The sequence below is a fragment of the Pelophylax lessonae genome (genome assembly GCF_965119305.1).
Source record: "Pelophylax lessonae genome assembly, chromosome: 7".
Classification (NCBI taxonomy): domain Eukaryota; kingdom Metazoa; phylum Chordata; class Amphibia; order Anura; family Ranidae; genus Pelophylax; species Pelophylax lessonae.
Window position 1 is genome coordinate 174734788 of NC_138774.1, and position 576716 is coordinate 175311503.

The 576716-nt window shown below is 44.1% G+C and overlaps 6 protein-coding genes and 1 long non-coding RNA gene across 9 annotated transcripts; 4 read left to right on the top strand and 3 right to left on the bottom strand.

Moving 5' to 3' along the window:
* Positions 1-15352: 15352 nt before the first annotated feature.
* LOC309559886 (sulfotransferase 1C1-like) lies at positions 15353-247242 on the top strand. 2 transcript variants are annotated; one of them, XM_082263320.1, is made up of 7 exons: positions 15353-15556; positions 32337-32459; positions 33976-34073; positions 34153-34279; positions 36024-36118; positions 36639-36843; positions 247231-247242. In XM_082263320.1, exons 1-6 carry the CDS (start codon positions 15430-15432, stop codon positions 36834-36836), a joined length of 768 nt encoding a protein of 255 aa, XP_082119446.1. In that variant the 5' UTR covers positions 15353-15429; the 3' UTR covers positions 36837-36843; positions 247231-247242. The 2 variants fall into 2 exon arrangements, with proteins under 2 accessions (XP_082119446.1, XP_082119445.1); XM_082263319.1 differs by lacking the exon at positions 247231-247242 and adding an exon at positions 37695-37943 and having other exon boundaries at positions 36639-36819.
* SURF1 (SURF1 cytochrome c oxidase assembly factor) lies at positions 43159-77027 on the bottom strand (the record flags this gene model as incomplete). Its single annotated transcript, XM_082262929.1, has 9 exons — positions 43159-43473; positions 48669-48750; positions 61912-62074; positions 62693-62765; positions 65778-65969; positions 66561-66643; positions 67438-67562; positions 71287-71368; positions 76977-77027. The coding sequence occupies 9 exons, from the start codon at positions 77025-77027 to the stop codon at positions 43407-43409; spliced, it is 918 nt and encodes a 305-aa protein (XP_082119055.1). The 3' UTR covers positions 43159-43406.
* Positions 77115-85195, top strand: SURF2 (surfeit 2). The gene is made up of 6 exons (XM_082263783.1): positions 77115-77239; positions 78775-78923; positions 82109-82212; positions 82892-83065; positions 84866-84999; positions 85082-85195. The coding sequence occupies exons 1-6, from the start codon at positions 77165-77167 to the stop codon at positions 85160-85162; spliced, it is 717 nt and encodes a 238-aa protein (XP_082119909.1). The 5' UTR covers positions 77115-77164; the 3' UTR covers positions 85163-85195.
* Positions 106898-143878, bottom strand: FBXW2 (F-box and WD repeat domain containing 2). Of its 2 annotated transcripts, none has more exons than XM_082264553.1 (8): positions 143808-143878; positions 129733-129794; positions 125816-126325; positions 119446-119640; positions 118723-118856; positions 116380-116466; positions 110015-110184; positions 106898-107718 (listed from the first exon to the last, which is right to left on the bottom strand). In XM_082264553.1, exons 3-8 carry the CDS (start codon positions 126303-126305, stop codon positions 107430-107432), a joined length of 1365 nt encoding a protein of 454 aa, XP_082120679.1. In that variant the 5' UTR covers positions 126306-126325; positions 129733-129794; positions 143808-143878; the 3' UTR covers positions 106898-107429. The 2 variants fall into 2 exon arrangements, with proteins under 2 accessions (XP_082120679.1, XP_082120678.1); XM_082264552.1 differs by having other exon boundaries at positions 119446-119655.
* On the top strand, positions 144462-182610 carry SLC2A8 (solute carrier family 2 member 8). Its single transcript, XM_082264691.1, has 10 exons — positions 144462-144545; positions 147978-148140; positions 149684-149890; positions 164289-164388; positions 164469-164680; positions 164765-164914; positions 165002-165110; positions 173672-173836; positions 180963-181108; positions 182320-182610. The coding sequence occupies exons 1-10, from the start codon at positions 144463-144465 to the stop codon at positions 182497-182499; spliced, it is 1515 nt and encodes a 504-aa protein (XP_082120817.1). The 5' UTR covers position 144462; the 3' UTR covers positions 182500-182610.
* LOC309560085 lies at positions 208077-208945 on the top strand. The gene is made up of 3 exons (XR_014225491.1): positions 208077-208106; positions 208141-208649; positions 208685-208945. It is a non-coding gene; the product is annotated as an uncharacterized lncRNA (long non-coding RNA).
* GARNL3 (GTPase activating Rap/RanGAP domain like 3) lies at positions 210324-475015 on the bottom strand. The gene is made up of 30 exons (XM_082263321.1): positions 474876-475015; positions 445125-445195; positions 397668-397737; positions 318429-318503; positions 307275-307374; positions 305541-305659; positions 301456-301520; positions 301290-301353; positions 296994-297020; positions 292142-292217; positions 290596-290694; positions 290175-290278; positions 286314-286422; positions 285687-285732; positions 283970-284076; positions 283587-283702; positions 282865-282969; positions 282586-282660; positions 280766-280877; positions 279905-280003; positions 257736-257852; positions 257372-257523; positions 235621-235779; positions 234769-234835; positions 233362-233469; positions 232649-232767; positions 228263-228398; positions 226332-226547; positions 217355-217466; positions 210324-211119 (listed from the first exon to the last, which is right to left on the bottom strand). Exons 1-30 carry the CDS (start codon positions 474930-474932, stop codon positions 210957-210959), a joined length of 3045 nt encoding a protein of 1014 aa, XP_082119447.1. The 5' UTR covers positions 474933-475015; the 3' UTR covers positions 210324-210956.
* Positions 475016-576716: the final 101701 nt, after the last annotated feature.

Sequence of the window (576716 nt, forward strand, 5' to 3'; positions counted from 1 at the left end):
TGTGCTGGAGCATTTTGTCTCAGCCTTTATCTTCTTTTTGATTTTATTTTAGTTTTTTTCTCTCTCTTTACTTAGCTGTTACTTTTGTCAGCATTAGTTAGTTCTTCTGATGAAGAGGATCGTGCGGGCTGGGTCTCGGGTTGGCCCCCCTGGTCGCAGGTTGTGGGCCAGTGGCTTTCCAGCCTGCCATCGAGCGTTCAGTCAGGTATTTTTCCTGGCATATGTGAACGACCCATCCCTGTTCGCTGCAGGGATGCTGTGGTGAGGTGGCTACCTCACAGGACGCCATGCGGTTTCGCATCGCAGTTCTACTGCGTCCTGGCTGCGACTCTCCCTGTCCCATGTGCAGTGGCTTGATCGCTTGTGTGGGTTCCCCACGCCATTCAGAAGGTAAGTGTACTCTGTGTGGGGACCTGTCTGTTTAGTGGGTGTCAGTCTGGGACTGTGTAACCCTGCATGTCTGTTCACACTATTGGGCTCCCTGTCTGGTTTGATGCTGCTGTGGGCTGCAAGGAGGGGGGGGCTGTTATACACTGTTCTGTGTTACAAACTGTGTGATTCTCTGTGTGACATGCTGTATGTTGTAGGGCATGCTGTGGATCATGTTTTGTGCAACATGCGGCGGCCGCTGCTGCGGTCCGCCATTTTATTAATAGCTGCAGGCATATGAGGGCCATTTCTGTGTGCTGGGAGCGGCGTTTTTGGCGCCAAGCGCCGCCATTTTGGTGGCGATCGCTCGGGCCACATGTCAGCGCTGCATGCTCTGCCTTTGCAAGTCCCTCACCGGCGGCCATGTTTGTGGAGCCTTCCATATGCTTTATAGGAGCGGTCTGTGTTACATCGCTTCCTTTCCCTGAGAACAGCGATCGGTGCAGCAGCTTGAGTGGTCTCTCCAGGTTTTATCTTCCTTATTCTTGTATTCCTTGCCTATGTTTTTGTGATTCTCCCTGTGGGGGTCGGTGTGTGCGGTGGGCTCTGCTCGCCGCGATCTTAAGGAGGGAGTACTCCTTTTTTTCCTACACACTTTTGGGGGCATGGATTCTCAGAAAAGCAAATTTCCCCCCACTTTAGTGGGGGGCCAAGGGACTGCTGCTGCTCCCCCCGCGGGGGGTGATTTGGCTACTGTCGTGGCTTACTTAGCTGCTCAGGTGCAGATGCTTGTGGCTGCTCAATCCACAAAACGGCCCAGAGTTTCAATTTCCTCTGATTCAGAGGGCGATGGTGATGGGGCTGCTATGGCTGGGGTCACCTTATCGGGGTCCCGCTCGTCCCTGGCCTTGTGGGGTCTGAAGGGGAGGCAGAAGTTGAAGGGGTTGATAATTCCCCCCCTGGCTCGTCTGAAGAGCTTGCACTCATGGATGAATTGGTTGCTTCTATCAAACAAACACTGCATTTGCAGGATGAACCATGTCCTCCTGCCGTCCTGGCCTCTTATGGGACGCAGCGGAGACGCAAATCATCGCAGGTTTTTCCTTGCACTGAGGATTTTCAGCGCGCTGTTAGGGAACAATGGCGCAATATACGGAAGCTTTTTGCTGTGCCAAGTAGGTTCAAGCTACGTTATCCTTTCACACCCGCTACTGATGAACGTTGGTGTGTGCCACCTCCGGTGGATCACGCGGTGGCAGTTTTGAATAAATCTACTGCGATTCCGGCGGAGGATACCCCGGTGTTCCGGGATGCCACGGACAGGAGGCTGGAGTCTCTTGCACGCCATACTTACTCGGTTACCGGTTCCATGCTGAAAGCTATTTTTGCTTCACTTATGGCAGCTCAGGCTGTCGCGGATTGGACGCAGGTGCTCAGGCGCGTCCTGGTGGCTGACTCTGCCCCTCCGGCGACGTTGGCTATGGTGGATCAAATCCATCAGGGTGTCATGTATTTGTGTGATGCGGACTTAGATATAGTCCCTTTGGCTGCACGTGTGCACAGCATGGCGGTGTTGACACGCCGCCTGATTTGGCTGAAATGTTGGTCTGTGGACCAAGCTTCTCGCAGAACTTTAGCTAATCTACCCTATACGGGATCTCGCCTTTTTGGCGAACCCTAGAATGCGCTGATGAAGGGGATCACGGGGGGTAAGAGCACGCTCTTGCCCCAATCCCACAAGGCTAAGGTTGCTCATGGTACGAAGCATGCTTCTTTAGACCCTCTCAGGGATCCTTTTGTGCCTTTCGGTCACACTATAAGGGCAGACCCTTCAAAGGTCAAGGCTCCCTAAGGAAGCCGTGGACAGGTAAGCAGAGATCGGGTTTCTCTCCCGGCCGGCGTGCAGATTTTTTTCCCTCAAATCTTCGACTGTCTCCGGAGCGTTTGCGGGATCTGCACCTGGCGGTGCGGGACCTGCGGGCTCAGGGAGTGGTGGTTCCGGTGCCTCATCGGGACATATTTCGGGGGTTCTATTCAGATCTGTTCAATGTGCCCGGGAAAGAGGGCAAGGTACGTCCAATTCTGGACTTAAAAGCTCTGGACCGCTTTGTGCGGGTTCGCAAGTTCCGCATGGAATCCCTGCGGTCGGTGGTGGCTGCCCTGGTTCCGGGGGAATTTATGGCCTCCATCGATTTGAAGGATGCGTACCTTCACATCCCCATTTTCGAGGGTCACCAGAGGTACCTTCGCTTTGCCATTGCGAAGGATCATTGCCAGTTCGTGGCGTTACCCTTTGGTCTCGCTTCGGCTCCGCGGGTGTTCACCAAGGTGCTTGCAACGGTTCTGGCTTTGTTGAGAGCCCAGGGCATCTCTGTCCTGGGGTATCTGGACGACATTCTGGTTCGGTCTGCGACCAGTCAGGGTCTGGTGAAGGACCTGTCCGTCACGATGCAAACTCTACAGGAGTTTGGTTGGACGATAAACCTTCCAAAATCGACGCTGTGCCTGTCGGTTCGTCTTCCCTACCTGGGAATGATCCTGGACTCGGTCCAGGCGAAGGTCTTCCTACCGTACGATAAGCTCAGGACACTTCAGGAAGAAGTCATGTCCCTCAGGGACAATCAGTGCTCATCCTTCCGGACGTGTATGAGGGGTTTGGAATTGATGGTCTCGGCTTTCGAGGCGATTCCCTTCGCCCAATTTCACACGCAGGGTCTCCAAGCGGAGATCCTGTCCAGGTGGGACGGGCGACTGCAATCTCTGGATCTCCAGATTTTGTTGAGTCATCGTACCAGAAGGGATCTTCTGTGGTGGCTACAGTCCCCGGCGGTGTCGGGGGGCAAGTCTTTTCGTCCTTTCTCATGGACGGTGATCACCACGGATGCCAGCCTGTCGGGCTGGGGTGGTGTTCTGGGCGTTCTGTCCGCCCAGGGAACATGGTCGGAGGAGGAATCCTCCCTTCCGATCAACATTCTGGAATTGCGAGCGATAAATCTCTGCCTTCGACGTTGGACGGTCAGGCTGCAGGGCCGTCCGGTTCGGGTGCAGACGGACAATGTCACGGCGGTGGCATACATCGACCACCACGGGGGCACCAGGAGTGCCCGAGCGGCTCGGGTGGTGGCCGACATTCTGTCTTGGGCCGAGACGCACGTCCCGGCGATAACGGCGGTTCACATTCCGGGGGTGGAGAACTGGCAGGCGGATTATCTGAGTCGCCAGACCTTGGACCAGGGAGAATGGTCCCTCCACCCGGATGTCTTCCAGATGTTGTGCGCGCAGTGGGGTCTTCCGGAGGTAGACCTGTTCGCGTCTCGTCTGAACAACAAGGTGGAAAGGTTCGTGGCATGGACGCGCGATCCTTGGGCAGACGCGTCAGACGCGTTGGTAACTCCGTGGCATCAGTGTCGGCTGATGTATGCATTTCCACCGTTTCAACTGCTGTCCAGGTTCCTTCGCAGGTTGACCTCGGAACCGCACACGGTGATTCTAGTGGCACTGGACTGGCCTCGCCGGTCTTGGTATGCAGACCTCGTGAATCTGGCGATCGACGCTCCATGGCGTCTGCCTCTTCGAGAAGATCTTCTGTCTCAAGGACCGATTTTTCATCCTGCTTTACAGTCGCTGGCTTTGACGGCCTGGCTGTTGAAACCGAGGTCCTGAAGGATAGGGGTCTATCCCCTGAGGTCATTCACACTTTGATCAACGCGAGGAAGTCTTCCTCGGGGAAAGTCTACTACCGTACTTGGAAGGTCTATTTTGCCTGGTGTGAGTCCAGGGGGTATCCCCCTCGCTCATACTCGGTGTCTAGGGTGTTGCCTTTCCTTCAAACGGGTGTGGACCAGTGTTTGGCGTTGGCTACAATCAAGGGCCAGGTTTCTGCGCTGGCTGTTCTTTTTCTACGCCCTGTGGCGTCTAACCCCTTGGTTAGCATTTTTGTTCAAGGGGTGCGACACCTGGTCCCTCCTAGGGGGGAACCTTTGCCTCCATGGGACTTGCCCCTTGTTCTGTCCGTATTGCAACACGCTCCTTTTGAACAGATCAAGAAGATCTCGTTGTCTATGTTGTCCAAGAAGGTTGCGTTTTTGGTGGCGATCACTTCGGCTCGCAGGGTGTCGGAGCTGGCTGCTTTGTCCTGCAGATCTCCGTATTTGGTCATTCACTTGGATGAGGTGGTCTTGCGACCTAACCCTTCTTTTCTTCCAAAGAGGTTCTCGGAATTTCACCTCAATGAGGACATTGTCTTGCCTTCGCTCTGCGCGAAGCCTAAACATCCGAAGGCGGTGGATTTGCACTCCTTGGATGTTGTTCGGGCGATCAGGGTTTACCTGAAATCGACGGAATCTTTTCGCAAGTCGGATTCTTTATTTGTCCTTCCAGAGGGACCTCGGAAGGGCATGGCGGCGTCGACTTCTACCATCGCTGAATGGATCAGACAGACCATTGAACAGGCCTATGCTCTGAAGGGGAAAGTTCCCCCCATGCCTGTGAAGGCGCACTCTACCAGATCTCAGAGTACGTCTTGGGCCTGTCATCATCGGGCATCTGTGGCCCAGGTGTGTAAGACGGCGACTTGGTCGTCCGTTCGCACCTTCTCGAAGTTCTACAAGGTGGATGTTCAGGCATCGGCAGATGCTTCCTTTTGGCCGCAAGGTTCTTAGTACCTTAGGGTCCCTTGTTTTTGGGCCCTTGGCTGTTTGGGATGTCGTTTATCCCTAGGTTATTTGTTTTTTCCTGGGTTGTTGCTCCTGTTGAGCAAGTTTTTTTCATGCTACCCAGCTGGTTTCCTTCCTTTGGTAAGGTTCCTTTGTTTCTGCTGTGGAGACTGCGTTGCCTTAGGCGCGGGTGCATTTCCCACCCCTCATGTTTGTACTGCTTTGGGACGTCCCCATTGTGACGAATATGAAGAGGCGGCGACTGTCGGAGGACGTAAGAGAAAACTGAATTTTTGTAAAATCTTACCTGTAAAATTCCTTTCTCTGAGTCCTCCGACAGTCGCCGCCCCTGCCCCTCTTTTGGGGTTTGGTTATATACTCTACTGCTATTCTACTGAAACTGAGGTATGGTTACAGGAAGTAGGAGGGTATTGACTGAGGGGACCACCCCCTGGGGGTGGGATATGCTAAAAGCTTTGATATTGACATATTCTGTTGCCTAGCTACTCCTACTGAGCAAAGGTCAATTACCCCATTGTGACGAATATGAAGAGGCGGCGACTGTCGGAGGACTCAGAGAAAGGAATTTTACAGGTAAGATTTTACAAAAATTCCGTTTTTTTAACGTTGGCCACAAGTTGTGGCTTGTCACATTGGCCATGCTTCAGGCCAGAATAAGAAGGTTTTAACACACACCAAAACATACTCATAGTTTCACAAGCTGGAAAATAATTTATCTGGAGCCCTTAAAAAGAGGAACCTAGAAGAGTGTCAAAAAGAGCCAGTCACCGTTTTTCCTGAATTGCATCAAACACAGGTCAAACAAGATGCACAAAATCAGGCAGCAGAGGTAGCAATCCTTGGGGCTATCCACAGCTTACCTATGCAGGTGGTCATTACAACCTCGGAAAGATGTCCTGGTCCATGCACCGTTTGCACTGCCCTGGGAAACAGAGCTCTAAGGAAGACACCCTTGTGTCTCACAGATCCACAGGCCCTCCTCCGCGGTTCCTTTTCCTTACAGGTGTCTCAATCTGCAACAGATTAAGGTGTTCTCATTCCAAAACTTCACAGACCTGTAACTCTGGCTGTACCACTGCCGAGGCCAACGTGAACTAAAGAGGTTGCCTCGTCCATTAATATGTTCACTTCTGCCTTTCTTGTACCTGCTGTGGTGTAAGTTTCAAAATGGCTATTGCAGGGGGCTTATGGAAAGCTTTGAAATATACCTAAGCATTAAAATTGATATAAACAAATGTTCAATAATTCGAAATCTTGCAACTACCTGATGATTTTACTCCCATATTTCCACAGTGACCGATTTAGCACCACCCACATTTCTACAGCGTAGACAGAAAGATTAGCTACACACCATACCATTTATTGCAGCACCCCAAAGTGACACACACAGGACAATGACTTGTCACAGATGGTTGACGCTGTTTTACACGGGACTTGACAGTATTAGCACAGTAAGTGATGGGTGGTAATACAGAGTGGCAGGACAATCTTACCAAAAAGGAATGGCTGGCCCCAAAAAATTTGGAAGATGAAAAAGCTATCATCATCCACAATTCAGTCAAAGGAGGCCTAATTGTTGTTATGAATGCCAATATTTATAGGTATGAGGCCAACCAACAATTGTAGAATGACTGTACCTATATCAAACTTAGACAGAACCCGGCTAAAAAGTATAAGACCATTGTGACTGGGTTGATAGATATGGGGGGTTAGGTTGGGAGTGTTTAATCAAAAAGAAGCAAACGCATTGATTCCAGATTACCCCACCCTCCTGACTTTCTACCGTCTACCTAAGACCCACAAGGGGTTACACCCCCTGTATGGGAGGCCCATCGTATCATGGATTTGCGAGAATGAGAATGAGAGGCTGGGTCAGTGGCTAGACAAGCAACTGCAGCCTCTGGTGGAGCAATTACCGAATACCAAGGTCCATAAAGACATAAATTAGTGAGTTTGGGGTGGAGGAACTTGACTGGCCTGCACAGAGTCCTGACCTCAACCCAATAGAACACCTTTGGGATGAATTAGAGTGCAGACTGTGAGCCAGGCTTTCTTGCTCAACATCAGTGCCTGACCTCACAAATGACCTAATGGAAGAATGGTCAAACATTCACATAGACACACTCCTAAACCTTGTGGATGGCCTTCCCAGTAGAGTTAAAATTGTTATAGCTGCAAAGGGTGGGCCAACTAAATATTGAACCCTAGATTAAAGTTAAATTAAAGTTCATGTGTGTGTAAAGGCAGGTGTCCCAATACTTTTGAAAAATAGTGTGTGTGTGTGTGGTGTGTGTGTGTGTGTGTGTATATATATATATATATATATATATATATACATACATACATACATAAACAGTGCCTTGCGAAAGTATTCGGCCCCCTTGAACTTTGCAACCTTTTGCCACATTTCAGGCTTCAAACATAAAGATATAAAACTGTAATTTTTTGGGAAGAATCAACAACAAGTGGGACACAATCATGAAGTGGAACAAAATTTATTGGATATTTCAAACTTTGTTAACAAATAAAAAACTGAAAAATTGGGCGTGCAAAATTATTCAGCCCCTTTCCTTTCAGTGCAGCAAACTCTCTCCAGAAGTTCAGTGAGCATCTCTGAATAATCCAATGTTGACCTAAATGACTAATGATGATAAATAGAATCCACCTGTGTGTTATCAAGTCTCCGTATAAATGCACCTGCACTGTGATAGTCTCAGAGGTCAGTTTAAAGCGCAGAGAGCATCATGAAGAACAAGGAACACACCAGGCAGGTCCGAGATACTGTTGTGGAGAAGTTTAAAGCTGGATTTGGATACAAAAAGATTTCCCAAGCTTTAAACATCCCAAGGAGCACTGTGCAAGCGATAATATTGAAATGGAAGGAGTATCAGACCACTGCAAATCTACGAAGACCTGGCCGTCCCTATAAACTTTCAGCTTATACAAGAAGACTGATCAGAGATGCATGCAAGAGGCCCATGATCACTCTGGATGAACTGCAGAGATCTACAGCTGAGGTGGGAGACTCTGTCCATAGGACAACAATCAGTCGTATACTGCACAAATCTGGCCTTTATGGAAGAGTGGCAAGAAGAAAGCTATTTCTTAAAGATATCCATAAAAAGTGTCGTTTAAAGTTTGCCACAAGCCACCTGGGAGACACACCAAACATGTGGAAGAAGGTGCTCTGGTCAGATGAAACCAAAATCGAACTTTTTGGCAACAATGCAAAACGTTATGTTTGGCGTAAAAGCAACACAGCTCATCACCCTGAACACACCATCCCCACTGTCAAACATGGTGGTGGCAGCATCATGGTTTGGGCCTGCTTTTCTTCAGCAGGGACAGGGAAGATGGTTAAAATTGATGGGAAGATGGATGGAGCCAAATACAGGACCATTCTGGAAGAAAACCTGATGGAGTCTGCAAAAGGCGAGCATATGCAGTGTTTGACTCCTACCACCATGACCACTTCAAATCACTGAAGTGGCTGAAGTGGTCATGGTGGTTAGAGTGTTCCTTTATTGTCTCTCAGAAGAAGAAGTAAACCTCTGTATACTGATTCCATTTAATTTGATCATCCTCTAGTTGTGTTAAATTAGTGTGGGGGGCGCGGCGGCATTTTATTACATGCCTTAACTATAGTCTATATTTTATATGCGGCCCAAGAAAATTTCTCTACACTCAATGTGGCCCAGAGAGGCCAAAAGATTGGACACCCATGATTTAGAATTTTTACATGTCCATTATTTTTACATGGATTTAAATGATTCACAAAGGCAGGGCATACCTATCCACTTTTATTTACTTTGGACTTTAATAATAATTTGTTCACAATATATTAGGTAATTTATATGGTATATTATCACTTTTGAATTTTAATAATTGTTATTCACAATTATTTATTGATGTTGAATAATGTGTATTGTGGGGATCAGAATTGGTGCAGCTTTTTGTTTTAATACTTTTTTATAATGTCAAATATCTCAGTATGCTTGCAGCTTTTTCCCTTTCTCACATTGACCTAAGTGCGGTTTTCATTCCTTATAGTCACATTTCCAATAGTGACAAGTCCTTTCTACATCTCCAACAGTGACAGGCCCTGTCCACATGTTCAATAGTGACAGGCCCCGCACACAATTTCAATAGTGACAGGTAAATTAGGAAAAAATTAACTGCGCTAACTAATGCGATCCAGCAGCAACTTAAATTGTGACAAACAATCAAAACATATAGGCTAGGTAAGTCGCGCTAATGAGTGATGTTGGCAAATATTCGCATAAATGTCAAATCATAAATAAATGTCCAATAAACGTCCAATGGTCAAAGGATGTCCCAAGTAACAGGAGTAATCCAAAATCCTCAATAGGAAATGTTAACCATCAGATAAGTGATCTCCTTACCAGACAAGGAAAGGGAATTCGCCCTAAGAAACCAGGTGAAGTAGGTCCAGCAGTCTCAAATTCGGAGATTAATGTAGTCTCTCCCAATGTTATATCAGATACATGTGAAGAAAAATTATATATCCATAGCGTAATACTGTATGTTTATATCACAAACACCCGGATAGTGAGCCTCCACCAAATATGATGAAAGGAACGGCCACCACACCAGTATAGATACTACAGGATGGTAAATAATGAGTGAATGGGGCAGCCAGATAGCCACCAAAGGAATAGGAAACCACCACCAATATCACTGCCTCTTACCAGAATCTAATCTCAACAGGCAAAAACGGTCTCAGAAATGACTTCTGTGTGTGCCATAACTCAAAGAAGTAAGTGCAGCCGTGTGGAGAGACAGCCAAGGTCAGATGGAGCCCAACACCAAAATCACTGCCGCTTACCAGATTAAATTAAGTGACAAGCCAAACGGTCTCTGTGAGTCCTCTGGATGTCCCAATGTCGATTGCTCCAAGTTCAGCCAAACCAAAGAGGAGACAGAAGGCAATCGATAGTGTAAAACTCAACAAAATTTATTCAAATAAAGGAGAGCAACTCACAGAAAAATGCAGGTAGGGAGCGTAGATAGGATGCGAGCCGCCGGCCGGTCGGCTCCTTCGCCCGTCCTCAAACACAGAGCAGTGACGTCAGCACGCCGCGACCGACGCACGTTTCGTCAGATATGACGTTATCAAGGTACCAATATAGTGACAGGGCCTACCCACATTTCAAACAGTTACAAGCCCCACCCACATTTCCAATAGTGGCAGGACCCGTCCACATTTCCAAAAGTGACAGGACCCGTCCACATTTCCAAAAGTGACAGGACCCGTCCACATTTCCAAAAGTGACAGGACCCGCCCACATTTCCAATAGTGACAGGGCCTGCCCACATTTCCAATAATGACAGGCCCGCCCACATTTCCAATAGTGGCAGGCCCGCCCACATTTCCAATAGTGGCAGGCCCCACCCACATTTCCAATAATTACAAGCTCTGCTCCCACATTTTCAAGCCCTGCCCATATTACCAATAGTGACAGGCTCCGTCCACATTTTTAATAGCGACAGGCAATGCCCACATTTCCAATAGTGACAAACCCCCTCCCACATTTCTAATACTGACAGGTTCTGTCCACATTTCTAATAGTGACAGGCCCCACCCATATTCTATTAGTGACATACCATGCCTGTATTTCCAATAGTGACAAGCCCTGCCAACATTTCAAACAGTAACAGACCCCACCCATATTTTCAATAGTGACATGCCCCATCTACATTTTCAACAGTGACAGGCCCCACGCACATTTAGAAAAGTGCCAAGCCCGCCCACATTTCCAATAGTAATTAGCCCTACCCACATTTTTCAAACAGTAACAGGTTCCACCCACATTTCCAATAGTGACAAGCCCCGTTCATATTTTCAATAGTGACAATCCCCGCCTACATTTCCAATAGTGACAAGCCCATTCAACATTTCCAATAGTGACAAGCGTTTGTTTGGTCCTCTCTTGGATGAATTCAAAAAGTAACTGTGGATAAGAGTACCTAACTACCACTCAAGAAGAAGATGGTAAAGTCTGTGGTGCAGAAGCCTACCCCCAAGAAGCATTCCTTTAGTTTGTCATAGGCCTCCAGCTCTAAGCCTAAGCCCAATACCCAATTTCTCATGAAGCCATGGACCTCCAAACCCTCGAAGCTGGAAGACAAGTCCAATGATGGGGCGCCTCCACTCACGATTGCTAGCTTCTGCAGACGTTTAGGTCAGCAGCATAGTCTCATGGTTACAAGCAGGAAATTTTGAGCCTTCCATGTTTTATGTTCTCAAATGTTGAAGACATTTTAAGTTCATAGCTCTGTCATTTTGCCTCTCCACTGCCTCCAGGATGCTAACAAAAGTGTTGGGTCTGAGCATGGGTCTCCTGCATTTCCAGTGTTTTTCCATTGATGGTTACCTGGATGACCACCTGCTCTGGTATCAATATGCTTTGCTTCTGGAATCCAATGTACACCAGATGGTATTCGCTATAGAAAGGTTTGGGTGGATTCTGAACTTCCAAAAATCAGCGTTTGTCTCAACTCAGTAAATGGAATACTTGAACATGGATCAGTGTAAAGTGATCCTACGCCTGGAACAATGTTTGTCACTGCAATCTCAGGCAGAGTCGTTTCAGGCTTTGCATCAATTCTCTACTTTTCTGCATGAGGGTCCTAGAGAAGATGAGCTGCTTTCTTTGAAAGAGTGCTATTTGCCCGGTTCCATTCCAGGCCCCTTTCACTGAATATTTTGTCAGAGTGGAACAGGAAGACAGAGTGACTGGATTCTCCGATCTGTCTGCACCCTAAAGACAAAATTGTCACTGGTGGATGTCTATACCAATGCTGGAGGCCAGAAGGTTGTTCCTTCCACTGTCTTGGAAAGTTCTGACAACAGATGCCAGTCTGAACTATCCTGAAATTAAAGGCTCTTTTGTATTGGCCAATACTCCTGAGAAGTCTCCCAGTGAGAATCCAGTCAGACAATGGCATGATGATGACATACATCTAGCACCGGGAAGGTACCAGAAGTCATGCTGTCCAGAAGGAAGCGCATCTGATTTTGGCTTGGGCTAAAAGTCACCTTCCCAGTTTGGAAGTTTGTCAGGTAGACTTCCTCAGCAGATGACTATTCTAAGGGAGTGGGCCTTTCGCCAAAAGGTGTGCGAGTGTAGCCTGGTCACAAGGCTAGTGTGTTCAGACTGTTGTTCTGTTATTAAAGTTTGCAGGAGGATTGACTCTTGAATTATGGGAGATGTAGTTCCGGGAGGAGCCAGGGCCATAGCATGCTTATGAAATGGGACTCTTCTCCCAGGGAGCCATGTGACTCGACGAGCCTGCTGGGAGTGTCTTTATAAAGGGGGGCGGGATCAACTTTCGCTCTCTTGCCTCGAGGACAGCGTGCTGTGAGGAAGGGGAAGAGCTGCTGCAGATTGCGGAGGAGTAGGCTGGAGGCCTGGTGGTGAACACAGGAGTTGGAGCAAGCGCTGCTAGCGGAAGAATCTCGGTAGTGTGACTGAGCGGAAGGATGCCCTGAGAGGCCGCGAGGGTCGCTAAGCAGAGCGGGACCTGGTTGGAGAGCAGAACAGAGTTTGTGGTATTGGGTGAGAGAAATCCAGTATTGACATTATCTTACACTTAGACTGAGCCAGGGCCGGACTGCTTAACTGTTAAAGCAGTGGGCCAAACAGAATTCAACAGACACCACAGGACACTGTAGTTAAACATAGTGCGTGGTGGACAAAAAGGCCTCAGGCCCCTCTTACAGAACTAGGCTTCTGCCTCTTGTGAAGCATCAACATATATTCTTGCATTTATCTGTTGGATTACAAGTATTAACTACCTTGGGGAATACAGTTATCAATCACCTTTACCGTGGATTACAATTACTTTCTTTAGATTGGCTGAGGATTTCTTGCCGGTGAAGACTAGTGAGGCATCACTCATCCAGGAGACTCTTGCAATCTAGCTGTAAAGGGAGCCCCCGTTAGCATACAGAGTGCACTCTGTTATTTAGTTGGTGCAGAGATACTATATTATATTGCTAAGTAGTTAGTAATGATACAATTATTCTTTGGGTACTGTCAGTATTAATTTGTGGTCACTCTATATTCACTTGAAATACAGTGTATTTACAGTATTATAGGGTATTAATCCCCTAGCATATATAGGTATACATATATGTATATATGTGGGGATTGTACCTTTGATCCTGAGTGCTGAACCCTGCATAAGTCACAGGTTGGGAATTCAGGATCTATACTGCCTTTGATGTTCTTATGTTATTGGTCATTGACCCTGTTTATGCATTTCTATAAACGCAAATCAAAGATCAGTAAATTGGATCCTTTATTGCAACCCTTTTCTTGTGGTCTTGATTATTCATAATGACAGAACCAATAGTGTCAGTTGGGTTGGAGGTGGTTCAGGGCAACCGAAGTGAAGAGGATATACTAGCATTAAGCCACTCCCCTGGGAGCAGGGCTAAACGAGGAAATCTTAAGTAGATGGGGGATGCCAGATGTGTATCTTCTAGAGTCCAGGTTAAATGCAAAACTGATAGATCTGTGTCTAGGATTGTGGACTTTCAAGCATTCACAATGAATGCCCTGATGATACCACTGGACCAGTTTTCCCCAATTTCTGCTTTCCTACCACTACAGTTTCTGCCCCAGCTTCTTTACAGGATAGAGCTGGAAGGGAATCCAGTGATACTGGTCCTTCTAGCCTGGCCTAAGACTATGCGATACTCCAACAGTGTAAACTAATCTGTGGACTCTTCGGGATTGACACAGCCTCCTGTTGCAGGGCCCAATATTCCATCCTGCTTTGCAGTCACTGGCTTTAAAGGTTTGGCTGTTGAAGTCAGTATCATGAAAGACAGGGGTGTCTCAGATTCTGTTATCCCTGTACTTCTCAGGGCTGGAAAGACTTCCCGGAAGTCTAACACATAAACTTCAACTTCACAAGTACGTTGTGGGACATATTTTGGCCTTTCTCCAAACAGGAGTGGACAAACATTTTGCCCTGACTACCATTAAGGGTCAGATTTTAGCCTATGGCAGTTCTAATACAGACTCTCATTGCTTCTCATTCCTTAATACGTGCCTTTGTACAGGATGCTATGAGCATTGTTCCATTAGTCTGGACTCTGTTGACTTTGTGGGACCTCAACTTAGTATTTCCTGTGCTGCAGAAGTCTCCATTTTGAGCCCATCAGGTTACAGTATTCCCTGAGTGGTTATGACCAGGAAGGTTGTCTTTTTGGTTGTTATTACTCAGAGTTGGCAGCTCTTAACTGTAAGGAACCCTTCCTGGTCATTCAAGATAAGATGGTATTACACCCTCATTCGTCCTTTTGTGCTTCTTCATTCCATCTCATAAAAAGATATTGAGTTGCCTTCCTTCTATTTTGAACCTCTGACAATGGAGGACAAGGCTTTCCATACTTTGGATGTGGTTTCTGCATGAAAGGTTTACTTACAGTTCACAGAGTTGATTCAACAATCTGATTCTCTTTTTGTCCTTCATGAAAGACTGAGGAAGGGTCCTCAACTTCAAAAGTTGCTATTTAATTCTTCCAGGAGTGTTGGTGTCTCTTGGGCTATTCAAAATTAAGCTTTGGTAGCTCAAGTTAGTGAATGTGTGAATTGAAGGCCAGGTAGCAGCCTTACAAAGTTCTACCAGGTGGAAATTCAGGCCTCTGTGGATGCAACCTTCAAGCTAAGGGTCTTGCAAGCAGCTGAGGTTCTAACCTGTCTTTAGTTTTTGGGACCTGTTGCCTTCCCCTCCTATTTATTGCTTTGAGACATGCCTATTGTAATGGAGATGAAGATGCCCTGTGTCCTGACATATACGATAAAGAAAGTTGGATTTTTGGTTTACCTGTAAAATCCTTCACATCACAGGACACAGGGATCCCACCCATCTTCCTGTGCATGGCTTTGCTACAAAACTGAGGCTGTGTCTGGAAGGTTATACCTGAGAGGGGATTACAGCCTTTTTTTTTTTTTGCCAGTGTCCAACCACCAGATGGTGGCAGCATAACCCTATCATAATGGATATGAAGATGCCCTGTGTCCTCTGATGTACTCCAAGAAAACAGTAGACAGAATATCCAATTTTTTCACAGACTTTCTTTGGTGACTGTTTTCCACTAAATCTGACCTTTTCTAGTTGTTTGTGTTCTCCCTCTGAGTCTAAACTGGGGTGCCTGTGCCAAGTTTCAGGATCAGCTTAATGTTTGAGAGAAATGCTTGCCTAATGTGTGTTTTTGCTTCACAATACTGAAGCTGCCACTCCCTCCTATCTTGGGATATAAAGTTCCCTGGAACTTGTGTTCAGTCCAATGTAAAGCACGACCGAGGCTGAGTTTTCACTTGTGTCTACTAGTTGACGTGGTATCCCCATGGCGGGCAAACTAACTGTTGTAGAGGGCATGGCTCTGGCTGAAGTTATTGCTGCAAACTGGGAGCAAATCTACAATTTTCAAGCAAGGCCTGGGGACATCTTGATAGACACTTACCCAAAATCTGGTAAGTACATAGTAAACTCAACTTTTATTTCACAATTTAATCTAGAAGATATCCATTTAGGTTTATACTTGATACAGTATAGAGAAGACTTAGAGTTAATGTACATTCAACAGTTATATGTTAACATAGTTATCAGCAGCTTCTCCCAGGACTGGTCTTGTAATGGGTGAAGCCTTTAATCTTCTGTAATATAAATATTTTGTAAATAGAAGGTACCAACTTCATAAAAATACAAGGAGAAATTACACTATACAAGCCTTGCTGGTCCCCCTGCAGGTTGGGTGCTTGTGCTGCCTAAAGCTTGCTATAATTCCTACACCCAATGTACAGTACGCAAAAGAAACAGCATGTGTGATATGTACAACATTTGGTAAATTGATCTTTTACTTGTTGGATTCACTAGAGTGCAGCCATTTCTTCTATGAACATCATGAAAAACATTTACATTTCAAATTTCTCAACAGTTTTGTCTAAAATGTGTATTTGTTTCAGCTAATGCTCATAATGGTATTTTACCATACCAGAATGAATTTTGCTGTTGGTTTTTAAAGGACCAGTCCACCAAAAACTGTTCCTAACAGTGGCGGCCTGTCCTATCCATGCATCCTCCTAATCTACATGCAGGGCGCTGGACGCATGGATTCCAATGGGTTTTTTTTTTTTTTTAAGCATGTGATTAGAGCCAGAGGCTCTAATAGGCTTCAAAAAAGGGTGGGCTTGGGGCGCAAAGCACTGCACCCTGAACTCACCCAGTTGTGTGACAATAGCGAATGAATATTCATTATTGCCACACTGATTCTCCTCCTGGCCAATCAGGAAGCAGGTCCTGAGACCTGTTTCCCGATTGGTCGAAAAGAGAGGCCATGCTATTGGCCAAGGAGGAGAAAGAGGGAGGAGACACAGGGGAAGCCCACGGAGGAGAATGAGGGGGAAGCCGTCGCCGCCTGCCCAGGGTGAGTGAGCTGGCGACCAGGGGGGTTAGGTGTGCGGGCTGGAGCTAGTGTGGTCCGGGGGGGTATGGTGTGGTCTGTGTTGGCGTTAACCGCTCCAAGCGGTAGACTTGTGGACTCGACCCGGTTGGGCTCTGGACTCTACAGGCCTGGAGGCCACTCTGATAAAACTCAATACACAGGCAGCATAGGTTAGTTCAGAATGACCTGATATCTGTTTATTTCGTACAAACTTATATACTAGTATTGAAAGACAAAACACGCCCAGTGTCCCTCAGACTAAGTATTTCGATTATACATGACATGTCATAGAACTTTTTGCGGTTAACAGAAGACAGGTGAAACTGTATCAGAGTTTTGGACTCATGAGGCTGAGATTAAGAGTCACTTTCACTTTTAATAGCTCTAAGTAGCTTTTTTTCTATTCTATTGTACCAATACGGGGCATAGGCAGGGCCGGTCTTAGGTGTTCAGGCGCCCTGTGCAAGCTAATCCTGTGGCGCCCCCCTTTTTTATAATCTGTGTATACCAAACTAAAACCCGCGCTTATGGTGGAAATATTCGTGAAAAAATTGAGTAAACCAATCAAATAGACAATACCAAACTAAAACCCGCGCTTATGGTGGAAATATTCGTGAAAAAATTGAGTAAACCAATCAAATAGACAAAATAAACATATATATATGACAATGTAGAAATGACAAAGTGAAAAATTATATAAGTATGAAAAGGTAAGAATAAATTTGGTGCAGCTGCTGTATCTCTAAGTAAATCTTAGACAAGAATGTAGTAAACGAATTTAAAACAGCGCTAGCAATCCATGTGTGAATTAATAAAATGGGTAATTAGTTAAAAAATATTAAATAAGTAATTGACAATAAATATTTAAAATGTGATAAACCAATCCTTGTAGTGATAGATCCAATAAAGTGCTCAAGTGCAGAAATAGTTATCCAAACAGTGCTCAGGTGAATGGCAAACCCTCTAGGTTCCCTACTCACCACAATGACGAGTCTCTAATGCCTGTAGAATCCGTTGGACTATTACACTTTGGCTATCGATGGGGGTGATCCAAGATCGGGATGTCTTGCAGGGGATCGCTCCAGAAAAAGACCTCCGTAAGCCCCAAAAATGAAATAGAAGGACCGCAGATAGTGTAGTATGTTCGAATAATTTATTGGCCCCAAAGCAATAAAAACATACTTACAAGCAAAAGAAGTAAAAACCGCAGCGTCCACCAACACTTATACACTGCGGTTTTTACTTCTTTTGCTTGTAAGTATGTTTTTATTGCTTTGGGGCCAATACCCCCCTACAACACCCCCCTTTTGTGATGTTTTGGATCATGATTGGTCCAGACTCCAGCCTGGACCAATCATGATTCATGACATCCATGCTGACCTCGTTGGGGGTGGTGCCGGTGCGTGCATCAGTCACTTCCCGTCACCGCCCGGTCACCTTCCCGCCGCCGAAGAGGAGTCTCCAGAGAAGAAGCCGGCGCCGCTCACCTTCCCGCCGCCCGCCGCCTGCCGCAGAAGAGGAGAGGCCAAAAGGGAGAAGCGCCGCTCACCTTCCCACCGCCCGCCGCCGAATGAAGAAGAGGAGAGGGAGAAGCCGCTCACCTTCCCGCCGGTTCCCGCAGAACGAAGAGGACGGAGTCGGAGGAGAAGCCGCCGTGACTCACAAGGCTCCAGCCTCCAGGTAAGTGCACTGCTCTCAGTCGGGCACGCACGCTAAACTCTGCATTGGGGATATGATGATTGTACACTGTTCAATGCATTGAAGGGGGCACGCGCGCTAAACTCTGCATTGGGGACATGATTGTACACTGTTCAATGCATTGAAGGGGGCACGCACGCTAAACTCTGCATTGGGGACATGATTGTACACTGTTCAATGCATTGAAGGGGGCACGCACGCTAAACTCTGCATTGGGGACATGTACACTGTTCAATGCATTGAAGGGGGCACGCACGCTGGTCACTGCATTGGGGACATGTACGCTGGTCACTGCATTGGGGGCATGTACGCTGCTCACTGCATTGGGGGCATGGTATGCTGGTCACTGCATTGGGGGCATGGTATGCTGGTCACTGCATTGGGGGCATGTACGCTGGTCACTGCATTGGGGGCATGTACGCTGGTCACTGCATTGGGGGCATGTACGCTGGTCACTGCATTGAAGGGGGCATGTACGCTGGTCACTGCATTGGGGGGCATGTACGCTGGTCACTACAATAAAAGGGGCATGTATACTGGTCACTACATTGAAAGGGGCATGTATGCTGGTCACTACATTGAAAGGGGTCATGTATGCTGGTCACTACATTGAAAGGGGCATGTGCACTGGTCACTACATTGAAAGGGGCATTTATACTGCTCACTACATTGAAAGGGGGCATTTATACTGCTCACTACATTGAAAGGGGGCATTTATACTGCTCATTACATTGAAAGGGGGCATGTATGCTGGTCACTACATTGAAAGGGGCATGTATACTGGTCACTACATTGAAAGGGGGCATGTATACTGGTCACTACATTGAAAGGGGGCATGTACGCTGGTCCCTGCATTGAAAGGGGGCATGTACGCTTGTCACTGCATTGAAAGGGGGCCTGTACTGTGGGGTTTGTGCTAGGGGGCCTGTACTGTGGGATTAGTGCTAGGGGGCCTGTACTGTGGGATTAGTGCTAGGGGGCCTGTACTGTGGGATTAGTGCTAGGGGGCCTGCACTGTTGGATTAGTGCTAGGGGGCCTGTACTGTGGGGTTTGTGCTAGGGGGCCTGTACTGTGGGGTTTGTGCTAGGGGGCCTGTACTGTGGGGTTTGTGCTAGGGGGTCTGTACTGTGGGGTTTGTGCTAGGGGGCCTGTACTGTGGGATTAGTGCTAGGGGGGCCTGTACTGTGGGGTTTGTCCTAGGAGGCCTGTACTGTTGGATTAGTGCTAGGGGGCCTGTACTGTGGGGTTTGTGCTAGGGGGCCTGTACTGTGGGGTTTGTGCTAGGGGGTCTGTACTGTGGGGTTTGTGCCACTCTCAGTCGTCAGTGTATCCCATAATAGGGTGTCTCTCACAGTATATCCCATAATAGGGCCCCTGCTCCCTATTATAGGATATACTAGTACTGAGAGACCCCTTAATATGTGATATATTGGGAGAATTTGTTCACGCAAGCAAAATACAGGTGACAAAATGGGTGGAGTCTATACGGGGTGGGGCTTCTGAGAAATGGGAGGGGTCAAATAGAAGGGCGGGGTCTTGCACCCCCCCATCTTAAAACTTCACCAGCCGCCACTGTCTGCGAGCTGTGAAGGCCGCACGGCGCCCTTGTTGCCCATGGTGCCCTGTGTGGCCGCACAGCTCGCACACCCCAAAGGCCGGCCCTGGGCATAGGTAAGCCAGTTCTCCCCGCCCTTTTCATGTACTTCAACTTTATATAACCTTTACATAATTTACTTCCAGGAATACTACTCACCAAATATTCCTGGCCATTTCTATAACAAAACAATAAACCAAATTGACAATCGGCACACTTACAAGACATAAATAAATCCCAATATTCTCTCACTTAATGAAAATATGTCTCTAGGATTTACACATTCAAGGGATTTAGGACAAATCACAAAATTATTGTTACTCAAATGTACCTGGGTCCCGAGACCATTTCAGGGGCGGATCCAGAGTCTAGTCTCGGGAGGGGCACTGCCCAAAAAGTTATCTTCGCAATCGTTGGAGCGAGAGCAATCATTTGAGCCCTCAACCTCCTCTGTAACCCTAAACTGGTAACCTGTAGAACTTTATAAAGTGTCGCCTATGGGGATTTTTAAGTACCAATGTTTGTCGCTATTCCACTAGTGTTCATAGTTTTGAAGCATAACATGTTTGATATCAGTTTACTTGGCCTGACATTATCTTTCACATTAGAGAAAAAAATTGGGCTAACTTTACTGTTTTCTTATTCAAATAACTGTATTTTTTTTAAAAAATATTGCGTTTGTAAGATCGCTGCGCAAATACAGTGTGACATAAAATATTACAAGAATCTCCATTTTATTCTCTAGGGCCTCTGCTATAAAAAAAATATATATAATGTTTTGGAGGTTCTAAGTAATTTTCAAGCAAAGAATACTGATTTTAACTTGTAAAAAACAAGTGTCAGAAATAGGCCTGGTCCAGAAGTAGTTAATGATCAAGTCCAGCTTCACAGAATAGCAGGTAGACAAATAATAAATTGCAACTGTGTTTTCTACATATGATTTTCAGAAGTACTTTTTTTCATAAATATGGGAACCATACCTGACTGTATTGTGTGATTTTAGACAATAGAATGTATTAATTGTACTCACTTTTACAGGTAGGTAGGAGCGCCCATGGAAGAGCAATTGAGACTCTAAGGAAGCAGCCAGGCTGAGCCAGCATTGTACATCTGCTTCAGTGCTGGTGCAAGGATTTTTGACACCCTAGGCGAAACCTCATTTTGAGGTTCCTTGAAATCCTTTGAAATTTCCCTGTCCCATTTTTGAAATTGTGGCCCGCATGGAAGCCGCAAGTGCAGTGCGGCTCCAAGAGCAGGAAGCGGCTGCTGCAGTTTCAACTGTGAGCCAGTGCCATTAGGATTAATGGCATCCGCATGCATCTCCTAAATGACAGCCCCGTTTTTCTGTGTGGATGGTTGCGGGTGTGGGAGCAGGTGCTGTACTGCAGCAGCAATCACCCGCACAGGTATGAACCTAGCCTTAACCCTCGTTCACATTGAATGCGGCTTTAAAATTGTGCGAGTTCATCTGAACTCACACGATTTCAAAGCCGCATTTCAGTCCGACTTCAGACTTGAGAGACATCTGTGCGGGTTTATGCACAGATGTCTATTGAAAATCGCCCCTCGAAGTCGCCAAAAGTAGTGCAGGAACTACCGATTGGGATGCTCCAATTGCCTGCAATAGGCTGCGATTTGACATGCAATTTGACCTGTCAAATCACATGTCAAATTGCGCCGATGTGAACGGGGGCTCACTAAGGATGCTTGTTGTTACAAAGTGACAAGTAGTGGTGGACATGTTAAGGATGCATGTGTGTGATCCCTGACCATGGATCCATTTCCATGTGATGCTGATCAGATTGGATGTCTTGTAGACTGAATAGGGGGATCACTAGGAAGAGGGCATCCCCATGCATTGAGACAGTTGCTTACTGTGTGGTGGAGGAAGGGAATAACGTTTGCCCTGTCAGAACTGCTACCTGTCTGTCATCAGAAATCCATGTCAGTGTGTGAAGATAAAAGACAAGCTCCAGCAGCCAGCAGGAACAATGCAATCAGCAGCATCCAGACCAGGGAGCAGCCATGTGTTCCTCAGTGCAACTCTGCCTGTCTGACGATCCTCCAATCACCACTCCCCTACTGCTCTGCCCCGCCCTGCCCTCTCCAGGGCTGTTTGCCCAACTCCAGTCATCTCTGCTTTCATCTCTCACCTTGCTGGCCTGGAGCCTGGAGAAGCTGGAGGGAGGAGGTGGGTGGAGCCAACACTACACGCGCTGCAGAGGAGAAGGAGGCTCCGCTCTGAATGCTGGGGCTTCGCTCTCCTCCTCCTCAGGTGATAGCAACCAGTGCACTGCAGAGAACATATAGGCCAGCAGTGCGGCGGTAAAACAACAGAGGATCTTGGCACTACCGCCGCCGCTGCTGGCCTGGGAGAGACACTGTTAGTATGGACTTGGGACTAGAGTGGGTAATATTTTCGGGGGGGGGGGGGCAATTGACCCATTCCCCCCCCCCCCCCCCCGGATCCGCCACTGGACCATTTATGGTTAAACCCTCCTGAAAAGCCACTAGTGTATGTAAATTAAAAAAACCCTTACCAAGACTTGGCTGATAGCTCCCAGGTATAGTGGCTATCAAGAAGGTTTTCCTCATGTCTGTCAAGTACTGTAAAGAAAAATATTGACCGTGCAATTCATGACAGCAGGACAATTTTCCTAAACAGTATGGAAGATCAGTTGGCTTGGCAAGATAGAGGTGCAGCTGAGGCCCAGGTGCAGATAGGAAGGGCAGATGTGTGTGTGTCGGTGAACACAGTCTGCCATGCAGTGGCATTCATGCTGGCTGGGCAGAGTTGTGACAGCAGCGGAGAGGTTGTTGCACCGCGCGGAAAAGCACGCACTGAAGAGATCTGCCTAGCAGGAGGAGCCACCGCTACAGAGTCAGCTGTCTGGAGTTGTGGGCAGGGTTTGCACCCACAGACTGAAAATCCGAGTGGAGGAAGAGAGCTGAGACATTACTTCCGCCTTCGGGTGTAGCTGAGAAGGAGACATGTGTGTGGAAGAGCAAGATGGCGGATGCCGGAGTGAGCCAGAGCGCAGGGGCTATCCCACGTGTTGGCGGAGTACCTGAGAAGTTGATGGAATCACCGGAGTCGGTCCTGTGGGACACCGGAGTTCGGTTGGTAACCAACGAAAGACTGGCACTGTGCAGTGGAGGAGGCAAAGAGAATATTGGGCTGGTATGTAGCCAATGCTTGAATGTGTCTATACGACTGCAGGCCTGGAGTCAGTTTAGACACTGCGGTGATTTACTTGTGCAGGCGTTGCAGAATGAATGTCGGCCCAGGAAGAGGGCCATCTATACCTGCACAAGCAAAATCTACAGCTTCTATCAAGGCAAATGGGAATCAATGGGCTTCTGGAGAGCGGCTTCCAGTGTGTCGAGTGAAGGGGAGGCCGGAGCCATTGCTGTAGGGTCAGCATCGGTTTGGATCCTTGGAAGAAGGAATAGATGTATGGAAGTCTGAGGAAGAGACAGAGTGGGACTGGGAGGCAGATGAAAGGAGCGGCTCTGCAAGTCCCAGTTTACCTGATGAGCAGACAAGGGATTCTGTGGTATGCATGCGGTGTGCCAGGAATTTGTGTTTCTGTGAGGCCTATGCTATGAGGGTCCTAGATTTGTCCCCACCTCGTAAATACACCCAGGCTGGGGATCAGAATGAGGCCTACTCTAAGCTCACCAGGAGAAAAGAGACCCTATACTCCCCACCTGGAAGAGGAAATCGACAGACATTCCCAGGTTCTCAAGATGTCAACGTTTCATTCAGAGGAAGGTGGCCCTGGAGTATGGGTACGATTACCTCTAAGCTCCTCGGGAGATTATGTTGGAGATAGAGGCCAGAAGAGAAGAGTGGTGCAATGATGCGATTTTGGAGTTCCTTTACATCCCCAAGCCGTATCAGAACAAAGAAAGGCCTGAGCTATGGGACACCTTCTGCTCTGTAAAGACAAACTGGAACCTAGGGCGGGCCATCTACATAGACCGTGTGAAGGTCCGCCGCCCTAATGGAACAGGCCAGGCTTGGTCTGTTTGTGTCCAAGATTCTAAAGGGGAAGACTGTTTGGATCCCTCATCCTAACCATTATTGCTGAGAATGTAGGATCCCACCCCTATTGAGATATTGTCATCCCAAGGCTGGCTAGCCTGGAAGTTGTTGAAAGTAAAGGGGCTGGTGAGCCAGAAGTTCAAGTACAAAGTCAAGTACAAGTTCAAGTTGTTGTTGCTAGGACCAAAGTCCTATTCCCATATCCCCCTTTCCCTTCTATCCTTGAAAAAGGGATCGGGAAATCAGGAGAACTGCTACCACTGTGTAGTACCATCAAAAGAGGGCTGACCCTCTAACCCACAACAGACTTTCTGTTCAGAGGACCTAAGTAGTCATTCAGTGTCATGTTTCAGTTACTATCAGAAGCCAGCTTTACCAAATGTTCTAACAAGATTCTTTTGTCCATCTGGCCAGGATCACTCATTGGAACAAGTTCAAGGACACTTTGCGTAGAAACTTGGGCCAAGGGAAAGACTACAGAAGAAGAGGATTCCTTACAAAGATACTTTGCTCAAAGGACACTTTGTGAAGATCCTGTTGGGCCAGTGGGCCAGTTGAGAAAACTTTGTGTGAGTTGCTACCTTGAAAGAGGACGTAGAGGCTCATTGTCTCTTTAGAGGAGGGGATGTCAGAGTGAGGGACCCCTCAAAGAGATATACAAAACTCACAAGGTGGACAATCTTGCTCAGGCTCCAGCAATATAGCTTGTCGCAGAAGAAGACATGTTGCCTTGGTGTTACAGAATGAAAAAACTCTGTGAACACCAGAAGGGTGGACTCAGTGCCCTAGTGTTGAGAAGGGACTGTGCCTATTATCTAGTCACCAAAAATGGTTCGCAGAGATGAGATAGATAGTTAGCTTAGCAAGGTCTAATTGTTATTTGTTTCAGGAGTAACAATGGAACGTCGAGTCAAGTGTGCCCTGAGGGGGCAGGAACTGAAGAGGATCTCTGCAAGAATGTGCAGATAATGTGGTGAGAAGGTCGCCTCTGAGGAGAGGGCAGTCTCACTGATGTAAGTAGCTATGCATTCATTCATGCTTAATCTAAATTCCTTTACTTTGGATTTCCGAGTCTGGCTAGGCCCTCCACTACTTCATGCAGATTCTTATGCAATGTATATATTGTATCTAGTTAGCTAGACAGGGTAATGTCTTTTCACCTGTCCAAGCAGATTTTTGTTTGATTTAAATGCACCTGCTATGTGTACATAACCATGTGAATATTTGTGCAGCAGAGTTATATATATTTTCTCACGTAATTTATTGTATCTACTGGCCATATATTGTTAGACTTTCAGTACGAAATAGAAATACATTTTTCCTATTACAGGTCAAGAATTGTGAACTTTGAGGCCTCAAATTAACTAGTTACTGATTCTGTCAAAACACCTTCAGTTTGAAGCACACATTGCGTCCATTGTTGAAATTGTTTTATTTACATGAACTTTGAGATAAGAAGCTATGTCATCTGCCCCCAAAAGGAAATTGTGTTTGGTAAAACTTTGAATATAATGCTCTGGGAAGGCAGGCAACTAAATTGCTTATTCCAGGTGGAACGGCCTTTGGGGGGGAAGGTTTACATACAACGGAGCTCAAAGGATAAAAAGACATTCTTCCCCTGGTCATGAAACTAGGGAAACCAGAGGGATCATAAAACATTATGTTCTGGCCATGAGACGTTTTATCACACAATGGCCAAAACTCAAATTCAGGATAACACCTGTGTTCACCCATCCACTAGCAGATAAACTATTGTTTCAACCATGAGAAGACAAACAAACGGAAAACTGCCTGGACAAAGACTAGAATTTGTAATTCATTTACCTACACACACACGGGGGTAAAGATTGTGTCATACAGGCAATTGTCCATTGAAAACTAAATGGTATCAAAGAAACATTGTCACAGACTGATGAGAACTGCATCCTCAAATGAATTTCATATAATCATAAACTTATACAACATCCTTTTCCCATCATATACAAAAGGGGGTTGTGGAACTTATGATGTTATGACAATCTTCTATTGAGAAGTACATTATATCTATTATATAGTAGTGTCGAAATGGTCCAAATTTCTCCCATATTTTATAATCCAGTCCCAAATCATGGCTGTATTGTTGTTAACATAATAATCCCTTAATGGATAATATTCTGATTGGAAATAACCCATGTGTAGAAGAGTTTACATATACAAGTTGTTGTGTAGCAATATATATTTAACTGTCCATTTATCTATATCATTCTTACTGCTACTAAATGTAAAGTATATGGGTAAATCAGTAATTTCCAATCTATATATATATTGTATTAGTAATATTCTTAATTCAATGGTGTTATCAGGCCCAGTTACCAGGTCCAATCTTTACTTAGATACATGGTGGATATTAGATGGACATGTATAGAGGATGAGAGTATGGATAATTTATTATGTTGTTTTTATGATATTCTTAAATATAAAGAAATTATCATATAGTTTTAATATCCAATATACCGAATGACTAGTAGAGGTGTCGCCCAATGACCTCAGCAGTTAATGGTTAAGTAATCCCAACCAATAGGGGATAATGTTCCTCCCACTGGGTTTGGCTTATGGTAATTTTTACTGCCCTTTTGTTCAACACAATATAAAAAAGAACTCCAGATGTAATAGGACACAAGACATCAGACACATCACGACACACACACATTGCCCTTCATACATTACACATAAAACACACACGCTACTACAGCAATGCATAGACTCATCTATACAGACTGCATCTTGCTCCATAATGTACCTGAAACTTGGAGGGACGCCAAACAAAACTCCTCCCTAACTGGCCACCATCTTGGAAAGGCCGCCATCTTAAGGACTCTAGTAACGACCATTCTAAGCTAGCAGCCATCTTAAGTATGGTAAATATACCTTGCTAATTATTTGATTATTATTTACTATCATTTCTTTTATTCCTTACATGTTTATATTTCATATTCAAGGGTAACAAGATTACAATCCCAGCCGTATGTAGATTTTTCTCTAAGAGATGATTTTTGCTTTTTATAACATTTTTATTAATATCAGATTTAGCGCATATTGGCGTATTAGTCTCACGTTTTGCATGGCCTATTCTCGCTTCATCGGCAGTGGAGTGATTGTTGGACTTCGCAATTCGCAGACAATTGTGGTCTGATTATATAGCACGCTGAAATATGGTTTATGCCACAACATCTGGGAAAAACGTAATCTTGCTTTATTTTTACTTTCATCATTAAGCTAAATATCACATTGCATTTATCGTTTTAAGTTTGTATGTTATGTAAGGTTATTTCTTTGTGTCACTCAAGTCTGATCATTTATGGTGAAAACATGTCTTGTGAATAAATATTCTTATATATTCCCTACTGTAGACTGTTTCACTAAGATTGGTATATGCTTTTAAAAAGGAATTAATCGATCAAAAAGAACTCGTTATACTCGTTCAGAATAATATTCTCGAACGTGTAAAATGCACAACAATATGGGGTATTAACCATGACCCTGTACATGTGTTACTTCCCTTTTCCCCCTTTCCAGGTTTGTGGGATACTCTGTGGAGATTTTTGGTAAAAAATATTTTGTAAGGGTGGCTGCCCAGAGCCAGAGAGGACATGGCTCGTTTTGGGGGGGGGGGGGGGGTGAGGGTAGCACCCTCCTAGGTAGGTGCTAGTGAGAGAGTATAGTTTTGGCTCTGTCTGCCTATCAGAGGAGCAGCAGGCAAATCTATATTGCTTTCTGTCTACCAGAGAGCAGGATCTGTGAGTTAGGTCTGCTCAGTATGTGATTCATTGGGTCTAGAGTGTGTTTCCCACTGGTCCAATAGGGATGCATGTTGGACAGTGGGAGGAAACCCGACCAATGAATACATAGGCTTTGATACAGTCCTGGTGATTGGTAGAGACAGGCTGTCTCGGTGCATTCTGGGATACTGTATAAAAGCCAGGAGCACATGTGCTGTGGGGTCTTTGATTGGTGAGCAGAATCCTGGAGGGAGGGTGGCGTCTGCCTCCTCCTCTGTAGTGGTGGCACGTGGTTGCAAGCAGTCGGCCTGGGGACCAGAGGAACGGAAACTGAACCCAGAGGTCCAGGAGAGCTGACTAAAGGGGGGAGAGACACTAGAGACCTTCGAAAAACAGTATCGTGAGTACAGGGGATTGTGTCTAGGGGCCTGACTTGAGGTGGGCCACCCCGGTGTAGGATAGTCAGAGGACGGGTGTCAGTGTGTCAAGTGAAAGGGAATACAAGGAGAGTATCCTGAAGATAATCTAGTCCATCAAGTCATCTGGATAGAGACTTAATCCAAATTCACCTAGTGGCAGGGTGAAACAGCAGTCTGGCTGCATCATCAGAAGTAGGAGTCCTCCACATTGTGAATAGTTAATTTGGAGTATCCCACTATTCCCTTCTCCCATCCCTAATTTAAATAAAACACAAAAACAACTACATACCTCTGGACTGATCATTGATTGAGCCAAGAAGTAAAGTGTTAATCTGTGCATACTGAAATTGCTAATGGTAACCCAGGGGGACCAGAAGGTGTGGAATCCAGCACATCTCAAGGGAGCAGTGCTACACTTGCGTAAAATTTTAAAGCAGCCTAAAAGCACATTAACGCACCTATATCATTAATGAGCATTTAGGATGTGTTTTACACAATTTATGTTGTAGGCAACCCTTCTCAAACGCCCAATGTTTTTTTTTTTTTTTTTTTTTTTTTTTACAAGGCTAAAATGGGAAATGATCACTTTTGACGCTTTGCAACTGCACTGTAAACGCCATAGGCGCTTTTACAGTGCGTTTAAGTTGCGCTTCAAGATAAGTGAATGGAGGCAGTTGCAAGCGCCAAACTGCTGACAGCGTTATTTTTTCCTTGCAGCAACGCTAAACACTGCATGTTCAACACATGCAATGTGAACACCTCCATCTGCTCCCTACTGTAACAATTCTGTGTGGCATTGATAGGCATTCAGGAAGCAATAAAAACGCAACCCAACCGCCTATTTTCAATGCATGTGTGAAAGAACCCTAAGACATGTATCTGGTGTGAGAAAGCTCTTTCTCTGCATTGGTCACCTTGACAGAGGCCTGCACAGCCTTATATATCAGCCCATGGAATCAACCAATCCTCTGCCTCTCTTGCCAGCTATCCCTGCTGAACTAACTAGAATAGAAAATACACTGCTCAAAAAAAATAAAGGAATACTTTTTATTCAGAGAATAGCATCAAATCAGGTAAACTCCTGTGATATTAATCTGGTCAGTTAAGTCGCAGAAGGGGTTGTTAATCAGTTTCAGCTGCTTTGGTGTTAATGAAATTAAAAACAGGTGCACTAGATGGGCAACAATGAGACAACCTCCAAAACAGGAATGGTTTTACAGGTAGAGGCCACTGTCATTTTTCCCCTACTCATCTTTTCTGACTGATTTTCACTAGTTTTGCATTTGGCTAGGGTCAGTGTCACTACTGGTGGCATGAGGCGATATCTGGACCCTATAGAGGTTGCACAGGCAGTTCAACTTCTCCAGGATGGCACATAAATTAGTGCCATTGCCAGAAGGCTTGTTGTGTCTCCCAGCACAGTCTCAAGAGCATGGAGGAGATTCCAGGAGACAGGCGGTTACTCTAGGAGAGCTGGACAGGGCCATAGAAGGTCCTTAATCAATCAACAGGACCGGTATCTGCTCCTTTTTGCAAGGAGGAACAGGATGAGCACTGCCAGAGCTCTACAAAATGACCTCCAGCAGGCCACTGGTATGAATGTCTCTGACCAAACAATGAGAAACAGACTTCATGAGGGTGGCCTGAGGACCCGACGTCCTCTAGTGGGCCCTGTGCTCACTGCCTGGCACCATGGAGCTTGATTGGCATTGAACACCAGAATTGACAGGTCCGCCACTGCCGCCCTATGCTTTTCACAGATGAGAGCAGGTTCACCCTGAGCACATGTGACAGATATGAAAGGGTCTGGAGAAGCCATGGAGAAATGTTATGCTGCCTGTAACGTAGTTCAGCATGACCAGTTTGGTGGAGGGTCAGTGATGGTCTGGGGAGGCATATCCATGGAGGGACACACAGACCTCTATAGGCTAAACAATGGCACCCTGACTGCCATTAGGTATCAGGATGAAATCTTTGGACCCTTTGTCAGACCCTACGCTGATGCAGTGGGTTCTGGGTTCCTCCTGGTGCACGACAATGCTAGGCCTCATGGGGTGAGAGAATGCAGCCAGTTCCTGGAAGATGACGGAATTGATACCATTGAATGGTCTCCACGTTCACCTGACTTAAATCCAATAGAAAACCTCTGGGACATTATGTTTCAGTCTGTCCGACACTGTCAGGTTGAATCTCAGTCTGTTTAGGAGGTGAGTGTTGCCCTGGTCCAGATCTGGGAGGAAATACCTCAGGACACCACCTGTCATCTCACTAGGAGCATGCCTCGATGTTGTCAGGCATGCATACAAGCACACGGTGGCCATACAAATTACTGAGTACCATTTTGAGTTGCTGCAATTAAATTTCAGCAAAATAGACTAGCCTGCTGCATAATTTTTTCTTTTTTTGGGATGTCTTTGAATTTAACCCTCTTTAGGTTGATAATTTAAATTTCCGTCAAACGATATGACATCCTTTCATTCCTAACACATTACCCAGTCCATGTAAGTATCCAGCATGATATTTTTCCCCATTGAGATCTGATGTGTTTTCAAAGTATTCCTTTAATTTTTTGAGCAGTGTATATTGTTTCCCTAATAAACATGTCCTTTTGGTGCTCTCTACCTCTCCTGAATGGATACGGTCTCAAAAATACATGTGGGGAAAACGGACCGCATACATGGTGGACATCAAGCCCTCCCATATTTTAGCACTGTTGCCGGTTCATGTTAATGATATGCTTCTTGTAGAGTCACACCCATTTTAAATAAATACCCATATGCTCAGCCTAAAATGTCTTTCTGGACACACAGAAAAAAGGGTGTCCCTGAAATTTTTTTTGAAATGTTGACAACTATGCTGATGACACTGGGGAAAGGTGGGAGGGACATTGCTGCGACAGGAGAGAGGAACAGAGTGGCACAAACGAGGGGGACACAGCTGATACAGGAAAGGAGCAGAGCTTGCACAGATGATACAGGAAAGAAGCAAAGCTGGCACATAAGTGGGAGACACAGATGATACAGGAAAGAAGCAAAGCTGGCACATAAGTGGGGGACACAGATGATACAGGAAAGGAGCAGAGCTGGCACATAAATGGGGGACACAGATGATACAGGAAAGGAGCAGAGCTGGCACAGGAGGGGGGAGGGCACAGATGATACAGGAAAGGAGCAGAGCTGGCACAGGAGGGGGGAGGGCACAGATGATACAGGAAAGGAGCAGAGCTGGCACAGTAGGAGGGGGGGGGGGAGGCACAGATGATACAGGAAAGGAGCAGAGCTGGCCAAGAAGTGGGAGATACAGATGATACAGGAAAGGAGCAGAGCGGGCACAGAGGAAGGGGGGGGCACAGATGATACAGGAAAGGAGTAGAGCTGGCACAGAAGAGGGGGGGGCACAGATGATACAGGAAAGGAGTAGAGCTGGCACAGAAGAGGGGGACACAGATGATACAGGAAAGGAGCAGAGCTGGCACAGAAGAGGGGGGCACAGATGATACAGGAAAGGAGTAGAGCTGGCACAGAAGAGGGGAACACAGATGATACAGGAAAGGAGCAGAGATGACACAGAAGAGGGGGGGCACAGTAGATACAGGAAAGGAGCAGAGCTGGTACAGAAGAGAGGGGGGACACATATAATACAGGAAAGGAGCAGAGCTGGCACAGAAGAGGGGGGGCACAGTAGATACAGGAAAGGAGCAGAGCTGGCACAGAAGAGGGACACAGATGATACAGGAAAGGAGCAGAGATGGCACAGAAGGGGGGGGGCACAGATGATACAGGAAAGGAGTAGAGCTGGCACAGAAGAGGGGAACACAGATGATACAGGAAAGGAAAAAATGAATGGGCTCAAATCGCACCTCGCCAAACCACATGTAAATTGAACAGAAAAGCAGTGCAGTTCCTGTGCAATTTGCGTGGTTCATAGTGTGAACCACACCTTAAAGGAGAGATGAGAACGGGGAGAAGATTATTAAGGAGGGGAATGAAGATGGAGAAAACTACAGAGGTTAACATATGGAAAATCCCCTCATCTTCCCTGATAGAGACAGAAGGTTTCCTTTTTCTCTGTGTATTAGACATGGTCCAAAATTTGAGAAACCATGGTATTACTCTCCAACATCTACAGAATGTATACATTTGGGTGGAGTAGCCCTTTATGCTATTCTGCTGTCCATTGTTATGGCAAACCTCTGCAAAGATAACTATTGCATAGTGTAGATTAATCTCTTTGTATATATAGTGATGCTTGATATGTCTGGGTCTTTGATGAGAGAACATGTGAATTTCAGGGACCACTTGGATGCAGGAGATGGTGGATCTGATCCTACATGATGGCGATGAGAAGATATGCATGAGAGCACCAGTATATGAGAGAATGCCTTTCATTGAACTCCTTCATATGATGAAGCCAGGTCAGGAGACTTTGTGAGAATTTACTGATAAATGTATGTACACACACATACTCAGTGTGCCACCATAGCAATGTTGGACACTGAGAAACTATAAAGGACGGTTGACCATTCACAGACCAAAAACTAGTAGAGGTATGTTTTTGGAGATAAGTAAAGGGAAAGTGGTCTGTGAAGAGCAATTTATTATATGCTGAGCCCAGTACTCAAGTAGGGGGTTGAAATGTTGTTAGTGATAACATGAAAACCAGATGCTGTAGCTGTTGGAACCTTTATCGACTATTAAAAAGTTCAAGGGGATTAAAATAAAAATGTGTGTATGAATATTTGGAACAGGCTGTAGCAAAAAAGAAATTTCATGGTTTGTCTGCCCAGAGTTGGAAAGTTTCCAGGCATTTTGAGGACATGGCACAGGTTATTTCAGGTTGGCATCAAGCAGTAATCTTGTTAATTATTTACTTTGTAGGCTTGTGAGATGGCCTGAGACCAGATGCAGAAAACATATTAAGAGAACGAATTTAAACAACACTGGACATTAGATCATACACTTACTCAAAAAGACAATCTACAGTGGTTACCATGAGCAACATCATAATTTCCCTTCCTGATATGTAATAAAGAAAAGCCCAGAGATTTAGGAAAGACCAGAATTATTAAAGCATGTCTGAGCTGTCAGAAAAAGGAGATGCAGAGCTGAAATAACACAGTGAAGAGCTCAGTGAGGCGAGCTCTGAGAGCTGATTGGAGGGAAAGGAAGGAAAAGGAAGGGAACCCGCACACACAACCACACAGGAACAGAGCTGATGCTGTCAATCAGCTTGAGCTCCTTTTCCTGTTACCTTTATTTCTCTTGGTGTCAGAAAAAAATGTCAGAAAGGACTCATGCTGATAGCAGAGGAACAGAGCAGTAGCCAGAAATGACACTTGATGCTCTTAAGTTAGACAAGTACAAACTATAGAAGGAAATGCCTTATTCATATTTCATGTCTGTGGTTTACAACCACTTTAAGTCTTCTGTGAGGGGTCAGTACTTGACCCTTCAGGCCCTGCATATGACAATCTGATCCTTGCAGATTGATGTCACTCGGGCATCTGTCCTGGCCACAAATTGCCAGTGGCAGGGTCATTCCACTTACACTTACCTATGGGGAAATCACACTCTTACTACACACACTCTTACTAGCCCTGGATGCTGCAGAATCTCTCTATTAACAAGGGAAGAACATCTAGATGGTCTGGCTAGCGAGAGGGCAGTTCCATATAGACTAGTAAACAGTCTCTTAGCGATCTGTTCACTAGCAAAGTGGCACCAGCATCACCCATGTAACATCAGACAAACAAGGAATAGATGGCTGCTTGTAGCCATGTGATGATCCTCATAAATTGATAAGCAGTTGGAGGTTGCCATATTTTGCTCTCTATGTGAAATATTCTCCTGCTTCCCCCATCAGATAGATACATTTTGAAAAGGCAAAAAAATCAGGCAATAAAGCATCTATCTCTGATGTCTACATTACAGGGATTGAAGAGGTGAATGCCAGGCCCTCACCACGAGTGCTGAAGAGCCATTTGCCCTACCAGCTGGTTCCACCATCATTCTGGAAACACAACTGCAAGGTAGTTGCACCGAGCAATGTTGTTTAGTCATACACTACAGAAGTGACATTGACTGGAAGTGACAGTCTTTTCTTCACAGGTCATCTATGTGGCACGCAATGCCAAAGATACTTTGACTTCCTTCTACCACTTTGACCATCTTGTGCAGTTCCACCCAGACCCAGGGCTGTTTGAGGACTACGTGCAGAGGTTTATGAAGGGAGACGGTGAGGGGGAAAGATTGCGTTGAGTTTCTATAAGGGTTCAATCTGTAGGCACAAGGCAGCAGGTGACATTTAGAGTTGTGAGAAAATGACCCTTTTTATGATGGCTCATGGGGTGTGATCACATCTCCATAATAAAGGCAGTCTTGTTTAAAGCTGACCTAGCTAGAACTTTTGACAACATACAAAACAAAAAGTTTTTTGCAGAGAAGAAAGAAAAAACAAGAAAAAAAACAGGCAGGCGAAATAATTACTTCAGTCTCTCCTCCTCTAGAAATCGAAATTTACATGATTGTATCATCTATGGCAGGCATCTCTATCCAGGTAGTAGATCGTAACCCTGGATAGAACCTAAACAAAGATGAAGCTATCCTTAGCGAAAGGAAGATGAAGGTTTTGTAAGAGGAAGTAATGTGATCTCTGTGAGATATAAAATACTATACCAAGAATGAAAGAACTTACAACAAAGAACTGCAGCTAGGTATATTAAAGCAGAGCATGAACAACATTAATCAGCAGTCATTGATTCAAAAAGTATGTGAACCCTATCTGGTAACTACAGGGAAATATTTTGTGTTTGATAAATGAAAATATCTTAATGTATTAACTGATTTCAGATTCCCATTTGTAACCTTTTTTCAACACCTGTAGATGAAATGGTGCATATATGAAGTAACTAAAAGCAAAAAGCTCCAAGGGGCTTGGGCCTGTTTGGCAAGATTTTCCAGTGAGGTTACGGTTTAGTGTGTGGCTGTATCAAAGCCGACAATACATAAGATTACCATAATCCCTCAGTGAATATCATGTGCAGCCATTCTGTAAATCCTGAGACATTTCTGAGAAAACCTGCAAGGGTCACCTTTGGAAACCAAAAGGAAGACTTTAGTGTGAACAGGTAGAATTGTGTCCTAAGGAAATGAGCCCTTAGTAGAAGGACAGCTAAGATTGGATCCTGTAGTGGAAACTGTCATGTCAATTGTGTACTGAGGAATTGGGCTTTGTAGTAGGACAGGTAAGAATTAGGGATCGACCAATTATCGGCAAAGCCGATATATCGAGAACCGATATGCACTTTTCCCGATATATCGGAATCGGCACCAGAGGTTACCGATATTTCGGGAAAGTGCTTGTACCGGAGTGATGCCTGTTGCTAAGCTAAAGGCATTACCCCGGTACCGGCGTCCATAGCCGACGGTCGGCTGTGTTGTAATGACAACTAATGCGGCTGAGAAGCCGCTCGGCTATCATTAAAAGGAACGGGAGGGGACGTCCCCCCCCCCTCCCGCGGCTCGCCCGGATCTCCCGTCCCAACGGGAGACCAGGGCAACCAGCCTGCACAGCCGCCGAAGACCTGATCAAAGCGCCTTCGGCTATGACCGGGTCTCCATGCAAAAACCCAGAAGTCCCCCAGATCCCTCCACAAAAGTATCTGTCAAAAAAAAAAAAAAAACTTTTTTTTTTAAATGTGCAAAAATATCGGCCAATATCGTCCAATACCGATATGCATTGGCCAAAATATCGGTATTGGCAACAAAAAAACGAGATCAGTCGATCACTAGTAAGGATAGCTCCTGCAGTGAAGACTGTAGTGTACTGTAGATAGGCGAGATTGTGTCCTGAGGAATTGGGCTGTGTTATTGGACAGGTAAGACTAGATCCCACAGTGAAGACTGTAGTGTAGATGGGTGATATGATATTGCTTATCTGTACTCTTGTGTTTGTTACCTGTTGTTTTCTATCTGCGCAGTGGGCTGGGGCTCCTGGTATGATCACGTGAAAGGTTTTTGGGCAGCAAGAGATAAGCACAACATTTTATATACATTTTTTGAAGATCTAAAAAAGGTGAGCACATACATAGACATATATTTCAATAATGAAACGAAAAACCTGATTTTATATTGGAGGAAACTCAGTATAAAAATGTTTCCTTTTCTCATGTTACTCTGTTTGCATAGTAAAGAGAACGGAATCAATGTCTTATAGGTTCAAACTTACACAAATTTCAGCCGTTTAGGTGCTGGGCCTGGCTAAACAAACCTCCAAAGCAATAGAGGACAGTTTGGACAGAATGGAATAAATAACCCTTACTGATCCTACAAAGGCTTTTGGATCAATGCTGTGGCTCAGAATATTCCCACATCATTCTTGATAACTGGTTAGCCTTCATTGTAAGAAAATCATGCAACATTTTTTAACCCTATTGATTTGGGCATTACAACCCACAACTTAAAGGCTTATTCAAGGAACCTTTTACATACTGATAGAAAAATCCTCCCAATTCAAGATAATACTGATATCATCTTGTCCTTTGTACAGCATTGTAGTTATTTTCTTCATATATTCCGATTACTCTCGCCCTCAGAACCCCTCACAGGAGATTAAGAAAGTGGCGAAGTTTCTCGGTAAAGAACTGTCAGAAGATTTAGTAACCAAAATTGTGAAACTCAGCTCCTTTGAACATATGAAGAATAACCCCATGGCCAATTATTCGGAATTCCCTGAGGAGCTTCTTGACCAATCGCAGAAAGGTTTCATGAGAAAAGGTTGGCTGTGGCTTTGATAAATGGGTGCTAAGTATCAGGGTTTTTGTTTCCATAAAAAAAAAAAAAAAATCTGTTTAGTGAAGTCCTGCCCTAAATACACATCAGCACTTTATATTTACAGCAAAAATGTCTACAGAAAGGGAAGTAGTGTGGAATATAGTTCAATTCAGTCAATGGGTAGTAGGTAAGAATTCTAGAAGGGGATGCTGTGGGTTTTATTTGCAGCTGCTTCATGTATGGCTTAATGCTGTGGGTGGAGTAAGAAAATCTTCCGCAAACACTGTGTAATTTATGGGTTGCTGGATGCAACTACTACATAAATGATGAACAGAAGCTGTGGTGTAGGTGGATTGCTCCCTTTGCATCACATGAACATACTTCCATGTTCTAAAGGAGTGTTAAAGAATAAGTTCACTTTTTGGAAAAAAATATTAAATGTAAAGCACTGATCGCTGATGCTATGCAGGTTTCCAGCATCTGCTCCCCATACATCCCGTATGGGTAAGCATTTAGTTTAACAGGAAGCATGAATGAACTACCACAGCGCTGTGGTAGTTCATTGAAAACTACATGCCGACAGCTGTAAAGGCTGCCGAACCTTGTCACACAGCCCTGTCACTCAGTGGGTGGAGCCTTGCTCTGCCATGTTTTTTTCAAATTGGGACAGCTAGCACGGAGGGAGAAGAACCCCGATTGCTGTCATAGCAGGGATGAGGGAGCAGCAAGGGCCAATCCGTTTGTAACATATTACACCCTGAATATGGGTGTAATAAGTTATGTAAGGTGAAATTATCCTTTATAATTGGGAGGGGGGGGGGGTGGAAAAAAAAACTGTTACTAATTTTTTCTGAATTCCTTTCTTTCTGTTCTGGCAGGTAAAGTTGGAGACTGGAAGACGTTGTTCACCGCTGAGCAATACAAGATCTTTCAATTAGATTATGAACGCCAGATGAGTGACACCACTCTGAAATTCCCAGATCTGAAGTGAAGAATGGATATGGAAGCTGCTAGCAATTAAGAGGAGCCCCTATTTTGGGCTTGCCTATCGGTTATGTTTAATGCACCCCTCCCTCCTCTTCAGTTTAGTAAATAAAGTCCTATGTTCTTACATATTTTACACCATGGTAATAGGACATAGGTATGATTTTAAAAATGTGTCCAACTCTGGTCTTATTAAAGCGAATTCTATTCTCATACACGCAGGAATTGCAGTCACTAAATACATTTATACATTGGGGTTGATTTACTAAAGGCAAATTGTCTGTGCATTGCAAGTGTTGTTGCTCAAGATCTTGAATATGCAAGGAAACATGATTGGATTATAGAAATCAGCAGAGCTTTCCTTTATTTCAGAGCTTCCTCTCAGATCTAGTGCAAATGCCCTTGCAGTACACAGACTATTTGCCTTTAGTAAAACAACCCCAATGTGTTTCCCTACTTTCCACACAAGGACAAAGAGGGAGAATAATTGCATTCTGCACATGACACCCTTACAAACTATAATATTATATAACTATTATATTAACTATGATATAATATATATTACAAACTTTTCTCTCAGATTCAATTCTTTTGCCGGTTCAAAGTTGCTTAGCTGTCACATGCTGTGAAGGAGGATGACACAACAAACAGTGACCTTATGTGACCATTGTACACAATGCTGCCAAGCTATTCTGTAACCTTGGATCACTTAGGGTCCTAGCCAAAATAGAAAACTGTGGAGAGGCTCCAGAGTATTCACATAATCTGTAAACAACATTTTCTGTCCCTTCTTTATGGTTTCCTGGTACTAGGCGATAATATGCAAATTTGCAGCTCTGACGTCTGACTTTGGCCTCCCTGTTACATGCTACATTAGGCATAAACAACATAATCTACCGCTAAAGATTTTCAGGAGTCTGGAAGTGTTAAATTAGAACTATAGGCAAAAAATAATAGCATATGATAAAGCCGGGCTGTAGCGTTAAAGAGTAACTCCACTATTGTTGAGTAAAAAGCATTCCCCCCTGAGTGATCTGTGTACATTGCAGGGATTTTAACAAACTTTGTTGCAGATTCCTACCTTTTGTTATTCTGAAGAAATCCCTGTTTTGTCCTCTGTGCTGAGTGGGTCAAATGGGAGTGATTTCATGATTATCTATCAGCTGTGGCAGCTGCAGGGCTCTAATGAGGAAAGCTGCTGAGCCTGTATCCCCCCTTTGGACATGTTCCTATTGGGAGTATCTCACCAAAAATGACATTTTTGTTGCAGGGGATGCCAGAAATCTGACTTGTATCTTAGGCAGACTGGAGAAGTCGGTGAGCCAATCACACAAGCAGGAAATTATGTTTCTGGGGTGTGGTTAGTACACATTCTGTGTACAGAACAGCCCCAGGTAGCCATATTGCATTGGATTTTCAGAAAATTGCAACAGCTAAAGATTAAAAAGGAAAGGTGAATTTTAATAACATTCAATTACAATATGATTTGTGTCATATTGTAATTGAATTGTATACGCTAAATTGTATATGCTATATTGTTTTTTCTTTGTTTTCCACATGAACGTGGAGTTACCTTTTAAGAAAGCAGTTCTGGTTTTGCTCCCAGTATGACCTGTTGATCCTATTAGTACATCTGTTACTTTTCCTGGGGATTAACAGGGTGGCAGCTAAATAAATTTAAGGTACAGTCTGAGCATGCAAGAGAGGGTGGTTACGTTCCTGAAAACAGTGGCACCATGGAGAACAAAAGGTAGCCAGCCTCTAACAGAAATCAGGTCACAGCAGCAAAAAAAAAGCAGAGTTTAGTTTCACATTACGTTAGAGAATAACAAATTAAAGCCAGTTTTTACACAATAAAGGATCACACCACATGATTACAAGCAGACTGTTGAAAGTAGGGATAGACCAATTAATCGGCAAGGCCGATATACACTTTCCCCGATATATCGGTTTCGGCCCCGGAACTGGCCGATATTTTTGTGACGTCATTCTGCCTTCTTAGGCAGCCTCCCCCGCCTTGAACAGCCACGTCTGGAGTCGGGACTAATCTTGCGGGAGTGTATCACAGCCATACACCCACCCACAGCAGCTCGGTGCCAGCCAGCCACCCACATCCACAGGCGGCCCTGTTCCAGCCAGCCACAGGCACTGTACCAGCGAGCCAGCCAGCCACCCACAGGCCCTGTACCAGCCAGCCACCCACAGGCCCTGTACCTGCCAGCCACCCACAGCTCTTGTGCCAGCTAGCCACCCACCACAGGGTGCCAGACAGCCACCCACAGACAGGGTGCCAGACAGCCAGCCACTCACAGGCCCTGTACCAGCCAGTCACAGGCACTGTACCAGCCAGCCGCCCACCCACAGCCCCTGTGACAGCCACCCACCTATCACAGGGTGCCAGACAGCCAGCCACCCACCACAGGGTGCCAGAAAGCCAGCCGACCAACCCACCCACCAAAGGGTGCTAGCCAGCCACCCACCTATCACAGGGTGCCAGACAGCCAGCCACCCACCACAGGGTGCCAGAAAGCCAGCCGACCAACCCACCCACCAAAGGGTGCTAGCCAGCCAGCCACCCACCACAGGGTGCCAGCCAGCCAGCCACCCACCACAGGGTGCCAGCCAGCCAGCCACCCACCACAGGGTGCCAGCCAGCCACCCACCACAGGGTGCCAGCCAGCCAACCATCCACCACAGGGTGCCAGCAAGCCAGTCACCCACCACAGGGTGCCAGCAAGCCAGCCACCCACCCACCACAGGGTGCCAGACAGCCAGCCAGCCACCCATCACAGGGTGCCAGCAAGCCAGCCATTAAGAATTAAACAAAAATGAACATGTTTAGTACCAGATTTGTGTCAAAAATTGTCTTTTTCAAAACTTTAAATGTACAAAATATCGTCAGATACCGATACGTTGTGACCAAAATATCGCTATCAGCCCTGAAAAAAACATATCGGTCTATCCCCAGTTGAAAGTACCCGTCTGTGTTATATGGTTAGCGTAAGCCTCCCTTACTGTAATTTCTGCCTGACAGCATGGCCTGTTAAAGGAAATGGAAAAATAATGGATATACCGACAAAATGAACAGGTATTATAATAATCCTTGTGTAACAGGGGAAATTATTTTAAAGATAATGCCAAAAATGTGATGAGAAAAAGGAGGAGGGGGAAACCATACAGAAAAATTGATAAATAGTGTAGTATTTAAACTTAGACTCATAGACTATTGGTGTAGAGTGTGGAGTATTACTCACATTAGGCTGGGCATACACTAATGGATTTTCAAACATTTTTATGAAAAATACATTCCATGACTAGATAAATGTCGTTGGAAAGTAGCTAAAATTTTTGTTTTTAACATTTTGGAGCAAATGGACTTTCCTGAACAAAAACTACATTAACTGGTAAAAATTCATTTGTTTGAGAAAAATGTTCCATCCTGCTCCTTCAAATTGTCACGCTGTAAGTGAATGTTGATATGACCCTACTAATGATTAGAAAATCAAATAATTGTTCTTAAAACAAAACATTTAGAGCTAAATTCTAATAGTGCTGCTTAATCTTTACTTAGAAAAGCAACCTGTGTTTGTGCAGGTGAAAAACATTGTCATGTATAAAAATAAGCACATTCCATGGAATCTGTAGATTTCTTCAACATATTTGAACAGGCAAGCATTGGATTTTTATTCAAGCCATTCCTACAAATAAATGTGACATACCAAAACAAAAACAATAGAAAACAATCCTTATCATTTATTCAACTAGAAAGCTTCTTCCTGGCACACCTCCCATGTAGGTTTTATTGGTGCGCCCTTTGATTGTGGACGCATTCACTTTCATATTATCTGCAGACCCTGCTACAGTAAATTCTGGGGTTCTTCTGAGAGTTTGTTTAGATTTAAAACAGCAATCTCTTGGGTTGAATTTGCTGTACCAGCTAGCCATGGACCAGTTAGTCATTTGAAATATATGCCACCAAATATTTTTTTTCTATATTGTAATGAATAATTTCAAAACTGCTCTGCAGTGTTAATTTTGGCAGCAAATATCGATTTAGTTTTAGTTATAGTCCTTTGACTAAAACGCTATTTTAGTTTTAGTCGTATTTTAGTCTTTTGACTAAAATGCCATTTTAGTTTTTGTCGTATTTTAGTCATCTGAATTGTTTTAGTTTTAGTCATATTTTAGTCGACTAAAATCTCCAGTACATTTTAGTCGACTAAAATCTCATACATTTTAGTCAACTACAAATCGAATAGGTTAAGGTAAATTATAATGCATTATTTAAACATTTCTCTAGAAGTTCCAAACAAATTATATACTACTTGAGTAAAAATCTAATAATAGGTTATTATTATGGGTATTAACTACAAACACAGATTTAGCCGTTGTGATGAATAACATCTTTATAAATAAAACCGAGTTTCCTAAACAAGAAAAATATAGCTTTTTGGCAAACAGAAGTGAAACTTTAAAATACAAAAAAAAAAAAAAAAAAAACTGTAAACTCTATTGGCTGTAATGTCATTGCACATATTACCTGAAAATATTACCAACATTAAATATTAAGAAAAAATACCAGATAAGCCATTTTCCTATTTTCTTCTCTTTTAGCAGCTCAGTAGATGCCCCTTACCTATGCTTATGTGGTGGTGTAATAAATGTTTAAACTTGAATGTGCGATTATTACAGGCTCTGGATGGAATTGTGTTGCCCATTTAGAAATGGCCAGCAGAGTAGTATTCATTTTGATGTCAATTTTTAATTTAGTTTTAGTTATAGTCTTATGACTAAAATGCCATTTTAGTTTTAGTCGTATTTTAGTCTTATGACTAAAACAACATTTTATTTTTAGTTGTATTTTAGTCCTCTAAATAGTTTTAGTCATATTTTAGTAGACTCAAATTGTGTTTAGTCGACGAAAACATTTTAGTCGACGAAATTAACACTGCTGCTCTGTTAATGCTAGTTAAAGTATTTGTCCATAATTAGATTTTATCTATTAGAATGTATTAAACAAACAGAACAGCAAATTATAGAGACATTTGAACTCATCCCATCACGCCTATGCACACACTGACAGTCTCTCACCCCTCTGCCCTGTTTTCTACTACCATCATCTTTTTGCCATAAGTACAGACTGTTGGTTTCTGCCACTATCAGTTTCCCACTGCCACATGTACAGATGGGCAAGCGCTGCCCCCACCACCCCTCTGCCATGTTTACACACTATCCCCTTACCCATTTGCCAGTCTCTACCACCAAAAACTTTTTGAACTTTACACCTTTTCATGGGAAACAGTGAAAACACTTTATTAAGAATTGTGCACACTCATTTCTCACACTGCAAAAATATTGTACCTTACCCATGTTTATACATACATCTGTTTAAAGTTTTATAAAACCCAAAATGATCCTAATTCAGTTAGGTCTAAATAATAACGTAATATATAATTCACAACATACAGAAATTGTACATAGTGGTAATTCTCTTCCACCTTCCAATAATCAGTTCTTGTCCATTCTAACCACACATCAGAGATCTATGTCAGTTCTCAGCCACATACTGTCTTGTACTTAGAATTGTTTTTTAGAATATTCATCAGCTAGAGCGGAACCTTCTGTATGAATTTCTTGAACCACATGTATGTAGTGGCAGCGCAGAGACCATACCTGTAAAAGAAAATGATCATCCCACAATTAATAATTTTGGCTGGGCCCAAATTGATAAATAAGGCCTTCCACTAATATCAAGCTACAGATGAAAAAGCCTTTCTATTCTGATACAATGGACAGATTTTAAAAACGGGGGGGGGGGGGGGGGGAGACAGGGGGACGCTTTTCCAATTATCACTAGTACACAAGCTGCACTTGCTGGATGCCAGGGTTCTGCACCAGTACGGTAGTTCTTAAGAAACAACTGCTTTATCAGTTCTTTAGAAAAGATATACTGCTGGTGGTCAGTGCTTTTACAGATTTATATCCGACACCTGCCTATTTTAAAGCTACTTCTGATGTTGCCAATGAAAGCATCCTTCTTTAAGGCTAGTACAATGGGGTGACGGACTATGAATTCTGCACTTATTTTTCCTTGCTTCTTTAAAGTTTTTGTTACCCCAACACTTCATATTCCTGATATCTGCTATACCATGTACTTCTTTGAGAAAGTATCCTGTTCTCTTTGTATTGCTTCCTTTATGTGAAATACCTGGAGGTTCCTGCCAGTCCCTCTGCTTTCCGATTAAAAACTGACCACACTAAGCAGGCGAGCACACCATTTTCAGTTCTTTAGCTATGCTGGGAACTCAGCCTGCTCTCCTCCAATGATCAGACCTGTCCTGACATGCCCCCCTGTACAGCCATTCACTGGGTAGATCAGTGTACTGCTGCTACTCCTCCCCCTGGCTCTTATGCAACTGAGAACAGAGGGAAAGTGATCACTTATAAAAAAGGGAAAAAAAGGTATTGATGCTTTTTAGATCTATACAAAAATGTTTTGCCTCTCATTTCTATTTTAACCACTTCCAGCCCAAGGACAACATATGACGTCCTGGACTTTGAGTAGAGATATATGAATGATGTCTGCAGCTACAGGCATCATTCAGATTTCCTCTTTTGCAGCCGGCAATTCCCTGCACCATAAGAACAATCATAGCAGCAGTTCAGCTGCTTGATCGTTCCTACAGGCAGTGGGAGGGGACACCCCCCCCCCATGTGATTGGTGAGCTGGAGATAGAATCCGTCTGCGGTGGAAGTTCATCATAGAGAATACAGAGGACCAGATGGTTCCCGCCAGTCTCTTTGACTCTCGGAGGCCCGGGCGTGGCGTTATGATGTTATGTCGGGCCTGGCAGTTGCAAATACTGCCATAGACGTGGCTGGAAAGGCTGAGATCCTTTTTTTTCCCCCAATCCCAGTCTTTCCTGCCTAGAGGAGAAATGTGAGGTATTATAGACCCCACATCTCTCCATAAAGAGAACCTGTCATGCCCTATTCCTATTACAAGGGATGTTTACATTCCTTGTAATAAGAATAAAAGTGATTAAAAAAAAATTTTTAATGGAAAAAAGTGTAAAAATATAAAAATAAAATAAGCAATAAAATAAAAAATGTTAAAGTGCCCCTGTCCCTGCGTGCTCGCATGCAGAATCGAATGCCTACAGTATCTCACAAAAGTGAGTACACCCCTCACATTTTTCTAAATAGTTTTTGATATCTTTTCATGTGACAACACTGAAGAAATTACACTTTGCTACAATGTAAAGTAGTGAATGTACAGCTTGTATAACAGTGTAAATTTGCTGTCCCCTCAAAATAACTCAACACACAGCCAATAATGTATAAATAGCTGGCAACCAAAGTGAGTACACCCCTAAGTGAAAATGTCTAAATTGGGCCCAATTAGCCATTTTCTCTCTCCGGTGTCATGCGACTAATTAGTATTACAAGGTCTTAGGTGTGAATAGGGAGCAGGTGTGTTAAATTTGGCGTTATCGCTCTCTCTCTCTCATACTGGTCACTGGAAGTTCAGCATGGCACCTCATGGCAAAGAACTGTCCGAGGATCTGGAAAAAAAATGGTTGCTCTACATGAAGTTGGCTTAGGCTATAAGAAGACTGCCAAGAAACTGAGCTGCAGCACAGTGGCCAAGACCATACAGTGGTTTAACAGGACAGGTTCCACTCAGAACAGGCCACGCCATGGTCGACCAAAGCAGTTGAGTGCACGTGCTCGGCGTCATATCCAGAGGTTGTCTTTGGGAAATAGACGTATGAGTGCTGCCACTATTGCTGCAGAGGTTGAAGCGGTGGGTGGGGGGGTTCAGCCTGTCAGTGCTCAGACCATATGCCGCACCCTGCATCAAATTGGTCTGCATGGCTATCAACCCAGAAGGAAGCCTCTTCTAAGATGATGCACAAGAAAGCCCGCAAACAGTTTGCTGAAGACAAGCAGACTAAGGACATGGATTACTGGAACCATGTACTGTTGTCTGATGAGACCAAGATAAACTTATTTGGTTCAGATGGTGTGGCGGCAACCAGGTGAGGAGTACAAAGACAAGTGTGTCTTGCCTACAGCCAAACATGGTGGTGGGAGTGTCTTGGTCTGCATGAGTGCTGCCAACACTGGGGAGCTACAGTTCATTGAGGGAGCCATGAATGCCAACATGTACTGTGACATTCTGAAGCAGAGCATAATCCTCTTCCATTTCAGGGACTGGGCAGTATTCCAACATAACGACCCCAAATACACCTCCAAGATGACCACTGCCTTGCTAAAGAAGCTAAGGGTAAAGGTGATGGACTGGTCAAGCATGTCTTCAGACCTAAAACCCTACTGAGCATCTGTGGGACATCCTCAAACGGAAGGTGGAGGAGCGCAAGGTCTCTAACATCCACCAGCTCTGTGATGTCGTCATGGAGGCGTGGAAGAGGACTCCAGTGGCAACCTGTGAAGTTCTGGTGAACTCTATGACCAAGAGGGTGAGGGCAGTGTTGGAAAATAATGGTGGCCACACAAAGTATTGACACTTTGGGCCCGATTTGGAAATTTTAACTTAGGGGTGTACTCACTTTAGTTGCCAGCAGTTTAGACATTAATGACTGTGTGTTGAGTTATTTTGAGGGGACAGCAAATTTACACTGTTACATGCTGTACACTCACTACTTTACATTGTAGCAAAGTGTAATTTCTTCAGTGTTGTTACATGAAAAGATATAAAAATATTTACAAAAATGTGAGGGGTGTACTCACTTTTGTGAGATACTGTACATATGTTGCACCCACATATGTAAATGGAATTCAAACCACACATGAGGTATCACCGCGAAAGTTAGAGCGAGAGCAACAATTCTAGCCTAGGACCTCCTCTTTAACTCTAAACTGGTAACCTGTAAATATTTTTAAACCATCCAAAAAGTTACTCTCCTGCGCTCAGGTGTTACGATTTTAAGAGAAGGAAGTGTTATCTTATACCTCATTCATAGCGCCTACAGTCTTGCTGCCCTCTCAGGACCATGGATGTCCACAAGAACTAGAAATATAACAAAAATAACAAGAGAAGGGCGCACTGACCTAGTGCAATTCCGTTAAACATTTATTGAAAGATAAAACAAACGGTGTCATACATCATGCTCACAAATGCATGTAATCAATACGCATGTCAAAGCATTGTAAGGATAGATCCTCTTCAGGACATGGACTGTTCCAATGCTGCAAGGAGTTTAGATGGCATCTATATAGGCTGGCTGACGCGTTTCAAGGGATAACCCTAAGGAAGGGCTCAGAGGAAGAGGGATCTCCCTTGAAACGTGTCAGCCAACCTATATGGATGCCATTTGACCTCCTTGCAGCATTGGAACAGTCCATGTCCTGGAGGAGATCTATCCATACAATGTTTTAACAAGCGTATAGATTACATGCGTTTGTGAGTATGATGTGGGACACTAATTGTTTTATCTTTCAATAAATGTTTAATGAAATTGCACTAGGTCGGTGCGCCCTTCTCTTGTTTTTGTTATTTTTAAACCATCACCTATGGAGATTTTTAAGTACCGAAGTTTGGCTCCATTCCACGAGTGTGCGCAATTTAAAAGGGTGACATTCACATGGCTTAACATCATATTTCACATTATACAAAAAAATTGGGCTAACTTTAGGGTTTTGTTTTTAATTTATAAAAGTTTTTTTCCCCAAAAAACGCATTTAAAAATTTGCTGCGCAAATACCGTGTGACATAAATTGCAATGAACGCCATTTTATTCCCTAGTCTCTGCTACAAAAACATTTATAATATTTGGGGGTTCCGAGTAGTTTTCTAGCAAAAATATTATGATTTTTAAATGTAGGCGAGGAGTGCCAGAAAAGGCCTGGTATGGAACTGGTTAAACTGAATGGGTTGTTTTACAAGGTGATCGTTGACAATCACTTTAACCACTTGCCGACCATATAACTTGCATATACAGTGGCAAGGTGGCTCTTCTGTGCTGGATCATGTATCTAGTGATCCAACACTTTTGGGTGGGGGGGGGCGCACACGTGCGCCACTGGTGGCCCCCATAATACACAGCGGGATCTGATTGGCGGGTACCGCGGACTTGATATTTGCCGGCACCCACTGATCGTTAGGTAGAAAGCCAGGTGGGAGGGCATGGATCCTGTGTCTCTGCAAAGCAGGGACTAGGGTCCATGTCTAGTAAAAGCACCTCCCACAGTACCCTAAAACACCGTCTAGGAACGCAGTTAACCCTTTGATCGCCTCTGTTTAACCCCTTCCCTGCCAGTGTCATTAGTACAATGACAGTGCATTTTTTTTTTAGCACTGATAACTGTATTAGTGTCACTGGTTCCCAAAAAGAGTCAGTATCTGACTGTCCACTGCACAATCGCAAACCCGCTTTAAGTCACTGATCGCCGCCATCACTAGTATAAAAAAAAACAAACAATAAAAAAAAAAATAAAAAAAGACATAGTTTGTATGGTAACGCGATAACTTTGGCGCAAATCAATCAATATAGGCTTATTAGGAATTTTTTTACCAAAAATATGTAGCAGAATACATACTGGCCTAAAAGTATAAAGAAATTAGATTTAAAAAATAAAATGTTTTTTTGGATGTGTTTTAGAGCAGAAAGTAAAAAATATTGTTTTTTCTTTTTGAAAATTGTCAGTCATTTTTTGTTTATGGCGCAAAAAAAAAACAAAAAACACAGAGGTGATCAAATATCACCAAAAGAAAGCTCTAGTTGTGGGAAAAGAAGGACATAAATTTTATTTGGGTACAGCGTTACAGTACTGTATCGTAAAAAATGGAATGGGGGTAAATCTTCTGGCGGTCAAGTGGTTAATAAAAAGGGAGATATAGTTACCATGTAATAATGTACTGCATGTGCTCATTCCTCAATGTTACCCTGGTCTGTCCTCCAATGGGTCCACCAGGAACTGTGCTGGCTGTGATAAGATGCAAACAGAAGTTAATTGCACAGTTTATCCTTTGCATTATACACAAATAGAATATTGTTAGGCCTATTCAAATCGGTGAGCTGTGGTCTGGGTGCAATGCAATTGTATGTGCCTTTTACACATGTTTTAGGTGGATCCCATTGACTACTATTACATTGTGTGTTTTCTGAAAGTGCATCAATGATGCAGGACTGTGATGTGCTTTCATGAAAAAGCTTGGTTAAATAGAAGTCAATAGCTCATACAATTGCGCTGCGCTCAAACTGCACTGCATCAGCGTTAACCCGGCCTTATTGAAGGAGAAAATACTTTCTTGTACCCACCATCAAATATTTTATTCCAATAGGTCATTGCTATGGGTATAGCTGCTGACTCAAGGAGGTTGTACAGTATGCAAATCAAAAGAGGCAGAGCTCCACCTAGTGCCTACAGCCCTGCACAGGCATAGCGTCCAACCTTTAAAAGGCAGCAGCTTTACACATACAAGTAAGGCCTCTTGCACACTGCAGCTTAAAAATGCTCAGTACAGTTTTTTTTTTTCTGAGCTAAAATAGAGCCCATTCATTCTTAATGTGCCTATGCACACAGCCGCGTAAATGAGCGCCGCATTTTCTTCAGTAAGAACAAAATAGAAAAATCTGCATTTTTGGTCAGTAATTTGCACCTGATGCGCGCAAATACGCGCAAATGCGCTCAAATGACCCAAAATGCCAACTGAATATCAAGAATGCTAGAATAAATTTACGCGCATTTGCGCGAGCGTATAAGCGTGAAAATGCGCGCATTACAATTACGCCAGAAAACGTAGATGCTCTAACAGGAGTATCCTGTGTAAGCGGCCTTACTCTGCATTCCTATGTCTTTGCACAGAGCATTCATGGTTATAAATTGGCTTGAACGTTAAATAAAAATTCTGACACTTTTTTCTATTTTACCTATTTATTGAAAAATGAAGCCGTTTATCTTTTGCAACCTTGATTTTCTTATTTTTACTAACACTTCATTATCACAGCCACATCAATCAGGTGAAATTAAAGTGGATAATTGTAAATATAAAACACGCACAGTCCCCACAAAAAATACAAAAATGCAATAGATCGTGGTATTAAAAAAAAAAAAAAAAAAAAAAAAAAAAGGATCTGCAGCAAATCCTGGCTATTTACCGATTTCCAAGTGGGTCTGGAGAGAATGACATCATGAAGCCAATCTGTCTGGCTAATTCCAACATTATAGGAAATAATCTTTCATAGCGCTGATAGTCAATAAGTCAGAATATTGGTGTTGCATCATTTTTAAAAGATGCATCTGCGAGGTATGCCTGTGACAGTGTCATTTATCCAGGACACATCATAGCTAGCAGTAGTCCGTCACATTCAACTGGACTTGTTCTGTAGAGCTGATGACGTTCCACCACTTATCCATGCAGTTTCCTCACCTCTAATTAATTTGGGGAACATACCCCAGCATTCATAAGCACACAAGTAACTCAGTCATCTTAATCCAATCACCACGGTGTCATTAAATGTGAGGGCAGATTTTTGTGTAGTGAATAGTTCTGAAAACACATTTTTCAAATGAACATAATCCAATTATTAGAATACCACCTACAGGTATGTGACTCAGCAATGAATACATGGCCCAGATCCAATCACCAGGATAATTGGATTTTGGTAATATATAAAGAAGGATTGTTGTATAACAATCCTTTCCTTCAAGTGGAGACGGATTAGGACCTCTGTCAGATATTATTGCAGTCTTTGTCATTGGTTGGGAAGTTTTTCTCTTACCTATTGTTCTAAGGACACAACAGAAAGACCTAGGACATTTCCTCAAATTAAGGGGAAATCCCATCCTCTCGCCTCCTACTATAGTGTCCACTGAAAAAAATTCCTTTCATTTTCTGTTCCAGGCACAACAGTCACCAGAACAGATCAAAGAAATTTCTTAAAGAGGCAGCACGCAATAAAAAAAAAAAAAAAACAAGAGACATATGTCCTAACACTTCTACATAAAAACAAAACAATAGTTTCTTATCAGAGATCAAGTGATTGTAAAGTCTCATTTTTTTTTTTTTCTTTAAATAACAAACATGTTATGCTACATGTTATACCTACCTCTTCTGTGCAGGTGGTTTTGCACAGGGCAACCCGGATTCTCCTCTTCTCTGGTCCCTCTTCGCTGCTCCTTAGCCCCTCCCTCCTGTTTGCTATGGGGCACCCAAGTCAAGCTGCAGCTCCTACAGTCCATTCAGACACGGCCTTGTGGTTCAGCCCCGCCCGCTCTCTCTCTTGATTGGCTAACTGACTTTAACTACAACATGAAGGAAAGTAAAGTACACACTGTGGTTGATTTACTAAATTTGGAGAATGTAAAATCTGGTGCATCGCTGCGTAAAAATCAGCTTCCAATTTTTTTGTCAATGTTTAACCACTTAAGCCCCGGAAGATTTTTACCCCCTTCCTGACCAGGGGGTATTTTGTGATTCGGCACTGCGTGACTTTAACGGACAATTGCGCGGTCGTGCGACGCTATACCTAAATGAATTTGACGTCCTTTTTTTCCCACAAACAGAGCTTTCTTTTGGTGGTATTTGATCACCTGTGCAATTTTTTGATCATGCGCTATAAACAAAAAAAGAGCGTAAATTTAGCAACAATAACAATATTTTTCACATTTTTTTTTATATGAAATTCCCCAAAAAAAAAGTAAAAATCAAAATTTTTTAACATTTTCGGCCAATTTGTTTTATGCTACATATGTTTGGTAAAAAAAAAAAAAACAAAAAAAAACAAAAAAAACCCTGCAAAAAGCGTATTTTGATTGGTTTGCGCAAAAGTTATCGCGTTTACTAACAAAGGGAAAGATTTTTGTCATTTTTTTTTTAACGCGTAATGCCGGCGATCTGCGATTTTTTTTTTGCGGTACTGCGACATTGCGGCGGACAGATCGGACCCTTGACTGACATTTTTGACACTTTTGGGGTTACCAGTGACATTTCTACAGTAATCTGTGCTATACATATGCACTGTTACTGTAAAATTACACTGGCAGTGAAGGGGTTAACTTTATTTGAGAGGGAGGGGTGGTGTGTGTCCCTAGGGGCGTGATTCTAACTGTGTTTGGCTGTGGCTTGAGCTGTAGAAACAGTGATCAACAGTCCTACATAGTAGGAGAATGACAGGCGGCTTGTTTACACTAGCCGCCTGACTTTCTCCCTCTCCACCGACGATCGCCGGTCACACGTGCGGGGGGGGGGGGGGGGGGTCCGTGACCGTGCGGGAGCGCGCCTCCGGCGGCACTCGCTCGCTCCGGCGGCGCGCGCTCGCTCCCCAGAGCCTCACAGGCTAGTGACGTATATATACGTCACTTTTAGTGTTGAGCGAACACGGACTGTATTATTCGTGTTCGTACCGAATAATTGGATTTTTTGTACCCGAACACGGACACGGACACTTTACTGTATGTTCGGGTAAAAATCCGTGTTCGGTCGTTTTATTTCCGGGTTTTGCATGCTTTGGCGCTCTTTTCATGGCGGGCTTTCAACAGCCAATCAACAATCGTTTAACTGGTGTGCCTTAAGCCATCCCAGCCATGCCTGCAAATGTCTCAGTAGCTGTGATTGGCCGTCTGAAGCATGTGACCAAGTCTTTATAAGTTCGAGGCAGCCGCAGCGGCGTCATTATGCTGCTTAGATTCAGGGACAGAGCACACATCAACGTGCTGGCTGCTGATTAGGGAAAGATAGGCAGGAAAAAACCATTTGTGTCCGGATAGAATTGAGGGACAGGTCGGAGTGTTTAGGCAGGGCGAGTTGTAGGCATTTTAGGGATAGAGTCTGCTGAATTATAGGGTCAGTGTCTTCTACAAACTACAATCGATATTGCTGTGTGGGGGGTGGGGTCTGCACTCAATCCTGATCTACGATCTCTTCTCAATCCTGTTAGGGACAGAGTCTGCTGAATTTTAGGGAAACTGTGTTCTACAAACTACAATCGATATTGCTGTGTGGTGTGGGATTGGAGATAGGCAGGTGTCAGTGATCCACATCCATTTTTCTGTGTGTGAGCTGCAGTGAACACAATCTTTTTGGGCTGCAGTGAACACAATCTTTTTGGGCTGCAGTGAACACAATCTTTTTGGGCTGCAGTGAACACAATCTTTTTGGGCTGCAGTGAACACAATCTTTTTGGGGTGCAGTGAACAAAATCTTTTTGGGGTGCAGTGAACACAATCCTTTTTGGTGTGCAGTGAACACAATCTTTGTGGGGTGCAGTGAACAAAATCCTTTGTGGGGTGCAGTGAACACAATCTTTTTGGGGTGCAGTGAACAAAATCCTTTTTGGGGTGCAGTGAACAACATCCTTTTTGGGGTGCAGTGAACACAATCTTTTTGGGGTGCAGTGAACAAAATCCTTTGTGGGGTGCAGTGAACACAATCTTTTTGGGGTGCAGTGAACACAATCTTTTTGGGGTGGAGTGAACAACATCCTTTTTGGGGTGCAGTGAACAAAATCCTTTTTGGGGTGCAGTGAACAAAATCATTTTTGGGGTGCAGTGAACACAATCTTTTTGGGGTGCAGTGAACACAATCTTTGTGGGGTGCAGTGAACACAATCTTTTTGGGGTGGAGTGAACAACATCCTTTTTGGGGTGCAGTGAACAACATCCTTTTTGGGGTGCAGTGAACACAATCTTTTTGGGGTGCAGTGAACACAATCTTTGTGGGGTACAGTGAACAGAATCTTTGTGGGGTGCAGTGAACACAATCTTTGGGGGGTACAGTGAACACAATCTTTGTGAGGTGCAGTGAACACAATCTTTGTGGGGTGCAGTGAACACAATCATTGTGGGGTGCAGTGAACTCAATCTTTGTGGGGTACAGTGAACACAATCTCATACTTCTGAAGGTTTGAGGGTGCTGCCTGTTCCATACTCCCCCTACTCCTCATCTAGCCTTTTAGGGGTACAAACAATAGTAATTGGGGCCTAGTGTGGTTGTGTACGTGTGATATACATACACTTTTTTGGGATCATATTTTCTATTCCGCTATTTAATCAAAAACCTTTGGGGATCAGTTAAATTGGGGGATAGTCTGTGTTGGTACGTGTGAGAGAGATCCACCTTTCCAAGTTGTTGGGGTTCATCTCATACTTCTGAAGGTTTGAGGGTGCTGCCTGTTCCATACTCCCCCTACTCCTAGCCTTTTAGGGGTACAAACAATAGTAATTGGGGCCTAGTGTGGTTGTGTACGTGTGATATACATACACTTTTTTGGGATCATATTTTCTATTCCGCTATTTAATCAAAAACCTTTGGGGATCAGTTAAATTGGGGGATAGTCTGTGTTGGTACGTGTGAGAGAGATCCACCTTTCCAAGTTGTTGGGGTTCATCTCATACTTCTGAAGGTTTGAGGGTGCTGCCTGTTCCATACTCCCCCTACTCCTAGCCTTTTAGGGGTACAAACAATAGTAATTGGGGCCTAGTGTGGTTGTGTACGTGTGATATACATACACTTTTTTGGGATCATATTTTCTATTCCGCTATTTAATCAAAAACCTTTGGGGATCAGTTAAATTGGGGGATAGTCTGTGTTGGTACGTGTGAGAGAGATCCACCTTTCCAAGTTGTTGGGGTTCATCTCATACTTTTGAAGGTTTGAGGGTGCTGCCTGTTCCATACTCCCCCTACTCCTAGCCTTTTAGGGGTACAAACAATAGTAATTGGGGCCTAGTGTGGTTGTGTACGTGTGATATACATACACTTTTTTGGGATCATATTTTCTATTCCGCTATTTAATCAAAAACCTTTGGGGATCAGTTAAATTGGGGGATAGTCTGTGTTGGTACGTGTGAGAGAGATCCACCTTTCCAAGTTGTTGGGGTTCATCTCATACTTCTGAAGGTTTGAGGGTGCTGCCTGTTCCATACTCCCCCTACTCCTAGCCTTTTAGGGGTACAAACAATAGTAATTGGGGCCTAGTGTGGTTGTGTACGTGTGATATACATACACTTTTTTGGGATCATATTTTCTATTCCGCTATTTAATCAAAAACCTTTGGGGATCAGTTAAATTGGGGGATAGTCTGTGTTGGTACGTGTGAGAGAGATCCACCTTTCCAAGTTGTTGGGGTTCATCTCATACTTCTGAAGGTTTGAGGGTGCTGCCTGTTCCATACTCCCCCTACTCCTAGCCTTTTAGGGGTACAAACAATAGTAATTGGGGCCTAGTGTGGTTGTGTACGTGTGATATACATACACTTTTTTGGGATCATATTTTCTATTCCGCTATTTAATCAAAAACCTTTGGGGATCAGTTAAATTGGGGGATAGTCTGTGTTGGTACGTGTGAGAGAGATCCACCTTTCCAAGTTGTTGGGGTTCATCTCATACTTCTGAAGGTTTGAGGGTGCTGCCTGTTCCATACTCCCCCTACTCCTAGCCTTTTAGGGGTACAAACAATAGTAATTGGGGCCTAGTGTGGTTGTGTACGTGTGATATACATACACTTTTTTGGGATCATATTTTCTATTCCGCTATTTAATCAAAAACCTTTGGGGATCAGTTAAATTGGGAGATAGTCTGTGTTGGTACGTGTGAGAGAGATCCACCTTTCCAAGTTGTTGGGGTTCATCTCATACTTCTGAAGGTTTGAGGGTGCTGCCTGTTCCATACTCCCCCTACTCCTAGCCTTTTAGGGGTACAAACAATAGTAATTGGGGCCTAGTGTGGTTGTGTACGTGTGATATACATACACTTTTTTGGGATCATATTTTCTATTCCGCTATTTAATCAAAAACCTTTGGGGATCAGTTAAATTGGGGGATAGTCTGTGTTGGTACGTGTGAGAGAGATCCACCTTTCCAAGTTGTTGGGGTTCATCTCATACTTCTGAAGGTTTGAGGGTGCTGCCTGTTCCATACTCCCCCTACTCCTAGCCTTTTAGGGGTACAAACAATAGTAATTGGGGCCTAGTGTGGTTGTGTACGTGTGATATACATACACTTTTTTGGGATCATATTTTCTATTCCGCTATTTAATCAAAAACCTTTGGGGATCAGTTAAATTGGGGGATAGTCTGTGTTGGTACGTGTGAGAGAGATCCACCTTTCCAAGTTGTTGGGGTTCATCTCATACTTCTGAAGGTTTGAGGGTGCTGCCTGTTCCATACTCCCCCTACTCCTAGCCTTTTAGGGGTACAAACAATAGTAATTGGGGCCTAGTGTGGTTGTGTACGTGTGATATACATACACTTTTTTGGGATCATATTTTCTATTCCGCTATTTAATCAAAAACCTTTGGGGATCAGTTAAATTGGGGGATAGTCTGTGTTGGTACGTGTGAGAGAGATCCACCTTTCCAAGTTGTTGGGGTTCATCTCATACTTCTGAAGGTTTGAGGGTGCTGCCTGTTCCATACTCCCCCTACTCCTAGCCTTTTAGGGGTACAAACAATAGTAATTGGGGCCTAGTGTGGTTGTGTACGTGTGATATACATACACTTTTTTGGGATCATATTTTCTATTCCGCTATTTAATCAAAAACCTTTGGGGATCAGTTAAATTGGGGGATAGTCTGTGTTGGTACGTGTGAGAGAGATCCACCTTTCCAAGTTGTTGGGGTTCATCTCATACTTCTGAAGGTTTGAGGGTGCTGCCTGTTCCATACCCCCCCTACTCCTCATCTAGCCTTTTAGGGGTACAAACAATAGTAATTGGGGCCTAGTGTGGTTGTGTACGTGCGAGATACATACACTTTTTTTGATCATATTTCCTATTCCGCTATTCAATAAAAACCTTTGAGGATCAATTGAATTGCGGGATAGTCTGTGTCGGTACGTGTGAGAGAGATCCACCTTTCCAAGTTGTTGGGGTTCATCTCATACTTCTGAAGGTTTGAGGGTGCTGCCTGTTCCATACCCCCCCTACTCCTCATCTAGCCTTTTAGGGGTACAAACAATAGTAATTGGGGCCTAGTGTGGTTGTGTACGTGCGAGATACATACACTTTTTTTGATCATATTTCCTATTCCGCTATTCAATAAAAACCTTTGAGGATCAATTGAATTGCGGGATAGTCTGTGTCGGTACGTGTGAGAGAGATCCACCTTTCCAAGTTGTTGGGGTTCATCTCATACTTCTGAAGGTTTGAGGGTGCTGCCTGTTCCATACTCCCCCTACTCCTCATCTAGCCTTTTAGGGGTACAAACAATAGTAATTGGGGCCTAGTGTGGTTGTGTACGTGTGATATACATACACTTTTTTTGGATCATATTTTCTATTCCGCTATTCAATAAAAACCTTTCTAGGGCAAGATCTTAAATTACAGAAATATGAGGAGACCGTCAAATAAGGGCCGTGGCCTGGGTCGTGGTGCTGCTGGTAGAGCTCCTGTTGCAAGGAGAGGACATGGTCGATCTGTGCCAGCTACACGCACAAGTGAAACACCTTCCTCAAGTGTGAGTAGGCGACAGAACCTGCATCAGTATTTGGTAGGGCATCAAACGCCCCTAGAAGTGATGAGGCCAGAACAAGTTGAGGCGATAGTAGATTGGTTTGCTGCTGACAGTGCCTCCAGTTCCTTCACATTGTCTCCCACCCAGTCTACTGCAGAAAGGTCAGAGTTGGCACCTGCAGCCAATGTCCAACCGTCTTTCACCTCACCCCCTTGCAAATCAGGCCAGCAGTCTGAGCCCCAAGCCATACAGCAGTCTCTTATTCTTTTTGAGGACTCTGTCAGCAGGGTTTCCCAGGGCCATCCACCTAGCCCTGCCCCAGAAGTGGAAGAGATTGAGTGCAGCGATGCCCAACCACTTATTTCTCAAGATGAGTACATGCAAGGATCATCGCAGCACGTCTCCGATGATGACGAAACGCAGGTGCCAACTGCTGCGGCGTTCAGCATTGTGGAGACCGACAAGGAGGGCAGGGGTGAAGACTGGGTGGAAGATGATGTGGAGGACGATGAGGTCCTCGACCCCACATGGAATGAACGTCATGCAGGTGACCTGAGTAGTTTGGAGGAAGAGGCGGTGGTCGCACAGAGCCACCAGCACAGCAGAAGAGGGAGCAGGGTGCAGAAGCGGAGCGGCCGTGCCCTAGACACTACGCCCGCTACTGCCCAACGCAGCAAGGGAACGAGCGCACCAAAGTCAGCTCAAAGGAGTTCTCTAGCGTGGAAGTTCTTTAGAAAATGTGCTGATGACAGGACACGAGTGGTTTGCACCCTGTGCAATCAGAGCTTGAAGCGAGGCATGAACCTTCTCAACCTGAGCACAACCTGCATGATCAGGCATCTAAGTGCAAAGCACGAGCTGCAGTGGAGTACACACCTTCAAAACCAAGAAACGTCTCTGGCTCATCCTGCTTCCTCTTCTGCTGCAGTCTCGGCCGCTCCAGCCACATCTGTAGTGATACCGGCACCTGCCACCCCGCAAACAGACGATCTGTCAGCAACACCACCACCTGGGTCACCAACAACCATCTCCACAATGTCCCGTGGAAGCGTTCAGCTTTCCATCTCCCAAACACTTGAGAGGAAGAGGAAGTACCCCCCTACCCACCCGCGATCCCTGGCCCTGAATGCCAGCATTTCAAAATTATTGGCCTTTGAAATGCTGTCATTCCGTCTGGTGGAGACGCACAGTTTTAAAAACCTTATGTCGGTGGCTGTCCCACAGTACGTCGTGCCCAGCCGCCACTACTTTTCCAGGCAAGCCATCCCTTCCCTGCACAACCAAGTGGGGGAAAATATCAGGTGTGCACTGCGCAACGCCATCTGTGCCAAGGTCCACCTAACTACGGATACGTGGACCAGTAAGCACGGTCAGGGGCGTTATATCTCCCTAACGGCACACTGGGTAAATGCAGTGGCGGATGGGCCTGAGGCGGATAGCAATTTGGCGCATGTCCTTCCACCACCGAGGATTGCAGGGCGCTTCAGTTTGCCTCCTGTTCGTAACTCCTCCTACTCCGCTTCCTCATCCTCTACCGCCTCCTCATCCGGACAGCGTAACACCTTCACCACCAACTTCAGCACGGCCAGGGGTAAACGACAGCAGGCAGTTTTACAACTTGCCTGTTTGGGGGACAAACCACACACCGCGCAGGAGTTGTGGAGGAGCATGGAACAGCAGACAAATGAGTGGTTGCTGCCAGCGAGCCTCAAGCCCGGCCTGGTGGTGTGTGATAACGGGCGAAATCTCATAGCAGCTCTGGGCCTAGCCGGTTTGACGCACATCCCTTGCCTGGCGCATGTGCTGAATTTGGTGGTGCAGAGGTTCCTTAAAAACTACCCCGATATGTCAGAGCTGCTGCAGAAAGTGCGGGCCGTTTGTGCGCACTTTCGGCGTTCTCACCCTGCTGCTGCTCGCCTGGCAGCGCTGCAGCGTAACTTCGGCCTTCCCGCTCACCGCCTCATATGTGACGTGCCCACAAGGTGGAACTCCACCTTGCACATGCTGGAAAGACTGTGCGAGCAGCAGCAGGCCATAGTGGAGTTTCAGCTGCAGCACGCACGCGTGAGTCGCTCTGCGGAACAGCACCACTTCACCACCAATAACTGGGCCTCCATGCGAGACCTGTGTGCCTTGTTGCGCTGTTTTGAGTACTCCACCAACATGGCCAGTGGCAATGACGCCGTTCTCAGCTTAACTATCCCACTTCTATGCCTCCTTGAAAAAACAATTCGGGCGATGATGGAAGAGGATGTGGCACAGGATGAGGTGGAGGAGGAGGATGAAGAGGTAACATTTCCAAGGCTTTCAGGGCAGTCATTCGCAAGGGGCTCCGAGGGTGGGTTCCTGCACACGCAAACGCCAGGGACGCAATTGTCCAGCAGGGGCACAGTTCTGGAGGATGAGGAGGATGAGGAGGAGGAGGAGGAGGAGGAGCTGGAGGAGGAGATGGAACCATGTTCACAGCAGGGTGGCACCCAGGCCAGCTCATGGCCATCACTGGTGCGTGGCTGGGGGGATACAGAGGACACGGACGATACACCTCCCACAGAGGACAGCCTTTCGTCGCCTCTGGGCAGCCTGGCACACATGAGCGATTACATGCTGCAGTGTCTCCACAACGACCGCCGAGTTGCCCACATTCTAACTTGTGCTGATTACTGGGTGGCCACGCTGCTGGATCCCCGTTACAAGGACAACGTACCGTCCTTAATTCACTCACTGGAGCGCGATCGCAAGATGCGCGAGTACAAGCGCACGCTGGTAGACGCCATGCTGCTGGCATTCCCATCTGACAGCGGGGCCACAGTGGAAGCACAAGGCAGAGGAGGAGGAGGAGGAGGTCGCCAACGCAACCAGGGCACCGCCAGCACCTCAGAAGGCAGGGTTAGCATGGCCGAAATGTGGAAAAGCTTTGTCAGCACGCCACAACAAACAGCAGCACCAGCAGCTCAGATGGAACGTCTTAGCAGGAGGCAGCATTTTACCAACATGGTGGAGCAGTATGTGTGCACACGCCTACATGTAGTGAATGACGGGTCTGCCCCCTTCAACTTCTGGGTCTCCAAATTGGGCACATGGCCTGAGCTTGCCCTTTACGCCTTGGAGGTGCTGGCGTGCCCTGCAGCCAGTGTATTATCTGAACGGGTATTTAGCACGGCTGGGGGCGTTATAACAGACAAGCGCAGCCGCCTGTCCAGAGACAATGTGGACAAGCTCACGTTCATTAAAATGAACCAGGCATGGATCCCACGGGACTTTTCCGTACCTTATGCAGAATAGCAATGGATACCGACCTTACCCACCCATTGTTCCATTTTTGCTCTTTCTCACTCTTTTGGGGTGTACCCTCATTTAAAATTTTTGAAAAGAAGCAGTGTTGGCTACCTCGTCCTCCTCCTCAGGGCCAGATTAATGTAGGGGCTATTGGAGCTGCAGCTCCAGGCCCCTACCTTTTATATAGGCCCCGGGTTGGCCATATTCACTGTTACCGCTCTTCTGTCACTTGTAAACACAGAAGTCTGGCTTCTATGCTCGCTTCCCCAGGCAGCACCCTCAGAACCTCCCCACACAGCGTGAAGGCCGGACAAGGAGGGACAGTTGGCGATGCATGGATGTGTTTATGGGCTTCAGAGACAGCATCCCATGTTGAATTAGGCATGCATGGCTGCACCCTTCCTCCTCTGGGTGCATGGCAAGGCACGGCCCTTAAGGCCCTTCAAAATCCTCAGCACCAAGCCCATGATGCTGTTAATCCGGCCCTGGTCCTCCTCCACCGCCGCTTCCACCTAAACCGCCCATAGGTGTGCGCAGCCTATTGCATTAAGGTGTGCACCCCAAAGTTGAAATACACATGCATGTGTTTGCCAGCAGGGAGAGTAATGTATCGGGGCCATGTACCTGTAGGCAAGGAGAAATAGAGCAGAGCAGGTCCCAGGGAGATCTTTCCCATCTCCTCACTGGCAATGCTATGTGCCCTAGGTGATTAGGGTGTGCCCAGGCACACCCAGCACACCCTGTGCGCACGCCTATGTCACCGCCACATCCACCACCACCTCAACCTCCCTCCTACTCCATATGGGCCTCGTCCTTCAGAGATGAAGAAGAACATTGTTTTATTTTTCTGTTTTTTTTTTGTTGTTTTAAGTTATTTCCCTATCCACATTTGTTTGCAGAGCACTTGCCATGCTCTTAATTACGTTTTGCTGCCATTTGCAGCACTCTAGCCCTTTCCTTTGGTGTTTTAGAGCCATTTTAGTGCCTTAAAGTTCGGGTCCCCATTGACTTCAATGGGGTTCGGTGTCCGGGAAAAGTTCGGTAAAAGTCCGGGACACGGACCCGGACTTTTTTTTAAAGTTCGGCCGAACCCGTCGAACACGGACATCTAGGTGTTCGCTCAACCCTAGTCACTTTGCCTGTGAGGGGCTGACCGCCGCAGTATATGTACTTGCGGCGGTCGGCAAGTGGTTAATTGAACAAACTGGAGTTAAAAGCTGATTGCCTACCATACACAGCTGTACCAGATTTTGCACTAATCTACCCCATTGTGATCTGCGTGTTTCTCTTAACACCACAATGGTTTAAAAATAGTGATCAGTGTACAATGTCCCCACTTCCAGCATGGGGGGGGGGGGGGTCATTCCCTGTAATAAAACAACACAGATTAATTGCCATACGTCAAATCTTGTCAGTCTTACCAAGACTGGCATCAACAAGTATCGGCTCAGCCCCAGTCAGTTTTGCCATGGCTTCCAAATCCCGGTAATGCCATCTGTTTCTCTCAGGATCATTTTTTGGAACAAATGGCTGGCGCTTCTCTGAATGTCTCACAATACCAACCAAATCCACTTCTCCTTCTACCTACAAGAAAAAAGACAGAGGACAGGATCTTACTCTCGTCCTGCATTGGATACAGTAATCCCCCGCTACATCGCGGTTCAGTTTTTGCGGTCCCGGTAATTTGCGTTTTTTTTTGTAATGTTATTTTACTATATAAATCATTAAAAATGAAAGATTTTTGTGTTTTTCATAGCTCTTGCTCTGTCTCTAAGTATCTTTTATGTGTTTAAATGAGTTTCTATTGTTTTAAAAGTGTGTTTAAAGACCTTAAAATGCTTCTACACGTACAGTGACAGTAAAAAAATCATGCCTACAATGCATTTTAATAGGGTTTTTCTATTTTGCGGAATTTCACTTTTCGCGGCTGGGTCCGGAACGTAACCCCCGCAATGGAGGGGGGTTTACTGTATACAATAAACACTTTCTTGTATAAGACACTTCTTCCTTCCTCCTTCATTGTATAGTGTAAAGTTCACCAGTACCCTCTTCCTGCATTGTATAATGTACTCATACTGTAAGCTCCCCCTGTCCTTTCCAACTTCAATGCATACTGTACACCACTCCTGTCACTTCCCCCTGCAAACTATACTGTACTCCTCACTTGTCCTTTCCTATTGCATTTTAGATTGTTTTCCTCACCTGCCCCTTTATCCGTGTCTCAGGATTAATCTTCTTTCTGGGGACAAAACCCCGGTTAACGAGGATTGTAACTCTGGAGAAAGAGAAGGAGAAACGTACTTAGAGCTCTAGACTCCTAATTCAATGTATCAGAGGTTAACTATTATACAATTATGTAGCTGTAATAATATAATGCATGTGGCTGTGTAGCACACCTACCTATGCTAAAAACAAATTATGTATAATATTAGTTTGGGTCCCCTACCCCTTGTAAAAAAAAAAAACACAACGTTGTTCATCTGCTCCAAGCATCGGTCCTCTTCAGGGTTGAAAGACGCCCAGCATCATTCAACCCATTTCCTGTGAGCCTTGGGTGTCAGGGAAACACCCCCTTGGTTTACATCACCAAAACACCTTAAGAGAAAAGCTACAGAAAACATCAGGAAAAGATTTAACCTGTCATTTGATATGTTTTTATTTAACCAAATATTAAAAACTTGTAATACATACCTTGCTGCACAGAGTTAATTTGTGGCTGCATGGAGAAATTTAAAGAGTGCAAACATGGCCTGAATGTTGAAATATGGGAGAGCCATTCATAATCTGTGCCTCTCCAGAACTTTAACAATTCAAATATTATAACCAAAACCCCAGTGCTGAACCCCACCCTATATTATATAGCCAACTACCTAACACAATACTCCTAACCCATATATATATATATCCACATTTCCATTACTTCTTCCCTACTCCATATACAACCACTACTTTACTCCCTAAACTAACTTTTACCTAAAACCCATAACCATACCTTTTACAACATATAAAACTATATTTATATTACCATATGCCCACCCTTTATACAACCAAATCCCCATCATTGTACCCTCCCCAATAAATCCCTACTGCTAAACCCGTACTCCATATATAATCTGTCATTCTTATACCCAAACCCTATATACAAGCAAATTCAGAAAACAAATCCAAATTACTGTAACCTCCTATCCTACATAAGACCAAATCTACAATTCTATACTCTCTCAACACCATAAACTTACCACATCCCCATTGCTATACCTCCACCCTATATATAGCCAAATCCCATCCATCACATATACAACTGAATTCTCAGTACTATATACCCCACACCATATACCAACCTATTACTATACTCTTCCAGTATACAACCAAATCCAAATGACTGTACTCTCCTATATACAGCTGTATCCTCAGTAATACCAACCCCAACCCATAAATAACCAATATTCCAGTACTATGCCACCCATCCCATATATATTTAATCAAATCCTCCTTACTTTAACCACATCCCTATTAATATTTATAACCAAATTATACCCCACCACTTTTATAACCAAATCCCCCCAGTACCAAAACCTCCAAACTATATACAGTACACCAGGGATCCTCAAACTACGGCCCTCCAGCTGTTGCGGAACTACACATCCCATGAGGCATTGTAAAACTCTGACATTCACAGACATGACTAGGCATGATGGGAATTGTAGTTCCTGAACAACTGGAGGGCCATAGTTTGAGGACCCCTGCAGTACACCATCCAAATTCCCATTACTATACTCCAACTCGATATGATGACATTCCTATTACTATACCTCCCCACATATAATCAGATTCTGATTACTACACCTAGGGATGCACCGATCCAACTTTTTTGGTCCCGATCCCGATCTTTTGCTTTGTGAAATCGCCAATCCGGAAGTACTGTTTTGTAAGCTTATAACAAAATAATACTTCCGGATCGGTATCGGCAGATACCTTATAACAATTGTGTATTTAAGAGGTTAAGCTTCCCTCCTCCGGCAGACAACGAAAAGATACATTGTATTCATTGTGTTTACTTAACTGGGAGACAGGCATTTGCAGGAGGCTCTATTTTTTCCCTCTTTGACAGCTGTTCTCTGCTCCCTCACAGCAATGTAAAGAGCAAAACCGGATCGGCCCGTGGATCTGTTAATTTTACCGATCCCCCGATCCAGCTATTATGGCCATGTCGGCGCCGATATCTGATCCGAATATCGAATCGGTTCATCCCTAACTACACCCTCCACCCTGTATCAAACTAAATTCCCATTGCTATAATCCCCACCCCATATACTCCGATCAACCAAAACATTATGACCACTGACAGGTAAAGTAAAAAACATTGATTATCTTGTGACAATGGCATCTGAAAGTAGGTAGGATATATTAGGCAGGAGGTGAACATGTTGTCTTTTAAGTTGATGTGTTGAAAGCAGAAAAATAGGCAAGCATAAGGATATGGGCGACTTTGACGAGGGCCAAATTGTAATCGCTAGACAACTGGGTCAGAGAAACTCAAAAATTGCAGCTGTTGTGGGATGGTTCCCGGTCTGCAGTGGCCAGGACCTACCAAATGTGGTTTAAGGAAGGGAAACTGGCAAGACAGCAACTGGGTCATGGGCAGCCAAGGCTCGCTGATACATGCAGGGAGTGAACACTTGCCCACGTAGTCTGATCCAAAAAAATAGCTACTGTAACTCAAATTTCTGAAAAAGGTAATGTTGGTTCTGATAGAAAGGTGTCAGAACACACAGTGCATCACAGTTTGGTACATATGAGGCTGTGTATCTGCAGACCAGTCAGGGTGCCCATGCTGACCCAAGTCCACAGCCAAAAGCGCCTTCAATGGGCATGTGAGCATCAGAACTGGACCACGGCGCAATGGAAGAAGTTGTTTTCAAGGTGTTGACTTGTCCTCCAAGTTCTTCAGATCTCAATCAAATCGAGCATCTGTGGGATGTGGTGAAAAAACAAGTCCGATCCATGGAAGACCACCTCACAACTTACATGGTTTAAACAATCTGCTACTGATGGCTTGCTGCCAGATACCACAGCATACCTTCAGAGGTCTAGTGGTGTCCATACCTCCATGGGTCAGGGCTGTTTTGGTAGCAAAAGAGGGATCTACTCATGATTAGGTGGGTGGTCATAAAGTTATGGCCGAGCCATGTATATTCTAATTTTCTGTATTATCCCCCAGTATATACATCTATCATCTTCCCCTGGCATGTCAATCCCCCTTTGGTAGAGCTATAAGATGACATACCCTAGGTCAGTGCAGTAAAATGGAGTGACCACATGGGCCCCACTCTCAGTGTTTGATGTGATCTGCCCGGCCTCTCGAGCCTCCTTCGCCGGGTCCATCAGAGTGCGGGGCTGTATATACAGTTCCTTGGAGTGATCAAAGTAACCTCTCACCTTCACAGGACGATACTCCAATTTTTCCAATTCTGCTGGGCTAAAGACACATAAAAAATGAGGCAATAATAGTAGAGACAATACCTTAAGTCCTTCTTATTGTGTTGCTACCTGGAAGTTTGGAAGAAATTACCATTTGCTTTTTTCAGCTATGCTAGGACCTGGAAGTATAGTGAATATCATCTGTTATAAATTATCTCAGCCATGCTACTACTTGGAGGTTTGACTACATCCACTTTTACTGTTTGTTACAGTGGTCCTGCTATCTGGGAGTCTGAAGGACACCTCCTGCTACTAATTACCACAGTTTCGCAGCTAACTGGAGATCTGGAAAACATTATATGTTACTAATTATCTCAGTTGTGCCTCTACATGGATTTCTAGAGAATATCACCCCTTAATAGTTATCAGTGTTATCCTGCTATATGAAGATCATTCTCTGTTACTGATTATCTTAGTCATTTTGCTACCTGAAAGTCTGAAGAACCTCACCTGTGTTTGTTCCCTGTGGGCTACATTCTGGGAGACAATGGCCTAGATGAAGCTTGTAAAAGGAAAAGAAAGTAATCATCCTTTTAGCATCATCAGGCCAGTCATACTTAACGATGTATGCAAGGTCAGAAAGACTCACTCAGTCGGAAGGGAGATCGGTCTAGCGTTAACTTGAGACTCCATTTGGTCTAGGAGTTTCAGCTTCCACTTCCGTCGCTGAACCTGGAACAGAAAGAAAGGAGCAATGTGGTAACGTGCTACAGTAGCCAATCACCTTTTTTCCTTTCAATTTCCAAAACTGCAGTATAGGAAAACACTGCATCCATAAAATAGAACGTCTCAGTAAATGTTTTTAAAGCCCAACTCCAGGAAATCTAAAAGTCCTCACTTACAGTGGGATTGCACCCACAATGCAAAGGTTAACAGCTCTTTTTTGTCCAAGTGTGAGGAAAAGTGCTTTTACTTTTTACTTACCTGATCCTCCACTTCCCAGCACATATTGCTCCTCTATGCTCCAGCAGTGGACTGTACCTTGGCAACCTCATGTCTACTGCAGGGCAATGGTCCTTGCAGAAATCTTGACAACATGAGAGGCATCTGATTGCCAAAGGGTAGGGAATAGAAGGCTGCAGGGACTGGTCTAGCAGTGTGGAGATGCCTGTAGGAGCAGAAAATCAGGTAAGTAAAACTGCTGTACCTGGTCTCCTTAGACATAAACAGTTAACCCTTGCAGAGTGGGAGCAGCCCCACCACAAGGGAGGCCTTTTCGTTTCCCAGAGTTCAACTTTAAGGTGGAACTGTCTCAACAAGATAATAATAAATTTGATTATGACCGTTTACATATTTAGAAAAACACAATACACATATATCCACTATACATTTTATTAAATACATATAGTTATGTTTCTCTAAACCCTTATAGGCTGGTGTTTTCCGGGGCTTTCTTCTTAGGAATATTGGTGCTTTGGAGGGCGCTTGCTAGGAGTGTTGGTGTATTGTAAAGTCAGACACCTTACCTGCCAGGTACCCAGGCTAAAGGTGGCAACAGGTATAAGCAGCAGAAACCATTTCAAAAACTGGTCTTCACCGGAATCAGTTGATGCGGAGGAAGTGTGGAGTCTGTGCGATTGGGGCTCGGGACCTGTAGGACACACAGAAAATAAATGGCTCTGTCCCAAAAAGGATCTGTACCTACATTCACCAAACTAAAATCTTCAGCTGATGAGGTGATAATATTGCACACAAAATTAAATCACATCCCATGGTGAAAACGACATGGAAAATAGGTCAGAAGCCATTTCTATTACTAAACATATTGTCTTTACATTCTACACTCCTGGCAATTATCGAGAATCTGACATAGAAGTTTCTTCATCTACAAAGCCAAGACTTATATAACCCATTTTTATAAAGGATTAGAGGTTCATAAAAGTATACTGTCAGAACACAACCTTAAATTCATTCTCTACAATGCCAGCACCTTATTTCCCCTAACTTGTTCTTCCGGTCTTTTTATGGACTTTAAAACCACCTGAAGGAGAAAGGCCCTTTCACCCATTCTTACAGTGCATTGAAAAAAATATTTATACCCCTTGAAATGTTGCACATTTTGTCATGTTACAACCAAAAAAGTAAATGTATTTTTACTGGGATTTCATGTGATAGACCAACACAAAATGGCACAGAATTGTGAAGTGAAAGTAAAAATGATAAATGGTTTTCAAATTGGTTTACAAATAAATATCTAAAAAGTGTGGCGTCCATTTGTATTCAGCCCCCCTGAGTCAATACTCCACAATAACAGCTGCAAGTCTGTTTGGGTATGTCTCTACCAGCTTTGCTCATCTAGAGAGTGAACCTGTTGCCCGTTCTTCTTTTCAAAATAGCTCAAGTTCTGTCAGATTGGATGGAGAGCATTTATGAACAGCAATTTTCAAGCCTTGGCACAGTTTCTCCATTGGATTTAGGTCTGGACTTTGATTGGACAATTCTAACACATGAGTACGCTTTGACCTAAACCAATCCATTGTAGCTCAGGCTGTATGTTTAGGGTCGTTGTCCTGCTGGAAGGTAAACATCCGCCCCAGTCTCAAGTTTTTTGCAGACTCTAACAGGTTTCTTCTAAGATTGCCCTGTATTTGGCTCCATCCATCTTCCCATCAACTCTGACCAGCTTCCTTGTCCCTGCTGAAGAAAAGCATCCCCACAACATGATGCTTCCACCACCATGTTTCATGGAGGGGATGGTGTGTTCAGGGTGATGTGCAGTGTTTGTTTTCTGCGACACATAGCGTTTTGCTTTAAGGCCAGAAAGTTCAATTTTGGTCTTATCTGACCAGAGCAAAGTATACTTGCAAATAATGGCTCCTCCTGTGCTCACAGCTGTCCCTCATCCCTTCAGTCAATCTAACTCCTGCACATGTGCATGTCATGTCCCCCAGTTTAACTCTAGGCAACTTATAGATGCTAGAGTGGGCAGAAAGCAAACACTGTACTGTGAATACACCGCAGGTAGTGTACACTTGAAAAAAAAAAAACTGCCACCATAATTTCATTACCAAGAAAATTTAAAGAAACTGCCTGCACCTGCTTCCACACAGTCTAAAAACAACAATAATTGCCTGTGCTACAGATGTGGTTGTCCAGAATCATTGATTAAAAAAAAAAAATAATACTGAATAAACCTCAGCAGTCAAAGGAATGTCTGCTAATGATATGAGATGATATTATTTGACTGAATTTGTTATTACAGAAACATAAGAGTCCCAGAAGAAAAGAAAAAACAGAGTGGTTGATCAAGTCTGCCCCCTTGATTATTTTTTATTTTATTATTTTAAAGCAGGACTGAAGGTAACTGATATAAAACCGAGCTAATAAATGCACACTGAACTGCTCATGTGCAGCCCATTGTGCATTCCTTGCACTTTCCGGCTGTGCTGGAATGATGGAATCCTGTGCGCATGTGTGCGATAATGTCATTTTGCCACCGGCCAATCAAGAGGCTGAAAACCCGCCACCCAGAAAAAGACGGGGGGAAGATGACAGTGGGATTTAACCTTCACATCGCTGAAATAAGGTGAGGATTTCTTTTAGTTTATTTCTGCTTTAACAGTTTTGTTTGTTAACTGACATGCTGCCTTTGCTAGGAATCTCTTCCAAGCATCAACTACTCATTCAGTGAAATAAAACATTCTGAGGTTAGTTTTCCCTCCAAGTAGTTTGAACTCATGTCCCCTTGTTCTTGATCTTGGCTTCATATTGAAAATACTGCCCTCCTAATTGTAATTCATACCCTGAAAGCTGAACTCAGAATAAACAAAATAATGCCCTTGTCCCCCCCCCCCCCCCCCGCCGCTCTGCAAGATTTAAGTGCTTGGTAATACCAGGGCAGGGATCTCCAAACTACGGCCCTCCAGCTGTTGTGGAACTATACGTCCCATGAGGTATTTATAAAACTCTGACATTCACAGACATGACTATGCATGATGGGAATTGTAGTTCCTGAACAACTGGAGGGCCATAATTTGGGGACCCCTGTTCTAGGGGATACAGAAAAAGTATAATACTTAAAGTAGAACTAAAGGCAAAACCTATTTTTTTCATTTTGGAAAGAGTAAGGGACGGGTATAACGCGTCAGTTTCTTTTTGCCATCTGTGTCACATTGGGAAGATTTCCTTTCACTTCCTGTCTCATAGCCAAACATCCCTCCAGAGTGAGGAAATTCCTTGTTGTCCCCAGGGTCAACAGATCTAGAGTCCCCAATAGCAAATTTCCCCTCCAATGCTGTTCTAGTGGCATCCCACAATTTGGGATTTTCCTACATTTTCACTCCCAGTGATAATGATATAAAGAACAAACACAGAGAGCGATGCTCTCTAATGGGAGCACAGGCAGCAATAAAACCTGACAGGTGCTCCAAGTTTTACCTTTTCTTATACTTTAACTTAATCTGCGCTCTCTTGGCTGCTGGTCAGCTCTTCTATCCAACGTACTCACATACAAACGCAAGGCTTTTGGCCCTGCATTGTACTTGATGCGACTACCAGCTGGAGCACCTTAAAGAAGAGAGTTTGGAGCACAGGTTGTACAGGAGTGAATCTGCCGTATTAAGGAATAAGGGATATGTCTTACACCCTATTCCTCTATTCTTGGACCTAATCAACATTTAACTCTTGCAATGCGTTACCCACCTCTTATCCATATCTTTCCTTTTGTAAAGTGAGGTCTGCAGAACTAGATACAGTAAAAGCTCTAAAGAAGAAAGACAGGGCCCCCTTCTTTCTGCTGGTGAGCTCTCTAGTGAATGCAAATTCCTGTTGACTGAACTAATGTAACACTTTATGGGATAAAAACAATTATGAGAATTCTCATTGTTGAGGTATCTGTACTTTGATGAGGAAATGTTTAAGCCAGAATGTTTACCCCTTTTGTCCAGCTGGCCCAGGCATGAGGCTCACCCCCAACCTCATTTTTTCCTTCTGCACTTTCCTTATACCTTTTGATCTCTCTTCCTAGATTCTTTAGGATCATCTAATCTTATTATCCCACTATCCTGTTTCAAAATGTATTCCTTCTCTTCACAAGCAATTTACAATCAAGGAGAACAGGCATCCCATAATACCTGAGGTAACCCCCCCCCCCCTTTTTTTTTCTTTCCTTTGTGATAGAATGCTTCAAGGATCCTGTATTTCCTTGTGGGGCAACACAATGACTCTATTAATACTTCCTCAGTGATGCAAGATGAGGAGCAGGAGACCATTGTCTAACGAATCCTGTACTAAAATTAAGAAAGTTTTTTCCAGTTCCAATATGTGGGTTACATTGAGGTTGTGTCCCCCTCGTAGTTGAAGCATAGGTCACTTACCCCTTTTTAGATAAATTGGACCAGACCCAAGGCAGACACGGGGGGGAATCGCCCGGGAGATAGACAGGGCAGAGCTGAGGACCTGGAAGAAGGAACAGTGCAACAGATTAGAATTACATACAGACATGAGAGGGATGTTACTGATCTGACTGAGAGATGGGCAGAATACTGCAGCAGAGAGTCACAGCACCCCCATACAGAGTGGGGAAGATAGCTCCTCATCAGTGTTCAATTATTCTGCATTTCTGACTTTAGACAATCGCTGATTCGAGAGGTGTGGATGGCCATGTACACACTTGACCCGGTTGACTGCAGAGTTTTGCTCCATGGGTTCAGGGTGGTTTTTTTGTATTTATCACGTCTTTGAAAGCATCCAGAGAGCCAATGGTCACTGACATAAAGAGGAGCACCAACCAAAACTACTGAGAATTGTTAGATCCTGTGTCAAGCTTTTGTTGCTGTGTCCCCGTTGGTACATCTGAGTTTAGGTATACAATGGGGTTGATTTACTAAAGGCAAATAGTCTGTGAAATTCAAATGCAGTTGCTCTAGATAAGAGGGGGACATGCAAGGAAAATAAAAAAACAAAATTTTTGCTTGCACGATTGGATGATAGAAATCGGTAGAGCCTCATTTAAGAGCTTCCCCTCATATCTAGAGCAACTGCACTTGCGGGTGCAATTGCAGTGTACAGTATTTCTGCCTTTAGTAAATCAACCCCAATGTCCCACCAGGAGTCTTTATGTGTGTTACACAGGGCAAACCTCAGTGAATAAACCCCTGTTGACTGACCTATAATAACAGCAGGATGGAGCTCCCAATGGCAAAACATTTCTACAGCCATGACCGCTAGGGATCGGCCAATGATAGGTGGAGCCAATATTAACCTTTTTTGAAGTATTGGCCACAACCTTGCCGACACTGCTTCAAGTGGTTGTACCGGAGTGATGCCTGCAGCTAAAAACATCACCCCTGTACCGTTTTTAGAGCGGACTGTCAACTTTCTTGTAATAACAACCAATGCGGCAAAGCAGCCCCTCGGCTGCTATTACAAGCAGCAGGAGGGCCCCCCCCCTTCCCGCCACTATGCCTGGGTCTTCTGTCCCACTGGGAGGCCCGAGAGACCAGCCGTCACATACCCCAAATGGCCAAAGACCTGAACAAAGCCGAAATTGGCTTTAATCGGGTCTCCGATGTCCGATGTAGTAACCTGGAAGCGATGTCATGACATTACTTCCAGTTACAGGAGCCTTAGAGGTGCCAGATTTTAAAAAAACAACAGTATTCAAAACAGCCAAACTTGGCAGTTTGAATGCTTTTAAGTGCAGAGGAGGGGTTTGGGGTCTTAGACCCCAGATCCCTCCATAAAGAGTAACTGTCACTGCCTATTACTGTCACAAGGGATGTTTAAATTCCTTGTGACAACAATAAAAGTGATCAAAAAATAAAAATTTTTTAATATGCAGAATATTGGCTATCCGCCTGAAGGGTGGCCGGAAAACTGGTATCGGCCCTAACAAAAATATATTGGTCGATCCCTACTGACTGCAGTATGGAGAACCTAAGGGTCACTGTTCTAAAGGGGAACTCTTTAAGGGCTCGTTCACACCATGCATGCATGAAAACTGATGGAAATCCATGCAGATTTCACTTGCAGGGACATCTGGTTTCATGTGCGTTTCATTGAGTTTTTAAAGATGTTGACATCAGTTTTCATGCGTGCCAGTTATGTGCCCTGGCACAGTGTAGCTTTTTACCAGCCCACCTGGATCTTTAAGTTGTCCAAACCGCTTTATTGAAGTATAACCACATCACAAAACAGGAGAGTGCAATGTTTCGGAGTCACACAGAACCCCTTCGTCAGACATGCGACATAATGAAGGGGTCCTGTGTGACTCTGAATCATTGCACTCTCTTGTTTAGTAATCTGAAGATACTTCAATAAAGTGGTTTGGACAATTAAAGATCCATGGTGTGCTGGCAAATATCTACATTGTGTCATGTAAGAACCAGTCTCTAGCTGGTGATTGTTGCCGCACCCAGTACCCTAAAGGCTTTTCCAGGAACGTGTGCGATGGGAATATGAGGGGTTGTTAGTTATGTGCCCTGTTCACACCACAGTATCAGTCTCATTTTTTTTTTCTGCACAGAAAACTGCATACACATTGCAGATTCCTGCGCAGAAAAAAATCTGCACGTGATATCAGTGTTGTGGCGTGAAAACACATAGAAAACACTTTTTTTTTTTTTTGTGGCCATGCAGAATGTGTGCAGAAACTGATGACACGGTGTGAATGAAGCCTAAAAGGTAACTCCACTGTGGGGAAAAAATATAGCAGACAAAAAAATTCTTGAATATACAACTACTACACAAGCCATACTGTAATTGAATGTTATTAAAAATGACCTTTTCTTTTAATCTGCAGTGCTGTTATTGTCTGTAAGGGCTCATTCACACAGGCAGAAAAATGCTACATTTAAATGTGTATTTTCTGCATGAAAGAAAGACCCTGTGTAAATGATGTGGCTAAAGAACTTGTGTTGATATGTGTTTATCTGCAGATTTATTCACATTAAATCAGCTCCTATGTCCTACTTTTCCTTGTGCTTGGCTTAAGACCCCGTTCACACTGGGGCGAACCGACTTGCCCGGGCGACCTCACAGGTAGCGGCGCGCAGCTCGCACCGTGGCCTCGGAGCGGCCGGCACGGACTTCATAACATTGAAGTCAATGCAGGTCGCCCCAAAGAAGCTCCGGACCCTTTTTCTAAGTCGGAGCCACTTGTGTCGCTCTTATTAGAACGGGTCCACAGCTTCTCTATGGCAGGCGACCTATGGCGACCTGTCAGGCGACCAGGTCGCCCCAGTGTGAACGGGGTCTAACACTGTGCACATTTTTAAAAGTTGATGGTGCAGCTGTGTGTGACCTCATTGATTGTGTAATAGGGTTGATATCCCTAGAGGTGTCCGTAACATGATTTGGCATTGCTGGAAGATTAGTCAAAGCAGTGGAGAGGAGACTGCAGTTTAATGTTTCCAAATGTAAAATATTTGCACCTAGGGAAAAAGAATCCCCTGAGAGAGTACAACATTGGGGATACAGTGTTAGCCAGCATTACAGAGGAAAAAGATTTGGGGGTACTTATTTCAGATGATTGCAAAATGAGCAAACAGTGTGACCAGGCAGTGGGGAAAGCAAATAAAATTCTAGGATGCATCGCTAGAGGGATCTCCAGCAGAAGGAAGGAGGTTCAGATTCCTCAAAATAGAACCTTAGTGAGACCTCATTTAGAATACCGTGTCCAGTTCTGAAGAAAAGATACAGAAAGATATTGATAAAATAGAACAAGCCCAGAGACGGGTAACAAAAATGGTAAAAGGTGTGGGGGATAAAACATATCAGGAGCGACTTTAGGAACTTAATATGTACAGTCTGGAGCAAGGAAGGGAAAGGGGAGACATGATTAAAACCTTTAAATACATTAACCTCCCTGGCGGTATTCCCGAGTGTGGCTCGGGGTTCATTTTCAGTACCAAAAGCGGTAACCCCGAGCCACACTTGGGATTACCCCGTAATGTTACTCACCTTCCCTGCGACCCCCCGCTCTGTGCATGGCTGATTGCTGGCACTTGCCTTCTGATTCCCTCCCTGCGAGCGTTGCGACGCAGGGGAGTGGAACCGGTGGCAAATTCAAAAGTGTAAATACACTAAATGACATGATACAAAGCTGTGATCCAAACGGATTACACTGTATCATGCCATTTCACCACAGGATTGCACCTGGTGACTTTTCCAGTGCCCTGCCTGTGCTTTTCCAGTGCTTTGTGCCTGGAAAATTTTGAACAACCATGGCGTCCAAAAAGGGTTTTATTGCGCAAAAGCGCTTTTAGACGAACTGGAAAACAGCGACAGCGAAACGGAGTTACTTGAAGAACTGAGCGATAACGGTTCGTGGGAAAAGTCGTCATCAGGTACAGAAAGTGACGACAGCGACGATTCTGATGTCTCTTTTGGTGCACTTTTGGTGCAGTTTTGATGCATTTTACCACTTTCCAGTCCAGTTCAGAAAAAAATGCAGCATGTTCTTTTTTTTTCTGTAACTGGAACACACTGGAACCTACTGCACTGGTGTGAACTATGCCACTGAAAATCATATAACTATACTATCCATGCGTTATTGATGCATTAAAAAACGCACTGGACTGCATGTGGAGTGAACTGGTCCTCGGATAGATAAAGTTAGATATCAGGCATCCCCTGCAACAAGAATGTCAGTATAAAACACACCTAAAGGGTTAATCACATCCAAAGACTCTGCCATTTTCCTCATTAAAACACTGTAAGAGCATCGGATGATTAACCACTTGCCGACTGCCTAACGCCGATCTACGTCGGCAGTCAGCCCCTCACAGGCAAAGTGACGTAGGGCAACGTCACTAGCTTGTGAGGGTCTAGGGAGCGAGCGCGCGCCCCCGGAGGCGCGCTCCCGCGTGGTCACGGACCCCCCCGCGCGTGTGACCAGCGGACCCGATGTCCGCCGGTCACTCAGCGATCGGCGGGGGAGAGGGAGAAAGTCAGGCGGCTTGTGTAAACAAGCCACCTGTCATTCTCCTCGCTGTAAAGACACTGATAAAACGGATCTAGTATGTAGATTCGTTGATCAGTGTCCTTACAGCTCAAGCCACAGCCAATCACAGTAGAAAGCACGCCCCTAGGGATACACACAGCCCCTCCCTTCCAAATAAAGTTAACCCCTTCGCAACCAGTGTATTTTTACAGTAACAGTGCATATGTATAGCACTGATTACTGTAGAAATGTCACTGGTAACCCCAAAAGTGTCACAAATGTCAGTCAAGGGTCCGATCTGTCCGCCCCAATGTCGCAGTACCGCAAAAAAAATCGCAGATCGCCGCCATTACGCGTTAAAAAAAAAACAACAAAAATGACAAAAATCTTTCCCTTTGTTAGTAAACGCGATAACTTTTGCGCAAACCAATCAAAATACGCTTTTTGCGATTTTTTTTACCAAACATAGGTAGCATAAAACAAATTGGCCGAAAATTTTAAAAAATTTTGATTTTTACTTTTTTTTTGGGGGGAATTTCATATAAAAAAATGTGAAAAATATTGTTATTTTTGCAAAATTGACGCTCTTTTTTTGTTTATAGCGCGTGATCAAAAAATCGCACAGGTGATCAAATACCACCAAAAGAAAGCTCTGTTTGTGGGAAAAAAAGGACGTGAAATTCGTTTAGGTACAGCGTCGCACGACCGCGCAATTGTCCGTTAAAGTCACGCAGTGCCGAATCGCAAAATACCCCCTGGTCAGGAAGGGGGTAAAATCTTCCGGGGCTTAAGTGGTTAATAATAAAAAGTCACTCCGGCTGGGAATCAATCTACACTCAACAAACAGGCAGGAATCTGGAAGGACGTTTGGTAAAATCCTTGCAATGTAAATAGATCACCCAGAGAAGATTTTCTTTTATTCAACAGAAGTTTCTTGAAGCCAAGAGAGAGAGGAAGAGGAATAAAAGAACGGGGACAACACAGGTATACAGACATGGAATTCCACCATGAGGAAAGGTCCCTGTGACTGCTGAGATCATTCCCTTATCTAATGAAGTCTGTATGTGAGGTAAGAGTTGCATGTTTACTATGACAGCCACTCAGCCATTCCCTGACCCTCACCTTCCCTTCTCTCACTCCCCGCCGACACAGTAACAACCACACAGCGGCCATTCTTTCCTCCTTCCGCCACTTCCGGGTCACGTGCATAGGTCACCATGGAGGCGAGAAGCAGCACGGTGGCTGCCATCTTAGCGTAGCCCAGATGAGAGGTTTCTTCCTCTTGCGGACGGGGGACACGTGCTGCCAGCATGGAGGAGCTGGCGGAGGATTTACGGGGATTTCTGCTCCAACACCCCGAGCTGAAGCCAGTCCCGGGAAATAAGGTGACATTACCTGCTCATCCCTATACCATGGGACATGTATGATGTCATAGATTTGTGTCCTGTACCTAGGAGGAATCCTCCAGTAGGACTGGGTGAGGACATGAAGGGACATCAAATGGCTCTGATTTTCTCTCTTGTGGAAGCATTGCTTGCATCTCCAGGACACCATGGGGAGATTTACTAAGCCTGGTGCAGCTGTGAATGGCAGCCAATCAGCCTCCAACCTCAGCTTATTCAATAACCCTAAAGCCTCATACACACGCAACGATTATCGGCCGACCGATCGGCCGTCTTTTGTCCAGTGTTGTTGTGTTGGTTGGAATGTGCCTAGACTGCACACGAATTTTCTCAGCCAACAAAAATATACTTCAGAAGTGATGTCATGTGCTGGTTTACTTTCCGTGTGTTTTTTCTTCTCTGAGCATGCCCAGTCTTGCTCATCAGATTTTTGTCTGCCGAAATCTGTACTGACTGACGGAAAATCGGCCGTTGTGTTGACGGCCAACAAAAATTTTATAGCCTGCACACCAGATTTTTTTCGGCCAAAAAGTCGGAGTCGGTTGTCGGAAGCATCATACTAACAAGCCGAAAATCGGCCGATCGGACGTTGGCCAAAAATTCCCGGCCAATGATCGATGCGTGTGTACGAGGCATTAGTTCACATCTATGCGTTTTTAGTGCAGTTTGCAGAAACGCACTACAGTCCATTTATCATGGTTTCCTATAGTACGCGTTCACATCTATGCGTTTTTTAGTGGGGTTTGCAGAAACGCACTACAGTCCATTTATCATGGCTTCCTATAGTACACGGTCACATCTATGTTTTGCAGCTGGTGCATTTTTGGAAAGAGACTGGGGCTTTTTTCCCCCCACGCTTTGTAATAGACTTCAATGGAGTCGCACCAGAAATGCAAGTGTTGCATTTGTGCTGCAATTTTTCATGCATTTTGTGTATTTTTTTTTCCCCTTTAACCACTTCTGGACCGGAAGGATTTTCCCTCTTAATGACCAGGCCATTTTTTTGGATTTGGCACTGCGTTATTTTAACTGACAACTGCACGGTCGTGCGACTCTGTACCCAAATAAAATTGACGTCCTTTCTTTTGTTGGTATTTGATTACCTCTGCGGTTTTTTGATTATGCGCTATAAACAATAAAAAAGCGACAATTTTGAAAAAAAAAAAGGCAATATTTTTCACTTTTTTGCTATACATTCCCAATAAAAAAATAAATGTAATCAATTTTTTTTTATAATTTTTGGCCAATTTGTATCTTGCCACATATTTTTGGTAAAAAAATCCCAATAAGTGTATTTTGATTAGTTTTCTCAAAAGTTATCGTGTCTACAAACTAGGGTAAAGATTTGTCTTTTTTTTTTTTTAACTAGTAATGGCGGCGATCTGCGATTTTTAGTGGGACTGCGACATTGCAGCAGACATATTCCCCCCCATTGGTCTGCCTAGTAGGTGTTCATTATGGGGCTCCCTGCCATTTCCATTCTGTGTAGTTCACTAATCTGGTCTTCTCCTCCCCAGGTCCGTTTCACTCTGACTGGACATGACCTGCCATGTAGACTCCCTGACCTGCAGAACTTCACCGCTGGGAAGAAATACAAAAATCTGATGGAAGTATCATTTGATGGCAGCAAATATGAGCCCCACATTGTCCCCAGCACTAAGAACACGTATGTCAGCTGGCATTTTATTTTGTACTGAAGAGTTAACATTTTTATTGTTGCTACAGTTGCCACTGGGGGGATTTCACCCTTACTGTTCAGCAGTCATGGTGTCACTGGGACAGGTAGAGAATGAATCCCTCAAATAGGGTGACAGTGACATCCTGACATATCGGCCAGCTGAATAAACGTGTAGAGTCTTATGGTCTGTTAAATATTGCATCCCCGCTATTTCTTCTGACAAAAAACTGCAAATGCCCTCATTTTTCTAATGAATTTATACTCTCAAAGGTGACAGACACTACATGATTATATTTTGAGGATTTGTTATATTAGGCCCCTTTCACATGGCCGCTCAGTTTATTTTGTCCGCTGCGGCACTTTTTTTTTTTTTTTACGGACACGGATTAACTTGTGTCATCCGGTCTGTATGTCCGCATATCATCCCATCCGTTTGCGGATGATATACGGACATAATGTATGTTTATGTGATTGCGGATGTCAGCGGATGACACCGCTGACATCCGATTTTGCATCCGTTCCATTTTTTAAACGGAAGAAAAATAGGGTTCTGTTCTGTCTCAAAAAACGGAAAGGACGCAAATCGGATGGTCATCCGCTGACATCCGCAATCCCATTGACATGCATTATGTCCATATATCACCCGCAAAGGGATGGGGTGATATATGGACATACGGAACGCCCGTGTGAAAGGGGCCTTAGATAGTTTAACCACTTGAAGACCAGGACTTTTTTTGACATTTGTTGCTTACACGTTAAAATCGTTATTTTTTACTAGAAAATGACTTAAACCCTAGCAGAGACCCTAGAAAATAAAATGCTGGTCGTTGCAATATTTTATGTCACCCTGTATTTGCGCAGCAGTCTTGCAAATGCAACTTTTTTTTAAAAAAAAAAATACACTTTAACCTCCCTAGCGGTATTCCCGAGTGTGGCTCGGGGTTAACTTTCAGTACTAAAAGCGGTAACCCCGAGCCCCACTCGGGATTACCCCAGAATGTTACTCCCCTTCCCTGCGATCCCCCTCTGTCCTCCCCATCATCCTCACACACTCCCATCCCTGGTCGTTCTCAATTTTCCAGGTACAAAGAACTGGAAAAGCACAGGCAGGGCACTGGAAAAGTCACCAGGTGAAATTCTGTGCTGAAATGGCATGATGCAGTTTAATCGGTTAGGATCACAACTTTGTATCATGTCATTTAGTGTATTTACATTTTTTAAATTGCCGCTGGTTCCACTACCCTGCGTCGCAATGCTCGCAGGGAAGGGAACTGGAAGACAGGTGCCGGCATCGGCCGAGCACACAGCGGGAGGACTGAGGGAGATCGCAGGGGAAGGTGAGTTTTAAAATGTAAAACTGATTTCCATGAAAAACAATGTACCGCTTTTAGCACAGAAATCTGGACATAATCAGACCGCCAAGGAGGTTAATGAATTAAATAAAAAAAATCAGTAAAGTTAGCCAAATTTTCTCTAGTCGTCTGTCCAGGACAGCATAAGAGAGAAGGCTCCACCTCCAGAGGCAGGAAACAAATCTTAAATTCATAAAGGGAGGTCACTATCCTTCTTCCTCTGTCTTTTGTGTTTCCTCCACTGGAGAAGGAGACAGATGTGGAGCTCTAACCCCCACAGAACCTAGGATGCTGCCTGGGGGGAGGTCTGCATTTACTTGGGTGCAGAGGTCTTGGGGACCCCCCCCCTGGTCAGGCTGCAGGGGAAGCTGGAACCGGCGATTTCCTCCATGTTAGCCTAGGGAGGGCTGGACGCTCCACCCGGCGTGGAGAGGGAATCTCTGCTGGGCTGGATACCAGGGTATTCTGAGTGAGCACTGCGGGCGCTAGGCATCCAGTTTTCCAGCCTTTGGAATGCAGGAGGAGGGTGGGACTTCCGACACATCACTTACGGTTCTGGGTCCCGTGGGGGTCATGGATGCCGGGACGCTGGCAGTTTATTTGATGGCCAGCCACGAGTAGCTGGCAGTCCTGAATCCACTGACACAATCGCAGTGGCGCGATGCTGCAGGAGGTTGACAGACCCATGAAGGCTGCGGAGTACTGGAATCTTCATCATGGCGATGTCCAGGGGATAAAATACAATTCTTTATATTTAATTCAGTAACAAATTTGTAAGAGCAAGCTTGTAAAAATGTTAAAACCATATTAAAAACTAAACTCTGCAAAAATGCACAAAAATGAAACCAAATCATTCTACGTACATTTTACCCATTTATCTGCAGCCCTCTCTTCCCTACATCCTTTTTAAAAGTGCATCATTGTAAAAAAATCCTTAATCAGTCAGGAGCAGAGAGGAGGGGTTGGAGAGCTGCAGTTAGTGCTCCTTCACACTGTGAGAGCGCTGATTAAAGGAAAGGTACACCCCCCCCCCCTTCACGTAGAGTGTGCTGCGCTCCCTGCCCTGTCACAAATATATCTAATGTGTTGGGAAAACATCTCATAAGTGACTCATGCTGATAACTGAGGAACAAAGCCCCCAAAAAAAAGACGCTTGGAGCTTTGGAGATGGACAAGTAAACACTGCAGATGTACGTGCTTAGTTCAGATATTATGACCGGGGTTTACAACTACTTTAACAGATGGGAGGACAGTGCAGTGGCTTAATGGTTAGCACCGAATGCCTTGCAGCATTGGGTTCCTTGGCTCGAATCTTGGCCAGGACACCATCTGCATGTTCTTATGGTGTGCGTGAAGGTTTTCTCCTGATACTCCAGCTTCCTCCCACACTCCAAATACCTGCTGGTAATTTGCGTGTACGAATTGGCTATGCACACCTTATATGCTAAAAGCTGGTCCTAACCCTGAGCAATTGGAGGAGTTAAGGAAAGACCTGACAACTTACCTTTTAAAAAAAAAAAAAAAAAAATTGCCAGGAAAATTCTATGGAAAAGGTTTTTGAGGATGTCGGATATGGTGCCCATAAAATCTCATGAACACCGGAAGGAAGAAGCCATCTACAGATACAAATCCGATTTATACTTTTAATTTTTTTTATTTTTATCAACCTAGAAAGGTGATGGTGGAATTCAGTTGGTTGTTATGAGAAAAAAATAAAATCTTTAGGTATAACAGAAGCAGTTAGCAGCGGCAATCAGGCTTATTTTATCTGTCAGACTAATGGAAATAAATGTGATGAAATGATTGCTATTTTCCTTCCAGAGGGCAGATGTTCTGTAAGCTGACACTTCGTCACATCACAAAGCGCCTGGAAGATGTTGAGAGACACGTAAATGGAAAACGCTACCAGCGAGCGCTGCTTAAATGTGAGTTGCATGCAGATTCCTCACCAGCTCCAGTCATGAATCAATGAGCAATAGTGAAATTATGACGCTCTTTAACATTTGCATTGTCCACAGTCTTCTGCTTATAGGGACAGGCAGACGATGACTTACCAGTTGTGGTTTCTTGGAATATGGCCTCCTGCAGGGTTTTCTCTCTCTGCCCTGTGTGGAAGGCATATACAGAGCATTTCTTTTTTGGCTAGTGTTAATATCCCTCTGCTGTACACACTGACATTCTGGAATAGAGTAGTGAGCAATAGAGCAAGAATAGTGCTCAGCAGTCTGTCATGTAAAATCTTCATTCCCAATGTGCCCATGCCCTAGGAATGTTTTCTTTCTACACAAACTTTTCCAGTGATCTCTTGCAATATAGTCTATGCTTTCGCTAATTTCTTTTTGATATTTTTGATGTTTTATTAATAAAAAAAAAAAAAAAAAAAAAAACACCAACTCTGAATATAGGTGAATGGAAAATTACACCAGAGTGCTTAAAAGTATGCAGTGCTTTCCTCAAACCCAGAGATTTATTTGGTTGTATTGTATCCTAAACCAACCACACATTCTACAAGAAGCGTAAAATATGACTAGATTGAGGAAAGTTGCACAGAGCATAATGCGTGTAGCTAGCTTTTGATAAATTGGTCTCTGACTTTTCTTTCAGATGAGGAATGCCAGAAGCTGGGGGTGGAATATGTGCCTGCTTGTCTCCAGAACAAGACCAAGCAACGAAAATGTGGGGATGATCGAAAACCTGCAAAAAAAGAACCGTGGGAGCCAGATAATAGCAGTGGTGAAGACAGTGACTCCAATGACAGTATGAGCGACCTTTATCCAGGTATTGATAATCACATGCTGCTGCAGCCATCTGCTCCCAGTTTCTGTGCCCCAAGATCCAACAAAAAAGCTATAGTCTTCCATGTTTGTAGTACAGCTTGCATCAGATGTTAAGGTGGCTCCTTTTGTATGTTAGATAAGTTCAGCTTTGGGAACATGTTACGTTACATGCTCTTGCAGTGGCTCAGCGATCCGAGCTGTGTGTGAAAGCAGTATGGGGAGAAGTTTCCCATACCCACGTCACTTTTTGAACAGTCGCAAAGGATGTCGGTACTTGTAGTTCGTTCATTCACAGACGCTGTTTTCAAAAAGTGACAGCTAGTACAGGGGACTTCTTCTCGTACTGCTGTCACAGGGTGAGAGGTCAGCCGGAACATGTTACATGTTCCACACTAAAAAGGGTACATTTATCCTTTAACCCTTTCGCTGCCTGGCCCTGTGCTCCACTTTTAAACTCAGGCCAGACCATTTTTGCAATTTTTCCATTGCTTTTTTATTTTTCACGTACAGCTTTGAGTTTGTAAAAAAAAAAAAAAAAAACCCAAACCATATATTTTCTAAAAGCATATGATCAGACCAGTAGAATAAAAATAAGGTGCTACTGATTTTTAGACCACAATGATATTTGCAAAAATGTTTATCAAAACAATATTTTCACAAAAAATACAATAAAATAATTATTAGCAGAGAAAAAACAAAATTAGCATTATTAGCAGAGAAAACAGCAAATGTTTACTAAATTCCTTCTTAATATAAAAGCTAACCTGTATGGGGTTAATAACAAATACACATAGCCGCTGTTCCCAATCTGACATCCATGTGGGTGCAAGACTCCCAATCGCAGACAGTGTGAGCTCAGGGCCATGAACCCAGACCTACATGGATGTAAAATTGGAAGCAACAGTGCTGTTAGCAAAGTTGCTACATCCCAAATGACATCAATGGGACTGACTGCACAGGGATGCACTGAACAGGTGTGCATACATGTAAACACGACTGCAGGAGTGCATGCTGTGTATGCCCTGTGTGAACAAGGCCTTAGTAAGCCCCTTTCACACGAGCGGACCTGATCGGACCACCCATTGTACTTTATGGAGAGGCGGATGTAAATGGACGTGTCTGTTTGCACCTGCCTGCACTTGATCTGGTCTGCCAAACACATCCCCATCCGTCTAGCAGATCAGAAAGAAATGGACAGGCAGTCCGTTTCCATCTGACCACCCCTTACAGAACAGTAGGCTGTGCCTGTGTCAGCTCTGCATCAGCTCCATGTTAAAGGGACATAACTACATTTTTTTTGTACATATTTTTTATCATTTTGAACTTTTTTTTTTTCGTATTTGGTGAGATATTTGAAGTTTAAACAGACCCCTGATGTCCTTTTTTTATTTTATTTTTTGAGACTGAGAATAGGACTGAAGACATAATTCTTATTCCCAGATTGTCGTGTGCTTTTCTTTGCTGTCCTTTTTAAATTGCCTTTACTAGGTGGAACTTTACGAACACTCCATGCACACTGAGCTTAAAAAAAAATGCCAGTTCCCTTGGCAGAAAAGTGCTTTTTGTACACAGTTTAGGAGAGTTTTGCGTTCTCCGATCAGAAACGCAAACCAGAATGTGTCTCTAAACGTGGAGCTCAAAATATGCCTGTAATCATCCTAATGTGTATGGGTACATAAGATGACATTGAGCTGCTGCTACAGGCAAAACACAAAACTCCTGTAGTAGCAGTGATTTTTAAGCCAGAGTGCATGGAGCTTAATGCTGTTCTGTTTTTTTTTTTTTTTTTTTCTTCTTGCAGTTCACATGTTTACAAAGAAAACTATAGGTGATGGAGAAAATGGTGACGGTCAAAATGGTGACGTTCAATCAGACAGCGGTGAAGATATGGAAGTAGAGGAAAGTGTTAATAACAAGCCCAAAAAACGGACGCAGGTATTCATTTGATAGTTTGTAGAGCATTATATAATAAAGAATTAACTGTCAGTCTGATGTTTTTTTCTCTCTCTCTCCACAGAAGCAGGCAGGGCCTTCCCATAAGAAGTTGAAAAGTCACCATAAGAAACCTAAAAATGTTAAGAAGTCCGCAAAAAAATGAATTCCATCTCATATTTTCTAACCTCCCCCCCCCCAATTTATCATTTATATTAGTGGTGGCAGAATGCTGTGTTGCTTACGACAACCCTGAAAGCTTACACAAATTCCAGGAACAGATGAGAGTTGGCATTGATCTACAAATTCTTCTTCTAGATCTCCCCCAGAAATGTGTAAAGCCCTCTGTGCTGCTATCTTGTGAAATGAAGTACTGTGGCATAAAGTACATTTTTATAAGGAATGCGATGTCTCAAGTTTTTATGTATTACGATTCAATTTGGGATACATATGTACATGTCTATATTTTTCTTATGAATGACAGCAGGAAAGTGGCATTTCCAGCATCACGGAGAGGGTGAAGGGCTGTTCACACACTGGGCTCACTTTGTTGTGGTATGTAAAATAAAAGTGCATGTGCAGTTTGTGTTTTATTATGCTGTTCACATATTCTGTGCATCCATAATAGGGTTTCAGGTACACGGAGGCCCAACTCTTGACTGCAGCAACACCTATTGGCATATGAGGAGGAAAAGCTATTTTCTGCAGATATTACTATTCAGCGCTGCAACACAGAAGTGTAATCATGGAGGTGAATGGCAGTTCTTGTGTACTGGCTTCATTCACAGAGAAAATGAATCTGTATTTCCGAAAATACCAGTTGCCTGATTGTAATGCTGATTCATTGACTTTGTCTCTGAGCTGGAAAATGTTTTCATATAGGAGTCAAGAGTCTTTCTCTTCATAATTACAGGTCTGTGAGGCAAATATTGTAACCATTGTATCAGTATGACCAGGCAGCTAGCTTTTTCAGATCAGAACACCAATGGCTGCCTGCAATATGACAGGTTTCCTTACAGTTGGAGTCGAGGCAGATTTTTGCCCCGGTAGTAATACTTTTGTACCAAATAAGAAGTACTTACCTTGTGCGCCCCCCCCCCCCCCCCCCATCTCCTTTGAAAGCTGGTTACCATATCTTTGACCAAATTATGATGACAATGATGATTCCTGTGGCCTGCATTGGTGGAACTATACTGCACGCTAGTGAGGCTGCCTTGTGCAAGATGAATTTCTACATTGAGGTAGCATAAACCTATCACACAGTATCACATCCAAAACTAGCCAGCAAGGTTGCATAAACTGGTCTGAGAACTCCAATTTATAGTATTTGCTCTGTTTTTTTTTTTTTTTTTTTTAAAACCTCTTCTAAATCATATGTTTGGTGATGATCTGTTTTAAGCTGTGCTTGAATGTCTCTTTTAGTGATTTTACATAAGCCTAGTACACTTGGGCTGAATTCCGGGCGACATTTGGCCTGTGTATGTATGACAGCCGGTCTGACAGAAGCCGGCCATGCATGCTGGAAAACCGGCTCAAACACAATAGCTCAGCAAGGGGAGAGTGCTGTACTAACGTCAGATAGTTAGTACAGTGGCTTTGACCTGAGCTGCCAGTTTTCTTTCATTTTACCCAGCAAAAAAAAAAAAAAGATAGGGTGTACTAGGCTTTATCCAACAATTAAAATCTGTATGCATCGCAGTCGGTAGGTCAATATACTGCCAGAATTCCAATATTGGATATGTTCAGCGGGTAGTGCAAATTACACTGCTCAAAAAAAATGAAAGGAACACTTTTTAATCAGAGTATAGCATCAAGTCAATTAAACTTCTGGGATATTGATCTGGACAGTTAAGTAGCAGAGGGGGTTGTTAATCAGTTTCAGCTGCTTTGGTGTTAATGTAATTAACCGGTTGCTGACCGCCGCACGACTATTTACTGCAGCGGTCAGCCCCGGCCAGGCAAAGTGACGTAGATCTACGTCACTTGCCTGTCACTTCCTTGTGAGCCAATAGCGGGCGAGCGCGCGCCTGCCCGCCGCGGCTCATTCACAGGGAAGTCAGTGCGTGTGACCGGTGGACCTGATGTCCGCTGGTCACTCGCCAATCGTCGGTGCAGAGGGAGAAAGTCAGGCGGCTGATTTAAACAAGCCGCCTGTCATTCTCCCCTGTGTAGAAACAGTGATCATACGGTTCTACTATGTAGGACCGTTGATCACTGTTCCTACACTAGTAGCCACAGCCAATCACAGTAAAAACACGCCCCTAGGGACACACTTAACCCCTCCCTCCCCAATAAAGTTAACCCCTTCCCTGCCAGTGTCATTTTGCAGTAACAGTGCATATGTATAGCACTGATTACTGCAGTAATGTCACTGGTAACCCCAAAAGTGTCAAAAATGTCAGTCAAGGGTCCGATCCGTCCGCCGCAATGTCGCAGTACCGCAAAAAAAAAAATCGCAGATCGCCGCCATTACGCGTTAAAAAAAAAAACACCAAATATGAAAGAAATCTTTCCCTTTGTTAGTAAACATGATAACTTTTGCGCAAACCAATCAAAATACGCTTTTTGCTAATTTTTTTACCAAACATAGGTAGCAGAAAACAAATTGAGCAAAAATGTTAAATTTTGATTTCATATAAATACCCACGTGTACCATGACAGCTGGGTCTTCCCCAGCCCCACCCAATAATCTGTCCACCCGATCCGCGATGTGCCGAACCCGAGCGCCTGGCAAACAACAGAGTGTTCAGCGCACACGGTCTTTGTCACAGATTACACTGTCTGTCCTTCTAATAATTGAGTCCCCTACCACCAGCACCTGTCTTTCCTTTCCCTTTGTCCCGGCCTCACTGGAGGAGTTCTTCCCCTGGCAGTTAGGGGCGTCGCTCTGCTCCAGCACTGCTGGTCCCTGACTGGTTTCCCCAACATCACACAACGGGGCGTATCTGTTGGGGTGCTCCAGCCCAGGATCAGCCTCCTTGCCTTGTTCCCTTCTACCCCTCCTAACTGTCACCCCTCTACTCTGCTCTGATGCCTGCACCTCCGATACTCCGCCCACCTCTGTGCAGACCCCTGCCTGCACCTGACTGGTACGATCCTGGCTCTCCTCCGGTATGGACATTCGTCTCAGTGTTGTCAGCTGCTTCCCTAGATTCAGGACCTGAGCTTCCAGGGAAGCAACGTGCTTACATTTTGCGCATTTGTATTCGCCCTCGATCACATGTCCGAGGAACGCATACATATCACAAGATGTACACCGAGTCGCATCTCCACACCCGCCGGGCATTGTACCTACTAATCTAATGGGGATACAGTAATTTAAGTCTATCCTATGTGGCTATTTCCTGGCTTCCTAACTCTACCTTCTCACCCTCTGGTACTCCGCTACTCTCGCTTGACACTCAGTTGCACAACACTCACAATCTCACAGCCCGGTCAGTCGCACAACACTGCCAGTCACACCACCCGGATGGCAGGCTTTACAAAGTTGCAAAAAAGGAATCCTCCTTCCTGCTAGAAGCAGAGGCTGACAAACTATCAAAGACCAAACCACACCCAAAACCAATGGAGTGACATTTTCTTGGGATGAACTGGAGCCAGACAGTGGAACAGAAGAATGATGTCATGGTTAAGGTGAAAGGCAAAAACTACATTGGGTAAAAATCCAAGACCTGAACACCACCTTGCCCCTCTGCAAGATTAAAAAGAGTTCCTTCAAGATAAAGTTGCTGCCTCTATCCTGTACCATTGTAAAAACCCTGGGTGGCCTCAGCGTTCCCAAATCGATGGAAATATTACACGCTGCACAAATAGCACTATTGCTAAAGCTCCATGCTACCTCTGAACACCTATACCGATATTCAATCTAATATGGCTTCCCCCATCGCATCGACCCCCTATAGTCACTTGTTAAAGATTTGAGACTCTATTAAATTCTATGGTAATTTGATTCCCCTCCAGCTCCTTGGCATCCTACGCAAACCTATGTTCCTTTAGGCTTTAGAAAACCTTCAGGCCTTCTCTTGGTGGTCTAACAAAGGCCCTAAGTATATCCACAACCTTCTTCTACAGGTATCTGATGATCTCAAATAATTTGCTTGTCTACACTAACATGGGACGCTTCCCCAAATTGAGCGATTTAGACTTCTGCAAATAACTAATTTCATCCACATGCTACATAAAAACATTATGCTATAAACCCAGAAAAAAAAGTGTGCTTGGTGTTATTTGCAGATCGAGACTGCTACTCCCATTATATCCAAATACAAAAGAAAAAAATACTAAATAAAAAAAAAAAAAAGGGTGTGCTGTTCCTTGAAATAAAAAATATGCTTTAATTTTTCATAAAGTGCTGAGTCAATTATATATTATAATACGCCTTATTAAAGTGCTAACGTGCAAAAAAATTCATACCACAAAATCAATGAAATTGCAAACATCTCAAATACCCACTGAGCCACCAGAGCATCCAATGCTTCAGTGGGGATATGCAAACTGGTTCTCCACCTGTTGCAGAACTACACATCCCATGAGGCATAGCAAGACTCTGACAGTAGTTTTGTAAAAGCTGGAGGGCCACAGTTTGCATATCCAAGAGCTAGAGGATTCCTGCACCTGTAGACAAACATGTCCAGTTTGTTGATGAACCTGGAGGTCTGCATCCTGTGTCTCCACCTGTTACACAGGTCCTGGATTGCCTTCTGGTCTAGAAACCACTCTCCTGGGTCCAGACGCTGCTGGCTAATGAAGTCAGACTTCTAACTGTTCATGCCTTGGATGTAAACAGCCAAAAAGCCTGGAACATTAAGTTCTAACAAAGACAGTTTTTAAATGAACTTTTTTGCTGTGGTGAGACTACTTGTTCCTTACTGATGGTTGAGTAAGGATCACACGACCCTCCAGCAGAATAGTTTGATGCTGCAGAGAAAGCCAAACTCCAACAATGTCCAAGTTCGCTGCACCAACAGGGTACTCAGGGTGCCTCCCTAGCTCAACAGGCTAGAAACTGTTAACACAATCTTCCAGAAGATGAGAAGTAATGACTTTCCCAATCCAGAGTCAAATTCCTGAACCACCAAGCAGGGGACTATCTCGTCCTTGACAGAAATGAACTTGTCTGTTCAGGGAAAGGACTGATTTGTTCCAAGACATCAGAATGCTGCCTTGTAATTGTCTGGCATGAAAGTGTGTAGATAGGACTGCCCTGAAAAATGTTACCATCAGACCCAGGACTCCAATGCAAAAGCACAGGGTCAGACAACTGGACTGGAGAGTATGAACCAGAGTTTGGAGATTTTAATGTTATCCTGAAGGAGAAAAACTCTGGCCAAGGCTGGGTCAAGGACTAGACCCAGATACTTCCTTAATGGGGATGCAGTGAGAGCAACACATAGATAGTACTGGGGGCAGCACCTTGGTAGCCATTCAAGGTGCAGAGAAGAGACTGAAAGACAAGGCCAAAAACTGAAAAAGTGCAGGGTCTGACAGCAAAGTGTAGAAAATGCTGGTGTTTTAATTTTAGTTTTAGAACTGTGCACAGGTTGGAAACCATACTGGAACTGGGTCAATGACACCCTGACCTAGAAGCCCCTGGATGGCTACATGGAGTTCTGCTAATCTGTGCAGTGACGGGAAGGTGGGAGGCAAGAAAGCAAACAGGGGACTTGGAACTAAATCCTAGCTTGTAGTCCCTGGAAACCATCTCCGCACCCAGATGTCTGAAATGCTAGCAGTCAAAGTGTCTGCAAAAGCTAAAAGATGACTCCACACTTTGAAAAGTGTGAAGGCACCTTCATTCCAAAGAAGGTTTGTCAAAGGGTTTGGCAGATTTAGAGCCCCAGACCTTTACCACCTCGATATCAGCATGTTATATGTTCTTTCTTCGAGGCCAGCTTGCAGTTCTGGGATAGTTTGATTAACTTTTTGGAAAGTGGACATCCATCCCAAATTTGATCTTATTTTTTGCCACAATTTTTTTCAACAGTTGGTATTGAAGTTCGCTTAGCCTTTAAAAGTCATCTACCGAAGCCAAGTGCAAGTCTTCCATTATCAATAAAAGAACATTCTGTGCAGGATGATATTGTATTGTGCGCATTGGCTAGATGTCATGGATAAACTTCTAACAGTTTAACCCCTTAAAGACTTTTTCTGACACTTGTTGCTTACAAGTTAAAATCAGTATTTTTTGCTTGAAAATTACTTAGAACCCCCAAACATTATATATATATATATATATATATATATATATATATATATATATATTTTAGCAGAGGCCCCAAAGAATAAAATGTCCATCATTACAATATTTTATGTCACACTGTATTTACGCAGCGGTCCTTCAAACGCAACTTTTTTGGAAAAAATACATTTTCATGAATTAAGAAAAAAAAACTGTAAAGTTACCCCATTTTTTTGTATAATGTGAAAGATGATGTTAAGCCAAGTAAAAAGATACCCAACACATCATGCTTTAAAATTGCGCACATTCGTGGAATGGCGACAAACTATGGTACCCAAAAATCTCCATTGACAACGCTTTAAAAGTTTTTAATGGTTACCAATTTAGAGTTACAGAGGAGGTCTAGTTCTAGAATTATTGCTCTCGCTCTACCGATCATGGTGATACCTCACGTGTGGTTTGAACACTGTTTACATATGCGGGTGCGACTTACGTATGCGTTCGCTTCTGTTCGCGAGCACGGACGAATGGGATGCTTTAATTTTATTTTTTCACTGTCCCTATATATATATATATATATATATATATATATATATATATATAGTACAGACCAAAAGTTTGGACACACCTTCTCATTCAAAGAGTTTTCTTTATTTTCATAACTATGAAAATTGTACAGTCACACTTCAAGAGGTAGTCACCTGAAATGGTCTTCCAACAGTCTTGAAGGAGTTCCCAGAGATGCTTAGCACTTGTTGGCCCTTTTGCCTTCACTCTGCGGTCCAGCTCACCCCAAACCATCTCGATTGGGTTCAGGTCCGGTGACTGTGGAGGCCAGGTCATCTGGCGCAGCACCCCATCACTCTCCTTCTTGATCAAATAGCCCTTACACAGCCTGGAGGTGTGTTTGGGGTCATTGTCCTGTTGAAAAATAAATGATGGTCCAACTAAACGCAAACCGGATGGAATAGCATGCCGCTGCAAGATGCTGTGGTAGCCATGCTGGTTCAATATGCCTTCAATTTTGAATAAATCCACAACAGTGTCACCAGCAAAGCACCCCCACACCATCACACCTCCTCCTCTATGCTTCACGGTGGGAACCAGGCATGTAGAGTCCATCCGTTCACCTTTTCTGCGTCGCACAAAGACACAGTGGTTGGAACCAAAGATCTCAAATTTGGACTCATCAGACCAAAGCACAGATTTCCACTGGTCTAATGTCCATTCCTTGTGTTCTTTAGCCCAAACAAGTCTCTTCTGCATGTTGCCTTTCTTTAGCAGTGGTTTCCTGGCAGATATTCTACCATGAAGGCCTGATTCACACAAGTCTCCTCTTAACAGTTGTTCTAGAGATGTGTCTGCTGCTAGAACTCCATGTGCCATTGACCTGGTCTCTAATCCGAGCTGCTGTTAACCTGCGATTTCTGAGGCTTATCCTCCGCAGCAGAGGTGACTCTTGGTCTTCCTTTCCTGGGGCGGTCCGCATGTGAGCCAGTTTCTTTGTAGTGCTTGATGGTTTTTGTGACTGCACTTGGGCACACTTTCAAAGTTTTCCCAATTTTTCGGACTGACTGACCTTCATTTCTTAAAGTAATGATGGCCACTCGTTTTCCTGTACTTAGAATTTGTATTATGGCAAGAAAAAGCAGCTAACAGTCTATTCAGTAGGACTATCAGCTGTGTATCCACCTGACTTCTGCACAACACAACTGATGGTCCCAACCCCATTTATAAGGCAAGAAATCACACTTATTAAACCTGACAGGGCACACCTGTGAAGTGAAAACCATTTCAGGTGACTACCTCTTCAAGTGTGACTCTAAAATTTTCATAGTCATGAAAATAAAGAAAACTCTTTGAATGAGGTGTGTCCAAACTTTTGGTCTGTACTGTATATATACACATATATACAGTATCTCACAGAATTGAGTACACCCCTCACATTCATTGTAAATATTTTGTTATACCTTTTCATGTGACAACACTGAAGAAATTACACTTTGCTACAATGTAAAGCAGTGAGTGTACAGCTTGTATAACAGTGTAACTTTGCTGTCCCCTCAAAATAACTCAACACAGCTATTAATGTATATACCGCTGGCAAAAAAAGTGAGTACACCCCTAAGGGAAAATGTCCAAATTGGGCCCAATTAGCCATTTTCCCTCCCCGGTGTCATGTGACCCATTAGTGTTACAAGGTCTCAGGTGTGAATGGGGAGCAGATGTGTTATATTTGGTGTCAGGGCCGGCGCTACCTATAGGCAAGGTAGGCACCGGCCTAGAGCGCACACCAGTAGGGGGCGCTATGTGGAGAGCGGCGGGCATTGAGAGCAGAAGTGCGCTCTGCTCCCCAGATATCTACATGACAGGAGATACGCCTGCAGTCACTCCAGTCACAGGAGGAGTTTGCTCCGCCCCTTCTCCAAGTTCAGGACTGGATCTCCTCTGGCTACCAGGCTCTTGTGTGGGTGGGAATTGCGGCCAGCTTTTGAGATCCTACCCGCCTTATCTGACTGCCCGCCCGCCCGCATGTCTGAGACTGTCGCCCGCCCGCCCGCACTGACACCCGCCCGCCTGCATGTCTGAACCAACCGGCCGGCCGCCCGAACTGACACCCGCCCGCATGTTTGAACCACCCACCCGCCCGCCCGCACGTCTGAGCCGCCTGCCGGCCTCACCTAACACCCTGCTATCCCCCCTCACCTGACACCCTGCTACCCCCCCCCTCACCTGACACCCTGCTACCCCCCTCACCTGACACCCTGCTACCCCCCTCACCTGACACCTCCTGACACCCTGCTACCCCCCCCCCCTCACCTGACACCTCCAGACACCCTGCTACCCCCCCTCACCTGACACCCTGCTACCCCCCCTCACCTGACACCTCCTGACACCCTGCTACCCCCCCTCACCTGACACCTTCTGACACCCTGCTACCCCCCTCACCTGACACCCTGCTACCCCCCCTCACCTGACACCCTGCTACCCCCCCTCACCTGACACCTCCTGACACCCTGCTACCCCCCCCTCACCTGACACCTCCTGACACCCTGCTACCCCCCCCCTCACCTGACACCCTGCTACCCTCCCTCACTTGACACCCTGCTACCCCCCCCTCACCTGACACCTCCTGACACCCTGCTACCCCCCTCACCTGACACCCTGCTACCCCCTCCTCACCTGACACCCTGCTACCCCCCCTCACCTGACACCTCCTGACACCCTGCTACCCCCCCTCACCTGACACCTCCTGACACCCTGCTACCCCCCCTCACCTGACACCCTGCTACCCTCCCTCACCTGACACCCTGCTACCCCCCCCCTCACCTGACACCTCCTGACACCCTGCTACCCCCCCTCACCTGACACCCTGCTACCCCCCCTCACCTGACACCCTGCTACCCCCCCTCACCTGACACCCTGCTACCCCCCCTCACCTGACACCTCCTGACACCCTGCTACCCCCCCCTCACCTGACACCTCCTGACACCCTGCTACCCCCCCCTCACCTGACACCCTGCTACCCTCCCTCACCTGACACCCTGCTACCCCCCCTCACCTGACACCTCCTGACACCCTGCTACCCCCCTCACCTGACACCCTGCTACCCCCCCCTCACCTGACACCTCCTGACACCCTGCTACCCCCCCTCAACTGACACCCTGCTACCCCCCCCCTCACCTGACACCCTGCTACCCCCTCACCTGACACCTCCTGACACCCTGCTACCCCCCCTCACCTGACACCCTGCTACCCCCCCTCACCTGACACCCTGCTACCCCCTCACCTGAAACCCTGCTACCCCCCCACCTCACACCCCCTCACCTGACACCCTGCTACCCCCCCCACCTCACACCCCCTGACACCCTGCTACCCCCCCCTCACCTGACACCCTGCTACCCCCATCACCTGTCACCCGCCTACATGTCTGAGCCGCCTGCCAACTGTCTGAACCACCTGCCGCCAGTCCGCCTGCCTGCGCCGGCCACCCACTGCAACTCAGAGGGAGATGTTGATGACCAGGAGCTGAGGTAAGCTTAACTGACTGTACCTAACTGACAGAGTACTAAGAGAATGGGACTGGAGAGCAGGCTGAAAGTGAGGAGGGGAGGAGGTTGATATTGCCATGTCCACCGATGTAGGTGGGGGCTGGGGGGAGTAAGTGGCAGTGAAAGTTAACCCCCCCAGCCCCCACCTTGCATTGTCCTCATGGCATTGACATTTTACCCACCTCCCCTTCTGCATTTGTGGTAATGCAAGTATTAATAACCCCCTCCCCTGACATTGGTGGTCATGGGGGGTTACATTTCAATGCCACTTATCACCAATGTGGGGGAGGAGGTTAATAATGCTGACATCTGTGCTGGGAATTATTAGTGCGTTCACTGACCTCAGTTGGGGATTTTTAATTCATCCACTGATACCTGTGTTGGGGGTTAATATTGTGTCCACTGATACCTGTATTGGGGTTATTAATGCATCCACTGACATCAATGCTGGGAGTTATAATATGGTCTAATGACAGTTTATGCATTCAGGAAGGGGGGGCAAATTGGAATCTCTGCCACTGAGATCCATATCTCCCCTGTCCAGGCTGGCAGATGGTGGATCCAGCATCCCAGGTAATGGCAGCTGAGTGAAGGGTATAGGTAACAGCTGATGATCTGCCGCAGAGGATCCCCAGTGATGCATGTACAGGTACCAGCCTCCCCTACCCCCCACACACACACCTCCAAGCCCCAACCCCACATCGGCTGCAGGGGGAGCTTAACAGCTGGGAGTGTCTACATGAGACCCCCCCCAGTGGGGAGGGCTAGAACTGACACACATGGATAGTAGACCCCTGCCTGCATTGCAGCCTCTTGTCTTGGACTGATCCCTGTCTATATACTACCCTAGCCTGTCAGTATACCTGTGGACCATGGCTGGCATGAGGAAGTGAGCCGGTGCCGCTACTATTTGTGTTCAGGCCCGGTCCAGAGGCACAGGTGCAAGCCCGAGGATCACGGCTGAAGAAATAGGTGGAGAGGCGCCATAAAAATATCCACCCCGCCACCTCCACCATATACATAGGCAGGGGCAAATGGGGCGCAGTCAGGAGCGGAGTGGGGGGGGGCGGCAAAATGAGGTTTCGCCTAGGGTGTCAAAAATCCTTGCACCGGCCCTGTTTGGTGTTATCGCTCTCATACTGGTCACTGCAAGTTCAAAATGGCCCCTCATCGCAAGGAATTCTCTGAGGATATGAAAAAAAACGGAATTTTTGTAAAATCTTACCTGTAAAATTCCTTTCTCTGAGTCCTCCGACAGTCGCCGCCATCTTCATATTCGTCACAATGGGGTATTAGACTTTGCTCCGTAGGAGTAGCTAGGCAACAGAATATGTCAATATTAAAGCTTTTAACATATCCCCACCCCAGGGGGTGGTCCCCTCAGTCTATACCCTCCTGCTTCCTGTTTCCTACTTCAGTTTCAGTGGAATAGCAGTAGAGTACCTAAACCCCAAAAGAGGGGTGGGGGCGGCGACTGTCGGAGGACTCAGAGAAAGGAATTTTACAGGTAAGATTTTACAAAAATTCCGTTTTCTCTTACGTCCTCCGAAAGTCGCCGCCATCTTCATATTCATCACAATGGGGACGTCCCAAAGCAGTGCAAACATGAGGGGTGGGAAACGCAGCCGCGCCTAAAGGCAACACAGTCTCCACATCAAAGAAAGAAACCTTACCAAAGGAAGGAAACCAGCTGGGCAACATGAGAAAAAACTTGCTCAACGGGAGCAATAACCCAGGAAAAAAACAAATAACCCAGGGATAAAAAGAAATCCCAAACAGCCCAAAGGTCCAAAACAAGGGACCCTAAGGAACCGCCGCACTAAGAACCTTGCGGCCAAAGGAAGCATCTGCCGATGCTTGAAAACCCACTCCGTAGAATAGAGTGAAGGTGTGCACGGTCGACCAAATCGCCGCCTTACACACCCGGGCCACAGAAGCCCCATGACGACAGGCCCAAGACGTACTCAGAGACCTGGTAGAGTGCGCCTCCACAGGCATAGGGGAAACTTTTCCCTGCAAAGCATAGGCCTGTTCAATGGCCTGTCTGAACCAATTGGTGACGGCAGAAACCGACGCCGCTACGCCCTTCCGAGGACCCCCGGAAGGACAAACAAGAATCCGACTTGCGAAAAGATTCAGACGATTTTTGGTAAATCCTAATCGCCCGAACAACATCCAAGGAGTGCAACTCCACCCCCATCGGATGTTTAGACTTCGCGCAAGGCGAAGGCAAGCCAATGTCCTCACTGAGGTGAAATTCCGAAACCCTCTTCGGAAAAAAAAAAAAAAGAAGGGTTAGGTCGCAAGACCACCTTAACCAAGTGAGTGACCAGATACGGACATTTGCAGGACAAGCTGCCAGCTCCGACACTCTGCGAGCCGAAGTGATCGCCACCAAAAAAGGTGACCTTCTTGGACAACATAGACAACGAGATCTACCCGATCCGTTCAAAAGGACCATGTTGTAACACGGACAGAACAAGATTCCAGTCCCAAGGAGGCAGAGGCACCCTCCTAGGAGGGACCAGATGCCCCTGAACAAAAGTGCCAACCAAGGAGTTAGATGCCATAGGACGTTGAAAGAGAACGGCCATCGCAGACACCTGACCCTTGATCGTAGCCAGCGCCAAACGCTGACAACACCCTTTCGAAGGAAGGACAACACCCTAGACACCGAGTACGGGCGAGGTGAAAACCCCCTGGAAGGCAAAATAGGCCTTCCATGTACGGTAATAGACCTTCCCCGAGGAAAATTTCCTCGCGTCGATCAAAGTGTGAATGACCTCAGGGGAGAGACCCCTATCCCTCAGGACCTTGGTTTCAACAGCCAGGCCGTCAAAGCCAGCGACTGTAAAGCAGGATGGAATAACAGCCCTTGAGACCGGAGATCTTCTCGAAGAGGCAGACGCCACGGGGCGTCGACCGCCAGATTCACGAGGTCTGCGCACCAGGACCGGCGAGGCCAGTCCGGTGCCACAAGAAGCACTGTGTACTGGTTCCGAGTTCAACCTGCAAAGGAACCTGGACAGCCATTGAAACGGTGAAAACGCATACATCAGTCGGTACTGATGCCACGGAGCTACCAACGCATCTGACGTGTCTGCCCGAGGATCGCGCGGCCTTGCCACGAATCTTTTCACCTTGCTGTTCAGACGAGACGCGAACAGGTCAACCTCCGGAAGACCCCACTTCGCGCACCACATCTGGAAGACATCCGGGTAGAAGGACCATTCCCCCTGGTCCAGGGACTGGCGGCTGCAGATAATCCGCCTGCCAGTTCTCCACCCCCGGAACGTGAACCCCTGATATCGCCGGGACGTGTGTCTCGGCCCAAGACAGAATGTCGGCCACTACCCGAGCCGCTCGGGCTCTCTTGGTGCCCCCTTGGCGATTGACGTAAGCCACCGCCGTGGCATTGTCCGCCTGCACCCGAACCGGACAGCCCTGCAGCCCGTCCGGCCAACGTTGAAGGCAGAGATTCATCGCACGCAATTCCAGAATGTTGATCGGAAGGGAGGAGACCTCCCCCGACCAAGTTCCCAGGGCGGACAGAACGCCCAGAACACCACCCCAGCCCGACAGGCTGGCATCCGTGGTGACCACCGTCCATGAGAGAGGACGAAAAGACTCGCCCCCCGACACTGCCGGGGACTGGAGCCACCACAGAAGATCCCTTCTGGTGCGATGGCCCAACGAAATCTGGAAATCCAGAGATTGCGGTCGCCCGTCCCACCTGGACAGGATCTCCGCTTGGAGACCCCGCGTGTGAAACTGGGCGAAGGGAATCGCCTCGAAAGCCCAGACCATCAATCCCAGACATCTCATGCGCGTCCGGAGTGACGAGCACGGAACGTCCCTGAGGGACCTGACTCCTTCCTGAAGAGTCCTGAGTTTGTCGTCCGGTAGGAAGATCTTCGCCTGGACCGAGTCCAGAATCATTCCCAGGTAGGGAAGACGAATCGACGGACACAGCGTCGACTTTGGAAAATTTATCGTCCAACCAAACTCCTGTAGAGTCAGCATCGTGATGGACAGGTCCTCCTCCAGACCCTGGCTGGTCGCAGACCGAACCAGAACATCTTCCAGATACCCCAGGACAGAGATGCCCTGGGCTCTCAACAAAACCAGAAACCGGTGCAAGCACCTTGGCGAAAAACCGTGGAGCCGAAGCGAGACCAAAAGGTAACGCCACTAATAGGTAGAGATCCTCCGCAATGGCGAATCGAAGGTACCTCCGGTGACCCTCGAAAAACCGGATGTGAAGGCACGCATCCTTCAAGTCGATGGAAGCCATGAATTCCCCCGGAACCAGGGCAGCCACCACCGACCGCAGGGATTCCATGCGGAACTTGCGAACCCGCACAAAGCGGTCCAGAGCCTGTAAGTCCAGAATAGGACGCACCCTGCCCTCCTTCCAGGGCACAGTGAACAGATTGGAAGAGAACCCCCGAAATCTGTGAGATGAGGCACCGGAACCGCCTGAGGGAAAAAATCTGCTCTCCGGCCGAGAGAGAAAACTCGATCTTGTAGCCAGAACGAACGATTTCCTGAACCCACCTGTCCCGAACACGGGCCAACCAGGGTTGAAGAAAAAACCGAGCAAGCGTCCCCCCACCCCAGAACTGGGTGAGGGTGCCCCTTCAGGCCGCATTGTTATGGGCAGCGGATCTGGACTGGCCGGACTTATGCTTACCCGACCACGGCTTCTTTTGGGAGCCTTGGCCTTTGAATGGTTCTCCCCTATAGGGCGACCGAAAGGCACGAAAGGACCCCTGAGAGGGCCGAAAAGAAGCATGCTACTTACCATGAGCAGCCTTAGCCTGGTGGGATCGGGGCAGGAGCGTGCTCTCACCACCCGTGACCCCCTTCATCAGTGCATCCAAGGATTCGCCAAAAAGGCGAGATCCATCATAGGGCAGATTGGCTAAGGTCTTGCGCGAAGATTGGTCCACAGACCAACACTTCAACCAAACCAGGCGGCGAGACAATACCGCCACACTGTGTACACGTGCAGCCAACGGTACTATATCCAGGGCCGCATCACACAAATACACGACACCCTGATGGATTTTATCCACCATATCCAATGTCGCCGGTGAGGCTGAATCAGCCACCAGGACGCGCCTGAGTGCCTGCGTCCAATTCGCGACAGCCTGGGCTGCCCTAAGCGAAGCAAATAGAGCCTTTAGCATAGAACCCGTAATAGAGTAAGCATGACGGGCAAGAGACTCCAGCCTCCTGCCCGTAGCATCCCGGAACACCGGGGTGTCCTCTGCAGGAATCGCAGTGGACCTATTCATCAGTAGCGGGCGTGAAAGGATAACGCAGCCTGAACCTACTTGGTACAGCAAAAGGCTTGCTTATATTGCGCCATTGTACCTTAACAGCGCGCTGAAAATCATCAGTGCAGGGAAAGACCTGCGATGTCTTGCGTCTTTTCTGCGTCCCATAAGCTGCCAGGGCAGCAGGGGGACGTGGTTCAACCCGTAAACGCAGTGTTTGCTTGATAGAAGCAACCAATTCATCCATGAGTGCAAGCTCTTCAGGCGAGCCAGGGGGAGAATTATCCACCCCTTCTACCTCAGCCTCCACCTCAGACCCCACAAGACCCAGGGAGGAACGGGACCCCGATAAGGAGACCCCAGCTATAGCAGCCCCATCACCAGCACCCTCTGTCAGAGGAGATTGAAAACTCTGGGTTTGAACAGCCACAAGCATTAGCACCTGAGCAGCAAGATTAGCCACAACCGCAGCCAAAATCCCCCCTGGGGGGGAAAACAGCCCTTGGTCACCCACCAAGTGGTAGGAAATTTGTGTCCCTGAGAACCCATTGCCCCAATGATAAGCTGGAAAATAAAGGGTTAATTGCCCCTTAAACAAGCGCGGCGAGCGCTGCCCACCGCACACACACACTGGCACAATTTTTACCCCCACCGGGAGAAAAAGGCTCAACACAGGCAAGGATAAAGGGATAGGGAGGTAAAAACCTGTAGAGACCATCGCTGCTGCTGCCTCGATCGGTGCACCCAGGGAGGGGAAGCGATGCAACACAGGGCGCTCCATGAAAGCCTATGGAAGGCTACAAGAAAATGGCCACCCGCAGTGATACCATGCGGCCGGAGCGAGCGCTGCCAAAATGGCGCCGTTTGGCGCCGAAACCGCCGCTCCTCCACCCCAGCGAGGTGGACCAAACATAGCATAGCATGTAAAAACATGGCTATGCTATGCACAGCCCCCCTCCTTGCAGCCCACAGCATGCAACCAGAGAGATAGGGATTTCAATAGTGTGAAACACAGGCAGGGTTACACAGTCCCAGACTGACACCCCCCCAACAGACAGGTCCCCACATAGATACACTTACCTCCTAATGGCGTGGGGAACCCGCACAGGCGAACAAGCCGCTGCGCATGAGCCAGGAAGAGTCGCATCAGGACGCAAAAAATCGGGGTTAAGAAACCGCACAGCGTCCAGTGAGGTAGCCACCTCACCAAGCATCCCTGCACCGAACAAGGATGGGTCGTTCATTGTGCCAGGAGCGTTACCTGGCTGAACGCTCGAAGGCAGGCTGGGAAGCCACTGACCCACAACCTGCTAACAGGGGGATAAGCCCGAGACCCAGCCCGCACGAATCCTCTTCATCAGAAGAACTAACTAATGCTGACAAAAAGAACAGCTAAGTAAAGAGAGAGAAAAAACTCAAACAAAAAATCAAAAAAGAAGATAAAGACTGAGACAAAATGCCCCAGCATAGAGAGATCCAGCTACTCCTGACAAGCTAGACATTGAAACTGAAGTAGGAAACAGGAAGCAGGAGGGTATAGACTGAGGGGACCACCCCCTGGGGTGGGGATATGTTAAAAGCTTTAATATTGACATATTCTGTTGCCTAGCTACTCCTACGGAGCAAAGTCTAATACCCCATTGTGACGAATATGAAGATGGCGGCGACTGTCGGAGGACGTAAGAGAAAGAATTGTTGCTCTACATGGAGATGGCCAAGGCTATAAGAAGATAGCCAAGACCCTGAAACTGAGCTGCAGCACGGTGGCAAAGACCATACAGAGGTTTAACAGGACAGGTTTCACTCAGAACAGGCCTCGCCTTGGTCGACCAAAGAAGTTGAGTGCACGTGCTCAGCATCATATCCAGAGGTTTTCTTTGGGAAAAAGACATACGAGTCCTGCTAGCATTTCTGCAGAGGTTGAAGGGGTGGGGGTCAGCCTGTCAGTGCTCAGACCACACTGCATCAAATTGGTCTCCATGGCTGTCGTCCCAGAAGGAAGCCTCATCTAAAGATGATGCACAAGAAAGCCTGCAAACAGACTAAGGACATAGATTACTGGAACCATGTCCTGTGGTCTGATGAGACCAAGAAAAACGTATTTGGTTCAAATGGTGTCAAGCATGTGTGGTGGCAACCAGGTGAGGAGTACAAAGATAAGTGTGTCTTGCCTACAGTCAAGCATGGTGGTGAGAGTGTCATGGTCTGGGGCTGCCTTCACTGGGGAGCAACAGTTCATTGAGGGAACCATGAATGCCAACATGTACTGTGACATACTGAAGCAGAGCATGATCCCCTCCCTTCAGAGACTGGGCCACAGGGCAGTATTCCAACATGATAACGACCCCAAACACACCTCCAAGACGACCACTGCCTTGCTAAAAAAGCTGAAGGTAAAGGTGATGGACTGGCCAAGCATGTCTCCAGACCTACACCTTATTGAGCATCTGTGGTGAATCCTTAAACTGAAGGTGGAGAAGCGCAAGGTCTCTAACATCCACCAGCTCCATGATGTTGTCATGGAGGAGTGGAAGAGGACTCCAGTGGCAACCTGTGAAGCGCTGGTAAACTTCATGCCCAAGAGGGTTAAGGCAGTGCTGGAAAATGATGGCCACACAAAATATTGACACTTTGGGCCCAATTTGGACATTTTGACTTAGGGGTGTACTCACTTCTGTTGCCAGAGTTTAGACATTAATGGCTGTGTGTTGAGTTAATTTGAGGGGACAGCAAATTTACACTGTTATACAAGCTGTACACTCACTGCTTTACATTATAGCAAAGTGCCATTTCTTCAGTGCTGTCACATGAAAAGATATAATAAAATATTTACAGAAATGTGAGGGTTTGTACTCACTTTTGTGAGATACTGTGTGTGTATATATATATATATATATATATATATATATATATATATATATATATATATATATATATATATATATATATTGTGACAGGAAGTCAGGTAAATCTGTGGGAGTTGTCACAGACGGGAGATACATTTCTGCCTTGTGTAGACAATTCACCAATTACTATAGGGTGTCGGCTGCAGAGGTAGCCAGAAAGGTGTAAGGACGTTGAAAAAGCTTCAGCTATTCAGGATGAGGGAATTAAGGCCTCTATAAGTTATCCAGAGGATGACTACTGATGAATGCCTCCTGGAGCTGTGTGTGTTTAGGAGAGCAGTGAGTTGAATGCCTCCTGGAGCTGTGTGTGTTAAGGAGAGCAGTGAGTTGAATGCCTCCTGGAGCTGTGTGTGTTAAGGAGAGCAGTGAGTTGAATGCCTCCTGGAGCTGTGTGTGTTAAGGAGAGCAGTGAGTTGAATGCCTCCTGGAGCTGTGTGCGTTAAGGAGAGCCGTGTTTGAAGAAATTTGGAAGAATAAACCATAGACTGTTGTTTACAACCACTCCTCGGCTGTCTCTCTGTGTAACGAACCCCACTACCGAGCTAACCCCTCACAATATATATATTTTTTTATCACTTTTACTGCTGTCACAAGGAATGTAAACATACCATGTGACATGCAATAGTCACGTGTCAGGTGAGCTGTGGAAGGCGATAGGAGGGGGGGGGGGGTGAGGTCCCCTGTCGCTGCTTGTACTAACAGCCGAGCTGCTGATTAGCTGCATGGGTTATTACAAGAAAGCCGATCATCGGCTCTAAAAAATGTCTGCAGCTACAGGCATCACCCCGGTACAACCACTTGACGGAGAAGCCTGCATATTTGGGTTACATCGTTGTGAAGGTGTTATCCTTCCCATTTTTGGCGTTCAGTTGTAATTTATCCCTCCCCACTCTAAAAAACGATTCCACAATCATTGATGGTGGTCAGTGGTACTTTAAACCCCCCCCCCCCCCCTCATTCCACCATTCCTTAAAAAACAATCCCCCAACATTGGTAGTCAGTGGCATTTAAACCTTTCCCTCTCCATCTTGATTCACACCTTCCTCTCCTGCTGCCTTTCTCTTGGCATTTGATCAGGCAGTTTAGCCTATGGCTTGTGCTGTCTAATAGCGAAATTAGAAGCAATGTGAGCATACATATCGACAGTAAACAGAGGGACATTTTTTTAAATATCCACTCAGAATAACCATTCTTCCTAGCCACTGTTTTACTACAAGAGACAGATGCATTCTCCATAGCTATAGTGGTAATTTTGTTAAAAAAATTAACTGCCAGTTCTACAGTGGGGGCAGACCACTTCCTAAAGTGGTTGTAAATGTAAAAAAATAAACAAACAGGTTTATACTTACCTGCTCTGTTGCAATGGAATTTGCACAGAACAGCCCCAAACCTCTTCTTCTCAGGTCCCCCACCGGCATTCCTAGCCTCTCCCCTCCACTGACTGCCCCCATAGAAAGCTGCTTTTTATGGGGGCACTTGTGCAGGCTTGCTCCCAAGTTTCGCTGGCTGTGTCTATTGACACAGGCAGCGAGACTTGGCCCTGCCCCCCCCCCACTCTCTTGTCACTAGCTTTAATGGACAACAGCGGAAGCCATTGGCCCCCACTGTCTCAGCAAAGCCAGGCAGATCAGGAAGTGAGGGAAGGGAAGAGCTGTAGACATGCCCATAGCTGGATCAAATTAGGTAAGTATAGATGGGGTGAGGAGGGATACTAACACTTAAACATTCTTTACCCTAATGCAAGCAATGCAATATTGTAAAAAATGTTTAGGCTTAATAACCACTTTAACAAATCCTCTTCAAACAGTTACAAGGCTAATAACCTCTTGGGGAGGCAAACATGATTTGGCGATTCCAGTATCTTTAGGCAAGGACTTGGAAATATGGGTGTGGTCTTAAGGATTCTAAAGAACCCAAAATAGCAATGGTAGAGGCAACAAGATGATCCTCTAGTATCAAAGTTGTGCGTACCACATCAACAACAAGAACCAAAAGAGAAAGTAAAAGTAGAAGACTACAACTCCTGGAAAGCATGCTCCTCTGGTAAGGACTATAGAGACAGAGTCAGTCTTAATGGCTGATGGCTCAGAGGCTGCATGCAGATCATACACAGGTCCTGCGGGAGAAGGCATGGGAGTGTGTTTTTGACCTCTGTGGTCAGTCAGCAACTAACTGGGTGATTTGAGCCATAAAGTCATGCATGATTGTAGTAATGATCCCAGTCAAGAGAGAACACACTCAATGAGGCTTGGAAGACACCAAACCACTCTAGATTTCAGCCATGTCAGTGGTGGTCCTGTAAGCAGCACCAGAGTCATTAGCAGAATCTGAGCTTCGGATACCCAGTACAGCGGGACTATCCCCTTGGTGTCTAAAATCAGAACATGTTGTGACCAGTGGCAGTTAAACAACTTAAAGTTCAAGGTACAAGGCAATGCCTCAGGTACTCATGAAGCCCAAATAGCTAGTAGCAAATTAAGGTCTAAAGGCCAGAGGCGGCCATGATCATTGTAGGAGGGCAGCAGGAAAAGACCGAATATTGGAGTTCTACGTGGCTCTATGCAATGCAGAAGCAGCTGCAGGGAGAAACTTCCTAGACAATCAATAGCAAGAAAGAATTTGCGAAGCGGGTGCACAAACATCCACAAAAATAATTATACTATTAAATTCAATTGGAGTTTTCCCAGCAGCACTAAAAAAAAAAAAAATAGATGTCTATCCTCATAGGACAGCAGCAAAAATCTGAGGCATGCTGGTGGTAGAAGGAGTTATCCTAGGCTGTCCTACTGCTATCTTGTTTGCCAGTGCCCAATCCTCCTGTAGGCGGCAGTATAACCTGAAAGTAAAAGACTTTCTGTGCTACTCAATGGACGAGAAAGATGCATGTTATTAGAAAACCTCAATAAACGTTTAGTATAGGTACAAAGGCTTAGCTGTACTTCCCAAGCGTGTTAACCTGATTACCTTGGTCTGCTCTCTTCCCAGTGGAAAGGAGTAGAGGTAATATGCTTACTAATTATACAACCTCTACTGAGCCTTTGTTTATGGGTGTACATTTTTTCCTTAGTGTCCAACCTCCTAACATGCAGAACATAAACCTCATAGTTCTTATGTGACCCCCAATGAATGATTTTGAACTGGTTGGGCCTGAATCTTCTGTGACGTGGTTCTGTAAATTTAAAAAAAAAGAAAAAAAAGGAGGAGGAGAATAATCCCCAGACTTGACCGCTTTTCCCTAACTACGACGGAATCCTTTGGTTGTTGGGTTCTGAAAATATTGAACACTGAAGAAATCACCTTCTGGATTCTTTCCTGGCAGAGCTTAGATATTTTGGGACGGGAAATAATGAATACTGAGATCCTTATTTGGGTATGTGGAGCTTTATTGTGACAAGCAGAGAAAAAGGCTGTGGATTCTGCTCTGTCAATCAGCATACAGGTGACATTACACTATTTAACAGTTGGACACAATTGCTTGTGGCTGGAGAAACCCAGGCGCGACATCCACACACAGTCTCGTACGGGAAACTTGTCCAGGGTTCACGTGCTTTTATACAAAAGCTGGTGGTGATGTTGATGGGGAAATTTCTGTCATATGTCATTAATAAACTAGCAAATCATTTAGTCTATTTTGTAATAAAATAGATTACATGTATAAAGACTATTGAAGACTGAAATCTCTAGTACAAATGGGTGATGGACAAAATACATGGACAGCATTCTCTTCCTGTTTTCTTTAAAAGCAATCCAAAGGAAGGACTGTGGCTGGACATTAATCACGCACATAGTTCATGGGATGTATGTAAAAATAGGCTGTGAGATCCTTTGGGCATGCGAAATGCTATTGTGGCAATAAAAGGCTCTTTCCTTCCAAAACTAACAAAAAAAAAAAACCACTATGATTGTGCAGTGCATGATGGGAGACTTTGGTTCATGCAAGTTATGCTCTGAAAGTGGTTGCTGATACTTCAGTCTGAATGTCCCGATAAAAACACCTGATTCCCATTTGCTGCTCTCAGCCATTTTCTTTCCACAATACCAAATGGATACTGTGATCAGGCATACTTGTGGCAAAGACCAAGCCAACATCATTGACACCATCCAAGCCATTTAGCCATGCCATTTCTCCGGCCAAGAAGCTGGAGCCCCTTTTCGACTTCCTATACTCCGGCAGGGGCCAGCGGCTGATCACTTTCTCAGTCCGTAAGTCCATGATGTACAAGTGGTGGTTGTCAAACAACAGAGCAAATATGTCACCAAAGCCGAGAAGGGAGAGACTGGTGGAGTCTGGCATTTTTATAATTCTACAAGAAACAAACAATATTATAATATATAAACATTAAAGCAGGCAAACATTTTAGTGTTTGGTTGATGATGGACAGCCAAACGCCACAGTTTCTTACATCAATAAGGGCTCCATCGGTTAGACCTCTGCTTTGAGTTCCTGGGTCTTCACACCTAACACACTATTATGAGGGCTCCCAGCCTGCTTGGTGAGAATGCTACACAGAGTAGAATCCATTTCAGGAACTAAAGCACAGAAATCTCCCCGTTGGGGTTTCAAAGAAAGTAGCAAGCAGCAGCCCAACAGATTCCAGCTATAAGTGACTTAACACTGACCACCTAATAAATGTTAAGCCTACTATAATGAGGCTGTATGATTAGCATGAATTCACCATGGTGAGCCTGAAGATTGTTCTTCTTGGATTCCCCTGACAAATTTTAGATTTTGGGGTCTAAACATGGAATAGTGTAAGCTTGTACACATATTTTATAATTTGTGTTTATTTTTTATATACTGTAGTAGTAGTGAAATAACACATCTGATGTGTTCACACAAAATGCAACATTGGTTTATGGTTGTTATTGAATTGTTTACTTAGAGGTTGAGGAGTGGAGCAATAGCCTTTGGCTGCCAAAGCAGTATTAAACCCAAAACCAAAAATATAATACATTGCAGTTTACAATAATTAGATGTAGTGGCTGTGTTAGGTATATTTTTTAGGCTTTTCTCCTCTGTTTTTCCCTGGTGATCTGGCCACCACCTCCTGTATTAGAGTGCCCCTACACTGAATGAAGGAGCACAGGGCCCATATTTGGACAGCAGCATTGCCAGTCTGGAGAGAGGGGAGTGTTAGAAGCTGGCCTCCAGCTAATACTTTTTAATTGCAGCAATTCGTTTTTTTATTTTTGGGATAAAGATTTTACATAAGTAAATAAAAGCTGATCATTTCAAAGCAGTAGGAAACTGGAAAATAAATTAAAAATAATAATAACAACAAAAAACATTTCCCCTGCAAGAAAATGTTATAATGTGCTAGTATGGATCGCATACTGGCACGTTATGTGAAACATACCTTAAACAAAGCCCTCCAGCGGCACACTGTCACTGCTGACAGAGTTTTCATCTTCCCCAGGTCATCCTTTCGGGTTTGTGGGCTCTGGTGCTTTGAATGGCCGAGCTGCGAAGAAGTCACTCCAGTGCATGCGTGTATAAGTCACTGTTTACAGCACTGAGCTCTAAAGGAACGGCACGAGTATGCTGTTCCTTCAATGCGCATGCGCTGGTGACTTCACTGGCTGCTACACAAATAAATCTCTCCTAAACTGTGCATGTTTAGGAGATATTTACAGTACCTACCGGTAAGCCTTATTATAGGCTTACCTGTAAGTAAAACATTAACAAATTGACTTTACTACCACTTTAAGTACCCCAATCAGTGTTAAATGGTCAGTTTCATGTCTGTAACTGCAAGAGAGCTTTTCTGTTAAAAAAAAAAAAAACAGACTTACCTGCTGGATCAACAGATGAAACCAGACTAAAGAAAGCTTAAAAAGGAAAACTAATGCAGCTATCACATCCAAGAATTGGTAAGCTGAAATTTAATAAATGTTTTCTTTTGAGTTTAATACTGCTTGAAGTATGACTGCTGCTTGGTTGCTGCAATCTGCTCTTTCCCTTTAACAGGCTATTTCAGCAGGGACCTCGATTGTGTAGATGGAGAAAATGTATCTCAGGAAATAATAGTATTAAGGAAAGGCTGAAATTCTTCCAGAAGATCCTAGCCAGCAGGCATCTGCCTGTCCCATAGTTCTCAGATAATGCCCAATCTGGCTAAAAATAACAGGACCAGATAATGTCACCTCATTTCTATAGGCTGCTTTGGCAGGAAGTTGTATTTCCAAGAATTGATTGCCTACTGTCTGTACCACCCAGAACTGCTACTTGTCTGTCAGCAAAAATAAGCTCTGATGGCATTGAAAACACTTTACATCTTAGAGCTACCAATGATCAGCCCCATCCTTGCCCAGATGTTAAACAGGGCTGTCCAATAGAGCTGGCAATGGCCAGCCTATGTCCAATATAAAATGGTCTTTTAATGTGATGGATTAATCTGTAAATCCATCTATGATATCTAGTCAATTTAATGAGTTTTTATGGCTCCCGATATCTAACCTTCTATATGTTTATCAGTGAGTAAGGACTTGTGTTTGTCCTCTTTTGAGCTGTGTAACTAGTAGCAAGATGTCCTGTGACACCAAAGAAAATGTTTCTACGGTCTATCACATCTGAACAGAGATGAATAGACATCCATTTACCTTAAAATGTCATAGCTGGCAAAGTCCCATTGGTAAAGTCCTATTGCTGAGCTGCATACAATGTATTTGCCATCGAAGTGCAGGCGTGGCTGCAGTGAAATGCTTCGGTCATCTGACACATACAGTGTCTTCAAGCATTTGCAATTGATTTCTCTGCCAATAGGCCAAATCTGAAACACAAACAGAATATAAACCTGAACACAACCTCTACAGTCAGCATACAGAAAAAAACTAGAAGCTTTGTGACCAAATCACAGTCATACATTTCTGAAATATGCTGGGTAAGTGGATATTAGATTGTGTAGTTAATGGGACCTTCACACAGCATCAACAGCAAAGACAAGCATTTTACCCCCAAGTCACTTTGTGCGTGGAACCACTTTACAAAGGATGTGGCAGGTGAGCGGAGTTTTTGCCTTAAATATATGACATGGTTGGAATGAAACCACCCTATAAAATCATATGCTGGATAAAAAATGTATAATATGATTACATTTTTTTTTTCACAACAGTTTTTGTTATGGAAAATTTACAGTATAAAAAGTAAAAGTATAAAAAATTGTTCTGAGAAAAAAAACTAACTGAACTAACTACTTGTGCACTTGTTAAGGCATATAAATACTATAACATTAAAACCTAACTGTAGGTTAGGTTTTTATATTTCTTTGTGACATGGCAGGATATTTTACTTTATTTCCTATCTCTCTAACAGCAATAAAAATATTGTTAGAAGTTTTAAACCGTAACCTTTTCTACTATGTGTTTCAGCTTTGGTCTGTGTAAAAAGATGTGATAATAGCACTTGTTATGAGAGGAAATTATGTGATATCTTCCTTATAGGGGCACAAACTGCAAAATATAAAATAACGGACAGAGGCAGAAGACTTTTTTTTATCCTAATGCGTTCTATGCATTGGGATAAAAAAACCTTCTGTGTGTAGCAGCTCCCTTCAGCCCCCCTAATACTTACCTTTGCCCCCTCTCTATCCAGCAATGTCCACGAGTGCTTCAGCCATCTATCTCCTAATTGGCTAAAACACAGCATTGGCGCTATTGGCTTCCGCTGCTGTCAATCAAACTAAGTTAGCCAATAAGGAGACAGAAGGGGCATGGCCAAACAGCAGCTCTGTGTCTGAATGGATACATGGAGCTGCAGCTCGGCTCAGGTGCCCCCATAGCAAGCTGCTTGCTGTGGGGGCACTCAACAGGAGGGAAGGGCCAGGAGCACAGAAGAGGGACCTGAGAAGGAGGATCTGGGCTACCCTGAGCAAAACCACTGCACAGAGCAGGTTTATAACATGTTTTTTTTTTTTTTTTTCTATTAAAATCAACAACAAGATTTTACAATCACTTTAAGCTCTAAAAAGAATTCAGCACCATACAGGTACAAGCAATTTATGGATCACACAATAGACAAACAACTCCAGTGAGTGACACAAACAGAGGGGTATAGAGAAGGTAAGTGATTTTGCCCATAGTGATCAGATTGCTGTTGCCATTTCTCTAGTGCAGAATTGACACCGTCAGGAGACAGCTTTCTGGCTGGTATAAGCATTTATCAGAACTTATTTTCTGCTTCTCAATACAAGAAGGCATTTTATGAACTATAGAAATGCAGTCGGAATTTATAAAATACTGTGGGGTGTCATTTAATTTTAATTCCTACAGTGACTGTGGGTTGCCTGCAAACAGGAAAAGGGCCACATTTGCAGTGAGCCTGGCTAATTCTCTACAGCAATAAAGGAAACCATTCCTGTGTGAGAAATAGTGGCTGCCATTGCTACTTCTCTTTATGCAAATGCTGGTTTCTTGTGCTTACCTTTTAGCTTCAATTTTTTCTCTTCCCTATCCGAAAGGCCCCTTTCACACAAAAGCCTCTGTCTTGCAGATTCAGCCTGCTCAGTGGGGGATCGCTCTGCGGATCCCTGCTGAGCAGGTGGTTAACACACAGACACCTCTCTCCTCTATGGGGAATTTGGGTGGAAATGGATCGCCTGTCCATTTTAATCCGATCCCATCTGCCAGGTGGATGGAAAATGGGAGCAACATCCGTCTGGATTTTGCGGTCAGGTGAGTGAACCATGATTTAATGGTTGGACATAACCTGCCCTCCTGACACTTTCATAGAAGTAAATTACAGTGCACTTGTATTTGGTATCTGCTCATCTTAGTCCATTTAAAGTGATACTAAAGGTAATCTTTTGTGTTAAAATAAAAAAGATGTTATACATACCTGCTCTGTGCAACAATATGGCTCAGAGTGGTCCTCCGCACTGTCCACTCCAAGTTGTGTGCTATGGGGGCATCACTGTGGGCGTGCTTCTGATCCGGGCTGTGTGTGTCCATGGACACACACACACCGCTGGTAAGCCATGCCCCTGCTCCCTCCTTACAGGAGTTTGACTGACAGCAGCAGGAGCCTATGGCTCCCACTGCCTTCAGTGTCTCCTGTAAGACCAGAAAGAGGAGAGTGGTGCTGCAGCCAGGAAAGCGCTAAATCGGTGAGAGGAATCAGGTAAGTGTTTAGGAATGGGGGTAGGATAGGTAGTGGAGAGTTTTTTTACCCTAATGCAGAGAATGCATTAGGGAAAAACTATTTTGACTCTAGAATCATTTTAGGCAAAATCAGAATTCTTAAGCCCCGATAAAGGAGGAGTGTGTCTGGCCCCTGAAATTATTTAGATTTAGTCAGCTGTGAATTAATTTTATCATGAAAGTACCTTGGATGCCTGGACGTACATTAGGCACTCTCATTGGATTGTATGTTATATCCATTTGGTTAGAAAAATAGGCAGACGACTAGCGACTTCAGAAGGGAATTAGCAATGGCAGGCCTCATATACAGTGGGAAAAATAGTTATTTGATCCCCTGCAGATTTTGTAAGTTTGCACACTTACAAATAAACGAAGGATCTATAATTGTTATAATAGGTGTATTTTAAATGATAGAGACAGAATATCAAAAAAAATCCCGAAAACTCTCATGATACAAATGTTAGAAATTGAGTTGCAGTTCAGTAAAGTAAAATAAGAGTAAAATAAGTATTTGATCCCCTACCAACCAACAATAATTTTGGCCCCTACAGACTGGCTACAGTATGTGCTCATCTGGTACACAGATTAGTCCTGTCAATTTAAGAAGGTGATTCCAATGACAACTCATTATGTGTATAAAAGACATCGGTCCACAGAATCTCTTTCTTCCATTCAAACCTCAACATCATGGGCAACACTATCAAAGAGCTGTCAAAGGATGTCAGGAAATAGATTGTAGACCTGCACAAGGCTGAAATGGGCAACAAGACCATCAGCAAGAAGCTTGGGAGGAGACAACTGTTGGAATGATTATTCGCAAATGGAAGAAATACAAAATAATCGTCAATTGCCCTCAGTCTGGAGCTCCATGCAAGACTTCGCCTCACGGGGTAAGGATGACCAGAAGAAAAGCGAGGAATCAGCCCAGACCTACACAGGAGGAGCTTGTGAATAATCTCAAAGCAGTTGGGACCACAGTAACCAAACAAACCATTGGTGACACAATAAGCCACCATAGATTGAAATCCTGCAGCGCCCGCAAGGTCCCCCTCCTCAAGAAGGCACATGTACAGGCCCATCTGAAGTTTGCCAATGGACATCTAAATGATTCAGAGAAGGATTGGGAGAAAGTGCTGTGGTCAGATGAGACCAAAATTGAGCTTTTTGGCATTAACTTGACTCGTGTTTGAAGGATGAAAAATGCTGACTATGACCCTAAGAACACCATCCCTACAGTCAAGCACGGAGGTGGAAACATCATGCTTTGGGGCTGTTTCGCTGCTAAAGGTACAGGCTGACTTTGCTGAATGGAGTGGCCAATGAATGAAGCCATGTATCGTAAAATCTTGGATGAAAACCTTCTTCCCCAGCCTGAACACTGAAGATGGGTCATGGATAAGTCTTCCAGCATGACAATGACACAAAACATACCACCAGGGCAACAAATGAATGGCTCAAGAAGAAGCTCATTAAGGTCATGGAGTGGCCTAGCCAGTCTCAAGACCTTAAAGAGGAAGTAAACCCCCCTCTGCAAGTTGTACCTATAGGTAAGCCTATGATAAGGCTTTCCTATAGGTACTATAAATATCTCCTAAACATGTACTGTTTAGGAGATATTTACCTTAAATGCAGCCAGTGACATCACTGGTGCATGCGCTCTGAAGGAACGGCCGCTGGTGTCGTTCCTTCAGAGCCCCATGCCGTGACCGTCGGCTCCCACGCGCATGCGCGGGAGTGACGTAATCGCGGGTCCAGCCAATCAGATGGCCGGATGCCGCAAACCCGGAAGAAGGGTGACAGAACATGTCACCCATGGGAGAGGTTAGCGGTCGGCGCTTCGGGACTTCGTTCTAAGGTAAGTATATCATAATGAGCTAGTATGCGATGCATACTAGCTCATTATGTGTTTGTCTTTAAGGTTTACTTTTTTAAAAAAAAAAAAATTCTGAGGTTTACAACCTCTTTTATCCTATAGAAAATGCATGGAGGGAGCTGAAACTTCGAGTTGCAAAGTGACAGTCAATAAACCCTAAGGATTTAAAGAAGAGTGGACCAAAATCCCTCCTGAGATGTGTGCAAACCTGGTCACCAACTACAGGAAACGTCTTATCTCTGTCTTACCAACAAGGGTTTCTCCACCAAGTACTAAGTCATGTTACTGTTTTGCTTGGGGATGAAATACGTACTTCACTCACTGAGCTGCAACTCAATTTATAACATTTGGATCATGTGTTTCTTCTGGATTTTTAGTTGATATTCTGTCTCTATCATTTAAAATACACCTATGATAACAATTATAGACCCTTCATTTCTTTGTAAGTGGTCAAACTTACAAAATCTGCAGGGGATCAAATCATTTTTCCCCCCACTGTATCACACTCAGAAAAGGTTTGCTTTAGGGTCATTCCACATCAGCATCACTGTAGCTGCTACAAATCGCTCTGAATCTATTCTCTAGATCAGGGGTCTTCAAACTATGGCCCTCCAGTTGTTTAGGAACTACAATTCCCATCATGCCTAGTCATGGCTGTGAATGTCAGGGTTTTACAATACCTCATGGGATGTGTAGTTATGCAACAGCTGGAGGGTCATAGTTTGATGATCCTTGCTCTAGTTAAAGAGATCCTGCTGTATGTGGCCAAAATAAGTATTTGCACAGTTAGAAAACTGCTTAAAAAGACCCGGACACCAACTTAAAAACTGCAAATAAAAGAACAAAATAACAATGTTAAATGCTTACTTGCAGTGTTTTTACTATCCATAAATTCTTTTTTTATTCATTTGCAATGTGCTTTTGAGCTTGCTAGCAAAAAAGACTAATCAAATGCCTAGCACAGCCCCCTCCCTCCTTGCACATCATAGCCCTCTTCTCTTTCAGGGGTTTCCAATTACTTCCTGTGCTGGCCTAGCATCTCCACCCCTCCCTTCACCTCCTTATATAATCTTGTATGTAGGTACTGGGGAAGGATTGAAGGGGAATAAGAGTGTCATTTTAGGTGCAGGTCTGAGTGGGGTGGAAGGCTGACAACAAATCCAAGATGTTGGCACCAAGCAGCAGTCTTACTTAGGCTCGGTTCACACTACGTCGCTCCGACTTAGGGGGCGACCTGTGAGGTCGCGTGCAGCGCGACTTCGGCGCGACTTGCACGGACTTCATAAAATGAATGTCTATGCAAGTCGACTCCAGGTCACCCCGAAGTAGTACAGGACCCTTTTTCTAAGTCGGAGCGACTTGTGTCGCTCCTATTAGAACGGCTCCTGTACCGCACAATGGGAGCGTGACAGACCGCGACTTGTCAGGCTGACAAGTCGCGGTCCAAGTTGGACTAGTGTGAATGCGGTCTTAGGGTTTTTAGATGTCTACACAAGAGAGGCTTTTACAGGTAAATTAAATAAAAAGGTCTGGAACAAGAGTATCTACTTGACTATTTTGCAGTAAAGGGAATTCATCTCTTAGATAGTTGTCTCCAGGATAGGTGATACTATTGGAAGATTTCCCCTTTATTTCTAGTATGGTGAAAACATTTTGTAATTTTCTCCCAGTTTTAGCCTTGATGACAAATAGAGAGGAGGACAGAGACAGCAATAAAAATTCGGCCGGATTCCTACAGCTTCCCCATGCTGTCCAAAACTTCTAAATGTGTTTTAGCTATACATACACTTTAACATTCAGTAAAATGAATATCAGAAATTCAACATATCTTTATAAGATAAAAAATATAAAAAGTCTGAAAAGATGTAATTAGAAGGATCCAGACAACATAGGGTGTTAGCACAGGAAAGCTATCTAAAAACAGACACTGCATCAAATATACACACGGCATAAATACCTTAATTTCATATTTATCAGCACTTAGAAGGATGTAATCTCCAGGACTATGCATGACAGATTTCACCTGACATCTCTGCAAGACGACCTATGAGTACACACAATATTTGCATTAGCTAAGCATACGCATACAGTGGTTTATTCCTTTAAAGGATATGTTTACCTTTCATAACATGTTACACCCATATTCGGGGTGTAACATGTAACATGTTATGTATGCACCGGCCCCCACACATCCCCGATCCCTGCTGAGCCAGCTAGCGGGGGTTCTTGTCCACTCGCTAGTTTTCACATTTTTTTTAAAAACTGTGACTGTCCTGGGCTTCACCCACCCAGCCATGTAACTCTTTTACATCGCTCTGTGAATGGAAAACTACAAAATCCGGCAGCCTTTGTAGCTGTTGGCTTGTAGTTTTCAAAGAACTACCACGCAGTGCTGTAGTAGTTCATTCATTCTTCCTGTCAGCATGTATTGGCTTCCTCGTACGAGGTATGGAGAAGCAGATACACTAACAAGTCTGCAGGAGACCTGCATGGCATCAGCTATCTGCTCATCGCTGGTGCAATGCTTTACAGGCTTCTAAAACAAAAAATAATAAATGCACGATTTTTTTACCTGCAAAAAATGTACATTTATTATTTTTTCTGAAAAGGTGAACTTATCCTTTAAGGTATATGTAGACAGAGATCAGGTTTTCAGGGTAGCACACATATAACAAATACTGGAAGGGAAGTCTGGAGGTTGTCCCAAAGAACAGTGAATGGTAGGGTGAACACGTAGCAACCATTATGAATGTCAGTTGTGGAGGATGGCACAGTGCCAGCGGAGATCAGCACTCCTCATACAATAAGTACAAGTAACAGCTGTCAAAAACAAATACACATTTCCTACATGTTTTATCAGGAACAGGGCTGGATATATATTTCAGCTGAGGGGAGATCCTGGACATCTCTTTCAAACACTGAACACTGCAACTTTATTCCCGACTCCAATACTTTACACAGACTGGGGGAGATTTATTAAAATGGAGGCACTCAGAATCTGGTGCAGCTGTGCATGGTAGCCAATCGGCTTCTAACTTCAGCTTGTTCCATTAAGCATTGGAAATAAAACCTGGAAGCTGGTTTCTATGCAGAGTTGCACCAGATTTTGCTCTCTCCAGCTTTAGTAAATAACCCCCACTGTGAGAGGACTGCGCTCCCTTTGTTTTTTTTACATGCATAGTGGCTAAATGCTTAGATCTGTTGCAGCACTTGAGTCTTGTCTCAGATACCAACAAGGGTCCCTATTTGCATGGAATTTTATGATCTTCGAAAGCCCCTGAGACATAAAAATACTGATCACCTGTAAAGAGAATAGCAACCTTCTGTGTACTATCTTCAAAAACACAGAGTACCCCCAACCCACCTGTCTAAGTGCTTCTCTGAATGCCATTTACCTGCCCCTGTATGACCCGGAAGTGCTGAATTCTGGTCCCTGAGCTCCAGTCCCACCAGGCCACTGAGTTATCACAGAAAGATGCAGAAGGGCAAACTTAAGCAGGATTTAAAGCACCCATTATCCCTTCTTTCTAGATATGCATTTTAATTACCAACAGTTGATGTTCATATTCTATTACTTAAAGTGGAGTTCTGGCCTCAAAATCCACTTTGGGCCATCCGCTTGCTCAGTGTCACCTAAAAAAGAAATGGATAGTCACGTTTTTTTTTTCTTCAATTACTTACCTTGATATTGAAGAATTTACACTTACCTTTCTTCCACTTCCTCCCTCTGAGGCCGCGGCCTGCGCCGTCACTTCCTGCTTGCATTGATTCCTGGGAGATGAATGTCATCGCTCCCAGGAGTCAATGCGCCTGCACCGGCCCCGCTCGTCAGTTCCTTTGCAGGCGCGTGATTCCCTGCTAAACAGCTTCTGGGCATGCCCAGAAGCTGTGCAGGAAAGACACGCCTGCCCCGGCAGGGTCCGGTGCAGGGCATTGTGGGACCGAAGAGGACACGAAAGAGGACGCCGAAGAGGAAGCGCTGGCTTCAGCTGCCCACACCTGAGATGGCAGCACTGGACAAGACATTTTCAAGGTAAGTATTTCTTCTAAAAGGTAAGTGCGATCTGGGACAGATCAGAGTCTATCCATTGTGAAATGTACTAGCCCTGACTGTCCCGGGGGTATTTTTATTGTAAAATAGTTTCCGAGGCCAGAACTCCACTTTAATAGAATGAACACATTGAACCTAAACAGCAGAAAATGTTAACACACATTAGATGGGTCACACACAAATGTACTAATTATTCTATGAACTTCAGTACAAGCCGATACCAGTCCCTTAAAGTGAGCAAAAACCTGCCTTGGTGACCCACTCAGTGTGTCCAGTAAGCGTATTCAAGCATGATCCGGAAGATAAGGCCCAGATTTTCACAGTGTTATCTGCAGAACCACTGACCAAAACGTCCAGTTCATCATTATAGTCCACACTGAACACTGCAAAGAATGAAGAAAAGCACTTCTGTAAACCGCAACAAATCATCTGCTTCTTTTCATAGTCTAACCTACATCAGTGCACTAATCTGAATAATCGCTAAAGGCAATACAAACACTTTCCCTTCTATACACATCAACTACAAGCATGTATGTCCTACATGTTTTATATAGAACAATACTGAAGCTGTGGGTGAATTCTGGAAGCCTGGTTCATGCACTAGACACTTCACACTTTTTTACCGCACACACTAGAAGGGGATCCACTCCCCATGTTTATTTTACATCCACAGTAGATAAGTGCTTATATTTCTGGCCTTGTAGCACTTGTGTCTTGTAACAGATACCTATGATGGTCACTATCTGTATTTTTTTATGATCTTCTAGAGCCCCTGGGACATACAGGCAGCCAGTACCCACCTGTAAATAGAAGTGCAGATTTTTGACCGACTGAAAAACAGTAATTTTAGAGATTCTTTGTTTTTTTTCCAGCCAAACAATTTTGGTGTACCACCTACAGAATTCACCTCACTCACAAGTGACAAGAGTACCTCCACCCACGTGCCTAGACGTTTCTCTGTAGGCAACTCACCTGCCCCTGTATGACCACGGAAGTGCTGAATTCTTGTTCCTGAGCTCCAGTCCCAGCAGGCCACTGTGTTATCAAAGGAGCCAGTGATGAGTTTCTGTTCATCGAAGGTCACAGCAGCACATGTGTGTGTCTGGATCCCATATATACACTGACCAGTGCTGACGTCCCACAGTTTGGCGGATAAGTCATCTGAGCCTGTATGAGAGAGATCTATGTGTAGCTAACAGACAAGACATCCATGTGCGAGCAAGATCCATGTGTGACTGGAAATTTTGTACATACTGTAAAATCCATTTCTTGGGAGTTGAGTGACAAGAATTCAGAGACTGATGGGTTATACTGCCACCTACAGGAGAATTGGACACTGGCAAACAAATAAATAGTGACCAGATCGATGTAAACGCTCCTACTCCCAAATATGCCGTAGTTTGGAGGAAATCAATTACAAGAACATGCTAACAGACACAAAGAGGTGGATTTATGTCTCTCAAACTAAAAAAATAAAATAAAAATGAATTTTATGTCATGTATAAAAAATCTCACTTACTTTCTTGTTTTTTGAGGGACATAGGAAATCAGAGATTGCTGCAACATTCAAAAGCAGCTCAAGTAAAGGGGAAGCAAAAGCAACAAAATGCTACCAGGCTCACACACAAAAACCCAAAAAACTAGGGGTTGCCTGCAGATCAAAAAGCTATTTGAACAACCTTACACCCAAAGCGGGCATCAGATGAGGCCTGAACATCCACCTGGTAAAACTTGGAGACGTTTTAATAGGTGGATGGTAGAGAAGCCCTTAAGACCTACAGTATCTCACAAAAGTGAGTACACCCCTCACCTTTTTGTAAATATATATCTTTTTATGTGACAACACTGAAGAAATGACACTTTGCTACAATGTAAAGTAGTGAGTGTACAGCTTGTATAACAGTGTAAATTTGCTGTCCTCTCAAAATAACTCAACACACAGCCATTAATGTCTAAACCGCTGGCAACAAAAGTGAGTACACCCCTAAGTGACAATGTCCAAATTGGGCCCAAAGTGTCAATATTCTGTGTGGCCACCATTATTTTCAGGCACTGCCCTAACCCTCTTGGGCATGGAGTTCACCAGAGCTTCACAGGTTGCCACTGAAGTTCTCTTCCACTCCTCCATAATGACATCACAGAGCTGGTGGATGTTCGAGACCTTGCACTTCTCCACCTTCCGTTTGAGGATTCCCCACAGATGCTCAATAAGGTTTAGGTCTGGAGACATGCTTGGCAAGTCCATCATCTTTACCCTCAGCTTCTTTAGCAAGGCAGTGGTCATCTTGGATGTGTGTTTGGGGTCATTATCATGTTGGAATACTGCCCTGCGTCCCAGTCTCTGAAGGGAGGGGATCATGCTCTGCTTCAGTATGTCACAGTACATGTTAGCATTCATGGTTCTCTCAATGAACTGTAGCTCCCCACTGCTGGCAGTATTCATGCAGCCCCAGACCATGACACTGCCACCACCATGCATGACTGTAGGTAAGACACTCAAAAAGAAAAAAATGTGAATACTGCGCTGTCCAAAAAAAAGGAGCTGCTAGCACAAACAACTGACAGTAAAAGTTCACATGGTGAATGAGGGGGACCAATATTACCCACCAGGAAGGTGAAGTATATAGCTTATTTACAAGCTACATGGTGAATGAGGGATTTACCCTTCCTCCTCTCCATTGATTGTGGGCCTGTGGGAACATCCGATGGTAACATCCACTATAGAGGAATCCAGGATCTTATTTGTGAAGCTCGTTTGACCTGTATGCTATATGGCAGTATAGGTCTATGCGATTTGGTGAGCGCATAATTTATTATTTGTTCCATCTGGTGACGGAATCTGACTGCCACTCTGATCATCTTTACCATTGCTGGATTCCATACTTCACCTGTGGATTTAGTGTGTTCTATGCACACTCTTCTTGCTATTTGGGACTTTTTTCACCTATTTTTGTTAGGTCTTTATGATTCTTATTATACACCATCATATGTATTTATGGGACTTTTCTTCACTGGCATTTGACAAGGTGTTATGTTTATTAATGTGAAAGAAAATAGGGTGCGCTAACCATACAATTATGCGGCAGCACTGAAATGGGGAAAATAAATGTGAAAAAAGATATAGTGCACTCAACACAATCATAAATATTAAACATATGACATCTGGGATGACCCAAATATGATCTTCATACAGTGTGAAAAACCATATGTGAAAATTCTTTATGCAAAAACATATAATTTATAACAATCGTGAAAAAAAATATATATGAAGTCCTCCAATTGATCCAGGTAATCTCAAATAGCCAAAGATCAAGCTTCCATCATCAATAGTGGATCTTCAATCTTGCTAATCTTAGACCGATATGTGAGGGTGAAATAGAAGAATAGCCTCTTACCAGATAACACTAAAAAGTGAGCCTTATAGGTGAATAGGCACTTTCCACACGTGAACAAATGAAATCAAGTGAGGTGACACCTCGGTGGTAGTGCAAACTTCTTACCAGAAGTGTGTAGAGGGTAGGCATAAACCACTGTCGTTTATACGGATGCACCAGACAGAAGGTATCTAAGGGCGGCTTCAATGCGTGGGCTGAATGTTTCTCCACTTCACCATATCCAACTAACCGATGTGGCTGGCGATACTGTACTCTAATGTAGCTCCCCCATAACAAAAGATATAAAGTGCCAATAGTGCATTATCCTTTTAAAAAAAACCTTTATTAAAAAAGAAACACACTTACATGGCAAATGGAAGGAACTGGGCATAAACAATGGTTCCAAGTGTACCGAACGTGACCGCCTGCAGTGCGGAACACATGGTGTGGCATGACGGCATGGCTACTCCCCCCAACGCGTTTCTCCTTATCAGGCTTCAGCTGGGACCGGAGCACGGTTTATGTTATGTTTATTAAATATGCACAATTATTGTGAATATTCAAGGTTCACTAATCATTTCTAGCGCTGCACTTTTATCCATTTTGTAGGCAAGATACACTTGTCTTTGTACTCCTCATCTGGTTGCCGCCACACACGCTTGACACCATCTGAACCAAATAGATTTGTCTTGGTCTCATCAGAACACAGGACATGGTTCCAGTAATCCATGTCCTTAGTTTGTTTGTTTTCAGCAAACTGTTTGCAGGCTTTCTTGTGCATCATCTTTAGAAGAGGCTTCCTTCTGTGAAGACAGCCATGCAGATCAATTTGATGCAGTGTGCGGCATATGGTCTGAGCACTGACAGACTGACCCCCCACCCCTTCAACCTCTACAGCAATGCTGACAGCACTCATACGTCTATTTCCCAAAGACAACCTCTGGATAGGACGTTGAGCATGTGCACTAAACTTTTTTGGTCGACCATGGCGAGGCCTTTTCTGAGTAGAACCTGTCCTGTTAAACCGCTGTATGGTCTTGGCCATCGTGCTGCAGCTCAGTTTCAGGGTATTGGCAATCCTCTTATAGCCTAGGCCATCTTTATGTAGAGCAACAAATGTTTTTTTCAGATCCTCTGAGAGTTCTTGGCTATGAGGTACAATGTTGAACTTTTAGTAAGCAGTATGATCACATGATATCACATGATACCAGGAAAGGAAAATGGCTCATTGGGCCCAATTTGGACATGATCACTTAGGGGTGTACTCACTTCTGCTGCCAGCATTTTAGACATTAATGGCTGTGTTGAGTTATTTTGAGGGGACAGCAAATTTACACTTTTATACAAGCTGTACACTCACTGCTTTACATTGTTGGAAAGTGTAATTTCTTCAGTGTTGTCACATGAAAAGGTATAATAAAATATTCACAAAAATGTGAGGGGTGTACTCATTTTTGTGAGATAAAGTAGGCTTCAACAAGCCATGCTGTTAAAGCCAGCAATAATGAAGCAGTATAGTAAACCCATCCTCGAGACAGATCTGGATCAATATAACCCATAGAAATATTCCACCACTGTTACTGAGCTGATGGCCCCTTGGTTCAGAAGACCCGCAAAGGCTACATGGTCTGCGATGCCTTCTTTCCAGATCTTGCAAACAGATTCCTTCCCACTTTGGAAAGAGAGGACACCCTTCATGTTGAAGAGAGTTTACCTGCTAGTTTGCAGGACCTGGAAGCCCAATGTTTGCAGCTGAACTGGATTCCTGGCTGGAACTTGCTTTTTTAGTTTGAGGACTGGGAGTAATGAAGGGAACTCTTCTTGATCTCCAAGGAAGGATTGGGGGTGGGAGAGAATTAATTAAACTTCCCAGCTTGAGCTCTAGACTTCTTTTGCTGGGGCAGGTCAGTTTTCTTTCCTGTGATCCTCAATGACACAGCTCCGAAGATACAATGTCCCTTGGAGCAACCACTTTTGGCACGCCTGCTCCAAACTCCAACACTTAACTAAAAAGTCCTCCACGTGTTCACTAACATAAGTGAAATGAGTCAGGAGACATAATGCAATCCTTCGACAAAGTGGCATTGGGCTGCAAGCATAAGACCTAAATGCTACACAAGCAAGGGATTGGCTTGAAGACCAGATCCCTGCTTATGGTCTTAGTGCAGTTCACTATAGTTTGACAGACCAGCATCATGGCCAAGGTAGGTTGCAGGTCTAGACCTACCAGAGAAATCAAGATCTTGGAAAGATTATTTGTAATTTTCAAAATAATAAAAGATGGAATCCTAAAAACAGACATATCCTCCACGGGGATTGTCAATGTTTTGTTAGGATGGGTTACTGCTGGATCCCCATTGGGAACAGCCCACTTCTTAACAAAATGGATACATGGCTCTCAATCATTTGGGCATAGCCAGCGCACTGGGAAGGTCTTTGATGTCTCAGGGTCTCTACAGGAGCCTAAAGAGGTAACAGCACTGGTAGAAGCTGCAGGCTGATGCTCCAGTTCTAAAGTGGTGTAAACAGCATCATTAATTGCAGAGATGGCCTCTACAAGTCTGGGAGATGTAGCAGCAGCCTGAGACTCCTCAGGATTTTAGCGACTCAACATCAGACAGAGCTTCTGCAGCGAAAGGCTCAGAGGCTGTGGGCAGATCATATAAGGATTCTGCAGAGGAAGGCATGGAAATATCTCTATGGCTTCTACAGACACAGTTAGCAAAAAAACTAAAATCAGGCCCACAAAATCTTGCTTAAATGCAATAAAATCCTCCTGTGATAGAAGGCATCCATGCCTGATGAAGCTATTGAAGACTTTGAGGACGGCAGAGACTCAAGCAACATTCCAGTGTCACTCCCTTCAGTGGGTACAAAGACAAACTGAGGAAAATCCATGTGTCACTTGTGATCAGGAGCAGTGTCAGAAAGGCCCTTCATCAATGCTGAATAGCAAGTGAGTGCATGTGCCATTCCGCTTAGCAGATCAGTGCTCAATCCTTCAGTGGTAAACTGGCAGAAAGTTGGGGGTTATATTGGTGCCCGGTGGGCCTATTAATGAGGTAGCCCAATGTGCACAGCCTACTCACAAAGTGAGTCTTCAGAGACTGGATCAGACGAGAGTCTGTGCCATTGCCCTGGACCCAGAAAGCATTCTGTGGCTAAATAACAATACACACAGGGCTGGAAAGCATCACAATGCAGAGCTCAGTGCCCAAAGGTTACATTTCAGACAAGCCCCATGATTGTCTGATCAATGGGGTGCAGTTACGGTCTCTGCAACTAGTGCTGAGGATACATCAATCCAGATAGCTGCATATAGAGACAAGCTCAAACATCTTGAACAAAAATCCTAAAAATTAGGGAAAAAAACTTTTTTGATTGAGAAAAAACAAGAGGAGAAGCTAGCAAGAAAGTTAAGACTTTCATCAGCAGAGCAGAGAAAGGCATCTATCCAACTAGCAAAAGAACTAAAGCATGCTTGGTGTAAGAGGATTTATACTGTGCTGATCACTGTTTTTTGTTTACATTGTCCAGTTCTCCTGTAGGCAGAGGAATAACTCAACAGTCTCTGAATTCATTGTCCCTCGAACAAGAAACCCAAGAAAGGATTAATAAGTTTACATTTTTTACATCTAATGTCAGTTTTCTTTGCTTTTATATGTTGTGGAATTTGGTCAGTTGGGTACACAACTGACAAAGCAGTGCACTCTGGAACAGCTAAGGCTGGACAGTTTTGTTGCAAGACATGGTGGTGCGGGCCCATTGGAGTGAACTTTTGTTCATATACAATGAAGAGTCTTCAGTGAAATGCCCTTCATATGAAATACACTTCAAAGGGGCTGACAGTTCCAATACAAATGCCAGGAACTGCTAAGTATGGAGGGAAGAACACAATACATCTTCCAGTCAAAATATTTCTCTTCCTTCAACTCTATATGCAGGATGTTACTACAGCAGACACTCACCTGTACAGAGGAGGCCATCTTTATAATAAAGTGCATAAACTCTGGCACTGTGCCCAATCAGTGACGCAGTCTGGAATGCTTCATGATTGGCCAGTTGTTTCATCCGCAAGATGGCCTTCAGGTAAACATTCTTCCAGTGAAGAGTATCCTGCACGGTTTCATCAATCTGCCAGCCTAAACTCCGACATGCAGTCTGCCACACCTCTGTACAGGCACTTATCACCTTGTTCCATTGCTTAGAGACCAGGCAGCATGTGAGTAAGGTCTGCGGGTCCAGCCACTTTAGCAAGTAGAAGCTAAGCTCCAGTGGAAGAAGTTTCAGGAAATCTCTCTTTAGAAGTGTCTCTAGATTATTGGAGAGATGCCGCAGCTGCACGGCCCCGCTTAGGCTGATCAAGTGATCCAAAGTCTCATTTTTCTGCAGGTCAGTCAAGGTGAAGAAGGACACTGAAAGGTTTTCAAGCCATGTCTCAAAATCCTTCTTCTCCATAGGTTTCTGGTAACAGCAGGCTGGGGGAAAACAGATGAAAATCACCAAAATGTCATCCAGTAAACCAGGCAGCCCATTTTACACAAGGGCATATACTTTTAAGACAAAAGATTGGTATAGTTGATAAGGATTAGAAAAAACAAAAGTTCAACTTTTCACAACTTCTGCAGCTTTTGCCCAGAGGAAAGCAAATATCACCCCCCCCCCGCCTTCCCAGGGCAACTACTGCCAATTCTGCCACACAAAAGGAAAACCAAATTCCTTTCTGACCCTCCCAAAGTCAGTCCTTTGGATTAAATATTGCTCTTTTTAGTGATTGTAACTGGATATTTACAGTGGATATACAAAGTCCCCTGTTAAAATGTCAGGCTTCTGTGGTGTAAAAAAAATGAGACAAAAATAAATCATTTCAGAATTTTTTCCACCTTTAATGTGACCTATAAACTGTAAAACCCAATTGAAAAACAAACTGAAATCTTTTAGAGGGAGGGAGGAAGGGGGGAGTAAAATAAAAAACGAAAATAATGTGGTTGCATAAGTGTGCACACCCTCCAATAACTGGGGGTGAAGCTATGTTCAGAATTAAGCAATCACATTCAAACTCATGTTAAATAGGAGTCAGTACATACCTGCCATCATTTAAGTGCCTCTGATTAACCCCAAATTATTCAAACTGGAAAGTGCAAAATCTGCCGACAATTGGCTGCGATTTGACATGCGTTTTCACCTGTCAAATCGCGCTGATGTGAATGGGGGCTTATTGTCAAAGCTTAATTGAACAAGCTCAATTTAGAAGCTGAATGTCTACCATGCACAGCCCCATCAGATTCTGAGAGCTCCAGTTTTGGTAAACCTCCCCCTACATGTATACTCGTCTCCCTTTTATTTTAATTCCATGTCAAACTTGTAGTTTCTAGAGTAAAAACTGGTGAACAATAGCAAAAGAATAGAGCAACGAGCAGAAAAATTAACAGCAATTATATTGCTTATCTTTAAAAAAAAAAGAAAAAGAAAGAAAGGGTAGGTGGAAACTAGCAGCTAAAGCTTTTTATTCTAAATCTCAATACTACAGTTGGCTGCAGTCCACACCTCCACAAATTGGAAAAATGGCAGAAACAACTTGGATAGATGTGATTAAAGGCTCTTCCCTTAAAGCGGTGTTTCAGCCTCCCCCTCCAAAAAATAAAAGTCAGCAGCTACACATACTGTAGCTTCTGACTTTTTATATTAGGGCACTTACCTGTCCTGGAGTCCACCGATGTTTCCATCGGCTGTCGGGTGCTGTCGCCACCATTGCTGATAAGGGAACCCGGCAGTGAAGCCTTGCGGCTTCACGGGCGGGTCCCTACTGCGCATGCACGAAGCACGCTGTGCATTTTGCATTGGCTCGGCGGGGGAAGGAGGAGGAGGCCAAACTTCCGAGGGATGGCACAGTCTCCAAAAAAAGGGGAAGGGTACCTGTCAAAAACAGGTACCCGTTCCCCCCTCCCCCTTGAAAGGTGCCAAATGTGGCACCGGAGGGGGGGGGGGGGGAGGAAGCAAATGAGTGGAAGTTCCACTTTTGAGTGGAACTCCACTTTAAAGGAAATTTCTTCCTGGAAAGAGTTAAAAAAAAGTTAGAATCATCCTCCAGAACAGATTTACTGGATTTAAAGGGGAACTTAACCCACTGATTTAGGCTCGGTTTACACTGGGGCGGCACGACTCTGTACTACTTCGGGGGCGACTTGTGCATTCCCATGCACCACGACTTCGGAGCGACTTGCATGGACTTCACATAATGGAAGTCTATACAAGTCGCTCTGAGGTCGCCCCGAAGTAGTACAGGACCCTTTTTCTAAGTCGGAGCGACTTGTGTCGCTCCTATTACAACGGGTCCTGTAGCAGTCAATGGACCGCGAGGGAGCGCGACTTGTCAGGCTGACAAGTCGCGCTAGTGTGAATCGAGTCTTAAAGTGAAACGACATTAACTGATTTAACTGTTTCCCAAATTATTGTTTTTTTTTAAGCGGAACTAAACCCAGCGGAACTGGATTTAATGACTTAAAAAAACTGTTACTGTCCCAGCATGCTGGGAATGCTTACAGTTACATTGGCTGTGCTCTCAACCAAATTGTCAAACCATCAAATGGCTGGAGCCATAACTGATCACATGTGCAGCACCATGGCAGTTGAAGATCAAAACAGAGGCCAAGATGGCAGCTTCTTTGGCTGAAAAAAATAGGATGGTTTAGTTCTGCTTTAAAGGCATGCCGTGAATGATAACTGTCACATTTGCTTGTGCTCTCAATCGAATTGTCAAATCATCAGTTATGGCTGGTGCCATAACTGTTCATGTGTACAATACCATGCCAACTGCAGATCAAACAGAGCCCAAGATAGTAGCTTCCATGGCTGTAAAGGATAGGAGAGTTTAGTTCCGCTCGGTTTTGAAAAACGGATACATTAAAGGCATGACATGAATGATAAATGTCACATCTGCCTGTGCTCTCAACTGACCTGTCAAGCCATCAAATTACTTGTGTCATAGCTGATCACATGTGCAACACCATGGCAAATGCTGATCAATCAGAGGCGAAGATGGCAGCTTCCTTGGCTGTAAATGATAGAAGGGTTTAGTTCCGCTTTAACTATATTAAAATCTTGCATAACTGAACAGAGATTGCCAGAGCAGCTTCATAATGGAGGAGAGCTAGGCAAGTGATGAAAAGAGAAACGTTCCAATATTACAGTGACAACGGACTAAGGGGGTATTTCTCCCACTTTAGAAAGACCTCTTTCTACTACTTCTTGTTGCACCAATATGACAGAAAGTGAAGGAAAATCGCCCAAATGAGATACCGATAAAAAAAAAAGAATTGACAGGACAGGAGTTTTAAATGTTTCCAAAACTATCTAGAAAAAATAAAAAATTGCTTTAGATATATTTTAAACCCCAACGCAACCCTGGGCATGCCTGCAGGCACCAGGTATGACTGATCTGAAAAACCTAACCCCTAAACCCCATTTTTTAATTGTAATAGCAAAAGAAAAAAAAACAACCCTAAAGGCCTCATTGACAGAGGATCATATACCACACAGGCGCCTCTAAACTTTTTTGTTCTACCAGCCAAACACCAAAATCCAAAACTTTTTTGCCCGCAGATTCCCTGCACCAGACTGACTGCTAGTCAAAAGAAAGAATAATGAACATTATTATATTTTCACATTTTGGAACCTGTTTATTTTTATCATATGTGGTGGTCACTATATAACATGACATGCAACTCCTGGCTGACTAACAGCACTACAGATAAGTGATACCTGCATGACAGTAATATAAAGTTTATACAAGACTCATGCTCCTCGTCTCAGTAATATACAGTGTCGATTTAAAAAGAATTATACTATCAAAGTAACATATAGAGGACAGGGGAGCAATACGCACCATCACAGTAATGTCTCCTCTAATCGGCACACCACTGACTCAGCATACCCTATAGATGATGCCTGGACAGAATGACAAAAGGACATATTATAAACACACATACTTTTTTTTAAAGCTTCTCTGATACAGAGATTGAGGTACAGTGGTGATCGAAAGTTTGGGCACCCCAGGTAAAAATTTGTATTAACCACTCTACAACCGCTCACAGTAATACTACTGCGGCAGAGTGGCTCGTTATCGTCCAGCGACGTAGTATTAACGTCGTTGGACACTCCCCCTTCCGGGCGGCGCTTGCGCGCCGCCGGAGGCTCGCTCCCGCTGTTTTCATTCACAGCGGGAGTCGGGCCAGGGGAGGAGCAGCGGCGATCGCCGCTGTTCTTACCCGATCGTCGGGGATCGAGTCTGGAGATCCGCCCGCTGTGTGTAAACACAGCGGGCGGATCTCCATAGTGACAGGGAGTGACAGATCGGACTGTTCAGCATAGCTGGACATCCGATCTGTCCATGACTCACACAGTCACCTCCCCCCCTACACGTCAGTAAGCACCAGGCATACATTAACCCCTCCCTCTCCAATAAAATTAACCCCTTCCCTGCCAGTGTCATTTTTACAGTAACAGTGCATATTTATAGCACTGATTACTGCAGTAATGTCACTGGCACCCCCAAAAGTGTCAAAAATGTCAGTCAAGGGTCCGATCTGTCCGCCGCAATGTCGCAGTCCCGCAAAAAAAAAAAATCGCAGATCGCCGCCATTACGCGTTAAAAAAAAAACACCAAAAATGACAGAAATCTTTCCCTTTGTTAGTAAACGCAATAACTTTTGCGCAAACCAATCAAAATACGCTTATTGCGATTTTTTTTACCAAACATATGTAGCATAAAACAAATTGGCCAAAAATTTTAAAAAAAATTGGTTTTTACATCTTTTTTGGGGGGAATTTCATATAAAAAAATGTTAAAAATATTGTTATTTTTTCAAAATAAACGCTCTTTTTTTGTTTATAGCGCAAAAAGTAAAAATCGCACAGGTGATCAAATACCACCAAAAGAAAGCTCTGTTTGTGGGAAAAAAAGGACGTAAATTTTGTTTGGGTACGGCGTCGCACGACCGCGCAATTGTCAGTTGAAGTCGCACAGCGCCGAATCGCAAAAAGTGGCCTGGACGGAAGACAGCAAAATCCTCCGGTGGTAAAGTGGTTAATGTGCATAAAGAAGCCAAGGAAAGATGGAAAAATCTCCAAAATGCATCAAATTACAGATTGGACATTCTTATAATATGTCAACAAAAGTTAGATTTTATTTCCATCATTGACACTTTCAAAATTACAGAAAACAAAAAAATGGCGTCTGCAAAAGTTTGGGCACCCTACAGAGTTAATATCTTGTACTGCCCCCTTTGGCAAGTATCACAGCTTGTAAATGCTTTTTGTGGCCAGCCAAGAGTATTTCAATTCTTGTTTGAGGTACCTTTGCCCATTCTTCCTTACAAAAGTCTTCCAGTCCTTTGAGATTTCTGGGCTGTCTGTCACGCACTGCTCTTTTAAGGTCTATCAATAGATTTTCAATTATGTTGAGGTCAGGAGATTGTGAAGGCCATGGCAAATTCTTCAGTTTATGCCCCTTGATGTAATCCCCCATGGATTTTGAGGTGTGTTTTGGATCATTATCCATTTGTAGAAGCCATCCTCTCTTTAACTTCAGCTTTTTCACAGATGGCATCAAGTTACCATCCAAAATTTGCTGAAATTTTATTGAATCCATTTTTCCATCTACTTGTGAGATGTTCCCTGTGCCACTGGCTGCAATACAACCCCAAAGCATGATTGATCCACCCCTATGCTTAACAGTTGGACAGAGGTTCTTTTCATTAAATTCTGTGCCCCTTCTTCTCCAAACGTACCTTTGCTCATTTCGGCCAAAAAGTTTGATTTTAACCTCATCGGTCCACAGAACTTGTTTCCAAAATACATCAGGCTTGTCTATATGTTCATTTGCAAAGTTCAAACTCTGATTTTTGTGGTGAGGACGTAGAAGAGGTTTTCTTCTGATGACTCTTCCATGAAGACAATATTTGTATAAGTATCTCTTTATAGTGGAATAGTGTACCACAACTCCAGTGTCTGTCAGATCTTTCTGGAGAGATTGTGCAGTCAAACGTGGGCTTTGAATTGTTTTTCTCACAATCCTGCGAGCTGTTCTGTCTGATATTTTTCTTGGTCTTCCAGATCTTGCTTTAACTTCCACTGTTCCCGATGACTGCCATTTCTTAATTACATTCCGAACAGAGGATATTGACATCTGAAAACGCTTTGCTATCTTCTTATAGCCTTCTCCAGCTTTGTGAGCATCAACTATTTTCGGTTTCAGTTTTCTAGACAACTGCTTAGAAGATCCCATGGTGCTGATCGTTAGGGATAAAAATAAACAGCTGGCGCACAACGGGGAAAGGAAGTATCACCAGGGACTTCAACAGTGTTACTGAAAACACAACAACCAGAGTAAATGGTTGTCAATTAAAAGGACAATGCATAGGTTCATGTATAAAAAGGTCCATAAGAAGGTCCATAAAAAATCCCAAGGTGCACTCCTGAGGCAGCTCTAGTGACAAGTAGAATATTGCTTGGAGCCAACTAGAAGGAAACACAGGCGCCACTCTAAGTGCAGTAACTTGAAATTTATTAGATAAGACCACTGAAAAAGGGGGTACTCACAAAGGTGATAAATGCAAAGCTCATAAACAACACTCCGGTAAGGATCAGGATGGCTGGAGTGGTATCGGTAGACAGGCTGTGAACGGTAACTGGCAAACTTGAGCCCAAGGGCTTCGCCCAGCCCTTCAGTATCTGGAGGCCACCTAGAGACAACAGGGACGACTATAGGATAGGATCTGTCCTCCCCGGTGCAGCCATCCACAAAAATAGCTCCACCCAGCCACCTCCGACTATTCTAGAGACTGAATTTGAATCCTCTCTTGATCCGATATGTCAAAAACTCCTTGAGGAACTATATATCAGCGATGATGACGAAGATCTTACCCATTTCACCCAGCATCCTTCCACTTTCCCACCAATACAGCATTACAAACTTCCGGTCCAAGTCCTCATTTAATCCTGTACATTCGAAAGGTCCTTATGTACAGACTTTTTACCAGGTGGTGTTCTCTGAGATTAAAAAGATGTGTACTCAGAACAAGTCGGATAACAAATTCTTCCCTAAAAACTCCAATCTGGATCGTGGAGAGAGGCAGGCCCTTACCGAGTTATCTAAAAATTACGAGTTGATCATCAAAAATGCAGACAAAGGAGGGGGTATAGTCATCCAAGACAGAGTGGATTATCTTAGGGAAGCCCATCGCCTTTTGGCATATACTGCAACATACCGCAAACTCCCAACAGACCCCCAACCCAGTTATATTAGTGAGGCAACAGGGCTCCTAACACAGGCCAAGGAAGCAGGCATCATTAACAAATTAGAACACTCCTTTATTAGAGATTTCTTTTCTACAACTTATTTTTATCACATTCCTAAAGTGCATAAAAATTCAGAGAATCCACCAGGTAGACCGATAGTTGCAGCCATGGATAGTAGTACAAATCTTTTTTCACAGTACGTGGATCAATTTTTACAACCAATGGCCCAAAATCTGACATCCTATATCTGGGATGGAGTCCATCTCTTGGAATTACTATCACCATATGGTTGGGAACCCACGTATCTGTGGGCTTCCTTGGACGTAGAATCTCTATACACCTCCATCCCGCACTCCGTAGGCCTTGAAGCAGTGGCTCGGGCTCTTACGAACCATCCCACCATTAACCCTTCACAGGCCCAGTTTGTTGTGGAAGCAACCAGGTTTTGTCTCACCCACAATTACTTCCAATTTGATGGGGAGTACTACCTGTAAGTCAATGGCACAGCTATGGGGGAAAATTTTGCCCCCAGCTATGCCAATTTGACTATGGGCATGTCGGAGGACAATTATGTCTGGAACAACAATCCATATACCTCCCATATTGTCTTTTATGGGAGATATATAGACGACATAATTATAATCTGGGATGGCACGGACACTTTGCTTTCAGAATTTGTCAGCCACTGTAATTCTAACAACTACAGTTTATCATTCACTTCAGTTCATCATCCTGTTGAGTTTGCCTTTCAGGATCTCCTTCTTTACCATCGTGAGGGTAAAATAGAGGCAAATAATTACACCAAACCCACAGCGGACAATTCTTTTTTTGCACTTTAAGAGCTGCCACCACCCCAGGTGGATCAATATTATCCCTAAGAGCCAATTCTGCAGACTTCGCAGAAATTGTACTAATGATGGAGACTATGCTCATAGGCGTGTTCCAATGCCGCAAAGCATTATGTTTAACGTGTAAGCATGTAACCCATGGGCAAAATGGGAAATTTACAGATAAGGCCTTCCTAGAACCCTTGTTAAATCTTGCCCAGGATACGTACAAGACTGGTTATGTACAGAATGAGAATAAGACACCAAACACAGAGATCACTATACCGAGATTTATTACTCAATTCCACACCAAATTCAAAAAGATGGAACAAGTTTTGGTGAAACATTGGCCGATTCTACTGGAGGATCCCCATCTTAAGGATAATCTACCATCCAAACCCAGGGTTACCTATCGAAAGGCTAGAAACATTAAGGAGTATGGTGGCTCCTAGTAAATTGAAGAATTCACCCACACCCTTCCAAGCGAGACCGTGCCTTATCCCGCTCATAGGCGTGTTCCAATGCCGCAAAGCATTATGTTTAACGTGTAAGCATGTAACCCATGGGCAAAAAAGTTTTGAGGTCAAGGGCAAAACATACCCTATCACAAAATTCTATAACTGTTCCACAGACTAGGTCATCTATTGTTTGACATGTCCGTGTGGACAGTTCTATGTAGGAAGAACCATTCGTCCCTTGAGGAAAAGATTTGGGGAACATCGCAGATTTGTAGAAGCAGGGGAGGACAAGCACAGCGTTCCACTTCACTTTTTGCTGTTACATGATAAATCATCCCTTGGTTTGAGAGTATGGATCATAGAGTCCATACCAGCCACCTTCGCACCAGCTGAGCGTTTCAATCGGTTGTGCCAAAGGGAGGCGTACTGGATCTACATCCTAGACACACTAGTGCCGGGTGGCCTAAATGAGGAAATCGAAACGAATTTGCTTATATAGTCCTCCTTGAACAGGGTCTCTAGATTTCGTCTCCACCATTTTTATCATATCTAATCTTCTACCTTTTCTTGTTGACATACAATTTATGGAATACGAGTGCATATTTATCCTTTTAATGGGTTTTTGATATTTTAGATATTTTTGGATATCTTTAGACATTTTGGAAATATTTGAGACATTCTTAACACATTCCCTTCATTCTTAACATCGTAATATTTACCCATACATACGTATAAATTGATTTATAATATTTATTCACTTACCATTCATAGCTGTTATTTATGTGCATGAGGATCATAATGATGTCACGTGCATGTACATATACATAAAATTTATACTTTTAATCAATCTTTTTTTATATATATTTATTATATATTTAGTAAATCCATGGTATTGTTCTATTTATTATTATATATGTTTTATTCTTTATTATATTTTTTATCATATTTTATTTTTATTTTCCAATTTCTTATTGCTGATGATATCGCTAATTACATGCATATTTATATTATTTTTATTTAATTTAATTCAATTTATTTGATTTTTTGCCCATAAGCGGTTTTACTATTGTTTCCTGTGCGTTTTAAACCACTGCTTAATCTTTGTTTTGTATACTGCTGTCAAATATGCCAAAATCTTTTATCTATATGAGCTGGTTGCTGCTAAATGTATTAGAATAACACTTCCTGCTGATAATAAGGCGGGCTTTAGGACCGAGAAGATTCAGGCTCCCATTCTACTTAAGTCCCACATCCAAAACGGCACAATATCGGCCTGAGGAAGGAGCACATGCTCCGAGAACGCGTCGCCGGCGCCATGACGTAATCACGCTTCCGGAAGTGACGACAGATCGGCATGTGAGTGTCCCCGGGACTAGGAAGTGCGGCCAGTCACCGTTCACAGCCTGTCTTCCGTTACCGCTCCAGCCATCTTGATCCTTACAGGAGTGTTGTTTATGAGCTTTGCATTTATCACCTTTGTGAGTACCCCCTTTTTCAGTGGTCTTATCTAATAAATTTCAAGTTACTGCACTTAGAGTGGCGCCTGTGTTTCCTTCTTGCTGATTGTTAGGGCAAGGTCAGACCGCACCGGAAGTGACGAGAGGGGCCGGTGAAGACGCATTCTGGGAGAAGAAGACGCGGAAGAGGACGCAGAGGAGGATCACGCTGGCTTCAGCTGCCCACAACAGAGATGGCAGCGCTGGAGAAGAAATTTTAAAAGTGAGTATTTCTTCTTGCAGGTAAGTGCGAACCGGGACAGATCAGAGGCTATCCATTGTGGAATGTACTAGCCCTGACTGTCCCGGGGGTATGTTCATTGAAAAAACAATTCTGTGCCCGGAACTCCGCTTTAAAACCTTTGAGATTGACATCACCTGGTCTTCCCAGACGATGATTGAGAACAATCCATGACACTGGCAGGTCTCAACCTTGCAAAGGGGGCAGTGCATGCTATAAATTCTGCAGGGTGCCCAAACTTTTGCAGACACCATTTTTTTGTTTTCTGTAATTTTGAAAGTGTAAATGATGGAAATAAAATTAACTTTTGTTGACATATAAGAATGTCTAATCTGTAATTTGTTGCCTTTTGGAGATTTTTCCATCTTTCCTTGGCTTCTTTATGCACATTAATACAAAATTTTACCTGGGGTGCCCAAACTTTCGATCCCCACCGTATACACACAGTGATAAAGATGATGGGGGGTATATAGTGTGCTCAGTGATGTATATGATGGGGGATATATAGTGTGTACTCAGTGATCTATATGATTGGGGGGGGTATATAGTGTGTACTCAGTGATCTATATGATGGGGGGGTATATAGTGTGTACTCAGTCATCTTTTATGATGGGGGGGGGGTATATAGTGTGTACTCAGTGATCAATATGATGGGGGGGGGTATAGTGTGTACTCAGTGATCTATATGATAGGGGGGGTATATAGTGTGTACTCAGTGATCTATATGATGGGGGGGTATATAGTGTGTACTCAGTGATCTATATGATGGGGGGTATAGTGTGTACTCAGTGATCTATATGATAGGGGGGGTATATCGTGTGTACTCAGTGATCTATATGATGGGGGGGTATATAGTGTGTACTCAGTGATCTATATGATGGGGGGGTATATAGTGTGTACTCAGTGATATATATGAGGGGGGGTATATAGTGTGTACACAGTGATATATATGAGGGGGGTATATAGTGTGTACACAGTGATATATATGATGGGGGGTAAATAGTGTGTACACAGTGATATATATGATGGGGGGTATATAGTGTGTACACAGTGATATATATGATGGGGGGTATATAGTGTGTACACAGTGATATATATGAGGGGGGTATATAGTGTGTACACAGTGATATATATATGATTGGGGGGTATATAGTGTGTACACAGTGATATATATATGATTGGGGGGGGGTATATAGTGTGTACACAGTGATATATATATGATTGGGGGGGTATATAGTAGTGTGTACTAGAGCTGCACGATTAATCGTATGAAAATCGCGATCTAGATTCACCCCCCCTGACGATCTAAACCTGACATATGCTCGATTCTTTGCATAGCTGCATAGCTGTGAGGAAGCAGAGAGAACAGCTGTGAAAAAAAAAAAAGCCTCCTGGCAAACTCCTATCAGCATCTCCCAGTAACTATAAACAAAATAATTACATTGTATCTTTTCCTTCCCTCTGCCAGGGAGAAAGGAAGTTTAACCTCTTAAAGACTAGACCTTTTTCTGACACTTGTTGCTTGCAAGTTAAAATCAGTTTTTTTTTGCTAGAAAAGTACTTAGAACCCCCAAACATTTTATATATTTTTTTTAGCAGAGACCCTACAGAATAAAATGGCGATTGTTGTAATATTTTATGTCACACTGTATTTGCGCAGCAGTCTTTCAAACGCAATTAATAGACTTTAATGAATAAAAAAAAAAAAAACGTAACAATAAATGTTATCCCAATTTTTTTTTTGTTACACAGAGAATCGTGAGAGAATCGTGATCTTTATTCCAAGCTAAAAAATCGTGATTCTCATTTTGGCCAGAATCGTGCAGCTCTAGTGTGTACACAGTGATATATATGAGGGGGGTATATAGTGTTTACTCAGTGATATATATGAGGGGGGTATATAGTGTGTACACAGTGATATATATGAGGGGGGTATATAGTGTGTACACAGTGATATATATGAGGGGGGTATATAGTGTGTACTCAGTGATATATATGAGGGGGGTATATAGTGTGTACACAGTGATATATATGAGGGGGGTATATAGTGTGTATACAGTGATATATATGATGGGGGTATATAGTGTGTACTCAGTGATATATATGAGGGGGGTATATAGTGTGTACACAGTGATATATATATGATTGGGGGGGGGTATATAGTGTGTACACGGTGATATATATGATTGGGGGAGGTATATAGTGTGTATACAGTGATATATATATATGATTGGGGGGTATATAGTGTGTACACAGTGATATATATGAGGGGTGGTATATAGTGTGTACTCAGTGATATATATGAGGGGGGTATATAGTGTGTACACAGTGATCTATATGAGGGGGGTATATAGTGTGTACTCAGTGATATATATGATGGGGGAATATAGTGTGTACACAGTGATATATATGATTAGGGGGGTATATAGTGTGTACACAGTGATATATATGATTGGGGGGGGTATATAGTGTGTACACAGTGATATATATGATTGGGGGGGGGTATATAGTGTGTACACAGTGATATATATGAGGGGGTATATAGTGTGTACACAGTGATATATATGATGGGGAGGTATATAGTTACACAGAGAATCGTGAGAGAATCGTGATCTTTATTCCAAGCTAAAAAATCGTGATTCTCATTTTGGCCAGAATCGTGCAGCTCTAGTGTGTACACAGTGATATATATGAGGGGGGTATATAGTGTTTACTCAGTGATATATATGAGGGGGGTATATAGTGTGTACACAGTGATATATATGAGGGGGGTATATAGTGTGTACACAGTGATATATATGAGGGGGGTATATAGTGTGTACTCAGTGATATATATGAGGGGGGTATATAGTGTGTACACAGTGATATATATGAGGGGGGTATATAGTGTGTATACAGTGATATATATGATGGGGGTATATAGTGTGTACTCAGTGATATATATGAGGGGGGTATATAGTGTGTACACAGTGATATATATATGATTGGGGGGGTATATAGTGTGTACACGGTGATATATATGATTGGGGGAGGTATATAGTGTGTATACAGTGATATATATGATGGGGGTATATAGTGTGTACTCAGTGATATATATGAGGGGGGTATATAGTGTGTACACAGTGATATATATGATTGGGGGGGTATATAGTGTGTACACAGTGATATATATGATTGGGGGGGGTATATAGTGTGTACACAGTGATATATATGAGGGGGTATATAGTGTGTACACAGTGATATATATGATGGGGAGGTATATAGTTACACAGAGAATCGTGAGAGAATCGTGATCTTTATTCCAAGCTAAAAAATCGTGATTCTCATTTTGGCCAGAATCGTGCAGCTCTAGTGTGTACACAGTGATATATATGAGGGGGGTATATAGTGTTTACTCAGTGATATATATGAGGGGGGTATATAGTGTGTACACAGTGATATATATGAGGGGGGTATATAGTGTGTACACAGTGATATATATGAGGGGGGTATATAGTGTGTACTCAGTGATATATATGAGGGGGGTATATAGTGTGTACACAGTGATATATATGAGGGGGGTATATAGTGTGTATACAGTGATATATATGATGGGGGTATATAGTGTGTACTCAGTGATATATATGAGGGGGGTATATAGTGTGTACACAGTGATATATATATGATTGGGGGGGTATATAGTGTGTACACGGTGATATATATGATTGGGGGAGGTATATAGTGTGTATACAGTGATATATATATATGATTGGGGGGTATATAGTGTGTACACAGTGATATATATGAGGGGTGGTATATAGTGTGTACTCAGTGATATATATGAGGGGGGTATATAGTGTGTACACAGTGATCTATATGAGGGGGGTATATAGTGTGTACTCAGTGATATATATGATGGGGGAATATAGTGTGTACACAGTGATATATATGATTAGGGGGGTATATAGTGTGTACACAGTGATATATATGATTAGGGGGGTATATAGTGTGTACACAGTGATATATATGATTGGGGGGGTATATAGTGTGTACACAGTGATATATATGAGGGGGGTATATAGTGTGCACTCAGTGATATATATGGGGGGGTATATAGTGTGTACACAGTGATATATATGATTGGGGGGGTATATAGTGTGTACACAGTGATATATATGATTGGGGGGGGGTATATAGTGTGTACACAGTGATATATATGAGGGGGTATATAGTGTGTACACAGTGATATATATGATGGGGAGGTATATAGTGTGTACACAGTGATATATATGAGGGGGTATATAGTGTGTACACAGTGATATATATGATTGGGGAGGTATATAGTGTGTACACAGTGATATATATCATTAAGGGGTTTATAGTGTGTACATAGTGATCTATATAATGGGGGGGGTATATAGTATGTACACAGTGATATATGAGGGGGGGTATATAGTGTGTACTCAGTGATATATATGAGGGGGGTATATAGTGTGTACACAGTGATATATATGAGGGGGGTATATAGTGTGTACACAGTGATATATATGATTGGGGGGTATATAGTGTGTACACAGTGATATATATGATTGGGGGGGGTATATAGTGTGTACACAGTGATATATATGATTGGGGGGGTATATAGTGTGTACACAGTGATATATATGAGAGGGGTATATAGTGTGTACACAGTGATATATATGAGAGGGGTATATAGTGTGTACACAGTGATATATATGAGGGGGGTATATAGTGTGTACACAGTGATATATATGAGGGGGGGTATATAGTGTGCACTCAGTGATATATATGAGGGGGTATATAGTGTGTACTCAGTGATATATATGAGGGGGGGTATATAGTGTGCACTCAGTGATATATATGGGGGGGGTATATAGTGTGTACACAGTGATATATATGATTGGGGGGGGTATATAGTGTGTACACAGTGATATATATGAGGAGGTATATAGTGTGTACACAGTGATATATATGATGGGGAGGTATATAGTGTGTACACAGTGATATATATGAGGGGGTATATAGTGTGTACACAGTGATATATATGATGGGGGGGTATATAGTGTGTACACAGTGATATATATGATGGGGAGGTATATAGTGTGTACACAGTGATATATATGATGGGAGTATATAGTGTGTACACAGTGATATATATGATTGGGGAGGTATATAGTGTGTACACAGTGATATATATCATTGGGGGGTATATAGTGTGTACATAGTGATCTATATAATGGGTAGGGGGTATATAGTATGTACACAGTGATTTATATGAGGGGGGGTATATAGTGTGTACTCAGTGATATATATGAGGGGGGTATATAGTGTGTACACAGTGATATATATGAGGGGGGTATATAGTGTGTACACAGTGATATATATGATTGGGGGGTATATAGTGTGTACACAGTGATATATATGATTGGGGGGTATATAGTGTGTACACAGTGATATATATATATATATATATATATATATATGAGGGGGGTATATAGTGTGTACTCAGTGATATATATGAGGGGGGTATATAGTGTGTACTCAGTGATATATATGAGGGGGGTATATAGTGTGTACACAGTGATATATATGAGGGGGGTATATAGTGTGTATACAGTGATATATATGATGGGGGTATATAGTGTGTACTCAGTGATATATATGAGGGGGGTATATAGTGTGTACACAGTGATATATATATGATTGGGGGGGTATATAGTGTGTACACGGTGATATATATGATTGGGGGAGGTATATAGTGTGTATACAGTGATATATATATGATTGGGGGGTATATAGTGTGTACACAGTGATATATATGAGGGGGGTATATAGTGTGTACACAGTGATATATATGATGGGGGTATATAGTGTGTACACAGTGATATATATGATTAGGGGGGTATATAGTGTGTACACAGTGATATATATGATTGGGGGGGTATATAGTGTGTACACAGTGATATATATGAGGGGGGTATATAGTGTGCACTCAGTGATATATATGGGGGGGTATATAGTGTGTACACAGTGATATATATGATTGGGGGGGGGTATATAGTGTGTACACAGTGATATATATGAGGGGGTATATAGTGTGTACACAGTTATATATATATGATGGGGAGGTATATAGTGTGTACACAGTGATATATATGAGGGGGTATATAGTGTGTACACAGTGATATATATGATTGGGGAGGTATATAGTGTGTACACAGTGATATATATCATTGGGGGGTATATAGTGTGTACATAGTGATCTATATAATGGGGGGGGGTATATAGTATGTACACAGTGATATATGAGGGGGGGTATATAGTGTGTACTCAGTGATATATATGAGGGGGGTATATAGTGTGTACACAGTGATATATATGAGGGGGGTATATAGTGTGTACACAGTGATATATATGATTGGGGGGTATATAGTGTGTACACAGTGATATATATGATTGGGGGGGGGTATATAGTGTGTACACAGTGATATATATGATTGGGGGGGTATATAGTGTGTACACAGTGATATATATGAGAGGGGTATATAGTGTGTACACAGTGATATATATGAGAGGGGTATATAGTGTGTACACAGTGATATATATGAGGGGGGTATATAGTGTGTACACAGTGATATATATGAGGGGGGGTATATAGTGTGCACTCAGTGATATATATGAGGGGGTATATAGTGTGTACTCAGTGATATATATGAGGGGGGGTATATAGTGTGCACTCAGTGATATATATGGGGGGGTATATAGTGTGTACACAGTGATATATATGATTGGGGGGGGGTATATAGTGTGTACACAGTGATATATATGAGGGGGAGGTATATAGTGTGTACACAGTGATATATATGAGGGGGTATATAGTGTGTACACAGTGATATATATGATGGGGGGGTATATAGTGTGTACACAGTGATATATATGATGGGGAGGTATATAGTGTGTACACAGTGATATATATGATGGGAGTATATAGTGTGTACACAGTGATATATATCATTGGGGGGTATATAGTGTGTACATAGTGATCTATATAATGGGGGGGGGGGGTATATAGTATGTACACAGTGATATATATGAGGGGGGGTATATAGTGTGTACTCAGTGATATATATGAGGGGGGTATATAGTGTGTACACAGTGATATATATGATTGGGGGGGTATATAGTGTGTACACAGTGATATATATGATTGGGGGGGTATATAGTGTGTACACAGTGATATATATGATTGGGGGGGTATATAGTGTGTACACAGTGATATATATGAGGGGGGTATATAGTGTGTACACAGTGATATATATGAGGGGGGTATATAGTGTGTACACAGTGATATATATGATTGGGGGGTATATAGTGTGTACACAGTGATATATATGAGGGGGGTATATAGTGTGTACTCAGTGATCTACATAATGGGGGGGGGGTATACAGCGGGGTACAGATTGTGTATTATCATCCATTGCAGTCTCTAATTCCCCCGGGACGGAGAAGTGCGGTGCACAGGGCTGTGAGTTCTGTGGAAGGATTTGGTGAGGTGGAGGAGATGACAGGAAGTGGGCGGGGACTCCATTCAGCCTGTCACTGTGGTGTGGCCCTCACGGAGGGCCCCGGTGTCAGTGTACCTGGTTCCCCAAGGGTTCGTCCTCCTCATTGCCACCATCTTTCCCGGGAGGCGGAGACTCTGACTACCGCCTACCCCGCCCCCTGCCGCCGCTCCCCGCGCTCGTTGCTTCTGTTCAGGGCTGACTTAAAAGATATCGCGAGAATCTCTGTGTCCGCCATGATTGGTGTGGGCAGGACAGTAGACTAGATACGTAGTGGTATTCTGGTGGCTGTAGGCAGATGGGGCGGGTCTTGGTAGATTTGTTGTTCCTGCATTGAGTCTATCGGAAGGGTCATTCTATCGGCTACAACAATATGGCGCCTGCGATACGAGTTCCAGGGGAGGGCCAATCAGTGTCATGTGATGCTCTCAGCTGTCCAGTGAAAGGGATCATGTGATTGCTGTAGAGATACAAGTGAGAGGAGTGCGGTTACAGCAGTGATCTGCCATCGGGGTGACTGTATGATACATTATCTCTTTTCCGGGGGTGTTACATAGCGACATCACTCAGTGATTTATGAGACGAGCTGTGCTCTAACCTTTACCTTGAATACAGGTACCATTCACCCAAACTGTCCAATCAGGTGCCCTCTTATCACATCTGTGGTGAATACACTGAGGTATATGGGGGATGTGGTACATATACGGCTATAATGACACATTTCTCTTTCAGGATGATGGATGCCGAGGATTTCCAACCCCTGCTGGATCCCTCTCCTACTGAAGACAGACTGACAACGCAGGGCTCATATCTGAGGTACGGGGTGTGCCGGGGGCAGGAATCGCTGTGTACATACTGCGCTCATCAATGTACTAAGATGAAAGAGGTGTGACCAGTGCGCACGCCCTGACGCTCTCCTGTAACGGGAAGAGACTGGTCCAGTGCGCACGCCCTGACACTCTCCTGTAACTGGAAGAGACTGGTCCTGTGCGCACGCCCTGACGCTCTCCTGTAACTGGAAGAGACTGGTCCTGTGCGCACGCCCTGACGCTCTCCTGTAACTGGAAGAGACTGGTCCTGTGCGCACGCCCTGACGCTCTCCTGTAACTGGAAGAGACTGGTCCTGTGCGCACGCCCTGACGCTCTCCTGTAACGGGAAGAGACTGGTCCTGTGCGCATGCCCTGACGCTCTCCTGTAACTGGAAGAGACTGGTCCTGTGCGCACGCCCTGACGCTCTCCTGTAATGTGAAGAGACTGGTCCTGTGCGCATGCCCTGACACTCTCCTGTAACGGGAAGAGACTGGTCCTGTGCACATGCCCTGACACTCTCCTGTAACGGGAAGAGACTGGTCCTGTGCGCATGCCCTGACACTCTCCTGTAACGGGAAGAGATTGGTCCTGTGCGCATGCCCTGACACTCTCCTGTAACGGGAAGAGACTGGTCCTGTGCGCACGCCCTGACACTCTCCTGTACCGGGGAGAGACTGGTCCTGTGCACATGCCCTGACACTCTCCTGTAACGGGAAGAGATTGGTCCTGTGCGCATGCCCTGACACTCTCCTGTAACGGGAAGAGACTGGTCCTGTGCGCACGCCCTGACACTCTCCTGTAACGTGAAGAGATTGGTCCTGTGCGCACGCCCTGACACTCTCCTGTAACGTGAAGAGATTGGTCCTGTGCGCATGCCCTGACACTCTCCTGTAACGGGAAGAGACTGCTCCTGTGCGCATGCCCTGACACTCTCCTGTAACTGGAAGAGACTGGTCCTGTGCGCATGCCCTGACACTCTCCTGTAACGGGAAGAGACTGGTCCTGTGCGTACGCCCTGACGCTCTCCTGTAACTGGAAGAGACTGGTCCTGTGCTCACGCCCTGACGCTCTCCTGTAGCGGGAAGAGACTGGTCCTGTGCGCACGCCCTGACACTCTCCTGTAACTGGAAGAGACTGGTCCTGTGCGTACGCCCTGACACTCTCCTGTAACTGGAAGAGACTGGTCTTGTGCGCACGCCCTGACACTCTCCTGTAACGGGAAGAGACTGGTCCTGTGCGCACGCCCCTGACGCTCTTCTGTAGCGGGAAGAGACTGGTCCTGTGCGCACGCCCTGACACTCTCCTGTAACTGGAAGAGACTGGTCTTGTGCGCACGCCCTGACACTCTCCTGTAACGGGAAGAGACTGGTCCTGTGCGCACGCCCCTGACGCTCTTCTGTAGCGGGAAGAGACTGGTCCTGTGCGCACGCCCTGACACTCTCCTGTAACGAGAGAGAGCAGGATTTCTCGCCCCTTTTACCTTGGAGGAATCCTTGATAACAAGTTTGAGATCTCGGGGAAACCCCTAAAATAACAAAAACACCTGTGAAAACTTGTGTTTGGCACTGATTGTTTGCAGCCTTGTGCACAAGAATCTTGATTGATTCTTTTTTTCTGTTTAATGTGGGCTTGCGCTGATTATTTTTGATTTACATATAACCCCTAAAATAAGGTTCACATCTACAGCTCAGCGAACATTGGTGTGATCAGCGAGCTGTTGATATAACAAAATATAAATTTTGGAAATAGCATGAAATAATGGAAAAAAAACTTACCTATTTAATGTGAAACCTGTGCTTGCTTTTTTTTTTTTTTTTTGCACAGATGCTGAATTCTGGGTTGAGCTTGAGATAAGTAGTGTACAGGAGTTTAGCGGGGTGGGGTACTATGGTTCAGCAGATCACAGAGGGCCAGCAGGGCACATTACAGTAGCAGTTTTCTTTTACATGCAGAGTGGCACAGGGAAGCTGCTGCGATAGAGTCCAGTTCTACCATGCTGTTCCCTTCTGGCCCTCCTCCCTCGTTCATCCCATGTGATGTCACATACAAGCACATTGCATGGACAGGAGAGGAGGAGGGGGTCATCAGGTAACAGCGGAGATACTTGTTGCTTCCCTGTGCTGCTCTAACTGCAGGGGAAATGATAGGAGAGTGTTATGGGCCATACACACTATAAGATTTTCTGAAGACTTTTTCCTTCAGACTTACCAAAACCATATAATATGAGGTCAAACCTAAACACTTTCAATTTGTATGCAATCTGGCAGGCCCTTGCACTAGATAGAAAATCTGAAGGAAAAAGTCTTCAGGAAATCTTATAGTGTGTATGGCCCTTTAGTTAAGTGGGATTGCAATCTACCTGTCAGGTGCCTGCAATTGACAGGCAGATTGTGGTGGAAGCTCAGTTGAGATACCCTTAGCCTTACCCATAGAGAGTTGTCCAGTGCACACATCCTGACACTGTCATACGAGTTATAATGGAAGAGAATGGTCCAGTGTACTCACTCTGAAACTTGTCTATAACAGCAGATAACTACTAAGTGCAATTGTCTTATAACAGCAGAGAATGGTGTGCACAGTCTGATACTGATCTATAACATTAGGGAATTGTGAGTATGCTCTGACACCAGCTAATGTTATCATATGCTGTACTTTCAAAGGATGATGCAGTGAATACAATGCTATGCTGCCATATATATGAGGCTTCTTCAAAAAGTTTTTGACTTTATGCACTTTTTTTTATAAGTTTCGCAGCCATCTTCACCACAGCGTGACAACTTTTAAACTGCAAGGCTAGGCGGCTTGCCAGACTAGTCACATGACACTCTGAGACACCACCTATTACTACTCCTCCTGCCCTCACTGTTTCCAAGGAAAAAATAAAAGTGTGGAAGCTTAATGAAGACCCCTCATGTAAAGGAATGGCTTTGTGGACACAATCCGACACTTTGAAAACAAAAGAGAAATGACAATGAACTTTAACGCCAGAGAATTGCCAAATGCAGGCAACCTGCCATAGTCATATCACAGAAAGGACTGTCAAGTGTACATATACTAGACAGTCATAGAACACTATGGACACTGTCATAGAAGATGGCTCAGTAAACATGCTCTGATACTGTCATATGAAAAAAGAGCACTGTCTAGTGTGAACACTCTGACACTGACCTATAATGGCAGAGAATTATTCAGTGTGCATGCTCAGACACCAACTAATGCTGTTCTATAATGACAAAGAAGGGCTCGTTGCATACAATGTTATGTTGTCATGTAAAAGCAAGCAATGACCCAGTGCACACAATCTGACACTGTCAAAAAGCCACAAAGAATTGTCTAGTGTACAAGCTCTGATACTGTCTTATAATAGAAGAGAATGGCTCAGTGCACCTGCTCTGACACTATCTTATAACAAGCCTTTTCTCGTTTTCCTCCCACAGGAAGGTGCAGAACAGAAATCTGTATTTGGCCACTTTGGCTGCTGTATTGGGTCCTCTGAGCTTTGGTTTTGTCCTGGGTTTCAGCTCTCCAGCCATCTCTGATCTGAAGAATGCAGAAGATCCTCGTTTAATATTGGATAAGGGCACAGCATCATGGTTTGGAGTGAGTTTTCCTTTATTATGTACATTCGTGTTCTAAGGAATAGAAACAGCACAGTTCATAACTGTACTTGACATCAGTGAGAGGAGAGGGAGGATTGGGCAGACTAGTGAGAGGAGAGGGAGGAACTGACAGACCAGTGAGAGGAGAGGGAGGAACTGACAGACCAGTGAGAGGAGAGGGAGCATCGGACAGACCAGTGAGAGGAGAGGGAGGAACTGACAGACCAGTGAGAGGAGAGGGAGCATCGGACAGACCAGTGAGAGGAGAGGGAGCATCGGACAGACCAGTGAGAGGAGAGGGAGCATCGGACAGACCAGTGAGAGGAGAGGGAGCATCGGACAGATCCGTGAGATGGTATATGACGTGTCCATTAAAGGAGAGGGCGGATCTGATGTGTCATTTAGAAGGGAGAGAGGATCTAACAGATTGGTTAGAGAAGAGGGAGAGGTTGATGGATCACTGGGGATAGGAGGAATCAGAGGATCGGACAGGGCACTTTGGGTTGGATGAAGTAGCCGACTGTTTGCTGAGTAGTAGATTTGATGGAGATGCCAGTTTTCAATGTGTTCTGTCTTTTTTGGTCTCAAAGTCCTGTAGACTAAAATGACATTTGTTCCAGAGAATATTTTAGAGTCAGAGATTTTGTTCCTCGTCATCATATCTTTGGGGTGAAGAAAGAGGAAGTGCAGCTATCTGTCATTTTGCTGATGGTTTGTCATAAATTCGTGTGACGGTCACAAATAAGTGAGAAATCAGCACCTTACGCTCGGTCATTCATTATACAACTACCAACATTAGCAGTTACCAATTGCTGCTGGCCAATGTGGAATTGTGTCAACTGATCCATGAATTGTTTCTGCCATATCACTGAGTGTCTGTTGTGTCTTTTGTTGACTGATTGCTAAATCGCTGATAATGGCATGTCTTTATCACGTAGATTATCTGTCAGAGCCCAGCATGTAACCAAAATGAAACAAATCACCGCTCTGAAAACAATCCGCTGAGGCAGATGGATCCCGAGCAGCTGTGGCAGTCCTGTAGGAATGGGTGCTCACCAAGGTCCGTGACCTGAGGAATCCATGTAAATGAAGAAGAAAGTGGCACTTCCAGACACAGGAACTTGGAAACTTGAGTTTATTTCTTCAAATCATAGGTACAACATCAGACAAGACCACAAGACAGACTGGACAGCAAACGCGTTTCACACCTTGTGCTTATTCATTGAATAAGCACAAGGTGTGAAACGCGTTTGCTGTCCAGTCTGTCTTGTGGTCTTGTCTGATGTTGTACCTATGATTTGAAGAAATAAACTCAAGTTTCCAAGTTCCTGGGTCTGGAAGTGCCACTTTCTTCTTCATTTACATAGAGCCCAGCATGTGCCATTCTAGTAGTTCTCCATTATGCAATTTTAGTTAGTAGTATGGTGACTGCACAGACTCTACACTGCACTGATAACCTCCTCACTGCCTATAGCAAACTCAATTTTGATTGGCTACTGTCGGCTATTGGATAAGCACCATATTTTTTTTCTTTTTCTGGTCAGTCTATTGTCACCATTGGAGCTGCCGTTGGAGGACTGTTTGGAGGCTGGATGGTGGACCGGATAGGCCGAAAGGTCACCCTTATGATCTGCTCTATCCCATTTGTTCTGGGCTTCACCTTGATCATATCTGCACAGAATGTCTGGATGTTACTGGGGGGACGACTGGTTTCTGGGCTGGCCAGTGGCATCACTTCATTGGTAGTACCTGTAAGTTTCCTCTTTATATTATGTAAAGCAATAGAAACCCTTTCAAACATATATTTCAGGAGGCAGCCAGTCTAATTTTACGATTCAGGACAGCAATAGATTATGCTCTGAAAGGTCAGGTATCAGCTTCCTTTGGGATCTGTAAACTTTATTTTGTGTGTATGAGCATCCTAAGCTGACAGGAGAAAGTTGCCTTTAGCCTGAAGTATATTTAATACAATATTTCTCTAATTGTTTTCCAGGGCAGCATCTGAGAGATAGGCTCCTCCCACCGGTAACAGGAAATACAATTGTCCGCCATTATAAAATTAGCTGTCATACCTGCATGCCTCAGTTTTTTTGTGTTTCCTCCAGGAGCTGCACCAGTATTTATTTATTTTTTTTAAATCCCTGTGCTTGTTGCAGGGGACTCCCTGGCCAGCCTCCTATCTGGTCCTGTTGGGCTTGGGCAGCTGTCAGGTCAGGGGCAGCAACGGAGCCAGCCGCCTCATTTCGCCCAAGGTTTCATCCCTTTAGGGGAATGGCAATCATCCCCCCAGCTGATGGAGCATTGTGGTAATTTACTCCCCGGATGTCTGACAGGATGCCGGCAAGGCAGCGTGGAGTTGAGCAGCAAGATGGTGGCTGGGCCAGAAACACGCATTATTTCTGGCCTCCGCATCACTTCAACCGGATGACTTCCTGCCAGCAGCCATCTTGGTGAAGGCAAGAAGCCTCACCCAGCAGGTGACGTCACTTCCACTTTTGCCACATGACGAAATTCAAAATAGCAAAAGGAAAAAAGAAATATAAGAAGAATACCAACAAAGCTTAAGGAAGCTCTGCGGACACTGGGGGAATGGAATAAGAATGCAGGTATGTGTCAACCAACCTGCATGGGGTCAGCTTGGGGCAGGGCTGCAGCAGGGGCAGGAAGCAGATAAAAGGGCACTAGGCAGTGTCCCAGTGTGGCTGACCATGTCAGACGCTTTACCACCCTGCCCTGCAGATCCTGTGAACCAGGTAAGCTCCAAGGTGTAAGCCAGAGCACTCCAGGGTCACCTTTGTCTCAACCTCATCTCAAGCGTTACACTGCGTTTGGGTACAACAACCGCCTAATTTCACTTGGGTCCCCCTGTGCTTATTTGCAGGCAAAGGCCCCAGAAGAGAAAAGGGCAAGGACCAGCAGCAAGGCATGCGCCTCTTGCAGTCACAGGTTTCAAGCAGACTGGAAGAAACCGCTCTGCCAGAAATGCATTAACAAAATGGTTGTCAAGGAATCACAAGGCTTCCTTAAGAATATGCTTTATTCCTTCAAAAAGGAAATAAAACGCACCATTGGATCACTATGCTCGAGCCATAGAGAAGCTGGAAGTCCCAGCAAGTACTAGCCAGGCCAGTGGCCCGTCTACTAGCAGGGCATCCCTCCCTTCTTGTAGTGGGGAGGAGGTGGATCAAGCAGAGCAGGAAGCTGATTCAGATGACCCAGTCTCCAAGTCAAAAGATGCTCTATGCTCAGATTTCCACCCTCTTTCCTGCAGAGGACACTAGAAATCTACTACGGGCTAGTGCAGACACCCTGGGCCTTCCTAGCAGACGCTTCGGCGGAAGCGGTCAGAGTCTCATTGAGAACCACAGCCCTAATTAACTCGGCGAGGAGAGCCCCGTGGCTGAAGAAGTCATGGGGAGGGGATATTGCCTCAAAAAATAGATTATGCGGGATTCCATTCACAGGCAACTTATTGTTCAGGCCAGGCTTGGAATCGGTCAAGGACAGGACCGCAGCCAAGAATAAAGGTTTCCGGCAGGCCAATAAGAAACAGGGGAAGGCGCCCTTTTGTAAGCGGGAGCAAAAAAGGGCTGGACCCTGCAAAAAAGAAAAAGCAAGGAAGATTTCATTCTCAAGCCTTCTTTTACCAGAAACAGGAAACAATGACGGTCTCCAGATGGGGGGCCGACTGGCAGCCCTTGTGCATCAGTGGAGAAACGCCACGGAAAACAAATTTGTTCTCCGCACAGTTGCAGAAGGTTACTCAATGGAGTTTTCCGGCCACCCCCCAACCGAACACCTGATGACAACGCTTCCAAGAAACAAAGACCGTGCGGAGGCCTTTCCTATTCTCACTAGAAAGTTTACTGACTCAGAAAGTGATTTGCCCTGTCCCGCCAGGAGTGGAAAAAACAGGTTTTTCTTCGCACATAATTTTCTGATGGATTCTAAGACTCAAACTGAACCTCAAACTGCTCAACAAAAAGATAAAGTACTGTGTTGGATTCGGACCAGAACAGTCCTCAGATATATCTACTGCCTTCCCAATTGGTGAGATTAATGTGCGCACACTGAAATGACCAAACTCTGACAATCGTCAAAATAGTTCATTCTGATTTTATTACTTCCTCTTTATCTTTATAAAGACTGAGGAAAGTTATTTCCAGGAAATAGTCATATATAATACGTATAAGGTGGTGATTGGATGATTGCAGTATCTATGTGTCTAGGCTTTTCTTCCAGGACATGACGAGGTCCTATTTTGGGTGTAGTCTCCATGTTCAATCGCCATCTTGCTTCTCCGAAAGGAGGGGTGATCTAATTGCATTTTGAGTAAGGTAGTGAATCTCAGCAGTAACATATATACATAAGGTATGCACCATAAGGTGAAATAGGCATTTCACTAATATAACCAGTATTACATCCATTACAGTTTCCCCCCTTGAAATGTCTATTTCAATTTGTCCCTATTACTAATAGAGCGCCTATTCACCTGGCCCATACTCCACCGGAACTTTTTTGGAGGCTGTATATAGAGAAGAGCAGTAACTAGCTCACTACCCCCCTCGATACAGCTTGGAGAGGGCAGTCAGGTGCTATCTATCCCTATAACCCTATTGAACTGTGAAATAATGAATAGGGGTGACTACAGAGAGATGAAGGGTTTGTCCTCTTCCATCATATTAGTACTGTTACACCTACCTGGGCGAGCACCTTCTGCCACCCACTCATCCAGCTACAATACTGAGATCAAGGGTATGTAATACCTGAGTTCTTCTTCCACTTAAGAGACTCAAAACCACCTGATCCCTGGCTTTGAATTCATCGGGGACCCCCTTTGGGACCCCTATTCATGTACACATGAGGGTCAAAGCTTCCGGAGGGAGCTGTTTGCTTCCTCCTGCGGTTGGGTGCTAGGTCAGTTTATTTATCAGGAGTATTCTACTACAAAAATCAAAAAGTTAATGGAACTGCTTGTGTGCTGGATGAATTGTACAAAAATGTAATGATACCATTTGTCCTAGTGGTGGCCGCCTGTTGCGTACCTGGTTTGGTGATAATCACCTGCTGAGCTTTTTATCAGACTTTTAAAGAAAAGGATATATAGCACAATCATTGTGCTGCCGGCAGAATCTTGTCTTCTGTGGGTTCCCGGGTCTGTTTCTGTGTCTGGAATGGAGGAAAATACTCGAACTGATATTAGTTATTGCTTTAGACAAACGTGTACCATAACTAGTTAACACATCAGATTGTAACTGCAACTGCTGCGGGAAGTAACAGCTGAGTCTGGGGGCTGAACCAAACAAAATTTCATAAGGAGACGGGCATGTTTCCCCCTGGGGGATGTGTCTGACACTGAACAGGGCAATGGGCAAACTGTCTGGTCAACTCATCCCTGTTTCCTGGGACATTTTTAACATCCTAGACTTTATTGTACCATTCATCCTTTCTACCTTCCCACTACTTCGAGGGTGATATGGGGTGTGTAGAGCAAACTGAACTCCCAGTGATGCCCAAATCTCTTTTGTAAGGGTTGCTGTGAAAGCTAGGCCCTGATCGCTCTCTACCACCTCTGGGACCCCAAGTCTACATAATATCTCACTGAATAATTTCTTGGCTGTGGCATTGGTTGTCATGTTTGTAACGTTGTAGGCTTTTGGCCAACCGGAGGACATGTCTACCACCACTAGGGCTTTGTATATGGCATCTGTATATGATCAATTTGTATCCTCTGGAATGGATACAGGGGTTTCGCCAAATGTTTCTGCGGTGTCTCTTCTGTCCTCACCGGATTGCATTTTTCACATACTGCACATGAGGCACAGTAATTTCTGGTTAAGGTGGTTATTCCTGATCCTGGGGCCCAGTAATATCTGCTGATCAGTGAATTCATTAAGTTCTTAGAGAGATGTGCAGATCCATGCTCCCATTGGATGACTGCTGAATACATATATTTTGGTAAACGGGTTTTTCCTTTTATCTGTGTGAGCCGCCCCTTGCATAGAAGCTAGGTATAGCCTGTCAGATGGCATCTGCACTGCCAAAGGCATCTGCACTGGAAATTCACTCTCCTCTTCGGCCACTTCGGCCATTTTTCGTTGGTTTGTTGCTGCTTGCTTAGCCGCTATATCCACCAAGTGGTTCCCTATGGCTTCTTGAGAATTCAGTCTGCCATGTGCTTTAACCTTCAAGACAGCCACTTGTTCAGGCAGGAATAGTGCATCCATTAAATCCTTGATTACTGGGCCATGTTTCAATGGTGTTCCGGCCGCTGTCAGGAACCCTCTGGCCACCAGTATGGCACTTGCCTTCTTCGTCTGCATATCTGGAGTATTTATAGGGGTCTTCTTCACCTTCTTCATCTTATCCTTCTCCTTCTTGTCCTTCTCCTTCTCCTTCTTGTCCTTCTCCTTATTCTCCTTCTTGTCCCCCCTCGAAAAAACGGCAGAAGTGTGGCCGGGTTGAGAGTGACTCGCTGGAGGGACACATTGTCCGGGATGAGTAGAGCACACTTTGGGAAACAGCATTGTCTTGCGAAACCAGAACAAGCAGATGTGCTAAAACGAGGTCTGAAGTTTTTGTCCAGCAGAGTATGGACAGCAAAAACAGTTTAACCAGGAAGGGCCACTCCTAGCCACGGGGTCCAAGCGGCAAGAATAGTAGTCTTGTGGCATGTCCCTCTCTCTCGAGAATAGCTTGAAAGGCTTCTCATAGTTCCAAAGGTGGAGGGCGGGGACCACGGACAGAATGTCTTTCAGAAGTTCAAAGTTGGTGAGGGCTTTTGTTGATTGTAGGGAAGGATCGGTCTTCAGGGCATCATACAGGGGTCGCATCAGTAGGGATGCATCGGGAATGCAGGAACAGCAGTAGGAGATCAGTCCCAGCAAGGATGGAGGGATGGGATGGAGGGATCTCTGACCCATTGGCACTGGAATGGCCTTGATTGCTGCGACTTGTTCTTGGGTAAGATGTAGTGTGCCTTCTGAGATGCAGTGACCAAGAAAGACCACTGTGCCTTTGCACCACTGGTTCTTGTGTTTTGTGGCTTTGCAGTCTTGTTCGGCCAAGTAGCAAAGGGGGCTCTCAGAGCGAGTTGATGATGCCTCTTCTTGGGTGCCCGCACAAAGCAAGAGATCATCCACATACTGAAGGAGCACAACCTCTGGGTGGAGTTGGATCCATGTGTCTCAAATGGATGTCATTGCCTTAGCAAATCAGGATGGGGAATTTTAGGCTCCTTGAGGCATTACATTTAGAAGTACAGGGTATCAGAGCTTCATTAGACAAAGGGTCTCGACCTATGCTGAAATAGCTATGAATTGAGCTGGCTTCAAAGGGTATTGTGGTTTACTGGGTAGGAGTGCCTCAGGTTTCAGTTGCACCTTGACAGGTGGTACTCTTATGACTCTGACTGATGTCTTCGGGTCCTGTGGTATTGAACCTGGAGTTGTCCCTTCATGAAATGTCATCACGATTGGCAGAGAACACAAAGCAGATGAGTCTTCTAAGGATAGAGGAGTATGTAGCTGCAGTCCTCGTTCAGGCGTGAAAATGATCAAGGCCTGTAGTCTGGACAGCACATCAGCTCCTAGCAGATTCAATGTGCATGTAGAAGACACCACAAATCTGGCAAGTAAGGGTATGTTCCCAGTTAGAGTGGCTCAGTAACAGGACACAGGAAACATCTACAGTGGAAAGGAAAGTACTAGACCATTTCTCTGGTTTGGGGCTTGACGGGCCGTCTGATCATTGCCCTCTGCTGCGAATTCCTTATGACACAGAAAGAACTTCACCTCTTCTCTGTGTGGGCCCCACTTCTGCAAGTGATCACACATCAGGTGATCAAAGGGTCGCTCCAAATTTCTGCCAGATCTTCGCATGTTGTCTCTGGGGTTGTTGAGACTTCGGTTAATATTTTTTTTCATTGTTGCTTAGAAACACTGTTAATATTAGTACCATTTGAGCACACTGTCATAAGGGGTGACACGGATTTGCAAATTTCCTAGTGGGAGTTGGGGCATGGTGGTTGTTGTTGTTGTCCATCACGGGGATCCTTGTCTTAACTGGGACGTCTTGGAGCCCTGCGTTCTCTTCTTAAGTGTCCTTGTTTCCCACAGTTATAGCTGGTGATCCTTTCCTTGGTACTGGGTAGGGGTGGTGGTCGAGTGTAGATTCTGTCTTAGTTTGACATAGGCTGTTCAAGTCTTTCCTGGCAGTTGAATAAGTTTGTTGTATCCGACTTGTCATTAAGGTAGCTGCTTGTGACGGGGTAAAAGCGTCATACATATGTCGTCGTGCCCCTTCTGGTAACCGGGCTGGTAACCGGGACTGGAGTTGGGGCAAGAGCAATTTAAGTCCTCAGAACTATGAGTCTTGGATTAGGGGTTAAATCAGTGGGTGCCCTTGTCATCTGCAGTTAGTCGCCCCAGTTGGATGCTTCTCCATAACTAATATATTGGACCTGTAATCCGGGGAGGATGGGAGCGTGGTAGGAATCATCCATCCTGGTTTAGAACAAGGAGAACTGAATATAGGCAGAGGAGGGTATAGGCCTTTGTTAGGCCTTCCTGGTGTACCAAGATGGCCGTCAACAGGAAGTGTACTAGGTTGGGCTTTGCACATGAGGAAGTCAGATGCTGTCCCTATGAGAAAAACAATGACTTGTAGGGAAGGGCTGTAATGGGGGGTATAACTTTTCACTTTTCTTCTCTGACTTGTTCCTCTCCCCCCTCTGGGCTCAAATCCAAGGTCCCTCCCTCTTTCCTGTTCTTCTGCTGCTGTCCCGGCTAACGGCCAGAAGGGTCAGTACTGGCAACTAATGGGTTGATAATCCTCTCTTTCTGCTCTCTGCTCAATCTGCTCAAGGGGTAACCCAAACCCTCATTTCACTGGGTAATGTACATTCAATCTCACAACACGCAGTTCAGGAGTGCTGGGGAGCAGCGGCTTGTGGCCCAACTGAGCCTTCAAATAGCCACCTTCCTTGACTTTCACTAATCCCCAACCTCTTTGGTGATAGCAAACAAAAGACCACACACACAATCAGAACAAGACATCACAGCTGAGCTATCCAGGCAATCAATTTGTGAATGATTTTGTAATTCCTCCTGATTGATACTGATTTCCCTCTTTTTGCAAAGTGCCAAATTTTCAAAACTCTGACCAGAGGTTCCCCTTCTTCACTGGAGGGTGCCCTTAAAATATAATTTAAATTCTACAATCAGATGAAAAGTTAATCTACTTAAAAACTTTTGGCTCATTGCCAATAGGGTTCAATGGTCACGTTACTTGCTGTAACCCTTAATGTCCAAAAATTCGTTCTATAACTGTCATAGGACAAAGATATTTACACTTGAACCCCCCCTTGGCAAGTAGCCAATTCTCAGAACTTTTGCACCGAGTTTCCCTTGCGCAATGGGAGCTACGGGCAAACGTTTTTGATGATGAAACAGTGTTCTTATCCACTATTATTACACTCAATATCAATAAATGGCAAAACAATTGAACTTTACAGAAATAATTGCATATGTGTGTTAATGCTGGCATTGTTAGTTCCACTGTACGTCGCACTACACAGGAAAAAGAGGAAGTTAAAAGTACGTAGAGTGGAGGGGTTGATCGCTGCTGCTGGGGGGGATTCGAAACTCTTATGCAAGAAAGAGGAAGCAAGTACTGAAGATCTGTCTAGCTTAAATTCAATACGTCATTTCAGCTGCCATTTCTCAATCCCACTTGCACGCAGCAAAAGAAATGCTAATTTCTCTAAATAACAGAACACATTACACACATTACAGGGGCACCAAAACTGTCAGAATGAACCCCGTCACAGGGTCTCCACGCTGAGCGTGTTCCTTGGCATTTCCCCTCTCCTCCTTACCTCGCGCTTTACCGCACTGATGAGCGTGCTTTACCGCACTGACGAGGGGAGTCTGTGATCAATTGTAACCACTGCATCAAGACCAGCCAATTATTTCGCCTGTGATTATTTCCCTTCTGACATTCTCCTCACCCCACCACAAACACACATATAACAAAAATAGGCAGCAGATATAAATTATGCAGGTTCCTTGTTAATAGACTTTGGGCAAGTTATATTACCTGTCTTTGCTGACCGCAGGCAGCTGATATGGACACAAAGTTAATCAACACAGAGACGGTATACAGGTAAGGTTCAAAGTATGTCTTACCGTATTCAGAGGTGATCAGTCTCTGCCCTCGTCTGTGTTGACTCCTCTCGGTTTCCTCTCGATCAGCTACCTTTGGTTCAGAACCCAAAGTCCCATCTGGGGTGCCAAAATGTGTTGGATTCGGACCAGAACAGTCCTCAGATATATCTACTGCCTTCCCAATTGGTGAGATTAATGTGCGCACACTGAAATGACCAAACTCTGACAATCGTCAAAATAGTTCATTCTGATTTTATTACTTCCTCTTTATCTTTATAAAGACTGAGGAAAGTTATTTCCAGGAAATAGTCATATATAATACGTATAAGGTGGTGATTGGATGATTGGAGTATCTATGTGTCTAGGCTTTTCTTCCAGGACATGACGAGGTCCTATTTTGGGTGTAGTCTCCATGTTCAATCGCCATCTTGCTTCTCCGAAAGGAGGGGTGATCTAATTGCATTTTGAGTAAGGTAGTGAATCTCAGCAGTAACATATATACATAAGGTATGCACCATAAGGTGAAATAGGCATTTCACTAATATAACCAGTATTACATCCATTACAGTACAAGTGGTTCAGGATGGAATCCATCTATTCATCCATCTATTCATCTCTCTAGATCCTACGGACGGCAATCACGGATTAAACACATTCAGCCAAAGTTGGTCATACAGTCTGTGTTATGCATTCTCTCCCAATAACCCAAAAGTAATTAAAAAGATCGGGGAAGAAATATCAACTGAGGTCTTCATATTGGCCCCAGGGAGCACGATTTAGCCAACTGAAGAACCTTAGTGTCCAACCACACTTCACACTGCCAGATATATACCGGATCTCCTATCCCAGGGGCCAATCAACCACCTGAATTGCAAAGTCATGAAGCTTTTAGCCTGGTTACTGAGCGGGTGAGGTTACAGAGGAAGGGTTTGTCTGACAAAGTAATTGACACCATTTTGGGCATTAGAAAAGATGTCACCAGAGCCATTTATGAAAAAGTGAGGAAGAAGTTTGTCTCCTGGAACGAAAGCAAAGGAAGCCCGGACAGAGGACATTTTTCCCGGCAGTTTTAGGCTTCCTACAGGAGGTGGTGGACAAAAATATCTCCCATAATACAGTACTCTCAAAGTTCAAGTTAAGGTCTTTTTTTTTTTTCTTTCCTGGACATCAGACTTGCAGAAGACCCACTTATAAAAAGATTCCTTCTTGCGTTAGAAGCCAGGCCCGCAAAGCCCAGCCAAATCCCAGTTTGGGACCTCTTCATGGTCCTTTAAAGGGTTCCTCTCTCCTCCTTTCGAACCACTAGACAAATCGGACAAATACCTTACGTTCCAGTACTCTTAGTGGGCCTAGTGTCACATAGAAGCGAAATACAGGCACTATCCATGTTGGAACCCTACTGTTCCAGTTGGATAAAATAGTCCTTTCGCCAGACCCAGTCTTCATACCAAAGGTTTGTTCGACCTTTCACAGAACACAGAATATGATTATCCCCTCTCTCCTAGCTTCAATAAACAGCAAAAAAAGAGAGACTTACGCAAAATTAGACATCGGAAAAATACTTATAGCTTACCTCGAAAGGACCAAAGACTGGCTAAGATCTTCCAATCTATTCGTCCTCCATTCAGGGATTAACAAGGGGAAACAAGCCTTTAAAAACATGATAAACAGATGTATTAAGCTGGCTATACAGTTGGCTTTTCAAGCAAAAAGTCTTACCCCCCCCCTCCCCAAATGGGGTCAAAGCACACTTGACCAGAGCATGGGCCTCCTCAGTCGCAGAGAGGGCAGGGCAACACCAGAGCAGGTCTTCAGGGCAGCGACATGGTCGAGCTTCAGTACTTTCGTGAGGCATTATCGCAAATGCCACCTTTCCAGTCAGGACCAGACATTCGTTCGCAAAGTGCTGTAGGCTTTGTCCCCTCCCTAGTAAGTATTGCTTGCTACATCCTCCCAGATTTGCCCTGGAAGACGATTAGAGAAAATAGAGTTAGGTACCTGGTAACTCTTTTTCTGAGAAGTCTTCCAGGGCAGCACTAGTTCCCACCCTATGCGACAGTATAAAACATTTACTCAGATACAAAAGATTATTGGGAGTTCCTTTGGTGCTTTTTATTAATACTGAGGCAGCTAATTTTATAATGGTGGACAATTGTGTTTCCTGTTACAGGTGGAAGGAGCCTATCTCTCAGATGCTTCCCTGGAAGACTTCTTAGAAAGAGTTACCAGGTACCTAACTCTATTTTTTTGCTGCAGATTCAAATGCGTATGTTGTATGTGTTCATACATGCAGCAATTTTCAAAAGAATATTTCTCTATCGTTCATTGACGGACACAGCTCCTGATCTTCTTAACCGTTGGGTTATACTGCCCCCTACAGGAGTAGGACACTAGGCAGAAACAGAGCTTGTCTACGCTTACGGGCAGTCCCAGGGGGTATACTCCCACTCTTCGCTATAGGCTATACTTTTTCTGCTTAGTCAGAAGTAAGGACCTAGTTCCTTGCTGGGATCATCTTCGGTCCTGGCCAAATTTTTTTTCCTTTTTTTTAATGGATTTTTCCTGTTTGAATCTAAAATCAACTGCTAGACGGGGCGACGGGCTGGATCTTTTTTAAAATCCCAGTGGTCACCTCAGTCTGGCCAGTAAACATGCGCAGGTCTCAGTTCCACGCTAGGTCGGCCGCGACATAGCCCCCCTGGACGGGGCTGGCCTGTGAGTTAAATGTCACAGCGTTCCTCCTGGCCGACAGCCCCCCATTTTGATGGAGAGGAGGTTCTGTCTGGAGTGGTGCCCACCCTGTTCCTGGTATGGTAAGTAGCTGCCCCCCCCCCTCCCCTAGAGTGTTTTGAGGTGGATGTGGTTCCCTCTCTGGGACGGTTGGACCCCTGGGTTCTCCTCCTTCCCATGCAGCGTCCTCCCTCTCTCAGCGGTCCCTGCGGACACTTCACCCTCATCTGCCCCCCTCCCCTTCTCCATGGGGTGGCCATACCACCTTTTCAGGTGGGTCCAGGGTGCTGAGCTGGGGGTGGGGGGGCACGCTGCCGGTGACCAGAGGATCGGCTTTTGGGAAAGGGTTGATCCTTGTGGGGGTTCCTTGGAGACTTCCTCTCAGGGAAGATTTGCTGTCTCAGGGGCCAATCTTCCATCCTGCTTTACAGTTGCTGGCTTTAGCAGCTTGGCTGTTGAAATCCAGAAGCTGTAAGATAGTTTGTCTGATTCAGTGATTTCTACGCTGTTGAAAGCTAGAAAATCTACCTCTAGGAAGCTCTACCATTTTACATGGAAGTCGTACATTGCGTGGTGTGAGTCTCTTGGGGTTCAGCCTCGCTCCTTTTCGGTGGCTCGGATCTTGACCTTCTTCCACTGGGGGTTAGAGCAGCGCCTGGCCTTGAGTACTTACAAGGGCCATTTCTCGGCCTTGGCAGTCTTCTTTACACGACCATTGGCCACACTTTCCTTGGTGCATACTTTTATTCAGGGAGTTCGACACTTGGCTCCTCTGGTGCAGTCTCCATTGCTGTCTTGGGACCTCAATTTGGTGCTTTCAGTCCTCTAGAAACCTCCTTTTTAAAATCTTAGGGAGGTTCCTCTGCTTGCGTTATCCCAAAAGGTGGCCTTTTTGGTGGCAATCACTTCTGTGTGCAGGGTGTCGGAGCTGGCGGAGTTGTCTTGTCGTTCACCTTACTTGGTAGTTCAGAGATAAGGGGGTTCTTCACCCCTGTCCGTCGTTCCTTCCAAGGATTGTCTGTGATTTTAATTTGAATGAAAACATTGTGTTGCCTTCCCTGTGTCCCGGAATGCCTTGCATTCCTTGGATGTGGTTCAGGCAATTAGGGTGTACCTGGCAGCTACGGAGTCTTTTAGGAAGTCAGACTCAATATTTGTACTCGCGGAAGAACCTCGGAAGGGGTTGTCCGCTTCTGCTGTGACCATTTCCTGATGGATCAGACAGACGGTGTTTCAAGCCTATTCAATTAAGGATCAGGTTCCTCCTTTCCCTGTTACGGCTCTACTAGGGTGCTTAGTGCCTCCTGGGCCTTCTGTCTTCAGGCGTCAGTGATGCAGGTTTACAAGGCGGCTACCTGGTCGTACGTGCTTCCTTTGGCCACAAGGTTTTGCAGGCTGCTGTTTAGAGGACTTGGTCCTCTTTGAGGGTGTATTGTTTTTTTCAGGTGAGCTCCAGTTGTTCTTGGTTGAGCTCCATGTTACCTGCTTGGCTATGGTTTAGCTTTGGGGAATTTTTTTCCTGCTGTTCCCACCCCTCTTGTTTAACACTGCTTTGGGACGTCCCAACAGTTAAGAAGATCAGGAGCTGTGTCCGTCAGTGATCGATAGAGAAAATGGGATTTTCGTCCTACCTTAAAATCAATTTCTCTGATGTTCATTTACGGACCCAGCACCCACCTCTCTGTGGAGTTGGATTTCTTCTGACACTGCTTGTAACAAAACTGAGTGCCTATAGCTGAAGGTGGAAGTATACCCCCTGGGACTGCCCATAGGCGTAGTCAAGCTTTTGTTCTGCCTAGTGTCCTACTCCTGTAGGGGGCAGTATAACCCAATGGTGAAGAAGATCAGGAGCTGTGTCTGTCAATGAACATCAGAGCAATGGATTTTACAGTAAGACAAAAATTCCATTTTGCGCATCCACTTTGTGCAGAAAATTTGATAACAATTTAGTAACTTAGGTTACATTGATGAAAATAGGTCAGCATGCAAACTCACCCTTCACCCTTTAGTGAATTACACTGTTTATCTGTCAACTGCTGTACAGTCTGTAAAGAGGTCCTGGTTGGTTCACAGTAGGTAAAGCAGTTTCCATATCTGAACTCCAGCTTTGCCAACTGCGTAGCAGAGTGCAGTACAGGAGTTATAATATGTCATTGTGTGTAGATAAAGATACGATTTTAAAGGAATTTTTTCCTTTTTTATCAGCAGCAGCCCATTTTTGTATTTTATTATCAGGTGTTATCAGAGAAGTTATATTCTAAGCGCAGGTGAACCCCCCTTTTATATATGTCATTACTCTTACACATACAACTTTCACACTAAACGAATTAGACAAATGTAGGTCTATACTTAGAAAAAATCAAAACAAAAAACAAATGTTCCAATAAAGAAAAAAGCTGGAACATTTGGTATTTTTGTGCCATCACCCTTTATAGAACTCCATTGGAAACCTCAGTTGCCCAGGTGGTTCATATTTCTTGTATGATAAAACTGTTAACAAATGTCTTTATACTCTGAAATAGATATATCAGAAAATGTATCCTTGTACCTACTTTTTCTGCCAGTCCCTGATGTCCTGCAAAGATCTGCAGTAAGCACATCTGCAGGATATCTGGGGATACCATTTTTTTCCACAACTGCAGAAGGCTGGCTTCTCATTCCCTCAAGATATTCATCTGATTCGTTGCCAGCCATTCCCGCTTCTAACGAGAAGTTCCACTTTAGAAATGATTATTTTAGGACTGCAAACTACTGACAATGTTCAGCCAGAAGCTAAACTTAAAGCAGAGTTCCAGTCCCCCAATTAATTTTTTTTTAAAAAAAAGCTCCCCCGTTATTGTTACCACTTCTATTGTAACATTTGGATACTGTCACCTTTTTTTGTTCCTTTTTTTTTTTTTTTTTTTTTAATCATTAAAAACTAACCTGATCTTGGAAGCTGGCAGGGGTCCATTGCTCTTGTGGGCATCTGAAGCCTGCTTGTCTTTATTTCCGGGATTGAATGCAGCTGGCTACCCAGCATGCACCTCCCAATCATGCCACTGTACGCTGCTGTTTTTTCCGTCCTAACTCCGCCCGAAATCACGCAAGGTTTCAGTGTTAGGCGATTCCCAGGAGTCCATGGGAATTGCCTTGTGAATGACATCACCTAGGCGGCCAGATTTGAAGTGCCGCATTAATACATCTAAAATAAATATTTTGGGGAAAAAACCTGTGTTATTAGCCCTCTCTCATGCACCATTCTCTCTTGTAGGTATATATATCTGAGACTTCCCATTCTAGAGTTCGGGGGCTGCTGGGCTCTTGTGTGCAGTTGATGGTGGTCAGTGGGATTGTTGGATCTTACATAGCAGGTATGAGGTGGTGGTGGACTTAAGGAGGCATTGTTTGGTGTATCTCATTGTCTGAAGTAGTGTCTGATGGTTTCCTGCAGGAATGTTCCTGGATTGGCGCTGGCTTGCTGTGCTCTGCTCAGTGCCACCTGTCATTATGGCACTATTTATGATCTTCATGCCAGAGACACCACGGTACCTCATCAGCCAAAACCAGAGGGCCGAGGCCTTGTCTGCACTCAGGTTCCTGCGGGGGCCAAATGTGGACCATGAATGGGAGTACCGGCAGATTGAGTCCAGTGCAGACCAGAAGGTAGTTTTCTCTCTCTTTGTTATCCAAGAGAAGATTATTATTAATGATTGACCCATGTAATCATCCACTTTTGTGTCCATCCAGGAAGGTAGTCTGAAGGTGGCAGATCTGTGGAACCCATCCATTTATAAGCCGTTCCTCATTGGGATTTTCCTCATGTTCTTCCAGCAGTTCACTGGTATCAACGCTATTATGTTCTATGCTGACATGATCTTTGAAGAAGCCAATTTCAAGGTATGTGGTGCCTCCAGGTGTACAGTATTAAGGATTGACCACACTAAATAGCTCCATAACTGCACTGTGTCTCAAAATATTTTTCAGAACAGCAGCCTGGCCTCTGTCATTGTAGGGTTGATCCAGGTGGTGTTCACGGCTGTTGCAGCGCTCATCATGGACAAAGCAGGAAGGAAAATTCTATTAATTATTTCAGGTATATTCACTTTGTTGGTTAAATGGAATCATTTCATTACTATCCAGCCCTTGCGACCAGTAATGAATACACAGCACTGTGTAAGCAGTACTACTACATTTCCTTCGGGTGGACAGCAGATACTTCATTCACCTCTTCTCAGGTACACACAGCGTATGTGACTTTGCTTTTAATAACAATACTTTGCCCCTACTGATGGCTGCTGTGCAGATATATGTTTCATTTTTTACCAGTTGCAGTCAGCAGGTGCCACTCCTTGAAACTGCAGCTCCAGGTTTTCTGACATAAAGAGCAAGAGATCAAATTGCACATGCGCACCCCTTCCATCTCTTAGCAGATAGACCTGGGTTTTTAGATAACCTGTCCTGTTTGAAAACCAAGGGTAAAAAAGCACCCTGTGTAAATGTTTATTTGGGAAAAAAAAAAAAACTGTATTTTTGTACTTCTAAATCACAAGACAGTCGGCTTGTGGGATTTACACACAGTCCCAGTGGCTGCAGCTTCCAAGAGCGTGTGTAAACCCCCCCAGCTGCCACTGACACAGTTTCTATGCCAGTGGCAGTGAAAAGGGTTAAGAATAGCAAGTGTTGCAGCAGCAGGCAGTTGAAGACTGGAAGCTTTACAGATCAACGTACATATTTGCCAGCACACAATGGATCTTCACATAATACCCAAAGGTTTTATTCAAATTGATCACATCACAGCGGAAAAATGGTAATCTGTATACTCCCTTTTCCATAATTTTCTTTTCATGACAGCGCACACATTGGGTTGTGACTCCGCCCCCTCAACCTGATAAGATTGGTTAGCTATTAATCTGAGAGGGAGACACCCCGCAGCATTCTCTCCATACATCACCTAAGAAAGGGCGGGATTCTGTGTGCTGACATGAAGATGCGTCAGGAAAGGAAAATTATGGAAAGCGGAGTATACAATTTTCTGTTTTCCTTACACATCATGGAAGCACACACACAATGGGAAATAACTTACTAGTCGGGTGGGTGAAAGAAAATGATCATTTATTACCATGGCATAGAAGAATTAGCCTGGATAATAGTCTGACTAAATTTCACTGTTAGCTGAGACAAGTCCACTTTATAGTGGGACATAAAGGTGTTTTTGGATGACCAGGTTGCTGCTCTGCATATCGTTTCTGGAGACCCTCTGCAATATGCTGCCCAGGATGTTGCCACTGCTCTGGTAGAGTGAGCCTTCAGGCCCTCAGGAATCAGAAGTTGTTGAAGTGAATATACTTTCTTGATGGTCTTCCCTAGCCAAGACGCTATAGTGCGTGGTGAAGCTGCTTGACCTTTTCTAGGGCCATGAGGGATAACCAGTAGATTGTCTGTCTGCTTTTCTGAAGGAACTTGTGGCTGAAAAATATGTGCTTATAGCGCTTTTTACGTCTAGGGAATGAGGTTCGCCTTGATTGTCCAAGAACACTAGTAGACTTATGTCTTAATTAAAGTAAAAAGAAGTTGCTACTTTTGGTATAAAGCGATCTGAGAGTCTTAGAGTCACTCTGTCTGGATAAAAGTTTAGTTATGGTTCCTTGCTCATTAGTGCTTGCATTTTTGAGACTCTTCGCTGAGGTTACAGCGATCAGAAAAGTTATCTTTAACGTTAAATTCCATAAGGAAACTGAGTCAGCCGGGTGAAAAGGGGAACCTGAAAGAGCCTCTAAGACTATTAAAAAATCCCATGAAGGGATGTTCGTTTTTCTCAGGGGTTTAATTTTTAGACATGCCCTCATGAACTGGATAGCTCAAGGGGTGCAGGGCCCACTTTATACCTGTTTTGGCCGATAAGGCCGAAATCTGTACTTTTAAAGTACCTGAGCTTAACCCTTTAAACCAGCTTGGAGAAATTTAAAGGATTTGTGGAACTTCCAGGAATAATAGATTCCACCCATTCAGATGGGTGAATGAAGTAAACCTCTCCCACCATCTTCCATAAGTGGTGTTGGTGCTTTTCCTGGCTTTTAGTAATGTGGATACTACTTCAACCGAACATCCTTGACTTAGAAGTCTAATCCTCTCAACTTCCATGCCATCAAGTGCAATTTCTCTGGAGCCACTTGGAGGAACTGACCTTGAGATAGTAGAGTCGGTGTGACTGGAAGAAGCAGTGGGTCCTCTAGGCTAAGTTGTAGGTGGGTCGTGAACAATGGTCTGCTTGGCCAGAAAGGGATTACTGCTATCACTGTCAACTGCCTTAGTCTGGAGAAAAATCTTGCGATCGGCTGTTTTGGCAGAAAGATGTAGCCTAGCTGAAAATCCCAAGGATGGGGAAGGCCATCCACTCCCTCGGCCGAGGGGTAAAGTGTTCTCTACAGAAATCTCAGACATTTGGCATTCGTTGGTGTTGCTGCCAAGTCTGTGTCAGAAGCGAAAAAACCTGAGGGTTGAGCGACCATTCACTGTTTGATAAGAAGTCCCTGCTCTATCGGCCAACAGGTTTTTTGTTGCCGGGACATAAACTGCTTTCAAGTCTGCTAGGTGTATCTGGGCCCAGTCCAAGATAGGGCGAACCTCTGACATAAGGGTACAACTTTGGGTGCCCCCTTGTTTCTAGATATATACTACCGCTACCTTGCTGTTAATACGAAGGAGGACGCATTTCCCTGTTAGGGAAGGTCCAAAGGCTAGAAGGCTGCTCTGAGTTCCAGGATATTTGAGATCATCCCTTACGAATGGAATTGCCAGTGACCCTGATCCACTTGATACCAATAGTGGGCACCACATCCTTTTATAGCTGCATCCAATGTAATAATCTCTGGTTTCATAGGAACTATATGTCAATGTTTTTTGAGGTTGTGAGCTTGTGTCCACCACCATACTGCTTCAGTTCTGTGGATGAGGATTGGCTGAAGCATTGAGGCTCCATCCCACTGCCTTAGGAATGAATTCTTGTATGCCACTGGGCCCATTGGACCATTGGAAAGGTCGCCCTCATGGAACCCAAAATGCTCATAGCGTCTTTGGCTGGCAGGAAGGTTGCTGCCAATAAGTTCCACGATGTTCGACTTGGTATTCAGATCTGCCCCCAAAAAAAATCATCCTCTGAGTGGGTTGTAGGTTGCACTTTTTCCAATTTATTACCCAACCAAAGGTTTGGAGTGTTGAAATCAGCATCGTGTGATGATGGATCAGTGCTTCTTGACTGTCTGCTAGAAGGAGAATATCGTCCTAGCAATGGTGTATTCTTAGACCCTTCATTCTCAGGAATGCGATTACAGGTAGTAGGATCTTTGTGATGGTACTTGGGGCCGTAGAGGTCCCGAATGGCAAGCTCCAAAACTGAAAGTGCTTGTGGGTGTATAGTGACGTGCAAAAAAATGTCCGATAAATCAATGGATAGCATCCAATCTTGTAGGACTATTGCTAGTAGGATTGTTTGTAGGCTTTCAATTTTGAAGAATTCTAATTGATTTCTTTTTTCTTTTTTCTTTTGTTGAGATCATTTAGATCAAATACTGTTTTTTTTTCCTTTACCAGAAATAGAGGGGAGTCAAAACCTTTCCCTCTCTGAGATATAGGGACTGTTTGAAACTGCTTGCTTTTGGGATAGTTCTAGTACATACTTGAGTAGCAACATTCTTTTTCTGAAGATGAAGGGAGCCTGGTTGGCTGGAAGTGATTGCAAGGAACTTTTGCCTTTGAATCTCCATCTGTGGCTGAATTGTATAGTGGAGAGTGTCCAAGGATCCTTTATATGTTCTGTCCAAACCTGAACGAATTGGCTGAGTCTGGCTCCCACATCACAGGTTGGACGGCACACCCTCAAAAGGACTTCTGTGTTCTCCAGTCGAGGAAGGTTTTGATTTCTGCAGTCTAACAAAGGAAGTCTGAGTGCTTCTCCAGTTTCTTTTGAACTCTTTCCCAGGTCTTTAAGATTTTGCGTCCCTGTATCTCTCAGGAAGATTGCACTTCTAAGATGGGCCTTTCTGCGTTTTCGACCTTCTGCCAGAAGGTATCAGGCCCAATTTTCCACCTGTTACTTTGGAAATGGCCGCATCAAGTTTGGAGCCATATAGATTAGTACCGTCCATATGGAATTTTACACCAGTTATTCTTGAAGGCCGCGCCGGCTTTTCCAGGTTTCAGCCACAAGGCCCTTCTGGACAGCATTGCAGTGGCTGTAGATCTGATGATGTCTACTGAGGAATCTGCTTCCAATTCTCCTGCTAGCTTAAGTTCTTGAAGAGCTGTTATAATCCTTTTCCTGATGTGCTCCTTCACAAAGTGACTTCTCTATACTAGAGGTCCATGCTGGATTTGCTTTACCAACCGCCGCGGAAGCAATGGCTGGTCTGATTTAGATCAATCTTTTGATCAAGCACATCCCTTAAAGTCACCACATCTTCTATGGGTAGAGTCACGTACTTGGCTAGTCGCATCAAAGAGACATCCACTATTGGTGGGTTGATTAATGTACTCACATTGGGTTCCTTCAAGGGATATAATTTTGCCAGCCTAGTGTTCAGGCTTGTCTTCTTGTCTGGTTTCTGCCATTTATTCTTAATAAGGTCTTCTAATTCGTCTATTAAGTGGAAAGGTTCCTTTTTTAAGTTTGGGAAGTATTTTGGAACTTTATGTGGTACTTCCTTAGCTTCGTCCCAACCTATTGTTGCTTCTTTAACAGACTTTACAAATGGTTCAACCAGAGAGAAGTCAAATCCTGCTGAGACCTCTAGGTCTTGACTTTCAGATGAGCAATCTGTCCTCTGAGGAGGGTTCGGGGCCGCAGAGGACATACTCTGGGCTGCCCTGTCTGTGTCAGGAGCTGACACTTCTAAAATTCCTGCACAGATTCCCTGAGGTCTGTTACTTCTCTCGCGTCTGACTTTTGACTATTTTTTTTTTTCCTTCCCTGGTAGCCTCATTAAAGCATGTGCAACAGGCTAGTTTGTCTGGTAAAGCTGGTGCTCCGCACACAGAGCAAGCATTAGCAGCGGGACGGGTGTGATGACTTCCGGATGAATTCCGATGGTGAGATGATGGAGACTTTGTTCGGTGTGAGTGGCGGTGGTGAGAAGATCTGGACCGGCTTCTCCTCCGCCTGTGCCTAGATGTGCGTCCATGACTTGAATGTTCCGCATGCCTGGAATTTGTGGATCTCGACCTGGTAGGGCTGTTGCAAACACGTTATTGTTAGTGGCCATGCCCTCTTTTTCTAAAATCTTCACTACTTAGCAAAGATGGCAACCTCTTACCTTACAGGATGAGGGTGGTCTGCTTCAGCAGTGGCCTCCATGAGCAGTGAAACAAAGAGAAAGGAACCTCCACTTAAAAATACATTTCTAAGTACCCAGTGGCCTAGGAGTGGTATAGAATGGTGCAGGTTACCTAGAAGGAATAGGGGCAGGCAGGGAGCAGCAGGGAACAGCAGGATGTCCACACTGGCAGAATACAAGTACAGCATAAAAAGACAGGGAAAACGCTGTTTTTTAAATCTGCCGCCGCCATTGCGGCGGAAATGACGTTATCATGCATGTGCAGGAGCAATCCGGGGGCCCCGGCGCCATCTTGGAAAAGGGCATATTCAATTCCCGATGATCTCTCGTCCTTCCGCGCATGCCAAAAGAAAATAAATTAAAGCAGTGCTAGCAGAAAAAGAGAATTGGAGGCCACTGCAATATATAAAGTTTTTTTTTTAAAGCTTGTGCATACCAGACAGCATGGAAAAAAGAAAAGACCCCTTGAGACCACCAGACAGGGGCTTCCTCCATATAGCTCGTTTAGAGACTGTACAGGGGCGGACTATCATCCAGGAGATCCAGGAGAAAGCGGTAAGAGGTACTGCGCTATTCATCCAATCTTGTCAGGCAAGGATAAAAAAAAGAATGCTGCGGGGTGTCTCCCTCTCAGATTTAGAGTTAATCAATCCTATCAGGTTGTGGGGGCGGAGTCACAACCCAGTGTGTGTTGTCATGATGCGTCCGGAAAGCAACTTTTTCGGGGCTGCACAGGACTCTTTCTTTGGGCATGTGTTCATGTATAATATGCCTGACAAAGCCTGCATGGCCCCAACATGATGCACTCTTCCCCCTGTGATGTAATCATGTAAAGATCCATGTGTAAGGGCAAATATGTACATTGATCAACAACATTGAGAAGGAACATCCATTCAAGTCCTGAGATAGGACAGAGGAGCTGAAACTGAAGTTCTGGTAAGGGAAGGCTTGGTTCTCCTTAGCTAGAAAAGGCTCAGCTCACCCAACCCCTAGGTCCAAGAAGAGGTGGGGTGCATATCTTGGAAGAACTACCAGGATAGACATCCACCTCAAAAAAGCAAGGGCTGCCCAGGCAGTATTCTGAGAATGACTAATTCACCTCCAAGGTGTGACCAGTGGTCCCTTCGCCCTCTTAGATTTTGATTCCCCTGAAATCAGCATGACCATTAGGAAAAAGTATGGCTTCCAGGCAGGGGGATAACGGGTAGTTCCTTTCAGTAAATAATGAGAACTACAGATCCAATACACCTGGGAACCAAGCTTAAAAAAGGAGCCCCAGGCTTCTTCAGAAAAAATTAAGTCAGCAGCTACAAATACTTTAGCTGCTGACTTTTATTAGGACTCTTACCTGTCCACAAATCCAGTGGTGTCTTCACCTGAGCCGATCTTTTAATCAGCTCTCGGGTGCTGCCGCTGCTGCCATCTTGGCTAAAGGAAACTGGCAGGGAAGCCTTGCAGCTTCACAGCTGCATCCCTACTGCGCATGCATGAAGCATACTGCGCTTTGTGAATGGCCCAGCGGCGGGAGAAGGAGGAGAGAGGCTGAACTCCGTGGCAAAGTCAGCCGGAAGGTGGTGTGGTATCCGTCAAAACCAGGTACCCACTCCCCCCCCTGAAAAGTGCCAAATGTGGCAGCTTGGGGAGGAGGAAAACAAGCGGAGCTTCCAATTTGTGGTGGAGGTCCACTTTAACACCCACCGATCTATAGAAAAAGTTGCTCCTGGGGAAAATCCATTCCACCAACAGTTTAAGGTCATAGCTAGAATACAGTGAATAGTAGAACACAACAGCATGAACTGGGTTTAAAGAGGAATTCTGTGTGTGTGTGTGTGTGTGTGTGTATGTGTGTGTGTGTATATATATATATATATATATATATATATATATATATATATATATATATATATATATATATATATTATATATAAATATATATATTATATATAAATTTTACCAACAAGGAGTGCTTTATTAAAAGATAATACAGTACAAAATATCAACAACAAACGGAACAGTAAAGATGAGCATATGGTAAAGCAAAACTGTGACATATTACAATCCAAAATTCCACATCCAGAGCAGTAGATAACAATAATGCATGCCCCAAAGCGAGGTTACACGTGACATTTAGCAATAGAAAATCAAGCCTGAACAATCTCCATGAGAGGGGTAAGGAAAAAGGGGTGGGAGAGAACAAGGAAAAGAAAAGAGAAAAAAGAGGGGGGGGGGGTGGGAAGCACCTCGGCCCCCCTGGCTTACTCAGCAGTCCAGGGTGCCCAGACCTTGTCATACTTCCAGGGGCAGCCCCTACTCATGTATGTAATCTTGTACATAAGTAGGTCCAAATCCATTAGCTTCAGCCAAGCAGACAAAAGTTGGAGGGGAAGGAGAGGACCACTTAAGTAGAATCTCCTTTTTAGCGTACTAAAGTAGGTACGAGATCAGTATTTTAGAATGATGTGCTCGCTGGTCATCATCCTTGATGCCCAGCAGTGCCCTCAAAGTATATTTAGTTTTAGATATAGTGGAGAGGGATTAGAACACCTGTCAGTTTTCATTGCTTTCTGCGCCCTCGTTAAGGAAATTTACCCTCTCTATTTGTCCTGTTTACCTTTTTATCATTGAAAGTGAATGTAAAAGAAATTACCCAAATTTTGGGTTGTCCCCAGAAAAGTATTTGAGGGGAAATATTCCAGGAGCAGCACACCAGATAAACCTCTTGATTATTCCCAGAGGGGAACTGCTGATTTTGACCCACTCGTGAAACGGGTCAAAATATGAGGTGAGCTGCTAGAAACACTTTGGTGGAAGAGTGCACCTGCACCTTGGAAAGTGTTTTTTTTTTTTTTTGCAGAGTTTGGTGGAGCAGCACTTTTAGATTTATTTTAACTGGAACTTTGATTGCTATGTGGATTTTTTTTTTTTTTAATTAATTTGATCACTGTAATATAGGTTATATAATATTTTTTTGTGGGAGTTTATTAAGTACTGTGGATGTATTTTTTTTTTTTTTACTAGTGTCCCTGTGTTTCGCCCTCTTGTAAGAATGTTTCCTGTGTTACTGGCAGCACGGTTCAAAGCCACAGCACCCTGATTGGCTTAGAGTGCTGCCCTTCCCACTCTACAATTTTGGTTTGTGTATTTAGCTCACCTGGAGCTCAGCTTCACAATTCAAATTGATCAACAAGCAACATAGAGATGAGTTTTGATGTAGCTGTTCTGCCCTAGTAGGAGTCTTCTCTACTGACCTGTACTACAGTCCCCCCCCCCCCCCTCTCCCATGTGACTGGCTGTTTACCTAATACACTGTCTTCTCCCCTTTCAGGTACCATCATGGCTGTCAGTGCCACCTTGTTTGGGGTGTACTTTAAAATTATGGAGATACATGCGCATAATGCCTCCAGTGTCCTACCTGTGACAGCTATGCCGGATAGCACAGGAGAGCAACTGGCATGGCTGCCTCTGGCCAGCATGGCCCTCTTTATTTCTGGTGAGTATACGCCAATTGAGGCTTTATCTGTGCATGTGCTGGACGATTTACCAGTCTTGGGCAGCTGAAATCAGTAGATATGAGAGCATATTTGCTAAAAATGCTGCAGTTCTTTCAAGACTGACACGTGTTGCGAAGAATACATGAAGTGAAATGTCCTTTTTGGATTCCACTTAGCTTCATGTTGAAATGCAGATTTTATCTTCATAATTTCGGACGAGCATTAGATTATTTGGTTGGAGATAAATGTTTGTTTAAATAAGAAAAAAAAAAAAAAATATATATATATATATATATATATATATATATATATATATATATATATATATATATATATATATATATATATATATATATATATATATATATATATATATATATATATATATAGTTGTGTTCAAAATTATTCAACCCCCAGTGCTGTAAAGGGTTTTAGGGAATTTAGTGTACATTTGTAATTGTATTTAGAATGAAATCTTACAAGGACTTCTTAAAGAACTATATGCAACTAAAATGACATCAATTGGTTTTGTAATACAGTAGTAAATGTTTCTTTTGTGAATTCTTCATTGACACAATTATTCAACCCCTTAAAGACTACCACTCTGAAGAACAGGGGTTCATTGAAGTGTTTTCAATCAGGTATTGAAAACACCTGTGGATGTCAGGGAGCAGCAATAAAGCCTAATAAGCACCAATTAGACAGCTTTAAAATGACTGTAATACTCAGCTCCTTCTAGACATTTACTGGTGTGGTTACAAACATGGTGAAGTCAAGAGAATGGTCCAGGAAGACAAGCGAAGAGGTGATTACTCTTCACAGGAAGGGCAATGGCTATAAGAAGATTGCAAAGATGTTAAACATACCAAGAGACACCATAGGAAGCATCATTTGCAAATTCAAGGCAAAGGGCACTGTTGAAACGCTACCTGGTCGTGGCAGAAAGAAGATGCTGTCTTCGACTGCTGTGCACTACCTGAAGCGTAGAGTGGAGAAAAGTCCCCGTGTGACTGCTGAGGAACTGAGAAAAGATTTGACAGATGTGGGTACTGAAGTTTCTGCTCAGACAATACGGCGCACACTGCGTAATGAAGGCCTCCATGCCAGAACTCCCAGGCGCACCCCCTTGATGTCTCCAAAGAATAAGACGAGTCGACTGCAGTATGCCAAAAGACATGTGGACAAACCACAGAAGCTTTCTGTGGACTGATGAAACAAAATTGGAACTGTTGGGGCCCATGGATCAACGCTATGTTTGGAGGAGGAAGAACAAGGCCTATGAAGAAAAGAACACCTTGCCTACTGTGAAGCATGGCAGGGGTCAAACATGCTTTGGGGCTGTTTTTGCTTCTGCAGGTACAGGGAAACTTCAGCTTGTGCAAGGTACCATGAATTCTCTTCAGTACCAGGAGATATTGGATGACAATGTGATGCAGTCCATCACAAACCTGAGGCTTGGGAGACGTTGGACCTTTCAACAGGACAATGATCCCAAGCATACCTCCAAGTCCACTAGAGCATGGTTGCAGATTAAAGGCTGGAACATTTTGGAGTGGCCATCACAGTCACCGGACTTAAATCCGATTGAGAACCTCTGGTGGGTCTTCAAGAAAGCAGTTGCAGTGCACAAGCCTAAGAATGTGACTGAACTGGAGGCTTTTGCCCATGACAAATGGGCGAATATACCCGTAGATCGCTGCAAGACACTTGTGTCAAGCTACGCTTCACGTTTAAAAGCTGTTATAACTGTAAAAGGATGTTGTACTAAGAGTGCAATGTCACTTGGGGGTTGAATAAAACTGATAATGATGTGAGCACAGAAAAGACATTTTGTGGTTATTTCATTATAAATGTTATGTTATATTTGTCTGACCTACATGTGCCTCTTTGATTTAATTGTAAGCAGGATGACTGAATGATCAAAATCAATGTCAAACTGGCCAAAACAATCCATTTCAGTGGGGGTTGAATAATTTTCAACACAACTGTATCTCTATCTATCACGATTCCCAGCCGTTTTGCTGGATCTGGGTCACTGGGTGCAACAAAAGTACCTTTGTGCATGTTCCTCCAAGTGTGAGCACTGAGACAATGACCAGTCCAGTATGTGTTTTTTTTTTTTTTTTTTTGTATTTATTGAGATCTTGGATGGGAGAAGGGAATGAGTGTGATACTCCTTTGGCTCAACTATGCACAATTTGCTAGGGACAACTGAAAAATGCCGATTGGCGCTGACTTGACGCTGGCTAGATGATGGGTTCACGCTGGCTTGCTGTCTGTTTAACTCCAAACTGACTTTGGACTGCTTTCTTACATAAAGAAGTCCTCTTTGAGCTCCCTTAAGCACTCCTTGCTGAAGTAGCTACTTGTACTACTCCTGCGCTGCTAAACACTTCAGGACCCACACCAGTACCCTCTTCCTCTCACTTATCTTCAGGGCATATACACTGGCACCCCCTTTCTCTAAGCCTTTCTCTAAGCCTTTCTCCACAGGTTAGCTGGCTCCCGGATCCCTCTGACCTTCTGGAGTGGTCCCCTCTCTTAGGCAGACCCCTGGGCGGTTTTGAGTACTCACAACACTTTTTTTCCCCGAAACTGCTGCCCAGCAGCTCCACTCTGTCCACAGCACTCTGGATCCCTCGCTCTACAGCTCAGTTCAACCTTTATCCTGTAGGCCGACTGCCCAGGACACCTTCACTATCGCTGACAGGAGGAGAGACAGCCGTCACCCTCCTCCTGGGACTCTGCTTCCCACCAAAGACGCCCTGTCACATGCTCCCCTCAGACTTGGAACTCATCCCAGGGTGCATTGCGGCAAACTCCGCCCACTGAGATAGCCTGCTATTGACTAGGTTTTCTCCACTGTCCAATACGAGCCCTCATTGGAGACAGTGGGGAGACTCCCCAGGCACAACAGGTCACACCTGGAAGCATGTGACAGCCTAATTAATGATCAGGCCCCCCTGATATGCAGACAGGACCACCCATATGCTCTTTCCTAGCACCTACCTAGGAGCGTGCTATATATAATATTCCGTATAAGCTGACCCGAATATAAGCCGAGGCACCTAATTTTACCACAAAAAACTGGGAAAACTTATTGACATGAGTATAAGACTAGGGTGGGAAATGCAGCAGCTACTGGTAAATTTCAAAAATAAAAATAGATACGGCACAGGAGATGCAGGGGCTGCGGACACGGCACAGGAGATGCAGGGGCTGCAGACACGGCGCAGGGGCTGCGTTCATGGTACTGGAGATGAAGAAGCTGCGGGCATGGTGCAAGAGATGCAGAGGCTGTGGACATGGTGCAGGAGATGCAGAGGCTGTGGACATGGTGCAGGAGATGCAGAGACTCTGGACATGGTGCAGGAGATGCGGAGGCTGTGGACATGGTGCAGGAGATGCAGAGACTCTGGACATGGTGCAGGAGATGCAGAGACTCTGGACATGGTGCAGGAGATGCAGAGGCTGTGGACATGGTGCAGGAGATGCAGAGGCTGTGGACATGGTGCAGGAGATGCAGAGACTCTGGACATGGTGCAGGAGATGCAGAGACTCTGGACATGGTGCAGGAGATGCAGAGGCTGTGGACATGGTGCAGGAGATGCAGAGACTCTGGACATGGTGCAGGAGATGCAGAGACTCTGGACATGGTGCAGGAGATGCAGAGACTCTGGACATGGTGCAGGAGATGCAGAGGCTGCGGGCATGGTGCAGGGCTGAGGCCATGGGGCAGAAGATGCAGGGCTGAGGCCATGGTGCAGGAGAGGCAGGGCTGAGGCCATGGTGCAGGAGAGGCAGGGCTGAGGCCATGGTGCAGGAGAGGCAGGGCTGAGGCCATGGTGCAGGAGAGGCAGGGCTGAGGCCATGGTGCAGGAGAGGCAGGGCTGAGGCCATGGTGCAGGTGATGCCCGAGGCTGCGCAGTTGTCTTACTTACCCATCCCAGAGGCACCTTACATTTTAAATGGCGCCACACATCATTGCGCATGCACCATCTGCCTGAGAATTGCTGAGTGCGTACCGGCCTTCCCAAGCGGGGGCGGCACATGCGCAGTGTACATGTCCGTCAGCCCCAGGGCAGGGGGACTTGCCGGCCTACCGGGAAATTTCCCGGTATCCCGTAGGCCAGTCCGGCCCTGCAGACAACAGAGGCTGCCGGCGTGCAGGAGAAAAGAAGAGCGGTGATATCGGCATTCATCGGATCACCCATAGAGACTATAAAAAACAAAAATGTATCAGCGCACTATCAGATAGTCAATGGATAAAGCAGCTGAACACTCGGGTCAAAATACAAAACCAGTTAAGAAAATATCACAGCAATCAGTGCAGCGCTAAAAAAACATAATGCAAGTATAAAACAATATAAAATAGAAATAGATATAGTCCATGCATAGAAGCCAGTGATTCAGAAGTGTGTTGGATATGGACTCCTAAAATGAGGACATAAGTGCTCTCTGCGACAACCGTCACCACACAAATTGGCCTCTCACCTGAAGACAAAAGACACAAGCGTATATCTCCATCTAGATGCCTCAAAGCATAGGTGTGTGTTTCCAGCAGGTATCAATAATCCCACTCAGGAATCTGTAGCTAGCCCGACAGGATCCTTCCCTTGGGAACTATTAAAGTCTCCACAGTACCATACAAAACACAAGCGGGCAGACCATGGCATAATACGGATAATAAAAAAAGCACATAAAGAAAAGCCTCTTACTCTGCAGTAGAAATCAGTAGACAAAACAGCAGCCAGCCCAGACTTGGACACAGCTTATTCTGGATTACAGCGGGTGACGTCAGTGGCTCCTCCCTCCCTCCGCACACGTATCGTCCCTTATGGGCAGGGACTTTGTCAGCGGATACCGATATAGAGGTTGCATGGGCCGTCCAACTGCTCCAGGATGGAGCTCCAGAAGGTTTGCTGTGTCTCCCAGCACAGTCTCAAGAGCATGGAGGAGATTCCAGGAGACAGGCAGTTACTCTAGGAGAGCTGGACAGGGCCGTAAAAGGTCCTTAACCAATCAACAGGACTGGTATCTACTCCTTTGTGCAAGGAGGAAAAGGATGAGCACTGCCAGAGCCCTACATAATGACCTTCAGCAGGCCTCTGGTGTGAATGTTTCTGACAAAATAGACTTCATGAGGGTGGCCTGAGGGCCCAACGTCCTCTATTGGGCCCTGAGCTATCTGCCTTGCTCTGTGGAGCTCGATTGGTATTTGCCATTGAACACCGGAATTGGCAGGTCTGCCACTGACACCCTGTGCTTTTCACAGAGAGCAGGTTCATCCTAAGCACATGTGACAGATTTGAAAGTGTCTGGAGAAGCTGTGGAGAACGTTATGCTGCCTGTAACATTGTTCAGCATGACCGGTTTAGTGGTGGGTCAGTGATGGTCTTGGGAGGCATATCCATGGAGGGACACAGGCTAGACAATTGCACCCTGACTGCCATTAGGTATTGGGATGAAATTCTTGGACCCATTGTCAGACCCTACGCTGGTGCAGTGGGTCCTGGGTTCCTCCTGGTGCACAATGCCATGCCTCATGTGGTGAGAGTATGTAGCCAGCTCCTAGAGGATGAAGAAATTGATACCATTTAATGGCCCCCAGGTTCGCCTGACCTAAACCCAATAGAACACCTCTGGGACATTTTCATTCCATCCAACGCCACTAGGTTGCACCTCAGTCTGTTCAGGAGCTCAGTGATGCCCTGGTCCAGATTTGGGAGGAAATAATCCCAGGACACCATCCGTCGTCTCATTAGGAGCATGCCCCAACATTGTCAGGCATGCATACAAGCACGTGGGGGCCATACAAACGACTGTACCATTTGGAGTTGCTGCAATGAAATTTCAGCAAAACGGACTAGCCTGCTGCATAATTTTTTTCATTTTGATTTTTTTTGGGGTGCCTTTTGAATCCAGCCCTCTGATGGAAATTAAAATTATCAACCAACAAACAATGTGGCATCCTTTTTGTTTCTAACACATTACCCAGTTTATATCAGTATAGATATAGATATTCAGCATGACATTTTTCCCAATCGAGATCCGACGTGTTTTCAAAGTGTTCCTTTTTTAATTTTTTTTTTTTGAGCAAAATATATTATACAAATTTGAAAGTTAACTTCACCCCCTTGGAATTCTCGAAGATGGCCTTTAAAATCTGTGAAAATAAAATCTGGTAAAATGGTGGTTCCATGTTAAATATTAGCTGTTCAAGTAGTTTGAGAGACAAGGGTGCACTTCCAAAATTACTAGCAGTAATTATTCCTATGCCTGTCCTCTACCCACTCTCCCACCTTCCTGCTAATTTGGAATGAGTAGTAGGTGTTTTATTAAGCCTGCTTTGAGAGCAACCCCCCACCCCGTTCCCCCAAAACCCACCACCACTTTAAAGTCTTACACTTGCCACCCTGTCAGCACAACCACCACTACCTCTCTTGCACTTCCACTACTTATCTCTGTGGCAGCAATCAAACCGGATCACCCACTCTGCCAACACTACATCCCCCACCTGCTTTAACTACTCTGCAAGTACTACGGCCGCCACCTGTTCCCCCCTACTCTGATAGCAGCTAACTTCCGTTCTGTACAAACTCTTATTCTTGCTTTCAGCATTCTTCCACCTTGCTCCCAACACTCATCAGCACACCTGTACACTCCACTTGCACCATCGCACCTGCCTGCCGTCTCACCCTGACCACTATGCCTAACCCTTACCCCTTACGACCAGGCTTGCAGGGCCACCTCCACTGTCGCCACCACTCAGTTTGAGAAAGGTCAGTAACCCGTTGTTCAAAACTGTAAAAATCTTCTTTTTCATATTACATTAGGAGTAAAAAAGATTCACCATAAAGAGAAACTGATGCGTTTTAGCCCTTATGGGCTTTAGTCACCACCACACAAGCTGTCTCTTTCTCATCAAACCCCCTGCCCTAACCACCATCCAGGGGAAAGAATTGCAGAAATAATGGGTTAGGTGTGTTGTGTGTCCCCAGTGAGAGGAATCAGGGGAGATATCTTTCTGGCCGCCCACGTTGGGGAGGGGGGCGATTTAAAAAAAAAAAAAATTCTGCTTGTGATGCTTAGTGCCTGTTTTTTTATGTTTTGGGTTCTCTGCAGGTTTTGCAATTGGCTGGGGTCCCATTCCCTGGCTGGTCATGTCTGAGATCTTCCCTCTACGTGCAAGGGGTGTGGCCAGTGGAGTGTGTGTCATTACTAATTGGGGCTGCGCTTTTCTGGTGACGAAGGAGTTTCAGGACATGATGGTACGTTTGCTGCCTGGAAGATTCATTACAATGTCACATGTAGGAAAAGTTTTATTTCATTAAGGCCCCTTTCACACGGGCTTTCCGATCAGTTTTTCAGGCGGACCTGACCGGATGCTCCATTCACCCCTATGGGGCAGCGGATGTCAGCGTTGACATGTCCTTTGACACCCGCTGCTATCTGATCCGATCCGGTCTGGCGGATGAAAACGGACAGGCGGTCCATATGCATTCGATCTCCCCATAGAGGAGAGCGGGGCTCTAACCGGTCCATCTCAGCACAGTCAGCGGAGACGGACCTGTCATCCACCTGCTCAGCGGTGATCAGCGGATCTATCCCACGCCGAGCACAGCGGAGTACGCCCGTGTGAAAGGACCCTGACAGTCTCAGCATATTAGAACAGAGTGGCCATTGTTCAGTCAGATTAGACTTCTGCTAGTGGTACTGATGGAAAACTTGTGGTGCTACTCTTTATGTATTGTACACTGTAAATTACTTTATTACCTTTCATGTCGTTTATATTTTACTTTTTAGAACAAGGTATTAACACCTTTTCTAGAAGCTATTTTATCTTTTGTAATTGCGGGTAGTGGAGTGGGTTGAGGGGTAAAGTAATTTTTCATTCAAAAGCCAGAAAGGTGTAATAAACCATAGTGATTTTCAAATGGCCACCGTACATTAGTCTATATTGTTTGAGAATTTATGATTGCAAAAGGATGTTATTACAACATTTTACTGATGCTGAATTCCAAGCTTTGCTTTGAGAGAGATAGTGATGAAAAGTTAGATGTAATAGTAAATGACGTTTAGTTAAAAAAAAAAGTCCTGGTCAGGCAAGTCATGAGATGGGTTCAGATCCTAGTCCAGACCCACCTGAGCTATCCTGCCAGGAAATGGTTATTGCACAAAACCATTCCTTACCAGCCAGTGTATTCTCTTCCCTGCAGTGACCCCCTATACAAGGGGTGTATATTCGGCTTAGGGGTGGTGGGAAGTGTCTTGACTGCTTGTGATTGGGTTGGTGCAATAACCACTTCCTGGCAGAATAGCCATGGTGGGTTCAGACTGAACATGCCTGAGCTCATCCTCAGTAGTGCTTGGTGCTGATGTACAGCACCACCAGTTAATTAGCACTCTGGTTCTCATCTAACTCATCTGTGTATGTGGGATTTGGATGAAACGGTCTTCTAACAGTCCTCTCTTTTGGCAGGATTCTCTGACTTCCTATGGGACATTCTGGTTATTTGCAGCTTTCTGTGCTCTCAATGTTCTTTTTACAGTTCTTTACGTCCCAGAAACAAAGGGGAAAAGTCTGGAACAGATTGAATCTCAATTTCAATCTGGACGGGGCACAACAAGATTTGGATCATTCTCCAATACAATTCAGTAACTGGCTGTAAAATCGTTACCTGATAGAAGGTACTGTTACTTTACAAAGATTTATTTGTACTGAAAAGATCCGAAGGGATATCTAAGTTTGGGGCTGCCATTGGTCTTATTTGCCCAACTCGTCTGAAGTCAGCTGCACTGAACCCAAAGGATACCCTATGTTTGGATAAGGGTGGCTACCTGCTACTTTTCTGGAATAAATATCAAGATTACGCAGTGAAGGATATAATATTACTGATATATGTAGCATCAAGACTTCTGATGGGACCATAAATTCACTTTTATTCTTATGGCTGGAGTGGGGGAGGGCCATGCTATTTAAGCTCCTCCCACCATGAAGGAAAAGGTGTGACTTGAAGCTAGAGCTACTGATGGCGGCGCAAAGTTGGTGGTTGTTTATTGCTACATCTGTGCTGCTGGGTGCTTCTTTTTTCCACTTCTCAATTGGTTGTGGAGGGCTAGTTGCTTCAGCTCTTTAAGGCATGCTTGGACATGGGTCATTCTTGATCAGAAGAGTTCTGGGAGATGTATTACACTCCATGTCTAGAACATTCTTGTACACTAATGACACGATTGCTCTGTGCAAACCTAGAGCTCTCTGCTATATGGCATTATTGTGGTAGGATTGCTTCAATTGTTGTGTTTGGTTTAGTTATGGCTCGTTTCCACTGAGCTTTCTGGTACAGTTCGGTACGGTACGCTATTTATGCCGTTTCCATTATGAATGGTACCCTAATTCCGAACCGTACCGTACCACTTTTTGGTACCCTTTCGTTGGGGTACCAAGCACATTAGTACTGTACCAACAGGGTGGAGCTTCACTCTGCAGAACTTTGGTTGACAGAGAATCCTCTATCACAGCTTTCCTGCTACACCACGCCTATCATGAAAGGGTACTATTGGCAGTGGAAACGCAATGTGTACCGTTCCGAACCGTACCGTACCGTACCACTCAGTGGAAACGAGGCATTTATATGTACAGGAAATGTCTATTTGTCATTTACAATATGTGTTCTATGTTTTTGCAATTTTTTTTAAGTACAAAATTAAAGTGTTACTAAACCCAAGACCTTGCATTCACTATATCCAGTCTCCCAAAGAACATGGAAATGCAATTATTTTAGTAAAAATAAGCTGCTAAATACCGTTTATTATTAGCAGTATATAGCAGTCTTGTGACTTCTATCAGTTCCTGGTATAGCTTGTAGGAGGAATTTTCATACTGCACTGAGCTGTCCTATCAGAATCCAGGTCCCCTGACCCTCTGGACAGCACTGATTGGCTCTGTGCTAATCACATGCACACTCCCAAGAAAAAAAAAAAAAACTCTATAGCAATACACACTAAACTGACCATGTGCAACCTGACTCTAAAGGCTCTGTCTTCTCCGGACATGTTCTGGAGTCAGTGGAAGAAGAGGAGGATCTGTGCATACAGGATCAAACAGCCTTTTTACACAATGCAGAGGATTAATCCCTTAGGTTCCACAGTGGGTAGAACAAGCATGCTTTACTACATGTACAGACTGACTTTTACTTTTGTGGGTTTAGTAACACTTTAAATAAAACTCTACAGAAAAAGCATGCACATTATATATATATATATATATATATATATATATATATATATATATATATATATATATATATATATATATATATATATATATATATATATATATATATATATATATATATATATATATATATATATAATGTATGTATGTTCTAAGGATGATAAACATAACAGATATGTTATAGACCTTTCAGCAAACATTAAAAGCATATCCCAGGAGACTGGTATCAGTTTCACATCTGAGAGTTGATAGGTACAGTGGGTACGGAAAGTATTCAGACCCCCTTAAATTTTTCACTCTTTGTTATATTGCAGCAATTTGCTAAAATCATTTAAGTTCATTCTTCTTCCTCATGAATGTACACATAGCACCCCATACTGACAGAAAAACACAGAATTGTTGACATTGTTGCAGATTTATTAAAAAAGAAAAACTGAAATATCACATGGTCCTAAGTATTCAGACCCTTTGCTCAGTATTTAGTAGAAGCCCCCTTTTGATCTAATACAGCCAGGAGTCTTTTTGGGAAAGATGCAACAAGTCTTTCACACCTGGATTTGGGGATCCTCTGCCATTCCTCCTTGCAGATCCTCTCCAGTTCTGTCAGGTTGGATGGTAAACGTTGGTGGACAGCCATTTTTAGGTCTCTCCAGAGATGCTCAATTGGGTTTAAGTCAGGGCTCTGGCTGGGCCATTCAAGAACAGTCACGGAGTTGTTGTGAAGCCACTCCTTCGTTATTTTAGCTGTGTGCTAAGGGTCATTGTCTTGTTGGAAGGTAAACCTTCGGCCCAGTCTGAGGTCCAGAGCACTCTGGAGAAGGTTTTTGTCCAGGATATCCCTGTACTTGGCCGCATTCATCTTTCCCTCGATTGCAACCAGTCGTCCTGTCCCTGCAGCTGAAAAACACCCCCACAGCATGATGCTGCCACCACCATGCTTCACTGTTGGGACTGTATTGGACAGGTGATGAGCAGTGCCTGGTTTTCTCCACACATACCGCTTAGAATTAAGGCCAAAAAGTTCTATTTTGGTCTCATCAGACCAGAGAATCTTATTTCTCACCATCTTGGAGTCCTTCAGGTGTTTTTTAGCAAACTCCATGCGGGCTTTCATGTGTCTTACACTGAGGAGAGGCTTCCGTCGGGCCACTCTGCCATAAAGCCCCGACTGGTGGAGGGCTGCAGTGATGGTTGACTTTCTACAACTTTCTCCCATCTCCTGACTGCATCTCTGGAGCTCAGCCACAGTGATCTTTGGGTTCTTCTTTACCTCTCTCACCAAGGCTCTTCTCCCCTGATAGCTCAGTTTGGCCGGACGGCCATCTCTAGGAAGGGTTCTGGTCGTCCCAAACGTCTTCCATTTGAGGATTATGGAGGCCACTGTGCTCTTAGGAACCTTAAGTGCAGCAGAAATCTTTTTGTAACCTTGGCCAGATCTGTGCCTTGCCACAATTCTTCTGTCTCTGAGCTCTTCAGGCAGTTCCTTTGACCTCATGATTCTCATTTGCTCTGACATGCATTGTGATCTGGAAGGTCTTATATAGACAGGTGTGTGGCTTTCCTAATCAAGTCCAATCAGTATAATCAAACACAGCTGGACTCAAATGAAGGTGTAGAACCATCTCAAGGATGATCAGAAGAAATGGAAAGCACCTGAGTTATATATGAGTGTCACAGCAAAGGGTCTGAATACTTAGGACCATGTGATATTTCAGTTTTTCTTTTTTAATAAATCTGCAACAATGTCAACAATTCTGTGTTTTTCTGTCAGTATGGGGTGCTATGTGTACATTCATGAGGAAGAAGAATGAACTTAAATGATTTTAGCAAATTGCTGCAATATAACAAAGAGTGAAAAATTTAAGGGGGTCTGAATACTTTCCGTACCCACTGTATATTACCTACTATTATACTAACCAAACACTGGATTCAAGTTGGGGGTCCCAAATTGTCCTCTGCACCATTTTCCACTGACTTTTGCTACCCCCCCCCCCCCCCCCCGCTGCCTTTTTTTTTCTCTGAGACACTATCAATTCTTTAATGCAGATTTGTGCTAAACTATTAGAAGTAGATTTAAAATGTGAGCTTTCAAAAATCTCTCATCTGTGTTTACAGCTTAAGCAGTATTAAACACAAAGCCAAAATGTAATATATTGCAGCTTACCAATCATTAGATGTGGTGGCTGCATTCGTTTACTTTTCTTTACGATTTTTCCCCTCTGTTTTTCACCTGGTGATGTGGCCAGTAAAACACCTCCTGTATTCAAGTGCCCACACTCACACACAATTTGAAACCCAATATTCCCCACGCACTAGAGCTGCGCGATTCTGGATAAAATGAGAATCACAATTTTTTTACTTGGAATAAAGATCATGATTCTCTCAAGATTGAAAGAATCTCTCAAGTGTAACATCTTTCACATTCTACAAAAAAAATTAGGCTAACTTTACGGTTTATTTTTTTTCTTTAACCACTTGTCTACTGTGCACTTAAACCCCCTTCCCATCCAGACCAATTTTTAGCTTTCAGCGCTCTCACACTTTGACTGACAATTGTCGTGGCATACCTATCTCGCATTTTCTGGATACCTTATTGGCCTTTACAGGATGCCTTGACTGGCATTTAGAATGGTTATCTTAAACAAAATGTCTTTTGAGTTAATCTCATTTTACTTTGATTTCTTTACATGTGTCACTGAGCTTGCAAAGGCTAAGAATATATCAGATGACCGAAACAGTGGAAATTCCCTATCTCTCAGAATATCAACTCTGTCTGGACAGCTGACCACAAAGCCAATAATATCTTCTAAAAAGCCCCTTTGGAACTTTTATTGTGCGTCACCAAGAAATTTTCCCTGATGACCGAGAATCACGATCTAGATTGACATAATGCTTACTATAATTAGTTGATAACTTTGATTGGACAAAAGATGTTAATAACAACCCATTTCTTGTACGTCAGATTGTAATGACAAACCCATTTCTGAGTATATTTAAACTCCAGAAATGCTGTAATAAACCAGGTCACTATGATTCAGCCATCTTGAGTCTTGTCTGATCTCATATATATATATATATATATATATATATATATATATATATATATATATATATATATATATATATATATATATATATATATATATATATATATAGCTATATATTGTCTGATTTGGTATCACTGACTAACAGGTAACAGGTATTTTGTACCTGAGGAAAAATTCCACAACAATTTGGCGAGCTTGAGCCCAGGAGAGGTGACGTCATCTGCGGACGGAGTGAGACATCTGGACTGCATTGGATACACTGAAAATATCTGGCCAGGTAAGCCCATTGTCTGCTTACAATGTTTTTCAGTCCATCCAATGACGTCCAGGTAACTCTGTTTTATTTTTGACGTAATACCCTCTTAAAGAACCTAAATCCTTAGTCGGTGTATATATTGTTGCTACTAACATTTGTTGCGAAAGGTGAGGTTGGGTCAACCCTCACCACTGTGGGTGTCTTGGACACGCAGGAACGTGACCCCCAGTTGTGTTCTGGTAAAGCGGTCTCATTTCGGAGTGTCCATTTGAGACGTAGCAAGCATTGAATGTATATGACTGTTTTAGCCTGACATTTCATATACATGTAAAGGTTTCTATCTCTATGTTATAGTATATATGTAAACATATGCATATGGTAATAGGCTGATTTTAAGTTAGAAGTTATCCTGACATTGTGTATCGGCTGTGAGGGCCGAAGTCCAGGTCAGGGTACTTGGGAGTTATAGGTAGTTATTCTATTTTTTGGATAACAGTGAAATGGGAAACTGGGTTTCCGTAGATACCGACCAGGGGTCGATGGGAAAGGTCATTAGGACCATGGCCTTAGAGTGTATGGGTAACAGGGTTACCAGATAAATGGGGCAGACCAGGGAGTTTGCATTCGAAGATTAAGGCCCCATGCACACGGGGCGTTAGAAAAAACGTACGTCAAAGTTAGTTCTGACGCCGGAAAAAGCAGCTGTAAAAACGTGCTTTCAGTAGCTTTTTCCATTGGCGTTATTGCACGTTTTGCCACGTTGCTTTTAGCAGCGTTTTTTTTTCTTCCATTCAAAATCAATGGTTCCCTATGGGAGCCTATTGATTTGAATGGAGGTCGCACCGCAACACCGCAAGTCGGATCCGACTTGCGGGGCGACTTGCGCTGTGAGAATCTTGAGGGGGAACTCCACGCCAAAATGGGAAAAAAACGGCGTGGGGGTCCCCCCCAGGGTTCCAAACCAGGCCCTTCGGGTCTGTTATGGAATTTGAGGGTAGCCCCATGCCGAAAAAACGGCATGGGGTCCCCCCCAAAATCCATACCAAACCCTTATCCGAGCATGCAGCCCGGCAGGCCAGGAAAGGGGAGGGGACGAGCGAGCGGCCCCACCCCCCCTGGACCACACCAGGCCACATGCCCTCAACATGGGGGGGTGTTGGTGCTTTGGGGCAGGGGGAGCTCTGCACCCCCCACCTCAAAGCACCTTGCCCCCATGTTGATGAGGACAAGGGCCTCATCCCCACAACCCTGGCCGGTGGTTGTGGGGGTCTGCGGGCAGGGGGCTCATCGGAATCTGGAAGCCCCCTTTAACAAGGGGGCACCCCAGATCCCGGACCCCCTCCCTATGTGAATGGGTATGGGGTACACCGTACCCCTACCCATTCACCCCATAAAAGGCAGTGTATGGAAATAACGACAAGAGACGTTTTGGAAAGTTTATTAAAAATCTTCATCCGACTCTTCTTGTCTTCTCTCCGGGGTCTTCTCCGGGGTCTTCTGCTCTTTTGCTGTCCGCCCTTCTTGTCTTCTCCTCTCCGGGGTCTTCTCCGGGGTCTTCTGCTCTTTTGCTGTCCGCCCTTCTTGTCTTCTCCTCTCCGGGGTCTTCTCCGGGGTCTTCTGCTCTTTTGCTGTCCCCCTCTTCTTGTGTTCTTGTCTCCGGGGTCTTCTGCTGTCCCCTCTTCTGCTGTCCTCTCTTCTTTTCTTCTCCTCTCCGGTCTTCTGCTCTTTTGCTGTCGGCTGTCTTCTTCCTCCGGTCCTCCTCCGACGACGTCTCCGCTGATTATGCCTATCTCCGGTCTCTTCAGCTTATTATATAGCCATTAGGGGCGTGGCCCAGATGACGTCATCTGGAGACCCCGCCCCCTCATGTCACAGATGACGTCACTTGACCCAGTGATAAAAGCCCTGATGAGACCCTTTATGTAGATGGATCATGTTTATAAACAGAGGAGGGTAAGCCTGTAACTGGGTATGCAGTAGTAACAGCAATAAATAAACAAAAAGAATGCAGAGGCATTAAATCTAAAGTTCTAAGCACAAGCAGCTGATGGTTTTGGCAAAGGCCTGTGAATTTTAAAGTGTTAACATTCACATTGACATGATTTTGGTCATATTTTTGAAAGCTTGTAACTTTTTGACCTCAGCTGGTAAGCCAAGAAAAAGCATGCAGATATAATAGAGACTGTTCTTAGTCTTCCAGTGTTTCACCAAGGTGGCCATTTATAAAAAAAAAACCAAGGCACATGCAAGAGAGGACACAGAAGAAGCTGCAGGAAACGCAAGGGCCGACAGAGCAGCGAAGAAAGCTGCACTGGAACAGGTCCCTATCCGGGTACTGACACTCGTAGGAAAGCAACCAACTCCTGTAAGTATGGCAATCTTGATATCATTGCAGAAAAAGCCCCCTCACAGGAGCATGAGAAGTGGCGGAAGAACAGTGCAACATAGGATGTAACTGGTTGCTGGAGGATGGAGGAGCATTTCTGTCTGATCTCAGGCCCTATACCCGAGGGTGGCAGCCGCAGCTCACGGATCGTGTCATATCAAAGACTCTAATGACCACCTTGGTAATACAACACTGGTTAGCACCAGGTTTTCCTGGAGTAGCTGCAAAATATACTGCTTCTTGTCTTACCTGTGCTAGGTACAATGTTGGTAGAGCTATAAGCACCCCATAAAAGCACCGCCTAAGTCAGACTATCCTTTCCAAGGAGTTCAAATAGATTACATTGATTTCCCACAGTCTGGTCCCTATGCACATGTTTTAGTTTGTATAGACATTTTTCAGGATGGCCTAAGGCCTGGCCAGTCTCTAGGGGTACAGTACAAACCACAGGAAAAAGGCTTTTGCCCCAGGTAATGTGCAGGTATAGAATCCCAGAAACTATGGAAAGTGACAGGGGTATTCACTTTACAGGAAGGGTTCTATAAGAGATCCTATCCGCACTAAATATTGAGAAAGCCTTTCACACTCCATATCATTCACAGAGTAGCGGAAAGGTACAAAAGGTTGTATGGAAAAAAAAAAAAAAGTTGAGTAAAATAATAGCAGAAACAGGTAGATTGTTTTACGTTTTTTCCTTTGTCAGGAACACTCCCAAGAGAGGTGTGGGTACCTGAAGCAGGTCTCTATTTACCACAGCAATTGCAAGCCACACACTCAGATCTCACTAGATGTGTTGCAGCGCTTCAAAAGCAATTGACAAAAATGCATAATAGTGTGTTTTCATCCCTACCAGATCCAAATGAGGATACTAAAAGTCATAAAGTAAGGCTACCAAGAGTGCAATTGGTTACACCAACATCCCTCCAGGTAGAAGGGATACATGGATTCACGCCAGTCATTGCAAAAAGGTGGTACAATGATTTTCTTTAAATTTTTGATATGTATGGGAATGTTGGGTATAATGAAGGGGCAGGACAATAAAAGAGACAGACAACCTAAGGCCCAATGTACTGATAAGTTTAAATACCAGGTAGCCAGGAAGTCAGGATATTCAGGGTGCTAGATATGTCCACAATTACACCCAGAGTCCCAGACTATACCTGTGCTAGTAAACCCACTTGCATTAGAGGATCTAAATCAGACAGAGTTTTCAAAATCCTATAGAAACATTACCAGTGCACAAAAGGACATGTTAATTCCCCCAAAAGTCGCAGGTTTCAAGAATCCTACAGTGTGTATAGAGTTCTGTGGAAATAAAACTGATGTAGGGAGGGTGGACTGTTCACAAGCACTGATAAACATATCCTGCCTACAGCTGACTGTGAACAGCCCATGAAATGAAACTTGCATGCATTACAGAAATGAAACTGTTAAACATAAAATATGAGTCATATTAAATGACAATATAGACATTTCTCACCTAGGAGAAGCCCTCAGGTTTCTGTTGTTCAGACAGAAACTGGGGTATTATGCAGAAAAGTTATTAATACCCATTTTCACCCCAGGGTGGTCACATTCAGGGTTGGGAATCTATTGTGTCTGTGGCAATAAGGCCCATAGTTTACTTTCTCAGTGTGTCACAGTAACAGGTACTACAACCTCTTTATTTCCAATGGTGTCCGCCCATCCTAATGAACACAGTCTTTTGGAGGTTTTGCCTCATCTCCTAAAATAATGAAAGTGGTGTATTTATATTGATGTTTATGATAATTATGATCTCTAGTTATCTGTTGAATTAAAATAATCATGTGCTTGGTTGATAAGGTTACCAAGGCCAAGGAGACAACCTATTTCAACTCTATACGGAAATAAGAAGGGATTGATGATGCTGAGTATGCTGTAATGAGACATCTGTCACCTCAAACCCCCCATGTATGAAGTAATCTCCGCCTCAGAACCTTACCAAGACTCGGACACCCCCCACTGAGGTTTGCCCTCTGGGCCAGTGTTCCAAGCGTAAGGGGCTGCTCCCTTGGAGGAATCTGATAAGCGGAATAGGTAGTTAGTTAGCCTGATCAATACATTCTCAAGAGGGTGGGAGATGTCGTGCCATACCTATCTCGCATTTTCTGGATACCTTATTGGCGTTTACAGGATGCCTTGACTGGCATTTAGAATGGTTATCTTAAACAAAATGTCTTTTGAGTTAATCTCATTTTACTTTGATTTCTTTACATGTGTCACTGAGCTTGCAAAGGCTAAGAATATATCAGATGACCGAAACAGGACAGCTGACCACAAAGCCAATAATATCTTCTAAAAAGCCCCTTTGGAACTTTTATTGTGCGTCACCAAGAAATTTTCCCTGATGACAGAGAATCACGATCTAGATCAGTGCTTCTTAACCTTGTTGGAGGTACTGAACCCCACCAGTTTCATATGTGCATTCACCGAACCCTTCTTAATTGTAAAAATAATAAAATATGATTTTTTCAAATTCAAAACATAGGTATATATTTAGGTATATATTTATACATGGGTGCACAAAATGAACAAAACCATTAAAGAACAAAACCATTAAGAACATAGAACAAAACCATTAAAATATGATTTTCACACAAAAACATAATAATGAATATTTACTGCAAATTAGTGTGACTTCTGCTGTTGTCTTTCAGAGACCTGTTCAGAAATGACCTCCGCCGAACCCACGAGACTGACTCACCGAACCCCTGGGGTTCAATCGAACCCAGCTTAAGAACCACTGATCTAGATTGACATAATGCTTACTATAATTAGTTGTTAACTTTGATTGGACAAAAGATGTTAATAACAACCCATTTCTTGTACGTCAGATTGTAATGACAAACCCATTTCTGAGTATATTTAAACTCCAGAAATGCTGTAATAAACCAGGTCACTATGATTCAGCCATCTTGAGTCTTGTCTGATCTCATTATATATATATAGCTATATATTGTCTGATTTGGTATCACTGACTAACAGGTATTTTGTACCTGAGGGAAAAATTCCACAACACGCGGTCATGCTACACTGTACCCATATGAAATTTTTATCATTTTTTTTCACACAAATAGAGCTTTCTTTTGGTGGTATGTAATCACTTCTAGGTTTTTTATTTTTTACAAAAAAGAAAAAAGACAGAAAATTTTGAAAAAAAAAAAAAGTTTTTCTTATTTTCTGTGAGTAAATTTTGAAAATAAATTTTTCTCCTTCACTGATGTGCGCTGATGAGGCGGCACTGATGGGCACTGATAGGCTGCACTGATGAGGTGGCACTTATGGGCACTGATGAGGGGGTACTAATATGCCGCACTGATAGGCGGCACTGCTGGGCACTGAGAGGTGGCACTGAGAGGCGGCACTGACGGGCGGCACTGATGGGCACTGGCGGATGGCACTGATGGACACTGACGGGTGGCACTGATGAGCGGCACTGATGGGCAGCACCATCAGTGCCCATCAGTGCCTAGATGAGCAGGCACTGATGGGCACTGACTGACAGCACTATGGGCACTGATTGTGGGCATTGATGGGGGGCACTGATGGCGGGCACTGTGTGTATGTGTTTTGTACCTCTAGTAATCAGGGCACTGGTGATCGGTGCCCTGATTACATTGCTGTGTGTCCCTGGCGCTGTGCAGCTCTCCCTCCTTCCTCACACTGCAGGCTCCGTGTGAGGAAGGCGCGCTGGCGATGAGAGATGATCTCATATGTTTACATATGAAATCATCTCTCATTGGACAGTCCGATCACGTGGTGAATGGCCGCTGTGATTGGCCATTCACCACGATCTGTGATCGGCTGTGTCCAAGGGACACGGCCGACACAGATTTTCCCCAATGCGCGCTCGCGGGAGCGCGCGGGGAGTGGGTTTCTGGGAGGCCGTATAAAGGCGGCCTCCCGAAAATTCAAGTCCGCGCTGCAGCCGTATATAGGCTGTAGCGCGGATGGGAAGCGGTTAATTTAAAGTGCATTTTCTCCCAAAAAACTGTGTTTGAAAGACCGCTGCGCAAATGCAGTTTGACATAAAAGATTGCAACGATTGCCATATTATTCTCTAGGGTCTCTGCTAAAAAATATATAATGTTTGGGGGTTCTAAGTAATTTTCTAGCAAAAAATGCTGATTTCAACTTGTAAGGAACAAGTGTCAGAAAAAGGATTAGTCTTTAGGAGGTTAAATTGCTCTCACTTAGTGCCGGTTCACTTATATGCGATGCGGGAACCCTGCGAATCCACTGCGGGTTCCCACATCGCATTCAAATCGCAGGCAGTTCACATTTCCACATGCAAATTGCTGGGGATGTCAATACTAAGTTAACGACACCCCCAGATCAGTTCGCATATCGCAGTGCGAACTGTCAGTTCGGACATGAATCGGATCACATAGGTGTGAACACCCATGCTATCCAATTCTGGTGCGGACCCAAAAAAAGGTCCTGTGCGAGTTGTGTCCGAATCCAATGTGAATTCAACCATACAATCTGCATCGCATGTGATTTGCAGAGCAGTGTGCCGGAATTACATGCGATGTCTGGCATCGCATATATGTAAACCGACGCTCACAGACGGAAGTTCATTCCTTTGATCTAAGAGAACGAATAGATACATTGTAAAGCATTGTGTTTATAGTTCTCTCCCAGCACTTGGAGGCTTTTTTTTTTCTGACAGCTGTGAGTGAGCAGAGAACAGCTCTGCTCTGTATGAATCGAGGAAGTGCCATTTTAAGATCAATAGGGGGGGGGGGGGGGGGTGGTGTTGAATCAGGATCGCAGTTTTTTTTTTTAACGACTAATCGTGCAGCTCTACAACGCACACATTCAAGAAAACCGGCTGTTCAGTGATGCTGGGTGCGGTAATGACCATAGGCTGGAAACCATGGCTAATCAAAGTGAAGAAATGTCATCAGCACACCAATGATTCCTCGGAAGGGTCCGAGGCTTTATTACCTGCTCACATAATAAATATACAGCAACGTTTCGGAGCCTCATAGGGCCCTTTTATCAAGCAAGTCACTCACCTGACGAAGGGGCCCTGCGAGGCTCTGAAATGTTGCTGTATATTTATCATGTGATCACATAATAAAGCATCGGACCCTTCCGAGGAATTCTTGGTGTGCTCATGACATTTCTTCACTTTTACATTCCCACACGGGCAGGTTTGGATAACAGCATTGTTAATCTGGGGGGAGATGAGTGTTTGGCTCCATTCACACCTGAGCATATCGATTTTACTAGTGTTTTTTTTTTTAAGTGTATTACAAGCATTTTCCAACTTCAGGTGTTTTTGCTTAGCCAATAAAAGGCACTAGGGGGAGGAGAGGGAGAGGAAATTAGGGGTGGAGAGCTGCTATTTGAGCAGAAAATGCTTGTAAGGGCTCTTTCACACTATCCGTCCGTCGGACGGATTCCGTTTTCCTCAGCGGGGGGATCGAGCCACCGATCCCCTGCTGAGCAGGAGGATGACAGCTGTTTTCCGCGCTGTGTGCGGAGACACAGCTGTCAGTTCCCCATGCATCTCTATGGGAAAAATCAGATGGGAACGGACCGTTGGTCCGTTCTCATCCGATCCGCTGGACGGATGGAAAATAGGGTTTCCATCCATCCAGATTTGATGGATCGGATCGGGTGTCAACGGACATGTCTCCACTGACATCCGATCCCCTATAGAGATGCATGGGGGGACCGTTCAGATCCGCCAAAAAAACGGACAGGCGGATCTGAACGGTCTGCCAAAAAGAAGCTCATGTACTTTTTTGAGCTTCAGGCTTTTTCTTCAGGCGACAAAATACTCAGATGTGAACAGGGGCCTTTGGAATGAATAGGATTTGCCTTGATGAGCATTTTAGAACTACAAGCTTTAAGCAAAAAAAATCACTCAGGTGTACTTAATTTTTCAAAAAAGTAACTGCGCTTATGGAAATATTATAAATAATATGGTGAGCTGCTATATTTTCTACAGCAGATTACTACATATAATTAGTTTGCTGCACCACACCCAATTTAAATGTCATAAATAATAAAGAAATGTCCCCATAAAGTCCTTAAATAAAAATAGATACGCATTATATGAATCCAGTCTCTAAACACCACTCCAGTGCTTCCACCACCATACAAAGGCACTGGAAAATGCTTACCAGACACAAATGACTCTGAATAGGGGATAAAGCGTTACAAATATATGTACATTATTCAGCAAGGTCTCCAGAAATCTTCCTCTGCCTGAATCTCCTACTTCAAGGGGGTACCGTCCTCCAACTGTTTCTCCAGCTGCTTTTCCATGCGTACCGCTATGTACTGATAAAAGAACATACCAAAGCTCCTCCACATAGTGTGAGAACTGTATAGCTATTTAAATATACTAAATTACAAACAAATATAGCAAGACATTGCTGTATACAATCCTGGGATACTGTAAAAAACACTGCACTTCTGTGTCCCTTTCGTTGAATGTGATGATATCACAGCAGGCTCTTTCTGACGCTTTTCATCATAGATGACTTCTTCCAGGGCATGGAAGTGTTAGCTGTGTATTAGCAGATTCAGATACACTAACCGATGAAGATGAACTCCAGCTAACATTTCATAAGCGGTTACAACAAACTGTTTTTTTCCCTTCTAGTAATATGTCCTACATAAATAAAAGCTGATCATTGTAAGCAACCGTCAGTGTTAAAATGGTTTGTCTTAACCCGCTAACTGCTACGTCTGCAGTACAGCTTGTTCTGTTGAAAAGCACCAGGTAAAAATTAAAAGAAAGAAGGCCAAAAAAAAGAAAACGAACACAGCCTTTACATCTAAGAATTGGTAAGCTGCAATTTAATGTTTTATTTTGGGTTTAACCACTTGCCGACTGCCTAATGTCTATCTACGTCGGCAGTCAGCCCCTCACAGGCAAAGTGACGTAGATCTACGTCGCTAGCCTGTGAGGCTCTAGGGAGCGAGCGTGCGCCACCGGAGGCAAAGCCGCCTGTCAATCTCCCTTGTGTAACAGCAGAGATCATATGGTCCTGCTATGTAGGATCGTAGATCTCTGCTGTTACATGAAAAGCCACATCCAATCACAGTTCGAAGCACGCCCCTAGGGACACACTTAACCCCTCCTTCTCAAATAAAGTGAACCCCTTCCCTGCCAGTGTCATTTTTACAGTAACAGTGCATATTTATAGCACTGATTACTGTAGTAATGTCACTGGTACCCCCCAAAAGTGTCAGTCAAGGGTCCGATCTGTCAGCCGCAATGTTGCAGTCCCGCAAAAAAAATCGCAGATCGCCGCCATTACTCATTAAAAAAAAAATGGCAATCTTTCCCTTAGTAAACGCAATAACTTTTGCGCAAACCAATCAATATACGCTTTTTGCGATTTTTTTTTTTTTTTTTTTTTTTTTTACCAAACATATGTAGCAGAAAACAAATTGGCCTAAAATGTTAAAAAATTTTGATTTTTACATTTTTTTTTCATGTGCAATGTGTAATCACAACGTGTAACTATTGAGACACACTGGAACGGCAGCCAGTCAGAAAGATCTGATTATGATTCTGGACAATTTCAGAACTTTGCTTTTTGGCTGCAGCTTCAAAGTGTGCGGTTTATTACAAGTTGTGCTTTATACAATGCAATTGGGGAACTGCAGCTGCTTTATTCATTCCAGCTGTCATTTCCTGCAGCCAGGAAGTCATGGCCCAGCATTAGGAGGCTGCAGCCAGGCTGTTGGGAAGCACTGATCTATACCTGAATGATTGCTGACAACCACTTATGGAGTTCCAAGTCTTATCCATGTGACGAATGAACAGATGCTGGATGGCAGCACTCATAGGCCACTGACAAACTTGGGTACAATTTCTGTATTTAAAGAGACCCTGTCTCCAACTTTAAAACCAAGTATTTTTAATAATTATTTGAAGCATTTTACCTTTCTATTTTCTTTCTTTGGAAAGAGCAAGAGGAGAAAAGAGGGGGACTGCAATTCAGTTACTCCAATTCACAGAAAGGGGGAAAGGGGGATTTTTTAGGGTACTGTAAACCAGTTGTATACTGAGCATATCAAACAAGTTTATACAAAGAAGTCAATTTTGTAAAAATATATATACATTTTATTTCCATTAAAAAGAAGATAAAAAGGAAAAAACAGAGGACAAAATTACATAAAAACCGCTGCACATATTGTAGAGCAGAGTCTAAAATGTCCCCATACAGATAAAGGGACAAACCAGTCATAATTTTATGCACTTATGCTGTTCCATCATCTGAGTACTGGTATTTCTCGACATGTTTCGCAGAAAAGACTGCTTCCTCAGGAGAATATATAACAGTTACTCTAGAAAAATGTAAGATACAGTTTATTGCAAATCGACCATGAGATTGTAAAAGGTGAAGATCACATTAAAATACACTCACCACTTACACATTCGGTGGTAGGATGTGTGGATATATAGGTTAATCCCAAGGCATTATCAATCCCCACCCAGGCATACAAGGGGGTGAGATAGACATTTATTGTGTGTAGAGCCTATTTCAAATAATAAAATAATGATGAATTAGTCAACGTGTATCACCAATTCAACAAACTATCTCCTCCATGGTATGATAAAGTGTGTAAGTGGGTACATAGAATAATAATTACCTTTAACAAGTCACAGGCACTATATAACCGGAGGATTGCGGCATATACCGGGCATATGGTAGATCTTTTTTATATATGGGTTTTCCTTTTTATCTTCTTTTTGATGGAAATAAAGGTATATATATTTTTACAAAATTGACTTCTTTGTATACCTTGTCTGATATGCTCAGTATGCAACTGGTTTACAGTACCCTAAAAAAATACCCCTTTCCTGATGTGAATTGAGAGGAGTAACTGAATTGCAGTCCCCCCCCTTTTTTCCTCTTGCTCTTTCCAAATAATTGGGATGTAGGTACCCTTACTAATGTCACATATTGAGGGCTCGTTTTAACAATTGTATTTTCTTTCTTTACTTGTAATGTGCACCTGAGCTTGCAGATTTGACTACTTTAGAATATTTATTCCCTAAGCACAACCCCATTTTTTTGTATGTGGTTTCCCTCTATAATCTTTTGTGCAGCTGCTGGGAATGATTTTTTTTTTCTTTATTAGCAGTTTACATGTTTTTTTTTTTTCTTTTTTCATTAACCACCGCCCAGCCATTCTCGTCTAGACAAGAATGACGTGTCCTGGGATAATTACATCTCCCATCCCAGGAGGCTTCTGAAGTATGACAAACAGCTGAGCCAGCTGACTTAAACCGGGACAGGCAGCTGTCCTACGATCATGGAGGTGGAATTATATAGTAACATGGGACTCAAGCTGTGAGGCCTAAGCAGTGGAATGCAGCAGATCCACTAGATGGGAGTATGTGGATCAAAGACAATGCTGCATGAACGGGTAAGAGGAAGCAAAAAAAAAAAAAGATGGGGGTGGGGAGTGAAGTTCCAATTTAAAATGCAAGTTCACCTTTTCAGAAGAATATAAACTAACATCCCACAGTCTCCCAGACCCAGTCCCTAGTGTACTGACCTCCATAAGTGATGAGCTGTTAGTGCCTACAAAGCTGGTGCATCAACCCAGGGATTAGAAATCCCTACTCACCCTCCACTTCTTTCTGCAGTACCAATCAGAATCACTAAACTGTTCCAGGTGCGCTGCAGAAATAAGAGGAAGAAGAGCGGGAATTTCAAATAACCAGACCACTGTACCAGCTATATGGCCACTGACAGCTCATCACCCATGTAGGTAAGTATAGCAGGGACTAGGCGGTGGGGAATGTGTAAGGTTATAGTTCACTTTTTCCTGAAAAAGTGAACTTGCACTTTGGGTGGAATACTTTAGAACAGGGGTAGGCAACCTTAGAGAGGTAGAGATCTATCTGGCCAATATGAAAGAGATCAGAGATCATGGGGTGTGATGCACTACTAGCAAGGTCCGGATATATAAAAATGAAAGACATCATGAAGAAAGCTTAGAATAAAAAAGACAAAACAATGTCACTGTAAAAATCTAAATCTAGCCTACCCTAAAGGTTATCTTCACAGAGAAACGTAGCATTCACTCTTATCCACTATTTTTTTCATGTCTGTAGAGTAATTTGCTATCCTCAAAAGGCTGATTCAGGAGTCCATTATGAAGGCAGGATAACTGGTACTGCAGACTGACCTGATCAACTTGTTTCAGGCCTACTGGCCTTAATTTTGTCCTGCCTATGGACAGTGTAAGTAGTATGTAGGGCAGTGCACAGAGGTCAGTAGTATGTAGAACGTTGTACAGGGGTCATTGGTCATCATAATAGCCCTATGGTAGCATAGGCTATCCAAATGGTTTACCATATATTTCAAAAAAGCCATGTATTAGTTTTATGATACGGTTGGGCTATGTCTTTTGTTTAGCTATTGGAATGTCTGTGGACTTGCAGGAGCCGCAGCCAGAGCACTGACTTTTCATTCCAGCAGGATTAGGAGCTTTGGGTCAAGCGCAGTAAATCTACTATTAGGACTAGGGGTCATTAGGGCAGAGGACAGGTAGGTTCAGTAGGGCACAGTACTGGGGGCAGTAGTCTGGGGCAGAAGTGATTTCCTTGTGCAAAATAGTGCAGGGAAGCAGCTGTGATAAATCCTACCTGTTCTATGGCACTGATCCCCGCCAGCCCTCCACTCTCTTCCATCCCACATGATGTCAGCCACAAGCGGAGGGCTGGTGGAGATCCGTGCAGAACACTCAGGGGCAAGCTCAGCAATGTTCGGGCAAGAGCCTGAACCCACCTGAAAGCTGTCAAAGCTGACAGTATATCATAGGCAGCAGAGGCATTGCTTGCCCGGCATTAACACATAAGCAAGGGGTGTGCTGCTGGATGGGGAATAGCTCTGCCACCTAGAATTGACTACTTTGTGGCAGACTCCATCATCCCAATATATTACATATTGTATTACTGAATTTGGGATAAAACTATCATAAACATTGTAACATCCCAGAAACTACTCCTCAGACACTCAATTGGTTGGATGGCCTCTGTCAACACCCGTTTGATACCAGAAAAAAGGGGAATGCTAGGACAGTTTGAGAGCTCTTGTTAACATCAAACCAAAGAACACCCAACAGGACTTGAGAGCTACACTGTTCTCTGTTGCGTTATTGTCTCTTTATTTTTTTTTTTTGTAACAGTCATTTTCTGTAAAAATTTAATTTGCAACACTTAGACCCTTTTTCTTATTAAAACCATAATTTGAAAAGTGTGAAAATGTCTCTAAAGCTTTTAATGCAAACTAAAAGGATTCCTGTCTCTTGAAGAGCGCTACTGTTGTATAAATCTCTGAACATACCTGTCTGTGGAATGCCCCTGACGACATCAATTGTGTGACAAAACGCGTTGGGTGGGACCAGATGTGATGTCACCACGCCCCCTGGCCGGCTTTACAATCGAAACGCTGCAGCTTTTTCCTCTGTTTTCTTCGGTTTTGGATATATCGATTTGCTTGCTATCAACTTTTATCATGTGAGTGCACTATTTTTTAATAAATGGAGTTTGTTTTAAATGGTATTATGCTATGTACCCTTGTATTCCTTCTATGTATATTCGGTTCTTACGTGCTCATTTGGAAGTGTACCTGAGCGGAGGCTTATGATGACCATTACCTGGTGGGATTAAACCCCCTCAAGTGTTATTGGCTTTTCCATTAATTTGGTAACCACTAGAATTTGGTAAGCGGCCATTTGCTTGTATATGTTCCACTGGTGGCTTCTTTCTGTTTTGCCGTGAGAAGATTTTTACCTCCATCTGCATGCTGGAACTTGTGGTTTTCCTTTAACACAAGTTTTTCTCCATTGGATTCAATTTTTTTTTATCTACATATTTTGTACTTTGTATGGACTTTATGCACTTACTTATTCATCTATTTATTTATTATGATTCATCTATTTATTTATTATGATTTTGGGCACATATTTGTATGCATTTAATTATGTGCTATGAAACCAATCAGTATATAGTGCTACACGTTTTTTTAGTATTGTTTTTGGACTTTTGTGAGCTGCTTATATATACATAATACACATTTTTTTTTATTCATCCCACAATTTAATCAAACGCATGTAGCACAGAATTTCCCTGGTTTTTATACACCTGTCTGTGTTACAGACGTTTATTCTAAAATCATAGTTGTTATTGCTAAGATTGTGAGTTTCCCCCTTCTCAGTAAAAAGGGTGGTGGTGGCAGTTTAAAGGGTTAATTGCTTAAAGTGGAGTTCCACCCTCATTTTATACTTACCTCCATCTTCTCGCTCCGGGTCACCTGAAAAACAAATGGCTAATCGCATTTTTTTTTTTACTTCCCTCGTAGCGAAGAAAATATACTTACCTTACTTCCTTCTTCCTCCTTCCTCGGCCGCGGCCCGTCGTCACTTCCTGGCTCTGCAATGATTCCTGGTAGCTGAACTTCATCGCTCCCAGGAATCATTGCGCTCGTCATCCCCTTCTAAACAGCTTCTGGGCATGCCCAGAAGCTGTGGAGGGATGACGCGCGCGCCCCGGAAGTGACGGCGGGGCCAGCGCAGGGCATCGTGGGACCGAAGAAGGCGGAAGAGGACGCGCTGGCTTCAAGCTGCCCACATCTGAGATGGCAGCGCTGGACAAGACTTTTTCAAGGTAAGTATTTGTCCTAACAGGTAAGTGCAACCCGGGACAGATCAGAGGCTAGCCATTGTGGAATGCACTAGCCCTGACTGTCCCGGGGGTATTTTTTAAAAAAAAAAAAAATTCCAGGCTGGAACTCCGCTTTAATTAACGTAGCCCAGGGCAATCACTCTCAGGCTGCTGGCACCTAGATTGGGCCCCGCGAGCTAGAAAATCTATGTGCAGAGTGCAGCTGAGAGTGGCATTGTTACATAAGTGACAGCGCTGTGTAAGATCGACCAGTCCTTTGTCACGAGTTGGTGAGAAGGACAGGTGTCAGCTTTCGTCAGACTACACAAGTGTTTTTTTTTTTTTTTTTTTTATACAGGTAAATAACATGCATAAAATATATGAAATGCATGTATAATTGCATGGGAAGATTGTTGTTGAAACAAATAGTCTGGCAGCAGAGTCTCTTTTAAGCAAGCTGAGAAATGTACATGGCTGCTGGCAATAATCTCAACTTTTGATAATGCTGGTTACCTGCCTGTCATACTGATCCTCTGGCTATATACAGTGGACATAAAAAGTCTACACACCCCTGTTAAAATTTCTGTAATGTAAAAAAATGAGCAAAAGATAAATAATTTCAGAACTTTTTCCACCTTTTTATGTGACCTATAAACTGAACAACTCAGTTGAACAACAAACTGAAATCTTTTAGGGAAGGGAAGAATAAAAAACTAAAATATTATGGTTGCATAAGTGTGCACACCCTTTGTTAAAGCACCTTTTCATTTTATTACTGCACTCAGTCTTTTTGGGTATGAGTCTATCAGCATGAAACATCTTGACTTTGCAAAAACACTCAAAATCTGTCAGATTGAGAGGGCATCACCTGTACACAGCCCTCTTCAGATCACAACACAGATTTTCAATCGGATTCAGGTCTGGGCTCTGGCTGGGCCATTCCAAAACTTGAATCTTCTTCTGGTGAAGTAATTCCTTTGTTGATTTGGATGTATGCTTTGGGTTGTTGTCAATGCAAAGATGAAGTTCCTCTTCATGTTCAACTTTCTAGCAGAAGCCTGAAGGTTTTGTGCAAACATTGACTGACAGGTATTTGGAACTGTTCATCGATCCCTCTACCTTGACTAAGGCCCCTGTTCCAGCTGTAGAAAAACAGCCCCAAAGCAGGATGCTGCCACCACCATGCTTCATTGTGGGTATGGTGTTCTTTTAGTAATGTGCAGCGTTGTTTTTGCGCCAAACATATCTTTTGAAATTATTGCCAAAAGGTTCAACCTTGGTTTCATCAGAAACATAAGACATTGTTCCACATGCTTTTGGGAGACTTCTTCACTGTGTTCCATGGTATAGCTAATGTCTTATAAATTCCTTTGTACCCTTCTCTTCACTGATACCTTTTAACAATGAGATCACTTTGATGCTTTGGAAGCTCTCTGTGGACCATGGCATGGCTCTAGGAAAATGTTAGGAAAGACTTACTAGAACAGCTGAACTTAATTTGAGGTTAATCAGAGGCACTTTAAATGATGGCAGGTGTGTACTGACTCTTATTTTAACATGTGTTTAAATATGATTGCCTAATTCTGAACACAGCTTCACCCCCAGTTATACTAGGGTTTTCACACTTTTGCAACCACATTGTTTTTACTCTCCCCCCCCCCCCCCAAAAAAAAAAATAGATTTTAGTTTGTTTTTCAATTGAGGTGTACAATTTATAGGTCACAATAAAGGTGGAAAAAGTTCTGAAATGATTTATTCTTGTCTCGTTTTTTTTTACATTTTTTTATATTCACTGTATAACACCTTCCCTATCACTATATGATAGCCAGAAGACCAGAATAACAAGCAACCAGTATGATAGTGAGTTTGGGTATTCTTTGCCACTCATTCATATAGCATTAGAAGTCTCAGCACACACTAGCTTGAAGGGCATGCTGGGAATTGCAGTTACCAGCAGCTAAAGTATGTCAAGGTTTTAAGGCTCAGATGAAGTATTTACTAATATATATATCTAAAGTAACACTAAACTCTGGTTTTAATATAAATAAAATCAATATTATACTTAATCCGAACTCTCAAAGTAAATTTTGCCTCCTCCAAATTCCCGTTTTTATTGCTGTGATCTGACTTCCTGTTAAAATGTGGTTACATTCATTCTCCAAGTTTGGGATGATGTTATAAAGAGGCAAAGAAATTATATCATGAATTGTAGATTACAAGGCCAGTAAGTAGTGGATGTATGAATATAGGAAATGCTGCGTAATATGAAGTGCTTAAAAAACTTATGTGCAAATGTGATTTAAGTATGTGCAAAATCTATGCAATAAATAAATATCATAGACACTTTTGGCACTGGCAGGGAAGGGGTTAACTTTATTAGTGATCAATGGGTTAAGTGTGTCCCTAGGGGCGTGATTTTAACTGTAAAGGGGCGTGGCTTGTGATGTAACCACAGAGACATACGATCCTACATAGCAGGATCGTATAGTTTCTGCTGTTACACCAGGGAGAATGACAGGCGGCTTTGTTTACATCAGCCACCTGCCTTTCTCCCTCTCCAGCAGGAGATCGCAAGTGGCCGGCGGTCACTCGCATGGGGATGCCCGTGAACGAGCGTTTACACTTCAGAGAGAGTGCTGTGCTCACAGCAATTTTGAGAAATAAGTGCTAGACCGGTCTAGCTCGCAGGAATAGTCATTTAAGTAGTGGATGTGTATGGATTATTTTGGAGAATAAGTATATTGTTTAATGTCGCTTTAAATGACACTGCAACTTAGTCGTGAACACAAGAAAGAAAAAGAGACAACCCCATCCCCACTACCCCTCTTTTTTACTATACCTGTTATTTTTCCTGTACACCTTACAGTTTTAAAATTGAGTTTCGAACTTAGTATGACCGAAAGACAAGTTATAGGCTCTCCTTGCAGAAACTTATGGCAATTGAGAAATGTTGAACATTTTTCTTTTTGCAACATGTATGCCTTTGTTTGTTACATTTTTGATTACATCAAAAGAAAGTCCAATTGAACTAACTTTTCTTTCTCTGTAAACTGCGATTTTGTATTTTCAATAAAACATTTATGGAAAAAAAAAAAGCCAAGATTGTGGTGATGATTGTAGTGGGATGCTGTAAGGCCCCATTTACACTTGAGCATTTTGTAGCTCGAAGCTCAAAAACGCTTAAAGAGGAAGTAAACTCTGTCTTCCTTTTTGCGATTTTCATCTACTGTGATATGAAAATGCATTTACAACCAATGTACAGTATAATGTATGCACAATTGCTTCTTACTTACTATTTTTTAAAGAATGTAAAGAATGTTTCTTCCGGGATTAGGCTGCGCCATCTTCAGTACTGTTCTCTGTTTTTAGCTTCGGATGTCATTTCCGCCCTCCATTGTTTCCCCTGCTTAAATCTCGGGCATGTGTGACAGTGCATTATCCAAGCCTCTTTCTCAACCCGACATCACTATGGCAACCAAGCTCCGCTGTGTTATACCTCTTGTTTTGACGATGTAATTTGAGGCTATAAGCTGCAGATGATTGCGGCTGACAGAACACCGCTATAGGAGTCTCTATGAAGCCCTGGTTTACTCCCCGTGTGACAAGGGGAAAACCAGGAAGCTCTGCATGAATGCCCAGTCTCGCGAGTCTTCGACGCTGTGCCGAAGACAGCAGAACTTTTGTACACCGGCGCATGCGCTTTCCGTCCTGCAATCACGGCACGCTCTGTGTGCTGTCTCCCCATTAACAGCGTGCCGTGACTCGCAGGACGGAAAGCGCATGCGCCGGTGACGTAATCAAGCATTAGGGAGCAGATTTCAAGGCGATAAACTTTTAAAGGCAGCAATGAATATCTTTAATAACGAGGATTGCAATGTGCTGAAGTGTGTTTGGAGGGTTTACAACCTCTTTAAAAAACAAAAACCTTTTTTCAGTGGCCCCTGTTAACATCTAAGCGTTCTGTTGCATTTTTTTCAAGCGTTTTTCGAGTTTTCTGCTTAAACATAAGTTCTCTGTTCCTTTCTCAGCAGCACTCCACATCTTTTAGTTGAAAAATGCCTAACAAAAGCTGCAAAAACGTGCAATTCTGCTCCAAAAACAACGTTTGAAAACATGACGTGGAGGTGTGAATGTACTTAGGGAATGAAGGAAATAAAAAACATTTTACGGTCACACAATAACACTCCGAATTCTACTCCATCATTTTATTAACTGATAAAGTGCAATAAATCCTGAGACCAAATTTCATAAATATTTATTATATATCCGAACAAAATATCCACCTCCACAGCAGTGACCCCACAGCACTTTAAAATATTGTGGTAATAATTGTTATTTATCAATAATTCGGTATCTATACAGGCCACGTCTGAAACACCAAAACATTTACATTATCACTTGGCTTAAAAACAATGAAGTACAATATAGTTTAAGACACTTGGTGGTAATCTTTTTGTTTTTTTTTTTTTGTATCACAGAAGTTCAGCAACAGTCTAACAGTACAGAATCAGATACAAAACCACTGCAAAAAGTTCTGGGAGTGTAAGAAAACAAATAAAAGCTGACCCGACAGGGGGGAAAGGTAACAAAAATAAACAAAAAAAACTGTACAAACCTTGCCAATGTAACATGTTTCCATTCACCAAGTTAAACATTTAATAATAAATAAGTAAATCTGCAAAAAAATAATTTTTTTTTCTTTTTCAAATGTTCTCTTCAAGGCTCGTCATAGTGTTGGGAGTTCACATTGAGACAGGTGACAGGTAACAGGTGGGGAGGGGGGGGGGGGACATGCAGTTCACAAGGTAGGCCACAGAACAGACGTCACTGGCTTTTATCCAGAAAGTGTCACAACACTGGCTGCAGCGCTGATAGCCATCTGGCCACTTGCTCTGGGTCATTTGGCAACAGAATTTGGCAGCCCAGGAGGCCTCCAGTGGGTATTGTACTACCACCCCCAGCCTGCAGGGGGTGCAGAATTTCAAAAACCAGATGCTGAGTTGACCTTATGCCAGTTTTACAAAGTAAAAGCACAGCTGGATGTGACTAAGGAAATCCTGAGAAAGTGGCCTGCAAGGGAGTCCACGGTAAGGAGAATTGAGGTGCACAGATTTGTTGCTCTGTGCGTTCTTTTTAAAACCGTAACTAAATTTGACCACACAGGGCAGAGTTTATGGAGAATCGCACTCATGACTGACCAGTGGAAGGAGAGCTTAGTGATTACTTGCAAACTTCAGAACTCCCCATCATGGGAGTTTAGTCCCATGTGGTATCTTGTCTCTTTTAAATGCGGTCTATTATTTCTTGGTCTACCATTTCTACATCAGCAGAGTGGTGCAGCCCTTAGAAGATCACCCCTGTTTAGCAAAAAACAAATACTGTCACCTCTCTTCCCTCTGTATGCATGGGCAGGTAATCTCCCTGTTCTTCTTGTCCACCTGTATGTGAGTGCTTGTCATCACCCTGTTTTGGTTGTGTGTGTGTGTGTGTGTGTGTGTGTGTGTGTAAGCACGTTTCCTCTCTCTTCCCCTGTCCACATGTTCATGAAGGTCATCTTCTTCTGACCTTCTGTATGTAAGCACTGGATATTTCCTTGATCTAGCTGTACGTGTGTGTATAAGTGCAGTCTATCTCCAGTCATCTCCCTGTTCCATATGTGCATAAGCGCCAGTCATTTTCCTGCTCTGTCTGTCCATTAGGGTAGGATATCTGCCTTTTTTGTATCTGTGGACAAGTATAGTTAATCTCCCTGCTCTGTCTGTCCGTGTGCGGGGAAGCGCAGGTCATCTGCTGGTTCCAACTGTCCCTAACCATAGGCTACCTCCACTGTGTGCATAAACATTGATCATCTGCCTGTTTTCTTGTAAGCACATGTCATCTGCTTGTTTTATCTCTCTGTAAGCACAGGTCATCTATTTGTTCCGTCTGTCTGTAAGCGCAGGTCACCTGCTTGTTTTATCTCTCTGTAAGCACAGGTCATCTGCTTGTTTCATCTCTCTGTAAACACAGGTCATCTGATTGTTCCATTTGTCTGTAAGCACAGGTCATCTGATTGTTCCATTTGTCTGTAAGCACAGGTCATCTGATTGTTCCATTTGTCTGTAAGCACAGGTCATCTGATTGTTCCATTTGTCTGTAAGCACAGGTCATCTGCTTGTTTCATCTCTCTGTAAACACAGGTCATCTGATTGTTCCATGTGTCTGTAAGCACAGGTCAATCTGCTTGTTTTGTCTGTCTGTAAGTGCAGGTCATCTGCATGTTTCATCTCTCTGTAAGCGCAGGTCATCTGCTTGTTCCATTTGTCTGTAAGTGCAGGTCATCTGCAGGTTTCATCTCTCTGTAAGCACAGATCATCTGTTTGTTCCATTTCTCTGTAAGCACAGGTCATCTCATTGTTTTATCTGGCTTTCTGCGTGTACGTGCATACTATTCACCTGTTCCATCTGCCTGTTTTGTCTAACCATCTTTGTATAAAGTGGTTGCAAACCTCAGACGTGAAATATGAACAAAGCATTATCTCTCTACATTCTATACTCATCTCTCTCTCTATATATCTCATTAAGTGCTGTAAAGCCTATATTGTCATTTGCATTAAGGGTTCTTTTAAAGTCTGTAACGTTAATGCAAATTCCTACTGGTGATCTTACGATGGCTAATATGTATTTTTATGCTTACGATTGTAGTCCTATTCAAGTTGATGCTGTATGCTGCCTGCCTTGCGGTTTTGCACTCTGTTCACTCTTAAAAGATTCAAGCGAGGCCGACTGTAGGCCTTATTTTTTTATATGTTTCGGTCTACCTCTTTACCTTTGTAAAACACTTTCTATAAAAAAAACTATTGAAACAGAAAAGCACTAAGTGTCCTTTCTGTCTCCTGCGTGGTTCTTATATCAGCATGAATCCCTTCCGACAAGTTTTCCTGACACCAAGATAAAAATGGTGACAGGGGAGGAATCTCCATCACATTAACAGCCCCAGCTCTGTTCCTGTGTGCTGTGTGAAGGGGGGAGTTTCCCTTCCCTCCAATCAGCTCTCCTAACTGAGCTCTGCAGAGTGTAACTTCAGCTCTCCGACCCCCTTTTTTTTTTTTAACTCTCAGACAAGCTTAGAAATTCTGTATTTTGAACAGATGCTAAGAAGAGAAAACTGTAGATAAACAGATACAACTTATTATGTAGGAGGGTTTGTTTAATCTCGGCGTATCACCTGAGGATAGTTCCTTATTTGGGTATATTGTAAGGGTTACAACCACTTTAAGCCCATTTTAACTGTGTGAAAGTACAGGTCTTCCCTCTGTTCTTTCTGTCCAGCAAACTTTCATAGAACTATATTGGAGACTCGTGATCAGACAGATTATCTAAATATCTCCATAGAAACTTCCTTGAAGTGATCAGAATGCCCTGCATGGGGATAAATATGCCTATTTTAAAGTTGAACTCTAGGAAGATATAAAAGCACAAATGATTGCAGCTCTTTATTCACTGATAATTTTTTCCCAAGCACAGCTAGTGTACATACCCAAATTTTCTTTCATATCAACCTCCTGCAATCTCCATGTATAGCGGCCCCTAGACTGGGAGCAGGTAGCACTGGTAGCCAGTGAGGTATTTAGCATACAACTGTGCTGACTACAAAGATGTAGATAGGAGAAGAGAGCAGACTGGGAAGAAAGTTGACTCCAGTAGTCTGCTGCTTCTCCCACAGTATCCAGTCAGCAGTATAAGGTGCAGAGAAGATAGCATTGCATTTCTTCTACAGTTTATAACTGTTACAAAGAAAGTGGTGTCTTCTAACTGGATGTTCTTTGTGGCAGGCATGTGTAAATCTTAGGGATGGATGGACAGACATTTTTCTGGAGTTCAGTTTTAATGGTTTGTGGACCTTATTTGTATGCAGTGTCGTAGCTCATCACCACACAGGGAATAGAGGTGACAGCTGTGAAATTGGCAGAATAGCCAGGACGCTGTACGAGTGACATCTTCATATATGGCTCTTGTGGTTACGGTGCTAGGGTTCATAGACAGATGATGGAGTCAGGTTCAGATTGATTTCCAGTGTTCAGTGTACTGAGGTAAAATTTCTCATTAGAGTGTAAATAACAGGAAACAGCCATCTAGACATCTCCCACATCCCTTAATAACCAACTGATTTTCCATGACTTTAGGTGCTGAACTGACCATTTCACTTAGTGACCTGCCACCCTGCACAATAGTCGCTACAGGGAGAGAGGCTATAGCACGCCGTATTGTAAATGAGGGATGGTTATAGATCAGAAGATTCCATCTGTTTGTCTGTCAGCAATGGTAGTTCATAAACCTCAGTTAACAGACTTTGTATTCTGCAGCAAAGGATAGCAGAAAATGATGTGATGGTGTTTATGGCCGCATTGTTCGGTAGTTCTCTTGCACAGACTGTCATCTCCTTGCCTCAGGCACCCCATCACACACAGCTGTGTTGTGACATTCCAGTGACGTGTAAGGGAAGAGGGTGGATAAGGTGCAGGGTAACAAAGATTGTCGTCACTTCAGGTCGACAATGTCTTCATCAAAGGACTCTGCCATTTGGAAAGGACTACTGCTAAACGGGGGGCTCTCCTCCACACTGATGTTGGATTCTGGGTCAGAACTAGTAGAACAATGACGCTGACTTTCCGAGTTACTTTCAAATGAGCCCGAATTAATCCTGGTAAGAAAAGAGATTCCTTATGATTTCAGATCAACCAACTTTTTGATACGTGGCTTTTTCCACGTGGCATGCAAAATGTTCACACCAGTGCATTAAAACAGAGATCCCCAACCCCTGGGCTGCAGACTGGTACCGTTCCTGTTAGGAACCAGACCGCACACATTCACATGGGAATGGAGAACGCAGAGCTGCTGGAGCACTTAACACTCCGGCAGTGGTCTGTTCCCAGCAGCGGTATGGGCAGCATGAAGCGCGATTCACATGGCTTCCTTTTTTTTTTTTTTTTTTTTTTTTTTTCATTTTGTACAAACTTTTGGAAAAATTGTCTACCACAAAACAGGTCCCTGGTACCAAAAAGGTTGGGGATGGGTGCATTAAAGTGCACCTGTATTGTAAAACATTTCTAGTCATGCAAAATGCTGCAGGTGCCATATTATGCCAGGCTGTACCTGTCTTTTTTTGTAATAGCTGCCACCACCACTGGATTCTGCAAAAGTTCCTAAAAGTGCCACCACCCTCTGGCCTAAAAAAGATGCTCACACATTGTGCAAGGGACAGACATGGGACGTATCTACTCTCCCGATACTGCAGAAATCGGGGTGCTCTGCAGGTAAAGTCTGACACTTTGCATTCAGCACTTAGCTAAACTTGATCATTTTTTACATTTAAACAGTCTGAGGTTGATGGTCCATACAAACTCATGCAAAATCCCATCATTCTTTTTTCTGCATTTTTTATTATAAGCTTACTGAGGGACACTGTCATGGCAGTCATGGAGTAAATGGTATACCATTCACAACTACAACTTGATTATGCAGTTGATCATAAAGACTGGATTCCAGTCCTTGCTGTACATCAGAGCACATTGCATTAAGGTAACCTATTCATTTGAGTGAGCTGCCTAATGCACCAAACAAAAGGTGCATGTAAAATGCATAGGTATAAATTGGCCCTTAAAGTAAGATTACACCCTCAGAGTTTTTTAACCACCCTGAAACCGGTAACCTGTGTCAGCGGTGATTTCACCAGCTTAAAATAGAACATAAGCAAGGGAAAAAAAATAAAGCAGCTGCATATAGTAAGTGAATAAGACCCCTTTCACACTTGCGTGATTTTGCCGCAATTTTACTGCAAATTTGACTTGACTTGAAGCAATGCCTATGTCTATGGACTTCAAAATGCATCAAAGTTGGACCAAAGTAGTGTAGGGACTACTTTAAAGTCGTTGCATCTTGAAGTCGCACAGATATGTTCGGTACTCATTGGAAATCATGGAGTACGACTTATCATGCGACTTTGCAGCCCCAAATCGCAGGACAAGTCGCACAAGTGTGAAAGTGGCCTAAACTGGCTGCTAAAATTGTTAAAAAGACATGTTGAGGCAAAAATCCAGGACAAGGTGAGGCAGTACACTAAAATGTGGCAGCCCTATATTGACAAATTCTTGCCTCCTGATTTTGACCCCCTCCCTCTAGGAGCCCTAAGTCATTTTGCATCTTTCCCACAAGTTTGTCACTACTGGTCTGCCATCACTGTAACCCCCCTTTCTCCTTTTTAACCCCCCCCCCACCCTTTTTTTGCCTTCCTCTCCCTTTCTATTTTCTGACCTATAGTGCATACTCACCCAGCACTGTTTGGTTCCTCAAGCTATGGCTGAGGTGGACCAAACAAGAGTTGGCATCTCTTTTCTTCTTTCTTTTTCACCACATTTTAAAATGTTGTTGATGCCATCAACTTGCTGATTCTTATCGACCGTAATCTGCCTACAATTTTTACAGGGGGATTTTTATGATGTTACGCATTGTACATTATATACTCTCCTGAGACTTTACCTGTGTGGCAATTTTTGGTTTTCTGTGCTAATATGCATATACGGTATCTGAATGTGATGACATATTTTCTACCCAATAACATACTGAAACAAAAACAAAAAAAACTGGGGTTTTATAACACAATTGAACATAAAGATAAAAATCTGTGCTGGAGGTGGGATCCAGAACACCAGGGTAGGTCAGTGCTGACCCATATAAAGCATGCCCAGACGGACAATTTGGCCGGGAACCCTACGCAACCGGGCACATGATCAAAAACCTTTGAGGATGTAGAGAGGGAAAGGACCCTCCCTGGAAGGTTGCAAAAGAAGGGCTCACTGGGATATTAGTGCAAAAACATAGTCTTTATTAATGAAAAAAAAAAATATATGTAGGGAAGACTAAAAGAATCCTCCGGATACGAATAGGTGAACATCTTAAGTGCATTAGGCTTAAAGAGGCTTAAAGAGGAAACCCCCATTGCCCAGCATTTCCTTGAGGAACATGGAGGTGACCCAAGAGGGCTCAGGGTAAAAGGGTTCTGGACTCTAAATATCTCAGCACGTAGGGGCGACTTTGATAGGATACTCCTACGCGAAGAAAAAGCCTGGATATTTAGGCTAGGTACCCTAGCACCGCTAGGACTCAATAACGAACTCAGTCTTAAGGTATTCCTAGATCCCTGAATATACATCTATCTAAATAGCCCCCTCTCTTGACTATCCATTCTTCATCTTACCCCCCAAGCCACTTTGAATATACAGACGGCCTGATTAATAGGGCCTATCTGTGAGGGGTTGTAACAAATGAAAAACATCAATTACAGAGTGCGCTAAAAAATTATGGAACACAAATATTCACAAAAATGGTGATTGCTGATGTCCAGCTAAACACAAAGTCTATATTCTAAATGATGAGACTGTGCAAAAGTCTTGAAAATCCAAAGAATATAGTGAGGTTGGGGAGTGATGAAGGATAAGGGTAACCTCTTCCCAAACGGTGATCCAGACAGTGCTCAAATGTACACGTGATGCACCCAGTGTTAAGAAGGGACTCTTACCAGATGATGGAGAGATGCAAACATATAGTGTATAACCCTGGAGTCCGTTAGGTCAGCTTGTAGGAGAGAATTCACAATAGGAATAAAAGCGACCATCTGCTTCCAAAGTGTAGGGATCTAGAGGCTTCCACTCAAGGGGATATCGCCACCAAGAACATGCCCAAGGAAGAGAAGGGGACTATAGTGCATTACCTCACTTTATTGAACCAATAAGAAAGAGTAACACTTACATTGTCAGGAGAAAAAACAGCATATGTAAATTTTGGATCGAGGACCTCTGCAGTAGTCCGGGATCATAGGCAACACGGCTAGCTCCCCCCTACGCGTTTCCACTAACAAGTCGGCTTCTGGGACTGGAGCTATGATCAGCTATCATAGCTCCAGTCCCAGAAGCCGACTTGTTAGTGGAAACGCGTAGGGGGGAGCTAGCCGTGTTGCCTATGATCCCGGACTACTGCAGAGGTCCTCGATCCAAAATTTACATATGCTGTTTTTTCTCCTGACAATGTAAGTGTTACTCTTTCTTATTGGTTCAATAAAGTGAGGTAATGCACTATAGTCCCCTTCTCTTCCTTGGGCATGTTCTTGGTGGCGATATCCCCTTGAGTGGAAGCCTCTAGATCCCTACACTTTGGAAGCAGATGGTCGCTTTTATTCCTATTGTGAATTCTCTCCTACAAGCTGACCTAACGGACTCCAGGGTTATACACTATATGTTTGCATCTCTCCATCATCTGGTAAGAGTCCCTTCTTAACACTGGGTGCATCACGTGTACATTTGAGCACTGTCTGGATCACCGTTTGGGAAGAGGTTACCCTTATCCTTCATCACTCCCCAACCTCACTATATTCTTTGGATTTTCAAGACTTTTGCACAGTCTCATCATTTAGAATATAGACTTTGTGTTTAGCTGGACATCAGCAATCACCATTTTTGTGAATATTTGTGTTCCATAATTTTTTAGCGCACTCTGTAATTGATGTTTTTCATTTGTTACAACCCCTCACATATTTATAATTTTTCAGTGCTGTTTTTTTTCACTCCTTTTTCTCAATAAAGGTTCGCGCACCTATTTCTCTTTTCACAACAGGGCCTATCTGTCCCCCTCTATTTCCTTGATACCGCCTCCCCCTATTCACCACTAGAAGGAGGATTTCTGAATTAGACCAATATAATATATCAAAATAACGCCAGCGACAGGCTACACCTGACCATCCTAAATATACCAAACACATATAAGAAAACCTCCTATCTCTCCATATACAGCACCTTAAGTGGTAATACGTCTCCTGGTTGTTTCCTCTGCTCTATGAACGCTCTCCAGGGGTAGCACCGGAAATTTCTCTACCCAAGAATACTTCCTCCATCCACAGATCCTCCGCAATAACTCCTAGCGTCCTTTCCCCCTTGGGGCCCTGCTCATCATCTGTATACTGATAACATTATATCTAGCATCTACATAGCTATTCTTGTACCTTTTAAATTTGACAAGCTACAATGTCAGGATTTTTGCACAGAGAGATGTGTATATGTTTTTAACATATTTTTTTAAATCCTTCCTTTGCCATTGAGCAAATAACAAATGTGATACCCTTAGTTGACCACAAGATGGCGTTAGTCCAATCAATGGAACAGCTGGAATTAATTATCATTAAACTAAATGAACTGCTATATATACTGGACCACGAGACTACGCCACTATGTTCTGAAGAAGCGTGCGCGGGCATGCGAAACGCGTCAACGGTCGACGCCAGCACCTGACGGGCACTACTGGAAGCTAATCTGCCTCCCAGAGGACTAGCACGGCACAGTCACGTGGGGCGCCAGAGCAAGTGGCGCCGCGGAAGCTGCGGCTCCACGCACTCAGAGACAGCGCGCCGCCGAAGAGAATACACAGCCTGGACATCGAGAGGTTTTGAGCACCGGCCAAAGAAGCGGACTTCACCCCCTGGGAAGAGAAGGTACAGACCGCCTACCGTGAGTATTACTGCATCAAAGGTACGGGACTTCACCTTCCCACACCGGGACAGTCAGAGAGGTAAGGCTAGCGGTACGATCCCATGTGCCATACCCTTTGCTGGACTCACCCAGGATTTCCTCCCTTTCCCCGGATGGTTCACCGCCAGGTAGCCTTTTGCCTCTGACCAGGTGGGTTAGGATCCTGATCAGTACTAATCTCGCTAAGTAGGACAGGCGCACCCTGGATCCCTGTATGGTGAGGAACTATCTCTCCAGGCACCTGACCGGTCTGCTCCCTCCGTGTGTTGCCCCCTGGAATCCCCTCCACGTCTCTTCATCCCCCACACACTGTGGATTTTCAGTGGCACTATCACTGTGCCCCATATTTTCTACATGGTACCTTAAACCACCGCCTAACATTGCGGGACTGTCTTCTTTACATCACTGAAGTGATGATTGACTTTTGAACCACTACAGGGTACCAGCTGCTATTTTCTTGTCGGGTGGCCACCCCTTATACTGTATGCATATATGTGTTATTATGACAATACTTTGAGCAATTCTCGCTGCATTCAGCATATTTAACATCACCCAGACATTGCTAGTCCTCACACACTTAGAGCTGGTCATGTCCTCTGTCTGAGTATTTAGACTGAGAGTCACACAGACTCGTCCTACACATATTTCTATTCATTTCAGACCAGAAGACATACCAACACACAGGGTTGACATATCGTGACCCAAGTGATCTCATTCACATATCACTTTCTCTCCATCAAGCTCTGTGAGACAGAACCCCAGTAGTTGCCCCAGTGCTAGGCCTGGTTTGTGCATTCACATTCAGTGCACAACCCACACTGACCCCAGGGGTCGGCTCCTCACTACCTGGGTTAAATTTTTGTAACTAGGTAGTTTTTACCCACATTAACGTGTATACCTATGTATTTGTCCATTGTACTGCACCATTTTTTCATTAATAAAGATTATGTTTTTGCACTAATATCCCAGTGAGCCCTTCTTTTGCAACCTTCCAGGGAGGGTCCTTTCCCTCTCTACATCCTCAAAGGTTTTTTATAACACAATTGGTCTGTCCAAAAAGTCTACGAAGCAGAGCTAAACTCATTTGCGCTGACAAAGGAAGGCAACAGGAAAAGAACATTTTTGTAAGTATCTGTCAACTATTTTTTTTTTTGGCCCCAACTGATACCATCATGTCTTCTTTGAGGACCTCACACTGAACATTATGTCAGTGAATTTTTGCTGTGGAGTTGACAGGCAGTCTACCCATCTCAAACATCTGGAACAGCAGTCTGCGCCAGAAACTGCCGCAGCTAGAAAATCCCTCTCCACCAGCAGGGAGGGATGACTTTGCAGAATTGCATAGTATCAGGCTGTTATTACCTTTCAGTGCTGGTTGATCGAACAGCTTCTTCTTTAGTCTCCTCTTCCACTGCTTTTCTTGCAAATTTCTTCTGCCGCTGCGACCCTTCAGACCTTGTGTCGCCAGTAAGACCTGAATATGGGAAAGACCAGAAACAGAAAAAAGCACACATAAGCTCTACTCGCACCATGCCACATGAGGTCTGGGTTATGGGCATTCCACCCTGCTGATGTATAAGGGCCCATTTACACTGAGGAGTTTTTCAAGCTATTGAGTTAAAAAAAAAAAAGCACCTGAAAAGCTCAAGAAAAATCAATGAATGTGTTCACACTGGGGCGGTGCACTTCCGTTGTGGCAAAAACAAATCCTGCTTGCAGCATTTAAAAAAACTGCACCAAAAACACACCTTCAAATTGAAAGCAATAGAAAATGTGGCAAAACCACAGCAAAAAATGTGATGGGTTTTTAGTTTCGTTTTTGAGTCACATGTCCTTTAAAAACCAAACCGCAAACGTGGTAAAATCGCTGCAAAAACGATCAGTGTGAAAAAGCCCTAAGGAGTCGGGATGAGCTGAATTGCCATGGGTTTGGTTTGAGCAGGGTTCAGTGAACTTCAAAGAATGTTGAATGCCGAACCCAAATTATAATTAGGAGGAGGGAGAGCAGAATCTGTCAAATTAAAAAAAAAGCCCATTTTCTAGGCTAGTAGGCAAGCATTGCCAATAATATAGCATTTTTGGTGGGCACTTTCCTGGAGAACATGAACAATTGCACAAAAAAAAATGTAAAAAAAAAATCCATTTGGCTGGGAGAAGTGATTTATTTTTAAAGCACTGACATTTACAAAGGATAAAAGTTTTTAATTGCCAGCAGATGACATTTCCAACAGAGCCCAAAGGTCCCCCAAAATACATAACAGGCCCTTAGTTGAAAAAGCTAGGTATAAATTAGGATGATTGCTATTTTTGTGTAGCTTGCTTGCTGCAATTGTTCTGGGGACACATTGAATGCCTTCAGCTGCCACTGTGGTTTGCTGTACTTCTAGTCTCTTCAGCTTTAACCACTTCAATATCAGTTTTCAGCGCTGTCCCACTTTCAGTGACAATTGCGTGTTCATGCAACACTGTACCCTTATTACATTTTTATCATTTTTTCACACAAATAGAGCTATCTTTTGGAGGTATTTAACCACCTGCCGACTATATACGGCGGCGGTCAGCCCCTCACAGGCAAAGTGACGTACCGGTACATCACTAGCCTGTGAGCCAATAGGGGGCGAGCGCACGCCGCCGGAGGCGCGCTCCCACCCCCGTTCGTTCCCTACGCAGCCTGCGCGTGTGACCGGCGGACCCGATGTCTGCTGGTCACTCGCGATCGTCGGATACAGCGGGAGAAAGGCAGGTGGCTAATGTAAACAAAGCCGCCTGTCATTCTTCCCTGTGTAACAGCACAGATCATATGGTCCTGCTATGTAGGACCGTTGATCTCTGCTGTTACACACACAGCCACATCCAATCAGTTAGAAGCACGCCCCTAGGGACACACTTAACCCCTCCCTCTCCAATAAAGTTAACCCCTTCCCTGCCAGTGTCATTTTTACAGTAACAGTGCATATGTATAGCACTGATTACTGTAGTAATGTCACAGGTACCCCCAAAAGTGTCAAAAATGTCAGTCCGGGGTCCGATCTGTCCGCCGCAATGTCGCAGTCCCGCAAAAAAAAAAAAAAAAAAAAAATCGCAGATCGCTGCCATTACTCGTTAAAAAAAAAAAAAACAATAAAAATGACAAAAATCTTTCCCTTAGTTAGTAAACGCAATAACTTTTGCGCAAACCAATCAAAATACGCTTTTTGCGATTTTTTTTTTTTTTTTTTTTTTTTTTTTTTACCAAACATATGTAGCAGAAAACAAATTGGCCTAAAATGTTAAAAAATTTAGATTTTTACATTTTTTTGGGGGGGAATTTCATATAAAAAAATGTGAAAATATTATTTTTGCAAAATTGTTGCTCTTTTTTTGTTTATAGCACATGATCAAAAAATCGCACAGGTGATCAAATACCACCAAAAGAAAGCTCTGTTTGTGGGAAAAAAAGGACATCAATTTCATTTGGGTACAGCGTCGCACGACCGCACAATTGTCCGTTAAAATCACGCAGTGCCGAATCGCAAAATAGGCCCTGGTCAGGGAGGGGGTAAAATCTTCCGGGGCTTAAGTGGTTAATCACCACTGGGTTTTTTATTTTTTCCTAAATAAAAAAAAAAGACCAACATTTAAAAAAAAAAAAAATAATTTCTCTATCGTTCATCAACAGACGCAGCTCCTTATCTTCATGACTCATAGGGTTATGCTCCTCCTCCTAGGAATAGGCACTAGGCAGGAAAAAAACGTAATCACGCCTATGCAGGCTGCCCCTGCAGGCATAACCCCTCAGACTCTATCATCAAACAGTTTGTTCTGCCTAGTGTTAGGAATAGGACCTAGCTCCCTGCTGGGACTTCGGTCTTCGCTGTAACAGGGAAGGTTTGTGATTTTTTTAACTAGTTAGTTCCTGAGGACCAAGATCCATAGGAACTACAAGCAACAGTTGGCTGTACTTTCGCAATGGATAATCTAGATCCTTAAGGTCTCCCAGCCTGGCCAGCGAGCGTGAGCAGGTTATAGTCCACAACTAGGCTTCACCACGACAGTGCCCCGATGGATGGGGACGAGCCTGCGAGTGGACAGTCTCGCTGAGACGCATCGACCTGGAACACCCTGAGTCGCAGCTTCCCCTTGGCTGACAGCACCCCCATCCCGGGTGGGAGGTGATCTGTTTCAGAGTGGCGCCCACCTGGTTCCGTGGTATGGTGAGTAAAATTGTCCCCACAAACACCCTTGGCGGTCATGGAGCGGGCGTGGCCCCCTCCCTGTAATGGTCAGACCTTGGGGGCTCCCTCGGTTCCCTGGTACCCTGGAGGACTAATCTGGTGTACCCCTTGGCATTCCCCTACCCCTAGCAAGTTATACCTCCATCGGCAGGGCTTTCAGATTCTGAGACAGACATGGTCGCCACAGACGCAGACTACCTTGAGGGGTCGGTGTCTTCACATTCTGACAGTGAAGAGGACCTGTCCTCATCCGCCGCCGCACGGGAACGCGCATTGGTGGAAGCCCTGATAGTTTCTGTGCGGGAAACCCTTGGCTGATGAACCTACAGCATCAGATACACATGTGTCTTTTGGCTCCCGCAAATCGGGCAAGGTATTCGCTTGTCCAGAATTGTTTCATACTATTGTGGATGAACAATCGCAATGCATTAAGCACAAGTTAGTGGTGCCTAAGCGTTTTGCACCCAGTCATCATTTTGCGGAGGCGGTGTCCAATAGGTGGACTGTACCACCTAAAATGGATTCTCCGGTGACCAGGTTGAATAAAGCGACTCTGGTAAGAGTATCCAACCTTTCTGGATCCTGTGGATAGACGAGTGGAATCCTTGTCCCCCCCCCCCCCCCCCCATTTACATGTGTTAGGTCACATGTTAACGGCTACCTTTTGTGAATGTTTTAGTAGCGCAAACTGCTACTAAATGGGTGAAGTTACTGAAAAGTACCTTGGAATCATGTATCATGTGTGATACATCCCTGGACTCAGCTTTGTTGGTGGCCAGGCTGTCAGCAGTGGGGATTGCTATTAGGCGCATGGTATGGCTAAAATGCTGGTCGGCTGACCAGGTTTCTAAGAAGGCTGTGACTGATCTTCCTTTAACAGGGGAGAGGCTGTTTGGATCCTCCCTGGATGAGTTGATCAATGGTATCACGGGAGGTAAGAGCACTAATCTGCCCCAATCCTCTAAGGGCAAGGCACCACATACTAGGCAGGGGCCTTCTTATACTGCTCACAAACTTCTTTTTCGTGCCTCTGGGTCGCCAGGAAAAGGTAAACCGTTTAGGTGTTCTGGGGGTTCCAAGAAGCCATGGTAGGGAAAATCTAAGTCCAGCCAATCTGGACCTGCAGACAAGTCCTCGGCTGCATGAAGGGGCGCCCTCAACGGAGTCTGGGGTGGGGGGAAAGTTTTTGATTCTTTCAGGAACCCTGGATCTCCTTGATTCAGGACAAATGGGTTCACAAACTGCTCCAATTAGGATACAAAATCGAATTCCGGTCTCGTCTGTCGGACAGGTTCTTCCCATCCAATCTTCAATTATCCCCAGTCCAGTTAAGGGACTTGCAAGGGGCGGTACACGACTTGCTGTCGCAAGGAGTGATTGGGCTGGTTCCCGCTCAGGAACGTTTTCAGGGGATTTATTCAAACCTATTCACCGTGCCCAGAAAAGAAGGCAAGGTGTGTCCCATCTTTGATCTCAAGGCCCTGAACCACTTTGTGTGGGTACAGAGGTTTCGGTTGGAGTCTATCCGCACGGTAGTAGCGTCTCTGCATCAGGGAGATTTCTTAGCCTCCATAGATATCAAGGACGCATATCTACGCTGGACACCAGCGGTTTCTTCGCTTTGCGGTAGCAGAAGAGCATTATCAATTTGTGGCGTTACCCTTTGGTCTCGCCTCCACTCCTAGAGTGTTTACTAAGGTACTAGCACCAGTATTAGCACTGCTGCGCCAGCGGGGGATTGCGGTACTGGGGTACCTGGATGATCTCCTGTTCCGAGACTGGATTATCTGGGCTTGACTCTGGATTCAGCCTTGGCGAGGGTTTTTCTTCCCCCGGACAAGCTGCAAAAGTTACAGGGGGTGATTCAGTTGATGTTGGACAACAATCTGTCCTCTCTACGAGTTTGCATTCGAGCCTTGGGTCTGATGGTATTTGTAAGGGGAGATTCTTGTAAAATGGAACAAGGATCCAAAGTCCTTGGATTCTTTGATTCGGTTGAGCCACAACAAAATCTGCTCTGTTGTGGTGGATTCACTCTCCAGCACTGTGCCTTGGCAAGTCCTTCCTTCTGTGGTTTTGGGCGGTGGTAACCACAGACGCCAGCCTGTCGGGCTGGGGCGGGGTGCTGGGGAAGCTCTGTGCCCAGGGTACCTGGACTATGGAAGAGTCAAAACTTCTGATAAATGTTTTGGAGCTCAGAGCGATAAAGCTTTGTCTGAGTCATTGGAAGACTCGTCTGCAAGGCTGTCCGGTTCGGATTCAATCAGACAACGCCACGCCTGTGGCTTACATCAATCACTAGGGGGGCACCAAGAGTGTCTTGGCAGCCAAGGAGGTGGTCGAGATTCTGGCCTGGGCGGAAAGCTTTGTTCCAGCCCTCTGCTGTACACATTCCAGGTGTGGAAAACTGGCAGGCGGATTACCAGAGTCGTCAAGTGTTGGATCAAGGGGAGTGGTCCCTACACCCGGAGGTGTTCCACCTCATGTGTGTTCGGTGGGGGACTCCTGAGGTCGATCTATTTGCCTCAACAAGAAGGGAGATTCGTAGCCAGGTCTCGAGATCCTCTGGCCAACGTCAAAGACGCACTGGTGGCTCCTTGGGGTCGGTATCGGCTGATTTATGCATTTCCCCCATTGAAACTCCTGCCGAGGCTTCTGTGCAGGATAGAGGGGGAAAACATTCTGGTGGCTCCAGACTTGCCTCGCCGGTCTTGGTAAGCAGACCTAATAAGGCTGGTTGCTGATGCCCCTTGGAAACTTCCTCTCAGGGAAAATCTGCTGTCTTAAAGTCCGATCTTCCATCCTGCTTTAGAGTCGCTGGCTTTAATGCATGGCTGTTAAAAGTCAGATGTTGAGAGATAGGGGTCTTTCTGACTCTGTGATTCCTACACTCTTGAAGGCTAGGAAGTCAACTTCCAGGAAAATCTACCATCGTACGTGCAAATCGTGCATTTTATGGTGTGAATCGCTGAAGGTACACCCTCACTTGTTTTCGATCGCTAGGGTTTTGGCCTTTTTGCAGAAAGGGGTTGAACAGCGGTTGGCTTTGGGTACTAACAAAGGCCAAGTTTTGGCTTTGGCTATATATTTTCAACACCCGTTAGCCACGCATATCCTAACCCAGACTTTTATCCAGGGAGTGCGCCATATGGCTCCTCCGAGACGATCCCCATTACGTACGTGGGATCTAAATCTGGTGTTATCTGTTCTTCAAAAAGCCTCCTTTTAAAAAAAATTGGGAGATTTCTCTCCTTTTTTTTGTCTCAGAAGGTTGCCTTCTTGGTGGCAATCACTTCTGCCGGCAGGGTATCTGAATTGGAGGCATTGCCTTGCCGCTCACCATATCTGGTGGTACACAGGGATAAGGTGGTACTTCGACCTAATCAGTTGTTCCTTCCTAAGGTGGTTTCTGATTTTCATCTGAATGAAGACATTGTGTTGCCTTCACTTTACCCTAAACCTCAGCATCCTAAGAAGTATGCCTTGTATTCTTTGGATGTGGTTTGGGCGATCAGGGTTTATTTAGAGACCACTGAGTCCTATAGCAAATCAGACACTCTTTTTGTCCTTACTAATGGACCTTGTAAAGGGATTGGCTGAATCTGCTGCAACCATTTCCAGATGGATCAGGCAGACAGTGGTACAGGCCTATTCACTGAGGTGTCAGGTTCCTCCTTTCCCAGTGAAGGCTCATTCTACGAGAGCGCCGAGTGCCTCTTGGGCTTTTCGCCATTAGGTGTCGGTGCTACAAGTTTGCAAGGTGGCAACTTGGTCATCTGTGCATACGTTCACAAAATTCTACAAGGTAGATATGTTGGCATTTCTACAGGGTTCAATTTTTTCCGGGTGAGCTCCAGTTGTTCCTGGTTGAGCTCCATGTTTCCTGGTTGGCTAAGTTTAGCCATTGGGGACTTACAGTTTGTTTCTGCGTTGTTTCCCAACCTCTTATGATTATACTGCTTTGGGACATTCCTATGAGTCATAAGGAGCTGCGTCTGTCGATGAATAATAGAGAAAACTGGATTTGTATAAGAACTTACCGTAATATCCGTTTCTCTGAAGTTCATCGACAGAGGCAGCCCCCGCCCCACTACTTCTGAGGTATGGGGTTTTTTGTCTTCTAAACACTGCTTGCAACTAAACTGTTTGATGATAGCAGAGTCTGAGGGGTTATGCCTGCAGGGACAGCCCTCATAGGCGTGGTTATGTTTTTTTCCTGCCTAGTGCCTATTCCTAGAAGGAGGAGCATAACCCTATGTGTCATGAAGATAAGGAGCTGCGTCTGTCGATGAACTTCAGAGAAAAGGATTTCATGGTAAGTTCTTACAAAAATCCATTTTTTTTTCTTTGTTTCTGTTATAAAAAATTAATAAACAAATAAAAACCTTTTTTCATAAATTTAGGCCAAACTTATTCTGCTACATTTCTTTGTTGAAAAAAAGTAAGAGGCATGGCGAGTTTTGACGTAATATTTTGGCACAATTTTTTGGAAAATGAAGAAATGTAAAAGTACATCATTTTCATTTTTATTTATTTTGTTAAATTACGTTTTGTTTTTTTTTTTTTTTTTTTTTATGATTTTGTTTTTAACACACTGTGGCTAGAGCAATAAAGTATTACTTTAGTAACATTGTACTACTCTGGAGAAGTGATCAAGATTCTTTTTTTTTTTTGCACATTAGGATTTCTTATACCAGTGAATTTTACTGTTATAAGCAACCATTTTTACTGAATGAAATTGATTCATTCAGTGTTTACTGTTGTGGTTAGCTGTGATTAGCCACAGATAATCACGTGGTACAGATGGCCTGTGATTGACCTTGTTGAACCATGTGATCAGTCACAGCAAACACATGGTATCAGCAGCAGCGGGTACACTGATTGGTCAGATTGCACCACAGCTCGGCCCGTGGCACCTTCCGAGAGGACGTCATAGGACGTCCACCCGGAAAGGTGAATGTTCCATCCAACCGTCATTTGTCTAAAGACTGAGAGGGAACAGGATAATGAGTATTGAGCTGCTTCCAGGCATTTATTAATCAACTGCTATTTATGCTCCAGTTTGGAGACTCTGAAATATTAAAGTTAGGAATGTACTTTACAAAGGGGCCTTGAGGATTCAGTGCAGCTTCCACATATATTTGCAAATATTGTGCAAATTAATCATTTATTTTTAACACAAATTATTAAACTGTGTAATTTTTTTTTTTTTTTATGTTAATTATGCTGGGAAATATTGTTTGTGCTGCTCTAAGTCCTTACAAGTGAAAACTTCCTGTATAAACTTGTTATAAATTGAGGTGGTTGATATTTTTGTATATCATTTCTTTCCTTTGTAAATGTTACTTTTGCCGCAGCACGTCCTACAGCAAGAATGAAACAAAAAATAAAGAAAATTTGCACAAAGCCACACCAAAAATGACCACAAGACCCTTTTTAGGTCAAGTATGGATTTTAAGGGGGTACCTATTGCGAAAAAAAATAAATAAATTTGTGAAATCTCCCAGAAAATCCATATCCACACAATTAATCCGAGCATGCAGCCTGACCGGCCAGGAAAGGGAAAAGGAGGGTGGGGGGGGGGGGGGTAAGTATGTGCCTTCTATGCCTCCTGAACATTACCAGGCCACATGACCTCAACATGGAAAGGGAGGGGTACCTTGCCAACTCATGTTGATGAGGACAAGGGGTCTATGGGAGAGGGGCTTATCTGAATCTGGAAGTCAACTTTATTAATAAGGAGTCCCCCTGACACCATTCAGGTTTATAAGGGAAAGGACAAGAATAGTGGTGAGATAATCAACCAGATATGGCCAGCTCCTCTACAACATTGGAAGGCAGTGATGTCTGTTGCAGAAGCTATGGAGAAAGACTGAGGAATGATTATTGCATTTTTCTCATTTCCTAGAAAAAATACCTGGCCAAACAAGTCACGGGTCAGTGATAGTTGATTAGATCATCACTGTATTTTATTGGCATTTATAATCTGAAAAATCAAATTGCATGTTTATACTGATTGAAATCCTTCAAGTTCATCTGCTGTGGAGTCTGTACAGAATTTTCCAAAACATTTTGGAAACAATTTTATTGAAATAAAAGAGCTAAAAGTGTATTTTATAGATTACCCAGTAATTCCTTCCTTGTCCGGCACGCAATCTCCTTTATCTCCATGCGGGACAGTGACAAGGAGTGGGTGACAGGTATGCAAGCGATACCACTAGACGTTGGAGTCGTGATGACCTTATGGACCAATGCCATTGGGGACTTCAAAGGTCGCTCAATGCTTCTTCCGACTAAATTACTGAGTGGGATCTTGTAGATGTTTCTGTACTGGATGTCCCCTGAAACAAAGGGCAATATTTACTACTCTCGTCATGTGATGGTGAAATGCGTTCTATGCATATATCTGCACTTCAGGTTGTCTCTTTGATTTCCTACTCGTGCTACTCTACCTGTTCCACCATTCATGTCAACAGTCCCCTGGCAGGCAACAGCAAGGGGAGAAGCTTAGCAGAGTGAGTTTATGCTCACACTACCTTCTCTATATTCCCAAATAAATAAACCAGTGATTGGTTATTTTATTATTATAAATTAATATCTTAGCAACATCTGTCCTCATTTCCTTGTCTGGACATAGAATTTTCAAAATATCCCAGACACAGCAAAGATGTGGAGTGTGCAGATCAGAACCCCCAAACTATACACTTCTGTTGTGTATATATAGTACCCACTTTTAAATTGGAAGAAATTGTCTAGATACTGGACAGATTTGTACTAATAAATGGGAAATATTACAAAAGGCTATTGTTGTATAGAGAGCAGAGGACTCAAAAACAAAACAATTCCTGTGCATAAACTAATCTTTTTATCAGTGTCACTAAACTGTATCATGAATATACATTGGGTGGCCATGGGGTGATTTTTTTTTTTAATAATGTGGATGATGTTTATGATGACCCTGATGGTCTGCAGTGCAGAAAAAAGCAATTTCTTCAAATGAGAGCAGACAGGATTTTAATTCTTATGGACCCCTCCGCTGACCTGTGACATTTACTGACATAAGCAGGGAATATTTTTTGTGACTGGAGGCCGATAAGTAACATCTGATCGTTAATCGAGTCTTCTCTTAATGGTAATTGCTACCCAGACTGTAGATAATAAAATATATAATCTTAATTGTACAATACAGGACAATGGACTATAGTCAAAGACCATGGGTTATATGCAGGCTACCTTCAGGTTATTAGAAAAAGAAGGTACAACCCCCTAGTGGGACTTTAAAGGCCTATAGTATACTAACACATTATAATAGGGTATAAATAACCAAACAGGAGAAGTATATAAAAGTCTCAGGTATAAATTTTATTAACAAAATCATTAAAAATGCAGATAAAGGCTGGTGTAGAGTAAAGCCAACATAGTGCAAGTCACAACAATGGATACAGTTCTACAATTACAGAGGCTACCACGATGCAGACACCTGTGGCAGAGCATACATGGAAGATATCGGGCATTGAGATAAAAAAAAAAAAAATCTTCCATGATCAGCTCCCCCAGCAGTGGCTGCTCTAGCAAACTTTGCCAGTGTCCAGTCCCTTGAAGGTAGCCTGCATGTATAAAACCATGGCCTATGACTACAGGCCTGTGTCCTGTACTGTACTCCAACATAAACAATTGTACAGGAAAGCCCTTTTTTCACTTTTGGATAGTTTTTTTTTTAAAGGGTTTAAAGAACATTCATTGCATAAAGGATTATGTAGTCACAGTTAAAAAAAATCGGTTAACAAGATGTCATGGTGAGCATTATAGGGCAATATCCATGTACATAGCAAACACAGACATACAAGAAGTACTGCATCCAGGATGCATTTTTCAGAAGTGCTAAGGTTCTGGGTTGAGAGGTGTTAACATGAGTTGTATCATCCATGTTAAAGGAGGGCAGTTATTTTTGCTCAAAATTCTATTTTTTCTGGGGCAGATGCAAAATGTGATGGTAAGGTAACTAAAAATCTTTGTGTTCTTGACATATAAATAGTGTAGGAATACAATTGTTTACCTTCTGCAGGTAAAGAAGGGAAAACTGGCAGTTCGTAGCCGGTCGGGGTCTGTGGCGAGCTGTGCGAACTTGTGTCCTTTGAGCTGCTATTTGATGAGGTGCTCGCCGCTGCTGAGGCCTTAAAATAGATATCAGACTGGAGAGAAAAGACACAGACATAACTGTTACTTCTGATTCTAAAGGCCCGTACACACGTACCGATCGTCGGCATACAAACGTCGGTGGACGAAGGATCTGCCGATTGTACGCGTGTTAGTATGGTGCCTCCGACAGATGTCTGCGCACAATCCGCGGACAAAAGTCTTTCGTGCAAACATGAAAATATTTGTATGCCGACACCAGAACGGACGATTGTTCGCCTGTCAGTACACAATTCGGCCGACAGACCGCAGATTTGCAAGACTGGGCATGCTCAGAAAATAGAAAACACAGGGAAAGTTAACCATTACATGACATCACTTCTGCAGTCGGCGGACAAAATTCTTGTGCTGTCCTTGTGCTGTCTTTGCACTTTTCAGCAGACACCGACATCCCGGGGAGAAAAGAGGAACATTTGTAAGCCGACCATCGGTACGTGTGTACGGGGCTTAAAGAAAACATTTGGTAGAGGGACACTAGGATTCCTTAATACAATAATGCTGTGATATGCTGAGAACTATAGCAAACAAATAAAACAATGAAGAGGGCTTAGTTGCTACAAGTTACTGCCCTCCATGGTCTACAGCAGGGTTTCTCAACCAGGGTTGTGTGGAAACAAAAGACAAAGATTACTGCGCTAACCAATAATGATGAAAAAGCTGCTAGCACCAATCACTAGACAAAAAAAAGTGACCAAAAACGTAAAAAGCAGAGAAATGTGCAGCGCTAGTATCAATGAATGTGATAAAATAAATAACACATATAGATGAGTAAAATGTCCAATCATATAAACTAAATGGAAAATTAATAAAAGAAGTCCATCAGGAAAATGAAAGTCCCAAGTGAATAATGTGATGAAATGAATCCAACATAGGAAAATGTGATCACAATGTGCAGCAAATCCCAACACCGATAAAGATTGAGGTCGGTTTATCCAGCTGGGACATCAATCAAACATTCCAACAAGCTTTTATGACCCATGTGCTATATGGTATCTGGGTCCTATATATCTGGTGAGCGCAATCTACAAATCTTTATCGGTGTTGTGATCACATTTTCCTATGTTGGATTCATTTCATCACATTATTCACTTGGGACTTTCATTTTCCTGATTTACTTTTTTATTAATTTTCCATTTGGTTTATATGGTTGTGTGGAACCCTATGGTTCCTCCTGAGATTGCTAGGGGTTCCTTGAGCAATGGGCAATTTCTGCCTCTTATGCCCCGTACACACTATCAGATTATCTGAAGACTTTTGTCTTCAGATTTACCTTTTCTATGTAGTGCAAGGGCCTGCCGGATTGCATACAAATTGAAAGTGTTTAGGTTTGACCTCATATTATATGGTTTTGGTAAGTCTGCAGACAAAAGTCTTCAGATAATCTGATAGTGTGTACAGGGCATTAGATAAGTTTCCAATGACACAATTGTTCCTTTTAGCTATCTGTAAGGGGGCAATTCTTCCCAATGTTGACACTGACTGTCCCACTAAGGTGTCATGAGTTGTAGATTTTTCATTTTTAGCAGGGCTTCCCCGAGACCAGAAATTTATGTCAAGGGTTCCTCTGTGTTGAAAAGGTTGAGAAAGGCTGGTCTACAGAGTGATGACATGTCATGATTTTAGAGTACAAGTTCACTTCGGGAAAGTGGGGAGACTAGACATGGGAAGGCCTAGGAAAATAAAATAGAAAAATTGGGGAAAAAAAGTTTTTTCCAATTTTTTTTCAAAGCTAGTTTTTTGTTTGTTTTTTTGGGAAAAAATTGAAAAACGAAGTGAAGAATATGATCTTTTAACCACTTTACCACCGGAGGATTTTCCTGCTAAAAGACCAGGGGTTATTTTGCGATTTTTTACTGCGTGACTTTAACGGACAGTCGTGCGACGCTGTACCTAAACGAATTTCACGTCCTTTTTTTCCCACAAACAGAGCTTTCTTTTGGTGGTATTTGATCACCTGTGCGATTTTTTGATCACGCGCTATAAACAAAAAAAGAGCGTAATTTTTGCAAAAACAACAATATTTTTCACTTTTTTTTATATGAAATTCCCCCAAAAAAAAATGTAAAAATCAAAATTTTTTAAAATTTTCGGCCAATTTGTTTTACGCTACCTATGTTTGGTAAAAAAAATCCCAAAAAGCGTATTTTGATTGGTTTGCGCAAAAGTTATCGCGTTTACTAACAAAGGGAAAGATTTTTGTCATTTTTGGTGTTTTTTTTTTTTAACGAGTAATGGCGGCGATCTGCGATTTTTTTTGCGGTACTGCGACATTGCGGCGGACAGATCGGACCCTTGACTGACATTTTTGACACTTTTGGGGGTACCAGTGACATTACTGCAGTAATCAGTGCTATATATATGCACTGTTACTGCAAAAATGACACTGGCAGGGAAGGGGTTAACAGTATTGGACAGGGAGGGGTTAAGTGTGTCCTAGGGGCGTGATTCTAACTGTGTAGGGACAGGTCTACTAGTGTAAAAACAAAGATCAACAGTTCTACATAGTAGAACTGTTTGATCTTCACTTTTACACAGGGAGAACTGACAGGTGGCTTGTTTACACAAGCCGCTCTGTCTTTCTCCCGCTGTAGCGGCGATCGTAGTGTGACCGGCGGACATCGGGTCCGCCAGTCACACTCCCGCACTCCTCCGTGAACGAGCCGAGGCGGGCGCGCGCCTCGGCGGGCGCGCGCCCGCCCGCTATTGGCTCTGGAAGGAGTGACAGGCGAGCGACGTAGACCTACGTCACTCTGCCTGGCCGGGGCCGACTGCCGCAGTAAATATACTGTGCGCAGTCGGCAAGCGGTTAAGTAGCAAAAATGTGAAGTGCTAAAACATGTACAATATGTTATTTTACAATGATAAGTAATATAGCTATGAAATGGTATTCCAATTACATAACATGCAAGTAATATAGCTATGAAATTGTATTCCAATTACATAACATGCAAAGTCCTAAATTGTTGCGGGTTCTCTCAGCTGAAGACAAGCAAATCCTATAATACAGTTCAAGTAACACTGTACTTCTCATTACAGTTCTCAAACAAGACAAATATGCATTTCTGCCAGCTGCTGCTCTTCTTCTGATAATGCTAGCTGCCTAGCTGTCTCTGTTCTCAATACTTTCTGCAATCAGTCAACTTCCAAATCCTTCTCTTTATACTTGTCATAGCTCAGCTACTCAAAAGTATAGAAGCCTTTTATTTAGTATGATAGCCAGGCAACTAGCATTTAAAAAAAAAAAAGTTAACAGTGGAAAGTTCCCTGTTTTTCTTGGTACAGATTTTCATCAGCACTACAGTAAGCAAAGCAGAATTACCTGTGGATTCACTTATTTGAATAGTGCAGGCAATGAGGAAAGAAGCCAGTTTTTTTTTCACATTGGGGTATGAATAGTAACATTCAGAGGCAGCACATTTTCTACTTGTGTAAAGCATCAACCAAGACTTCCTGAACTCTTCAGACAACTTTTACACTAATGCCCTGTACACACATGCAGATTATCTGCAGACTTTTGTCTGCAGACTTACCTTTTCTATGTAGTGCAAGGGCCTGCCGGATTGCATACAAATTGAAAGTGTTTAGGTTTGACCTCATATTATATGGTTTTGGTAAGTCTGCACGTGTGTATGGGGCATAATCTTTTCCCTGAAAAGCCTTGCAATCTAATGTGGACCCTAACCAACATTAGATTCACAAAACCCATTGCAGAAAGTGTCCCTGGAGTATATTGAACATAGGGCCCCATTGGCTTTTTCATGAAACACATGTTTTTTTATGTGACCTCATAGTCATGGGATGCTTGCTTCAATTACATTTTCTTTCCTCAGTTACTTCTTTAATCTTATTATTTATGCATTAATAAATATTATTTATGCATTAATAAATATTATTGTTTATTAATGTAATAAATAAATTGCTGCAAAACATCTACACTTTTCTGTTACCAGTGTTACCCATACAGGGATTCCTTTTATCTATCTTCTAGAAGTACCAGTTATGCACACACCCACCAGCTTCTGGCCCCCATTTAACCAAAGCATCCCCCAAACATCAGTCCTTGTTTTTATAAATGCTCTACTTGCCACTGAACTATATTTTACCTTTGCATTCACCCGCCAGTGGTTCCTATTTTACTTACACACCCACCATCAGTCCTTGTTTTGCCCATGCACCCATCTGTCAGTAGTCTGTAATGTAACAACGCACCCATCCACCATCATCCATTTCCCCCAGTGCAGCTCACCCGGGACGCCACCAGCTGCAGCTCTGGAACCACGGCCGTGTGCACCAAGTTGCCATTCACAACGAGCCGGATCTCTATGGAGTCAGTAGTGAAGGCCAGAATGTAGGGGAAAGCGCATACTATTGGACAGACAGTAAAAAACAGATTATGTCTAAAGGTGCCTAGGTTACTCAGATCTTCACAGTTAACACAGAGATAATAACGAGACATTCATAAAAATAAAATATTATTCTGTCTACTATTTGTACTCCCCAACCTGTTCCACCACCTTTTCTCTCCTGACGTTATTCCTTACTCCACCCGTTTCCTCCTGAACCTTCCCCTAGCATCTATTCATACTCTTCTGATGCTTTCCCCATCACTTACCTTTACTCTCTTGACCCATAGCATTATAAGCCTACCTATACTGGTTTTATGCTTCCCTCTAAACTTAGCTATACTCTCCTGATTACTCTACTACCATAAAGCCATACTCTCCTGACCCCTTCCCCAACTGACTCCAATATCTTCTGCCAAATATTTCACCTGTGTGCTTTCAGAATCTGAGATTCACAGTGCCAAAACAAGTGCCAAGCAACAACACCACCTCTGGCTTTATATGAGGTCTCAGAAGCAGAGACAGGCCTCCAAACAATGGCTCTAAGTGACTGAAATGACCACCAAATCCACAGTTTTCTCTGTATTTTGCAGTAAATGTGAGAGTATAGCCTCACCAACAGCATTGGGGACCTGATTCCAGCTGAAATGGAAATCAGAAGCAGAGGGCTGGATAAGCGGAGTTCCTCCATTGAACGGAGTGACTTTCTTGTAGCAACAGATGTCTGAAATGAGAGAAGGTGACATTAGCATGTGAGACATTTCTCTATTGTATAAATATACATAATAGAATGTATACATGTGTATGTGAGGAATCATCTTTTCCTCTGCATACGTTCTGTTCAGTTACATCGCCAGAGAAGCAGCAGATGCTTTATTATTATTCTGTGGTGTCATCCCATCACTGCCTGAGTAGGATTATTGTGACATCTTGTGTTTTGGGTACTCACTGTTAATTACACACTGAGAATCTGCTTTAATATAAATACACATTTCTCATCCCACACAGAGATGACAAATTGTACTAGATGCCAGCTGAAGATGCAGGATTACTGCAATATGACCAATCTCTGTAATATCTCCAGAAGGGAGAAATAATGAATTTAAAATTGTTCTGACTATATAAACATCTGAAGGGTGTTTTTGAAAAGACATGGCGCTACAAACTCTATTGTAATGGGGAACTAAATAGTTAAAAAAGATAATGACAGTAGGACAAATTTTAATCATATCCTGTGGAGCTCTATTGTATATACCAAAGACTGGTGAGAAGCAGATAGTGGTGTACTATGTAAGCTGCATCAAACACGTGGGGTAAAAGAGGTACACTTATTGCACTGCAGTGAATTAGGGTGGGGTGTGGTTTTATAATGACAGCTCTGTAGGGGATTATAGTAATATGGTCCTCTCAGTACTAACATTTTTTTTGGCAAATGGTATGGACTACACTGGCAACAAACAAGCAATAGTTACAATATGCAGGCAACAATCTGCCTCCCCACCACCTATTGAGGATATGGCCAGAGGGAGATGCTGATGGACAGAGGACCCTTCTTCTCTTAGCTCTCCCTCTTCTTTAACCCTGACTTGCCACTCCAGCCCCTGTCTGACTGGAGACTCACTATTCCAATCATAAATTCAGTACTTCGGTTGCCCGAAGACCCAGTAATCTATTGGATTTGCCGGAGTATATGGCCAAAATCCAAAGAGTTCCTACTGATGCAAATAAAGGAATCATTTTTTGAGGCATTCCCACATATGACAATAGTAGGATGATAAGTTCATATGTAACATATTCTAATTTCAGCTCCACTCCAGCTCTAAAGATGTCTAAAAAATGTGATTTGCTCAGCTCCAGGCAGTGGATCCACCTTCAAGCACCGGATAAAATACTTAACAACCCTAACATAAACTTTTTCCAGTCACAGAACACCTCTATTAATGTCAAACACTTACAGCTGAGCTCTATATATTGCCCCTAATCACAGAGCACCTCTATCCCCCCCCCCCCCCCAATCACTCACAGTTGTAGCAGAGCAGTAATCCAGCTTCTCCATCTTCATAAACATCAATTGCTGCAACAAAATGAACCTGGAATGAAAATGTGGAAGAGTAGCTGGACATTTTGGATGGATTTTCCATATATCTTGCTTTGATGTATAGTACAAGAAGAAAAACTGACAAAGAACTTTAACAGATAGTGATCTAGCAATGAAATCTGTTTGGTTGCATTACCACACATCCATCCATGCCAGAGAAAATGTATCCATGTATTCAGTCATGTCATGACCTTCCTATCCACATAAGACAAAGGGTGGCTTCTCAGTGAGTGTCAAAAATTGATGGCAGACACTGTTATAGTAAATTTGGCTCTGTGTACCTGGTAGGGAATTAATTTCCATGTTACTATGCATCTGAGAAGCACTTCTTTTCCCCCACCCTTCATGTGTCCAAGAACCATATTCCCCCTCCATATATCCAAACTGCATATTGTATACCTCTCTGCACGTATCTAAGGACCACACCTCTCTTTCAACCCTCCGTGTATCTAAGCAGCTCTTTCCCCCACCCCCCCTCCACGTATGTAAGAGCATATGCCCCTCACCACTCTATGTATCTGAGGGGCACATCCTCCCCTCCCCTGTGTATAACTACGTGGTTAGTTAGAAATAACTCAGTAGGAGAACTTGATGTTTCAAAGCATAAACTAATAATGTTCTGTGACTTCTGGCTGAATAAAATCACCATGCATGTTGCCAGCTGTTTTGCCACTCTACATGACTGGTGGCATTTTTTTTTATTACAGCCTGTGCGCTTTCTTCAAGCCACATTCATTCTGCTTTTACCTACACAGTAACACAAGCTTGGTAGCTTACCCTACTCGCATCAACATGATGCAGTCGGCACGATTCCCCAGTACTTTCATTTACCAGATCAAACTGGTGTCGGTAGGCCACACAGATCATGTTGTCATTGTCACCAGTTGGACCATCAACCAAAGTCATCACTACAGGAGGGTCAGAGAGGCATATCTCCTGCAAGACAGACACCCAAACTGAACAGAGTAGACATGTAATGATGCTAGCACTGCGTAAAAAAATCAGAATCTTCACTTACCTGTAAATTCCATATCTTGCTGTATAGTACAGGACAAGGGGTAGAATTTTCAAATACCATAGGTTAAAGGAGTGTACCTTCAGGTGATTGGACACTGGCAAAGCTTTAGAGGACATTTTCCTTGGGTGCTTCCCCTATAACACGACTTCACTCTATGAGTCCTCAGTTTTTTAGCAAGCAATGAAGAGTAAAGCAAGGGATTTAAAGAAGGATGTTCTGTGTTATGTACTGTACTCCAAGATAAGGACTTTACAGGTAAGTAAAAATTCCTCTTATCCTAATCATAATTCCTCTAATCCTAATCGTGCAGTATGCAGGTGAGATACCCATACATCATTGGAAGTCTCAAGCAGTGAATAGGAAAGGTGGGCCACAATGAGGTAAACAGAAATGTGGCAACAACAAGGGTCAGAGAACTCAACCTCAGATAGCCTTTTTAACCACTTAAGCCCCGGAAGATTTTACCCCCATTCCGACCAGGGGGTATTTTGCGATTCGGCACTGCGTGAATTTAACGCACAATTGCGCGGTCGTGCGACGCTGTACCTAAACGAATTTGACGTCCTTTTTTTCCCACAAACAGAGCTTTCTTTTGGTGGTATTTGATCACCTGTGCGATTTTTTGATCACGCGCTATAAACAAAAAAAGAGCGTCAATTTTGCAAAAATAGCAATATTTTTCACATTTTTTTATATGAAATTCCCCCCAAAAAAAATGTAAAAATCAAAATTTTTAAAAATTTTCGGCCAATTTATTTTATGCTACCTATGTTTGGTAAAAAAAATCGCAAAAAGCGTATTTTGATTGGTTTGCGCAAAAGTTATCGCGTTTACTAACAAAGGGAAAGATTTTTGTCATTTTTGTTGTTTTTTTTTTTAACGCGTAATGGCGGCGATCTGCGATTTTTTTTGCGGTACTGCGACATTGCGGCGGACAGATCGGACCCTTGACTGACATTTTTGACACTTTTGGGGTTACCAGTGACATTTCTACAGTAATCAGTGCTATACATATGCACTGTTACTGTAAAAATACACTGGTAGTGAAGGGGTTAACTTTATTTGGAAGGGAGGGGCTGTGTGTGTCCCTAGGGGCGTGGTTTCTACTGTGATTGGCTGTGGCTCTAGCTGTAAGGACACTGATCAACGGATCTACATACCAGATCCGTTTTATCAGTGTCTTTGCAGCGAGGAGAATGACAGGCAGTTTGTTTACACAAGCTGCCTGACATTCTCCCTCTCCCCCGCCGATCGCCGAGTGACCGGCGGACATCGGGTCCGCTGGTCACACGCGCGGGGGGGTCCGTGACCACGCGGGAGCGCGCCCCGGGGGGCGCGCGCTCGCTCCCTAGACCCTCACAAGCAAGCAACGTAGCCCTACGTTAGTTTGCCTGTGAGGGGCTGACCGCCGACGTAGATAGTCGTGCGGCGGTCGGCAAGTGGTTAAGAACCTTGTGGCTGGAAGCTGCATCAGCAGAAGATTGGACGTCAACCTGGTAAAATTTTGTAAAGGGTATGATTTGAAGACCAGATGACAGCATTACAGAACTGGGCTACAAAGGCAGGTGACAAAGGAAACTCCCATTGATTTGGTAGAATGGTCATGTAAAAGCACAGTAGGAGAATGGAAGCTCATGCAATCAGATTTAGTATCCATTGTGTAATAGTGGAATTTGAAGCAGGGTGCCCCTTGCAAAGTCCATGGTCCAGACAACAGGACAAATAGAGAATTAAACTTTCTGATTAGAACAAAAGCTTTGATGTATACTGTAATGTTTGGGACTACATCCAGGCAATGTAGAGAGATTTCCTTTGGATGCTTAGAAGCAGGGCATAAGGATGGGAGGACAATATTTCCTCATTGATGTAGAATGCTGAGACAACCTTCAGGAGAAAGGAGGGTCTTGGACATAAGACAACCTTGTTATTGTGAAGTGTGAGGAAAGGCTCTTTACAGAAAAGGGCTACCAGTTTAGAAACATGTCTGGCAGATGTGCTGGTGACCAAAAAATATATTTTTTCCAGGGGGATATCTCTGATATTCTTTTAGGCAGAGGCAACCGAGTTGATATCCCATAGGAGCACAAGGTGCTGCAAGGGAGGCACAATAAGAGATACACCTTGAAGTAAGGTGTTTACAAGAAAGAGTGAATCTAGAAGCCTTTAAAAAAGAATGGACAATGCTAGGACCCAAATTTAAAACTTTTAAGAGCACTTAAAGGATAAGTTCACCTTTCAAAAAAATAGAAATAAATGCACATAATTGTGTAGGTAAAAAAGTGCATTTATTATTTTTTGCTTACTGGAGCCTGCAGAGCATTGCACCCACGATCAGCAGATTGTGGGTGCAATGTCAGGCTCCTGCACAGCCTTTCTCTAGCTTTGTGCCCATATTCCCGTATGGACTCTCAGTTACAAATCTAGAGGAAGAATAAATAAACTATGAGCGTGCTAAACAGCACGCTCGCAACCCATTTAAACTAGAAGTTCGTTTGCTGCAGTGGTATTTTTTCATTCACAAATCTTTGTGTTGGTTCTTCATTGTCCTAGTCCAATTGGCTGAAGTATGACATACTGAAAATACAGCAAGGTTGCAGGACTGGGTCCACAAGATTAAAGAGAGCTTTTAGGAACATCAAAAACTTTCTATTTGCAGAATCTTTGGTGAAGGAACATCTTCAATAGGAACTTTCATTAGTGACCCAGTTGTCACAAACTGCAGATTCTGTTCACGAACAGGGATGTTTTGCAGATTTTTGTGGGTCTCTGTATCCAAAGGGGCAGGGCAAGAAGGAGGCGAGTCGGCTTGCACAACAGCATTTGCAGACAGAGGCATGCAAGCTTTTCAACATTAGCAAGCATATTGGGTGAAGCTTCTTCTTCGATATACTGGCAAACTGGGAGAGAAAAACCTTCGGCAGTTTCCTTCAATACTGCTTTACTATCCTCTTCATTCTCTTCTGTGTTTCCATCCTATTGGACTGGCATATTGGGATCTGTCTCCAGCTGAAAAATGCGAGTAGCAGAAGAGGTGTGGCCTGGACAGAGAAGGCTGTTTCTGAGCAAATGTAAAATATATGCAGAGAATTTTTCTTTAGTCAAATAGGACACAGATTGTATGGGTTTGAGTGTTGTGTGGGTCTTCAGCAGAGGGAATGTTCACCTGTGATTTTGCACTGGTTCCATTTCACCAATAGGTATACTTGGGGGAGTTCTCCTTTGGGGTATACACAGAATAGGGTGCAGTAAAGGGTAAGCATGTCCGTAAGAAGTATGTGCTAGCCGAGGAGTAGACTGTCCTGCAACAAATTCTCATGGCTTAAGGGCTCTCAGTGAAATTAGCATTAAAGTAGGCAACCAATGGTGTGATGTATCGACTGGTCACCCATCTGAGACTGAGCTTTGAGTGGTTGAACATTAGCACCAAGTTTAAAAAGTTTACATTGAGAGGTGAATACAATTCAAACAAAGCTCCACTTTACAGTAACAGTCAGAGATACAGGGTGACACGGTCTTACCTGTCCACAATGCTGGACTATAGATAAAATAAATGCAGCCCACTCTCATCAACAGTTGTTTAAAGTACAGAGTTTAAAGCAGCATTTCATGGGGGGGGGGGGGGGGGGGTGGATCCCTTGGGATTCCCTGGTGTCGGGATTAACTGTGAGGAGTGCATCAAGCAGATAGAGATTGAAGAAGAAAGCAGACAGGAATCACAGTAGATGCTTTGGATTGGGGCAAGTACACACTATAGAAGGATATGCTTTGTTCATTTTTTAATTCAGGGGTTTACAATAGTGATCGACCGATATTGTTTTTTTAATGCCGATACCAATACCGATATTTTGGTCATCAGATATCGGTATCGGACAATATCTGCCGATATTTTCGGACATGTAAAAAAAAAATATTTTTTTTCCAAAAGGTACTGTTGTGGAGGGATCTGGGAGTCTAAAAGACCCCAAACCCCTCCTCGGCACTGAAAAGCATTCAAAATGCCACGTCTGCCTGTTTTGAATGCGGTCAGTTTTTTTGAATTTGGGGCCGAGTACCCTGGAGACCCGATCAGAGCTGAATGTGGCTTTGATTGGGTCTTCGGCGGCAGTGGAGGTAGGATGCCCTGGTCTCTTGGTGGGACGGGAGATCCGGGCGAGCCGTAGAAGGCGGCGGGATTGGGGGGGACATCCCCTCCCGCTCCTTGTAATGACAGACGAATGGCTTCTCAGCCGCATCGGTTGTCATTACAAGACAGCTGACCGTTGGCTATGGACGCCGGTACCGGGGTGATGCCTCTAGCTGCAGGCATCACTCCAGTACAAGCACTTTCCCTAAATATCGGCAATGTCGGTAAATCAAAAGGCCGATTCCGAAATATAATCGGGGAAAGTGCATATTGGCCCCGATAAATCGGTGTTGCCGATAATCGGTCAATCCCTAGTTTACAACCACTTTCAGATAGCTAGATGCCATTACACATAAGCACTTAGAATAACAGACAAAATTCAGGACACCAGCACTGAGAAGAATAGACAGATGTCATGACACATTAGCAGTAGGAGGAAGAGAGAGAAGACATGACACCAGCACTGAGGAGAACTGACAATGTCCAGAACACCATTAATGAGAACATAGGTTATGACATTAACCTCCCTGGTGGTAATCCCGAGCGTGACTCGGGGTTGATCAGGAGCGGTAACCCTGAGTCACGCTCGGGGTGGATGTGAAGAGAGCGCAGCGGTGTCTCTTACCTTGTCCTGGCGATCCAGCGATGATCTCTCATTGCTGTGACCGCCAGCCGAGAGTCCCGCCGCTCCTCCGTCCTCCGTCGGTGTGATGACTTCCTAGTTCCGTTCCCTGCAGCAGCAATGCTGCATGGGAGCGGAACTAGGGAGGGAAATTCAAAAAAACAAAAAAAAACGTTGCACAAAACACATAACACATTTTATATTATATATTATATATATATATATATATATATATATATACATACACCGGTATATATACATATGCATATATATATATATATATATATATATATGTATATATGTGTGTATATATATATATATATATATATATATATATATATATGCACACACACACACACACACACAATTAAAAGAGCAAAACTAAACCCTGGGTGGCTAAACTCCAACATAAAAATGTATATTAGAGCTAAAGAAAAGGCCTTCAAAAAATACAAGACTGAGGGGTCATTGGCAGCATTTAAGCACTACAAAGAGTGTAATAAGAAATGTAAAGACAAAATCAGGGCGGCTAAAATAGAACACGAGAGACATATAGCGGAGGAGAGTAAAAAGAACCCCAAGAAGTTCTTTAAGTATATAAACAGTAAGAAAGCGAGGCCAGAACACATTGGCCCCATAAAAGATGATAAAGGAAAAATGGCCACTGAGGACAGAGAAAAGGCGGAAGTGTTAAATAATTTCTTTTCTTCAGTCTTCACAAAGGAATCGGGGGGCTACACGAACCCCGCTTGTAAGGCCGAACTAAATAATACACCTCAGGAAGTGCCGCCATGGCTAACAGAGGATAGGCTTAGAGCTAAACTAGAGAAACTTAACATAAATAAATCCCCAGGACCGGATGGCTTGCACCCAAGGGTTCTTAATGAGCTCAGCCAGGTGATTGCCAGACCATTATTCTTGATCTTTAAGGATAGTTTACAGACAGGTATGGTGCCAGCTGATTGGAAAAAAGCCAACGTGGTACCAATATTTAAAAAGGGGCCGAGATATATCCCGGGTAACTATAGGCCAGTCAGCCTAACATCAGTAGTCTGCAAAATTTTGGAGGGGATGATAAGGGACCACATACAAGACTTTAGTAATGAAAACGGTATTATAAGTAGTAATCAGCATGGATTCATGAAAAATCGTTCATGCCAAACCAATCTATTAACCTTCTACGATGAAGTGAGCTGCCACTTAGATAAAGGTAAGCCTGTGGATGTGGTGTATCTGGACTTTGCAAAGGCCTTTGACACCGTTCCCCACAAACGCTTACTGTACAAACTAAGGAAGATAGGTATGGACCATAAGGTGAGTACCTGGATAGAGAACTGGCTCCAGGGGAGAGTCCAGAGGGTGGTGATTAATGGGGAGTACTCTGATTGGGCGGGTGTGGAAAGTGGGGTCCCCCAGGGTTCTGTCCTGGGACCAATCCTGTTTAATTTATTCATAAATGATCTAGAGGAGGGGATATCTAGTACAATCTCAGTATTTGCAGATGATACTAAATTAGGCATGCCAATATCTTCTATGCAGGATGTGGAAATCTTGCAAGCAGACCTGAACAAAATAACGGGGTGGGCAACTACATGGCAGATGAGATTTAATGTAGAAAAATGTAAAGTAATGCACTTGGGGGCCAGAAACCAGAAAGCAAGCTACTCACTAGGGGGGGGAACCTCTGGGTGAGTCTAGGATGGAAAGGGACCTGGGGGTACTGGTAGACAACAGGCTTGGAAGTGGCATGCAATGCCAAGCCGCTGCAAGCAAAGCCAACAGAATACTGGGTTGTATAAAAAAGGGGATTCACTCCAGAAATAAAGAGATTATTCTTCCACTCTACAAGACTCTGGTCCGGCCACATCTGGAGTATGCTGTTCAGTTCTGGGCACCGGTCCTCAGGAAGGATGTGCTGGAACTGGAGAAAGTCCAGAGAAGGGCAACAAAAATAATTAGGGGAATGGAGGACATCAGCTATGAGGAAAGACTACAAGCACTGAACCTATTCTCTCTGGAGAAGAGACGATTGAGGGGGGATATGATATCAATGTACAAATACTGTACTGGCGACCCTAGCATAAGGAACAAACTATTCAGAGAAAGGAGATACAATAAGACACGTGGCCACTCACTAAAACTTGAGGAAAGGCGGTTTAACCTTAAAGTGCGTAAGGGGTTCTTCACTGTAAGAGCGGTAAGGATGTGGAATTATCTTCCGCAAGCAGTCGTATCAGCGGGGAGCATTGATAGTTTCAAAAAACTATTGGATGGACACCTTAAAGACCACAACATACAGGGGTATACAATGTACGGTTAAAAGCAAACACACACACACACACATCATAGGTTGAACTGGATGGACTTGTGTCTTTTTTCAGCCTCACTAACTATGTAACTATGTAACAATTATATTATTGATTCAATTATAATTCATGCATTATATATTACATATATATATATATATATATATATATATATATATATATATATACACACACACACACACACACACACATATATATATATATATATATATATATATATAATATATAATGCATGAATTATAATCTAATCAATAATATAATTTTATTATATATATTATATATTAAATAATAAAATTATATTATTGATTTGATTATAATTCATGCGTTTGTGTTTCAAATTTATCACATCTGGGATGTCTACTAGAGTCTTGTTTTGGTCAGGTTTAAGTCAGTAATTACTAAGAATTGTAGGCCTATAATACATAACGCCAAATTTCCATGAAAAGAATTGTACCGCTTTTGGTATGTAATTCCTGACAGAATCATACCGCCAGGGAGGTTAAAGAGGAAATAAACTCAACCCCTATGAAGAAAAAAAAGGCAGTATGGCAATGTATTCCTACACATTCCACATTACAAATAACCCCCAATCATTTGTTTCTTACTATTTTGCAGCAGTTTTAAAAATCCTTCTTCCTGGGGTAAGCCAGCGCCATTTTAACTATTGACTTCTGAGTCTATTTTGCAATTTACTTCCGCCCTTTCTGGTAGTCCGATCTTTAATGTCACGCATGCGCATTAGGTTCTTAGCAAGCTTCATTCTAGTTCTGGGATCACTATGGAAACTGTGTCCTGTAGCTTATTCCGGCTGTAGTTAGCCACAATCTCCTGATGTTTACACCCCTCCCTGTAATGTGTAAGGTCACATAGGGTATATCCAGGGCCGGACTGGGGATAAAAACCAGCCCTGGAATAATTTCATACCAGCCTCTTAACATTAATATTCCAGCCCAACTGCATAACGTCACCTCCCCCTGTCTTCAGGCAATCATAGACTGAATTACATCCCCATCTATAAAAGAGATTGTCAGCGGGTCTGTGGAAGTGAGCCCTTGTAGATCCCCAGCTCAGGATTCCCCAGGGCACTGAGTCTAAGCACCAGCCTGCTTCTTCACCGGGGCCCCTGATGGTGGGGATGGGTTTGCAGTAGGCTGGAACCAGGTCGTGGCCCCCAGGTAGGCCCAGCTAAAGATGCGGAGACTGCTGGTGTGTGCAGAGTAAACAGCAGACAAAAGAATATCCACGAGACAAGCCTAGGTCAGGACAGGCAGCAAGTAAACACCAACGGGAAAACAAAGCCGAGGTCGTTACACAGTGAATCAGATTCAATAGCCTAGGGGTATACAGATGGGAGCTCAGAGAACAGTGAAGTTACTCAAGCAAGGAGCAGTGCACTGAGCATGTGTATATATAGGGAAGCAAACAGGGAGGTGACCTAGGAAGTAACAGACAGGAAAAGGATATAACCCACAGTGGAGCAGGCGATGTCCATAGGTGAACAGAGAAGCCAAACACCACATATAAAAAGAAGCAAGATTGAAGCACTGCAGCAAGGAGGTAAGAGTATACAAACAAAGCTACAGGCTAACTTGTGACAGTACCCCCTCTCTTACGGGGCCAGGCTTGAGAGGAAACTTCTGATGACAAAATTTCACCAAACGAGGGGCAGAAACTTCAGTAGAAGTAATCCAACATCTCTCCTCAGGACCATATTCCTTCCAGTCAACTAGATACAAGAGCCTCCCCCTGGAGAATTTAGAATCCAAGATTTGCTTGATTTCATACTGATCCAAAGTACTGGCTGTTGGAGAAGGATGACGAATAGGATGAGAAAACCTATTGATGATGTATGGTCTAAGGAGAGAAACATGGAAAACATTGGGGATTTTTAGATGTGACGGGAGACAGAGCTTAAAAGCGACAGGGTTAACCTGGCAAAGAATTGTAAAGGGACCAATGAAACAGGGAGTAAATTTCATAGAAAGTACTCGGAGACAGATATTCTTGGTAGAGAGCCAAACCTTATCACCAGGGAGAATGTTGGGGCTCACAAGGCAATGACGATCTGCCGCTACTTTGTACCTGGAAGCTGCCGGATGTAAATTCTTGGAAGCATCTGCCCAGATAGAATTGAGAGATTGATGCGGCCGCCGGCACCTCAGCAGAGATCGGAACAGAAAATGGTTCTGAAGGATGGCGGCCAAATACCATGAAAAAGGGAGACTTACCAGTGCTGGCGTTAGCTTGGTTATTGAGGGCAAATTCTGCCCAGGGTAAAAAGGTCTACCCAATCATCCTGATGGGCAGAAATAAAGGCACAAAGATACCGTTCAACATTCTGGTTAACCCTTTCCCTTTGTCCATTTGACTGCGGATGAAAAGCTGAGGAGAAGTCAAACTTTATTGGTGAATGATGTGGCCAGGGCTCTCCAGAAGCGGGCCGTAAACTGAACTCCTCTATCAGACTCAATGTGTGAGGGCATACCATGGAGACAAAAGATTTCCCCAATGAAGATGGAAGCCAAAGTGACAGCAGACGGTAGTCCTGTAAGTGGAGTTAAGTGACAAATTTTAGAAAACCTGTCCACCACCCAGATAACGGTGGAGCCCGCTGAGGAGGGTAGTTCAGAGATAAAATCCATAGAGATGCAGCGCCAAGGTACATCTGGAACAGGTAGAGGTAAAAGGAGACCTGCTGGAGCTGATGTAGAGGACTTAGACTGCACACAAATGGAGCAAGCTTGGACATATTCTTACAAATCCTTCCAGAGTGAGGGCCACCAGTAGAAACACTGCAGGAAGGCATAGGTGCGTAGCACACCAGGATGTCCAGAGAGTTTAGAGTCATGTGCCCATTTGAGAAGCTTGGGGCGAAGGGAGGGCACCACAAAGGTCTTACCGGGAGGGATACGTGGAGAATGAAGATGAGTGGAGGCCAGGAAACAGTTGGCAGAAATGATAGGTTCAGATTCAATATGACACTGAGTCAGCAACGTCAAATGATCTGGACATGGCATCAGTATGAGCATTCTTGGGAGCCCGGGCTGGAAGGTGATGTCAAAATTGAATGCAGACAGGAAGGCTGTCTTGAGCTTGTGGAAAGCCTCGACAGCTTCTGGAGGCAAGATTCTGGCATTAGCGCCCTTCCAGGTCAAAAAGGTAATGGGCTGTCACGGAACCATGAACCAGACGTACAACAACAGATAAGTGAAAATAAGACAGCTTTATTGAAAAACAAGCTATAAAGCAAAAGTCCAAACGGATGGCGAAACCGATGCAGAGTCTTTGCGAAGCCAGGGGTCAGGAACCAGCAGGGTAGTCAGACGAAGCCAGGATCAGGAACCAACAGGGTAGTCAGACGAAGCCAGGATCAGGAACCAACAGGGTAGTCAGACGAAGCCAGGAACAGGAACCAGAAGTAGCAGCAGTCTTAGTAGCATGTGAACACAGGAGGACCAAGCAGGGAACTGAAGCCACAGACCTCCATATATATATGAGCTAGGCATCCAGCTCCTCCCAGTGGGAAGGAGGAGCCGCAGGGTGGGAGGCTACAAGAAACCCAGAAACCAAGATGGCCACCAGCACATGTCAAACGAAGGAGAACAGCAAGAAGGTAAGACCATGACAGTACCTCCCCCTCAAGGGCCCCTCCTCCGCGGAGTAAAGAACGGTTTCTGAGGGAAGCGTGCGTGGAAGGCTCGGAGCAAGGCAGGAGCATGGACATCTGCGGAGGGAACCCAGGAACGCTCCTCTGGACCATAACCACGCCAATGAACCAAAAACTGCACCCGACCGCGGACCAGGCGTGAGTCCAGGATATTGCTCACCTCATACTCCTCACGATTGCCCACTCGGACCGGACGAGGCCGAGGAACCAAGGAAGTGAAACGATTACACATCAGTGGCTTCAACAGGGAGACATGAAACACGTTGGAGATCCGCATGCCAGGAGGAAGCGCAAGGGCATAGGCTACCGGGTTTACCCTGCGAAGCACTCGGAAGGGACCAACAAAGCGAGGCGCCAGCTTGGGAGTGGGCACTCGAAGGTTGAGGTTGCGGGTGGACAACCATACACGGTCTCCGGCCTGGTAGGAAGGAGCAGGCGCTCGTCTGCGATCAGCCTGGAGTCTCTGGCGCTGCGCAGAGACCTCAAGGGACTTCTGGATCTGTACCCAAGAAGCACGTAGGACGGAAAGGTGATCCTCCACAGCCGGAATATCCTGGGGAGAGAATACCTCCGGTAACACGGCAGGTTGGAACCCATAGTTGGCCATGAAGGGAGACGTCCCAGAGGAAGAGTTCACCGCCGTGTTCCTGGCAAACTCAGCCCAAGGCAGGAGGTCAACCCAATTGTCTTGGTGATCGGAGACATAGCAACGAAGGAATTGCTCCAAGGCCTGATTGGATCGTTCTGCGGCCCCATTGGACTGAGGGTGGTAGGCCGAGGAGAAGGAGAGATGAATCCCCAACTGGGAGCAAAAGGCGCGCCAGAACCTGGACACAAACTGACTCCCCCGATCCGACACAATCTCCTTGGGCAAACCGTGCAACCGGAAGACCTCCCTGGCAAAAATCGTGGCCAACTCCTGTGCAGAGGGTAACTTCTTGAGAGGAACACAGTGACACATTTTGGAAAACCGATCCACAATCATGAGAATGACCGTATGGCCTCGGGATGCAGGGAGGTCCACAATGAAATCCATCCCCAGGTGTGACCATGGGCGCTCCCCGGTGGCTAAGGGTTGCAGAAGGCCCAACGGAAGGTGCCGAGGGGACTTACTCTGGGCACAAACGGAGCATGCCGCTACATATGCGGCGATGTCGGAACGTAGGGAAGGCCACCAGAACAGACGTGAAACAGCCCAGGACAGCTGATTCTTTCCAGGATGCCCCGCGGTCTTGGAGTTATGGTAGGTTCGCAACAACCGAGTGCGCAACTCCTCAGGCACAAAACATCTGCCGTTGGGTCTCCCAGAGGGAGCACCAGATTGAGCCGCCAAAATCTGCTCACCCAGGGGAGAGGTCAGGCTGGTGCGAATGGCAGCCAGGATCTGATTCGGAGGTATGACCGAAGTCGGAATCGACTCCTCCCTGGACAGGTCGGAGTACTGCCGTGATAAGGCATCAGCCCTGATGTTCTTGGAACCGGGTAGGTAGGAGACCACGTAATTAAAACGTGACAAGAACAGAGCCCATCTGGCCTGACGTGGTGTCAATCTCTTGGCCTCAGAGAGGTAGGTCAGATTCTTGTGGTCCGTCAGGATGAGGACCGGAACCACCGAACCCTCGAGCAAGTGCCTCCATTCTTTAAGAGCCTGCACGATGGCCAATAACTCCCTGTCACCAATCTGGTAGTTGCACTCCGCGGAAGACAGTTTCCGGGAGTAAAACCCACAAGGAAGCAGAGGACCCTCTGGTGTTCTACGCTGAGACAGAAGGGCGCCTACTCCCGTCTCAGACGCGTCCACCTCGAGGACAAAGGGCAACCCAGGGTTGGGATGCGACAGAATCGGAGCCGACACAAAGGCGGACTTTAGAGCCTCAAAAGCTCGGATGGCCTCGGGCGGCCAGACCTGGGAATTACTGCCCTTCCTGGTCAGATCCGTGAGAGGCTTGGCTAGCATGGAAAAGTCCCTGATGAACTTCCGATAATAATTGGCGAAGCCCAAAAAGCGCTGCAGGGAGCGAAGACCACTGGGCTGGGGCCACTGTAAGACAGCCGAAACCTTCTCAGGATCCATGGAGAACCCCTCAGCGGAAATGATGTAACCTAAGAAGGTTACCTGGGATCGGTGAAATTCGCATTTCTCAAGCTTACCGAACAGCTTGTTCTCTCGTAACCGTTGCAACACTCGTTTGACATCCAGAATGTGGGTCTCCATGGACTCAGAATATACCAAGATGTCATCCAGGTAGACCACCACACACTGCTGCAACAGGTCACGGAAAACATCGTTGATGAATTCCTGAAAGACTGCGGGCGCATTGCACAGCCCAAAGGGCATAACCAAGGATTCATAATGACCGGTCCTGGTGTTAAACGCGGTCTTCCACTCATCGCCCGCCTTGATCCTTACGAGGTTATATGCCGCCCTCAGGTCGAGTTTGGTAAAGACCGTGGCCCCTTTAAGGCGATCGAACAGCTCGGAAATCAAGGGTATCGGGTAAGCGTTCTTGATCGTGATGCGATTGAGACCCCTGTAATCGATGCAAGGCCTCAACTCACCGCCCTTCTTTTTCACAAAGAAAAATCCAGCCCCTGCCGGGGACGAGGATTTGCGAATGTGGCCACGTGAAAGCGCCTCCCTCACGTACTCCTCCATGGCCTCATTCTCCGCTACCGACAGTGGATAGACTTTGCCACGAGGAGGAACGGCACCAGATTGTAACTCGATGGCACAATCGTATGGGCGGTGCGGAGGTAGGGCAACCGCGCGCACCTTATCGAATACATCCCGGTACTCCTCGTATTCAGGGGGCAACAGAGAGTCCGAGGAAGTACACAGCAACTTGACAGGCCCATGGATGCAACTAGTCCCACACTGCGGTGACCACGAGAGGATCTCGGCCGATCTCCAATCGAAAATCGGATTATGCTTCTGGAGCCAGGGGTACCCCAAGACCACCGAGTAGTGTGGAGACGAAATAACCTGGAAGCAGACCGACTCTCTGTGGACGGCACCAATGGCTAACCCCACTGGAAGGGTCTCATGAGTCACGTGTGGCGGCAGAAGGGGTCTGCCGTCTATCGCCTCAAGAGCCAGAGGAGAACCTCGAGCCTGCAGAGGAATGGAATTGGCGGCAGCGAACACACTATCAATGAACAAACCACCAGCACCAGAGTCCACCAACGCCTGGGTCGTCACCGAGCCCCCGACCCAGGAAAGGACAACAGTGATCAGTGGTTTGTCAACACGGGAAACCGGGGACGAGGAGACTCCACCCAAGATCTGCCCCCGACAGGATCTCAGGTGCGAGCGTTTCCCTGGACGGTTCGGACATGCCAACCGAAAATGCCCACCGAGACCACAGTACATGCATCGGCCCTCGCGTCTCCGGAGTACCCTCTCCCCCTCGGACAGGCGAGCAAACCCCAGCTGCATGGGTTCACCCCCAGACAAGTCATCCCCAGGAGGCGTGGGAGGAGAGGGAGGCACGGGTGGGACAACAAAGGTAGGCGCCAATCTGTTAGGAGGCCTCCGCAGACTCTCCTTAAAGGAAGGTCTCTCCCTGAGTCTGGTGTCAATCAAAATCAGGAAAGAAATAAGAGACTCGAGCTCCACTGGTAGGTCCTTAGCTGCAACCTCATCCTTCAAGGCATCCGAGAGACCATGAGAGAAAGCAGCGACCAGAGCCTCATTATTCCAGCCCACCTCTGCTGCCAGGGTACGAAACTCAATGGCGTATTCAGCTACGGATCGTGAACCCTGTCTGATGGACATAAGGAGCTTCGCAGCAGAGGCAGCACGAGCCGGCACATCGAATACCTTCCGAAGAGAAGCAACAAAACCGGAAAACTCGGCAACCACCGGATTGTTGTTCTCCCATAAAGGGCTGGCCCAGGCCAAGGCCTTGTCCGAGAGCAGCGAGATTAAGAAGCCCACCTTTGATCTCTCAGTAGGAAAGGCATGTGGCAGCAACTCGAAATAAATGCCCACCTGGTTAAGGAAACCTCGGCACTGAGTTGGCTCTCCCCCAAAGCGCTGTGGAAGGGGGGCAGAACCGGACATACCCCGAAACACCGCGGGCGCAACAACAGGTGTCGGGGTAGACTCTGGCGCAACAACCGGAGCGGCAGTAGGAGCGGACCCAGGAGCGACAACCGACCCATCGGCAACAGGAGCGAAATGAACCGTGCGTTCAAGCAGGGTTTGCAACGCCACGGCGAACTGACCCAACAGGTGATCCTGCTGATCAAGTCTGGCAACCAGCGTGGGTAGTGAGGATGGCCCTGTACCGTCAGAATTCATGGCTTGGTCCTAATGTCACGGAACCATGAACCAGACGTACAACAACAGATAAGTGAAAATAAGACAGCTTTATTGAAAAACAAGCTATAAAGCAAAAGTCCAAACGGATGGCGAAACCGATGCAGAGTCTTTGCGAAGCCAGGGGTCAGGAACCAGCAGGGTAGTCAGACGAAGCCAGGATCAGGAACCAACAGGGTAGTCAGACGAAGCCAGGATCAGGAACCAACAGGGTAGTCAGACGAAGCCAGGAACAGGAACCAGAAGTAGCAGCAGTCTTAGTAGCATGTGAACACAGGAGGACCAAGCAGGGAACTGAAGCCACAGACCTCCATATATATATGAGCTAGGCATCCAGCTCCTCCCAGTGGGAAGGAGGAGCCGCAGGGTGGGAGGCTACAAGAAACCCAGAAACCAAGATGGCCGCCAGCACATGTCAAACGAAGGAGAACAGCAAGAAGGTAAGACCATGACATGGGCGCCACCAGAGAGGAGTAATCAGGGATGAACTGGCGATAGGAATTGGTGAATCCCAAGAACCATTGCGTAGCCTTTAGACCAGAATACTGAGGCCAGTTGGAGATGGCCAGAAGTTTGGCAGGATCCATAACCAGCCCTTTATCCGTGACTATGTAGCCTAGGAAAGGAACTTGGGTTTGCTCGAAGAGGCACTTCTCCAACTTTGCATACAAGCGGTGGTCCCGAAGACGTAGAAGCACCGTACAAACATGCTGGCGATGAGTGTTCGAATCTGGAGAGAAGATGAGCATGTCATCCAGATACACAATGACACACACATATAGGAGATCAGAAAAAAATGTCATTAACAAAGTTCTGGAAGACAGCTGGGGCATTACACAAGCCAAAGGGCATTACGAGATATTCATAGTGCCCGTCTCTGTTGTTAAAATCGGTTTTCCATTCATCTCCCTCTCGTATCCTAATCAAATTGTATGCTCCACGGAGATCTAACTTGGTGAAAATTTAAGCATCTCGTAATCTGTCAAAAAGTTCAGAATTCAAGGGTAACGGGTACCGATTCTTAATGGTGATGGCATTATGACCTCTATACTCAATGCAGGGCCATCCTTTTTCTCCACAAAGAAAACAGCCCCAGCGGGAGAATTGGATTTACGTATAAATCCTTTCTGCAGATTTTCTTGGATGTACTTAGACATGACTTGAGTCTCAGGGATGAAAGATGGAACCTCGGGGTGGTGAAGTCTCGGGTTGGATGTCAATCGCACAGTCGTAGGATCGATGAGGAGGCAAACTGTCAGCAGCTTTTTTGCAAAAAACATCTTGGAAGGCCAGATAATGACGAGGGAGCATTGGAGAGGTAGTGACCTCAGCCACAGGTACACGGAGAGGTGGAGATACCTTAGGGAGACAAGTCTGATGGCATTGCGACCCCAAGATAACACTTGGCCAGAGTTCCAATCCAGATAGGGTGAGTGTTTCTTCAACCATGGAAGTCCAAAAATAATGGGACTAGAAGACTTGGGAAGTATCAGCAAGGAGACTTCCTCAGGATGAAGGACACAGACATGCATGGTGATGGAGGTTGTTCTAAACCATAGGGGTTCGAAGGCCAAGGTCGAGCCATCCAATGCCGATACAGATAGAGGCATAGCCAGGCGAGCTAGAGGAATGCCCAATTCAGTGGCCAAGGACTGCTCAATGAAATTCCCGGCTGCTCCAGAGTCCGCATATTCAGAAACTTGATAAGAGTTCATGGCCCAATAAATAGAGACTGGTATGACAAATCGAGGGTAAGTGGCGGAGTTCAGATTCTGGTCTAGATCGCCTCCCTCAAAGCGACCTAGACCCGAGAGTTTTCCCGGATAGACAGGGCTGGATTTGATTATATGACCACGAGCTCCACAGTAAAGACACAGGCTGAATCTCATGCGACGTGACCTCTCTTGTGGAGTAAGGCATGTCTGGTCTAATTGCATGGGTTCTTCGGAAGCCAACACAGCGGGAGAGATGGGTTGTTCAAGAATGTTCTGGACAACAGGAGTGAAGCGACCCACCGGGGGCTGACGTGGTGCAGTCCTTTCCAGATCTCGCTCTTGGAAGCGGACATCGATTTGGATGCTAAGGGCAATAAAGCCATCCAAGGTAGTGGGTATAGTTCTGCCAGCAAGGAGGTAAGAGTATACAAAACAGGCTAACTTGTGACAGAGATATGGAGCGCATAACGCTCGTCACTCAGATTCCCAATATACCGTCTGTATCCCCCTCCAGTAAATGACCATACCTCAAAAATGGTTGTCCCTGTATCCTGTGTCTGGGCAGCAGCATGGGCACAGTGTCAAAAATTGTCTTTATTTTTTAAAACTTTAAATGTACAAAATATTGGCCCAAACGATACGTTGTGACCAAAATATCGGTATCGGCCCTGAAAAAACCATATTGGTCTATCCCTAGTACAGAGGTCAGTAGTATGTAGGGCAGTGTAGAAAGGTCAGTAGTATGTTGGGCAGTGTACAATGGTCAGTAGTATGTTGGGCACTGTACAATGGTCAGTAGTATGTTGGGCAGTGTACAGAGGTCAGTAGTATGTAGGGCAGTGTACAGAGGTCAGTAGTATGTAGGGCAATGTACAAAAGTCAGTAGTATGTTGGGCAGTGTACAGAGGTCAGTGATATGTAGAGCAGTGTACAGAGGTCAGTAGTATGTTGGGCAGTGTACAAAGGTCAGTAGTATGTAGGGCAGCGTACATGGGTCAGTAGTATGTAGGGCAGCATACAGGGGTCAGTAGTATGTAGGGCAGCATACAGGGGTCTGTAGTATGTAGGGCAGCATACAGAGGTAGCATATAGGGCAGTGTACGGAGGTCATCAGTATGTAGGGCTGGGGTCAGGAGGGCAAGGTATAGAGGGGTCAGGGGGGTACAGTACTAGAGGATCAGAAGGGCACAGTGCAGGGGGGTCAGGAGGGCAGGGTATTTGGGGGTCAGGATGGCTGGAGTGTCAGGAGGGCATGGCGCTGGGGTTTCAGGAGGGCATGGTGCTGGGAGTCAGGAGGGCTGAGATGTTAGAAGAGCACAGATGTTTTTTAATGCCGAATGGGGCAGGGAAGGTGCAGTGGCAAACCCACATGTCCTGGCTTTGATCCCTGGCGACAATCCTGTGTCACCTTCCCACCTGGCATCACCCACAAGCCCCTTGGATGGGGGAGGGGGCCGGAGGAGATGAGCGTGGAGGAAAAACAGCTTGGGCATGTTCCAGAGGCTTTCCCCTCCCCGCAGCCGCACGTATGCAAGGGGTGGGGGCTGCCTCTGCTGTCAGGGTCAGTGTGCGCCTGCTCGCTCTGGAGCTCCCAGTGGAAGAACGGGTCGGTATGCAACACTTTTCCACTGCATGGTACGGATCGGTTTGGCTCGGTTTGGCGCTTTTCCACTGCATGGTACCGGTTAGAACGGTTCGGTACGGTTTGGTACAGCGGCACTTTTCCACAACATGGTACGGCGTCGGTACGGCTCACTTAAACAGTACCACCTCGGTTGGGGTTCCAAGCGGGCCGTACCGATACCATATCCCACAATCCTTTGCATGCAGCATTGATTGTTTGTCACTACTAGCCACTGATTGGTCAGAGAATCATTGTAATCCCACCCACTTAGTACTAAGTACTACAACAGTGGAAAAGCAAACCGAGCCGAGTAGAGCCTATACAGTGCTGAAAGGTGCCGACTCGTACCACACAGTGGAAAAGCAAACTGAGCCGAGCTGGGCCAAGCAGTGCCAAGTGGAGCCGAGCCGGTACTTGCAGTGGAAAAGTGCCTTATATTCACAAGCTACCCGTTACCTGTCAGCGGTCAATGGGTAGCCGACCCCCGCAGCCTCACAGCCACAGCTCAAAGCAGCCCCAGGGCAGGCGGCCTACCAGAAAATATTTCCCTCTCTCCCGGTAGGCCAGTCCGGCCCTTGGTGTATCAGGAGACTGTAGTATCCTGGTATACTAGTGCTGTGCAACACAGAGTGGATATGACAGACGCGGCATACACCTTTACAGACTGACGGCACTAAGAGCGTGCCGTGAATTGGATTAAAGATGCGCATGTGCTGGTGATGACAGCAAATGCACCAGTACAGATTACAAGAAAATGGAGCAAGTGAGATGACATTTGCATACAGCGATTTTAACTGTTTGTAGTGATGTTTAAAATGGGCATAACATATGGGGGAGAGTTTACTTCCTCTTTAATACTTATTAGAACAGTTAGTTGCCATGGTACAAGCACTGAGATTATGAGACAGAGGCCATGACAACAGCACTGAGAAGAAGAGACAGATGTGTTGACACCAGCACTGAGGAGAACTGATACTGGCCTGGCCCTAACACCAGCACTGAGGAGAACTGACACTGGCCCTGACTCCAGCACTGAGGAGAACTGGCACGGGCCTGGCCCTGACACCAGCACTGAGGCGCACTGACACTGGTCCTGACACCAGCACTGAGGAGAACTGACACTGGACCTGACACCAACACTGAGGAGAACTGACACTGGCCCTGACACCAGCATTCAGGAGAACTGATACTGGCCCTGACACCAGCACTGAGGAGAATTGACACTGGCCCTGACACCAGCACTGAGGAGAACTGACACTGGCCCTGACACCAGCATTGAGGAGAACTGGCACTGGCCCTGACACCAGCACTGAGCAGAAGAGACAGATGCATGACACATTAGCACTGAAAAAGACAGACACAATCCATGACACTATCACTAAGGAAAACAGATGTCATGACATTAGTACTGAGGAGAAAAGATACATGCGATTATGCCAGCACAGAGAACAGACAGACAACATGACACCAGCTCTAAGGGTCCATTCAGGCCAATGCGTTTTTTTCATGCTTTTTGCAGAAACGCAGGATATTATTTTTGCCATGGGTTCCTATGGAACATTTAAACATCAATGCATTTTTTCTGCCTCTGCATTTTTGGAAAGGGTCAGGGACTTTTTTAAATGCAAAACTGCTATTTCGCTTTTTTGGTTCAATAGACTTCAATTGGAAGGCTGAAGAAAAGCATGTAGTGTGTTTTTTCTATGATTGTGCCACGATTTGCATTTTGCATTTTTTAATATGCCCAACAACAAATTTGGCAAATAAAAAAAAGCATTACAAAAAAATGCAATTTGTGGCAAAATCGCACTTAAAACCCTGCAAAAAGCACTGCAGAAACACTCAAAAGCAAAATGTATAAGTGTGATTGGAGCCTTACAGACAGGCACTAGCACTGTGGAGAACAGAGGATCACCATGACATGAGCACAAATAAGAATTGAATAACACCGTGACCCCAGCTCTGATAGACAGATATCATGACATCAGCACTGATAAACACTGGCCTGATAAATAATTTGAAAGTAGATCTTTACTGCATCTAGGCACCAAAAACACTATTGAAATAATATTATTTAACGCAAACTCCCCCATCCATCCATGTCTTTATGATCTATTCTGCTTAGAAATCACTTTGAAAAAGAACCCCCTAGCATTTCTGGCCATGGCCATCTTGAGTAAGGGTAGATGATTCATGTAGCATTTACTTCCTAGAATCCATCTGCCCTTAGCTCAAGAATGCATACAGGAGAGTGTGGTTAGATCAGAAAACCCCTCCTTCTCCTCTCCTTCCTGATTCCTGAAGACTTTGGTTTACTTAAAAAGTAACCTAGTTGTTGACCCCCTAAAGACTCCTGAGATGTATTACATTATCTGCCTAAGCAAGAAACCAGGAAGTAAGAGAATAAATGTAAAAAAAAGCTTAAAACAAGTAAATATGATATACTGTACTTTCCTATCTATTTACTAATGCTAGCAGGATGAGGATTAAAAATAAAAGGGTTGTAAAGTCAGAAGGTTTTTTTATCTTAATGCATTCTATGCATTAAGATAAAAAGCCTTCTGTGTGCAGCAGCCCCCCTCAGCCTCCCTAATACTTACCTGAGGTCCCTCTCTGTCCAGTGATGTCCACAAGTGTCTCAGCCGTCAGAGATTCTCTCTCCTGATTTGCTGAGACACAGCAGCAGCACCATTGGCTGCAGCTGCTGTCAATCAAAGTCAGCTAGAATATCAGGAGAGAGAGGGGGTGGGGCAGGGTAGGGTCTGGGCTCTGTGTCTAAATTGACACAGGGAGCTGTGACTCGGCTCGGGTGCCCCCATAGCAAGCTGCTTGCTGTGGAGGCACTCAACAGGAGGGAGGGGCCAGGATCACAGAAGAAAGACCCGAGAAGAGGAGGATCTGGGCCACTCTGTGCAAAACAACTGCACAAAGCAGGTAAGTTTGTTATATTTATAGGTAAAAAACTAGACTTTACAATCACTTTAATCAATGTTGATTGGGAGAGTGAAGTTCCACGTTAAAGAGCAGGGGGTGGCTATAGTTAAATATCTACCCCAGTCTATTATGCCAAATACACTGGTAAATGACATTTATTATTTGTCATCTTCTTACCCGAATGTACTGGAATTCCTCCACTGGTGAATATCCTCCACTACTCCCAAACGGATTGTGTTTCCGGGTGATGAGCAGCAGTTTGTTCCTAATGGCCGCTACAATTCTGAGCTCCTGGCTGTGATGTGTGTTGATGGCATACAAATGGCATCCTGTGCAAGAATAGACTTGTATTAGATATGGCAATGGTAAGTAAAGTATGTCATTTATGTCATCACTGGATAAGTTACAACCAGCATCTGCCTATACTGTCATGCTCCTGCAGTTAAAAATGTGAGAAATTTCAGATCGTACACATACAAATCTTTCCATCTGGAGAATGTGAAGACTGTAGAGGAGAGAACACAGACCGCGGTTGATTTACCTTTTGTTTTCTCTAGTTTGTTTTCCCGGCATTCATACTTGTTTCTGGGGATTTGTTTGTCTTCCAGTCCTTTTCTAATGGCGCTAAGACGGAACACATAGAGACGTGCATCCTTTCCTAGTAGGAGAAGAAGACAGAGCAGAAATAATTGAAAATTTGTAAGAAGCAGATATGTATCCAAGTTTCAAACCATCACATAAGAACACCAAACCTCTAACAATATTAGCATTTCTGTACTCACCTTAAAATCAATTTCTTGGAGTCAATTGAGGGACACAGGAAGTCTTTCATCTTTGGATTATACAACTATCTATATAGGGGGATTGTATATAGGCAAACAAAAATTTGTAGGCCAGCCCAGGATAGCGCCTCTTACTACAAGCATGCCTCAGTTTTGTAGGGATGCAGTACAGAGAGCAGAATCATAAACACTGAGGGGTGATGAACTCCAAGAAAAAATCTATTTTATTTCTCACCCATTGAGGAACACTATGAAGGACACAAGAAGTCTTTCACCTTAGTGGTGTCTGAAAGCCTTATTGAGGAGCAGGCAACACAGCAAACAAATCGCTCAAAGACCCAAGAAAACAGCAGAGTACTTGGGGCGCAAAGAGCTGCCTGAATGGCTGATATAGTACTTGCAGACCTACTGCTAGGACTTACAGAACTCCAACTCTCACACTACCTGTCAGGACTTTAAATGGTACTTGCAGAATCTCTGCCAGGAATTCAGGGTTCCCTAAAAAAAACACTGGACTTATTCTCTGAAATTTTTTTGAATGGCTTGTGTTGTGTCTTATTGCCAGCTAAACCTTGTGTTGCTACCGGTTGAATAACTTGACTACTCTCTTGCCTGCTCCCTGACCACAACCTCTGCCTTGACCTGACTTCTTTTCTACTAAGTGTTTAGTGTACAGTCTCCACAGCATCCCCAATCTGTTCCAGCTAGCCCTTTGGTGGGGCAATTCTGACGGCCATGACCTGGAGACCGCTTGCAGCAAAGAAAATCATTTGGGTTTCCAGGCCAACCTCCACCGTCAGAAACTCTGCTAAAGACCATCTGTCACTTAAGCCTAATACACATCGGCATCAATAGAAACTAGCCCACATTCAGCCTGTGTGCATGGCAACTGGTCCAACAAAAGCCGGCTGCTGTCAAAGGGTTATGACTAAAAAAGGTCCCAATCAGCGCTCTCATCCAATGGCTCTGATCTGAGCTGCCAGAGGGTTGAAAAAAAAAACTAGTAGTGTGTATGAGGCTTTAGACTCCATGTCACTTACCAGGGTGTGCCTTAACAAGGAAATTTTGACTGAAGCTAACATGAGATGGGGTTGCAAAGACCACCTGGTAAAATTTTAAAAACCTGTGCCCCGGAGACAAAGTAGCAGCCTAGCAAATTTTTGGGAAACAGTTGCTTGATGCTGAAAAGCCCAAGAAGCAATCACAGATCCAGTAGAGTTCCCCTTGACAGACTGGAACCTTAACTATGAGACCATAAGCGTGGATGATGGTCTGCCTAAAACGAAGTGGAATGAAAGGTTGGTACACCCTTATGGGACCCTGTTTGTACTGAGGGATGTGTTGTGGAGGAGAGGGGGTGTCAGTATGTGCTGAGAGAAGTTTGTGCTGGGGGAGTTTCTCCTGTGATGTTTGTGTGGGGGGAAACTGCTAATTCTACTTCCTGTCCCATCTCCCAGTTTGCTGATATATATATATATATATATATATATATATATATATATATATATATATATATATTAATGATCGACGGATTATCGGCAAAGCCAATTTATCGAGGGCCGATATGAACTTTTCCCGATATATCGGAATCCGCCTTTTGATTTACCGATATTGTCGATATTTCGGGAAAGTACCCTGCAGCTAGAAGCATCACCCCGTTATCAGTGTCCATAGCCGACGGTCGGCTGTCTTGTAATGACAACCGATGCGTCTGAGAAGCCGCTCGGCTGTCATTCCAAGGAGTGGTAGGTGACGTCCCCCACCCCCTCCCGCCGCCTTCCACGGCTCGCCCGGGTCTCCTATCCCACCGGGAGACCCGGGCATCCTACCTTCACTGCCGCTGTCTGACTGGGTCTCCATCTGCACTGCCCCCGTCTGGCCGGGTCTCCATTTCATTGAATTTGGTGCCGCCGAGTACACGGTAGTGATGTCATGACATGACATCACTTCCGGGGACTGGGGCACCAAATTCAAAAAACTTACAGCATTCAAAACAGCCAAACTTGGCGTTTTGAATGCTTTTAAGTGCAGAGGAGGGGTTTGGGGTCTTTTAGACCCCCAGATCCCTCCACCACAGTACCTGTAGACATAAAAAAAAAAAAAAACATTGGGGATATTAGAGGAGAGCTGTACTGTGGGGGGTATGGGCTAGGAGGCTGATTTGTACTGGAAAGAGAGGGGGAATTTTGGTTGTACTCTATAAAGTAGCCTGTGCATTACACACTCCTGACCCCTGCACTCTCAAACCTAAGGGCTAGTGGTTGGAGGGGATGTAAAACCCCACAATTGAGCTGCGCTTTTACCACCCCCCAACCACAACTCCATTTAGTTGCACAGATAGCTTTGAGCTGAAGATAGAAGATGATTTGTTACCATGCACAACTGCTTCAGATTCTGTCTGCTCCAGTTTTGATAAATTCACCTCACTGTGTTTTACATTTCATACTCATGACCACTGCACTACTGCTGCTTGTAAAAAAAATATATGTAAAGGAACAGTTTCATTTTAAAAAAATGAGTGTGCTGAGCTTTGTGCATGTCTGTGGCACATGTGTTTGCTAATCATTGGGGAGTAGGCTTAGGTGTTATTTAACTATGATATTGAAAAATAAAAGATAAAATTGTAAATGTCCCAAAAGTGAATATCAGAAATGAAAGATAAAAAGAAGAAAGTCCATGAAGAAATGCAAGAAAAAAAGAATATTCGGTGGATCAACACCAATGAGAGAATGGCTGCTTACCAGAACAAGTTGGCCTCCAAATCAATGGAAGAGCCAAATAGACCTCAGGGATATATATTTCAAACAACCTTGCATGGATGCTGCAAGTCCCCACTTTCTTCTGGTTAGGCTGTCACTCTCGGGGGGCCCCTGAGGTCAAACGTATGACGAAACGCATTTGATGGTACCAGACATGATGTCACCATGCTCTACAGCCATTCCGTTTGTTTTGTTTTTGGATTTTATAATTACCGCTGCAGCTTCCATTGTGTCACTGAATGTGATTTGTTTTCAACTATATGGGTTGATTTTTTTTGACTAGCGCAGCACCTTTCACCTATGTATTATTGTGGTTTTGTCTATACGCCTGTGCTAGCAGCAGTCACATTTGTTTTGTATGTATTTAGTGCAGATTATTGCACTTCATTTTGTTACAGTTGTTGTTTGTTGATGCCCCATTAAGCTGCTCACACTGTTAATACATCTTGACCACAAACCGCAATTCATCATGGTGCGCTATGTGTACCACTTTATTTCTTCAAACCAGTTTTTTTTTGGGTAGTGGGGTGTCTGCCCTGGGTGGCAGATGTGCTAGGTATGCTACTTGTGCACACTGCATGGTTAAGAGCCAAAACGATCTCTTTTCATTTGGGAATGATAGTTATAGACTGCGATTTCCAAGCAAAAAGGTTATAGGTCAGAGATTAGATTGGAGCAATCCGGAATCAGATATCTTTGCAACCGATGGCTCTGGAGCCACCAAGACCAATTCTCTAAGTTAATGGGGTAGCTCCTGTTGCCCAGCCCCACCAGCCTACTCACTAAGTGAGTCTTCAGTGACAAGCGAAAATGCTGAGGCAATACTGCATGCGTGACCCTGCAGTCAGCAAATACCTGGGTAATTAGGGCCATAAGTCTTACATGACTGTAGTAAAAACCTCAGTCAAAAGAATATTGGAACCAGTCACACCTAATGAAGCTAAACAGGACTTTGTCTCAATGTGTTTATTAAAGTTTTATATTCAAAACAATAAAGTCGGGCAATCTTAAAACAGCAAAGTTGCATAGGAATCCCGCAACGCAGGTGGAAAATAAAGTCAAAACCAACAGACCAGGAAGATACAGATGGTATGTAACATAACCATCATAAGGGGAAGCACAAAAAAGTTCAATTAAAACCAACAATACGTACCCATTATTTACCTTGTCCGCTAGTGGGACATACCAATACTACAGCTAGGGCCCCCCTTTTTTCATAACAGCCACTCAAAATCACAATCTGTGATAAAGAAGGGGTTACCATGTCATCGCCTGACAAATTGAAAGAAGAAAAATAAAGGAAGAAAAAGAGAAAAGAAGACAGTAAAGGGGAAAAGTCAGGCTATCCTTGCCGTTGTTACACCCATCATATTGTTGAAGGTTCAAGGTAACAGATCCAGGGGTCCCAAGGCAGCATCTTTCAGAATACTGACCAACTTTTCATTGATCATTATCCATAAGAAGAGCCTCCTTGGCAATGTTAATCAAGGTAACCAAATAAATCAGTATCAATTATCAAATCAAGTACTCCAAAATGCCAGTCGTCCACCACGTATGATGCATTGTTCCCACCTGCCCACACCCCCAGAAACACAGCAGGGAATGGTACAGCTTGAGGAAGCATGAAGGAGCTAAACAGAACTGACAACACACAGTACTCTAGGAGCATAGGGCAACAGGATACTAGGCAGCAAACTTCAGCACCATCATTAGGCATGCTGCAAGCAGTCCCAGAGTAGGTTGTATAGTAAAAGCTGGGGTCAACTGATACGGCTGGACCGTCCTCCTTATTGCTAGGACATGTTGCTGCCAAGTGGCAGTACTCAATCAACCCAGGAGTGTCTAAAGTTACTGTAGAGACAGGCAGCTGGAATAGGTTGAAGGTCAGATTTCCGCGTGGTACTTTGCAAGCAGGGGCAGCAGTGGGATGATGCTTACTTAACACGCGTCGGCCAGAGGGTCTCGAGCCCTGGCCACAAACCTCTGTACCTTTTTGTTCAGACGAGACGCAAATAGATCCACCTCCGGAGTGCCCCATTGGACACACAGGAGATGAAAAACTTCAGGATGCAGGGACCATTCCCCCTAATCCAAAACCTGACGACTCAGGTAATCCGCCTGCCAATTCTCCACACCGGAAACGTGAACTAAAAGAGCCAGAACAGGTTCCTCGGCCCAAGTCAGAATCTGGGCCACCTCCCTGGCCGCCCGCACACTCTTGGTGCCCCCTTGAGGATTGATGTAAGCCACAGCCGTGGTATTGTCGGATTGTTGCAGCCGAGTCGCTCAATGGAGCAGGCAGAGCTTGATCGCCCTGAGCTCCAGGACATTTATCGTTAAGAGGATTCCTCCGTTGACCAGCTTTCCTGGGCACAGAGATTGTCCAGCACTCCACCCCAGCCCAACAGGCTGGCATCCGTGGTGACCATTGTCCACAACAGTGGCAGAAAAGACCTGCCCTGGCTCACAGCGGGCGACAGAAGCCACCATGAGAGCACTGACCTCGTGAAACGGCTTAGACATATTATTCTGTCTAAGGACTGCGAATCCTTGTTCCACTTAACAAGGATCTCTTTTTGCAGAGGTCTTGTGTGAAATTGAGCAAACGGGGCCTTCTTGAAGGTCGACATCATCAGCCCCAGAGACCTCACACAAGTCCGCAGGGAGGAGAGATTGGTGTACATCAGCAACCTGTTCTCGCACTGCAAAGTCTGAAGTTTTCCCCCGGGGAGAAAGACCCTCGCCAGAGAGGAGTTTAAGATCATACCCAGGTAATTCAAGCATACTGACGGGGTCAGCGTAGACTTCTTGAAGTTGATGGTCCACCCAAACTCCTGAAGGGTCTGAACCGTGATTGACAGGTTGCCCAAAGGGTTGGATGAGAACTTGTTCTCAACAGGAGATCGCCCAGATATCTGAGGATCGCAATCCCCTTTTTGTGGAGCAAAGCTAAGGGGCCAAAACCTTGGTGAAGGCTCTGAGAGCGGAGGCTAGACCAAAGGGTAATGCCACATATTGAAAGTACTCTTCTGCCACTGCGAAACGGAGACACCGCTGATGACCCCGTAGATAGGGATGTGCAGAAATGCATCTTTTATATCGATGGAGGCCAGAACGTCCCCTTGATTTAAAGATGCTACCACCAACCGAATGGATTCCATCCAAAACTTCTGTGCCCGCACAAAGCGGTGCAGTGATTTAAGATCCAGAATTGGACGCACCTTGCCCTCCTTTCTGGGCAATGTGAACAGGTTTGAATAAAAACCTTGAAACCTTTTCCGCTGAGGAACTGGCACAATCACTCCCTGTGCAAGGAGATCCTGCACAGCCTCCCCGAGATCCTTCAATTGATCCGGAGACAGATGGAGATTTGATGGAAACAATCTGCCTGCTGGACGAGACCGAAATTCAATCTTGTACCCTGCAGGGATTAGTTTGTGAACCCATTTGTCCTGATCAGACATCGAGGGTTTCTGAAAGTAACACAGATATCCCCCCACCCCAGAAATGGGTGAGGGCGCCCCTTCATGTAGAAGAGGATTTGTCTGCCGAACCTGACTGGCTAGTCTTGGGCTTACCTGACCAAGCCTTCTTGTTTCCTCCAGATGCTCTGAATGGTTTACCTTTTTCTTGCACCCTGAGGCATGAAAAAAAAAACGCCTGTGAGCCGTGAAAGAGGGTCCCCTCTTACTGCGAGGTGCCTTGCCTTTTGAGGATTGGGGTAGGAGAGTACTCTTACCCCCCCATTAGTCCCTTAAATTAACTCATCCAAGGAGTCCCCAAATAGGCGTTTACCCAAAAATGTGAGATCAGTTAAAGCCTTCTTAGAAGCCTGGTCCGCTGACCAGCTCTGCAGCCACACCATGCGGCGTATGGCAATCCCCACCGCTGACACTCTGGCAACCAGAGGAGCCACATCCAGAGCCACAGCACACAGGTACACCAGGGCCTGGGCCATCTGGTCCGTCAGCTCAATCAGAGTCAGGGGAACTGTCTCAGTGTTCAAGTTACCCCTAAGCACTTTAACCTATTCTGAGAAACCAGGATGGACGGGAATACAGGTTTAAGTATCGAGCCCGCCAGCAAATGTAGGTGGCGGGAAAGGGATTCCACACATCTGTCCACCGGGTCCGTAAACACCGGGGAGTCTTCCACAGGTACCACAGTAGATGTGTTCAACATGGAAACAGGGTGATCCACCTAAGGCGACATTGTTCAGCGATTTGAGTCAGCAAAGGGATAACGGCGTTTAAAGGGCTTTGGCACCAATAGCACGTGCTTAATGCGCCACCATTGCTCATTCACAATATCGTGAAAGTCTTGGGGACAAGGGAACACCTGACCCGACTTCTGGGCTTTGCGGGAGCCAAAAACTACCCGATGTCCTGACTGTGTAGGGTCATAATCCATTTGCAATGTTTCCCTTACTGAACGAATCAGTGCTTCCACCATAGCACGTTCCCACGCTGCAGCCGAGGAGGACATATCCTCCTGACTAGCTGACTGTGAACACAAGGATCCCTCAGGGATGGGATTGTCCGTGGCGACCAAATCAGGCTCTAAATCAGAGGACTGAGAAGGCAGTGGCCGTTTTTGGGTAGCGACTTGTTTCATCACAAAGTCCACCTTTGACGCCAGATTTTTCAAAGCTGCAGACAGAGACATGAAACACTGCGATCCAGATGGTCCGGCATGCGCACTAATAACGTCTGAGGGGGAGTTTTCCCCTTGGGACTCCATTTTGCAAGTCTTAGAAAAAAAGAGTGCACTTCCCCTTTAAATCGCGATTGCGGTCCGCACCGCTATACCGAGCTGCATCCGGAGTCCCCCTTAAAGGCTGGCAGGAGCAAAGTGTGCCCGAGGAATGCCCAAAGGAACAAAACCACCTCTGAGAATTAGCAGCTCTGTAGTGTAATCTCCAGCATGAAAAACGTCTGACAGGAAGTGACATATCATCACAAGAGGCTGTAGACTGCCTGTGTAGCCTCAGGCTACAAAAAAATGGTGCCAATAGTAAAGCATAGGAAGCTCATGGAAAATGGCCACTGTACCTTCACACAGGGAGCCGATGCCCACACTTAAAATGGCGGCCCGAAAATGCTGCCATGCGCTCAGAACCCAGACATGAGGCTAACGCAGAGATCCACCTAAAGGGACCCCTAGGACAAGTTAACATTATAAACCCCCCCCCCTAGGCGTCAGGCACCGACTATAGCGCCCCCAAGCGGGAGCAGGGAGGGCAGGGCCTGTCCTGATAGGCCTGGGGTTCTTTTAGAGAGAACACAGCCCTGTTATCCCCAGGAGTCGGCCCACATCTCCCCCTCAGAGGTCTGCCAGGGGCACGGGGGGGCTCAGTATCACTCACCATATCATGGACCGCGTGGGTTCCGCTCTGAACAGTTCGCCTCCCAACCTTAGTGGGGGTGCTGCCAGGCAAAAGTGGTATGCTGCGACTCAGGGCATTCCAGGTTGATGCGTCCCGGCAGGCATCCGCTCACAGGCACGTCCCTATCCACCGAGTCGCAGTCGTGGCGAGACATGGGCGGACCATAACCTGCTCCCGCTCGTTGACCAGGCTGGGAGACCGTAAGGATTTAGATTATCCAGTGCGAAACCGCAGCTGGCTGTCGCTTGTAGGCCACCAGGAGGATCCCCCTGACACTAGCTAGCGATAGTCAGTGCAGAAAAATAAACAAACATTCTTAACCACTTGCCTACAGGGCACTTAAACCCCTCTCCTGCCCAGGCCACTGATGCATTGATAAGGCGGCACTGATAAGGCAGCACTGATGGGTGGCAATGATGGGTGGCAATGATTGGCACTGGTAGGTGGCGCTGAAGGGAACTAATAGGCGGCACTCATGGGCACTGATTGGCAATAATAGGTGGCACTGAGGGGCAATGATAGGCACTGGTAGGGGACACATGATAGGGCACTGATAGGTGGTACTGGTGACACTGGTAGGTGGCATTAGTGGGCACCGCAGATGGCACTGGTGGGCACTGGTAGGTGGCGCTGGTGGGCACTAGTAGGTGGCACTGGTAGTTGGCACTGGTGGGTGACACTGGTGGGCACTAGTAGGTGGCACTGGGGGCACAAATTATACCTCTCCTCTTCGGACCGATGTCCCTCTGACAGCAGCCGGTGATCATTGTTTTTTTTTTCCTCACACTGACAGTGTGAGGAGAAAAAAACAGCTGATCGCCAGCTGCTGTTTACATGATCAGCTGTCATTGGCTGTCAGCTGATCACGTGGTAAGGGGGCAGGATCACCCTGGATCTCCGATCTGTGATCAGGAGAGTCTCATGGACTCGCCGATCACAGAGCAAGCCGGGCGCGCTCCGCAGGGAGCGCCCAGGCCGCTCATTGCCGAGAGGACATCATTGTACGCCCTCCTGGCAATTCAGGTCCGCAATGTAGCCATCATTCGGCTATAGCGTGGACATCAAGTAGTTAAAAGAATAAAAAAACTGAAGTCCCAGCAGGAAACCTAGGTCCTACTCCTACACTAGGCAGCAAGAAACTGATATGAGTGCACAGTGTGTCTGGGGTTATGTCGTGAGGGACAGCCCCTATAGGCGTGTCGAGTGAAAACTTTTCACTACCTAGTCTACTCCTGTAGATGGCGCATAACCCAGTAGTGAAGAAGCATAAGAGCTGCGTCTGTCAATGGACGATAGAGAAACATCTGCTGTGAACCAGCCCTCAGGGAGGGTTATATCCCCTGTCAGTTGTTGTTTTTTTTTTTTACCATGTGTGTCTCATTTGGGAGATTCCCTTTCACTTCTTGTCTCAAAGCCAACACAGCAAATGAGAGGAAATCCCTCCAAAGTGTCACAAGGGTTTACAAGAACTAGTGTCTACATTGGGAGATATCCCTTATTATCCTCTTCTGGTGACAACCAAAAATTTGGGATTTTCTTTCACTTTCATTTTTTATAATAACAATAAGCAAAAGAAATAGAGAGTGTGAATTTCCTTAATGGAGGCACAGACAACAATAAAAACCTGACAGGGCATTTAGTTATTCTTGCCTACAGCGGAATTGAACATGCACAGGATAACTCTAGGCAACGAGCAGGTCTCCGTTTTTTGCTAGTGTCCTCAGGAGAGTGGATATGTTTCCTTCAGCTCTGATGTTTTTCTGTTCATTTCAAAATGTTTTTCTATCAACAACTGCTAGCAGATTCATGCTGCATACTGAAAATCCTGGAGGTCTCTCCAGTCAGCCAACAAGCGCAGGTTTTCTCCATTTTTGAATGACTGGCGTTCTCTCTGCGATGGCAGATGGTGTCAGTGGGCGGGCTAGTGCCCCATTGTTGGTGTTGGGAACTATTTGCCACTGTTGCTGACAGTGGGGGCAAATAATGTCCCAAGGGCCTGATAAAAGCAGGCAAAGGGCCACAGTTTGGAGACCACTGGAATAGAGCCTTGGGGGCAAGCTACACATGCTCAGTTTGGTGTGTATTTCTAGATAGTTTTTTCTTTTTCTTGGGAGGGTGCACGTGGTCAGCATTAGGTCAAACAGCACTGTCCAGACAGAGGGTCAGGGTTCCTGTAGTCTCATAGGACAGTCATGACAGAATGAAAACTCCTCCTACAACTTTTACCAGTGCTCTGCTGGATACTGATAGAAGTCACAAGACTGCTCTAACTGCCGATGAGAAAAGGTATTTAGCAGTTTATAGTTACAAAAAATATTGCATTTCCATGTTCTGTGTAAAATGGGAGAACAGATATAGTGAATGCAGAGTGCTAGGTTTAGTAACACTTTAGGGCCTCATGCACACAGAGATAAAACACAGTTTTTAGGGGTGTCAGGCATTTTTCCGTTCTGCTGATAAATGCCCATCCAAGTTGGCCTACATTCAGGTCCATAAATATTGGGACATTGACACAATTCTAATCTTTTTGGCTCTATACACCACCACAATGGATTTGAAATGAAACAAACAAGATGTGCTTTAACTGCAGACTTTCAGCTTTAATTTGAGGGTATTTACATCCAAATCAGGTGAAAGGTGTAGGAATTACAACAGTTTGTATATGTGCCTCTCACTTTTTAAGGGACCAAAAAATAATGGAACAATTGGCTGCTCAGCCGTTCCATGGCCAGGTGTGTGTTATTCCCTCATTATCCCATTTACAAGGATCAGATAAAAGGTATAAGGTAAAGAGTTCATTTCATGTGTGTTATTTGCATTTGGAATCTGTTGCTGTCAACTCTCAATATGAGATCCAAAGAGCTGTCATTATCAGTGAAGGAAGCCATCATTAGGCTGAAAAAACAAAACAAACCCATCAGAGAGATAGCAAAAACATTAGGTGTGGCCAAATCAACTGTTTGGAACATCCTTAAAAAGATAGAACGCACCAGTGAGCTCAGCAACACCAAAAGACCCTGGTGAAAAACACACCCTTCATAACAGTTGGCCAGATCAAGAACACTCTCCAGGAGGTAGGTGTATGTGTTTTTTTTAAAGTCAACAATCAAGTGAAGACTTCACCAGAGTGAATACAGAGGGTTCACCACAAGATGTAAACCATTGGTGAGCCTCAAAAACAGGAAGGCCAGATTAGAGTTTGCCAAACAACATCTAAAAAAGCCTTCACAGTTCCGGAACAACATCCAATGGACAGATGAGACCAAGATCAACTTGTACCAGAGTATGGAAAAAGAAGAGTATGGAGAAGGAAAGGAACTACTCATGATCCAAAGCATACCACCTCATCAGTGAAGCATGGTGGTGGTAGTGTCATGGCATGGGCATGTATGGCTGCCAATGGAACTGGTTCTCTTGTATTTATTGATAATGTGACTGCTGACAAAAGCAGCAGGATGAATTCTGAAGTGTTTTGGACAATATTATTTGCTTATATTCAGCCAAATGCTTCAGAACTCATTGGACGGCGCTTCACAGTGCAGATGGACAATGACCCGAAGCATACTGCGAAAGCAGCCAAAGAGTTTTTGAAGGGAAAGAAGTGGCCATCTCCAAGCTCACCTGTTTCCATCCATCAGCATTCATGTACTTCCATGTTGGAGACACTCAGGTTGAGTAGTGTTAGGAAGTGTTAGGACTGCAGGCTACACAGGTGCCGTGGAGTGGCCTGCAGCTTATACATGCGTTTGCAAATGTGTGTTAACTAAACCCCTGTTTTTAACCTATTATGTTAGACAGGTTTATTTGGTTTGTCAGCAGACTGGTGAGTAAGTATAGCAAACTAAGGGCCGGTTGGTTTCCACACACACACACACCTACTTTAATCCCCTTTTTCTCTTCAGTTTTGTTATATACAGGGATGGAGACGCTGAGCAGTGCTCGCGTGTGTCTCATCTAAAGTCCCAAAACTGCCCAAATTTTCTGTGGAATGTTATGCAATGGCCAAGTCAATCACCTGACCTGAATCCCATTGAGCATGCATTTCACTTGCTGAAGACAAAACTGAAGGGAAAATGCCCCAAGAACAAGCAGGAACTGAAGACATTGCAGTAGAGGCCTGGCAGAGCATCACCAGGGATGAAACCCAGCGTCTGGTGATGTCATTGCGTTCCAGACTTCAGGCTGTAATTGACTGCAAAGGATTTGCAACCAAGTATTAAAAAGTGAAAGTTTGATTTATGATCGTTAATCTGTCCCATTACTTTTGGTCCCTTAAAAAGTGGGAGGCACATATACAAACTGATGCAATTCCTACACCGTTCACCTGATTTGGATGTAAATACCCTCAAATTAAAGCTGAAAGTCTGCAGTTAAAGCACATCTTGTTTGTTTCATTTCACACACATAGGGGTTTAGGGCCATTAAGCGGCAGGGACATTTTGAGGCAGAAAAAAACCTACTGCCAGCATGTCCAGGAGCAGCAGCGTTTTGGCAAAAAAAAACACTTGGCGAGTTTAAATGCATGTAGCACTTCAGAACTGATTAATTTCAATGATCAGAATAAATTATTATTCTGGCCAAGGAATTTAAGTAACGTCCCAGCGATTGATGTGCAAAAAGCATCAAGATGTGTTTACATGTGTCAAGCATTTTTTTGCCAAGATACTGCTCTCTGGAGGAAAGGCGTTTGTGAGTGCTAGGTAAACACCCTGTGTGCATGAGGCCTAATACTTCATACAGTCTGCAAGTTGACCACATGGGGGAGCCCTCATCTTTATTTTCTGCTAGAGGTTTTACAACAGTAATGATACCATTTTCTAATCCATACTCTTCTTCCCTAGCTCCACTACATGACGCAACTCTCAAGGGGAGGTAGAGAGTGTGAGTGTGGAGATGCCACCTCTTGCTGATTTGCGATGCTGCTTTGGATCTAATGTGTGAGTTTGTTCCCAATCAGAAGTAGCATCCCAGGTGTTGGCTGTGTCATTCTCAACACAGTTCTTCACCCTGCCATTTCCAAGAGATTAGCAGAATTCTTTAACTGCAATACCAGTAAGTATTTAAAAAGGGTACAGGACTAACCAGTACCATTGTTTGAAGCCTCTTTACTGCCTTTGGTACTATAATACATGTAGGCAGTTGGGAGATTTGTTTTTCTGTCCTAACCCTTTGTCTTGTTTTGTTTGGTCTTCACTACTCTCTCTGCTAAGCAAAAAGAAACATTTTTTTGATATGATAATTGAGGGACATTGTCTCTAGCGATCATTTTGAGATACGAATAATCTAGGATGCTACAGGCAGCAAAAGCACCATTTCCCTTAGGGGAAAAAGCTTATAGTACGGACTGTAACAATCATCTCATTCTAGAATTGTTAGGAAACCTTCCTTACATTCACTCCGTAACGATTTCGATGAGACCCTCTAGGCTTTGTGACCTGTCCACCCAGAAGCCTTTGCACTCTCCAGCTTTTCTCTGTATGGAGGTGTGCCCTCCCTTTTCAGTGCGAGGGGGCATTTATAAACGTTTTACGGTTGCTTGTAAATCTTGCAGCTACAGTGCCTTGCAAAAGTATTCACCCCTTTGACTTTTTACCTATTTTGTTACATTACAGCCTTAAGTTCAATGTTTTGTTAATCTGAATTTTATGTGATGGATCAGAACACAATAGTCTAAGTTGGTGAAGAGAAATTAGAAAAATATATACATAAAACTATTTTTTAGAAATAAAAAGAAGAAAATTGGCATGCACGTATGTATTCACCCCCTTTGTTATGAAGCCCATAAAAAGCTCTGGTGCAACCAATTTCCTTCAGAAGTCACAATTAGTGAAAAGATGTTCACCTGTGTGCAGTCTAAGTGTCACATGATCTGTCATTACATACACACCTTTTTTGAAAGGCTCCCAGAGGTTGCAACACCTAAGCAAGAGGCACCACTAACCAAACACTGCCATGAAGACCAAGGAACTCTCTAAAGAAGTAAGGGACAATGTTGTGGAGAAGTACAAGTCAGTGTTAGGTCATAAAAAAATATCCAAATCTTTGATGATCCCCAGGAGCACCATCAAATCTATCATAACCAAATGGAAAGAACATGGCACAACAGCAAACCTGCCAGGAGATGGCTGCCCACCAAAACTCACGGACCCGGCAAGGAGGGTATTAATCAGAGAGGCAGCACAGAGGCCTAAGGTAACCCTGAAAGGAGCTGCAGAGTTCCACAGCAGAGACTGGAGTATCTGTACATAGGATGACAATAAGCCGTACGCTCCATATAGGTGGGCTTTATGGCAGAGTGGCCAGAAGAAAGCCATTACTTTCAGCAAAAGACAAAATATCACGTTTTGAGTTTGTGAAAAGGCATGGGGGAGACTCCCAAAATGTAAGGAGGAAGGTGCTCTGGTCTGTTGAGAATAAAATTGAACTTTCCCACCATCAAAGAAAACGCTATGTCTAGCGCAAACCCAACACATCACCCAAAGAACACCACTGGTGGCATCATCATGCTGTGGGGATGTTTTTCAGCAGCTGGGACTGGGAAACTGGTCAGAGTTGAGGGAAAGATGGATGCTGCTAAATACAGGGATATTCTTGAGCAAAACCTGTACCACTCTGCGTGATTTGAGGCTAGGATGGAGGTTCACCTTCCAGCAGGACAATGACCCCAAACACACTGCTAAAGCAACACTTGAGTGGTTTAAGGGGAAAGATGTAAATGTGTTGGAATGGCCTAGTCAAAGCCCAGACCTCAATTTAAAAGAAAATCTGTGGCCAGACTTAAAGATTGCTTTCACAAGCGCAAACCATCCAACTTGAAGGAGCTGGAGCAGTTTTGCAAGGAGGAATGGGCAAGAAAATCCCAGTGGTAAGATGTGGCAAGCTCATAGAGACTTATCCAAAGCAACTTGGAACTGTGATTGCTGCAAAGGTGGCTCTTCAAAGTATTGACTTTAGGGGGGTCAATAGTTTTGCACATTGACTTTTTCTTTTATTTTTTCCTATTTGTTGTTTGCGTCACAATAAAAAAATTAAAAAAACATCTTAAAAGTTGTTGTTGTTCTTGGATTTCCCTCTGACTCTCTCCTCAACATGATCCCTGCTTTCTGTTTGACCTCACACCTGCTTGATCTCCTGTGCTTAACCAGGCACTTCTCCTACTTCTGCTCATCAGCATATGACCCTGGCCTGGCTCCTGGCTGCGTCTTCTCCAGTCACCTGTCCATGTATGATCTTGGCTCCAGCTTCCAGACTTCATCTTTCTGCCTGTTCCTTTGGAACCTGATTACCAGATCTGCCTTAAGGGGCCCTGACTGGCATTTCCACACATTCTGTGCATGGACTGTCTACCCCTGCTGATCATGATGCCTTACCTTGCATCAACCACCATCCCTACAGATCATCTCTACTGACCATTACCTGCCGTCCAGGTGCTGACACCCTTGCTACCCTGAACCTAGCATGCCTGTTCCCACATTCAGGTGTGTTTGGATCAGAGCTGCAAGGGAAGCCCTCTCACCACTTTGGCTTCCACCAAGGTACGCGACACTTCCTCAGCCAGGACCCAGGAGAGTGTTCCCAGATGGGGAATGCTGAATATGGCCCTCATAGCCTCCAGGTTCAACAACAAACTAGACAGGTTTGTTTGCTCTCCTGCCATTCTGCTACCTGGCCATATTCCTCATGTGTTAGCACCTGCATGCTGAAAACTCCAAGAGTTGTGCATTTGTTCCTCTTCTTCTTTGGATCAGCAGAAATCCCTGCTGTACCAATCTCAGGCTGTCTCCTTGCAGTCACAGTTTTTTTCAGAGCGCATTTGACAGGCAGTGAGGAGGTGTTAAATCACCTCCTTACCTCCTAGTTTAACTTCATAATGCCATACCACCACAATGCAATTGCATGCATTGCACGCAGTTGCAGCGCAACCCAAATGGATTAAATGGGCGAGTTTGACAAGCAGTGCCACTTGTCAAACTTTGCACACCAAGTTAAAAATGTCACAGCCGCGACATGTGAACAGCCTCGGGCCATTCTTATTTTACAGTTCTGGTGGGCGGTCTCAGCCAGCCGTTTTTACCACCCCTCCACCAATCAGTTGTACCTAATATTCCTAGCACACGTTGTTTGTTTTCTATATGTTTACGGAATAACAGCCCTTATTAGATCCAAAATTCATTTTTAGCAAAATTAGGTTAGGCCCTCCACAACAATTCCAGTTTCTCATGTGGCCCCTTGGAAAAGTGAATTGCCACCTGCTCTGGGGTAACAAGGTTGAGAAAAGCTGATCTACAGGATCGGATTCCACCCTTTCTTGTCAAGGTGCACTGTGAGTGTTTCTTGGTTTTTTAGCATCAATAAATTTTTTTTCCGATTTGCAAAGCTACAACCTGGTCTTTTGTTTTCTAAGTTCTACTAGATGGCTTCTTCAGACATAACCCCTTTAGACAGCTCTGAGCTGGAGGCAGTTCTCAATTCTCTGTTGTTTTCTTGGGCCAATTAGCAGCGGTTTGCAGTGTTGCTCACCCCTCAGTATGTCCTGAAGGTTAGAGACTTCATAATCAATGAGACCGAAAAACACGTTTTTTGCACTCACCATACAATCTATTTCTTGAAGTCCATTGAAAGCCATAGCTCCTACCCCTCTGAGTTTATGTTCTGGGTACATAAAACTGAGGCATATCCTGTGCTAACATTTATTTATTTATTTTTTGCCAGCCTCTATTTCTTTTGTAGGTAGCAGTGTAACTTTGCAGGTTAAACACTTCCTGTGTCCACAATGGACTCCAAAAAAAAAGGATTTTCTCTTTTGTTCATTGACGGATAAAGCTCCTGATTCTTCTTAAGCATTGGGTTATACTGCCCCCTACAGTAGGAAGAAAAAGCTACACTACGCCAAAGTGCAGTCCCAGGGGGTATACAACCACTCTCAGCTATAGGCACTCAGTTTTTTTATGCTGGGATCTCTGGTCCTGGCATTTTTTTTACCTTTTAAACTGATTTTTTTCTTATCTTTGTTATTTTGTTCCTGTGAGAATCTACAATCAACTGCTGGACTGGGCGATGGGCTGGATATTTTTTACAAGATCCAGAGTGTCCCCCCAGTCTGGCCAGCGAGCGTGCGCAGGCCTACACTCCACGCTAAGTCGGCCATGACATAGCCCTACTGGACGGGGGCTGGCCTGTGAGTTAAACGTCTCGCGAGAACACATACGACCTGGCCTCGGCCTGAGTCGCTGCGTTCCTCCTGGCCGACAGCCCCCCATTCCGATGGAGCGGTGGTCTGTCTGTTTCCTGGTATGGAAAGTAGCTGTCCCCCCTCTTCCCCTGGAGGGTTTTGGGGTGGACATGGGCCCCTCCCTGGGATGGTGGGACCCCTCCTTCCCCCCAGCCCCTCTCAAATTTTTGTGGTCAGCGTGGGTCTTCTGCCCCCCCCCCCCCCCCCCCCGGGTGAGGATATGAGCTGGCTTTTGCCACATGCTCTTAAGGGGGGCTTTTTGGAGTTGCTGCTGGCTGGGTTTTTCCTGGTACGCAACGGTGGGTTGAGTATGGTTCCCCGCCACTCTGAGGTTTGGTGACTAGGGCAGGGATGTCCTCTGGGCTCCCTGCTGCAGTTGTTGGGCTGGGGGGATGGATTATTTGGCATTGGCGGGTCTGCACCTCACTCGGCCGAATCCAACCAAAAACTTAGGCCACAGCTTTGGGGCCTACTGGTTGGGAGCTATGTGGGGCGGCCCCAGTGAGGGTGGCTGAAGGCTTCCACCCTCCCCTCTGCTGTACCTGGGTGGTTGAGCGTCCACAAAAAATTAGGCCGCGGCTTGCAACCTACTAGGCCATGTGGCTGAGTCGGACGCCTCCTTTGTGGGGGGGGGGGGGCGGCCCCAGTGAGGTTAGCTGAAGCCCCTGCTCTTACTTTGGGCATCTGCCTGGCTGGGATCAGTGCCCTAGCGGCTGGGGCTCCACAAAAATTTAGGCCACTGCTTGTGGCCTACTAGACTGTGCGGCCAGCTTGACGCCTCCCTTGGAAGGAGTGGTGCTGTGGGGGCGGTTTACTTTTTGATGGCAGCCATGGCGCCACTATTGTGGAGGGCACCTGCCCCATTTTTTTTAGCGCTGCGGGACCATCAGGGTACCCTGCCTGTGTGTCCACGTAAAGGCATGCGGCCCCCTTTTAAGGGGGGTATTTTCTATTATGCGGGCCTCTATGAAGGGCCTCGGAGGGCAACCCATTCTTTTTTTTTCCCGGGGTCCAATAGGTGGTCCATTTGTGGGCCCTTGGTCGGTGTCCCATTTGCAGGATCGCAGTCGGCAGCCCTCCCCTAATTGTTATGTTTTCCAGGTGAGCTTAGTATATAGGGTCCCCCGCCCTCCCCTGCCACATCTATCTCATCAGATCTTGAATCTGTTTCGGCCGCTGCAGACACGACTGGACAAGGCTTCTTCTGCATGAAGGGGGGCCCTCACCTGTATCTGGGGTAGGGGGATGCCTTTGCATGTTTACAGATCCGTGGACCTCCCTGGTTCCGTACAAGTGGGTCCACGAATTGCTCTGATGGATAACTTAGAGATTACTCTGCAAACTCTGAGGGAGTTTGGTTGGTTTCTGAAACTTCAGAAGTCTGCTCTGGTTCTGTCCGCAAAACTGGACTATCTGGGTCTGACTCTGGACTCGGCCTCAGCCAGAATGTTTCTTCCCCTGGGAAAACTTCAGAAATTGCAGGAAGCAATTCAGCTTTTGTTGTCCAGCAGACTGTCATCCCTATGGGCTTGCATGTGGATGCTGGGCCTGACAGTGTCTACCTTCGAGGTGGTTCCATTTGCACAGTTTTACCCAAGATCTCTGCAAAAAGAGATTCTGGTGAAATGGAACAATAATCCACAGTCTCTAGAGGTGGCCTTGTTCTCCGGCATTGACAGGGAAAACCCTTTCTTCCCCTGTACTGGACAGTTGTCACCAAGGATGCCAGCCAGTCCGGGTGGGGAGGAGTCCTCGGCACAGATTGTGCTCAGGGGGTCTGGACTCCGGAAGACTCTGCTCCTTGGAGACTTCCTCTCGGGGAAGATCTGCTTCCCAAGGGCCAATCTTCCATCCTGGTTTACAGTCTTTGGTTTTAATAAAGGCTAGAAAATCTACCTCTAGGAAGATCCACCATAGTACTTGGAAGACGTACGTTGCGTGGTGTGAGTCTCTTGGGGTTCCCCCTTGCTCCTTTTCAGGGGTTCAGATCTTGGCTTCCCGCCAATGGGGGGTTGAGCAGTGCCTTGAGTACCATCAAGGGCCAGGTTTCGGCCTTGGCGGTTTTTCTTTCAACGTTCATTGGCCACACATTTCTTGGTGTGTACCTTTATCCAGGGAGTTTGACACTTGGCTCCTCCAGTGTGGTCTTCATTGGGACATCAATTTGGTGTTGTCAATTCTTCAGAAACCTCCCTTTGAAAATAATCGGGAGGTTCCCCTGCTTACGTTGTGACAGAAGGTAGCCTTTTTGGTGGCTAATGCTTCTGCGTGTAGGGTGTCGGAGCTGGTGATGTCTTGTCGTTCACCTTACCTGGTGGTTCACGGAGATAAGGTGGTTCTTCGTCCCTGTCCATCGTTCCTTCCAAAGGTCGTCTCTGATTTCCATTTGAATGAAGACATTGTGTTGCCTTGCATTTCCTGGATGTGGTTCAGGCAATCAGGGTGTACCTAGCAGATACAGAGTCTTTTAGGAGGTCATACTCATTATTTGTACTCACGGATGGACCTCGGAAAGGGTTGGCCACTTCTGCTGCAACCATTTCCAGATGGTTCAGACAGACAGTGATTCAGGCCTATTCAATTAGGTTTCAGGTTCCTCTTCTTCCTGTTAGGGTGCACTCTACCTGAACACTTAGTGCTTCCTGGGCCTTCCCTCATCAGGCATCAGTGATGCAGGGTTGCTAGACGGCCACCTGGTTGTCTGTACACTTTCACAAAGTTTTATAAAGTGGATGTGTTGGCATCTGCGGATGCTCCTCTTGGCCGCAGGGTTTTGCAGGCTGCTGTTTAGAGGACCTGGTCTTCTTTGAGGGTGTATTGTTTTTTCAGGTGAGCTCCAGTTATTTATGGTTGAGCTCCATGTTACCTGGTTGGCTTTGGTTAGACTTGGGAATTTTTTTCTGCTGTTTTAGCACCCCTCCTCATGTTTAACACTGCTTGGGACATCCCAATGGTTAAGAAGAATCAGTAGCTGTGTCCGTCAATGAACAAAAGAGAAAATTGGATTTTTGACTTACCGTAAAATCCATTTCTCTGATGTTCATTGATGGACACAGCACCCACCCTTCTTTGAAGTTGGTTTTCTTCTGACAGTACTTGTAACCTATAGCTAAGAGTGGGTGTATACCCTCTGGGACTGCCCATAGGCGTAGTTAAGCTTTTTCCTGCCTAGTGTCCTAATCCTGTAGGGGGGCAGTATAACCCAATGGTTAAGAAGAATCAGGAGCTGTGTGCGTCAATGTACATCAGAGAAATTAATTTTATGGTAAGTCAATAATCCCATTTTATAGGGCCTACAACCATTTTATTTTTCGATTCTGGAAGGAGTGGGGAAGAGTTAAAAAACTGTTAGGATTCCATTTATATCTTTCATTGAAGAGGTTTCCCCTCACTGCCTACCCTGATAAAACAAAAATTAGGTAAGAGGATATCATCCCAATAGGAGGGGAAAATCTCATCGTTGATAAGGTGTACCTGGGGAGGAAGAAGTGATGAACAGCAACAATAGTCTGAGTTTCTATTCTAATATTTATTTTCCCCATTAGTCCTCAATCAATATCGGCTATAATACTAGTAGCATCCATATGACAAATAATGGCGGATTATCTCAAGGAAGAACAATATATTTTAAATTAATATATATACATTGGTTTATTTGCCAGGACTCTAATTCAAGTGCACCTCTTATTAAAGTATATATGTCACATTAATCAACAGGGCATATACTGCATCAGGGGTTAAATTAGAGACTACACAGTTTGTTAATTTTATTTGAAGAAACCCTATCTGGTAAGAGGTTCAGCAATACATGATGAGCGAGTGTGTAAGCAAGGTATCTAACACATTAACACACATTGATATAATTACAAAATTGATATATGAACTTTTTTCCTTGCTAAAGAACAAGTAATTCTGTTCAAACAGCCTTGTGATTTACACACATCTGCCACACTGTACAGCCAGACTGGTCCTAGTTTAGCAATTAAGCTTACTATATCACTACCCTGCCTCTGAGCAATAAAGCAGCAGTATAATGACTTTTGCAGCTGTGCAGTATGGCAGAGGTATGTAAATTACAATATTAGTTGAGCAGAATTACAAATCCTTTGGCAGGTAAAACATTATAAGGCCATATAGCTCTTTAAAGCTATAATAGTATATGAGCTCTTTAATACCTTGAAATGCCCCATCATCCCCACCATCACTCTATAGGCCCTACCTTTGGTGCCATTTTAGGTAAACAAAGACCAACTACTGTAACAAAGCCCCTCCTATTGGGTGACAGCTTCTCCTGTAAGGTGACAAATAGAGCCCTTCCTATAGGGTGAAAGACAGAGACCACCTACAGGGCACAAAGGTACAGCCCCTCTACAGGGTAACGGGTATAGCCTACTGGGTGCCAGGTAGAGCTTCCTCCTAAAGGTGACAGACAGAGCCCCTTCTGTTGGGTGATAAGTCGAGTCAGAGGCAGAGCCTCTCCTATAAGGTGACTATTAGAGCCCCTACTACAGTGTAAAGTCCCATGATTGACAAGATGACAAGTGGTCTCACCTTTGTCCACTCGGGTGAGGAGGAGATCCAGCATTTCCAGGACATGCATCTGTTTTATCTGCAGCGTTTTATCAAACACAGCGATTTCTGGCTGGCCATCTGTGAGAAAAGACAGAGCGAACATCGGTCATTTATCAGAACTGGGCACAACATACCATAGACTGCTGGAGTGCCAACCTTTGCCTAAAACCCCACCTTAAGAGAAACAGAACAGCCTCCTTCTGCATTCCTATTTACAGATAAACACAGAGTGGATAATGTTTACATAGTCCAGACTTCACACAAAAAAATGTATAAAAGAGGGAGATCCAAATCGCTCAGACATTAATCTCTGTTTTATCCGTCTCCAGCTGGGGAAACATTAACGTCTTGCTAATTTGTAGCCTTCAACAGCAAGAGCTAAAAATAGCCAGTAATTGGCAATGGCGCATTACATTAATAAAACAAGTGAAATAAATGAATCAATAAGGAACTGAACAGCTATAATGAGACTGCGAGCGGCAAGATCTTACTCGTTTATGCCTCAAAGCTGCAGCTCCACAATTGTTCCCCTGAGAGAGCCTTGTGGGTTTATTACACAAAATGCAGCGCTTTATACTGCAAGCTTACCGATTAGAGAGACCACCATCTATGCGACTGCTCCTCTTTACATTCACATCACATCCGCTATTGCAGAAGCCCCAATTAGTGAGGTCCAGTAACCCATAGCAACCAGCCTTCACCTTCTGAATTAACAGAAAGGAAACCTGTACTAAGAGCATATGGGGGCTACCATTCCTGATCTCTCCTTCTAAATGATCTAGCTGCCTTACTGTAATGTTGATCCAATGGCTTCAGAGGTGATAATGATAGGATTCTCACCATCTATTAGCAACACTCCGGCATCTGTGGACAGGAAGAGTGACGGGCCCCAGGAATCGCCATTGATGGCTTCATGGTTGAAGTTGTTGCAAAAACACTGAGACTCCCAGGGCTAAGAATTAAAGCAGAGGCATTATTAACTGATCACAATATTTTCTGTTTCTTTATACAGGATAAACATGTGGAAAAGGGTCAGGACCATACAATGCTGTATCCTAGTCAAGTAATATCAGGACTGGACAGGCTCAGTATAGCACTATGCTTTGACTAACCTAAATCCAAACAGTGATTTGAAATGTTCCCGAACTGACCTGACTGCCCTTCTCTGGTCCTCCTCCAGACCCTGCCCTTTCTGCTTCCTAGCTCTGCCCCCAGCTTCTTCCCGGCAGCAGCACAAGGACAGGAAGCATGTTATGTGCAGGATAACAAGGCCAAAATAAAGGCAAAAAAAAAAAAACTAAAGCAGCCACCACATTTAAGTAATGCTGATGTGGAATTAGGTGTGGCAAGCAGGCCAAACAATGCTGAGACCTACAGAATGAAGAAATATTCACATTGTCTTCCTCTGTCTCTCTATCGGGAGTAAAACCTGATTGTCAAAATAACAGAACAGTTCATGGGACCTATTAGTGTGCTCCCATTGGACACCAAAGAAAAGTTAAAGAAGTCTCCCATTTTGCTGCAAAGGAAAGAGGGTTGATGACTCCTGTCTTAAGGATATTCTATCATACTGCGCTCATGACTCTTCTAATAAATTTAATCTAGAGTCCATTTCCTCTGGTGGGTGGCCATCTCATATTGTATGGTGGGTGTTTTAGCTTTTTATACGATATTCACTATCAAGGTGTTTGAACACTCAATTCCTTACATTCGCCTTGGAATGACCTACCAGTTTCATGATTGGATTAGATCACTTCTATTGGACTGTATTATTTATGGGACTTCTTTCTTTCTTAGTCTTTTTAGCATGGCAATTTTCTGTTTATATATTCCTGAACTGACCTGCCAGCCCCAGAAGACTCCAGTGATCTTATTCTCTGGTATATCCATTGTTGTCACTTGTATACATATTACAGATGTAGAACTTTAGAATGCACAACCTACATTTTAAAGAGATTGTATTAACTTTCCCTCTGATTAGTGTCTACACATCTTTGCTATGCATTGGAAGAAGGAACTGGACATCTTTTGGATGTGGTGTATGTGCCCCTCACAGCAAGTAGACACAATGAGAAATAGCCTGCCATGAAGAACGGATAGGCTGCTGGTGACATTTGTGGAAGTTGCTTTGATAGCAGCTCCAGGGGTAGACAGGTGCATATACTGTATAAGGAACAATTTACTGCATATACTGTATAAGGAACAAAGGCCACCGCACTGGGAATTTGATAGGGCACCTGTAGTGTTGTGATTAAGTTGCATGTCTTCCAGGCATGTTCTCTATTGAGTAGTGTAATATTAGCGCTTTTGTCCCACCAGCCCACATACTGCATCAGGGTATTATACTGAGGTGGGGGGGGGATTCTATGTACTGAGGATAAATAGGTCCCTGTTCTGATGTAACTGTACCTCATATATTGTACTGACAACCATATTACATTTCCACTACAACCTGTGGGCAGCATCTAATTTAATTGATGGGTTGTAAAGTAACTTTTTTTTTTTCAGTAACTCATTTGAAAGGATATAGATCCTTTGATGCATATCTGTTTTTTTTGTGGTTTATGATACCATCTAGAATACAAATGAAAAAAACAATATCTATATATCAGTAGGACATTCCTGTAATTGTCCTAGATACCTGATGGTGGACATCTTACCTCCCTCCTGTACAGCCCTGTGGTGGCCAGACTAGTTGGTGCATCTCCCCTAACTATGGTCTTCAGCTTCAGCGCCTAAAAGAGAGGTTCATATAGTATCATCACACACACACACTATGACATCACAGAGAACAGACAGCAACATCAGAAGAGGCAGTCCAAGCCTGATGCAAGCCCACAGCACTAAATTACTCACCATCAGAGATTTGCCCAACAAAATGTTTGCTCTGCTGTCTCTTCTAATACATCTCACTCCAAAAAAAGATGCACAATACTAACCTGACCAATCCTAACAAACTCTGCTTGGCGTGCCTCTTCTTTTTTCCTTGCAGATTTTGGGGATTCCGGCAAAACATCACTAAAAGATCTTCTGTTTAGCATGTTCTAAAACAGCACAACAAACCTGGAATTAGTGTCTCCACATTCTGACCCACTATACTAAACGTCCGGCAACTGTGCCAGCATCCCTAAGTATTACTAAATTTAGCCCACAAGACAATACCCCTACTGTGCCACCTTTCCATTAACTACTTTTTCAATAATCACAATGTCTTTAGGGAAACATGCCCCCATTTATTGTCAAATGCCTCAAGAATGCCTCTGTTTACTAACTAAAACCCTGTTGTACATATTATAGGATAAACAGGAGAGATCAGCTGAAAGGATAATGCTGCTAGGATCAAGTAGAGGTATCAGTGGAAAGGATAAAGCTAGGTTCACACTACTGTGATCCGATTTTCCGATTACATAGTGCAACTTGGTTTCAACTTGATTGCATTTTGATTGCAGAGCCCAGTGCCTGTAGGTCAAATTCCAGGTTAAAACTGCAATATCCAGTCTAGGTTGGAGTATGGTCTCCAAAGTTAGATTTTGACTTCTGTTGAAGAACCCCTGGAGTCTAGAGTATTGGACAGCTGACAGAGAGCAGATGATGATGATTGAGGAGATTGCAATGTTGACTACACTGAGATGGGATATGTCACATATAAAATTAGGATTACCTTGTGTAAATCTGGCATAAGATCTTGATACAGCGACCGTATCAGCATGTCCAACGTCCTCTGTCGCTTCTGAGCAAAGGTTGGTGTTTCTAGAGTTGCCTTCTCACCATTTATTACTAAAAGAGGCAGAAAAGTGCACAAAACCTCAACAAAAGCAATAAAGAAAGGAAAGAAACAGCTCAAATCCTAAAATTAAACATATTTTAGTTACCATCTCAAATGTACACATACAAAGTCCTTCCACAGCCATCTCCCAGCATTTCTCTCCTCAGTACAAAGAGGAGTAGGGAAACATGAAGTCATGTCTTCTGGATGCATGACATAAATACTGAACAGCAGATTGACTTCTACAATATCTCCAATGAATAAGAAAGCAGACTTACATTTTACTAGAAGAAAATCCCTGAATTCTTGGTGGTCAGTGAAGACAGGAGGAGAGGGAAGTGGAGGCCCAAACAGTGGTACACTTTCTTCCGAAAATATTTTTAATCTGCCAGATATCAGAATGAAGAACCACAATTACGCCCCTGGAAGACTGTTATGCATCAAGCAAATATAGCAAGGTATGCAAGCTCCTTTCAGTGGTGTACTAAGGGGTGTGCAGTACACAACGGGTGTGGACCCGCTTGGGTTGATGAGGCTTCATGACATTTCTTTTTTGTGTTGCGCAGTTTTGCAGACCAGGACCATACCACAAATAAAAAGAGATGTCAGACAGCTGCAGTGTCTCCAGGGAGTCCTCTTCAGGTGCTTCAGTAACAGTGGGTGGAAGTCCCCTTCCCTCTCTGCTCATATTACAGAGCCAAGAGAAGGACTTCCTTTCATTTAGCACTCCCGCTGCATATGATGAGTTTAGTGAGAAGGAGATCTGTACTGAGGATTCTATACCTGGGGGGGGGGGGGGGGGGATAGGGAGAGTGTACTGAAGATTCTTTACTGGGGGAAAAGTTGTAAAGGGGTGTCTGTACTAATGTTTCTGTACTTGGTAAAGGGGGAGTCCATCTGTGCTGAAGGGTCTGTGTTGGGGGTGTCTGTCTGTACTGAGGGGGTCTGTGCTGTGGGGGGGGGGGGGTTTGTCTGTGTTGGGAAGCTGAGTCTGTACTTAGGGATTTGTGTTGGCTGGGGGTATGTACTGAGGGGTTTGTTCTGGGTGTCCACTGTCCTGAGAGGTCTGTGTTGGGGGGGGGGGGGCACCTGTACTTAGGTATCTGTGTTGGAGGGGATTCTGTACTGAGGAGTCTATATTGGGGTGGGGTCTGCACTGAGGGTGTAGGCTGGGAAACAGGGAGTTAGGGATGTTAGGGGAGATCTGGGGGTTTGGGCATGGTAGAAGGGGGATGGGTTGTACTTGGAAGAAGGGGTACATTTGATTGTTCTTGGTAAGTGGCTGTAAAGCCTATAGCTTCTATCTTCAAAGTTTAACTGAATACGCTGAAGATACTGATTAGTTGCCATGCACAGCTACTCAAGACTCTATCTGCTCTAGTTTTGATATATTCCACTCAAACTCTATGTTTTTAACTGGCCATACCCATTAAAATCAGATCGTACAGTCTCCGTACAGCCTCCTTTAGATTTTACAGAAATGTTATATGAGGACAATGCATTCAATATATACCAAATCAGGCAGGCCCTTGCACTACATAGTTGATGGTCTAAAGGAGATTGTAAAATCAGATTGTATAGCGTATGGCAAGTCTTACATATTATACTCCTGTCAACTGCACTCCATGTACATTACTCCTTCTTTAAGGTATGCATGTAAAAAAAGGATATATAATGAAACAGTTTCATTTTACTAAAATGGTTTGTACATATTTGTTACACTCTTGCTTGTGGAACTGTCACTAAAGCATATTTTGTGGGTAAAAGGACTGTGGCATGTGTGTTCTGAGTATAGGGGGGAGTAGGCTCAGGTTTTATTTAAATATGCCCCTTCAATCCCCTCCCACTGTTTGCACAATTTGCCTACACCCACAATGTGGCATGGCACACTTTGCCTGATTCAATATATCTTCATACATTTTTTTGGGGTGTATACAAAATGATCGGCCCTGGGCGCCAGATGTGCTAGGCATGCCACTGTCTCCCTGCACTCACCTGTAAGTGTCGTTCTGTTTGTTGTATCTCACTAAGGCAAATATATCTGTAATCTTTATTAAGGGAAAAACCTGGAGACCAAAAAAATCTTTGCTGCTGCCTACATTAACCTTAGTAACCTGAACCTCAGTAAAAATCGAATTAGAGTCCCTTGTCATGGTTAGGATTGCTGAGACCAGCTGAGCCAATGACTGGCCATACGCCGTGCAAATTTCTTTCTTGTAAACACAGGTTGCAGAAAAGAAATCTCCATGATTCCCCCATTAACACAGACAGAGCTGATAGGGGGTGTCTTCTCCCAGTGGGGGGGGGGGGAAGTAGGGGAAGCCGTCCTCACCAGGAGAAGACAGTGATTATCGCTAGCAGCTATAGCATCCGTTAGAGACAATGGCAAAAGAATCCCGCAAGCCTTTTGTACCCAAGTTGATCAATGAACTTGGTACCTTCAACCTGCCCATTAACGCTTTGAATCTCAACCAGCTCCGACCGAACTGGCCGAGATTTGAACCGTGTATGGCCGGCTCAAAGTGGGGCAATTTTGGCTCCAGCGATGATTATTATCATTTTTCTCCTCACACATCCACAAACTCTCCAAAGTTCCAGAAAGCAGCCATGATGAAAGGATACGAGTGAAGTGAGAGCGGATCATAGAGGGCTTAAATGATGGAGAAGACTCTTCACCTTCCTGAAAGACGATGGTGACGATATCATTACCGATGTGTCGTTTTCTTTCTACCTGGAAAACACAGACTATCACTTTGGTGGACTAATGCTTTACCCCCTACTATCACCATTATCATTATCGTTCATTCCATTATTTTAGCCGTGCACTGTAGACTTGTATCCTGATACTAGATCCCTGTCAGCTTTTCTTCCAAAAGCCTTAAGCAGGGTATACAAGGACTGAAAATTGGCCGGTTCAGCAGAAACTGGCCCACTTTCAGGCCATATGTACTGCTGCTTTTTTCAACAGAAGCTGATCTAATGACTGGCTTCTACTGAATGGTCATGCTGGAAAACCAGCATTCGATCAGCACTTGAAGTTAATGGCTGAAAGTGCTGATCTGTGTAATCTGCCATGATAGGGGGTTGTCCCCTTGTCAGAATCCAATAGTGCGACAGGGGGGATCCTTGCATCACACACCGTTTGTGTACATCCAGGGATATGTCCGTTTTTTTTCTGTTCAACCTGCTAGCTGAAAAAAAAAAAAAAAAACTGCATGTGTATACCCAGCTTTATTTAAACGTCCCAGCTAGCCAAAAGGTCACATGTAGCTGACACTGAACTAATAACACTCGACGGACATACAGTATCTCACAAAGGTGAGTACACCCCTTACATTTTTGTAAATATTTTATTATATCTTTTCATGTGACAACACTGAAGAAATTACACTTTGCTACAATGTAAAGTATCGAGTGTACAGCTTGTATAACAGTGTAAATTTGCTGTCCCCTCAAAAAAACTCAACACACAGCCATTAATGTCTAAATCGCTGGCAACAAAAGTACACCCCTAAGTGAACATGTCCAAATTGGGCCCAAAGTGTCAATATTCTGTGTGACTACAATTATTTTCCAGCACTGCCTTAACCCTCTTGGGCATGGAGTTCACCAGAGCTTTACAGGTTGCGACTGGTGTTCTCTTCCACTCCTCAATCATCACGAAGCTGGTGGATGTTAGAGACTTTGCGCTCCCCCACCTTCCCTTTGCGTATGCCCCACAGTTGCTCAATAGGGTTTAGGTCTGGAGACATGCTTGGCCAGTTGTCACCAGTGTGCTGTTTACCCTCAGCTTCTTTAGCAAGGCTGTGGTTGTCTTGGAGGTGTGTTTGGGGTTGTTATGTTGGAATACTGCCCTGCGGCCCAGTCTCTGAAGGGAGTGGATCATGTTCTGCTTCAGTATGTCACAGTACATGTTGGCATTCATGGTTCCCTCAATGAACTGTAGCTCCACAGTGCTGGCAGCACTCATACAACCCCAGGCCATGACACTCTCACCACCATGCTTGACTGTAGGCAAAACACACTTGTCTTTGTACTCCTCACCTGGTTGCCACCACACTTGCTTGACACTAGGGATCGACCGATTATAATCGGCGGCCGATATTCACTTTTTTGAAAGTATTGGTATCAGCCACAAACTTGGCCGATAAGACCGATGTTTTCTTAAGGTAGGGCTGCCTCCGGGGGGGAAGGGGGGGATGGGGATTAGAGCACCGCCTGATTACACAGAGCAGGGTTCTCCTGCTTACCCGGCGCGGACGCTTTCATAAGAAGTCCCGCCTCCTGGACCGGCTCCTACCTACGATAGACAGCACACTGGTGACGTCTATCATTGAAAGCCGGTCCAGGAGGCAGGACTTCATATGACAGCGCCTACGCCGGGTAAGCAGAAGAACCCTGCTCTTTATAATCAGGCGGCGCTCTAATCCCCATGCACTGATCACTCTGTATTGGATGGGGGCACTGGTCACTCTGCATGGGATGGGGGCACTGGTCACTCTGCATGGGATGGGGGCACTGGTCACTCTACATGGGATGGGGGCACTGGTCACTCTACATGGGATGGGGGCACTGGTCACTCTGCATTGGATGCGGGCACTGGTCACTCTGCATTGGATGCGGGCACTGGTCACTCTGCATTGGATGCGGGCACTGGTCACTCTGCATTGGATGCGGGCACTGGTCACTCTGCATTAGATGGGGGCACTGGTCACTCTGCATTAGATGGGGGCACTGGTCACTCTGCATTAGATGGGGGCACTGGTCACTCTGCATTAGATGGGGGCACTGGTCACTCTGCATTGGATGGGGGCACTGGTCACTCTGCATTGGATGGGGGCACTGGTCACTCTGCATTGGATGGGGGCACTGTTCACTCTGCATTGGATGTGTGATTGAATGTGCAGAATATTGGCCCATATCAGCCAATACCAATACGTTGTTACCAAAATATCAGTATCGGCCCTGGAAAAACCATATCAGTCTATCCCTACTTGATACCCATCTGAAGCAAATAAGTTGACCACAGGACATGGCTCCTTGTCCTTAGTCTGCTTGTCTTCAGCAAACTGTTTGCCGGCTTTCTTGTGCATCATCTTTAGAAGAGGCTTCCTTATGGGATGACAGCCATGCAGACCAATTTGATGCAGTGTGCAGCGTATGGTCTGAGTACTGATAGGCTGACCCCCCCCCCCCCCCACCCCTTCAACCTCTGCAGAAATGCTGGGAGCATTCATATGTCTATTTTCCAAAGACAACCTCTGGATATGACGCTGAGCACATGCACTCAATTTCTTTGGTCCGACCATGGCGAGGCCTGTTCTGATTGGAACCTGTCCTGTTAAACTGCTGTATGGTCTTGGCGGCCACCATGTTACAGCTCGGTTTTAAGGTCTTGGCAATCTTCTTATAGCCTAGGCCATCTTTATGTAGAGCAACAATTCTTTCTTCAGATTCTCAGAGAGTTCTTTGCCATGAGGTGCCATGTTGATCTTCCAGTGACCAGTATGAGAGAGTGAGAGCGATAACACCAAATTGAACAGACCTGCTCCCCATTCACACCTGAGACCTTGTAACTCTAACAAGCCACATGACACTTGGGAGGGAAAATGGTTAATTGGGCCCAATTTGGACATGTACACTTAGGGGTGTACTCACTTTTGTTGCCAGCGGTCTAGACATTAATGGCTGTGTGTGGAGTTGTTTTAAGGGGACAGCAATTTTACACTGTTATACAAGCTGTACACTCACTACTTTACATTGTAGCAAAGTGTAATTTCTTCAGTGTTGTCACATGAAAAGATATAATAAAATATTATAAATATGCAAAGTCCCTTGCAATATTAAAGGTTTTGTATAGACTTTATGCAAATTTACCCCCAAACCTCTGGATCATTTCCTAGAAATACATTTTTTCTTTACCTTGTTCATGTAGTGATAAACAGCTTTTTTAATCCCCTGTGACCTTATAACCAGGCTTGTAAAATTTTTACAGGGACTCACTATCTGTTAAAATAGGCACGCCTCCGGAACTACATTTCCAAAGAGCAATTACCCTACAGACAGTGCATGGGCAGGCTATTGTATGTCAAGGCAACAGCATTGGTATACTGGGAAAGAAACCAATATATGCACGAGAGAGACAGAGAGGAGTCGAGATTGGTGATGTTGTGTAGTCCAGCAGGCAGGGCTGACAACACTGCTTGGGATTTCAGAGCAAAAAAGACACTGTTTTGTCATCTCAAACAGGAAGTTAGGAGCACACTGGATTTCTGGCGAATAACAGTTATTTTCTGTACTTGCTGAAGACAGTTTTACAGGGATAAAACATGAAAGAATGTGCATGTATTGTAGAGAAGTAATGATTATGCTTTTTGGTATTTTGCCTTTGCTTTGCTGTCTCAGGATTGTGTCAGGCAGTTGTGCACAATTAAAAAAAAGCTTAAATTTCACTGACGCTGACTGAGGAAACATAAGACGTACCTGCTGTTTGTTCTCTTTTGAATATGGTAACATTGTGGAGACGTGAAACATGATTTCATGTCCTTGGTAAACAGTATAGACAGAATGCGTTCCCGTTGTATCATCTAAAAAGGAAAAAGGAAATAAAAGATCTGTCAAACAAATCTTTACCCTTTAGTTTTTTAAGCCTCCGACATATTCCACATTTATTGGCTATTCTTCCATGAGGACCAAAAAGCAAAATGTACAGTAGTGGGCCCCTGCACAGAGCCACAGAGCAGACAGTAGGCTTGTTTTTCCTTGGTAAGTATAGGATGAATACACTGCTCCCGTGCATATTTTCTAGGAAAAGAAATGAAAAGCTGAGGTCTGTGGGTACTTATTTCCCTGACGCCAACCCAGGTGAAGCTGTTTGTACCAGATGATATAAAGGGGTACTTACTTTTGGTGTCCAGTCCACCCCTGTAACCGATCCAGCTCTTTAGCGTGATGGTGTCTCCTAGCAAATTTAATAACTTCTGGAAACTTTCACTTCCTGCTTCTGTAGGAAAAAAATGAGAAATGTAGTATTCATCTCATATATTAAAAACATTTATGAAAAAGAAATGTCTGAACTACAGTTTTCTTAGGGCTCTTTCACACTGGTGGCTGAGGGGAGGTAAAAACAGGAAGCTGTAAAGTTTGACAGGCAGCGCTATATGTCAAATTTTTCTACTGAGAACAATAAGGGCCACGCTGCATCTGTAGGCCAAGCTCTCGGCTTGCAGTTGCGTTGCGATTCCATAATGTAAAATTGCAGACTCACAATTAAAAAAAAAAAAAGTGAAATAAAAGAAAAAAAAACAAAAACAGGTGTCCGTAGGTGTCAGTAATGCCTCCTGAAGCTTGCCAGCCACTGCTGTACCACCTTCTAAAAAGCATCTACCACAAATTGCTTTTCAAAAGGCAGTAAGCTTACCACCTGTCTGAAAGAGTCTTAACTAACAAAGCCACCAACCCAGTCAACAACCAGTCTTTGTGCTTGGAAGAGGCAGATGCCCAGAATCCCAGAAAGTGGGAATGCTATTATTGCCATTACAGTATCACTTTTACCTGCAAAAAGAGTTCCATTGTGAAGCAATATCTTCTGTAATGCAACCAGGGCTTTTTTCAGCAGGAGCATAGGGGAGCGCGGTGTCGGCACTTCCAGCAATGATGTATGTAATAGCAAGGTGTGCTGGGTTGTGCCTAGCTGCTGGAGGATCTATTAATGCTGGATAAGATATATTTTTGAGGGGGGTATTGTTACTGGGGAAGTCTATTGCTGCGGCTGGGGGATCTATTGTCTCTGAAAGTGATCTATTTTTGCAGGGGAGGTCTATTGTTGCTGGTGGGCAACTTATTGTTGCTGGGGTTGGTCTTATGTTGCTGGGGGGATCTACTATTGAGTGGGGAAGGCTATTGTACCTGGCTGCTAAAAGGTCTATTGATGTTGTCTGTAAGGAGATCTGATGTTGCTGCTGGTGTCTATTGTCCCTGGGGGGGGGGGGGGGGGGTGGAACTAAGGAACAGGCCAGAGACAAGGGGGAGTTTCTGCACCTATTCTCTAAGAAAAAAAGTCTGCATTTACAAAGAGTTAAAATGCTAATATCAGAAAAAAAATTAATATTGTGCTATAATATGAACTGTAAAAATTAAGGAAAAGGTTCATAAGTTGTTGAATAGTAACTCTTAGAACTACAAAGCATGGGGCTGAAGCCTTGAACACACACACCATTTTTATAGTCTGATTGTTAAACTATTCAGACAATGACAATACCAGAATATTCAGGGATTTAGCTAACAGGTCAGTAGGCCATAGAAGATAGAAGTCAGGATGTCTTATTTCTCCAGGGAAAGGAAACATTTTACTAGTAGCTGAACACAGCGTAGGTCTGCGATTTATATCAAAGATTGCACTTGCCCTAAAATTTATACAACATAGACAAACTGCCCAGGGGGGCACTTACCATTACTAAACATTTCATCATCTGTCAACTGGCCGTCTTTGGCATAAAGAACTCCAAATTTAAAATTCACAGAACCCTGGATGGAAGAGGAAAAGGGAGCAGAAGAGGAAGAGAGGAGGAAGATAGAGAGGAAAAGGAAGCAGACAGAAATGGAGAGGATTCAGCAGAGGAGAACAGAGGGAAGACAGACAGAAACAGGGTGGAAATAGAATGCGGACAATGAAGGAAAGAAGAGTGATACGCAGAGAGGAAAAGGCCAGGAAGAAGAAAGCAAGGCAGAGAGGAATGGGACAGGAAGAGTGGAAGAGAGGAAGTGGAAAAAAAGAAGAAAGGGAAGGGAAGAAAAATATAAGAGACAGGAAAATGATAGGTATAAGGAAGAGGAAAAAGAGAGAAAGGCAAAAGGAAAGAAGAGGGCAAGCAGAGAGAAATGGGACAGGAAGAGTGGAAGACAGGAGAAGCAGTAGAAGTGAGGAGAGGAAAGAATTAAAGAAGGGAAGGGAAGGGAAAAGAAAGAAAGGTAAGAATATAAGAGACAGGAAATGATATGTACAAAGAAGAAGAAAAAAAATAGAGAGGAAAGCATAGAAAAAGAAGAGAGGGAGGGAGTGAGGAAGAGGACAAGCAGTGGAAAGTAATAAAAAGAAGCAGCAGAAAAGGGAAGAGAAGATCAAAGTAGGAGTTTATAGGAGGAGTGTGTATGTACGTGTGTTTGTATATGAGGGATAGGGTGGATAAGAAGAGAGAAGAGATGAAGACAGGAAGCGCAGAGGAGAAAAGAAGAGATGAGAGTTAAAGGATAGGAAAAGGATAAGGGCAAAGAAGAGGGAGAGGATAAGGAAGAAGAAAAGAAAGAGATTGGAGGGGGAAAAGGAAGGAGACATCAGGGGAATTGAAGAAGAAAGAACATAGATGAACATCTTTCATTGTTTTAATGTCACACAGAGAGCGATTCATCAATAAAGTACCTCTTCCCATGAAATGACGTCAATCCCACGAGTGAGTGGTCCCCATTTAAAACTCATATTTCTTAAAATATCGTCTTAATAACTTATTTAACAATTCAATTTTCAGGAAAGTAACATTATTTATTCAAAACGAAAGTGTCGCCTAAGAGCCCAGGACTAGGCTGCCAACTTAATTTTTATGCTTGATGAACATTTTCTAAGAAACTTCTGACATGTAAAAAAATGTTGCAATCATGGTGCTAAAACATCAGTCTGACCAAATTATCAATTTTGCAACACTGATTAGTAACATTTTGTGATGATAAAATGTGATATATGTAAGAGAATAGCTAAGCAGCTGAGATCACAATGCAGAGTGCTGTCCAGCACACAACCAACATACAGCATGTGTACATGTAATATACATCCTGTGTTAGGGAGGTAAGCATAATATACCGTAAGCATCCCAACAGTACCCCAGTATGTAAATCACACATATTCAAATAAAGGAAAAACAAATTCATGCCTTTAACATTTGTTTTTTTTCAGGGCCTTTTGCAAATAATAATAATAAAGGAAACCTGCCGAGAGAAAAATAAGTACGCCGTCACTGCTGGCCTTTCCGGAAAAAAAATAGTTGCATGGCCGTCATTTTGTTCAGCTGGCTTCATAACGTTTGAAATGACTGATCCAGAAAAAATATGTGACTTGGGACCTTACTGGCTACATGCTTGCTACAGGTCTGTGACTAATGAAATATTGAAGTCAGAAAGCTAGGCAAATGCAGTCTGCATATTTCCTTAATAACAGGTTCCATTGAATTAAGCTGTTTTTTAATAGATTTTAACATTTTCGGTAAACTTGAGGCCAGCTTGGCACCCTGACTTGGTCAGTTCATACCTACAGTGGGTATAGAAAAAAATCATACCCCTTTAAAATAATCATATTTTGTTGCTTTGCAGCCTGAAATTAAGACAGACACAGTTTTTGTTTTATCCAGCTGTATTTACTAGTGCAACTTATAACATCCAAGTGAAAGACAGAACACCAACATGTCAGAAAAAAAAAAAAAATCAAACACAGTATCATTGAGTTGGAGAAAAGATTAACCCCTTGTATCAGTATTTTGTTGGACCACCTTTAATTACAGTCTTTAGTCTGTTGGGATATGTCTCTACTAACTTTGGCACATCTAGACTTTGCAATATTTGCCCACTCTTCTTTGTAGAACAACTCAAGTTCAGTCAAATTTGATTGTGACCATTTGTGGATTGCAGTCTTCAAGTTATTCCATAGATTTTCAAAGGGGTTTAAGTCTGGGCTCCGACTAGGCCATGCAAGGACATTTACCTTTTTCTAATTGAATTTTGGTCTCATCTGACCACCTTAAACACACCTTGATGATTCTGAGGCCACATGGAAAAGTTTTTATGGTCAGATGAGACTAAAATTGAATTATTTGGCCTCAACATTAAACAATGTACCTTGCTGAAATCCAATTCGGCTCACCATCCAAATACCACCATTTCTACAGTAAAGTATGGAGGTGGTAATATCCTGTTCTTGGGTGTTTTTCTGCATCAGGGACTGGAGAAATTGTCAGAATAGAAGAAAAATGGATGGGGCAAAATACCCTCAAATTCTTGAGGAAACTCTGCTGCCCTCTGCCAGAAAGTTGTCAATGGGCAACTGTCAAGCTGATACTTGTATGTGTATGTGATTTTGTGCTTAAGGGCTGCCCTGCCGCAGTACATGTACGTGGGACGGTCCTTAAGTGGTTAAAGCATGATCAGTAGCATAGTGCTGTTGCATTGTCATTTGTCCCTTTATTTTATCTAAAATATCTGATTGATCCTGCCAGTTCCTGAGTCCCCTTCTTTGTGCTGACCACAGTAATCATGGCTGCTGAGCCCTGACTACCGTGGTCAGCCTGCATGCCTCCATCATTCATAGTGTTCTGAGTGCCTCTTCCTCCTTGCCTATCAGCTCCTGTCTGTGTCTGCAGAGCCGATCCCCTCCGAGCCCCTGGCCTCTACTCCTGCCTCTATTCCAATGCATTACATAACACAATGCCTTGTATCTTCAATGTTTTAGCAAGATATTTAGTGCAGTATGTCAGCTTTTTAAAATGATAATCCTAAATACCTTTTTGTACAACTCCTCTGTCACATGATCTCCCTCTGCTGGCTGGCATCACTGTGGAATATCTGCCCCTCCCACTGCTGTTCTTAGATGAGGAAGCAGAGCAGAGGGAGATCATGTGACTGCACAGAGAAGCTGTGAAAAAAGGTATTTAGGATTATAATTTAAAAGAAACACACACACTGCACTTTATATCTTGCAAAAACAGAGATGATACAAGTAATTGTGTTATGTGACTTTATAACCTCATAAAACCCCATTGAAAATCTGTGGAATGACTTGAAGACTGCAGTCCACAAACGGTCACCATCAAATATGACAGAACTTGAGCAGTTCTTCAAAGAAGAGTGAGCAAATATTGCAAAGTCTAGATGTGCAAAGGACATATCCACACAGATTAACCGGTTGCCGACTGCTCACAGTATATTTACTGCGGCAGTCAGCCCCGGCCAGGCAGAGTGACGTAGGTCTACGTCGCTCGCCTGTGACTCCTTTTAGAGCCAATAGCGGGCGAGCGCGCGCCCGCTGAGGCGCGCGCCCGCCTCGGCTCGTTCACAGAGGAGTGCGGGACCCGATGTCCGCCGGTCACACTACGATCGCCGGTACAGCGGGAGAAAGACAGAGCGGCTTATGTAAATAAGCCGCTTGTCATTCTCCCCTGTGTAAAAATGAAGATCAGACGGTTCTACTATGTAGAACCGTTGATCTTTGTTTTTACACTAGGAGACCTGTCCCCCTACAGTTAGAATCACGCCCCTAGGACACACTTAACCCCTCCCTGTCCAATACAGTTAACCCCTTCCCTGCCAGTGTCATTTTTGCAGTAACAGTGCATATATATAGCACTGATTACTGCAGTAATGTCACTGGTACCCCCAAAAGTGTCAAAAATGTCAGTCAAGGGTCCGATCTGTCCGCCGCAATGTCGCAGTACCGCAAAAAAAATCGCAGATCGCCGCCATTACTCGTTAAAAAAAACCACCAAAAATGACAAAAATCTTTCCCTTTGTTAGTAAACGCGATAACTTTTGCGCAAACCAATCAAAATACACTTTTTGCGATTTTTTTTACCAAACATATGTAGCATAAAACAATTTGGCCGAAAATGTTAAAAAATTTTGATTTTTACATTTTTTTGGGGGGGAATTTCATATAAAAAAAAGTGAAAAATATTGTTATTTTTGCAAAAATTACGAACTTTTTTTGTTTATAGCGCATGATCAAAAAATCGCACAGGTGATCAAATACCACCAAAAGAAAGCTCTGTTTGTGGGAAAAAAAGGACGTGAAATTAGTTTAGGTCGCACGACCGCGCAATTGTCCGTCAAAGTCACGCAGTAAAAAATCGCAAAAAACCCCCTGGTCAGGAAGGGGGTAAAATCTTCCGGGGCTTAAGTGGTTAAAGGCTGTAATTAAAGCAAAAGGTGGTTCAACAAAATACTGAAATAAGGGGCACCTTTTTCCGCATTTTTTAATTTTGTTTCTGACACGTTGGTGTTCTATCAGTTGCAGTAGTAAATACAGCTGGATTATTCTTTCCTATATCCACTGTAAGTGTTATGGTGCTTTACAAAGAACCCTATTTTCTGCATATTTGGTTGCCAGTAGTATGCATGTTCAACAGGGACACAAATGCACCCAAAACGCAGAGGTGTGCATGTACTCTAATAATTATTTTGTACATGAACAAATGCTGTCAAACTTCCCATCAGCAAGATCACCCTTTAAAATCAGAAGACCAGACATGGCAAAGCAAAACGTACCTCCTGCTCTTCTAGAACCAGCAGATCCTGCAGAGAGATAACACAAGCATCAATAAGAGCAGATGTGCAAAGAGAGACAACACAAGCATCACTAAGGCCTGGTTCACACTAGTGCTATTTCAGATGCGACTTGGGTCGCACAGAATCATGTAACAATGGAAGTTACATTGATTTCAATGGTGCCTGTTCACATTAATGCAAAACAACTGCTATGCGGGTTTGAGGAAAGTACATGTGCCACTTCGGTGCGATGCAGTGCAATTTTGTGGCCCATAGACTTCAATGGAAATGCACCAAAAACACATGAAAAACGAATGTTGATGCAATTTTCAGTTTCAAGAGTTTTGTACAGTCTCCTTAAAAAAAAAAAAAATTAATCCATATGAAAAATGCATCAAAAACACACTACAAAATCACACTGAAAATTGGATTAAGTCACCACTGCACTGAACCTAGCCTAAGAGCAGGACTGCAAAGGTAGCTGTTATTGTGCAATGGTATGAATGATGACTAAAGACAATCTCCGGCATCCTTTAAACTCTATCTGAAGTTGAAAGTCGCATGCTTTTGTAATCCAATCAGCTGTGGGCCAGTTCATTCAATGCCCCACAGCACATGTAAAACAAATGAGAGGGATGCTGGTGATGTCAGTGTCCTTATATGGAAACATGCCCATATATAGTCAAACATGGACACTGACGTCATCAGCATCCCTCCCCTTCATGCTGCAAGGGTGGTGAATGACCCAGCCTGCAGCTATTTGGACTATAAAAGAATGAGACTTTCGGATCCAGACTGCAGTTGTGGGGGTGCAGTTAAAAATGTCAGTGGGGGGCCAAGGGTGCAAGGTCAGCAGAGCAGTGTATAGGCATAGGTAGGGCAGTGTACAGGGGATACGTAAGGCACAGAATAGGGTCAGCAGGTGTAGAGTAGGGTACAAAGGCCATTAGTTTGTAGGGCAATGTACAGCGGATTATCAGGTAAGGGCAGTATACAGCGGGCAGTAGGGAAAAGTACAGGGAGTCAGCAGTGCAGTGTGCAGGGGGTCAGCAGGGCAGAGGACAGGTAGTTAGCAGGGCAGTATACAGGGCGCAGTGGCGTAGCGTGGGGGGTGCAGGGGGGGCGGGCCGCACCGGGCGCAACATCTGGGGGGGCGCATCCGCAGTGTCACTCTGTCTGTCTGACTCTGACATACACAGTTCACATACTGTCTGCGGCTGCCTCCATCTTTAGGCTGGGAGATGTCCAGCGCAACCGCCCTATGGCTAAAAATGGCGGGTCGGGGCTGGACTGTGCCTCACCTGTCCATTGGTGTAGGGTGGGGTGGCGTTGCAAGCCAAGCCCCGCCTATACCGCCTCTCCTCACTGCTCAGTCAGTTTAGCAGCGAGTGAGTCAGCAGCCTGGCGCTGTCAGAGTGGGTTTTTTTTTAAATCACCTGATCAGAGCCAGAGGCTCTAATAGGCTTCAAAAAATGGTGGACCCAGGGCGCAGAGCAGTGCGCCCAAGCCCACCCATTGTGTGACAATAGCGAATGAAAACTCGCTATTGTCACACGGATCCTCCTCCTGGCCAATCAGGGAGCGGGTCCGAGACCCGCTTCCTGATTGGCCGAAAGGCAAACGCATGCCATTGGCCAAGGAGGAGGCGGGAGGACTCGAGGAAATGCGGGCAACAGAGGAGAAGCCGCCGCTGCAGGTAAGTCTCTCTGCATTTAAAGGGGACACGACGATCTCTTTGCATTGAAAGGGGACACGCTGGTCATTCTGCATGGAACAGGGGCACGTTGGTCTCTCTGCATTGAAAGGGGGCATGCTGGTCATTCTGCATTGAAAAGAGGCACGCTGGTCATTCTGCATTGAAAGGGGTCACGCTGGTCTCTGCAATGAAAGGGGACATGCTGGTCATTCTGCATTGAAAGGGGGCATGCTGGTCTCTCTGCATTAAAAGGGGGCACACTGGTCATTCTGCATTTAATAAGGGCACGCTGGTCTCTCTGCATTGAATGGGGGCACGCTGGTCATTCTGCATTAAAAGGGGGCAGGCTGGTCATTCTGCATTGAAAGGGGGCACACTGGTCATTCTGCATTGAAAGGGGGCACACTGGTCTCTCTGCATTGAAAGGGGTCACGCTGGTCTCTCTGCATTGAAAGGGGGCACGCTGGTCATTCTGCATTGAAAGGGGGCACGCTGGTCATTCTGCATTGAAAGGGGGCACAGCACGCTAGTCTCTCTGCATTGAAAGGGGGCACGTTGGTCATTCTGCATTGAAAGGGGGCACGCTGGTCATTCTGCATTGAAAGGGGGGCACGCTGGTCACTCTGCATTGAAAGGGGTCACGCTGGTCTCTCTGCATTGAAAGGGGGCACGCTGGTCATTCTGCATTGAAAGGGGGCACGCTGGTCATTCTGCATTGAAAGGGGGCACAGCACGCTAGTCTCTCTGCATTGAAAGGGGGCACGTTGGTCATTCTGCATTGAAAGGGGGCATGGCACGCTGGTCACTCTGCATTGAAAGGGGGCACGCTGGTCTCACTGCATTGAAAGGGGGCACGCTGGTCTCACTGCAATAAAAGGGGGCACGCTGGTCATTCAAACTTGTATTTAGATGCATTTTACTTTAATTACATCAGTATTTTCATAACAAACAATACATGTGCTTAAGGGGTAAGGGTTTCTTTAACTAATCTAGTGGAAGAGACTCGAGTGCTAAAATCCCGCGGGTTAGGGGGCGCAAATTACTTGCCTTGCCCCGGGTGCTGACAACCCACGCTACGCCACTGACAGGGCGTCAGCAGGGCAAAAGACATGGTCAGCTGGGTGGAGACTGGAGAGCAAGGGTTATCAGGGCAGAAGCCAGGGGTCAGTAGGACAGAGCACAGGGGGTCAGCAGCGCAGTGTACAGGGGTCACAAGGGCAGATGACAGGGATCAGCAAGGCAGAGAAGAATAGTCTGCTAGGCAATCTACAGAGGTTGGCAGAGCAGAGGACTGGGTTAGTATGGCAGGGAAGGGTTTGCAGGGCAGTGTATCGGGGCCAGCAGGACAGAGGACAGGGATAGGCAGGACATAGGACAGAAGTCAGCAGGGCAGAGGACAGGGGTCAGCAGGACAGGGGACAGGGATGAGGACAGGGGTCAGCAGGATGGAGAACAGGGGTCAGCAGGACAAATGACAGGGGTCAGCAAGCGGAGGACAGGGGTTTGCAGGGCAGTGTACAGGGGTCAAAAGAGCAGGGTACAGGGGGTCAAATCCCCCCATTCCCCATCTTAGCCAAAATCCCCCCACCCTTTTCTAGTAAAAATTCCCCCTCCTAGCACATATACCCCCCATTCCTCTTCCTAGCACAAATCCTCCCCCCTAATATACCCTTCTTAGCACAAATAGCCACCCCTCTCCCTTCCTCCACAAATTTGTCATTCCAAAGCACAAATGATTATTACCCCTCCTTTGCCCCCATTGTGTTATCAGTACAAGTCCCCCACCTGTAAGTTTCACCACCCCCCTACCCCCCAAAATTACAGGCCCCGGCAGGAAATCCAACAGGGGAGGTATGGGCTGTGCTGTGCATCTGTCATAACACACAGGATCACATGACACAGGATCGCTCTTACATGTTGGGCTGTTGGGTTTGATTACCTGCCCCCTTACTCCTCCAATGGCTGCTCATCTCCCAGCAGCAGGAAATGTGGGTACGGGGTGGGTAATCAAACTGTGTACATCCAATCTAGTTGTCCTGTATCCCATTCTGCATTGAGGAGGGTGAGAGCACATCACAACCCACACCACCTCCCAGCTATCTCCTGTCTGCCTCTGTCTCTTTTCAGCTGACTTTTTCACTTTAGTTCTCTGCAGCAGACTGCCCTCTCCTCCCCAGAATGTCCACAGAGTGGCTGACCTGGGGGGGCAACTAAAATCTGTGGGGGCGCAGCCCACCCCAGCAGCCCCTTAGATAGCCATGGTTAGGATGGAGGCGAGTTCTACCTTAGCTCATCTATAATTGGTGACATGCTCACAGTCCAGCAATGGGGAGGGAAGTCCTACAATCACGGAAAGAACACTAGTAGATATTTTATATATATATACAACATACATATACATATTTACACATACATACATACATACATACATACACACACACACACTTTTTTACTTACAGTCCCAACTTTTCTTTAGATTGGGCTGTACATACACCATATGATTGATATAAAGACACAATGATTGCGTTACATGTATAGAGATAAGATTGCAGACAGAGACGTGTAATACAAAGATCTGCCCAGGTAAAACACTTTCTTACCTTTTGAATCTCTGGATTAAGAATTTCACGAGGACTCTTCTCAAACCTGTCCAAATTCATGGCACTTTAACAGAAATATTAGTAAAATTAGCCCTACACATCTTGGCCAGAGTATACACCGTCACATATGTCACACACCGACCTGACACACTGCAACAATATTTACCTTAATATAGATTTCACCGATAATGTTTTTGTTGGGCTATATGGAAGGCAGATTTTCTGTGTACCCTGACAAACAAGAGAAAGCACTTTAATAAAGGGATTCATTAGCACATAATGGAGCTAGTATATAAAAAAAGTCTTATTCTTCGCTGTGCAAAATGTATCGAGTTTTCCTCCACTGTCACTTCACTGGGATTTTCACCCCCAAGTTTTATGTAAATCTGTCCAAACGCACTACAATATATATGCAGGACTTTTATTCTCAGAAAATAGGTGCAGGAAATCAACCACCGCATTAAATAGTGGGTGTAGTCAAATTTCAATAACAGTGGGAGGGTCTTAAAAGGGCCTTTAATACCAGGAGTGTGGGGGAGGGGAACTAACACAGAGTGCAGAGTTCTGGGTGCCTTAGGTACAGAGTTCAGGGGTGCGCTGTGTGAAGAGTGCAGCACACACATCATCTTCCACATGTCTTACTTTTCTTGCTATTTTAAACTGAAGCACCCAGCTAGCTCTAGTACTTTCCAGCACACTGTAGGTAGCTCTCTCACCTGCAGGGAGATCATCCAGTGGGGGTGTCAGCATCCGCACTGCACCCTAGGCACCTGCATCTCCCTTGTCCCCATCCTTCACTCAGTGAGAGCCGCTCAGGAGATCAGATCTATTGGAGCCACTGGGAGTCAAGCTGTCACTTGTAAACACAAAAGCTGGAATTTTGTGTTTACAAGTGATAGTAGTAAGCAGGGAGCCGGGGGCCTAAGCCAAAAGGTGGAGTTCTGCCAAGTTCAAGCTGAAAAAAAGCCCTGTATTTATGTACAATATTGTCTACAAATTCCAACATTAAAGCGGAGTTCCGGCCTCAAATACCTTTTTTAACTAAAGATACCCCTGTAATACTAATCCATTGCCCTTTACAGAACCGCTTTTCTCATACCTACAAGGTGTACAGTATTTGATTTTAGTCAAAATCTTACTTTTAAAAATGCTGTCTGAGCGTGGCCATCTTGGATGTGGGCATCTGAAGCCGCAGTGTAATCTGCTGTGTCCTTCTTCCTGATTTCAGGGAGTGTTCTGGGAGTTCTTCCTGATTCCAGCCTCCTGGGAGTGATGACAAACAGCTCCCAGGATGCAATGCAAAGGTGGAAGTGATTTCAGTGGCCGTGGCCACAGAGGGGGAAGAAGGAGGAAGTACAATCAAAGATGCCCTGAAAATAAGGTAAGGGGCCCCCGAAAAAAATTGAAAATGCCCAATTGTTGATCAGCATAGCGAGCACTCCAGGAATCACTAAAGTTGCAAAATAGGCCGGAACTCCGCTTTAAGGTCTAGTTTATACTTGTGGTTGGGGGCAGTTAAAACAGGAAGTTTAGCCCCTAAATTGTAAAGGCAGCTGTATGGAGTAGACACATGTGTGGGCTGCAAAACTTTGCCCATGCAGCAGAAATGACACAATAAACAAAAAAAATGCACAGGCACATGTATAGCAAAAATTACCCCCCCCCCCCCTGACATGTTCGTTGGCTTTTAGGGCTTAAAGTGGTTCTAAAGCCTAAATGTTTTTTACCTTTATGTACTCCCTGCATTAAGGTAAAAAAATGTTTAGGTAGCAGTAAGTCCCCTCAACCCCACTTATACACTGCTCAAAAAATTAAAGGAACACTTTTAAATCAGAGTATAGCATCAAGTCAGTTAAACTCCTGGGATATTGATTTGGTCAGTTAAGTAGCAAAGGAGGTTGTTAATCAGTTTCAGATGCTTTGGTGTTAATAAAATTAACAACAGGGGCACTAGATGAGAAACAATGAGACAACCTCAAAAACAGAATGGTTACAGGTGGTGGCCACTGGAATTTTTTCCCCTACTCGTCTTTTCTGACTGTTTTTCACTAGTTTTGCATTTGGCGAGGGTCAGTGTCACTACTGGTAGCATGAGGCAATACCTGGACCCTATAGAGGTTGCGCAAGCATTCCAACTCCTCCAGGATGGCACATCAATACGTGCCAATGCCAGAAAATTTGCTGTGTCACCCCCCACAGTCTCAAGAGCATGGAGGAAATTCCTAGAGACAGGCAGTTACTCTAGGAGAGCTGGACAGGGCCGGAGAAGGTCCTTAATCCATCAGCAGGACTGGTATCTGCTCCTTTGTGCCAGGTGGAACAGGATACTGCCAGAGCCCTAAAAGACGACCTCCAGCAGGCCACTGGTGTGAATGTCTCTGAACAAACAATCAGAAACAGACTTCAGGAAGGTGGTCTGAGGGCTCAAGGTCCTCAAGTGGGCCCTGTGCTCAATGCCTGGCCCCATGGAGCTCGATTGGCATTTGCCATTGAACACCAGAATTGGCAGTCCGCCACTGGCGCCCCGTGCTTTTCACAGATGAGAGTAGGTTCACCCTAAGCACATGTGACAGACTTGAAAGGGTCTGGAGTAGCCATAGAGAATAATATGCCGCCTGTAACATTGTTCAGCATGACCGGTTTGGTGGGTCAGTGATGGTCTGGGGAGGAATATCCATGGAGGGACGCACAGACCTATACTGGCACCCTGACTACCATTAGGTATTGGGATGAAATCCTTGGACCCATTGTCTGGCCCTACGCTGGTGCAGTGGGTCCTGGGATCCTCCTGGTGCATGACAATGCCGGCCTCAAGAGGCAAGAGTAGCCAGTTCCTGGAGCATGAAGTAATTGATACCATTAAATGGCCCCCACACTCGCCTGATCTAAATCCAATAGAACACCTCTGGGACATTATGTTTTGGTCCATCTGACACCACCAGGTTGCACCTCAGTCTGTTCAGGAACTCAGTGATGTCCTGGTCCAGATCTGGGAGGAAAAACCCCACGACATCATCCGTCCTCTCAAAAGGAGCATGCCCCAGCGTTGTCAGGCATGCATACAAGCACTTGGGGGCCATAAAAAACTAATGAGTACCTGAGTACTGAGTTTGAGTTGCTGCAATTCAATTTCAGCAAAATGGACTAGCCTGCTGCATAATTTTTCACTTTGATTTTCAGGGTTGTCTTTGAATTCAGTCCTCTCTGTAGGTCGATAATTTTCATTTCCATTAAACAATGTGCCGTGCTTTTGTTCCTTACACATTACCCAATCCATATCAGTATAGATATCCAGCATTCTTTTTTTTCCCCATTAAGATCTGGTATGTTCTCAAAGTGTTCCTTTAATTATTTTGAGCAGTGTACTTACCAGGGCCCTCACCTGATGCAGCGCTGTGCCTGTCTGTAGCAGCTGTCTCTGCTTTCACAGGCTTTGCTGAGGCTCTCACTGCTATCAGTCAAACTCAGTGGGGAGGGAGCATGGCCAAGCTGCGCTGTCTGTGTCTATCGATCAAGTCTGCAGGTGTGCCACCATAGGAAGCGGATTCCTATGGTGGCACACCAAGTAGAGAAACCAGGAGCACTGGTGGGGGACCCCAGCAGAGGAACATCAGGGCCGCTCTATGCAATTCTATTAAACATGGCGTGTAAGTATACCATTATTATTATAAATTAATATATAAATAAAAAATAAATGAACTTTACAATCACTTTAAATCAGGTGGTGAGCAGGCAACGAAAGGGAGGGGTATATAGAAGCGGCAATGTCCTCCCATTATGCAGCAGACTTTCCAACATACTAATGTCAGCTTTCCCAAGTAATAGTGGAAATTTGATGGATTAGCAAGGAGCTTTAAATTTCACTGATGCAAAGGCAGTCCGTCTCCTTCATTCCCTTGCCCCCACCTTAAATATCCCAGAGTGCCTCTACCAGCTGCACACTGAAGTTCCTTATCACACGAACAGCAGGAATACACACAGCATTCACCTACTGACACAAAAACAGAGGTCCAGCAACTCTTCAGCTGCACCATCTGTCTGAGGAGAAAGACAGAAGGCAGTACAGAGCCAAACACATACGGGGATAACAATCAGTCTGGGTAAACATCTCACATGGGCTGACAGTGGAGGCAAATGTCAGAGGACTTTTAACTTTTCTAGTAAATATTATTATACTCCGTCATCAATGGAAAGAAGAAGCTGACAGTCTGCCCTGTGTGTTAAGCATCAGTAATAATATATCCCACTTACTGTTTTCCGCCATAAGATTGCACGGTACTGTGGTATGCGCTGGTTATTTTGGTCGGAGAGGACCACAGATAGGAAAAATGGGTTTCGTTCCGCATCGGTTCCTATGTAGTTCTGGTGAACTGTTCAATGACATAAACGCATAACACAATTCACTAACATGAAAATTAAGATTTTAATCACTATCTCAATTAACACAAGAACAGTTTCTGAAATTTTGACAAAACTGAGTTTAATAGAACATTTGTTTAGCTCATTACATGAAAGTAAGGTTAATAGTATAACTTAGATTACAAAATCTTCAAATTTTACTCAAACTAGTTAATGCAAAAAGGAATACACCCTGCAACAAAAACTATTACATCTAGTATTTTGTATGAACTCCATGATTTGTAAGGACAGCACCAAGTCTTCTAGGCATGGAATGAACAAGTTGGTGACATATTGCAACATCTATCTTTTTTCTATTCTTCCAGAACAACCTCTGTTAGAGGCTTGATGCTGGATGAAGAGTGATGCTCAACTTGTCTCTTCAGAATTCCCCATAGATGTTCGATTGGGTTCAGATCATGAACTTGCATGGCGATTTTCTCCAACCCTTCTCATCAGAAGACCCTCGTGTCGTGGTGTTAACCTCCGTGGACGGCCTGGACATATCTGTGAAATGGTTGCAATTCCATCTTTATTAAACTTTTTATCACTTTTGCTACAGTATTCTGATAGATAAATAAAGCGTTGCTGATCTTCTTGTAGCCTTCACCTTTCTCGTGTAAAGAAATCATTTTCTTTCTCAGGCCTTGTGACATTTCTCTTCCATGTGGTGCCATTGCTGACAGCATGAAATGGAAAGGAGTTTTCTTTGTTAAGTAACACCTTTTTATAATCAACTGTGTGCTGAACACCTGTTTCATGAATAATTAGACTCACCTGTAGTTGAATTCTTGTTAGTTAGGATTTTGTTGTCTAAAATTTAGCTTTGCTCGTAAAGGCTCTTTCACACGGTCCGCATCCGTAGGCGAATCTGTGCTGCTCAGCAGGGGATCGTAAACACAGATCCCCGCTGACTTGGAAGGTGACAGCTCCCTCTCCGCTCTGTGTGCAGAGAGGGAGCTGTTAGAGCCCCATGTACCTCTATGGGGGAATCGGATGAGGAGGGGAGGCGGTCCGCTCTCATACGATCCCAGCTGATCCGATCCCCTGGACGGATGGAAAATAGGGTTTCCATCTGTCCGGATTTCACGGACAGGATCGGATGCGGATGGCAGCGGGTGTAAGAGGACATGTCTCGCTGACATCCGCTGCCCCATAGGGACAGCATTCAATCAGACCCGCCTAAAAAACTGACAGGCGGATCTGATCGGAGCGCTCCTGTGAAAGAGCCCTCAGACCTTCATTGGGGTGTATTCATTTTTGCAACATGGTCTTGAATAAGTCTGTTAGCAAAATAAGTTTTGTGTATGCAAATCAACAAATTGATTGCAATCAATGGCCCTTATTTGTGGGAGTATTTTGTAGTATACTGTCCCATAGAAAATGTTGATTCTGAAAGGAAAGTAAAGGTTTTCTGACAAATCTGTTGGGGTGCACTCGTTTATGCTGAGCACTTTATATACTGTATAAATATATATATATATATATATATATATATATATATATATATATATACTGTATGTGTGTGTGTTCTGTCTGTAATAGGGACAGTGCAGAAAAGTGAAAATTTGGCTGAAACATACACACCTTTCCCGAGGAAATATTTGAAGTACCATCGTGTGTGATACTCTGGGTTTTCCAGGTGTACGTCTGTTCTCCTCCATATACCCGGCGTGAATTCTGTATTCTGTAACACACAAAAGACATGGGTCAAAGCCAGAGATCTCATGACTCATAGTGTGGTCCTTGGCAATACACCTCTGTCTGTAACAGAAGCAATGTACATAATTATTGTATATAGATTATTAACAGAGCAATATGACCAATGATAGACACTCTGAACAGAACAATACAATTGATGAGGACTATAAACAGCAATATAAATTATATATGGTACTAGATTTAACAAAGACTAAGCAGCCTTCAAGGAGTAAAAATGTAGAAAAATACAATTAAAAACACACAATATATTACATAAATAAATACAAATAATACAAGTGCTTTGGGCTGGTATGTTTCTGTGATGTTTCAGGCACTAGGTGACTTTGAATGGCTGAAGGAAAGGAATCCTACAGAAGGAAGAGCGTCCCCCGGTGTATGGCAGTACATCTGCTTCCCTCTAATCCACTCTTACAAACATAAAAATGTCTCTTCACCCATTTCATTGCTCTAATGGATTTACATCACAAACAATAAAATTCTAGGATATCAAAGAGGAAGATGAAACAGGGCAAACAAGAAATGTATTGGTCTGTTTTATCTCTCTGAGATAGTTCTTCTCAGTGCAAAGAGCATCGCCTGACATCAGCACTCACATCAGTGAGATTACAGGGAGGGGTGCAATCTATAGCCCTCTCCTTACTGGCATAAAATGATCTCAAGACTGAATTATATGGTATTCTTGAACTTCAACTTTAAAAATGAATTCCAAACAAATACTCTTCAATGCCATAATGGTATATATTAAAAATACAGTGGGGGGGAAAGAATTATTTGATCTCCTGCAGATTTTGGAAGTTTGCTCACTTACAAAGAAATGAAGGGTCTATACTTTTTATCACAGGCATATTTTAAATGATAAAGACAGAATATTAACCAAAATCTAGAAAAAAAAAAAACATGATACAAATGTTATAGATTGAGATGTAGTTCAGTGAGTAAAAAAAGGATTTGATCCCCAAGCAACCAACAATAATTCTGGCTCCCACAGACTGGCTACAGTATGTGTTAACCACTTAAGCCCCGGAAGATTTTACCCCCTTCCTGACCAGGGGGTATTTTGCGATTCGGCACTGCGTGACTTTAACGGACAATTGCGCGGTCGTGCGATGCTGTACCTAAACGAATTTGACTTCCTTTTTTTCCCACAGAGCTTTCTTTTGGTGGTATTTGATCACCTGTGCGATTTTTTGATCATGTGCTATAAACAAAAAAAGCGTAAATTTTGCAAAAATAACAATATTTTTCAAATTTTTTATATGAAATTCCCCCCAAAGAAAATGTAAAAATCAAAATTTTTTAACATTTTCGGCCAATCTGTTTTATGCTACATAAGTTTGGTAAAAAAAAAAATCGCAAAAAGCGTATTTTGATTGGTTTATGCAAAAGTTATCACGTTTACTAACAAAGGGAAAGATTTTTGTCATTTTTGGTGTTTTTTTTTTTAACGAGTAATGGCGGCGATCTGCGATTTTTTTTGCGGGACTGCGACATTGCGGCGGACAGATCGGACCCTTGACTGACATTTTTGACACTTTTGGGGTTACCAGTGACATTACTGCAGTAATCAGTGCTATACATATGCACTGTTACTGCAAAAATGACACTGGCAGGGAAGGGGTTAACTGTATTGGAGAGGGAGGGGTTAAGTGTGTCCTAGGGGCGTGTTTCTAACTGTGAATGGACATGGCTACTACTGTAAAAACAGAGATCAACGGTCCTACATAGTAGAACCGTCTGATCTCCATTTTTACACAGGGGAGAATGACAGGCGGCTTGTTTACATTAGTCGCCTGCCTTTCTCCCTTCCCGGTGAACGATCGCGAGTGACCGGCGGACATCGGGTCCACTGGTCACACGCACTGACTTGTAAGGGATCGAGCCGGGGCGGGCGCGCGCTCGCCCGCTATTGGCTCACAAGCCAGTGACAGGCTAGTGACGTACCCATACGTCACTTTGCCTGGCCGGGGCTGATATGTACTTGCGGCGGTCGGCAAGTGGTTAAAGAAGGTGCTCCTAACGACAACTCGTTATGTGTATAAAAGACACCTGTTTACAGAATCTTTCTTCCATTCACATCGTCAGGAACAAGATTGTAAACCTGCACAAGGCTGGAATGGGCTACAAGACCCTCAGCAAGAAGCTTGGTGAGAAGGAGACAGTTGGTTGGAGGGATTAAGCTCTAATGAGCAGGGCCCTCTGATTCCTACTTTATTAAAGTGTATTGTACTTGTACTGTCTATATATATATAATATAATAATAATTATAAGCAAATAGAAGAAATACAAAATAACCATCATTTGCCCTCGGTCTTGAGCTCCATGCACGATTTTGCCTCATGGAGTAAGGATGATCATGGGAAAAGTGAGGGATCAGCCTAGAACTGTACGGGAGTAGCTTGTGAATGATCTCAAGAAAGTTGGGACTACAGTCACCAAACAAACCACCGATAACACAATACGTGGCCATGGATTGAAATCCTGCAGCGCCCGCAAGGTCCCCCTCCTCAAGAAGACACATGTACAGGGCCATCTGAAGTTTGCCAATGAACATCTAAATGATTCAGAGAAGGATTAGGAGAAAGTGCTGTGGTCAGATAAGACCAAAATTGAGCTCTTTGGCATTACCTCAACTCGCCGTGTTTGGAGAAAGAAAAATACTGGCTAAGAACACAATCCCTATATTCAAGCAGGGAGGTAAAAACATGCTTTGGGGCTGTTTCTCAGCTGAAGGTACAGGCCGACTTTGCTGCATTGAGGGGCCAATGGACGGGGCCATGTATTGTAAAATCGTGGATGAGAACCTTCTTCCCTCAGCCAGGACACTGAAGATGGGTCGTGGATGGGATTCCACCATGACAATGACCCAAAACATACCACCAAGGCAACAAAGGACTAGCTCAAGAAGAAGCACATCAAGGTCATGGAATGGCCTAGCCAGTCTCCAGACCTTAATTCTATAGAAAATTTATGGAGGGAGATGAAACTTCGAATTTGCCAAGCGACAGCGAAAAGAAGAGTGGACCAAAATCCCTTCTGAGATGTATGCAAATCTGGTAACCAACTACAACGTCTTACTGTGCTTTTCAACAAGGGTTTTTTCCACCAACTACCAAGTCATGTTTTGCTTGGGGATCAAATACTTATTTTACTCACTGAACATCAACTCAGTTTATAAAATTTGTATCATGTGTTTTTTCTGGATTTTTGGTTGATATTCTGTCTATCATGTAAAATATACCTATGATCACAATTATAGACCCTTCATTTCTTTGTAAGTGGGCAAACTTACAAAATCTGGAGGGGGTGAAATAATTATTTTCCCCACTGTATTAGGTAGTCTTTTTTATAAAACATTCATTGGATGAATGTCAGAAACATTAGTGCAAGCTAAATTAAAAGTCGCCGTCATTTTTGTAAGAGATTCGTTTCTGTATTATCAGCTTCATCCAGTGGCCTATTGATTTCTAATTGAGGTATTTCAGAAATCTATACTTCATTTTGGCCACTAAATGGAACTGATGATACAGGTATTAATCTCTTTCAGATATTAGTGACATTTGGTTCAGCTTACACAAATGCTTGGGACATTCATGCAAGAAGTTTTTTTTATAAATAAATGTATTTTAAACATACAGTGCATCCATAAAGTATTCACAGTGCTTCACTTTTCCCACATTTTATGTTACAGCCTTAATCCAAAATTGATTAAATTCATTATTTTCCTCAAAAAATTCTACAAACAATACCCCATAATGACAACATGAAATAATAAGTTTGTTGGAAATCTTTGCAGATGTACTAAAAATAAAAAAGGAAAAAATCATATGTACATAAGCATTCACAGCCTTTGCCATGACACTCAAAATTGAGCTCAGGTGAATCCTGTTTCCACTGATCATCCTTGAGAAGTTTCTACAACTTGATTGAAGTCCACCTGTGGTATATTCAGTTGACCGGATATGATTTGGAAAGGTACACAGCTGTCTATATAAGGTCCCACAGTTAACAGTGCATGTCAGAGCACAAACCAAGCCATGAAGTCCAAGGAAATGTGTGTACACCTGAGACAGGAGTGTATGGAGGCACAGATCTGGGGAAGGGAACATAAAAAAATTAATGCAGCATTGAAGGTCCCAATAAGCACAGTGGCTTCCATCATCCATAAATAGAAGAAGTTTGTAAAAAACAGAACTCTTCCTAGAGCGGGCTGCCTGGCCAAACTGAGCGGGGTAGAAGGGCCTTAGTCAGGGAGGTGACCAAGAACCTGCTGGTTATGCAAAAAAGAGCCTGAAGGACTCTCAGTCAATGAGAAACCAAATTCTCTGGTCTGATGAAACAAAAATTAAACACTTTGGCCTGAATGGCAAGCATCATGTCTATAGGAACCCAGGCACCACCCATCATCTGTCCAATACCGTCCCTACAGTGAAGCATGGTGGTGGCAGTATCATGCTGTGGGGACGTTTTTCAGTGGCAGGAGCTGGAGGACTAGTCAGGATTGAGGGAAAGATGAATGCAGCAATGTAAAGAGACATCCTTGATGAAAACTTGCTATAGAGCACTCTGGAGCTCAGATTGGGACGAAGGTTCACAGGGGCGTAACTACAGGGGTTGCAATTGCAACCGGGCCCCATGCTCCAGGGAGCCTATGCGGCTCCCCTGTACACCTGAGTAGGAGGGGTGGCGAGGGCAGCATGTAGAGAAATCACTCTCCTTCTTTTTCCTCCTGTAGCTGCAGGAGGAAAATTGAGGAGATTGGTTCCTCTGTATACTGCCCCCGCCTGGGATGTGTCACAATAGAGAACCAGGAAGGGGTCGGTAAATGTGTAATTTACCAGCTCCTTCCTTTTCTGAATGGACAGAGTCATAGTCAGTGACATTGTAAAAAAATAAACTAAAATGATAAAAAAATAATACAATTAAAATACCAAAAATGAAAAACTACTGACACCAGTAGGTGAACTTCCAGGATCGCAAAGGTCACACTTGTGACAGGGCCCTGGGATTCCACCACCATGGGGAGGCCCCAAGATGGCAGGAAGGGGGCCCACTGCAGAACTTGTAAAGGGGTTCCGCTGCAGGACCATAATATAGGGCCCCGCAACGAGAGTAAAGGGCCCCAGGATCAGCGGGAAGAGCCCCAGGCTTGAAGGGAAGGGCCCCAGCCAGGGGTCTGGGGGGCCCTTCATGGTTTCTTGTACCGGGGCCCTGAAGGTTCTATTACGCCTCTGAAGGTTCATCTTCCAACAGGACATCGATCCTAAGCACACAGCCAAGATAACAGAGGGGTTGCTACAGGACAACTCTGTGAATGTCCTTGAGTGGCCCAGGCAGAGCCCAGATTTGAACCCGATTGAACATCTCTAGAGAGATCTGAAAATGGCTGTTCACCGACGCTCCCTATCCAACATGATCAAGCTTGAGATGTCCGCAAAGATGAATGGGAGAAACTGCCCAAAAATAGGTGTGTCAAGCTTGTAGCATCATACTAAAAAAGATTTGAGGCTGTAATTGGTGCCAGAGGTGCTTCAACAAAGTATTGAGCAAAGGCTGTGAATAATTATGTACATGTGATTTTTCTTTTTGGAATTTTTAGAATTTTGAGGAAAAGAATGAATTTCATTCATTTTGGAATAAGGCTGTAGCACAGGGGTAGGTAACCTATGGCTTGTGAGCCAGACGTGGCTCTTTTGATGGCTGCATCTGGCTCGCAGACAAATAGGGTCTCCTGCTAAGAGTATATCATTATTAGCCCAGAGTCGAGTCCATGCCTGCGCGCTGCAGCCACACTGGTTGCTAGTATGCCGCTTGGCTTCTAGCAACCAGTGACGTCACGTGACGTCAGTGTCGTCACGTGACAGCGATAGAGCGAGGGCAATGGTCAAATTCCTCCTCCGCTCCTAAATTTACTCCACCCGCCACCAGCCACCTCCCTCTTCTCCAGGCGGCAGAGCGGGCTCAGCATAGAGCCGAGGGTGGTCCTGAAGGGACAGGTCAGTCAGTCAGACTCGTCAGTGTAAATATTTTGCTTTCTGTGTTTCCCCTGTCTCAAGTAATTGCAAATACTCTTTCAGAAAGAGTATTTGCAATTACTAAGTTAAGACAGGGAAGCACAGAAAGCAACAAATTATAGGCTAGCCTGCACCTTCTTTTTTATCTTTTATTCACAGTTTACAGAGGCTGGCAATAGACTCAATGAAGAAGTGCTGCAGGCCTGCAGCCGTATATTCAGTGGAATTTTTTAATAACATTTCCCCAGACATTGACATTTTGGCACATATGGGCAACACATCCACTTTCTGTTTGCGCTAAGGTTATTTCTCCTTTCCATTGTCGTGCCCTGCAAATCACACTAGTGTGAACAGGGGAAGTCAACTTTAATATTTCAGCTCCTTTAACCACTTGGAAGGTTTTACCCTCTTAATGACCAAGCCATTTTTTGCAATTCGTCAAAATATAGCTCTTTATAACCCCATGTACTGCAGCACACAGCCTGGGAGAAGGAGGGACAACATTTGAGGACATTCAGGTGCTCTGTATGCACATGTGTGCTGACAAGTAATACGTAGACAGGAACAGAACTTAGAGATAACCTCATATATCTTTTGCTGCTCCTTCATTGTCCAGCATGGGTGGGAAAAGAGGGGTGACCTAGCTGTGTTCCTAAAGAGGTTGTAAACCTCAGAAAAAAAAAATAAAAACCTGAAAGACAAAGGCATAATGAGCTAGTATGCATCGCATACTAGCTCATTATGAAATACTCACCTTAGAATGAAGCCTCTGAAGTGCAGCCTGTTCACCGGTAACACGGCAGACATGTTTGGCCATCCTGCTTCCTGGTTTGTGTCCTCCGGCCAACTGATTGGCTGGAAGCGCCATTACATCACTTCCGCGCATGCGTGCAGGAGCCGCCGGTCACAGCACAGGGTGGCCGTTCCTTCAGAGCGCATGCGCCAATGACGTCATTGGCTGTATGCAATGTAAATATCTCCTAAACGGTGCAAGTTTAGGAGATATTTACAGTACCTATAGGCACAGGTCATTAAGGTGGGTTTAACCTCTTTAAAGCAGAACTAAAGTTCTGATACTTACCTCTCCTTTAATAGTCCAATGTCCCTCACTGTAGCTAGTATCTCCTACCTGGGTTCTTCTGGGTGCTGTGCTGCGGCCGTTTTCTTTGGCTGGTGCAGGATGACATTGCTCCTGTGCATGCTCAGGAGTTCACTCACTCCGACACAAAGGTGCTATGCCAAAATGTAAACGGAGCTGTGCTTGTGCAGCTCAGTGTACATTCCACAGAACACTGTGAGCAGACAGGTAAGGTTATTTTATTGTAGAAGAAACATTGCATGTCTCTTCTGCATTAAAGAGCCTGCCTGCTTGTAGTCATTAAACCTAGGACTTTAGTTCTGCTTTATAGTGCTGCATTCCAAATGTACTAGGTGTTTGATCTGCTCCGGTGTCAATAAATTCCTAATGACAACCTAAAACAGTACGTTTGCCTGCACTGGATTGCATACCTTATCTCTGGTTGCAGTGCATTTTTAAAAGTAGTGGAAGCACAACTTTTGGTACCGTCCAGTGCGATTTCGCATGACACTGTTCCTGTGCGATTCCAGTGTGAACTGGCAACTTTGTGCAGCAGAGAAAAGTGAGGTTACCAGAATGGCTGCGCTGTCTGTTTGGACTGTACATCTCAGGACAGGTTTTTCATAAATCCAAATCGTTTGCCAGGTAAACAGCTCCCAGACAGACAGTATATGTATTTCTCTGCTGTGCTTTTGGCTTTTTGCCTGGAGTTCAGCTTTCCTCTCCCAGGTGCACTTCTCTCTGTATAGATGTTTGCACTGCCAGAGAACCTCAGTCTATAGTCTAAAAGTCTTATGTTCTTCACTGTAAAAACTACTAACCAGAACTCATTCTAGAAACACAGCACCAATCCAGAATGAATCAAGGCAGAAAGAAGGAATATACTAACAACACAGCACCCTGTTGAGTGGAGCGTTCATTGATGAGAACGTGTCATATGCACAGTACCTATGGCTGATCAGTTTCAAGCCCCGTACACACATACCGATTGTCGGCCGAAACTGTTCGGTCGCCGAACGATCGGCCGATTTTCGGCTTGTTAGTATGATGCTTCCGACAGCCGACAGCGCACTTTCGGCTGAACAGAATCTGTCGTGCAAGCATTAAAATTTTTGTATGCCGACACCAGAACGGCCGATTGTTCACCAGTCAGTACAGAATTCGGCCAACAGACAGCAGATTTGCAAGACTGGGCATGCTCAGAAAAGAAAAAAGACCAGGAAAGTTAACCATCACATGACATCACTTCTGCAGTCGGCGGACAAAATTCGTGTGCAGTCTTTTGCACTTTTCAGCGGACAGGACAGCCCTGGACAAAAGATGGCCGATCGGTCGGCCGACGATCGGTACGTGTGTACGGGGCTTTACTCAAATAAAGGAAAAAAAAAAAAAAAACACTGTGCTAGAGTAAAATAAGCTCCAAAATCAGTAAACGAGAAAATAGTGCAACGCTAAATTAAAAATGAACACAATATATGTATAATGAATAAATAAATTCATAAAATATACATAAAAATATATATAATTAATAAACTAGAAGAAAAATGTCCGTGAAGGCAAATAGATAACCAAGTCTAAATCATTGATCTATACGAGGAAAAACACCACCGGTGAATAGGGAGATGAGTAATATAGATAGAGGGTGACCAAGATGTTCCTACTTTACACCCACAGTGACTACCAAAATCTGCTTACCAGTATTCATTGACCACTAAGTTATAGGTGGTCTAATCAGGTACAGGGAAGTAGGTCTCCATCAGACCATATAAACTGGATCCACTCAGAGAACTCGGTCCACTCTCAAAAGACAAAAATCAAAAAGCACTTCCATAGTGTAGTATCCAACTAACACTTTATTTATAAAATAAATGATTGCACTTACAAGATCCAGTACTTGATATCATTATAAAAGCATAAACAAGTTTCACTGCCTAGCACTGTCTTGCATTGCTATGAAGGTGACTTTTTGCTAAAATGAGTAGTCAGGAGAAGGACAGAAAACAGAGGTGGACAAACAACATGTCAAATCAATGAAAACAGGATTCACAGAAGAAATACACATGGGCCTTATGTGCCAGAGACCAAGAGACACAAATACATACACTCACCGGACACTTTATTACTAGGTACACCTGTACCTATAGTAACACAAATTGCTAACCAGCCAATCAGATGGCAGCAACTCAGTGCATTTAGGCATCTAGATGTGGTGAAGACTACTTGATGAAGTTCAAACCAAGCATCAGAATGGGGAAGAAAGGGGATTTAAGTGACTTTGAACGTGGCATGGTTGTTGGTGCCAGATGGGCTGGTCCGATTATTTCAAAAACTGTTGATCTACTGGGATTTTCATGCGCACCCATCTCCAGGGTTTACAGAGAATGGTCCGAAAATGAGAAAATATCCAGTGAGTGGCAGTTGTGTTGAGGAAAATGCCTTGTTGATGACAGAGGTCAGAGGAGAATGGGCAGACTGGTTTGAGATGATAGAATGGCAACAGTAACTCAAATAACTACTCATTACAACAAAGGTATGCAGAATACCATCTCTGAATGCACAATAAATCCAACCCTAAAGCAGATAGCCTACCGCGAAGACCGCACCGGGTGCCACTCCTATCAGCTGAGAAAATTGTATAATAGAAGATTGGAAAAACGTTGTCTGGTCTGGTGAGTCTCGATTTTAGCTGCAACATTCAAATGGTAGGGTCAGAATTTGACGTAAAACAAAATGAAAGCATGGATCCATCCTCTCTTGTATCAGTGGTTCAGGCTGGTGGTGTAATGGTGTGGGGGATATTTTCTTGGCTCAGTTTGGGCCCCTTAGTACCAATTCAGTTTTGTTTAAATGCCACAGCCTACCTGAGTATTGTTGCTGATCATGTGCATCCCTTTATGACTACAGTGTACCCATCTTCTGATGGCTCCTTCCAGCAGGTTAATGCTGCCAGAGTACCAGGGAACCAGACCAAATGGGGATGCAGGTAAAATAAAGCAGTTTATTAGAGAAAACAACAATAAATGCACAGCAAGAGTGAGGAAGTGAGAGCAGGAACAAGCCAGGGTCAAATCCAGAAGCGGGTAGTCATCCAAGCCGGGGTCGAGTCCAGAAGTGGGTAGTCTGCCGATGCGGGGGTCATCTGCCTATGTGGGGTCAAGAGCCAGGAGAGTCGTCAGCTAAGCCGGGTCATACACAGAGGAACACCGAGAACAGAAGATTGCTAGCACAGATGCACCTTGAAGCACAAACGCAAGGGCAAGGACTGCAACACATCAGGTAATAGATATGGTCAGGTGTGCAGCATCATCACTGTGCAACGCCCAGGCAAGTGATGATGCAATCAGAGTTTATAAGAGGCAGCGGTCTGCACATGTCCAATATGGCTGCCAACTGGAGGGCAAGGTAAGACCTTGACAAATGCACCATGTCACAAAGCTCAAATCATCTCAAACTGGTTCCCTGAACATGACAATAAGTTCACTGTACTACAACGGCCTCCACGGTCACCAGATATCAATCCAATAGAGCACCTTTGGGATGTGGTAGAACGTGAGATTTGCATCATGGATGTGCAGCTGACAAATCTCTAGCAACTGTGTGATACTTTCATGTCAACATGAACCAAATTCTCTGAGGAATGAAGGCAAAATAGGGTCCAACCCGGTACTAGTAAGGTGTACCCAATAAAGTGTCCGGTGAGTGTAATTCAGCAATACAGATCTGACACATTTTTAAATATTAGATTATTCACCTTCATGAACACATACTTGATCTCTAAACCCCATCTGTAGTTGTCATGACTGCAGAAAGCCATCACTAAACAGGAAGTACAAATAATAGGCCACTTACCATACACCCCTGAGAGCTCTCCATCAACCTAATTGCAGATATAAAATGAAAGAAAAAGAATACTGTTTCTTGTCTCTTTACCTCGTCTGCTGATCCGTTCTCCACCCGAAATCGCCCCGCTCTCTGAATGGCTCCATCCGCATCACTGGAGATCAGCTGACAGGAATATCAAAGTAGAAAATAAATTTAAGGGATTGACAAGAGCAGCAGTTATCATGATGAACAGCAAGATCAAATATTCTGCATATAGACAGTACTTAAATGTATGGCAGTGGCAGTTTGCATGGCAGGTACAGTCTTGATTTAGACCATATACCGCCAAATGAGAGAATCATGCCATCTGAGACAGATCCGGCTATAAGTGGTAAATAGTTTCCTTAGTCTGTAGACTCCACCCACCACACTTATATAAAGAGGCTTATATTGGGGTAACAGAAGCAGCCAATCATGTTCTGGAATTTATTTTCCTAGTGCAGGTTGCAGAATATCACAAAATGCCTATTTGGCCGTGTTTTTCCTTCCAACAGGCATTGCAAACCTTCCTTGTTAGTTTTTTGCTTTTGCACATATGTGGCAGCAATAAGACTAGAAGTAGTGAGATTTTCAGAGGGGAGAAATTTACGCAGGTCACATTACCTCTGTGTCCAATTAGTGTCATGGTACAGTGAAGGCAACACCAGCATGCTAGGATAATTACTTATTGTCTTATTAATAGAATGTCAAAACATTTATGAGGTTTTTTTAAAAGGCTAAATGACAGCAAATTCCAGAGTAGGCACATCATTACGCTTTAGAGAACAGCATATGTGACATAATAAAAGCAACAGCATCCCTATTATCTTCCCTATATTTCCCAAGCTAGATCACTGATGAATAACAGGCAGAAAATAATAGTTATATCAAATATAGCCAGCAGAACAAACCAGATAATGCATGGGAGTCGATCGGTGCAGGTACAGAAAACTGCTGTAATTAATCAGAGGTTGGTCTTTTTTGTGGATGTGAAGGGGGAGGGGGTGAAAAAGTAAAAAAGATACATATTCCATGTGAGTTGGACTATCCTATCTTATGTACATTCATCAGTCTGAACCTAACATGGAAAATCAACGACTGCCCAGATGTTAATTATGACCATAGATGGTAATATTAATGGAGCAAAAAGGGACAAATGGAAGGGACCATATATCACATAGTGATAGGCTTCACCTCTGGCTCCAGGCTACAGGATTGTACTTGCCAATTCTTATCATATATAAAATGTACAAACAGAAAAGAATATATACAAACCTATAATTTAAATTTATATATAGGTCAGAATTTAGATAAAAAAGTACATCACATGTATATTATATATAGGTAAAAAATAAAGATTTACCAAGCCCTAAATTTGCAGAGGGTGTACCCACAGCATTTAAAGTTCTATGTGGAAGCCTATCACATGGGTTCCTGTTTGTGAACAGTGAAAAACGACTCAGTACTAGCTAGTTATGTACAAATTATCTTTTTTAAAGACTAAATAAGGTGTTTTTTTTTTTAATAAGGCTATATTTACAGGAAGATGCTTAATGGATCTTTGAACTGAAGGCCAATGTACCAATCCCAAAACCAATGTATCACCAGGCCTTAATAAACAGCCTAGTTTCCCCTTGTTCTTGTAACTTGTATTATGGAGGTCGCACAAAGTCTGAAGCTGCTGGCTGTTAACTGCCTGACCTCCTATGCTTCAAATATCAAAGCTGGAAGGCAGTTGATTACAAAGGACAGTTGGCAGACTTAGAGCCGGTTCACATTAGAGCGATCCGACTTGCCGGGGCGACCTCACAAGCGCACCGCGACCTCGGAGCGGCCGGCACGGACTTCATAACATTGAAGTCTATGCAGGTCGCTCCGGGTCGCCCCAAAGAAGCTCCGGGCCCTTTTTCTAAGTCGGAGCGACTTGTGTCGCTCCTATTAGAATGGGTCCACAGCTTCTCTATGGCAGGCGACCTACGGCGACCTGTCAGGCGACCAGGTCGCCTGACAGGTCACCCCAGTGTGAACCGGCTCTTAAGGTAGGCTTTAAAAAAGCAGAAAATCTTTCTAATCCATCTCTGCCTCTAATACTATCCTATAGGCCACTGAAATGGGAAGTTCCAGTATGATACCCAGGGTCGTAGATAAGGGGGCACCACCACGCCACCTGTACAGGGCCCGGGTCAGCAGGGGGGCCCAGGAAGAAAGGTGAATTCACTGTGGGCAGGGAGGGTGATTGGCATGGTGGGGGGGTAATTACTGAAACCGATCCTTGTATGACTCTCTCTGCAGCAGCTAAAAGCTGGCTTCTTTTCCTCTACCTCCTATTGGCTTTCAATTCCAGTAATTCTCCCCCCCCCCATGCCACACTGATCAAACTCTCAAACTCTACACTGGCAGTGCTTCCGGCTTCCCTTCTCTCCTTACCGTTGGCAGGTACAAGCACACAATAGGATTCTTCAGGATGGAGAGTGGGGGAAATGTCCAGGAAATATGTCATTTTTACCAACCCCTTCCTTTCCTGAATGAACACAATGAGTGATTGGTACCGATCACTCACTGAGCTCATTCATAACTGAAGCATAGCAAACTGTATTTATTTGGGGGCCCTGTCAGGTTGTCGTGGTTTCTTACAGCAGCCCTGATGACACCAAATATGTTTATGATTCAGACAGGAGATGCCATATGCCAAAAAGCTTCCACACTGAGGGGTTGACATGCATGTGGTGCCAGGAGGGGTGGGACTACACATGACATAATTATCCCCCAATTTCATTATATTCAAAGGAGTCTTTTCCAGTAGATGTGTCTGTCATTGTTGTACATGAAAGGCAACGTGACACCAATATGAGAAACCTTTAACACATAATGTGGGAGAGGGAGAAACCATAAACCTCCGTAACACTCCAGGAATCTTAGCATGTGTCATAAAAAAAGGTACAGAGCTTAAGAATTATTATCGCTGAATTTATGAATAGGGAAGGTGGGAAGTGGAGACAGCAATAATGTTTGTTAATTTTACAGTTGTCATGTTCAGGTACCATTTTGAATCCACAAGCAATGCTTGTGTTTACTGTAAAATGGCTGCTGCAGTATTTCAAGCTGAGGATACACAGAACAAAATTACACCAGTAAAACAATTATTTTATAATAAGCCACTAACATGCCTGGTAAACCTCATGAAATAAATATTTTTCCTTCGAAAATTCATCCAGGATGGAGGGAAAATTAAATTGTCTTTAATCAGGGTAATTACCCTAATAGAACATAATGTCAGCTGGATTATTATTGCACCCCCACCATGAACCTTCCGGAACACAGAAAACTTTATAATAGAATCTGCTGCATCTGGGATCTGTCACAGCAACGCCAACCAATTCCAAACCAACAGAGTGCAGTTACAGTATATCAAGCCAAACATTCTACATTTACATTGTACTTACCAGCTAGTATATTTGTATCCTATACCACCTACATGTTGTGTAAAATGCCTATATTTCATATAGAGGTAACAAAAACTATCATATCAAAACAGTACACCTACCACCTACACCAAATCCAAAGATCCTATACAGTGTCAAAAATAATCATTTGATCCCCTGCAGATTTTGTAAGTTTGCCCACTTACAAAGACATGAAGGGTCTATAATTGTTATCATAGGTGTATTTTAAATGATAGAGACAAAATATCAACTAAAAACCCAGAAAAAACACAATACAAATGTTATATATTCAGTTGCAGTTCAGTAAGTAAAGTGAGTATTTGATCCCGAAGCAAAACGTGACTTAGTACTTGGTGGAGAAACCATTGTTGGCAAGCACAGAGGAAAGACGTTTCTTGTAGTTGGTGACCAGATTTGCACACATCTCAGGAGGGATTTTGGTCCACTCTTCTTTACAGATCTTCTCAAAATCCTTAAGCTGTCGCTTGGCACATTAAAGTTTCAACTCCCTCCATAAATTTGCTATATGATTAGGGTCTGAAGACTGGCTAGGCCACTCCATGACCTTAATGTGCTTCTTCTTGAGCCACTCCTTTGTTGCCTTGGTGGTAAATTTTGGGTCATTGTTATGCTGAAAGACCCATCCACGACCCATCTTCAGTGTTCTAGCTAAGGGAAGAAGATTCTCATCCAATATTTTACAATACATGGCCCCATTAATTGGTCCCTTAATGCGGCAAAGTCAGACTGTACCTTTAGCAGAGAAAAAGCCCCAAAATATAATGTTTCCACCTCCGTGCTTGACTGTAGGGATGATGTTCTTAAGGTCATAGTCAGCATTTTTCTTCCTCCAAACATGACGAGTTGAGTTAATGCCAAAGAGCTCAACTTTGGTCCCATCTGACCACAGCACATTTTCCTGATCCTTTTCTGAATCATTTAGATGTCCATTGGCAAACTTCAGATGGGCCTGTACATGTGCCTTCTTAAGGAGGGGGACCTTGCGGGCGCTGCAGGATTTCAATCCATGGTGGCATATTGTGTTACCAATGGTTTGTTTGTTGACTGTGATGCCAACTGCCTTGAGATCCTTCACAAGCTCCTCCCATGTAGTTCTGGGCTAATCCCTCTTATTTCTCATGATCAGCCTTACCCCATGAGGCAAAATCTTGCATCTTCTAAGGCGAATAATGGTTATTTTGTATTTCTTCCATTTGCAAATAATTGCTCCAACAGTTGTCTCCTTCTCACCAAGCTTCTTGTTGATGTTCTTGTAGCCCATTCCAGCCTTGTGCAGGTCTACAGTTTTGTCCCTGATGTCCTTTGACACCTCCTTGGTTGCCCATGATGGTGAGATTTGAATGGAAGAAAGATACTGTAGAAAGGTGTTTTTTATACACATAACGAGTTGTCATTAGGAGCACCTTCTTAAATTGACACGACTAATCTGTGTACCGGATGAGCACATACTGTAGCCCATCTGTGGGAGCCAGAGTTATTGTTGATTAGTAGGGGATCAAATACTTATTTTACTCACAGAACTGCAACTCAATTTATAACATTTGTATCATATGTTTTTTTCTGGATTTTTGGTTGATATTCTGTCTCTATCATTTAAAAACACCTATTATAAAAATTATAAACCCTTCATTTCTTTGTAAAAAATCTGCAGGGGATCAATTAATGATTTTCCCCGCTGTATATACTGTATATACCAGCAACCATATCACCTATACATACTCTATATGCTACAGTAAGTAATACCAATCCAACATGTACATACAACAGCAGGATGCTCTGATGCTTAGCCCTATGACCTAGCAGCACTGGGTTTTTGGCCTTAGTTGCCACCATGGCATTATCTACATGGGAGTGTATATTTGCTTTGTTTGTTGCCCTAGAGTCTGAAAATTTGTCACTGATGAGGGAAAATTCATGCAACACTGCATACAGTTGAACAATGACCACTTTTCCTTTTTTCAGCCTCCATCCCTCTTCAATGAAATCACATGAAAATTAAATGAAAAATCTAACAGTAATGCAGCACTGGAGGCCCCATACTCGCTGGCTTATATGTGTAGCAAAATGCCTATTTACTCTTTAAACTCAGATGCAGGTGAAGGCCCTTTTAACTAAATTTCCCACATCACCCTTGGTTCCTGGACATGACCAGGGAAGATAGGTTTCTCATGTCTCCTCCCTCAAGAGCTCAGAGAGGCCATACCTGATGTAGCATAGGTAGCTGGTCAAGTGATCTAAAGCCAAGCGAGAGAACCTCCACGGTAGAGCTGCACGATTAATGGTTAAAAAATTGCAATCTCGATTCACCCCCCACCCCCAACGATCTTAATTCGGCATTTCCTCAATTCATACAGAGCTGTTCTTTGCTCACTCACAGCTGTCAAACAAATAAAAAAAAGAAGAGCCTCCAGCAAATGTTTATCAACATTGCCAAGGGCTGGGAGACAACTATAAACATGATTTACAATGTATCTTTTTGTAATTTTAGATCAAAGAATTGAACTTCCATCTGTAAAAAAAGGCAGTTTACCACTTAAAGACTAAGGCCCCTTTCACACATGGAGTCCGTTCAGATCCGCCTGTCCGTTTTTTTGGCGGATCTGAACGGACGCCCCATGCATCCCTATGGGGCATCGAATGTCAGCGGAGTCATGTCCGCTGACATCCGATCCGATCCGTCAAAACTGGACGGATGGAAACCCTATTTTCCATCCGTCTGGCAGATCAGATCGGATGTGAATGGACAGACGGTCCGTTCCCCTCTGATTCCCCCATAGAGATGAATGGGGACCTGACAACTCTGTCTCCGCACACAGCACAAGGAGACACAGCTGTCATCCGCCTGCTCAAGGGTCCTTTCACACTGTCTGCATCTGCCGGCGGACTCCGTTCTGCTCAGCGGGGATCTGTGTGCGGATCTGTTCGGATCGTTCGCGTGAAAGGACCCTAAGCCTTTTTCTGACACTTGTTAAAATCAGTATTTGTTGCTGGAAAATTACTTAGAACCCCCAAACATTATATATATATATATATATATATATATTTTTTAGCAGAGACTCTAGAGAATAAAATGTCGATCGTTGCAATATTTTTTGGCACACTGTATTTGCGCAGCAGTCTTTCAAATGCATTTTTTTGGAAAAAAATGCACTTTAATGAAATAAACAGAAAGTTAGCCCAATGTTTTTGTTTAACTACTTTAAGACAGGGCCTATTTTTGAGTTGGTGTTTACAAGCAGTTTTTTTTTTTGCTAGAAAACTACTTTGAACCCCCAAACATTACATATATTTTTTTAGCAGAGACCCTAGAGAATAAAATGGAGATCATTGCAATAATTTTTATCACACCATAGTCTTCCGAACGCAATTTTTTTGGAAAATTCACTTTTTTCATTAAAAAATAAGAAAACAGTAAAGTTAGCCCAATTTTTTTCCAAATGTGAAAAATAATGTTACGCCGAGTAAATAGATACCCAACATGTCATGCTTCAAAATTGTGCACGCTCGTGGAATGGCGACAAACTTTGGTACTTAAAAATCCCATAGGCTACATTTTAAAAAATTCTGCAGGTTACCAGCTTAGAGTTACAGAGAAGGTCTAGGGCTTAAATTATTGCTCTCATTTTCACGATCGCGGCGATACCTCACATGTGTGGTTTGAACACCATTTACATATGTGGGCGGGACTTCCGTATGCGTTCCCTTCTGCGCGCGAGCTAACGGGGACAGGGCACTTTAATTAAAAAAAAAAAAAAAATTGATCATTTTAATTCATATTACAAGGAATGTAAACATCCCTTGTAATAGAAATAGGCAAGACAGGTCCTCTTTATTGTGAGATCTGGGGTCAAAAAGACCTCAGACCTCACAACTACACTAATAAAGGTTGCTAGGCAACGGCGTTTGACGTCGGTCCGGTCCTCCGAGACCATAGAGTTGAATGAGGGCCATCTTTCCCTCATCTTTCCCTCACTTGACTTCCTGTCTCAGGGGATCCAGGACCGGATCGTTTTCCGGGCTGCCGGCGGGTCCGGTAAGCCGGGAAAACGGCCGGGATGCGGCGGGAGGGGGGGGGGCACCTCTTCCGCCGCACCATAAGGGTGATCCTGTGGTGAATCCTGTGGTAGCAGCTGCATTTAAACACCTAGAGGGGGAAGCAAGAAAGTGAATACTGTTCTTCCCTGAAGAACACCAGGATTGCCTTGACAAGATAGTTAACCGCTTAGAAGCAGTATATTACCAAGTGATGAAATTTGGGGGACTTTAGGGCCTATGTATTTGGCAGAAAGCAAAGAGTGGAAAGATCTATTCTACACTATGCCCTGGAACTGCAAGAGAGTTATGCTGTAGAGCTGAGTGAGATGGCCCCTCTGGGGTAACGTAGACGTATGACTGAAGAAACATTTTGTATATGGATTGTGGTCCAACAAGGTCAGAAAAACCCTAAAAGAGAAAGAAGCAACCTCAATTTAAAGTTCCATGAACCGTTAGAAGTGCCCATAGCATGTCAGGAGCAAAGACGTACAGGCTCGAATGCACCTATTGCAATCATAGGTGGGAAACCGACAAAACTGCCTGCAACCAAACAATTGGCACCTTGGGAGGTGGTAAACTGACAGAAAGGATGGTTCAGGTCCAGACACAGTTATCTGTGTTGAAGCACAGATTGCCTCGGAGAGGCAAAGCGGGGATACCCCTCATTGAGGAGGCGAACACTGCCTAAGAGGCAGCAAAGGTGTGCAAGATCATCATCCCCATCTTGGGGGTATCAAGTTGGGCCATCTCCAAAGAAACTTTCCTAACTATACACAGTGAAATCTATCAAACTAGAATACCCTACATATATGTAGATGAAGAAGCTGAGGAAATAGAGATTCCTGACTTGACTGTAGAAAAACATAATAATAGGCCTAATGTTTAATTGGGAAGAGAGAGAGAGAGAGGATCCAGTGATTGCCTCCCTAATAAAGGCAATACGGTTACAGCAGTGAACTGGTCCCGGGTTGAACATACTGTTAGCAACCAACAAACTACTGCGGAGGGGGTACTGTCTTGTCCTGAGGTATAGTATATTGTCTGTTCCAGTTGGTTGAACAAGTCTGCCAACACTGTGTGGTCTGTTCACTGTCGAAGAATGCTGAGGCCCAAATACCACCTCTGAGTTGGCACAATTCTGCCCTACTGGAGGTACCAACCAATTAATTTCTTGAGCTCAGCATGTCAGAAGGATATCGTCATAGTATAGTCATGGTGTTGTCATGGTGAACAACCTCACCAATTCTGCGGTAGCAGTACCCTCAAGACCTTCAAGACAACTGTCCAGGTGGTTTGGAAGCACTTACGCCTTACTTATGGCTGTTTGCAAAAGATACAATCAGACAAGAAACCCTGTTTCAAACGTGAGCTCTTCCAAGAATAGAGCCATTCACTAACCATTAGAATGTCGCACACTACCTCGCAGTACACATGAGGCAATGGGACATATGAGAGGTTTAATCAATCCCTGATACAACTGGTAAGGAATGAAGGAATTGTACCCATATTGGTCTGAAAATAAAACAATACAGTCAATGTCTTGACAGGCCGCTTACCCTACCATGGTATGTGAGGCCATGCACTATGGGGGCCCACAGATTTATGGGCCACAGCTCCCATAGATAAAACTTAGCACTCTGACTTCTTTGATTTGAACAAAGCATGCCTATCTGAAGCACAATGGTTCAATAAGGATCAGTAATGTGTATAGCAAGGAGAGTAAGAAGCATCAAACCTTCAACCTGGGGACAGAATGCTAGTCAAACATAAAAGTGCACACCAGTAAGGGAAGTTGCAAACACAATGGGAGAAAGTCCCTGAAATTGTCCTTTAACAGTCTATTTCAAGTGTGCCAGTCTGCGAAACATAGATAAAAGGAACCCAAGAAAAAAACAAGACAACTACACCGTAAACTCGAAACCCACTGTGGCCCACAGAGGGGCCCATATGGGAATTTTCAAAAAACATGTGCAAGTTTCTGGGCCACAATCGTCGCTGCCACCAGAGGTTTAATGGTGACTGCCTTCTGCTCTTCCACCATTATCCCAAGAGTCCCAGGAGAGGCCAATAGTCATTCAGCCCATGCTGCGGAGCTCAACTGACAGGCCTGAAGACAGTCTCTTGTACCCAAAAGATGGAATAGAGACTCCACCCCTGAGATGCATCAAGATATCCAACTTGAACAGCCAGTTCAAGTTGGAGGAGTGTAGCAAAGTGTCAGTTTCTCACTAGGCTTAGATGCAGGTACAGTCCCCTTTAATGCCATTTCCAATACCTTTCTGGATTCCTGGACATAACCAGGAAGGATCAGCTTCTCAGCTTCCTCTCTTTAGGATCTCAGAGAGGCCACTAGAAATACAAAATGAAAATTAAGGCGCAGCCATCTGTTTAGTAAACCTCAAGTTACAGTTGCTCACTGTTGGATCATTTAGCCAATTACCTATTTTGTTAAATACGTAGAGCTTGCTCTGACTGAACAGTCTATCATTCAGGAGCCTGCAGATAGGGGAAATGTTGTCACATGTTTACTGAGCCATAGAGCATTTCTTGGCTCTTCTAAGTAGACCATGAATGGCCTTGCTCTTCTGTTCTGCTTATAGCTTTACCCTTAAGTATCAGAAAAGGCAATTGATTAAAAAAAGGAAACATATGATAAATACCTAATTTTAGTGCCAACCCCTCCATTGAACATAATACTATACAGCAGAAACCATCCGTAAAATACACAGAAGAGTACTAGCAATTCATGTCATCCCCATTCTGAAAGGTTTACTCTTCAATTTTAAGCAAACCGTTCCCCTTTCACTAAAACCAAAGCAGCATACAGCTCTGCATGGTGATATGAAATCATCTTACAATCATTAGTTAACTAAATATTTGTTGCTTTTACTGACAATTACTGTTTCTCCACTTCTTGGTTGAGTGAGGCACTGGGTGATGTAACCTGGGCCTCACAGCTGCATCCTGGGAAGTGACTTGTAGTAACAGAACATGGAGTCACACATTCTAAATCAGCGCTGTACTGAAATGTACTAGTTGAGACTAAGCCCATAGGAGGGTGAAACACAATAGACAGGTGTGGCATTGGAGGGGAAAAGCTGAAGCCAGTCTAGTACATTTCAGTACGGTGCTGATCTAGAGTGTGCGGCTCCATGTCCTGTTACTGCAAGGGTTTAGCTTCAGGCTAGATGAACCCCTGGGACGCTTGCACCTTTAGTGGCTGGATTCTCCAGGAGGGTATGCATGGGAGCTTGGAGTGGCACAGTTTCTTTATATGGTCACTTGAAAGTTTTTGTCACATATTCCAAAAGGCAGAACCAGCGCTCTAGGCAGAGTTGAAGCAAGTAAAGGGATAAGGATTTATCTGCCCTTAGTAAAAATGGCCACTGTGAGAAGCATGCGGAGGAACAGAAAAAAAAGCTATGCAATGAACAAAAAGCCTGTGATTATCTGTAAATTGCAATTTCTAAACATATCTAAAAGTGCCTTTGTTATATGCTGTAATTTTTATGTTAAAGGTGAAGTTCCTCTAAGGACAGTTGAAGAAGTATTGCAATACATTTATATATGTCGCAGAGACGGAGACCACCTGTCCTTCCAGAACTGTTGGTATAGAACAAGCAGCCCTAGATTCATACATCCAGGAATACTTGTTTATAGCTGTGATACAGCCTAATTATAGAGCCATTTATCCAAGTGTCCATCCAGAACTGGTTTATAGCTGTGATACAGCCTATATGAAGAGGCACTTACAAATTGTCACAACATCATAGAGACACCGCTCCACCTTACATATTGCCCCTGTACTCATCCATAGAGGCTTCAATTCTTCTTCATGGGATTCCAGTAACAAGCAAAAACAAATGGCTACACAAACATGCTTAACCGGTTGCCGACCGCCGCACGACTATATACTGCGGCGGTCAGCCCCGGCCAGGCAGAGTGACGTATGGGTACATCACTCGCCTGTCACTGACTTGAGAGCCAATTGCGGGCGGGCGCGCGCCCGCTGCGGCTCGTTCACTGACAAGTCAATGCGTGTGACCGGCGGACCCGATGTCCGCCGGTCACACTACGATCGCCCCGGTGAAGGGAGAAAGGCGGAGCGGCTTATGTAAACAAGCCGCCCGTCATTCTCCCTGGTGTAAAAATGAAGATCAGACGGTTCTACTATGTAGGACCGTTGATCTTTGTTTTTACACCAATAGCCATGTCCCTATACAGTTACAATCACGCCCCTAGGACACACTTAACCCCTCCCTCTCCAATACAGTTAACCCCTTCCCTGCCAGTGTCATTTTTGCAGTAACGGTGCATATGTATAGCACTGATTACTGCAGTAATGTCACTGGTAACCCCAAAAGTGTCAAAAATGTCAGTCAAGGGTCCGATCTGTCCGCCGCAATGTCGCAGTACCGAAAAAAAAAGTCGCAGATCGCCGCCATTACGCGTTAAAAAAAAAACACCAAAAATGACAAAAATCTTTCCCTTTGTTAGTAAACGTGATAACTTTTGCGCAAACCAATCAAAATACGCTTTTTGCGATTTTTTTTTACCAAACATATGTAGCATAAAACAAATTGGCCGAAAATGTTAAAAAATTTAGATTTTTACATTTTTTTGGGGGAATTTCATATAAAAAAATGTGAAAAATATTGTTATTTTTGCAAAATTGACGCTCTTTTTTTGTTTATAGCGCATGATCAAAAAATCGCACAGGTGATCAAATACCACCAAAAGAAAGCTCTGCTTCTGGGAAAAAAAGGATGTCAAATTCGTTTAGGTACAGCGTCGCACGACCGCGCAATTGTCTGTTAAAGTCACGCAGTAAAAAAATCGCAAAAAACCCCCTGGTCTTTTAGCAGCCAAATCCTCCGGGGCATAAGTGGTTAAATAAAGTATAACTAAAGGCAAAAGTTAGATTTTTTTGGTTTTAGACAGAGTGGAGAGGGATTAGAACCCCTGTCTGTGCCCCCGTTAAGGTGATTTACCCTCTTTTTGTCCTGTTTACCATAATCATTGAAAGTGAAAGTAAAGTAAAATCCCAAATTTTGGGTTGTCCCCAGAAAAGCAAAAGAGGGGAAATCCTCCAATGGAGACACTGATTCTGGTGTCCTGGGGGTCCCAAGGGGATTCCCTTAATTTTCTGGGATTTCCTCTCACTTCCGGTTTGAACATGGGATAGGAAGTAAAGGAAAATCTCCAAAAGGGGACACCGATGGTAAAAAATTTGACAGGGGTTATAACCCTCCCTTGTTCTATCCAAAAAAAAAAAATGCTTATAATTCTCCTTTAAGGCCACCTGGGCTGAAATGTGTAAACCTATTGTTACTTTTTGGCCAAGATGTATTTGTAGTGAATTAGGCACTGTGTGCCACCATTTGTGTTTACATATACGCTGTCCACTCATACCTCCTAAATTTTGGACCATTTATCCAACTTAAAGTAGAATTATAAGTAGAAAAATGTTTTTCATTTGGATAGAGTAAGAGAAGGTTATAACCCCTGACAGTTTTTTTTTTTTTTTTGCCATCTGTGTCCCATTGCGGAGATTTCCATTCACTTCCTGTCCCATAGCCAAACAGTGAAGAAAGTAAGTGGAAATCCCTGCAAATTAAGGGGATTCCTTGGGGCCCCAAGGATCACCACAACTAGTGACCGCATTGGAAGATTTCCTCTCCACTACTTTTCTGGGGACAACCCAAAATTTGGGATTTTCATTTACTTTCACTTTCAATGTTATTAGTAAACAGGGCAAATGGAGAGGGTGAGAGCCGGTTCACACTGGGGCGACTTGTCAGGCGATCTGGTCGCCTGACAAGTCGCTGTGGGTCGCCTGCCATAGATTAGCACAGGACCCTTTCTAATAGGAGCAACACAAGTCACTCCGACTTAGAAAAAGGGTCCTGAGCTTCTTTGCATTGACTTCAATGATATGAAGTCCGTGCCGGCCGCTCCGAGGTCGCGGTGTGAGCTGCGCACCACGACCTCCCAGGTCGCCCCGGCAAGTCGGGTCGCTGCAATGTGAACCGGCTCTTAATCTCCCTAAAGGGGGCACAGACAGCAATAAAAAATAACAGCCATTCTAGCCCTTCTCCACTCTTTCCATAACTAGAAAAAGGTTTTGCCCTTAGTTATACTTTAGCTCTCAGAACTGCTGATATATAGGCCACATTCAGCCAAAATAAAGATCTACAGTATTTATCCAACTATCTATCTCGGGCCTCTGGTTTATGGCCAAGATAAAGCCTAAATATAAAGCTATTTATCCAAACTGTCCATTCAGTGCTGTTTTAAAACCCAGATACAACCTAAATATAGAGCCATTTATCCAATTGTCCATTAAGAACCACTTGTTAATTGCACAGATTCAGCCTAAATATAGAGCCATTTTTAGAAATGTCCATCCAATATTTCTTGTTATTAGCCCAGATACAACCTAAATAGAGAGCTATTTATCCAACTGTACATAGAAACATACAGTATCTCACAAAAGTGAGTACACCCCTCACATTTTTGTAAATATTTTATTATATCTTTTCATGTGACAACACTGAAGAAATGACACTTTGCTACAATGTAATGTAGTGAGTGTACAGCTTGTATAACAGTATAAATTTGCTGTCCCCTCAAAATAACTCAACACAGCCATTAATGTCTAAACCGCTGGTAACAAAAGTGAGTACACCCCTAAATGAAAATGTCCAATTTGGGCTCAAAGTGTCAATATTATGTGTGGCCACCATTATTTTCCAGCACTGTCTTAACCCTCTTGGGCATGGAGTCGACCAGAGCTTCACAGGTTGCCATTGGAATCCTCTTCCACTCCTCCATGACACATCACGGAGCTGGTGGATGTTAGAGACGTTGCACTCCTCCCCCTTCCGTTTGAGGATGCCCCACAGATGCTCAATAGGTATTAGGTCTGAGGTCTGGAGACATGCTTGGCCAGTCCATCACCTTTACCCTCAGCTTCTTTAGCAAGGCTGTGGTTATCTTGGAGGTGTTTGGGGTTGTTATGTTGGAATACTGCCCTGCGGCCCAGTCTCCGAAGGGAGGGGATCATTCGCTGCTTCAGTATGTCACAGTACATGCTGGCATTAATGGATTCCCTCAATGAACTGTAGCTCCCCAGTGCCGGCAGCACTCATGCAGCCCCAGACCATGACACTCCCACCACCATGCTTGACTGTAGGCAAGACACACTTGTCTTTGTACTCCTCACCTGGTTGCCGCCCCACACACTTGACACCATCTGAACCAAAAACGTTTATCTTGCTCTCATTAGACCACAGGCTATGGTTCCAGTAATCCATATCCTTAGTCTGCTTGCCTTCAGTAAACTGTTTGAGGGCTTTCCTGTGCATCATCTTTAGAAGAGGCTTCCTTCTGGGATGACAGACACGCAGACCACTTTGATGCAGTGTGTGGCGTATGGTCTGAGCACTGACAGGCTGACCTCCCACCCCTTCAACCTATGCAGCAATGCTAACAGCACTCATACTTCTATTTCCCAAAGACAACTTCTGGATATGATGCTGAGCACCTGCACTCATTTTCTTTGGTTGACCATGGCGAGGCCTGTTCTGAGTGGAACCTGTCCTGTTAAACCGCTGTAAGGTCCTGGCCACTGTGCTGCAGCTCAATTTCAGGGTCTTGGCAATCTTCTTATAGCCTAGGCCATCTTTATGTAGAGCAACAATTCTTTTTTTAAGATCCTCAGAGAGTTCTTTGCCATGAGGTGTCATGTTGAACTTCCAGTGACCAGTATGAGAGAGTGAGAGAAAACACCAAACTTAACACACCTGCTTCCCATTCACACCTGAAACCTTGTAACACTAATGAATCTCATATCACTCTGGGGAGGGAAAATGGCTAATTGGGTCCAATTTGGACATTTTCACTTAGGGGTGTACTCACTTTTGTTGCTAGCGGTTTAGACATTAATTGCTGTGTGTTGAGTTATTTTGAGGGGACAGCAAATTTACACTGTTATACAAGCCGTACACTCACTACTTTACATTGTAGTAAAGTGTCATTTCTTCAGTGTTGTCACATGAAAAGATATAATAAAATATTTACAAAAATGTGAGGGGAGTACTCACATTTGTGAAATACTGTACAATTAACACTGTACGTAAATGTATATACCTTGTGCTCTTTGCTTGTGAAAGCATCACTTTAGATCACATTATGTTAGCTGATGGCTCTTTAGTTTCTTTTGGGCCACAAGCCACAACTTGATGAGTTTTCATTCTTTTTTAAAATTACCCTCACACAGGGCACATGGTTGATGGAGAATGGTGCTGTGTGATACCATCTAATGCTAATAAAAATCCTAAAAGATTCTGCTGACATCTCATGAGACAGAGGAGATATTTGTGCTTTCACAGTGCTCACTGCCATCATAGGTTCGGGGACGCCATCGCCCGAGGACAGGCACATCTGTAGAGAATACAGATTTCTTTTGCTGACCAGGAAGGAGGACATGCTCACAGCTGTGTTTATTACAGCATCAGACAAGTCAAGTGGCTTTTACTCATTATTTGGCAGACTGCAGGCTGAGGGTTAGCCCGCTTAACCAATAAAATTCTGGATGCCATTTCCAGGCCTATACTGTGGGGAAAAAAAACATTGATACTTGTAAGAAATGAAAGTCATCATCGGCTTCTCTCCTACAGCCACTATGGGTAGTGTGGTGCATGATTGGTGATTACAGTCAGGTATGAGCAGCTCCAGGAGCCATTTGTCCACCACATAGCGACTTATTGTACTTTTACAGATCACCGATTGGTAACCAGTATGATTTGAGAAAAAGAGGGGGAGGGGCAGAAGGATGCAAGAAGGGAAAAGTCATAAAAATGAATTAAAGCGTAGTTCCGGCCTATTTTCCAACTTTAGTGATTCCTGGAGGGCTCGCTATGCTGATCAACAATTTGGCCTTTTTCAATTTTTTTCGGGGGTCCCTTACCTTATTTTAAGGGCATTTTTGATTGTACTTCCTCCTTCTCTCCCCTCTGTGGCCATGGCCGCCGACATCACTTCTGCCTTTGCATTGCATCCTGGGAGCTGTTTGTCATCACTCCCAGGAGGCTGAAATCAGGAAGAACTCCCAGAACACTCCCTGGAATCAGGAAGAAGGACACAGCAGATTACACTGCAGCTTTAGATGCCCACGTCTAAGATGGCAGCGCCCAGACAGCGTTTTTAAAAGTAAGATTTTGACTAAAATCCAATACTGTACACCTTGTAAGAATGAGAATAGTGGTTCTGTAAAGGATGATGGATAAGTATTATAGAGGTATTTATAGTTAAAAAGGTATTTGAGGCTGGAACTCCGTTTTAAGTGTGTAGCATACAACCTTCAGAAGCTACTGGGCCTCCCCCTCTTATTGATATAAATAACAACCCAAACATACCCTGTGACTTATCATGAGAAAAGGTCCTGGAAGATGAGAAGTTCTGTAGCAGAATCCCTCTATACCCATACTGTCCAGCAGTGGATGTAGACCACTTTACCTCTATTTCACATTATTCAATGAGCTCCCACAATCCCCTGGGTGGCCGCATTTTATAGAACTCCTCAGCATATCTAGAGGATATAAATTCCACTGTTTCCCAACCTCAGGTGCTCATAGGGACCATGCCTGATGGGACAGCAGAGACTTGGCACATTAGCTGTCACCAAGTTGGGGGCCTTTCCTCATTGTTCCCAGCATGCAGGCTGCCAGATGATAGCACAAGAGGACGCAGCTTCATATTAAAAGGAGTACTAAAGTCACTTTCATTACATTAGGTAGTAACAAAGAGTGTTAATCACTGACTCAAAACGCTGTATTAAAGAAATCATTTTCTTACTTTGAAAATGTCTATTCCTGCAGCTGCTAATTTTTTTTTTTTTTGCTATTTAAAAACAGACACTGGGCCCCAGTGTATACTGGTGGTCACTGCACTGGAGGCACGCACGCATAGCTCTGCATTGGGGACATGTACACTGGTGGTCACTGCACTGGAGGCGCGCACGCATAGCTCTGCATTTGGGACATGTACACTGGTGGTCACTGCACTGGAGGCACGCACGCATAGCTCTGCATTGGGGACATGTATACTGGTGGTCACTGCACTGGAGGCACGCACGCATAGCTCTGCATTGGGGACATCTATACTGGTGGTCACTGCACTGGAGGCACGCACGCATAGCTCTGCATTGGGGACATGTACATTGGTGGTCACTGCATTGGAGGCACGCACGCATAGCTCTGCATTGGGGACATGTACGCTGGTGGTCACTGCATTGGAGGCACGCAGGCATATCTCTGCATTGGGGACATGTACACTACTGGTCACTGCATTGGAGGCACGCACGCATAGCTCTGCATTGGGGACATGTATACTGGTCACTGCATTGGGGACATGTATGCTGGTCACTACATTGAAAGGGGGCATTTATACTGGTCACTATATTGAAGGGGGCCTGTACTGTGGGGTTTATGATCATATTTAAACTACGGACTTGACCATGGCCTCCAGGCTCTGAGGAAGAGGCATGGCCTAGAAACGCGTCAGCCCTCTGCTTCCAGTAAAGACGTTGATCCTCTGGCAGGAGGCAGGTGTATGGAATTGATGTGCCTGAATTTCACGATTGTTTGTGAGTAGCTGATTTTAAATTTTATCCAAATAAACTCGCTGAGGATAATGCGCTAGGCTGGTGCGCCCTTTTCTTTGCTTTGTATTTTCAGTGTTTGTTCGACCGCCCTGGTCGTAAGGGGCAGCAAAGCCTAGCCATCATGGATGCCTAATATCAGCACGAGTTCCGGGATTGAGGCAGCCTGAGGACCAGGTTCCGAGTGCAGGAAAAGGGGGTGCTGTATAGCACTTATCTTTTTTGGACTGTGGGGTTTATGCTAGAGGGCCTGTACTGTGGGGTTTGTGCTTGAGTTGTTTGTGCGGGGTTTGTGCTTGAGGGGTTTGTGATGGGGGGGTCTGTACTGTGGGGTTTGTGCCACTCTCAGTCCATGTATCCCATAATAGGATGTCTCTCACAGTATATCCCATAATAGGGCCCCTGTTCCCTATTATGGGATATACTAGTACTGATGGACCCCTTAATATGTGATATATTGGGAGAATTGGTTCACACAAGCAAAATACAGGGGACAAAATGGGTGGAGTCTATAAGGGTGGGGCTTCTGAGAAATGGAAGGGGTCAAAATGGAAGGGCGGGGTCTTTCACCCCCCATCTTAAAACTTCACCAGCCGCCACTGCACTGGGGATGGGGTTAAAACATCAGGTTTCTGCTGATTACAAAACTATATCTACAATGGTCACTTGCAGTGCCCCCAGTCACTAAACAGCTATTTTAACTGAGCCAGAGTGAAAGAATACATCCCAGGCATCCTTTAGAAATGTATGTTCAGGCGAGAGTGTTGGATGGTATAGATTTTAAATATGCAGGCTGCTCATCAGTTGATTGATTACCAGAAATGTGCTGGAATGCAGTAAACAGCATAACAAATGTAGCAAAAACGCACTGGACCCCAGTACAGAAAAAAAAGCATTTGGAATGCATTGGAAAATGCATCGAAAACGAGCATGCAGAAAAACACATCTGTAACGGATCTGGAGGCCGTTTTTGTGGTGTGAATGAGCATTTAAAGTAAAAGTGTCTGCAGCCACCTCTGTACACATTAATCTGTGAGCACAAAGATACCACAGCTGGGGAACCTACTTTTTCAGGAAGACCTGTGGGCATCACTGTAAATCCTCTGTGCCCTGAATATATGGAAACTCTTTCAGATCTAATTCAATTGAGCGCCTATAACAGAGACACTCATAGCAATGGTGGCAGTATGGGTACTTGTAGTGCTAGTCTCTTTATAGCATATTAAACAGTGCAGTAAGCTACCATGTTGTTTTGCTGTGACCAATTCCATAATATCAGAACTGTATCCCATCATATTCTATCAGTATAAAATAGGTGCCATGAAATCATCTGGTCTGACACACACTTCAGAAATATTGACAGCCGCTCCCATCACCATCATTAGTGGAATTCATCCGCTGAGGTTCGAGATAAAGAGGTAACCGGACTCCATACAACACAGGAATAATTGCTTTTTATTGAACGCTCGGGAGAAATTAATCCAATTAGCTTCATTCTGACCTCTGCACTGATTGCTGCAAATATGGAACAGGGGCAGATATATTCTATATGGTTGTGGACTTCAATGAAGTAGACGCATAGAGCCCACAGGTATATAGCTATGACATAAAGTAGATAGATAAATCCAGTCTCCACAATCTGAATGAAACAAGGCCAGATGTGACTACAGAAATATAATAAATGGGATACGCCATGCCAATCCCCACTACTCTTCATTCATCCTAGGAAGAGACAAGCTCATTGGTTTAGCTCTGCTCTACAGAAATTATGACATCATTTATTCTGTTTCAGCTATGTATTTATTTCTGAATTAACACATGAATGAGTGAAATGATAACTTGGGAAAAATAAAAGAAGAAATTCCATCACATTTTTTTCCAGACAGAAATGACACCAACTGCGACATAAACAGATTTGTTTTCAAAGAATGTGACCATAAACAAAAATCCTTTTGTAAATGTTTGATCTCAGTACAAAACCCTTGTCTAACACACACATTTGCTGGATCTTCTTTGGGTCAGCAATGCCAACAAGTTATCACAATGCAGGAGTCCTGTGTTGCCCACAATTTTGCAGGAGCTCCAGCATAGCTTTATTTCACTGTCAGAACCCAGAAACAGATCGTTTTAGAGCCAAGGGAAGCTACAGTATCCCAGGCTCCTCCATGGATTTGATGTATTACACTGCACCTAACTCTATACCAGGCAGTGCTATGCTTCTGAATTCTGGCAAATTTCCTTTTTTTTTTTGTTTTTCTGTTTTTTGCTTTTAGTGAGTTTAGGAGGATTTTTGTTTGGGGGAAAAGGAGATAAGGGGGAAGTTTTGCTTGGGAAAAGGATTTTTTTATGCTGAAAAATAGGACAATACGTCTACCATGGGTGGGAAGATTTTTTTTCCAAAAAGAGGACTTTTCCCCTTGAGATTATTGTACTGTTTTCAATCCTTATCAATAGCATTATTAAGAGCGGATTTGATGAATTTTCAATCTAAGCTTGTTTGTTTTGTGTGGCACGGTAAGACTCAGAGTTTCTAAGCAAGTCCTTTTTGCCCACAAATCGAAATGGGGTCTTGGCCTCCCCCATCTTATGTTGTACTATCAAGTGGCCCAAGTAGCTCAGCTATCAATACTATACTCCCGGGGAGAAAAATCTGAATGGGTGACTATGGAGAGAATGGCGACTAATAAGATTCCAATAGATTTGCTTTAGTGGCAACCAGGTAAAGATGGACAGCACATTTTGCTGTCCAAATCCTTGGCGGTATGGGTTAAAGTCCGACACAATTCTAATTTATTCTCCTCCTTTTCCCCACTGGCTCATATTTTCAATAACCCAGCCTTTTCCCCAGGGTGAGGTCCTGAAGCCTTTTCGCTGGTGGCTTAACAAAGGCCTATTTCGCATTGGTCACTTTCTTATCCCTCAAGGTCCTTTCACACTAGCACATTGTAAGCCAATGTTGAAGACGCCAACATTGGAAACCTTTTGATTCTTTCTGATTTCCCACTTCCTTCGGTTGTCAGCTGCAGAGATATGTCAGGACCCTAAAGTGACCCCTTATAAAAGTTGGTGTGCACAGGATACTGGACAGAGAGGAGAAATTCCTATTATCTGTTGGCTCCTGCTAGACTCTAATGTTAATATACCTTATATGTAAGTGTCAGACTTGGATCTTGCCTCTGAGAGAGAATTGGAAAAATAGCAGATTTTCTTCCTCTCTGCCTTTAAATGGATTTTAAATTTCTCTTTTGTGGAAGCGAGTATTAAGGTCATCACAAGGCTCGCATCACGAGGCTTTTTCCAACCTCCTCACCATTGTCATTTAGGGGATGTCAATCCCTAGGTATTAAGCTACACGTTTGGTGGGAATTCCCTAAACTAAGGGGCTTCTGAAACAAGGTTTTTGTGATAATACAGAAGGTGACAAACTCTGGTGCCACAACTGCATCATATAGCCCTTCTTAATGAAGGTTCCTGACAGCTCTTGTTCCACACAACGTTGAATCATTTTATGCTCTTTGCTCCCAAACTGGCCATCGCTCGCTCCTGGAAGCGCCCCGCTGTACAGTACACATTGCTATATTCAGGCGCAAAGACTCCTGGATTATGCTAAATGAGCACCTAGCAATCAAGCTTAATGATTCTGTGCCTCGATTCAGGAAGATATGGGATTCATGGGCCAGTTTCTTTTTACAGGTACTGTTCTTGGTTTGTACGGACCTGGTAGATGCTGCCACTGGGTTTCCTCCTCTAGCTTTCTTTTTTCTAATCCTCAGTCATTTCCCCTCTTTGGGGGCTATGGTCTAGGCTCCTGACTAGGCCCCTTTCTTAACCCACTATTTTCCCTAACCCCCCCCCCCCCCCCACCTTCCTTTTGTTTGATGTTTTAGATATTTTTGGGCTAGATACTCTAGGGAAGGGGCATCTCCCCAGCTTAAATGTTTGTTAGGCCCTAGGTCACATGTGGGGGATAGCCCAATCCCCACTTCTTTTGCTGTGGGTCACTCTGAGCATTCTGGGATATGTTACATTTAGTTAATCGTTAAGTGCCTGCACCCTGGCTGTATTTTGCATTACATTTGTGGTGACAATGGTATTGTATATTCCTTGCATTTTGATTTAGGGCTTCATCCTATGTAATCTCTTTGTATATTAAATACTTTGTACTCTAATTTTCTTCAATAATAAAAAAGATTAAAAGGAAAAATAGGAACTTTTTTTTTAAGTGGGAGGTAGAATTGTTGCTGTGGAATACATTTTTGCTTTTTGGGGAGCATAGGAGGAATTTTTGCTTAGGAGGTGGCTGAAGCGGTGCTGGGAGAGGACTCTTAAACTCTGTACTCAGGGTGTTAAAGTATAACTAAAGGCAAAACTTTTTTTTTCCTTTTAGTTTTAAATGAAGTGGAGAAGGATTAGAACTCTTGTCAGTTTTATGGTGTCCCCCGTTAAAGAGAATCCACCTCTCTATTTGTCCTGTTTACCACTATCATTGAAAGTAAAAGAAAATCACAAATTTTGGGTTGTCCCCAGAAAAGTAAGAGAGGAATAATCCTTCAATGGGGACACTTGTTCTGGTGACCTGGGGGTCCCCAAGGAACTCCCTTAATTTGCAGGGATTTCCTCCCATTTCTTGTTTGGCAATGGATCAGGAAGTGAAGGGAAATCTCCGCAATGGGACACAGATGGCAAAAAAAAATCTGACAGGGGTTCTAACCCTCCCTCCAAAATGAAATAATGGGATTTTTGATTTACCGTAAAATCCAGTTCTCTGATGTTTATTGACAGACACAGCTTCTGGTATTCATAACCATTGGACTATGCTGCCCCCTACAGGAGTCAGGAGTAGGACACTAGGCAGAAAAGAATTCTAGCTACACCCATGGGCAGCCCCAGGGGTTATACTCCCTCTCTCTGCTATAGCCACTCAGTTTTGTTACAAGCAGTATCAGGAGAATGATAACTCCACAAAGGGGTGGGTGCTGTGTCCGTCAATGAACATCAGAGAAATGGATTTTACAGTAAGTTAAAAATCCCATTTTCTCTTTCGTTCATTGACGAACACGTCTCTTGGTATTCATAACCATTGGGACGTCCCAAAGCAGTGTTACACATGAGGGGTGGGAACAACCAAAAAATTCCCAAGGCTAAACATTAGCCAATTAGGCAACAGGAGTCCAACCAAACAACTGGAGCCCACCTGAAAAAAAAACAATGCACCCTCAAAGAGGATCAGGTCCTCTTAAACAACAAAGAAAATGGCCTCTGCCCCCACCTATAACTGGCCTTCATAGCAAAGAACACATGGAAGGGCAACGCACATGAAACAAACAAAGATAAAATTCCCAGTTCAATTTGCCAACCAGTCTGCTTACCAACCAAATTGGCCTGTCTAACAGTTTGCGTCAATACAGGGGTATTGACGCAAACTGTTAGACAGGCCAATTTGGTTGGTAAGCAGACTGGTTGGCAAATTGAACTGGAAATTTTATCTTTGTTTGTTCCATGTTCGTTGCCCTTCCATGTGTTCTTTGCTATGAAGGCCAGTTATAGGTGGGGGCAGAGGCCATTTTCTTTGTTGTATATGTGTACTGGTGAGTGGACATACTGGGTGCCTTTGCTGTAATACTGTCAGCTGGGCTTCCATTATGCCCCCAATTACCTTTCAGGAGGGATGGGCCACCTCCAGGCTCACCTGCCCCCTATCTATCCATTAGCTTGCATGTGCTCCCACTGTGGAGACTCTTTAAAATTCATTAGAGTTAGGACTGCAGGTAACAGGGAGCCTTGACGTGGCCCTGCAGCTTTCACATGCGTTTGCAAATGTGTGCTAACTAAACCCCTGTATTGGCGCAAACTGTTAGACAGGCCAATTTGGTTGGTAAGCAGACTGGTTGGCAAATTGAACTGGGAATTTTATCTTTGTTTGTTCCTCTTAAACAGCAGCCTGCAAAACCTTGCGGCCAAAGGAAGCATCCGCAGATGACAATAAATGGAACCGCCTCAAAGATAGACACCTTCAGGCCTAGCACCTGCATGCAAGTCCGAATGGACGACCCTCTGTTGGACAGCAGGAGGCGATTTGCAGCCTGCAATTTCTGGTGTTTGTCCAGAGGAAGGAGCACTTTGGCTAAGGCAGAGTCCAGAGTCAGGCCCAGATAGTGCAGCTTCGTGGACAGAGCCAGAGCAGACTTTTGAAAATTCAGAATCCAGCTGAACTCCCACAGAGTTCGTATTGTGATCTCCAGGTTTTCCACCAGAGCAGAAGGAGACGCTGCTCGCAGAAGGAGATCCTCCAAGTAGCCCAGTACCGCGATCCCCCCGTTGGCGTAGCAAAGCTAGCAAAAAGTCTAACTTTTGCGAAGACCCGAGGAGCGGTGGCGAGACCAAAGGCTAACGCCACAAACTTATATTGCTTCTCTCTCACAGCAAAGCGGAGAAAATGCTGGTGACTGGCACATATTGGAATGTGAAGGTAGGCATCCTTGATATCGATAGAGGCGAGGAAATCTCCCTCTCGCTGGGATGTCACCACCTTTCGAATGGATTCAATTCTGAACTTCTGTACCCGCACAAAGCAGTTGAGCGCCTTGAGGTACAGGATTGGATGCACTTTGCCTTCCTTCATGGGGACTGTGAACAGGTTTGAATAAAAACCCTGATAACGTTTTGAAGTCGGAATCGGGACAATCACCCCTTGAAGGAACAGGTCTTATACCGCTCCAAACAGACCATGTAAGCGGTCTGGGGACAGGCGAAAGTTGGAAGGAAAAACCTTGCCTGGGGACAAGAGCGAAACTCGATCTTGTAGCCGGACTGAATGACTTTGTGGACCCACTCGTCCATGGGTCCAAGGGAAGTTCATGGACCTGGAAACCAGCGAAGATGTCCCCCCACCCCTGATACGGGTGAGGGCGCACCTTCATGCTGAAGAAGCCTTGTCCACGGGTCTGGAGAAGCCGGATCTTGGCTTGCCAGACCGGGTTGGTTTGGATCCTCCTGAAGAGGCCCTGAAAGGCTTCGAGCCCTTGTCAGTCGACCCTGAGGGATGAAAAATTTTTCTATGAGCTGAGAAGGAAGGCCCACGTCTACGACGAGATACATTGCCCTTAGTAGCCTGCGGAAGAAAAGTACTCTTCTACCCTGTTAGACCTTTAATGATGTCATCCAGGGTAGCTCCAAACAGGCGATCCCCTTGGAAAGGAAGATCAGTCAAGGCCTTTTTTGAAGTCTGATCTGCAGACCAGCACTTGAGCCAAAAGACTTGCCGGAGGACCACTGCCAAAACAGAGAGGCGAGCCATCAGGGGAGCTGCATCCGAAGAGACATCACAGATAAACTGCAGCCCCATGGACCAGCTGGTCCGCCAGCTCGGCAAAGGCAGGGGGAGCTGTTTCCCCCTCCAGATCACGGCGTAAAAGCTTAGCCCATTCGGTCAGAGTTTGCAACACTAGGGCAATGGTGAATACGGGCCTCATTGCCGAACCAGCCAGAGTGAACATTTTGCGGTCAGCGGGATCCTTAAAGGCCGAGGACTCAACCGGAATCATGGTTGCCTTGTTTAATCTGGAAAGGGTCTACCACTGGTAGCACAGTCCGCTTGTTAAGAACGGACTCCTCATAAGGGTAATGCCTAGTAAATCACTTAGGAACCCCACAGGGATGCTTTGCTCATCCCCACTCTTTAGCGACAATTCTGTCAAAATAGGCAGGGAAAGGAAACACCTTTGCCACTCTGGATGGTTTGTGAGTGTCAAAGGGTACCTGCGCCTTCTTCGCAGCTTCAGTTGCATCCTCCATCTTCAATACAATCAGTGCATCCACCAGCGCATTTTGTACACGGTCATAGACGTGGAGGAATCATCCTCACTGTCAGAGAATTCCAGGCGCATGGTTGAAGACCCAGCAGGGTAACCCACGTCCGCGGTGGCCGAATCAGATTTAGAATCTAACGAGATCGATGAAGCAGGGGAAGGCGGGGGCTTTTTTTGCTAGCCCGTCGCCCAAAAGCCACCTCCACTGGGGACACAAGGGACTCCAGGACCGTCATCAGTGCATGGATGGATGGTTGAGACCCAGAGGGAGCTGCAGCCTCATAGAGGGGATCAGGTGGGGAAATGTGCTCTAAAGACTCCATGAGTCACCAGGGGGACCCCATAAAAGGTGTAAAACACTGCTAAGGGACAACCCCCACTGCGCTGGCAGCACCACCAAGTCGCCAGGCACAAAGCACCAAGCGATCTTCAGCAGAGAGGGAGAGGACGCCACCAGACTCACCATCCTCAGAATAAGGCGCCTGCAGCCACCAGGATAATGCACTTCAATGGCAAACCACAGCAAAATGGCCGCCGGAGTACTCAAACATGGTCGCCGTGTATAGGCATACACAGGCTACAACAAAATGGTGGCCCCGTGCAGCACCACGAGGCATGCAGGGACCTAGGAGGGAGACCAGGCCTAAAGGATAGATCCAGGCAGGATGGGGGGCCCTGGCAGGAGCCCCCACCAGGGACAACCCCCCGCACAGTTGATCACCCGATCACCAGCCACGCACCCCCCCAGCTCAGAAACAGTGGCCAGACCACCCATACAGCCCAAACGTATGTGGAGGGGAGGGGGGGCAGGTGAGGGACTCGGCAAGGGGGGTGCCTGCGGGAAGGAGGGGAACCCAGGGGTCTGGCCGTTACAAAGAGGTGCCCCCATCCACCCCAAAATCTGCCAGGGGGAGAGGGGGGACAGCTACTCACCATACCAGGAACCAGGCGGTCACCTCTCCAGACAGAACCCCTCTCCATCGAAATAGGGAGGCTGACGGCCAGGAGGAACACTGTGATTTGGGTCGAGGTCGTATGCGACCTCTTAAGGTGTGTAACTCGCAAGCCAGCCCCGTCCAGTGGGGCCATGTCGCAGCCGACAAAGCACGGAGCTGAGGTCTGCATGCGCTCGCTGGCCAGACTGGGGTGACCACTGGATCTAGATTTTCCAGCCCGTCGTCCAGTCAGGCAGTTGATTGTAGATCTCCCAGGGAAAATCCAGGAGAAAAAAATTCTATCTAAAAAGAAAAAAATTTGCCAGGATCAAAGATTCCAGCAAGGAACTAGGTCCTTACTCCTAACTAGGCAGAAAAAACTGAGTGACTATAGCAGGTAGAGGAAGTATACCTCCTGGGACTGCCCATAAGTGTAGCCAGAATTATTTTCTGCCTAGAGTCCTACTTCTGTAGGGGCCAGTATAACCCAAAGGTTATGAATACCAGGAGCTGTGGCTGTCAATGAACGAAAGAGAAAAAAAAATGTGCCTATAGTTCTACTTTACATACTATTGCCTCCTGAACTCTGTACACTGGAAGTGCAGCAGTCAGAAGTATGCCATGTATAATGTATGGTACCTACTCCTGACTGTCACACTCAGTATGCTGTTCTGTGTGTTATATACCCATGACCACTATGAACTGTATGTTACATACCAACGTAGACTACACTCTTTACACTGTGCTATACATTACATTGCATAGTCTTTACTGCTGCCACCTGGAGTATGTACTTTAAATACTGCTGAACTCTGCACTCTGAGTTGTATACTACGTGCTCCTGACCTTACACTTCTAACACTGAGGTGTATGTTATATGCTCCTGACTGCCTTACATATTTCTGACCCTTGCATTTTTTTGCTGGGCAGTATGTTACATACTCTTGATCACTGAGCCTTTTATATTGGCCTATACCTTATATACTTCTGACCACTACACTCTGTATATCTGCCTATATTTTACATAGTCCTAACTTCGGCACCCTGTATGCTGGGCTGTAAATTACATATTCCTGCATTATATACATTTTATACTCCTGGTTCCTTTACTCCAGGGGTCTCCAAACTGTGGCCCTCCAGTTGTTCAGGAACTACAATTCCCATCATGCCTAGTCATGTCGGTGAGTATCAGAGTTTTACAATGCCTCATGGGATGTGTAGTTCCGCAACAGCTGGAGGGCCGAAGTTTGAGGATCCCTGCTTTACTCTGTATGTTGCATAGTCCTGATCCATGCACCCTGTACACTACAAAGTCCCCCTGCACTATTTAAACGATGTTGAACATTCTATACTCTTCACTATAAACTATAGAGTATATATATATATTTCTGATCAAAGTTTGGATCTGTTTCAAGAGTTCTTGGTAGCAAAGTAGTCCCTGACTATTTTAATAAAGTTCTTCTTTAAGGTAATGGAATAGCTCTCTGTCCGCATTCTGCATACAGAAAAGCAAATAAATTTTAAGAGTTATCTTTCTTAAAGGTGAAGTTCACCTTTGAATCTCCTGTGAAAGAAAACTGCCTATTAAATGAAGGGGGTCCCAATAAAATGTGATCATTCAAGTGTTATACCTGTAGGCCATTTGTACCCCTCCATAAGCCTGGCCAAAATACTCTCACAGTGAGATGTGGCCTGTCCTATCTGATTGCTACGACACTGTGTCCACTGAAAGCCCATCCCCAGCATCAGTGGCGCATGTGCGCTTTCTGGTTTTACGCAATGCTCTATCTCCTGTTGGAGTATTAAAAGAGTTTTTATTTATTTTACAATCAAAAAAACATGTTGCGCTGTGAATATACTGAAACAAACGTATGCTAATAATCAAGACCATATAGTGCTCATACTCTAATAAAGTGCAAAAAAGAAAATTCATCCATATATACATGTAAAGCTGTAAATTATATTATTCAATAAAGTGCCAAGTAAGGTATACAGATTCAATATTTTCATTCAAAGTGGCAAACTATTCTGTGCAAAGCATAACAACAATCAAATAATGTTCATTCAAAATGACGAATCTTCAAATGTGGCATAAAATTGAAAAGTGATATAGACAGAGGAATCCCAATTCCAAATACTGATGGTGACAAAGGTGCTCCACACGTACTTAATTACAGTCCAAAAGTGCTCCAAGTGATCCCTTGTCTGTGCTCCACCATATATAATGATGAATGGACGCTTACCAGATAAGGAGCCCCCAAACGAGGTCTAGCCACGCATTCGTGGGCAACACCCCCCACTGTGGGTATGCAGGTAACACTCCCTTCACAGGATCCATATGTTAGATGTGTCATTAAAAAGATCGCCGAATAATGCAGCCGGCTAGTTGTCATAATTCATTAACCAGGCATGGGTATAAAAGAGGAACACAATCACTCATTGTGCAATTTCCCAACATAAGAAATGTATTAAAATAACACTATTCTGATAATTAAAGAACAGTATTCTACTCACAAGTAAAATGAATACATCAGGCATTCAGAAATTATCGTCCTGCTCCCCGGCAGGCATGCTGACATCACCACTATGTCCTCCAACCTGTTTCTTTGTTTATTTTTGTTTTGTTTGTTTTTTTAACCACTTTACCACCGGAGGATTTTGCTGTCTTCCGTCCAGGCCACTTTTTGAGATTCAGGGCTGTGCGACTTCAACTGACAATTGCGCGGTCGTGCGACGCCGTACCCAAATGAAATTTACGTCCTTTTTTTCCCACAAACAGAGCTTTCTTTTGGTGGTATTTGATCACCTGTGCGATTTTTACTTTTTGCGCTATAAACAAAAAAAGAGCGTTTATTTTGAAAAAATAACAATATTTTTAACATTTTTTTATATGAAATTCCCCCCAAAAAAGATGTAAAAACCAATTTTTTTAAAAATTTTTGGCCAATTTGTTTTATGCTACATATGTTTGGTAAAAAAAATCGCAATAAGCGTATTTTGATTGGTTTGCGCAAAAGTTATTGCGTTTACTAACAAAGGGAAAGATTTCTGTCATTTTTGGTGTTTTTTTTTTAACGCGTAATGGCGGCGATCTGCGATTTTTTTTGCGGGACTGCGACATTGCGGCGGACAGACCGGACCCCTGACTGACATTTTTGACACTTTTGGGGGTACCAGTGACATTACTGCAGTAATCAGTGCTATAAATATGCACTGTTACTGTAAAAATGACACTGGCAGGGAAGGGGTTAATTTTATTGGAGAGGGAGGGGTTAATGTATGCCTGGTGCTTACTGACGTGTAGGGGGGGAGGTGACTGTGTGAGTCATGGACAGATCGGATGTCCAGCTATGCTGAACAGTCCGATCTGTCACTCCCTGTCACTATGGAGATCCGCCCGCTGTGTTTACACACAGCGGGCGGATCTCCAGACTCGATCCCCGACGATCGGGTAAGAGCAGCGGTGATCGCCGCTGCTCCTCCCCTGGCCCGACTCCCGCTGTGAATGAAAACAGCGGGAGCGAGCCTCCGGCGGCGCGCAAGCGCCGCCCAGAAGGGGGAGTGTCCAGTCACGTTAATACTACGTGGCTGGACGATAACGAGCCACTCTGCCGCAGTAGTATTACTGTGAGCGGTTGCAGAGTGGTTAAGCATCGCATAAGACCCCGTTCAGACAGGGGCGACACGACTTGGTGGAGCAACCTTGGCGCGACTTGCACGGACTTCATATCATTGAAGTCAATGCAAGTCGCCTCCAGGTCGCCCCAAAGTAGTACAGGACCCTTTTTCTAAGTTGGAGCGACTTGTGTCGCTCCTTTTAGTACGGGTCCTGTACTATTCAATGGCGAGCGACCCACCGTGACTTGTCAGGCGACCAAGTCGCCTGACAAGTCGCGCTAGTGTGAATGGACCCTAAAAATATTGAATCAAAGTGCCTATTTTAATTTGCAAATAGCTTTACCATGCTTTGTGCAAAATACCGTACATCATTTTAGTGCCATTTAAATGAGACTATATATATATATATATAATGAGAAGTTATAGAACAGTATGTATACTTTTTAAATAAAACTCCTTTTTTAAACTAACACTAGTCAAAATAGAAATAAAAACTTTTTTTTTGTTATATCTTTTTGTCTATAAATAACAGAACATCAAATAACTTTTGGAAAACAATATTGCCAAACCTGCACCAGCCACCGTACATACAGATATACAGTGCTCAGCAAAAATGAGTACAATCTTTTGAAAAGTAAGATTTTAATTATTATCCCAAAGAACAACAGAGCAATTTCCAAAATTTTAGATTACAAAATCTTCAGTTTTAACTCAAATTAGTTGATGCAAAAATGAATACACCCCACAACAAAAATGAATACATCTAGTATTTTGCATGACCTCCATGATTTATAAGCACCAAGTCTTCTGGTATGGAATGAACAAGTTGGCGACATATTGCAACATCTATCTTTTTCCATTCTTTAAAAACTACCTCTTTTAGGGCCTGGGTGCTGGATGAAGAGTGATGCTCAACTTGTCTCCTCAGAATTCCCCATTCAATTGGGCAGAGATTAGGAGACCTACTTGGCCACTGAATCAATTTCAACCTGTTCTTCTTCAGAAATACAACAGTGGCCTTACCTTAAATGTGTATTTTGGATCATTGTCATGTAGGAAAAGTGCACGACGACCAAGGGCACGGAGTGATGGTAGCATCTTTTCTTTCAATAGAGCAGTACATCTGTGAATACATGATACCATCAGAGAAATGCAACTTCCCTACAGTAGCAGCACTCATGCAGCCCCACAGAAGGACACTGCCCCCGCCATGTTTCACTGTAGGCACCATGCATTTTTCTTTGTACTCTTCGCCTTTGCGACGCCATACAGTTTTGAAGCAATCAGTTTCAAAAACATTTATCTTGGTCTCATTGTTTGAGAGTACAGAGTCCCAGTAGTCCTCTTCTTTTTTAGCATGGGCCCTGGCAAATTCTAGGCCGGCTTTTTTGTGCATGAGCTTTAGGAGAGGCTTCCTTCGTGGACGACACCCATGCATGCCATTCCTCTGCAGAGTACGCCTTATTGTGTCACGGGAAACAATCACCCCAGTTTGGCTTTCTACTTCTTTAGCTAAATACAGTGAACTTGCATGGTGATTTTATTCAATCAGCAAAGAAATTATTTTCTTTCTCAGGATTTGTGACATTTCTCTTCCATGTGGTGCCAATACTGGCAGCATGAAATAAGAAGGGGTGGTTTTCTTTCTTAAGTAATGCCTTTTTATAATGAACTGTCTGCTGGACACCTGTTTAATGAATAATTAAACTCACCTGTAGTTGAATTCTTGTTAATTAGGATTTTGTTGTCTAAAATTTAGCTTTGCTTCTAAGGCCCCTTTCACACAGGCTTTCCTATCATTTCCGCCTAGAGGGACGCTCCATGCACCCCTATGAGGTAACATTGTCCACTAACACCCAATGCTATCCAATCCTGTCTGTAAAAATCAGATGGATGGTAACCCTATTTTCCATCCATCTGAAAGATTGGATCGGATGAAAACAGACAGGCGGACTGTTTTTATCCAATCTTCCATAAAGGAGAGCGGGATTCTGACAGGTCCATCCCTTCCCTGCACAGTGAGAGGAGAAGGAACTGTCATCCACCTGCTCAGCGGGGGACCGGCGAATCGATTACCCGCTGAGCAAAGTGAAGTCTGCCAGGCAGAAAGCCTGTGTGAAATGACCCTTAAGGCCCGTACACATGATAAGAAAATCTGAAGGGAAAATTAGTCCGACGACCGATCTGCTGATTTTCGGATTGTTAGTATGGTGCTTTCGACAGCCAACTCCGACTTTTCGGCTGACAAAATCCTGATGTGCAGGCTATAAAATTTTTGTCGTCCGTAATACAACGTCCAATTTTCGTCTCATTAGTACAGATTTCGATGGAAAAAAATCTTAAGAGCAAGACTAGGCATGCTCAGAGACGAAAGAACACATACAAAGCAGTCCAACACATGACATCACTTCTGAAGTACAATTCTGTAATACGGGAAAATTCGTATGAAAATAACCTCTTCACTTTCAACATCAGACTAGCATGCCTCAAAAAACGGACGACAGATCGTTCGATAATCTTATCGTGTGTACGGGGCTTTAGGCTCCGTTCACAGCTAGGCATTTTTGGGTGATTTTCTGCTCTAAGCCTCAGCTCCAAAAACGCCCAAAAAGACAATTCCCATTAATTTCAATGGCTTCTGTTCACATCTGAGAGTTCTGTCGCCTGTTGCCCAAAAAAGTACATGAGCTTCCTTTTTTGGCACATTACAGGCGTTTTACTTCTTTTCATTGGTCACTTGTCAACTCAAAAGGCCTGTACAAAAATGCTACAAAAACGTTGCAAAAACGCCAGAAAAAATGCCTGAAAAACACCTGTAAAAATAGCAACACCCAGATGTGAACGGAGCCTTACTTTGATTTGAGGTGTATTAATTTTTTCAACATGGTCATGAATCAATTTGTTAGGAAAAATACTTTTTTGTGCGTGCAAATTAACAAGTCTTGGTTGCAATCAAAGGCCGGCATTTGTGGGTTTATTTTGTATTATAGTGTCCCATAGAAACACACTCAGACTAACACCCGGTGCATAAAAAAGTGCACCCGCGCAAACGTGAGAGACACAAAAAGTGCACAGGGTGTGCAAATGGTCCACCTCCGAGGAGGACGGACCCTTACCTTGATCCCACGGGGCGCAAGACTCCTGACAGGGACTGAGGTACTCACTGGTTCACCTGGCCAAAACAAGGCAAACCCCGTTCTCTGGGAGGCCTGCCGAAACAGCCCACCCCAAGTACTAGGTGAGACCCCATAGAAAATGTTGATTCTAAAAGAAAAATAAAGAACCCTTCAGCTCATGTGAGGGAGTATGCATTTTGGCATCTTCACCTTGAGCTGGATGGTGCAGATAATATCCAGACTGATTTCAGTACAGTAAAACTCTTTGGTAGGAAATTCCAGCATTCCTAAAAAGGATACCATCCAAGAGCCTGAATATGTACAACCAGACACAACGTGACCACAGACCAGAATGCAGACATCTGACATGCAAGTAATACTTTCCACAAACCAGAAACCTCTCTAGCTTTTACATCCATAGGTGTAGATATGTGAATCAGAACTGGAAAAGTGAGAATACTGCCTGGGCAGGAGGAAAGGAAAGGAAAAGAAAAGAAAAGGAAAAGAAAAGTAAAAAGGAAAGGAAAGGAAAAAGGAAAGGAAAGGAAAAAGGAAATGAAAAAGGAAAGGCAAGAAAAGGAAAAGAAAAGGAAAAGGAAATGAAAAAGGAAAGGCAAGAAAAGGAAAAGAAAAGGAAAAGAAAAGGAAAGGAAAGGAAAAGGAAAAGGAAAAAGGAAAGGAAAGGAAATCAGGTGGGGTTAGAGAGGGAAACAAAGGAATGGAGGTCAATAGAGATGGAGAGAATCCAGCTATCAGTGTGTTGCAGTATGAGGTACAGCAGCAGAAGATTACTCTGGAACCATACAGTTGTTATCCAGATATGTCTAAGCCTTCATTAGCAGCGTTATATCCAGAGCAGAGGCGGTGTCAGCAAGCCACACACATCTTTGTTTTATTTCATTTACCAACCAGAGAGCCCTGGAAGATGTGACACCTTGCCCTAAGGTCTTAGACAATTTCTGCAGGAAATAAATTGGATGTTCTTATTTCACTGCAGCTACTGAAACAACAGACTGTCATTCTTGGTTATGTCTCCAGTGCATATACAGTATATTCTCGGTGTTGTTTCTAGCAAATACACTCTTAAGTGCAGGTTCACACATATGTGATACGCACCGCACTGCTGTGTAAATCACATGCGATGTCTGTGCAATGCAAATTCAGCCATACACATTGTATGGTTGAATTTGCATCCTATTTGGACCAAAATCACAGTTTTTTTAGGACTGTTTTTATAGTCTGCACCAGAATGGGATAGCATGTGTGTTGTTCACACCTATGCGATCCGATTCCTGTCCGAACTGACAGTTCGCACAGCGATATAATCTGGGGGTGTCATTAACTTTGTATTGATACTCCCAGCAGTTCGCATATGGCACTGTGAATTGCTTTGCCAGTCGGGTGCGATGCGGGATCCGCAGTGGATTCGCAGGGTTCCCGTATCGCACTAATGTGAACTGGCACTAAACTTAGTGAAATCTCCAGTAAACAGGTTGGTCGTGTTTTATAATTTCTGGTGATTGGATAGGCTGCATTCTCAGTGCTGTCTCTAGTGATTGGATAGGCTGCATTCTTAGTGCTGTCTCTAGTGATTGGATAGGCTGCATTCTCAGTGCTGTCTCTAGTGATTGGATAGGCTGCATTCTCAGTGCTGTCTCTAGTGATTGGATAGGCTGCATTCTCAGTGCTGTCTCTAGTGATTGGATAGGCTGCATTTTCGGTGTTGTCTGCTGTCTTCTCTGGTGAAGAGTTTGCATTTCTAGCGCTGTCTATCTAGTGAATAGATAAGCTGTATTCTTAGTGCTGCCCCTTGTGAATAAAGGGGATTCATTCTTGGTAAAACCCCTGGAATGGATGGGGTGCATTCTTAAAGCAGAACTACACTGCATCAGAGCACTCCAAACCAAAAACTTTATTTAATTCATTTTTAATATTCAAAGCAACACATTTATCCATTCATGTCTCAATGCTTTATTTTGCTGAGAAATCACTTTAACCCCCACTCTTCCTAGCATTTCTAGCTATGGCCGCCCTAAATAAGGGCAGATGATTCATATAGCATTTACTTCCTAGAATCCATCTGCTGTTAGATCAGGCATGCAGGCAGGAGGATGTGCTTAACTGAAAAACCCCTCCTCTCCTCCTGAAGATTCCTGGAATGTACAACATCATTTGCCTAGGCATGGGAGCCAGGAAGTAACTGAAGAAAATATACAAAAAATGTTGAAAATAATAAAGCATCCTATCTATTTACTAATGCTAGCAGCGTAAGGATTAAACGTTGATATTGTTGAGAGAGAGTGTTCTGCTTCTCTAGGAAAATGGATAGGTGGTGCTCTCAGTAATGTAGTCATACATGTACTGGAACATTTTACACTTCTGTCACATTGTATGAATGACAAGAATATCCTCTCTAAGAAGACCCTGACCCTATGTGATAAGCAGTGAGATCTGTTTCTTTATGATAAGAGAATACAAAGAAGACGTTGCTGTCACTAAGAACTTTTTGGTTAATATCATTACATTTAGTGTGGCTGCTTCAATAATACTTCATATTCATATATAAAGGCGGAGATGTGCGCAATACAGAATCTTCCCTCCCTCATCTTAGAAAAAGGTCGGTAATTCAAACATATCACAGCAGACGAGCAGAGACAGATTAATTATATAGACATCAGATCTGCCAGTCAGAAAAGGGCAGTGGAGCCTCCAGGGGAAAATATAATCCAGAAATGATTAAAGTGAATGTGGATGGGCAGAAGTCATATGCAAAGTCCTATAGAAGGTTCCCGAAGAGCCACTGGGGAGAAGAGAGTCCTGAACCTTCAATACAATAATAAAAATTTCAGAGTGGCTCTGTGTGACAATATTAACACATTTATCTGAAATAATGTTATAATCTCCAATTCTCCTCACTAATGTCACGCATGCCTTAGATAAGCTATGCCAATCTGAAGAACGCAGCGATGGCACACTTGTCTGTTCACTTTGCCAGGCCTCATTTACTAATTGCCAATAACACAGCATTAACCATACATGGACTTGGACTAAATGCAGGACAAATCCAGAAATGTCACCATGAATATTAATGTGTGCAGCCATTTTTTTTTTTCTGTCACAGTGATACAGCATCACGCAGGAACAATTTGCACAGGTTGGCAAAGGAAGAAACTGTTCTCTGAAATCAGCAGTGATACATAGGATGTCAGAAGGTGAAACTCTGCCTGACTCCAGCTCTGCTAATACAGGTTGTCATAGAGTACAATATGCATAATGCCAGCAATGGCTGTGTAGGTTGTCAGGGGGTACAGATGAGTTTGATTACTTGATTTATATAAAATGATCCTTTTGAAATGAAGAACCCAGCCTGAGATCTCAACCCGATACCAGATTCCATACAGACATGAAATAAACGATTTAGTGGTGTCTGGAGAACGAGACTTGATATGCCTTTAAGTGCAGGTGTGAATACATGTGTGGGTGGAAATACATGTGTGAATATAGCTCTTCCAGCAGTGATAATGAGGCGTGATGTTACGTGCCCAGTTTACTGACAAGTTTTGTGGAAATATTACTGTTGTTACAGCTGTGCACTGAGGTCAGGTTTACATATTGTATAACAGGTTCTCTTCAGTAAAACGTGTGAAGAATAATAAATACCCCCTTTGTAAAAAGATACAGAGCTGACAATTCTCATTATTTACCATTCTGAGAAAGATCTCCATTCAACGACCTCATTGAGTAACACGTGAGGAGGAACTTCATTTATCCTTATGACAACATCATACATACAGTATATAGCTCCCACCTGTCCCTTACTGAGAGAGACTGCCCCTCTTTGGTCATCAAATCTCATTGTCGCTTATTCTACTTCATTTACTTCTCTTCATGGTGTGATGTACTCATCTTTCTAAAAATTAAATTAACAATTTACCTACAAAAGCATTAGGACCCTTTGAAACGGACAAACTCTGCCAGCAGATCTGCCTGCTCAGCGGGGAATCTAAACAGGCAGATGACAGGGCCGTGCCTGCTCTGCTTATACAGAGCAGACACGAACACAGCCCAGTTTCCTCTATGGGTGGTCAGATGGAAACAGACCACTGGCATCTGAACTCATCTGCCAGACGGATGGGGAATGGATCTCCCATCTGTCTGTTTTTAGTGGATAGGATCGGATGTCTACGGGTGTCAATGGACACATGTCCATTGACATTCGCCACTCCATGATCCAAACGGGTTTGCCTAAAAAGTGACAGGTGAACCTGGTTGGTCCGCCCATGTGACCTTATACTGCACTAAAATTTTAATTTAATCCTTTACATTTTTTAATGCATTTTTTGAAAAGCAAATATAACTGCAATGTAGTGGTTACTTGTGAGATTAACCAATTATTTTTGGAATTCTAGTTCTTTATGGTCCTTTTGTTTACATACTTTGTGTAAAAAAGGTGTTCCTCTTGTTCATCTCAGAAAGTTTTGAGGTGTGTAGTAGTGGAGGAAAGGAAGTATAAACCCATCAGCTTCACTCCATCAACAGCTTAGAGAGGCCAAACCTGGTGATAAAGAGGTAGTTGGGCAAGTGAGCTGCAGCTACTGCGGAGAACCCCACTACTGACAGAGTTCTCTAGTTCCAGTGGAGTGGTCCTTTGTCCTTGGATCTCTTCAGCTGTTTTCCTGTGTTACCAGAGATCGACTGGATCGACTGGACTTTACTATGAGGAACACTGTTTATGAGGATAATCACAAGTAGCTGTGCTCTGAATCCTTAATGAAGTAGTGACTCTTATCTTGACTCTTTGCTGTTCTACAATCCTCTAGATCACCTGTCAAACACAAGGCCCTTGTGTCCAATCTGACCCTTCAGGCCATTTTATGTGGCCCTTGCACCTCACCCACAGCTGCGGCATCCCCCTAGTCTCCATCCCCACCTTGTCTCAGAAGTCAGCAGCAGAGAGGATGACAGAACTCCTCCTACAGATCCTGCACCTCTCTCTGCAGCTGCAGCACCCCCTCATTTCTGTCTCCCCTCTCTCAGCATTCAGCAGACTTCAGCAGCTGATCCCAGCCCTTCTCTGGTCCTCCCAGACCCTGCACTTTCTGCTTCCGAGCATCATACCCAGCTTCTTCCTGGCAGCAGCACAAGGTAAGGGATGTGCACTGTGATGTAACGGAGGGTGGGAGACTCCTGACTTCTGATGGTGAGGGGGCTCCAAACATCTGATGTAAGAGGGTGGGGTGCTCTGGACATCTGCTTATATTTATGAGAAAAATACACAAAAAAATAAAAACAGGACCCCATCCTGTCATAGGAGGACTTTACTGGCAAAGATATGAGACAAAATATCACTTGTAAAGGGTATCACAAAATGTATTTGAAGACATGTTAAAATTGTGTCACATGACAAAGATGAAGCATCATTGAATAAAAAACATTATAACAACAAAACAAAAAAAGAGAGGGGCCAAACCCTGACAACCTCCCAGTCCAGGACGGTTTATGAGAGGACCCCAACGGAGGATAATAATGGATGAAAGTAACCTCCGTAGCTCTAGCAGCGTCCTGTTGTCTTGCCTCTCGGAATAATCGGGACACAGGACATGACATATATTATTGGTAGGTACACAGCTTTATTACATCTTCTTCTGGATTATGGCTCTGTAAACCTAATACTAAGTTTTAATATGATAATTATGTTTTGGGCTCTATGTGCTCTCTCCTTAAAGCTGATGGCTTTATACCTACTACTTATGTTAAATATTCAATATAGAGCTCCGTTACATACCAACACTATTAGAGCCTGCTGGGGAGGTTTTCCCTTACCCCTGTGTCCGCCCAGGAGGCACTCCAGTATGACTCAATCCATTCAACTGGTGCTTTTGTATGTAACAAACATGGGAATATTACGGCTTATTTTTACTTTTATGTCTATTGAGATGGTAATGTAGAAATTATCATAATGTATGGTCACATTGGTGAGAATATACATCTAATATACATCTAATATATGGCTATTATGTTCAACAGAATATAAGTTCCTCCTTTTTATGTCTGGGTCCTGAAGAAGCCACAGTTACGGCAAAACGTGTAGACCTACGGAGGTTACTTTTATCCATTATTACCCTCTGTTGGTGTCCTCTCATGACACCATCCCGGACTGGGAGGTTGTCAGGGTTTGGCCCCTCCCTTTGGAGGTAACATGCCTTATATGTTTTTTGTTTTGTTGTTATAATGTTTTTCATGCAATGATGCTTCATCTTTGTCATGTGACACAATTTTAACAAGTCTTCAAATAAACACATTTTGTGATACCCTTTACAAGCGATATTTGGTCTCATATCTATGTCAGTAAAGTCCTTCTATGACAGGATGGGGTCCTGTTTTTCTTATTTGTATATGTATTAGGATGTGGCATACAAGGTGGTTAATATTTATATTATGGGAAGAATACAATGCTATGCCAGTTGAAAAGGAGGATCACACCTTTCTACGCTGTTTAGAAAGTGATCATTGTGCAAGAATGTTTTCTTCCTGTTCCAGGACTAGGTGTGGAGTCTTGGCATACACTGTATGACAGCTGATTGGAGGCAGGCAGGGGAAGGAAGAAACATGCAGAGCTGTGATGTGAATAGACCAGCTCTCTTCTCAACTATCTCTATGCACCCACCCCAACACAAATTTCTAGCTGCTTTTATCTCCTGTGTCAGAGAACTTGTCAGATGTTATCATGCTGATAACAGAGGAACAGAGCAGTAGAAATACACAGGACTTAGGGCTTTGGAGAGAGATAGGTAAACGCTACACTACGCTACAGATATATGTGCCCAGATCAAATTTCACGAATGGGGGTTACAGTACATCCACTTTAAGTCTTCAGTTATTACTAAAACCAGTAATATTCAAATGCAGAGGCTATTTAATATGATGGCTGGCATTGCACCCATGATCTGATGACCGTGGGTGCAATGCTCTGCAGGCTCCAGAAAAAAAAAATAAATGTACATTTTTTTACTTGCAAAAATATGTGCACTTATTGTGTAAACTTGAACCACTTGAAAATGGTGTATGGACAAGCAGTAACATTAGGGGTTCTCAGGGCCCACTTCATAGGCAGATAGGAGAATTAATTTTGCAATATGCACTGGAACTGCATGACATGGCATCAAAGATACGTCGCAGAGAAAGGGCCTGAGCAGGATAGCTCAGCTGGTGTGATGCAGATGGATAGCTGAAGGAAAAAATTAATAGATGGACTGTTGTCTACAAAGGCCAGAGAGACTTTGCAAGTGAAAGGTAATTGCAACCTCAAATTTGAGGTTCCATGAACTGCTAGAAATGGCTGTAATATGTCAGGAGTTCCTGCCTCAAAACGAAAATTTGACATCCGCTTTGACATCAAGTAGGACTTTTCAAAATGCGCTGCACCCACACCACAGTGGTGTGAGTTCCACGTAATTTAAAGTAACACATTTTTCTTGTGATTTTAGCAAATGCAGCAAAACCCCATCAGTGTTAAAGGGCCCCAACATAGGCTACCTGCACACAACTCCATACCTTTGCTTTACACAAGTTAGTTCCAATATAGAGCTGCACGATTCTGGATAAAATGAGAGTCACCATTTTTTTGCTTAGAATAAAGATCACCATTCTCTCACGATTCTCGGCGTAACATCATCTTTCACATTATACAAAAAAAGCGGGCTAACTTTACTGTTTAGTTTTTTTAAAATTCATTGAAGTGTATTTTTCCCCAAAAAATTGCGTTTGAAAGGCCGCTGTGCAAATACAGTGTGAGATAAAATATTGCAGTGATCGCCATTTTACTCTCTCGGGTCTCTGCTAAAAAAAAAAGACCATTTTAGCAAGTTTGCAGGGCAGTAACAGGACCGCCACCTAGATGGTGAAGAAACAATTCTGCATGGGTGGTCTCGAGAAGATCAAGCTACTTTGGGGAGCTCCTCCATGGTTTCTACCAGAGTACTCTAGTTCCAGTAGAGTGGCCCTTGGATCCTTCCTTCGAACCTATCCTGTGTTACTAGAGCAACCATGGACTCTACTCTAAGTTCAGTTCACATATATGCCAATTGCATTTTAAACTGCATCCAATTTGCATAACATGTGAACAAGACCGGCTTTCAATGAAGCCGGTTCACATACATTATATTTGGGCCGGTTGCTGTGCGAATTTAAAAAGGGTCCCAGTGTCAAATTCACACCTGAACTGTTGAATGGAACCCATATATATGTGAACCCAGACTAAGAGAAGTTGTTTTTGAGGATAATTGCAAGTAGCTGTGTTCCAAATTGTTTTACTGAAGTACTGATTCTCGGCTTGACTTTCTGTTTTCCTATAGACACTATGGTATGCAGCCGCACGTTACTCTAAATGAGTCACACAGACATTGCTATATAGAGGTTATGTTTGTTCAGCTGTCATTATTCTGCAGTGTATGCAAATATTTTGCCATCCCGAACCTGTTTTGCATTATTGCGTCTAGCAAAGCATCTACGTAGTACACTGCAATTGACTTTCTATCTGATCATTACCACCTATCTTTGTGGTCAAAATGTAAAATCATATATTCTTTTTTCTCATTGTATTTCAATTATTTCTAGTATTCTCCTATTTATCTGAATGGTCTTGAAGTTTGTAAACTCACTTTTGTGAAGAATTCCACACTATTACTTCTTTGAATTCTGTGACATGTATTCACTATGCCCTGTGCATAGGCACTTCCGTGTCACACTTTTCAAAGAGCCTGACCTCTGACCTACAGAGGTGCTGAGAGGAGGAGTTTCAGGAGGAGGAGTCAGTACAGGAATCACTGCTTGCAGGAAGCAAAGTATCATGGGATATGTAGTCCTTACAAATTGAAAGTAAACAGCAGAGGAGAAACTGCAAAGCATGCAGGGAATCCAGGAAATTGTGAAAAAAAGATGGCCAGCGGACAGGCACCACTCACAACAGGAAATATGTGTATATATATATCTATATATAGATATATAGATATATACAGTCGGAGCCCTCCAACCAAAAGAGGTGAAACCACATAAAGACGCCACAACATAACATAGACCTGAGGTGTGCCCTGGTCAGCTGGTCGGTACACCAAAAAGGGGGCATACCCAAGATAAGTAATGGTTGATTGTAGACAGTGTTACCAACCTACCAGACTGAAATTTATTGGCACAACACCCAAAATTTACTGGCACAGCCAAGTTTTTACTGGCATTTCCAAAAGCTACAAAATTACAGTTTTAAGTGCAAATTTCAGTTTTTAACCACTTGCTGACCGCCCCACGTAGATTTACTGCAGCAGGGCGGCTCATGTAGATCTACGTGATTATGTGCACACGGTCTCGTGGGCGCACGCACGCCACTGGAGCCGCACTCCCACGGTGATTAGACACAGCGGGAGCCAGACTGTGGGAGGAGCGGGCTCGATCGCCGTCGGCCTCCCCGCGATCTTCAAGGAAACTGACAGAAGAGTCGCCTGCCTATGTAAATAAAGCAGACGGCTCTGCTGTCAGACAGGCACACAAAGATCGTATGTTTCAGCTAAGCTGAAACACCAATCTCTGTGTGCCTTTCACAGAGCCCTCCCCCCCACCCCCCACAAATAGTAAGCACTTTAGGCATACATTTAACCCCTTCATCACCCCCATTATTAACCCCTTCCCTGCCAGTGTCATTTATACAGTAACAGTGCATATTATTTAGCACTGGTTACTGCATTAATTTTACTGGTCCCCAAAAAGTGTCAAAAATGTTAGTTAGGGGTCCGATCTGTCCGCCACAATGCCGCAGTCCCGCTTGAAATCTTTGATCACCGCCATTACTAATAAAAACAAAACAAAAAAAAGTCCAAAAATCTATCCCGTAGTTTGTAAACGCTATAACTTTTGCGCAAACCAAAAAATATATATACACTTTTTAGGATTTTTTTTACCAAAAATATGTAGCAGAATACAAATTGGCTTAAACTGACAAAAAAAAATTGATTTTTAGAATTTGTTTATTGGGAATGTTTTATAGCAGAAAGTAAAAAATACTGTGGTTTTTTTTTACAAAATTGTTCCTCTTTTTTTGTTTATAGCGAAAAATCTAAAAATCACAGAGGTGATCAAATACTACTAAATGAAAGCTCTATTTGTTGCAAAAAAAAGGACCTCAATGGTATTTGGGTACAGCGTCGCACGACCGCGCAATTGTTAGTTAAAGTAACGCAGTGCCGAATTGCAAAAAATGGCCTGGTCATTAAGGGGTAAAACCTTCCAGAGCTGAAGTGGTTAAGCTACAAACAAGTACAATATATAATTAGCAATGCGATTAAAGGTATATATTAAGGTAAAAAAAACAAAACTTTTCTTATGTTTTCTTATGATATAGTAAGGGCAGATTATTATAACCCATTCGCTTTTGGAACTCATGCCCACAGAGAGAGAGAAACCACTATGCAATTGCTCCCACAGCAAGAGCCAGTAGAGCCCCTAAGCCAGTCTGCAGTGCCCAGCTAACAGACTTCACCCCCCCCCCCTGTTTTCCTGGCTCAGGAAGGGCATGATACGGTGTCTGGGGCCCCCTGGGCACAATATGAATTTGACTGCCTGCCTGGATGCTGGATCCCTCAGTGTCAGTGACAGTCTCCAGGCAGATTTCCATCTGCCTAATCCTCTGATGACATGACCCGGCGCCCAGTCTGATCCGGAAGGAGTGCCCAGAAAACTGGTTAGGGTTGAGACCTAGATTAGCCAGGAGGACGCAAACATGTCTGATGCATTGGTTGGCTGTTAGTGGGCTGGAAGGAAAAGGCAACAATGGGCTGGAGCTAGACTGGCTTGACAGGTGTGAAAAAACTGGTCCAGAACAGCTACTGGACACCATTCGTTGTGGGTCTGGATAAATTAGATGTCGACCCCGGTGCCGGACTGATGACTTTTGGACACTGCCGCATGTAGGACAAAATGGTCTTGAAGGTGGGCCAGATGGCACCTGCGTAGCACCTGGCAACCGGGGCCTCTGTAAGTGAACTCCCTGGGCCATAGAAAGCCCTAGAAGGCAGATAGCTGCTTGGATGACCAGGCTGGGAAGCAACCCAAAAGGGGACAGTGACAGGATGGCTGACATGTCCTGGAGTGTGGAACTTGGATATGGGCAAGCGTTTGCTGCTGGCTGATGTTTCTGGACGCCACAAAGCAATGCTTTGACGGCAAGGGTCATGAACAACAAGGGTTTCCCAAGGGCTTGTAGGGAGAGGAAATGCTGGATGCCAGCTAGGTACAGTCTGACAGTGTTGTGGGACAGGCTCAGATGAGTGTGGCAGTAAGACAGGAGGGCCAGGATGTGCTTGATGTGACCTGTGCCCATCCCGGGGCATGTGGCTAGGAATTCACCGTAGGCATTCCAGGCGGTGCGGTAGACCTGCAGCGTGTTGGGCGGCAGTGACTGGTTTATGAGCAGTGTAGCGTTGTGAAGGTGGTCTTTTAGCCCATCGTTAGCTAGGACCAAGGTGGGATAGGAAATTCGATTGGGTTGGCTCCGGGTCTCTGTAAGAAATACAAAGGAAAATTGAGGCGGGACAGTGCATCTGCTGTGAGATTGCAATTTCCAGGTATGTAAGTTGTGAATGGGATGACTAGCAAGGCAGAGGGAACCTGTGAATCTACTACGCCTATGCTGAATTGTGTCGGGACATGACCGACAACAACTCATAACTCGTAATATTGCATACTGTATGAAACGAAAAAAGTCCAAGTCCTACCTGCAACAGCAAGCGAGAACCGCTGACGAAGTCCACAAACTGAGAAGTCGCAACACACTTGTAATCAAACGCACAGAATCACGAACACAGAGTGAGCTGGGAAGAGTCAGCCTAATGACGCGCACTGGAACCAACAAGGAACACAGGTGAGTGGGCTGCTTAAATACCCCCCTCCCCTGGGCTCCTCCCATAAATTCAGGCCACCATACTGGCCTTCTAATATACTGTATATTCTTGTATATATACAGTGGGTACGGAAAGTATTCAGACCCCCTTAAATTTTTCACTCTTTGTTATATTGCAGCCATTTGCTAAAATCATTTAAGTTCATTCTTCTTCCTCATGAATGTACACATAGCACCCCATACTGACAGAAAAACACAGAATTGTTGACATTGTTGCAGATTTATTAAAAAAGAAAAACTGAAATATCACATGGTCCTAAGTATTCAGACCCTTTGCTCAGTATTTAGTAGAAGCCCCCTTTTGATCTAATACAGCCAGGAGTCTTTTTGGGAAAGATGCAACAAGTCTTTCACACCTGGATTTGGGGATCCTCTGCCATTCCTCCTTGCAGATCCTCTCCAGTTCTGTCAGGTTGGATGGTAAACGTTGGTGGACAGACATTTTTAGGTCTCTCCAGAGATGCTCAATTGGGTTTAAGTCAGGGCTCTGGCTGGGCCATTCAAGAACAGTCACGGAGTTGTTGTGAAGCCACTCCTTCGTTATTTTAGCTGTGTGCTTAGGGTCATTGTCTTGTTGGAAGGTAAACCTTCGGCCCAGTCTGTGGTCCAGAGCACTCTGGAGAAGGTTTTTGTCCAGGATATCCCTGTACTTGGCCGCATTCATCTTTCCCTCGATTGCAACCAGTCGTCCTGTCCCTGCAGCTGAAAAACACCCCCACAGCATGATGCTGCCACCACCATGCTTCACTGTTGGGACTGTATTGGACAGGTGATGAGCAGTGTCTGGTTTTCTCCACACATACTGCTTAGAATTAAGGCCAAAAAGTTCTATTTTGGTCTCATCAGACCAGAGAATCTTATTTCTCACCATCTTGGAGTCCTTCAGGTGTTTTTTAGCAAACTCCATGCAGGCTTTCATGTGTCTTACACTGAGGAGAGGCTTCCGTCGGGCCACTCTGCCATAAAGCCCCGACTGGTGGAGGGCTGCAGTGATGGTTGACTTTCTACAACTTTCTCCCATCTCCTGACTGCATCTCTGGAGCTCAGCCACAGTGATCTTTGGGTTCTTCTTTACCTCTCTCACCAAGGTTCTTCTCCCCCGATAGCTCAGTTTGGCCGGACGGCCAGCTCTAGGAAGGGTTCTGGTCCTCCCAAATGTCTTCCATTTGAGGATTATGGAGGCCACTGTGCTCTTAGGAACCTTAAGTGCAGCAGAAATCTTTTTGTAACCTTGGCCAGATCTGTGCCTTGCCACAATTCTGTCTCTGAGCTCTTCAGGCAGTTCCTTTGACCTCATGATTCTCATTTGCTCTGACATGCATTGTGATCTGGAAGGTCTTATATAGACAGGTGTGTGGCTTTCCTAATAAAGTCCAATCAGTATAATCAAACACAGCTGGACTCAAATGAAGGTGTAGAACCATCTCAAGGATGATCAGAAGAAATGGAAAGCACCTGAGTTAAATATATGAGTGTCACAGCAAAGGGTCTGAATACTTAGGACCATGTGATATTTCAGTTTTTCTTTTTTAATAAATCTGCAACAATGTCAACAATTCTGTGTTTTTCCGTCAATATGGGGAGCTATGTGTACATTCATGAGGAAGAAGAATGAACTTAAATGATTTTAGCAAATGGCTGCAATATAACAAAGAGTGAAAAATTTAAGGGGTATATATATATATATATATATATATATATATATATATATATATACACACACACACATATATATATATATATATATATATATATATATATATATATATATATATATATATGTGAAAATTTGTGATCCACTGCCAACGTATTACATTGTGAAAAATAATATATAAATAAAATAAAAAACAAACATCAAAATAAAATAAGCATGCAAGTCCCAATCAAGAGCAGGGGAAAAATATGATCTTCATAGAACATAGCAGAAAGTAAGTGTAAATCCCAAAAGCCTTCAGATCTCAGCACAGCAACACCACACACCACCCTAGTGCAGTAGGGGGGCTTACCAGAATGACCTCCAATCAAGAGTGTTGAAACTGCTCAAAGTGCTCCACACAGGGTAATGAGTGAGCAAAGGATAGATAAGAGCTGAAGTTTTCGGGAGCTGCACATCAGAACAAGACCTGCTGTGCATAGACAAGTTGCAGTCCCAGCCTGGACCCCTGCCAGGCCATGCCCCCAACACGTTTCACTCCGTCCACTGGAGCTCACTCATGGGGATGGTCCATCCCCATAAGTAAGCTCCAGTGGGTGGAGTGAAAGTGCTGGGGGTGCGGCATAGCAGGGGTCCAGGCAGAAACTGCAAGTTGTCTATACACAGCAGGTCTTGTTCTGATATGCAGCTCTTGGGATCTTCAGCTCTTATCTGTCGTTATTTGGAGCGTGGGTGGGCTACTTTCCGGCCAGCAGTAGGCACAGGACTACACTTCCTAGCAGCCTGAGCAGCTCACATTCACACCATGGGTTTCACAATGAGCAGAGGAAAGACAAGCACTTCTTCAGTAAAACTGGCTTCCTATGCCAGAATCAAAGCTGGCTGTGACCTGTCACATTACCTCATCTCTCATAACAGCAAGACAAGCTAAAATGAACTTGGCTGAGGCCATCTTTGATCCTGGCATTGGAAGCACCTGGCACTCGAATTTTAATTTCTAAAAGTTTTTGTATTTTTGAAAGTTGCAGCAGTGGCCTTTTTATGTGCTTTTTATTCAAGTTTGCAAAACTTTTTGTGATATCCTCTGACGTGTGGTGTATATGAGGATTGTTATACAGTACTTAACTTACTCCTTAATCCCACAGGCTTCCTCCCAGCTGCATGACCGTTCCCCTGAAGCCCTTCTTTTTACTGCTCTGTTAAGTGCAGCCATTTTGACATCATCACCTTCTACCCAATCTATAACAATGTGTCATTTCTGTCTTAGCGTGGATTTCATTCCGCTACAGAAGAAAGGGAGCCACAGCTTGGCAATTTTTTCTTTCTAATGGCTCTACAAATAAACGTATTTGCAAATCAAATTGTTACGTAGCTGGACTATTCAGATTGTACAGCACTGCTGTTTGGGCGACCTGTTCCTTCCCCTCTTATGTCCAGGCTTAGGTGAATGTTCAACAATAATATATTGGGTGTACCCAAACAAATGGACGTATAAATAAAGCAAATATATTATAAGTATGCTGCGTGCTTATCTGTTGTTTTGCAGAAGATACAAAGCAGTTGATGCATTGTATGGCGGTGTTGCATTGTTGTTTATGACACCGCAGTTTTGTTTTTATTGCCATTTATTATTTACTTGCAAATGCTCTCAATGGAATGTCGGTCATGAGAGAAACTCACATAACTGCCATTGGTGGCCTGCTTCTGAAAATACTATTAACCTGACTGTCATGCTTTAATTCTTGTTGGCTGCATTCACACCTGAGCATAGTGTCTTTGAGAATTTTTTCCAGCGTTTTTAGGCACAATTTTATGCGTAACTTGCGTATTATTATACAAGGTTTTTACGCTTTAGCGTTTTTATATTAGCCAATAGAGAAAACTATCACCTGTTGCATCATTTGTTTCTAAGTATTTCAGCTTTTTTATTATTATTATTCATTTATTATTATTTTTTTTTCATTAGGGTAGGGGGTTAGAGTTTAGGTTAGGGCTAGTATTAGGAGTTGAGGTTAGGATTAGGGGTTAGCGTTATTCTTTTTTTTTTTTTCCGGTACTATTACTACTACTATTACTATTATTACAATTACTACTACTGCTATATTACTATAATAAATAACTAAACACCTTAACACAATATAAATTACCTATTATTAACAGTAATTATTTTTTTTGTTAGGTGTTTATTTATAATTTTTTTTATTATTATTAATAATAATAATAACTTATTTAATATTTTTTAAGGTTAGGGGTTAATTATTATTTATTTATGTATTATTACATATTATTATTTTATGATGATTTCTAGTTATTTGCATTTTTTGTTTACATTTATTCAAAATTGAATACTATTTTAGAGTTTCCATTCATTTCTATAGGAAACTACACGCCAAAAATGCTCAAATCTGCCCGCTTCGAGCTACAAAAAAAAAAGCTCCAGAACTTTTTTGAGCTTCAGGCATTTGGCTTCAGGCGACTTGGAGCGGAGATGTGAACCATCTCCATAGAGAATAATTGATTTTTTCTCTTCCAGCATTTTGGAGCTTTGAGCTTCCAGCTACAAAACGCTGAGGCCTTTGAGTAACCTACTGAGCAAGCAGGCAGCAAGCACACTCAAACCTTTTGTTCTGCATATTTGCTTCAGGACATGGATTTAAAAGAACTGAAGTTAAAGTGTTACTAAAGCCAGGACCCTGCATTCACTATATCTGGTCTCCAATGGTACACAGAACATGGAAATGCAAAGGTTTCAATAAATAGAAACTTCTAAAAATCTTTTCTCATCAGTAGTGAAGGCAGTCTTGTAACTTCTATATGTGTCCAGCATAGCACTAGTTAAAGCTTGTCGGAGGAGTTTTTATTCTCCCCTGATTGTCCTATGAGGCTGCAGGAACCCTGACCCTCTGTCAGGACAGTGCTGATTGGCCCTGTGCTGATCTCATCCACTCTCCCAAAAAAAAAAAAAAAAACTCTCTAGCAATACACACCAAACTGAGCATGTGCAGCTTGCACCCAAGACGTTGTTCTATCAGCAGATGGTTTGGAGACTGTGAAAGAAGGGGAGGATCGGAGAAGACAGGATCAAACAGCCTTTTTACACAATGCAGAGGATTAACCCCTTAGGTTCCACAGTAAGTATAACAAGCATGCTTTACTGCATATACAGACTAATTTTTACGGTTGTGGGTTTAGTAACACTTTAACAGAACCAGCATGACAGTCATGTAACGAGCATTCTCAAGAGGTCATCAATGGCAGGCCACATATTTCAATCAGGACATGGTTCCTTTAATGACTGCTGAGAAAAGCTAGGTTTAGTCTTACAAAATGTCCAATATTTTCAGTCAGGTTCAACTTGACCCAAATATTTGCACTGTCACATACCCCCCCCCCCAACTGTCCCACATTCTGCAGAACTATCTCAGGATATAAAAAAAAAATCCCAGGGTCCCCCAGACCCACCCCATGTCCCCGCTGAAGAAGCAGTTTAGTATCCAATGCCTGTAAAAAGTAGGACCTCTGACCAGGGTGGTGTCCATGCAGGCTTCCTGCTAATATGTCACAGGACAGTGCAACACCTGTTAAACTCAAATGTGTGGGTGAATCCGCACAGCCTCTGCATTTCCATTGCTTAACATAGGCTGCCTGCACCATGCTCTATGATACTCCAGGTAAAACACAGCTCTTACACACTGTGGACCTCGGCCCAGAAGCCAGTGAGGGCCTGACTGCCAGCTGAGCTGGTTGTAGTGATTAGAGGGGATATGCTGGCTGGAATAGAGGCCTTAGATTACTGGACACACTCAGATAAAAAGAGACCTCCATTCCGTATGGGATGTTTTGTGATCCCTCTGCCTTACACAGAGCAATCACACTGCTGTGCTATGCCTGCTTAATTCAGGTCTCTGCCCGCCTGACTCTGGCCCTACCCTCCTGTCTCTAGCATTTGCACGGCAACAGCTTTTTGTTTCATGTTAATTATCTGGCACATATTTTCATACAACTTGGAATATCACCATTATTACCATCAATTGTCTAATCCCCAAACACAGATTTTCCGTATTTTGACCTCCCCCCTAACTGACCACAGGCTATTTATAGCCCCACAACTGACACTAGGGCTTTGCTCCTGCCGCTGACTGTCAATGTAAGGGAAACCATGATGCTCCTTACTGCAAAATCTGTAGTCCTGACTGCTACACTCTAGTTGCTGTGTAGTACATTACATAGGCCTGCCCATTGCACTCTATACGCTGAGCTGTACAGTGCCTTGAAAAAGTATTCATATCCCTTGAAATTTTCCACATTTTGTCATGTTACAACCAAAAACGTAAAAGTATTTTATTGGAATCTTATGTGATAGACCAACACAAAGTGGCACATAATTGTAAAGTGGAGGGAAAATGATAAATGGATTTCAATTTTTTTTTACAAATATGTGAAAAGTGTGGTATGCATTTGTATTCAGCCCCCCTGAGTCAATACTTTGTAGAACCACCTTTCTCTGCAATTACAGCTGCAAGTCTTTTTCTGGATGTCTCTACCAGCTTTGTTAATCTAAAGAGTGACATTCTTCTTTGCAAAATAGCTCAAGCTCTGTCAGATTGGAGGGAGAGCGTCTGGGAACAGCAATCTTCAAGTCTTGCCACAGGTTCCTAATTGGATTTAGGTCTGGCCTTTGATTGGGCCATTCTAACACATGAATATGCTTTGATCTAAACCAATCCATTGTAGCTCTGACTGTATGTTTAGGGTCATTGTACCGCTGGAATGTGAACCTCCGCCCCAGTCTTAAGTCTTTTGCAGACTCTAACAGTTTTTATTCTACGATTGCCTTGTATTTGGCTTCATCCATCTTCCTATCAACTCTGACCATCTTCTATGTCCCTGCTAAAGAAAAGCATCCCCACAACATGATGCTGCCACCACCATGTTTCACAGTGGGGATGGTGTGTTCAGGGTGATGTGCAGTGTTAGTTGTGTGCCACACATAGCGTTTTGCTTTTAGGCCAAAAAGTTCCGTTTTAGTCTCATCTGACTAAAGCACCTTTTTTTTTTTACCCAGGTTTGCTGTGTCCCCCACATGGCTTCTCACAAACTGCAAACAGGACTTCTTATGGCTTTCTTTCAACAATGGCTTTCTTCTTGCCACTCTTCCATAAAGGTCAGATTTGTGGAGTGCACGACTAATAGTTGTCCTGTGGACAGATTCTCCCACCTGAGCTGTGGATCTCTGCAGCTTCCCCAGAATTACCATGGGCCTCTTGGCTGCTTCTCTGATTAATCCTCTCTTTGCCCAGCCTGTCAGTTTAGGTGGACGGCCATGTCTTTTTAGGTTTGCAGTTGTGCCATACTCTTTCCATTTTCGGATGATGGATTGAACAGTGCTCTGTGAGATGTCCAAAGCTTGAGATATTTTTTTATAACCTAACCCTGCTTTAAACTTCTCCGCAACTTTATCCCTGACCTGTCTGGTGTGTTCCTTGGCCTTCATGATACTGTTTGTGCACTAAGGTTCTCTAACAAACCTCCGAGGGCTTCACAGAACAGGTGTATTTATACTGAGTTTAAATTACACACAGGTGGACTCTATTTACTAATTAGGTGAAGGCAATTGGTTCCACTAGATTTTAGTTAGGGTAAAGAGTAAAGGGGGCTGAATACAAATGTACACTACACTTTTCAGATATTTGTAAAAACTTATGAAAACCATTTATCATTTTCCTTTTCGACTTCACAATTTTGTGCCACTTTCTGTTGGTCTATCATATAAAATCCCTATAAATGTTTTTGGTTGTAACATGAAAAAATGTGGAAAATTTCAAGGGGTATGAATACTTTTTCAAGGCACTGTATATTACATAAGCCTAACCAAATAGTTCATGTCCTCAACTGCCCATTGCAGTACAGAGTGCAGTGAATGAATTTCATTTTTAACTCTTTGTCGCCCGTGTAAAACATGTGTAAGGGGTAGGCTTTACACCCACACAGTGCACATATGTGTCACCAGGCGGCCAATGTTTTTGTGCCAAGAGTGCTTTCAGCAAAGACTGAGCTGTCCAAAACAGCTCTCGGTTCCCACTAACAATCACGTGACAGCCAATCACAGTGGTCACACAATTGCCGATCTTCCCTATCCCCCGGGCTTACAACCCTTTAAAGGTTAAAGAAGAACTCCAGGAAAAAAAGTTTTTTTTTGTTTTGTTTTATTAAATCTGCTTCATTGGTGCCAGAAAGTATAGCTATTGCTAACTTCTAGTGCTCTGATGGAGACTTGCAGCTCTACTATACAGCAGTGATCCTGTCATGTGCCTATCTTCCCTTTTTCATTTACAGAACGCTTTGTAGTCTATGAACCTAGTCACAAAATACAAAGCGTTCTGTGAATGGGCAGGTGGGAGGAGGGGCGGACAGTGTGGTTGCATATGGGAGAGAACTTTCTGGCATTAGAAAAAGAATTGACAGCGATCCAGGCGGTGACATAAACCTCTTGGGATTTAACTATTTGTAACAAAGCAGATATATAAAAAAAAAATGTATTCTCTTGGAGTTCTCCTTTAAGGTAGGCTCAGAAAATGTGTTGGCTCTCTGTGTATATTCTGTGCATAAGGGCTGCAGGCTATGTACAGTGTATACCATACATAGGCTCAGACACTATTTAAAGCAGAAGTTCACTCTTTTCACAAAAAAATTTACGGTGAAATAACATCCTACACATTACACAGCACCCAGGTCCCTGCAACACTTACCTCAGTGGGTGATTAGCTGTCACTACCCATGCAGCCGATGCAGCAGTCCAGAGATCTCAAAGCCCCGCTCTTCTTCCGCTTCTTTCCTGAGGGCTTTTGAGACAGATTAGAGCAAATCTGATTGGTCAAAGTGGTCACGTAATTCGTGGGGGGGGGGGGGGGGTTGGCACACCAACGCACCCCCCCCCCTCCCCTTCAGGCAGGAAAAACAACACACCATACCCCCCCTCCCCGAATGGCCGGCCCGAATACCTACCTCCTCCTTCCTCCTGTCCGAGCTGGAGAGTGCTGGATGGCTGAGTCGCTGTGCTTCTCCTCAAGCCATGTGTTGCCTCCCTCTTCCTGGCCAGTAAGATCACTTCTCCTTTTACCCAATCGGGACAGGGGTCTCACAACCCTCTTCCTGATTGGCTGGGAGGAGAATCAGTGTGACAATAGTGAATATTTATTCGCTATTGCCATATAACTGGGTGGGCTCTGGACACACTGCGCCCCGAGCCCACCCTTTTTTGAAGCCTATTAGAGCCTCTGGCTCTAATCACGTGCTTCAAAAAAAAAAAAAAAAAAATCCCCTATTGGAAACAATGCATCCGGCGCCCTGCATGTAGATTAGGGGGCCGGATGTATGGATAGGGAGAGCGGTGCCCCTGATGGACAGGCCGCCACTGCACTTTACCCATGCACTTTTAAACCATGCCTGATACAATTCAACCCCACCCAGTTTCAGCGCTGTGCGCTCCATGCGTCAAATGTATTCTCCACCCCAAAGTGTCCCTCTTTCTCAAGCTCCAAAGTTGGGAGGTATGCTCATTGCTGTGCAAAGTTCTGTCAATGAAGACTTTGAACAAGAGAGAGCACAGTGGTATCCTCATCAGTCTGCTATTTCTTCCTCTCCTTGCCCAAATAACAAGCTGGGGGCAGGTTGGTAACCTAACTGTATCGCTTAACCACAATAAAGCTAATTCAAGTGTCAGGACAGGAAATGGTGGGAAATCTCCCCAACATTCAAAAGTGTAATACATTTTAGTAAAGCAATACAAACAATGCATTATATTGCAGCTTACCAATCACTGGATGTGGTGGCTGCATTAATTGTCTTTTTTAGGCTTTTTCCCTTTGTTGTCACCTGGTGATCTGGCCAGTAACACAACTCCTGTATTAGAGTCTCACCCCCCTGGATGAAGGAGCACAGGGAGCACCTTTGGACAGTAGTACACTAACAAATTGAAGCCAAACACCAGCTAATACATAACCACTTCAATACAGGTCCCTTCCTGGCGCAGCTCGGACAGCAGCATTGTTAATCCAGGGGGGAGGGTAGAGTTAGTTGTACTAGCAGATTTAAATACACTAAATTGAAGCCAAACTCCAGCTAACACTTCATAAACAATTACAGCAAACCGTTTTTTTTCCTTTTGGGATAAAGGTTTTACATAAATAAAAGCTGATCGTTGTAAGTACCCCTATCAGTGGGTAAATGGCTTATCTCATCCCTGTAACTGATTAATTTGCAGGAGAGCTTGTTCTTTTGAAAAACAACGGCCTTACTGGCTGGATCACCAGGTGAAAAGAAAAGATAGCCTAAAAGAAAAAAAGAAAAGAAAAATGAAGTCTGTTTCTGATTGTTTGGTCAGAGACATTTACACCAGTGGCCTTCTGCTGGAGATTATTTTGTAGGGCTCTGGAAGTGTTCATCCTGTTCCTCCTTGCACAATGGAACAGATACCGATCCTGCTGATGGGTTAAGGACCTTTTCAGCCCCGTCCAGCTCTCCTAGAGAAACTGCCTGTCTCCTGGAATCTCCCCCATGCTCTTGAGACTGTAAAGAGTTTTGTTAGCCATCAGGGGGTGGATACAGCATTTAGTATGTTTGCTGGGCAACGCCAACACTGTATTAGCCACTGAAAGACACAAGGCAATTCTAAAAAAAATAGAGCCTAAGCTGGTAAACCTAGCTATCTCAGAGCCTGGGCCACAGGCAAAAGTCCTCCTGTTTGGAGATAACTTCGTAAAAGACTATATGTAGGTACCTTTATGGCACTTGATAAGGCGCAAGCCAGCATGAAACGAGTGTTCTAACAGAGAGTTTTTAGTGGCGCCAGCAGATATCGGGGCCGTTCATCCTAGGGTTCATACCAAGCTTCTCGAGGTTCCATTCACTCCAGGTTTCCAGCGTCTGAGTCCAAGTCTGCCTCATCATTCTTCCCAGTTAGGGGCAGGCCTTGGAAGTCTCGTGAATGCAGAGGTTCTTCCTATGGCTGACGGCCTTATGGTAAGTTCCATTCAATACCACCGGTCTTCTATAACAACAGTGGGGGGCAGACTGCATCATTTTGTCGATGCCTGGAGCAGGCTCATTGCAGATACTTGGGTCCCCATACTGTCCTGGGTTACTCTATAGATTTTGTCCAACACCCTGGTCAAACGCAATTCCCCAACTGCATAGTGTTCTCCACACACAATTGATACCTGGTGACAAAGGAAAAACAATCCTTAGCCTACAAGGACACAATCTCAGCAATTCACCCTTGCACTCTAAGTTTCCTAAGCAACCTTTTCCTGGTCCCCAAGAAAGGTGGAAACGCTAAACGCTTTTGTCACATACCACCATTTCAAGATGGAAGGTATACACTTCGGCACCTTTTGCTCTCAAGGGACTGGATGGTCAAACTCGACCTGAGGGACGCATACCTCACCATCCCGATAGCTGAAGATTACCAACAATTCCTACACTTCCAGAGGGAGGCGACCATGTGGCAGTTCAAATGCCTTCCATTCGGTCTCTCTCTTAGGCACCTTGGTGTTTCACAAAGCTCATGAAACCAGTGGATGCCCTTCTACACAGCAGAGGAGTTTGACTCATAATATATTTAGACAATATCCTCATCTTGAGACAGGATCCTCACCTGCTCCGCGAACATCTGTCTTGGATAAGGACTCTGCTGGACAAACTGGGTTTCATAATCAATTGGGAAAAGTCGGTCATCGAACCCTCTCGATCAATAGAATTTCTAGGATTCACCATAGACTACGTGAACAGAGCACTCCTACTGCCAACCTCCAAAGTCAAGCCCATCAAAAAGGAAATCCGTCAGACGTTAGCACGTCCTGTTCTTACCCTGAGGCAACTGGCCAGGATTATTGGTCTTCTCTCAGCATCAAACCAAGCTATATTTCCGGGCCCGCTGCACTACAGAGCATTTCAATGTCTGAAGGCCAAGTACCTTCGCTTGGGTCATTCTTATTCAGACTCTGTTCCTCTCGACTGCAGAGCCAAAGAAGAACTCATGTGATGGCTACAACACATGGAGGCATGGAACTGGTGAGCGATCTTTGGAACCACACCTAACTTTGTAGTGGAATCAAATGCAAGTACGCTCGGCTGGGGCACGCGCTGCAGGCCTACCTCCACAGGGGGAAAATGGCCCCTGGAAAAACAGGAACTACATATCAATTGCCTTGAACTGCTAGCAGGTTCATTTGCCCTAAGGAGCCTCTTAGGTGTATCGACCAACTGCTCCCATCCTGTTACGCATGGACAATGTATCAGCGGTACGTTACATCAACCATCTCGGGAGCACAAAGTCAACAGTCTTAGCGGATCTAGTGAAGGAATTCTGTTAATTCTGCCTGGATCTCACTATTTCGGTACAGGTGGAGTACATTCCAAGGATGTCCAACGTAGTGGCGGATTGGAGTTCCAGACATCTATGAGATACCAGCGATTGGCGACTGAACACTTCCATCTCCAGCCATTTACAGTCACTTTGGGGCCCCTTAGATATCGACCTGTTCACATCACGTTTGAACTCCCAACTATCGAAGTTCTTCAGCTGGAGACCAGATCCAAAAGCTCTAGCGACAGATGCTTTTCTTCAACCATGGCCGAATACTCGCTATTACGCCTTTCCCCCTTTCTCTCTCCTATTGCTCGGACTCTATTACATCTCAGGCGTTACCGGATCTCTTTGATCCTCATATCTCCTTTCTGGAGGACTGAATCCATGGTTCCCTACACTCATGGAAATATCCAAAGGCTTCCAGAGGTTACTACCAGTATTGTCCGACCTCTTACTGGACCCCAGCGGGAACTCACATCCCTTTCTACTCCAGGGACATCTCAAGCTATTGGCATGGCTCCTCTCCGGGGACTGTTTCATACCAAATATTCCACAAGCAACTCTGGACCTCCTGGCGAAAAAGAAACAAGAAAATCCTACTGTAAGATTCTGGTACTTTTGGTACCCTTATTTCCCATTTCTACCTTAATATTGCGTCCCACCTTGCTAACTAGGTGGAACGCATACACCTTTAAGAACGATGACATCATCGCCGAGCGCCGCTATGAGCGGCTATTTCAATCGCCGGTCTTCTCTCACTCATTGCTCGTTCAAACCGCATGCTTGACCAGTCTTGTCCTATGCTGCCGGAGCTTCTAGCTATTCCTTTGCCTGAACAAAACCGGAACCTCGCTACCGATCCCGTATCTCGCTACCGGATCACTCTCTTGCTACTGGACCTTGCTACTACTAACCCAACTTGTGATAAGTACCCCACAGGGGATTTCTTCCTAACTAACTTACACTATCTACCTCTGCATACTAAGGACTGTTACTATGTAAGCACTATTCCTATCATCTGCATAACTTCATAGATTGCTAGCTCTTGAGCCTACCATCATCTACATCATTGCACTAGGTTACTCTCTCTTGTATACTTCATCTGCTGTCCCCTACCACCTGTTACTATACATGATTGCTAAACCTATCTGCATACTACCTATCATTACCTACCACTCTCCTGAATATTACTACTGAGTGCTCACCATTTCTAACGCCTGTCTCTCACCTCTATACTATCATATACATCCTATCACTACAGGAACATCATATTGAGTGTATGTATATTTGCATAAAACAGACTGTGCACGGTGAGTCCTGAGAGTTGGATATGTTTGTTCAACACATCTCTATATGACTACTGAGTGTAATAATTCTGCAGCTGCAAATCCATTCACTAACAAAAAAACGCAAGAGCGTTACACCTACCTACATGCCTGGAACTCATGGACTACCTACATGACTGGTTGGTGCATGGAATAACATGTGGACCCCGTATCTGCACCTGTGAGTCATGTTTTGAGGTTCCTTACTTCACTTTTCAAACATGGCCTAGCCTATCGTACAATAAATGTAAATAGATCAGCTATCTCGGCAAGTCACTAAGGCTGGAATGGTGTTCAAGCAAGTAAACATCCATTGGTGTGTAGACTCCTGCATGGCATCAGATTTGCACATTCACCACGTCCTAAATATTCTTCCCTATGGGATGTTGGCCTTGTTCTCTGACTTTTGAAAATTGGCCAAAGAATGAGGAACTTTTCGATCAAGCAACTCACTGCTAAACTGGTTATGCTGTTTTGTCTAATCTGTAAATATGTCTCAGATGTTTGTGCACTGGACCTTACAGCACACGCATTTACGCCAGAGGGCGTTTCCTTCGATATATATCGAGTCGTACGAAGCCATCCATTATATAATTTTTTATCCAGTTTTTCCACCTAATGTTAACCTATGTCCAGTGGCCTGTCTCAAGTAATATGAAGCAAGGACCTCATCAATTCCAGATCCCAGGTATCCAGATTTTTTTTAGAGCGATTTGACATCCACATCATCCGGTTTCAACAATTACCTTATCTCGTTGGGTTAAATGGATCATGGCATTAGCTGACATCGATACTTCCACGTACGGAGCACATTCTGCTAGGGGTGCTATGGCATCCACAGCTTTCTCCTTGGGATGGAGACTGGAAGATCTCCTCTGTGCTGCTGACTGGTCCTGTGAATCTACGTTTCGGGAATTTTCTTTTCGCCCAGTTTCCCATTTTCCCAGCTTTGAACTGGCATAACCTGTAATAAAATTACCAGATTTTACTAATTTCATGACGTAAAGTCATGATTTTATTGAGGACACAGAGGCAAGTATTATCCCACGCAATCCAGGTATGTTGCGCCCTCCCTTGGGTATATTTTCATGTAATGGGTGTGCAGTCCTCATGGTAATGTTGGGCATTCATCTGGTTGACTGTTACTGTTGATATTATTGATTTTTTTCTTTTGTTTAAATGGACATATTAATATGATTACTAATACACTGTGGATGTACAATTAAATATCCAGGAACATATTTTACCACTTAGTTCTCTGTCTCTTACAGCCTCCTAATTGGTTTTTACACTGGTCCATGTCGGTCCATACCAAGTTCAAGCAGGTGATTGCCAGTTTTTTCTGAGGTTTCCGTTGTTGTTTTTCCTGGAGTCGCTGCTCTGCACATCTAATTGGTCATATATTCTTCAGTCTATTGGGATGTTCGTCTGCATCATCAAAAAAGAGCAGTGGCTTAATGTCACACGGGGCTTTATTGTACTAGGAACACTCTCATTGGATAACATGTTATATGTGGTTAACCCTTTTGGGTACATGCTGTTTTTTGTTTTTCTTTGAATATCTAAAATATCCTTTCCTTGTTGCTGAGGAATAAAGAAAAAAACTAGGCATAATACTCGCCTCCGCGTCCTTAATAAAATCATGACTTTACGTCATGAAATTAGTAAAATCTGGTAATTTAGACAGCACTGTGTGTCTGTCAGTCAGCTGATGCGACCACCTACAGAGGGATCAGCCATGTTTGCAGATGGTGCTCTGAAAATGGGATGTTGCTTTGATTCTATTAACCTTTGAGATCTTCCCTTTGAAATGCAGAAGAGGCACACTCTCCAAGAGGGATGCACCTGATGATGTGTGACATGAAAAGACAAAAAAATGGCCATCAGATTGGCGGCAGAGAAGCGGTGCTCTCAGAAGATGTCAGTGAATGGAGTGTGGCGGATTAGAGGACGCTGAGGCCGGCAGATGACTCACACATAGTGTCTGTAGCCTCCAGCAAGAAGCTGCTCAGTGCTCTGGATAGTATCAGTATCTGAGGGGAGAGGATGAGCTCAGCAACGCGATCTCTATCGCCACATTCCTGCAGGGCAGATGCTGCTGAATTTTCTCTGCATGCTGTTCCAGGAACCAGGAAAATATTCAAAACAGAGGAGACTAATAGGGTGACACCATCTTCCAGGCAAAGGGGATGACTGAAGGCAGCAGGCAGAATGAAGCTGGTCATGCAATAGATTCATACAAACATTCGTACAAAGATTATCATCTGTACATTCGATGACATGATGAATGCCGTTGAAACGGATTTTAAAAATATTTGCTTTTAACATTTGATTGTGGAGTGAATGGACTTTCTTGAACAAAAACCACATTCACTGTTAGAAATGTGTTTGTTCAAAAAACGTTTTTTTTTCCATCACTGCAGGCAAAAACGAATGCCGATTGGACACCACTAAAAATTGTAAAATCAAATGACGGTTCTTAGAAGATAATTTTTTTCACCTAAATTCTACTAGTGTATGGCCAGCTTAACCTCTTGGCACTGATAGTTTGCAAATATACAGCCTCTCAGCGGGTGGGCCTTGGCGCCAAGCACCCACATATTTGCATGCAATATTGCAAAAACAGCGGTGCCGAGAGCACAAGCTCTGCTTGCTTCTGACGCAGTTACCAGCAGCTAACAGAAGTCCTATCATGTGACCTTCGTGACAGCCAATCACGATGGTCACATGATCATAAACCCTGCCCCGCCTCCCAGCATCTGAAACCACTTAAAAAAACCGGCACCAAGGGGTTAAAGTGGTTCCAAGGTCAAATTTATTTTTACCCTAGTGTATTCTCTGCATTAAGGTTAAAAGTGCTCCACTAATTAATCCCTAAACACTTACCTGACTCCTGTCAATTCTCCAGTGCTGTGTCGGCTGCAGCACTGCTCCTCTAACTTCTTGCTTTCACAAGAGACACTGAGAACAGTAGAAGCCATAGGATCCTGTTGTTAGGCTCCGGCTATTGTTAGTCAAACTCCTGTGAGGGGGGAGTTTGTGTGTCTATGGATGCACACAGCCCGACTTGGGAGTGCAAAAGGACAGGTGCCTTCTTAGCAACCAACTTGCTAAGGAGGTACCTGGAAGAGGGAGAAGCAGGCAGCACCAAAGGGGCACTAAGAAGCGATAAGGGAACTTTCTGCGAAATATCACAGAACAGAGCAGGTAAGTATAACTTCTTTTTTATTTTACCAAAAAAAAAAAAACAAACACAGCCTTAGTATCACTGTAAATTAATTTCCCAAGCACATGTAACAGTGGAAACTATGTAAACCTCTATAGACCATCCATGCAATCTGTTCCTAAAGCCTGGGATGCTGCTCATAGGTTGGGGGGCTGGGAGCTCACACTTGCCTCTTTGCACATTCAGTTGTGGAAAAACCCAAACTTTGCTAATTTTTACACTTATTCGAACCCTGTTCTATGGACCAGGTTTGGAATCAAAGCATTGTTGGCATTGGGACTCAGTTAACCTTCAATGGACACAAATTTTTTTTCAATTGCTTAATTCACACCTATTTCACTATTTACAACTTTGGAATGCTTTTCTAACTCAATTTGGGACTGACCAATTTACTCTCTTGTCAGCCGAGCTGCAGAATTTATTGAGAGATGATTCTCTAAATAAGACCCTTTCAACCATTTAAAAACAATTATTTCCAGAAACAGGTATCCTACTGCAGCATGGGATGATACATTTTGGAAAAGGATGACTATGATGGCATATGGGAGGCCTCAGATTGGTGGCAGCCAGGGATCACCTAATCAATTATAAATTCCTGCACAGAATTTTCTTTACTCAGGCTAGACTGACAAGGATCTATAGTGATCAAACCTGTTCCTGCTGGCCCTGCTCTTCTTTGTTGCCAATTTCCTTCATATTTTTTGGGAATGCCAAGCTATTCAGTTATATTGGAAAGATGTCCAGGCTTGCATCACCTCAGTCACCAATCTACCCATGACCCCCTCCATTAACATTTGTCTTCTGCGTTTGATAGACTCTCTAGCTCCTACAAAAGCCATGTGTACCCTTCTCACCCTAATATTTTATGCTAGAAAACTGAATATCTTGTCTTGAAAAAATACTTCAGCACCATCGCTAGCTGCCTGGAAATTGTTAGAGAACAAGGCTCTTTTCTACATAAGGCCACTCACTCCAACAGGGGTGCAACGAGCAGGGCCCTCTAGTTCCTCCTGTTTTGAATTGTATTGTAACTGTATTGTCTTCCCTCACATTGTAAAGTGCTGCTCAAACTGTTGGCGCTATATAAATCCTGTATAATAATAATAATAATGGTGCACCTCTTAAATTTTATAAGGTTTGGGGTGGATGGGTTTCCTCTAAATCCACCACCTCATATTAGACTTGATTACATGCTCCTTCAAGGCTGGCTGTTTTGTTTTGATGCCCACTAGTCTCTGTAACGGACTTGCGTTTTGGCCCTCTATCCTGTACATGATCTCTGGTACTTGGAACTCTGGCATCTGATTCCTTGTCTATGGGTTCGCATTGGGTCATTTGATTTTTCTGCTTAACCTAATGTTTATGTATAGGATTGAGTTTTCAAGTGCAGGGTAGAATTGTTTTGCATTTTGACCTTTAATACAGATGAAGGGTATGGTGTTGGGGGTTGTTGTCTATTCTGTGTGTAGATTTTTTTTTTCCTGTCTTTACAGTTACTTGTATGAACCAGTACTGCTTAAAATCAATAAAAATAATTTGTCCAGAAAAAAAAAACATCTATAGACCCTTTCAAGTGTTGCCGTCCCATATAATTGTATATCATTTAAGAAAAAAATGAAAATCTATTTTTTATAGGCAGCATCAGAGAAAAATATCTTACTTTTTATTGTACACAAAATTGAAAATTGAGATCACCCACATAAACGTTAAAAAAAAAAAAACAAAAACAATTTTTACTACTATGTTATAGATAAAAACCCTTCTCAATGCGCTTTGCAGTAAAAAGTGTTTCCTAAAGACAGGGTAAAGGTTTAATACCACATACAAAAATTAATTTACTTGTCTAGGCCTCTTTAATTCTGGGACCCCTGGACCTTGTTAGCAGCTTTCTCTCTATTATCTCTCATGATGGTTGAGTATTCTATATCTTGTGCTCTATGAGGTGGTCCTAGCAACTGAAAGGAGATCATTTAAGTGGTTTTATACTTTATATATATACTAGACATTAAGCCCGTTAAATTAACGGGCGCTAGAACATATGTGGTCAAACATTTGTAAAAACAGACTTGTTCCAGTTAAACGAGAGCCTCTGTCAGCTCTGCGTCCCTGTTACCCTAGCAACGTCGGGGACATGCGCTGACTGAGCGGCTCTCGCTTATCTCGTTCTTTTTTTTCTAAAAACACGAGAGCCGCATGACATAGCCAGCTCTGCGCATAGCGTCCCTGTTGCCCAAGCAACATCGGGGACACGCGCAGAGCTGACCGAGCGGGTCTCGCATAACATCGCTCGCCTGCCGCCACTTGTAACGGCCGCTGCCGCTTAGCAGTGAGTCCACACGATCGCGCACCCGCCGCATGTCCGCGCACACCCGCCGCTTCAACAGTTTCGCCCGGCCACCCGAAGTCTCTGCGCTCCAAGTCCCAACGGCTGTCAGTGGGGCACATGCGCAGTAGCGCAATCCCACGGACACAGGGACTGGACGCAGAGACACTTGTACTTTATATGTATCTTTATATATATATATATATATATATATATATATAATGTGTGTGTGTATATATATATATATATATATATATATATATATATACATATACACACACACACATACACATATACATACATATACACACACACATAGATATATACATACATATACACACACACATATATATATACATATATATATATATATAACCATCTATAGAACACTCCATGCTGGGATTTGTAGTATAGAACAGTCCATGCTGGGATTTGTAGTATAGAACACTCCATGCTGGGATTTGTAGTTCGGTTTTCCAGACTGGGACCCCATTATTACAGTGTATGTTGGGAGTTGTAGTCCCTCATACAGGCAGATTACTGGGAGTTGTAGTTCCTCTGGACAATGGCTGTAGCCGGCTCCGGAGCACAGCACTGTGTGTAGAGCGATCTTCTCTCTCCCGCTGCTTACCAAGAAATGCCGCGCTCCGCCCGCCGCTCGGCAATTTATACCCCTCAGGACACGCCCCCCGCTCCACTGATACGCCCGCGGCTCCACTGATAACACCCACCGGTAAACTGATCTCGCCCACCGCTGTACTGATACGCCCTCTGCGCCACCGATCACACCCATCGCTTTACTGGGCACGCCTACTAACCCTCTTCCCTGACGTCATTCTCTCGCCCGGCCGCCCGAAGTCTCTGCGCTCCAAGTCCCAACAGCTGTCCGTGGGGCACATGCGCAGTAGCGCAATCCCACGGACACAGCAACTGGACGCAGAGACACTTGGACTTTATTATATTAGATATGTACAAAATGTAAGATATTTCCACAGTGTTCTGATTTAAATTATTATATAGGGGTATATATATATATATATATATATATATATATATATATATATATATAAAGTATGTAGATACTATTATGTATTAAAATATGTTTGTTACATAGTTACATAGTTAGTGAGGTTGAAAAAAGACATCAGTCCATCCAGTTCAACCTATGATGTGTGTGTGTGTTTGCTTTTAGCCGTACATTGTATACCCCTGTATGTTGTGGTCTTTAAGGTGTCCATCTAACAGTTTTTTGAAACTATCAATGCTCCCTGCTGATACGACTGCTTGTGGAAGAGAATTCCACATCCTTACCGCTCTTACAGTGAAGAACCCCTTACGCACTTTAAGGTTAAACCGCCTTTCCTCTAGTTTTAGTGAGTGGCCACGTGTCTTATTGTATCTCCTTTCTCTGAATAGTTTGTTTCTTATGCTCGGGTCGCCAGTACAGTATTTGTACATTGATATCATATCCCCCCTCAATCGTCTCTTCTCCAGAGAGAATAAGTTCAGGGCTTGTAGTCTTTCTTCATAGCTGATGTCCTCCATCCCCCTAATTATTTTTGTTGCCCTTCTCTGGACTTTCTCCAGTTCCAGCACATCCTTTCTAAGGACCGGTGCCCAGAACTGGACAGCATACTCCAGATGTGGCCGGACCAGAGTCTTGTAGAGCGGGAGAATAATCTCTTTATTTCTGGAGTGAATCCCCTTTTTTATACATCCCAGTATTTTGTTGGCTTTGCTTGCTGCGGCCTGGCATTGCATGCCACTGCCAAGCCTGTTGTCTACCAGTACCCCTAAGTCCTTTTCCATCCTAGACTCACCCAGAGGTTCCCCCCCTAGCGAGTAGCTTGCTTTCTGGTTTCTGGCCCCCAAGTGCATTACTTTACATTTTTCAACATTAAATCTCATCTGCCATGTAGTTGCCCACTCCGTTATTTTGTTCAGGTCCGCTTGCAAGGTTTCCACATCCTGCATAGAAGATATTGGCATGCCTAATTTAGTATCATCCGCAAATACTGAGATTGTACTAGATATCCCCTCCTCTAGATCATTTATGAATAAATTAAACAGGATTGGTCCCAGGACAGAACCCTGGGGGACCCCACTTTCCACACCCGCCCAATCCGAGTACTCCCCATTAATCACCACCCTCTGTACTCTCCCCTGGAGCCAGTTCTCTATCCAGGTACTCACCTTATGGTCCATACCTATCTTCCTTAGTTTGTACAGTAAGCGTTTGTGGGGAACGGTGTCGAAGGCCTTTGCAAAGTCCAGATACACCACATCCACAGGCTTACCTTTATCTAGGTGGCAGCTCACTTCATCATAGAAGGTTAATAGATTGGTTTGGCACGAACGATTTTTCATGAATCCGTGCTGATTAATACTTATAATACTGTTTTCATTACTAAAGTCTTGTATGTGGTCCCTTAACATCCCCTCCAATATTTTGCAGACTACAGATGTTAGGCTGATCGGCCTATAGTTACCCGGGATATATCTCGGCCCCTTTTTAAATATTGGTACCACGTTGGCTTTTTTCCAATCAGCTGGCACCATACCCGTCTGTAAACTATCCTTAAAGATCAAGAATAATGGTCTGGCAATCACCTGGCTGAGCTCTTTAAGAACCCTCGGGTGCAAGCCATCCGGTCCCGGGGATTTATTTATGTTAAGCTTCTCTAGTTTAGCTCTAAGTCTATCTTCTGTTAGCCATGGCGGCACTTCCTGAGGTGTATTATTTAGTTCGGCCTTACAAGCTGGGTTCGTGTAGACCCCCGATTCCTTTGTGAAGACTGAAGAAAAGAAATTATTTAACACTTCCGCCTTTTCTCTGTCCTCAGTGGCCATTTTTCCTTCATCATCTTTTATGGGGCCAATGTGTTCTGGCCTCGCTTTCTTACTGTTTATATACTTAAAGAACTTCTTGGGGTTCTTTTTACTCTCCTCCGCTATATGTCTCTCGTGTTCTATTTTAGCCGCCCTGATTTCATCTTTACATTTCTTATTACACTCTTTGTAGTGCTTAAATGCACTACATGTGTTATATTTCCAGATGGATTCGACATGTGACCAAACTCTTTTATGTGGTATTACACATAAATGTAACATTTACCCCATCCTGAAGAAGCATTTTTTACTGCAAAACAACTATGGTTTTAATTGACAAAATAGTTGTAAAAATGGCATCACTAAGGTCTACTGTCTACATATTGTGATGTACATCTATCCATTGTATTTTAACATGTTTATAGGCAATAGTTTTGTGTACAATAAAAAGTATGATATTCCTCTGGTTTCCTCTGGTGCTGACTTTAAAAAAAATTGTTTTCTTTTTTTTTCTTGAATATTAAAGATTAATGTTTAAAATGTTTAACTAGTATTTGTTGTCTACACCATTCCAACAAACCTGTACTGGCTCTTTGAGTGTCTATTGTGTTTGATAAATGCCAAATGTGTTCCTCACTAAACAGGCCTATTGGCAAATTCAAAAACTTTCCATCAAATGTTTGACACAAGAAACGAACATAGAAATGTTATCCCATAATGTAGAGGGAACTGACTTCCATACAAGCTGATCAGACCTTTCACAGCAATGCTGGAGGACCACAAATAAAGGACAACTCTACTGACAATGGAATCATTAACTTAGTCGTCTCTGATTGATTCATTTGAATATGCGCAGGCCAAGAATAATCCAGGCAATCATGATTCATGAATTCTACAATGCACCAAAAACTGAACAAATCTGCACAATTAGATTTGGCTGGATCAAAATATCTGCAATTTGCAAACTAAATGACATCACTAGACAAACCAATTTAACTCATCACATTTCATGGCACTTTCTGGCCATGTAAGATGTATCAGCTTTATATATCCTGTTATCTTAAAGCTCACAGAGAGTTTACAGGTTCTGCCTTACACATAGAAACCCTGTCCTGTATTAGGGTCAAGACTAAACATTTAACAGGGGCTCTTTCAGACAGGCAGCAAGTTTACCACTCTTTGAAAGGCAATTAGCGAACTGCTTTTCAGAGGGTTATGCCTCTGATGCCAATATTCTTTTTTTTGTTTTCACATTGAGGGACCGCACCGTAACTGCGAGCCAAGCATTTTTCATACGGTTGCGGTGGAGCCCCCCCTATGTCAATGGCTGAGTTTGACAGATGATGCTGCCTGTCAAATTCTGCAGCCCGAGTTAGAATTGCTGCAGCCACAAAGCAATGCATCGTGGTTGCAGCATACGTACAGCTCTGTCAGGCTGTAATGTTAGAATTCCTATGGGTGGCTGGGGGCAAACATTGGCTCAGCTGCCTGTTTTTACTGCCCCCCCCTCCCTAGCTGCCAGGGTGAGAATCCTTACAGTCTTCAACATAAAGATATTCTGTCCAGGTAGATGACTGTACACACAGAAAATGTCAACTAAGAATTTGGCTGACAGATGAAGCAGAAGAGCAGTGAATAGAGTATTTATCTTTATCACACCACCCGAGAAGCAGCAATGATAAGTTTCCACAAACAACACAAACCTCCCTTCATGGGTTGTTCTGCAATTCATCAAAAAAGAATCTAATGAAGATAGTGCCTTTTACCATGTAAAGCAGGATTTTAGCACACACCATAAAATTATTTTCTTTTAGTACGTTTTTTTGAGGTACACAGGACTTAAGAGACATTTGGGTTATACTACCACCTACAGGAGAATTTAAACACTGGCAAAAAACTGTGACCTCCCTGGTAGAACCCCTCCCACTCCCAATATGCCTTAATCACTTGCCTCCTGGACACTTTCACCCTCTTCCTGCCCAGGCCAATTTTCAGCTTTCAGGGCTATCGCACTTTGAATGACAATTGAGCACTCATGCAACACTGTACCCAAATGAAATTGTTATATATTTTTTTGAGACAGATAGAGTTTTCTTTTGGTGGTAATTAATCACCACTGGGGTTTTTTTTTTTTTTTTTTGCTACATAAACGAAAAAAGATAGAAAATTAAAAAAAAAAAAAAGTTTTCTTCGTTTCTGATAAAATATTGTAATTAAGTCATTGTTCTCCTTCACTGATGTGCGCTAATGAGGCTGCACTGATGGGCACTGATAGGCGGCACTGATGGGCACTGATAGGTTGCACTGATGGGCACTGACAGGCATCACTGATGGTGACTGAAAGGACGCACTGATGGGCACTGAAAGGTAGCACTAAAGGGGCTGCACTGATCATCAGGGGACTGATGATCAGTGCCCTTATTATCAGTGTAGCTGTCCCCTGTGTGGATTGCCGCTTACCGGCTCCCCTCTCCTCACGCACTGTCAGCATGAGGAGAAGACTGCCGATAATCAGCAAATCCTGTTTACACTGTAATCAGCTGTGATTGAACACAGCTGATCACATGGTAAAGGGCCGCTGTGATTAACCTTTTACCCCGATCTGTTATTAGCAGTGCTCGAGGAAGAACCCCCGGGGCTGCTCAGGGATGCAGGGTTCTGGGAGGACGTCAATAGATGCCCTCTCGGAAATGTGCGACCATGCTGCGGCCTTTATTCAGCTAAAGCGTGGTTAGCAAGAGGTTAAGATGGCCACGCATGGATCGAAATTCGACCGGTTCAGCATGAACTGGCCAAATTACAATCCATTTATGGGCAAGATTTTTGGATTTTTCCCACTCAATCAGTGCTGTAGGTTTTAGCCTGCAATACTGATCAGTGTATTCTGACAGTGGGGGAGTCTTCCTGCTGTCAGAATACAATAGCTTAGCAGGGAGGATTCTTCCATCTACATTGAGTGTGTGGATGGGGGGGGGGGGGATCAAGTAAGTTTTTTTTTTTTTTTTTAATCAACCAGTTCAGTTCAAAACTGACTAAACTATGGGGAGGGTTAATTCTGTAACAAAGAGCAAGATCATAAACACTGAGAGGTAGGACCTATATTCCTCAACAAACGCAAAGAAAAGGATTTTTCAGTGAGTACAAAAATCCTATTTTCTTTCTTATTCATTGAGGGACACAGGATTTAGAGACATAAGGGACGTCCAAAACTAGTGAGGATTGGGCAACACAGCAAACAAAAGGCTAAATGGCCCAGGAATAAACAAAGACAAAATTGGGAACTGTTTGCAGCTCAAAGACCTGCCGGAGGATCCTACAGCCAAAGCTAGCATCAGAGGAGACCTGAACATCCACCAGGTAAAACCTAGAGAATGTGTAAATAGAAAAACAGGTGTCAGCCTTGAAAATATGGGAAACAGTTGCCTGATGCTGAAAAGCCCAAGAAGCACTCGTGTAGCAGAGTGTGCTTTGACAAAAAAGGGTGGAACCCAATGCTGAAAGCAGAATTCCATGCAAAACCTAGCTATTACAAATGCTCCCTCCCGCTCCTAACACCTATTCTCACTGACCTGTGTATGAAAAATCTGAATACTTGCCTATTTTCAGGCTGCTTCAGTCTGCTCTTGTCATCCATCTCCCCTGTGTCATTTAGTTGCAGGGGAAAGGAGGGACCACCAACAATGAATGGGCCATAGGAGCCTATGGGTGATGTTGCTTCTTCCAGGCATTGCCAGCCAAGTCTCCTCCCCTCTGGAGTTAAAAATAAGTATAAAGAGCTTTCTTACTCAGTTTAGTCAGAATATGTGTTAGGAGGGGGGAAGAAGCGGTTTCAAGAGTAGCTAGGTCCTCCAAGGATTCCTACTTTAAAGTGTAACTCCACTTTTGTTGAGAAAAAAACTGGGTGATCTATGTACATTGCAGGGATTTTAACAAACTTTGTTGCAGATTCCTCTCTCTTGTTATTCAGAAGGAATAGCTGTTTGTTTGTCTGTGTCCATGGCCAGGGTGAATTTGAATGGGAGTGGTTTTACAATTATCAATCAGCTACTGCACCTGCAAGCAGGCTCGAATGAGGAAACCTGCAGGGTCTGCATCCCTATAGACGTGATTTCCATGTGAAACGGAGCAAAAATAAAATTTTTGTTGCAGGGGATGCTCAAAATCTGACTTGTATCTTAGTGCAAACTTCTGCAACAATCAGTAAGCCAATCACACAAGCAGGAAATGACATATCTGCGGGGGCAGGCTTTCTGTACAACATCCGTGTACAGAACACCTCCAGGTAGCCACAATGCATTGCATTTTACAGAAAATTACAGCGCTACAGATTGAAAAGGAAAGGTAATTTTGAATAACATTCAAATACAATATAACTTGTGTCGTAATTGTATATGCTATTTTTATTTTCTTTTTTTTCTCCCACAAAAGTGAGCTACCCTTTAAAGTGGTTGTAAAGGAAGAAGTTTTTTTACCTTAATGCATTAATGTATAATGGGGGGCTCCCCCTCCCCCCCCCCCAGAGCCCCCCCATTATACTTACCTGAGCCTGATCTCGCTCCAGCAATGTGCACGAGAGCAGCGGCTCTCTCAGCTCTCTCCCTCCTCACTGTGGGCCTCTGGAGCAAGCGCACACGAGTGCCCCCATATGAATCTTACTATCGGCGAGGGGGAGAGGAGCCAGGAGCACTGACGGGGCCCTAAGAAGAGGAGAATTCTGGGCTGCTCTGTGCAAAACAATTGCACAGAGCAGGTAAGTATAACATGTTTGTTATTTTTGAGAAAAGAAAAAGCGATCCTTTACAATCACTTTAAAACCTTGAACAAAGAAAAATGAACAGAAATGTGTCTAAGCCACAGGAAAATGATGAAATGTTAAGCTTGTGGCTGCGAGGTGGACTTGTATAGCATGAACTACTGTACATCTTCTAGACAACAAAGGGAAATCTCATTCTGATTTACTGGAACCAGAAAAAGGGATGAAAGTACAATGTCCTGGTTGAGGTGAAAGTCTAAAACCACTGTAAAAAGTAAAGAGGCCTTAAAATTACATTGTCTCTGTAAAACCAGAAAAATGTCTTTACATGACAAGGCTGTAAGTTCAAACACATACATGGTAACAAGGAAGGCAACCTTGTAAGCTTAGAAAGCCGAATTTCCCTAACCAGTTCGAAAGAGGATTTCTGAATTGCAGAAAAAAAAAAAATGAAATCATATCCAAAGGAGTAATAAGTGATTGTGCAGGGGAAGTTACATGAGTCCCATCCTGCACAAAGGCCTAAAGCCTAGTACACACAGGCTGAATGCAGTTGGTCCAACAGAAGTAGGCCGAAGGAGTATGACCAAAAAAGGTCTACCGGCTACCAGCTGGGTTGAAAAAAAAAAAATCTAATGGTGTGTACTAAGCTTTATTCATGGGAATGAGAAGCTAGCAGTCTCTGAAACAGAATGGCAAGCACCAAGATTTGATCCTTGATGGTACTTAGGTTTTGACCAACATTAGGCCCTAACTGTAAAAAGGTCAGGATACTTCCCAAAAAAGGTTTTTCTTCATCGGACCAAGCAAAACATATCTTTCATGTGGCAGACCTTTTGGAGACTTCTTAGCTTGTGCATTCTGGAATTAACAATTCAGAGAGACCTCTGTCCCTGAAGACCTGGGTTTAAACAGCCATGCCATGGGCCAGTCTAAAACTATGATCACCAGAATGTCCTCCATTTTGATCCTGCAGAGCAGATAAGGAAGTCGTTTCAGGGGAGGAAAAGCATAGATAAAGCTGTACTGATCCCATGAAACCCCCAGAGCATCTACTGCTTCCATCAGAGGACTTCTGTAGCTGGAGACAAACTGGTCTAATCTGTTGCTGAACCTGCAGGCCAGGAGGTTCACATTCAGGCATGATGTGACACAGGTCCTGGAACAGCATCAGGGATAGGGCCCATTCCCCCAGATTTGGGCTCTACTAAGGGAGTCTTCCTGCCAGTTGTCCACTCCTGAATTGTAAATGGCGGACAAGGCAGAAATGTGAAGTTCTGCCCAGGATAGAATCCCTTTTACCTATCTTGCCAAAGCAAGACTTTTGTTTATTTTTTTGGTTGATGTATGCTGCTGCTGTGGTGTTGTCTGACTGGATCCTCATCAGATAACCCACCAGTCGGGAAGTTCAGCATTGTAGGGAAAACCAAATCACACTAAGCTCCAAAATGGCTACAGGTAAATTGGTTTGTCTAGAGACTGACGAGCTCCAACATGGCTACAGGTAAATTGGTTTGTCTAGAGACTGAACTGACTTGTACAAGGATGATAGGGTATGAGTTTTAAGGGTCCAGAGTGGAAATGGGCAAACTGAACTACTTCAAAAAGGAGACTACCATCAGACTCCCTGATTCTCATGCAAAAGCGACTCTTTGACAGAGTCCGAACCTGGGAGCAGAGAGTTTGACATTTTTTTCTGTGCAAGAAAACCTTTTGTTTCAGCTAATCTAGGATAGGGACCAGATACTCCATCCTGTGAATCAGCTCTAAGGTTAGTCAGTTAACACTAGCCAACTGTTTTCTGTACAGGAAATCATCCAGATAACTGACAATGGAGATGCCCTGGGACCATAACAAAGCAAGCAAAGGTGCGAGAACCTTGCTAAACACACAGGGTGCAGAAGACAGATGAATGGCTACAAATTGCTGTTGTGCTGGAAAAAAAAGGGACCTGCAAGTATACATCCTAATGTCCACAGTGGCCAGTAAGTCTCCCTAAAGATGAGAGGCTATGACAGACCTGGCAGATTCCATACAGAATGAAGACAGTTCCCCCTCATTTTCAGGAACTAAAAATTGATTATATTAACGTCCCTGAAACCTTTCCGTCACTGCAGCTGGAGCAATAACCTCCTGATCCAGAAGGCTTGTAAGAGATACAAGGAGGTCTGATAACCTATGCGGTGACACAGGAAGGTTGGAAGGCATAAAATGTGGAGGAAGCAAAGGGCTGAACTCTAGTTTGAAACCCTTGGAATCCACCTTCCATACAAAGGCTTTTAAAATGCTGTTTACCCAGTGTTGCCAACCATCCGTACATTTGCGGATGGTTTTTAAAACACAGGCACATTTTTCCTGCCCATAAATGTCCATAAACTGGAGAAAAGTGCCCGTAAAAATCTCCTTGTCCCTGGCTCTGAACTTAGCATGCCTATTAGAGAACTGCTGGGCTCAGCCTCTAATTGGGCAGTGGGTGTGGCTTATATTCACACATCCCCTGCGAGTTGAGCCCAGCAGTTCAATATCGGTTGGCTTCAGAAGTGAGCATGTCAAGTTCAGTCACAAATAAGGATTTTTTAAAAAATGCTTTCCCGCCAGCTGGCTGCTCGTGAGTCACAACCTGTTGCCGCCAGCAGCCAGGAACAGAAAGGTATTAAGGGGGCCCTCTGTCAGGAGGCACTAAGAGGGCACTCTGCCTGGAGTCGCTAAGGGGACACTCTGCCTGGAGTCGCTAAGGGGACACTCTGCCTGGAGGCGCTAAGGGGACACTCTGCCTGGAGGCGCTAAGGGGACACTCTGCCTGGAGGCGCTAAGGGGACACTCTGTCTGGAGGCACCAAGGGGGCCCAGCATGCACCGGTCTGTGACATCATGAGGGGGCGGAGCACATGTGACATCACCAGGTGGTCCTGCTCCTTATTTATATAAAAACTTAAAAACTGTCAAACCAAGAAGGAAGCATTCAGCGGCCAGCCATCCTCAGGAGCGAAGCTTTTTTTTCGGGTTCCGGCGATGCGTGGGCGTCATAATTGACAATGGATTTACATGGGGGAATGCTATTTTTTAATCTCCTATGCCCGCAGACCCCCACAACCACCGGCCACGGTTGTAGGGAAGAGGCCCTTATCCTCATCAACATGGGAACAAGGTGCTTTGGGGTGGAGGTAAAGCCCCTCCTGCCCCAAAGCTCTCACCCCCCATGTTGAGGACATGTGGTCTGGTATGGTTTGGGGGGGGCTTGCTCGTCCCCCCCCCTTTCCTGACCTGCTGGGCTGCATGCTCCGATAAGGGTCTCGTATGGATTCTGGAGGGGGCTCCACACGTTTTTTTTTTACTTTTGAATTGTCTGCTTTTTTTTTTACAATCAGCTGTGAGCGGGGAAGCTGATGCTGTAGACTCACCACTGCAACTTTGTTCTTGCTAGAGACTTGCCACGCAAATTTTCTACAAATTGGAAAAGTGTCAACTAGAACTTGTGCTTCAAGTGCTCTGTAAGTGTACAACTTGCCAGTGAAAATGTGCAGCAAGTTAGCAACTAAGTTATCCTTGCTATCTGGGCTCCTATGTACTTGTACAAAGATGGCCATGCACTATACAATCTGATTGTACAATTTCTGTACGATTTCCTTTAGATTTACCAGAACTGTGGAATAGGATGACCCACCAGACCAATCCATTCAATTTGTATCAAATCAGGCAGGCCCTTGTACTAAATAGCTTCTTCTGCGATGCAACAAGGAAGTGAAAGCTTTTGGAAGAGGATCTACAGGAAGTGAATCCTGAGAGATAATCTACAGGAAGTGATGGAATCCGAATATCATTTGAAAAATTCAAATAAACTGACAAGAGTTTTAACATCCTGTGAATAAGCTAAGTGACATAAAAGCACATTTGGATGCCTGGGCGAGAAATGGAATTGAAAAAAACTTCTATTTAATGTGAAAAGTTAAGTTTTGCCCCAAAAAAGTAGGCTCAGTAAAACAAAAATATCCTTTGTCCTGAGGTTTATTTGTGTCTGTGAGATTTGGCACAGTAATTAGTATGTTCTGGGTACAAGAACTGTGGTATATGTGTGCAGTGTATACAGCAGGTACACATTCTGTTCCGTCCTCCTTTAAGACCCACCCAATGGCCATGCCCACTGCTTGCTACAAGCGCCACAGAACTTAATTTTTTTGTTCTCACTCAGGATGCCCCATGTCTTTCATAATTTTTGTCTTGTTCCCATTTTGTCATACTGTTTTGATTTTTTAATTGTACACCTGGGGAGATTGCTTGTTACTTGTATTGTTAAAGTTTACATATTGTTTGTGCTTTTTAGAGACTAAATTAGCCTTTAGGAACATGTTATATGTTACACCCGTATTTAGAGAACAACATGTTGCTAAGGACCCCAACCCTCACTCCCGATTAATGCACATGTAGTCCTTTGCCACTTCCTCCAGCTTTCTATCTGAAAAACCTGGAGGAGGGTTCTGCAGGAGCCTGACCCTGCACCCTTGATCCATTGATCCATGGACCAAGGGTGGAATGCTTTGCGGGCTCCTGTGGTTTTTTTTTTTTTTTTGTCAGTGCCTTAATTCTTTTGTAGTTGGTAGTATAACCCGAATGTCTGAAAAGGAAATTAATTACTTCCCTATGACAGAGGCGAAAACCAAGTTGTGTCAGACTGGAAAAGCCCATACATCATAACCTCCAGACAAAACACAGAGCTAAAATTTCATTTGTGTATTTTAAATTAGCCGAGAGTGTTTATATCCACCCGAACCAATGCCGATTTATGGTATCATGACAGTTTATAATAGAATTGTACATCATAAGAATTTATAATATAGAGACAGAGAAGCATAATATGATAGATTACAACAGGTTATACTATCATACTTTATCAGAATAGGTTATATTATCATTCTTTATCAGAGCAGAATATACTATTACCATTTATCAGGACAGGGAATATCATCATTCTCCATCAAGACAATTATAGAACTTTATCCTCTATCAGGACAAGATATAACAATATTCTCTATCAGAACAGGATAGGTATTCAGAATATACATTATCATCCTATTTCAGAACAGGGTACATTATCACCTCTTGTCAGAAAGGGTTATATGATCATTCAGTATCAGTATAGGATATACTTTCATTCTGTATAAGGACGGGTTACACTATCATCTTATATCAGAATAGAGTTTACTAATATCCTATATCAGGACAGGATATACTGTCATCTTATATCAGAATAGGGTATACTAATATCCTATATCAGGACAGTATATACTGTCATAGTATATCAGAATAGGGTATACTAATATCCTATATCAGGACAGGATATACTGTCATCTTATATCAGGATAAGGTATACTAATATCCTATATCAAGACAGGATATACTGTCATAGTATATCAGAATAGGGTATACTAATATCCTATAACAGGACAGGATATACTGTCATCTTATATCAGAATAGGGTATACTAATATCCTATATCAGGACAGGATATACTGTCATCTTATATCAGAATAGGGTATATTAATGTCCTATATCAGGACAGGATATACTGTCATCTTATATCAGGATAAGGTATACTAATATCCTATATCAGGACAGGATATACTGTCATCTTATATCAGCATAGGGTATATTAATATCCTATATCAGGACAGGATATACTGTCATCTTATATCAGAATAAGGTATACTAATATCCTATATCAGGACAGGATATACTGTCATCTTATATCAGGATAAGGTATACTAATATCCTATATCAGGACAGGATATACTGTCATCTTATATCAGAATAGGGTATACTAATATCCTATATCAGGACAGGATAAACTGTCATCTTATATCAGAATAAGGTATACTAATATCCTATATCAGGACAGGATATACTGTCATCTTATATCAGAATAAGGTATACTAATATCCTATATCAGGACAGGATATACTGTCATCTTATATCAGAATAAGGTATACTAATATCCTATATCAGGACAGGATATACTGTCATCTTATATCAGAATAAGGTATACTAATATCCTATATCAGGACAGGATATACTGTCATCTTATATCAGGTTAGGTTATACCATCTTCCCAGATCAGAACAGGTTAAACTATAACCCCATATCAGGAAAAGGTATACTAACTTCCTAGATCATATCAGGATATGCTATCTTTGTATATCAAGAGAGGATACACTTTCATCAGATATCATGACAGGTTCTGTAAATACTGTCATTCTATATCAGGGCAGGATATACAATCCTCTTATTTTGGACAGGATATACTATCTTCTTATATCAAGACAAGTACTTAAATCATCCTACAGCAGGACAGGTTATACTATCATCAATAATCAGGATAACATATACCGTCATCCTGTATATAAGGACAGATAATACTATCATACTATATCAGGACATGAAATACAATCTTCTTTTATAAGGATACTATCCCATTATGTCAGAACAGGTTATATACACATCCTATATCAGAACAGGTTATATACACATCCTATATCAGCACAGGGTATATCATCATCCTAAATCAGGACAGGATATACTATCATCCTAAATCAGGACAGGATATACTAGCATCCTATATCAGGACAGGATATACTAGCATCCTATATCAGGACAGGATATACTAGCATCCTATATCAGGACAGGATATACTAGCATCCTATATCAGGACAGGATATACTAGCATCCTATATCAGGACAGGTAATATGGTGCTAAATGTTATACTAACACCTTCTCTCTGGACAAGGTATCACAATATACCACTGTCGTATATAAGGACAGGTCCTTTTCGTATATTGTGGCATGATATTTTAGCATATGGTATTAATAGAGGACAGGTTATACTGTCTTCTTCAATTAGGCGGGGTATACTGTCATCCTATTTAAGGACAGGTTATACTAACCTCGTATAGTCGGGCAGGGTTTACTATCATCCTCTATCTAGACAATATATACAAACATCGTGTATCATGACCGTATACAATCATCCTATCAGGATCAGGACAGTTTATAACCTTGTCTGATATCAGGACATTTTAAAATACGATCCTATGTCAAAACAGTTGACAATACTGTGGTATACCAGGACATTTCCCATTTCAGGGATATGGCTGAATGCATCTGTCAGTATATCCTATCCCACCCCACCCCCAGGAGCCTCTCCTTCTGCTGGTGTAAATGGAAATGAACGTTTCCCATTTGGGGAACTCACCAGCTCCACCGAGCCGTAGTGTTTTCTACTGAATTCACCCCGTCGGCAGCCCAGGTCTTCAGAGACGGAGCTGGAAGAGAAAGGCTTCATTAGTATACATATCTAGTGGTGCGGAGCACAGACATTGCAGCAGCGGCTCTTGTCACTGCGGGGGGCTCGGGAGAAGAGAGGAGCCTCGCGCAGACATTGCAGGTTGTTGCTGCATCCTGGTTAGGAGGGGTGTGTAATAAGAAGAAACGCAGCGCCTCACCCCCCTCCCCCCAGCCATGTGCAGCTGCGTCTTTTGCCCGACAGTCTCGGCAAACATTAGTTCACTGGAGATTAATCAGGATTTTTAGCGTTTCTGGTGTTCACATTAACAATCTATTTCCATAACGTCTGACTTGACCAGACGTCTTACAAAACATAGTTGGAGATTACTAGGGGCTCTAATTCATGAAAAGGGCAGAAAGCATTCTGGGTTTTTTTTATATCCCCAAAATATATCGTCTTGTGATGGCCACACCCCGGTTATTCCTCCTATCAGTCCACACAGACCAAGAGGGACAGTCATCAGATGCATATTTTACATTACCAACAAGGAAACACCTCATACTAAATTATGCAGAGCTTGTCCTTGAGAGAGAGACCGTGTTGCCCGCAGCAATCAAAGCTGTCACTTTTTAAAGGTAATAAAAACATTAACCTGTTGCTGCAAGGGGTTTCTGCCCTACACTTTTTTTTTTTTTTACACTTCAAAAAATGAAATAAAAATATTTACTTGCACATGCTGGCATTAACACTCCTCCTGGTACCATGTATATGGTGGAATCCCTGTCGCTGTAACCAAAGGACCACAGATATCTATATAAAGCCGGCCAAACACATTTAAATATTCAAGCAGTTCAGCAGTGACCAGACTAGGGTGGAGAAAAAATCAATAAATGAAATAAAAAAAATAAATAAAAAAGATTTTTTTGATTTTTATCAAATTTATTTTAATATAATGCTTTTGTGGTAAAAATCTATCTTAAGGTCGTTTTCTATTTATAATTAATATAATAATTAATGGTTATAATAATTATAACTTATAATTAATTAATAATTTTGTTTAATCAGCATGAAATGGAACTTAGTTATGTACCATGAGGCTGTATATTCTGCAATATTTACATTTCTAGTAAACTCATTCAATGAATCCAAGCTCTGCAAGCCAAGATAACATGCACTGCATTGATGCATTCACACAATTTCACAGTAACCGTGAGATAAAACAAAGTTCAGGAATATTCCTTGACCCCATTGTTTTGCAAATCTATGTACACTACAAACTGTATGATTGAATCGGTTCTGATATCGCTGTTTTACTAACCTGACAGCTTATTATTCTAAATAGGAAAACTTAATTTTGTTTTCAAATATTAAAGATTCTAACTACCAGCAAGAATAAGTCCTTACATTTAACCGCTTTACGACCGCCCACCGCAGTTATACTGCGGCAGGCAGCCGCTCCTGGGCAACCCGACGTAGCTATACATCGGTCGCGAGCAGGAGCCTAGGGGGCGAGAGCAGTGGGCAGACGGCTCTGATTGCCGCCTGACACCCGCGATCCTTCCCCGCTGAGAGAGAAGAACGGTCAGCTGTTGTAAACACAGCTAACCGTTCTTTTGCCTGGAATGATCATAGAGCCCATGTGATTCTTCTATATAGGATCACATGTCTCTATAGTCATTTCACAAACCACGCCCCCCCACAGTTAGAATCGCTCCCCTAGGCTCACATTTAAACCCTTGATCACCCACAGGGTTAACCCCTTAGCTGCCAATGGTAATATTACAGTAACAGTGCATATTTTTAGCACTGATTACTGTAGTAATGTCACTGGTACCCCCAAAAGTGTCAAAAATGTCAGTTAAGGGGTCCGATCTGTCCACCGCAATGTCGCAGTCCCGCAAAAAATCGCAGATCGCCACCATTACTAGTAAAAAAAAAAAAAAAAACAATAAAAATGACATAAATCTTTCCCGTAGTTAGTAGACGCAATAACTTTTGCACAAACCAATCAAAATACGCTTATTGCTATTTTTTTTACCAAAAATATGTAGCAGAAAAAAAATTGTCCTAAAATGTTAAAAAATTTGGATTTTTACATTTTGTTTTTAGAATGTTATATAGCAGAATGTGAAAAATATTGTTTTTATTTTTCAAAATTGTTGCTCTTTTTTTTGTTTATAGCACAAAAAATAAAAATCGCACAGGTGATCAAATACCACCAAAAAAAAGCTCTATTTGTGTGGAAAAAAAGGACATCAATTTTATTTAGGCACTGCGTCACATGACCGTGCAATTGTCCATTAAAATAGCGCAGTGCGGAATCGCAAAATATTGCCTGGTCATTAAGGGGGCAAATCCTTCCGGTCTTAAAGTGGTTAAAGAGCACCTGTCATTTCTGATCCATCATGGCAGAGCCTGTTAGGAGGCATCCACTCACCTGCTGCTGCCACGTCCCTCACCTTGTTGTGTCACTGCTGCATCACCAGCCGTCCCATTAAAGTGAATGGAACTGTCGGGGAGTCAACAGCGGATCAGAGGAGGAGCCGCTGCAGGACAGAGATGACAGTTGCTTTTTAAAAATTATTATTTAAATCTAGTTGATTTAAATCAAGCCTTTTACTAGTGATTTAAATCGTAATTTAAATCGACTTGATTTAAATCAAATCCACCCTGGATCAGATGATTTTCTATCAGTGTGTGACCATCCCTGCTCATAAGATGTCAATAGTTTAATTGATTTTGGTCGAAGAGACATTTTGGAAAATGTTCCTTGCTGATTGGCTGCACGGATCAGTGTATTTTGCCAGTGGCAGATCCTGCACCTCTTCTACCTTTTTGGTGTGAATGGAGGAATCTTTTAGTTTTTTTTTTTTGGTCAGGCTTCTGGTGGAACGAACAAAAATTGACCTGTGTATGGCCAACTTAAAGGGGAACTCCAGGCACCTATAAAAAAAATAAAAGTCAGCAGCTACAAAAAGTGTAGCTGTTGACTTTTAAAAAAACAGCCACTCACCTGTCTCACGGTCCAGCGGTGAGCTCACCGCAGCCATCTTGTTCCTCCATCTTCCCTTGGCGGCACCGGCATCTTCACTATGGGCATCCAGCTGTGACAGCTTGCGGCTTCGCAGCCGGGCACCCACTTCGCATACGTGAGTCACGTGGCGCATCCTGTATTGGTGAATGCAGTCTTCTGGGACCTGTCAGTGTCCCAGAAGACTGCAGGGGGGAGGGAGGAAGAAGAACTTCTATTCCCAGCACCGAACAGAAGTGGGAGCAGGTAGCTGTCAAAATCGGGCACCTGCTCCCCCCTCCCCCCCTGCTCCTCAAAAGTGTCAATTGTGCAAGAGGAGCAGGGAGTGAGTCCTTAAAGCGGAACTTCCCCTTTAGGGTGGTGTTCCGCTTTAAGGGTGCATTCACACCTGCGAATATGCACCCACATTCTCATTAGATGCAATAAGCTCAGCAGGGGTTCCCGCAAATCACGACCACTCGCTTGTAATCGCTCATGCAGCCTCCTATTGCTTTCAATGTGGTTGCCTCCCGCAGCTAGTCACAAGAACCCTCGCTGTTTGTATATAAAACAACAAAAGACATGACAAGGCTTGGATCAATTTATAACTAGTAAAAAGGAGGAGCACGTGGGTAGGGCAATACACTGAACAGTACAAAAATTCCCAAATAACTCATCCCAGTATGTCAGCACACAATACCCTATTAATCTCTGTAATGAACAGGGGTACAAAGTAGGGGTAGACCGATTATTGGCAAGGCGATATATCGGGGCCGATATGCACTTTCCCGATATATCGGTATTGGCCCCGGAACTGGCCGATATTGCTGATATTTTTGTGACGTCATTCTGCCTTCTTAGGCCTTGGACAGCCTTGTCTGGAGTCGGGACTAGTCTCACAGGAGTGTAATCACAGCCATACACCCACCCACAGGCCCTGTACCAGCAAGCCAGCCACAGGCACTGTACCAGCAAGCCAGCCCACCTACCACAGGGTGCCAGCCATCCTCCACAGGGTGCCAGCCACCCAAGCATCCACCACAGGGTGCCAGCAAGTCAGCCACTCACCACAGGGTGCCAGACAGCCAAGCTTGTGGGAACCTTGCCCTTGACACCTGAGGTCAGTATACGCTTAGCTTGCAGCTGAAGTTTAGTTAAAAAAAAAAAATCTTACTATAGGGCTACCCTGTCCTCTTCAGCTAGGTTCACATATATGTGGGTTCTGCATGCCGCATTTGCACGGGCAGAGCAGCCCATTCATTTGAAAGAGCTGTTGGACCTGGGGGAAATGCAGGGAAATTTCTTCAACCCTCTTTTCAAAATGCGGCCATACAGAAGCACGTGATACTGTGATACCATGTGGTTTTGTGCACTTGAAAACACGCAGCGCTTTCGGGTTCGTGGAGGTGTAATTAGGAATTAATTTTACCCCTAAACATCTGCTAAAGAACAGCACCTGCAGGTCAGAGATCGTGTGCGATTAGCATGCTTTCCCTGAGCTACATATGTGTTAACCTTGCCTTCCTTCTGTTGAATTTCCATAGCCGTGGGGGTTAAAGTGCATGTAAAACCCTCACCTTGAAAAACCCATTCAGTTTAAAATAGAAATAATGGCAAAACATTTATATATAAGTTTTATATGTTTATATAAGTAATCACATTACATCTGTTTTTAGCTGCAAACAACAGTTCACTAAACTTCCAAGCAGTGCTGTATTTTGGCCTAGGCCAACAAGGCCCAGGCCTAGGGCGGCACTTTGCAAGGGGGCAGCAAAAAAGCTGCCCCCCTCCACCTGAGACACTTTTGGCCACTGGTTGCTAGAGCTGCCTCTCCCACCTCTCTCTCTCTCTCTCTCTCTCTCACCCCCCTCCTCTCTCACCCCTCCTTTCTCTCTCAACCCTCCTTTCTCTCACCTCTCTCACACCCCCTCTCTCTCTCACACCCCTCTCTCTCATCCCCTCCTCACCCCCTCTCTTTCTCTCTCTCTCTCTCATCCCCCTCTTTCTCCCTCCCTCCCTCACCCCCCCTCTCTCTTTCTCTCATCCCCCCTCTCTCTCCCCCCTCACCCATCCCCCCTCTCTCTATCCCACCTTCTCTTACTCCCCCTCTCGTTAGATCTCAGGGGTTCATGCTGGGACTTGGAGTCCTTCAATTTTGGAAGGAGTCACATCCGTTAAAAAGGAACGAGTGGGGCAAATTTACATAGGAGTCGGAAGGGGGGGGCGGCCAATTTTAGTCTTGCCTAGGGCAGCACAAAACCAAAATACACCACTGCTTCCAAGTCAAAGGCTGTGCAGGAGGGATTTGTGAGAACAAGTCTGAGCATTGGAGCAGAGCACACTGAGTTCCCAGCATAGCTAGAGAACGGTGTATTCTCATGCCTAGTGTGGTCATTTTAAAAAAGGAAAGCAGAGGGACTGGCAGAGTCACAAGGGATTTCACACAAAGGAAGCAATGCAAAGAGAACAGGATATTTTGTCATAAAAGTACATGGTACAGCAGGCACAAATCAGGAATATGAAATGTTGGGTTTACATATTCTTTACCAGCTTTGGCTCTCCGGGCTCAGCTGCACTAAAGATAAACTAATGAGGAAACACACTCCCTCCTGTCCTTTCCTCTGTGGATGAAAAGTTATTTAACAGATTACTTGTCTGTAACACGATCTATAAGTGGGGAGAGTCTGGTCAGTCACATGATTTCTCTACCCCGTCCCCAGTCATAGGCAGTGCAATCAGATCAGATTATGTAAAGGCCTGGTTCACACTAGTGTGATTTCAGATGCGATTTTAGTCACACCGAATCACATGAAAAGGGAAATCACATTGTTTTCAATGGTGCCCATTCACATCAATGTGACTCCATGTGGTGACATTTTGGAAAAGGTTCCTGTATTGGTGCGATTTACAGTACAGGTTTGCCCCATACAATATGCAAACCATATTCAAAATTGAAACAAACTTGGACTGAAAATCTGATCAAAATCATTTCACAGTAGTGTGAACCTAGCCTTTAGCCTAGAGTGACCAGACGTCCCCGGTTTCTGGGGACAGTCCCAGGATTGAGGACACTGTCTCCTGTCCAAGTCTGTCCCCGGTTTTGTGCCCGGATTCAGGGCCGGATTAATGTAGACAGGGCATCCCATGCTGGCTGAGAAACTGCCTGGTGGCTCAGATGCAAACGCCCCCTGCTGGACGATCTCACTGCCACTCCTGCTACTGTTCAGTGGAGGAGAGGCAGAGCCAAAAATTGACTGTGTGAAGGGCTGAGACCGGGAGGTGAGCAGATGGGAGGGGGGGGTCCGTTTGTACACAGGTGAGGGTAGTGGGGGAGCAGGGGTCAGAGCTGATGGAGAGAAGGAGAGTTTAGCTGTTGTGGGGGAAGGAATAAAAGGTGGCTGTAGAGATAATCTGTGAGAGATGGGTGCTGAGGTGAGCTATGGATGTGGGGGCAGAAGTGTCCTCTGTGCATAGCAAACCTCTGAACACTGCACTCTATGCCTAACACCCTCCTGTATATTATGTAGTCCCGTGCCCAGCGCTCTATGTATTATGCAGTCCTGTGCCCAGCGCCCTGTGTATTATGTAGTCCTGTGCCCAGCGCTCTGTGTATTATGTAGTCCTGTGCCCAGTGCTCTGTGTATTATGTAGTCCTTTGCCCAGTGCTCTGTGTATTATGTAGTCCTGTGCCTAGCGCTCTGTGTATTATGCAGTCCTATGTCCAGCACTCTGTGTAATATGTAGTCCTGTGCCCAGCGCTCTGTGTATTTTGCAGTCCTGTGCCCAGCTCTCTGTGTATTATATAGTCCTGTTCCCAGCACTCTGTGTATCATGTAGTCCTGTGCCCAGCGCTCTGTGTATTATGCAGTCCTGAGGCATGTGCTCTGTGTATTATGTAGTCCTGTGCCCAGGGCTCTGTGTATTATGCAGTGCTGTGCCCAGCGCTCTGTGTATTATGTAGCCCTGTGCCCAGTGCTCTGTGTATTATGTAGTCCTGTTCCCAGCGCTCTGTGTATTATGTAGTCCTGTGCCCAGCGCTCTGTGTATTATGCAGTCCTGTACCCAGTGCTCTGTGTATTATGTAGTCCTGTGCCCAGCGCTCTGTGTATTATGCAGTCCTGTACCCAGTGCTCTGTGTATTATGTAGTCCTGTGCCCAGCACTCTGTGTATTATGCAGTCTTGTGCCCAACGCTCTGTGTATTATGTAGTCCTGTGCCCAGTGCTCTGTGTATTATGTAGTCCTGTACCCAGCGCTCTGTGTATTATGCAGTGCTGTGCCCAGCGCTCTGTGTATTATGTAGTCCTGTGCCCAGTGCTATCTGTATTATGCAGTCCTGAACCCAGTGCTATGTGTATTATGTAGTCCTGTGCCCTGTGCTCTGTGTATAATGCAGTCCTGTGCCATTTGCCAAGATCCAAAGATGTTAACCGCCACAGCGTTAGTCCCCTTGCAGTCCCCTTTTTCCATTTGGATTGGATTAGCATTTGCACTATTTGATTTGCACTTTATTGGACACTATTCCATATGATGGGACTTTCATCACTATTTCATGAATGTTATTTATACATTTGATGAGATGGTTTTATATTTACAGTGAATTACCACTTAATTTATTGATTTATATTTATTCATGCTTATTTATATATTTAAGGAGCAGCACCTTTTTTGATCACTTATTTGCACATTGTATGAAGTGGAAACATACCTGGTGATTGCAGCCTTTTTAATATCAATATTGCTATTTTTTTATATTTTTCTTGCACTTTTGGTGTGCACACACTTATTATACATTTATTAGTTGTTTACATGATTGCGCTAATTTTTTTCTTTTTCACACTTTATTAGATACACCTTGCTAGTACCGGATTAGACCCCTTTTTGCCTTCAGAAATTCTTTATTCTTTGTGACATAGATTCAACAAAGTGTTGGAAACATTCCTCAGAGATTTTGGTCCATATTGACATGATAGCATCACGCAGATGCTGCAGATTTGTCGGCTGCACATCCATGATGCAAATCTCCCGTTCCACCACATTCCAAAGATGCTCTATTGGATTGAAATCTGGTAAATGTGGAGGCCATTGGAGTACAGTGAACTCATTGTCATGTTCAAGAAACCAGTTTGAGATGATTTGAGCTTTGTCACATTGTGCATTATTCTGTTGGAAGTAGCCTTTAGAAAATAGGTACACTGTAGTCATAAAGGGATGGACATGGTCAGCAACAATACTCAGGTAGGCGTTTAAAAAAACAATGATCAATTGGTACTAAGGGGCCCAAAGTGTGCCAAGAAAATACCCCCACACCATTACAACACCACCACCAGCCTAAACCACTGATACAAGGTAGGATGGATCCATGCTTTCATGCTGTTTACGTCAAATTCTGACCCTACCATCTGAATGTCACAGCTGAAATCAAGACTCATATCAGACCAGGCAACATTTTTCCAATCTTCTATTGTCCAATTTTGGTGAGCCTGTGTAAATTGTAGCCTGTTCATAGCTGACAGGAGTGGCACCTGGTGTGGTCTTCTGCTGCTATAGCCCATCTGCTACAAGGTTCGATGTGTTGTGCATTCAGAGATGGTATTCTGCATACCTTGGTTGTAACAAATGGTTATTTAGCAACAAGGCATTTTCGTACACACAACTGCCGCTCACTGGATATTCCTTCTTTTTCAGACCATTCTCTGTAAACCCTGGAGATGGTTGTTCTTGAAAATCCCAGTAGATCAGCAGTTTTTGAAATACTAAGACCAGCCTGTCTGGCACCAACAACCATGCCACGTTCAAAGTCACTCAAATTCTATTTCTTCCCTATTGTGATGCTTGGTTTGAATTTCAGCAAGTCACTGTCACCACGTCTAGATGCCTGAATGTATTGAGTTGCTGTCATGTGATTTGCTGATTAGAAATTTGTGTTATCAAGCAATTTAACAGGTGTACCTAATAAAGTGGCCGGTTAGTGTATACTGTATATATACTATATTACCAAACGTATTGGGACTCCTGCCTTTACACACACATGAACTTTAACGGCATCCCAGTCTTAGTCCGTAGGGTTCAGTATTGAGTTGACCCACCCTTTGCAGTTATAACATGTTCAACTCTTCTGGGATGGCTGTCCACAAGGTTTGGGATTGTGTCAAAGGGAATGTATAATCATTCTTTCAGAAGTGCATTTGTGAGGTCAGGCACTGATGTGGATGAGAAGGCCTGGCTCGCAGACTTCAATCTAATTCATCCCAAAGGTGTTCTATCGGGTTGAGGTCAGGACCCCAAGCATGCTCATCCTTGTCTTTATGGACCTTGCTTTATGCACTGGTGCACAGTCATGTTGAAACAGGAAGAGGCCGTCCCCAAACTGTTCCCACAAAGTTGGGAGCATGAAATTGTCCAAAATGTCTTGGTATATGCTAACGCCTTAAAAGTTCCCTTCACTTGGACCAGTCCACAATGCAAGGTCCATAAAGAAACGGATCAGCGAGTTTGGGGGGGATTGACTGGCCTGCACAGAGTCCTGACCTCAACCTGATAGAACACCTTTTGGATGAATTAGAGCGGAGACTGGGAGCCAGGCCTTCTTGTCCACATCAGTGCCTGACCTCACAAATGTGCTTCTGGACAAATGGTCAAACATTCCCATAGTCACACTCCTAAACCTTGTGGACAGCCTTACTAGAAGAGTTGAAGCTGTTAAATGGTGGGTCAACTCAATACTTTTTTTAATATAGTGTATATGTCCTGGCTGGGAAGTGGTTATGCTAGGATAATGCTGCAGCCATGATCCTGTTTTTTTCTGAAGATTTGTGTTTGATAAACAGCTGTGCAAATATGTGACAGAAAATTGCAACAACCACCATTTTATTCTTCAGGACCTTTGCTTTCAGAAAATATATAATTTCTGGGGTTCTAAGTAATTTCAAACAAAAAAAAATGCTGATTTTTACATGTACAGGTATGAGAGAAATCTTAGAATTGGTCTAAACCCACAACAGTAAAATCAGTCTGTATATGCAGTAAAGCATTATTGTTATACTCACTGTGAAACTCCACATTGTGTAAAAAGGCTGTTTTATCCTGTCTTCCCTGATCCTCCCATTCTTCCACTGTCCCCAATCCATCCCCTGATAGAACAGAGCCTTGGAGGCACTCTGTACATTTTCAGATTGGTGTGTATTGCTGGAGAGTTTGTTTTTTTTCATGGGAAGGTGCATGTGATTGGCACAGGGCCAACCAGCACTGTCCAGACAGAGGGTCAGGGGTCCTGCAGCCTCAAAGGACAGTCAGAGTAGAATGAAAACTCCTCCTACAAGCTGTAACCAGACACTGATAGAAGTCACGAGACTGCTATATACTGCTGATGAGAAAAAGTTTTTAGCAGTTTATATTAACTAAAATATTTGCTATTTCGATGTTCTGTGTACTGTGGGAGACCAGATATAGTGAATGCAGGGTCCTGGGTTTAATAACTCTTTAACCACTTCCCGCCCGCCCTATTACAAAATGATGGCGGGAATGTGGTTGAGTTATCCTGACCGGACGTCATATGACGGCGGCAGGATAACACCGCTCTGGGCACCCCCCGGGGGCGCGCAGAGCGGCGATCGGTGATGCGAGGTGTCAGTCTGACACCCTGCACCTCCGATCTCGGTAAAGAGCCTCTGACGGAGGCTCTTTACCATGTGATCAGCCGTGTCCAATCACGGCTGGTCACATAGTAAAACAGGAACAGCCGTTGATCGGCTTTCCTTAGTTTGTGCCTGACAGGCACGAATAAAGGAGCGCCGATCGGCGGCTCCCCTGACAGGGGGGGGGGTCGGCACTGGTAATCAGATCCACCAGGGATGTCCACTATGACCCCAGGGATGCCCACTATGACCCCAGGGATGCCCACTATGGCCACCAGGGATGGCAATCAGGGCTCAGGGAGCCCCCCATTGCCCTCCCCATCAGTGATGCCCACCAGTGTCCTCCCTATCAGTGCTGCCCACAAGTGCCCATCATTGCCATCCTTTAGTGTCGCCCACCAGTGCCCATTATTGCCCACCAGTGCCGCCTATCAGTGCCCATTAGTGCCGATCAGTGCCGCCCGTCAGTGCCGATCAGTGCCGCCCATCAGTGCCCACCAGTGCTGCCTATCAGTGCCCATTAGTGCCCGTCAGTGCCACCTATCAGTGCCCTTCAGTGCCGCCTATCAGTGCCCATCAATGCCGCCTATCAGTGCCCACCAATGCTGCATATCAGTGCTACATATCAGTGCCACATATCAGTGCCTATCAGTGCCGCCTATCAGTGCCACCCCATCAGTGCCACCCCATCAGTGCCACCCCATCAGTGCCACCCCATCATTGCCTCCTCATCAGTGCCTGTCAGTGCAGTCTCATCAGTGCTCATCAGTGCAGGAAAAATCTTATTTATTTACAAAATTGTATAACATAAACAAAAAAACTTTTTTTTTTTTTTCAAACTTTTCTGTATTTTTTTATTTGTTTAGCAAAAAGTAAAAATCGCACAGGTGATCAAATACCACCAAAAGAAAGCTCTATTTGTGGGGGGAAAATGATATAAATTTGGTGTAAGTACAGTGTTGCATTCAAAATGCAACAGCGCTAAAAGGGGAAAATTGGCCTGGGCGGGAAGGGAGGGAAGTGCCCTGTATTAAAGTGGTTAAGGAGACTGGCATACAGGCTTCACAGACCCACACGATGCTCCCACTAGCAGTTACAGGCAGGACTGACACAACCAGAAGGCAGCTTAGGCAGCTGGGGGGAAGGGGGGGGGGGTATTAAAATATTAAAATCTGAATTCTTGCTGTGTATTCAGATTTTTAGCGTGCTGCAGACATGTGCTATTTGAGTATGTGTACTTTTGTAGAGCTTACTGTCAGCTTTCAATGTGGATGTGATACAAGCGGCTGTAAAGCTGTTGATCACTTCCACAAGCATCGCGATGTGAAAAAATATAGGGTAATGACGTTTTTTCACCATTTCATGGGTGCACGCAATTTTAAGGTTTGACATGTTGGGTATTTATTTACTTGGTACAACCTAATCTTTTATATCTTACCAGTAAATCGGGTATTACATTTCATTTATGTGCCCAAAAATTGCATTTAGTGTATTTTTTACTGAAATTTTGCATTTCATTAACTAATATCGTGTAACATAATAAAAAATGGAACTACCAACATTTCATTCTCCAGGGTGTCTGCTTTCGGAAAACATATCATGTTTTGGAGGTTTTAAGTAATCTTCAGGCCTAAACAAAACAAAAAACACAAAATATAGCTTTGGGACTCCAGTGGTTAAAATACTGGTCTTCTGATCCCTAACACTGCGCCCTCTCTACTACCGGGCGCAGTGTGGAAGTTTTTGTTTGCCTCACCTGCCAGCTGCCCGCAGCCAGTTGTGGAGGGGAGGTGAAAAGACAATTGGGGGATTGGGGGGGGGGGGGGGTATGCACCTTTGCCCGAGCAGAAAAAAATCATAGCACTGGCCCTGGATACAGGTTAGCTAAAACCAGATAATATTACTTCTGGGGTTAGCATCAACACTCATTCAGTCTCTTACTGCCAGTCACCACCAGGGGGACTCCCAAAATCCAGCTGGCTGGACACATGCAGGCAGATGCAAATCTCACATACAATATGATGCACTCTGCTGGTGGTGTGGTAATTAGGTGATAGACACCCACACGCTTCTGAGATTCGCCAAGCAACTATCCTGTCAACTGGAATCCTTATCAGTCGCTTATCCAATTTCCCACACACATACACAACAGATACACAGACAATGAGTCTGGCATTTCAATTTGTCCCAGCCTATGGCAGATACGATATCTTCCACATGTTACTAATCTGTATGCAATCAGACCTGCCATCTCGTCCTCTGTCAGTCAAATACTGCAATACCAGGGAACACAAGAGAACAGCAAAATGACGTAATCTCAAAATTAGCATGGATTTACAATCTAGGCACTGGCGATACAATACAGCTACACACTCAACTGTCACTCAATTAAAAAAGTGAGACATTAATTCAAGCAAACAGTATCAAAAATAAAAAGGATACATTTACAGAAAAATGACTTCTGCTTCCAAGGTTGGATAGAAACATGGCCCCCCCTCTACATTGCTGGGACCCCTCAGGTATAACCAGGGCCGGTGCAAGGATTTATGGCGCCCTAGGCAAAAAAAATAAATTGACGCCCCCCCCACCAAGTTTAACCACTTTACAACCGCCCGCCGCAGTTATACGGCAGCAGGCAGCTGATCCTGGGCGAATCACCGTAGCTGTACGTCGTTCGATCTCAGGAGGCTAGGGGGCGAGAGCACGCCGCTGGCGGTGCTCTCCTGCCCCTGCTCGTCAGCGGGGAAGCCGATGCAGCGGGCAGGTGGCTTCAATTGCCGCCTGACACCCGCGATCGTTCCCCGCTGAGAGAGAAGAACGGTCAGCTGTTGTAAACTCCTTGGAATGATCATAGAGCCCATGTGATCCTTCTATACAGGATCACAGGTCTCTATGGTCATTTCAGAAGCCACGCCCCCCCACAATTAGAGTCATTCCCCTAGGCTCACATTTAACCCCTTGATCACCCATAATGTTAATCCCTTCCCTGCCAGTGTCATTATTACAGTAACAGTGAATATTTTTAGCACTGATTACTGTAGTAATGTCACTGGTCCCCCCAAAAGTGTCAAAAATGTCAGTTAGGTGTCCGATCTTTCCGCAGCAATGTCGCAGTCCCACAAGAAATTGCAGACTAACTTTTGCGCAAACCAATCAAAATACGCTTATTGTGATTTTTTTCACCAAAAATATGTAGCAGAAAACAAATTGGCCTAAAATGGTAAAAAAAAATTATTTTTCAATTTTTTTTTTGGGAATGTTATATAGCAGAAAGTGAAAAATATTGTTTTTTTTTTGTTTCAGAATTGTCGCTCTTTTTTTGTTTATAGCGCAAAAAAAAAAAAAAAATCGCACAGGTGATCAATACCACCAAAAGAAAGCTCTATGTGTGGGAAAAAAGGACATCAATTTTTTTTTGGGGTACAGCGGCGCACGACTGCACAATTGCCCGTTAAAGTAATGCAGTGCCGAATTGCAAAATCTGGCCTGGTCATTAGGGGGGTAAATCTTCCGGTCCAGAAGTGGTCTTCTCTACTTCTCCTGTGCTCCCTGTTTGTATTCTGCAGCCAGATTTTCCTAGGCCTTTAGGCAGAATACAAACAGGGAGCACAAGAGAAGTAGAGAAGACTTTTTTCAAAAAACAGCCACAATAAAAAATTATGCTCCATCCCCAGGATAAATGTAACCCCTCCATCACTCCCCTCTCACTGATCGCTAAGTTATGAAAAGAGCAATATTCTGAATGCCCATTTTCACTCACCATAAACCGTGGTCATGTGTTCAAATGGCACAAGGTCCTCTTCTCCTAGTTTACTTCCTGGATGGGTGAGGGTGATGGTCCTTCTTTTGGGGCTGGTGGAGTCGGCGCTGATTCAATGTTCCCACTGTCCTAACTGCATGCACATTTGGTCTCCCCTGCCGCGTCTCCTCCACGGCCTGACGTCATTGGCAGGGGAAACCTAGTGCGCATGCGTGGCACCACCGCTACGAAGATTTCCGACGCTGGAGCCTGGCACAGGCTGAGAGAGACTCACACAGAGAAGAATCCCCTCAAAATTGCCCAAGCAGCCGAGGGCGCCGCCGCGCCGGCACAGACTTAGGTACACACACAGGCTAGTGAGGGGCGCCGTCCGCACCCACCAACATACTCATTCCGGTGCAGGAAGCTGGCGCCCCTTGCTGGATTGCGCCCCAGGCGACTGCCTGGGTCGCCTTACAGATAGCCCTGGCCCTGGGTATAACAGAGTTGACGGCAGATTTCCATCTTTCTAGTTACCACCCATTCAGACTATCCAATTGGACTAAAGGGGCTGGCTGTTGTATAATATCTCATGGCAGGGTTGCCATCTGTCAGTAAATTTACTGACTGTAAAAATCAGAAGACATGTGTAGAATGGAAACATTTGTTTCGTTTCATTTCGGTTACGTTACTAGTTTTGTTTCATTATGGAATTCATTTAGTTTGGTTTCGGAATTTGTTTAGTTTTTGTTAAATTTCGTTTAGTTTTTGTTAAAATTAATTTCATTTACTAATTTTCTTACAAATTCAACTTTTCAGAACGATTAGAATTCAGATAGGGTGAAAAATGATTGACCGATTTGAATTCTGTGTGAAAAAATAGCCGACTGTTAAACACTGGGTTGGGAAACTGGCCCGCCAGCGTCCTTAACAACCATGAGTCATCATCTGTCAGATTTGCAATTGCCCGGTAATAGAAAAATGTTTAAAAAGACAGCGTAGGGTCCCCCGCCAAAATTAAAAAAAAAACCTGGCATGGGGGCTGATGCCATTCACCATAAAAGTGTCAAAAAGTAAGAACCACAGGAAACAGTTTTTGACAAATCCTTTATTAACAAAGAAAAAACAAAAAATAGTGTTCCTCGATATAAATTTATCATCAATCACAACACCCGTCGTACCCTAAAAATAGAATAAATTAAAAACGATCCACCTCCTGGGAGGCCTCCCGCCGTCTGCCTGCTCTGACTGTTCCTATATAGGCAAGAGGCAGGGCCACCTGGTTACATCACCCAGTGGCACCGCCCTCTTCTGCTGTCACGTGACATCATGCGACATCATAAGAGGCGATGCCGCCGGGTAAGGTAATTGGGTGGCCCCGCCCCTTGTCTTTATAAGAACTGTCAAAGTGCAGAGTGGGCAGACGGCGGGAGGCCTCTCAGGAGGCGGTGCAGGTTTTTTTTCTAGTTTTCAGGTTCGGCGGGCAGTTCTTATAAAGACAAGGGGCGGGGCCACCCAATTACCTTACCCGGCGGCATCGCCTCTTATGATGTCGCATGATGTCACGTGACAGCAGAAGAGGGCGGTGATTGACAATGGATTTACATCAAGGGACACTATTTTTATTTTTTTAATAAAGGAATGTCAAAAACTTTGCTGTTTCTTGTGGTTCCTATTTTTTGACACTTTTTTGGTAAATGGGTAGGGATAAGATATACTCGATACCCATTAACATGGGGATCTGGGGGCTCCCTTGTTAAAGGGGGCTTCCAGATTCTGATAAGCCCCATGCGGGCAGACACCGGCAACCACAGCCCAGGATTGTTGGGAAGAGTCCCTTGTCCCCCATCAACATCATGGGGACAAGGTGCTTTGGGGTGGGGGGGTGCAAAGCTCCCATTGCCCCAAAGCACCCACCCCCCCATGTGGCCTAGTATGGTTCACGAGGGGGGGTACTCTCGCTTGTTCCCGCCCCTTTTCGGACCCCACACTGGGTTTTTTTTTATTCTGCCCCCAAAGGACCTGGTATGATCTTGGGGGGGGGGGCCCTTTGCCATTCTTTTAACATTTTGCTATTGCCAGCATTCTTTTCTGTACATTCATCTGTCAATGAGGAAGCCCGCTGCCAGATGATGACTCATGGTTGTTATGGACGCGGGTGGACGGCTTTGTGGCCCGCTGCTTAACAACCAGCTATTTCTTTACACAGAATTCAAATCGGTCGATCCTTTTTTGACCGTTGAGAATTCAAATCTTTCTGAAAAGTTGTAATTCGTTAGAAAAAGAATAAACAAAACTAATTTTATTGGATTTCAACTAATTTGTTACGATTCATTACTATTTCATTCATATTCATTTGTATTCATATTTCATACTATTTTCAAATAATTTGTTACTATTCATTACTATTCCATTCGGAGATTCGGATACATCCGAATATTTGTTACTATTTCATTCGGAGATTCGGATACATCCGAATTTCTGAATAACCAAAAATTGGTCCGAATTTGTATTCAGACAGAAACTAATTGCACATATCTAAAAATCAGTGACTTTTAAAACTTCCGGTAAATATCAAGGGGTACTGTGTTGACTTTTGTAAGTGTAAACCAGGCAAATTATGCCCCATTCACACTAGTGCGCCTTGTCCCGCGATTTTGGACCGCAAAATCGCATGACAAGTCGTTTTCCATTATTTTCAATGAGCCCCATTCATATCAGTGCGTTTTGAAGTCGCACCGACTTCAAAGTAGTTCCTGCACTACTTTGCCACGATTTTAATGCATTTTGAGGCATATAGCCTTGCCATTGCTTTCAAAATCGCGGCAAAAATCGTGCCGTGAAATCGCGGCAAAATTGCGTTGCAATAGTGTGAAAGGGGCCTTACTTGTTATGTGTTTTGTCATTGTTTCTATACAATGTATATACTGTTTAAATATGGATTATTTTAGTTGTTACTAGCAGTTCTGCCATTTTTTAGGTTGTCAGTAAAAAATGTGCTCCATCAGTAAATTTTCCATGTTTTGTCAGTAAAAAATGCTGCCGGAGGTTGGCAACTCTGTTTTACAGTATAATTTAGTAAAGCTTGGCTTCCGCCTACAACATTCCCTGAAACTGCCCTACTAAAACCCACCTACTAACTGCTTTACCAACGGCCAGTACTCCATACTCATATTCTTAGAGCTTTCTGCTGCCTTTGACACAGTTGACCACCAGCTCCTCCTCAATTAACTCCACTCCTTTGGCCTGTGTGACTCTACTTTTTCCTAGGTCTTCTTCTTCATACCTATCTCAGGGTACTTTTATTGTCACATACAACATCACGTACTCCGACCCTCCACCACTTTCTGTTGGGGTACCTTCCATTCTTGCTCTTTACGTCTTCTCTGAGCCTCCCATGGATTCCAATACCACCTCCACGTTGACACCCAGATCTATCTCTCTACTCCCCAGCTCACTCCCTCTCCTCACGTATCACAATTTTACTCTGTGACATACCAGTGTGGATGTCACACCACTTCCTCAAACTCAATCTTTCTAAAATTGAGCTTGTAATAATTCCTCCTCCTCCATCCCCCCTCATGACTTTACTATTGTGATCAACAGCACAACCATTGGTCCCTCCTTAATCTTGCTGCCTTAACCTTCGCAACATTTCCAGAATTCACCCCTTCCTGAATAATGACACCACAAAATAACTTATTCGCTTCTAGGTTATATATCCTACCTTAATTACTGCAACTCCCTCCTCACTGGCCTACCTTTACACAGGCTATCCCCCCCTTCAGTCTATTATGAATGCTGATGCTAGACTTCTACAGCTTACTAACAGATCCGTAACAGCTGCCCCTCCCTGCCAATCTCTTCACTGTTCTCCACTAGCCCAACATATAAAATTCTAAATATTAACCACTATGTACAAAGCTATTTACAACATCGCCCCCAGCTACATCACCAATCTCATCTGCAGATATCGCCCAAATTGTCCTCTCCACTTCTCCCAAGACATATTGCTGTCTAGCTCCCTTCTTACTTCCTCCCATGCTTTGAGTATACCTTTAAACAAGTATGTAAAAAACTAGAATATGATTGAAACATCAGAGAAAATAAGACACAGTATGTCCAATGTGAAAGAAAGATATAACATATGTTACTCTAAGTCTGACCACCTACGCGTTTCAACTAATAGAGTCTTCTCTAGGGAGTTCTGGTGGACAGAGATAGTAGTAGGTTATATAAAAAAAACAAAAAAAAACATATATGTAAAAACACAGAAATATTTAAAAACATACATAGCTTTTTTGTAAGCTCAAATTGTAAACGAACAATGTAAAGCTATATGCAATTACTTATTGCTATGTTTGTTTTTAAATATTTATGGTTTTTATATATGGGTATTTTTTTATAGAACCTACTACTATCTCTGTCCACCAGAACCCCCTAAAAAAGACTCTATGAGTAGGGATCACCACTGGGCTTCGCAGCCCTTGTGGCAGACTTAGAGTAACATACTGTATGTTAAATCTTTCCTTCACATTAGGCATACTGTGTCTTATCTTAATGTTTTAATCATGCTCTAATAAAAATCTAAATGTTTTACACACATATTGAGGGTTATTGGTGCCTCAAAGTTCCCCCTATGGTTGTATTTACTTGTAATTTATCACTAGGGATTGGCACCTCGACCTGTGGGATCCTTTAAGCACAAGCGGTATATATTTTTTAATGACTGCAGCACTCTGTGTGTTACGCAGTCCTGGCCATTGCACACCATTGACCCCTGCACTCTGCCTTACAGACTCCTGCACTATATTGTACATTATATACTTCTTATCAAGATGTTGATTGTCTCAACAATTACTGGTTGCTGAGCAATCCTTGACTATTTTATTTAGGTTCTTCTAACCACTTCCTGCCCGCCCACCGTCAAATGACAGCGGAGCAGTGCGACTCTCGTTCCGGGATGACGTCATATGCAGGGCTCGAGTCCTGCAGGAACCCATGGGAACGGTGTTCACATACTTTTTTCACAGCACGAAAGTCATATCCATTAGCATCTGCATCCTGCAGGCAGGGCCACTGTCAAGGGGGGACCACCAGCCATTAGACAACCCCCGCTGTGCAGCTATTTAGAAAATAAATGTCTCTGGGCCCCCTGTGTTCGGTGGGAGCGGGGACAGTAAGTGGACTATTTTATCTGTTTCGGGTTTAGGCGGATTAATCCGCCGCAGTGCGCTACACAGCTGAAGCCTGGTCACCAGCCTCTTCAATAGGAATAGACCGTGACAGGCTGGGAACTTTGCGGGGGATTGATCCGCCTAAAACTGAAACTGAGAAATAGTCCACTTACTGTCCCCACTCCCAGTGGCGTACCAGCGGGGGGGGGGGGGGCATGTGCGCACTGGGGGGGGGGTGTCAGGCTGGTGTCTGCCGGGCCGCCCGCATCTCTGTGTGAAGGCAGCTGCAGTGGCAGCTCCTTCAGTCGGCGGCAGGAAGAAGGTGAGTGAGAGTGCCTGAGGAGCCTCGTTTGTGTGCTGGATAGGAGGGGGATGGGGTAACTGCATATAGATGAATTTAACTTTCCATATTCCTGCTGTCGCTGAATGCCTGTTTCTTCTCCTCTCAGCGGCTGCAGGAGAAATATGGAAAGATCAATTAATCTATATGCAGCTGCCCCATCCCCCTCCTATACAACTTCTTTTGCTAGCCCACCCAGTGCTCTTTAGCCCCCCCCAGTGCTCTTAACCCCCCTCAGTGCACTTAACCCCCCAGTGCTCTTTAGCCCCCCCAGTGCTCTATAACACCCCCAGTGCTCTTAACCCCCTTGTGCTCTTAGCCCCCCCAGTGCTCTTAGCCCCCCCAGTGCCCTTAAGCCCCCCAGTGCTCTTAGCCCCCCAGTGCCCTTAAGTCCCCCCCTGTGGTCTTCAGCTCCCCACAATGCTTTTCATCTCCCCCCCATGCTCTCTGGCTCCCCCCAGTGCTCTCCACCCCCCTGTGCTCCCTGTCTCCCCCCTCACTGATTTCCAGTTCCCCCCAGTGCTCTCCAGTCCCCCCCTCCCCCTGTGCTCTCTATCCCCCTGGTTTTCCCTGCCCGTCCCCCCAGTGCTCTCCACCCCCCTGCGCCTTCCAACCCCCCTTTTATTCTCTCCAGTCCCCCCCCTCGTGCCCTTCAGCTCCTCCAGTGCTCTCTGCTTCCCCTGTGCTCTCCGGCCCCCCCTAGTGCTCTTCTATCTTCTATCATGTCTGCAGTCTCTGACCTTCTCTTGTATCATGTCCACAGTCTCTGACCATCTCTTGTATCATGTCCTCAGTCTCTGACCATCTCTTGTATCATGTCTGCAGTCTCTGACCATCTCTTGTATAATGTTCGCAGCCTCTGACCACCTCCTGTATCATGTCCACAGCCTCTGACCACCCCTGTACCATGTCCGCAACCTCTGACCAACTCCTGTACCATGTCTGCAGCCTCTAACATCTCCTGTACCATGTCTGCAGCCTTTGACCATCTCCTGTACCATGTCCGCAGCCTCTGACCACTTCCTGTATCATGTCTGCAGCCTCTGACCACCTCCTGTATCATGTTCGCAGCCTCTGACCACCTCCTGTATCATGTCTGCAGCCTCTGACCACCTCCTGTGTCATGTCCGCAGCCTCTGACCACCCCTGTACCATGTCTGCAGCCTCTGACCATTTCCTGTACCATGTCTGCAGCCTCTGACCACCTCTTGTACCATGTCGGCAGCCTCTAACCACCTCCTGTGTCATGTCCGCAGCCTCTGACCACCTCCTGTACCATGTCGGCAGCCTCTGACCACCTCCTGTACCATGTCGGCAGCCTCTGACCACCTCCTGTACCATGTCCACATCCTCTGACCACCTCCTGTACCATGTCGGCAGCCTCTGACCACCTCCTGTACCATGTCCGCAGCCTCTAACCACCTCCTGTACCATGTTCGCAGCCTCTGACCACCTCCTGTACCACGTCCGCAGCCTCTGACCACCTCCTGTACCATGTCGGCAGCCTCTGACCACCTTCTGTACCATGTCCACAGCCTCTAACCACCTCCTGTACCATGTTCGCAGCCTCTGACCACCTCCTGTACCATGTCCGCAGCCTCTGACCACCTCCTGTATCATGTCCGCAGCCTCTGACCACCTCCCGTACCATGTCCACAGCCTCTGACCACCTCCTGTACCCTGTCCGCAGCCTCTAACCTCCTCCTGTACTATGTCCGCAGCCTCTGACCACCTCCTGTATCATGTCCACAGCCTTTGAAAATCTCCTGTACCATGTCCACAGCCTCTGACCACCTCCTGTATCATGTCCGCAGCCTCTGACCACCTCCTGTACCATATTCACAGCCTCTAACCACCTCTTGTACAATGTCCGCAGCCTCTAACCATCTCCTCTATTATTTTCGTAATCTCTGACCATCTCTTGTCTTTTATCATATCTGCAGTCTCTGAGGGGGTGTCTGGAGAGGAGTCAAAAGTGGGAGCACCGTCAGGATGGAGATCACAGGAGAAGTCAGACATATGTGGACTGTGGAGAGGTGACTATAGGATAAAACCAGAGCATGGTGCACCTAAGAGGAGGTCAGTGACAGTGCTGCCAGGCCAGTCTAAGGGGGGTCACTGATGTAAGGGGCAGTGAATACAATAATGTAAGGGGGCACTGTTATAAAGGTTCCCCCTTATACCAGGACCCCCCCCCCTCCTTAGTGCATTCACCCTGCGGAAGGTGGTCTCTGGTCACCCTTTACATTAGAGTGCAGGATTTCCCCTTACAGTGCAAGGGGGAACTCTGTGGATGCTGATATGAAGGGGAGCTCTGATGTGTAAAGGGCAATGCTGCAGACCCTGATGTAAAGGGGAACGCAGTGGACTCTGATATAAGGTGGTCTCTGGTCACCAGAGCCCCCCCTTAGACCCTTAGACCCTTGTCACTTCCGGGGCTGCAGCGTCATCCCTGCACAGCTTCTGGGCATGCCCAGAAGCTGTTTAGCAAGGTATGACGGCGCCTGCACCGGAACTGCCGTCGGGGCCGGTGCAGGCGCATTGATTCCTGGGAGCGATGATGTTCAGCTCCCAGGAATCATTGCAAGCCAGGAAGTGACGAATCGCCGTGGCCGCCAAGGGAGGAAGAGGAAGTAAGGTAAGTATACTATCTTCTAAAACAAGGTAAGTAAAAAAAAAAAAAAAATTGCGATAATCCATTTGTTTTTCAGGTGACCCGGAGCAAGAAGATGGACGGAAGTGTAATTTTAGGGTGTAACTCCACTTTAACTTAAACACATTGCTAGAAGCACTATCTACATGTTTATAGTTTAAATATTGATATTTGTAATGTTTAGCACAGAGTACGGGCTTTTTAGGTACTTTTTTGCAATGACAGTGGGGGGGGGGGGAGATCTTGGGTGAGTTCCCACACTTTTTTTTCCAGGACTTGACCCCTGGTCATATGATGACGCCCCAGAATGGCTGCTCTCGTGCCCCCACGATCATTGATAAGAGCCGATGATGTATTGCTTTACCCATGTGATCTGCTGTGTCCAATCACAGCCAGTCACATGTAAATGCGGAAGTGCCGTTTATCGGCTCTCCTCGCCTCACACTGACAGAGTGTGTGGCGAGGAGAGCCGATCAGCGGCATCTCTTTTCAGGGGAGACCAGTACAGGTAATCAGTGCACTGATCATCAGTGACACCAATCAGTGCCTACCAGTGACACCAATCAGTGCCCATTAGTGAAGCCGGTCAGTGCCCATCAGTGTCTGCTCATCGATGCTGCCAATCAGTGCTGCCTATCAATGCCCACCAGTGCTGCCTATCGGTTCCCATCAGTGCCACCTATCAGTGCCCACCAGTGCCACCTATTAGTATCCATCAGTGCTGTTGATCAGTGTTTATCAGTGCCCATCAGTGCACCATTTTAGTGCCTTCTCATCAGTGCCACCTAATCTGTGCAAACCAATCAGTGCCCTTAAGTGCCCCCTCATCAGTGCCCATCAGTGTAGCCTATCAGTGCCCATCAGTGCTACCTAATCAGCGCACATGAGTGAAGGAGAAAAATTACCTATTTACAATATTTACAGAAGTTGACAAACTAAGAGAAACTTTTTTTTTTTTTTTTTTAATAAAAAACCCAGCAGTGATTAAATACCACCAAACGAAAGCTCTATTTGGGTACATAGTAGCATGACTGCGCAATTTTAATTCAAAGTGTGGCAGCACCGAAAGCTGACCTGGGCAGGAAGGGAGTATAGGTGCCCAGTAGGCAAGTGGTTAGGGTAGGCTCAGACAAAGCGTTAGTATATTTTCAGTTTGTGCCCAACCATATGTAATACAAGCCTTTTTTATTGACTGTTTTAGGGTTTATATGTGTCTGTGAGACTCTTGGTGTGGCATAGCAATCAAAGCATATTTTATGGGTAAAAGGAAGCCCAAAATAACCATGCCCCTTAAGCATTACATTACAGTTTGGTCACACCCAATTTTTTGTCGTGTCACACGTAATGCACCTCTGGTCACTGCCTCCCTGAAATGTTCCCTCAGTCTCAAGTTCTAAAGTTGGGAGTTATGTTTTATGATTGTGCAATGCACTGAGAATTATACGATTTTATTATTTCCCAGATTTAAGCTTGCATTACACACATCTGTCTCAGGTGCTAATTGAGAATTTACACTTAAAGTGGGTGTAAAATCTTGCATATAAAAAAATCTACAGAAACTTGTGCTTAGTGCAGCATGAGATTGCAGCACTTTCAAATGTCTGAAAAAAGGACGTTTACCATCGAATACTCATTATTTTGTATTAAACTCTTACATATAATAATCAGTGAAGTGATTGGCCCCAGGTAATACAGAGATGAAACAAATCCTTCTTTGCAGAGCATTTCTGAGCTTTTGAGAAAGCAGGGGGTGGAGAACTAAAATTACACTCTACAGAGCTCAATGAGGAGAGCTGAGAGCTGATTGGGGGGAAAGTACACGACCCCCCCCCCCACCCACACACACAGCACACAGGTACAGAGCTAAGGATGTCAATCACAGGCTGTGTGCTGGAGATCCCTCCCCTGTGACGAATCAGATAGCAGAAGAACCAGGCAGCAGAAAGAAATGTCACTTAGTGCTCTGGATTGAGACAAGTACACACTATAGAGGGATATACTTTGTGCATATTTCATGTCGGAGGTTTACAATCAGTTTAGGCTGCCCATACACATATCTAGTATCTAACAATTTCCTCTGTTTACATTATACAGTGTGGATGGATGAATCTTCTGCTGCACCTACTGTATTTGGACAGCCAGCCACAAAATACCCAAACAGTGGCTGCATCTTATTGGATGCAGCCACTGTTCAACTGACACATTTTTGCCTGGCGAAAGAGATGTTGGGAAGGAGGCTAAATTTAAACAGTGGACACTATATTTTTTAATACACTTTTTTTTTTAATACCTTCCTGCCCGGCCTATAGCACATTACTGGCTGTCCGGGTCTTCCATCCTTCTGAGTGGATTTCATATGACGTCCTCCCAGAAGGGGCCACGCAGCAGCATGATCTGTCACTGGCTGTTTCCATCGGACACAGCTGATTACTGATCAATGTACTGGCTCACTGCCAGTACCATGTGACCGCAGTGACCAATCACAGCAGGTCACATGACATTTGTAAACATTGGATGGCTTCCTTTCATGCCATCCATAGTGTACAACTGTGCTGCCTGCTGAGATTGGTCAATGTGATCAAATGGCACAGACAGGGCCAATCACAGCCCATTTGTACCATGTGATTAGCTCTGGCCAATTACAGCTAATCATAACAAAACTAATTGAATAAATCGATTTCATTTAAAGCGTTTGTTACACTATAAAAAAAAAACAAAACAGATACTATTCCCTTAGAGCATGTTATACAGCACAGTGCTTGTGCTGTGTAATTTGGCCCCCTGTATCACTTAAAAAACCTGGCTGATCCTGCCTGGTTCTTCCCTTCCCATCGTAAACTGACCACATTTATCATGGCTGCTGAGCCCTGACACCGTGGTCAGTTTACGTGCCTCCATTATCCGTAGCCCTGCACTGTCCTCTCTCCTCTCCCTGCCTGTCTGCTTGTGTCAGTGCCCGCTCCCTCCCCTCCTGCTGCTCCTATATTTAATTTAAAATCATGCCATCCTATCTGTAATATAACAATACGTGTCCCTGTGTCTGTGTTATAGAAAATATATGCAGATCCTTACCCAAATCAGAGCGACTCCCGCAGTGGCAGAACTACCAGGGTCACAGCAGTCGCAGTTGCGAGTGGGCCCTGGAGTTCCGCCATTGTGGGGGGGCCCGCTGTTCTGCCACTGTGGGGGGGGGTGTCCGCCCGTTCTGTCAATGGGGGGGAGGCCGCCCCTGCTCACCTGTTTTGTCACTGGGAGGGGGCTGCCTCCGTCTGCCTATTCTGTCACTAGGAGGGGGCCGCCCCCGCCCGCCCGTTCTACCACTGGGAGGGGGCCACCCTAGCCTGCCCATTCTGTCACTGGCTCAGAGCCTGTACTGACAGTCCTTTCTACCTCGCATGGATAGGAGACAGCCGATCTGCTCTTCTGCTCCCGCCCCTCTCCTGTGTGCACCGCGGGAAGTGTGAATGATCAAATTCAGCTGCTTAGCTTTACACTTCCCGTGGTGAACACAGGAGAGGGGCGGGAGGAGAAAGAGCAGTACGGCTGTCTCCTATCAGTGCGAGGTAGGAGGAACTGTTAGCGCAGGCTCTGAATCTGAGCTGTATGAGAGACAATCTCAGCTCAGGGTCCTGCTTATGGGAACTGATAGGCAGCATTGATGAGCACTGATAAGTGGCACTGATGTGCACTGATAGGCAAAATTGATGAGCACTAAATGGCACTAATGGGCGGCATTGATGAGCACTGATAAGTGGCACTGATGGGCACTGGTAGGCGACATTGATGAGCATTGATAAGTGGCCCTGATAGGCACTGATAGGCAATATTGATGAGCATTGATAGGTGGCACTGATAGGCAGCATTGATGAGCACTGATAGGCGGTATTGATGAGCACTGAAAAGTGGCATTGATGAGCACTGATAGGTATCACTGATAGGTAGCATTAAAGAGCACCGATAGGTGGCATTGATGAGCACTGATAGACGGCACTGATTAGCACTGATAGGTGGTACTGATAGGCAGAATTGACGAGCAATGATAGGCAGCACTGATGGAAAATGATAGGCGCCCTTCATGGTTTCTTGCACTGGGGTCCTGAAGGTTCTAGTTACGCCTCTGGGCTCCAGGTGATCATGTGACTGCTCGGCTCTCTCCCTCTCCTCTCTCCCCCTCCTCCACGGCTGATGTCAGCGGCAGTGTTCCGCCCCACCTGTTGGAGCTGTCAGCTGAGCAGAGAAGAGAGCCGAGGGGTCAGCTGAGCGCCGGGAGCCGCTCTGATTTAGGTAAAGATCGGCATATTTTTTTCTATAACACAGGTACAGGGACACCTATTGTTTTATTACAGAGGGGATGACATGATTTTATATAAGTGGATTAACAACCACATTAATAAAATGCTTGCTTATAGCAATGAAATTCAGAGCTATAAGCAATCATAATGTGTAAAAAGAAAATAAAAATCCTGATCACATCCCCAGAGTAGTACAATACTATGGTAAAATTATATTGCTCTGGTCACAGTGTGTTAAACAAGAAATTGTAAAAATAAGAATAAAAATAAATAAACAAAAAAAAATATAACTTTTTTTTTTCGCACTGTCACCAGTCAGTGTCCCTGATCCCCGCCACGCCAGCATATGATGATGCTGTACTGCACTGGTGACAGTATGTAAAAAAATGAATTTTTTTAAAATATCTTCACTTTCCAAAAACAGACAACAAAAATTTACAACTTCAAAAAACTCGCTATGCCTCTTACTAAATACCTTGGACTGTCTACTTTCCAAAAAGGGGTCATTTGGGGATTTTTGACCTGTCCTAACATTTTGGGGCCTCAAGAAATGAGATAGGCTGTCAGTACATCAGGACTGATCAATTTTAGAATATATACTATAGTTTATGGACTCTACAACTCTCCTACTGGATAAATAATAGACACTGATTTGGATTACTTTAACCAAAGAAATGTAGCAGTATACATTTTGGCCTAAATGTATGAAGAACTATTATTTATTTGCATTTTCATAACAGAAACAAAGAAAAAGGCAAAAAATAGAAAAACCCAGTGGTGATTAAATACCACCAAAAGAAAGCACAGAGTACAGAGTTGCATGACGCGCTATTGTCATTTAAAGTGCGACAGCTGGCTGTGAAGTTTAAGCGACCATGAGCAAAAATATTTGCGCAAATTTCTCTTTCAGCAGAATCACGACAAACTACTTCAACATTAAAGCGGTAGTATACTCCGCTTTTTAACTTTTACCTACAGGAAAGCTTATAATAAGGCTTACCTATAAGGCTTACCTGTAGGTAAAATTAATTATTCACCCTGCATGCAGCCACTGACACCAGCGGAGCATTCACTCTGAAGGTCCAGCAGACCTTCAGAGCTCCTTGCTGGAAAGTGAATGTAATGGAACCGCCGACCCACACTGTACTTGTGGTCTTCCGTCAGTATACGGCTTCCTTGCAGTCATGAACATAGATATAAAATCCTAGCCGCCCCCATACAAAGCTAGCCAACAACTTAGCTTGTACAAGTTTTGGAACCTTCTCCTTTATTGAACATTTTCACACTCAATTTATACACACATGAGCACATCCCCTCCTGATCAAATTACTACACACAGGTCAGGGGTTGCCTGATTACATTATCCTATGCAGATGAAATTGTATACAGAAACAGAATTAACTTGAACTAATTATCTGGCCATCTGGACAGAACAATGTGAGGTCATTAACATTTAACAATGGGACAGGCAGACTTAACACAATCCACACCCCAGCTCAATAGATAGACAATAGGACAAGATTGCCAATTACAGTCTGTCCGTGTACTACGTTGAAACACATGGAATACACATCTAGGTGTCACAGACTCCATGGCAACAGGCCCCAGGTCTCACAGTGCAAAGTAGGATCAAATCTCCACATTTCTTGAGAGACACCGTTGACAAATATCACCGTCCCATCATCTGAAGCCATCCAAACCATTCTCTCAGTATTCCCCAAGTATCTGTCCCTCATTCCCAGTGACAGTAAACACCGTCACAGTGAACTCCCGTGTGCATGCGCAGGAGTGACGTCATCGCGGCTCCAGCCACTCACAGCGCCAGAGCCGCCGAACCCAGAAGAGACGCCGGGGGAACATGACAGCGTCCTCAGTGGTGTCCAGGTGACCGTGTGGGGGCTTCGTTCTATGCATACTAGCACATTATGCCACTGTCCTGCAGGGTTTTTTTTTTTCTCAGGGGATACTACCGCTTTAAGGGTTCAATCAAATGGGGTGCGTTTCCATTCTGCGTGCTGAGCCACAGTTTTCTGAGTTTACCTTGGAGCTGTGGGCAGGCAGCATATAAAGGTGGACACAGCCACATGTCAAAAATTTCACATGCATGCAAGAGTGGGTGCACAGCTCCGAGAGCACACGGTCTCTGCAGCTCCTGCATCTGCATCCATTTCCTCAGGCTGCTTGCACACAGTGCCAAGGCAGATGCAGGTTTCAGTGCCCATCTGAATGAGCCCTTAACCTGCTCCCATCCGCGTTACAGCCTATATACGGCTGCAGCCCGGACTTGAATTTTCGGGAGGCCGTTTTTAAACGGCCTCCCAGTGACACGCCCCCCGCGCGCTCCCGGGAGCGCGCATCGGGGAGAATCTGTGTCGGCCGTGTCCCTTGGACACGGCCGATCACAGATCGTGGCGAATGGCCAATCACAGCGGCCATTCATCACGTGATCAAGCCGTCCAATGAGAGATGATCTCATATGTAAACATATGAGATCATCTCTCATCGCCGGCGCTCCTTCCTCACACAGAGACTGCAGTGTGAGGAAGGAGGGGGAGCCGTCAGCCGCCGGAGACACACAGCAATGTAATCAGGGCACCGATCACCAGTGCCCTGATTACTAAAGGTAAAAAAACACACACAGTGCCCGCCATCAGTGCCCACAGTGCCCGCCATCAGTGCCCCCCATCAATGCCCACAATCAGTGCCCATAGTGCTGCTAGTCAGTGCCCATCAGTGCCTGCTCATCTAGGCACTGACTGGCAGCACTATGGGCACTGAGTGTGGGCACTGATGGTGCTGCCCATCAGTGCTCATCAGTGCCGCCCATCAGTGCTCATCAGTGCCACCCGTCAGTGTCCATCAGTGCCATCCGCCAGTGCCCATCGGTGCCGCCTATCAGTGCCCATCAGTGCCGCCCGTCAGTGCCGCCTCTCAGTGCCCAGCAGTGTCACCTCTCAGTGCCACCTCTCAGTGCCCAGCAGTGCCGCCTATCAGTGCTTATCAGTGCCGCCTATCAGTGCCGCCTATCAATGCCGCCTATCAGTGCCGCCTATCAGTGCTCATCAGTGCGGCATATTAGTACCTCCTCATCAGTGCCCATAAGTGCCACCTCATCAGTGCCCATAAGTGCCACCTCATCAGTGCCCATCAGTGCAGCCTATCAGTGCCCATCAGTGCCGCCTCATCAGCGCACATCAGTGAAGGAGAAAAATTTATTTTCAAAATTTACTCGCAGAAAATAAGAAAAACTTTTTTTTTTTTTCAAAATTTTCTGTCTTTATTCTTTTTTTTTGTAAAAAAATAAAAAACCCAGAGATGATTAAATACCATCAAAAGAAAGCTCTATTTGTGTGAAAAAAAATGATAAAAATTTCATATGGGTACAGTGTAGCATGACCGCGCAATTGTCAGTCAAAGTGTGACAGCGCTGAAAGCTGAAAATTGGCCTGGATGGGAAGGGTGTTTAAGTGCACAGTAGGCAAGTGGTTAAATTACAAACTGAGGGTTTTGTTGCATACATTTGCAAATACAACTTAAGCAGAGTGTTTGCCATTTATTTTGCTGTGTTGGATTTTGGCTTTGACACAGACTACCTTGAGCAAGTCTGGGCTTCTGGTGTGTTGCTGTACCTGGAGGCTGGATTCACACAGCTGTGATGTGTCAACACACGTGTTAATGTGCTTTGCGTTCAGCCCATTTATTTGAACGCATTCATATATGCACTATAAAGGTGTATGTACTATTTTTTGTAACACTATACTACATGGTAGTGCGTGTGCATGCATTGTGGTGCGCTACTATGCAGGTGTATTGGTAAGCTGTGTTGAGGTACCAATAATAATTAATGTCACTGCAGTGCATCGTCGCACATAATGTACGCTCATGCGCTATCGAGCGGGGGCAGGAGCGCGCCGCCGACAGCGCGCACTCACCCCTAGCCTCCTGAGAGCGAGCGACGTAGACCTACGTCGCTTTGCCCAGGAGCGGCTGCCTGCCGCAGTAAATCTGCGGTAGGCGGTCGTTAAGTGGTTAAAGTTCTACTTTAACCCCTCCACACCGAGTGTACGCAAATATGTGGCCCCACTGGACTGGGCTTTTTTCTCTAGGGCCACATATTTATGTATCTTCCTTTGTGCTGGGAGCATGCCGCATGGTGCACACTCAGCACAGAAACTGGGGTCTCACCGAGAGCCCCGGGCCTCGTACTAACAATCAGGACACGGAACTCCTGATTCCAGGTCATCTGATCGCTGTGATATCCATGCAAAAAAAGGGGAGAAGGGCTGGTGCCATGGAAGTCGGCTAAAACATTGTTCTATCATTGCAGGTGATTAACAGTCAAAAAATTCCGCGCGTTTCGGCCATCAATGTTTTAACAAACTTTTATGGCACGATGTTTTAGCTGACTTCCATGGCACCAGCTCGCTCAACTCTCCCTTTTTTGAATGGATTGTACATGGTGGTTTGCAGAGATTTCCCAGGCTGAGTGCTGTGTTCGGTTCATTGGTGGAAGGTTATGGTAGAATCAGAAAATACATAGCTAAATTGAAAAAAATATATTTTGTTTAGTTTTTTGGGACAGTTTTCCTTTGATAAAAAAAAAGATCAGGAGATATCCAATAACATTTACCATCAAATGAAAGCCCAATTTGTCCTGAAAAAAAACACAGTATGATCCACCTGGATACACAAGTTAGTTGTGATGATACAGTATGTTCAGTTTTACTAACAGATGTCAAAGTTGCAAAATTGTGCTTAGGCATTAATATTTGTTTTACCCTTAGGCACAAGGGGGTAAAGAAGGAGACTGCCTCCAGGTAAGCCTCCTCTACTTTTATGCATTGCTCTAAATATTTACCAGTTTGGAAGCTAAGTTAGTTTAAAGTTAGGAACCACAATTTACAGAGCTGTCCTGACGTGACAGTTAGGGTTACGTGTATTTGCAAATGTATCTGAAAAAAATATTTGTTTTTCCTACATGTTAAAGTATAACTCCAGCTTTATTTTAACTTTAAATAGTTAATTCAGACAAAGCTGGTTCTAATAAATGTTTTCCTTTACTAATACATGTGTCTGCTGTCAGGCTGAGCACTGATCAGCCATTCAAAGCAAGCTTTGTATTTTATGAATGAATACAAGGCTTCCTCTTATTGGCTGCAATAGACAGGCACGTTGATGGCATCACAATATCCACCTCAGCCAATCAGAGGAAGCCTTGTATTCATTCATAATAATACAAAGTGTATTTAACTGTATGTTGCTGATGCTGCATACAGTTTATACAGTGCTCACAGCTAATCCATGTATTAGTGAAGGATATAATTTGTTTGGGCCAGCTTGGTCCAAAAGAACAGTTTAAAGTTAAATGAAAGCTGGAGTTAGGCTTCAAAGCAGTCTAAAATGGTATTTTGTGCTGACTTGCTAGACTGATACTTATTTATCTCTATTAAATCAAAGTCTCTGTGGCTGTAAGTCTATGCTTTTTACACTTTTTATTCCCATTCCTATGCTCCTTACACGTTTGCAGTCACTATTATGCAGCTTTCTATCCATTTTTTTTTTTTATTTTTTTCCTTCTGCCCACAGGGTTTCACAACTGTACACCTTGTGTTGTGACAAACTCTACATCTTCTTTTTCCAACCTTTTCACTTGACTCCGAAGTTGCTTTAAATTTTCATCTAAAAAAAGATATTCAAGAGGCTTTCTGACATCCAGAGACCACAACTCGAATGTGCAGGGAACACAAGGTTTCGTATCCACAAATCGGAGACACTAAACGTTTCATGGAGCATATATAATACCAAAATTTATACAGACTGGTGACAGAAAGTGGTGGCAGTTTTGCTGGGCAATGCATAACATATTACAAAATTCAGGATTTCTGGGTTTGAGAATATATGTGTAAAGTGATTCTTAAAGCGGAGTTCTGGACTCAAAAATCGATTTTAGGCCATCCTCTTGCTGAGGGCAACTATGGATAGTGCCGATTTTTTTTTTTTTTGGTCACTTACCTTATTATAGAAGAAAATATACTCACCTTCCTTCCACTTCCTCCCTCTGCAGCCCATGCCATCACTACCAGTTTGCGATGATTCCTGAGAGCTGAACGTCATCGCTCCCAGGAATCAATGCGCCTGCACCGGCCAACGCTCGTCACTTCCGGTGCAGGCGCGGCATTCACTGCTAAACAGCTTCAGACTAAAGTCTGAAAAAAGAATTGCAAATAGGCATGCTCTTTATTGCAGAAGTGACACACAACGTCTCTTCTACAATAAAATACACTTACCTGCCTGTTCATAATTTTCTGCAGAATGTAGGCAGCACTGCACATGTGCAGCTCTGTTTACATGTCCGACAGAGTCAGTGTAGTGGGATGTCAGGGCTGGGCTCCTGCTACTTAACAAGCAGCTCTTTTCTTTCAGTGCTCAGAAGCTGCTCAGCTGACAGTTAATTAACAGCCACTCGGCATTACCACAGTGACTCACCAGGTTACCATTAACCTGCCTCATTAGTCCAGCCTACAGTCAGCCTCTTTTTGCTATTTAAGCAGCTTAGCTCATTTCCTCCTTGCCCTAGAGTGGTCTAAGATCTCTAAGTGCGGTCCTTCCTGTGGTCCTGTGTATGACTTGGCCTAGCTGACTTCCCTTTCAATTCCTGTTCCTAATCTTTTCCCCTGACTAAGCTGACTTCTGGTTTCCTGACCCCGGCTCGTCTGATTACCTGCTCTAGCATCCAAAACCCTGGCTTCTGTTTTTTGCCTAAGTTCCTGAACTGTGTTATATTTGCCATTTAAATAAAGGTGTAAATTTAACTATACTTTCTGTCTTCCTCTGTTTTATGGTTCCTGACATGGGATGAATTACAGCCGCACATGTGCAGTGACGTCATCCCGCACCAGCCAATCAAGACAGAAGAAGAAGATGGGGAGAAGATGCCTGTGATGAACCGTTAGAGAATAGGTGAGTATTCCTGACTTTATTTCCGCTTTAAAGCTATACAGTACATTATGTATGGAGGAAGCAGCAGCGAGTCAGAGCGATAAACAGATGTCACGCGGCCATATAGCCTGTGCACTGAACTAATAAATAATGCAAAGATATAATAGTGGAGCTCAGACATTATTTTACCAGCATTATGAAGACACTCTGGGTATCTTCATAATATCTCTCAGCAAATTGCCCTGGCAGGGTGACCCTCCCCACGCTGGTCATCCCCCTTTCCTGGCCTGCCAGGCTGCATGCTTGGATGAGAGTCTGGTATGAATTTTGTTGAGCTTCACACATTAGATTTTCAACTGTTAGATTACTTTCATTTAAGCCACAGACTGAACAAAAGAAATCTATAAGTGTATGACCCTCTTTACACTAGATCACAAACTATAAAGTCTATCACCACACACACAGATGGCTAAAAGCTCAACCTTCCCTTTTCAAGATTACATATATTCTTATTGGGATACATCCACCATCAGTTTATACATATAAAATTGCAGGAACAAGAAAGGTATGCAATTACTCCCATTAATATGTAAGAATCACCATCTTTAATGAAATTCAAATATGAAAAAACCACAAATACACATAATTCAAAACACTTATAAAATCATATCCATACTACTAGGCTCCCTAAAAGACCTATCTTATGTAAACCATTTGTTTGGCATTATATACTTTTATACTAGATATATGTTGGACAGGTAAACACCAGGTGGCTATTGGAATGAACAGATGTCTGTCCCTTTAAATCCTGTGATTCTCAGGATACCACTTTCTGGACAAGTAGCTCTAGGAAATTGATATTCCCATGCGTTGGCTGCTTCAAAGTCAAACACAGGGATCAATTAACCCCACAGGGATACTGTTTGAGGATTGGTTTATGCCCCTGAGGTTTGGATAAAGCAACATTCTTCTTGAATCCAGTTTGTGAAATTTAGGGTGCAATGGGCTCTAACTCGTGGTCCAGAGGAGGTATTGTTAAATTAATATATCCTTTCCAGAACCATATGGTACATATTGAAGTAAAGTCTTTGCCTCCCTCGCATGAGCGTATGTTGGACAAACAGTCCCAATAAAGTGCACCACAACACTTCACTCAAATAGTTTTATCCTCTTGAGTCCAAAATTAATCAATTTTGTTGTGCTATTGGCTCACACTCATGGTCCAGAGGAGGTATTGCAAGATGGATATAACCTTTCCAGACCTGTATGGTATATAATGAAGTAAAATCTTCGCCTCCCTTGCATGAGCGTGCATTGGACAAATAATCCCAATAATGTGCAAAACCGCACCTCACTCAGATAGTACATCCCATCTGCGACATCCTCCATCAATGAGTATACAAAATATTGCACATTGGATAGTGTTTCAATAACCCCAGCCACATGCCAATCCTCCTTAAAAAGAACGTATTGTTTTATATTATAAATCAAAGTGCAGTCCTTTTGCCATCACTGCAAATGTTCATATGTTCCTGCACATTTCCATGGATTTGGTGGGGCATCCTCCAACGGAAGGTAGAGGAGCGCAAGGTCTCTAACATCCATCAGCTTTGTGATGTCATCAATGAGGGGTGAAAGAGGACTCCAGTGGTAACCTGTGAAGCTCTGGTGAACTCCATGCCAAAGAGGGTTAAGGCAGTGCTGGAAAATAATGGTGGCCACACACTTTGGGCCCAATTTGGACATTTTCCACTTCGGGGTGTACTCACTTTTTGCCAGCAGTGTAGACATTAATGGCTGTGTGTTGAGTTGTTTTGAGGGTAGAGCAAATTTACACTGTACACTCACTACTTTACATTGTAGCAAAGTGTAATTTCTTCAGTGTTATCACATGAAAATATATAATAAAATATTTACAAAAATGTGAGGGGTGTAAACATTAATGTAAATAAGAGGAACCCACCATTCCACTTATACAGCTCTCTTGGCTGCAGAAATTCATCGCAATTACATTTCACCTGCCAGCCACCTAGAACAGGAACATATACTTCCAAAACTAGAAAATATTCACACTCCATTCATCATGGCCCCTAGCAAGGCAGGTGCAGTCTCCTGCTATAGAACTGTTATGTAACACAATGCTGAGCAGAATTTACTGAATAAAAGGATCAGGCAGAATTCAGAGTTTGCTAAAATCTTAGCAGCAAACAACAAGAATACCTCTTTTGCATAGTAAAAAGGCAATAATCTGTGGCTACCAGTCAATTTTTTCACACTTTGTGCTAGCTCCACAGCAATCCGCCAGACCTTGCAGATCACATGAACCCAGAACAGCCAATCAACAATCGGTTTTCTTCTTCTGACAGGTGAAATTTGTTTGCCATGGAATACTGCACACTGAACATTACTGCTCCCTGTGGCATTTAGCCCACTATGTAGATGTCATGAGGCTGAAGGTCCCCTGAAGTGTGTGATATAGAGTCAGTAGGAAATGGGCAGTGGCACCCGCTGCTTGCTCAGATCTGTCCATGTCCTCTTTGATAGAACACACAATGCCTTTGGTCTTATTGGAGTGGCTGCAAACCATCACATGACACGGCGGTCACTGGAAGGAAAATTAGAGGGTAAAGCTAATCCAACAGAGTTTCTCATTTAATCTGCAATTCATTTTACTACTAAAGCAAAAGGAAAAACCCTCCAAGGGTGGGACTATTTGTAGGCATAATCGGACACCAAAAATATATAGACAAGTATGTAAAAAATATTGTTTTTCTTTATTTGGAAATCACAGTGTAAGATATCCACAACTAGGGGGAGATACGGGCTAAAGGGGTATAGGCATGATAGAAAAATACAAAAAAGAACTTCTACATAGAAAGAGACACATGAGACGAGACAATAATGGCTGTGTGTGGAGTTATTTTGAGAGGACTGCAAATTTACACTGTTATACAAGCTGTACATTTCTTCAGTGTTATCACATGAAAAGATATAATAAAATATTTACAAAAATGTGAGGGGTGTACTCACTTTTGTGAGATACTGTATATCAGTGGTTCCCAACTCCGGTCCTCGGGACCCACCAACAGGCCAGGTTTGCAAGATAACTAAATTACATCACAGGTGATCTAATTTGCTGCTCAGTGATTGCAGTATTCTAGTCTGCATCCCCCAAGGTAATACTTAAAATCTGGCCTGTTAGTGGGTCCCGAGGACCGGAATTGAGAACCACTGCTGTATATGAATGTAGCAAACATGTGGACAGCCATGCTGAAAAGTTGACATCTTTTATTTAATATGATTACTTCCTAATATCGTGTGAGCCATCTAGAGGCAGTAATGCAGTGTTTTCCTGATTGAGGTATTTTGTGAAAAATACCACATTGTGGCCACTGAATGGCTTACAATCATAAGAAAAAATCTTATCAGACGAAATACGTACAGTCATTTTTTTTAAAACAGATAAACAAATTATTGTGCTCAGCTGACAGAAATAATGTGAACCACTGCAACTCAAATATACTGAATACTAGGTCAATAAATATTGTGAAAAAAATTGGTGCGCTGTTCCTTTAAATCTCAAAAGCAAACGACTAATCCGCAAATAGGAGTGAATGTAAGGCAAATATACATATACCAACACTGAAAATATGCATACTTACTGCATTCATGTTTTGCTGGCTATACACTATACGAAAAATCGTTCAAACTCATTTTCAAAAAACGAACATTCGGCAAACAATAGTGCCATCAAATAATGACCGATAAATCATTCAATGGACAAAAATGCATCCATTTTTTTACATATGTCAAGTGCAAACATTTTGGACGAGAAACACATTAACCTTTAAATTTATCGTTCATTCGACAGAAAATTTCCAAACTTTTCTTTCATATTTTTGGCTCAAAAATGTCACAACCGATTACCGATTTGTGTCCATTAACTGGCCGAAAAACGAACAAACTGTCCAAATTACAGAATTTTGTCTAATTTTTTCTATAGTGTATGGCCAGCATTAATGTAACTCTATCTTTTAATAAAGTTCATAAAAACTGTATTACACTATAAGTGAGGCTTCTCCCTATTTATACCTTACATATGCCTGTGTGGAAAGTGACTCTTTGAATTCAGAGGGTGTTTATTTCCAATCCACTATGGATAGTGCAATATCGGAAGTCCCTTGCCAATGATATAGTGCACTTGGGAGATGGAGTTTGTGCACACTTGATCTCTGTAATTCGGGGTCCACTTCATCTGGTAAGAGGCCTCCCTTTCAACATATGGAGCACTTTGAGCACTAGGGCACTTTGAAGTGGAAATTCCCTTAGACACTGAGCAGGTTGTCACTATTTATTTCACATGGACTTTCATATAAACAGATGTTTTTTTGATTTTTTTTGATGGCCTTTCATATTTAGTTTGTATGATATTGCACATTTTAATTCATCAGATATTCTGTATTGATTTACATGCACTTTCCATGTATCTTTCATATATTTCGTTTATTTACAAGCGTTATATCAATTCATTTTAATTTGCTGGTTTTGCACTGTTATATGCATATTTTCAGTGTCGGTGTATGTATATTTGCATTAAATTTACACTAATCCACAGATTAGTCGTTTGCTTTTGAGGTTTAAAAAACAGAGCACCAATTTTTCACAATTGTTTTTTTTATAAAAAAAACACTTTAGAAACACATCAGATCTCAATTGGGAAAAAATCTCATGCTGGATGTCTATACTGATATGGACTGGGTAATGTGTCAGGAAGGAAAGGATGTCACATCGTTTGATGGAAAAGAAAATTATCAACCTACAGAGAGGACTGAACTCAAAGACATTCCGAAAATCAAAGTGAAAAAATGATGCAGAAAGCTAGTCCATTTTGCTGAAATTTCATTGCAGCAACTCAAAATGGTACTGAGTAGTTTGTATGGCCCCCACGTGCTTGTATGCATGCCTGACAACATTGAGGCATGCTCCTAATGAGACAACGGATGGTTTCCTGGGGTATTTCCTCCCAGATCTGGACCAGGGCATCACTAAGCTGCTAAACAGGCTGAGGTGCAACCTGGTGGCGTCGGATGGACCGAAACCAGGGAAGGGCTTGGCAACCTTGGGTCTGGGGGGCAAGTCCAGTCAAGTGGCCCATTGAAAAATAGAATCAGCTCACCATCCATGCCCACCTGGTTTTATAACGGATATTGATGGTATGAAGCAAGACAAACGTGGTAACATAATTTAATGTTAATAGCAACAAAGGAGGTTCAACAAAAATAATGCATCAATGCAGCCTCACTAGTGCACATCAGTGCAGCTTCATCAGTGCCCATTAATGCAGCATCAACAGTGCCCATCAGCCTGATCAGTGCCCATCAATGCAGCCTCACCAGTGCCCATCAATGCAGCCTGATCAGTGCCCATCAATGCAGTCTCACCAGTGCCCATCAGCCTGATCAGTACCCATCAATGCAGCCTCACCAGTGCCCATCAATGCAGCCTTATCACTGTCCATCAGTGCAGCCTCATCAGTGTCCATCAGTGCAGCCTCACTAGTGCCCATTAATGCAGCCTTATCAATGTCCATCAGTGCAGCCTCACCAGTGTCCATCAGTGCAGCCTGATCAGTGCCCATCAATGCAGCCTGATCAGTGCCCATCCGCTCAGCCTCACCAGTGTCCATCAATGCAGCCTCACCAATGCCCATCAACGCAGCCTCACCAATGCCCATCAATGCAGCCTCATCATAGCCTATCAATGCAGCCTGTTCAGTGCCCATCAGCTCAGCCTGACCAGTGTCAATCAGTGCAGCCTATCGGTGTCCATCAGTGCAGACTATCAGTGTCCATAGAATGTATGAAGGTAAAAACCCTTCAGCCTTTACAACCACTTTACCTGTTTGGGGAGGGGGGGGGGGTTAATTAATCTACAATGCTTTTTGTAAAATGAAGCATAGAGGGGGTTAATGTATTGCCATTGGTCACTGATGCATTAGTGACCAGTGGCAATTAATGAACCCCTTTGAGCTGCATAAGTGGCACCAGTGTCCGTGTTTATTAACCCCTTCATGCTGCAGCTTAAAGAGTTTAATTAACACTGCCAATGGTGCCACTGCCACTAATCCAGCACAAAGGGGTTAACTAATTGCTACTGGTCACTAATGCGTCAGTGACCAATGGCAATACATTAAAAAAAGTTAACCACTTCAGTAGGATCACACAGATAAGACACAGCAGTGCAGCAATGTTATCAGCTTCTGCTCACTCACTTGTCTATGGTAGTGGACGCTCCCAGCAGGTCACAGAGGTAGCACTCGTTATTCAGAGGCCAGGAGCGCAGGATTGAAGACATCACGCCAGGCAGGGTCTAGGAAGCTCCTGTCAGGCGAGATCACTCTGCCTGACAGGGAAGTGACTGTGTTAGTATTGTGCCGGCCGGGTGCAGGAGCACACCCGGCACACTCATAACGCTCCGCTGCAGCTCTGCAAATATAACGTTGTGTAGCGGCGGCCGGCAGCTATACAGTGTATGGCCCCTACATTAAACCAGCCCAGAAATCTGCCTTTTTACCGGGCATGAGAAAGGCCCGGGGGGGGGGGCGATTGCAACCCTGCTGCCCTTCCCAGTCCTCCCCTGAACGAAACATATTGTAACAGAGGTGTTCTATTTAATTTAGGTTAGGCGAGCATGGGGGCCATTCAATAGTATCAATTCCTTCATCCTCCAGGAACTGGCTGAATACCCTCGCCACATAAGGCCAGGCATTGTCATGCACAAGGAGGATCCCAGGACCCACTGCACCAGCATAGGGTTTGACAATGGGTCCAAGGATTTCATCCCAATACCTAATGGCAGTCGGGGTGCCATTGTCTAGCCTGTAGAGGTCTGTGCATTCCTCCATGGATATGTCTTCCCAGACCATTACTGACCCACCACCAAACCAGTCATGCTAAACAATGTTACTGGCAGCAGAACATTCTCCATGGCTTCTCCAGACCCTTTCATGTCTGTCACATGCCTGCTCTTATCTGTAAAAAGCACAGGGTGCCAGTGGTAGACCTGCCAATTCTGGTGTTCAATGGCAAATGCCAATCAAGCTCCACGGTGCCAGGCAGTTAGCACAGGGCCCACCAGAGGATGTACGGCCCTCAAGCCACCCTCCTGAAGTCTGTTTCTGATTATTTGGTCAGAGACATTCACACCACTGGCCTGCTGGAGATCATTTTGCAGGGCTCTGGCAGTGCTCATCCTGTTCCTCCTTGCACAAAGAAACAGATACCAGTCCTGCTGATTGGTTAAGGACCGTCTACAGCCCTGTCCAGCTTTCCTAGAGTACTGCCTGTCTCCTGGAATCTCCTCCATGCTCTTGAGAAACCTTCTGGCAATGGCACATATTGATGTGCCATTCTGGAGGAGTTGGGCTGCCTGTGCAACCACTATAGGGTCCACGTATCGCCTCATGCTACCAGTAGTGACACTGACCTTAGCCAAATGCAAAACTAGTGAAAAACAGTCAGAAAAGATGACTAGGTGAAAAAAGGTCAGTGGCCTCCACAGTTTCTTTAACACCAAAGCAGCCGAAACTGATTAACAACTCCCTCTGCTACTTAACTGACCAGATCAGTATCCTAGGAGTTTAACTGGACTTGATGCTATACTCTGATTAAAAAGTGTTCCGTTATTTTTTTTGAGCAGTGTATATCCTGTCCAGGATATACTGGGCACCTACAGGGTATAACGTGCTGAGTGTTATCTCATTTTTTTCCCACATATCAGAAAAGGGTTCATATTTACTTTCGGTCGTACATAAATCAGAAACCTGACATGTTATGCTGATAGAACATTGACATTTAAAACATTTTATTTTAATTACATTTCATTTTTCTTAGCAGAAGAAAAGTACTTTGCAGATAAGCCTGGATTTACAGGTATTTCTGGGCTGCTAACAATGCTTTCCCTTCTTAACCTGACAGATTCCTGTGTACATTTCCGTGAACGTGACTAATTGCCAGTGAAGGTGGAATGTGTCATTTGACATAACAGACAGAAGTCTCACCCAGGACTGAAGACTGGACAGATGCCTCTATACAGTTGGGGCTTGCGGTAGCACAAGCTCACAGGCAGTGTAGACAGTAAACTCTCACTATTTCTAAACTGGGGGGTCCGTCACCCCACTAGTTAAAAGCACTGCTGATAGCATGAAATAGCAATTTGAGCAGAGAAGTGCCTAGTGTTTGCCTGCACCTTCAATAAAAGAAAAGCTGGTCAACGCACAGGACCTTCTCAATATTCACTCCCACATACTGCATATTTCCCAAATGGCTCCATAAGCCTGGACACATGTGGCCAAACTGACACTACTGTGATTGGAAGCCAAGGTTAAAAGAGCTAAGAGGGGCAGCCTCCTATGGCTTCAAAAAGTATTAATATATTGCCCATAACACAGTACAGTGTGACAAGGATAAGGACTGATCTACTACCTGACAGGGCCTTCATATTTCCAGCACAAACATCAGTGGAGCCAGTGGTATGAACCTGTGACCATCATTGTAGGAGGAAATCCACTCCACTGACCACCAATCTAAAGGGGCTTTTTCCACTAAGCATCAATGTAGGAGCACTTTTCAAGCATCAATGTAGGAGCACTTTTCAACTGAGTGCCAATGTAAAGGGGGCATATTTCCACTGGCCCCCAATGTAAAGGCCACTCTTCCATTGACCACTAATGTAAGGGAGCACATTTCCATTGACCATCAACTTAAGGGTGCAGTTTTCCATTGATCACAAATGTAAGGAAGCACTGTACCACTTAGCAACAATGTAAGGAAACACTGTACCACTAAGCAACAATGTAAGGTTGCACTTTTCCACTCAGCACCAATGTAAGGTTGCACTTTTCCACTGAACACCAATAAAAGGAGGCATTTTCCACTGAGCACCAATGTAAAATTGCACTTTTCCACTGAACACCAATGAAAGGAGGCATTTTCCACTGAGCACCAATGTAAAATTGCACTTTTCCACTGAATACCAATGTAAGGTTGCACTTTTCCAATGAGCACCAATGAAAGGAGGTATTTTCCACGAAAAGAGCAGTGGTATGGCCACTGCTTAAAAAAAAAAAAAAAATGCTCTGTACGTTCTAAAAGCTGAAGCTCCCCTTACATAACACACCTGGCCAAATCCTGGATATTCCACTAATCTTCCCCTAAATTGTGCCAGTGCTACACCCCTGCTGACAGTGTGCATTCGGGGTTGTGCACCGGCACAGATGTCAAATTGGGAGCAGAACTGCCTGCATGACAATGATAGGAGCACCTGGGCATCCTTATGTGAGCAAACATCGCTTTCGCATGGGTGTAATACACCCATGTGAATGAGGCCCTAGTCTTACACAGATAAGTAGAGCAAATATTTTGTTACTTTTTGCCACTAAAATATTTTATTTGATGTGGCACCCTTCATGAAAAAATGATCACAAAATTCCCCACCTGTCTACCTTTTCTGTGTATAGATTTTTGACCAGTAAACTTCCCATTTCTGTAATGATCACTTTCTCTTTAGCTCAGAAATTGCCTTGCCTTGTGGCGATCAAGCGACTGATGCTGGATGAAGAGAGGGGATATATTTCCATACTGATGAGACTGGTGAGTCACATCATCAGTGAAGAGCGCAGACATGATCATATCTACCATGTTCCACACCCGCAATTCAAAGCTCCACTTCTTTTTACTGAACATGTTAAGCTCTTCGTGATTAACCAGCCACTGGATGGCAGCACAGCAGAGGCATGAAAATTCACCCTATAGATGAGTATTTGGCCAGAGACAGAGAGGTATACTCACAGATACGGCACATATTTTGCTAATTTTCAGCAATCAAAATATTAGAAGCGGTGCTATTAATGGAAGAATTATTGGAAAATTCTCCAGATATTTGCCTTTTCTGTGTATAGATTTATGGTTCATTGCCAGTCTCACAGGATTCTCAGTAAACTTCCTATTTCTGGAAAGATCACTTTCTCTTTCACTCAGCATCCACCTGGCCCTGCGGAGTTAAAGCCACTGCTGCTGGAAGAAGAGAGGAGATACATTTCCATATTGATGAGATTGCTGAGTCACATGACCAGCGAAGAGCGCAGACATGATCAGAGGTCAAGGTTGCTGAGCAACAGCACATAATCCAGCAGCAACTGGCAACGGTATACTGGAATACACTTCTGGAATGTTCAGAACTTATGGAGAGGTGTGCAATTGTATACAGAGTATGGATTGATGTGTACAGGTATACAATACAGCGTATGTAGAGCTGTGTATGCATGTACAGTGTATAGATAGGTGTATATAGATTCTGATGTATTGTCCCAGATTCTGGCAGTTTGCTGGAGTTTTTTTCTTTATTTTTATTGAAGTGTAACTAAATTCCTGCAGCTGGATACGTAGCTCATGCAGATGCACAGATCTTTCACAGCTCATGCAGATACACAGATACATAGATTTTTTTGTAAATGCTGGAGGTCCTTTTGAAACATGGAATTATTTATTTTGCTGCCCCTAGTATTTTTACACCACTCCCCAATTTGCTTGAAGTTTATATCCTTGCCTTTGGCAATTAACACTCCCGCACACCCGACATGTGTAGCCCCCTCTGGGTCAACCAGGGGGGCTCCGTTGGGGGTTATGGTGATGTCCTTGGTGTCTGGCTCCTCTCCCCATGGAGTCCTTGCTGCCCTATCTATTTACATGTCAGCACCTTCATCCACCATTCATGCCACCAATCTCCAACATGGCGGCTACTACGCTTCCAGTTCCGGTTGTGACGTCACTGCATTTCCGGTGATGACAGATGATGCTGACTGATGAAGGTAGGGGACAGTGGAGACAGCTGTCTACTGTCAACCCCTTACACAACACTCAGCCCTACACTTTCTCATACAGCTGAGAGCTAATTTTCGAGCAGTGTTGCCTCCTATAGATTGGCCCTGCAGGCACACATGACAGGCTAGCCTCCCTATTTTTAACATTCAGTTGGGGGTGATGTTCCACGGCTGTGGGACCATCTCTGCGATACTGTCCAATCCATGGTAGTGATACAAGAGACTGGTAAGGGAAAACTCTGCCCTCTATGTTTCTATTTTAAGTGCATTTACATGCTACATTTAAATACAAAATAAGTCTATACTTTCAAGATATATCTTTTTATGATTAATGCAGAGCTTGTTTCTCTGGGGGATTGACCTAGGTCTTGTCCCCCCCCTTGTGGCAGTGAAGGGATACTTCATTTATCTGGAGCATTCCTAGCTAGACTTTGAAAGGCCCAGACAGAAATGTTGGTGACGGCCTTCAGTTTTTTATGTACTTGGGCTATCTCTAAGAACTCAGGAACTTTTAATAATTTAAATGTGGCCTTATTTTTCTAATTTTTGATACTTACATTATTGTTCTTTCTCTATTTGGCATTCTGGCAAAATAGGAAAATTACTGGGTTGACTTATATTGTCCCTTGAATCCAGGATACAGTGTTCTGGATATAGGGCAGCTCCATATTTTGGTTCATTGCTTCTTATTAGACCTCCAGCAGATAATTTCCAACTTGTATACTTCAGTAAGTCAAACCCTCATGTTCTGAGGCATGGTTTGTTATACGTTTGATTCAATTTACACATACTTACATATCTATGTCTTTTAGAGATTCTAATGTGATGCCAATATATATATACCATCCCCCTGAAGAAGACTGTTTAAGTTGAAACGTGTCAGGGCTCTGGATGCACACTACTGGGATCCCATCATGAATTACCAATAGTTACCAATTGTTGGTTACCATGTTACCTTGTACAATGTTTTTAAATTATTATATGTGATGTTTCTCAATTTCTTCACATGAGTCTTATTTGGGAATGAGTTTAATGTTTTTCAATATAATATTTGTATTATAGATACTATTTGTATAATTGTTTTGGGCATCAAAAAAGTCCCCTCCTTTCCCCTTTTTTGTCCCCAATGGGTATTTTTCATCTTAGGTGACACACAGCTTGTGTGGTAATATCTTTATTTGCAGAGAGTTAGGTGCCTGAATAGCAGTAGATTGCTCCAGCCTGTTAGCCACGAACGCAATATGTTAGTAATTCACCAAGTGGTCAGGGTATAGTTTTTTGGTTTTGCTCCTGTATATAGTCTTTGTAAAAAATGTGCGTTTTGACAATTATTATTTGCTGTGCCTGTTTAAAGTGTTGTTAACTCATGTAGGGAGGCACACACACCCTGCTGCTACGCTAATCGCTTGCACATGGTAGACATGACATCTACATAAACAGGTGTTGTTAAGGCCAGCATGGAAAAATAAGGCTATATGCACACCAGTGATTAGGGCAGGAGTGAATAGTAGAGGCAGAAATCAGGGATTTATGCTGTGGTTCTTAGCGGTTATGTGCAAAAGTGCATATAGCAGCTATGCCCGCAGCTTATCTATGGCTCTATGGACAGCAGTGAATAGCTGTGACCTCCGACCACATTACCCACCTACCCACTGTGAGCCACAGCTGAAATATCTGATTTTGTTGCAACGGCCCTAATCTCTATTGTCAATGTAGCCTAAGGCCCCTTTCACATGGCATTTCCGATTGGTGGGTCTATTCATACCTATGGACAGGCAGATGTATACAGAATTGTGTCTGTTTACATTTACCTACCTACAGGTCCGATTCAGTGTGCTAAAAATAACAGAAGGGGTCCTGTCCTCTTCCATTTAGGCAAAGCAGATCAAAGGGTAGTCAGGTATAAACAGCCAGTGGAGTCCATTTACCCCGGCAATCCACAGAGCAGAGTGTACTCTGTCCGTGTCAACTCTGTCTGTCCGTGTGGGCTCTGTCCGTATCGAAACTGAGTGGACACGAATGTGTCATCCGCCCACTCTGCTCTGATCAGCAGGGGATCTGTGAGCTGATACCTTGCTGATTGGAATGGAATCTGCTCCATGTGACAGGGGCCTTACTGACACAACTCATTTTGGCAAACGCCAATCAACAACAGACAAATGCCTAGCAGAAGCCATCAAATTATCAATTGCAACAAGCTTTGTAGCAAACAGAGATCTGTCAGCAAGAGTCACAGAAGCAGTTGCAACAGAGCTTTTCAGCCCAACAGCAATCTCAGAATCAAGCCGAGCCCCTCCACAGGAAATTACTAGTACAACTAGAGCAGAGATACCAAATTGAAGTAATAATGCAGTAGATACAATAGCCCGATGACGAGAGTGGTTCCAGCAATCATTATCTTTCTGACTAAGCTGCATATTGCCAAAGATAACCACGGATGTTAACCCTAAGGTGTTTTTGACCACTTTCAAAAAGGACTACCGAAAAAACATTGGCCTAAATAACAATGGGCTGACTAGTGGCCCTTGGATGTTCGTTATCAAAAATGTTTCACAGGGTTCTTTTACTCTGAGTTACTGTATGGGAGGCACCCAAGGGGTGAGAAACTTAGGAAAGTTTCGTTTTCCCCTCAAAGAAGCAAAATTTACCATGCTGTGCAAATGGAAGAAAGAATTGCACAGGTGATGGCAATAGTGAAAATAAATTTGGCCCAAGTTAATTCACCAGAGGATTTACAATTGTGTGTCCCAAATCCCTACCTTTGTACCTGGCAACATGGTGTACTGGTCCTCATGGTGTAAAGTAGATTCCTGGGCAAAGGCCAGGGCCCCTATGAAGATATGGAAAAAGTAAGTGGAGTGAATTACATGACTAGCCAAGCAGTGAGGTACAAACTAGAGCAGTTATAGTGTGTGATTTTTTTAAAACCACGGAAGGAAAGGGACACCTTGCTACATGAAATTTCAACACACTTGGTTTGACTTTATAGGTTTGATGTCAGGATAGCAGACACCATTTTGAAAAGCGCAGCAAGCTGAAGAGGTTGTTCTCCGTAACAGAGGCATTCCAAGATTGGCCTACAAAGATGTCTCTGACCGAACATGACATTTTCACCAACCAGGGGAAACAATAAAATTTAAACCATATTGGATTCTTGTAGCCAGATGAGAAGAAATATGTTTGTAAAAAAAGAAATGCTTGAACTGGGGGTGATAGAGGAGTCCTATAGCAATTGGTCCAGTCCCATTGTATTAGCTCCTAAACCAGATGGGAGTTGCAATTGTGCAATGATTTTTGTCAATTGATTACGATCACTCAGATTGCCACCTAGACAAATAATTGACTGAATGGGAATAGCCCGGTATATGACCTTGTTGAACATGACCAAGGTATTTTGACAGGCACCCCTTTCTGAGTCGGCCAAAAGAGAAACTGCATTTATATTGCCTGATGGGGCATTCCACTATCAGAGGATGTCCTTTGGGTACATACCGGTAATGTGCCTGCAACATTTCAGCATGCGATGGATAGCAAACTTCAGCCCTTTTAAAAGTATACTACTGCTCACCTATGCGCTAAGAGGGAAGCCAAGTCTGCAACCAATCTTCTAAAAAGTGAACCATTTGGCAAGAAGAAGCAAAATATCTTGGAAATACTATTGGGAAGAGTGTAATAAAATGTGAAACATTCAAAATTGGCCTTCCCCAGAAACAAAAAGCAGTTGTGAGCATTCTTAGGGATTGCTAGCTATTACTCTCCATTTTGCTCACAGGCTGCTCACCTGACCAACTTGACAATAGGACAATGGGAAGAAGTTTGCCCTGGTTACCTTTAAGCAGCCTTACATCAAGGGTGCTCAACTGGTGGCCTGTGACCTAATGCTCTGGGATATCGGGTCAGCTAACCCAGATCGCTGGTTGCTGACCCGCGATCCCAGAGCATCAGAGTGGATTAAGCCGGCGCCAGAGGAAGCAAGCAGCTGCGGAGAGAGCAGGATCTGCATAAGCTGATGATTCCTATGTAGCACTGGCTCCTGTCCCAGGCAAAGTACATTTGGTATCACTCCGCCTGGGACAGGAACCATTCTAACAGGCTAGCGTTACCAGCAGAAGCTGATAAACAAAAAGGTCAGCTTATTAAACATCAGTGTTGCAGTTTTCTAATGACCACACCATGCCACCTATGCGACCCACCAGCACAGCAGTATCTATATCCTCATACGTGCATATCTGGAATACGGGGTCATCCTCTTGTATGGCTCCCCCCCACTTCCAGTTTGTGGATTTGGACTTTATAATTCGTGATATTTTGATTATTTTTTGGATGAATTTTTGTTCAGCCCTTCACACAGGCTCTCTATCCATTTGAGTCCTATTACCTCCATACTAGTGATGACGCACACATGCAAGCAAATCTTCATTGTTCTTCGTCTTTCACATTCATGAATATAAGAATATAATCTTGGATACATGTCTTTGATTGGATCCCCCCATGTCAGGCATAGTGAATCGCTGATATGGGCTTTTTGATCACCTATAAGTTATCAGATTTGGCAACATTGTACACTGGATTCTGAGGAAGCCCTATCTTCTAATGTGGCCGAAACGTGTTGATCCATGATCCATTAACTTCTTACGCATTGTTTGCCTAGAATGCTTGTATAATGTCCAATGTGTTGCTATTTATGTTTATGATACAATATATGTCGTTTTTAAAATATTTTTTGTACAAATAAAACTTTGATAATTCTTTTTAAATACACAATGTTCTAGTTCAGTGATATGCAAACTGTGGCCCTCCAGCTGATGCAAAACTACAAGTCCAAATATGCCTTTGCCTCTGGGTGTAATGCTTGTTGCTGTTAGAGTCTTGCTATGCCTCATGGGACCTGTAGTTCTGACACATCTGAAGAGCCACCGTTTGCATATCCCTGTTCTAGTTGATATTGTTTTTTGGCACTCAAAAATCCCCTTTCCCACACTCCCTCTCACAAGGGAATGTGGGGACTCCCTTTTCACATTTCATTTCATTGTGGCCCGCAACTGGTTACCAAGTCACTTAAGTTGCCCTTGCTCTTCATAAAGGCTAAGCACCCTGACTTAGCCCCGGTTCACACTACTGCGTGTGCGGGGTTCGCATGTCATGTCGGAGCGCACTGCTCCGACATGACATGCGATCAGCTGTGCGGTGCGAGTTTAGCCATACAGTTTGTATGGCTAAATTCGCATCGCACCCGCAGCAAACACGCACAGGAGGCATTTTTGCTGCCGCATCAGGATCGGATCGCACAGCGGTTCACACTTGTGCGATCCGATCCTGTGCGAACTGCACAATCGCACTGCGATATGCGATCAAACTGGGGGTGTCGTTAAGATTACATTGACACCCCCAGCGGATCGCATATGGCAGTGTGAACTGCCGGGGGTGCGTGTGCGATGCGGGAACAGGCTGCGAATTCGCAGCCTTCCCGCATCGCATCAGTGTGAACCGAGCCTCACAGTACATCTTTCAAACAGGCCTTGTGTGGCTATCCAGTGTTGTACTCCAGATGGAATTTGTAGTACAAACTGATGTGTTGGATGTTGGATTTGGAGCTGTGTTTTCCCAGGTTGCAGATCCTGTCATTTACCTCAGCCGGAAACTAAAGTCCCTCATATGCCACCATTGAAAACATGTTTAGCTGTAAAGAGGGCTCTAGATTGTCTTAGATATTACCTGTTAAATAGACACTTTGATTAAGTAACTAATCATGCTCCATTAGAGCGCATGGCCCAAAACAAAGAGACCAATAGAAGGATTAATTGTTATGTATATGTCCCAGATATTTTCCTTGATTTTGAGTAAATGGAGAAGCTAAGGTTTTTTTGGGCTGGTTGATTAGGTGACAAGTTTTGCTACAGCAGGGCTGGTAGCTTATTCTGGAATTTAGCTCTACCCCGTGTATGTGTTCAGGTTCTTTATATGTCAGACTAGGGAGCTCTGGACAGCCTTGTGGTGAAATCCAGTCCATGTTCGATGTGATATAGCCTCTGTAACATGGATTTGATTGCAGAGAGTTAGGTGCCTGGTAGGGATGGGCGAACTGTTCGGCCTGAGCATGTTCGACGAACACCAGAATTATAGGGGCGTTTGACTGTTTGTTCGGCCCGCCAAATGACCACAATGCACTGCAACTCTGCACAGTGCATTGGTAGCCCTGATTGGCTGAAGCAACAAAAGCTTTGCCCAATCAGGGTACAGAGCACTATCAGAGACATGATTGGAGAAAGTATTGATGACTCTATCCAATCATGGCTCATCGCTCTTAGTATACAAGCGAAATGGCCGCACACCAGGCAATTGCTCACGATGAAAGGCTTTATTGAACAAGGATGCAAGGTACAGCAAAATGGATGGTAGACACGTTTCACACGACTCACAGCATGCTTGTTCACTACTATTCTACTGCACTTGGTAGTGAATAAGCACGCTGTGAGTCGTGTGAGACATGTCTACCATCCATTTTGCTGTACCTTGCATCCTTGTTCAATAAAGCCTTTCATTGTAATGCTATTGCCTGGTGTGCGGCCATTTCTCTTGTATCCTGTCTGCGGTGGCGATCCGAGGTCCTGCACCCAAGGCTGGCTGTGAAGTTCCAAACTGCCTGAGCGGTGTACATCTCTTTCTCTGTGTCATTGCTCTTAGTCCCACCCCGCACTATAAAAGTATTCTTTCCGTAGTGGCCATTTGTAGAGTGATATCGGAGTGGAGAAAGATAGAACAGGGCTCTGTTCAGTTCTACTAGAGAGTTAGTGAGCTAAAGTGTGCTATTCTGATACTATTGCCAGTGTAGAATATCAGTTTAGTGTGAATCCAGTGTTCGTGTAGTGACCATTCATTTTTACTTTAGTGTCACTTTAGTGTGAATCTAGTGATAGTTCAGTCAGTATGAGTGTAGTGCGACCATTCATTTTTACTTTAGTGTGAATCTAGAAATAGTTCAGTCAGTGTGAGTGTAGTAAACGTTCATTTTTATTTTAGTGAGAATCTCGTGATAATTCAGTGAGTCTAGTGAGTGACCATTCATTTTTACTTTAGTGTCAGTTTGTTTTGTCAGGGCAGGTTTACTGTGAGTTATTGCACGTTTAACGCAGTATATTTCTGTGCGTTAGGTGCCCTTTAATGCAGTATATTTCAGTGCGTTATGTGCTGTTTACGCAGTATATTTCTTTGCGTTAGTGCATGTTTACCGCAGTATATTTAAGTGCGTTACTGCCCATTTAACACAGTATATTCCTGTGCGCTAGTGTTCTTAACACAGTATATGTCTGTGAGTTATTGCATGTTTAACGCAGTGTTTTTCAGTGTGTTACGTGCCATTTACCGCAGTATATTTCAGTGCATTAGCACACGTTTAACACAGTATATTTCTGTGCGTTACTGCACGTTTAACGCAGTACATTTCTGTGCGATATTGCGTGTTTAACGCAGTATATTTCACTGCGTTAGTGCACGTTTAACAAAGTATATTTCTGTTCCTTACTGCATGTTTAACGCAGTATATTTCAGTGCGTTAAGTGCCATTTAACACAGTATATTTCTGTGTGTTCAGTATATTTCTGTGCGTTAGTGCATGTTTACCGCAGTATATTTCAGTGCGTTACGTGTCCTTTAATGCAGTATATTCCTCTGCGTTGCTGCACAATTACCACAGGATATTTCTGTGCATTACTGCACATTTAACGCAGTATATTCCTGTGCGTTAGCGCACGTTTAATGCAGTATATTTCTGTGCATTACTGCACGTTTAATGCAGCATATTTCTGTGCGTTACTGTGCGTTTAACGCAGTATATTACTGTGCATTAGTGCATGTTTAACGTAGTATATTTCTGTGAGGGGGCCAGCTGCATATGTGTCCAGAGGCAAAGGTGATCAGTCCTCAAGCAGGGCACCATTTCCTCTGTTTAGTGATGTTGCCCGTGCTATCCAGCCACAGCATGCAGAGGAGGTGGTGGACTGCCATACTAAACCCTCCTCATCAGTGTTGGGGGTAACTAGTTACAAAGTAACTGATTACAGTAACTACATTACTTTTTTTGGTAACTAAGTAAAGTAACTAATTACAATACTAATATTGATAACTACACTACTTTACTAGGCTATAGGAGGTAACTACACTACTTTACTAGGCTATAGGAGGTAACTACACTACTTTACTAGACTATAAGAACGCGCTTTCCTGCGTTACCCAAGCCGTGCGATACAATCGTTATTTCGAAGAATAGAGAGGGGTGAAGTTTATGACTTTTTGTTGCACTTTATGTTTTATTCTGTTTTTTCAGGTTTTGTTCTCATGTTTCCCAAAGCCTGTGTTTATGCAATAAACTCTATGCAGAAAGAGTGTCATGTATCTTCTTCTACACGGTCAATTAAGAAAGAGGAAAGTAAAGTAATAAGTAGTGAAGTTACTTTTCAAATGCAGTAACTAGTAAAGTAATCTCATTACAATTTACAGAAGTAACTAGTAACTAGTTACATTTTTTGAGTAACTACCCCAACACTGCTCCTCATCCTCCGTCACCCAAGCAGAGATGAGTGTGCAGTCCAATGCAGCTGTCAGAGTGGCTAAATCTGCCTCCTTGTCTAAAGCTATTCCTGCCATAGCCCCAGCATCAGGCATGGAGGAGTCAGCTGAGTTATTTGAACACAGCGTCAGCCACTTGCTCCTTGATGATGCACAGCCATTACTTGATTCAGATGTTGGTTCTGAGGTTGAGGAAGGTGGGAGCATGAGCCTACAGAGGAGGGAGAACACTGATACACAATTTTGCAGTCATGTTCCCCCAGCCGCAGCGTATTGCAAAGTTGTCTCCAGTGGTAATGAGGATGAAGGAGATGATGATGATGATGATGAGGTTAATGACGCGACTTGGTTGCCATAGAGCAGAGGAGGAAAGTGAGGGTTAGGCACAACCCCAATGAGGCAGCCATCATGGAAGAGTAGAGGGCAGCCACCCTTTTCCATCACATTGTGGAGCTGTCTAGGCCTTTTTTATCACATGTGCCGCCGATCGCACTGTTGAAATTTGCAAACTTTGTCTCAGGCACACCTAATGTGGCAAAAACACCAGCCATTTGGGTACCACTTGCTTGACAACGCATTTAACCTTCCACCATTCAGCCCATTGGCAAGAGCACCTGAAAGCCACACAAAAGTGGTGTAATTCTGTTCCTCCTCCCTACTTTCCTCAGTCTACCCCCGCTATATCTCATGAAGCCTCCACTCACAGGGATGATGTCCCAGCTCCTTGTAGCATATCTGCCAGTAGCACACCACCAGCTGTAGACTATAGCCAGCAAATTTCTCTGCCCCATCTACTGCAGCGGAAAAAAAATACAGTCACTGCCACCTGCCCAGCATCTTAATGCAAGCTTGTCAAAGCTGCTGGCTTTACAACTTTTGCCCTTCTGTCTGGTGGATTCTGCCCCTTCTGTGAATTTGCAGAATGTGCTGTACCACAATCACAGGTTCTCAGTGGGTATTTCTTTTCACATAAGGCCATTTCAGATCTATACCATCATGTGGAAGACAATGTTGTGGCATCGTTGAGCAAGGCAGTCAGCTACAAAGTCCACGTTACTGCTGACACGTGGTCCAGCAAGCATGGTCAGGGATGCTATATTTAGTTTACAGCACACTGGGTAACTCTGCTTGCAAGTCGGAAAGGATGCAGGACAGGGCTCAGTGCTGCAGCTTGTGCCTCCACATCTCCACACAGCTAGAGGTGATGATGCAAAACCTGTCAGCTCTACCCCCTCCTACACCTCCTCCATGCCCTCCTCTGCTGAATTGTCCTACAAACCACAAGCACCCCTTAAGTGTTCAAGGGGCTATTCAATCAGTCAGGCTAAAAGGTGCCATGCAGTGCTTTAGTTGGTGTGTCTAGGGGACAGGAACCACACCAGATAAGAGATTCTTGCAGCTATGCAGGGGCAGGCTCAGAGGTGGTTCACGCCAGGCAACTGGAACCAGGAATAGTGGTGTGCGATATTGGCACAAACCTCCTGTCCGCCCTTAGACAGGGAAAGTTAACACATGTGCCACGCCTGGCACATGTCCTCAATTTGCTAGTGCAGCGTTTCCTAAATAGGTACCCAGGATTGGAAGATATGCTATAGCAGGTCAGAAGAGTCTGTAGCCATTTTAGGCGGTCATACACAGCTAGTGCTCGATTGGCTAAAATTCAGTGGGAATTGCACCTGCCCATAAGCCGCCTGATTTGTGACATGCCCACTAGGTGGAACTCGACTTTGGCAATGCTGCAGCGGCTTCACATGGAGCAGAGGGCTATCAACGAGTACCTGTGTGAGTATGGCACAATGACAGCCTCAGACCAGCTCTGCTTTTTTTCCCCACGCCAATGGCTGCTGATAAAGGATGCATGCACTGTACTATCACCATTTAAGGAGGCCACAAGGATGGTGAGCAGGGACAATGCATGCATCAGTGACACAATCCCTGTTGTGTTTCTGCTGGAGCTGATCTTGTATTGCATTATGGACAGGGCACTCGGGGTAGAGCAGCGGGAGGGAGAGGAGGAATTCCTTTCCTTTTAAGGCAGGCTTTATGCAGACACCATTCTTCCTACGCCAAAGAACGCACAAGAGGAGAGGGAGGAAGAGGAGGATTCTGGCAGTCTTTGAGGCATTGAAGCAGAGGAAGACATACGTCAACCCTCAACAGATGGTTTTCCATCCCCAGAACCCTTGGGAGTAGTACGTGGCTGGAAGGAAGCAGTTCCAGATACTGTAATCCACAGTGACCCCAAGGAGTCTACTTCTCATGCCTTCGAAAACTTGTGGTGCATGGGCTCCTTCATGCTTCAAAGCCTACGAAAGGACCCAAGAATACGTGGCATCAAGGAGAAGGATCACTATTGGTTGGCAACCCACCTTGACCACTGTTACAAGGGGAAAGTCTCAGAACTCATCCCGTCCCCACAGAGGGTGCAGAAGATGAAAGCTCTTGAGGACACTTTAAAGAGGAGCTTATCTAATGCTTTTCCTGACTCTGGTAGGTTAAAGTGTCATGGAAAGCATAGTTGTGAGGCTTCTGTTGGTCAAGAAAGGAAAGGGGGCTGCCGAAGTAATGCATTTCACAATTTTTTTAGTCCTTGCCACCCAGGGCTCTCTGCTTCCACATCCCATCCGCAGCGTCTGCATCATATGGTGGATGATTATCTATGGGCAAAAACAGAGATGGAGAGCTTTGCAGTTGACGATCCACTGGGTTACTGGGTCATGAGAATAGACCACTAGCCAGAACTTGCCCAGTATGCAATCGAGCTGCTGGGCTGCCCTGCATCCAGCGTGCTTTCTGAACGGGCATTCAGTGCTGCTGAAGGTTTTGTTATTGATAATAGAACACGTCTGTCCACAGACTCCCTGGATCGTCTGACATTTATCAAAAGGAATCAGTCCTGGGTTACCATCAGCTATGAAGCCCCTGATGCTGATGTCACTGATGTGTTTTTGGGATGTTAAATCTCTGCAAGACTTCTAGGCTGCCTAGTGTTGTGGGTGTTGATTTCATCTAAAATAAATTTTTTGGTGTATGTTTCATGGGCACAATTAACACCCAAAGACATTTTTTCCACACCAGTTTGACAGGTGCATATACTGTAATTTCAATTTTTGACAGCAAGGCCAATTCTTCCTATTATCAAGAGTACCTCTACAGTGTTATGGTGTGAAGGCGCCACAGACACCCAAAGATGAATTTTTCCACACCTGTTTGACAGGTGCATATCATTTCAATTTTTGACAGCAAGGCCAATTCTTCCTATTATCAAGAGTACCTCTATAGTGTTATGGTGTGAAGGCGCCACAGACACCCAAAGATGAATTTTTCCACAACTGTTTGACAGGTGCATATTATTTCAATTTTTGACAGCAAGGCCAATTCTTGCTTTTTTCAAGAGTACCTCTATAGTGTTACGGTGTGAAGGCGCCACAGACACCCAAAGACCAATTTTTCTGCACCTGTTTGACCGGTGCAAATCATTTAAATTTTTGACAGCAAGGCCAATTCTTGCTTTAATCAAGAGTACTTCTATAGGGTTACAGTGTGAAGGCACCTTCGACACCCAAAGACCAATTTTTCCGCACCTGTTACTTCTATCCAAAGTCTGCGGAAGAGACACCAGAATTTAGCCAAAAAATCTCTAATCTTGTTCCCAGTGCACTACATTGTGGCCTCATCATACAGACTGGCTCTCCAAACCTCTGTTTTCAAAATAAAGAAAGCTTGCTGGGAAAATGTCTTTTTTTTTGGCTTTATAAATGCAATTATTTCTGCAGCAACTTCTATACACGGTACAGATGTGCCACTTTACAGGTAGACCAAGGGGATACCCCCCGGCACTATATTGAAAGTAATTTTTCATTTTAATTGTTATTTCTAGTTTTGATGCTTTCACTTATTTTACTGCTCATTTAAAAATGAAGATTTTTACAAACTTTTTTTTCATTGATACATGTCCCCCAGGGTAGTACCCGGACCTACATAACAATTGTTTGTCCTATTACTTGCAAATAAGCCTTCAAAATGGGCACTTTTACGTTTTCCAGTTCGGGTCCTATAGACTTCAATGGGGTTTGTTATTTGATTCCGAACTTTTGCGATGTTCGAAAGTTCTGGTGCAAACCGAGCAGGGGGCCGTTCGGCACATCCCTAGTGCCTGGAGAGCATTAGATTGCTTCAGCCTATTAGCCAGGGATCCTGTATGTTAGTGGCCAGGTTACAATGTTTGTGTTTTTATACCTGAACATAGTATATAAAGTCTTTGCTCCAGGTCAGTTAGCCAGGTACCCTGTATGTTAGGAAGTGGCAAGGTTTTATTTTTTTATTTTATTTATGTCTTTTTCAGTTTTTTTTTCCAGTATATAAAGTATATAGTTTTTGGAAACAATTTGCATGTGTGTTTATGAACTTATTAAGGGAGTCGCTGCTGAGCTAATCCCTCATGAAGTATACAGCCACCACTGTCAGCTGAACAAAAAAAAAGCTAAGTGTATGGCCAGCTGTATTTGCTACATAAAATAAATTGTGACTCTGCAATTGTTCAGAGGTCCAACACAGATCTGTGAGCTCACTAATGGACAAGCTTAGGATTTATTTTTAGCTGCATTCACACCTGAACGTAGTGTCTTTAAGCATTTTTACATAATTTTTCTTGAGTTTTTATGGGTGATTTCGTCGTGTTTTTATAAAGCATTTTTAGGCTTTGGTGTTTTTTTATTATTAGCCAATAGAGAAAACTGTCATCTGTTGCATCATTTGTTGCTAGGTTTTTCAGCTTTTTTTTTTAGCCTTTCCATTACCTTTTATTTCTTTTTTAATTTTATTATTCACTATTTATTATTATTATTTTTTTTTTATTAGGGAAATGGGTTAGATTTAACGTTAGGATTAGGGGTTAGGTTTTGGGTTAATATTTTATTTATTGTCTTATTATTATTTATTTATTGTTTATTTTTTTTAGTTAGGCTCCGTTCACCAATCACGGCAAATCGTGGGACGCCTGTGTGATTCCCGTCACTTCCAATTACACCCCAAACGCGGCGCGATTGAGGTATAATCTCGCAAATAGAATTGCGGGATGCCTGTTGCCCAAAATAAGTTCTTGTCCTTTTTTTTGGGCGACAGGCGTCCCGCTATTCTGTTTGCACGATTATACGGCGATTCATCCGGTGACAATTGCGACAAATTTGCGCCGCGTTTGGGGTGCAATTGGAAGTGACAGCAATTGCACGGGCATCCCGCAATTTGCCATGATCCGGGATCGCGGGCAGAATCACCGCTATTCTGCCCACAATCCAGAACGCCAAGATGTGAAAGGAGCCTTAGTGTTAGGGTGTTAATACTACTACTACTACCATCACTACTACTATTAATAATAATTATTATAATAATAATAATAATAATAATAAATTAATAAATAATTATAAAATAAATAAATACAATAAATGAATACTATGTAATAATAAAAAATTAATTAACCCTTGACCTTCACCCCTAACCCTTAAAAAAATAAAATAAAATAATAATAATAATAATAAAATAATAAACACACCAACCCTAACGCAAAATAATACATTATTATTAAAAACAATAAATTAATAATATTTTGTATTTTTTTGGGGGGGTTTGGGTCTGTATTATTATTAATAATAATTTATTTAATATATTTTTATAGGGTTAGGTTATTTATTTATTTATCATTACATATTATTCGTTTATTTTGTTTATTTATATTGATTTTTGACCTACACTGGGGAATAGTGTTTTTGTTTTTTAATAAAGGAATTGTCAACATCAACATAAGGACAAGGTGCTTTGGGATGGGGGGGGGGGCCATGTTGAGGCCTGCCAGGCTGCATGCTTGGATAAGGGTCTGGTATGGACTTTGGGGGGGGGGGCACACCATTTTTCTTAAATTTTGGAGTGGGATTCTCTTCAAAATCCATATCAGACTTAAAATGGCCTGGTATGGATTGGGGAGAAAGGGGGGGGGGGGGGGGTACGCAGTTTTTTTCACAATTTTTATTTGCCGGCAATGGCTTTGCTTACATTCAGCTGTCAGCAGGTAACCTAGCCTTATTGAGGGATGTGTACTGTATAGGTGTGCAGGATGCATATTATACACATATATGGAAGTGTATGCATTGATAATGTAGACTGTTTTATAATAGATTATTGTATGTACTGTAAGTATATATATATATATATCTATATATATATATATATATGTATATACATACATAACGTATTAAGAAATTTGTTTATGTATATTATATTTCAGAGCAATGCAAACAATATATAGGGATAGATAGATAGATAGATAGATAGATAGATAGATAGATAGATAGATAGATAGATAGATAGATAGATAGATAGATAGATAGATAGATAGATAGATAGATAGATAGATTTGATTCGATTCGATTTGTGTTCCTCTGTCATAGGCCCTGGTACATTTAGTATGATGGGGCACATATAGTATACACATTACATACTCTATATATTATATATTTTTCTGTATAGCCTGCACAAAGTGTCCTCATGTTCCCCTGCTGTCACACCTTTAGGACTTGCCAGTTGGCAGAACCTAAGGCTGGCAGGTGGGTATGCTGGCAAAGCTGCCACCTCCTGCAATATAAAGAGTCACCTGACAGAGAAATTTACTCCCTACCTTCTCTAAAAATTCAGTTTTCCCCTTTTCCACTCCTGCCCTCTACCTGCCAACATGTGACCACATAGTGTGACCACACTGCCCCAAACTGTCCTTCTGCTTTACTCTGAAATTGTAGAAGACATTAGGGCAGTGTGTGGGCACTGGGAAAACATTCCTTATAACAATATGGAGGGTTACAGGCTAGCCAGCTCTGGAAAAGTCATCAACATTTTTATTCCACAAGGCAAAAAAGAGCATACAGTGGTCAACCCAAACAACCAATCCATTTGGAATGTTATAAATTAAATCTGATTGGTGGTTATGGCGTATGGCACAATGTGTTGTTATTTCCCATAGAGAAAAAATCTCATTCTCCCTCCCTGGAAGATGAACCTTTAGTCTGATGGTGACTGTTCTCGATACTGACAGTTTGATCCATCATATGCATATCACATACAGACTGGATGAAAAAGGCATTTCGGTAAATAACGAGTTTTCCGGCAACATTATCCACCAATACTGTACTTCACATACTTGTCAGGGAAGCCATCACACGTGAAGCTGACTGGCCGCACACAATGAATAAATCGCTGTTTACCATCCTATCTGATTGGCGATGAAGTACTTTGTAGCGTTTCCTGAAGGTAATCCGTTAAATACAACATTTCCATGTCTCTTGAAGAAAACACCAGAACCCTAGTGCTGTATGACCCCAAAGTAACTTTAATCCAAGACTTAAGTAAGATTATCTTTAAAAAGCAAGGGATTCGGAAAATAATTTAACTGCTAACTAAGGAGGCCAGACTTACAACCACCCAAATTCAGCACATAAGCAGTATTTCTAATACTACTTCTAGATTGTAAGCTCTAACGAGCAGGGCCCTCTGATTCCTCCTGTTTTGAATTGTACTGTAACTGTATTGTCTTCCCCCACACTGTAAAGCGCTGCGCAAACTGTTGGCACTATATAAATCCTGTAAAATAATTACTCACTCAATACAGTACAGTGATCCCTGTCCTCATCCTGGGCCTCATCCTCTACGGCAGCCTTCCTCAACATTTTTTTTTCTTAAGGCTACGTTCACATGTGGGCGTATCCGGAAATCATTGCAAATCGCGGGACGCCTGTGCGATGCCCTTGATTTCCAAAGGCACCCCAAACGCTGTGCGATGTTGCCGCGATTTCCGCCTGCCGTATCGCGGTAACATCGCGCAAACAGATTTGCAGGACGCATGATGCACAAAAGAAGCTCTTGTACCTTTTTTGGGCATCATGTGTCCCGCGATTCTGTTTGTGCGATGTTACCGTGATCCGGCAGGCAGAAATCGCGGCAACATCGTGCAGCGTTTGGGGTGCCATTGCAAATCACAGGCATCACACAGGCGTCCCGCGATTTGCAATGATTTCCGGATCGCGGGCAGAATCGCGGTGATTCTGCCCGCCATCCGCTACGCCCACATGTGAACGTAGCCTAATAGTAATGGAGGCGATCAGCGATTTTTAGCAGGACTGCGACATTGGGGCGGACAAATCGGACACCTGACATTTTGGGGGGGACCAGTGACATTACTACAGTAATCAGTGCTAAAAATATGCACTGTTACTGTACTAATGACACTGGCAGGGAAGAGGTTAACACCAGGGCAATTTAAAGGGTTAAATGTGGTCCTAGGGGGTGCTTTCTAACTGTGTGTGGGATGGGCTTGCTGGTTGAACACAGAGACCAGTGTTCCTAAATAGGAGAAACAAAGGATTGCTGTGTTCATTACTGACAGAACAACGGTCTGCGGTGTTTACATCGGCATTCTGTCTCCATGGGGAGCGATTGCGGCCGCTGGACTCGCTGATTTGCTTCCCCTGTGGTCAATCGGCATGTGCACGTGCCCCCACTAGCCGTTTCGCCGGACAGAGCCGACCTGCCGCAGTAAAAGTACGGCGGCTGGTCAGCAAGTGGTTACATCACAGGAGCTAAAGAGCTAAATGAACAGGTAAAGCAAATATACAGAATCCTTTTTATAAGCCTTTGTAATGCTAATTTAGAAGAAAAAAAAGCAAGGAGCTATGAATACTGTAGCTGCTGACTTTAAATATTAGGGCACTTACCTGTCCAGGCATGCAGTGGTGTTCCTCACCCGAGCCAATTATTCAATCGGCTATGGGTGCTGGTGCCACCATCTTGACTAAGGCAAAGCGGAAGTGAAGCCTCCACAGCTAGCTTCCTACTGCGCATGCGCGCTGCGCTTTGTGAATGGGCCGCAGTCTTCTGGGACCAGTGAAGTGTCCCAGAAGGCTGCGGAGAAGGAGGGGTGCCGAACCACCAGCTCAGTTCCTTGCAGCGAACTGAGTCAGAACCAGAAAAGTTGCCAAATGTGGCAGTGGAGGGGGGGGGGGGGGCGAGGAGGTAGACAAACAGAGCTTGCTCTTTTGGGTGGAGCTCTGCTTTAAGTTTACAGCCTTCCCGTCCCATCCATCAGTTTACAGATTTGCTATTCCCATTAAATGCCTTATTTCAGCTTTTGGGTAGTGTGTGTCAGATTTCGGGAAAATTCTGCTGAATTGTGTTAAAGCTGAACTCCAGCATAAGCAAATATTGTCTAAACACAAGGGTCATGTACAGTATACTCTTACTTGAATATTGGTGTGCTTCGTGTCTTTTTTTACAGATCTGTGCAGTTATCCAGTGTGAAAGGAGATTTCTGCAATAAAGATCGGTCACTTTTTTCTCCTTGTGCAGGATGACTAGTCTTGTCTCCGCCCCTCCAGTAGTTTTCTGCAGGCGGCCTGTAGGGGGTGGAGCCCACTGGGCCCCTCCCACAGATCTGCACTTTGTACAGGATCTGTATAGCACAGTGATGAAGTCATTGCTAGTTTTACAGGTAATGTCTGCGTTTGCAAAGACATTTGGTGCACACTAAGTGGTTTTAAATCCTTTGTGGCTATTGAGGAATATATTTACTTGGATGTTTTTACACTCTAAGGCCTCTTTCACACCTATCCGCTCGGTCAGCGGACTCCGTTTTTCTCAGCGGGGATCGATCCGCTGATCCCCGCTGAGCAGGCGGATGGCAGCTCTGTCTCCACGCTGTGTGCAGAGACGGAGGTGTCAGATCCCTGCTGTCCTCTATGGGGGAATCGGATGAGAATGGACCGCCTGTCCGTTCTCATCCGATCCGATCCGCCAGACGGATGGAAAATAGGGTTTCCATCCATTCGGATTTGACTAATCGGATCGGATGTCAGCAGACATGTTTTCGCTGACATCATAGAGATGCATGGAGCATCCATTCAGATCCGCCTGAAAAACTGGCAGGCAGATCTGAACAGTCCGTATGTGTGAAAGGGGCCTAAATTGTACTTTGCATCACTGTAGGAAGGAGACAATCATTTCCTTTCCATACACAGAATATCAGGTATTTCTCTTTTCTCCAGCAAATCAGAGCAGCAGAAGCATGATGAGTTTATGCTGAGACGGGCAGGGAACTTAAAGCGGAACTTTACTCTCTCAGTCAACACTGACTATTTTTTAATGCTTATGCTGCTAGCATTGGTGAAAAGATTGGAAAGTATATCATATTTACTTGTTTTAAACTTTTTTTACATTTCTTCAGTTACTTCCTGGTTACAATGCCTAGGCAAATGATGCCATACATCCCAAGAGTCTTCAGGAGGGAAGCAGGGTTTCCTTAGCTAAGCACACCCTCCTGCCTGTATGCTTGAGCTAAGGGTGGATGGATTACAGGATGTAAACGCTACATGAATAATTTGCCTTTACTCAAGATGGCCACAGCCAGAAATGCTAGGGGGTGTTTTTCAACATGATTTCTTAGCAAAATAAAGAATGGAGACATAGATGGATGGGGGAGTTTGCTTTGAATATTAAAAATGAATCAAAGTGCGTTTTTGGTTTGTGGTGCTCAGATGCAGTGAAAGTTCCACTTTAAGGGACCTTGTCCTGCCCTGCATAGGCAAAGTACATGTTTATTTTTGTATATGATTTGTTGCTATTTTAAGGATCACATACATTTCTCTTTAACCTAACAATAGCTCTTTCGGTGTCTGCATGCAACAAAATTTTGTTGTATACGTATATTTATTTTACGATGAATATTATTATTTTTGATATACGGTTTATCTGTTTTACTATAAAAATCCTTTTTCTCTAATTTACTAAACCTCTTGATGTTAGCAGCTTGAAGAATATTAAATAAAAATAGGTGACATGCTCTGGTGCAGAATGTTTCACCTGCAGCCATGTTTGCTGACTCTGCAGCCATATCTAGTAAAGTTTATGATCAACACACAAGACGGGTACATAAGGCCCTGTTCACACCTGAGCTTTTTTCAGCTCGTAAAACGCTCATCTCTTAAGTTTCAAAACGCCCAACAAGCAAAATCCCATTGTTACAATGGCCCCTGTTCACATCTGAGCATTTTGGCACCTGAAGCAAAACTCCTGAAGCTCAAAAAAGTACATGAGCTTTTTTTTTGGCAGATTACCAGCATTTTTGTTAGATGTCAAAGCCTGCCTCCAAACACCTGCAAAAACACCTGAAAAACACCCCAAAAACAATACGCTCAGGTGTGAATGGAGCCTTAAAGCAGAGTTCCGGCCTCAAATACCTTTTTTTTAACTAAAAATACCCCTATAATACTAATCCATTGCCCTTTACAGAACCGTTATTCTCATACCTTCAAGTAGTATAGTATTGGATTTTAGTCAAAATCGTACTTATGAGCGTGGCCATCTTGGATGTGGGCATCTGAAGCTGCAGTGTAATCTGCTGTGTCCTTCTTCCTGATTCCAGGGAGTGTTCTGGGAGTTCTTCCTGATTCTAGCCTTCTGGAAGTGATGACAAACAGCTCCCAGGATGCAATGTAAAGGCGGAAGTGATGTCGGTGGCAGTGGCCATAGAGGGGGGAGAAGGAGGAAGTACAATCAAAAATGCCCTGAAAATAAGGTAAGGGACCCCCGAAAAAAATGCCCAACTGTTGATCAGCATAGCGAGCACTCCAGGAATCACTGAAGTTGCAAAATAGGCCAGAACTCCGCTTTAAGCTTACTACTGTGGACCACAGGCCATTCCTAGCAGTGCTTTATAGGAACTTTCCTAGAATGCTTCACTGGAAGCTCCTAGTAGATAAAGCATTTCCCACAGGAGACCCTTAGAGAACAGAAGCATCACAGCTATCCAGCATGAGAACTAGGGCTGTCAGTGGACTGCATGGCTGCCAGCTATTAATGCAGCAAAGGTCAGAAGTCACGGAGTCCCAAGAGGACACTAAATGCCTTTTACACTCAGCGCTCTACTTTCGCCATTTTGCTGACCAAGACATAAAATGTTCATCCATTATTATCCTTCAATGTTCATTGTTAACTGTCTCAGGGACTGTCAGCTCAATACATTTCCGATATAAACCAACAGACACTAAAGGAACTGGCTCTCAAAACCATCACATAAAACTGTGCTAAAATAACATACTCAATTAGTGGAGCTTTACAGGAGGATGTGGATTTGACAATAACAATATATGACTGTAAATTTCAAATATCATTGGGCTCAACTGAAAATTACTGTCACCTTTTTTAAAAATAAAGGCACCTTATTCTGGTGTTTTATCTTGAATTTAGACCTCATGCACACAGAATTCTGAAAATAAGTTGCATTTTTTTGGCCAGAACTTGGTAGAAAAAACGCCTCTAGTGTTATTTATGAGCGTACAATTGTGCTTTTTTGCACAGGTTTATGAGCGTACAAATGTGCTTTTTTGCACATTTACATATTTAGAGCGTTTAGATGCGTATGAATGTAAACTCATTCTACTGTCTAGAATATTATTTTATTCTAGTCATTAGAATAAAAATACACGCATATGTCTGCGTTTATGCACGTTTCGACGAGTTTACTCGCTTGTGGGCGTAAATTACAATGGATAATTCCTCTCTGAACACAGGTTTGGGGCATTTTTTTTTTTTATGCCCCTGAACAATGCTATAAAATACGCCTGTAAATGACACAATGTGCATATGTACACTAGATAACATAGAACTGCTTTCAGGGCCAATAAAAGAACGCCAGACCCCTCTAACAGCAATATTTTTTCTGCCCGTGTGCATTAGGCCTAAGCCTCTGGTTCCCCAAAACAAACCACTGAATGCTGATAAATCATAAAATTCCTAAGACTCTCAATAAACCTCACTAATCTATTATTCCAGCCATGTCAACTCACCCTAAGCTCCAGGGAGTGCCCCTGGTTTTTACTCCTCTCACCCTGTTTTTCTGCTTGATATACAAACCTTCCTGGATTACTTTCATTCCCCAGAGACCTTACACAGCCCTTTTCCCTGCCTAATCATCAAGTGATATGGTGATATGTGTAAAAAGCAATCTATGTGTATTTTGCTGGTCTGATTGCTGTTTCTACAAGGTGGACAGCACTTAAAAGGACTCAAACAGAAGGGGGCAATCACCAAGCGTATTACCAAGAGGTTTATTAGGAAATAGACAATGACACCAAATACATACTCACAAGAGAGGAAGCAATGTATGCATTGTATCACATCAATGACAGTCCAAAGGTGGCGAGGTGTCATCCCATCCAATGGACCAAACTGCTGAAAAGCGAACGCGTTTCAGGGGACATAACCCCTTTTCCAGATCTCTGAAGAAACGTTCCAGAAACAAGTTATCTTTTTAGCAGTGTGGGGCGTTGGGTGGGAGGACACCTCGCCACCATTGGACTGTCGTTGGTGTGATACGTATTCCTAATAAATCTCTTTATAATACACTAGGCATTTGCACCCTCCTGTTTGTGTCTTTCTACGTTTTTTTGTCAGATTTCTTTCTCTGCCTGAGGAGGGCAGCAGTGGCTGAACATTCCAGTTGATGGATTTTTATTAGAACCCCACTGACTCTCATTGTTGAACATTTTGGATTGTATAGAAGTCATCTGAGTGCTAGAGGTGTTTTTTTCTGTTTTGCAATTCACAGTGTTTATATGAACATTTCATAGTATCACATCTTTCGTGGATATAATTCAATACTTTTATCCTTTATATGTAAATGTGACATGGTACAGCATCACATTATCTGTATGCTGTAAGTAATTCTCATTTTCTGTTCTTTTTCTATATAAATGGATGCAGTACTGCTTGTTTTGTTATGTAGTCTAGGTATAATTCTCAGTGTATGTTATCATATCTGAATGGACACTGCATGGTACCATTTTCTCTGCATACCGGAAGTGATTCTTGGTATCTTTGTTTAGTCGCTAAAAGAAACACAAATTCCTAAATGAAATGCACAAATTCCTAAGTCTGCTCAATATCTCCCTTTTCACTGTGCGCATGAATACGTTTCCTTTATAAGCCATGCCCCTAAAACAGTTTAGCTACACCCAGTTTTTGGTGCATCGCATGTCCCTTTTGTAGCACGCTATAAACACTTTTCCCAGGTTGGCATCCCTGTAGGCAGTAAGTGCAGAAGGGAACTCCTGTGCCTGTCATTGTTCTGGACTGGTTTCCACCACAACAGAGAACACATGGCAATCAATATTTCATGGCAATTTGACATCTCAGGTGTGATAGATTCATGGAACGGAGGTGGCAGCTGTATTATTCCAGGAATGTGATATGAAGATTTACTGGAAGTTGCACAGCTCAGAACCAGGTCGAGGGATCTTAAACGACAAAGAGAAAATGAATGAAGATGGAAGACTTCCAGCAGATATCCACAATAACACAGCCAAAACCTTCTTTATTAAAGAGTTATGAGCAAAGAGTGGCAACTCAAGAAACAAACCAGCTTTAGCTATCTGGGATCCTCTAAACTGGTGAAAAGGTAAAACCTGGTATGGTATCTATCAATGTCCATATTATCCCCATTACTGTATGGCATGATGCATACTGGATGTTTTTTTTCCTCCCCTGGACGCCTTTGCTCCAGGGGAGGAAAAAGCAACTTAAAAAAAAGCCTAAAGCCATGTTTTGCATGTGCGTTTGCACATGTGACATCAATTGGCCAGAATAATAATTTAATCTGGCCATTAGAATGCATTAATGTGCAAAGGCGCAAACACGCTTAAACGAATCCAGCGTTAATGCACGTTTGGCGTTTTTTCCACCCCATCGCTTCCCTTCTGAACACACAAATTATAGGCTATTTTTCTGCCTCTAAACACATATGTGTGCATGGATAATTAGATTAGGACAGAGGGGCACTTAGAGGCAGAAAAAAAGTCAAACCCCTGTAAAAACTGCATCTTTGAACACCTGTGTGCCAGAGACCTTATACTGGTTCCAGAGGACATACTTTTTATTGCAGACCATGGTTCCGACATATGGATCCAGAGCCTTGCCTTTACACACTCCAGACCAGATCTATTCATTACTAAACTGGATACAGGGTCCTACTTTTATTTAGGACCAAATCTATCCATGGCCATTATAAACCTAGATCCACATCCCTGCCTTTATAAACTAGACATGACCATTATTAACCACTTTAACCCTTAGAAGATGTCCATATGTCCCCAGGTTGATGCAGTTATACCAGGATGTTGCCTGCACTTTCAGACATCATCCTGGATATAAAATTTTCAGCAGGCGATATGGGCTTTCGTCAGAGGCGTAACTAGAACCTTCAGGGCCCCGATGCAAGAAACCATGAAGGGCCCCCCAGACCCCTGGCCGGGGCCCTTCCCTTCAAGCCCGGGGCTCTTCCCACTAATCCTGGGGCTCTTTACTCTCATTGCATGGCCTTTTATTATGGTCCCGCATCAGGATCCTTTCACAAGTTCTGCAGTGGGCCCCCTTCCTGCAATCTTGGGGCCTCCCCACAGTGGTGAAATGCCAGGGCCCGGTCGCAAGTGTGACCTTTGAGATCCTAGAGGTTCACCCACTGTTTTGCTACCGGGCCCCCTGGAGCATGGGGCCCGGTAGCGATTGCAACCCCTGCAACCCCTGTAGTTACGCCCCTGGCTTTCGTACAGAAGGGATCCGAGTGACTATACAGCTGCTCAATCCCCTCTTCACGGAGTGGAAGGGGGCACTTTACTGGGCTCTGCCGTGCTACTGAGGAGCCCGCTACTGCTGCTGCTTGGTCCTGTTGTGCACGCTGAGGGGAGAAACGTACATCCATTTTTACCTCTCCTATGTGTTTTAAGAAACTGGAAGCGACAAGGATTTATTCACTTCCGGTTTCTCTTTTATGTTTACAAGCTGCTACCAGCTTGTATAGCATCCAATCCAATCTATCTTAGTTTCATCAGATGCTTTCAGGGCAAAGGAGAGATCTGGGGTCAAATGAACTCCAGATCTCTCCACAAAGAGTACCTGTCATGCTTATTGCTATCACAAGGGATATTGTTCATCATTGTAATAGTTATAAAAGTTGTTTAGAGTGATACTAAAGTCTCATTTTTTTTTGTTAAAAATAACAAACATGTCATACTTACCTGCTCTGTGTAATGGTTTTGCACAGAGCAGTCCAGATCCTCCTCTTCTTGGGTCCCTATTCTGAGCTCCTAGCCCCTCACTTCTGTGGATTGCCCTCACAGCTCCCTGTGTCCATTCAGACATGCAGACGTGCCCTGGCCCCGTCCCCTTTCTCTATTCATTGACTCACTGACTTTAATTGACAGCAGTGGGAGAAAATGGTGCCAAACTGCTGTCTCAGCCAATGAGGAGGGCAGTCCAAGGCAGCCAAGACACTCCTGCAACATCGCTTGATTGAGATGGGGCTCAGGTAAGTATTAGAGGGGCTGAGGGGGGACGCCGCACACAGTAGGCATTTTATCCTAATGTATCGAATGCATTAAGATAAAAAAAAAAAAACTTCTGCCTTTACAACCACTTTAAAAAAAATATAAAGATAGTGTAAAAAAAAAAAAAAGTTTTCAATAAAATAAATACTAAAATACAAATGCGAACGCTTAAGTCTCACATGCATATGTAAACGATGTGAGCTATCGCCACTTCAGACCTCCAGTGTAACTCCAAACAGGTAACCTGTAAAGGCTTTTAAAGTGTCACCCATGGAGATTTTTAGGTACTGTAGTTTGTCGCCATTTTTAAAAGCATATGCAATTTTAAAGCATGACATTTTAGGTATCTATTTACTCTGTGTACAGTGAGTTGCCAGCATTCTCTGGTTGCAGCATAGTCTTTGCTTTCTCAACTACCTTTTGGTGAATCTTTCCTAGCATTTTGGTTCGATAGTACTTTTCACTCTTCGGTGTGTACCTTGGCTCAGCTATGAACATCAACCACCTAAATCCAGAGTCAGACACCATTGTAAATGGCTGGTTATCAGTTACTATCATCTCTGTGATTACTCTGTCCATCAGTTGGGATCTTCCATCTGAATTTAGCCACCTGTTTTTTTCTGAAACATATCTGTTATTGTTGTCTGGGATAGTGGAGGTATTTCAGTTTGTGATTCAGTTTGTTTTTTTCTGTGCTGCATTATATTATTCATCATGATGAACTCTTAGATGGGCCCAAAGATTTGACATATTTTTGTTTTTTGCTGATCCCATGCTTACATTGTTTGTGCATGTGTTGCACACTGCTGCTTTTCCTGGGGATGGTTGAGATGAGAAATAGTCCCAGACCACACTTTTACTTATTCTGTCTGCATCCAAATCCATTGCAATTTGAAAGAGAGTTTATACTGTATAAGGTTAAAAAAACTGTCTGTCTGGCACCCTGCTGTGGGTGGGTGGCTGGTTGGCACTCTGCTGTGAGTGGCTGGCTGGCACAGGGGCTGTGGGTGGCTGGCTGGCACAGGGGCGGTGGGTGTCTGGCTGGCTGGCACTCTGCTGTGGATGTCTGGCTGTCACCCTGCTGTGACTGATTGACTGGCACCCTGCTCTGGGTGGCTGGCACCCTGTTGTGGGAGGGTGGCTGGCTGGCACCCTAATGCTGTGGGTGCCTGGCTGGCACTCTTCTGTGAGTGGCTGGCTGGATGGCACTCTGTTGTGGGTGGCTGGCTGGCACCCTGCTGTGGGTGGCTTGCTGGCAACCCTGTTGTGGGTGGCTGGCTGTCTGGCACCCTGCTGTGGCTGACTGGAAGGCTGGCACCCTGGTCCTGAATTGTGTGTCACAAACTACTGACTCCTGAATTGTGTGTCACAAACGACTAACCTCTGAACCAGAAGACTATCATTTTTTTACATTTTCGTCTGGTGTGCCCTGAAACTGTGCATAATTTAAAGGGCGACTTGACAGAAAAAAGGTTGAGAAACACTGTCCTGGGCCATCTATGGTGATGATTATACTGAATCTAGAACCCCACCTTTATACACCAGACCAGATCTATCCAATACTATTTATATACTGAATCCAGAACCCTCTGTTTTTTTACACCACACCCTGGACAAATCTATCTATGGTCATTATTATACTGGATCTACAACCCTGTCTTTGCATGCCAAACCCTGGACCAGATCTATCTATGGCCATTAGAAAATTGGATCAGAGCCCTTCCTTTATACACCTGACCAAATCAATGGTCATAAAAAAACTGTATTCAGCCTTTACAGGTTACACTAGTTCCTGGATCAAATCTATTTATGACCACTACTATACTAGATCCAGAGCTCTGCCTTTATATACTTGTCCCTTGACCAGATCTATCCATGATCATAATTATAATGGATACAATGAAACTTAGACCAAATCTTACTTTTATTCACCTGAACAGATCTATCACTAGTTCATTATTTACTTGATTCAGAGTCTTTCTATTTAGGGTAGGTTAATACTCTAGCACCTTGGGAATGTATAAAAATTGCGCATGTTCTGGATAGGAAACAGAAATGTGCTGCTATTTAGCAGAAGTGCAGGGGTGGTATTTAATCTTAATGGCACCTCCATGCATTGCCCACGTCTTACTATGAGTGAAGCCACATGGTGCCACAGCACCATGTGATTCCATGTGGCTTGATTTTCAAAAAAAGTCCAGGACTTCTTTCCTCTGCGTCTCTGCAGGTAATGCAGCCCAGAAGGATGGCCCCCTGACCAGATCTATCTACAGCCATTATTATACTAGTCACTATACTGGATTCAGAGCCCTGCTTATATACACCAGACCATGAGCCATATCTATCCATGTGGCTTGCACTGTTTAGGAGATATTTACTGTATACTACGCTGATTACAGCGTACATTACTCTGAAGGAGCGGCCGCCCATTTCCTTAATGCAAAGTTCTGCTTAATGCACCAGATCTATCTATCTATAATATTTACTAAATGGACCCTCAACCAGACCTCTCCATGGTCATTATTTTACTGGACATTAAAATGATTGTTATTATACTAATATTATCAGACCAGACCTTATATCATCATTATTATACTAGATACTTACATCTATCTATGGTAATAATATACCACATAAAATAGACCTCAACCACATTCATCCATGGTCATTATCACACTGGATATAAAGGGCTTATTGTTTCACAGGACTATTTTTTCACAGAATATACCAGACCCCAGCCAGACCAGATCTATTCATGGTGTTTTAAAGACTGGATATACAGGCCTCCGAGGTTATTATCATACTAGATATAACACACCTCAGACCAGACAAGGTCATTAATATAGTGGGTATAATGAACCCCAGATCAGATTTATACATGATCGTTATTATACTAGATTTAACAGACACTGCACTAGACTTTCCATCTTTCCATGGCAATTAATATGCTGGACACAATGCAATTCGAACTAGACCTATCCATGGTCCTTATTATAATGTATACACTATACCACATATATCCATGGTCATTTTTGTACCACTTATAACACACCACAGAGCAGATATTTCCATGGTCATTCTTTTAAAATGGACCAGGCCAACACAGGATCATTATTCTATTGGATATAGTTAACCACAAACCAGTCTTATCTGTGGTCATTATACTGGATGTTACAAGCGCCAACCATATTTATGCAAGTTCATTATTTTACTGTATTCAATGAACATAGGCCCAGACCTATCCATGGTCATTATTACATTGGATTTAACGGAACCAGGGTCAATCCTATCCATGGTCATTATTATATTGATAAAAGGGAACCAGAATCATACCTATCCATGGCCAATGTTTATACTCATAAAACTGAACTAGTGTCAGACCTATCCATGGTCAATATTATATTGATAAAACAGAACCAATGTCAGACCTATCCGTGGTCAATATTATATTAGACTTGCAGCCCTTCCCTTTTAAACCAGACCTAAAAATGGTCATTATCATACTGCATACACTAAAACCCACCCAGACCACATCTATCGAAAATATTATTATACCAGATGTAAAATGCCCCATACCAGACTTATTCATGGTCATTATTACCTTGAATATAATAGACCTAAGACCAATTCTACGTATAGATCTAATTTATGCTGGAAATAAAGAGCTCAATGATCATTATTATACTGGATATAACTGACCATAGGCCAGACCTATTCATGGTCATTATTATACTAAATATAATAGATTCCGGGACAAGTCTATCTATAGTCATTATTATGCTGAATATAATGAACCCCAGATCACAGCTATCCGTGATTGTTTATTATACTATATAAAGTATACCAGGAAACATTACTATCCATAGTAATTATTATACTGGATGTAGTGAACCCTAGATTAGACTTCTTCATTATTATTATTATTATTATTATTATTATTATATTCATTATCATACTGGATATAATGGACCCCAGAACAAAGGCTATCCATGGTTCTTATTATACTGGATATAATGGACTCAACACCAATGCAGACCATGGTCATTATTTTGGTTCTAGTTTCCCTTGCCTTGAACCAAACCAAGCTATGTCCATTACTATGCTGGAGATGAGGGACCTTAAACAAGACTTAATCATGGTCATTGTTATGGTTGGTGAATATAACAGACCCTGAATCAGACCTGTCCATTGTAAATGTTATACTGGATACATTGGACACTGGCCCAGATTGATCTATAGTCAATATTATAATAGATACACCAAACCCTGGCCCAGACTTATCCATGGACATTATAAGGCTAGATAAAGCAGACCCCGGACCTGATCTCTTCACATTCACTGTAGCCCTGGACTTCAGATCCATGACATGATATTTACATAGGAAATAAAGTCAGAGAGCCCTAAATAATCAGTGAGGATACCAGCACAGCTACCAGAGGATTATAAGTATATTATGCAGATGAATCTTCATTTCATATACAGTATACAAGGATGTCCCCCCCCCAGCCTGCAGAGTGTGACAGTATACATGGATGTCTCCCCAGCCTGCAGAGTGTGACAGTGTACAAGGTCTTCCCAGCCTGCAGTTTACTTGGATGTCCCCCCAGCCTTCAGAGTGTGACAGTATACAAGGATGTCTCCACAGCCTGCAGAATGTGACAATGTACATGGATGTCCCCCCAGCCTGCAGAGTGTGACAGTGTACATGGATATCCCCCAACCTACAGAGTGTGAAAGCATACACGGATGTCCCCCCAGCCTGCAGAGTGTGACAGTGTACATGGATGTCCCCTCAGCCTGCAAAGTGTGACAGTATACAAGATTGCCCCCCCCCCCCCAGCTTGCAGAGTGTGACAGTGTACATGGATGTCTCCCCAGCCTGCAGAGTGTGACAGTATACATGGATGCCCCCCCCCAACCTGCAGAGTGTGACAGTCCCAGTATACATGGATGTCCCCCCCCCCCCCCAAACTGCAGAGTGTGACAGTGTACTAGGTCTTCCAAACCTGCAGTGTACTTGGTTGTCCTCCCAGCCTTCAGAGTGTGACAGTATAAAAGCATGTCTCCACAGCCTGCAGAGTGTGACAGTATACATGGATGTTCCCCCCAACCTGCAGAGTGTGACAGTATACATGGCTGTCCCCCCAGCCTGCAGAGTGTGACAGTGTACATGATGTCCCCCCAACCTGCAGAGTGTGACAGTGTACATGGATGTCCCGCCAGCCTGCAGTGTGACAGTGTACATGGATATCCCCCAACCTGCAGAGTGTGACAGTATACATGGATGTCCCCCCAGCCTGCAGAGTGTGACAGTGTACATGATGTCCCCCCAACCTGCAGAGTGTGACAGTGTACATGGATGTCCCGCCAGCCTGCAGTGTGACAGTGTACATGGATATCCCCCAACCTGCAGAGTGTGACAGTATACATGGATGTCTCCCCAGCCTGCAGAGTGTGACAGTGTACATGGATATCCCCCAACCTGCAGAGTGTGACAGTATACATGGATGCCCCCCCCAGCCTGCAGAGTGTGACAGTGTACATGATGTCCCCCCAACCTGCAGAGTGTGACAGTATACATGGATGTCCCCCAAACCTGCAGAGTGTGACAGTATACATGGATGCCCCCCCCCCCCCCAGCCTGCAGAGTGTGACAGTCCCAGTATACATGGATGTCCCCCCAACCTGCAGAGTGTGAGAGTGTACTAGGTCTTCCAAACCTGCAGTGTACTTGGTTGTCCCCCCAGCCTTCAGAGTGTGACAGTATAAAAGGATGTCTCCACAGCCTGCAGAGTGTGACAGTGTACATGGATGTCCCCCCCAGCCTGCACAGTGTGACAGTGTACATGGATGTCCCGCCAGCCTGCAGAGTGTGACAGTGTATAGGATATCCCCCAACCTGCACAGTGTGACAGTATACATGGATGTCCCCCCAGCCTGCAGAGTGTAACAGTGTACATGATGTCCCCCCAACCTGCAGTGTGACAGTGTACATGGATTTTCCCCCAGCCTGCAGAGTGTGACAGTATACATGGATGTCCCCCCAGCCTGCAGAGTGTGACAGTATACATGGATACCCCCCAGCCTGCAGAGTGTGACAGTATACATGGATGCCCCCCCAGCCTGCAGAGTGTGACAGTGTACATGGATGTCCCTCCAGCCTGCATAGTGTGACAATATACATGATGTCCCCCAACCTGCAGAGTGTGACAGAATAAATGAATGTCCCCCAACCTGCTGAGTGTGACAGTGTACTACGATGTCCCCCCAGCCTGCAGTGTACATGGATGCCCCCCCCAGCCTGCAGAGTGTGACAGTATACATGGATGTCCCCCCAGCCTGCAGAGTGTGACAGTGTACATGGATGTCCCCCCAGTCTGCAGAGTGTGACAGTGTACATGGATGTCCCCCCAGTCTGCAGAGTGTGACAGTATACATGGATGTCCCCCCAGCCTGCAGAGTGTGACAGTGTACATAGATGTCCCCCCAGCCTGCAGAGTGTGACAGTATACATGGATGTCCCCCCAGCCTGCAGAGTGTGACAGTGTACATGGATGTCCCCCCAGTCTGCAGAGTGTGACAGTATACATGGATGTCCCCCCCAGCCTGCAGAGTGTGACAGTGTACATGGATGTCCCCCCAGCCTGCAGAGTGTGACAGTGTACATAGATGTCCCCCCAGCCTGCAGAGTGTGACAGTATACATGGATGTCCCCCAACCTGCAGAGTGTGACAGTGTACATAGATGTCCCCCCAGCCTGCAGAGTGTGACAGTATACATGGATGTCCCCCAACCTGCAGAGTGTGACAGTGTACTAGGTCCTCCCAGCCTGCAGTGTACTTGGATGTCCCCCCAGCCATCAGTGTGACAGTATACATGGATGTCCCCCCAGCCTGCAGAGTGTGACAGTATACATGGATGTCCCCCCAGCCTGCAGAATGTGACAGTATACATGGATGTCCCCCCCAGCCTGCAGAGTGTGACAATGTACATAGATGTCCCCCCAACCTGCAGAGTGTGACAGTGTACATAGATGTCCCCCCAGCCTGCAGTATACATGGATGTCCCCCCAACCTGCAGAGTGTGACAGTGTACATGGATGTCCCCCCAGTCTGCAGAGTGTGACAGTATATATGGATGTCCCCCCAACCTGCAGAGTGTGACAGTGTACATGGATGTCCCCCCAGTCTGCAGAGTGTGACAGTATATATGGATGTCCCCCCAACCTGCAGAATGTGACAGTGTACATGGATGTCCCTCCAGTCTGCAGAGTGTGACAGTGTACATGGATGTCCCTCCAGTCTGCAGAGTGTGACAGTGTACATGGATGTCCCCCTAGTCTGAAGAGTGTGACAGTATACATGGATGTCCCCCCAGCCTGCAGAGTGTGACAGTGTACATGGATGTCCCCCCCCCGCCTGCAGAGTGTGACAGTATAGGTGGATGGATGTCAGCACACAGATGGTCAGACAGGTGAAGGCACAGCACACCATTGTGCACACACATGAGGACACCAGGCACAGCTCTTACCGTTGGGTGAAGCTGAGCAATTTGGAGGAAGCGGAGTCCACCCCGTCCATTCTCCATAGATGAGGGTGAGCGGAGCCCCTGAGAGATGGCCGGAGAGAGGAGAGAGGAGAGGGGGAGGAGGGACGGGGTCCTCTCTAGATGAACGTGACTTGGAGGCTCGATAGGAAGCTCAACACTTTCATCATCATCCACCTTCATCCATTCACCCTCCCCCACACACATTGTTACCACCTCCTGAGTCTGACAGTGACAGAGGTGTACCCAGCACTGTACACTGAATACAGCCATCATTATGTATATAACATACAGAGGTATACCCAGCACTGTACACTGAATACAAGAAACATTATGTGTATAACAGACAGAGGTATACCCAGCACTGTACACTGAATACAAGCAACATTATGTATATAACATACAGAGGTATACCCAGCAATGTACACTGAATACAAGCAACATTATGTATATAACATACAGAGGTGTACCCAGCACTGTATGCAAAATCCTGCATCTATCAGACAGAGGTGTACCTGGCACTGTACACTGAATACAGCCATCATTATGTATATAACAGACAGAGGTGTACCTGGCACTGTACACAGAATACCAAAAACGTTTTGAATATAACAGACAGAGGTATACCCAGCACTGTACAGAGAATTCTGTATATACCAAACAGAGGTGTGCCCAGCACTGTATGCAAAATTATGTATATACCACACAGAGGTGTACCCAACACTGTACACTGAATACAGCCAACATTATGTATATACCACACATAGGTGTACCCAGCACTGTACACTGAATACAGCCAACACAACATTATGTATGAACCATCCAGAGGTGTACCCAGCACTGTACACCCATTTTTATCCCTGACTTGTGTGCGGTGACATCCAGTGGATATGATATATTAATATATACAGTATATATATACACACTGAACAAAATTATAAACACAACACTTTTGTTTTTGCCCCCATTTTTCATGAGCTGAACTCAAAGATCTAAGACTTTTTCTATGTACACAAAAGGCCTATTTCTCTCAAATGTTGTTCACAAATCTGTCTAAATTTGTACTTTCAGTTTACTAAACAGGTACAATGTTAGAAGCAATACTGCAAACCAGGTTCAGGATAGGAAAGAGCATTTACACAGTGTACTCTGCCAGCCAGTATTTCCACCAAAGAAGTTGCCGTATATTAGGCCTTTGGATGTACAGAGTAACATAAGCCTGTGTTTGTGGCACCCAGGAGCCACAACTGCAGTGTCATTTTGGATATAAACTTGCATTGCAGAATAAACATGCAAAATTTAGCATTCAGAAAAATACATCCACATGTATGCATGTAAATGCATGTACTGGCATTTATGCGTGTCGAGCTGTGTACAGCGTATTCTATAATATATGTCTACGGGCAAAAGTATGCAGCAGCTGGGACTTCCAGGCATCACAAAGGCAGAATCATTTTTCTCTGTACACCTAAAATAAACGGCTGTGAGTAATGCTCCTTAGTTTTAAAAGTCTTACCCCTCTAGTAAGTCTTTGATATATGCACTGGGTGGTGAAGTATTCACTGATAGAATTACATATACACAGAGGTGGTTGGAGGAATAAGAGAAGATAATATAATGACTGTTTCATTGTATCATATTCTGTGTAAACAACAGAGGACTTAATTTTTGTTTCTGGTAAGCACAACTATTTTGCTGGAAAGTTTATATTTACAGTATATCATTTGTTTGATTTTGCACTGTTTGTTTAGAAATTAATTCTGCATGTTTCACAGTTGTATACGTTACATGTAAATAATAAAAATTTGCCCTTGATTTTTTATTTGATCTGCCAGTAACTGCTGGAAGGATTGAGCATGAAGCAAAATTTGGCCTATCCTGGGGCGGCAAGCAATTCCTTAACCTGTGGAAGAAGATAGGCATTCCTTCTGGTAACAGCATTTAGATGCCCATAGTCTACACAAAACAGGAGGATGCCATCTGTCTTCCTTACTTGGTAGATGAGTAGAAGTATGCTTTGATGTCTTTACCGGATGGGAGGGCTGTCTCTTGTGGGCATCTCGTTCAATCCCATTACTACAGAACAGGTCACAATTCCCCTGTGGAAAGATCTCTGACCACTTATCCAATAGATGCCTTACTGCTTCTAACTAAGTGGGTGTCAGTTCTTCATTGGTAGTTGTGGGGGTGGTAGTTTTTGCTCTCTTGCCAACAACCCGAGTCATAGTCACTTTGCCACACAGCGAGGATCATAAAACTCCCAGAGCTCTAGGTGCCCTACCTTAAGTTTTAAATGGTGGTTTCTAGAGGACCAACAACACAAAATTGAGATCCCATTGAGTTAAGATTTAGAAAAATTGAGATCCCATTGAGAGTGTACTGGTGGAACAATGTGAGCCACACTTTGCACATGGTTTTCACCAAGGAATGGGAAGACAAAGGTCTGTGAAAGAGCAAAGGCAAAAAAAAGCAGAAATCTGACCTTAATAGTTCACAGGGCTAAGAACTTGTTCAGCCCTGACTGAAGGAAGAACTTGTGAAAAATGGGTTGGTGTGCTAAACAAAATGTGTGGGACAACAAATATGTTGATATACACTACATAAAAGGTGTGTGAAATGTGACAAAATCAAAATAAACAATTCCAAACAGCTGAAGAGACTAAAATGTCCAAAACTTTGATTCACAACAAAATCAAAGTCCATCAGGTGATAACAAATGAATTGAAGTATCTTGACATGTGGGTGCTTGAAATATTCAAAGGAAGGTGATGTTAAAGTGATAAAGGATCCCACCACCAGCTGACAATCCTGCTTACCAGATGGATAAATTTCTCAGGCATTAACTCTATGCAATGGCATGCACAGTTCACCCTGGTGTGACACACAGTGGAGCCTCTTACCAGATGTCTCTAATAACTTGCGTATCTGAGATAATTCTCCTGGTTAAATTGGATAATGATGTTGGTATCCTCCTGAGTGTTCCCCAGACTATCAGTTTATTCACTCTTCCAATGATATAGCTCAGCTTGTAGCTCCAGTGCATACCATGTAATGAAACAAATGAACCGCCCGTAGTGTATTATCCTTGGTTTATTAGGAAAACATAGGCAAATGTACTTACAGGAAACAGGTCTTGGTATTGGCATGTAAATGTGGAGCCTTTCAGTATCCTGTGTCCGGCTGCAGCACGGACACCTCGGATGACGTGGGTGGCAGGCGCGACACGCCTCCTCTCCAACGCGTTTCCTCTGAAAAGACTTCTACTGGGATAGGAGGAAGAACTTAACAAAATGATAAATCAGAATGTCTCAGAGTATTCCCTGGGATTAGGCTTTCCATTTTCACACCAACCAAAGTATGCTTTCCATGTGCAGTAGTAAACCCTACAAGAAAAGGGTTTTCTGGCCTTCAGCAAAGTGGGATTTATAGAGTCTGCAAGACCCTTGTCCCTCAGGACCTAAACAGCCAAGACTTCAAAGCCAGTGACCATGAAGCAGAATAGAACAAGACACCTTGAGAGAGAAGTTCTGGACGGTTGGGTAGGGTCTATAGAGAGTCCAATAGGAGATTGACTATGCCTTAGAACCATAGTCCCCTGGGTCAATTTAAAGCAATGAGAATCAGAGAAATGTCTTACCTCTCTGTCCCCTGAAGCAGACAAGGCAGGAGCTTAAAAGTTGGGGGGACATTAACTAGCTTTTCCTGTTTCCAAAGTAGCTAGGGCATATGTTCAGAAAGCATAAGGATCCCTAGACTTGGACAGAAAGCTGTTCTAAGCTGTCCTGGAGCAGGGGCTTCCAGCCCTGAAAGGCAAGCTTAATCACTGCAAAACATTTATCGGCATCCAAACTTCCTCTGAAGACCACAAGCCCTGAACTAAAAGGGAATCCAGGACTCCTCCCTATCCTGACAGGCTGGCATTCATTGTCACTTTCTACCAGAGTTGTATAAAGTACTCGAAACCCATACTTGAGTAAAAGTACAAGTGCTCGATCAAAAAGTGACTTGAGTAGAAGTGGAAGTGCTCTATCAAAAAGTGACTTGAGTAGAAGTACTAAAAGTATTCAACATTTTTTGTACTTAAGTATTGCAAATAGTTTTTTTTTTAAATTTTGCTACTCAAGTACTGAAAGTAAAAGTACAAGTACTGTGTTATGTAGTTATTAAAGAAAGAAGTCAAAAGTTTGAACATCATATTGTTTTTTATTATTTCAAATGCAGCTTTTATTTATACATATAGTAGCATTTATTTTCGTATGCGCTGATAATACACATGTTTTGAGCTTCATGAATCCTGCCATCTACTGTTCTGGCAGTGGTAATTTTTATAATTGTAACGAGTAACTATGCAGCACCAGGGCCGGACTGGCCATAGGGCAGACCGGGCATATGCCCGGTGGGCCGACCTCCGGGCGCATGTCATTTTGTGTGCCAGTCCCAGACAGTGTCCCTCCCTCTGAGTCCCGTCCCAAGCTGGCCTCTCCGCGGCCGGCCGGCCGCATATTCTTCTGGCTGGCCGGCCGCCGGCCGGGTATGTCACTGCACTCACTGTGTAGTGTCCCCCTAGTCCTAGGCATAGTGGCAGGCTGGCAGCCGCCAGGCTGCACTCACTGCGGCCGGCTCCGCAGGCTCAGCCATCGCCATACTGGAGGCCGGAGGGGGAGGACTGGCTGTGAAGGAGGAGGAGCTAGACGGGACTCCTTCCTGCTTGAGCCGGGCCTGGCGCGAAGAAGACACCGGCACCCAAGGCCTGCTGCAACTCTGCAAGGTAAGGAAGAAAGGGCACAACACAAACACTACTCTTCACAAGACACTCTGCTGTGCCTCATCTCATCCATCCCACCTCTGTGCCTCATCTCATCCATCCCACCTCTGTGCCTCATCTCATCCATCCCACCTCTGTGCCTCATCTCATCCATCCCACCTCCATCCCACCTCTGTGCCTCATCTCATCCATCCCACCTCTGTGCCTCATCTCATCCATCCCACCGCTGTGCCTCATCTCATCCATCCCACCTCCATCCCACCTCTGTGCCTCATCTCATACATCCCACCTCTGTGCCTCATCTCATCCATCCCACCTCCATCCCACCTCAGTGCCTCATCTCATCCATCCCACCTCTGTGCCTCATCTCATCCATCCCACCTCTGTGCCTCATCTCATCCATCCCACCTCTGTGCCTCATCTCATCCATCCCACCTCCATCCCACCTCAGTGCCTCATCTCATCCATCCCACCTCCATCCCACCTCTGTGCCTCATCTCATCCATCCCACCTCTGTGCCTCATCTCATCCATCCCACCTCCATCCCACCTCAGTGCCTCATCTCATCCATCCCACCTCTGTGCCTCATCTCATCCATCCCACCTCGGTGCCTCATCTCATCCATCCCACCTCCATCCCACCTCAGTGCCTCATCTCATCCATCCCACCTCCATCCCACCTCTGTGCCTCATCTCATCCATCCCACCTCCATCCCACCTCTGTGCCTCATTTCATCCATCCCACCTCTGTGCCCCATCTCATCCATCCCACCTCCATCCCACCTCTGTGCCTCATCTCATCCATCCCACCTCAGTGCCTCATCTCATCCATCCCACCTCCATCCCTCTGCTGTGCCTCATCTCATCCATCCCACCTCCATCCCTCTGCTGTGCCTCATCCCATCCATCCCACCTCCATCCTTCTGCTGTGCCTCATCCCATCCATCCCACCGCCATCCCTCTGCTCTGCCTCATCCCATCCATCCCACCTCCATCCCTCTGCTCTGCCTCATCCCATCCATCCCACTGCCATCCCTCTGCTCTGCCTCATCCCATCCATCCCACCTCCATCTCTCTGCTGTGCCTCATCCCACCCATCCCACCGCCATCCCTCTGCTCTGCCTCATCCAATCCATCCCACCGCCATCCCTCTGCTCTGCCTCATCCCATCCATCCCACCGCCATCCCTCTACTCTGCCTCATCCCATCCATCCCACCGCCATCCCTCTGCTCTGCCTCATCCCATCCATCCCACCTCCATCCCTCTGCTCTGCCTCATCCCATCTCTCCCACCGCCATCCCTCTGCTCTGCCTCATCCCATCCCTCCCACCGCCATCCCTCTGTCTGATCTCCACCCCTCCCATGAGGCAGTGGTGATGGGGGGGATAGGGATAACATCAGTGTTAATGGTGGTGAGGATAAGGATGACATCAGTGGCAGTGAACATTGTCATCCTTATCCCCACCACCACTGCCACTGATGTTATCCCTATCCTTACCACCACTCCCACTGATGTCAACCCTATCCTCAACACTGATGTTATCTCTATTCCAACCACCACTGATGTCAACGCTATCCCCACCACCACCACCACTGATGCCATCCCTATCCCCACCACTGCCACTGATGTCATCCCAATCCCCACTGCCACTGATGTCATCCCAATCCCCACTGCCACTGATGTCATTCCTATTCCCACTGCCACTGATGTAACCCCTATCCCCACTGCCACTGATGTCACCCCTATCCCCACTGCCACTGATGTCACCCCTATACCCACTGCCACTGATGTCATTCCTATTCCCACTGCCACTGATGTAACCCCTATCCCCACCACCACTGCCACTGATGTCACCCCTATCCCCACTGCCACTGATGTCACCCCTATCCCCACTGCCACTGATGTCATTCCTATTCCCACTGCCACTGATGTAACCCCTATCCCCACCACCACTGCCACTGATGTTACCCCGATCCCCACCACCACTGCCACTGATGTCACCCCTATCCCCACCACCACTGATGTCACCCCTATCCCCACCACCACTGATGTCACCCCTATCCCCACCACCACTGCCACTGATGTCACCCCTATCCCCACCACCACTGATGTCACCCCTATTCCCACCACCACTGCCACTGATGTCACCCTTATCCCCACCACCACTGATGTCACCCCTATCCCCACCACCACTGATGTCATCCCTATCCCCACCACCACCATACGAAACTACATACAAATTTTGGGGGCGCCTGTGAAAAAAAACCTTGATTTTACTACACGTGTAATATATGACCCTGCACACTGGAATGGGAGCAAAAATTATAGGATCATTATTCATGGTTAACTCTGAACTGATGACCTCTATGATCTTTAATAGCTTTGCCTATGGAAAATATAGGGTACTGAAATGTGTTGCTATTTTCAGGCATGCATAGTCTTAAGGTTTGACATGTTGGGTATTTATTTACTTGACAAAAACTCATCTTTTATATTTTACCCAAAAATTCGGTAATATATTTTTAATGTACCCTAAAATTACCTGTTATCTCTTAGCCTGGGTTCACACTAAATGCAGACTTCATCTAAATAGCAACCCGTCCGTGCAAACAGATTGCGGAGTGTATGTTAGGTTAACGACACCCCGCAATCAGTTTCCAAAACGCAGTGCGATTTGCAGAATCGGATCGCATGGGTGTGCAGGCTAAATATAACTAAAAAACATAGAGAAACCGGTAGTTGTTCATCATTGGTCATTTTGTTAAAAAAAAAAAAAAATGGGCTGCTCAGCCTAAAATGCCCGGGCCTATTTTTTGTCCCAGTCCGGGCCTGTGCAGCACAAAAAAAAAAAAAAATAATGGAGTAGAAGTATTGAAATCATTGAAAAAATGTAGTGAAGTAAAAGTGGAAGTAGGAGAAAAAAATTCTACTCCAGGAAAATACAGATACCGCCTTTCGGTACTTAAGTACAGTAGTGAAGTAGTTCTACTTAGTTACTATACATCTCTGCTTTCTACACCACAGGGAGAAAGGAGTTCCCTATTCCAGCACTGGGCTGGATAGCCAGCATTCAAGGAATAAGCTGGTTTTGGTTGGTGGAGGAAGACTTTGTGGAAGAAAGACTTACTCCTGAAAAAAGGTAGCCTAGCCTCCCTGGTGCTGTTCCCCTAGTGCCAGATCCGTCATGCTTGCCAAGCCAACAAAGGGGTGCTTTTCTCACAAATCTAGCGCTAGCACCAAGAAGCTCTCACCATCTGGAAACGTCCGGGTCCTCAGCTGTATAGCAGCCTGTGCTGTGTAGGAGCTTGTCCTGCTTAGCTGGTGTACCAAAGCAAAAGTGCTGATTCCAATGTGCCGTAGCATCCCCTTGTGTACATAGTTGGATAGTTTAGGCAAATTTAGTTGGGCTTCTCTATAGCCTGTGAAGCCAGGTTATTGATGTCATGTAAAGTTTAGCTGGCAGATTCTGAGTGCTGGATCTGTGTCACCTCCCCCTGGCTTCTGGAATCTACTGGAAGGTTCCAGAACTTAGAGGGGTGGAGACCTTAGCCTGAATATTCGTGGGGACATTGAGCTACATGCACTAGGATTTCTTCTAGTGGAAAAATTCAAGATCTTTGCATTTTGTCTGAGAGTCAGCAATTGTTATCCAGTTTGTCCTCACAGTTTGTGTTTTGAAGTCAGTTTTGGGAATCCCATACTTCCCTAACCCTATCCAAGTTACATTGCCTAATAAATTATCAAAACCAAGTGTATGGACTGGAATATTGAATGATGAGCATTTGCCAAAAATGTGTGTTGCCTGGCTGTGCAGGTAAAGGGGGACCCCAAAATCCAGTGAACCTCTAGGGCAGTGATGGCGAACCTTGGCACCCCAGATATTTTAGAACTACATTTCCCATGATGCTCATGCACTCTGCAGTGTAGGTGAGCATCATGGGAAATATAGTTCCAAATCATCTGGGGTGCCAAGGTTCACCATCACTGCTCTAGGGGGTAGCGCTACACCAAAAAGAGGCAACATCCACAAAGAAGCACAGGCAGGTGGGTTACACTTGTGCAGGTGCACTGCCAAGATATGCCTTCTCAGGAAGTACAGTAGAATGGGCAAGCAGTCTGTACATGTGCAGAACCCAGCCTATGGATCCAGTGCTAGATTGGACAGGATATAATAAAAAAACAACAGGAAAGTTCCATCTGGCCAACTGGTCTAACAAAATATTTGTCTATTGTGACTGTCTTCATGAAGCACACACTACACAGAAACCATATGGATGTGCCAGACTGCTTTTACTGATGGAGAGTCATCTCTACTACATCATGAAATTTCCTGTCACTAAAATACTGTGTGACAGGACATGGTCTAAGCGTGGATGTCACCTGTCAGGATTCAAACAGCTGATGCTCCTCGCTGTTTGTTCTGGCTGGAAAACTACAACATTTATAGTTTATTCATTCTGACATTGAATAATTGTGTAGAGAAGGCAGATGCTGAAGGGGTTTTGTACATTTCATACCAGTGCATTCTATAGTTTTCTTCCACCATATAATTCTCATCAGATCTGACAACCTGTTTTTAGAGGTGCAGGAGCTGGGCCTGCCTTGCTCATCTTTGCCTCACCACCTAGTGAGTCACTGACCCAGAATAAGTGCATAGGTGTGGAATTCCAACACTGGCCACAAACTTGTTCCAGGTCATGATTCACAAAGTATTGAAGGAAGTATAATGACAGCGCCGGAGCCTGCACTGTCAAAAACAAGTCAGCAATGGCAACTTCTTTTGGTTATTATCTGAAAATAAAAAGTCAAAATGTTTTCCAATATTGCAGGAAAATTACAACTCAACCTGTGCCCACTCTGGTGTCAGCCCCCAGACCCACAAACTAGGGGAAGCATAGTGTCATACCCCACACACCAATAAAACTGCAGGCTTTGGGGGTCAAAGTTCTGAAAAAACTGATAGTTTGCCAAAATTTCTGGTTACGGGTCTGTTTAAATGACATCACAAAAATCGCACAACATTTTTAGATCAATAAAATAAATATACACTACTGGGGATTTATTGTACAGTCTTTTTTTTCACATTTTGATACCTAGAAGTATGTAAGAGTTTGGAGGCAACCCACGTAGTATCCCAGAAAAGTCTATCCTGTGGCCCTGGTGCAGATCTAAAGATTGAACATTGCAAGGGGGGGCACTGGAACATGACAGAGAAACCAGATCCATTTCACCATTGATTTTCAACTGTTAAATAGAGATCAGATTTCTGTGTGTTGTGATATTGTTGTGAATTAATAAATTATAGGTAGACAATGATACCTCTTAACAAGGCAAAAGAGTCTCAGTATACTGTTATGCCCTTTTAGTTTATTGATTTGCTGAATACATCTTTCAAACATAAGAAAACAACTTCAGCCTTGAAGAAGAATTACATCTATAACAGAATGTGACTGACACAAAATGATAATAGTAATTGTTGGAGCTTTGAAGATTTTCACTGGTCTCTATTTGCTTGTAAGAAGGCTAGGACCAAGAATGGCTTGTACCAAGACAACAATATCACAAAGCAACCACTCCGAACAGTGGCTTAGCACCTCTGTATTGCATCACTAGGTCATCCGTTTAAATCCCCACCACAACATTTCCTGCATGGAGCTTCCATTTTCTCCCCCTGTGCTTTCCTTCCACACGCCAAAGACATGCCGGTAGGTTAAAGTATGACTAAAGGCAAAACTTTTTTTTTTTTTTTTGGATAGAGTGGAGAGGGATTAAAAAATCTGTCAGTTTTTTTTTTTTCCCTTGCTGTCTGTGACCCCCGTTTGGGAGAATTACTCCCTCTATCTTGTTTACCAATATCACTAAAAGTGAAAGAAAATACCAAATTTTGGGTTATCAACAGAACATGAATATAAGGGGAAATCTTAAATTGGAACAATAGTTCTGGTGACCCCCATAACAAGGGATACCTTTACTTTAGAGGGATTTCCTCTCACTTCCTGTTTTGCTTAGGGATAGGAAGTCAAGAGAGGTTTCCGCCAATGAGGAAAAAACAACTCCCAGGGGTTTAAATCCTAGCTTACTCTATCTAAAATTGCCTTTAGCTCTGCTTTAGATGGCTCTAGTATGTGTATGTATGCATATGAGGTAGGCACTAGACTTTAAAGCTCTTTGAGGGCAGAGACTGATGTGAATGTACAATATGTAAAGCACTGTGTAGAGGCAGTAAATAAATACTTCTAATAATAACCAATCATATTTCCTCTCAGTGGCGGCATGTCCATTGGGGGCGCAGGGGCGCCGTTCCCCCTTTATATGTGTCCGGCCCCCTAATCTACATGCAGGGCGCCGGATTCATGGATTTCAATTGGGCTTTTTTTTTTTTTTTAAGCACCTGATTAGAGCCAGAGGCTCTAATAGGCTTCAAAAAAGGGCAGGCTTGGGGCGCAGAGCACTGCGCCCTGAGCCCACCCAGTTGTGAGACAATAGCGAATGAATATTTGCTATTGCCACACTGATTCTCCTCTCGGCCAATAAGGAAGTGGGTCCTGAGACCTGTTTCCCGATTGGCCGAATGGAGAAGGCATGCTATTGGCCAAGAAGGGGGGAGGAGACGGCTGCCGAGAAGGGACATGAAGGAGCCTGAGGGGGAAGCCGCCGCCTATCATTCTGGAGGAACAAGGCAAGTAAACTTGGCGGGTTGGCGGTGGGGGGGGGGGGAGAGATGTGGTGGTGCAGGCTGGAGTGATAAGGGGGGGCAGGTCAGTCTGCCGCCCCCCCCCCCGACTGATGGAGCACCAGCCGCCACTGATTCCTCTTTAATTTTCCTGTCTGCTCTTAACATATGAACAGTAAAATCTGATTACTGTAAGTTAAAACACATCAGGTGGATTTACTCTAGGCAAATAGACTGTGCACTTTGCAAGTGCAGTTGCACTAATTTTCTCCAGAGCTTAGTAAATGCGCTAAAGATCTGCTGATTTCCATCATCCAATCATGTGCAAGTAAGGTGCTTTAAAAAAAAAAATTCCTTCCACATAATTGCATATTCCTAACAAAGTAATGATTTACCACATTTATATTTACTAAGGACAATGAATGCAACTGCACTTACAAAGTGCACATTCTATTTGCCTTTAGTAAATTAACCCCATCATCTCTTTGCTATAATAGGCTGTGCGTGTGTATCCAGTACCCTTAATAACGCCTTTTATATGCACAGCATATACATATCTACAAACATACAGTAGATTAGGCATAAGAAAACATAGTTGCAATGCATTACAATAGCAGTAATAAATGATATGTTATGGTTAGCAGCTATGTAAGCAGTATGGCAGTCACTATATTTAAATGGGTAATATTTACTCTATACATGTGACCCAATCAGATGCCATCTTACCTGCAGAGTAAATACCCTGAAGTGTTACATACAACATTGGTGACAGAAGTGTGCAGAGTGACTACAATAGCGAGGTGACAGACAATGCAGCAGATGTATGAATGGGATGTATACACTCATATGTTAGATACACAAGAGATGCCGGTGACAGTACCTGTTGGGGAGGGCAGTAGCTCTGTGGGATCCACATGAAGCAGCCAGAAGAGAGAAAGAAATGAATAATTGTTGTCACAGCAAAATATAAAACTAAAAATTTCAGTAGTAGATACTGGAGTCAAGCATAATAAAACAGATTATTTTTACTTAATGACCTAGAAAAACGTAAAAATATACAGAGGCAGCCAAGTGGAAAAATCTATTTGGAAGATTTACAGGAAGATCTGAGTCCTTAGAATATTTGAGATTAAGCTGTTACTGTAAAGGGCATTATGTTGGTATACAAAGTTCTCCAGTAACCCCAATAATGATGCAGGGAACCTCTCCTCAACATGAAATGCCAATAAAAGAGTTTAATAGAGTGCTGTCATCTAGAGCTGTTAGGATGTATGTTAGTCAGGGAGCTGCTACATAAATCACCATAGGTCTGTTTGTGTTGCTTACAAGCCTATAAGGGTTGTAACTTGAACGTGTGCTATAGTTTATTACTGCAAGAACATAGAAACATTTATTCCCACTGTCCCGAATCAAATAAAAACCTATAACAGTGGTAAGTTCAGGATAAAAAACTCTGCATGAAGTACGAAAGGGAGATTTATAATATTTATAAGAATAAATATTTCATTGTGCTGTCAGAAGCACAAAAAAGCGAACACACTCCAGACAGCCAGAAAACATGACATGTATGAATAATAAATGCATATGCACAGGGCTCCAGGGCTATGCCCATTCTCTATAGACAGGTCCTTGCATTAAAGAAAAAACTTCCTGACCTCATTCTTCTACAATGATCATGAGTAGGTTGGCCTTCTCTGGAGCCTGTACATCTGAAGCTCTGTCCAGCTACCAGGAACAGGGGGAGAACATAGGGGTTACCTGCAGAGTTAATTTTGTCAACTAAAATGTTTTCGTCAAAGTTTTTGTCAGAGGCATTTTTACAGTGACGAAAACTAAACGAAAAGTACAGCACATTTCACTGACGAAAACTATGACGAAAATCAATGAATGAATACAGGACGAAAATGTGAGGCAGGGACATTTACTAACTTCCGGTTTTCACTAAGCTTCACCTGTATCTGCTACCAGCAAGCAAGCGAGTTGAAGCGACTGTGTGCACCATCCGTGACGACTGCCAGAGACTGTGCAGCACTCTGCAGCATTACAGGCCATCCCTTAGACCCGAGACCACCATCCAGCAGTGTGCAGCATTACAGGCCTCCTGTGACCAGTGACCACCGGCATGGTGGCATCCAGAGTACTGTGCATTACAGGCCATCCCTCAGACCCGAGACCACCATCCAGCACTCTGCAGAATTACAGGCCATCCCTCAGACCTGAGACCACCATCCAGCAGTGTGCAGCATTACAGGCCTCCTCTGACCAGTGGCCACCGGCATGGTGGCATCCAGAGTACTGTGCATTACAGGCCATCCCTAAGACCAGAGACCACCATCCAGCAGTGTGCAGCATTACAGGCCTCCTCTGAACAGTGGCCACCGGCATGGTGGCATCCAGAGTACTGTGCATTACAGGCCATCCCTAAGACCAGAGACCACCATCCAGCAGTGTGCAGCGTTACAGGCCTCCTCTGACCAGTGGCCACCGGCATGGTGGCATCCAGAGTACTGTGCATTACAGGCCATCCCTCAGACCCGAGACCGCCATCCAGCACTCCACAGCATTACAGGCCATCCCTCAGACCTGAGACCACCATCCAGCAGTGTGCAGCGTTACAGGCCTCCTCTGACCAGTGGCCACCGGCATGGTGGCATCCAGAGTACTGTGCATTACAGGCCATCCCTAAGACCAGAGACCACCATCCAGCAGTGTGCAGCGTTACAGGCCTCCTCTGACCAGTGGCCACCGGCATGGTGGCATCCAGAGTACTGTGCATTACAGGCCATCCCTAAGACCTGAGACCACCATCCAGCACTCTGCAGCATTACAGGCCATCCCTCAGACCTGAGACCACTATCCAGCACTCAGGTTGGCCTCCTCAGACCACCGTCCAGAGTGGCTAAATCTGTGTCTGTGAGTTTGTTTAAACCTTAATACCATAAATAATAGTTTTGAGTTCTGTCTGCTTACCAGAGGGACTGCAGGTAAATCTATATTGTTCTCTGCCTACCAGAGAACAGGATCTGTTAGTGAGGTCTGCTCTTTGTGCTCAGGTGCTACTCATTCTGTCTGCAGAGGGTTTCACACTGGTCCAATATAGAGGCATACTGGATTGTGGGAGGAAACCTGACAAATAAGTGCACAGGCATTTGATACAGCCCTGGTGATTCGGCAGAGGAAAAGTGCCTTGTGCATGCTGGGATACTGTATAAAAGCATGGGGCACATGTGCTTGGGGTCTTTCGACTGGATAGCAGAGTCCCGGAGGGAGAGGGGGCCTGCCTCTTCCTCTATAGAGGTGCCATGCAGCCTCAGGCAGTTCCCTGAGGGCCTGGAGAGTGCTAGTGAGGAACTAAACCCAGAAGTCCAATGAAGCTGACTGAAAGAGGAGACACTGGAGGATCTGATTCTGCAATACAGTGAGTACAGATCTGTGTCAAGGGGTCTGACCTGAGGGTTGCCACTCCTGCAGCTAGAAGAGTCAGTGGACGGGTGTCAGTAAAGGGGATGCTAGTGAGTGTCCCGAAGATAACGTAGATTCACCAAGTCTATTGCTGGAGAGAAAAGAGCAAGTAGACTTGACCCTTTCCATACATGTGGCAGTATGGATTAAGCAGTGCAGCTGCTTCTACAAGCAACCTTGTGAGGCCAAGTGAGAGTTGTCCTTATCCATTGTGAATAGTTACAGTTGGAGTATCCCTCTATTCCCTTCTCCCATCCAAGTTCCAAAATAAACATTAAAAATCAATACCTCTGGACTGTTTTATGTGTGACGAGTCATCGGGAGTAAGGAGGGGAGTGTGAACTATTCCCTAAGTGACTGTGTTCTAGTAATCAGAGGAGGCCCAACAAGTCATCATACAGCAAGCCCTATGGTGGGGACAGTGCTATACTAAAATTAAACCAAAATTTGATGCCAAAATTAACACTGGTTACCTGCTCACAACAGAGTCATAGGCGGCTCTCTAATTAGGCAAATTAGGCGGTCACCTAAGGCCTCGCACCTACAGGGGCCTCGCGGCCAGTGGCGGAGCAAAAACATTTAGAAGGGCGCAGTCAAGGAAGTCTCCCAAGTAAAAGATTGTTTTAAATGCTTGGATATAAAAGTTGCAGCAGTGTGCTGCAGTCCCTTCACTGCGGCTGCCAGGTGTCTGTTGTCTGCTGACACTTACCCCGCCTTCTCTGCTGGGGATTGGCCATCTGATCATGTAATCCTAAGATGTGGAGGAATCAGTGGGCATATACCTGCATCAGTAGGAAGTGACTGCCCGGTCAGCTCACTCTGCTATCATTGGTTGTTACTCTGGGAGGAGAGCTCTGCCCTGGCCCAAGAACATACAGGTAACCAGGCCCCCAACTTGTCTCTCTGCAGGCTGGTCATAGATTTGTGGTGTCTACTATGCAAAGGGGGTGAGTAGCCCCAGGGAAGTTAGAAGAGTCTTAGAATGGTTGGTGGAGGAGGAGGAGAAGAAGAAGAAGGTCCTGGGTGGCTGGGGGAGGAGAGGGTGGCTGGAAGAGAAGGAGAGGGCCCATGGGTGGCTAGGGGAAAAGGAGAGGGTCCCTGGGTGGCTAGGGGAAAAGGAGAGGGCCCCTGGGTGGCTAGGGGAAAAGGAGAGGGCCCCTGGGTGGCTAGGGGAAGAGGAGAGGGCCCCTGGGTGGCTGATGGAGAAGGAGAGAGCACCTGGGTGGCTAAGGGAGGAGAGGGCCCCTGGGTGGCTGGAGGAGGAGAAGGAGAGGGCCCCTGGGTGGCTGGAGGAGGAGAAGGAGAGGGCCCCTGGGTGCCTGGAGGAGGAGAAGGAGAGAGCCCCTGGGTGGCTGGAGGAGGAGAAGGAGAGGACCCCTGGGTGGCTGGAGAAGGAGAAGGAGAGGACCCCTGGTTGGCTGGAGGAGAAGAAGGAGAGGGCCCCTGGGTGGCTGTAGGAAAAGGAGAGGGGCCCCTGGGTGGCTGTAGGAAAAAGGAGAGGGGTCCCTGGGTGGCTGGGGAAGAAGGAGAGGGCCCCTGGGTGGCTGGGGGAGAAGGAGAGGGTCCCCATGATGCCAGAGTCAGTTGCCAGGGAAGAGAGTGGAGCTGAGCCAGTCCTGCATATCTGACATCAAAGCCAAACATGGTGGAGCTGGAGCCCTTTGCCCTACACAATGACAGCACCCGAGGTGGAAGGTGAGGGGTAGCGGGGCTGTGATATTATATAGCATATGGACTCTGTACATTATTGGTAGTTTTGGTTGGAGTTGTCCTTTAGATGTTTAACTCTGTTGTTTTTCCCCCCAGGTGTGAGGGACTGAGGAATGACAGCCCACTATGCTGGGACTTATAGTGCCTTAGAATGTGGATGACTGAGGAATCCTCAGTCCCTCACAGAGGGCACTAAAAGTTCCAGAATAGCAGGCTGCCATGCCTTAGTCCCCACAGAGGGCACTACAAGTCTTAGCATAGCAGGCAGTAGTTCCTCAGTCCCCTACAGAAAGCAGTACAAGTCCAAGCAGAGCAGGCTTCCATTCCTCAGGGAGGAATGGCAGTGCACTATACTGGAATTTACAGTGCACTCTGTGTGGACTCAGGTATGGCAGCCTTCTGCAGTGGGACTTGTCGTGCCCTAGACTGTGGTGGACTGAGGAAGGGAAGTGTAAGGGGGTCTCTGGAAACTCTGAGGCAAGGGGGAGCTTTGGTGAACACAGAGTTCCCTTATACACTAGAGTTCCCAGCTTTACCCCTCAAATCAGGCTTCCCAGAACTCTCCTTACATCAGAGTCTCCAGCATTCCCCCTTAAATCGGGGTTCCCAGAACTCCCCTTACTTCAGAATCCCCAACATTCCCCTAAATCAGGGTTCCCAGAACTCCTCTTACATCAGAGTCTTCAGAGTTCCCTCTTACAGTGTAAGGGGGAAACTCTGGAGACTCTGATGTAAAGGGGGCTCTGTGAAATTTGATTTAAGAGGATGACTCTAATGTAAAGAGGAATTCTGTGGACTCTGATGTAAGGAGGAAATGCTGGGGGGAATCTGATTTAAAGGAGAACTCTTATGTAAGGGGGGGACACTGAACTCTGATGTAAGGAGGGACTCAGGGAATCATGACCTATAGGGAAATGCTGGGGACTGTGATGTAAGAGCAGATATATATATATATATATATATATATATATATATATATATTGTAAGGGATTAGCTCGGTGGTAGGCGTGGATGACCCCTTTGGGGGTGCGTTTTCACAGAGAGATAGCCGAGCAGAGGTTGAAAACAATAGTTTGGTTTATTAGGTCAATTTTCTTCATACCAGTGCATGCAGCAAAAACATCAAAATAAAATAAAAGACAAAATAAATCCTTGCCTCTGTGGGCGGCTACCTTCTCACGCTGGAACCTACCTAAGAAGTCTTCCCAACCTACTGTTGGGCCGACACTGCTGATCCTACAGCAGACACTCAAATGTCCATTTGTTTGCTTTTCACACAGCACAAACATTGTCCATTGAACATGTCCCTTTGTTTTCTTTCACACAGAAACACTTCGTCTTCTCACCTTTGAGACGTCTTCACTCGTTTTTACCCTCCTGAGCGCACACCGCTTCAGGAGGTCTTCCCCATGCTCACTTCAGCTTTCAGGGGGCACACAGGACTGTCCTCTACCCACATGGCGTCAGGATGCAGCAGTTTGTCTGCCTTCCTCTCCCAGCCCACACGGCGACAGGAGGCAGCAATCAATAGGACTTTCTCTGAACAAATTATAGAGCCTTAACTCCCTCATTCTGAACAGGTGAAGGCCTTTCAACTTCCTGCTGGCTAGCTCTGTAGCCAACACCCTATAGTATCAGTGAACTTTCTAAATCAGGTGGAAATGTATCTCCTTCCTGTGACTACATTCCCAGATTTACCTGACTTCCTGTCACATACCCCCCCCTCTTGTTTCAACCCTAGGGTTGGGACACAGATTTCCAGGCACGCATGTGTCAAGCACTGCTGACTCACTGATAAGCCTCCTAGTATCCTCAAGCTTCCGGGTGAAATTGTTTCTGTCATCTTCATTGACAGATTTCTCATAAATGTCACACAGTTTGTCTCTCATCTCATATACACATTCCCTAACTGCATTTTTGGCATCATTTCGCTCCTTCTCAAGTTTGTCTTGCATACAAGTTTGTCCTATCCGCCATGGAGGACCGTGATCCATAGGCAACTCAATTGTGCTAGTCTTAATGTCTTCAACATTCTTGAGCCGCCTCTCTCTGCAATCCATAAAGGTTTTCCACAAAACTTTGAGAACCTCTGCTTCACTAAGCTTTGTTCCAAGTAGGGACTCTTGACGTCCCTCTGTGACTGGAGTTGCTTCTCCATACAGCTGTACACAATCATTGACTCTTTGTTTCTTGAGTTTAGCTTGCTCTAAGATGCTGTGCAGAGGATTTTTCATTTGCGACACCAGGCTGTCACCCATTTCTTCAAAGTGACCCCTGTTCCTTTTTCCAGAGACATCAATATCATTCACCAAACATGTTATATTCAGAGGCAGATCTGAAGCATTTGCACTTATTAACTTCTTAAACATTTCGCCCTCCTGAGCGAGTCGCAGTAAAGGCCTACTATTTGATTTGATATTCAGTTTATATTTCTTGCCAAACTCTTCACAGAAGTAGCCAACCAGAACATCATAAACTTTCCTTCCACCAACATAGGGGTTAAAGGCAACAACACAGTTGAACCCAGCAATCTGGGTGGTATCCATTATAGACCTCCTCTCTGCATCAGTGAAGAAGCATGGAACTGCAACACATTCTTTTACAGGTTTCTTCAATGCACTTTCTGCTGAACTATTTGACCGCTCAAGGTCACCTAGTTCTTTTTCTCTATCTGAATTCCACATGGAATGCATCTCAAGATCACGATCAAACTTCTGCCACCCGTCTTTCACCAGTTCCATTTTGGAAACACTCCCTGAAAGGCACTTATTCATTTGCTTCACGTTTTCACCAACAGCCTTCGTTTTCCCCACTAGGTTTTCAGCCTGAACTGAGAAATCATCACATTTCTTACTCAGCTCCTTTGTTTGCTGAAGTTCTAATGATACATTTTCCAATGCTTGAAGTTTTTGAAGGAACGGTTTATTCCAAAGGGGTGATTCAAGCCACATGTCATCACATTTCTGAGGCTCACTCAGGACAGACCCCAAAACACTGATCCTTTTAAAAACTGCATCAGGCACACTATCCCCTCTTTGGGACAGATCCTCTGTTGCCTGGAATTCCTCCTCCAGTTCCTGCAACGGAATCTTCATCTCTTCTACTTGCTGTTCTAAGGCTCGCTTAGACTTTTCTAGCTCCTGAACGCTTTTCACAACATCATCCTTGGAGCTGACCAATTCTTCCATTTCTGTACGCAGCTGTTTGTTAACACTTTCTAGTTCAGCCTTACACTCTAGAGCTTCCTCCAAAGAGCGAGCCAAGAACAGGGCTTTGCTCTCGTTATCACGCACCTCCGTTTCTGCACGTGCGCGTTCTTCTGCATATTTTGCAGACACAGTCTTCTCTTCACCAAGCATCTGATCAAACTTCTTTTTCACATCTTCAACACATTGTAATGAACCAACGCTTTCTTCCATGCGTTTTTTCATATCCGCTATCTGAGCTTGCAATGTTGCGACTTGCTCTGATAGGTTTTTCTTTGCTTCCGCCTCCTCTTTTAATTGTTCCAGGAAGCCATTTTTCTCATCTTCCATTTGTTTGAGCTTTGTGCTAAAACTCAGCCTTTGACACCTCTCTTCCTGTAAGAGTTCCTGCGTGTCTTGCAGCTGTGATTCCAAGATAGAAAAATCTTCCGCAATTTCTCTAGATTTGCTGTCTGCTTGAGAAAGCTGATTTGTAACATTGTCCAACTCAACCTGCAGTCGGTTTGCTTTCTCTGACAGCTTAGCACACAATCGGTCACCTTCTGACACCTTGACTTGCGATTCCAGAAGCTGTGCCTCTACTTTTTCCCTCTTATGTTCACAATCTCCTTTTCCCTGCATAAGAGCCTTCACCTCATTGGCTAGTTTCTGGGAATGAGACTGTAATTCTGCCACACAGGCTTCTTTCTCCTTTAACTGCTGCTGGAAACGTTGGGCTTCACCTTTCCAACTTTCACAGTCTGCACGTAATTCATCTACCACATTGCTCAAAGTGGTGAGCTCATACACAGTACTCAGTAATTTAGCCTCTCTTTCACTTTTCTCTTTGTCGCTGAGAGACAATGTCGCTTTCAGAGCAACATTCTGTTCCTGCGACTCCTGCAGGTCTATTTTTGTAGCTCCCAAAGACTGAAGACTTTTTTCCAGCTGATTACGCAACTCCAACATATCAGCCATACTTTGCTTCTGCAAAGTCTGAATTTCACTTTCCTTTTCCATGAGGATGGTATCTTTCTCCATTATAGTCTCTCTGCGTTTTTGCAACTCGACCAAAAGAAGAGCAGTGGATTCTTCCCACTGTAACACATGAGACTTGAGTAGTTCATTCATTTCCTGCAAGTTTCTATGCTCCATTTTAAGCAATTCCAAGGCTTGTTCCTTTTCTTCCATTTTCCGTTGCAAGGCATCCAACTCAGCCCTGCACACATACTCGGTTTCTTCCAAACCGATGGCCTCCATTGGCTGCTGGCGTCTCTGTTTCAAGCCTGCCATGCTCTCTTGATGAGCCTTTTGTTGAGCTGCAAAGCTCCGCTGAAAATCCGCATTTGCCTGCTGTTGAGCTGCATTTGCTTGCTGTTGAGCTGCATTTGATATAATCAGATGTTTCAACATCTCCTCCATTTTGAGTTTACTTTTCATCTGAGCACACTGCGTCTCCATAGCTGTTTCATCAGTGTTGCTAGGGACAACAACCTTCCTCTTTAGTAGACTCTCTTTAGGCATGGATGGGGCTGGTTCAGACGGTAACATCCCCTCCATCCATAGAATCCGGTCTCTCATTTCATCTATCTTTGCATTCTTCAGGCGTTTTGAACGCCCCATCTTCAATAACTCCACAAACAAATTTTTCACAGTCCAGCAAAAAATTTTCAGACCACTGTCTCTTTAACACATGTAGTTTTTCTCTCTCTTGCAAGATCTCTTTTCCTGCACACACAGTTTGTACAGTCACTTGCACCAGACACAACAAAGTTCATCAAATAATTTTGAGACCGCTGTCTCTTTAAAACACTTTTTTTTTCTGTCAGGATCTTCTCTCCTGCACACATAGATTGTGCAATCTCATGCACCAGATAAAGTTCATCAAACATTTGCACTTCCTTGCAGGGATCTTGCTGCTTCTGCCCACTGCATACCTCCACCATATGTGAGGGATTAGCTCGGTGGTAGGCGTGGATGACCCCTTTGGGGGTGCGTTTTCACAGAGAGATAGCCGAGCAGAGGTTGAAAACAATAGTTTGGTTTATTAGGTCAATTTTCTTCATACCAGTGCATGCAGCAAAAACATCAAAATAAAATAAAAGACAAAATAAATCCTTGCCTCTGTGGGCGGCTACCTTCTCACGCTGGAACCTACCTAAGAAGTCTTCCCAACCTACTGTTGGGCCGACACTGCTGATCCTACAGCAGACACTCAAATGTCCATTTGTTTGCTTTTCACACAGCACAAACATTGTCCATTGAACATGTCCCTTTGTTTTCTTTCACACAGAAACACTTCGTCTTCTCACCTTTGAGACGTCTTCACTCGTTTTTACCCTCCTGAGCGCACACCGCTTCAGGAGGTCTTCCCCATGCTCACTTCAGCTTTCAGGGGGCACACAGGACTGTCCTCTACCCACATGGCGTCAGGATGCAGCAGTTTGTCTGCCTTCCTCTCCCAGCCCACACGGCGACAGGAGGCAGCAATCAATAGGACTTTCTCTGAACAAATTATAGAGCCTTAACTCCCTCATTCTGAACAGGTGAAGGCCTTTCAACTTCCTGCTGGCTAGCTCTGTAGCCAACACCCTATAGTATCAGTGAACTTTCTAAATCAGGTGGAAATGTATCTCCTTCCTGTGACTACATTCCCAGATTTACCTGACTTCCTGTCACAATATATACATATACATACATACCCGATGTTTAATGATCTTTGATTAAAGAAGAATCGGTTAGAGAAAATTCTGGAAACTGTGAATCCACAGTACAAAAGTTAAGGCTCTTAATATATGCAATTTATACAGTTAATTTTTATCGCTTGAATTATTTTTCCAATTATGGGCCTGATTGGGGCCTCATGTCCAAGTTTTGCCTTAGGCCTCACAAAGCCTAGAGCCGCCTCTGAACAGAGTGAACTAGTGAATCCATCTTCTCTTGTCTACTAGAACAAGATGATTTCAAGCTACAAGCTATGTAGAAAAAATATTTTTTTTTTTCATGCATGATACTGTTTAAGTGGAGGAAAAGAAGATTGCTGACTTCAGGGTCGGTGCAAGGATTTTTGTCTAAATAGACTGTTTAGGAGATATTTACTTTGCATACAGTCAGTGACATCACTGGCACATGCGCTCTGAAGGAACGGCCGCTCGTGCCTTTCCTTCAGAGCCCCATGCCGTTACCGTTGGCTCCCGTGCGCATGCGCGGTAATGATGTCATCGCGGCTCCAGCCAATCAGATCTGATTGGCCGGATGCCGCAAACCCGGAAGAAGGGCGACACAACATGTCACCCATGAGAGAGGTGAGTGGTGGGCACTTCGGGGCTTCGTTCTTAGGTAAGTATTTCATAATGAGCTAGTATGCGATGCATACTAGCTCATTATGTGTTTTTCTTTCAGGTGTTCGTTTTTTAAAAAAAAAGAATTCGGAGGTTTACAACCTCTTTCAGAGATTCGCTGCTCAGAGGTAATAGCAAAAAGAAGGGCCACCTTGCGAGTGAGATCCCTAATAAGTGCAAAAGGTGGCCTATAAAGGGATAAAAAAACATGGTTAGGGTCCCACAGAGTCACAGGGGAAGAAATGTGTACAACACGCTAAACAAAGGCTTTACCTAAGAAGAACAGCCAAGCTCGCCATTAGCTCTGTGATTGTACTCAACGCTAGATACTGATCTAGACCAGACTGGAGAAAGAACAGGGTTTGTCTCACAGAGTATTTCCTAGGATGATATTTCCTTGGCTGGCATCTCGCAAAATAGGCCTTCCAGGTGCAATGGTGAGTTGACTACATATTATACAATTTTCTTGCACAAATTTCCTTTAGATTTACCAAAACCACATAAAATTATATAATATGAGGTCAAACCTAAACACTTTCAAATTGTATGCAAATCAGGCAGGCCCTTGCACTACATAGTTGAAGGTAAATCTAAATGAAACTGAACCAGAAAATTGTATAATGTGTAGCTAGCTATCGGCTTTGTGAGAAGTAAACTTCTTAAGGTTCAAGAGGATAGGGATGACTGAATCTGACAAGCCCCTGTCCCTTATGACCTGGGCTGCGGTGTATGGTCTGAGCACTGACAGACTAACCCCACCACCCCTTCAACCTCTGCAGCACTCATAGGTCTATTTCCCAAAGACAACCTCTGGATATGACGCTGAGCACTTGCACTCTTTGGTCGACCATGTTCTGAGTGGATTCTGTTAAATCGCTGTATGGTCTTGGCCACCGTGCTGCAGCTCAGTTTTAGGGTCTTGGCAATCTTTTTATAGCCTAGGCCACTTATATGTTGAGCAACAATTCTTTTTTTCAGATCCTCAGAGAGTTCTTTGACATGAGGTGCCATGTTGAACTTCCAGTGATCAGTATGAGAGAGTGAGAGCGATAACACCAAATTTAACACACCTTCTCTCCATTCACACCTGAGACCTTGTAACACTAACGAGTCACATGACATCGGGGAGGGAAAATGGCCAATTGGACCCAATTTGGACATTTTCACTTAGGGGTTTTTGTTGCCAGTGGTTTAGACGTTGATGGCTGTGTGTTGAGTTATTTTAGGACGACTGCAAATTTACACTGTTATACAAGCTGTACATTCACTACTTTACATTGTAGCAAAGTGTCACTTCTTCAGAGCCCGTTCACACTGGGGCAACCTGTCAGGCGACCTGGTCGCCTGCCAGGTCGCCGTAGGTCGCCTTCCATAGAGAAGCTGTGGACCCGTTCTAATAGGAGCGACACAAGTCACTCCGACTTAGAAAAAGGGTCCGGAGCTTCTTCGGGGCGACCCGGAGCAACCTGCATAGACTTCAATGATATGAAGTCCGTGCCGGCCGCTACGAGGTCGCAGTGCGAGCAGCGCACCGCGACTTCACAGGTCGCCTCGGGAAGTAGCGTCGCCCCAGTGTGAACGGGGGCTCAGTGTTGTCACATGAAAAGATATAATAAAATATTTACAAAAATGTCAGTGGTGTACTCACTTTTGTGAGATACTGTAGATCAGACCAAAATGAGGGACACATGATATAGTGCCCGTCGCCGGTGTATTATCATAATGCTAAAAATCTTACCAGTTGCTGACCTCCGCATGGCAGATTTACTGATCCTGCATTGCTGGGTATCGGAGCCGATCAGCGGGTCCAGCAGACTCGATGTCCACCGGTACCCACGGACCGTTCTGTATACCGGCAGGACAACTGGTCTGCCTATGTAAACATATGGAAGACATTGATCCTGTGCTCCTGCAAGGCAGGGACAGGGGTCCATGCCATCCCCTAGTAAAAGCAGACCCCCCCCCCCCAAGTGAGAAAACACTTGTTAGGAACACATTTAACCCTTTGATCATCATTCGCCACTAATGTTAAACCCTTCCCAGCCAGTGTCATTAGTACAGTGACAGTGCATATTTTTAGCACTGATCACTGTATTAGTGTCACTGGTTCCCACAAAGTGTCAAAAGTGTCACTTAGTGTCAGATTTGTCCACAACAATATCGCAGTCCCACTATAGGTCGCTGATTGCTGTCATTACTAGTGAAAAAAATAATATTTCCCCGGATTTAATTTAAAAAATCTTGTCACCTTGAATAAGAAATCAATATAGCATCCTACAAGAAAGAACTGTGCCACTATAAAGAAAACCCTTAACACTAACAAACAACAATGAACCCACCCCCATCCCTCCCCGAACTTCCTTAGAGAACTGGGAGTTCTTGGATTCCTGAACAATGAAAGACACAACACCCATGGGGTCTTGAGTAGAATATGCATCCAAACCAGTATTGAAGGAGGTAGTCCTTTGAGATACTGCTGGTACATAACAAAGAGACTGAGGGTACCAACCTATGCCTCGTACACCCGATCAGATAATGGAAGGAAAAAAATTGTTTTTGAATTGATCGCATGATAATCTGATCGTTAGTACATAGCTTTCGACAGCCGATTACGACATTTCGTCCAACAATACCAGAAGGGACAAACACGAAAACATTTCTCGTATGATAACCTAGCGAAAGACAATTGTTTAATCAGTATAGTATGCGTTCGCTAAAAATTGATAGACAAAGACCAAGCATGGTGCTAATGCCTCGTACACACGATCAGTTAATGCGGTTGTATACTCATGAAAAAAAAATAAAAAAACAAAAGCTGCAGGACAAAGGCATAATGAGCTAGTATGCATCGCATAATAGCTCATTATGAAATACTTGCCTTACGAACTAACTTAATAACTTACGAAGCCCCGACATGTCGTCTGAACAACGCTGAGGGAGCTGACATGCTCCCTCGGCTTCACTTCCTGGTTCGGCAGCTCCGGCGCTTTGAGTGGCCGGAGCCGCGATGACGTCACTCCCGCTCATGCGCGCGGGAGTTTCACTTTCCGGCAAGATCCGGCAAGGAGCTCTGAAGGTCCGCCGGACGTTCAGAGCGCATGCGCGCTGACATCAGCGGTTGCATGCAGGTTGAATATCTCCTAAACCGTGCAGGTTTAGGAGATATTAATTGTACCTACAGGTAAGCCTTATTATAGGCTTACCTGTAGGTAAAAGTCAAATAGAGGAGTATACTACCGCTTTAATCACACGTATATGACATTACTTCCGATACGTAGCTATGCAAACAGGAAGCTTTTCCAGAATCGTAAAAAAAAAATCATACGTTTAGTAGTCATTGTTGAAATACGAATGATAAGTTGTCCGATTATCTGATAATGTGTACGAGGCATTAGTTACCAACTCATTACCAACTCACTATTGTAACAGGAGTTATACTGCAGAGATGTCTAGTGCTGTACAAATTCAAGCATTTTAGTTTGGCAAGCAGAAGAAGAAGGTAATAGGAATAAGAAAAGGAAGGCTCATATGATGATAAAGCAGACAAAGTTCATGTGTTGGTTCCAGGCCGCCAGAGTGATTGGCGTGTACTGTGATTGAAATGATCGCTTTAGGCTGGTAGAACACAGCACAGAGTTCACTGCAGTTGAAAAGGGAATTTGAGCTCATCGTGGTAAAGCTGGACAGTCCAACAGCTTGCACATAGGCAGCAAGTTGCTAGACGGCAGAACATTAGTGGCTGGATAGTGGCCTCTAAGCAGTATTTCAAATCAGGCAGAGGCCTCCTCTGGTGTAGTACAGAATTTAACAGTCTCATCAACTTGTACAGTATTTTCACCTGGGTTTGGAAAAGCATGATGTATTTAATACTTTTGTTTCTGATTTGCAGTTTCACCTGGTCAAAAGTTCTGCAATGCCTTCGTGTATCAACCAAGTAGTTGGGGAATATCATCAGCCAGGTCATTTTGAAAGCTGAGTGATATTAACTTCCTGGAGCCGCACAGTACCAAGCCTATGTCCCAAAATCTCAAGAGGCAAAAAAAAAAAGTGCGTGGCAGAGCATGTAGGGGGCCCCTCATGGCTTGCATCCTGTGGGCTCGCTCTACCACAAAGAAGGTGGAAAATGGCACCTGTGGGAGCAAAGAGCAGAGCAGCTGATCACCGGAAGGATGGTGGGTCCTGTCTCTCGGTGCCTTAAGGCAGATCCACTATCTAAAGGTTGTTCCGATGACTGCGGTATTCCGCATCTTCAGCTTTTGATACCAGGGCTTTTACCTTCTGTCTGAGAGTGTATACAGAGGTGATGTTCTCCAAGTCTCCCATGCAATGCTCAACTTCACTGATTCGCTCATGGAACTTGTCCATATCTCACTGGAGCAGCCCAATATCTGTCTGCAGGAGGTCCATGTTTAAGGTAAGAGTAGCCTGGCAGCTATTATTCGCCTGCAAGAGTGTTGTAAAGTTTTGCTGATCATGAGCGGCTGAGTCGCAGGACTCTGCCTGTGTTGCCATATTGGTTCTTCCCATGGTGTGGTTTCCCACCACTCTGTGAACTAGCTTAGGTACTGCAGACCATTTGCTCCTTGAGATCAGTTTGCCTCTAGTCATCTCTAGGGAGCAGGAGTAAAGGGAAGATAGGCTCTTGTGGTTGCAGTCTGATTACAAAAGCGGCTAAAAGAGATTACAGCAGCAGAGCTCTGCTCTCAGACGTCTGCTCCTGTTGCCATTGTGAACATGCCTCCCTTTGATGCTTTATTTAAAGTGGTTGTAAACTCCATTCATTAAATTTGAACTAAGCACATATATCTGCAGTGTTTACTTCTCTCTCTACAAAGTTCTAAGTGTTGTTTCTCTCTGGTCCTTTGTTTCTCAGTTCCTTTGCCTATGTGGAGGGGGGGTGTTTAATTTTCCTCCAATCAGCTCCCACACAGTGCAAGTACAGTCTCCTCACCCTCTCCACTGTGCTGAGACAGATGAAGCAAGATTTTTAACACGATCTGCACTTCTGAAAGGGTGTAGAAATTTTGGCACTTTTTAAAATATGCATTTTGGGGATTTTTTTTCTGCACATTTTGGTGCTTTTTTATTATGCATTTGGTTAAGGTTTTTTAAACTTATTTTAGTGTGGTTTTAAATGCACATTTTAAAGCTTCTGTTAACGCATATTTTGATGCTTTTTTTAACCTGCATTTTGGCATGTTTTTTGATAAGCATTTTGGCAAAGCCTAGATTTGCTAACTGCCTTTGGAGTGGCATTTACAATTAATAGCACTGCAAGCATTACACACGTTTTGCATATGTTTCTGGAATGCGCTTGCGCACAAAAACCCAAGTTTCCCCAGAGTCCCGAAATGCACAGGTGTGAATAAGGTGTTAAACAAGTGAGCCTTTAGAGAACGTGGGGTCTTTGACCACCCAAATCTCTCTTTGGGAGGTGCACAAGGTCACGCTCCGTGGCCAATTAATACATCTGGCCTCTGTCCGGTAGCATGCAAGAGAGCAGAAGATTTGAGATCTCACCACTCAACTGGCCGTAGCAGAGGAAGCTTGGAAATCTAGACCCTCGGCCTCCACCAGGAGGGTCGGAGACTCTCTTGCCACCAAGCTGGAACCTCTTGCTACCCAAAGAGCTGAGAAAGCGCTGAGATGGTCCAAGCACAAATGTTATTCATGTTCTAATAGACTAGGCACGATGCTAGCAAGAAGACTGAATTCTGTTGGACATTTTCACGATCCAAACCGACTTTGCAAAGGTATCAGAATATTCACATCTGACCCAGTGAAAATCACCTCCTCTTTTGCCTCTCTCTTCTCCTTACAATAGACCACTCCCTTTCCCTTCGGACTTCACAGACTAATTTTTCTCCACCTTTCACCTCTCCCTAACTCTGCCCGTGAGACGAATAATGCTGAAATCTCTGAGGCTGAGGTCACGCAAGCTATTATATTTATTCCAAGGCTCTGAGGCCGGATGGTCTCTACTACCATAAATTCCCTTCCTTGCTTATTCCTCATTTAATTGCCTATTTCAATAGCCTGAAACAGGGTTCCCTACCTACTCCAGATGCTTTGCAAGCGCGCATAGCCATGATCCCTAAATTTGAGGAGGACGCTTTAGATCCCCAAGCCTTCAGGCTGATCTCCTTGCTGAATGAGGACGTGAAACTCCTGGGAAAGACACTAGGAACTTGTATCAACAAATACTTACATACTCTTATTCACAGAGACCAGGTCGGCTTTGTCCCCGGCTGACAATTAGAGGATAATGTCTGTAAGGTGACTCACTTAATACATTTACTCCAACACTGCAAGGTCCCAGGCTTTCTTCTTTCGCTTGACATCTATAAAGCGTTTGACTCACTATCCTGGGATTACTTTCGATGTGTTTTGGAACGCTGGGGTTTTGGGGAATCTAACCTTCAGTGTATTTCAGTCCTTTACTCCTCCCCTTTTGATAATGTAATCTATGCTGGTCAGCTCTCTGCTCCCTTCTCGGTCTTTCGTGGAACCAGGCAGGGTTGTCCCCTTTCATTAGCCTTGTTCATTCTGGCCCTCAACTCTGTGGAAATTGCTCTTAGGGATAATCCCAACATTAAAAGGCATTCAATATGTGGGTGTACATCACAAAGGTAGCCTCTTCTCTAACCACACCCTCCTGACCCTGACCAGCCCTTTGAGGACCCTCCTTTCCTAATTTTTGGCCTTCGGATCAATTCTCACAAGACCACGGCCCTGAATATCACCTTACCACCCACCACTTTTTCTCAGCTTTAAACCTTCTTCCTGTATCATTGGAATTCCTCCTCCCTAGACTATCTAGTTATCAAATGGACTCCTTCTTACTCCTCCCTCTTTGCCACCAATTACTACCCCTTATTACAATGATCACTTACTTCCTTAATGCAATGGTGGCGGTTCCCCTCCTTTTCCTGGATAGGCCGCATTCATGCTGTCAAGATGACTGTCCTCTCTAAACTTCTATACTACTTTCGCACTCTCCTGCTCCACATCCCCTCTTTTTTTCTATGCCTTCTTTACAGATTATGGGGAGGTCTTGGAGTACCTAATTTAGTGAAATACTACCAGATCTTTTAACTGACTTTACTTCATGCAACTTCTGACATCCCCTTGTGGATGCTCCTTAAACTCCCTAATTGCACCCCAATTCCTCTCTCTGCCCTACTGTGACTTCCTCATAATCTTCTGGCCTTCACCCTTATCCCCTTAATGCGTCACTGATTAAAACTTCAGGACACAATTCGTTACTCTGGTAATCTTATGTCCCCCTTCCTTCCTCTTCTCCCTCTCTTCAGCAACCCTCTATTCCCATCAGGCTTTTTCCAACTGGATCTTTCTCCTGGTGGTCCAACCATGGGTTTACCGAGGTTCGCCACCGCCTTTTATCTCACACCCTCCTCTTCCTCTTTTCAGGACACTTATGAAGGGCACCACCTGTGGAATTTTTTCACTACGCCCAACTATGTCCTCTCTGAGGCACAGCTCCTCTTTTCTGTTTCAAAAGACAATCTTTGAACACATCTGCCTCCATTCCCCTGGATCCCCAGGTAATATCTCGAGGATCTACACTTCCCTTTACACCATAGACTCCCCTGGGGTGGCATCCTACAAGTTGCAGTGGGAACAGGATCTAGTGACCTCTATCGATCCAGAGGAGTAAAACAAAGCTGGGTCTTCCATTGCTAAGTGATTCTTCAACATGGCCACCCTAGAAGCTGCGTACAAGGTTCTCCTTAGATGGTATTGGGTCAAGGCCTGGATAGCGAGTTCAAACCCTTCCTACAGCGACTGATGTTTTGGGGTTTGTGGTCAATGAAGGGAGGTCATCCACACTTGGTGGTCTACCCCCCTGTCTAACAGGGTTCTGGTCCAGGGTGTTTGGGTTTCTCTATTCCTTGATCCACATACATGTCCGCAAACATGATAAAATAGCTTTACTGCACTGTCCGAGTGCCCAATACAGGGATTGTTCTCTTACAAACAAAAGTTAGCATTTTACCTATTCATAGCTGCCAAACATATGATTGCTAGAGGCTGGAAGAAACCCTCTATTCCTTTTGCCATGGTGAAGCGCATTTTGACCAGCCTCATGGTCAATGAAAAAATGTCTAGCATCCTTCATGATTCTCACCCTAAATTTCTTAAAGTGTAGTTACCTTAATGATCTTATGCTCTCCCCACCCTACATCCAGACATTTTGGGTCTTTCCTAAGGTCGGCTATGTAATTCCCCCAGCCTGCAGGACTCCCCCCCCCCCCTCCTGTTTTCTTCTTCCACCCTTCCCCCTTTATCGTTTTCCTTTCTCTTCTTTTTCTCTCTTTCTTCTTTTTGGTACCATGGCTGGACACTTGGCTGCTCTTGAACCTCCCTTACTATCGCGTGAGCCTAAGTTTTGTTGACTTGAGGTTATGCAGCCAGGTAAATTTTTTGCGTTTTTCTAACTGAGCTGTTCTACTGGATAAGCTCCCTCTTACTCCTCTCCGCTTCTAGTTAGTCATCCCAACCCCATGGGGGTTTCAAGTAGACCTATACGCACCTATGCCCTTGACGCAAACCTAGTGCACCTGACACATGGGCTCCCCTTGTTGGCCCTCGGGCCCAGGCAAATATGTTGACCTGTGGCTTGTACCCCTAGTTTGCTCGGTGGTCATTCATGCTTCAAAAGTTAACTGCTCATATGTTTTCTTGCCCGTGTCTTGATGATATGTCTGATATGTTGTACCCCTGTGTGGGTGATCGGTTGTTATGCTGTTATGCTTCTTTTTCACAATAAAAATGATTGTGCCAGAAAACAAGTGAGCCAAAAGGCAGGTAAAAAAAAAGTGCCACAATACACATTAACCACTTCAGCTCCAGAAGATTTATCTCGCTTCATGGGCAGGCCATTTTTTGCGACACGGCACTGCGCTAATTTAACTGACGAGTGCCCGGTTGTGCGACACTGTACCCAAATAAAATTTATGTCCTTTTTTCCCCCACAAATAGAGCTTTCTTTTGGTGGTATTTGATCACCAAACAACATTTTTTTACCTTCTGCTAGCTATAAAACATATTCCACAAAAATTGAACAAAAAAAATTAAAGATCACAATAAACATATATTGATTGGTTTACACGAACGCTATAGCATCTGCAAACTTTGGGATACATTTATAACATATTTATATATTTACTTATTTTTTGCTCGTAATGGTGGCAATCAGCAACTTATAGCGGGACTGCAATATTGCAACGGAAATCGGAAACTGACACTTTTGACCCTTTTTTAGGAACCAGTGACACTAATACAGTGAATATAAAAATATGCACTGTCACTGTACTAATGACGCTGGCTGGGAAGGGGTTAACATCAGGGGTGATCAAAGGTTTAACTGTGTGCCTAGCCAGTGATTTATTACAGTGCGGGAGGTGCTTTTACTAGGGGAAGACATGGATCCATGTCCCTGCTAAAATGTAGACATGGATCCATGTCCATGTGCTAAAACGTACAGTAAAAAAAGAACGCCAAAATGCATGTTAAAAAAACTGCACCAAAATGTGCATGAAAAAAGAAGCAAAGTGCCACACTGAACCTTTGGGCATACAGCTTTTACTGTTTTGGCACATTTGTAGTGAATTTGTCACAAGGCAGAACACACATCGGCTAATTGCATTAGGGGAGCCAGTAACAATAAATGATGCCCAAAATCACATTGTGCATTTTGATGCGATTTTAGCACAATCTAGATTCTCAGGCAGAATCGCATGACTCTGCTTGCATTTCTGCATTGCTCGGATGTGAACAGGGCCTAAAAGACAATACAGCATACCTATATATATATATATATATATATATATATATATATACACACATATATAGTTATTATTTCTATTCATTTTTAACCCATTGGTGCTGGTGGAGGAAGAAGGAGGTCTTTCCTCCTCCTCACATCACAGCAGCTTCTCTCCCGGATTCTCGACCTCTGAGCTGGACATATTTTATAGACGGCCCATGAGGTCTTTAGATCTCACCTTCATAAACCAGCTGGCTGTGTAAAAAAGTATGTCAGGGCAGCGAAAGAAAAGAAAAAATAGAAAAGAGGCCCCCATAGGATTGTCACCCCTATCACCCATTTATTTTTTAATTACATTTTACTTTTAATAGAGAGCTATGATGATTGTTATGTACATGACTATGGCTGCTTTTGCTGGTTCTTTCTGTTTTGTGTTTCAGGTAACAAGCTGCCTGATGTTGCTAGGAAGATTTACCTCAGCTGCTGAGCACTGGATTGGTGACAAATCTTTTGGTGGGAAACATCTAGCCAATGAGTATAACCTTTCACTTGTATACCCCTCCCTGTCACTGGGCGGGGTCAGCATTTACCTCAGGTCTGTCAGCTGGACTCTCCTCTGAATTCTCTTCAGCCTTCCTTTTGGAATTTTTGACCTGCTCCCAGCCAAGAATGGATAATCTATGCCACGAACTACTTCAAAGGACTAATTCACCCGGAGGAAGGACTGGCTAAGATATCTTCATTATTCATTTTTTCTTAATTCATTCTTCAATCTTCATTCATTATTTTTTAAATTTTCCCTCCAAAATGTTCACTGTTGAGAGCTGCATCATCATTTCCCTCTGTGGGCCCTGGGCCTGTATTTTGCTTTCATTCCTGAAGTGGCAGGGCTACCCTGTATACTGATGGTAGTAGCCTTCCTAAGGTCAGCCAGGGAATTTTTCATCTACATGTAGGTAGACCAGGGCCTGTGGCAGGACTAAAGGAGCAGCATCAGGACCGCTCTCTGTGTCCAGAGAGGATAGAGGCCTTGTGTGGTCAACATGTCTACCGCACATCGGCACATCGCTCTCCAGGGGACTGCTATGCAGATGTAAAGGATCATGAGGCTAGACCAGAAATGTGGCTATTAGGACTTGTCCGGGTCCAGAAGAGGAGGAGCGCAGACTACTAGTGTCAGCAGGCAAAAGGGGAGGAGCTACTGTACAAGAATACGCAGGACCAGGAGGCCCCAGTCTTCCTCAGCGCCTCTTTTCCTGCCACTGTCAGCCAGGTAGGTAGTGGCTCTAAAGCTGCTATCATGGCTCAACAGCCTGGCACCTCTCCATCAGGACCCTCATCATCTTCACAGCCTGGGTTTACACTGGTGCGATGCTAGAAACCCTGTGAATCCTGTGCGGCACCTGAATCGCAGACATCTGACACTGACCTCTGCAAACTGCTGCAGGCGTCAACGTAAAGTTAATGACACCCCAGATCGCCCGATTCCAGTGCGGACCAACAAAAAGGTTCCTGTACCATTTTGATCCGAATGTGATGTGAATGTTAATTCAGCTTTACAAACTGTATGGCTGAATTTGCATCGCACAGATAAGGCATGTAATCTGCTCAGCAATGTGGTGTGAATTACATGCAATGTCTGTGTCTGCACCAGTGTAAATCCAGCCTAAAGGCTCTGAGGGTGGGGAATGTACTCAGACTTCTGCCCTGTCTGCTTCAAGGCCAGTTCACAACATAGAAACGCATTCCAGATGCTTTTTTGCATGTGCTTTTTTGTCATGTTTTTGATGCAGTCCAGTACATTTACCCCCCCCCCCTCTTTTTTCTTAACTTTAAATAAGGACATGTGTGTTCCAGTGCATTTTTGGTGCATTTTAGTGCGTTTTTGATGTGTTCTACAGCGTACTGTGCAGGAAAAATGTAGCATGTTCTACTTTTTATTCTGGAACTGGAAGGCACTGGTGTGAACTTTGCCATTAGAAACCATATAACCTACTTTCTTTGTGTTTTTGACACAGAAAAAAAAAGCATTGAACTGCATGTGGTGTGAACTGGTCCTCAATCTCCTCTGTGTCAGTGTCTTGCCTGCTCACTGTGCAGCCTTTAGCCACCCCTCCCTTCCTGTTCCCAGATAGCAAGAATAAGGCCCCTTTCACACGAACGATTCGATCAGATCTGCCTGTCAGTTTTTTAGGCGGCCCTGATCGGATCCTCCATGGATCCCTATGAGGCAGCGGATGTCAGCGGCCACATCTCCGCTGACAACCGCTGTCATCCGCCTCCGATCCTGTCCATGAAATCCGGACGGATGGAAACCCTATTTTCCATCCGTCCAGGGGATCGGATGAGAACGGACAGGCGGTCCGCTCTCATCCGATTCCCAATAGAGAGCAGCAGGGCTCTGACACCTCCCTCTCACTACACAGTGCGGAGACGGGAGCTGTCATCTGCCTGTTCAGCAGGGATCGGCGGATCGATCCCCGGTGAGCAGAGAACGGTCCGCACCGGACAGCGGACCGTGTGAAAGCACCCTAACTTGCCACAAATGTGTGGTAGTGTTGAAATGTAAGTCTTGTTAACCTGCTGCACATTTTCACTGGCAAGTTATACACTTGCAGAGCACTCAGTGCCAGTTCACATTTCTGCAATACGGGAACTCTGCGAATATACAGCGTGTTCCCGCATCGCATCCGCACCCCTGGCAGTTCACACTGCCATATACGATACGCTAGGGGTGTCAATTACCGAACCCCCAGTTCAGATCGCATATCGCAGTGCGATCTGAAAGTTTGCACAGAATCGGATCGCACTAGTGTGAACCACCATGTGATCCGATTCTGCTGCGGACCAAAAAAAGGGTCATGTGCGTGTTTAGTGCGATTGCGGTGCAAAATCATCCGTACAAACTGTATGGCTGAATTTGCACCGCACAGAGATCGCATGTGATTTTAGGAGCAGTGCGCTCTGAATTACATGCGATCTCTGTCATCGCAGAGATGTGAACCGGCACCTAAAGCACAAGTTCTAGTTGACACTTTTCCAATTTGTAGCAAATTTGCATGGCAAGTTTCTAGCAAGAACAAAGTTGCAAAGGTGAGTCTACAGCAAGAGCTCTGCAAGTCACCGTGACCCCTGTGGCGGGATGACTATTTGACAACATAACTGAACCAGAACTTGCAGCAGACTTGCACAGTGTTTGCTAAGAAGGTTGATCTGGTGTCATGCAAATGCGGACTTGCTGCAATTGTGCAACAAACTTGTGAAGTCTGGCAAGTCCGGTGTTGTGACAGAATGCTATACCCGCTCAGATTGCTATACCCTCGTCACTTCCGCCCCGGTGCGCATGCGTACAAGGCATTCTGGAGGTCCGATGTGTATAGCGAACAGCTGACTGAGAAGAGGCGGGGCTGAGGCGTCAACGAGTTCTTACAGGGGGCGGGGCGGGGAGGATTAGTAGACCTGAGAGGAGGCGGTACGAATGCAAATATCATCGAGTTCTTACAGGGGGCGGGGAGGATTAGTAGACCCAAGAGGAGGCGGTACACCTGAGAGGAGGCGGTACGGATGCAAATATCATCAAGTTCTTACAGGGGGCGGGGCGGGGAGGATTAGGAGACTTGCGGCCGTGTAATAAATGTATTAAAAGTAGTTCCTTCGGTACTGTATACTCCCCGCCCCCTGTAGGAACTCGATGATATTTGCATCCGTACCGCCTCCTCTCAGGCCTACTAATCCTCCCCGCCCCGCCCCCTGTAAGAACTCGATGACGCCTCAGCCCCGCCTCTTCTCAGTCAGCTGTTCGCTATACACATCGGACCTCCAGAATGCCTTGTGCGCATGCGCACCGGGCGGAAGTGACGAGGGTATAGCAATCTGAGCGGGTATAGCATTCTGTCACAACACCGGCAATAGATTGGCAAGTCATTTTCAAACTTGCAGCTCAATTCATTTCTGCCTGGGTTCACTCTCAGCTCTCTAGTACTTTCATTTATATCTCACTTGTTTCACTTCTGACCTGTGAAATGTCTTTGTGTTTTTATATGCAGTTATGGCGGGTACTGTGGTATGATGGTTAGTGCTGCTGTCCATTATGCAGCATGTCAGGGTTTCATGGCTGTCATTTACAGAAATGATTGTTAGGGTAGAATGTTTGGTCATTCTCCTCTTGCTTCATGTCAAATCTATTTTGTTGTTAAAGCGGAGCTCCAGGCTCCTTCAGAAAAAAATAAGTCAGCTGACTTTTAATATTAGGACACAAATCCAGCGGTGTCTTTACCCAAGCCTAATTTTCATTCAGCTCTCAGGTATTGTCGCCACCATCTCGGCTAAGGGAAACCGGAAATAATGCCTTGCGGCTTCACAGCTGGTTCCCTACTGTGCATGCCCAAAGCATGCTGCACTTTGTGAATGGCCCAGTGGCGGGGGGAAGGAGGAGGGGGGGGGGGGCAAACATCCAAGTTTGCCGTGGTAAAGTTAGTCGGAAGTGGGTGCAGGGGGGGGGGGGGGCACTTTTTTGTGGAGCTCCACTTTAAGTAGTATGAAGATTCAGTGGTGAAGCATTGTAAGGCTTTTGGTGTAGCTATGTGATCTCCTTTGTGGCTCAGCCATGGGGACTTAAATCCCCCAATGCTCCTCCACTCAATTCAGTACAGGGCTCTGCTTTTCTTTTAGCGGATTACAGTACATTTCTGTCACAGCGTTGCAGAAATCTGTTCTGCAAAACACTGTTGTCTGGTATGAAGTTTGTTCTCACAACCACTGAGTACAAAAGTGATCCTCTGGTAAATGTGTGCATTACAGGCTGATCAGTCAGTTTATCATTATTGAGCTTTTCTGAGAGTTTTTTTTTTTTACTTCTTTTTCAGGTGTTAGGTGGTTTATGGGTTGTCAGTTCAAAATCATTGAATAAATTGCCTGATGTTGTGTTTTATATATTATTACATTTAATAATGTATATCATTTTTTAAACACTTGCCGTCTGCTCACTAGAGCTCTAATGCGGCAAAGTGGTTCGTTATCATCTGGCGACGTAGACCTACGCCGCCAGACACTCCCCTTTCTTGGCGGCGCGTGCGCGCCGCCGGAGGCTCGCTCCCGCTGTATTCAGTCACAGAGGGAGTCGGGCCAGGAAAGGAGCAGCGGCGATCGCCACTGCTCTTCCCCGATTGTCGGGGAATCGAGTGTGAACCCAGCAATCTGACCCTGCCTGTCACTTAGGAGATTCGCCTGCTTGTGTTTACACAAGCAGGCGGATCTCCTAAGTGACAGGCAGGGTCAGATTGCGGGGTTCAGCATAGCTGAACATGAGATCTGTTCCTGTGTCACTCAGTCACCTCCCCCCACACACATGTTAGTAAGCACCAGGCATACATTAACCCCTCCCTCTCCAATAAAATTAACCCCTTCCCTGCCAGTGTCATGTTTACAGTAACAGTGCATATATATAGCACTAATTACTGCGGTAATATCACTGGTACCCCCAAAAGTGTAAAAAATGTCAGTCAAGGGTCCGATCTGTCCGCCGCAATGTCGCAGTCCCGCAAAAAAAATGGCAGATCGCCGCCATTACTCCAAAAAAACACCAAAAATGACAGAAATCTTTCCCTTAGTCAGTAAACGCAATAACTTTTGCGCAAACCAATCAAAATTACGCTTATTGTGATTTTTTTTACCAAACATAGGTCGCAGAAAACAAATTGGCCAAAAATTTAAAAAAATTTTGATTTTTACATTTTCTTTAGGGGAATTTCATATAAAAAAATGTGAAAAATATTGTTGTTTTTTCAAAATGTACGCTCTTTATTTGTTTATAGCGCAAAAAGTAAAAATCGCACAGGCGATCAAATACCACCAAAAGAAAGCTCTGTTTGTGGGAAAAAAAGAACGTAAATTTCGTTTGGGTATGGCATCGCACGACTGCGCAATTGTCAGTTAAATTCACACAGTGCCGAATCGCAAAAAGTGGCCCAGACGTAAGACAGCAAAATCCTCCGGTGGTAAAGTGGTTAATTTATGAAGGAAGGATTCCCCCTATATATATTTTTTTTTTTAATAGTTCCTCTTTTTTTTTTATTTAGGTTATCACCTCTAGTTGTCATCCCTGAAGAATCCAATTCATTTAATCTTTTGTCACATCCTAAGGCCCCTTTCACACAGGGAGTCTGTCAGGCGGACTCAGTTTTTCTCAGCGGGGGATCAATCCGCTGATCCCCCGCTGAGCAGGCAGATAGCAGCTGTGTCTCCGTGCTGTGTGCAGAGACAGAGCTGTCAGGTCCCCGCTGTTCTCTATGGGGGAATCGGATGGGAACGGACCGCCTGTCCGTTCTCATCCTATCCCATCCGATCCGCTGGACAGATGGAAAATAGGGTTTCCGTCCAGATTTGACAGATCGGATCGAATGTCAGCGGACATGTCTCCGTTGACATCCGATGCCCCATAGAGATACATGATGCATTCGTTCAGATCGGCCAAAAAAAACGGACAGGCGGATCTGAACGGTCCACCTGTGTGAAAGGGGCCTTAGGGTTTTCATTCTTTATTGAGCTAATTGACCATATACCTACATTTACAGTGTATCAAGCACTTTATTTGTGATTAGATTGTTTGGTCCAGAGGCCCCGTTAGTCAAATATGACATCAAATCTGCTTTTTGTCTGTTCTCTACTTGTAACACCCTCATCTCCCAGTTTAATGGTTAGTGCGACATATCATGTCCCTTTGGCTGCTGAATCACAGTTCTGCCTTGTTCCACATTTAATTTCCTGAGAGTTTTTGTAAATCACGCCAGGTGGAATTATAGTGCTGGTTCATATCTACGCGACTTCATTGCGGCTTGCTTGCGACTTCATTAACAGAAACCAATAATAAGTCATGATTAAGTCACCACAAAGTAGTGCAGGAACCTTTTCCTAAGTTGTTGTGACTTGAGTCATACAGATTAAAACAGTTACATTGCAGTTAATGGGATACGACTTGCCATGCAACTTTAAACTCTCAAGTCGCAGAAGTGTGAACTGAGCCTTAGACCCCTGCAAAAGACAATGTATCTTTTAAGAGCCACCTTATGTTTAATGCTTATCAGAAACTGGTATACTGTTCATGTCATTCAGTTGTTCTTGGCCTTTTGGTATTTGTATCACACATTATGCCTATGAGCGGAATTTCACTAGTGGGCTGGACGCTTCTAATCTCGAGCTTAAATTCCCTTATTTTTCACATTTTTTTTTTATATGAAATTCCTAAAAAAAAAAATTTAAAAATCAAAAATGTTTTTAACATTTTCGGCCAATTTGTTTTATGCTACATATGTTTGGTAAAAAAAAATCGCAAAAAGCGTATTTTGATAGGTTTGTGCAAAAGTTATTGCGTTTACTAACAAAGGGAAAGATTTTTGTTGTTTTTTTTTTTTTTTTTTAACGAGTAATGGCGGCGATCTGCAATTTTTTTTTTGCGGGACTGTGGCATTACGGCGGACAGATCGGACCCTTGACTGACATTTTTGACACTTTTGGGGCTACCAGTGACATTACTGCAGTAATCAGTGCTATACATATGCACTGTTACTGTAAAAATTACACTGGCAGGGAAGGAGTTAACTGTATTGGAGAGGGAGGGGTTAAGTGTGTCCTAGGGGCGTGTTTCTAACTGTGATTGGACATGGCTACTGGTGTAAGAACAGAGATCAACGGTCCTACATAGTAGAACCGTCTGATCTCCATTTTTACACAGGGGAGAAAGACAGGCGGCTTTGTTTACATTAGCCGCCTGCCTTTCTCCCTTCCCGGCGAACGATCGCGAGTGACCGGCGGACATCGGGTCCGTCGGTCACACGCACTGAATTGTTAGGGAACGAGCCGGGGATGGGTGCGCGCCTCAGCGGGTGCGCGCTCACCCGCTATTGGCTCACAAGCCAGTGACAGGCTAGTGACGTACCGGTACGTCACTTTGCCTGGCCGGGGCTGACCGCCGCAGTATATGTACTTGCGGCGGTCGGCAAGTGGTTAAAGACGTTCTGTCTCGCTTATTTCTATTACAAGAGATGTTTATAATTCTTTTAATAGGAATAAACGTGATCAATTTTTTTTTTTAAAGGGACAGTGTAAAAATAAAAGGTAAAATAAATAAGATATAAAAAAAAAAATTGAAAGCACTCGTCCCTCTGAGCTTGCGCACAGAAGCAAAGGCATACGCAAGTCACGCCCACATATGTAAACGGTGTTCAAACCACACGTGTGAGGTATCGCCACAATCGTTAGAGCAATAGCAATATTTCTACCTCTAGACCTCCTTAATAACCTGTTGAAATTTTTAAAGCGTCGCCTATGGAGATATTTAAGTACCAATATTTGTCGTCATTCCACGAGCGTGTGCCGTTTTAAAGCATGACATGTTGGGTATCTATTTACTCAGCATAACATTTTCTTTCATGGAAAAAAATGTACTAACTTTTTTACACTTATTTGAATTAAAAAATAAGAAATAAGAATATTTATTTTTTTCCACAAAAATCGCATTTGTAAGCCCGCTGCGCAGATATAAGGTGTGACATATAGTATTGCAACAATCTTTATTTTATTCTCTAGGGTCGCTGCTAAAAAAAAAAAAAAAAAAAAAAAAAGTATACTTTCTAAATACTTTTCCAGCACAAAATACTGATTTTAACCTGTAAACAACAAGTGTCAGAAATAGGCCTGGTCCTTAAGTGGTTAAATTTGCATTTCCCAGTTGCCTACAGATGCAATGGAATCTTATGGATTTTGATCATTTCCAGTTTGGCAAATGGTGTTCAGAGTTTTGACAAGATTATTGTATTTACACAAGTATCAATAAAATATTGTTCTCTCGAGCTCTTCCCTGTTGTTGAGGCTGTGGCACTTTGGAGCAAGCATTTCAGCTACAGGAGACTCTTATTGCCAAACATTAGAATAGAGCAGGGATTCCCAAACTACGGCCCTGCAGCTGTTGCAAAACTATACATCCCATGAGGCATTGTAAAACTCTGACATTCACATACATGACTAGGCATGATGGGAATTGTAGTTACTGAACAACTGGAGGGCCGTAGTGTGGAAATCCCTGGAATAAAGACTAGAGATTTTATGCAATTAACTAACTGTCTTTATTACGATATCCGGTCCTTCCTGGTCTTCATTTAATAATTTAGGTTAAAGCGGTACCACATCCAAAAAAATATATAAAAATCGGGCTCGGTCAGTTTAACCACTTGCCTACTGGGCACTTATACCCCCCCCCCCCCCAGGCCAATTTTCAGCTTTTCAGCGCTGTCGCACTTTGAATGACAATTGCGCAGTCATGCATTGCTGTACCCAAACAACATTTTTTTTAAAAAAAAATTTGAGACAGATAGAGCTTTCTTTTGGTTGGTATTTATTTTTTGCTAAACAAACAAAAAACGGTCAAAAGTTTTACTTCTTGTCTGTTAAAAAATTTTGTAAAAAAGTTTATTTTTCTCCTTCACTGATGTGCTGATAGGCAGCACTGATAAGCAGCACTGACAGGCAGCCCTGATGGGCACTGATAGGCAGCACTGATGGGCACTAGTGGGCACAAATTGGCAGCACTGGTGGCCACTGTTGGGACTGCACTGATCATCAGGACACTGATTGTCAGTGCAGATGTCCTCTGTGTGGATTTCCTGGTTTCAGCTCTCCTCTCCTCATACACTGTCAGCGTGAGGGGAGAATAGCTGACAACCGGCAAATCCTGTTTACATTATGATCAGCTGTGATTGGCTATTTACCCTGATCTGTGATCAGCTATGTCCAAAGGACACAGCGATCACGATTACTGCTAATGCGCAACGCAAGGGTCATGCAGACAGTGCAAGCATGGGAAGATACCTAATAAATGGCCTCCCGGCAAAGTGCGGCCGAGCTGTAGCTACAATGTCCTTACAACCAGTTTATTGCTTGCAGTTTTTTATGATATTAATTTATTTTGCCCAAACCAGGGCTGCCACCCAAATGCTCCGCTTACCCAGTGCCTGCCCCCGTTATGTATACCAGGCTCCGCTTGCCCATCTGTGGGCCCGGGACCGGCATAGCAGGGTAGAGGCAGCTGGGTAGAGGGGAAGGGAGGAGATTGGACACACGCCTGAAAACATTGATTGTGATACACATATTACATATCGCAGCACATGCTGGAATGAGAGCAATAATTCTAGCACCAGACATCCTTTGTAATGCTGAACTGATAACTTATACAGGCCTTTTAAAGCAATGGCTATGGGAAGTATAATACTGACATGTTTAAGGTTTGACATGTTGGGTATCTATTTACTTTTTGTTTCCTAGACATTTGCGTAATATTGTGTGACATAAAAAAATTTGGAAGTACTACTATTTTATTCTCTAGCGTGTCTGTTTTCAGAAAATATTTAATGTTTGGGGGTTTTTATGTAATATTCAAGCCTAAAATGATTTTTTAAACGTGTGCAAAAAATGAAAAAATGGTGCTGGCTTGAAAGTGTTAAAGGATAGGTTCACCTTCAGGGACATGTTAAATTTTTAAGATTTGTTGAATAAAAAAAAACGGCTCCTAACTTTTCTATCTGGCTTCTAGATTCTAAATGTCTAAACCACTGGCAACAAAAGTGAGTACACCCCTAAGTGAAAATGTCTAAATTGGGCCCAATTAGCCATTTTCTCTCCCCGGTGTCATGTGACTCATTAGTGTTACAAGGTCTCAGGTGTGAATGGGGAGCAGGTGTGTTAAATTTGATGTTATCGCTCTCACTCTCTCATACTGGTCACTGGAAGTTTAACATGGCACCTCATGGCAAAGAACTCTCTGAGGATCTGAAAAAAAGAATGGTTGCTCTACACAAAGATGGCCTAGGCTATAAGAAGACTGGCAAGACCCTGAAACTGAGCTGCAACACGGTGGCCAAGACCGTACATCGGTTTATCAGGACAGGTTCCATCAGAACAGGCCTCGCCATGGTGGACCACGTGCTCAGCGTCATATCCCGAGTTTGTCTTTGGCAAATAGATGTATGAGTGCTGCCAGCATTACTATAGAGGTTGAGGGGTGGGGGGGAGGGGGGGGGGGTCAGCCTGTCACTGCTCAGACCATATGCCACACACTGCATCAAATTAGTCTGCAAGGAAGCCTCTTCTAAAAATGATGCATAAGAAAGCCCCCAAATATTTTGCTGAAGACAAGCAGACTAAGGACATGGCTTACTGGAACCATGTCCTGTGGTCTGATGAGACCAAGATAAACTTATTTGGTTCAGATGGTGTCAAGCGTGTGTGGCGGCAACCAGGTGAGGAGTACAAAAGACAAGTGTGTCTTGCCTACTGTCAAGAATGGTGGTGGGAGTGTCATGGTCTGGGGCTGCATGAGTGCTGCCAGCACTGGAGAGCTACAGTTCATTGAGGGAACCATGAATGCCAACATGTACTGTGACATATTGAAGCAGAGCATGATACCCTCCTTTAGGAGACTGGATATTTCAACATGATAATGACCCCAAACACACCTCCAAGACGACCACTGCCTTGCTAAAGAGGCTAAGGGTAAAGGTGATGGACTAGCCAAGCATGTCTCCAGACCTAAACCCTATTGAGCATCTGTGGGGCATCCTCAAACGGAAGGTGGAGGAGCGCAAGGTCTTTAACATCCACCAGCTCCGTGATGTCATCATGGAGGAGTGGAAGAGGACTCCAGTGGCAACCTGTGAAGCTCTGGTGAACTTCATGCCCAAGAGGGTTAAGGCAGTGCTAGAAAATATTAGTGGCTACACAAAATATTGACACTTTGGGTCCAATACGGACATTTTCACTTAGGGGAGTACTCACTTTTGTTTACAGTGGTCTAGACATTAATGGCTGTGTGTTGAGTTTTGAGGGGACAACAAATGTACACTGTTATACAAGCTGTACACTCACTACATTACATTGTAGCAAAGTGTCATTTCTTCAGTGTTGAAAAGATATAATAAAATATTTACAAAAATGTGAGGGGTGTACTCACACTACTGCTATCGATCGGATAGCAGTGGGTGTCAGCGGACATGTCACCGCTGACATCAGCTGCTTCATAGGGTTACATGGAGCATCCGATCAGGTCTGCCTGAAAAACTGACAAGTGGACCTGATCAGAATGCCTGTGTGAAAGGGCCCTTAGAAAGATACACAGTATCTTTGCATATAATTCTCGCAGTTATTTCATGCTTTAGACCAGGAGACACAACGTGCCAAAAAAATGTTTTCAGAGTGCCCAGAGATAGCAGTTGCACACTGATTAGGAAAGCCTGCCAAGATCTGGCTGATTAGAAGACTTCAGTCACAGAGAAGAAATAAAGGTGCATAATTACCATTAACAAAAGAAGCCTGGGGCATCCGATCGGACCCCTTCACTGGCCAGAGAAGCGATCAACCGACGCTTGTGGGAAAGAAAGTGGGGGAGAAGGGAGATGGGCGTACACCAGCCACACTGCTTTCCCTATTTGCGGCAGCAGCGCCTTGCTGGCTCTCCTGCTGGAGCTTGGTTGAAATACTGGCCGGACTGCTTTCTCTATATGTGGTCGCAGCATGTTGCTGGCTTTCAAGTGTGTAGGCAGGTCTGAGACATACCACCTCATCCCTTTAAAACCGAATACATATGAATTACAAATTGAATGCAGATAAGGCACGAATTGAGTTTAATTACAACCTTAGTCAGCCACAGAACCTGTGTAATTAATACCCTACTGAGAAACCAGTCGCACTACTTTCCCTATATGCGGCCGCAGCAAGGTGCTAAAGCTGCATATAGGGCAGGTAGTGTGACTGGTGCACACCAACCTCTCTTCCCGCTCACCTCTTTTCCAGGATCGCTCTTACATGCCATGCGAAGGGCGGTCACATGCCAGGTCTGGCACGTGTGCAAAGTGTTGCCGACCCCTACTTTAGGTCATTCACATCGCCCATTAGGGCTAATTCAGCAATTTTACCTATTTGCAAGGCTTCCCCTTCTTTTCTGTCACATTTTAATGGCTCTCCTTCATCAGAATCCTAATTTAAATCGGTCCTTAAAAGATGATTGTGCAAGAAAAGCAGCTGCTATATTGGGAGTGCATTAGGCCTGAATTCAGTGTTTTGGTAGATGGGCGTCTTGCTCTTTATATTCATCCTGCTGTTTTAATTTCTTATGTACAACCCTGCCTTTTATAATTATTTAAAAACAAAAAAACAATAGTATGAATAGTCGGCCATTCATATGTTTTCTGGTGCAGATGATTTTATTTTTCCTTCTTAAAATTCCAGTTCTCTTGCAGGGTATATAGGGTATGTATTTGAAATAGCTGGCTGATCAAATTCCTTATTTGCTGTAAGTATGAGCTATGTCGGAAATAGTTACATAATTGGTCTGCTTGAAAATAGACCAAAAAAAAAAGTCCATCTTGTTCAACCAATAAAAGGGGGGAAAATACAGTTCTATATACACAATCCTATACCCACAGTTGATCTAGAGGAGTGATGGCGAACCTTGGCACCCCAGATGTTTTTTAACAACAGGTGCACACACCGCTCATGCCGACTAGGAATGCTCCAAATAACCGTGGATGCTCACCTCAGCTCACCACCGCCAACTGTATATACCAACGAAAATGGTCGCACTCCAACAAGTTATAATGATGCTTATTTATTGAACCAGCAGACAGTCAATACAGGATGCAGAAAGGTAAAACGCGTTTCACGTAATATTGTGCCTGTTCAACACCTGCTTGAGCAAATTGGATCATGCTTTTTTTGCCTTCCTCTAGAATAGGAAGGCAAAAAAAACCCCAGAAAAGCATGATGCAATTTGCTCCAGCAAGGGAAAAAATTTCTTCCTGATGCCAGAGAGGCAATTGGATGATCCTTGGATCAACGTTACCTATAAATGTTAGTATCCAGTTATTTTTTGTACATTTAGGAAATATTCCATGCCTTTTTTTTAAAGCAATATACTGAGCTGGACAAAACCAGCACTTGGAGGAGTCCATTCCACATTTTTACAGCTCCAAGTCTTGGTTCCCACTAGAGCGGCTTCATAGTTGCCAGACTTTGAAGCCGTGCCGCACATCGCGACTTCATCACGGCTTGCAAACAACTTCTTTAACAGAAGTCAATACAAGTCGCTCTGAAGTCACCCCCAAGTAGTTCAGGAACCTTTTTCTAAGTCAGAGTGACTTGAGTTGTTCCGATTAGAATGGTTCCATTGCATCTCTCTCTCTCTCTCTCAAATACATCAAAAAACAACATACATACATAAGAACATATACTTTACTGAGAGTGATGCAAATAATACAGAACACAATTTGTATAGTGCAATGCCCATACATATAGAATAATAACAGATAATGAAAATTCCCCCGAGCATACAGTACACAGGAATCTGTATTATGCTTCATCCATACATATTAAATATGAACAGATATTGGGAACTACAATACATAGGGCATACAGGACAAACATACTGCTAGTGTGCAGCGTCTACTCATACAGACTGTTTTTAGTATATGGTTGACTGAAGTAAATATTCCTATTGCTTAATAGTTCCACCTTCAGGAAAGATAGGGGTAATGCATTGCATAGCATTCCCCAGTAAGGTATGCAAGGCCCCAGAGCTGGAGTGGAATTTGAGTTTGAGTTTAAATCAGAATGAAGCTCATCTTTTACGATCAATGATATATACATATTTTTATAATTTTGCGGTAGCAAAACAAAAAATCTATTTCTACAGCTTTCATGAGAATATTAGGAAGTGAACTCCACGCTAAGGGTATCCGAAGGATGTGTAAGTGTAAATAGGCTGCAGCCTACCCTGTACTGTATAAAATAATTAATGAAGAAATGGGTAATGGCGCTGCCTGTATTAAAGTGCTGATATATAAATAAATAAATGAGTGCACTATAAAATGTAAAAAAAAAAAAAAAAAAAATATATATATATATATATATATATATATATACGTATATATATATATATATATATATATATATAGTGTACAATGAATCAGAGTGGCAAATCAATATGCACAATAGAAATATAAAATTGACGTATCAAAAAATATAATAATACATAGGTGATAAAAGTGCACTTAGAGTGACAAGGTGAATATAAATACTGTATATATATATATATATATATATATATATATATATATATATATATATATGCACACAAGTGATGAATCAATAAATAAATAAATAAATATAATAGTGAAAATAAAGTGGCAGTGACACAAAGTGCTGGGAATATTGCACTATAAATAAGATATGAATGGTGATTGGGAAAATAAATATAAATATATAAATATATAAATGTGACCAACGATGGTGCAATAAAGTGCACAGAAAGTAATTAACGATTATATTATAGTGCCTGGCAGGGATAAAGTCTTAATAGCAACTATGGGACCAGTGCTATATGGATAAAAGGAGGAAATTAGTCCATAACTTGATAGGTGCCCACGCAGATAATAAATCTTCCAAAGACCCCGTGGTGGGTGACTGGCGAGGTGTAGGGTGACCCCTAAGGAAGAAAGACCTACTAACCAGATATACCCACCCCACACAGGGGTATAGAGCGGGTATTAGGATGTAATTGGCGCTCCTTTTCGTAGTCTCCTGATTCCCTTTTTTTTTTGTTGCGGGGCATCCCTGGGGGTCCGGGGTGTCCCAAACAGAAAGGCAGACTCCTATGGTCCTCTCCTATCAGGGTGGTGGAATATCCGATTGTCCGTGGGTGATTATGAAGAAGAGATGACTAATCAGAACCAGATGCTGTCTAGACAGGGGTGTACTCACTTTTGTTGCCAGCGGTTTAGACATTAATGGCTGTGTGTTGAGTTATTTTGAGGGGACAACAAATTTACACTGTTATACAAGCTGTATACTCACTACTTTACATTGTAGTAAAGTGTCATTTCTTCAGTGTTGTCACATGAAAAGATATAACAACATATTTACAAAAATGTGAGGGTTGTACTCACTTTTGTGAGAACAAAAAATATAGGTGTATCTATGTGGGCAATTTCTGAGAAATCAAAAGTACAACGGTGTGCACTATACATTTTTAGTTGCCAGGCTGAGATAACAGCCTTGATCATGGACACAGGCATGGGATAGTAGACAGGACTTTTCTTCTATTATTTTAACTTATCTACAAAATGATGACACTGCACACCAAGCTGGATTTAAAAAGGCCGCGGCCGTTTAATACTGGTTTAATTAATTTAAAAACATCAATAAAACATAAAATTAACCCGACCACTACGATCCAGGTTAAACAAATAGATATAACAACCAAGAATTATCCAAACACATGAATATATCATAATAAATAGATAACATGACCATATCGTCCCCCTTTGCACTACGCAAAGGTGACCCTACAAGTAAAAACTGGCCGCGACAAACAAAAGGGGAGGAGGGAGGGGAACAGAACAGCTGAGATCTTGAGGTGAAGTCTGTCTTGAGGTAAAGTGAAATCCTCTCATCCTGAGCCCCCTTAAATATCCCTCAGGCAGGCTCTGAAGGCGGGAGAAAGCAAGGGAAAACCAGTTACCTACCTAATCTCCCTAGCTACAGGGAAGGCTCACTCAGATTGGGGCTTATTCTGACCTAACACAAACCTGTTTACCTATTCTGACCCAGCAACAGCTTCCCTCACACTAAAAACCCGCTAATATGGCTTCCAAGATGCTAAGCTGGCCTGTCACTATCCCTTCTATAAAAAGGGGCTTATTCAAACCCCTTTTTCTTTACATTCCTTTAGCACTAAGGTCCCATATACAGTGCCTTTAAAAAAGTATTCATACCCCATGAAATTTTCCACATTTTGTCATGTTACAACCAAAAACGTAAATGTATTTAATTGGGATTTTATGTGATGGACCAACACAAAATGGCAGTGGCCAAACAGTCTACTTAAACTAATAACAGGCTGACAGAAGCTACCACAGTTCACATGTAGCCGCAAACAGAGCAGATAGCTGCAGATTGGGACAGATGTCTGAGCCTGGATGTAGTCAGCTGTGTCTAAGCTCAGACATCTGTCCCTAACTGCAGATAACCACTGTGTGTGCAGTTGAGCTGAGGTTAGGACCCAGGGATGTCAAACTGGTGTCCTCCAGCTGTTGTGAAACTACAAGTCCGATCATGCCTTTGCTTTTGGGAGTCATGCTTGTAGCGGTCAGCCTTGCAATGTCTCATGGGACTTGTATTTAAGCAACAGCTGGAGGACCACTAGTTTGACACCCGTGTTTAGGCTGAACAACAGAAGCTGGAAAGCCAGTTGATGGAAAAAAGAAATACAAGCTCTTGGCTGCTACTACAGCCGTGAGCTTGTTGTAAACTCTTCAGGCTGGGTTCACACTTATGCAAATTGGATATAGGTTTCCCCTCATCCAATTTGCATGACAGGAGATTGTGACCGGCTCTCAATGAAACTGGTTCGCACATCTCCGTGGCTGCTGCGGAGCGAATTGCACAGGGTTGCTGTGCCTCTATGGCTCAGTTTCAGGTCTGAATTCGGCATTAGGTGTGAACCCAACCTTACACTTTGGATGTTGGTAGCTCATCTAGAGAGGTGAAATTTGTTAATCAGCATTTTCTTTCTTTGCAATTGTCCGTTTTTTTGCTGTAGTAGGTTGTGTACATCATAGAGATGTGCTACTTACCAGGCAGGTTAAGGGTATCCCCCAGGCATGTTATGTAAAGGAACTTTGCATTTCTCTTTTGTTCATTGATGGACAAAGCTCTTCATCTTCATAACTGTAGGGTTATGCTGCCCGCTACAGGAGTAGGACACTAGGCAGATAAAAGCTTGAACATGCCTATGGGGCAGTCCCTGGGGGTATACTCCCACTTCCTGCTATAGGTATTACATTTTTTTCTGTCTAGTCAGGAGTAAGGACCTAGTTCCTTGCTCGGATCTCTGGTCCTAGCAATTATTTCTGTTTAAATTTAATTTTTTCCTCCTTTTTTTTTGTTCCTGTGAAAATCTACTATCAACTGCCGGACTGGGTGAGGAACTGGATAATCTAGATCCTTAGGGTCCCCCCTGTCCAGCCAGCGAGTGCATGCAGACAGCAGCTCCGCTCTAGTTCGGCCACAACATAGCCCTACTGGACGGGGGCTGGCCTGCGAGTTAAATGCTTGCAAGAGCGCATACGAGCTGGCTTTGGCCTGAGTCGCAGGGTTTCCTCCTGGCCAACAGCACCCACATTACGTTGGAGCAGTGGTCTGTCAAGAGCAGTGCCCACCCTGTTCCTGGTGTGATAAGTACCTGTCCCCTCTTCACCCCTGGAGGGTTTTGGGGTGGATGTGGGCCCCTCCCTGGGATGGTCGGAACCCTGGGCTCCCCTCCTTCCCAGTTTGCCTCCCCCCACCCCCCAGCTCAGTGGTCTATTATGGCCTGTGCCCTCCATCTGCTCACACACCCCCCTCCCCCCCCCGCCCCCCCCCCCCCCTGGGGCAGACATGCCTTTTTTAGGTGGAATGGGGTGCTGTAATGGCGATAAGGGTGGGGGGGGAGCGAGCCGCCGCTGACCAAACAATCGCTTCTCGAGGGGGATGGGCCTGGTGGTGGTGCCTTCTAGGGCCCCCCTCCCTGTTGGGATCATTTTTCCCAGCCCCGGGACCCCCCCGGGAGCCGAGTGGCACCGCAAGGGGGCCACCTTTTCCTGTAGCCTGGTTTGCTAGTGGCCATGTTTGTGTAGCCTCGGTGTCCATTTTCCTATGATTTCCCATTGAAATAATAGCGGCAGCCATGTTTTTGGAGCTCAGATGGGCGGTGATTCAGCAGTGGGAAGTCCTCGGCCTCTAGTGCTCTCCGGCACTTCTTCAGGGAGAAACCTTTCTTCCCCTGCACTGGACAGTTGTCACCAAGGATGCCAGCCTATCCGGTTGGGGAGGCATCCTCGGCACGGATTGTGCTCAAGGGGTCTGCTGTCTCAAGAACCAATCTTTTATCCTGCTTAACAGTCGCTGGCTTTGACGGCCTGGCTGTTGAAAGCCAGGTGCTGGAGGCTAGAGGGTTGTCTAAATCGGTGATTCCTACGCTTTTAAAAGCTAGAAAATCTACTTCCAGGAAGATTTACCATCGTACTTGGATGACGTACAATGTGTGGTGTGAGTCTTTTGGGGTTCAACCTCGCTCCTTTACGGTGACTCAGATCTTGGCTTTCCTCCAGCGGGGGTCGAGCAACATTTGGCCTTGAGTCCATCAAGGGCCAGGTCTCGGCCTTGGCGATTTTCTTTTAACGTCTGTTGGCCACCCACTCCTTGGTGCGTACCTTCCTCCAGGGGGTGAGACACTTGGCTTCCCCAGTGCATTCTCCTTTGCCGCCGTGGGACCACAATTTGGTGTTGACAGTTATTCAGAAACCTCCCTTTGAAAATATTTGGGAGATTCCTCTGCTTACGTTGTCCCAGAAGGTGGCCTTTTTGGTGGCTATTACTTTGGTGCACAGGGTGTCTGAGCTGGCAGCACTGTCTTGTCGTTCACCTTATCTAGTGGTTCACAGGGATAAGGTGGTTCTTCGACCATGTCCGTCGTTTCTTCCAAAGGTCGCCTCCGATTTTAATCTGAATGAAAACATTGTGTTGCCTTCCCTGTGTCCTAAGCCGAAGCATCCTAAGGAAGTTGCTTTGCATTCCCTGGATGTGGTACGGGCAATCAGGGTGTATCTGGCAGCTACGGAGTGGTTTAGGAAGCCAGACTCTGTCCTCACGTATGGACCTCGCAAGGGGCTGGCTTCTTCTGCTGCGACCATTACCAGATGGATCAGACAGACTGTGGTTCAGGCTTATTCCATTAAGGGTAAGGGGTTCCTCCTTTCCCTGTTAAGACTTACTCTACTCGGGCACTTAGTGCCTCCTGGGCCTTCTGTAATCAGGCATCAGTAATGCAGGTTTGCAAGGCGGCTACCTGGTCGTCTGTACACGCATTCACAAAGATTTATAAAGTGGATGTGTTGGCATCTGTGGATGCTTCTTTTGGCCTGCAAAGTGTTGCAGGCTGCTGTTTAGAGGACTTTTTTTTTTCAGGTGAGCTCCAGTGTTCTCAGTTGAGCTCCATGTTACCTGGTTGGCTATGTTTACATAGTTACATAGTTTGTGAGGTTGAAAAAAGACATCCGTCCATCCAGTTCAACCTATGATGTGTGTGTGTTTGCTGTTAACCGTACATTGTATACCCCTGTATGTTGTGGTCTTTAAGGTGCCCATCTAATAGTTTTTTGAAACTATCGATGCTCCCTGATGATACTACTGCTTGTGGAAGCGAATTCCATATCCTTACTGCTCTGACAGTGAAGAACCCCTTACGTATGTTTAGCTTTTGGGAAGTTTGTTTTCTGCTGTTCCCACCCCTCATGTTTGACACTGCTCAGGGACGTCCCTATGGTCATGAAGACGAAGAGCTGTGTCCGTCAATGAACAAAAGAGAAAATGGGATTTTTGACTTACCGTAAAATCCATTTCTCTGATGTTCATTGATGGACACAGCACCCGCCCCTCTTTGGAGTCGGGTTGTTTTTTCTTCTGACACTGCTTGTTTCAAAACTGAATACCTATAGCAGGAAGCGGGAGCATACCCCAAGGGACTGCCCCATAGGCGTGCTCAAGCTTTTCTCTGCCTAGTGTCCTACTCCTGTAGGGGGCAGCATAACCCTACGGACATGAAGATGAAGAGCTGTGTCCGTCAATGAACATCAGAGAAATAGATTTTATGGTAAGTCAAAAATCCAATTTTTTAATTATGGCCATAAAGCATTATTAAAATGGAATTTACATTTTATTTTTTATTTTTTGCTTTGGTACATGACCCACAAAGAAGTGTCTGGTCCCTAATTGCCTTTGTTTGACAATCTCTTGCCTATTAGCCTAGAAATTAGCCATTGCTGTTTTTTTAACATTTGGCTCCAATAGACTTTGATGGGGTTTCTATTTGGCACCTAAACTCTCTTTATGTATGGACTACCTAGAGAATACAACCTTTACATTCTCTGCCCTCCAGTGTTAATTTTGGCAGCAAATTTCAATTAAGTTTTAGTCTTAGTCTTAGGACTAAAATGGCATTTTAGTTTTAGTCCCATTTTAGTCTTCTGCAAGTGTTTTAGTTTTAGTCGTATTTAGTCGACTAAAACTCCAGTATATTTTAGTCGACTAAAACGCCCTACATTTTAGTCGACTAAAACTAATTTTAGTCATCTATAATCAAATGGCTGTAGTTCAATTGTAATTTGTAATGCATTATTTAAGCATTTCTCTACAATTTCCAAACTCATTATATACTACTGCTGGTCCTGGAGTAAAAAATCTAATATGTTATTATTTATGCTTTGAGCATGCACCAGTGTTAATTTTTGGCAGAAAATTTCGATTTAGTTTTAGTTATAGTCTTTTGACTAAAATACCATTTTAGTTTTAGTCGTATTTTAGTCTTAAGACTAAAATGCCATTTTAGTTTTAGTCGTATTTTAGTCATCTGAATTGTGTTAGTCGACGAAAACGTTTTAGTCAGTTTTAGTCGACGAAATTAACACTGCTGCCCTCTAACCCCAGCACTGTATGTAACATCACACTCACCCCTCAGCACCTCTCTGTTGGTCTCCCAACAGAGACCTATCTATAGGACAGACCCACTCCAAACCATGCCAGCACTGCACAGCATCATGCACTGGAGGAGCATGTCCCAGTAAATCAGAGAGCAACTGACAGACTACAGGTGATTTTTGGTTCATAATAATGGGCATTCTTGTCAAATGCTGCATCTGTTATTCAAAGGTGTTGAATGTGTTTGAATGGCAAGCGTGATGTTTAAAAAGAATAGGCTGTTTGACTTGCTTTGCATGCACTTTTAATGCCCCTCAATATGACATGCTATTACTATGTCCAAAGAAATGCAATGCAAACGGGTCAAACACAGGCTCTGAACATCCATGTGTACTGCTCAATTAAAGACATTAGAGTTTTTGCTGACCCGAGTATGATATATGTCAAATGTAGAAAAATAATAGCTGTCTGCATGAGTCCTTTAGCTTTCTGTCCTAGGTAAATGTCCCATCATCAATCTTCTTGTGGTAATCAGGTTGTATGAGGCCCCTGACGTATGTAGAGGTAAGGGGTGGGAGAGCTTGGTGTCTGTATAGAGTTAAATAGGAAGAAACACAGGGTCTCCCACCTGCCTTGGCTGTCAGGCCATTCTGGTCATAGAGAGATGGGAGGGAGCACCTGGCTGTTTAACCCTGGCTGTTGAACCTTGCTGGTCACACAGAGATTGGAGGCATGGGGCTTCCCACTCCATGGATGTTTCATTCTTGGCTGTCAGGTCTTGTTGGTCATGGAGAGATTGCAGTTAGCACTTGGCTCTGTATACTACAGATGTTCCTTCTTGGTTGGAAAGCCCTGCAGGTTCTTCAGCGACTTGAAAGGCTGTAAGGATGTGAATGATTTACTGTATGTGTGCAGTGAATGTATGTGGCTGTATATGATGTGTGGAGGATGATGTGCACTGGTGGTGAAGATCATAGCTGCTAGTGTGTTGGTAAGCACACTGGATGTGGATTTCAGAATCTTACTCCTTCAATACTGACTGTTACCATAAAAATTATGGCTGCAGTATCAAAGCAATGACCCTGGTTATATGGCAAAATCACCTCTGTTTCCACAGTTCCTAACCAAATAGTGACCAAATAGTGCCACCACTGACCCTGGTGACTTATCCTCACGGACCTCAATTATATGGTGATATGCCCTCTGATTACATGGTGCCACTGACCCTGGTAGGATAACTCCATAGACCCCAATAATTCGGTGGTACTACTTCTTTTTATATAATGCCAGTGACTCTGATTACATGGAAATACCACCTCTGGCATCCCTGATCCTGGTAACATGGTGATGCCACCTGTGTTGCTACTTTTCCTGATTGTGTTATTCCAAATCTTGCAGCACAGCACCTCTTCATGTGGTGACATGACCTTGTTCTGGGTCCTGTATTGTGGCACAGCTGTGGCGCTCCAGTAATATGGCTGTATTGTTCATCTGATTACATGGCAATAATATTTCATAAGCCGGTTCTGTTTATGGTAATATTGCTTTGTTTCTGGTTTTGACAACCAGCCTTGGTCACGAATAGTGATTCACAGCCAAGTTCTGACCTCTATTTGCATTTTACAGTACCTCAAGTTTAAGTGGTCAAGGGGGCTTAAAAGCTTGACAAAGATGTGACAATTGGCAAGAGAAAAGAATGGGCAGTGTGCAAAGAGGGTAGAGAAGTATGTGATCATCTGTGGAAGATAATTAGATAGAAGAGTGAAGGAATGTATAAGAGAATATATGAGGTACAGTGCCTTGCAAAAGTATTCGGCCCCCTTGAACTTTGCGACCTTTTGCCACATTTCAGGCTTCCAACATAAAGATATAAAACTGTAATTTTTTTGTGAAGAATCAACAACAAGTGGGACACAATCATGAAGTGGAACGAAATTTATATGATATTTCAAACTTTGTTAACAAATAAAAAACTGAAAAATTGAGCGTGCAAAATTATTCAGCCCCTTTACTTCCAGTGCAGCAAACTCTCTCCAGAAGTTCAGTGAGGATCTCTGAATGATCCAATGTTGACCTATATGACTAATGATGATAAATAGAATCCACCTGTGTGTAATCAAGTCTCCGTATAAATGCACCTGCACTGTGATAGGTCCAAGATACTGTTGTGGAGAAGTTTAAAGCCGGATTTGGATACAAAAAGATTTCCCAAGCTTTAAACATCCCAAGGAGCACTGTGCAAGCAATAGTATTGAAATGGAAGGAGTATCAGACCACTGCAAATCTACGAAGACCTGGCCATCCCTCTAAACTTTCAGCTCATACAAGGAGAAGACTGATCAGAGATGCAGCCAAGAGGCGCATGATCACTCTGGATGAACTGCAGAGATCTACAGCTGAGGTGGGAGACTCTGTCCATAGGACAACAATCAGTCGTATACTGCACAAATCTGGCCTTTATGGAAGAGTGGCAAGAAGAAAGCCATTTCTTAAAGCTATCCATAAAAAGTGTCGTTTAAAGTTTGCCACAAGCCACCTGGGAGACACACCAAACATGTGGAAGAAGGTGCTCTGGTCAGATGAAACCAAAATCGAACTTTTTGGCAACAATGCAAAACGTTATGTTTGGCGTAAAAGCAACACAGCTCATCACCCTGAACACACCATCCCCACTGTCAAACATGGTGGTGGCAGCATCATGGTTTGGGCCTGCTTTTCTTCAGCAGGGACAGGGAAGATGGTTAAAATTGATGGGAAGATGGATGGAGCCAAATACAGGACCATTCTGGAAGAAAACCTCATGGAGTCTGCAAAAGACCTGAGACTGGGACGGAGATTTGTATTCCAACAAGACAATGATCCAAAACATAAAGCAAAATCTACAATGGAATGGTTCACAAATAAACATATCCAGGTGTTAGAATGACCAAGTCAAAGTCCAGACCTGAATCCAATCGAGAATCTGTGGAAAGAACTGAAAACTGCTGTTCACAAACGCTCTCCATCCAACCTCACTGAGCTCGAGCTGTTTTGCAAGGAGGAATGGGCAAAAATTTCAGTCTCTTAATGTGCAAAACTGATAGAGACATACCCCAAGCGACTTACAGCTGTAATCGCAGCAAAAGGTGGCGCTACAAAGTATTAACTTACGGGGGCTGAATAATTTTGCACGCCCAATTTTTCAGTTTTTTATTTGTTAAAAAAGTTTGAAATATCCAATAAATTTCGTTCCACTTTATGATTGTGTCCCACTTGTTGTTGATTCTTCACAAAAAATTACAGTTTTATATCTTTATGTTTGAAGCCTGAAATGTGGCAAAAGGTTGCAAAGTTCAAGGGGGGCGAATACTTTCGCAAGGCACTGTATTTCAGAGCAACAAGTAGTAATTGTGGAGTATAGTAAAGCTCTGGGGACAGTAGATATGTTCTAGCCAAAGAGCAGAGAAGAAGGAAAAAGAACAGGCAGAATAGGTAGAAGACCGGAGGGTAAAAGGAGCAGTGACAGGAGTGTGAATTGAGTGGTGACTGGAAGGTAAGTGGAGCAATGATAGGAGTGTGAATTGAGCACTGACAGGAGTGTGAATGGAGTGGTGACCAGAGGGTAAATGGAGCAGTGATATGAGTGTTATTGGAGTGGAGACAGGAGTGTGAATGGAGTGGTGACCAGAGGGTAAATGGAGCAGTGACAGGAGTGGTGACCAGTGGGTAAATGGAGCACTGATAGGAGTGTGACTTGAGTGGTGACCAGTGGATAAATGGAGCACTGATAGGAGTGTTAATGGAGCAGTGACAGGAATGTGAATAGAGTGGTGGCCAGATGGTAAATGGAGCAGTAATAGGAGTGTGAATGGAGTGGTGACAGGAGGAGAAGTGGAGCTGTGGCAGGAGTGTGAGTTGAGTGGTGACTGTCTGGAATGTAAGTGAAGCATTGATAGGAGTGTAAATCGAGCAGTGAATGGAGTGGTGACAGGAGTGTGAATCGAGCAGTGACAGGAGTGTGAATGGAGTGGTGACCGGAGGGTAAATGGAGCAGTGACAGGAGTGTGGATCAAGCAGTGAAAGGAGTGTGAATGGAGTGGTGACCAGAGTGTAAATCGAGCAGTGTATGGAGTGGTGACTGGAGGGTAAATGGAGCAGAGACAGGAGTGTGAATTGAGCAGTGACAGGAGTGGAATTGGAGTGGTTACCCGAGGATATATGGAGCAGTGATAGGAGTGTGAATCGAGCAGTGAATGGAGTGGTGACAGGAGGGTAAATGGAGCAGTGACATGAGGGTGAATAGAGTGGTGACCAAAGGGTGAATTGAGCAGTGACAGGAGTGTGAATTGAGTAGTGACAGGAGTATGAATGGAGTGGTGACCAGAGGGTATATGGAGCAATGATAGGAGTGTGAATCGAGCAGTGAATGGAGTGGTGACAGGAGGGTGAATAGAGTGACTGGTGACCAGAGAGTATATGGAGCAGTGATAGGAGTGTGAATTCAGCAGTAAATTGAATGTAGACAAGACAGTAAATTGAATGAGACTAAATTAAGCAGTGATAGGAGTGTGAATGGAGCAGTGACAGGAGGGTGAACGGAGTATTGACAGGAGGGTGAATGGAGTGGTAACTGGAGGGAAAATGAAGCAGTGATAGGAGTGTGAATGAAGCAGTGACAGGAGTGTGAATGAAGTGGTGACAACAGGGTTAATAGAGAGGAACCAAAACAGTTTCTACAACGGTCACAGGAAGGGGAATCTGCGGTAAGCTGGGAGTGGAGGCTGTAATGTGTGGGAATAAAGAGAACACCAGGCATGCGATGGGTCAGAGTTTGGGTTGAAGCAATATGCGTGTAGACTGTGTTAATAGAGACAACAGCGGAAATAGTGGAAAACCAGAACCACAGGAGGCATGGGCTAAAGCGGAAACACAGGCAGAGAATCCACTGTGCAGAAAGCAAAAATAGACTCTGAAGCTTCGCTTTTAAAATCGATAGGGCAGGAAAGAAGGTTGGGTTAAAGAAGAGCTCATGAAGGGGGATATGTGTACATTTTAGAAACGCGTTAAATGGTTTATAAAGTAAATTAACTCAAAAGATGTTCACATTAGGCTGTTAACACTCCAAAGATACAAGGGCACCCTTTGCAAACAGAATAGAAGAAATAGAAGAGGGCTTAAATCCACACACAATTTTTTAATGTAAAAGCTGTAAAAAATGGGAAACTAATTTGATTAGACTCGCTAGATTGTATCAAAAATGCAAAAAATATGAATCCATGTGCCTGCCACATTGATTTTGGTAATGTGGGATGGTGGGGGAATTTAAACTCCATAGATATGTCTTTTGATAGAACTATTAACATCATAACACCGGCAAATATCAGTGCAGCACTGCTAAGGGACTCAGTAATTGTTTCTTAGGCCTATGTTACATTACCAATTCTCGCCAATGATAGGATAGGAAAATACTCACCCGATTCAATGTCTCTCTCCCTTTCTGGCAAAAAGAGCAAAACATCATTCCCTTGCTGCTATAAGCTCCCCTGAATGTGATTGCCAAGCGAAGGATTGATGCCTGGGAACAGATGAGCATTACTCCACCCTGTTTAGCCCTGTACAACGATCCTTCACTGGCGAGTTGTCATTAGGTAAAAAGCACTGGTGTGCACAGCCTATTGCATTAGGGTGTGTACGCCAGAGCACAAACACACATGCATGTATATCTGCAGAGCAGTGGACGGTGTCAGTAAAGCAAAGATTGTGCCGGTAGGGCAGTGTACAGTGTCAGTAGATTTTTATTTTTATTATTTTTTTGCCAATTTTTTACAATATTATTTTTTATTACTCTTTTACAGTTTTTTAGGAGCTCCGTTATAGGGCTTTGGTGAAATATCAAGAGTCTAAACAGATTCCTGATGTCTCACTTTTGAGACAGAGAAAAAAACTGAGGACAGAGATTCTACAGTCCTTTTCTCTGCAGCCTGCAGTAATCACAGTTTACTATGCTTCAGTTAAGAATGAAGACAGAAGCGATTAGTACAGATCACTCTCTGTGTTCATTCAGAAAAGGAAGGGGCCAGTTAACAAAATATTTACCAGCCCCTTCCCTGCTCCTGAGAGGAGCTGCAGGGGGGAGACAAGAAGCAGTGGGAATTGGCACCGCACACAGTGATTAGGGTGTGCCCAGGCCACCCAGCACACCCTGTGCGCATACCTATGGTATAAGAATTACAAGTGCGACATGGCCCTTACTGTTATTACATTTTTTTGAATGTTTTCAGTCAACAAAGTTGCAGAGGAACAAAATTTCTTATGGAATGGCCGGACTTTTCCCATAATGTGCAGGTTTGCACAGCATGGCACAATTGCCTACTGTGACCTCCTCCAGCAATGACAGGTCCAGAGTCCTGTTGCTGCTTTGTTCAATGCTGCTGCTGTCTCTGCCACCGACAGTGTTCTCTTTACATGCTCTTTAACCACTTGCCGACTGCCTGCCGCAGTTTTACTGCGCTGTACTACACGTGTGTGGTGCTGGGGATGAGGCTTACATTTAACCCGTTGATCACCCACAAGGTTAACCCCTTCCCTGCCAGTGTCATTATTACAGTAACAGTGCATATTTTTCCATCATCCATTGACAGACGCAGCCTCATCTTCATGAGCTGTGTGGGTTATGCTGCCACCTGCAGGAGTAGTCTAGGCAGTACGATAGTACAAAGTTTTAGCATATACAAGCCCACGGGGCTGTCCCTCCAGACATAACCCCCACAGACACAGCCCAGCACATCAGTTTCTTTCTGCCTAGAGAAGGAGTAGGACCTAGGTTTCCTGCTGGGACTCCAGTCTCAGTGTTTTTTATTTTTTTCAGAATATTTTCTTTTATTTCTCTTTACTCGCTAGCTAGTGTTCAGGGAAGAATTTTCCTGGTGATCTACAAGCAACGATGCTAGCTGGGGCTTCGCACTGGATAATCTAGATCCCTATGGTCCCCCCCAGCCAGGCTTATGAGCTTGAGCAGGTTATAGTCCCGACCTAGGCCTAGCCACCACACTGTCCCTTTTCCAGATGGGGACGCGACGACCTGGAACGCCCTGAGTCGCAGCGTACTCCTCGGCTGGCAGCACTCCCACTTTGGGTGGGGGGCAGTCTGCCCGGAGCGGAGCCCACCCGGTCCATGGTATGGTGAGTAAATGTGTCCCCCTTTGCCCCTGTCGGCCTTGGGGGGGATGTGGGCCCTCTCCTGGGGATAATGGGATTTGTGCCTCCCACACGATCCCCCTGGCCTGCCCGGTCTGTGTGGCCTATCCTCCCCCCTTCCCTGTCCCTGCGTTGGCTGTGTGTCTAGAGCGCCTGGCACCGTGGGGGGGGGTGACATGGTACCTTGGGCTCCGCAGGAAAGCTCTCAAAGTTTCTATTCAAACCCGTTCACAGTGCCCAGGAAAGAGGGCAAGGTGTGCCCAATTCTGGACCTCAAAGCTCTGAACTGCTTTGTGCGAGTACAGAAGTTTCGAATGGAGTTCATTCGGTCAGTGGTGGCATCATTGAATCAGGGGGATTTTCTGGCCTCCATCAATCTTAAAGATGCTTATTTCCACGTCCCCATTTTCGAGGGACACCAGTGATTCCTCTGCTTTGTGGTGGAAGTGGAGCACTTTCATTTTGTGGTGTTACCCTTTGGTCTAGCCTCAGCTGCCAGAGTATTTACCAAGGTCCTGGCCCCAGTGCTAAAAACAAACAGGGGGAGCGCCTCTAAGTGCAGTAAGTTTTTAATCCAACAGGCACACAAAATATAAGAACTCACATGGGGTACATAATGGTAGCCTTGATCTGATGCTGGGAAATGGTGGTAAAGTCCAGTGTCCAATGTGGGAGGAGAGGTGACTGAAGCCGGTGAATGTAATCGGAGGACAAATAAGCCGGCCGTTGTCTTCCGGGATCGGCTAATCTCCGCGTATCAAGCTGGAACGTAGCGTCTGCCGCGTGACGTCACCAAGACCAGAGGGATTTGCACACGACGCGTTTCAGAGCATGCGCCAAGCTCACAGTGAGCATGCGCGCTCTTTTTTCAAGTGTTAATGCAAAGACAGCAGAGGGAGCCAAATTTATACTAATGGAATCAATAGATGGGAGTATACATTGAGAAAAACCACCAATGAAATAAGCTGGCGGCCATGCTAGACGAAGGGGCTATATAAAAGCAGCAGTAATGTCTAGACTAATATGAAAAAACACATATACAAAGATATTGACTAATATTAGAAGGTATATAAAAAGGTGTGTATATATATATATATATATATGTGTGTGTGTGTGTGTGTGTGTGTGTGTGTGTGTGTGTGTGTGTGTGTGTGTGTGTACACAGTATAACCGCACACAATAAAAAGAAGTAAGAAATAAATACAGAAGAATATGTATTCTGTTTATATACGTATTCATGGGATGAAGAATATGAATATAATAAAAATATGAAAGAAAATGTGAATGAAAGTAAATGAAAAAGAAAATAAAATAAAAATAATAAATAGGAGAAAATAATAATATAATAAAAAATACATAAAAATAAATGTAAATAAAAATTAAAATAAAGATAAAAATAATAATAATAAAAATAATAAAAATAAATATAAATAAAATAAAAATAAATATAAAAATGAAATTAAAAATAAAAGTAATAATGAAAATAAAAATAAATAAAATAAAAATAATAATAAAAATAAAAGTAAAAGAAAAAGATTAAAAATGAAATAAAGTAAAAATAAAAATAATAATGAATTGAAAAAATGAATATAATGATATATGTCAATAGGTATATAGAAAAAATATATATATAATTTATGATAATTCTATAATAAAACGTAAAAAAGATATTTATAAAATAGTACTAATTTCCAATTCCTCATTAAGGCCATGTGGCTTAAGCGTATTAAGGGTATAAATCCAGAAGGTCTCACGCTGACATAATCTGGAAAAATGTTGGGCCTCTGAAAGTTTGCTAGATATGGCCTCAATGATCCAGACACGCAGCCCCTCAGTGGATGTATTATGGGCTTCTAGAGAGTGTCTAGGGACACTATGCTTATCAGAGCCTTCCTCTATAAGCCAGCGATGTTTACCAAAACGTTGCCGAAGGGAACATATAGTACGGCCCACGTATAGTAACTTGCAGGGGCAAGTGAGGCAGTACACTACATGATCCATAGAGCAATTAAAAAAGTTGTCCAATAAATAAGTTTGACCATCGTGAGAAAAAGATTTTTGTCCATAAGTGATAAAGTTGCACGTTTTACACAGTTTTTTTCTACAAGGATACATTCCCTTAAGGGGAATGAGATTTAAAGGATGAACTGTCTGATTCTCGGGCAATTTGCTGGGGGCAATTTTTTTTTTTCAATGTAGGTGCTCTCCGATAAGTGACTTTCGGTCGTGGATTTAAAACTTTCTTGAGATGGGGATCTTGTAATAAGATATTTCAATGCCTATTAAGGATACTCTCCATCTTTTTATACTTATTATGAAATCTGGTGATAAACCTAGCAGGAGGGTCCTCTCCAGACTTCTGGGTACTTGCTGGTTTACCATTTGCATATATGTTACAAGCCTGATCGACCATGTCAGAGGGATAACCCTTATTGATGAATTTTTGTTTCAAGTGAGAGCTCTGAATAATGTAATCCTGATCTCTCGTACAATTTTGTCGAAGACGGCAAAATTGTCCTTTGGGTATATTATTCACCCATGTCGGGTGATGGTAGCTTTTATAATGAATGTAAGAATTACCAACCGTAGGCTGTGTATAGTTCCGGGCAAATATCTTTTTATTATCATGGCTTAATTCTAGGTCCAAAAACGGGATGGTATCTGGATTAGACTCAAAAGTAAAAGAAAGACCTAAATGATTGTTGTTACAATGATGAACAAAAGCTTCTATTTCAGTGATCTGGCCATCCCAAATAATAAGAATGTCATCAATGTATCTACCAAAGTATACCAGGTGTTTAGCAAATGGGTTATTTTTCCATTTAAAAGAATCTTCCCAATACCTCATAGTTAGATTTGCATATGAAGGTGCAAAATTGGCGCCCATCGCTGTGCCATTAGTTTGGAGTTAATATTCTCCATCAAACTGAAAGTAATTATGGGTTAGCAAAATAAGGTAGAATCTAAAATAAATGAAGCTTGTGAGGGGTGAAGTGACATGTCCTGAAGGAGAAAATACTGAATAGCGGCTATACCTACATCATTGGGTATAGATGTGTATAGTGAATTCACATCAAGTGATAACCAGATGTAATTTTCTTCCCCTGTGTATGGTTCAAGAAGTTCTAAAATATGTATGGAATCTCTAATGTATGAATGTAGGCCTTGGGCGAGTGGTTGGAGGAAAAAAATCAATGTATTGAGAAAAGCCACTGGTAATACTATCCATAGACGCAATGATTGGTCGGCCAGGAGGGTTATGGAGATTTTTATGTACTTTTGGTAAATGATAAAAATAGGAGGTATTGAAATATTTTTTGAAAAGAAATGCTGCTTCTTTTTTGTTTAGAATATTATTATTGACGGCTGAATGAATAAGAGTCTCAGCTTCTAATTCAAATTTAGGAAGGGGATCTTTGGTTAGTTTGGAATATGTAGTGCTATCTGACAAAAGTCTATTGGCTTCAGAGAGGTAATCACATCGGTTCTGGATAACGATGCCCCCACCCTTGTCAGCTGGTTTGATAACCAGAGACGGGTTGTTGGTAAATTTTAGTAGGGCGGATCTTTCCCCAGAAGTAAGGTTGTGATGTATATGCTGTTGGGATGAGACTGAAGATGAACATAATTTTTTAAAATCCAAAAAGACTACCTGATAGAAGGCCTCCAGGTATGGCCCCTTTGAATAAGAGGGGTAGAACACAGATGGAGGCTGAAAAAAGGTATGTTTAATGGTAGGAGATGGGGGCAAATGTTGGGTGAATAATATAAGGTCCAGGTCAAAATCAGAGTCTGAAGTAGTAAGGGTATCTTCATATATACTATATAGACTATCAGAAGATAGAGAGATACCATTATATATATGAGACGAAGACTGTAATTGCAGATCAAATGAAGCCTGGGGGATCCAATACTGAAGGAGGGGGATCCAAATTTTTATTTTTATCAGATTTAATATGAAAAAACCTCCAGTGCTGGCCTTATGTCAGCGAGGTATCTTAATTGTGGGATATCTAGATGATCTCCTGTTGCGAGCAGACTCCCACTCAGATCTGCTGGGCAATGTCTCTATCACGATTCAGACCCTTCAGGAATTCGGGTGGACGATCAATTTAAAAAAATCTGCTTTGATGCCTTAAGTACGGGTCACTTATCTGGGGATGACTCTCGACTCTGCTCTGGCAAGGGTTTTTCTTCCCCTGGACAAATTTCAGAAGCTGCAAAAAGCAGTCAGTTTGCTGATGGAGACTGATCAGTCCCCCTTGCGGGCTTGCATGCGGGCTCTGGGTCTGATGGTGTCGACCTTTGAAGCAGTCCAGTTTGCTCAGTCTCACTCGAGACCCTAGCAAAAGGAGATTCTGGTGAAATGGAACAAAGATCCTCGGTCACTGGACCAGAAGATTTGCTTGAGCCATCTTACAAAGGCAGCTCTTTCTTGGTGGCTCCAGTCTCCTGTACTGTGCAGGGGCAAGTCTTTCCTGCTGATGTTTTGAACGGTGGTCACCACGGACGCTAGCCTGTCAGGCTGGGGTGGAGTGCTGGGGAAGCTCCGTGCCCAGGGGACTTGGGCGACAAAGGAGTCTTCTTTGCCGATCAATATTCTGGAGCCGAGAGCGATCAAGCTCTGCCTGCTTCACTGGACAAGTCCGCTACGTAGCTCCCCAGTTTGGATTCAGTCAGACAATGCCAAGGCCGTGGCTTACATCAATCATCAAGATTGCTCTGGTGGCCAAGGAGGTGGTCGAGATTCTGATTTCGGTAGAAGCCAATGTTCCTGGCTCTTTCCGCAGTCCACATTCTGGGTGTGGAGAATTTTCAGGCGGATTACCTGAGTCGTCAGGTGTTGGATCAAGGGGAACGGTCCATTCATCCGGAGGTGTTTCATTTCCGCTGTGTCCGGTGGGGGAACCCAGACGTGGATCTGTTTGCGTCCCGCCTCAACAGGAAAGTTCAGCGGTTTGTGGCCAGGTCTCAGGATCCTCTGGCCGATGCCACAGGCGCTCTGGTGGCTCCTTGGAACCAGTATCGGCCGATTTATGCCTTTCCTCCGCTCGTACCCCTGCTGCGGTTTCTTCACTGGGTGGCGATGGAAGGCATTCCGGTCATTCTGGTGGCACCGGACTGGCCTCGGTGGTCTTGGTACGTAGAGCTGGTAAAGATGGTCGTGGATCCTCCATATCGTTTTCCTCTGCAGGAAGATCTACTATCTCAAAGTCCGATCTTCCATCCTGCTTTACGGTCGCTGGCTTTAACAGCCTGGCTGTTGAAAGGAAGGTGTTAAAGGATAGAGGTCTTTCTGACTCAGTGATTCCAACTCTTTTGAAGGCCAGGAAGTCAACTTCCAGAAAGATCTATCATCGTATGTGGAAATCGTACATTTCTTGGTGTGAATCGCTGCAACTGCTCCCTCGCTGGTTTTCTGTAGCTAGGGCTTTGGCCTTTTTTACAAGAAAAGGTTGAGCAGCGCTTGGCATTGGGAACTATTAAGGGCCAGGTGTTGGCCTTGGCTGTTTACTTCCAACGTCCACTGGCTACTAATAGCTTGATTCGCACTTTCATCCAGGGGGTGCGTCATCTGGCTCCTCCAAGGAGATCCCCGTTATCGCCGTGGGATCTCAATATGGTTTTGTCTGTTCTGCAAAAGCCTTTCTTTGAGAATATTAGGGAGATTTCTCTGCCTTCCTTGTCACAGAAGGTTGCCTTCCTGGTGACTATCACTTCTGCTCCCAGAGTTTCTGAATTGGCGGCTCTATCCTGTCCGCCTTATTTGGTGGTCCAAAGGAATAAAGTGGTCCTCTGGCCGAAACCGTCCTTTCTTTCTAAGGTGGTGTCGGATTTTCATATTAATGAAGACATTGTGTTGCCTTTCTTTTATGCCCTAAGTCTCAACATCCCAAGTAGATTGCTTTGCACTCTCTGGATGTGGATCGGGCGATAAGGGTTTATCTGATGGTTACTGAGTCCTTTAGGAAATCGGACTCTCTCTTTGTTATTACGGATGGTCCTCGCAAAGGTTTGGCTGCAACCGCTGTGACCATTTCGAGATTGATCAGGCAGACGGTTGTTCAGGCTTATTCACTCAAGGGTCAGGTTCCTCCTTTCCCGGTGAAGGCTTATTCTACTAGAATGCTGAGTGCTTCTTAGGCTTTTCGCCATCAGGCCTCGGTGGTACAGGTTTGTAAGGCAGCGACTTGGTCGTCTGTGCACACCTTTACCAAATTTTACAAGATGGATTTGTTGGCTTCTTCGGATGCCTCTTTTGGCTGCAAGGTTTTACAGGCTGCTGTTTGATAAGATAATGTTTTTTTTCTCATTCTCTTAGGGGTCTTTTACCTGGGTGAACTCATGTTGTTTTAGTTGAGCTTCTTGTTACCCAGTTGGCTAAGTTTAGCCTTTGGAGTTTACGTTACTTTCTGGTTGCGTTTTTCCCACCCCTCATGCCTATACTGCTTTGGGATGTCCCACACAGCTCATGAAGATGAGGCTGTGTCTGTCATTGGACGAAAAAAGAAAACAAGATTTTTGTAAGAACTTACCGTAAAATCTGTTTCTCTCATGTCCATTGACGCAACCCCCTCTGATGGGGTTGGTTTTTGTTTCTTCACTGCCTGCAACTAAACTGATGTGCTGGGCTGTGTCTGTGGGGGTTATGTCTGGAGTGACAGCCCCGTGGGCGTGTATATGCTAAAACTTTGTACTAAGGTACTGCCTAGACTACTCCTGCAGGTGGCAGCATAAGCCTCACAGCTCATGAAGGCTGTGTCTGTCAATGGACATCAGAGAAACCAATTTTACGGTAAGTTCTTACAAAAATCTTGTTTTTTAGCACTGATTACTGTAGTAATGTCCCTTGTCCCCCCAAAAAGTGTCAAAAAGGTCAGTTATGGGTCAGATCTGTCCGCTGCATGTTGCAGTCCTTCTAAAAATCACATATTGCCGCCATTACTAGTAAAAAAAAAAAAATAAATACAAATTACAATAATAAATAAAAATTACATAAATCTTTCCCCAGTTTGTAGAAACGATAACTTTTGCACAAACCAGTCAAAATACGCTTATTGCGATTTTGTTTTACCAAAAATATTTAGCAGAATACAAATTGGCCTACAAGGATGAAAGAATTTTGATTTTTACATTTTTTTTTTTTGGGAATCTTATATATATCAGAATGTGAAAATATATTATTTTTTTTTGTTTAAAGCGTCAAATATAAAATATCAGAGGTGAGCAAATACCACCGAAAGAAAGCTCTATATGTGGGGGGAAAAAAGGACATCAATTTTATTTGGGTACAGTGTCGCACAACCGCGCAATTTTCTGTTAAAGTAACGCAGTGCCGAATCGCAAAAAATGGGCTTGTCATTAAGGGGGCAAATCCTTTCCGGTCCAGAACTGGTTAACCACTTTACCACCGGAGGATTTTGCGGTCTTACGTCTGAGCCACTTTTTGTGATTCGGCACTGTGTGACTTTAACTGACAATTGCACGGTCGTGCAACGCCGTACCCAAACGAAATTTACATCCTTTTTTTCCCACAAACAGAGCTTTCTTTTGGTGGTATTTGATCACCTGTGTGATTTTTACTTTTTGCGCTATAAACAGAAAAAAATCGTAAATTTTGAAAAAATAACAATATTTTTCACATTTTTTTTATATGAAATTCCCCCCAAATAAATGTAAAAATCTAATTTTTTTTAAATTTTTGGCCAATTTGTTTTCTGCTAAATGTTTGGTAAAAAAAAATCACAATAAACATATTTTGATTGGTTTGCGCAAAAGTTATTGCGTTTACTAACTAAGGGAAAGATTTCTGTCATTTTTGGTGTTTTTTTTTTTTAACGAGTAATGGTGGTGATCTGCGATTTTTTTTTTTTGCGGGACTGCGACATTGCGGCGGACAGATCGGACCCTTGACTGACATTTTTGACACTTTTGGGGGTACCAGTGACATTACTGCAGTAATCAGTGCTATATATATGCACTGTTACTGTAAAAATGACACTGGCAGGGAAGGGGTTAATTTTATTGGAGAGGGAGGGGTTAATGTATGCCTGGTGCTTACTAACGTGTGTGGGGGGAGGTGACTGTGTGACACAAGGACAGATCGAGGGTTCAACTATGCTGAACCCTGCTATCTGACCCTGCCTGTCACTTAGGAGATCCGCCCGCTTGTGTTTACACAAGCGGGCGGATCTCCACACTTGATTCCCCGACGATCGGGGAAGAGCAGTGGCGATCGCCGCTGCTCCTCTCCTGGCCCGACTCCCGCTGTGACTGAACACAGTGGGAGCGAGCCTCCGGCGGCGCGCGCGCGGCGCCGTTAAAGGGGAATGTCTGGTGACGTAGTACTACGTCGCCAGACGTTATCGAGCCACTTTGCCGCAGTACTGCTCTAGTGAGCAGTCGGCAAGTGGTTAAAGCAGATTTCTTCCCAAACATTAAACATCAATGATTATAATGAAACATGGAAAAGATACATATAAATGAGCTGTTAGTGAGTATTCATATAAAACATATTACAGTAAGACACTCCAGCCTTTTTTACAGCAGCACATGCATAAACATCCAACCTTTCATAACATCTGCTATATCAGTGAACCTCATTCATGAAAATTGTGTTGCCTGTGACAAGCAATCAGTTGCTTTGGTTATGTATCTTGAGCTAGAATAATGACAACAGAAATGTTGTAGTCAGAGCCGGTCTCGGTGTGCCACCTGCTGCTTACACAGAAAACTGCAGTACCAAGTGGAATTCTGTTTTTTTTTTTTTATTTTATTATGTCTTCACTTATGATGTCCATACCGCCATCAACTCTCATGTCAATGTGAGGGATCTACAGTTGGGTGGGCAGTACAGAAAATATAAATACATAAAATGTTTGCAGTGACAAGCAGGGCCGGACTGGGAATAACATTCAGCCCTGGAAATAATTTCATACCAGTCTCATATTATTATTATACCAGTCCAATAGTATAACATCATCATTTGTTCATAAAAGGGAAAACCATGCATTTTAAAGCCCATTTGAAGAGTGTATTATAGATAAGACAAACATGAAAGCATATAGGGCTTATATATATATATATATATATATATATATATATATATATATATATATATATATATATATATATACAGTGGGTACGGAAAGTATTCAGACCCCCTTAAATTTTTCACTCTTTGTTATATTGCAGCCATTTGCTAAAATCATTTAAGTTCATTCTTCTTCCTCATGAATGTACACATAGCACCCCATACTGACAGAAAAACACAGAATTGTTGACATTGTTGCAGATTTATTAAAAAAGAAAAACTGAAATATCACATGGTCCTAAGTATTCAGACCCTTTGCTGTGACACTCATATATTTAACTCAGGTGCTTTCCATTTCTTCTGATCATCCTTGAGATGGTTCTACACCTTCATTTGAGTCCAGCTGTGTTTGATTATACTGATTGGACTTGATTAGGAAAGCCACACACCTGTCTATATAAGACCTTCCAGATCACAATGTATGTCAGAGCAAATGAGAATCATGAGGTCAAAGGAACTGCCTGAAGAGCTCAGAGACAGAATTGTGGCAAGGCACAGATCTGGCCAAGGTTACAAAAAGATTTCTGCTGCACTTAAGGTTCCTAAGAGCACAGTGGCCTCCATAATCCTCAAATGGAAGACGTTTGGGACGACCAGAACCCTTCCTAGAGCTGGCCGTCTGGCCAAACTGAGCTATCGGGGGAGAAGAGCCTTGGTGAGAGAGGTAAAGAAGAACCCAAAGATCACTGTGGCTGAGCTCCAGAGATGCAGTCAGGAGATGGGAGAAAGTTGTAGAAAGTCAACCATCACTGCAGCCCTCCACCAGTCGGGGCTTTATGGCAGAGTGGCCCGACGGAAGCCTCTCCTCAGTGTAAGACACATGAAAGCCCGCATGGAGTTTGCTAAAAAACACCTGAAGGACTCCAAGATGGTGAGAAATAAGATTCTCTGGTCTGATGAGACCAAAATAGAACTTTTTGGCCTTAATTCTAAGCGGTATGTGTGGAGAAAACCAGGCACTGCTCATCACCTGTCCAATACAGTCCCAACAGTGAAGCATGGTGGTGGCAGCATCATGCTGTGGGGGTGTTTTTCAGCTGCAGGGACAGGTTGCAATCGAGGGAAAGATGAATGCGGCCAAGTACAAGGATATCCTGGACAAAAACCTTCTCCAGAGTGCTCTGGACCTGAGACTGGGCCGAAGGTTTACCTTCCAACAAGACAATGACCCTAAGCACACAGCTAAAATAACGAAGGAGTGGCTTCACAACAACTCCGTGACTGTTCTTGAATGGCCCAGCCAGAGCCCTGACTTAAACCCAATTGAGCATCTCTGGAGAGACCTAAAAATGGCTGTCCACCAACGTTTACCATCCAACCTGACAGAACTGGAGAGGATCTGCAAGGAGGAATGGCAGAGGATCCCCAAATCCAGGTGTGAAAGACTTGTTGCATCTTTCCCAAAAAGACTCCTGGCTGTATTAGATCAAAAGGGGGCTTCTACTAAATACTGAGCAAAGGGTCTGAATACTTAGGACCATATTATATTTCAGTTTTTCTTTTTTAATAAATCTGCAACAATGTCAACAATTCTGTGTTTTTCTGTCAGTATGGGGAGCTATGTGTACATTCATGAGGAAGAAGAATGAACATAAATGATTTTAGCAAATGGCTGCAATATAACAAAGAGTGAAAAATTTAAGGGGGTCTGAATACTTTCCGTACCCACTGTATATATATACAGTTGTACTCATAAGTTTACATGCCCTGGCAGAATTTATGATTTCTTGGCCATTTTTCAGATAATATGAATGATAACACAAAAACTTTTCTTTCACTCATGGTTAGTGTTTGGCTGAAGCCATTTATTATCAATCAACTGTGTTTACTCTTTTTAAATCATAATGACAACAGAAACTATCCAAATGACCCTGATCATAAGTTTACTTACCCCAGTTCTTAATACCGTATATTGCCCCCTTTAACATCAAAGCAGCTTGAAGTGTTTTGTGGTATTTGTGGATAAGGCTCTTTATCTTCTCAGATGGTAAAACTGCCCATTCTTCCTGGCAAAAAGCCTCCAGTTCCTGTAAATTCTTGGGCTGTCTTCCATGAACTGCATGCTTGAGATCTCCCCAGAGTGGCTCGATGATATTGAGGTCAGGAGACTGAGATAGCCACTCCAGAACCTTCACTTTATTCTTCTGTAGCCAATGACAGGTGGACTTGGCCTTGTGTTTAGGATTATTGTCATGTTAGAACGTCCAAGTACGTCCCATGCGCAGCTTCCGGGCTGATGAATGCAAATTTTCCTCCAGTATTTTTTGATAACATACTGCATTCATCTTGCCATCAATTCTGACCAAATTTCCTGTGCCTTTTGTAGCTCACACATCTCCAAAACATCAGCGACCCACCTCCGTGTTTCACAGTAGAAATGGTGTACCTTTCATCATAGGCCTTGTTAAAGAGGTTGTAAACCCCCAAAAAATTATTTTTTCTTTTTGCAAGCTGCAAGAGAAACACATAATGAGCTAGTATGCATCGCATACTAGCTCATTATGAAATACTTACCTTAGAATGAGCCCCCGCCGTGCCGTCCGCTCACCTGTATGACGGGCGACATGTCTAGTCGCCCGTCTTCCGGGATCGCGGCATCCGGCCATCTGATTGGCCGGAGCCGCGGTGACGTCACTCCCATGCACGCGCGCGGGAGCCGACAGTCACGGCACGGAGCTCTGAAGGAACGGCACGAGCGGCCGTTCCTTCAGAGCGCATGCGCCAGTGACGTCACTGGCTGCATGTAAGGTAAATATCTCCTAAATGGTACATGTTTAGGAGATATTTACAGTACCTATAGGTAAGCCTTATCATAGGCTTACCTATAGGTACAAGTTACAGAGGAGGGTTTACTTCCTCTTTAACTCCTCTCCAAATGTAGCGTTTATGGTTGTGGCTAAAACGCAAAATTTTGGTCTCATCACTCCAAATGACTTTGTGCCAGAAGGTTTGAGGCTTGTCCCTGTGCTGTTTGGCGTATGGTAAGCGGGATACTTTGTGGCATCTGCGTAGTAATGGTTTTCTTCTGCAGCCCATCTTTCTTCAAGTGCCTCCTTATTGTGCATCTTGAAACAGCCACACCATATGTTTTCAGAGAGTCCTGTATTTCAGCTGAAATTATTTGTGGGTTTTTCTTTGCATCCTAAACAATTTTCATGGCAGTTGTGGCTGAAATTTTAGTTGGTCTACCTGACCGTGGTTTGGTTTCAACAGAACCCCTCATTTTCCACTTCTTGATTAGAGTTTGAACACTGTTGATTGGCATTCTCAATTCCTTGGATATCTCTTTATATTCCTTTTACTGCTTTGTATAGTTCTACTATCTTTTCCCACAGATCCTTTGACAATTTTTTTGTTTACCCCATGACTCAGAATCCAGAAACATCAGTGCAGCACTGGATGAAAGATGCAAGGGTCTGTCAGGAGTCCAGAAACTCATTGGACCTTTTATACACACACACTAATTACAAGCAAACGTATCACAGGTGAGGATGGTTACCTTTAATAGCCATTCAAACCCCTTTGTGTCAACTTGTGTGCATGTTATCAGGCCAAAATCACCAGGGTATGTAAACTTTTGATCAGGGTCATTTGGGTAGTTTCTGTTGTCATTATGATTTAAAAAGAATAAGCACAGTTGATTGATAATAAATGGCTTCAGCCAAACGCTAACCATGAGTGAAAGAAAAGTTTTTGTGTTATTCATATTCTCTGATAAATGGCCAAGAAATCATAAATTCTGCCAGGGTATGTAAACTTATGAGCACAACTGTGTGTATGTGTGTATATATATATATATATATATATATATACATACACACACACAACTGTATACAACATATATATATATATATATATATATGTATGTGTGTATATATACACACACATACACACAGACACACACACATATATATATATATATATATATATATATATATATATATATATATATATATATGAGAAAATTCCGGTTAAAAGTAGTAAAAGCGGACGTGGTATAGAAGGTGGTCATAGGCTGTGTGGGCATGGTACAGGGGATGTCGGAGGCTGCGGGCATGGTACAGGAGATGCATGGGCTGCGGGCATAGTACAGGAGATGCAGAGGCTGCGAACATGGTACAGGAGATGCAGAGGCTGCGAACATGGTGCAGGCGATGCAGAGGCTGCGAACATGGTACAGGAAATGCAGAGCCTGCAGGTATGGTACAGGAGATGCAGAGGCTGTGGACAATGTATAGGAGATGCAGAGGCTGTGGACATAGTACAGGAGATGCAGGGGCTGCGGGCATGGTAAAGGATATGCAGTGCTGCGGGCATGGTGCAGGAGATTCAGATGCTGAGGGCATGGTACAGGAGATGCAGAGGCTGTGGACATAGTACAGGAGATGCAGAGGCCGCAGGCATGGTACAGGGACTGCGGGCATGGTGCAGGAGATGCAGTGCTGCGGGCATGGTAAAGGAGATGCAGAGGCTGGGGGCATGATGCAGGGACTGCCGGCATGGTGCAAGAGATGCAGGGCTGCGGGCATAGTGCAGGAGATGCAGAGGCTGTGGGCATGATGCAGGGCTGCGGGCATGGTGCAGGAGATGCAGGGCTGCGGGCATGATGCAGGGCTGCGGGCATGGTACAAGAGATGCAGGGCTGCGGGCATGGTACTCCTGCTGCTGTCAGTAAAATCCTGTGAGGAGGAAGCGAGGGGTGGCCTAGCTGTGCTGTGTGTGTTTTTGGACGCACACAGCCTGATTCAGGAGCAAACCAACATGGCAATCGTAGGAAGAAGGGGCAGAGAGCGCCGGCGCTGACTCCAGAAAAGGAGATAAGAAACCGCTCTGCACAGGGCAAGTCAATATAACCTCTTTTTTTAATTTTATTTTTATGAAAAAAAGAGGCTTTACAATTACAATAAGTGAACCTTGTAAATCTGATTTAAAGAGACACTCTACCCCTATCATACAAATGATAACAAAGGCACCTTTAGGAATGTTTAGTAATGGTGACTTCCAGGCTTATTATTCTTAGCATACCTTAATTTTCTTTTCCTCCCCATTCTTCTTACAGAGGCCATTCTATAAATCCAACTCCCTCTACTTCTTATAACTCGGCCTAGAACGCTAGGTCTGCCTCCTGAAACATGTGACAGTAAATTCCCAGAATGCAGCTGCGAGGCCACGGTGGCATCACCAGTACCAGGACGTGGAAAAACAGTAATTGTAAGCAAACAATCTTTGTTTAACTAATGAATGTAAGATGTTTTCATATCAGAATGCAAAGGTGTATGATGCTGTGATTTTTAGAAAAATATAGAAAAAACCTGCACTTAGTGCACAAATATAATCCTGAAAATGATATCTGAACAGCAGCACTCACTGATATTTAAATACAAAAATTAAAGGAGAAATGAGGAGGTAAATGGCGCTGCCAAGTGGTGTAAAAATGTACAATGAGAAATACATATGTGTGGTCACACTGTAAATTTATATCAATTAAATTAAAGTAAATCAACTTGGTGATAAATACGTGTGCAGGTGATGAATAAATACTTGGAAAATATCAAATAAAAGCTCTTAATATGCTAATTGATACACAAATAAAAATAAACATCAAATAAATACTTATGCAGATTGATATATAACTGGGTGACCAGTGGTGATTGTAAAGCGGTTATCCTTATACAAAGGTTAAGGTGCTTATATAGAAAAGTGGCTAAGTGTCTTTAATCAATACAGCAAATATCCTTGGTAAAACAGGTACAGTGTAAATAACAATCAAGATACAAGTTTAAAGTGCTAAAGTGACTAATTGTGAATAAGCTCTGCAGAGAGCAAGTACCAAAAGGGCAAGTGCAGGTGAATACTAATTAGTATCCAAATTAATAGTAATAAAACAAATGTGCTAATAGGGCAGGTACAGTGCCTTGCGAAAGTATTGGGCCCCCTTGAACTTTGCGACCTTTTGCCACATTTCAGGCTTCAAACATAAAGATATAAAACTGTAATTTTTTGTGAAGAATCAACAAGTGGGACACAATCATGAAGTGGAATGAAATTTATTGGATATTTCAAACTTTGTTAACAAATAAAAAACTGAAAAATTGGGCGTGCAAAATTATTCAGCCCCTTTACTTTCAGTGCAGCAAACTCTCTCCAGAAGTTCAGTGAGGATCTCTGAATGATCCAATGTTGACCTAAATGACTAATGATGATAAATAGAATCCCCCTGTGTGTAATCAAGTCTCCGTATAAATGCACCTGCACTGTGATAGTCTCAGAGGTCAGTATAAAGCGCAGAGAGCATCATGAAGAACAAGGAACACACCAGGCAGGTCCGAGATACTGTTGTGGAGAAGTTTAAAACCGGATTTGGATACAAAAAGATTTCCCAAGCTTTAAACATCCCAAGGAGCACTGTGCAAGCCATAATATTGAAATGGAAGGAGTATCAGACCACTGCAAATCTACGAAGACCTGGCCGTCCCTCTAAACTTTCAGCTCATACAAGGAGAAGACTGATCAGAGATGCAGCCAAGAGGCCCATGATCACTCTGCCACGCAGCACTGCTATTACATGCTATTCTCTTGCTGGTATAATGTAAGTAAATTTATTTTTACAGATTACCGTATATTATTTTTTATGATTTTTTGGACTTCTTGTGTTCACTATTCTTCACTTTGTTTTTTCTTTAATATTTGTTCTAATATTTCTGAATCACATTTTTTATTAATCATATAAATTGGGGTTATGCTTTTTTTTTTTTTTTAAACCTGATTTAAAAGGGACAGCGCAACATGTTTCTTCACCTATGTGATTTTTATTGGAGGAAGGTTCAATTTAAGTGAACCAGCTTGGAACACCAAACAGCAGAATATACAGTGACTACAGTGCAAACATTCATATATAGCCTGACATTGGACTACACTCTCATCACCGTTCTAGAGAGGCTTTATGGTTAACACAACCATTGTGACACTGTGAAGAAATGATTATGTTCTGTTGTGCTACAATATGACTAAAATCCAACAAGAGGGAAATAACAAATGATTGTTTGATATCCTACTAAACCAAGGAAGTCCCTTTCCTCTGTACACACACTGTACAACTAAAAAAAATCAGATCAAGTTTCACACCCTTAGATTATTACAAGATATCTGGGCTCTGCTTTTATATGGCACCAGGGTGGAGTGTGTACATGCTCATAGTGTAGATAGACAGTATTCTCTGCACTGTCATATTGGGGTTTGAGGACACTGACTTGTTCGGGATTTAGCTCACAATCCGTACAGTTGTTGTTTTTTTCAGCATAATTGGAATAAAAAGAATCAATTCTGTAATGTAAAAAATGTTAGAATTTAGTTGACCTGCGGCCTTTATCACTGCACCCCTCCTCTGCCAAATACACAAGATGTTTCTGTGAGTGGGGAGAAGATGCCAACACTGCACCATAAATCAACCGGTTACAGACAACAAATACTGATATACTGATCATACATTCTGCAGATTATTTCATTACTGCTCTATCCAAAGATACAGGGCATTTCTCTATTCCATCTATCCCTGACAGATACATATTGATTTTTTCTGCAGATTATTCCATCATTGTTCTCTCCAAAGATACAGGGCATTGCTCTACTCCATCTACCCCTGACAGATACATATTGATCTATTCTGCAGATTATTCATTATCGACCTCTATAGAGATCTGCAGAACATTGCTCTGCCCCATCTATCACCTGACAGATATGTATTGAAAATATCTACAGATTATCCATTACTGATCTCTCCAGAGATCTGCATACTTTGCTCTGTCCCATTAACCCCTGACAGATACAGAATGTTTTGATATCTGAAGATTATTCCATTACTGACCTCTCCACAGATCTGCATACCATTCCTTTATACAACCGCTCTCCTGAACAAATACATATTGCTGTATTCTGCAGGTTACTGCATTACTGACCTCTCCAGAGATCAGCAGAACATCATTCTGTCCCATCTCCCTCCCAACAAAAACAGATGTATTCTGCAGATTATTCCATTACTGACTTACTCACTCACCCCCTGCTTCCCACCGCTGATCACTGGAGGCTTTCAGGGGAAAGACCAAGAGACCCCCCTCTTTGACAGCGAGAGGTCACTGTGGCATCCTGGGGACTGGTGAAAGGTCTATGCACCCATTGCTTATACTGCTATCAGGGACTAAGCTACTGAGAGCAGGGCACTAGGTGTACCCAATTCATGCTGCACTCATACTGCACTTATTCCAAACCCAGACTGCACCTATACCAACCCATTATACCGAACCTTTACCGCATCTACCTTTCACCTGTGCCGAAATTATGCCATACCTATACTATACCTCCATCGCATGCAGATTACTGGGTCGTTAAGTGCATGACTTTCTTAGAGAGCCCCAACGATAAGCAGCAGAAGGACATTTCAAAGGATTGTCCCTACCATAATTATGATTCTGCACGCCCCCTTTGTTCCCTTTCCCCCTCTGCTACCATCCTCCTCTTCTTATGGACAAAGCATACCCAGTCAGTCTAGGACTAGCATTGCTGCCATAAATGTGCTCTGGCAATATAGTTCCAGCACTCAGTAGATTAAACTTTACTACTGTTCACTGTTGCATTCAAGGTGACCTTGCTACTATTTATGCTGATCTGGATGCCAAACATCATCCTCTGCCTAGTCCCTAATGTTAACCACTTTGTATGCTAAACTGTGTTATTACCATTGTTAAGCTGTTTTATGTTTGCCTAGTTACCAACCATATTGGGTGAAAATATATTCAATTTGCCTTTACTACCTGGTTTGGTGCCTGTTTTCTTTGATATAGCACTACTATTGGGTACTATGTATTACTTTCAGTGGTTTTCTGTGATATTGTATGTTTGCACACTCAACCTGGTGTGTAAGAAGGGCTGAGGTTCTTGAGAAGGTTGAGGCAAAGTACAAAGGGCTCATTTTATCCAGTGGCTCCTACAGAGGTAGTGCTACACAAAGATCTTCAGAACATCATTCTGTCCCATCTTCCTCCCAACAAACACATGCTGATGTATTCAGCAGATTATTCTATTACTGACCTCTCCAGACATTGTTCTATTTTATCTCCCGCCCAACAAATACATATTGAGATTATTCCATAAATTACTTCTCTAGAAACCTGCAGAACATCACTGTCTCATCTTCTTCCCAACAAATGCAGAGTGATATATTCCGCAGATTATTCTATTAAAGACTTCTCTAGAGATCTGAAGAACATTGCTCTGTCCCATCTACCCCTGACAGATATTCTCTGCAGATTATTCCATTACTGACCACTCCAAAGATCTGCAGAACATTGCTTTGGCTCTTCTCTCTCCTGACAGTAACATATTGATGTATTCTGCAAATTATTCCTTTACTGACCTCTCCGGAGATCAGCATTCCATCTCCAAACAGATACACTCTGGTGTATTCTGCAGATTATGCCATTGCTGGCCTCTCTGGAGAGCTGCAGAACATCGCTCAGTCCCATGTCTCTCCTGAAAGATACATACTGTTATAGTCTGAACTCTCTGTAGATCTGCATTATTATATAATTGCACATACATACATACATTAAATATGATATCTGGGCAGGAAGCATTTTAATATGACAAGTGATGCGTTTTTCTGCTAAATTCCATGCCAAGTCACTCTCCAATAAACCCGCGGCATTATAGTCCCAGGTCAAACCTCAGAAGCAGGCGCAGTGAGATATGGTGCAAAGTCAGCAGCTGGAGGCAGTGTATGTGAAACAAATTAGATTTCTTCTCAGAAAAGACGTAGAAAATGTTATGTGGGATTTTTTCCAAATGACAAGCCGCCAAAACATCCACAGACAGTCCAGTGTCAGCACAGGGACTTGGCTCTCATAGAATGGAAAGTATTCTTTGTTGATCCAAAGAGCTTGTGTGAAATATTCACCCCTGCAATATGCACGATTCGTGATGGAGAAGAAGGAAGGACAGGCATGCGTTTTACAATTTAAAAATTATTTAGCGGGATCCAGAAATTCATATATAAGGAATAGGCTTCTCTTTCTTTTTAAAGGGCAGGTGTCCCCACTTAAGGCAATCTAAACCCTCCTATTCGTTACAGCCAGAGAAGCTTCCATCTTGCAAATGTAATCAGTTATGACACCAGCCATTTGATGGCTTGGCAGTTAAGTTGAGAAAATAAACAACTGTGACTTATAGTAGGGAAAGGAAATCCTAAAAGTCACACATCACAGCAAAACTCTGTGGGGGATGAGTGAAACATGTTGGGGGGCATGGCCTGGTTGGCGCCCAGCCTGAGGCTGTCCTATACTTTCTCACAGGGTTTTGCTGTGATGTACGACTTTTAGGACACCCTTTCCCTAATGGATGTTTTAGGGACAAGCTCTGTCCCCTGTCGGCACTAGTTTGTAATGCTTTTTGTAATTCAAGAGGACCTGACAGTGCCTTAACTGCCACCTGTAATTTTTGTTATGGGTCACAACTGTGACAGTTATCATTCATGGCATGCATTTACTTTAACTGTCTTTATTGTAGTTCTACTTTAAGACTATTGCACACTTATATGAAAAATCAAACTTAATCTGGAAACCACTCTGAGATTGTCTGAAGGTTTTTTACCTTAATGCATTTTGTGTTGTAAGGTAAAAACCTTCCGAGTGCAGCTCCTCCACCCAGGAAATAGTGCACATTTACAGTAGCGATCGACCGATTTCGTTTTTTCGTTGCCGATACTGATATTTTGGTCAATGCATATTGGTATCGGCTGATATTGGCCAATATTTTCGTACATTTAAAACATTTTTTTTTTCTTTGACAGGTACTCTTGTGGAGGGATCTGGGGGTCTAAAAGACCCCAAACCCCTCCTCTGCACTTAAAAGCATTCAAAACGCCAAGTTTGGCTGTTTTGAATGTTGTCATTTTTTTAATCTGGAGCCAGTCATGACATCACTTCCGGATTTTTGCATGGAGACCAGATCAGAGCCGAATGTGGCTTTGATCAGGCCTTCGGCGGCCGTGCAGGCTGGTTGCCCGGGTCTCCCGGTAAGATCGGAGACCCGGATGAGCCGCGGAAGGCAGCAGGGGGGGAAATTCCCTTCGGCTCCTTGTAATAACTTAGCCCTCCTTACATTAGAGAGCCCCCTTACATCAGAGATCCTCACAGAGCCCCCCTTACATCAGAGACCCTCACAGAGCCCCCCCTTACATCAGAGACCCTCACAGAGCCCCCCTTACATCAGAGACCCTCACAGAGGCCCCCTTACATCAGAGACCCTCTGAGAGTCCCCCCTTACATCAGAGACCCTCACAGAGCCCCTACTTACATCAGAGACCCCCCCCCACCGAGCCCCTCTTATATCAGAGATCCCCCCACAGAGCCCCCCTTACATCAGAGACCCCCCCTACACAGAGCTGCCCTTACATCAGAGACCACCCACAGAGCCCCCTTACATCAGAGACCCCCACAGAGCCCCCCTTATATCAGAGACCCCCCCTTACATCAGAGACCCCCCACAGAGCCCCCCTTACATCAGAGACCCCCTCACACAGAGCCCCCCTTACATCAGAGACACCCCACACAGAGCCCCCTCTACATTTTTTGCTGGAGAGAGAGCTTACTTACCTCAGTATGGAGGCTCACGCTGTCTGCAGCTTTTCTTTTTTTCTTTAAACTTCCCGCCCACACATCCCCGGGGAGTGTGGGCGGGGCAGACCCAGGAGAAGGGGCAGGAGGAGGAGGAGCTGACGATCTCTCCTCTGGCATCCTTGCAGAGAGGAGGAGAAGAGGGATCTGTCAGCGGCGGCAGATCTGAGGCTGAGCTGTGTGAGATACACAGCTCAGCCCTGCAGCTATAGGAGACCGAGGCACAGCCGCACAGCGGGCAGTAAGCGGCGGCCGCGGCCTGTGTTAACCCTGTCCATGCCGCGGTCACCGCTTACCTCCCGCTGTGTGGCCTGATCAACTGCGAGCTATGATGGCTGCACGGAGCCCCTGTTGCCCATGGCGCCCTCTGCGGCCGCACAGCTCGCACACCCCAAAGGCCCGCCCTGGTTGTTTTTACAAGACAGCCGACCGTTGGCTATGGACGCCGGTACCAGGGTGATGCCTCTAGCTGCAGGCATCACTTAGGTACAAGCACTTTCCCAAAATATCGGCAATATCGGTCACCTTGGTGGCCAATTCCGATATATCAGGGATAGTGCAGATCGGCCCTCGATATATCAGCTTTGCCGATAATCGGTCGATCCCTAATTTACAGCACACTGACCAATAAGACAACATTCTGTGAGATAACAATTTCTACTGATGGTTAGTCTTGCTCAACAACAATCTACAAGAAGCAGTTCTGTGAATCGATCTGCAGAGGCGATGCATGGTCGGGCTGTTTATGGTGACTGTTAGCAAGATTACTGAGGCCATGCTGGTTTCTGGAAACATTGCACCTTTGTCAATAGTGATGACCATTTTAGATGCTGTGAGAGACATAGATGATACCCCCGGTGAGCACTGAATTGTTTTTGCCTGGCAGCATTCTACTGTATTTTCAGGTAATGGCATTGACGCATCAAGTTGTCACAACAAAAGTTTAAAAGGTTGTGTGTGTCATTGCTCAGTAATGTTCCATTTCACCTCCTGAGAATTGTCACACATAGCGGCCGTGCTGTGGTAGTTCCAGTTAATAGATGGTGTTTATAATAAGCCAGAGCCTTTCTGGTAACAATATTGCCTTTTCACGTGTCACGTTGTAGCTGCATGAGAGAGTGCGGTGTCTGTTCTGCGTCTGGTCTGCACCACTGTCTATATAAAACAAAGCACACGTGTTATACATCAGGACAGATGGCTCTTGAATTTATTCACTTCTGAGAGATCTTATATAAGACTCAGGTGAAATCACTCAGATACTGTGACACGCAGTCAGGGATTCTCCATAGATCTTCCTATGAACATCTTTTCTTGGAAAAAGCAGGAAACACATTGCTAAATATAGAGCAGAATGTAACTTTGTGAAAATCTGTTCTTGATGAGTATAAAAGATGGCCGCCATCACGTTCTTGGAAAAATAATAAACAATTTTGACATCTTTATAGAAAAGTAATAAACGGATAAAGTTGCGAAAGGTCCATTATTCTAAACATTGCGACGCCACAACAGAACCAGACGTCACACTAAGCAGACTAGCTGGCAAGAAAGAGGCCAAAGCTTCCTTTCCTATACAATGACAACATCCTCTAGAGGTAGCTACACATTAAGATCAGGATGGCAAAATAGCAAAACATATCATAAATATGTGGTATAGTATTGCTTCCATAAATCCTTCAGTGTTTTCTGGGAATGAGGACTGGACATTTCTGCTCTCCTCAGAGCGACAGTCTTTTTACTGCCCCCTTGTATTTCTAGCAGGGCAGCCCCTGCGTGCTTACATCCATGCTGCCTGCATTGGGTGATTCCAGTTTGCAGATCTCTATGGCCTTTCGACACCCACATGGCACAAACTGCATTCTCAAGGGCTCATGGGAAATATTATCCTGTGAGATGTACCTACATCTGTGTAATATGCCATAGAGGGCCTCACAGATTTCTCCTTCTTCCATTGGGAGTATAGCTATATATACAAGGCACTCCAACGTGTATCTTGGATCAATGCCTGTTCAATTTATGTGGGGTTCAAGGCACCCAGCACCTATTTCCTTTCATACACATCCTCCAACTCTGGAGTGAGGTGCAGCTGCAGAATTGACAGATGAGATGAAACCAGTCCATGACTATTGTAGCATCCTCATAGTTAGGGCCAGATAGCTGGGAGAAAGACTGTTGCCATTGTGTTTTTGCTTTTTTTTTTTTTTTTTTGAGTACTGTCCGTGATACTTTTTTTTATATGCACTAACATACAATTTTTCAGGACAAAATTGTACGTCAGTGCAAATAAAAAAAGTATCACGGACAGTACTCAATTGTCTCTGTCGCAATTGCACTAATACGGCTACAATCACCTCAATGCTTTTATTTTTTAAGACTAGTCCAGACCTGCTAGCCAGTGCTGTTTCCATGGAGGGATGCCCTGGTGCTGAATTGTTTAAAAAGTTCCTACATAGAAGACTCTTCTATCACAGTTAACAGTTTTCCAGATAGTGTCCTCCAGTTTGTTAGTTCTGGGTATCCTAAGGCCCATTCCAACCCCCCACTCCAGTTCTTCACACAATATAAAATCACAAAAAGACACTATCTGCCTGCTCACTGTGTGAAAGACATCGTGAAGCTTTGTGTACCTGCCTGAAAATACCTTGTGACCGGCTGCTTTGCACTAAATTGGGATCAGAACCTGGGTTAAACAGTGGGACCAGGACTGAGTCTGCCCTACACTATATATTTTTCAAAATCTGCAGTATTCAGAGAAAGCCCATGTGGACTGTGCGCTGTCCGTCTGTTCTGTAGGGCTATATACAGAATTGAAAACCAGTCTTAGTCTGTAGGGTTCAATATTGAGTTGGCCCACCCTATGCAGCTAGAACAGCTTCAACTCTTCTGGGAAGGCTGTCCACAAGATTTAGGAGTGTGTCTATGGGAATGCTTGACCATTCTTCCAGAAACGCATTTGTGAGGTCAGGCACTGATGTTAAATAAGAAGACTTGGCTTGCAGTCTCCAATCTAATTCATCCCAAAAGTGTTCTAACGGGTTGAGCCTTGAGGTCAGGACTCTGTGCAGGCCAGTCAAGTTCCTCCACCCCAAGCTTGCTCATCCGTGTCTTTATGAACCTTGCTTTGTGCACTGGTGCACAGTCATGTTGGAAAAGGAAAGGGGCCATTCCCAACTTTTTCCAGAAAGTTGGGAGCGTGACATTGTCTAAAATGTCCTGGTATGCTAAAGCTTTAAGAGTTTCCTTCACCCTTCATCCTTCACAAGCCCAACCCCTGAAAAACAACTCCACACCATAATCCCCCCTCTGCCAAATGATTTGGACCAGTGCACAAAGCAAGGTCCATAAAGACATAGATGAGTGAGTTTGGGGTAGAATCCTTACCTCAACCCAGTAGAACACCCTTGGGATGAATCAGAGCGGAGACTAGGAGCCAGGCCTTCTCGTCCAACATAAGTGCCTACCGTCACAAATGCGCTTCTGGAAGAATGTCAAACATTCACACTCCTAAACCTTATGGTTAGCCTTCCCACAAGAGTTAAAGAGGTTACAGCTGCAAAGGGTGTGCCAATCCAATATAGAACTCTACAGTCTAGGACTGGGATGCCATTAAAGGTCATGTGCATTTAAATAATTCAAATCTGTAAAGAAAAGCGCACGCAACCTCGGGGCAATAACGCTTTAATAAAGGATAATAACACAGTACATTAGAATTGCACTCACACTTTTCCTTTAAGGCAATCGCTTTACAGCATTCCAACAGGAGCTACTCGCTCCTCCCGTCCCTCCAGATGGTGACTCTGCGGTCTCCTCATCCGCGGCTGCTGCCGCTGTATCCCCGCTCTCCTTCACTTCCTGTGTTGCCTGGTCACCGGATGCCGGTTCTAGTGCGCCTGCGCACTATACCGACGTGATCTACGGCGCCTCAGGAGAGCCTCAGCCAAAGCCGGAGCCACAAGTTGTACGGAGCTGCGGGGTGGGGGATTCAAGACACGGGTGCACTGTCTCTGCTGTTACTACGGACAACGCGTTTCGGAGACGGAGCCTCCTTCCTCAGGTCCCACCTTGCTTCCTGCTAACGCCCCTCCCTATATACCCGGGATACCATCGGCCCTAATTATTTAATTGTATATTCTTAAAGGGGCCAGTAACCAATAATCCTTATCCACTTTGGCTGGGACGGGAGAAGCAAGGGGCTATCCACTTTTAAAAAACATATATTAAAAATACAATTTAAGATACAATTTAAAATTTAAAATACAATTTAAAACAGTACAATACCAGCGCAGATATTAACCAGAGCTATTATAGATACATGTTTGGATATCACATTCCCTACATAGCAATGGTTGTCTCCTGCTAAATATACATTAACGTATCTTAAGAGTATATATGTATATAAGACTCTAAACTACATCAGCATTTCCTAATACCAATAATCCACAGATCATATTAATTCCACATTATCTCTCATCCATCTACCAGAACAATTTCATAAGTCAGGATAATACACATAATAAATATATAATAAAAATACTAGACTCATTAAAATTCAATAAGATAAGATTCAATTCCATATGGCACATATGCAAATATCAATTAGTATATGAGGATACTACTCCATATAGGCCAACCAAATATACTACACGGCAGTTGTTTATATTTCTCATATATATATATATATATATATATATACACACACATGAGAAATACATATACCTACACATACCCATCGGTGGTGACACCCTGAGTATCCCCAAATATATATCTGTATATATACACCTACTCTCATACCCGGCTGCTCAGAAATTGTTGTGTGGGCACGAATGTGCATATGCCTCCGTGCACACTTCACAGACACATGGCCGTGCAGGGACTGTGTTCCCTACCCTTAGTAACCATGTGTATGTGCATGTGCTAGAACCCACTCTATCATGCCCACACCTTGTACTTGTTGTATATCAGCATGTGCAGGATCTGTCCTTTTTGATGTGCATTTAAATGCAGGTATCCCAATACTTTTGGTAATATAGTTTGTGTGTGTGTATGTGTGTGTGTAAGTATGTGTGTGTGTATATCTATATATATATATATATATATATATATATATATATATAGATATATATAGATATATCTATATATATCTATATATATATATATATATATATATATATATATATATATATATATATATATAGATATATATAGATATACACACACTCACACACACACAGTTTGTATTTATACAGTGTTGTCATTTTCAGAAGAGGAGAAAATTACACTGTCACTATTTACAGACTTAGATTGGCGAGGTTGCAGAGGATGGCCGGGAAGGTTGCAGAGTCTCGGGAATAATTTTCATGTAAATCAGCCAATTTCCATCCAATTACTGCTGAGCATCGAGGTACAACCACGTTCAATCAGCTGTGCAGTGTTCTCCACAAGAACACATAACTAGAGCATGGCTATAAACAGAGATGTATAGTAACGAAGTAGAACTACTTAAGTACTGTACTTAAGTACCGAAATGCGGTATCTGTACTTTCCTAGAGTAGAATTTTTTTCTCCTACTTCTACTTTTACTTCACTACATTTTTTCGATGATTTCGATACTTCTACTCAAGTATTTTTTTTCTGTGCTGCATAGTTACTCGTTACTTTTAAAAAAATTACCACTGCCAGAACAGTAGATGGCAGGTTGCATAAAGCTCAAAAAAATGTGTATAATGTCATTTGTAAATCAGCGCATACGAAAATAAAGGCTGTGTATAATAAAAGCTGCTATACCAAATCTTTCCAATAAAAAGAAAATATGAAACAAACAAATAAATGGTGCTACAGCGCTTAAAGTGCATCAAGAAACTACTAACAAACACAGGTTAATCATTTGAATAAATCATTTGAAATAATAAAAACAATATGATGTTCATACTTTTGACTTCTTTCTTTAATAACTACATAACACAGTACTTGTACTTCTACTTTCAGTACTTGAGTAGAAATTTTTTTTCAAAACTACTGGTACTTTTTACTTTTAGTACTTAAGTAGCAAATTTTTTGAAAAAACTACTTGCAATACTTAAGTAAAAAAAATGTTGAATACTTTAGTACTTCTACTTAAGTAACTTTTTCTGCGAGCACTTCCACTTCTACTCAAGTAATTTTTTGATCGAGCACTTGTACTTTTACTCAAGTAGAAATTTCGAGTACTTTATACAAGTCTGGCTATAAATAACAGAAAGCAGTGGATATTCACACCGGCCTCTGGGATAATCTGTAGGAATCACCAGAGAAAAGAAAAAGTATGGTAAGGAAAAGCTTTACCCCCTGAGATCTATTGCCCATAACGGCAGAGACATCTCTATTATCTTACCACAGAAATACAGTTGGAGTGTCAGCTGTGCAGTCAAGAGAAAATGTTGCAAACAAACCAAAATAAATAATGGTCAGTATAATCAAAAAGACTTCATTGCATCCTGAGAGTTCATTTTATCTGACGGTTTTTATCCCACCTATAGTGGGGTCAATAACAGCAGAAAAGAGATCAGGGAACTACAAGTCACAGCATAGGCTGCCAAGTGAAAGGCAGACAATCACCACTTTCCCTGACTGCATTACAAGAAAATGATATTAATAAAGAAACGTAGGCAGAGAATGTATAGCAGTTTGTATCTGATAGCTTTTTTTTTTTTTTTTATATAAATTTACTGTCAGCATGACTCTAAAATCTCTGACACTGTCTATCCTTCCTCTCTCACATTATTCCTATCTGTCCATCTCTGGCCTCTCCCTTTTTTTTCCTTCTCTTCTCTCTTTCCTGTAGACATGACTGTCTCATATATCTAATACTGCAGAACAACAAGCAGCACATTGCACTTAATTGGTCCCTTCTGTCACAGACCCGTGTCACCATGCAAGGACATGACAGAGATCAGAGTGCACAGTTAAAACCTGGGGGGCAGGTGAGAATGACGTACCTGTAATCTTACAGAGATATTTATATATAATTCATAGTTTATTCCCCATGAAAGACACGACACAACTCCAGGAGGTGACCACTTTTCCAAACTGCCATTCAGGGACACCCCCCCCCCTCCCCCCGACAACACCCCCCCCCCCCCCCCCCGCCCAAAAAAAAAAAATGCCGTTTATATATCGCTGTAATGGGAGATTTTTTTTTTTTTTAACAATTTATAACTTTTTAAAAAGTGTTGCTTTTCTATACAATGGGTTGAGATTTGCTTGTCTGGATCTTTATATTTCCACAGTAAAATCTTCCCATATTGTAAGATATAATAGAGGGGGGAGGGGTGTGTGTGACACATCTGCATTGTAAATGTATTGGTCCAATGAGAGGTTTCCTTTCTGACCCATTTTGAAGTATTGTGAAAATATCAGTTTGTAGCCAATAAGTTGATATTTGGGGCTCTTTATCTATAAATGTGCACAGTAATATCCTCCCATGGTGTAAATGTTATAGAGGGGGGAGGGGTGACATCTCTGTGTAATGATTATTTATAGATTACATTCTGCTATATATTGTCTCATCTAATTCTTCTCCTGAATATCCAACCAGAAATACTTCCCTGATAGGAAGACACTGAGATGGAATGTCTGCAGAGCATTATAGGAAGAAAAAACAGAATCTCAATATAGACAGGGAGATGCAGGAAATCCGCTGATAGATAAATATGGAGAGATTCTCACCAGAAGAAGTTTCCTTTCAGTATGAATTTAAATCTTTCTTACAGGGGAGGACAGAAAGGGGAGAAGGAAGACTCAGAATAGTATGCGAGTGAAGTTTCAGATGGGGAAATTGTAAGCCAGGAACATCCAATAAATCCTAGAATACCTTCACCGATCCAACAAGTTGCGGCGCCGCTGTCCAGTCAGTGTGTGGCAGGCTCCTCCCTTGCCTTGCTGCACGCAGTGCGCACTGTCTGCGCGGCCGAGTGAGACTGAGTCACGTCGTAATGACGCGTCACCGTCGTCATTTGTCACGTGACTCAGCCTCACTCGGCCGCACAGACAGTGCGCAATGCGTGCAGCAAGACAGGGGAGGAGCCTGCCACACACTGACTGGACAGACAGGATGGCGGCTCACGCGGGCAGGCTCAGATCATTCCGGGACACTGCATTGTCCCGGAATGAGGGTGACCGGGACCCGGGACAGACTCTCCAAATGCGGGACTGTCCTGGGCGATCCGGGACACGTGGTCACCCTACAACTCCTGCTTCACCCCTCCACTAATAATGGGGCGATAGTACAGAACAGTGAAGCACCAAAAAGCTTATTCCTGAAACACGTTTAGTGACAAAAATATATTTTTAACCGAATTTCTGTTAACGTATGTGCACTCTTTACTGTTTGTAGGCCCTTTTATAAATAAACTACATTCATAAAAACTGCATTCAAACCACTAGACTGCAAAGGTTTCATGCTGGGACACCTATCCAAGAAGCATCTCAGTGTCACTATTTGTTGGTGGCCTTGCAAGAAGTAGCAGGATGGGTAATGGGCTGAATGACCACATGGGAAGTAACTATAATTAGCAGTTTTCTAAACAAATGCAAAGTTAGAAGCAATTATGCAATACAGGCAAACAGCATGCATACACCACAGAATAAATTGATTTTTAATTCATACTGTACTTACCTGTAAAATCCATTTCTTGAAGTACACCTCAGGACACAGAGCCATAAATCATAACATATAGTTATATGGAATTGCCTCGAATGTGGACACCATCTTCCCCAGTAACATCATGCAAAGACGTATAGAAGGATATCACAGTTTTATTATAGACCGAACCTGACCCCTCAGGTCTGAGACCCTTCTTGCTGGCAAGAATATTTTTGCCTGTACCATTTCGACAAGAAGCCCCAGGTATTCCTGACTCTGGACTGGCTGTAAAGCTGACTGCTAAATTCTGTATCCAACCCAGAAGTTCCAAAAAATGTACCGTCTGAACGATATTTCGGCTTGGAGCCGACGCTGATTGATCTATTAGTAATAGATCATCCAGATATCCTATTACAGATCGGTACCTTAGAACAGCCAAAACTGGAGCTGGGATCTTTGTGAACACTCTTGGAGCTGTGGCCAACCCGAAGGGCAGGGCCACAAACTTGAAATAATGGTTTCCAATCGCAAAACGAAGGAACCTTTGATGGGTCTGAAATATAGGCACATGAAGATATGCATCCTTGATGTCTATGGATGCTAGAAATTCCTCTCCCTTCAGGGAGACTACGACTGAAAGAATTGATTACATGCGGAAAGAACGAACATTCAGAAACTGATTCAGCACCTTGAGATCCAAAATGGGTCTCACATCCCCGTTTGGTTTGGGGATTATGAATAGGTTTGAGTAAAAACCCTTGAACCTTTCATTTTCTGGAACCTCAGTTATCACCCTCTGAGCTCTCAGCTGGTCCAATGCCTGAAAGAGAGATCTTTCTTTTAGGGGATCTGTTGGTTTACTTGACCTCACAAACCGAGGGTGCGGGAACACCTGAAATTTCATCTTGTATCCCTGTGAAATGGTGGAGGCAACCCAGTTGTCTTGAATTAACTCCACCCATGCCCCTGAGAACTGCAAGAGCCTTCCCCCCACCCAGGCGAGTGGGAGCGCCCCTTCACTGGGAGGGCTTAGAGGAAGACTTGGCTGATCTCTGGGCCCAGGGCTTTTTCTGACCTTGCCCCGAAGGCTTGGGTCCGGATGCAGACGGTTGAGGCCGTGGCCACTGCCTGGAATTGGAAACACTGGTATTATGAGTGCTGGGGATCTTAAAGGAAGGATACCTGCTCTATCTCTCTTTACAGGTAGCAATGTACCCCCCCCCCCCAAGATCTTTTGGATATATTTATCCAGATCATCACCAAAAGTCTTTCTCCCTGAAAGGGGAAGCTAGCCAGTAATTTATTACACTATAATTCCGCAGACCAACTCTTAAACCAAAGGATTATGCGCATATGCACTGTCATCAAAGCAAACCGTGACATTTACCTTTATGGAGTCCGTAAGGGCATCAACTGCGAAACACAAAGTGCGAGGTAGATCTGACAGATCTTCCACAGACTCTCCTTGAGAAGGAACTGTCTTGGCCACTTGCTTTATTCGGTCTTTAAAGACCGACACACTATGGCTGCTACTGCTGGTTGTACTGCAGAACCTGCAACTGCAAAGGAGGCTTTCAATAAATATTCCAACTTTTTAAATAATGGATCTTTAAAAGCTTGGGCATTATCCACAGGACAGGTTAAATTTTTTTTAACCGAAGGAATGGCTGCATCCACAGTAGGAATATTCCATCTCTTAGAAAACGTATCCTCCATAGGATATAACAATGAAAACCTTTTAGGAGGAACAAACATCCTATCCGGATGATCCCAGTCATTATACACTTCTTGCTCCAAGAGTGGATGCATGGGAAATGACCGAAGACTCTGAGGTGGGCGCAATGAGCCTAGGGAGGAAAAAGAGGTTTCAGTTGTCTCTAAGGGCGGGAGTTTAAACTCAGCCTGGACCATCTCAGCAGATTGAGAGGCTGATAGAGATTCCTCTGAGTCTGACTCCCCGGAAGTGGGAATTTCAGCTTGACCTTCTATAGGGTCACCCTCAGCTACATCTTCCACATCCTCTACCCAATCCTGAACTGATTCAGGGGGCGGCTTAGGAGAGGGGGGATCTAACCCACTTCTTTCCTCCATGTGGTGCTGCAATCATGTCAGCAATCCTACCCTCTAGGCTGGCTAATGCCGATGCCAAATTGTCCTTGGTAACATAGGCTGTGGCAGAAGTACACAAAGTAGCTACTTTGCCTGACAACCGTAATGGCTCAGATTGGCTAATTGCCTCTGATTTATGAGGATGAGTAGACACAGTGGAAGCATGACTAGGACCTTCAGGGCTTGACGGTGGCATCATAGTGCCCTTTCCAACTGTGCTCTCTGCAGCCCTCTTTCAGGCAGACATTGCTTTATAGCAAGACAAATTTGAGGTACTTTTAAAGTGTACTCAAGGTCTGTGCCAAGCTTATACAGCCTAATGCACACAACACTGATTACCTAAGATACAGGACCTATTAGTGGCAGTAACATACACCCACAGTGACTCACGCAAGCCAGCTGCTGCTTCTCTGTGTCCCTTTCAGCCTGTGACAGAGGCTAGTGTGTTGGAAACAGTTCCTTGCAGAAAGTGCCCTTTTATGCACGTGCGGTGTGGTGCGTGGCGTCCACATGCGTGCCAAATCCCGTTAGGACACCCCCACCACGCGGCGTACGCCTGTACTTAAATGCGAAAATTCCTACATGCGCAAATAGGCGTATGCCATAGACACGCGATCCAGCAGAGGCAAACATGCGGACGCTTATGCACCAGGGTGAACAAATGGGGGTGAGAGCAGTGTAGGCTGAATCTTGTTTGTCACAGCTGATACTTTCCTGGTGATCAGCTCAGGGTAAGAAACAGTGTAACAATATGCTTTGAACAAACTTTAAACATACTTTACATAAGCCTGCTACAATGTAATTACAAGCAGAAATACTCTTGGCACAAGTCTCTGTAATCTTATTAATGGGAACATTGCATAAAATATTTGAATTTTTTTGCAATTTTTAACCTTTTAAGGTTTTTGTTTGCTGTGTAAATATTTAAAATGGACTCACCAAACTGATATAAGCAAGAATCCAATCTTCACCCTTCACAGTGAGCATTGTCTTACAGACCATCAAGGACTGGGTCCCCTATATAAGAGGGGCCACGGCCTTGGACCTGTAGAGCACCCTGCACAGAGCGCCTTTGGGATTTGGCATTCCAAGGGTCCAGCGCCTAAAAAGGACAGTGTTACCGGCAAAACCTCGTATCCACTTCCCGAGGCTCGGGTACCATCCTTTTAGTCCATTGACTGTTTTAGATGGATCCGATAACTAACCCCTTAGATCCAGTGATCTTTGGGGTATGATAGCATAAACTTCTTTTTTCTTCTTTGAAACATAACAAACATGTGGAGCACCTCTCCACAGCGACCTTCACCTTTTAGATACTGGCAAAAAAAAACTGAGGTACTTCCTGTGTGGGAGGGGTTATATAGGGGGTCATCAATTCTAATTGGTTGCCAGTGTCCTTCACCTAAAGGTGGCTATATAATCATATGTTATGATTTATGGCTCTGTGTCTTATGATATATTTAAACAAAATGGCGCTGCACCATTTTGTTTGAATATTTCTGTCTGGGAATTTGCTGTGTATCCCCGGTCGGTGTCTAGCCAGCATTTCCACCCACATTTAGCCATATTTACCTGTCTGCGCTGATTGTTTTTATCTATTCTTATGATATGATGTACGAAAATAAAATAGTACACAGATTATGAAAGCTGCACAGATATGGACTATCACAGCAATGTTTCTGGGGCATTAATGAACATTTCTGTCTTCTGAACAAATGGGATCCTATATGATTAGGTGAGGCCCTTTAATTTCTTGAACTAATCACCCAAGTTGATCCAGCCTGTGTAATTGGGTAATGCTGGAGTCAGGTTGTTTGCTTCCCTCTAGAGTAGTACTACCGGGTGCTGCAGTCACAGCACTCCCATCACCCTTGTTTGACATGGCTGATCCTGTTTGTTGATGTCAAGTTCAATAGAACAAGGCTGAGTGATCACATAGGTAGTAAGTCTGGTAGTACATTATACAATTTTCTTGTACAATTTTCGTTTAGATTTACCAAAACCGTATAATGTAAGGTCAAACCTAAACCAGAGCTCCCAACTGTCCCTGATTTGGAGGGACTGTCCCTGATTTGGAGGGACTGTCCCTGATTTGGAATAAATTCTATTTCCCTCTGTCTCTCTATTCTCCTCGTGTGTCCCTCATTTTGGTCTGATCTATATAGCTGTGTATAAAATGCACTTTTTATCTTTCATCCAATGTCTAAATTGCTACCCTTGTAAATGTCAAAAGCCAATATAAAGGAATAGTAGTGATTAAAAAAAAAAAAAAAAACACTAACTAATCTTTTTTTTTTGTTTGTATAATTCTCCTTTAGGCCTCATGCACACTGGACGTTTTTACAGCTACTGTTTTTGGCGTCAGACATTTTTTTCTGCAGCTACTAAACTCCCCGGCATGTTATCCTATGTGTCCATGCAGTTTTTGTCAGGGGCGTTTTCTGGCTAGAAAAAAAACACAGAACTAGTGGGCATTTTTCAGCTAATAAAATCTTAAAAACAACATAAAATGCCGCTATTCAACGTTTTGGAGCCATAAGCTTTTGTGGGACGCTACAGCTGGAAAAAGCTAAAAAACACTGAAAAACACTACTGCAAAAAAGCTGAAAAACGCCTTCTACAGCTACAGCTTTCTACTGAGATTTTGATAATGTCCATGAGTGCATGAGGCCTTAAGAGGCTGTGGCAGGGGTGTGTCCTATACCTACATACTTTTGCTAATAGGTGTCCCTTTTTTTCATCTCAAACATTTTCAATGTCTTTGCAATCAGGCAGATCCTTGCACTACAGTGCATCCGGAAAGGATTCACAGTGCTTCACTTTTTCCACATTTTGTTATGTTACAGCCTCATTCCAAAATGGATTAAATTTATTATTATCCCCAAAATGCTACAAACAATACCCCATACTGACAACATGAAAGAAGTTTGTTTGAAATCTTTGCAAATTTATTAAAAATAAAAAACGTAAAAAATCACATATACCTAATTATTCACAGCCTTTGCTATATAGCTCAAAATTGAGCTCAGGTACATCCTGTTTCCACTGATCATCCTTGAGATGTTTCTACAACTTGATTGGAGTCCACCTGTGGTAAATCCAGTTGATTGGACATCATTTGGAAAGGCACACACCTGACTCTATAAGGTCCCACAGTTAAAGTATAAGTCCAGGCAAAAACTAACTAAGGCCCCTTTCACACAGGCGGACCGTTCATATCGGCCTTTCAGTTTTTTTGGCGGATCTGAACTAGGTAGAACTAGGTTAAAAATAAAAAACGTAAAAAATCACATATACCTAATTATTCACAGCCTTTGCTATATAGCTCAAAATTGAGCTCAGGTACATCCTGTTTCCACTGATCATCCTTGAGATGTTTCTACAACTTGATTGGAGTCCACCTGTGGTAAATCCAGTTGATTGGACATCATTTGGAAAGGCACACACCTGACTCTATAAGGTCCCACAGTTAAAGTATAAGTCCAGGCAAAAACTAACTAAGGCCCCTTTCACACAGGCGGACCGTTCATATCGGCCTTTCAGTTTTTTTGGCGGATCTGAACGGTCACCACATGCATCTCTATGGGGCATCGGATGTCAGCGGAGACATGTCCGCTGACATCTGATCCGTCAAATCTGGACGGATGGAAACCCTATTTTCCATCCGTCCAGCGGATCGGATCGATTCCCCCGTAGAGGTGCATGGGGACCTGACAGCTGTGTCTCCGCACACAGCACGGAGACACAGCTGTCATCCTCCTGCTCAGCGGGGGATCGGCGGCTCGATCCCCCCAGGGCCGGCCATACCATGGGTCCCACTGGGTCCATTGGACCCAGGCAGCACTATGAGAGGGGCAGCAAATTGATGCCTATTATATTTTTTCAGCAGTTTTGTGTGTCATCAGTTTATGGAGTGTTACAGACGGCATTTCCCCATCTCATTCTACTGCCGTAGTGCAAACGGATGAGTATGAGGAGGCGGAGCATCTCCTCCGGGGGAACTACCCTCCCGTGATTGTGGTCTGCGCAATGACGTCAGACATTCAGACAAACAAAATAAAACTGGAGTTTGTGGTTTAGAATTGAACATAATGGTATGTCAGATGATTTTGCATATAGTCAAGGAGCTGTTGCATGTAAATCTGACTTCCTGATAAATTTATTAGGTTTAATTATCATGATATACAGTATCCCACAAAAGTAAGTACACCCCTCACATTTTTGTAAATATTTTATTATATCTTTTCATGTGACAACACTGAAGAAATGACACTTTGCTACAATGTAAAGTAGTGAGTGTAAAGCTTGTATAACAGTGTAAATTTGCTGTTCCCTCAACATAACTCAACACACAGCCATTAATGTCTAAACCGCTGGCAACTAAAGTGAGTACAAAAAGGTGAGGGTGTACTTATTTTTGTGAGATACAAATATTCTTGGACCCAGGCAGCACAATGTCTTGGGCCACCCCTGGATTAACCCCCCCCCCCCCGCTGAGATAAACGGAGTCCGCCGACGGAGCGGACTGTGTGAAAGGAGCCTAATGCTTACCAGAGGCGTACCTAGGGTCTCCAGCGCCCTTGGCAAGGAGCTGTATCGGAGCCCTCCCATGAAAAAGTAAAACATTTAATTTTTTTTTCTTGTTTAGATCAATTTCAATCATTTTCTACATTTTTAAAGGTGATGTTACTATAAAAGTTCTCCACCACGTAAAGGGGAAACTAAAGAAGCATATGTAGCATTATATTTTGTTTCCTAATCCTCCCTGTCCCATAAAAATGTATAAAAGGAATTTGAATGTTTCTGAGGTTTCCAGCAGTCACTCAAAGCTCCATATACAATGCTTTTCCAATAATGCCAATAATAATGTGTGTTATCAACCTCAAATCATAAATATATATTTACACACACATATTTAGACTTGTGTGAAGATGCTTGTCACCATATTGCAAGCATAGTAGAGGCACATCACACCGACAAGCACAACACAGGCCATTACACCTTATTGCAAAGACAACATTGATAAATCACACCTTTTTACAAGCATAACACTGGGACATTACACCATACCAGTACTGGACTGGGGATAAAAACCAGCCCTGGTTCAAGTTTTATACCAATTCACAGGACTTGCCCCAGGACTTACATCAGCAAAGAGATTGCACTCACTGGACTTGACCCAGCACCCAGGACTTACCCTGGCATTTAGACTGCACTCACAGGACTTACCTGAGGATGTCAAACAGCCTCCTGCATGCACCATGCAGAAGGAAAAAGATGCAGGATATGAGATTTCCGGCGGCAATAAAGGCAGCATCACATTGGCCAAGAGAGTACTCTTTTACACTCTTACGGCCGCATCTGCATCCCGCCACTGCCAAATTCTTAACCGCTTGTCGACGTAGGACTACGTCGCTAGCCTGTGAGGCTCTAGGGAGCGAACGTGCGCCGCCGGAGCTGCGCTCCCGCGCGGTTACGGACCCCCCACGCGGGTGCCCGGCGGACCCGATGTCCGCCGGGCACTCGCGATCGTCCGTTACACCGGAAGAAAGGCAGGCAGCTAATGTAAACAAAGCCGCCTGTCATTCTTCCCTGTGTAAGAATGGAGATCACACGGTTCTACTATGTAGGACCATTGATCTCTGTTCTTACACTAGTAGCCACAGCCAATCACAGTTAGAAACACGCCCCTAGGGACAGACTTAACCCCTCCCTCTCCAATAAAGTTAACTCCTTCACTGCCAGTGTCATTTTTACAGTAACAGTGCATATGTATAGCACTGATTACTGTAGTAATGTCACTGGTAACCCCAAAAGTGTCAAAAATGTCAGTCAAGGGTCCGATCTGTCCGCCACAATGTCGCAGTCCCGCAAAAAAAAATCGCAGATCGCCGCCATTACTCGTTAAAAAAAAAAAAACAAAAAAAATGATAAAAATCTTTCCCTTAGTTAGTAAACGCAATAACTTTTGCGCAAACCAATCAAAATACGCTTTTTGCGATTTTTTTTACCAAATATAGGTAGCATAAAACAAATTGGCCTAAAATGTTAAAAAATTTAGATTTTTACATTTTTTTGGGGGAATTTCATATAAAAAATGTGAAAAATATTGTTATTTTTGCAAAATTGACGCTCTTTTTTTGTTTATAGCGCATGATCAAAAAATCCCACAGGTGATCAAATACCACCAAAAGAAAGCTCTATTTGTGGTAAAAAAAGGACATCAAATTCGTTTAGGTACAGCGTTGCACGACCGCGCAATTGTCCGTTAAATTCACACAGTGCCGAATTGCAAAATAGGCCCTGGTCAGGAAGGGGGTAAAATCTTCCGGGGCTTAAGTGGTTAAAGGCCACATCCCACAGCAGCCCAAGGGTAGTCTGGCCCTGCACCCTTTTACAAACAGGAGTCTTTACTGGTGTCACTAGATTTTGTAAAAAAAAATCATCCATATCTCTTCTACCCCCCTTCCTTTCTCTGTTCCCCTCTCTTCCATGTCTCCCCCCCTTCCATCCATTCACGTATCTCATGTTCTATCCATATCTCTCCCTCCCCCCTTCCATTTCTCTCCTACCTTTTATTGATATCTCCCCCTTCCATCCATTTCTCTCCCCTCTTATTGCGGGTCGCATGACACCCCAAAGAAGCTCTTGTACCTTTTTTGGGCGTCATGCGACCCGCAATTTTGTTTGCGCGATGTTACCGCGATTCGGCATTAATGAAAACATTAGGTCATGAATATTTACGTGAAGTCATGGAAAAGTCATGGAAAAGTCATGGAATTTTATTGGTGAAAATGTGTATGAACCCTGATTATAAGTATTTCTGTAAGTTCCACAGACTTCCGCTTTAAATAAGGTAAGAAAATTTGGGGGAGTTGCATGAGTTATTCTGTCAGTTCACTGGTGTTCAGCTTTACATGGCACCCCAACTCACTAAGGCAACCCATCTGCATTGCAGCATGAAAAAACTAATGGTAACACAATACTGTGCAGCACAGGCAGCTTGTATTTGTCGCTGTGATAGACCATTCCTCTGTAGGAGGAGACTAATGTGGAGATGTGCTGGTCGGAGTGAGAAAGCACGGCAGGCAGGAGGACTGCAAGGAGCTGACAAAGAGCCGGGACACTGCTCCTAATTAACAAAAGGAGAGCAGTACAGTACACCCAGGTCTGTACAAGTCAGGGGACACACACAAGTTCTCTTTTCTGTTCTTGTATCAGGAAGTACTGAGCTGTCCTCCTCGTGGCGTAATCCTGAGCTCCCGCTTCCTCCCCGCACAGCTCAGTACACACAGCCAGCCGCACTCTGCACGGGGCGAGATCCAGCCCAGAGTGTTGTTATTTTCCAACTTTATCTTATCTGATAAGACGCAGACCATGAGGGGGAGGTGCTCCCCCTGTGTACTGTGTGTGAGGTTCCTTGAATGGAGCCGCACGCTGCCTGGGGGCGCAGGCTGAGCAGAGGGTGCAAACACTGCTAACACTGCCAACTGATTTTTGTGCCACCCCCCCTCGGCCTGCGCCCCTGGTGGGCGCCGGTTTTGCCAACCCCTTTGTACGCCCCTGATGCTAACCCTGATCTCTGCTACATTCTAAACCTAATCTATCTAACCCTGTAATCGCTGTAATTACCTATTCTGCAGCTGATCCAGTTCGGTCTCCAGTGATGGAAGCTGTGTGCAGGAGAGGACCAACAATGTCTGTGAAATGGCTGGGAAGTGACGTCACCCATAGAGTTACTTTTGGGGTTTCGTTGTCAGCTGCTTTATCTGCTACTGCCTCCAAACTGAAGCCACCACTGACAGCTGATGCTGGGACCGGACTAGATTGGCTGCAAAATAGGTAAGTATGGCGATTTTTGCTTTACAGGGTTATATAGATTAGGTTTACAATGTGGCAGAGAGCAGGTTTAGTGTTAGGTTTTGCCTGAACTTCTACTTTTAACAGTGCATGTCAGAGTGTAAACCAAGCCATGAAGCCCAGGGAATTGTCTGTAGACCTTCGAGACAGGATTATATCAAGGCACAGATCTAGGGAAGGGTACAGAACAATTTCCGCAGCCTCCATCATCCGTAAATTGAAGAAGTTTGAAACCACCAGGACTCTTCCTAGAGCGGGTCGCCCGGCTAAACTATCGATGGGGGAAAAGGGCCTTAGTCCGAGAGGTGACCAAGAACCAGATGGTCACTCTGACAGGGCTCCAGCATTTCTCTGTGGAGAGAGGAGAACCTTACAGAAAAACAAATATCTTTGCAGCACTCCACCAATCAGGCATGTATGGTAGAATGGCCAGAGGGAACCCACTTCTCAGTAAAAGGAACATGACAGCCTGCCTGGAGTTTACCAAAAGGCACCTGAAGGACTCTCAATGAAACAAAAATTTAACTCTTTGGCCTGAATGGCAAGCATTCTGTCTGGAGGAAACCAGGCACCGCTCATTACCTGCCCAATACCATCCCTACAGTGAAGCATGGTTTTGGACAGCAGGAACTGGGAGACTAGTCAGGATCAAGGGAAAGGTGAATGCAGCAATGTAGAAATATTCTTGATGAAAACCTGCTCCAAAGCACTCTGGACCTCAGACTAGGGTGAAGGTTCATCTTCCAACAGGACAATGACCCTAAGCACACAGCCAAGATAATAAAGGTGTGGCTACAGCGCAACTCTGTGAATGTTCTTGAG

What these genes read in the sequence shown, in the direction of transcription:
- LOC309559886 (XM_082263319.1), top strand. Translation starts at nt 15,430, where the DNA reads ATGGCGGGCAAACTAACTGTTGTAGAGGGCATGGCTCTGGCTGAAGTT. An exon ending in AGACACTTACCCAAAATCTG is followed by an intron (nt 15,557 to 32,336) that starts GTAAGTACATAG and finishes TGTGAATTTCAG; the next exon opens with GGACCACTTGGATGCAGGAG. An exon ending in GAGGTTTATGAAGGGAGACG is followed by an intron (nt 34,280 to 36,023) that starts GTGAGGGGGAAA and finishes CTATCTGCGCAG; the next exon opens with TGGGCTGGGGCTCCTGGTAT.
- SURF2 (XM_082263783.1), top strand. Translation starts at nt 77,165, where the DNA reads ATGGAGGAGCTGGCGGAGGATTTACGGGGATTTCTGCTCCAACACCCC. An exon ending in CCAGCGAGCGCTGCTTAAAT is followed by an intron (nt 82,213 to 82,891) that starts GTGAGTTGCATG and finishes CTTTTCTTTCAG; the next exon opens with ATGAGGAATGCCAGAAGCTG. An exon ending in TATGAGCGACCTTTATCCAG is followed by an intron (nt 83,066 to 84,865) that starts GTATTGATAATC and finishes TTCTTCTTGCAG; the next exon opens with TTCACATGTTTACAAAGAAA.
- FBXW2 (XM_082264552.1), bottom strand. Translation starts at nt 126,305, where the DNA reads ATGGAGAAGAAGGATTTTGAGACATGGCTTGAAAACCTTTCAGTGTCC. An exon ending in ACACTGAGTGGGTCACCAAG is followed by an intron (nt 116,467 to 118,722) that starts GCAGGTTTTTGC and finishes GTGTACTCATAG; the next exon opens with GTCGTCTTGCAGAGATGTCA. An exon ending in GCCAGCTATGACATTTTAAG is followed by an intron (nt 107,719 to 110,014) that starts GTAAATGGATGT and finishes TGTTTCTTGTAG; the next exon opens with AATTATAAAAATGCCAGACT.
- SLC2A8 (XM_082264691.1), top strand. Translation starts at nt 144,463, where the DNA reads ATGATGGATGCCGAGGATTTCCAACCCCTGCTGGATCCCTCTCCTACT. An exon ending in TGTTGGATCTTACATAGCAG is followed by an intron (nt 164,389 to 164,468) that starts GTATGAGGTGGT and finishes GGTTTCCTGCAG; the next exon opens with GAATGTTCCTGGATTGGCGC. An exon ending in AATTCTATTAATTATTTCAG is followed by an intron (nt 165,111 to 173,671) that starts GTATATTCACTT and finishes CTCCCCTTTCAG; the next exon opens with GTACCATCATGGCTGTCAGT.
- GARNL3 (XM_082263321.1), bottom strand. Translation starts at nt 474,932, where the DNA reads ATGGAGAATGGACGGGGTGGACTCCGCTTCCTCCAAATTGCTCAGCTT. An exon ending in GGGTGGACTGGACACCAAAA is followed by an intron (nt 290,279 to 290,595) that starts GTAAGTACCCCT and finishes TTTCCTTTTTAG; the next exon opens with ATGATACAACGGGAACGCAT. An exon ending in CGATCAACCAGCACTGAAAG is followed by an intron (nt 211,120 to 217,354) that starts GTAATAACAGCC and finishes TTTTCTTACCAG; the next exon opens with GATTAATTCGGGCTCATTTG.